Consider the following 503766-nt stretch of genomic DNA (forward strand, 5'->3'; position numbering starts at 1 on the left):
ATTTGAAATAAAATATTTATTCTAAGTTCCTCTACAGGGTAGTGGCAATATGTATAATTTATTGTTTCTTCACAGAAGGGGTTTATTAATTTATTCCTTTACATTTTGGTTTTATGACTAATTTATGACTAATTATGACTAATTTTGCAAACCTACTTGTTAATAATAATACATAAACATATTTCTCATATATTTATGTGTTTAATCTACTGCTCAATAATTTCATATCTGTTTTTGCAGGTAATTTTTTTTGTTTAATGAATTAATTCACCACAAGTTCACAGAGCTTTTGTGACATAACTATACATTAAATTTTCTGTGAATAATTTAAAATTATTAATTAAATAATGTGTAATTACTTTGAATTAATATACATTACATTAATTTTGAAAACAAAGTTTTATTAAACACCAGAATAAAATTATAAAAGCAGCTATGAGTAATTATCTGTAGTTTACTTTAAAAAAAAACTATTTTGCTTTATCACCCAAAAAATTATTTGTAAAAAATTAATGCTGCTTTTTATCAAAGGACTTAAGAGTAATTTATTTTACAAGTAAATAAGTAGCAATTCATTTGACAAAAGATTATGTATTACTTTGATTATATGTAATGAACATTGATTATACATAAAAAAAAAATACAACGTATCATAAGTGTTGATTCTTTATTCAGAGAAAAAAAAACATAATTTGATTTTCAAAAGGTGGCAGTCTTTGATTTAATTTTAAATAACATAAATTTTATGTACCTCATCATTATAATTTTTTTGGATGGAAGATTATCATCTAACCAAACGCCTACACATCAGTCGGGTTTATTCACCTACTCGTTACAGCTACACACTCGCTATAAATGGAGACCATTTAAGCTATTATAGGCAATTATTTAACTATAATTGTTGTAGTTTGTTACAGTTATGTATACCAATTAAAATTAGTTTGCTGGTAGGTTATAAATCTACTCCTACGTATCTAGAAAGAAATAACACACATTTTAATTTATAATGTTCTATGTGTTTATTTCTTGTTGGTTTACATTTACCTTGACATAACAGCATGATACTATACTTTAATATACATTTGTCTCTTTCTTCTGTTTTAAAATTAATATTAAGTATAATTAAGAGTTATATATCATTGTATCTCATATGGTAAATCAAGTGCTAACCATCTGCATCACTCTAATATTCCTCAGCCAGCCAAAACTCATAAACATCACTAGCAATGAAGAGTAAAAGATTGATAGTAAAAATAACTGTGAAATAAGACAAACGACCCTACCCATAATTGTTTATCAAAACACCATTCACCCAGTAGGTATCTTGACTACAACTCCTCAGAAAATCAAATCACCTAAAGTGGTAGTAGCACATTATTGACCAAAAACTATATGTTAAATAGTTCAAACATACCTTACAAGTAATTGCATTATCTCCAGATACCAAAGACTTTCCAGGTAAAAACTTTCTTTCAGAAAAGCCTTCTTAAATCCAAAGAATTGATAAGATATGTAAAATATTCTACCAAGCTACTAAAATTTCAACAAAATCCCCTCACTTGAGGGTTATTTTATAATAACTAAGGTTTTCTTAAAACAGAATAATAGAAAGTGGCTTAAGAAATGAAAAAAATTTCTCCCTGAAATTTGTTTAATAAAAAGTCGTATCATTGTTGTTTAGATTATGAATATCAACTTGCTTTGGTCTTTTTGCCCTATGAGAATGGAAATTTGTAGCATATGAAAAATGCCATGCCTGACCGGGATGCAAAGCCAGGATCTCCAGAAGAAAGGTTGAGATGCTACCACTTCGCCACAGAGATCGGCAAGTTGTATCATCGTGATAAAAATATTTAGTAGAAACTTCTTATCTTATAATTATTTGTAATTACATTATCCATTCATGTACATTACATTTCTTCATAACAATCTTACTACATTTCATGATAAGAAAATATATTCTCAAAATAAAATTACCAAAATTTTATTTAAATCCATTATTAATTAATTAAACAATTTATTCAAAAAAGAAAAAAAAATGGATTTTTATTCATTTGACATGCAGTGTTTTTGAAATTTAATTCATTGAACTTTTCTTTAAGGTGAGAGTTGTAAAAAAATCTTTACCTGCATCTAAGCTAGCTTTCATTCTACCTTAAACTTCTCAGAAATTACTACTAGTAGGAGTACAGAATATTGTGGACTTTGTGTGCAGTTTAAGTTTTGTTTATTCATTTAGAATACTGTTGTTAAGTGAATATTGTTGTTTTCGGTTTTCCATATTTTAAAGTTGCTCAGGAATATCAACTTTGCACTCTGTTTATATGTAATTCATTGTTTAATATTTAAAAATCAGTCTTTTAATTTTTTTCTGTTTAAATATAAAATAAATAAGAAATTTTTTGTCCTAAAAAGTAGGAACTGGTATTATCTATAGACTAAAAATGAAAAACCAATCTTTATAAAAATAAAGTGATTATTAAAGAGATGAATGATAGAGAAAAAAATTATTAAACTGAATTATGATTATGCATGTATAAATCTCTCGTTGTTACAATGTAATGGTAACATCTTCTTTCTGTATAGATGTTCTAAGATTTTTTTTCTATTTATCACCCATATAGAGAGTGGTATTTAAACGAACAGCAGACTTACATTTTGTTTATTTTTCCTTGTGGAATAGCTCTACTGTATTGTATTAACAGGATTTTACTGAATTATATTATCATATTTTATTATTGCTTCCTTAATTTAAGCTTTCGTCGAATTCAATTTTTTGTTGTTGATTAGTTGTTGGTATCCAACAATTTTAATATCACATAGCATGTAGATTTATATATATATATATATATATATACATTATCGTATGGTTCTGCAGCTTGATCAGGATATTGAGAGGTTGTTGACAATTTAGAGTGTTTATATAATTACTATTTATTGTTTTAAAATCTTCAAAATTACAAACAGTCAAATCAGTACTAATAATAATGGTAGTTTTTTTTGTGGAGGGAGGTGGAAATGCATTTACACACGGAGTGTCAGGCTCCTGCTGATGGTATTATCCAATCAATAATTTAAATAATAATGGTAGTAAAATACAATAATAATAAGTGACAATAATAAAACAATTAATGAACACAAATACTAATATAATAATTACAACCGCAATAATAATCAGGATAATTGTACTGATAATAGTAAGTAGCAAACGATATTAATATTACATGTCAATAACAACACATCAAACATAAAAATACATAACAAAGTACATGATGATATAATATAATCAAAACAGTAAGTATGACATAAAAACAGAGTGTAATCAACAAAGAATAACAATCAAGATATTACACATCAAATAGTGATAATTGTCATTATTAAATAATAAATACAGATTACACGTAAGGTAGAGTTCAAAATAAATAATAGTTTGGAATTTATTTCTGGTAGACAGTTAGAAAACTAGACCCATTAACAAAAGAAACCTCTAGTCTTTACCCTTTTTAACCACTAGTCTTGTATTGACAAACAATTGTATAGTGTTCACTTGCAAATACCTTAGCTATCATCCCTAATAGTTTATGAATGAAGTCTATTGCATTATTTCTTTCACTTATACACTTATAGTTTTATTGTTACTCACTGATAGTATTTCTTGTATACTTGGATTTACTCATGGCATAACCTTACTTGTATCGAATTGGATTCAGGACTCTCTTCGCTGGACCAACGTCTCGCAGACTCACACCTGTGACTCTCCTTGCTGGACTGTCATTGAACATCTCATCTCACTGAATTGGTTCACAGACTCCACGAAACTTGCAGCCTCTCTTTGCAGAACTGCCCTTGCAGGACTGACGTCATAACGCCTCGCAGACTGGTTCTAATAGAACTCTCTTTTAGTTGTTCTTACTGGGCTATTTATACTGCTAGCCTATTTACATGTCGGACCGGACCCAAGTCGAAGAATAAGAACAGTCAATCAAGGTTTTTGTTCCCATGAATTCCAAACCTGGTCTCTTCTCACCGTACAACTGGTGTTCATTGTGTTTTAGCAAGCAGTATAACAAAAGATGATTATAAAACAGACATATTCTTTACAAAAAGGTTCTCATTTTATTCTCTTTCTGGATTCTTCCAATTATTATATTAATTATTACTTTCATAATAATTGGTTACTCAGGCCTGCTACACCGGTCTTGTTGCAATATATATATATATATATATATATATATAAAACCTAGTCTAGATTCCTGGTATACATCTACTGAATTCAATTTTTCTGCAGAAAAAGCAAAGTGCATTTGCTTTTCCCAGTTGTGGGTAAGTGTTGACCCTCAACTGTATTTACATGGTGAACTAGTTGAGGCATGCATGCGGGTTACATTTCTAGTATGTGGTTAGACCAACGACTAACATGGATAGCACAGTTGAAAGAGTTAAAGGTAAAATGTTAAACATGCTGAGGGTTTTACATAACACACGTCGGGGAGTCGATCATATATGCATGTTGCACTTCTACCAAACTCTGGTCCATTCCTGTTTAGACTACAGTTGCGTAGCTTATTCATCAGCATGAGCCACTGCTCTAAGGTTGCTCGATGCAGTCCATTATTCATTCATCCGTCTTGCCACAGATGCATTTTGCTCAAGCCCTGTGGTAAGTCTGCTGGTGGACAGTGGTCAGCCATTTTTTTTAAATTGGCGGAAGCAAATGATATGCTCATATGTGGCTTGGATTAAAGCACAACAACCTCATCCAACTTTTTATGCAGTACTCTTTAACCAACCTATTAATTGATACCAGGAACAGTTGAGATCTATTGCTCCGCTAGGCATCAGAGCTCAGCGTCTTTTCTCAGCTCTAAATACACAATTACCTCCAGTCCTTACTGTTGCTCCATGTTATTACAACCCTTGGTGGCCTTCTGTCATTGATTACTGCTTTAGTCATCGGTGTTATAAGAAGAACATAAATCCAGTAATATTTTGAGAAAATTTTATAATCCTGATGTTACAGTTTCATGGATGTTTCTAAAAAAGTAAATTCTGTTGGCTATGCTTTTGTAATAGGCAACAGACAGACATTTTTGACCTCCACAGCATCTACAGTTTTTTTGGTGAAGATTTTTGCTATTATTAAGGCCTTTAATTAGCCCAACATTTTGACACATACTTCAATTCTCCCAATTCCATGAGTGTCTTACAGACAAGGATGGCGTGTACTGCAGACATTCTATTGTTTGTGAGATTCAGTGTGTTATTTTGCAGAAGACTAAACTTAATACAACAGTGAGCTTCCAATGCATCCCCAACCATATAGGATTTTCATCCAATGAGCATGCAGATAGTGTAACTAAAGAAGCTTGTTTTCAGCCTACTTTTACCAATTGCGTTGCTTCCAACAATCTTGTTTGTTACCTAAAGAGGGTAATTCACGATGAGTGGCAAAGTGAATGGGATGCTACCATGAACAATAAATTTTGCTTAGTTAAGAACACTGTATCATTGTCAAGCTCCTCATGCAGAAATAACTGTTGAGAGGAGGTTATTATCTGTCATTTACGAATAGGGCACACTCATGGATATCTGCTTATGACACAAACGGATGTACCTCTTTGTGCTTGCTGCTGCTGCCAACTAACAGTGCAGCACATCCTTGTGGATTGATCTGTTATGTGTCATTGCATCGCAAGATAACCTAGAGGCTAACATGCAAACTATTCTAGGGGTTAATGGAATGTTGTCATCTTATGTTTTATGGTTTCTTAGGGCCGTGCATGTACTTTCAAGTATTTGAATTAACTGTAGTGAGTTTAAGCTATTCATGCCAATTGCCATAAAGGAGATGATTATTTTATTACTTGAATTGAGATGTATAACGTGATATATCTTTTTTTATTACAATGAATACATCATGTTCAGGTGACGATAACGCAGAAGCATTTTTCGCCCAGAAAAACAAAAACAAAAAAATATTGGAAAATTACTCCATATTACTTTAAAAATTCACTCCATATTTTCAATCTGCTGAAATGCAAAGTTCTCTAACAAGTTCAAATGCACTATGCCCTTAATAGTCTGTTAATGAAAAAAAATGGCCAATGATTCAATTATGTATGATATCACAACACACGACATTCACTTTCAAATAGTTTCAAATGATTGCACGGGTTCATGTGGATTTTCTGAGTCCCATATTTGATAATTGTGGCGATTCAGCATTCCATGAACATGAAATCTTGCTTCATCAGAAAATAAAATGCACTGCAGGTAGTTTTTATCAGCAGAAATGAAGTAGTCTAAATAATTGTTACTGATTTAACTCTTTGTGGTTTATCATTACATATAATTTCAGAGAGTAGCTTCAGTTCATAAGCATAAAGTTTCAGATGTTTGCAAACATTATGGACAGTGCTTTTAGGAAAATTATTTGATGATTAACAATACAAATTGAATGTTTTGCATCTCAGTGGAAAGACAGTCGAATTCTTTCTGTGTTCTTGGCACTTGTTTTAGACCTAACTGGTGAGTGCCCTTTCAAAACGCTTCCAATTTCTGAAAACTGTTCATACCAGTTATGTATCCTTTTGTCACTCAGAGAATTTCTACATTTGAGTCATGTAATTTCTTTATATGACAGTCACTGATTTTGTTTGAGCAAACCAGTAGATGAACAGATGCACTGTTTCTTATGGCGATGCCATGATACTGAAGCACAGACTTCAAGACTGTGCCTTCAATGCACTGACCAAGATAGCTTGGTCAGTGCAACAGTCTAATGCAGCTGTTATATGATGCAGAAGGTGTAAACTAAAACCTAATTATTGTTGCTTAAAGATTATCTATAAAACACTACCATGAGTGCTGTAAAATAAAAACTAAAATCTGTTCTTGAAACTCTGGAGTTATTTTTTGGACACCTGGTAGGTATCATGTAAGCAAGTATTCATCAACTTCCTCTACTGAATCAATGCTGTCATACCCACATAACTGTTGGAAACATGGGAGAGTATAGGGTTAGAAATGAGTAAACAATTCATTTCTGATAATATTTGTTGGAGAGTAGCCTATATTTAGTGTTGTCTCTATCAATTATATGTGTTGGCTCCTCTCTTTTTTCTTTAGCCTCTGGAACCACTGTAAGGTATTACTTCAGAAGATGATATGTATGAATGTGAATGATATAGTCTGACCACCACTGAGAAGTGTGGTTAATTGGTTGGATAAGGATACTCAACCACCAAAGAAGACTTGTATTCATGACCTAGTATTCAAATCCATATGTGTTGATTCCTGGTAGATTTGTAACTGTATTTTGTTCACTTTCAATGTGTTACATATTTCTTTTCATGTCATTTTCTTACAAATAAAGTAACAAAAACAAATTTTTGGTAAGCAATGACATGAAGCAGTGGAAGAGGTAAAATATTTTTGTTTACAATAAAACAGTGAGATGTTACACATTCTAGTTGTTATAAGAATGTGTGAATGCATAAGTGAAAAAAATGTTATTTAGAAATGTAACTCATGACTTCTCAAAACAATTTCCAACTGCATGCTTACTTTTGTATAGAAAGATAGCAGGTTTTGCAACAAAACCAAGTGGAAGCATCAGTAGTAATTTACTATTAATATTTTTTTTTTAAACTGGAGTTTTATTTTTAAAAAAATAGTGTTATAGTATCAAGTAAATGAAAATTTGCTGATATTAGTGCACAAAAGAAATTTCTTAAAACGCAGCTTATATTGAGTGAATGAAAATGAAAAAACAACAAAAAATTCCTTCAAAGTAGTTTTTATATAAAAAATTAGAAGTAGTTAATTTTTGTCCTTGGTAAATTAAATGTAGTGCACACAAATTTGTAGCTTATTATTTTTGTTAGGTTTTAATTAATCTGTGGATGCACTGAAAATAAATGCTCACATTATATCATTAATACTATTATTATAAAATATTTGGCACAATAATGACTACCTACTCACACTTATAGAAAACATGTCACATAAAATCCAACAAAATAAAAAACACAACTAGTACAGAAAATACATAACATTAATATGTAAATACTAATTTTCATAGAAAATTGTCAACATTATTATGAAGGAAAATATTATTTATATTACTTTCAAAATAACAAACAAAATCATACAGAAAACTTCAAAAAACAAACTAATAAACACCAACCCAGAAGTATATAAATTAAATTTAAGTAATTGAATTTAATATATTACAGGCCCACAAAATGCATATTCATCTATTAGTAGAAGCACCACATATGTAGCCATAAAACAGAATCAAACTTGGCACATCATCTTAGCCTTGTGTACATGCATACATAAAAGGCATCATCATCATCATAAAAGACATACATACATACATTTACACATACGCCTTTTATGATTTATGTATTTAGTGACATGCAAAGATTGTTTATTTTATATATATATTTTATATTTATTTATTTTATTTTTGTTATATAATATTTTCTATATAGGACATAAAAACCAAGATCTCAACATAATTAAATAATATGAAATTTACTTGAAAAATTTGACTAAAAGATTAAACGGATTATTAGAACATAATCTTAAGTGGTTCCTTAACTAAATAATGGGCTTTCCATTGAATATTTGAGGGGTTTCCTAAAATGGCACTAGTGCCAATTTAACTGAACACCACTAAATAAACAGTATTAGTAATTTTAAAAAAATGTTACCTTTGAAAGAAAAAGTGTTACTAATTTTAAAAGTGTGTTATTTAATTTATTTTAAAAATATTGTCATGACATTTAATAAAATTAATTAGTATTTTGTTTAAAATTAAGTATTTCGTAATTTAATTTCTGTTGAACATTAGGTTCATGTTATTTGTCATCAGTTTTTGAGAGATTATATTTATTATTTAACAACAGTTAATCATAAATGTAAAATATTACATTAAAAATTAAGGCTGTTACAAATTTTTCATGTAACACTTATGTAAAAATTAAGCTGTATATTAAATACATTTTTTTTAAATTTAACCCCTGTATGATATTAAGTTTCTTTAATTTTTTGCTGTCTAAAAATTTTTTCATTATTTTTATGCTGTATGTCGTGAAATCGCTCAAGGCCTTATAATAACAGTGTATTGCAGAACTATTTTACATAAAAATTTATTTCATACTAGTATTCAGAAAAAAAAACATTAATTAGTATGTTATTTATTACTGTGCTGAATAATAGGGATAGTAATAAATAGCAGATAATTTAGGCTCCTTGAGGAGAATGTTTTTTCTAATCTAGTTCATCATTTATATACAGAGACTATTTTGTTAAAAATACTGTACAGTAAGTCTTTCAGCTGTTAGTTGTCCTACTGTATATAAGTATATAAATTAATCTTCAAAGAAAGTTGAAAAATAAACTTGCAAAACCATGTTTATAAATCTGCCATTAATTCTTGTCCACTGAAGAAATTGTGACAGTTTAAGGGAATTATATTTACAAGGTCTATTCAGAAAATAAGCAAACTTCTTTTTTTTTTAATCTTTATTATTAATTTTACAGATTATTGGTCTCCATTCCCTTCAAAGTACTCCCCTCCCCTAATCACACACTTTGGCGAGTGGTGTTACCACTTTGCAAAGCTGTCTATCAGGACAGTTTTATTTGAATTGGCCCTGAAGCTCCATGACAAATTTGCTTTAATGTCATCAGTAGTCTCAAAACAGCAGCCTTTCATCACTGATTTTAATTCTGGAAATAAGAAAAATCGCAAGGAACCAGGTCTGGTGAGTAGTGAGACTGAGGGAGGAGAGTCATCTGATTTTTGACACAAAACTGATGAATTGAAAAAGCTGAGTGTGCAGGCACATTCTCAAGGTGAAGGAACCATGAGTTTTCTCATTTTGAAAGGAAGCATAACTCTGGTCTTTTTTTGTGGATTTTTTCATGTAACCATTGTAAAATGCCCTGATAGTATGCACAGTTCACTGTTTCACCTTGAGGCAAGAATTCAAAGCGCACCCTTCCTTTAAAAACAAAAAAATAAAAAAACAGAGAGCATCACTTTGAAATTGGATTGAGACTGAGATGCTTTCTTGGGGTGTGGAGATTTTTTGCAGATCGTTTGTGATAATTGAACTTTTGTCTCGATGTTGTAGCTGTAAACCCAGCTTTCATCTCCTGTTATGATCCTTTGTATGAATGTTTCATTGTCATCGGCTTGTTCAAGATGTTGCCGACAAACTTCCACTTGATGTCATGTCCACAGCATGATCTAATAGATGTGAACCTCTTCTGCAAGTTCTCTGACAGTCAATCAGTGATTTGCACACAGCAGATCATTGATTTTCTGAATGCGGGTGTCATCAGTTGAAGTCGAAGGTCTTCCTGGTCGAGGGTCATCTTCAATTGACTGATGACCTCTGTTAAATTGTGAAAAACATTGTAATATTGCATACGATCCAGAGTATCATCTTCATAAGCTTGTTTCGAAAGTTGAAAAATTTTTGTGAAAGTTTTTCCTTAGTTTCACGCAAACTTTTATGTTGTATCGTTGCTCCCAAAAATCACAGTTTACGAAAATTACTACTAACATTTAAACATATTTCACTCAAATAAGAATAACATGAAAACTAAATGTAATATGTAGTTACAGAGAACGTTGTGCGGCTATCAACTGCATAACCTTCTCTTACAGAGAAGGGTGAAGGCTATCAACTAAATATCTCTGTTGATGCATGATTAAAAGTGTTCAGTTATTTTCTGAACAGACTTCATATTTCTCAAATGTCCCTTTCCATTCCTAAAGAGAAGACGGTTGTTTTTTATGTTAATATTTTATTGATAATCACCCAGATTAAATTCAACTTTGAATACAATTGCTGTCAGTCATGTAAAATGGGATGATAAATGGTGCATTTGTGTAAAACCTTTTAAATAACTTAGTTGTATTTTATAGCTAACGATTTTTTCTTGAATAATCAATTATCACTGTTACATAATATCTAGGTTTAATTATAAAACTAAACCAATTCTCATGGCAGAGTGGTAGCATCCCTGCCTCTCACCCGGAGGTCCCAGGTGTTTTTACCATAAGCTTATCTCTTCTCCATGTTATTTTATCAATTCATTTTACATTTTATTAACCCGCATAATTTTTTTTAAATTCTTCTTTACTAAAACCTTTAAACGGCTTTATTCTTATTTTTCTGGTTTAATTATAAAATAATTACCTAATTTAATCCATTATTTTATATATTTTGTTGCATCCTTATAATTTTTCATTCTCTATTACACAGCTTATTGTTTAAGTAGAAAATACTAGGAAATCAGTATTTTTCTAATATATGATTCATTGAACTCGATGAAAAACATTAATTTTATGACTCATTCTATCAGTGTGACTTGTCATAATCATTCCATTATTTAATTTGTTGTTTGTGTCAACTCACAAATTAAGCTACCACTAAATTGTTAATGTGCATTTTTTTCTACTGTATAATAATATAGTTTATATTATTGTAAATTTATAACAGTATTCATTAACTTAATTTTAACATTTTTGTTTTAGTTTTAATCTAAAATATTTTTTGAGGACTCCATCTGTGTTAGTCAGATGTATTTTCTTTTTTCACTTTGTGTACATTTAAAGAAAGATTAAAAGGAAAAATTAAAGTATTAAAACTTGCACCTTTTTATTTTAAACCTTTTTGCATGACTGCCTAAAAAGGAGTGATATGTATTTAAGGTATGTACGTATGTTTGCTTCACCGTAGCAGCTCAATGGCTGTACCAATTTAGATGTATGACTCCATGTTGGAATATCCTTACAATACCAGTATTGCCATAGCCTACATTAATATGTGTATATATATATATATATATATATATATATATTATATTGAGCCTCTATCAATGTGTAAGTTGAGTTTGAACTAAGATTCAAATCAGTCGAATGAAAAATATTATAAAAATAATAGAATTAAATTTGCATTAAATAATACTAAATAAATTAAAAGAATTCCTATTTAATAATAATGGGCTTCCCTTAGGAACTACGTGTGAAGCTAGAGTGGTGAAGTGATGCAAGCACATCATGCAAAACTAGACCAATCATCACCATCAACTGGTAACAAATGGGTGCCCCTGAGACACTGTTTTGGGAGGTCCAAAGAGGTGCTCTTATAATATTTCTGTGCACAGTCATCCGATTTTCAAAATTCAAACAGGTTATTTGTTAGTAGGTTGAAGGCTAACTTTTGTATGCATCAGGTACACTCTCAATCTAACAGATCACAGTTATTCGGAAATGGTATGTCATTATCTGTTGTTAATGATTATTTTATTTTTGTGAGAAGTTCCATTTTTTTTATAGAAAGTGTTACTTTTTTGTCATTTTATTATCAAGATTACATTTTTAATAGTGGCCTAAAATGAAATTTAAAATCATTCATTTCTCTTACTTTTTTTTGGAAATTTTAAATATCGTTTCGTAGTATCCAACAATCTTATAGTACAATATTATTGTAACTGTAGTTAAGAATCAGTTTGGTCCTGCTACAGTACAACTTCATTGTAAGAACAGTATTTCCTGGTCTAATGAGAGCCATGAGCAGCATGCTATGTAGATAATAAATAAAATTAGATCAGAAATAATTTTACAGTGCTTCATTGAATTGCTCTGTCTCCTGTTAATGTTGTGCAGCATGTTATTTTTCTTTGATCCTGTATAAGAATTATTTAAATAGTATTCTTTGGCATAAGAGTTCACTTACTTTATTTCGTTTTATGTTTTTTCGTTAGATGTTCATTGATACTTTACTGAGTAATTGTGTTCATGTTTTGAATCTAGTCTAGCATCTTCTAAAAAAATTTGTGTAACTTAAAAATCTTCTTTTTTTTAAGGAATGTCTTTGAGTGTTATATTTTAATTATCCTTTTGAACTTAGTAATAATATTTCTTCAGATAATTTGTTTAATTTTTCATTGATGTTTAGTTTCAGTGTTTATTATTCTTTTTTAAGGTAAAAATAAAACTGTTCAACAAGATTTATACTTTTATAAAGAGATTCATTATAATGATTCAGTTGGTTTTAAGTTTTTAAATTATTTAAACTTTACAGCTGATAAAAGTAAAAAAATAAACAAAATTGTGTCTTTTATATGCTATTTTCTTGAAGAGTTTTATTATCTTTCTTCTGAAAAGCATTATCTAATTTTAAAAAATCTTAGAATCAAGTACTATTGGAAGTAGCAGTGTTTTGTATTGTTTGACTTAATTTTCAAGCTTAAGGATTACATACCAAAATAATTCTTTTTTATATTTGCTTAAGATCCTAATTATTCCAATTTTCAGGTTTCCAGTTATTTTGGAAGTGAGAAAATTATTAATGAGAAAGTCAGGGAAGATGTTACCAGGTGTACTGGAAAAACAAAACCCCTTTGTACAGTTTTGTTCTCTTTAGATTGGTTTAAAGAAATATTGTAAAATAATTCTTCATAGTATTTTGTAGATAGTATCTGTGATGCAAATTTATTTTCTCCCCAATGTGTCACAATTATAAAAGGAAATTAAAGGTGCACTTTGCCTTTTTTACCCACTTAGGAATGATTAACAAAGCACTTATAATTATTATTATTATTTTTTTTTCCCCACATCCCTGGGCCGGACATCCAGTTAAGTGTACTCGGCCCAGAGACTTGTCTTTGACTCTAAGGCGGTCTTCCCACCCACCGTTTTACACCCAGTACGGCATGTCAACCGCCCTGGTACAGATCTTTTGTTTGCCTGCCTCTAATACCCACCAAGGGGGGCCAAGCCCGTCCCCCCCCCCCCGCGACAGGAACCGGGTCTCGGTCTTTATACCTTTTCGCCTCTAACCGGCGTGACCAGCACAAGGGGGCGCACGCAACCCCAGAACCAGCCCCGCCGGCCGGGTCTAGGTCTTTTCTTTCCCCGCAATTTCTCCCCTGGAGTTCCCGTCCCCTCATTGAAACCCGCACACCAAGGAATGCAGGCTCTCAGAGACGGGGCTGTCCACCCTTCCCTATCACTGAATACGCCCACGGTTCCCCCGTCTTGACTCCTCTTCTTTGGTTCGAAGAACTGTGCTAGCAAAGTTTTTGAAAACATTCCAATTTTGCTCGTTGACTAGCGCCCACTCAATTATATTGTTAGCATCCAAATTGTTGTCTACAATAAATTGTCTATATTGTCCCCACCTCCAGCAGTCAAACACCGTGTGATTCACATCGTCCACCTCCTGGCAGTAGTCGCAATAAGGCGTATCTCTTCTGCCAAATCTTTTAAGGTAGTGTCCAAAACACCCATGACCGGACATAAGTTGTGTAATATAAAAAATTTACTTCACCATGTTGGCGGTCCAACCAAGCATCCAGATTGTGTATGAGCCTTCTGGTCCAGGCCGCCACATTGGCCCCATCCCACGCCTTCTTCTACCACTGTCTGGTCATTGCTTCAGCCTCAGCCCTACTGCGCCCTTCCACTCTTAGTTTCCTACTTCTGACCTGCAGGTCTATCGGCGGAACCGACGCCAAAACACATGATGCCTCATATGACAATGTTCTATAGCCAGCCACCACTCCTAGTAATGCCGTTCAATGCATACTTCTTTGCTTCTCTTTGTTCCTTTGCACTCTAATTGCCTCTGCCCAGACAGGCGCCGCGTACAGCGCTGCAGATGTTATCAGCCTCCTTTTAGATGCCCCCTGTACTGTATGCTCTGTAAATAACCTTCTTATAGCTTTGATGGTAGGTGCAACTCTCTTGCACACCTTATCGATGTGCCCACCAAACTTGAGGCTCTTATCTATGGTTACTCCAAGGTATTTAGTGCTGCTAACCTCTGTTATATCCTCTCCACGGATCGCAACTCGAACGCTACAAAGTCTTCTTCTGCCCGTGAAGAGGATACACCTGTTTTTGGCCGGGGACACCTCCATGTTGTTGCTAGTAAGCCATGCATCTATAAGCTGTAGAGAGCGGTTTGCCTTGTTCTCCACATCATCCAACTCTTTGTCTTTCACAAGTATTGTAATATCATCGGCGTAGGTAACCACGTCGACTCCTCCCGGATACGGCAACCGTAGCACTTGATCGTAGTAAATGTTCCACAACAGAGGCCCTAAAACGGACCCCTGCGGGACACCTTCAAAGACTTGAAATTTCTCCACTCCCTCCACTGTACAGACCTCCGTCCATCTCTGTGCCAGATAGTTGTCTACCTGATTCAATAAGTAGTCGCTTATGTTCATTTGTCCAAGCGCTGTTATGATGGCCTCCCACGTCACCGACCCGAACGCATTTTTTATGTCCAGTTGGATCATCAGCGGGATCTTCCTGGTCCTCCAGGTTCCCTCCGTGCCTCCGTAGCCCAGTTAACCACTTTGTTAATAGCGTACATGGTCGAACAGCCCTTACGAAACCCGTATTGCCCAGGATGCAGACTTCCGCTTTGATCCAGTTCAGCTTGAATCCTAACCGCAACAAGTCTTTCAGCAGCCTTGCCCATGTTATTTAGAAGACTAATAGGGCGGTACTCGCAGGTACCAGGGTTTGTGCCAGGTTTTGGCAGGAATACTGTTCTAGCCTCTTTCCAACATTGGGGGAATCTGCGGTGCTGTATTCCGTGACTCAGAACGTCCGTAATCTCCCATGGGACCCTTCTTGCGAGGCCTTTTATGACCGCAGCCGGGATCCCATCTGGGGGCCCGGACTCTTCTTGTTATTAAGTTTATCAATAGCAGCCATCACTTCGTCCTGTGCGAACCTGCCACGTTCGCACAGTACTACCTCCTGTCTCATCACCTCCTCCCGCGGGAAGAGCACAGACATCTGACGTGTTGCTAACTCTCTACTCAGCACAGATACTCTTCTCCCCAGCCGTTTCATTATGATTTGAAAGACTCGCCCCCACGGGTCAGCGTCAAGCTCACCGCACAATTCCCTCCACTTTGACCTTTTGGCGTTTTTTATCAAAAAATTCAGGCTTTTCCGGGCCTCCCTATAGGCTTCCATGGCCAGTTCACTATGGGCCTTCGGGTCCTGGTCTTGCCCTCAGTTGCTGAGCCGTTCGCTTGCATCGTTGTAGTGTTGTTCTTTGTTCAGCTATTTCCTGGCTCCACCAGTACACAGGGTGATCTCTATGTGTTACTTCCGGTATTTCAGAAATTTCGTGCTTAACTATTTCCTGGAAAACCTCCGGATCTAGTCTCCTGCCATCAGATATTTTCCTTGCCGCTCGCTTCACCACAATTTCTACCTGTCTGTCGGTGAGTCTCCTTATCAGTTGCGACGCAGCAGAGGGCGCCAAACGACCTTGTATTTCCAAGGAGTCCGCAAGATGGTCACTCCCTGTCTAATCTTCCAATACGCGCAGCACAACTCTGTTAGTGTCCACCCTTCCATCCATAATTGCCAGGTCCAATATGGATTCGTGGCCCCTCGCTCGATAGGTCGGGGTTCCTTCGTTTATACATGTAGTGCCGGTAGCCGCCAGGAAGTCCTCCAGGACCCTTCCTCTGGCATTCGTGGTTCCTGCCCCCGCTATCATGGTCCTACAGTTAAAGTCCCCCAAAATAGGAACTCTTTTGGGGGACTGCATCACTAGTCGCTGTAACTGCATGATACTATGCTAATATTCCTCTATTGACACATTGAGGCTAATATATACTCCATATATTATATAATCTTCAAGTTCGACGGCTACCACGCCCTCTGCTCTGTGATATAGGCAATAATCACGACTGCCGGTAGCCCGCTTTACTGCTACTTTCCCTGCCACGTCAGGTACCCATTGTGAGTGAGCGGCCGCGTACACGTTCGGGTCGGTGGCCACTACGAAGTCGTATCTTCCGCGACTAGCTATCTCCTCTACTAGGTCATTGCTGAAAAGGGTCCGATTATTATTTGTTAGTAGAATTCTTAACATGTCTTTTTACATTCAGTGCTCCCGGTCCTGTGTGTTGAGCTTTTACAGTTGAGACATTTCGTGGCCTCTCTACATTCTCGGATGGGGTGCCCCGATCCACCACAATTATAACACAGGTTACCCCGGTCAGGGCCCCTGCAATTCCTACTATCATGTCCCGTAGCCCAGCATCTGTAACATCGTTCGTTCTCCGTCCGGATGTAGGCCCGACAGTTGACCCACCCTACCCGGAGCCTGGAAGCCACTAGCTTAGTCGCCCCTCTGTGGGTAGTAATTACCGTGGCGTTTTTCGTGTCACTGTATGCTCCTCTAATAGATGTATCTTATAATCTTCATCTTTTTTTTTATAATTGTTGAAGTTAAACATAACAGGATTGAAAAATAAATGGGATGTATGAAATCCACTTTTAATAAAGATTCCACTTTTCAACAGTGGTTAAAACAAGATTTTGCCTAAAATTGTGGAGATATTAGTATCGTGGAATTTCAGGTTTTTTTTTATCTCTTCTAAGTATTATACATATAACAGAGAAGTAAACTGACTTAAACCATTAGTAATATAATTATTATACAGTTATGAATATATTAGTGTAAACTTCATTGACATCACATTATAAATTTGTTTTGACAATCATGTGACATCAAGAAAGTTTACAATATAGATGGTCTTACCTTTTTGAATTGCAAAATGGAGGTTCTTAAGGTGTATAGAGATTAGGAGGTACATTTTAAACATCGGGGTTGGTTTTAAAGTAATGACTAAACTCAGACTAAAGAAAATATTATTTTAAGTATTTTTAATTTATTTTAAGAATAAATTTTTAAAACTTTTAATTTTATATCTGAACTGGAGTAAGATACGCTAAAGTCAATTTTTATCCCTTTAAACCTCCCTGCCCCACAATGTTATGGGTAAAACAAGATAAAAATAATCTCTCCTTTATTGGTGTAGCTTACCAACCAATTGGTCTTTCTTTTTAATTTTGTCCCTGGACAGTTATTAATCACGATAATAATTTCTTACTTTTCAGTATATATTTTAATGAATGATTATACCAAATTTAGCTTTTCCGTGTATTCAAGAAATTGAAGCATTAGTGATACAAAAAATTGAAGGACTTTAACATCTGTATACTTTTTTATATTCTGATCAATAAATTCATTATATAGATCACATCAGGAATGGATAGTTATGCAATTTCATAAAGAAGGGAACTGCTATAGTATTTACCTGGATGGATTATGGGAAACTGTGCCAAACCTTAATCTAGTATTTATATAATAAAACATGAAGTATATAAATATAACTCACCAGGTTAGTGTAGGGGTTAAACTCGTCATCACAAAATCGGTTTGATGTCGAGAGTTCTAAGGTTCAAGTACTTCTAAAGGCAGTTGCTTTTATATGGATTTGAATACTAGACTGTGGATATCAGTGTTCTTTGGTGGTTGGTGTTCTTTGGTTAAGTTTTAATTGAACACACTGGGAAGGCAATGGCAAACCACCTATAAAACCAGCCAGGAAAATTCTAATGGCAAAAACATCAATGCCTTTGGAATCCTCAATGGTCAAACAAGACTGAACAGCTAATCATTTTTTTTTTTTTTATAAATATGTTATAAAAATACTCAAATAAATTATGAAGAAGTTTCCTGCAGTTTTTATAATAGTTATAAGTTTTTCTACTATCTCCTTGAAAGAGGCAATTATTTTATGATCATATTAAATAACTTAATAAGTGATTATTTTAAGCATTATGTTGTTTATAGATTCAAATGTCTGTTAATGAAACATAATGAAAAAATTAATTTTTAAACATGTTATTACAGTCATATAATTTTATTCTTGGCTGTTGTTCATTTATTTTTCATCACTAGATATATTGATAAGCTTTTTAATTTAGCTAAGTCATTAGTTGTTTACATATTTTATATAACGAATGTATTAGTTTAACGAACAACTCAGTCGTTTGTAATTAATTACATTCTTTTTTTATACATTTTTTAAAAAATCTTTCATATCTGGCTAGTGGCTAAAATAGAATACTCTTAAATTTTGTGGTGTGCGTTTGTTCAAGTATAAACACACATTTATATATGTTTGTCTGTCTGTAGCTTACTGTTTATTGTGTATCTAAAAATACATTTCTGAAACTTATGGGTGTAAATAAATAAGACTGAACAAAATAAGAAATAAACCACATAACTTTTATAGTAGCAATTTTTCTCTGTACATTATGTTCTTTGGAATCAGAAAATAAAACATTTCTAAGCATTTTAAGTAATTTATTTATCTTGCTATTCAGAAATTTGTGTATGTATATATATATAATATATAAAGAGTATATATATACTCTTTTATATATATATATATATCTTTTTTGTAAACTGGCACAAGACTTAAAATAAGAAAGGCAAGAAGAAAAAAGGACCTGTTTTAATAAGTAAAATATGTAAATTATGTTATTTAAATGGATAAATTTTTTAAACATAGAATTAACATTTTCACATACTTCTATTTAGTATGTATGGTGTGCAGTGGGTTAATTTTTCTAGTACATTAGGAAGATGGTAATGTACTTTACATGTAACATGTATAGGATAATATATTACACTTTTGTTGTGTGTAATCACGTACAAACATTATGTTGTATAAACTTGTATCCCAGTTCTCTGCATCTTCTTAACTACCAGTAAGGACAGTTTCTTAAACTTTCAGAACGTTGAAATTTTGCCAACATAGATTTTGAGTCCAAAAAGATATAATGGAAATAAAGTATTGATTTAAGTTTTCAAAGATTAATAAAAACCCAATAAAATATTTACATTGTCAAACAATTAAGTTGCATCATGTTTGTTTTCTTTTGTCTACTGTTGATTCATATATTTTTACTCATATTACATGTTTACTTTTCTTATAATTTTTAAATTTGGAATGATGTGTAAATTGAAACGAGCCCTAGTTTGTGTTTTTGGTAGATCTTGATCAAAATTACATTCTTATCTGGAATGATTTTCAATGATATACATTTGAAATTGAAAAAACCTTTTTATTCATAGTAAGTTTGATTTATTTGTAACTGGTTTCTTGCAGATATCATTTCTTCCTCTCAAAAACAAAAAAAAATCTGTAATATGAGTAAAACTGTTTTTAACAAAATGATACTGAAATCAAAAAAGGTAAGATATTACGTTTCTATTATCAAAATCTGTTATTAATTTAGAGTTTTGTTAAAAACAAAATATATGTAATAGACAATCGATATACAATAATAGATAATAAACAATGTTTAAGTGTTCCATATAATAAGCAAAAAATAGAAAAATATGTTACAAAACTCTTACTGGCCCAATTCCATTTATTAAACAACAAATAATCATAAGAACTGTGTTATTTATGTAAATGTGATATGTATTACATATAATTGAAATCAAGTACTGCTACATAGTGGCGCGATTCATAAACCCACCTTTTTGAGGAAAAAGTGACATATTCGAGTCCAACAGTTCATCAGATGGAAGAAAAAAATGTTGTCTAACAAAATTCAAGGTATTTTTTGAAAGTATTCTTTATTACAAATCTAATTGAACTGAAATATAATGTTTTCATACTTATTTTTAATTTTTGCCCAATTTTCATTTCACTTTTACATTAGGTCATGTTTTTAGTGGTGAACGTGTCTTTGCAAATCAGCTGATTTGGAGGTCAAGAGTTCCAGCATTCATTCCTAATAAAGTCAGTTATTTTTACATGGATTTGAATACTAGATTGTGAATACTACCGGTGTTCTTTGATGGTTGGGTTTCAATTAACCACACATCTCAGGAATAGTCGAACTGAGACTGTACAGGACTACACTCCTTTACACTCATACATATCATCCTCATTCATCCTCTGAAGTATTATCTGAAAGGTAATTACCGGAGGCTAAACAGAAAAGAAAAAGGTTATTGACTTTGCCGTGCTGTCTAGTTCTGCGTATTCTTACTGGCAAAGTTCTAACAAACTTCTTGAAAAAAAAAATTTTCACAAGGTTTTCTTAAACCTTATGAAAATTGTATATAACGCAGCAGATAAAATTTTTGATATAACCTTGCAGAAAAAATAGTATGTATTTACAAATATTTCACATACCAATATTCAAGTATTTTCTTTAAACTTTTTATAATACAATAATTATGGTATTTGAAAATATATAATAAGTTAAATCAGAGTATCTACTTCATGCAGATTTAAATCTAACATGCATTGCCGTAATCTTACAGCAATGGAAAATATATAATAAAATATAGAAAACCAATCTATAAGCTTGATAAGTTGTCCTATAGAGTGCAGAAAGCTGGACTATACAAAAAAAGTTATGACACAGAACCAAAAGTTCAGAAATTAAAATGTATGCTGTTAAAATTTCTCTCCGCACAATAAAATTAGGTCTTCGGACATCCATTAACAGCAGAAGTTAAATTTCATTAATGAAATGATTGAGGAATAGAGACAGAATTGGTCCATGCATATACGTAGAATGAAGGAGAATAGAAAAGCAAAAATTGTAGAAATATATATAGATCAAGGGCTATAAAGCAATTGGGAGACCCTGAAAGAGATGAAAGATACTTTCTCCGGACTGGAATGGATGAATGCCTAAACCTTAGCAAAAGAAAAAACAATCTTGTAACAGGTTGGAAATAATTATTATTTAAATGTTTTTCTGTTCAGTTTTGTATATAAATTAATAAGAATTATGTTTAAGTACATAAAATAAGAATGATTTTTTTCATGCTTCAGTCTGTATGGAAAATTAGAAATGATACTGCTACGATTTATGAAGAATTCCTTCCGAGATTTTGTAATTCTCCACTACTTATCCATCAGAATTTGCATAAGTGAACATAAAATTTGAAAATACTGAAGGTGTTCTGCAATAGGTAGATCTAGAACCAGTTGCACTTTAGAAAACAAGCAATGTTTTGTGAAGATATTAGAGCTTTTAAACATCAACCAAAATGGCTTAAGTTAGGCTGGAAGTAGCTAGAACAAATTAACAAAAGATTGTAAAGGAATTAAAAGTGTCATAAGCCAAGATTATTCATTTACCTTGTGAGGATGATTTGACAGAAATGTGGAATTTTGAGGAATTTATTGTCGAGCAGGTCTTCACTTTTTTATTTCAATGATACGGTGTAATGAAGAATGCTTCAAACTGAATGGCCTAGTAAACTATCATATTGTGATTATGATCTGATGAAAATCCCTCACATAATTACAGAGAAGGAATTTATTTTACCTGAAGTCCATGTTTGGTGTGAGATCAATAACAGGAGTGCTGGAATCATATTTCTTTGATGAGGATATACCAGGTAACTCACCATTGTTATGAGAAGTTACTCCTAAGTTACCAAATAATTCTGTGTTTGATATTGGTCATCCTTACATTTAGTAAAAGACAGAGATACCCCCTCCTCATTGTAGTCTTTGAGTTAGAGTCTACCTCAATTAAACCTTTCCTGAATAGTCAGAATGCTGAGGAAGAGTTAATGGACAGCATGTTGATAGAATTGACACCTTGAGTTTTTCCGTTCTAGGAAGTTGTCAAAGACATGTTGTCTTTACTATCTGAACTTGATGGTAAGTTAAATCGATTATATAAATAATGAATAGACTTTATAAGAAGAATATTTATTCAGTGCTACCACCAATATATAAGGGTAGACACTTTGAATACTTCCTCTGATATGTTATTATAAAACATGTACCAATAAATTGTTAAAATGTATTTATTAATTTGGGAAACTGGCTTTAACCCTATTAGCAAAAAGGTTTTTACATTTTTCCATGTGATGCAAATAATTCCTGTAAGTCCCAGAAGTGATTCTAGATTTTGAAATTAAAAATGCAAAGGTTGACTTGTTTGCTAAAACTTAGTGGGGTCTCATGGGTTATACAACCACCACTATAAATATTTAAAATAAAATAAATATATATAAATTTTGTGTATGAGGTTGATAAAAGAAACATAAAAATATGTGCGATAACAAATTAAACTATTAATTTGTTACCTTATTTTGTAAACAACGACATCCACTGTTTATAATAGTTTCATTGTTTATAATGATAAATTCTTATTTTTAACTAGAAATGATAATATTTTATCTTAATTCTGTTGATTTACTTTCTACTATAGTAATTATTCTAATAGCCGTTCATTCCGTAATTAGCATTCGCAGTTTAAACTTGTCTTTTCAACTAGTACGCGAGATAAGGATAAAGAAGTTGCAGTGCAATTCCTTCAAGAACATAATATATTGCATAATCGTCGTTATTGCGCGAACTATGAAATGGTTTTAAAACTATCAGACACTCATAATCGTTGACGTTGTAATCGAAAGAGAATGCAGGTCATCAATCGATTGCCTATAAAATACACGGTTACAGGAAGGAATCAAATTTTCATTTGAAAAAATTATTTTTTTTTCATTTATGCTTGGTCACAGGAATTTTCTTCGAAGAAATTTTGCATTGATGAGATCGGAATTGCGAACGATACACTCACAGACTGGCGAAACTATTTGCGTGAGGAATGCGCAAATAACTTGTTAGTTAATCAGGTCAGAATTGGAGGTCCTGGGACTACACTAGAAATAAACGAGTTATGTTTTGCTCGCCAAAAATATAACGTCGGCAGGGTCTATCCGACACAGTGGGTTTTCGGAGGCATCTGCGTCGAAACAAGCCAATGTTTCATGAAAACGGTGACTAACCGAACAGCTGAATGTTTGCTTGCTGTTCTGCAAGAGCACGTACTACCAGGCACGACTATAGTTTCCGAGGATATAACGGAATGCCGCAGCTCGAATGTATGAATTATAGCTGACATTTGCAAATAAACCATTCGCAAAACTTCGTTGACCCCCAAAGTGGGACACACACACATACAGCGGATTGAGTCGCTCTGGACTGCTGCTAAGCGAAGAAATAATAATAATGTTGAACAGATAGGAACCTTCTAGAGTCCTGTATGTCTTGTTCAAAAGTACAAGGAGAAGATTTATTTTTTACAGATTCTGCAGGATATCGTATTTTGGCCACCAGAATAAATGTTCATGTGTTCGTCGTACCTTTGTTTTGTGTAAATGTTCGTTTTTGTATACATCTCCTTTTTTTGATTTTTTTTTTAATTTTAATATTTTGATTTATTAACCATTATTATTAGCCTCTGATTACAAAAAAAAATTTTCAACAAATAATAATTCAAAAATAACAATATAAGAAAAAAAATTGAAACATTATAAGAAGTTATTAATAAAATACAATTTTATGTACTTTCATTTAAAAAAAATGCTTATGTGTAATTTATAAGGGTATAAGGAAGTCATGTGGCGTCCACCGTTAGATTTTTCATTTTGACATGATACTTTTTTTTGGTGAATCGGAGGAACCCCATTTACGGATGAAGTGTCAGACTCGCTAACAGGTTCCGCAATATGTTATTAGAGGTGTATATGTATGCCTGTACACTACCGACTAAACATCCTATCTCACCAACCCTCCTTCCAGGGCTGGACCTGCAATTAAGCATTATCACGTCCCTGGGAGGTTCCATCGCCTCTAATCACCAGGATGGAGTAGTGCCAGGTCCGGCTATGCCGTTCCCAGCCTCTCCACCCTATTTGCCGGGACTTGGTCCTTTATGCCTCTAACAGGGGCACTCGGAAGAGGGCACCCCTACCGGGTCTCGATCATTTCAGCTTGGGGTTCATGAGTTCCACTGTTTCCTCACCACCGCCTACCCTAGCAAGCCCGGACGAACAGCGACTCCACAGAGAACTATCCCTCAACCCCTCGCTCCCCAGGTCTTTTGTTGCATTACCCCAGGGACATTGTTGGTTAACTGGTATTTCTCCCGCCATCACCCCATTCGGTTGCCCTAGAGCATAAACCAAATGCCAGTACCAAGAAATGGGTACTGTGCCTCTAAAACAGTTTAGCCACCTAATTCCTAAAAGCTCCTAGTGAGCTACCTATCATCGTGAGCGGATTAAGCAGGGTGCTATACACCACCCGCTTAGTGTCCCAGCCGCTCACTTGTCAATATTAAAACTAAATTGGGGAGGCGCACCCCTTGTTACTAATAAAACAGTTATCAATATAATAAGAAAACAGCAATTTAGGCTGTCACGCCTCGGTCGCTGATTGCCAACTAGTACCTGTCCATCATTTAAAGCGCTTGGAGCTTATATCTGGCTGGTGGCCAGCCATTATCTCAAGAAAGGCTTTCCACAGCGGCACCATAAGAATCCGTATAACATTATAAAATATCCCTTAAAACTAACGATGACGGTTGAACATCGCAACCTCATCGAGGAACTCCCACACGGTCCGACAATGCGGCTCTCGCCACACTGACTCGCCATTTGTGAGCGGCCAAGTTTCCCCCTGACCTCTTAAGTTCCAGGATGGTCTCTGTACCCCCCAAGAGCGGGGCAGTCGAACATCATATGCTCATTCGATTGGACCTCCCCGCAGACACACAACTCATCAGCCGCCAGGCCGAACCGAAACAGATATTTCTTTAAATCCACATGGTTGGTGAGCACCTGGGCACCCACTGTTCCTAAAAATGAACTCGAGGCGTACCATCCCCCCAAATCTTGTATAAACCTATACAAGGATCTTCCCTTAGCCCACCCCAGGGACAGAACGTGAGATAGTAGAGAACTATTGTTTACTCTCTAATATCTTGCCGACAATGTTCTCAGTGTTCAACGGATCCACCAGCAACTCGCATGCCTGACGTTCAACAGCCCACCTGCCACACTCAAAAATTACATGTTCAGGGATGTCCGTCTCGCCGTTGTTCGGGCACCCCCTCATCGTTCGCCTCCCGTACAGGTAACTCCTAAATGCTCGGGGCCGGACAGAAATTGGGTAAGCCAACAACTTAGCTCACCGAATTTTCTTCCGCACTACGTCCTGATGTACCGAATGAGCCGATGAGTTCACCGGCCCTTATGAGAGGCGTCCCATCTGACCTGCCATTCGAATGAGCTTTGACGGTCTACCCCAGCATACAGTCTCCTCCTGTGACCAGCCAACTGTTGTAGTGTTACGAGCAACTACCATCACAGCCTCGATCGACAAAGAGTTGTATGCGGCCGCAACCAGCAGAGCAATGCGACGTTGTGTATCCTCAAACAAAGCGCCGCTTTCGCTCGACCTCCAATGCTCTGTGCCAAGCGGGAATACCGTAAAGGAGTATTGAATCTACCACGTAGGCATACAGCCGCTGCTTAGATGTTCGTGGTCCTGTTACGTTCCCCATTATCCTGCCAAACGCCGTCACAGCGCGTTCAGTCCGCAGACTCTTTCGTGTGCATAATAAATGACCTTCGGGTGTCCATCCATATTTCTAGATACTTAATTGGATATCGATTCGGTGTTTCCCCACCCACTGGTCAACCGGGGAAAGTCTCTGCCGTCTCGTGAATGCTACTGCTCCCGTCTTCTTGACATGATACTTAAAATCATTTATATGGTTTTACGCATTTTTTTCTTTTTTTGTGTAGATATTGATGGGGTTATTTCTTATTCTGAATACACGGGTAAATATAAAAAGCGGTTGCTTACTCTCGTGTGATTTTGTTGACTCTGTGATATTATTGACGTGTGATAATGTAATTTGTGTTTCGATGAATGTTTAACTAAACTGGAACATGCAGTTTGGTATTTCGTTTACATCCTTTTATATGCAGTACATCCCTCTCTTTCTTAGACTGATTTTTTTAAATTATTTTTTGATGAGGGTTTAATATTATTATTTCTTGTTTTGTATAATGCGTTATAAATTTATATTCCTTTTAAATATGTAATGCCCAACATTATTTTTATTTTAATATACATTTACTTGTGTTAATTTCATATTGCCGTTTTTCAAACTGCTGTTCTATTTCACATGAAATAGAATTGTTTATGCCAAGATTATTATTGTTATAATTAATAATTAATCTTGTGTTTATATTTTATTTTTTTAATTATTTTTAATTGTTCATATTATTTTGCGTAATATACAGTAGCATAATTATTACGTTTTATGTTATCGAGTTAAATATTCTTGCATTATTAAGTTATGGTTATTATCTAAATTATTCACAGAAGAGGAAGTAAGTTCTTCTGTTTTTATGTAATGCAGCATAATGCTTTAGCCTACGAGAAAGGGCCTTGCACTTTTTGCCGCCCCATTTATAAGAATTTATCAAATTATTTATAATTAAAAAAAAAATTGATGTGGACATCACATGACTTCCTTGTACGACTATTAAATTACATATACACATTTTTTTTAAAATGAAAATTACATAAAAATTTATTTCATTAATAACTTCTGATATTTATATATATATTTTTTATTGTTATTATTGAATTATTATTTATGGTAACATTTTTTTTACAATCAGAGATTAATAGTTAATAAACCAATATATTTAAATTAAAAAAAAACTTAAAAAAAGACAGGAAAGAAGTCTGATTCGAACCGATATGCCTTCGCCTTGTAATACCAAATATTTCATTAATTAAAATGTTATTTGGCTATAACTCGGGAACCAATGAAAATAAGTACCCCTTATGATATATCGTTTAAAAGCTCTTAATTAGGGCTTATTACTCCAGTTATGAAAAGGTCCAAAATCCAAATTGTTTGGATTGTGGGCGTTTTTTGGAAACTTTTGGTCCAGTCGATTGCAATCAAAATGGGAGGTGCACAACTAGATGTTACAACAGTCCTAAATCCAAAATTTCAACATCCTACGGCTAATCGTTTTTAAGTTATGCGAGATACATACGTACGTACAAATGTTCCGCCGGGACTAGTCAAAATGGATTCAAGCATGGTCAAAATGGATATTTCCTTTGAAATCTGAAAACCGAAATTTTTCGCGATCACAATACTTCCTTTACTTTGTACAATGTAGTAATTAAAAGATTCTCTTTCACAATAATAATATTGATTTTATTAACAAATTTATAAATATTAATTTTTTAGATCTTGAATTTTTTTATCGTTATTTTGTAGAAACAAATTATAGAGTGAAATAATGTTAATTAATTATATTTAAGAAATACAGAATTGTTTTATTTTGTTCTAATTTTATTTCATGTTTTTATATTGTATTATTTTACATATTTATTATTTTTGTGAGGTTATGTTAAAATGCACTTTTATCATTATATAACTTCTATTTTTTTTCTTTAATCTTATAAATTGTGAGCTCACAACTCTGACTAAGTGCTTCCTACGACTTCCGTCTTTTTATCACTATAGTACACCTACCTCTTCTTACCGTGATTTATTCGGATGTAATGCATAATTCATGTGATACTCTGAATAAAATATCTATTTATTTCTTTATATAATAAACGTAATTTTATCAAGCTAGATATAGTTTTATAAATAGTATATAAAATTACACGATGCAATTATCTTCTTTTTTTTTTTGGAGAGAAACGACTACATTAAATTGCTATTTTATCCATTAAATACCAATATTTTTTTAAATTATTTTATGACAGTTATAAAGAAGAATCTGAAGTAGAAAAGATGTCACTTAACTACTTTTTCGAAGAATAACGATATTCTGTATTCATCTAATCCTTACGGTAAACAGATTTTACTACGAACTCTACAACAGCTAAAATAAATAAATATAAAATTAATAAGAGGTTATATTAGCTAGATAAGAATAATGAAATGAACACGTCACTTTATACAAGAATTATTAACTTTTTATGTTCACAAAAAAACTAACTTACACTTTTCAATGAATATCATTTTATCTCCTGGTCGCAACGAACTCGCTGAACAGCTTCTCATACTTTTTTCCTATTTAGCCTCAAGTATTACTTTAGAGGATGATATGTATAAGTGAAGTGTAGTCTTGTACAGTCTCAGGTCAACCATTTCTGAGGTGTGTGGTTAATTGAAACCCAACCACCAAAGAACACCGGTATCCACGATCTAAAGTATACAAATCCCTATAAAAGTAACTGCCTTTTCTAGTATTTGAACGTTAGAACTCTTGACTTCGAAATCAGCTGATTTGGGAAGACGCGTTCACCACTAGACCAACCCGTTGGATTAGCTTCTCATACTTTTTTTTTTTTTTTTTTTTTGTTTAACCTCCGGGTCCACCGATAGGTATTGCTTTAGAGGGTGAGATGAATGATTTGTAGCGTGTATGAAAATGCCATGCCTGACCGGGATTCGAACCCGGGACCTCCGGATGAAAGGCTGAGACGCTGCCACTCGCGCCACGAAGGCCGGCAGCTTCTCATACTTAACTGCAGACAACAACACTTTGCCAAAAAGGAATACTATAGTGATGCACTCTTTGCTCGTACGCAAGAGATTGTTACTGTAAACTCATTTCGAATGCTCTCTCATTTATTATACACTGAACTCATTTATCACTCACTGTTCTCAAGTTCGGAATGGATTCGGAACGCAAAGGTATCGGAGGATATTTTAACCACCTATTAATTGCAGAGCCTGGATATCAGTCCCTTGCTGCTGGGTCTTTCTTATTATTAGGTGGTATGTAATTTTTTAATGGCGGTTATATAATTATTTTTATTTTAAGATGAACGGAGTTAGAGGTGCGTTTCGGTCCTTTGTAGATCAGGTTTTGAAATATTATTTTTACTTGGGTTATTCCTTGGGAGATTCGCGTCTTTATCTCGATGCGATTCCCCTTTAGTTCATCCACTAAAGGCCTTGCGGTCTAGTAAGAATGCGCCTGATGAGGTCCTGATTTTTTGAGGATGCAACGCACTCCCGTCGCGAAGGGATTGCATGGGTTATCTGTAGGCTGATAATAATTGTAACATAAAGGAAGGAAGGATAGTAAATCTAGGTTTTTAGATTCTTCTTCTTTTAACATCAGCTGGGCCGAGTTTCCTGTCTTGGATTGATCTTCTGGCTTCTTTCTTCTTTTTGTCTGCCTCTCCGTGTTCGTTGGTTGTAAATATATACAGCCGTAACCTTGTGACCCCTGAGAAGGAAGGGTATCACAGGGTCTTCCTCGTTCTTTTCGTCGGACGGCTGTTAGATTTCTTTTACATTTTTCGTCGCTCTTTTCCGATAGTCTTCGTTATCTTCTCCGTTGGTGGGATAAATGATTGTGAGGGGGGTTATAATTAATATTAAGTAGGTTTATTCACGTACGCGAGAATGGCAACGATCGCATTTTGTTGAACTTCCACAGAAAATACTAGAAAGCGGTTAAGGGGACGACAAGGCCAAAAAGTTGTCCTCTGTGTAACCGCTGTTGTCGTGTCTAGTACCGGTAATAGACCTGAAACAAAAGAAAGGACGAAGAGAAGGTACCCTATTCGGCGGTCGATTTCCTACTTCATTACATTTATTTTATTCCACACTTATCTGTACTTGAATCATAGCACTGGACGGGGATGATAGATGAATGATATGTTTGGCGACACAAACCTCAAATCTTTCCTTCTGGTTAATTCTTCCTATGATATTAGCTTCTGACTTGAAGTCTTCTGGTGATTTTTGTCGGTGTTATTCTTTTTACTTAAGTTCGTTGGTTCTCGGCAATATTTGTAATACGGGTCTGGAGCTTGATTGTACAAACAGCAGCCGAAATACCCTTTTTCGTTCAAGAGTAATAATTTCTTGTGTCCGAATCGTCTATATTATTGTAGAAAGAATTTCTTTGCTGTTGTTCTTCTGAATATTTTTGACGATTTTGTTCTTAATTTTCTTTCTCTTTTTTATTCTGGCACTTTGTGTTACCGGAAACTTTTCTCTTCGGTACAATAAATTCGAACTCATTGAAAAAGGGTATGAGAAATTACTTTATTCATTATAAGAACTGCATATATTTATATTTTTCGTCGAAAAAATGAACATATTTTCAAAGAAAAAAATATTTCTTATAGTTAACTGGTGTAAAACAATTGGTAACTCAATTTGTATCAGATGCGAAAAAAAATCTGAAAAATGACTGGATATTAATTATATCGTCTGATATTATACAGTTGTTTAATATCAGATATAAAAGCTGACAGAAAATTAATTTGAACTAATAGTAATGTAGAATTCCAGTACGAATAGCGTATAAATATGAGACAATTAAGATCCGATTGTCAAATATAGAACTAATTTATAATGAATTCATTAAAATAAACTTTTCGTTTTACGAGACAGCTGTCTTAATATAGTTCTTCAATCCTTCTATAAAAAGAAATTTAAGAGACCTTGAAATGGTGGTAACCACGTATATTAATATATTTTAAATATATTTTTAGCCAAAATATATTTTTTCATAAAGTAATTTAAAAAGTAAATTTTAATTTGATACTATCTTACGCATAAAATTTGAAAAACAAACAAAATATTTGCTTTATTTTTTACTTGCGGTAAATTTCTGATATTATCAATTTTCAACAATTTACTATAACTCAAAATTCTTGCTTTTAAAATGAAGATATGTCTCAGACTATTTTTCAACATAATCCCCACTGACATACAAGCATTTTTTTTAATCGGGAGATAAACTTAACGATCCCTTTAGCGAAAATCTCTGCCAGCTGTTCCTTGAACCGGTCTGTGACAAATTTTTTTTGGTGTTTTTTTTAACCTATAGGACCACCATTAGGTATTGCTTCAGAGGATGAAATGAATAACAATTTTTGTAGCGTGTAAAAATGCCATGCCTGGCCGGGATTCGAACCCGGGCTGAGACAAATTGGTAGACGGTTGATATTGGTCTAAATGTGTTTTCCAGTCAAAGATTCTTTAATTTCAAAAAAAATATGAGTCAGATGGTGACAAATCCGGAAGTACAGAAGGTAACTCAGTTTCTCCCATTGAAACTCGCAATATTTTTGCCGTATTTTGAGGAATACGCTCCTTAGCCTTAGACCGTGATATTGTGATATTGGTTTATACGTACTGCGCCGTAATAAAGCCGCATTCCGAGAAAGTCAAAAGTTTTATTAACAACTATGGTTGTTTCTGATGCACAGCTTACACACACAACCTAATTTAAAATATTTATCATTTTATTTAAATATAATATTTTTTCGTTTATTTAATTCAATGATTCTAACTAAAGCGCGCGCGCGCGCGCATACCGTATTTAATTCGCGCGGGTGTAGCGGTACTAGCGGTGACGGTCGGCACTTACTAAAGTAATGTAACATCACAACTTACATAAAACAAATTTCCCTTATACGGTCGGTGAACTGGTGTAGCCGCGAGGCTTAACGCACTAGGTACCGAGTTAACCGGACGATCGAGTTCGAGAGCCAGCCAGACCGAGTTACTTTTTTACACTTTAAATATTATTCATTTATTTAATTCTACCACTCACCTATGACGTTAAAACGTAGCAGACGACTACAACAGCATTTTTTGGGCTGGGGTGCGATTTTGAAAAAATTGTTTTTTTCAGATATTGTTATTTTGTAATCGATAAGAAATGTTCTTAAGAAAAATATGACCTTAATTAGGCGAAATCTCGAGATACTAAGGGTGGCCTTGCTCTACAGCCTCACTCCCCCTGATTTTTAAAGTTGAAAATTTACTGGCATCAATGCTTCATATATAAAGTAAAATAACCAAGTCTGGTCAAAATGGACCAGTAGTTCTGGAGATATAAAGTGATTTACGAACATTAACATCCAGAAAATTTCAATCAGGTTTTTTGGATTCCTTAGGTGTGAAAACGTCAAAATCCGGTAAAAACCGCTTATGCCAAATTGGACCGATTATTATACTTTCCCTTCTTGAGCTACAGCAGCGCTATCTAGACGGGAAAGTAAATTAAGAGACAATGTAGACTGAAATAAAATATTCAGCATTTAAAAAAAAATTAGAGTTCAAATTCAGAGATAGAAGAACAGTTGCTAACATTTACAGAAACCAAACAGTAACAGTAATAATTGAAGAACATAAAAAAGAAGCCAAAATGTAAAAGGGATTCTGACAAGGATGTTCCCTATCCCTGTTACTTTTTAATCTTTACAGAGAACTAGCAGTTAATGACGTTAAAGAACAATTTAGACCTGGAGTAACAGTACAAGGTGAAAAGATAAAGATGCTACAATTTGCTGATGATATAGTAATTCTAGCTGAGAGTAAAAAAGATTTAGAAGAAACCATGAATGGCATGGATGAAGTCCTACAAAAGAACAAGAACTACCACATGAAAATAACCAAAAACAAAATGAAAGTAATGAAATGTAGTAGAAATAATGTAGCTGGACAACTGAATGTAAAAATAGGAAGAGAAAAAATTATGGAGGTAGAAGAATTTTGTTATTTGGGAAGTAGAATTACTAAAGATGGACGAAGCAGGAGTGATACAAAATGCCAAATAGCACACTGAAGAGGTGTTGCGGAAAATTGATTAAGAAAGAAGCATTTGAAAATAATATAATTAAAAGAAGAGGCAGACTTATAGGCCACATATTAAGGCATCCTGGAGTAGTTGCTTTAATATTGGAGAGACAGGTAGAAGGGAGAAATTGTGCAGGCAGGCAACATTTGGAATATGTGAATTGTTAGGAATGTAGGAGGTAGGGCATATATGTAATGAAATGACTGGCACTAGATAGAGAATCTTGGAGAGCTGCAGTCAAATTACAAAAAAAAAAAACAATAATTGCAACTGCTGTTTTTAAGAGCGCATTAAAAACCGCATTTGCAAATATTATTTTATAACAGATGGTAACTTTAAAAATTTTGGGGGTGCTGGTAAACTTGATTGTTAATGTGGACGTTGGGCAAAAACGTTTGAGAATCAATATTCCATATAAAAAAAAATTATTTTTTATTTTTTAAATTTTTTATAAAATTTATTTTAAAAAGTATATGGCAAATTACTCATTGCATTTAAAATGTAAAATACCTAAATTTTTTGATAGTCCTCTTATCTAGTATTTCTTGCAAATAAAATTAGCTGCAAATTTCATTTCCTTCCTAGAAAAGTTTTTATATTCTTTAACAATTTTTAAAAAGTTATTTTTTTAATCTTTCGTTAATTAGGGATTATTTTCTTAAAAATTAATTTTACCTGAATGCTTCCCTCGAGTATGGTAGGCCCCAAAATGAAAAAAAGGTTTTTTCGCAATTTTAAGTTTTTAATACTCAAAATGTAATTTGTTAAATAAAATAACTTAATACACCTATTGAAAACCATTATCCAATATCCTTAGAATGTTATTTACAAAATAAATAAGTAATGTAATCCATTGCCGGCTGTTTTTAAATGTAGAAAAATGATCCTTTCTTCAGTTTGCTATTAATAATAAAATATGATTATATTATTAGTACCTCAATAAAACAACACGCTGAAGACCAGTTACAGTTATTGGTACAATGCTTATGAATTTTGCATCGTGTGAAAAATGCCACACCTGACCGGGATTCGAACCCGGAACCTCCGGAGAGAAGGCAGAGCCACTATCTTCTGTTATTAATATAACCTGACAGTGAATAAAAACTAAGGAATTTATAAGTGTTTAAATTACATTATCTACTTTTTCTTTTATTCAACATTTCTTTTCAGTTCCTGTTCATTTATTATATTTGTTAAGTTATGATATCATGTTGATTTCTTCTTTTTCATTTTGTAAGAGTGCAATTTCTTCTTCTCCGCTAAACGTTCTACTCGCTTTACTATTGTTAGTTGAACTCATGTTAAGATCATTCAATTCAATTTAAGTTTGTAAAAGTGTTTATACGTTTATTAATGTGTTAAGATATTCATTCATTTCAAGAGAAATGACAGGGTGTCACTAGTTTATTTTTTAAATGTTTAAACAACTATAGTGCATTTAAATTTGTATGTATTTAATTCGAACCAATATTCGGTACATGAATTAGATACGCAATTTACGCGTAGAAACAACTGTACATTAATCCTCCCGACCGGATACAATTGATTTTAGGTTAAATCGATCATATTAGAGTGTGTGCGTATCATGTTATTCGACAAAACGGCAGTGTGGTTTTATCAATAACAACTCCAAGGGCATCATAATGCTGATGAACTGGAATTTTCACGTTGCGCCGTTCGGATGACGTAACTTGCCAATCTTCAGTTATTTACTAGTTTGTATTTCTCTCAAGCAATTATTATTTACGTTTAACATTATAATGATAAAAACAATGTCATCTAATAAAGTAGATTTAGAGGTAGCTTTGACTGCATTAAAAGGGCAAAATTAAGTCTTGTGTTACCAAAATAAAAGCTTAGGCTAACAGTTTTCACCCGCAAATCAATGATAAAATAGTATCTGCTCCAAAAATAAAATAGTATCCACTCGTAAATTGAGGAATTAGATTCTGATGGGCACTTGTGCACTTTAGGTGGTACTGCAGTTTGAAAAATGTTTTGTCTAAAAATGATAGATTCTAGACCTATTTACATGCTGATTACGAATATGTTATTCTTTTTAACAGCAGATCCACATTTTTTTTATAACGGGTGATATTATTTAATAATAACCCAAAAGTTTGCTGCCTATAATGTTTAATATAAATTAACCAAACTTAACCTACGCTCGAGTAATTAATAGTGATGTTTGATTACTATAATTGCAATAATTACTGAATTTATTGTTTAAATACTCAAATATTACTGTGTATTAATACTGTGTATTATTGTGTATTAATTAGTCAAGAATAGCGAGCGTAGGTTAAGTTTGATTAAATTATAATTATAAAATTAAATTGTTATAAAAATGGTAACATAATGGTTATATTAAAAAAAAGTTTTTTTTTCTATCATCCTACTTAAAGTGCACAAGTGCCTTTCAATGAGAATGTGTAATGAGAGAATCCAAATTAATGACAATTAGTGTAATTTAGAGTGTAAATTAAATGTAGTAATTGTTTTATCACTAATAAGTTAGACACAAGTCAAAATGTATGTGACAAATCAGTCAATCATTATTCATTTACCACCCATCAAATTGCCATCCTTTAATTGAAATATTCTTGAGTGGCAGCATTACTTAAGCATGTTTAATGATTCGGCGCATTCTAGAAGTGATTTATCTGACATCAAGCCCTGCATCATCTGTATGTTTCAAACAAAAAGGGCAGAATTTGATTAAAAATTTATCTATTACAAATGAAAATTACTTTATAGTGATTAATATACTGAAAAATATTTGACTACAAATTACTTACAGCTGTTCATCTCATTGAAAGTATTCTGAAAATTTTCTCAAATGAATACTTGTCTAGATATTCTCATTTTATTAACATGATCAGCTCACTGTAAACTAAAAATTCACTTTACTCTAAATTCACTTAAAGCCATGAATTTACCAGTAGTTTCTTTTGAGTGTATTGTCATACAGTTTTTATCTTCCAAACTAGATACTATTACAGATAAGCTGTGGAAGGAAAGATTTACACAATTTTCGGATTTTCAGAAATTAGGTGATTTTCTTGAAATTACTGGAAAAATGTATCTGCTAAAACGGTACTTTACATCATACCTCATTCTTCAATTTAATTTATATAAATTTAAAGCTAAACCAACCAGTAATCAAAATTACTCACAATAAAATTCTTATAAAAATTTAACTACAATTAAATCCATATAAATATTTTATTCTGTTATCACTTGTTTTCAGTAAACATATATCTAAATTGTTTGAAAGAACAATTTCCTGCTGCTTGTGAAGTTATATTAAACAATATTTATATTGATGATTTTATTTCAGGTTGTAATGATCTATATGTATTAAAAAGGTTAAAACTAGATGTTAATTATTTGTTGAAGCAATATGGTTTTCCACGCCATGAATTGTTTGCTAATAATTAAAGTGTAATTCCATTAAACGATAATTTCAATTGTATAAAATAAAGTTCTTTATTTTAGAGATTTTAAAGAAGCTTATTTTATACAGTTGTATTAATATCAATGGTATCAAATCCTTAGTAAGATAATTTCAATATCTCGCAAAAGAAAAATGAAAATGTACACACATTAGGAATACTGTGAACAATCATTCAGATAAATTAATATTTGAATTTAATAAAAAGAACACACTTAGTTTATCATTTCTAGTTTAAGAATTTATGACATGGGCTGATAGTACTTTTGTTCAAACAGTTTAGGATAAATTAAATCTTATTGGGATGACATCTTAAACCTACTGGGCTGGTCTAATGGTTAACTCATCGCAAATCAGCTGATTTCAATGTTGAGAGGTATAAGGTTCAAATCTTAGTAAAGGCAGTTAGTTTTATATGGATTTGAATACTAGATCATGGATACCAGTATCCTTTGGTGATTAGATTTCAATTAACCACACTTCTCAGAAATGGTCGACCTGAGACTGAACAAGATTACACTTCATTTACATTCATACATATCATCCTCTGAAATAATACCCTACGGTGATTCCAGAGGCTAAACAAAAATAAAGATGGATGACATCTTACCTGATGATGATTTACTTTCACAATAACAATATCTGTACAATCAATTAAAATTAGTAGCATTATTATCAACTACTATGTAGATCATTCAGATACAATGTGTAGTTCAGGAAATATAGAAATTCTTAATTGACTCAATCATTTAAAATATTACTCTTGTATGGGTTGATTCTTATTCATTCATTCATTCATTAATAGGGAAATTGCAGGGTACAGGAGTTTCAATTGTTTATATATTAGTTTACTTAAATTTGTTTATATTTAATTCAAACCAACATTTGGTACACAAATTAGCTACGCAATATGTGTAGAAAATACTGTACAATATTAGTGTTGTTAATATTGCAAAGAAGCTACTATTTACAGAAAAATAAATCAAACTAGATAAAGAATGTAATATAAGAAAATATAAAGCCATTAATAATGTTTGTAATAAAAGATCCTTTGTTTAATTAATATGATAGATAAAAGAACTTTAAAACCAATTAAAAAAATGTTAACTACTTACTAACGTTTATATAATAAAAATTGCATACAAAAATATTTATAAAAAATCTGTTTTAATCTAAATTTAAATAATATGTATGTAATTATAAAATTACTTACAAAACTGATAAAAAGAACTAAATGCAATGCTAATTAAAATTAGATTCAATTTAAATATTTATAAAAAAGAAAGAATTTAAATACATCATAAAATTTACAAAATATTTTTATATATTTTATATAAAACTTATAAAAGCTGACAACAAATTTTTTATACTTTCGTGGCATTGGCTTCCCCACGCCCAAAATTGCCCCCAAAGTATTTTTTTGGGCCTCTTACACTATTCGTAAAAACGTTTACTTACATACTCTTAAAAAGGAAATTATTAATAAAATATCTGTCTGGATTAATTATAAAATTAATTTCAAAACGAAAAAAAATAAAACTAAATGCTATGATTTTTTAAAAATGAATTCAATTTAAGAAATATTAATAATAAAGCAAATATTAAAAATAAGGTATAAAATTTGTAAAAATAAATTATTCATTTTATTATTTAAAAATTGACCGGACACCACATGACTTCTTGTGTACGCTTATTAAATTAAATATACACATTTTTTTAAAAATTAAAAGTATATAACATTTTATTTCATTAATAACTTCTGATATTTTTCCACATTTATTATTTTTATTTTTTATTTATTTTTTTGTCTTGTCATTTGACTGGTTTGATGCAGCTCTCCAAGATTCCCTATCTAGTGCTAGTCATTTCATTTCAGTATACCCTCTACATCCTACATCCCTAACAATTTGTTTTACATATTCCAAACGTGGCCTGCCTACACAATTTCTCCCTTCTACCTGTCCTTCCAATATTAAAGCGACTATTCCAGGATGCTTTAGTATGTGGCCTTATAAGTCTGTCTCTTCTTTTAACTATATTTTTCCAAATGCTTCTTTCTTCATCTATTTGCCGCAATACCTCTTCATTTGTCACTTTATCCACTCATCTGATTTTAAACATTCCCCTATAGCACCACATTTCAAAAGCTTCTAACCTTTTCTTCTCAGATACTCCAATTGTCCAAGTTTCACTTCCATATAAAGCGACACTCCAAACATACACTTTCAAAAATCTTTTCCTGACATTTAAATTAATTTTTGATGTAAACAAATTATATTTCTTACTGAAGGCTCGTTAGCTTGTGCTATTCGGCATTTTATATCGCTCCTGCTTTGTCCATCTTTAGTAATTCTACTTCCCAAATAACAAAATTCTTCTACCTCCATAATCTTTTTCCTCCTATTTTCACATTCAGTGGTCCATCTTTGTTATTTCTACTACATTTCATTACTTTTGTTTTGTTCTTGTTTATTTTCATGCGATAGTTCTTGCGTAGGACTTCATCTATGCCGTTCATTGCTTCTTCTAAATCCTTTTTATTCTCGGCTAGAATTACTATATCATCAGCAAATCGTAGCATCTTTATCTTTTCACCTTGTACTGTTACTCCGAATCTAAATTGTTCTTTAACATCATTAACTGCTAGTTCCATGTAAAGATTAAAAAGTAACGGAGATAGAGAACATCCTTGTCGGACTCCCTTTCTTATTACGGCTTCTTTCTTATGTTCTTCAATTGCTACTGTTGCTGTTTGGTTCCTGTACATGTTAGCAATTGTACTTCTATCTCTGTATTTGAACCCTAATTTTTTTTAAATGCTGAACATTTTATTCCAGTCTACGTTATCGAATGCCTTTTCTAGGTCTATAAACGCCAAGTATGTTGGTTTGTTTTTCTTTAATCTTCCTTCTACTATTAATCTGAGGCCTAAAATTACTTCCCTTGTCCCTATACTTTTCCTGAAACCAAATTTGTCTTCTCCTAACACTTCTTCCACTCTCCTCTCAATTCTTCTATATAGAATTCTAGTTATGATTTTTGATACATGACTAGTTAAACTAATTGTTCTGTATTCTTCAGATTTATCTGCCCTTGCTTTCTTTGGTATCATTACTATAACACTTTTTTTGAAGTCAGATGGAAATTCCCCTTTTTCATAAATATTACACACCAGTTTGTATAATCTATCAATCGCTTCCTCACCTGCACTGCGCAGTAATTCTACAGGTATTCTGTCTATTCCAGGAACCTTTCTACAATTTAAATCTTTTAATGCTCTCTTAAATTCAGATCTCAGTATTGTTTCTTCTCCCATTTCATCCTCCTCAACTTCCTCTTCTTCCTCTATAACACCATTTTCTAATTCATTTCCTCCATATAACTCTTCAATATATTCCACCCATCTATCGACTTTACATTTCGTATTATATATTGGTGTACCATCTTTGTTTAACACATTATTAGATTTTAATTTACGTACCCCAAAATTTTCCTTAACTTTCCTGTATGCTCCGTCTATTTTACCAATGTTCATTTCTCTTTCCACTTCTGAACACTTTTCTTTAATCCACTCTTCTTTCGCCAGTTTGCACTTCCTGTTTATAGCATTTCTTAATTGCCAATAGTTCCTTTTACTTTCTTCATCATTATCATTCTTATATTTTCTACGTTCATCCATCAGCTGCAATATATCGTCTGAAACCCAAGGTTTTCTACCAGTTCTCTTTATTCTGCCTAAGTTTGCTTCTGCTGATTTAAGAATTTCCTTTTTAACATTCTCCCATTCTTCTTCTACATTTTCTACCTTATCTTTTTTACTCAGACCTCTTGCGATGCCCTCCTCAAAAATCTTCTTTAACTCCTCTTCCTCAACCTTCTCTAAATTCCACCGATTCATCTGACACCTTTTTTTCAGGTTTTTAAACCCCCAATCTACATTTCATTATCACCAAATTATGGTCGCTATCAATGTCTGCTCCAGGGTAAGTTTTGCAGTCAATGAGTTGATTTCTAAATCTTTGCTTAACCATGATATAATCTATCTGATACCTTGCAGTATCGCCTGGCTTTTTCCAAGTGTATATTCTTCTATTATGATTTTTAAATTGGGTGTTGGCAATTACTAAATTATACTTCGTGCAAAACTGTATAAGTCGGTCCCCTCTCTCATTCCTTTTGCCCAGCCCGTATTCACCCACTATATTTCCTTCCTTGCCTTTTCCAATGCTTGCATTCCAATCTCCAACTATTATTAAATTTTCATCTCCTTTTACGTGTTTAATTGCTTCATCAATCTCTTCGTATACAAACTCTACCTCATCATCATCATCATGGGTGCTTGTAGGCATATAGACGTTAACAATCGTTGTCGGTTTAGGTTTTGATTTTATCCTTATTACAATGACTCTATTGCTATGCGTCTTGAAATACTCCACTCTCCTCCCTATCTTCTTGTTCATCACGAAACCTACTCCTGCCTGCCCATTAATTGATGCTAAGTTAATTACTCTAAAGTCCCCTGTCCACAAGTCGCCTTCCTCTTCCCACTGAACCTCACTAATTCCTACTATACTTTTTTTATTATTATTGAATTATTATATATTGTAAAACTTTTTTTACCATCAGAGGTTAATAATTATTAATAAATAAATATATTTCAATTACAAAAAAAGTTAAAAAATAAAGGAGTTGAAGTCTGATTGGAACCGATGTGCCTTGCACATTATTAAAATTGGATTTTATAAAATCCAATTTTTTTGGATTTTGGACAGTTTTGTTCCACTCGATTGCAATCAAAAGGGGAGATGCACAGCTAAATGTTACAACAGACCTAAATAAAAAATTTCAACATCCTACCGCTAATCGTTTTTGATAAAAATATTAGAAACACATGTAGGCGAATAAACAAAATAAATTATCCTAGTTATTTAAATAGGTGCTGGCCTCCGTGAAGCGAGTGGTAGCGCCTCTCTGTCTTTCATCCGGAGGTCCCGGGTCTGAATCCCGGCCAGGAATGGCATTTTCACATGCTAAAAACTGTCACTTCTCCTCATCCTGAAGTAATACATAAAAGGTGGTCTCGGAGGCTTTGAAAAAAATGTTATATGAATATGTATAAAAAATACTAAACAGAAATGTTCATGTACGGAAGACAAATCGATGTTAAACTGAACACACGCTTGAAATTTTATAAAAAAAAATAAACAAATATTTTCGATTATTTAATAAATTAAGTACGGTTTGAAATTAAGATTAGATGAAAGAAATAATATAGTTAACCTAATTTCAATACGAGAAGTTTCCTTAGTTCCCTACTCCACATGATTACATTATCAGTAGAGCTGATGTTATAATCAACTTTAATTATTATTGAAGAAAGAATGATTGCTCTTCTTTATTTAAAAAAACCAAGTTTTAATTGTTTTTTCTCACGTTTCAAGTGAGTTTTTTACTCACTTGAAACGTACTGCGAAAACGTTTTGATGAGAAAAGTAGGTAGTGTAATTTAATTAATATTTTATTTATTAGTAACTTCTGGTGCTAATACACAAGTTTAAAGCACTTCCAAAGTATAGAAAGGAGCATTTTAAACATTTCTTGTAGAATGTTGTGCTTTCAAAATTTATTGTAAAATGTTTACTAAGTGAGCTGAAGGTTTGCCACCGTCTTCTTCAACCAAACTGTCGGCTGGCTTTGACGGGTCGAGCCAGCGGGGTTTATTATATTATCTAACCAAATGACATCATCTAATTATTAATAACATGACAACATTTGAATATAATTTGTTTATACCCGCTTGTATTTTAGTTTTTCGTATGCTCAGCGCATTATTCTGTCTATAATATTTTTTTAGTTTTATTTTAATAATAGTGAATATTTGTTTACATGTTCCGAACAATTATGAAGGGCTTTACGTCAAACTTAAGTTAAGAGGAAAACTCTCCATTGTCAAGCTCGGGAAATTATATGAAACGTTAATCAGTTAACGAAAGAGAGGCCAAAAAAATTATATTATTCTTGTGAAAAAGTATATAAAACGAACATGCTGTTGCATGTGGGATTTCGGCCAGGGTTGTTAAAACTATTAAAAAACGAAAGAATGGGATGTCATTGCACTTATTACTTTGTAAATGTATCCCTCGATTTTTATCGTATCCGTGGACACACTTTTTATATTATTATTAAATTAACTTTTTTTTTATTTCACTATCAATTAGTTAAAATAAAATAGTTCTAATTGTGGAATAAAAATGCTACCAATCGAATATATTTTCCCATTTTCATTTCATCTTTAGGTTCGGTAACTGTAAACATAGTTCGTTGACTTCGCCTTGCCATCCAGTTCTGCGGACTGTTACCGGCGAAGTTTTAACGAACTTCTTGGTAAAAAAATTATTACGGAGCGTTTTACCTTGTTTTGTTTTTTCGCGATATTTATGTTTTTGCAAGTTTGGTTGCTTATAACAACTCGCAGGCGTTTATAGAGTTTTCGCCGTCATTTTTTCGTAAACTTTTACATTTGAGCCATCTATCCAGATGTCCTCCTTCCCTTCTAGAAAAAAAAAATCTTGATTCAATGTGGCCGATCCTAGATTGAGAACAAAAAATTTACACACATCATAAAGTTGTAATATTGTAGATCCGCACTTGTGTTTCTATCGCTTAGTATCTCTTATTTACGAAATAAGAAGGTCGTTTTAATACTTTAATGTAGATTCTCAGGATTGTGTATGTTTAACCAATGCACGCCAGCTGGCTTCCAGTTGTGGTAGTCGCTGGTTTCGATTCCCAACAAGTGTGTGTGTTACCTTTTTTGGTAAACATAGATAAAAAAAAAATATATATAAGATTTGCATGATTGTACTTTATTGCACAGGAATAAATAGGATGTAAATTTGTTTAACATTGATTTATGAGAGTAGGAAAGATTTTCGCACGTAATATACTAAACCTAAATTTCCCTTTCATTTTTATCTTTTTAATTTTTTTACCTTTATCTATCTTTACTTCCTTGTAACGAAGTAAAAATTCAGATTTAAACGAAAATTTCAGATTTAAACGAAAATTTCAGATTACAAATATCCATTTTGACTATTTTCGACGTGACATCTGTGCGTACGTATGTTCATATGTACGTATGCATCTCGCATAACTCAAAAACGATTAGCCGCAGAACGTTGAAATTTTGGATTTAGGACTGTTGTAACATCTGTTTGTGCACCTCCCCTTTTGATTGCAATCGACTTGACCAAAAAAGCCCAAAATCCAAAATATTTGAATTTTTTACTTTTTCTTAACTGCAGTAATAAGCTCTCATTGAGAACTTTTCAACGAGGTATCATAAGTGCTACTTATTTTCACTGGTTTCAGAATTATAGCCAAATAAAATTTTAATTAATGAAATATTTGGATCATACAAGAGGAAGACACATCGGTTCGAATCAGACTTCATTTCCTTTATTTTTTTTTAACTTTTGTTTTAATTTAAATATATTTGTAATAATTATTAACCTCATCGTAACAAAAAATTACAGTAAATAATAATTTTATATATATGGAAAAAATAAAGTTTTCAGTGAAATAAAATTTTATGTATTTTTAAAAATCAGATTTTTTGGTCAGACATAATATTTTTAACAACTTAAATACGGAATTAAATTTAATTTAATCCGTTTTTATTTTATTTTGTTTTAGAAAAGTTTTATACATCAAACGAATAAAATAAAAATCAAGATTTTATAAAAAATGGAATTTTTTTTCTGCATGAGGTATGTGGATGTTTATTATCGCTGATGAGTGTCAAATTAGCAGAATTAATACACAAATGTTTATCTTCATGTCATCTTTCTAAAAATGTATAGATTTGATAAACAAGCTATACAATTTCATTCGGCTATGAACATAAAACTGGCGTCAGAATCGAGATTTGTCAACTGTCATGTTGTCAACTTTAATAAGAATGAAGATTGTATCATTCATCTTACTGACTATAAGATTTTTCTAATGATTCAATAAGAATTTGCTGTAGGAGTTGACATCTTTGACAGTTTCTTTAACGGAATATATGTTTCTCCCCCCGTTGTGACATTGCTTAAATTTTTTTTGTAATTTTTTTACAGAAACTACTACTGGTTTAAAAATTTATTTAAAGAAAAATCTTTGCAATTTATAATCTTGGAGTTTATATTTTATTACTAAGCTTAATATTGTATTTTATTATACAATTTTATGAAATTCAGAGATTTTTATTAAAATGTCTGATTTGATTTATTGATAAGATTTAATTCATTTAAATTTGGTATAAGTAAGAAAGTCATTAAAAAAATAAATAAAAATAAGCGAAAACAAAATTTTCGCTTTTTTCTTTTTTCAAAATGAACAGTTTCAAAGTTGTTAACAAATTGATATATATAATATGTTATACGAGGGTTATTTTTTTTCAAGGTCCGATCGGTTACGAAATTAAAACCACAGTGAAAATAAAATTTTTTTAATTTGTAACAAGTACTTGCATAGTTACGCTGTTTCACTACATAGTCGCCACTCCGATTTAGACATTTGTTGTAGCGTGGTACCACCTTTCCAATACCCTCGTCATAGAACGGAACCGCCTGTGTTTTCAGCCATGTTTCTACGCTAGTCTGCTGCTTGATGTCTGTGCCAAAATGTTGTCCTCCTAGCCAGCGTTTCATGTGAGCAAAGAGGTGAAAATCGGATGGAGCAAAGTCCGGGCTGTACGGTGGGTGATCAAACACTTCCCAACGAAAACGCTGCAGGAGCTTCTTTGTTACAGCTGCAGTGTGCAGCCGAGCATTGTCATGGAGAAAGACAATGCCTGATGACAACATTCCTCTCCGCTTTTTCTGAATTGCCCTTCGTAGACGTTGAAGAGTCACGCAGTATGAGGCTGCATTGATGGTGGTGCCACGTTCCATGAATTCCACCTAGAGAACTCCATTCCGGTCCCAGAACACAGTAGCCATACACTTTCTGTTGGAGAAGGTACGCTTGAACTTCTTTGGTTTACTGGGAGAATGAGAATGCATCCGCTGTTTGGATTGTTCTTTTATTTCTTCAGTTTCGAAATGGACCCGTGTCTCGTCCCCTGTGACAATTTTGTTCAAAAAATCTCATTTCTCCTTCATTGTGGTAGCGCTAGAGAAACGTCAGGGAGGCGTCCATTCTCATTGTTTTGTGATGGTCGGACAGCATCTTGGGAACCAATCTCGCACACAGTTTGCAGTACCGAAGTCTCTCGCTCACAATGGTGTAGAGAGCTGACCTTGAAATTTTAGGAAACTAATCACCCAATACAGAAATTGTGAACCGAGGATTTTCTCGAATCGCCTCATCCATTCGCTAAACAAGATCATCGCTTGACACTCGCTTCCTTCCCTGACCGCCTGCATCATGAACGTCTGTACGTCCTGCTTTAAAGTTCCTTTACCATTGTCGCACTTTGCTGTCACTCATTCAAGTTTCACCGTTCACATTACTTATTCGTCGATGAATTTCAGCTGCATTACACCCCTCAGTCTGAAGAAATCGAATTACCGCACGCACTTCACACTTGGCGGGAGATGCTATTGTTGTAGACATGTTTACGTGCTAGCTGCGTGTTCAGAACTAAACAAAGTGACGCGGCGTGATTAAAGGACATACTAGAGACGCTGCGCAATACATATGCGCAAAGGTTCATCCGATTTTTGCGCGGGTTTTTATTTTGCGACTGATCGGGCCTTGAAAAAAAAATAACCCTCGTATAATAATATTTTAATTTATATATAATAAAATTTAAATTTATATAACAAAGTTGAGTTGACCTAGTTTCTTTTTTTTAATTTAAAAAAAAAAAATCAAAAATCATGTGGTTATAATTTATTTTATCCAGGTCCAGTTTTTATAAGCATAAAAAAAAATTTTATTATGAATTCATTTTTCCAAGTGCAGCTTTTTAATTTAAACGGCTGGTAACTCAAATAGAATGAAAAATAAGTCGTTTGAAAAAACAATAAATTATTTTGATAATAACTTCGGCAGAAGTTATTTTTCCGTGTATAGGCCGGTATAATTTATTTTGATAATCTGATATATTGTAATTACTGTACTGAATGGCCTGAAATTTTTCATGCACATAGTTTTTATATCCAGAAAAAACGTAAGATTATTACTGTTTGGATATGTTCCACAGTTTCAAGATGGTGGTCGTTTTAATTGCTTGAGTTAATAACCGGATAATGTTCCTTGCGATATTCAATTTTACTATGGCTAAATCGAATTCGTAGACTGCTTGCATTAATTTGAAATTCAATTTTGTGCAAAAGGTGTTTTTCCAAGTAGCTTTAAAGGTGCTTCGGTGTACGGCGCGGCAGCTCAACCAACAGAACCACTGACACTGTTACTGTGGGCGCGATGCCCGGATTTCAGTCATTCTAATAAAAAAAAAAGAAGTTTTACTGCAATTACCGGGACCCAAATTAAGGAGTAAAGTTGGACGGTATCTTACCTAATTTGAGCTGAGAGATAGGATAAAATAAGTCCCAGAACTGTAACGCCAGTTACGTTTAAGATATCAGACGTAAAACACAAAATTCGGTGTCTGAAAACATGTTTATTTAGGTTTATAGTACAGTAGATTTGTTATTGACTAATAAATGCCGAAGATTTAATAAAAAAACTTGTAGAGAATTTAATACTAAGAATATTAATGTAAATACGCCAATAAAAAGTAAATAAAAACTTTTAAAAATTGGTTGTTTAATGAAGGAAAACAGACGAAAAATAGTCAGAAATTGTATTAATCTGAACCTAATATAAACATTAATCGTAATACAGCAAAAAAAAAAAAATATGAAATGATAAATTGTAACAGAATAACAAATTCCAGTAACGATAATTGTTCGAAATTCCCTCCTTCAAAATGTCACAAATAAATAAATAAATATAAAAACTTAAATAAATATTTCAAATAAATTAATAAATAAATATTTTTAAATAAAAACTTTTAAAAATTGGTTGTTTAATGAAGCAAAACAGACGAAAAATAGTCAGAAATTGTATTAATCTGAACCTAATATAAATATTAATCGTAATACAGCAAAATAAAAAATATGAAATGATAAATTGTAACAGAATAACAAATTCCAGTAACGATAATTGTTCGAAATTCCCTCCTTCAAAATGTCACAGCACTCTGTCAGACGTAGAATATTTCTGGTGGATTTCCGTATCACCTCAGGATAATTTCGTATAAATCCAATTGCATTTCTTATTTTATTGAGTAACTTTACTATATTAACTTCTTTCGGTATACTATCGTTTTCATATGGCACCAAATGAAGTAATCTAGTGGCGTTAAGTCAGGTGATCGTGTTGGCCAATCGATTGGTCTGCCACATCTGATCCAGTTTAAGAAATTAGCATTCAAGTGATTTCTAGCTACTAAAGAAAAATGTGCCGTTGCACCATCGTGCTAGAAAATGATTTGCAATCTAATTTGTAAAGGTACATCCTAGAGCCGGTAAATTATTTTTCAAGAAATGAAAGTACGCATATCCCATAAGGTTTCCATTGAATCACAGAATTGTCATAAATAATGCCATACCAAACATTAATATGAAATCTATGTGGGAAACTTATTTCCACAGTAACATGTGGATTGTCTCCGCTCCATAAATGACTATTTTTAAAATTGAAGACTCCGTTTCTGATAAAATTAGAATCATAAGTAAATGAAATTACCTTATAACCGTTACCTAGAAGCCACTAACAGAATTATTGGAGGTAATCTGTTGATCGCAATTTTGAACCTTCTGCAGGCGGAAAGAATAAAGATTTTCTTTCCGTCGGATGCGCCACACTTTGTTTTTTGACAAACTACTGCTACATGAAATTCGCTTTGTAGTAGACCCCTTTTTCCTGTTTAGCCTCAGCTAATTACCGTTCAGCTAATGCTTCAGAGACTGAATAACGATAATATATAAGTGTAAATGATGTGTAGTCTTGTACAGTCTCAGTTCGATCATTCCTGAGATATGTGGTTAATTGAAACCCAACCACCAAAGATCCACGATCTAGTATTCAAATCCGTGTAAAAATAAATGACTTGAACGCTGGAACTCTCGACTTCCAAATCAGCTGATTTGGGAGTGTTCACCACTAGACCAACCCGGTGGGTTCTTGTAGTGAACTACACGTTCTTGGGTTCTGAACTACACGATGTTCATCATTTACCCCATGGATTTGCTGATCGTTTTCAACAGAAAACGAATACGGTTGGAACTTACACTTTCGTTTGTAAATGCTGATACACCGAATAAAAGGTTTTCGAAACTGGAATCCGCATTCCAGGAAATCTCTATTGATATTTACGTCGAGCAGCTACAAAATCCATAAATATAAATTTAATCGGCATATTCCTCATTAGAAAATCGAAAATGCATTTTTACACTTCGATATGACACTAGACATACAAGATCCGTATTATAATTTATGACAACAGTTTCAAACGAAGTACACAACTTTCATTGTTGACCAGTTGTTGGTATCGACCTATACAATCAATTTTTAATTTTTTGTACAAAGTAAAGGAAGTATTGTAATCGCGAAAAATTTCGGTTTTCAGATTTCAACGGAAATATCCATTTTGACCATCTCTGAATCCATTTTGACTAGTTTTGACGTCTGTACGTACGTATATACATAAGCATAACTAAAACGATTAGCAGTAAGATGCTGAAATTTTGGATTTAGGACTGTTGTAACATGTGGTTGTGCACCTTCCCTTTTTGAGTGCAATCGACTTGACCAGAAATGTCCAAAAAAGCTCAAAATCCAAAAAAAAATTTGGATTTTTCTTAGCTGCAGTAATAAGTCCTCATTAAGAGTGTTTCAACGATGTATCGTAAGTGGTACTTATTTTCATTGGTTCCAGATTTATACCCAAATAAACTTACAAGGGGAAGGCAAATCGGTTAGAATTCGACTTCGTTTCGTTTTTTTCTAACTTTTTTTGTTTAATTTAAATATATTAATAATTATTAACCTGTGATTATTTTTTAAATAATGCATTTCAATTTAGTTATATTATGTCATTATTTCGTTTTTCCTTTGTAAATTATTGAATATACACAGCTAAAATATTGTTTTACACTATAAATTTTGTATTTCTTTTAAAATTATTTTCAGTATAGTGTTTTTGTTTTTAAAAAGAATGGTTATTATGTACAGAAAGAATAATACGATTTTGTTTCTATTTTTCTTTTACTTTGTTTCAATAAAAAACAGATTTCTAAAAGATTTTATTTACTTTTTATTGGCTGTATTTACATTAATTTTCTTACAATTAAATTCTCTAAAAGTTTTATTACTAAATATTTCGCATTTATTAGTTATTTAACGACACTGAATTTTGTGTTGTACATTTGATATCTTAAAAATTACTGGAGTTACAGTTCTGGGGCCTATGTTATCCTACTTCCCGGATCAATTAACATAAGAAACCACCTTTACTCCTTAATTTAGGTTCCAAAAATTACAGTAAGGCTTCTTTTTATTAGAAGAGCTGAAATCTGGGTGAAATCTTTCACTAGCCATAACTCGAAAACAAAGTGTTTATATGAACTTTTTTCATTTTTTTTTACTAGTAAAACATGTTCTGAAAGTTTCTCAGTTTCTTCGTAGGAAACTGTATATTTGACAAGAACGAGTAGTTTTCCATAGAACGAGTCGTAGCATATCAATTGTATTTCCAGCAATACCTTTAAATTCCCGATAACTCCAAATCCTTAATCGTTACTACTTACTAGTTTTTCTTTGTACCTTTTTTTTTTTTGTTTGATCCTTCCTAGTATCAAACCGTCTATAAAAATTGCGCCTAACTAATGACAATTCCACATACTGCTGAAATCTAATAGTACATGTGGACCGCATTCCATCGCAGCTTTTGAGTGTATTTACAGGGTTTAAATTCAACAAAATTTTGTTCGTTATTCAATCGTTATTTCCATTCGGGTTACATTTCTTGCAATTCAAAGTTTCTACTTAAGATTTGGATACAGTATAAAAAATAAGTAATATCAATTGTCTGTTTTTGACAAATCATCGTGAAGTTAGTGAAATGGCGGTTAAAGTGTAAAAAGTCAGACAAATTTATTCTATTGCAATTTTAAAATTAAAAATCTATTTAAAAAAAATCCCTTTTGGCACGTCGGAAGGCGGAGGTAGATTTCGCAGGTGCCAAGTAGGGGATATAAAAGATTTCCACCTTAAAGTTAAGAAAAACGTCAAATTTATTCAATACGACAATGGTTGTATCTTTTACAATTCCAGCAGCATTTTGGTCGTAAGGGTTGGTCATATTAAAAATTGTTTCAGACAAAAGTTTTAGGTAATGTTTAGAGGACTAAAAAGACCACATTAAACAGATTCGATACACTGCCTGTGAAGGGAGGTATGATACTTTTTCTCTTCGAAACTCCATTCTTTCCACCCCCTGGGGCAATGGTTATGATATCAAAAAACTTTACATAAAAAAATTTTCGGCCGTTATCCAAATAATAGTAGGAACTTTAATCGAATTCGATATTTTACTTAATAAGAAAGTTATAGCAATATTTTGTTATCGAAAAAGCCCCTCCTTTTCCACCTCCACGGTCCGATTTTGTCCATTAACGAACTTGACCGTGATTTTGGGTCTTTATATTTTATGTATAAATTTGAAAGTGATTGGTGCAAAATTAACGGCAGTTATCGTGTCCACAAGAAAGTGAAATATACATTTTATATATATATATATATATATATATATATATATATATATACATACATAAAAATAAAATGTATATATAAATTTATATATAAACTGCCTGTGGTTTTGGGGTCTGGAAGTCGTGAATTGCGAGGATATGTTTTTCGGAATATAAATTTTCCGGAAGTCGAATCGTGGTACCCATTACAATAGGTTGCTTTCTTATGAAATCTACCTAACTAGAATAGAAATATCTGAAGAACCAAACTCCTATCTTGTTGGGAAGTTGGTCAAAATGCAATCAAATAAACATTCGTTTTGGCAATGCAAGCTGGCGCATTTTCAACTGGTTTAGTTAGTATTTTCAGAATGTTTTTTTCTAATGTACATCGTTTGTACATTGTATTATAGTTTATATCTACATTGTAGTATTATTTTTATTACATTTACATGATGTTTATTTGAATGATAGACAAGTTCAAAATTCTCTCGCATCTCTGTACGCTTAAACCGGACGTGTACAGAATTGAATACTATGTGTAATTGTTAAGTAACTGTTTTGATAAAACCATTCTCCTTTTATAACGTGCCCTAGCCAATTAATTTCCGTATTCGTAGAGTAACGTGTAAACAAAATCAGTTTGATAAGTTTTTATATAAACCTTTGAAAATGATACTTTGCAGATTTTACGCACAAAATGTCGTGGTAAGGGGTTAATATTTTTGAGTATAATGATTGTCATTTTAAAAGGTTGATTTTCGCTCAATTTAAAAAAAAAAATATAATCGAATTTATAGATGACTATAATCTTTACAAAAATTTCTCATAATGCGAAATACCATTTGAAATATTTGAAAAAAAAAAACAGCTACTATCGTCCTTATAATATCAGATCTGAGATTTTTTTACTAGGGAGCATTCCTACTTTTTTCTAATTTTTTCATGTAAAATTTTTACTTTTTCGGTTTTAGCGAAATACTCGTTTGCTGCTGCTATGGCAGCTAATAGCTATAACGGGAAGGTATGTATATTGACCAAAAAGAAATCTAAAAAAATTGCTCTTTTTTATGCTTTTAGGAGTTAAAATATTTTAAATAAAAAAAATTTAAATAGCTAATAATTTTCGAAAAAAGTTTCACAAATTACCAAAACCTTTTTTTTAATATTCACCATCCCCCTTCCCCAAAAAATTAATTATATTTTCTTTTTTAGGTGTACCTTTCTTCAAAACGTGAGTTAATGGGAGATTTGCATCTATATTAAGTAGATTTCATAAGAAAAGATATCTATTGTAATGGGTACGATGATTTGACTTACGGAAAGTTTCGACATATCTTCGCGTTTCACAACACACACACACACACACACACACACACACACACACACCCGCGTGTGTGCGCGCGCACAGGGTATTTCTAAAATGGGAGGCTGGCTATACTTTTCCGGATTCTACTTGTAAAACTAAACAAAAAATATCCGTAGGAAAAAAGGCAACCTCTCCTTCGTTCTCCCCCTTTCCACTAAAAGTTATTTTTATATAATAATTTTATATTTCAATTTCGGATAGACGAATCACATTCATATTTGGTAAGCGTCCTTGTAATAAAGTTTTAAAATTAGGAAAAAAATCATGACTTATACCTTCGCAAATTACAAAGTGGCGGCCATGTTTATTTTCATTCCGTTATATATCTTCATAAATATTACTTTTATCAAAATTTGTTATTCGATAAAATATTAAGCGTGTTATTTAGAACAAAACAACATTTTATTTTTGAAAATGGGTTAACAAATATCGAAGTTAAGGGAGAAAATTGATGTAATTATTTGTGTTTTCATGTCCTCCACTTTACGTTCAAATCGATGAAATAAATATTTCATCGATTTGAATATTAATAATAAAATGAATAAAATACTAACAATAAATAAATAAATAAATTTCAGTACGACCTCATTTCATCGGGCTAGCTGAAATCCGAGCGAAATTTTTCACTAGCCGTAATTCGCAAACAAAGCATTTTAGGACATATATTTGTATGAACTTTTTCCATTATTTTTACAAGTAGAATAGATTATGAAAGTCCCGGGAATATTTTGTGATACTCTCTAAGAACAAAAATTTCCCTCTTTATAGATAAAACTAAATTTTTACCTGTTACATTCATTTATTTATCTGATTTGTTCATTCAAAATTTGTGAAATCTACAGTCAGATCAATAAGTCTTAAATATACTAAAAAGTAATTTAAAACAAAAAGTTGACCTGTGACCTGTGATTACAAAAACTATATTGACCTAAACATCAATAAATATGTTACTTACCGGATTCATATTATTACAGAAAATTACAGCTACCTATAAAAATTTTAATTGTGTCAAAGATGTGTTAATGAATGATCTGAGGTTATACCTAGTCCAAAAATAAATATAAAAATTTTCGTAATAATTTTGTTTGTATATGTGTGTGATATATATATCTGTAATGGGTTTAGGGTGAATGTGTGTTTGCTCTTATTTTTTATTTTATATTAGAATATAAAAACCAAACATTAATCCCTTCCTAGGACTTTGTGTATTAGAGGTAATGATAGTATTAAATATTTAAAAATTAAATATATAAATATTATATATCGTTGAAAAATGAGAATAGTAAGGAATTGAGAGACGTCTTGTATGATGTAGTTTTTTTTAGCTTTGACAATTTTAGTGGATGTTTTGTTAAAGAAATATTTAAAAAAAATTGATGTAGACACTACATGACTTTCTTGTACCCCTATTAAATTACATATACACATTTTTTTAAAATGAAAATGACGTAAAATTTAACTTCATTAATAACTTATATTTTTTTATTATTGAATTATTATTATTATTATTAATATTATTATTAACTTCTATTATTATTGAATTATTTTTTCTTATTATTAATTATTATTTATCGTAAACATCAATATATTTAAATTAAATAATGTTAAAAAAAGGAGATGAAATCGGATCTGAATCGATGTGCCTTCCCCTTGTAAGATCCAAATATTTCATTAATTAAAATTTTATTTGGTATAACTCGGGAACCAATGAAAATAAGTACCATCTATGATATATATCGTTGAAAAGCTCTCAGTGATGGCTGCAGTTAAGGAAGTCCAAAATGCAATTTTGTTTTTGATTTTGGGGTTCTTTGGGCAGTTTTGGTCACGTCGATTGCAATCAAAAGGGAAGGTGCACAACTAGATTTTACAACAGTCCTAAATCAAAAATGTCAATATCCTACGGCTGATGGTTTTTGAGTTATGCGAGGTATGCACATACTTATGTACGAAGATACGTTACGCCATAACTAGTTAAAATGGATTCAGGGATGGTCAAAATGGATATATCCGTTGAAATCTGAAAATCAGAATTTTTCGCGATTACTTCGCCGAAAGTAGTAAAAATGAATTCAGGGATGGTGAAATATTTCTGTTGAAATCTGAAAACCGAAATTTTTTGCAATCACAATAATTTCTTTACTTCTTATAAGGAAGTAAAGATGATTGACAATATTTGTCACCTTTGAAAAACAAAATATCACAAAAGCAAGCCACTCTAAAAAAATAAGTTTTATAAATATTTATAATTTTTGTTTCAATATATCGACCAATTTTTTTTTTATCCTAAAAGGTGTAGGAACAGTTTTAAATTCTCGACTTGAATCTTATGCTTCCTGCGATTTCATAAATATTCCATAAATATTGATTACTTCAGTTAACTAACTTGAATGAATATACTTTTTATTTTTCGACAAAATTAAGCATTATGGTGGAACACACAATTATTACACGGTTATTGCAGATTTTAAAGTAGTGTTTGGAGTTACAGCATTTCAGGCTTAATACATATATATGTATCTAGCTTTATTCTTCAGATGACTATTTCCGTTTTTTTTTGGTTTTTTTTAATAATAAAAAAAATTTGTATTATAAAATACAAAAATCATTGATATAAATCAATTCAGAAGATTACATTCGTATATAGTTTTAACTAATGGAATTTTTGAATTAATAATTTTCTGTAAGTAATGTTTATTTCTGCAGACTTGATCATATTTTAAATAAAAATATAAATTAATTATTTGGTAAAGAATAAGTTTGGTTATTTGGTGGTAAAATATAAGGGTGAACAAAATAAAGAAAAGTTGTATTTAAATTTGACATATTTTTGTTAAAGTTGTTACATTTATTTTAAAAATAAATTATTATAAATAATCCTGAACTATACGAATACTGAAATTAAAAAAATAAATAAATAATAGGTTATTTGCTTAAAGAAATGCATATTATTGGTTAGGAAAGATAAGTTAATGGAAGAAAATTCTTTTTCAGAGACTTGGAATAATTTTGATGTTGCGAGCGGTGGAACAAAAATTGAATATACTTTGAAATTTTTTGTTCTTTTTTTCTCTTTGTAAATTTTTTGAATGAAAATATTGGTTTTTATAAATTTTTAATGATTCAGTCCCCAACAAAAATATAATGTACACGCATATTATACAATGAAATAAATATAAAACTGAACAAGCGACAAAATAAAAGACTGCGTCTTGTTTCGGATGCAGCCACCGGAGTACTTGTACTAGTGCAGCAGTTTCTTGATTTCTGAGAAAGCGATTAGTGTTGTTTTGCTCTTTGTAAGATGTATCGCTGAGTTGTATATCCTATCTTACCTTATTAAAGATTTTTCAACTCCAAACTTAACTAACGTCGAAGAACTTTCAAGGCCACTGCTCTCGTAGCAGTGTGATTTATTCCAAATATCAGCGTTTCTTTTTTCTTACTACTCGTATTTCATTACGTTCCCTGTAATGTATCGTAGTTCAAAAAACTTAATGTAAATTATTTTAACTTTTTAATTTGAACGGTCTATTGAAATAAGTATCGTATATACAGAGTGATATTTAAGCATGGAAACAAGGTGGACATATGACACGTGATTTCGATTTAAAATTTTACAAGAAAAACAATAGTGAAACCCGTTTTTTTGTTAATGCTTTCCTTATCGAATGCATTCAAAAATACTATGACGGAAAAATCGTGTTGACAATAAAACGAGGTAAAACGCGCTCTGCATGAACAATTTTATTACATTTTATATTCACAATTCATACAATAACGAACTTTAAACAGTGCTATAATATTGATAGTAATAATAATAATAAATAACTAATAATTAAGAATTCAACCATAAATTAAACGGCTATATCGACTGATATTATTTACTTTAAATATTGCAATATTTATTTCGTAGTTGAGTATTGTGATATTATAATGCAAAAATTAGACGGAGGCGCATATTTACTGATGAAGCGACTTTTTATGTTAATGGCCACGTGAATAAGCAAAAAATTGTAAATATTGGAACGATAATAATCCCAGATGGATTATTAAGTGAACGTTAGGGCAAGAATGTCGGTCATTGTATTGATTGATGACAATCTTACAGGATGCTGCAACTTCTTAGCCGTTAGGATTTTACTAAATATCCAACATTTTCCGGGATATTTGGTAGACAAGAATTAAATAACGTAAAGTTTCAGCAAGATGGGTACTACCTTATTATTATCTCAGGGCACGGCAAATTTTCAAAAAACAATTTCAAATCGCTGGATAGGTCATAGAGAAGCCTTTGTGGAGCCTGCCATGACATGGCAGGCTCCTCAAAGACTCGGTCCATAATTGAAAACGTTTAGTTAAAATTTTAAAATAGATATTACAACATATTTTTTATGTTTTTATAGTTATATTTTTTTATTATTTTTATATTTTTAATTTGTTGTATTAATTGTTACTAATTGTTCATTATTATCAATATTATAGCACTGTTAAAAGTTCGTTATTGTATGCATTACGAATGTAAAATGCATTAAAATTGTTCATGCAACTCGTTTTACCTCCTTTTATTGTTAACACAATTTCTCTGTTATAAGTTTGAATGCTTAGAACTTGATAACGAAGGGGTTAATAGTAAAGCGAGTTTCACAGTTGTTTTTCTCGTAAAATTTTAAATCAAAATTATGTCCACCTTCCTATTTAAAAAAATGTAAGTTTGATTCAATACATTCGGTATGACAGGTCGGCCCGCCAGTAGGATCTTTTCTACGTGCCTGCCTCTAACTTCCAGAGTTGGAACCAGGCCTGGCTATGTCATTCCTGGGCCTTACCCCAGAAGCCGGGATTTACGCCATTGCCTCTAACACGGACACCCCGGAAGGGGGTATCCCCGCTGGGACTCGGTCTTTTTAGCTCGGAGGTTCAAGAGTCCGCGTGCCTCATCACACCGCCCACCCGCGCAAGCGTGGACGAACGGCAGCTCCGCAGGGGACTGTCCATCACCCCCCCTCCGCAGGGGACTGTCCATCACCCCCCCTCCGACCTCTGTAGGTGGCAACTCATCGCCCACTGCAAATAGCAGGGTATTCATCGTGACGACACACATCCCTCAGTCTGGTGGCCCTCCGTGTCATATATTGCGACGCGCGGGCGCTTTACAACCTGTCCGTTGATGCCCCGGCTTCCCGCAGTTGAAACGTAGCCTTAATCTGTCGGCCCCCGTACAGGTCGCTGAGACGTATATTTCTTAGTCAGTCGTGTCCACAGCAACATCCTTAACATGCATAACTGTCCGCCTAGTGTCCCTGAACTTAATTATCAACTTGTAGGCCCGGTACCCTGACTCGTAGGGCCGCCGCCGACAGCTCCTCAGCGTTACTGCCTCCCTTGACCCGCATGTACATTTCATTGGAGGCACTCCGTCGAGGAGGCAGCACCTCACCTACTTCCTCCTGCGTGACTATCCCCTTAACTGCAATCAGAAGTTCTGCATAAGATTTCCCCTTCGCCCGCACCGGACGTATGTCTATTAGGCATTTTTTTCACATCTTTCACGTATAAATTGTAATATTTACTTTTGTAAAAAAGGTTTTATTTTATTTATATTTGCCAGACCTTTGCCTCCTTTTTATTTTAGGTAACGCGAAGTTTTATAGCGTTTTTTAAAATTAATACTTCTCTAGAAATAAAATTGAGTACGTAATATTAGACCAAAATAAACGGTTAATATTATTATAATATAATTGAATTAGCATTTTTTAATAGTTTGATGGGAGTTATAAAATAAATTTCTGAAAACTCAGTTTCCAAACATTGTTGGCGCATTGCCGATTTTTCTGATCTTCTTTACTTTTAATGAGCCGTATGTGTAAATTATATATTTAAATTGTTATTATTGTTTTACAAATTAGATTACTGAAATTTATAGCTTTTTTCACGCCTTTATTTTTTAAACTTTACAGTTTCAACGAACAGATGTCAGTTTATTAGGCAAAGCCGTGGTAACATTAAAGTTATGATTTTTTTAAAGATATATTTTGTAGATAGTCTGTCATTAGTACATTTAATTAGTATTTAATCAGTACGTTTTTTAATTAACCCTTTAACATCAAGTCGTGTTGTAATTCAAGGTGACATGTATCGTTAGACATGTCAGATTACAGATTGTGAATATATTGGGCGTCAATAATGGAAAAAATGAATAAAAACTCATTATTCCAGTGAAAATTAAAGATACAATAGTATTCCAACATTATATAATAAAAAAATCTTGATCTTGATATGTAAACACCATTGCATATGGTTTTTAAATATCTTTTCATTATATAACGTTTTGTTGCCGGCATCCGTGGGGCGAGTGGTAGCATCTCTGTTTTACATCCGGAGGTTCCGGGTTCGAATCCCAGTGAGGCATGGCATTTTCACACCCTACAAAAATTGTCATTCATCTCATCTTCTGAAGTAATACCTAACGGCGATCCCGGAGGTTTAAAAAAATTTTACGTTGATGCTGTACGGAGGACAGTCAGCAATTTTCAATACTTTACTCGATCTATCGGTGATAAAAAGATTAAAATGATTCGTATCGTTTTAAGGTAACGATGAGATCCTTGCAAGTAATTGCTTTACTCTGAAAAACACCGTATGTTGCATAGAATTAACAAAAAAATTGTCAGTAACGTAGCATTGTGGAAGAATGTTTCCTTCTTTTGTTGATGATTTAATTGAAGATAATTGAGGAAAAATAGATTACTTACTGCAGCAGAGAATATTCATTCTCCCAATACATTAGATATGCCCAGACCCAGAATGCCTTCACAGAAAAGTACGATGTGGATGCACCAAATAAGTCCTCCATCGTGGTTGTACAAGTTCCAAGAAAGAGGGAATGTAGCAGAGGCAACCAAAAGTGGTCGACGAAAGTGCTGACACAAGAAAATTGGCTTTATCGACGCGCAAGCTGCGTACTCAATCCCAAGAAGTGTGTGAAGCCTATCTAGCCAGTCTGGTCTCTCCGTTTGTAGTGCCTACACGGCATTTCGCAAGTGTTTAAAGGTGCATCCGTACAGAATTCGTGTTGTTCACGAGGTGTTACTTGCAGACACTGGAAAATGTGTTCTATCAGTGGTTCATGTCATCTGTAATACCCTACGGGGAAAGACTCTATGACTGGTCTGACGAGGCACGGTTCCACCGTGATGGATACGTGAATGCAGAGAATTCACGCATTTTATGTACGGAAAATTTACATCAGTTGCGCACGATTCTCCTCTGCACGGACAAAAAGTGTGCGTTTGATGTGAAATTTCACGTAGGCGAATCTTCATGGCAGTTCTTCATGACACATTCAACAGCAAGCGGTACATGCAGATGGTGCAACAATTTTTACAATACCTGCAAACCGGCTAGAGTACACGTGGTTTTAGCAGGACAGTGCTATGGCTTCTACAGCCAACAACAGTATGACTTTTCTTCGATCAATGTTTTCATGAAAATGTTATTTTGAAGGTGTTGTGTGGCCTTTTCGGTCTCCTGATTGATCCTCTTTTGGAGATACCTTAAGGATTCTGCTTATTAAACTAATCCTCACATGGATTGCAGAGCGAAATTGAACGATGTGTCACTGCAATTCCTCAAAAAATGTTTATATCTGTGGATAATAAGAGTTCCTTTCATATTGGGGGAGTTGCATGTCTGCCCATTTGTGACGTAATCTATGAATCTATTACGTATCGATCAGAATAAAAGATTTATGTATTTGTGTTTATTCATTTTAAATGCCAAGCATGTTCAGAAACTTGCTATTTTTTTTTTCGTGTTCAGTATTTTTCATTCAAGATCTATTTTTAGTTTTATAAGTTACTTTTAATAGTTGTTTTAAAAGGAAATACTTGAGCCTGACATTGTTTACATAAATGTAAGATATTAGTTGTTGAAGACGTTGAAAAACCTTTATATTAAATTAATTAACTTTGAATAAATTTACGATATTTAACTTTTACACATAGTCTTAATAAAGAATTTTCAATGTTTACGGATGTTGATCTTTTATGACATTTATTAAATCTCATTTCAACAATGCGGTTGTAAGCTGCGTTTGCACAAACGTGCACATTTTACTCATGATAGATAGGTGTTAAGATTGTTAATATTAAACGCTTTATATTACATCGCAATACATTGCACCTTAGCATTCTAGTACGCGCATCGTATCGGTTTTCTTAACTACGCTTTGTGCGACCTTCGGATAGGTGTACATGAATATTTTTATTGGTTTACATATTAAACGGTACGGTAGTGTAATAATTTAATATTCCTGACCGGGAAAGTAGGACTTAACATTATTATAAACCTTCAACGTGTTATTTAATTTATTAACAGATGTTTTATTAATAACGCTGCTGTTAGATGTATGATTACAGAGATAAATAAATTATTATGACATTTAAATGAATGTAATTTAACGAATAAATAATTTTACCGTTTATTTTATTAGCGAACTATCGATTTAACATTTAATTCATTTAAAACCCCTTTACTGCAATTTTACAATTTCTTCCCTTACTCTCTTAAATAATTTTTATACTTTAATACTGACGTAATCGAACGGAAAGTCATCGCATGACTTCAGTAGGTTGTGGTGTGATTTCATAGATTTATGCTGGTGGTACTCAAAACCTTATGAATTTACAAACAACTTTTTACGATTATTTAAAATAAAATGGATATACACCATATCTTCAAAATTTCATGTCAATACCAAGGGAACTGAATTAGAACATCAGAATAAGAAAAAAAGACTAGCAAAACTCATCTTCCTAATTTCTGCGCAAACTTTTAAATGAAATGGTACTGAAATTTTTTAAATCCGAATTAAGGAGTAAATTTGACGGTTTTTTTGTTTTTTTTTACCTGAAAAATCGAATAAAGCAGGTCCTAAAACTGGTATCAGTAGTAATTTACGTGAAAATTTTAAGGTGAAAATTGGGGCTGTAAGTTGTGTTAAATTAAATTCCCAATAAACAAATGAAAATTTCTAGTGAATTTTATTTCTCTCTTCTCTCAGTGAAATGAGGTCGTACTGAAATTTGTTGGATTTTCTAATGGTTTTTGACCTAAAAAATCTAATTAAAAAATTCCAGAATCGTATATGTAGCACTTTTTGAGAAATCTGGGGTGAAAACCATTAAAGTGGTGGTAAAAACCCCGTATTTTATGTTTGATGTACAAATAAAATTGTTAATCGGGTACAGTATTGTTAAATGCGTACACTTCAAATTCACTCAATACGGCAATGGTTTCATATTTAGCATATGGAAAGCCTCTTCTTCTTATAATTCCAACAATATTTTGGTCATCCCTTGCCGTAGGGGATGGTCATATCAAAAATCGTTTCAGACAAAAGTTTTAGGTAATAATAGGAATAACGACCACTTTAAACGGGTTCGATCTTGTGCTTATTAAGGAAACTAATTTATTGTCCTTAAAATCCCATTTTTTCACCTCTTGGCCCGTATCCAAAAAATAGTATGAATTCTAAACGAATTCGATATTTTAGTTAATATGAAAGTTACAGCAATATTACGTCATCCTTTGACGTAAGGGTTGGTCGTATCAAAAATTGTTTCGACAAAAGTTTTAGGTTATGTTTACAGGACTAACAACCACTTTAAACCGATTCGATACTGTGCATTAAGGGAGGTATAATACTTTTTGTCTACGAAACCCCATTTTTTCCACCCCGTGAGCCAATTGTTGGTGATATCAAAAAACTTTACTTAAATAAGTTTTAGGTCCTTATCTAAAGAATAGTAGGAACTTTAAATGAATTAGATGTTTTACTTAATATGAAAGTTATAACGATTTTTTTTCTCGAAAAAGCCCTCCCCCCCATCGTATCATCCCCATGGTCCGAATCTGCCCGTTAACGAACTCTACCGAAATTTTGGTCTTATATCTTGTGTATCAATTTGAAAGTGATTGGCGCAAAATTACGGCAGTTATCGTACCCACAAGAAAGTGAAATATATAAATCTTTTGTACTGACGGTGGTTTTGGGGTCTGGGGGAAGTGAAACGCAAAGATGTCGAAATTTTTCGGAAATTGAATCATGGTACCCATTACAGTAGGGTACTTTTCTTCCGAATTCGAAATATCTTAGGAAACAATGAGATGTTGCCGAACTTTTTACGATTTCTTAGGGGCTTTCCGTTTATATTCAATGAGTTTTCTGTAGAATGTTTTTCAGCTATTTATGCAATTTGGCGTTTGCAGAATACACAATAGTTTATTGTGGTTTTATGTGTCTATTAGCATACATCATAGGCCTTTTCCATTTATACTGTTATATTTTATTACTGGGTTTTAGTTTTTAATTGTTAATTTTTAATATTTATTTACTACTAGCAGACCAGGCAATGCTTCGCTATTGAGTGAGAGAGTGAGTGGGAGAGAGAGAGTTTAATGAACAGAATAGAAAATTTGATAAAAAAATTAAAAACTGAACTTCAAAAATTTTCCCTTTCACTTATTCTCCTTCCCCTTTTCCCTTCACCCTTTCCCTTTCACCCTTCTCTCTCTCACCTCTCCATCATCCTCTCTAACGCCCTTCTCCCTCGCCCCTCTCCCTCACCCCCTCTCACAGTTTCCTTTATACCCTTTCCCCTTTTCTCTTTTCACCTTTCCCCGTTTTACATTTTCCCATTTTTCCCTTTTGCTAGCGCGTAAATCGGCCCATTAGTTTTTTGCTCTTTAGCGGACACACATACGAACATGCCTTTATATATAATAAAAAAGACTGTTTGTATATTTGTTTTTGTTTCGTAAATATCTAGACACGGGCCCCACCTAGCGGGTAGTTTTTGCAGAAACATTTCTTTAAAATATTAATATGAACCAAATCGGTCCATAAATATTATTTTTCTAAATTTCTCAACCCTAAATATCTAGCCGGTTCATTTTTTGCAGAGATATTTCAGTAACATATATTCTGAATATGAGGCAAATCGGACCATAAATTCAATTTTTCGAATTATCTCGACACCAGCGCCACCTAGCGGGTCCAACCTGATTCAGAAACCTTCCCTGGCATGCGTCCAACCATTTCCCAAAGTTTCATCGCTATCGGATGAACGGTTATAATATAATATAAATATAAACGGTTATAATATAAATATCGTGTCCGGGCGCGATACTTCGTTGGGATATAAAATGATTGGGTCGGGGGGGGGGGTGGGGGGTGGAATTACACAACAAAAAGAAATCCTGGAATTCTATTTCTGTGATGGAGATATAACAGGCAATTAATTTTATGCTAAGTTATTATTCCCGAGATATCAAATAATCCTTTGTTTGATAGATCATTCCTGTATTTGATATCAACGATAAGGTGCTCGTTGAGGTAGAAACTATCCCGATAAATTTTTATTTCAACGAATAGGACGCTGAGTAACTAACTATTTAATGGCCACCGCATTTGTGTGATTTTCCGCTTTGGGGAATCGTCAAAAATGTGGTATTTTCTTCAAATTCGAATAACCTGAACTACCTTAAGTTGTCGATTGAGAATTAAATTGCCATAAATCGGGAATAAACTTTAGTGGAAAGCAGTTTTTTATTTAGTAGTTACACGCTACCACGAATGCATTAAGATATAATGACTATACCAAAATAGTCATCCTGTTAATTAACATATAAATTTTTTTAAATCAAAATTTTTTTACGTTATTTTAACGCATTTATTATGGGGAAACTGACTTAGACATCCGATGTAACCTTACATATGCGTTATTTATATTCAATAGGATTATTTTTAAAAAAATAATTTATTATTTTTTTTATTTTTATTTTATGTAAAAGTGGTTCCAATTTTTTCAATAGTCTACAGTTATTTACTATTACAGTCACGTGTTTAAAAATCGTTTGTAATTGAGATGTAAAAAAATTTTGAGTTAAGATTAAAATATCAATTTAATTGTGATTAAACAATAAATATATTTTAATTAATAAAGTAAAATTGCTAACCTACAACTGCCGTCAGTTGAAGGTCTCAAGTTTATATCCTATAAATTTAAAAGTAAACTGGTCGTTAGTAATATTGCATGAACGAATAAACATTACCTTGTTTACATTATGATTTGTGTTAATTTATTTTATTCGATTGTTTTTTCAAAGCGTGTTTTTATTAATAACTTACTTTAGACGTATTAATTATTTTTTTAAAGTTCATAAAATAGAAAAAAATCAATAATTTTTTTCCATTTAAATTATAATTTTGTACATAAATTATAAAGGTAGCTTTTTTGGCTAAAATATATATTTTTGTATAGGTTTTATTTAAAATAAGATAATCCCTGTGGTAAAAATGTTTGGAATTCATAAATGTCAGTTCATTTATTATTGGAAGTAAAAAAAATTATTTTGCTTCCATTATACCAACTGGATTTCACCTTGATTTATTATTATTATTTTTTTTTTTTTACTGGCATCAATGATAGAAAGATTCAAATAAAATTTCAAGGTTCATAACAATCTTTTGATTATTTACATTTTGTCATAGAACCAACCTCCTCCAAAAAAAAAATAAAGACTGTTAAAAATCCAAAAATATTTTTTTAAATTTTATTTAATAAAAATTTTCAAAAACAATGAAAAAAGTTGCACGGATATTAGAGAGATATTAATGATGAATGAATTTTTGTTAACGAGAAAAGTAATTAGGCAGTTATTTTTTTATAGGCATACAAACTTTGGGGGAAAGGTATTCAAATTTTCTTATCATTTCTTAATATTTAACGAAGAATATTTGTATAAAAATCATATAAGCCGTGTGTGGTGGGGGTTGTCTTATTTTTCTCTAGTTGCGCGCGCGAACAGATTGCAAAGTTCACGTTAGGAAAGAAGAAAAAATTATATATATATTCGCGGGACAGGCCGTATATGAATATACATACCGTGTATTCCACGAAGAGGTATAAGCTTTTGATTTCGGATGAAACGCCCATTCCTCCACCGATTCTATTGAAGCTAAACAGACCTTTCAACTGCGGTTCTAAAAATGTTTTGTGAAAATTTCAACCTTCTACGATTTTTAGAAACAAAATAGCGGATTTCAAACAAAAACTTCAATTTCAGACAAACCACAGTTTTTCTTCCTTGTACGAAGTAAAGGATGTATTTTTTTTTTGTCTTCAGTCATTTGACTGGTTTGATGCAGCTCTCCAATATTCCCTATCTAGTGCTAGTCGTTTCATTTCAGTATACCCTCTACATCCTACATCCCTAAAAATTTGTGTTACATATTCCAAACGTGGCCTGCCTACACAATTTTTCCCTTCTACCTGTCCTTCCAATATTAAAGCGACTATTCTAGGATGCCTTAGTATGTGGCCTATAAGTCTGTCTAATAATGTATTGTGATCGCGAAAAATTTCGGTTTTCTGATTTCAACGGAAATATCAATTTTGACCATCCCTGAATCCATTTTCAGTAGTTTCGGCGTGACGTCTGTACGTACGGTATGTAATTGGGATAACTCAAAACGATTAGCCGTAGGATGTGTACATTTTGGATTTGACTGTTTAACACCTGTTTAAGACTGTTTAATCTGTAGTTGTGCACCTACCCTTTTGATTGCAACCGATTAGACCAAAAGTGTCCAAAAAAGCCCAAAATCCAACTGGACTTTTAACTGCAATAACAAATAACTGCAGTAATTGAGAGTTTTGGCGGTATATCATAACTGGTACTTATGAAATTTGAATTAATGAAATATTTGGATCTTTCAAGGGGAAGAAGGCACATCAGTTCGAATCGGACTTCTCTCTTACTTTTTTTTTAAATTTAAATATATTGATTTATTAATTATTGATTTATTAACAGAGGTTATTAACCTCTGATAATAACAATAATAACAAAATATGAAAAAATATCAGAAGTTATTAATGAAATAAAATTTTATGTACTTTTCATTTTAAAAAAATGACTATGTAATTTAATAGGCGTATAAGGAAGCCATGTGGTGTCCACATCAGAGTTTTTATTCATTACAAAATAGCTGATTAAAATAATTAAAAACAGATGATAATTACAACTAGAATAATTAAAAACGTTAGATAAATGTCTACGATTATGAGCTGTTTAACAAATACATCACCTGCTTTTAATCGTTTTTACCAGCTGTTTTGTAGTGAATAAAAATTGTTTTTCTGAAATTGATATTTTTATTTGAAAGTCGCCATTTTTTTCTTTTTATAAATCCTAAAAAGGTTGCAAAATCACAGAACATTTTTAGATTCTTCGTTAAAAGGTCTGTAAATTTGTAATAGAATCGGTCGGGGAATGGGCGAGTGTTACTAAATCAAAATCGTACATCTCTTCGTGGGACAGCTGTATATAGATCTTTTTTTCTTTTTGTCTTCAGTCATTTGACTGGTTTGATGCAGCTCTCCAAGATTCCCTATCTAGTGCTAGTCGTTTCATTTCAGTATACCCTCTACATCCTACATCCCTAACAATTTGTTTTACATATTCCAAACGTGGCCTACCTACACAATTTTTCCCTTCTACCTGTCCTTCCAAAATTAAAGCGACTATTCCAGGATGCCTTAGTATGTGGCCTATAAGTCTGTCTCTTCTTTTAACTATATTTTTTCCAAATGCTTCTTTCTTCATCTATTTGCCGCAATACCTCCTCATTTGTCACTTTATCCACCCATCTGATTTTTAACATTCTCCTATAGCACCACATTTCAAAAGCTTCTAACCTTTTCTTCTCAGATACTCCGATTGTCCAAGTTTCACTTCCATATAAAGCGACACTCCAAACATACACTTTCAAAAATCTTTTCCTGACATTTAAATTAATTTTTGATGTAAACAACTTATATTTCTTACTGAAGGCTCGTTTAGCTTGTGCTATTCGGCATTTTATATCGCTCCTGCTTCGTCCATCTTTAGTAATTCTACTTCCCAAATAACAAAATTCTTCTACCTCCATAATCTTTTCTCCTCCTATTTTCACATTCAGTGGTCCATCTTTGTTATTTCTACTACATTTCATTACTTTTGTTTTGTTCTTGTTTATTTTCATGCGATAGTTCTTGCGTAGGACTTCATCTATGCCGTTCATTGTTTCTTCTAAATCCTTTTTATTCTCGGCTAGAATTACTATATCATCAGCAAATCGTAGCATCTTTATCTTTTCACCTTGTACTGTTACTCCGAATCTAAATTGTTCTTTAACATCATTAACTGCTAGTTCCATGTAAAGATTAAAAAGTAACGGAGATAGAGAACATCCTTGTCGGACTCCCTTTCTTATTATGGCTTCTTTCTTATGTTCTTCAATTGCTACTGTTGCTGTTTGGTTCCTGTACATGTTAGCAATTGTTCTTCTATCTCTGTATTTGAACCCTAATTTTTTTTAAATGCTGAACATTTTATTCCAGTCTACGTTATCGAATGCCTTTTCTAGGTCTATAAACGCCAAGTATGTTGGTTTGTTTTTCTTTAATCTTCCTTCTACTATTAATCTGAGGCCTAAAATTGCTTCCCTTGTCCCTATACTTTTCCTGAAACCAAATTGGTCTTCTCCTAACACTTCCTCCACTCTCCTCTCAATTCTTCTGTATAGAATTCTAGTTAAGATTTTTGATGCATGACTAGTTAAACTAATTGTTCTGTATTCTTCACACTTATCTGCCCCTGATTTCTTTGGTATCATTACTATAACACTTTTTTTGAAGTCTGACGGAAATTCCCCTTTTTCATAAATATTACACACCAGTTTGTATAATCTATCAATCGCCTCCTCCCCTGCACTGCGCAGTAATTCTACAGGTATTCCGTCTATTCCAGGAGCCTTTCTGCCATTTAAATCTTTTAATGCTCTCTTAAATTCAGATCTCAGTATTGTTTCTCCCATTTCATCCTCCTCAACTTCCTCTTCTTCCTCTATAAAACCATTTTCTAATTCATTTCCTCCGTATAACTCTTCAATATATTCCACCCATCTATCGACTTTACCTTTCGTATTATATATAGGTGTACCATCTTTGTTTAACACATTATTAGATTTTAATTTATGTACCCCAAAATTTTCCTTAACTTTCCTGTATGCTCCGTCTATTTTACCAATGTTCATTTCTCTTTCCACTTCTGAACACTTTTCTTTAATCCACTCTTCTTTCGCCAGTTTGCACTTCCTGTTTATAGCATTTCTTAATTGCCGATAGTTCCTTTTACTTTCTTCATCACTAGCATTCTTATATTTTCTACGTTCATCCATCAGCTGCAATATATCGTCTGAAACCCAAGGTTTTCTACCAGTTCTCTTTATTCCGCCTAAGTTCGCTTCTGCTGATTTAAGAATTTCCTTTTTAACATTCTCCCATTCTTCTTCTACATTTTCTATCTTATCTTTTTTACTCAGACCTCTAGCGATGTCCTCCTCAAAAATCTTCTTTACCTCCTCTTCCTCAACCTTCTCTAAATTCCACCGATTCATCTGACACCTTTTCTTCAGGTTTTTAAACCCCAATCTACATTTCATTATCACCAAATTATGGTCGCTATCAATGTCTGCTCCAGGGTAAGTTTTGCAGTCCACGAGTTGATTTCTAAATCTTTGCTTAACCATGATATAATCTATCTGATACCTTGCAGTATCGCCTGGCTTTTTCCAAGTGTATATTCTTCTATTATGATTTTTAAATTGGGTGTTGGCAATTACTAAATTATACTTCGTGCAAAACTCTATAAGTCGGTCCCCTCTTTCATTCCTTTTGCCCAGCCCGTATTCACCCACTATATTTCCTTCCTTGCCTTTTCCAATGCTTGCATTCCAATCTCCAACTATTATTAAATTTTCATCTCCTTTTACGTGTTTAATTGCTTCATCAATCTCTTCGTATACACATTCTACCTCATCAGAATCATGGGCGCTTGTACGCATATAGACGTTAACAATCGTTGTCGGTTTAGGTTTTGAATTTATCCTTATTACAATGACTCTATCGCTATGCGTCTTGAAATACTCCACTCTCCTCCCTATTTTCTTGTTCATCACGAAACCTACTCCTGCCTGCCCATTATTTGACGCTGAGTTAATTACTCTAAAGTCACCCGACCAAAAGTCGCCTTCCTCTTCCCACCGAACCTCACTAATTCCTACTATATCCACGTTTACCCTATCCATTTCCCTTTTTAAATTCTCTAGCCTACCAACCTTTTTTAAGCTTCTAACATTCCACGCTCCGACTCGTAGAATGTTATTTTTTACTTTTCTGGTGACCCCTTCCTTAGTAGTCCCCACCCGGAGATCCGAACGGGGGACTATTTTACCTCCGGAATATTTTACCAAGGAAGGCGCCTCCATTATTGCTTTTGAAAATGCAGAGCCACATTTTCTTGGAAAAAAAAAACAGCTGTAGTTTTCCATTGCTTTCAGCTGCGCAGTACTCAGAGGACTGAGTGATGTTGATACGGCCGTTTAAGTCGTCCTGACTCACGCCCCTAACAACTACTGAAAGAGCTGCTGCCCTCTTTCAGGAATCATTCCTTAGTCTGGCTCTCAACAGATACCTCTCCGATATGGTTGCACCTTCGGTCCAGCTACTCTGTATCCCTGAGCACTCAAGCCCCCTCACCAACGGCAAGGTCTCATGATCCATAGAGGAGGATCCATATAGATCTAAAAGTGTAATAAAGCTGAAATACGAGGGAATTACTAAATTCCCACATTCCTGAGAGCCTGAACTCATACTCGACATTACTCCTCAAAACGTAATTTCTCATCTGTGCGTTTCCGTTCTAAGCAAACGACTTTCTTTTTTTTTTTTATACTAGCAGTGTTTGAATAGGTATATCTAAATTTATATAAAAAAAATATAATAATTTTTTAAAAAGTAAAAAAAAAACATGTAAAATTAAAACTAATTTTAATTTATAGGAAAGAAAAAGCATAATTTTTTTCAGTTTTTATGCAGTCATTTAGAAGTTTAAAATTATCTAATTTTATTTACATTTTTTATTTAAAACTGCCTTCAAAAATACAGTCTGAAAAGTGTATAGATAACTGGGAATATGTTAAGGATATATTTTAAATGCGGAAAGTGTATTATTCTTTAGTTTTCCGACAAATTTTTCTTGATTTTTTGCGTGAAAATAAAGTGATAAGTCTGTCTTGGAGCCATACATCAATATTATATATTAATAATTATGATGCTAAACAATGGTCGTGAAAACAATAGCTTCAAAACGTCTATTTAGACAATCTAATTTCTCATTTTATCTTCCAGTTCAGTCGTTTGGAAAAATTTACATGGCACACCAGAAGAAACTTGAAACTTCTTTCCAACAAAAAAAAAAAAAAAAATAATCATCAAAGTCTCGGTCCATTTGATGCATATTTAAAAATGACTGATTAAATAAAGTAGAGTACTTCCTCTCCTACCTTCTTTTGATGTCTGTTAAATATCTCGAAGTTAAAAACAAAATATTTTTAACGGTCAAATACTTGAACCGAACAAAAAAAATTTGTTTTTAAAGGCTTAAAAGAAAATTTATATTTCAATAAATGTTATACTCTGGTTCGATTTTACTTAGTTTAATTCAAATAATTATTGAATTATTTAATCTTATTAAATCATCTTTCTTTAATGAATCGCATCAACGATTAAAGTCATCGACAGCTTATCAGTGTAATGTAACCGTACTGGTAAATAAATGTGCTGCCTTGAAAAAACTCAGACCAACCATTCTTAATACGTGTGGTTAATTGAAATCCAACCATCAGCACGACAATATGAAAAAAAGTTTCTCATGTTTAGCATAAGATAAGCCCTATCTTCTTATAATTCCAGCAACATTTTGGTCATCCCTTCCCGTAAGGGTTGGTCGTTTAAAATTACTACAGACAAACGTTTTAGGTAATGTTTAGAGGACTAACGACCACTTTAAAAGATTCGATACTGTGCCTATTTTGTCTTCGAACCCAATTTTTTCCACCTCGTGGGTTCAGTGATTGGTGATATCAAAAGACTTTGATAAGGCGCTTATTTAAAGAATAGTAGGAACTTTAAACAAATTCGATAATTTACTTAATACGAAAGTTGTAGCGATATTTTTTTTGCCCCCCGATTTCCACCCCTATGGTCCGATTTTGGACGTTAACGAACTCGACCGAGATTTTGGGACGAGTTATTTTTAAGGAATAATTTGAAAGTGATGGCGCAAAATTACGGCAGTTATATCGTGTCCACGAGAAAGTGAAATATATACATATATAAACTTTTGGGCTGACTGTGGTTGTGGGGTCTGGGAGATGTGAAACGCGAAGATATACCCATTACAATAGGTAGCTTTCTTATGAAATCTACCTAAAACAGAATAATTACTTGAATAAAAAATATGATGTGAACACTACACATTACTTCCTTGTACGCTTAATAAATTACACGTTTTTTTAAAATGAAAAGTACATAAAATTTTATTTCATTAACTTTTTTTTGTTATTGTTATTATTGAATTATTTATCGTAGAAATTAATAATAATAAATAAAAACATTCTTGATTGAAAAACGTGTTAAAAACGTTTATATATATTTTAATCTGAAAATGTTTGTTTATTGCTACAGTTGTTTATTACCATTTGAAACGTTTTTAGGAATTTACCTCTAGCATTTACTATGAAGTCTTTCGTGAGATAACTTTTAAGATGTATTTTTCAGTAAAATACTCATTCCTTGCATTACGGTCATTAATATTTCCATTTAACTTTTAACATTAGAATTTCACAAATATATTAACACTTTCTTATAAAGGCAGTAATAGTGTATTTACGAGTAGAAACGCTACTGAATTTAGTAAAAAAAATGACATGCAAATTTACTTAATGTGTTTCATTTTTAACATGGTTATATAAATCTGATTTTTTTTAATGAATATAAATATACATAAAAATAAAAAAAAACATGATTATTTTTCTAAAATATTTAACTCTCTTGTAATGTTGAAAATTCAGTTTCGTTTTTGATACTTAGTTAAAATCTGTTACATTTTTGTCCTGTTTTTAAAAACTTCAAATTTCTTACTTTGTATTTAGTTTCTGTGGTCTTTATACCACTTTACATAGAATGAAATAAAATATTTGTTCAGCTCAATCTTTGTCTTTTATTCCAGATTTCTCGAACTACTAAAACATACTTCTGGGATCTATTTATTTTTAAATTTTTTAGGAATTTTTCATAAAAAACCACTTAAATGATACACCTTACACTTAATTTACACCTTATTTTGGGCCCCAAAAATTACAATTTGGTTTAATTTTACTGAAGAGCCAGAAATAACGAATGTTTATATGAACTTTCTTCTTTTCATCTGTAGTACATGTCTTGAAAATTTGTTACATTCTTCGTGAATCACTCTGTATATGTACACACAAATGAATGTATAAAAATTTAACGGACTATAAAAAGAAAATAAAAAAAATTAAAAGGTTTTGGCGAGAATTTAATAAAAATAACTTAAAATTTAATCTGGATAAAACTAATTTAATAAAATTAACAGGGAATTAATTTGGAACTTTAGGAACAAGTTTCTAAAGGTAATAAAAATGTGATAGGGCAAAGATTTAAAATTTATAGGCATAGTTGTGGATATAAATATGACGTCGGTCAAAAACCTATTAAGCTTCTCTTTAATGTAAAATATATTCAGGAATATTTTAAATTAAGATTATTTCTAGGTTGAAAAAAAAAAATTTGTTTCAGATTTATTATTATGAATTTGCCCTTCCAATTTTTACTTCCTTGTATAAAGTAAAGGAAGTATTGTAATCGCGAAAAATGTTGGTTTTTAGATTTCAACGGAAATATCCATTTTGACGATCCCTGACCCTATTTTGACTAGTTTCGGCGTGACGTCTGTACGTACGTACGTATGTACATAACTCGCATAACTCAAAAACGATTAGCCGTAGAATGTTGAAATTTCAGATTTAGGACTGTTGTAGCATCTAGTTGTGCACCTCCCCTTTTGATTGCAACCGACTGGACGAAAAGTGTCCAAAAATCCTTTTCTTAACTGCAGTAATAAACCTTGACTGAGAGTTTTTAAGCGATATATCATAAGTAGTACTAATTTTCATTGGTTCCAGAGTTATAGCCAAATATTTGGATCTTACAAAGGGCACATCGGTTCAAATCCGACTTCATCTCCTCTTTTTTTGTTATTACTTAAATATACTGATTATACTCTTTAAATTTAAATATACTGATTTATTAATAATTATTAACCTCTGATAATAAAATTTTTTACAATAGATAATAATTCAATAATAACAGCTAAAAAAATATCAGAAGCTATTAATGAAAAAAATTTATTTACTTTTCATTTAAAAAAAAAAAATGTATGTATAATTTAATAGGCGTACAAGGAAGTCATGTGTGTGTCGAATAATATTAACCGACAGGAAATATTATAAACTGCAAACAATCGAAGATCTGATCAAAGCAAGGAAACAGCAGAAAGCGAGAGACGTAAAACACGGCGACCCGACCACCACCTACCGGGACGAAGAAAACTACGTCGCTAGTCGGGAAGACAGGGATCACATATTATCGCGCAGTGACGACGACGCCACCCAACTACCCGACAACCAACTCCAAGAATGCTACATAATACAGCCAAGCGACGACGAGACGACATCCCGTCAGGAAGCGGAGGTGGCGACGCTGTCCCCACTGCGTCCACCGCAGTCGGCGCAGCAGACGGAGGCGTCGTTGAGGGAAGAGAAGTCCGCCGACGTTGCGACGACGACATCGGACACCGTCAATACCAAGGGGAAAAAACGTGTCGGCTTCAAGAAGACGACAGCGACGAGCGGCTCCGCCTAATCTTCGAAGAGGTCTACGGACGACCGCCCGTCATCGAAGTGGCCAAAGAGGGGTGTCTGCATCAGATTTTTTACTTTGGTCTGTGTTTGTGAGAAGAGAAATTGAACAAATATATCTTTAGCCCAAAAGATGAATCGTTAATATTAAGGTGCGTAATTAATATAAGAATCTCTTAATTAAAACGTATCGTTGAACATAATCACAATTACAATAGATAGATAGAATAATGGCACAGATCCATAATCTGGAAATTTATAATATGACGTCGCGTGTCAGTATTGTTTTTTCATTAGCTCCCAAAGTAATTAATATATTCGAGGAATGAATGATGAGTTAAGTTGGAGAATGAAAAAAATGTGCATTGTTTTACAATATTTTTTTCAGTATTTTTTATTTCTCTGTCTACGTAAAGCATCTCATCTGACGTACAACCACTTGTTAGTAACTTTATCTGACAATATTGATGCTCATAACAGAATTAAAGTATCACTTGTAGTGTTGAATATCTCTTGCATTTCAGTCGGATATTGCATGCTGTTATGCAACAGGCAAAGTTCCCTTTAATTTTTTTCAGAGCTGCACGCACAAAAATCAATTGTGGCCAAAGAAAAAAAAAGTTATTCAAAAAATTAGTTCAAAATTTTTTATTGTTATTTATATATTTCAATTAAACAATACTTTCATGTATGTATACATATTTAAACAATTACATAACTTGTTTTATCTTAGGTTAACATTTTTCTTAACTTTTTGTCTTTGAAAACTTCATTTGTATTTACTTCTTGACCATTGTCTAAACCTAATTTAATTCTCATAAGGTCATCCCATTGTTCATTTTCAGGTCTGTTTCGGTTTTCTGTTTTTATGGAATTCATAACAGAAAATCCACGTTCTCAGTCTGCGCTAGATTCTTGAAAAGTTCCTATAACGTTATATAGAAAGGAAAGGTTAGATAATTCAGGGTTAGTTTTGACAAAGGTTAATGAATCGTTAAAAGTTTTGAATAATCCTAGTTTAGTTTTCTCTGAATAGTAAATCTCAATTTTGAAAATTCGTTCCATATTTTATCTATATCAACGTTTTTATTTGCTATAAATTCTGAACATTTTTTTGGAAATTCGTATTTGCTTTCCGAAATCAAAAAAATTTTTCCTGAATTTATAATAATTTCATTATCAAATGCTTGCCAATCTTTTAATGCCTCATCTGGAAATTTGCTCTGTAAGTGAACATACACGTTCAATAAATGGAATTATATCTGATGTATCGATAATTTTGACGTTCCGATAATATTTCTCTTAGTGTTACTCCTAAAGATTTTGTGTTCCAGATATTGAGTTAATAATTTTTTAATTGTAAATTTTACATATAGATGAGCATCAACAATTGTTAATCACTTTTTCGTAGACTAAAAGAAACATTTTTATTTCGGAAAAAGATAATACACTCATTATGAATAAACATTTTCCGAATCCAAACTTCCCAATCCTAAAAATTTCCCACAATCACCGCCATAAAAACTAACCAACATAAAAACTCTGCTGGAAAATATTGTCTATAAAAAATTATGTTTGATAAAATCTTCAGCGTAAGCCCACGGCTTTGGTCGCTTGTATTTTGGATTGAACTAGAATACGGTTTAAGAAAAAGTATTTTTGTTAAAATTGTTCATAATTAAATGCCCTATTTTTGTTTAAATTAGTTTAAAAATTAGTTGAGCTGCAATATTTCACTCGAATTTGGTACAATAAAACGATGAAGCATACAACAGTCGTCTCGTGGAATACATCATTATTCATTACATATTATTGAGATTTAGAATTTTGACGTAAAACGTCTTCACACCGAAACATACGGGTACCAGAATAGAAATTTGTAGCGTAACGGAAAGAATAACGTCCGCCCCGATACAGCTCCACCCGATATTTTATTCAAAGTTTTGGTCTACCCCTTGCAAATTGTGCTTTGAAAGAAAAACACACGTGATTGTTAATATTCTTGGGACCCATCGGACACAAATTTTATGGTAATTTACATTAACACACAATTTCATGAAATAGAGACCAGGAACATACAGGAAATTTATCATAAGATTCTTCTAACGTTAAACGCCGGTTCCCTTTAACAGATCTGTGATAATCTGCTCTTTCAGCGGTTCAGTAATGATAGTAAGACGTTCTGAGCGTTGCTCCTCATTGTAGCGATTTTACCCTGCTGTAATAAACGACACAATTTCCTTAACTTATACCTTCATTCATTTTACTGTCACCATACACGGCAGGTAACGGTGAATTTCCACAAGACGAACACCTAGCGTACTGAAGAAACGTATGACCGATCTTATCTCACAATCGATGAGATTTCAGTTTTTTTATTCATTATAAACAACGTAAAATCAATTCTGTATCTACATTACAGCTACGAAATTTGGTACAGTGCTTACAGAACAACTGATAACCAGCGGTCTTAATCCATTTTTGTGTGTGAAGTTACGCCCAGGCGTTGCGCAAACGATTCTTACTTTCTGGGCGACCATAATAGTTTAGCTATAAACTTTGCCACACTTTTCCACTTTCAAAATTGAATTTTTGAAAAATGGTGAACATATGTCTGTTTTTATAGAAGCTTCTTTCACCTTTTATCACAGCTCTTTAATAATACCTTCCGTTCCTGTAATATAGAGTTTAAAATTTTTGAATACTAGTTCCTGGATACCGGTGTTTTTTGGTGGTTGAGACTACAAGACTACATTTCATTTACATTCATACACAGCGTCCTCATTCATCCTTTGAAGTAATACCTTACGATGGTTCCGAAGGGCTAAACAGAAAAAAGAGAGTTTTCATTTTAAAAAATGGCCCTTTTCCTTCCCCATTTTAAACGTAATTCTTCCTCAGTGGATCCTTACATCATAAAAATAATGACCTCTCAAAGATTCATCTATCTAGCGGTCGGACGTCGGTCAGTTACGTTAGCCTGAAAAAAGAAAACGCGATCAGTTGAATCCCTAGTAGGAAATTGTACCTTATTACTCGTATTGCGAAAAATTTATCATAAGTATAGATCCATCTTCCCCTAATCGTTTATAGTTTTTAATACCACAGTGACAAGCAAAAATATATTTCACATTTATTAGTGATCATCAGCTGTAAATATCTTTTGAAAGGAACAGTATTTTTTATTTTTTGTAGTCACTTATAATGGTTTTGTCAGTTTTTTTACGCAATTTGTAAAAAAGAATATAAAGGCGCGCATTTAATCGAGCATGAAACAACAATTCGCAGTTGTTCGTCGTACGATTAGTTGTAACGCTGAAATTCTTCTTCTTGAGGAAACGTAGTATCTAGACGGAGTATCATACGGGCATTAGGTCTTCTGTGAAACAGTCGTCTATGTGGTTGAGACTTAGGAAGAATAAGCCAAAAAATAATTTTAAAAAAGAGCTGGGTTTATTGTATGATTTTTTGTGAAGTTAAGGTGATATTTCGTTAATTGCCGTGTAAACAGTGCGCTGGAAAATTGTTAAGGGTGATAGAACTTTGTCCCGTTAAAGCCCATTATGGCTATTAACGGGGGGGGGGGGGGATGACAAGACTTAAGGTTGTGTTTTACTTTACTTGGGGAAAAAGTGGAAAAGTGCTAGTCTTGTGCTTGGGTACTTGTAGTCCCAAACTCTGTGAATATGTGCAAAAAACAGTTCATAAATAATGCATAAAATAGTAAATATTTTTTCGGAAGTAACTTGCCTGTTCTGGTCTGTGGAAGGACCAAAATATATATTAAAAAACTGAGTGTTCAAAAAGTGACCCAACCTTGTAGTAGAATTTTTCCTTCTTTTGTTGCATGTTTAATTGAGGAAAAATGGGTTGTACAATGCAGTACAGAATATTCATTGTCTCTCAATACATTATATGTGCCAGTTATACCCAGAACCAGAACGCCTTCACAGAAAATTATGGTGTAGATGCACCAAACAAGTCCTCCATCCAGCGTCTATACAAGTTCCAAGAGACAGGGAACGTGGAAAATGCAGTCAAAAGTGGTCGATCGAAAGCGCTAACACCAGAAAAGTTGATCGACGTGCAAGCTGCATGTTCTATTAGTTCCAAGAAGTCTGTGCCTATGTATCCAGTCTGGTCTCTCCGTTGGTAGTGTTCACACGGCATTGCGCAAATGTTAAAAGATGCATCCGTATAGAATTCATGTGTTCACAAGTTTTTACCTGTAGATACCGGAAAAGTGTAGCTTTCTGTCAGCGTTTCATATGTCATCTGCAACGCCAAGTGGGGAAGGTTCGTGAATGTACAGAATTTAAGCATTTCGTATACGGAAAATCCACAACAGCTGTAAAGTAAGTGTTTGGCGTGCAATGTCATTTAGACAAATCTTCATGTCATTATTCTATGGTTCAGTGAATAGTGAGAGCGCGCTACATACACCCCAACCCCGTAGCGGAAGACACCACCTGCCTTGTGACACTTCCGGTCGCCACCCCTCCCCCCTTCCAAGCCCTGGTGGACTTTAACGGGAAGAGCGCTACATACAGTTGGTTGAACAATTGTGAACACCGTACCTGCAGATCGGCTAGAGTACAAGTGGTTTCAGCAAGACAATGCTCTACGTTTAATAAGCCAACAACACTATGACTTTCTTGGATCAATGTTTTCATGGACACGTGATTTCGAAGGGTTGTGTTGGCCACCTTGATATCCTGATTTATCACCTCCTGACTTTTTCTTGTCTGATACCTTAAGGATGCTGCTTACTAAACTCATCCTCAGACGGATTGCAGAGCAAAATTGAACGATGTGTCGCTGCAATTTCTCAAAAACGTTAAATTATGTTTGAGCATGCATTTGTTGTATTCAATTATATGAAACGCATAATGAAGGTCACTTTCAACAACTTGGGGGTTGCTTCATTTTTTGTTTTTGAACGCTGTATATATATTTTTCTGAAAATTCAGTGTGCCAATTAATGTCGAAATATGATCCACTAACAAACAAATTTGAATATGCCAGTGAAACAGACACCAATGTCACATTTGACCTGGATTCTGTTTTACTACAAATTAATGACCTTAAATTTGAAGCCAGTGAGAAATTTTTTTCAACATATAAAACAAGGTGCTGTCTTCCAGAATTTTCAATGTTAGAAGTGTCTTTAACATTTTATGCTAATGGAATACAGCTGGAGGGTCATAAATTTCTTGAGTAAAACTACCAAAGTCAACTTTCGCTGAATTCCGCATCATCAGTTGGGGTAGTACATAATTCTATAATTTAAACCTAAACCTATAAAAACTTAATGGAAGACGTAAAACCTAGCAATCATAAAACTGGAATATCAGGTTTAGGTCTTCTATCTTATCCTTTAACTCTCTGTTTTAACTCTCTGTTTTCTGTATATCTATATTTTCTGTATATCTTCTGTGTGTAGTTCATTACATCTACCTAAAAAGCAAGAAAAAACCCGTTCATGAAAACAAATTTCATGTATTTTTATAAAAAATAAACCACTATTAAATTCAAGTCGAAGATTAACAAGTAGGAACAGGTAAAGGTTAAGTACCATGTTCTACCGATTTTGAAGTCCATAAATATTTCCTAATACGCAAAGGAAAAATTATACGATTCGCACTTTGTGACAATTAACTTGTCCGGTAATGGAAAAAAAAACCTAGTGGCACATTACGTATCCTTTGCATACGCATTCTTGAATATCTGTTTGAAAAATTTTGGGCAACTTTTATCTGTAACATCAACATATGAAAAGGGTTTGTCTTTTTCTGGTTCGTTCATTATGAGAAAATCTTCACCAGTATCTGTAAGAATTTCTTACTTGCTTAACTCCTCAACCTTTTCGGTTGATAATATTTTTAGGCCTCCATTATTTTTCAGTTCTCTCTGTAAAAGTTTTGACGTCCTATATGAAATATCTTCAGCTGATTTTCTTTTTACAGAATTACTATCTTTTGTCTGTTCTTGTGTGTTCTTGAAAACTTTCTGCAATTTTATTTTTCAAATCAATTTTTAAGTAACACACAACCCTTTGTGTTGCATGACCACAGCAGAATTCGTGATCAGCTGTTTGTGAAATTTTAATTTGTCATCTCAAACTACAAAGATCGATTTACCCTTTACATTTTACATAACTTCAATGATCGATGCGCTACACTTGCTACACAGTACACGCAATTTCAAAACTCTTACTAAATTCTAAATAAATTCTGAAAAAGGTACAGAGGAACCAAATAAATATAACAATAAGCAGGGGGAGTGAAAGTGCTGAACCGTACTTTTTGTTAGCAGTAACGGGAATGCAGTTGATGAAGCTCGAAGCAATCTGAGCCGGGCGTATTGCTCTTGTATTTTTAATTATCATATTAACGAGATATTATTCGAATTGAACGACAATTTAAAGTATTTTAAAATATCCCATCGTACGAGGGACAAAACTAAAAAAAAAAAAGGTACGAAACAACGAAAAGATTGGAAACTCCGTAAAGATGATACGTAATTTAAAAGAGTGTTACAGGTTTTTTTTTTTTAATTTATACATTCAATTTATTTAATGAATTCCCTTGATTATAAAATTAGGAATTCCATATATTAGATTACATAATGTTTATTAAAAAACATTTTGGTAGCAGCATACTCATTCGTTAAATTCCGTAGGTTTTGCTTTAACAAAAAAAAAAAAAGAAAAAAAAGCTAATTGGTGATACAGAATGTAAAGAGGTATGTTAAAGAAACAGCAAACTAGTCAAACGACTGAAAACCAAAAAAAAAATAAAAGAATGTAAAATAAGATCCTTTTACCAATTCCAGATAATAAATAAATGTAATTTATAGAATAAAAAGGTAACTTTGATATTTAGAAAATCTTATTTTCAACGTTAAATAAAAGAGCAATTAAGAGTTTATTTATTATGTTTCTTTTTCTACTTCTACTTTTACTTTTCCGCCTAGCGCTGTAACAGAGAAGCTTTAGAAGGGAAAGTATTGCAATCGATCCAACTTGGGCATATGCGGTTTTCACCGTGTCGTTACGTTTTTAACACCTAAGGACCCAAAAAAAACCCGGATGGAATTGTTCGCATGTACGTGTTTGTGTTCGCGTTTCACATCTTTTATCTCCAGAACTACTCGACCGATTTTCACCAAACATGGTCAGATACTACTACATACGGGGCATTGATGCCATTAAATTTGAAGGTGAGCAAGGTAACCCTCAGTATCTCGAGATTTCGCCTAAATGAGGTCATATTTTTCTTAGGCACATTTGTTAATAATTAAAAAATATTTCCAAAAAAAAATTGAAAAATAGCACTTCCACCCGAAAAAAATTTTCTAAGTAAACTAGTTGCTAGGTGGGTATAGCGCGTCATTAATATCCCTCTCTCACCCCAAGGAACGCTAGTGTAGCACTGACGTATAGCTGCTGTTGTGACGTCATAAGTGGGCGGTAGAATTAAATAATTTTTCTTTATTATAACATTACAGTAACTTTACAAATCTGTTCAGAGTTAAAATTGAACAATAAGTAAATGAGCTAAATTTGGAATGAACATTAAGAAGCTACAGACCCAGTGGTTTGTAATTTTTAACAAAAGAAATGAAATTGAAGAGGACTTAGTAAAGCTGGATTATAAAATCACGTAATTGAATCGATATATCAAATCAAGAATATTGTTTCTCATTAATCTTAAAAAAATCGCTGATCCAAACGATTTTGATGTCAACTGATAGAAGAAATTTCATGCCTAACGGTTCGTAATTTAAAATCATTTTGTCTGATAACGTTCAAGTATGCTGGTTGTACCCCACAATTATAAGCCAATAATTTATTTTCTACTGAGAACCGAGATCTGGTTCGTATTAGCCAGTACATATTTTTAAACTTTAGGTCTAATTCGCTTAGATTTGATATGTCTTACCCAAGTAAGACGCCGGTCAAGATTAAAATCTAAATATTTACAAACTTGGAATTGAAATATTAAAGAAACAGATGGACAGTTTTCCTTTCGAAGGGTGAACGTGAGTGCTTCGACTTTGTTTCGTTTATCTTTATCTTCCAATTTGTAAGCCAGGAGATTCGAGAAGAGTGATATAATCTTGATTGTAATGAGATGCAGATGAATTTTCTTGGACAGCAAGAATCGCAGTATCGTCAGCAAACGTTGTAACGGTTGTATCCTACCGTAATTGGCAAGTCGGCAGTAAACATGGGTTCGAGAACGCTTCCTTGTGGTACCCCTGATTTTATTTAAATGAATAATATTTAAGGTGTATAAAAGTATTTAAAAGTGGCCGCTAGTATACCCCCACACCAGGGCGAATTAAATACGGTATACATGCGAGCTTAATATTTTTTCGTTTATTAAATTGATTTTTTCTTTTATAAAAAATATTATAAATATTTTATATTTGTCAGAAAAAAGTCACGTGACGGGCAAGTCCTACAACGGTTTTTTTTTTTTTTTTTTTTTTTTTTTTAGATAAAATAGTACTTATAACTTTGGTTGTTAGCATAGGATAAAATAGGTATACGAATATATTTATTTTCAAATTAATTCGGAAGCTCGTGTAGTTTTATCTTAATTACAATTTAATTGTTTTTGTGAAGATCGTTTTTAGATATTTAATATAAACACACTTATAATTAAAATATAAATCGGTTGTAATTTAAATAATCTCTTAACACTTCGTTTAGAGTTTATCGCAACGTATATATAATGCAAATACGGTTATTTACTTTTAACTCTTTATAATACTGTTAAACGAAAAATGCATTACATGTAAAACAATGAAAACGGTATTAAGTTACTTTATCTTCCTATACGCATTTTCTTCGTGTTTTATTTTATTAAAAAAGATAGACAAAGAGGATAACGTGTTGTATATATATGAGGGTGGGAGAGCAAAGCGTGAGTAAGAGACGCCCTGCAGTTCCTCAATGAGTGACTGACTCCGCGTACTTCGTGGTTGCAGTAGTGTGTCAGCCGCTTCAGTTCGGTGATGATGGTCTTGCACGCTCTCCTGTTGCTCCTTCTGGCGTACGCCACCGGAACGCATCAAGAGGATTACGATTTAGATGAACAATTTGATACATCTACAGTGAGCGTCAGTTGATTTTTATTTTAATATTTTTCGCGCTAATATATTTTTATGTATAGCTTTTTGTAATATTATTTTTTAATAATATTATTGTTATTTATAAAATACTGTTACTTAAAAAATTATTTTTCAATAAAGATAATTTTTTTTAATCGTAAAGTCGTGATAAAATTATTATTGAATGGTCTTTAAAATATTTTATCATATTAATTTAAAAAATAAAAACATTTATTTGTTCTTTAATTGATTATATTTCGATTTTAAAAGGATTATAAATAAATCACATTTGTTATTGTTGTAGGGTTAAAAATATATTAAGAAAACTTAGATAGAATGTGTCAGATTTGATTTAATATTATACTTTAGATTATTTTGTTAATTAGGATTTTTTTAAAATCTTAACTGATTTTTTTATGGTTTACAGTTTGTGTATAAATTCTTAAAAAAACTTAAGAAAACTATTAATTTTTCAATGTTTTTATCAAAAATATTTTTTGTAATTATAATTACTCGTACATTATCGTTGGAAATTTCATACGTTTTAAAATAAAAACCGCAAGAAATAGTATTAATAAATTACAATCAAATTTTAGAAAAAAATATTTTACGTAAAACAAAAAAGTAAAACAACAAAAGTCTGGTCTCATTAATGCAGAAGGGTTTTTTAAGTGTTTATTGTTTTTTTATGTTTTATTTGAAATAGTCGGTTGAACTATCAAATTCAAAGTTTTGACTTTTTGAATTTTCAGTGTAAAAGACCTTTTGGAGGTGTCCTCTTTAGTAATTTTAAATAAACTTACTATAGGTATATAAAGATAATAAAATATTTTCCTATATTAAATACATTAAGATAAAAATTAATCTTTCTTTATTTAAAAAAAAAAATAATATTAATATATTATAATTACAGTATTCATGAATGATAAACTTTTAATTGTATCTGTTATATTGAGATTTAATGATCTTTACGTTCTTATTAAATAGTCTGATTGGCAGTGTTTTTTTTATATTTAGTTTTTAAAATTTTCTGTATCAGTCGGCACGCGTGCGAAAAAAGCTGGCACGAGAGGCAGCTCACGAGCGCCTGCCGCCCGCGTTGCGTACGGTGTACTTTAAATTTCCATAACTTTGTTCTACGGTATATTAAGAGCTTGAAACTTTTGTATACACAAACTTCATAATGTCTTAAATTTTAATACTGTGCGGGTTAAAAGTGAAAATTCAAAACTTCGTCTCTTTTTGCAACCGAATGTGCTAACTTTTGAATATCACTGTAAGTTTAAAAAAAACCGTAACTCAGCAGGAAAATACTTTGGAAAATTCTCCCTGGTCTTGTCGTTTGAAAATTCTCCCGTTAAAATTTCGTTACAAGTGAAAAATTTATTTTTTTCATTTTTGGCTAAAATTTCAACCTTGACAGTGTTTTTGCCAATTGTAGGTAAAAATAAACTTCAGATTCAGCACTCTTAAAAACATAAAATAAGATTGAAATTAGCGATTATAACCATGCTAATCGGTTTTTCATGTTTCGAAGCGATTTTTTGGGGAAGTCCCGTTCAATATTGTACAATAAAGAAAAAAACGAGGAAAGAAGTAATAATAATGCCAGTTCAAAAAAGGATAGATGGAATGTACATAGACGACTCTTATACAAAATATCTCATAAAAAACCTTATAATGCAGTTTTCCAGCTACTACCGAGTGTGTGTGTGTGTGTGTTTAGGCAAATACAGTTACTGCTACTGGCTTGTCAGGTCTGCAATCATAGCTGCAATGTAAGTGTAAACGTTCCGGTAAACTTGTAGTCTGGGATAAACTCGGGTTGAACACTCCTGAGACGAGTGATTAATTGAAACCCAACTACCAAAGAACACCGGTATTCACAATCTAGCATTCAAATCCGTATAAAAGCAAGTTGCCTCTACAAGGACTCGAACTCGGCAGGTCTTATAATGCAGTATACATTAAATTTACCTCATAAGAAAAATAAAATTTTCATAAAAAATTAGCTTGTTTCACGATCAAATATTTGTCATTATTTTTTTAACTAATATAGAGCAGTCTATACGACATATGAAAAATCTGAAGTGGACGCCGCTTGACTTCATTGTAACATATACACATTTTTTTATTGAAGCCCAGTAAATAGGAGCGGGAAGATAGTATCCGCGTCCAGTGGCTCCCTCGGCGGGCCGGCCAGGCCAAGCCTGCTGCTCTGGTGGGTATGTTGACATCCCCGCCAATTTCTTTCAAATTTTTCTTTAATTTATAATTACAAATTTAATTTGTGATTTGTAATTTTGCATACTAATACGCATTCAAACACTGGACTGCATCTCAAATTAAAAAAGTGGCTGGTGTTGAAATTATTGAGCTGTTGAATTATCAAATTAAAAATTTTGAATCTTTACTGTAATGAATTCCTTGGTCTCTGAGTAGCCTCCTCCTTTGCGGTCTGGGTAGTCAATTTTTTACGAAAAAAATAAGAATAAAAAATATAACATAGGAAACATCAACTCTATATAATTCATCATCGACAAAATGAATCTATATCGCCAAAAAAGTTTAAAAAATAGAAAAGTAAAGGTAAAAATAAAACGAAATAGCTTTCTTTATTCTTACCTTCCAAATATTTGAACAGCCACAATCGGAGTCGGTGAACAGATATTTTACTCTGCTCTTGAAGAAATCAACATTATTACAAAAGGGCGTCAATTTCCTTACATACTTTATTAGGCGATTCTAAACATTTTGCTAAAAGAGCTGACCGACTATGCTGAAGATAATGAAATAAATTGAGTCTTCTGTTAGCCACATGAGGCATCCTGTACTAATGCTCGAATTATCCATTTTAGTACATCGTGCACGTTCTTATAGGCGAACATCACATCCTGAAGCTCTCTTCTTTCCTTAAGAGTAAATTAGATTCTTTACAGTCTGAAAAAAATCCTCGTACAATTGAAAATGTTCAGTAAGACCACGACAATATTTGTTGAAAATCAGTCTTGTGTGAACTGCTCCAATTTTATCACTGGTGTCATCCCTCTTTGTAATCCAAATCGTAGAACAGTACTCAAGCACGATGGTGAAATATAAGCGTAAGATTGTGTTAACAGATTAGAATTGGCGGCCAACCCATAGTGTATTCTTAATGTGGACGATTATGTGGATAAATAGAATTGTGTAGAATCCCATAAAGGTACATAAACAATTTTACGTGTTAGACCTTTGCAACTGAATTCACTACAGAAATTGGTCTGTAATTTTTTGCCGTTAAAAATAAGATTCCTTTTTTTGGAATTGTAATCTATTTTATTAAGTAAAATATTTTCTTTTTCATAGAATATTGACACAAAATATTGCATTTCACAAATAAAATATCAGTAAACAAGGGAAAATCTGTGGGTTAATTTGTTTTAACATGGTTTTGTCTTAAGAAAAATTATTAGTATAAATGAAGTGCGCGAGTTAATTTTAAATGAATTTTTCCTAATAGATTAATTAATAAATAAGGTATAACCAGTAATTGTCAATGATAGAAAGAATTAAACACATTCCGTAAAAACATGGTCGCATTAATCATTAATCTTCTGGTACAGTTTAGGATGTTTTAACAAACAATAAATAGAAAAACGAGAAAGGAGTAATAAAAATTCCAGTATAAAAAAAAGACAGATGGAGTTTAAATAGAGAGGAAGATTGTTCAAATTATTACTTAAAAAACCTTAACTTGTACTGTAGTACAGAATCGAATTAAAATATCTCGTAAAAAAATAAAATAAAACAAAATAAAAATTTAATAAAAAATGTATATATAAAAAAAATAAATTCCAACAATTACTTGTTTCATAATCCAATATATCAATCATTTATTATTAATGTAATTATTATTTATTATTATTATTTTTTATTAAGTATAAAATAGACTCAAAACATTAGCTACTGTTCGGTGGCATAGTTGGAGCGGACTTTCTTCGTCAAGCTATCAAACTACTGTTTTATTCTAGAAATTTCCTAATTATGCTACAGGCCCTGATGATGATTTCATTTTTATGTACCTATAATAGATGCACGGGTGGAGTTGCTATTTTTTAATGTTCGCTAATTTTATCGGTATCATCTCCGAAGTCGAAAGGATGATTGGCTCTATATGAACAACCGTATATATTTCTCTACTTTCTTTCTGTACTTTTTGTCAAAGTTGTTGTCGTTTGGTATCGAGATTTCAACCAGAAATATTTCTTTCGTTAACTTTTTCGATTTATTTTGTATCGGTCGTTATTTCTCTGTTCCAATACAACTTTACTCTTTTGTTTTCTCTTACCGGATCCGGTTCATATTTCGAGTAATTCGTTTTTATACGAGATAGTCCGTACATCATAGCTATTTTTTAACTCATGAGCTTAGCGAAGAGATCGTATTCTATGACTGCGAGGTGCATGCATCCTCTCGTTATGTAAACGATGATCTCCTTACCTTCGTTGCATCATCGGCAGGTGTCTGTTTCGGTGTTTATCTTTAATGATGTGTTTGATGTAATTTTTTTTTTTACAGTGAAATCTTGATGTAGAACGTAAATGATTGAAACCTTCTGTGTCAGCGTATATGTTTCCTCTTTGCAGCCGCTTGTGCGATACTTTCTTCTCAACATACGTTCGCGACAGCTGATATTTCTTCCCACTTCCTTAGTTTTTCTCCGTCCATCACTACATTTTGGAGGGGCTCATATGTTTCGTCTTCATTACGTGTGGCGTGTAAATTACTCGATTGAAAATATTGACGGAGCGTCTGGAGTTGTATGTAGTGCGCGTTACCTGTTTATTCCTTGCCCTCCGTGTGTTCTCGATAGGTGAAATAGTTCGACGGTTGAATTCGGGACATGATAGCAGAATTTTCTGTAAAAACATTTGTAATTATTATAATGATAGTAAATAAAAAATAATTCAAATAAAAAGACAAGATTTATTTAATAACGGTTACATTATAAATACTACGTTATAGTCCAATTTACTAAAAACGTTACAATTACGAAAACTAATATTGCATTAACAACGAAACAAAATAACAATAGAACAGTCTGAAGTTCATACAATTCACTTTCTGCAAATAGTATTTTTACCATTTACAATAGAACTACTGTGCATTTTATGAACGAATATAATATTGTTACACTACTGTTGTACAACAGTACAACAGTATTACAGTCTTGTATTCACCCACTCTTCACTGTAGTTATCAACACGTTTACTGGTATCGCTGTTATAACAAGCTGCCGAACAACGACTCTCTCCGCTGGTCCTTGGCAGTATTTATATCCCCTGGCCTGTAAATCCAGTACCCTTACTCTTCCATTTATTGTTGAAAAGTAATAATAATTTTCATTGTCCGCGCCCTTACGTTTTTCTATATTTCTTATTCCGGTCTGGTAATCCTTCTGATCGAACAGGAGGTTTTAAAGGCGCCATTGTCTGTATTACAAAGAAAATAACTGTTAAACGGACCCGTTACTCTAAGAAAAGGATTCTTTGCAGTTCCTTCTGGATTGATTTCACTATTATTTTCTCTTTCTTTCTTCGTAATTGGAAGAAATCCGTTATACTGGTCCTATTTTACACTATCTAAATGTAAGGTGCAATTTTTATATTTATATCATAGTAATTAATGGTTTATAATGGCAAATTAATCTGATTGTAGTTATACATTCGTAGACTTAGCCCCAAAATTTCAATTTTGAGTTGTATATATATATATATATAAATTCTGTATTCTTAAAGAAGTCCGATATAGCGACCTGAGTAATGGAAGGATTCCAGAGAGGGACTAAAAGGAACCCTTTTAGTAAAGGTTCACCTAAACAAATGTTCTTCCGTGAGGAGTTACCGGACTCAGGTTAGGAATGCATGGAAACGAAAAGACTCGGTCGATCATTCTCACGGATCGAGCTGGATCCGGTCCGGCAGGTAAAGAAAATAGGAGTTAAATATTTAAGCGAAGACCAGTTAAAAATGAGTTTTACAAAATCAGTCTGGGTGAAACGTTATGTCAGTCAGCGAGAGTATTTCGCGGGGAGGTCAGTGAAGCGGCGAATTTCTAGTTTAGGTGCGACGCAATGAAGGTAACGTCACAAGTAACTCCGTTAGACGAAAACAAGAAATGGTTCGGTGTGTTTACTGTAAGACTATAAGTGAAAGGGATAATGCTCTAAATTTCATTCATAAATTGTTAGGATAGTTTTATTTGTGAACAGCAAAGGTATTTGTAGTGTAAGAACTTTATACTTGTTTTATCTGTTACTATTGTTTTTAATACAAGACTAGGTTCAAAGTGTTAAGACCAGCGGTCATGTTTAATGTTTTTTTGTCAATGGGACTGAATTCTGCTTTTCATTATTTATCTACGTATTAATAAATCCTGACAGAATCACTTTGTAAATCATTTTTTATGTAATCACTGTTTAGTATTATTATTACTATTATTGTCATTGTTATTATTATTACTGATTTGTCTTGTTTTATTTGTGTTCTTAAACCAATAAATTGTAATCATATAAACATTTTCAATTGTCAGTCTCTCAACCTCCTGATCGAGCCGTGAGCACGTGACAATATATATATATATATATATATATATATATATATTTTAATTCGTTTATTTACAATCAAGTTTCTATATTGAAGCTATAAGTAGTCGTATTTTATACTGTCTTATAGTATACTTGAAATAGGAAAAAACTAGTAAAAAATAGGAAAACTAGTAAGTAAGAAATAGCTTGAATATATATATGGTAGTGTCTAAAAATTCTAGCATAGTTTTACACGTATAATAATGAATTGAAAAATTACCACACACAGACACTATAAACCGTAGGACCCACCTTAACAAAATAGAGGTGTAATACACTTCGCCGTCCACCGGGTTGGTCTAGTGATGAACTAACTCATCGCAAATCAGCTGATTTCGAAGTTCAACGTTCTAAGATTCAAATCTATTAAAGGCAGTTACTTCTATACGGACTTGAATCGTGGATACCGGTGTTCTTTGGTAGTTGGGGTTCTATTAACCACAAATCTCAGAATGATCGACCAGAATGAATCATCCTCATTCATCCATGGAACTTCCGGAGACTAAAAGAAAAAAGAAAAAATATATAATACCCTTCGCCACCCAAGATACAAAAATATTAATCACAATCGGATACGCAAGTTATAAAATAACTCGTAAATTATATAAGTTAATTGTCGATAAATATCAGTTAATATAGTGAAATGCAGAATTAATAGAAGTATTGATATCTAAATTTGAAATGATTTCTTTTGTTAAATTTTTATTTTTTTGTTAAACCAATTACCAAATGTTGTTCTGCATATTTAATATTTGGAATAAATTGTGATTCTGCTTTTTATTTTACAAAAAAAAAATTGTATGAAAAACTTGTCAACAAAATAAAAAAAAACCCTTCGGCACGCCGGAAGGCGGAGGTAGATTTTGCCGGTGCTAAGTAGGGGATAAAAAAGATTTCACCTTAAAGTTAAGAAACTTCAAATTCACTCTATACGACAATGGTTGCATGTAAACAAATTTCACATGTTTAGCATACAAGCCCCCACCATCTTCTTACAATTCCCGCTAAATTTTGGTCATCCCTTGCCGTAAATGTTGATCATATCAAAAATTAATGTTCAGAAGACTAACGACCGCATTAAACAGATTCGATACTTTGCCTATTAAGGGAGCTATGATTTTTTGTCTTGGAAACCTCATTTTCCCAACCCCTAGGCCAATGGTTTGTTTTAGGCTTTATCCAAAGGATAGTAGCAACTTTAAACGAATTCGATATTTTACTTTCTAAGAAAGTTATAGCGATATTTTGTTATCTTGATAAAGACCCCCCCGCCCCATTACCCCCCCATGATCCGATTTATTATTGACCTGTTAACGAACTCGACCGAGATTTTGGATCGTTATATGTATCAGTTTGAAAGTGATTGATTGGTGCAATATTACGACAGTTATCGTGTGTACAAGAAAATGAAATTACATAAACTTTTGAACTGACGATGGTTTTGAGGTCTAGGGAATGTGAAACGCGAAGGCGAAAATATATCGAATGAAGTCGAATAATGGTACCCATTACAATAGGTAGCTTTCTTATGAATTAAATATCCTACAAAATAAATATTTTACTTAATTAATTTTACTTTTCAACTGTAGGCTTTTATTTAAAAAATTAAAGTTGTCATTGTACGTAGTATAAACGATTTTTTTTAATGCATAAATAATTTTCTTTACATAAAGAATTATATCCAATTAAAAATTGAGATAATTTATCTATTTATTTAATTATTAATAATTAATTATTGTTTTATATGTTACTGTAAAAATAAAATACAAAACTACAGTTTAATTTTCTGATAATGATATAAATAAAAAACTCTCTTAATTGGTTTCCACGTTTCTTGTAAATGGTCTGAAGCATGATTTAACGTAACATGTCTTTGTTGTCAACTGTCTGCATGATACAAAACTATTTGAAATTGATTGACCGATTATTTTATTTAACAATTTTCACATTTCTATGTCACCGTTATATTTCAGTATTTCTTGGTCATAATTTACGTTTCAGCGTCTGGCACTTTTATTGATGTAATTACTGTGTATGTGTTTGCGCTTATAAAATTCTACTTTCTTATATTTTTTAATTTATTTTTTTATAAAGGCTTAAACAGGACTCTTATTTCTGTAGATCTTAAATATATTGCAAATCATAAATTCTATTAACAGACTGTTGTGAATGACTTTTCCAGCTTACGAGAACAATTACGAAGTGGGAGGGAATGTGTTATTTATGCACTATGTCGTGTTAAAGTAGCCTACAGATACTATTGTGTACGTACATAGTTTTTTTATACAGATGTGATTCACGTTATTATATCGTTTTTATAACTACTTTCATGACTTTTGTATTTTTATGTGTTATTATTTTACTTCATTCGGTTTTTATTTCATTTCTATATTTTTTATTACTCTTCTGTTTACGATATTTGTTGTAATAACAGTAACACAGATTATTATTTATTAATCTTTTTTTATATCGTCGTTGACGTTTATACTAGCAGTATTTTAAAAGATTACTCTTCGTAATTTTGTAAATTAACTTGAAAAAAATAAAATAAATTTCGTTTTATCATTATAATTCAGTATGAGAGTTTTTTTATTTACAGAATGCTAGTAACAAATACTATGTATCTTGATTAATTAATAATAATAATAAATTGATTAATTTGTAATTACTATTCTTTGCTAATTTCTCCCTCTTAAGCAGGGATAAATATTACATTTTTTCTCAACTAGCCGGTCAGGGGGCTTGGTACCCTGGACCCCGTCGCATTCTAATCCTCATGATTGTTAGTCGTTTTATGATTGTTGATGAATGATTGTTGAATATTAAATATCTTGCAGATAAACAAAAATTACGTAACACTGTTATCTAACATGTTTAACATGGGATACATGATTTTAATCTGTTTTTTTATGCTGAAAACGAATATGAACTGAAAATATTTCTATAACCCACAATTTATGAAAAATGTTTTAGTTTTAATTTAAGGATTTTTTTCATTTTCAACGTATAGCTAGCATTTTAAGCTACTATATTGTGCTTTGTAAGCTAATTTTTTATTAACTTTTTTAACATAATTTGTAAGTTAAAAATAAATAATACAAAACAAAGAATTAAATCACATCATAGTCATATATACATTTTTTTGTCTTCAATCGTTTGACTGGTTTGATGCAGCTCTCCAATATTCCCTATCTAGTGCCAGTAGTTTCATTTCGGTATACCCCCTACATTCTACATTCCTAACAAATCTGTTTTATATATTCCAAACGTTGCCTGCCTGCACAATTTTTCCCTTCTACCTGTCCCTCCAACATTAAAACGACTATTCATTTTTATAAAGCGTAATTTATTTAAAACTAAGGGTGATAGAAAATTTGTATTTACAGATCTGTAATGTACGCAAAAAAAGCTATTCAATAAATAGTATCAAATTTAGAGAAAAATTAAAATTTTTTTTGTCTGTCTGTTATTAAACGTAAATTGTTTTGTTCGTTACTGTCTATTTTCATGTTATATCTTAGGACTTCTCCGTTTATATAAAATAATTCCCCTAAGTAATGTGATTATTAATTTTAATTCATTCAGAATATCTAATATATTACAGGCAATTAATACACACTTTCTCACTCACTCTCAGAGAGAGAGAGAGAGAGAGAGAGAGAATGAATAACACTTAAGTTTTAGATAACTTATCTTTGAAAGAACTACGTAAAATTTTCCAAAAAAAAACTCAGTTTTTGAGGGAATATTATGAAAAATGTAAATAATGAGTAAGAAAACTGAATTTTGCCCTCGGAATAGTGAAAAATATTATACACGGTACAATTGCGCACGAACTTTTTTATTTCTTTGTTGTTCCGGAATCGATTCCTCTTACTGCCTCATAACCCAAACACTAATCTCAGTAGGATGTGGATCGTACGGGCGGTGTTATAAGGTTCCTCAGTAAATTTCGTCCAGCTTATTCCGATTGCTAACGGCTATATGAAGCCTGGCGTTATCATGAAGAATAATCACACCTCTAATCGATCGGGTGACTACGTCTTTTGTTTCTATAGGTGGACAAAGTAGAGAGCCGGAACTAATAAGTATCATTTATAGTGCAACGGTTGTGGAAAAAACGACGTGCAATAAACCTTTCTGGTCCAAAAAGACGATCATGAGGAATTAAGTTAACGAACGCGTTTTCGCCTTTACGATGCAAGGCTCTCCATTTTTATTTAACTACACGAGCCGATTTCGACTCGGGAGTGTAATAAAGGACCCATGTCCTCACCATTTCAATTCTTGAAACCTACCTCTCATAGACTTTGCGGAACTTTAGGTGCTTTGTGATAATGGAATGGCCACTTTCATTTCCGAAACGATTTTTCATTAGTCATAGAATTCCCATCATCTTCAATAAGGTCACAGTTCGATCGATATTGTCATCTATCACATTTGACCTTGAACGCCTATTGCGACCATTTTCTAGAGCTTCTTGCCCTTTTTTAAATCTGCCGACTCAGTTGTAGAATTGGGTACATGACGTCATATCCCTAAGCTATACACAAAGTTTAGTCAAAATTTCAGAGATTTGAGCCCTCATTCTCGAGGTATTTCTCGGTAATAACATTTTGTTCTGACAAGACGCTGCTGATCAGAAAGACGGAAGCTGAGGCTGCTGGTATCATCAGCCACTTCTTACATCTCCTTTTGCGACAGCTCTCTCATGCTCATATACGAGCCTTAAAGACAAGGTTCGTGTTTTAACTTGAGGGAGATATTTATATTCGATTTTTATTTGATTCTCATAAATACTGTTATACAAAGCAGAGTGGAATATTACATGCGTAGGTATCATTCATAATAGGTCTTAAGGTATCCAGGCGCGTCAAATTTGATCAGATCCGTAATCTTTTAAAAAATTCCTAGTATTATAGTTATTTGTACAGTGCGCCGCCAGACGAAAATATGAGCTTGGTTGTGAGAAAAAGGTGCTTTTGTAATACACTTAATACTACTATATTCGTAAATGTATTCATACATCTACCATGTGTTTTTGTTGAGTAATTCTTTATAGTAATAAATAACACTATTTGAATAAATAGAGATAATTTTTTTTTGTTCAGCCTTTTATTGTATCTAGTGAATAGGAAATAATTTTATCTCAAGTTTACTATAGATTTATTATATTATTTTTAATTTTTTAATAATAATAATCAAAAGCATTTATTTAAAAAAAGTTATCGTTGTAAATGCAATTAATACATTTGTGAAAGATTATTATTTTCTTTAAAAATGTTTTATGTTTATTGGTTTTTGTTTCTTGAAACAAAACAAATTAATATTATTGTGAGGGTACGTCCACTCCTTCCTGCTAATACACACTTTGTATCTACATTCATTTGACAGGCAAGCCCCTACGTTTGAGTTCCTACTTGTGTCTTATTGTATTTTACCATGCAAGTGTAAGTTTTGTGTGATACTCGCCCGTCTCGCCACCCTGTGTTGGTGTATACATGGAAATGTGAATGAAAATGAGAACAAGATGGAAAAATAAAATAAACTAATTTTTTTTCTTTCTTTTTTTAAACACTCCCAGAGAAACCCGGTACAGCCTTAAAGCATAACCTCGATCGCTCCGGAGTGTCGTGGCAGCAGATTTACCTACCATGACTTGGTCCACCCAGAGGCCGCCATCGGGATCTCCCCTGGATTATAGAAACGACCGGACTTCCGCTCCTAGATAGCCGAGATGCCCCTCCCCAGGGGAGCTGCCATTCCCGACCCTAAATTACAGATTCCAGGCATGCATTTTGCATACCCTTCCCATCAACACGCCTTCTCATACCATCAGGGGTTCTCCGTACAATCATCGGAAGCAACCTCGAATTCCGCGCTCTTGCATCCGGGCGAGCTAAGGTGTCCCAGGGAAGGAATCGCGAGACTAACTTGTTTGTGTTATGTTTTTGGCATAATAACAGGATCGGAGGGGAGGTACCCTCTGTAAAATCAGCTTTAAATTCATTCCAGTGACAAAAGCAGTTGTACGTTTACATCTGTAACTCCTATTAAAGAAATGAGAATTTATTAAAACGTTTCTGTAGCAACAAAATTAATCTATTTTTATTTGATTTGTTTTTATTGTTGAGAAATTTTTTAATTATTTTATTTCTATGAGTTATATAAGAATTTTAATTTAGTAATTTTACTAGTCGTAGGTGTCCAAAATTGATTACCTCTTGGGTAAAAATATTTTTATACTTCAAAGTTAAATTAGCTTTAACTCTAGAAATTGATAAAAATTGGGGTGGTGGCGGGAGAAGCGCCAAGCAAACCAATCAAAATATATTTTATGATTTTTATCGTATCAATGCATGAGCATGTTACTTCACTGTATGATACACTAAAACTACATGTATTTTTTATTCTCATAAAAATTTGTGAAGGAATTATTTTCTCTCAGATTGATTTTACAAAGCATTTAATTTTTAACATTTATTTCTATTTCACCATTCTTCATATCACCTCTCCTCTATAAGGAGCCCATTCTGGCTCCGTTGAAGCACTACATTTTTTTTAAATTTTAAAAATATTTTTTTTTGATTCCTGAATTTATTATTGATATTATCAGACTTTTTTTCTATATATATTGGGTTCGATTCTTGGAAGAATCTAGTGTGCTTTCTCCATAATTTTATCAATTACATATTTTTAATTAAAATACGTTTGTCACTGGTAAAATATTAAAATAAAAACGTCTCTGCTTGTTTTTTCGAACGTAATTTTATATTGTTTTAACATAAAATTATCTTCATTTACGTTACATTTTAACTTCTTTTTTATTTCTAACTTATTTATTTTCAAATTGAATTTATCCTTCGGTATGATTCATATCACGGAATTCCGTATTTTCTCTTTACAAATTATATTTGTGACTGAAGGCGCGTTTCGCCTGTGCTATTTGGCATTTTATATCGCTCCTGCTTCGTCCATCTTCAGCAATTCTACTTCCCAAATAACAAAATTCTTCTACCTTCGTAATATTTTCTCTTCCGATTTTTATATTTCATTACTTTCGTTTTATACTTGATTATTTTCATGCAGTAGTTCTTGCGTAGTACTTCTTCATCCATATACCGTTCATTGTTTCTTCTAAATCTTTTTACTCACAGCTAGTATTACTATATCATCAGCAAATCGTAGCATCTTCATATTTTCACCTTGCACTGTTATTTCGGATTTAAATTGTTCTTCAACATCACTAACTGCTAGTTCTACGTAAAGATTAAAAAGCAACAGAGATAGGGAACATCCTTGTCGGACTCCCTTTTTTATAACGGCTTCTTTCTTGAGTTCTTCTATTATTATTGTTGTTATTCGGCTCCTGTAAATGTTAAGAAATGTTCTATCTCTGTACTAGAACGCTATTTTTTAAAAATTCTGAACATTTATTACAGTCTTATGTTATCGAATGCCTTTTCAAAGTCTATAAATGTTGTATGTTGGTTTGCTTTTCTTTGATCTTCCTTGTACTATAATCTGAGCGCTAAAATTGCTTCCCTTGTCCCTGTGCTTTTCCGGAAACCAAACTGGTATTCTTCTAACACGTATTTCACTCTCCTCTCAGTTCTTCTGTACAGAATTCTAGTTAAATATTTTGATACACGACTAATTAAATTAGTCATATATTATGACATAATATCTAATACTGAAGAATGAATCTTCATGGACAGAATTAATCACGTCTGTGTAAGTCAAAACACACATGTAGCTGAAAACTGAGTTGTGTTGTTTGTATTAAACACTGGATTTAGGAACGAATTGATTTTTTTGGGATTATTGCTGCCTTAAGATTAACAGTGCAGTGTCATTATACCTCGAAATTGAGGATGCCTTTTGTTTTGTATGCGGTGAGTTTACCGTAAAATCAGAGAGAGAAAAACATTACACCTTTAATTAAAAAAGCATATCATTTGTACTTTCAGTGTAAAATTGGTGATCAGGATAAGATGTGGGCTCCTCATATAGTATGCACTAATTTTTCTGTATATTCAAGAGGATGGCTGAAAGGTACACGGATGGCTTTGCCATTTGGTGTACCTATGGTTTGGTGTGAACCAAAAGATCATGTAACCGATTGTTACTTTTGTTTAACAAGTGCGTCTGGAATTTATAAAAAAATTTTAACATACTCTAAATTATCCTTTATTGGAATCTGCAATCAGGCCTGTACCTCGCAGTTAAATTATTCCAGTTCCTGAGCCACCAGTGAATGTATGTTTCGAAAGCAGCGATGAAGAATCAAGCAGTACTGAAGAAGACAACAATGATTTTGGTTTTGAATTATCTTTCAATAAGTCACATCTTATGTCACAAGGTGAATTACATGACTTGGTTTAGGATTTAAATTTATCAAAAAATCAAGCTGAACTATTAGGATCAAGACTGCAAGGTTGGAATTTACTTCAAAAACATACAAACATTTCGGGCTTTAGAAAGGACACCTTAGCCAGGTGCCACGTCTTTGCCAATACCGCATTGTTTTCACTCGGGAACAATTTTGACCTTTGCAAGTTGGATTATACTCACCTCCGGAACATCTACTGAGATATTAACCTCTTCGACATAGCTCCGCCCAGCCTCAGTGACAGCAAAAACCGCAGGTGAGCTCTTAGCTAACTCCTCTCTTATAATCAACTAGAAGCTCCTCCCGTCTATGGGCTTTTCCTAGGAAGCTCCTCCCGTCCATGGGATTCTCCTAAAAGGTAAACCTGCAACGATCATTATTCTCTCCTCTTTTTCCCCCTTTTCTCCTCTTTTCAAAGCTAGGCCTACATACCTGAATAGAAAGCATCAGCCCCCACAAGCCCACCACGATACTCAACTTAGCCTTGTAGCTTAACACCCGCCGATTTATTATTAGGACGTTCGAGTTCAACCGTAGAGCTGACATCATTTGTTTTATGCCTGCTTACCATTTGTTTTGTAGGGAGCGAAAGCGCTACGGAACTGCGACCTGAAGTTTTCTGAGAAGAAGGTCCCTTGTTCTTTATAGGCAGTCTTCCAACTACGGCCAGCAACCTCCTGAACTCTAGTCCGTTTTTCTTTGATTAGTGGAGGAGAGTTTTTCTCGACGCACATTCTCTCTAACCTTAGCCGTTCGTCTTTTCCGACTATTGGCCTGTAGCAGCGCATTGTTCTCATTAGCACTATCAATATCGAGGAGTCCACTGCTCCCCCTACCAATCTCATGGGTTTATTGGTTGCAAGAATGTCACTACACGAATATCCTACTAAGAGTTTGGTTAATTCCTCGCTTTCATAGCCACGAGTAGAGCATTCCATTGTGTCGAACAATCTGAAAAAAAATCACCTGCCTGTTAAATTCACTAATTTGATGGCCTTAAACTCTCGTACACACTACCTTCGCAGCTTTAACGCCTGTATTTGACTTATTAGGAAGGGGCTCTTGTGAGCTTTTAGCAGTCTTTTTATACAATTCTCCATTCTGTTTGATCTTCTCACCTTTCTTATTACTTTTCTCCTTTAAAATGATTTTTACTTCACTTTTAGTCGCAGAAGCCATTAAGAATCTGGTTAAAATACTAAACAAAAGGAAATACCGAAATTTACAAATATAAACAATATCAAATAACCATATCACAAAAAATAAACAAGCCTAGTAAATAAACCCTAGCAATGGAAATTAGCTTATTAACGTAAAATTTGTTAATAATGAATTTTTAACAAATTAAGGAAAGAGTTTTAGTTTTTCACTAGTAGCAGAAATAAAAAGCACCAATAGATAGGTCAGGAAATGTCGCATAAAAATTTCGGATAATTTTTTCTACGATCAAAAAACTAAGGGCCCTAGCGAATTTTACATTAAATTTAATTTTGTACATTCTCATTAACAGTAAGACTAAATGTATAAATTAATCATTTATCGATTAGTCTACATAATTTCTTAATTTTGCTCGAAATAAAATTGTTTGTGAGCTTTTTTACACGAAGTTATCTTAGTTTTCTGCTGGTGGTATTTACTTTTTCATAAGATTACAAATAAAAAAAATCTAGACTAAAAACTCGATATTATTTTAAAAAACCTCTTTTTTCCTACAAACAGCACACAATTTGCAAAATCAATAAAATCTAAGGTTAAATAAACGATGTACTTTTACATAAATCTACGATAAAAATATCTGTTTCATTAATTTTTTATAATTTGTTTATAGCGTTATTTTTATGTGTTTTACTTACATTTACTTCATAAAACTCGTTGAAAGGTTCTTGAAAAACCATCTATCTTTGCCACCTTAAAGTACATGTTTTACCTTACAAATAACAATTGAAATAATAAAAGAATTGGAAAATTTAATTAACTTACAGCCTTTAATCTTACGAAATGAATTTGAATTTTTCAATTATCTCTAACAGGAACAGAGTTCGTCCCCGAGTTACCTATGTATGATAGCTATAGAGCGTTTTTGGTGCTTATTTTAAGATTTTGTAGCGCTATTAGTTTTGCTCGTAGAAAGAAATACGCGGAAGATTTTTTATGACAAATTTCCTCAGCTATATGTATATTGGTGCTTTTTATTTTTGCATTCGATTAAAAGCCGCTATCGACGAAAAAGATTTCCCTAATTTGATTATTAACAAATTAAATAGCTAATATCCCATGACCGTTAGGGGGCACACATTTTTTTTTATTCTACATATTTTTCCGAACCCATTCCAGTAATTTATTCGCTATAGTATACGGTTAAAATCCCTATCGACTGTTCATCACAGCAAAAAATAAAGTTCATCAAGTGCAAAAAAATAAACTTACAAAGAGGTGCTTTACACATAGCACAGCCATTAGAAAAACTCTTGTAAACGTAGTTTAAAGCGCAAATTGTTTTTCTATAATGAAACATGTTTTTAGTGCTTCGGCTTTATCTCAACAGGAGAAAAATAAGAAAATAAAATTTGTTAAAAGTATAAAGTAGTTATATATTTTATGTTTAATAATAACGAAATAGTAGTAAATTAAAAATATGTAAACACTAAATAAATAAAATAGCAAAATAAAGAAATCATAAAACAATAAAAATTAATTAAGTATAGCAAGTCAAATTTTTTTTATAAGCTTACTTTTCACGCTGATTGGAAGGGGAGATTTAGACGCGATGGGAATTTTTATCTCTTGTAGTGCCAGAATGGGGGAAACCACACACATGCGATTTAATTGAAGACTTAATACATATTATAATTAATAATATAATATAATATAATATAATAGAATATTAATAATTGAAGTTTTATACAGCATAACTGTTTATTCCCCTTCCCATTTTAGACAAGCAAACTGAACTACTGCGCATCAAACAATTACGCTTACAATTACTGTACTTACCTATGTAGACGTTCAACAAATGCAACAATTATTTTAAATCTTGTTATACTAACGTTATATTTGAAAAAGAAAATATTTTTATTTTAAATAAATTTGAGGGAGGCATATCTTTTAAATGGATTTAAACTGAAACATAGTAAGGCCCCCTTTGAAACAAAAAAAAGTGAATTTGTCCTTCATAAACCACATGAATGAACCGATTACAAAACTACAGAATATAGACTGTCCAACGATTTTTATCTATTTATTAACATGTTCCTTAGGTGGGGGGGGGGGGAGAATAAATTGAAGATGTCAGTGGTAGAGGATGGTATCACACCTGCGCTTCGATTGAGTAATGCAATTCATCATTGAGGAAGGCGACGGGAAACGACTCTTCCGATTTCATTATGTCTCCCAAAAGGATACAAATTTCGGAAGTAATTTGTACTTTACCACTATGAGGTTTTTGTTCTTACACACGTACATACATACATAACATTAAGTTTTTGGTATTAATATGTGCCTCATGATCCAAAATTCTTAATTTCCTGATAATTAAAAATCACAGTAATCATTGTTAACTAATTAGTGGAATAATTAATTTATAATAAAAGATTTTCTTAAATTATATATATATATATATATATTATTTATTTATGTATTTATATTAAATGTTAGATTGAATAATGCTTGCGCAAACTAATGGATTGAAACTGAAACATAGTAAGGCCCCCTTTCAAAACTGAAACAAAAAAAAAGCGAATTTGTCCTTCATAAACCACATGAATGAACCGATTACAAAACTACAGAATATAGACTGTCCAACGATTTTTATCTATTTATTAACATGTTCCTTAGGTGGGGGGGGGGGGGAGAATAAATTGAAGATGTCAGTGGTAGAGGATGGTATCACACCTGCGCTTCGATTGAGTAATGCAATTCATCATTGAGGAAGGCGACGGGAAACGACTCTTCCGATTTCATTATGTCTCCCAAAAGGATACAAATTTCGGAAGTAATTTGTACTTTACCACTATGAGGTTTTTGTTCTTACACACGTACATACATACATAACATTAAGTTTTTGGTATTAATATGTGCCTCATGATCCAAAATTCTTAATTTCCTGATAATTAAAAATCACAGTAAACATTGTTAACTAATTAGTGGAATAATTAATTTATAATAAAAGATTTTCTTAAATTATATATATATATATATTATTTATTTATGTATTTATATTAAATGTTAGATTGAATAATGCTTGCGCAAACAAGGCTTCCAACATACTCAAAATTGTTAGAATACGTTTCCAGGAACACATTCCAGTAATAGTACTTACATATGCTAAATAGTATAAACTCCTTCTTCCACAAATAAAACATCTGGGGGCTGCTGATTAGCAGGCTCACGTGTTCCGTTTATAAATGTTTTACAGTGCAATATATAAATAATATAATTATCAAAATTAAATACAATAATAAAATCCATGTAGATATTTGATTTGTTACAATATTTTGTTTCTTAACAATTGACAAATTATTCGAATCAATTTTATCTAAATCTAATGTTTTTAAGTTTAACAGTTCTGATAGTTGAACCTTGTCAAAACTTAATTCATTAATATGTAAGCATTTATTTTGGATGCCCGCGACTTTTTCTTGCATTTTGTAGCGGGTTATCCCCCTATATATATCTTTATAGTTAAATTTTTTTTTTCCCTTTTATACGGCAGTATTACAAAATGCATTTCTGGTATCCACTTAATCAAATTTTCATTAACTTTTCAAGTTACATATTTACAATTATTTGTATGATTAAAAAGTGATTTTTCAAAGTTTATTTCTTGATATGATATAATTTCAAATGAACATAAATATTGGTATAGATCGTTACATTTACAATAAGCCTGTAATTTTTTATAGATTCCCGATTCTAATTTTTGTTGTAACACATATTTTGCATTTGGTGTAATTGTAATATATTCTGAATCTTGTTTTGTTGAAAAAGAAATAATTTTATACAAATTATAGTCTATTTGTTCTAAAATTGGTAATTCAAGAAAATTATTATATCCTTAGAACTAATCTTACAATTAACTTTTACTAATTTGATCCCGATGGTAGTTGATTTTACATAATATTTGGAAACCTTTTCTGTCACATTGAATAATTCACTAGTTGATATAATAGTAGGGTGCACCATGCAGTCATCATTATCTTCCTCAACATGAACTTCTTGTGAGCTTGTTTCGATCGGTTGAATTTCGTCGCGGTTTTTGCATTTATCAATCATCCACATTTATAATCATTGATTGATTAACCCGTTAACGACTGAATTAATTTTTTGTAACACTTTTCAAAACTGCTTTTATTAAAAATAGAATACGAAATATTTGACAGTGAATAATTATCCTATTTTGATTTGTTATTTATTCATTTATTTTTTTATTATAAATATCCTTCCATTGTGCTATTTTTACTAATAGTCTTTATGTTATTTATTGAAGCCGTATGTAAAGATTACCCAGAAAATTCAACGAGTGCCTTTTGGTATAGGTAGGCGCTTATAATGCCTTGACGGCCACGAGCAGCAATTGCCATATGGCACTGTTAGACGTTCTCATTGTCTTCGTTTAGAATTGAGAATACAACTCTTTCATCTTGTGGTATTTTTATTCATTATCGTATTTTTATTTTTTTTATAAAATTTTCTTAAATTCTCATTTTTGGTCAATTTGGTCATTTGCAACAAAGTCTGCGTCGTTTTGTTGGCGAATAACCGATTTATTGACAGAAACCGATCTCTTCTCATTGACCCGTACACAATTTCTATTTCTTATATCAGAACACGTTTCCCAGTATCGACGTTTACCTGGTAGCTAGATACAATTAGTATATCAAAAATATATTTTCATTTTTTCCTTGGTGATTAAGCGATTCAGGTTATGAAAAGGGCGTTACGGTTAGTCTCGGTTACCAGTATATTTAAGACTTCATCATCAAAAAATAATTGGAAAATATCGCACGGAAACATTCCACGATATTGCGTATAATTATTTTGCGGAAAAACTTTGTTATGCCCCCCCCCCCCCCCCGATATGTTCACGTTCGTTCGTTCGTTTGTCCACGTTCTTGAAACATTTTTTTTTTTTTTTTAAGTAGTGTTGTCTTAGGTCTACTAGGAAGATCTTTTTCCTACTAGGAAGGCCATCGTCCTGATGGCTGAAGGAATACCTCAAGCGTTATTATTATAATACTTAAACAATATTAATGCTGTTGAATGCTGAATCATTACAATGCTGTTGACTAACTGGTATGTTATCGAGTACAAAGCCAGTACTCAAATTCAGCCAGTCGGCTCAAATTCCTCACGGATCAGAAAAGACTACTTCAGCTCCAGCGAGTAGCTGACATTTGCTCAAGTAAATCATTCCACTATTGTCTTCATCAAATTTCATTCAGGTTCAGAGGCCTGAAAATCGCCGTTGTAAATCTATTTCACACATTATTTGGCAAAAAAATATAAACCAGACAAATTAGTAATTAAAACAAATTAATAATAATAAACTTATTTTGTGAATAATCTAGGAAACATTTTCCCAGATATTTTTAAAAGGTGACGTTATGTTAGAAATATCCGAAAATTCACTTTACAAGGTCTAAGTATCGCTGTAGTATACATATTTTTTGTGTTATTTGGCATAATAGCTATGATAGCCATATCATTCTTATTTTTGACAATTTAAAGACATAAAAGAGCATTTGAAATAAATGTTTCAAAATAATTACGTACTAAAATAACTAACAAATTCAATACTGGCTAAATTAGCAGTGTAGGCGCTTAGCTATGCCGCTTGGCACAACGCTGTTTAGTTACATCTAATAAAATAACTATCTGGGTTATTGTAAAACCTTTGTTTGTTTAACCCCCGGGTCCGCAGTCAAGCAATTCTTTCCGCAGAGGATGAGGTGAGTGTTTTGTAGCGTGTGTGAAAAATGGCATGCCTGACCGGGATTCGAACCCAAGACCTCCGGGTGAAAGACCGAGATGCTACCACTCGCGTCACGGAGGTCGGCGGATTATTGTAAAACTAAAATGTGATATGATTTTTAGGATCATTAACCAAGTTAATAAGAAAAAAAAAAAATTTATAAAGTCATTCATAAGTATCGCCGTTAATCTCGTTATCCTTAGTATTGGGAGCACGAATAAGTTTGGTAATCTGAAACAGATTTTTTGTGGCCTGTGTCAATTTCATATATAAATTTGTACGATTTAAAATTTCTTCGAAATTTTGTACGGACCAATCGTTAATTCCTCTAGTTTTTTTTCGGTTTAGCCGATTCCCATTTTCAATACATACTAGTCTACGGTGTTGAACTCGTAGTTTCTTCTGTTTTTATCTATTTTCTAGTGCAATTTTCCTATCGTTTTTTATTGAAGAAGAGTGAGATTGAATGACAGCCGGGACTAGATTCATAGATTGACGGTCTCTGAAAATATAGTACGTATCGAATACTCTTAATGAAAATAGTGCATCTTGATTCCACAACACAACCTTCAAAATAAATAAATATGTATGTACTTATTTACTCATGATATATAAATTTTGACGGTAAGCCTTTGAAGTCGCCTTCAAATTTAGGAGCCTACTAATGTTCAGTCTAAAAAATATATGATTTTGCTTCTAATTCCTACTTATTTTCGGTTGTTTCTTGTAACTAATGTTTCTCTTTTACCCCCTTTATAAAACTTCAATGCTGTAAAAATATATTTGGGTATACCGAATGAAACATGGGATTATTCTTCCATTGATAAAATTTGAAAATTATTAATCGTACGTATATCATAGTGACACGTTTATCCCAAATTTGAGGTCGTAATAGAAGGATAGCTGCAATAAAGATCTTTAATACGTAATCATTGAATCTTAAAATCCTTTCTCTTTGAGATTTTTCTGTTTTGATGCATTTAGTGAAAAAATAACATTTTCACGGGTTTTCACCAAAACACCGAAATTCAGGTGATACTCCTGTCCTAAATTATTTATTCTGTTCATCGTAAGAACTGACTGAATTGTGTTATTAACACTACTCTCAGAGAAAGAATTTCTTAATGGAATCTCCTGATACATAAGGTGCTGAAAGTCCATAATAGCATCTTATAATTGAAGATTGAAGAATTTTTAAAAAAATTCCCTGTCTCGGAATATGATGTTCCATTATTTATTTGGCTTTAGAATTATCTTTATATGAATTTTTTCGAAAGCTTAAGTTTTGATATTAAAGTGAAAAGATAAGCTCGTACACGTCTATGAATCGAATTAACATAATTAATTTTTTTTAATCATTTGAGGTAATCGGATGTGTTTGCACATAAAACAGCAGCAGAGCAACATAAATGAAATTAATTTACTTCATTACTAAAGTACAGTATTTAATAAAATAAAAGTATTGAAGTAAAAGAAAAATTTCATATTCATTCCCCCTTTACACTCTAGGTGTAACCGCTTCATTGATAATGAGATTAAAAATACTTTTACTTATTTGGTTTACTTAAATAATCATTGCTTACTTATACGTCCTATTTGAGTAATGTTTTATTATAAAAAAAAGCTCATTCTTATTACAAACGAATGTTATAATTACTTTTTATACGTCCATTCATACAATCATTAGTTTTTTCATAACAAAAAATATTACGCTCTTGTAATAACGTAAACAACTGTATTTTAATTGACGAGATCATTGGATATAAATGTAAAATTGCATAATTTTATGTTAATCATAAATATTTAGACACGCAAAAAAAAAAAATAAAAAAAATATTTCTATTACTGTTTTAATGATGTGTAAAAATAATTATACTGAACATGTTTATAGGACGAATAAGATTAAGATACACAGTAGGTTAGATGTAATTTTTTGTTCAGAGATAAAATATGCGAAAAAACATTTTTTTAGAGAATTTGATTATTAAACGATTTAACTGATAAAATGTGATTCTATAGTATTGTATTCAGGACCTGTGCAGTGCTAAACTACTGGATTATTTTAGGTTACTGTGTAACTTAACGAGGGAAGTTACACTGAAAGGTGTTTACGACAAATAATTTCAGTTGCAACGAATAACTTGCGTACTAAATAATGCAGGGTCCAATAACGAGGTATGGTGGTTTTGAAAAGTGTCACACTTATTTTTGAACAAACTTCAAAATTGATCGATTACCAAGTAATTAATTAGCCCTTGTCAATTCTTAAAATAAAAATGTATCTAAAAGATACAACTATTGATATGTAAAAGTTCCCAATCAGTACAAAACAGTCATAAAACTTAGAAACGGACATAGAAACTTATATCTGGAAGCGATGCCTTTTAAAATTAAATTTAAATACTGTAGAAGAAACCCGCTGCATAAAGACAGCAGGGCTCTGACAGTGCAATCCTAGTTTGCCAAAAATTTTGCTTATCCTTTTATTTTAAATTGACGACGCAGCTCTTCATACTCGATGCAATCCCCCAGTAAGTGTTTGACCGTCAGTGGTTCGTGATACTCCTCATAAACCGGTTGATTGTCGCCAGATAACATAACTCGATGTTAGGCTTGTATGTCCTATTCGTAGCCTTGTTTATAACAACTTGTTCTCTCCTCGTGATCGTAAGGAACTCGACCACTTGCGAAGGCGTCGACCACTTGCATTCCTTCAGCATTCCTTCAAGGCGTTGAGTTTCGTTGTTAACCCTTTCCAAATTCTGTGCCATACACGTCTAACACAAGCAGACAAGTGACACTTATCACCAGGTCTGACGGGAATTTCCGGGGCTCAGGCGCGTTAGCAGCCGCTCGAACTGCCTCGTCCGCAGCCTTGTTTCCAGCAACGACGGAATGTCCCTGGATCCACATAATTGTGTATCGTTGCTCTTTCCGGCTTAGCAGTTGGAGCAGTATAAACGCAGTATAAACAGATGCAATATCCAGCGAGGACCACGAATAGCTAAACCTGCACAATGGAAAGCACTGCCAACCCAGTGCGCCGTCTTAGAGCCACCCGTGTATAAAACAAGCTCCTGGTCGTGTTCGCTTACAGTTTCTCAAAATCGATGAATTATCTCCCGAAAATTACATCGCTTAAGAGGTACTAAATTGGGTCGACGGAAGTAGTTGGTGATTCACACACCGTTGATTCAAAAACTCTGGGAAGTACGATGTCGTGCTTATTCATCAATTCTTGAGCTTTAATTCCAGTCGACCTGGTATAGGTCTGACGCTGGTTGTAAGCTGCTTGGAAAGGTTGACTCACAACCGGCGGCGCAAGACTTCGAAAGAGCAATCTCACAGCATCCCACCCTCAACCTAGTTTCACAATCGGGAAACAAAACAGACCACGGTCACGCCTGCCATCCCCGCTGCTAACAGCAAAACCGAGAAGCATAACTGCAACCAGCTCGAACAGCTCGGTAATGCCAGTCCCGTACTCTACAGGGAGCTCCTGATCAAGACCATTTCCCGTTGGCCGACATAAGTTAAGTAACCAAAGTACCATGTCGTTGCCCGTCCCGGACCTGTGGTTGATATTGCACGTACGTGGGGTTGGATTTGCCCGGGGCAAAATTTATCATTAAACATTGTTACATTGCCGTTTGAGATCACTTGTGTGGTGTCCATTTCTGTCGAGGCATTCTTGTGGACGACTGATGAAATGGGTAGGAGTATGTCAATACTCCTTCTATGCATGGCACGCGGAACACTTTGAATTTCTCCCATTATGGTATCGGAAAAGGCTTAAAGAGTACTTGGTTTGTCTACGCAGTGTTGAGTTTTTAGGTTGCCCCATAAAATATAGTCACTAGTGACCGAGGAGGCCACTTGACATCCCCACGCAATAAAATCAGGCATCCAGGGAAATGTTGTCTAAAAAAAGGCTTACAGGTTTTCGGGTGCCCAATACCAGAAATTCTATTTACCATCCCCGATAAATATAAACGGGCTTCGTCACTCATAATCAAAATGATGCCGTCTGTCAGCAATTCCATCATCGTTTCTGCAACACTGTGTCGTCTGATAAAGTCGTGTTGCCGTTCTTCCTAAACAGCCATTACGGATTAGTGATGGAAATGGAGATCCAAGTGTAAGATTTTCTCAACTGAGCTGTCTGACATCCCGACAGCGCAAGAGACGCACCGTTTGTCGCACCCTTTAAAGGTTTTCTGGGGTCCGTACAGTTCATCACATCCTCGTGCAGTTCCTGGTCTCACAGATTCCTGTCATTTGAAAATTATTTACCAATTTCACAATAGTATTTCGTTTTGGAACGCGACTGACGATAAACATTAAAATGGTTTCAAAATCGTCGCTGTGTGAGCATTAGAAAACGCCCATTTCAATGAAGGCGTTGTAAACACACGGTATGCACTACAGACCAAGGCTTCGTTGCTACTGAAATAGCATCTGACAACGGGTACATTCAACCATTCTAGTTCATATTCGGCCACCACAGCGCGCATGACAGCTTTTTCAAAACCACCGTACCTCGTTGCAGAACCTGTATAATATTCCACATTTCATCAAAATCGGACGTGAGTCCATAATTTTATTTAATTGTCGTCCAAATTTATGTTATTCTCTTTTAGATTTAAATTTTCACAACTTAGTTCCAAAAGAATTACAAAAAAAAAGGAAGTTATATCGACAAAATTTACTTTAACAATCTTTAAATGTGCTGTACCGTATAAACAATGAAAATCGTAAAAAATTTCATGTGATCACTTAAGATATGGAAACTGTTATATTAATGTGGAAACAGATTAAATTAGTTTGAAGGCTATGTACCACCACATTTTTTTCCTACAGAAAGAAATATTTATTTCACAATATTTGTCCCAGATCTGAGGTAAAACGATTAATGTAAAACATCTGAGGTATAAATGTCACAACCGAAGTTGCTCTATCTAAGAGTAATGACATTTATTATACACCCAGTCCCTTTAGTAAACAGAGTGAAGGTATCACTTTTAAAGAATTTAGGCGTTTTTGGGGTGATGGTATGTAACACTACATTCCGTAGAATGATACCGGTGGATGCGCATTTGTTGTTAATGAGAGAATTTATATACTTGTTCTATCTAATATTAAAATAGTCTTTAGTGCTGAACTGACGCTATCAATAAGCTTTGAATATCATTAATCCTAAATACCGTGATATCCTTATTTGTAGCGATTCCTGTAATGGACTTCGAGCTTCACAGGATTTATATTCTAGCCAGTCCTACCTTCACCGAAATCTATAATGCAATCGCTAAGTTGAACCATCGTAACAGAAAAGTGAGTTCCTCCTGGATCCCTAGATATGTGGGAATTCCGGCTAATGAACGTGCAGATTCCGCTGCTAAAGACGCATGTAGGTCAATCGTCCTTCACCATTCGTGTTCACTAATTCCGATGTTATTAATTGTGTAAAACACAATCTTCGAGCAAAGCGGCAAGATGACTGGGATTGCTACAGCAGTAGATTATATACTCCCGACATATCAAAAATCATGGGACTCTTCATGCAGAAAACTTAGCCGAGAGCAAGTGGTCCTCTGCCTATTGTGATTAGAACATACCAGAGCTACTTACGGGTACCTTTTTTCTTTTTTTCTGTTTTAGCCTCCGGGAATTACTGTTCAGGTATTACTTGAGGATGAATGAGGATATATGTGTAAATGAAATGTATCGTCTTGTACAGTCTGTTTGACCATTCCTGATATGTGTGGTTAATTGAAATCCAACCACCAAAGAACACCGGTATCCACGATCTAGTATTCAAAATCGTGTAAAAGTAACTGCCTTTACTACGATTTGAACGCTGGAAGTCTTGACTTTCAAATCAGCTGATTTGGGAAGACGCGTTCACCACTAGATTAGCCTCTGGTTGGTTTTTCTCACAAGTACCTGATGTCAGCAGAAACGCACCATTATGCGTACGATGCGACTGCCATCGCTTGACTGTGCGCCATATGCTTGCAGATTGCATATGTTATGCAGCCTTACGTCGTAAATTTAAATTACCGATGGACATTTGCCGCATCCTAGGCAATGATAAGAATGTACTAGAATGGGAATTGTTACTTCTACGGCAGTATCAACGTACTACATAAAATTTAATATTCAACGATAAATTTTGATTTTACTTTGTTATTCGTGATGCATATTTTGTCTTAATCATTACCTTTCTTTTAAATGATTATCTATAATTTTAATTTTGTTATTATAATAGTTTTCATCTTAGTTTTAGTCTTATGGTAACAATATTTTTGATATCCGAGTAGGAGCGTTTTTTTTATTGTAGTTTTGCCCCGAAAACCTTTTTTTCGCGAAAGACCTTTTCGCTCATAAAAAACCTTTTTTTTATTCTGTTCGATTAAGAATATAACAGGAAAGCACTTGTTAATTTTATCATTGTATAGTGTGTTATGCTTGGAAATAGGTTACATTACATTATTTTTACCCGTAAAATGTCTCGTGTCAGGTCGCCTGCAGCTGTTAGATTATGAGACCAAACTTGAACATTCATTTGGCTAATTTAATGCTAGTCCCATTTCTTTTAATCTGAAAATATCTATGTACTAAATTCTACAGTAGGAATTATTTTTCATGTATTTTAGTTTTTCTAATCCCTAGAAATACGTTAGGATAGCTTTCTTGGTGATTACGGAACGTTTGAACTTAGCCTCATTATTCATAAATATGAGAGAGGTTTGACCTTACTCTACCACTCGAATATGTAGAATAAGGTCAATAAAATATTAAAATGATGTAAGTTGAAACTAACAAATACACTATAAATAATATTCAACCTGCCAATAAACGTCAGCGTGTAGGCCACGCTGACGTTTATTGGCAGAGACTTAGACTGCGAGTAATTGTTGCAATACGCTTTTCTCTGGCTTTCCTGGCTGCTTTTTATTATTTTGTTGTTTCGGTTTATTTTATAATTTTATTACCATAATAATAAAATTTTATCATGTGGTTTAGTGTTATTCCTTGGCTTATTATTTAATTCATTACCTTACTTTCTGTTATCTAAATTTCGGTACCTCTATTTAATTCCTATTTGTTAAATCTTTTATAATGCTTTTTGCATTATAATTATGATGTTCTGCATTTCAATTGCATTTTTATTGTCATTAAAGCGGGTTTTTTAACTCCTTTTGATTCACAAAATTGTTATTTTTGAACAAAAGTTTTTTCTCCATGAATCAGTTAAAAATTATGAAGACTAGGCATAAAAAAAAACTTCCTTTAATTGCTTCTCCTACGTTTTATGTTGAAAATTATGGCCTAAAAAGTAAGGTAATTTGATTTTAATTGGCTAAAAAATGGATCACCTTGATAACAATGATTATTGAAGTACATGTTTTTTTCTTCAAACCCTTATATTCTCTTAAGCACACATACACTCACTTTAATTCTCCCACTGAAATTTTTAGGGACATTTTAGAGGTTATGTATTTATATATGTTTCAAATTTATTACGCTGACAACCCAAACCACGAATTATGCAGAACTAACTCTTTGAATTACACTGATAATTAATAAAATAATCTTCAAGATTAGGTTTAGTAAAAAATATTTAAATTGTTGCATAGTAAATTATATTTTTATTAATAAAAAAATTTTAATACAAAAATAAAAGACCACGTTGGAACTGTTTTAAAACCGTCCTAAATGATAGGACCAGGGGGGGATAGACATAGACTGTTGCTTTCTTGTCTCACTTCTTACTAAATTTCTTTATCTTATACTCTTATTACAGTTACCTTGATGATTATCATTTTTTAATTGGATTTTAGGTTTACATTACCCCAAAATTTTAAACACCTTATTCTACATTACACGCGTTATCCATTTTACTTCAACCAGCCTTTAAAATAACTCTGAATGCCATTATAGCCTCCCATGTACCCATGATTTTTCTGAAACAAAACTCATTTTATTTAGTACACGATGTTTCTCTACCTCTCTATCTCTGTAAATATTTCCTAGTGATGCTTTCAGTGCTCAAGATGTTTAACTGATTGACATTTATTCACACATCTGTTCCTCCTCCCTTCTTCGAAACAGTAATAATAACTGTTACCGTTTAAAAAAGACGTAAATATTATTTTTTATCTTTATAACTGACAACAGATTCCAGTATCACAGATTCTGTGTACTTATCCACAAATAGATTCTCTGAATGCACTCAGCCCTGCTTTTCCTGAACAGCGTAATTCTAATGCCTATATGTATCCTTCCTGTATCACACATGCGCGCGTACACTTACATATGCACACGCCATAGTGTTTAACTATGTATGGCGATATATTTTTTCAAAAAAAAAAAAAACATAAAACAATAAAATTTAGCACATCCTCTTACCTCGAAACGATCTATATTTCGGATAGCAACTAAAAAATATTAAATACAAAGAAGAGGATGTTATTAAGCGGAATCATTTTAAAAGGCATCACTGAAAAATGAAACAACGGCAGCCGTAATGTTTTTCATTGTTTCAAAAGTAGCCTACAGTGCACCACAAACAGCTATCTAATACTGAATAATATAGTTTCGTACTTAACTAAAATTTATTTCTTTTTTGTTTTTGAGCAGTTAGTTGAAAGTTAAAATTTGATAAATATTGTAAAAATTAAATGACCTCCACTATTTTGGTTAGTTGTTTTACATCAATGGTTATGTTAAATTATTTTCTTTTAGTATCCCGTAAAATTTCGTTTAAAATTCGTGAGTTCTCCTCATAAGGGCATAAGGGTAATTTACCGGGTGGTCTTCGGAATATACTTTTTAGCCTCATAAAAGTTTAATTAATGATTATTTGGATCCTATGGGATCCTATATTTGGACATCGGCGGGAATCTTACTTCATTTCCTTTTTTTATTTTTTTAAACTTTTTTTTAAATTTAAATATTTTTATTATGTTTATTAACCTCTGATTGTAAAAAACGTTTACAATAAATAGTAATTCAATAATAACAAAAAATAAATAAAATATGTATTAAAAACTATATGTAATTTAATAGGCGTACAAGGAAGTCATGTGGTGTCCACAGATTTTCTTTGCAAAGTATGATTGTCATAATTTAATATCTATATTTATTTACTTGCTCGATTGCGGGATTCGTTATCAGATACATATAATGCACGTATTTTTAATAAAATAACAAAGCTTAAGCGAAGGATAAATTGACGTTTTGAACTTATTTGGATGTTACCCGTGATACTGAAAAGAGTAGTCACAGTTAAAAGAGATGTTCAGAAGTATTAATATTGTTAATGAAGCGTGTAAGAGTTGTCATATTTTCCAAAGCCGTAGCCAAACGTTCTTGTTCATATGCCAGATTTAATCTTTGTTATGTAAATATCATCTTGGTGGATAGAGTTGATATTTTTGATACGTATTTGCGTTTGCGAGTTTGTTCCTGTTTATACAATAATAGTTCTTTGTAACAAATAATTTTTTATCCGTGTTAAATAGGAAATGAGGAAGAGAATTACAATAATTTCCTTTCGGTTATCCAAATAATTATTGAAAGCTATTTTCGTAGAGCTGCTAATACTCTGTTTCTAATAAAATCTGTTTGCATTTTAATCTTACATATAACAAAATTTGTATGTTTTTCATTATTTTCTTTATTGCATAATATAATAACATATTTTAAAATAATAATTGTAAAAGCAAACACCAAACACAGAAATAGAAGAATCTATATAAAACTACCAATAGTTAACTTTCGCAGGATCCCGGTTCACCAGTTTGTACATAATTCTATGAAAAAAGAAATAAAAACTTATAGGAAGATGTAAAACCCTAGCAATCATAAAATTAGAATAACATAATATAACAAAATAATGATATCTTTTTATTGCGTGAAAAACAATACAAAATTGCATCACAATCGTCAACAATCAATAACTAGAAAATGTGGTTATTAAAGTGACCGGAAATGATTAAAATTTTAAAGTCCTTTCTATCCATTCAAACTACAAAGTATCATTCATGCACAATTTACATCTTTTGACATCAGGCTCGGTCCTTATATAATTTTGATTAATCATCCCAGCGGCCATCCATGTACTCGTCAACAGAGTAGAACGCCTTATTCACCAAAAGGAGTCTTAGTCGATATTTAAACAGACTCAGAATGGGAATTTATTTGAAATCCTCTGGGAGCCTATTAATTAATCTGACACCAACTTGCGACGGCAAACGTTCGAAAGCCACTGTTCTGTGCTGTTGGGCACGCAAGTTGTCCCTTCTTTTGGTATCGTAAAGATGTAAACATCCGTTCGGCACTATCTGTTGATTAATCATTTTATGTTTTTCTCTAAATTTATAAATGTAATATTCTTTGATTAGTAATATTTTTTTATGGTATAGCAATATATTTATATTGCTACAAGAATAATCGATCTGAGACTGTACTAGACTATAGGCTACACTTCATATATATTTATTAATACATATCATCCCAATTCATCTTCTGAAGTAAAATACCTTGCGGTGGTTCCGGAAGCTAAACAGGAAAAAATAAGTAGATGGTCAGCCATGTTAGATACTCAAGAGTTTTTGTAGGCGTTATAATATTCCATGGATCTTTTTTTAAAGGATCTGTCATTACTTTTACCAATATAAATGTATTGGAATTTACAACAAAAAAAATATATATATCCCAAAACAAACCAAAATGCAGACTGATAATTAAAATAAATAATACAGATATACTAGTAGTACTTGGTATACGTGTTAAGCAATCCAAGAAATAAAATGTCTGTAAGGCACCATCATAATAACTTACGTGCGCCGGCGGCAGTAATTAAGCAATATATATTTCCATTAGTCTCATCTGTAGCGTCTCATTATTAAAGCAATTATATATGTTGAGCCAATACTGTGTGAACTAATGAGAATATATACCGTATAATTTCATTACTGCCAATGGCACACATATGTCTTTTACCCGGAAGACGGAAAAAATTATTAAGTAGATAAAATGATGAATATTTTGTGTATGTACAAATTTTTAACAGTTTTAAAACTGTTTTTCGAAATAGTAATTTTCCATCTCCGTTAAATTAGGTAAATATATCTCTCTCGCTTGGTATTAATTCGACCAGACATTAATCCAATGTTCATATTCAGTATAAAATAGTTAGCAAGGAAACGAAGGACATTATAAAACCGTTGTAAATTAAAAAATTATAATTTAAAAAAAAATTAAATCCTAGCGCTATAATAACGTAACTTACTTATATTTCAATTATAATGTCTGTCAAATGTATTCAATTTTTGTAAAGACATTGATGAATTATCCATTACTGTACTGGATAACAGATCTCGCGGTAGAATCAAGATTTATTTGAAAACTTTTTGTTTCTGACAATATATTGTGGACAACTTTAATATATTTAATTTTTGAAGTACCCAACAAAAATAAGTTAAAAACCCTCTCTCTCTCTCTCTCTCTCTCTCTCTCTCTCTCTCTCTCTCTCTCTCTCTCTCTCTCTCTCTCTCTCTCTCTCTCTCTCTCTCTCTCTCTCTCGCTCTCTCTCTCTCTCTCTCTCTCTCTCTCGCTCTCTCTCTCTCTCTCTCTCTCTCGCTCGCTCTCTGTTTAAAAAATAATAATCTTGACAGTGATGAGTCTCTAGAAATACGTACAATAGCATCATCTTGTTAAAACCAGTTTATTTGAGAGAAAGAAATGTGCTATGAAGTTAGTACGGAGTTTTGAATCGTTTGTACGTTTATACCGTTCTAAAGTGGTGCTAACATAGCTTTTCCCCTCTTCTTTTTAAAAAAAAATTATGTTTCTATACCCGCAAACAATTCTTTAAATACTAAGTCACTTCTCTGATTCCTATGACTTTTTCCTCAGAAGAGGGTCGTTCATTGCATTTGTACAGTATTTTCATTCGATCATTGTTAATTTTCGTTACTCACAAAACTATTGAAATGAAAATTTTCTTCATCATAGAATTTAACGCAAAGATGATGCGGGATGCATTATCACGAAGTTCGTTAGAACTTCGCTAGTAAGAGTCCGCATGCCGCACTGGACGGCATGGCGAAGTCAATAAGTAGAATTTTGTTAGACAACGTTTTTTCTTCCATTTGATGAACCGCGGGACTCGAATATGTCACTTTCCTCAAAAAGGTGGATTTACGAATCGCGCCGCTAGGTAGTAGTGCTTCATAGTACTGGGTAGCGTACAAAAACCTGATAATGTACTTGAAATAATAAAATTTAAAAGAAAATATATAATACTATAGTTTGTTTTAATAGTAAATGAAGTACTGAAGATGAAAAAAATTTTTTAATTGCCATCACTTTATTAAAAAAAAAAGTGTTAGTTTACAAGAGATTATAGCTGCTAAAAAATAAAAAATATGAACAGTAGTAAAGTGTTGCAAATATACCAACAAAGATTTGTTACATAAAATAAAAATAAATTCGATTAAATTAAATTAAATTAAATTTTTAAATTAATTAAATTAAATTTTTATTCTACAATTAGAACTATTTGAAGTAATTGATTGAATGTAGTGAATGATATGACTATCAACAAAAAACATTGGTCGAGAAATTAAAAAAATGTATATTTTTGTGTTCTATATATTGAAAATAGGAGGAGAAAAGATTATGGAGGTAGAAGAATTTTGTTATTTGGGAAGTAGAATTACTAAAGATGGACGAAGCAGGAGCGATATAAAATGCCGAATAGCACAAGCGAAACGAGCCTTCAGTAAGAAATATAATTTGTTTACATCAAAAATTAATTTAAATGTCAGGAAAAGATTTTTGAAAGTATATGTTTGGAATATGGAAGTGAAACTTGGACAATCGGAGTATCTGAGAAGAAAAGATTAGAAGTTTTTGAAATGTGGTGCTATAGGAGAATGTTAAAAATCAGATGGGTGGATAAAGTGACAAATGAAGAGGTATTGCGACAAATAGATGAAGAAAGAAGCATTTGGAAAAATATAGTTAAAAGAAGAGACAGACTTATAGGCCACATACTAAGGCATCCTGGAATAGTCGCTTTGATATTGGAAGGACAGGTAGAAGGAAAAAATTGTGTAGCCAGGCCACGTTTGGAATATGTAAAACAAATTGTTAGGGATGTAGGATGTAGAGGGTATATCGAAATGAAACGACTAGCACTGGATAAGGAATCTTGGAGAGCTGCATCAAACCAGTCAAATGACTGAAGACAAAAAAAAAATCTTACAGATATTTAACTGTAGTCCCTCGCTGTTGAATATATCTTAAACTGAAAATAATCACATTTATTGACTGGACGGAAGAGAGCATTCTATTCTGATCTAGAAGATAGAATTTTTTTAAATTTATACTTTGTTGGTCCCTTGCGCAGTTACCTTGCATTTTTTAAAAACCATTTCGGTGTTGGAACAGTGTTTTCATCAAACCACCCAAAGATAAGTAATACATTTATTATTAATAAATTTAATAAGAAGAATTCAATAAAGTTAAAACCTAAATCTTGGCAAAAAAAATTGTCACGCAAATTTCGAAGGTGTTTGGTGCTATTGCATGAATTCAGTAGAATGACTTTATACTTCCAATCGCTATGCTAATAAGTATATTCTTTAATGTATGAATAGTTCTTATTCCTTCAGAATGCTTCTTTTTTCAAAACAAATCTTGCCTCAAATACTATTGAGATACATTGATGACGTGTGAGTTATGGTCGATAAGATATGTAACGATTATAGAGCTCGAGAAGAAAATCCGTACAAAGTCTAGTAACGTCATAATTTTTCTAACATCATTCACCGTTCCACGATAACTTAGTCAAGTTTAATAGTGTTACAGAGCTATAGATAGCATCTAGTAATCTCCTTTAGTTGTGCACAATCTACCTTAAAATCGACTATTTCGTGGTGAACCCTTCTTCTCTCAATTTGATACCTGTGGTTAGATAATTGAACTGCGCTTTACCAAAGCAAATGGCATTCCACCTAAAATTGTGATACTGTATAAGATGATGGTAGAAAATAATTACAGTTTAACGTTTACAGTTACAGTTTAAAAAACTTATTTTAAAAACAAACGTCGATTTATTTAATATTTCAATTAATTTTATACTTCTGTATTTTAACCTCCGGGACCATCGTTAGGTATTGCTTCAGAAGATGAGATGAATGAATATTTTTGTAGCGCGTGAAGATGCCATGCATGACCGGGATTCGAACACGGAACCTCGGATGAAAGGCCGAGACGCTACCACTCGCGCCACGGAGACCGGCAATACATTTTATACTGCATGTAAATAAACGCACTAAAATTTTATTATTTAATCGGCTTACAATTGACCAATGAAATTGATCAAGGGTGAAAATTACATTCTTGGAAACGTTAAAAACGTTAAAAATTGCATTATTCGTTCTCGTCAAGACTGAAAATTACATTCTTGGAAACGTCTATCTTAAAACATCCCACCATACGTACATTAAATAGAGTAGCGTGTCATTAAATTATTATTTTGAAAAACTAATATATTATCTGGCTTAGTTAACGCTCGTCTTAGTAAATTGCAACATCTTTTTACGTTTTTTAAAAAACATAATTATAACAATATATAAAACTAGAAAGTTGAAACTTTCTATATATATATATATATATATATATATATATATATATATATATGTGTGTGTGTGTGTGTGTGTGTGTGTGTGTGTGTGTGTGTGTGTGTGTGTGTGTGAAGAATGAAAAATAGAGTTGCATTCTTTATAATCATGTAGCTGCTGGCTGTTTTCAAGTCCGAACTGATGTTTAAATAACATTACCTACTTGATTATAGTATATTACTACTGAATCGTAAATAATTTTGTTATAATTTTCTGAGAATGATTTTTTTATAGCATGATTTTGGTTTTATAATTTTCTTTAGTAAGAATGTATTTAACAAAATATTCCCTATAAGGGAATATTTTTTGAATAAAAATGTGCACACGTATTTAATAAATATATTCATGATTTTGTTATTAATGGCAGTTGATATTCTTGTCATGTGAAGGTATTGAAAGTAAATAGTTATTAACAGCCTAAAACGCTTTTAAGAAACATGCATAAAAATTTAATTGCCACTATTACTGTTATATATTATACGAGGGTAAGTCAATTATTATCCGCAATGTAGTTATAAATTTTATTGTAATACAAATAGAAAACTTAACATGTACATCATTTTTCAACATAGTCCCCTTGCATTTCAACGCACTTGGTCCATTGTTGCACAAGCTTCCTGATGCCCTCATAAAAGAAGGTTTTCGGTTAAGCTGCGAGCCAAGAATGCAACGCTTCTTTCACGGTTTCGTCCGAGGTAAATCGACGGCCCCTTAATGCCTCTTTTGAGTGGACCAAACAACTGGTAGTCAGAAGGGGCAAGATCAGGACTATAAGGAGGATGAACCAGTATTTCAAAGTTGAGTTTCTGGAGCGTGGGCACAAGTATGTGGACGGGCATTTCGTGCAACAACACAACACCTTTCGACAGCAGTCCTCGGCGTTTGCTTCGAATTGCAGGCTTCAACCTGGCAGTAAGCATCTCAGTGTAATGAGCACTGTTTATTGTCGTGCCCCCTTTCCTCATAATATTCCAGTACTTGGCCTTGTGAGTCCCAAAAAACCGCATCAGTTTTCTTGCGGATGGTTGGGCCTTGAACTTATTTTTGCAGGGCGAATTTGGATGTTCCATTTTTGAATTTTTCAATCCATTTGTTCCTATAGCGTTTCAGCAATGTGCGCACTAGTATGTGGACGGGCATTGTCGTGCAACAACACAACACCTTTCGACAGCAGTCCTCGGCGTTTGATTTGAATTGCAGGCTTCAACCTGGCAGTAAGCATCTCACTGTAACGCTCACTGTTTATTGTCTTGCCCCTTTCCTCATAATATTCTAGTAATTGGCCTTGCGAGTCCCAAAAAACAGTTTTCCTGCGGACGGTTGGGTCTTGAACTTTTTTTGCAGGGCGAATTTGGATGTTTCCATTCCGTACTCTGCCGTTTACTCTCCGGCTCGTAATGATGGTTCCGTGTTTCGTCACCGGTGATGATTCTGTCTAAGAAGATGTCCCGTTCGTTAGCGTAGCGATCCAAATGTTTTTTGTAGATGTCCAAGTGCGTTTGTTTATGCGACTGTTTGAGTTGTTTTGGGACCCATCATGCACAGACTTGACCCATCTTGCACACAAGTCTGTTGTGGATGATTTCGTAGGCAGAACCGTGACTAAGTTGCAGACGATGTGCCACGTGCACGCTCAATGTTTTCCTCTTTTGTGGCGGTAAACGGTCGTTCGTCTCCTTCGTCGTGCGTAACTCTTGCGCGACCATTATTGAATTTTTCAATCCATTTGTAGAAACTCCTTTGCGGCAACACACAGTTCCCGTACTGTACCAAAAGTCTTCGATGAATTAGGCCCTTGATACACCTTCCGACCACAAAAAACGGATCACTGAAAGTTGCTCTTCTTTGGTGCAAAGACAGGGCAGCGATAATGGAACTAACCTAGCAGCATCAAACCTGCACAGACATAAGAATTAAACCATGCATGCGTCATCTACGCAACGGGACAGTACTAATGTCATAAACAGCATAAACAACATAAGTAAACAACAGTAAAACAACATAAACGAAAATATAACTTAATAACACGCGCGCGCGTGTGTGTGTATGTAACATACACACACACACACACACACACACACACACACACATATATATATATATATATATATATATATACTTTTATATTCACAGAATATAAAAGTATGCTATAAAAACACAAATTTTTATTTCTTAAAATGCTATAATATTGATAATTGGTTTCAAGAAGTTTTTATGAATAATTTTTTTTTAAATAATTCAAAAGATACAACTTTTGTTCGGCCTTCCCAGCATCGCAATTGTTCCATTGCAGCTGTATTCCATTAATAATACCTTACATGCTCTTGTTTGTTCAGATTCCATGAATGCCTTACAGGCTATTAATAACTAGTACTCCAGACACTCTTTTGTCCGTTAGATTTAGTGTGTGATTTCGCAAATGAATCGCCGTAATAAAACAGCGAGCTTTTGCTGGATCCCCAGACATATTGGAATTTCAGGCAATGATTGTGCTGGTGGTGTGGCAAAGAAGGTTTGTTTCCAGCCTCCTTTCACCAATCGTGTCGTTTCGAACGATCTTGTCGTGTTTTCTAAAGAGGGTGGTTCATGATGAGTGTCCAAGTGAATTTGCTGCTAATATTAACAATAAACTTGAATTAATCAAGAAAATTATGTTGCCGTTAAGCTCTGAAAAGAATAACCGTTGAGAGGAGGTTACCAGTTTGTGCACGCTGCGATTTCTAACAGTGCACCACATACTTGTGGACTGTATCTGTTATGCGGCATTGCATCGGAAATTTAAACTACGCTAATATGTGAACGATTCTAGGGGTTAATGAAATGTTGCTATCTTATGTTTTACGATTTCTTAGGGCCGTTCGTTTATATTCAGTTACTTGAATATATCGTGTTTCAGATAATATATTAATAATGTATTGTTTCACATATTCATGCCATTTTCCGTAAAGCATATGGTAATTGTATTATTTTAATTGAGATATATAATATATCTTCTTTTATTAAAACAAATATATCGTGTCCGGGCCATGACAACGCGTTTTTTGGCCAGAAAAAAAATTTAAGTAATTTGTAATTTAATTATTTATGACATGCTATTTTTCCAAACACAAACCGTGTAAAATATCTTAGTGGCATTTTATTAAAACCCTTTGTTTATATTAATTTCTATTTTTCTAATGCGCCACACAGTTAATTGACCGTAATGCAAAACAACAAGCGGGCAGTGCAGCACGAACAATATATAACTAAACACAACGATAAAACGGTAGCCAAAAATGTCCAATATAGCGTCCTATTTATGCTGTTGTAAAAAACTCAAAAACCGTATAAAATGAAAACAGAAAGTCAAACGACTAACGGACATCAAATAATAAATATGAATAAGTTACAGCAACGGAAGTAAATCACGGAGCGTAGTTAAGATACAACCTTACTTACGAGATCTGAGAACCTTTAAGTTGACAAATTGTGTCTTTCTATACAGACATACTCGTATATTCATTTTTATCTACAAACATTTGAACAAATAAATAAATTAAATTTATGTTGGTATATTGGAGTGTTAAAATTCTCACGGTATCAAGGTTTATGGGCATAGGGTCGAATGTTAATTCTTATTGTAAATAGAAAGTGTGAAAATTATTTAATTTACTTTTGTTATAGGCAGCACGGTGTCTTTATGATCAAAATATGTGACCTGAATTTTCATAAAGGTTTTTTTTCGGGAGTACCTAATTTCTCTTCACCTTTAAAAGAAACTGTAACAACAGTGTCAGAATTAGATTAAACTCTTTAATAATTTTGCTATTTTTTAAGTTGAAATAAATATTATTTTGCATGATATTATAATGTAGCTACGAAATTATATAAAAAAAGGAGAGGAGAATAATGAATAAATAACTGTAATGTCAGATTTGTTTTAATAAAAATTTACTGAAGGTAAGCGGCAATCTGTTACTAAAATGTTACCCTAGGATTCGCTACTAATCAAAATATTCAAGTACTACAAAACTGGATTAAATTACTACGCTTGTTTTTCTCTCTACCAGCTAGCCACTTCTAAAAAGAGGAGTTATCTAACTCCTCCCAATCGCTTATTCTCTGTCTGTGTATTCCCTCCTACTTCATCATTTCATTAATTACTGTGTTTTATGTAAATGTGCGTTTCATGAATGACAATATCAGATGACGATGGGGATTGAATAAAAATGTGATACAAAGGACTACGCACCCTACATCAACCAGAGCTCGATAAGGAGAAATAGGTATGATACCTCATTGCTCTTTAACGTAACAAGTTTGTTCTTTAATCTCTGTTATTTTAATAGGTGTAGCCGGCATTCTTTAGCAGGCCTATTTATGGAGTTTTTTTCTATATAACATTATGTATCTTCTTATATATGGTTATCTGTTCTGAGGCAGTTCCGTTGCACCATGTCTGTCATCGTTCTTTTCTTTTTTCGAATAAACTTTGGGAATTTTCATTTCCTTTTAGATTGACTGTAATTTTTTAATCCTTTTCAACCTTTTAATGGTTCTTTTAAAGCACTGTTTTAATCAATTCTTCTCCTCCTACGGTATGTTCCAGGAAGTTAACTTTACTAAAATGGGAGTAAGTTAAATTTCTATGATATGTCGAGTAAGAAGAAAATTTTTGCAAAGTAATGCTGATAAACGCTAAGTGTGACGCATTTTTACTATAGTATCTCGCCTGAGTTGTACATAAAATAACTACATAGTGTGATAATCGATAGATTGTGTCCGAATTCAAATTTATTCCAATAATAATTTTACAAATAGATAAAGTTCCATTCTCTGGAATACATAGAGCAACAAGACATAATAATTATACACAAATAATGTAATAACGTACAAGAATAATTTTTACATAAACGAGAATTAAAATATAGCCTATCTAAATATAATTAATCTAAAGTTTGTTACGTCGAGTCTAGTTCACATTTATTAATCATTACATATAAGGGGGTGTGCGGTTCGATTCACAACAGTAGTACAAAACCTTAACCCACCGGGTTGGTCTAGTGGTGAACGGGTCTTCCCAAATCAGCTGATTTGGAAGTCGAGAGTTGCAGCGTTGTAGTCCTAGTAAAGGCAGTTATTTTTACAAGGATTTGAATACTAGATTGTGGAGACCGGTGTTCTTTGGTGGTTGGGTTTCAATTAACCACACATCTCAGGAATGGTCGAACTGAGACTGTACAAGACTACACTTCATTTACACTCATACATATCATCCTCATTCATTCTCTGAAGTAATACCTAAACGGTAATTCCCGGATGCTAAACAGGTAAAGAGAAATTTGATATATTTTAATTTAGAAACAAAACACTAGTGTCTTGAACACTTTCTTTTTCCTGTTTAGCCTCCGGTAATTACCTTTCAGAGGATGAATGAGGATTATATGTATGAGTGTAAATGAAGTGTAGTCTTGTGAAGTCTCAGTTCGACCATTCCTTAGATGCGTGGTCAATTGAAACCCAACCACCAAAGAACACACCGGTATCCACAATCTAGTATTCAAATCCATGTTAAAATAACTGACTTTACTAGGACTTAAACGTTGGAACTTTCGACCAACTGATTTGGGAGGACGCATCCACCACTAGACCAACCCGGTGGGTTAGTGTCCTAAATACTGGCAACTCATTTCTTCACCTCTTTAATGAAGATATTTTCAACAGTTATACGCATTATTGTCTAACATGTTACAAATTTTAGGCCATAAATAGACAAAGGATTTTCGAAACCGTTCTTTAAATACATATTTTCTGCATCCATAATTCTTAGATTGTATACATTATTTCTATGATCTTTACAACTATTGAAAAATACTCAATACTTTGAATACATATAGATTCTTTACGGGTAAAATATTCAGTTTTTTGACAACTTCAAAGAGATTCTTTTTTTTGTGCTATTTCACACTGTTAAGCGAGATTTTTAAGTACAATTTGTATGGGTATAATAATTTCCTTAATTTTAATATCTGTAGATTCCAACTTTATTCAGAATCTGTAATTAGACCTAAATATTTAGCTGAATTAGTTTTCCTTATTCATTCACAAGCAACAAATTGGTGTTACACGAGCAATAGTGTTTATGATACTTTACAGAAAAGATCACTTTCCTCCCTATCCAGGAAATTAACAAAATTAGATTTACTTGTGCTAAGAACTAATTTTTTTTTTTTTTTACAGTTGCATCAACAATTACAGTCATTAGCGAGTAAAGAAAAAACTCTCATCTAGTGTAACATAAAACAACAAAAATAAACAATAAAGAATAAACATAGACAAGTAACAATAAATACAAACTAAAATAGGTAAATCATACAAAAACCACTAAATTGTATTCTTCATTTCCACTGTAGGAGTGGAAACGCAACAAACGTTTTTTTTACCTTCTTTCTGGTTTAATAGAAATTTCATATCTGAACCCAGGTCTAAGTTTTGTCGGATGGTTCCAAAGATTGGGCAGTCAAGAACACATGGTGCACAGACCATTTGACCTTACAAGCCTCACAGATCTGAGGAGGAGAGCCAAATAGATGAGCGTGGGTAATCCAATCCTTAGCAGAGTTAAAATGACTATTATTTTAGAACCGATCTCTGATAATAATAAATAATATCTTCTTCAATTTGTATTTTTATATTTCTTCCTACTTATCCCAACTATATTCTATTGAGATATCATCTGCAAAGATGAAACCTTTCCCTCTGAAATTTTCATTACAGAAGTCATTAATGAATATAGAGACATAATAAAGACATAATCCGTGGAGTAGTCCATAATGATAATGCACAGTAACTTAAATTGTCACCCAATCTGACACATTGTAGACGGTTTACCACATAAAAATTATGTTTGTATTTTTTAGAGTTATTAATTTCGATTAAATAATTATCGTACGAACAATTTTATATTTTTATATTTGACATTTCATATCCATTTTAAATCGGATTTTTAACATTGCAAATTACATGTAAATTTTTTTATATTGCCTTTACTTTGATTTTAAAGAAAGAAAATTTTACTGAATAATTATAATTTAATTTATATTCTATTAACAACTTATTATTTATTATGACATTTTGACATTACTTATTTATTTAATAAATTCATACGTGTATTAGTATTTAATGAAAATAAATTATGTATTTACTACTTTATATAAAAAAGTATAAATTGTTTTTTGCATATTTTAATAATCATGAGCATGTTTATGTAATAATCACTGGAACATTTGTAATGATAAATTTTTACTTTTATTTATTACGTAATATTCTGGTATCAATGAAAGAGAAAACATAACGTTTCTTAAATTGTGTTATTGTGCTTTAGAATAAAAATAATTATTTTCAAAAAAATAGTTATTCGCCGTTTTAACTTTTATGGTACTTGTGTTAAAACAAGATACAACATAATTTTTATTTAGAACTATATACGGAATTGTATTACAGTCTACATAATTCATGTGCGTGCGTGCTTTGGTTACCTACTGCAGGTATTTGAACATGTATTTACAATACATATTAAAAAAAATGTAAGTTATACAGAAAATAGGCGTTACAGTTAAGTTTACTTTAAATTAATGCAGGTTAATTAACGTAACAATATTTGTTTATTTTATTAACTCAAACTAGTTCACAATTTTATTATTTTAATCAAAGTAAATTTCTTTTTTATTTTTAATTTAGCATTTTATAAGCGTTTGAAATGTTCCTGTTAAACAGTAATTACAATTCTAATAACGATTAATTTAATTTTTTTTTTAAATTATTAAAATTGTTGTAATAATCTGGAGCGTCATTCTGAAAGTAAGATCCACTTCGTCGTAATAAATTTAAAATTGTTTTTTATAAATTTATTTAAATTTAAAATGCTGCTCTACTTCCTTGTACGAAGTAAAGGAAGTATTGTAATCGCGAAAAATTTAGGTTTTCATATTTCAATAGAAATACCAATTTTGACCATCCCTGAATCCATTTTTTTAGTTTTGGCGTGTGACATCTGTACGTATGTATGTGTGTCATATAACTCAAAAACGATTAGGCGTAGAATGTTGAAATTTTTTATTTAGGACTGTTGTAACATCTGGTTGTACACCTTCCCTTTGATTGCAATCGACTAGACCAAAAGTATCCAAAATGGCCCAAAATCAAAGATTTGGGTTTTGGACGTTTTTAACTGCACTAATAAGATCTCGTTGAGAGCTTTTCAGTGGTACTTATTTTCATTGGTACTTGAGTTACATCCAAATAAAATTTTAATTAATGAAATATTTGGATCTTACAAGGGGAAGGCACATCTGTTCGAATCCGACTTAATCGTATACATACATATTTTTTTTTTTTTAATTTAAATATATTGATTTGTTAATAATTTATTAATCTTTAATTCAATTTATAAATACTAATTCAATAATTAACAATTGTACTTTTGATTTATTTGTTTATTGTACTTTTTATTTTTATTAACAATGTACTTTTCATTTTAATTAAAAATTTTTTTCAGAGTTTAATAATTAAAATTTAATCAAGTTCGAGTAATATTTAAATTAATAAATCAATATATTTAAATTTTAAAAAAAAGTTAAAAAAATATATGTATACAAAGTCGGATTCGAACCGATGTCTCCATGGTTGCGGATCCAACACGTTCTCACATCACAAAAAAATGTGATGTCCATCAAAATGCAATTGTGTAACTGTCCACTTTATTAAATAACTGAAGGATCGTACCTCACTTTCAAATGAAATAAGTTTAAATGAAGTGCAGCAGAAAATATGTATATGTAATTTTAATAGGCGTACAAGGAAGTCATGTGGTGCCCTAATTTAATCCTAATTTTTTAATCATTTCAATTTTGACCTTGCAACAGCTTGCAAAATAATTGAATAAATTGATTCGATACCAAGAGCAGCCGAGATGTTATGCTCCACTAGGTATCAGAGCTTACCGCCTTTTCTCAGAGGTAAATAAACAACTATCTCCAGTCCTTAACTGCTCCATGTTATTACCCCCTTGGCACCTTTCTCTCGTAAATTTCTCCTTTCACCTTTTTCAGTAACATAAAAATAACCCAAATCCAGTTATTTTACAAAACAAATTTTATAATATTATAAATAGCGTGAATCCTGATGCTATAGTTTATATGGATGGCGCTCTAGAAACGTTGATTCTGTTTGTTGTGCTTTTGTGGTTGGCAACAGAACATACACGTTTGGCCTTCCCAGTATCGTCAGTATTTTCGCTGTGGAGCTGTTTGTCATTAATAACCTTACATATAATTAGCCCAAAATTTCGACCAGTTTGCTTAGATTCCATGAGCGCCTTACAGGCGATTAATGACTTGTAATCCAGACACCCTGTTGTCTGTGAGATTCAGTGTGTGATTTCGCAAATTAATCACCGTAACACAACAGTGAGCTTCTTCTGCTGGATCCCCAGACATATTGGAATATCAGGCAGTGAGTGCGCTGATAGTACCGCAAAGAAGGCTCATTTCCCCAGCCTCCTTTCACCAATCGCGTCGCTTCGAACGATCTTGTCTTTTCTAAAGAGGTAAAGAGGATGGTTGATGAGGAATGGTAAAATGAATTTGATGCTAATATTAACTGTAAACTTCATCCAGTCAAAAACATTTTGTCACCGTGGAGCTCCTCATGCAGAAATAAAATTACAGTCGAGAGGAGTTAAAACCTAGCGGCTAATATGCAAACTATATTCTAGGGGATAATGAAATTTATCTTATGTTTTACTGGGCCGTCCGAGTATAAAGTATATTATATTCAAGTATTTGAAATACTGTTTTAAGCTATTCATCCGATTTGCCGTTAAGCAGATGGTAATTTCATTATTTTAATTGAGATATATAATGTGTTATATCTTTGTTTAGTACAAGATATATATCGTGTCCGGGAGATGATAATGCGAAAGCGTTTTTCCCCCAGAAAAGCAAATTTCAAAATAAATAATCAAAATAAATTTCAACTAAATTTTGTTTAGTTTTCAAAAATGAATGATTATCATTGATCTCTGGGAACCCAATCAGAGTTTTAGAATTTTTTAGTAAATACTCCAGTACTTCCCAGCAAAATCGTATCTCGTGAAGTGTTTTCAATCGAGTTTGGTAGAATGTAATTATGAAAGAAAACATGCCACTTGACAGTATATGTGTGTAAAACTTTATCTTTTTGACATGAAATAAATGTGAAGAATTCATTATTCCTATCTCCTTACACTAACCTTATTTGTGATTAAGTTATTCTTTTTTAGTTCGAAATTCAGATTTAAAAACCGGGTTACACTTTGAATATCTCATTTGTTGAGATTTTTTGATTTATTTATTTTATTTTCATTTCTTTTTAATTCTAAATAAAAAGTTTCAAAGACGCTTAGAGAAGATTACTTTTCGATAGGCAGGTAGAAAGGTTGTTGCATTAAAAAAATTCGAAGCGGGCACTCTGCTTCCTGGACATCTTATATGTTAACATTCTTTTACATGATGGCTTCAACAGGCCAGAACTGTGTTCAAAGCCGCATTAGGGCTGGCTCTGAGGTGAATTAAGCTTCCTGTACCCTGGTTATTCGTGGGCGATTCTGTTTAGCGTAGCTAGTTGAATTAGTTATCAGATGCCTGTATCAGAAAAGTATATGGCCATTTTGGAAAGCTCTTATTTGTTCCGATTCAGGTCCGTCGGTAAACAAATCTGTTAGTTTTGGCGTTCACTCCCATTTGAAGCAAGGAGGATAACCTATTTTTTTTTTATACCTTGTTAAACACCCCCAAGGTGACTGGTCCTCGCCGTTAAGCCTTAACACAAATCACCTCGGAGTGTCGTGGCAGTCGATTGCCCTCCTGTCTTACCCTCTCCTAGGGCATCCCATCGGGGTCCCAGTTTCATCAAGATGCACTAGCCTCTCCTTCTGGTAGACCACCGCACGCCTCCACTGGGAAGCTACCCTTCCCGAGCCTAGTCTATGCTGCTGAATACGCGTTGCGTGCATTCAACAAAACCATCGCGTCCTACCCTCTCATACCATGAGGGAAGGAGGATAACCTGTACCTCTCAGGTAGCACGCTGTGAATGCGAGCTGCATTTTGATTGATCGGGAATCATTTTGATTCCCAATGAAGGCAATAAACTTCATCAAAAATTATTCCGCTAGCAACGAGAATAAAGCAAAAGAATTTCCTGAGGCTTACTAAGGTCACATTAAAACTCCATTAGTAAGGTTTGATATTCCCGGAAGGCGTGGCGATCATATTCGAAGGTATGGTTCGTGATTGCGATGTTGCAATCAGAGCGCGCTCGGGCATAAGCAACCCCCCATGGGTTTAGATATGTTTGTTTATCCTTTATCTGTTGCATCATCGTTGCACTGACGTTGTGTATGTGGCCATACACACAGGGAAAACAGTGTAAAGCAACAGATTAATATATACCCCATTCTGTAGTGAAACAAAGGGTTATATTCGCTGCTTCAACTTATCAGGATAGAAAATGGATATAACAAGAATTTGTAAAGAAAGGAAAAAATAAAGGAATCAAATAAGGTTTAATGTAAGTTTTGTAATTTTTTGTTGTAGATGCTTATATATTTTTTGTAATTTTTATAACATATAATTGTAAACTTTTGGACCTAAAATTGTAGTATAAGGACGAGTATAAGGGTTATCTCATTAAAGTATTTTTATGTTAAAATTATTTGATTTAGGGATTAAAAAGTGCATTTAATTTCTTACATAATCTTAATGTTTTAATTATAGCGATTTATTACGATGAATAATGTTTAAAAATAGGATCTTAAATAATACTCTAACAATAATTCTTGATATAGCATTTTGAATATAGAGGTTCAATAAACTGATAAAATTTGTTTCAAAAATAAATATTTTTATTTAGGATATACTTAAATAAATACATGTAATACATAAATATTGTACTTTTTTAAATAGGATACATTCTATGAAACAATACTAATTAAACTGTTCGCTAAATCTCTAAACTGAAAGTTAGATATTGTTCATGAAGAATTTTCTCTTATTGTTAACTGCTTAAAACTAAAATAAATTATAAAAATGTATGATATTTCTGTAAATTACATTTATTAAATATCAAAACTATTCGTACTGGCCGTCCGTAGAGTTGTTACACAATATCCGAGTGCACGCTAAATGTATTTGAACATAACGAAGTTATTTCGGATATGTCATCGAAGTAAATTTTATAAATTTTTTAATTATTTAAAAAAAATCACTTTTCCTCGTTGTACATCTGTGTTTATTTATCATTTTTCTTTCAACTCTAAAACCAGAATCAATTTTTATAAAAATATATATGGGGTTCTTCAGTAGGGTTCTTTAAAGGCGTTTAATCTATTTACAGAAACAACAAATATACGTAGTTTGACATTACTTAGATACAAATCATACAAAAAATGTCTTCCCGATTATTAGTTTGGGCTAATTGATTTGCCTTCAAGCGAAAAGTGTGAACTTAATGACCCATCGTTGCCTCATACATGTTGTTGAGTATAAGAAAAGTTTTTACTTTTCATATACTGAATATTGAAATCATCGTTGTATCTTTGCCGATAAGTCTGAAGCTTAATATCTCGTTTCATTATGGCACTAAAGTATAATCCAATTGTTTTTTGTCAATTTATACAGTTATTTTTTTTTTTACTCTTTTTTTCCTCAACTCTCCTTTCACTTTGATAATAAAATATGACTTTTTAAATACCTTCGTCTTGGACAAATTTTGTCGTTTTGAACAAAGTTTTCCTTTGACCGAAGATTTATCAAAAAGTAGTAGTTATTTATGAATAAAAAATGACTATTTTCGAATTTATTAGTGTTAAGAGAATGTGAATAGGTTTTGTAAATAATTAAAAATCATTAAATGTTTTAAAAGTTGGTAGTAAGGATGTATAAAAAAACTCACCGCAAGAAAATTTGTAGCCAATATAAATTATGAACGGTCCACGATGTATCCGTTCATTTTATACATGTGACTTCACAATAACACTTTTTTCCTTCTATAGCAGTTATGGAATCGTTATTTTAAAATTACTGTTTCTATCATTAACTACTTCATTCTTTTCGTTAAGAATTACTTTTTTGCGTGTATATTTTTCCACTTTGTCAAAACAAATAATTTTAAAAAAATAAAAAATGAAATATCTGTTGCTTGAAAAATAGCCGATAACTAATAAAATATTCTCCAAAAACACCCAAATAAGTGAGAACAATTAGAAAAGAAGTTGTTGAGCTCTAAATTAACAATTTTTTCTCATTTAACGGGTCAAAAATCGTATTGATTATAATTTAACAATGGATTTTTTCTTCATTTTACTCAACTTTTTGAAACATTAATGAAATCAAACTGAGATCACCCGCAAATTTTTAATGTGAGCTTTATAAAATATTTTATAATTTTTAAATTGAATTAATGTAAAACTTTTACACATTATTTGTAAAAGGTCGTTATATAAAAAAAAAAATATGGAAATCTGCACCATGTATACCCAAATATAAACTTTGGCCTACAGTATTAAAGAAAAAAAAAAAGTTAACTGAATAAAATGTTTCATCTTATACAAAACGTATTATGATTGCACCGACTTCAACATTTAAAAAAATAAAAATGACTAAAGAAAATATTTTCATTTTATTTTTTATATTTTTGAATAAATTATTTTATTAGATTTTTTGTTTTATACGGTTAAAACTTGCATGTATATACATGCAATTGTACGTTTTTATCGATTTGTTCCAGTGTTGAAACAAATTGACCAATAAAAGAATTTTAAGAAAGTTTTAACTGAATAATGAAAGGAGGAGGTTTTTTGTCCTAATTTATTTTAAACTCTTTCCCTTTAACAAAAGGATCGATTTCAGTGACTACAGAAAAAATTCCCCTGTTAGCTCTATTCTAAAATGTTTCCTTTATACCGGGTGATACATAAAAGACTTTAATTTTATTGAGATACTAGTAGATTCGGTTGAGGTCTCATTTCATAGCAAAAACAAGGTTTGACTATTCGTATTTTATTAGTACCGAATTCAGCTACCAGTGCTGTTGTTAAAAATGGATACATATACTGGTGCGGAACGTGCTCGTTGTGTATTGTGGTTTCATGATTTGCAGTCAGCAACTGCAGTTCAAAGTAATTTTATAGAGTACGGTAGCGAGCCTACTAGTAAGCATGCAATTTACTCTTAGCATCAAACCTTCCTCGAGACAGTATGTATTAAACATATAAAATCACCAGGACGCCCACGCGTCCTTGAAGCTGCTGTGGAAGAAGTCTGAAAAAGCTTTGCTTGTATTCCGAAAAAATCAACTCGACGTAAGTTACGTGAGACTGGCATTTAACAAACGAATGTTTGGCCCGTATTACGTAAACGCAAAGCCATACAAACTAACCGTGGTTCAACTCCATACAGATGACGACAAAGCTGATCGGCTGCAGTTTTGTTGGAAATGATGGGTGGAATTGCAGACAACGATACATTTTTAGACGAGTAATTTTTGTGACGAGTCAACGTTTCACATTAGTGGCAAGGTGAACACGCGAAATATGGGGTAGCAAAAACCCTCATGAAACTACCACAAGACCAATGTTTTTTTTTACCCTAAGCAAACAAAGATTATATGGCCCGTTCTTCTAGAAGGCAACTGTATTAAGTGGTATAGTTTATCTAGACATATGTCAAAATTTTCTAATTCCTTAATTACACAATAATGGCAAGATATACGCCATTACTATAAGCAAAATAGAGCACCACCTCACTACCGTCTAGAAGTCTGAGATTTTCTTGATAATCGATTCCTAAGTCGGTAGATTGGTTGTGAAGGTCCAAACGGCTTGGCTACCTGGCTCCCCAGATTTGACCCCGATAGATTTTTCTTGTGGGTTTCATTAAAGATCGGGTTTTGGGTTTATCGAACACGTACGCCTGCCGATCTTGTTAAGTTAGATCTTCGAATTAACGTCGCAGCTGCAGAGGTAACACTGAACTTTTGCTGGTTACAGTTTGGAATGAATCGACTTCAGGCGGGGGATTTACGTCGCATGAAAGCCATATAGAACCAAAATGAATGTTCTATGATAAACTTAATGTATTTTCTATGGAGTGAGACCTCAACCGTATCTGTGTAAGTTATTTCAATAAATTTTTATATGCTTTTAAAGATGTGAAGTCCTTTTTGGAATCACCCGGTGGTATTGTATAAGATTTTTAAAAGAATAAATCAAATTTCTATTTTCAAAAAACAATTTTCACATTATTTGTAAAAGCGATTAGTAAATATTTGTTATTTGTCCACATCGTTGCTTAGTATTTATTTGACTGTAATAACATAAAGATGTATTATGAATACATATGAAAAATTTAATAACGCCTATAAAATACAAATACCCTAATTTAATATCGTGCTTATTAGCAGTCTCTATAAGTCATTTTTCTATATTATCTTCATATTAATATTTTATCGCAGAGTAAAAAAAAAATTATTTCCTCCACTCCAGAGGACGCTCGTTAAAAAACCGTATTAAAAAAACTATAATCATATTCCCTATTCCAGAAAGGCGTAGCGCACGCTTCGTAGTTGTGTAATTTCGTTAATATTTTGCGTTTCTTTTCTTATTTTTATTAAAAAGTAGTTTTTCGTTTTTTTATATCGTGGTAACTGGGTTTTCATAAGTGCGACATTTTTATGTCTTCAAATTTTAAATAAAATTAAAACTCATAAATGTAAAATATAATATTTTAAATAAAATAATATTTATAAAAATAAATTATATATATATATATATATATATATATATATATATATATATATATATATATATATATATATTTTTCTTTGGCTTCAGTCATTTGACTGGTTTGATGCAGCTCTCCAAAATTGCCTATCTAGTGCTAGTCATTTCATTTCGGTGTACCCCCCCCTTCATCCTACATCCCGAACAATTAGTTTTACATATTCCAAACGTTGCCTGCCTGCACAATTTTTTTTTTCTATATGTCCCTCCAATATTAAAGCGACTATTCCAGGATGCTTTAATATGTGACTTATAAGTCTGTCTCTTCTTTTAATTATATTTTTCCAAATGATTCGTTCTTCATTAATTTGCCGTGTCTTCATTTGTCACTTTATCCACCCATCTGATTTTTAACAATCTCCTATAGCACCAAATTTCAAAAGCTGTAATATAAAAATATTTGTAATATGATATTGTAAATAAAACAAATTTCGAAAATAAATTTTGTGTCAAGATATTTCAATTATTTAAAAATGTTGACCTTTTGATGTCTGTGCCAAATTTAGTATATTGGTAGTTATTTTTAATTGAATGGCTTTTAAAAATCGGAATTTTAAATATTGAGAAAGTATTAATTGTTTGTCTTTAGTTAATTATATCTTAATAATTACAGATTATTTTATGGGTTTTTAATCAGTAATATTTGCATAGTTAAGTATATATATATATATATATATATATATATATATATATATATATATATATATATATATATACTAAAACTGTTTGTGTAAATTTAACATCATTATAATGTCGTATATCTAAAAAAGAAAATACGTAAATAAACTTTTTTTACTTTAAAAAAAAAAATTAAATTGAGATTTTGATAAATTTATTTATCTCTCTTCAGTTTGTGCACCTTAATAGTGGATGATAAATTAGAATCCCTCCTCTTTCGAAATGTTGACCGTCACGTGTCATGAAAATGTGTAGATAATTTCAGTACATCTTGATGCGGAAGATTTTATAACAGAACAGAAATAATGAAGGCGGGTCATTGACGTTATTTAAAGAATAAAGAGTTAGTTGTTTGGCCAGTTGACAATACATTGAAAACTTATAGTCCACGACAAATAGAGTAAAAGATGAAAGAGAGTTTTTACGTGAACTTGTGTATAACATATTACGGACATGCTTATCCGGATGGAAAATCAATGTAATTTATTTTATTATACTGCAAAATTCTTATGTAAAAAAATAATTATATAAGATTCTGTAGATTAGATAAATAATTTTTAGAGCGACGTTAAAAGTAATTTAAATCTGTATTTTCGTATAGTGCCAATTATTCATAATCTGTGCGTCACGATGTAACCAAATAACACAATGTTGTTCTTGTCACTTAATATACCTGGATATTTAATAAGACAACATTTATCAATTTTTTTTTTTTTTTTAGTCTCACGATCTTTTTACTTCGTTATATTCTCTATTTATAAAAATATTCTTTGCTTTTTTCCTAAAATGGTTTATTTTGAATAGATTTAATCAAAAACTTCTTTTTTTTTATTTACAAAATTTCACAATGTGTTTTCTTCTTAACAAAGTTGGTGGAAAACCAACAAAGATAGTGATGAAGTCGTTCAGCAGTTTGTTGAAGAAAAATTTCCTCTAACTCCAACACCATCCAGACAAGTAATCTATAACTTGAATAAACGATTTGAGACAAACTGGAAGCGTACATGATTTTCCAAGAAGTGGGAAACCTAAAACTGCTGCAAGTGAAACCATCGGTTTGCTTGGCATTTCTCCCGCCACCACCCCATTCGGTCGCCCTAAAACATAAGACCGAATATCTGTGCACAAACGGACGGCTACTGAGCTTTGAAACAGTTTAGTGACCAGTATCCTAACATAGCTCCTAGATCTTACCTAAAAGCGTGAGCGGACTAAGCGCGGTGCCATACACCACCGGCTTATGTGTCCCAACCGCTCACTTGTCATATATTTACTAAAATGGGTAGGCCCACCCCGTTAGCTACTAAAAATATATATGATATCAATAAATTAAAATTTACTTCGTCTAGACAGCAATTCGCTGCCACGCCTAGGTCGTTAAATGCCAACAAATACCTATCCACCATATTAAAGCGCTTGGAGCCTTAATTGGGTGGTGGTCAGCCACATATCTTTTGTTTTGCAAGTGAAGATAACTTAACAACCATTGCGGAATCAGTTATTCAGAGTCGAAAGAAATATATTCGTAAAGATCTACCGAGTTGGATACTGCTCGTAGTAGTGTGCGTCGTATTTTAAAAGCGTTGATACTGAAAGCTTATCGTCCACAACTGCATCAAATTTTAATAGATGACTTTGATAGGCGTCTTTAGTTCTGTGAAAGGTTTGTAATACACTGTGAGGTAGAACCTAACTTTCAAAACCGCATTTTTTGGATGGGTAAAGCTTCCTTTAAACTAAACTCTTGTATCAATAATCATAACTGTATGTACAGTCCGCATGAAGTAGTTGACTAAGAACTAAATATTCCAGGCATCGATGTGTTGTAGGCTGTAGTGTATGGAGTGGTGGTACTGTTGGAACATAATTTTTCAATGGCGCTGGATGTGGTGATTCTTTCCTTGGTGTTATCAAAAGTAGTTTTACCTGAGCTACAAAATAATCCTTTGTTTTGAAAATATTAATTTAATTTGGCAACAAGATGGTACTCCACTACATTACAGTTTATTGGTATTCCAACTATATTTGCTAATTTTATGAATATAAATATAATCAAAGGGCCAAGAAAATTAAAACAAAAATGCGATATGGTTTTTTTTTACTGGATTTGCAGATATAAAGTTTTCAGGGTTTATAGTTACGAATGGGTTTATATTTATTAATTTGAATTTTTATATTTAGTTTCCTTGGTCCTTTGATTTATTTTTTTAATTTCTTAAAATTAGCAAATGAAGTTGGAATATTGGGGTCCTTTTCTTGATCCAGTTTTACTTCTTTTTTTAGTCTTTAAACATTTACGTCTCTTTTTGCTTCTTTGTACGAAGTAAAGGAAGTATTGTAATCGCGAAAAATTTCGGTTTTCAGATTTTAACGGAAATATCAATTTCGATCATCCCTGAATCCATTTTGATTAGTTTCGGCGTGACATCTGTACGTATGTATATCGCATAACTCAAAAACGATTAGCCGTTGAAAATATGGATTTAGTACTGTTGTAACATCTAGTTGTGCCCCTCTCCTTTTGATTGCAATCGACTGGACAAAAAGTGTCAAAAAAAGCCCAAAATTCAAAAAATTTTGATTTTCTCTTTTTCTCAACTGCACTAATAAGCCCTTATTGAGAGCTTTACAACACTATTGTTATAAGTGGAACATGTTTTCATTGGCTCCAGAGTTTTAGCCAAATAAAATTTTAATTAATGAAATATTTGGATCTTACAAGGGGAAGGCACTTTGGTTCGAATCCTACTTTATTTCCTTCTCTTTTTTTTAACTATTTAAATATGTTGCTTTATTAATAATTATTAACCTCCGATTGAAAAAAAAAAAATGAAAAAATCAGAAGTTATTAATGAAATAATTTTATGTATTTTTCATCTTAATTCAAAAACTTTTGCACATGTTAATAATTTAATAATTATTAATATTAATCAGTATATTTAAATTAAAAAAAAGCTAAAAAATACGATATATGTATATGAAGTCGGATTCGAACCGCGATATGTGCATGGTTACGGATCCGACACGTTCTCATTTACACCACACCACATAACTACTTGAGCGACATAAAACAAAATTTATATATAAAGTAATATACAGTAATGATACCAGCCGGCCTCCGTGGCGCGAGTGGTAGCGTCTCGGCCTTTTACCCGGAGGTCCTGGGTTCGAATCCCGGTCAGGAATGGCATTTTTCATACACGCTACAAAACATTCATCTCATCCTGTGCGGAATGAATCGCTTGACTGCGGACCCGGAAGTAAAACAAACCAAAGTGCTGATACGGACACCACAAAATGCAATGTGGTGTCAGTTTTATTAAAGAATTGGAGGATCGTATCTCACTTTCAAATGAAATAAGTTTAGATGGAGTGCAGCAAAAAATGTGTTAATGTAATATAATAGGCGTACAAGGAAGTAATGTGGTGTCCACATCAATTTTTTTTTTTATAATTAAGTTTTAACTTAACGTTAAGACAAAGTATAAACTACTTAGTTTAACTTATAAAACTTAACAATTGATTAAAAATTTTTCTTCTATAGCATAGTATTTATAACTCGTTACGAGTTAAATACTATGCTGCATGAATTAATTTTAATTAACGCACCAGCATTATTGAGGTTTTCCACGTAAGTGAAAACTATTTATTATTTCTGAGTCGTCTTATAAAACATAATACAGTATTTGCGTCGGATATAAAATTATATACTATTACATCATGCATAATGTTGAAACTGTATTAAAATCCATTAAATAAATATAATGCAATAAACTAATATGTCTCAGCACGCCTTCTAGAGGAAGTCGTAAAATTCTTAGTACGTAATGAAGCATCACGCCATTAATTTTCTAAGTATTTTGTTTTAGTATATTTTCTATACTCCTTCCCACATAAACTTTTTATTTATTTTTTATTAATTCGTTCATGTACTTAACTAATTGCCTTAATAAATGAGAAACAGTTGGAGATTGACGAACGACCTTGTTATTGGTCATTGTCATTTCTAAATTTGTCATCATAATAAAGAATATAACGCGGAAAGTAACCGTTGACATTTAACTTACATATTTCGCTGTCTTACTTTTATTATACGAATAAGACACGTATAAAGAAATGTATTGTCCGATGTTTGTGACATTTTACAAAAAGTCATTTTATTTAAAGTGGAAATAACTTGTAATCATTGAAAAACTACGTGTCTGCTATTTATTTTTTTTTTTTACCCCGAAGACTATTTATTAATATTGAAAACTTTTTTTTTTAAATGCTAAATACAGTGTAAAAAAATACAGTTGACCTTTCTTTTCAAAGCGACAGCATCATCTTCGTTATTCATCTGGAAAGTTCTGGATTCGAATCCCGATCAGGTTTATCATTCACCGAACTGTTATCGACAACTTTTAGTTGAAATCCTTTAATTGGTTTTCAAGAATTTTGAAGTAATTGCTGATTAATTTATTTAATCGATTCTAGTTGAGTTGAAAGTACGAATATGAAAATTTTATAGAAAGAATTTTTGTATCTGTACGTTACGCTGCGAAGAAATCGGGTGAACTGACTGCGCAACGTATTCGGGCAGTAGAGGAAGAAGGTTTTGGTATTCTGGAGAGATGAGATGAGAAGGCAGATTGGTGGTATACGCACGGTCTCTTTCCAGACGTCAGGGAGTTGGAGTCGCCTCATTGATCTCCCCGAACTGTCGCCTGACTCAGTTTCTTTCGCGATATAGTGCATTTCGGGACAGGCTGGCTGGATTTGGCTTGATTGACTCGGGTCAGTGTTACTGTATGCTTAGTGTATCGGATGATGAATATCATGTTGCGTACGTCTCCTCAAAATATGAGTTTAGGCGCTTAGAGGTGGTCAGGGATCTTGAGGGTGTTCGAGTCTGGATCTGCAGGCCAACTGGAAAGTTAGAGATGAGTGGCGCATTATTGAAAGATTTTTAAGGTTTTTCGCGCTCGAAAGGTCTACAATGTAGAATAGTTGCCGGTGTAGCTAGAGACCCGTTTGAGTGTTTTTCAGCCAGTATAGGCGCATTCGGAAATAATTGTGCTCTGTTGTTGTTTGGTATATTCGTGGATTGATTTATAGGTAATTTTGATGGCTTTGGTGTGATAGATCAAAATTGCGATGATGCGAACAATTTTTGAGGATATGATATTTTGTTATTGCTCAATTTGTAAATTTTTATTGGTTATCGGTGTTTCTGACTCGGTTTAGGTGAGAAAAATATCTTTTGTTAGGCATTTGCATCGGTACCATCCTGATAAGAGGCCGTACTTGATGACTGAAATATGTAATCAGATACTGAGCCCAGATTCAGGGACGGAAAGGATTTTGTGGTAACAGAGTTCGTCACAAGGCGGGTGTCTCTTCCCTTACGGGGGTCAGGGTGGATGGATGGATAATTGATTAAAATTTAAAAAATAAACTGTGCCAAATTACATTTAGATCGTAGTACTTAATGCTACGAATGCACTGAATGCTTTTTTTTATAAATCGTATCAATACAAAAAGAGAATACAGGACACAATTTTAGAGTTACCTTTTATCAAAAAACCAGATTACGTACTTATGGTGGTTCGTAATTCAAAGTGTAACAGAGAAATAATACGAATATTTGTGCTGTTAAAATGCCATCATAATAACTTTTAGTAAAGGAATAAATTTTCTTAGTATCATTAAAGGTAATTTATAATGCAATAATATACGTAAAATGATTTACCATTAGAACTCTGCAATTAATGCAGAGTAACAAAGTAGCACGGTGCACGTAAGTGCACTCATTATTATTACACGACTATAATGCCTTATAACTAATACAAATAAAATTATTTTCTTTCATGACTGCTTTTTTTTAGAACTGCTTATACATTCATTTATATTGTGTGTGTATATAACTCAGAGTCAAAGAATGAACGTGCAACTACTGCGGTCGCGTGAGAATTAGTTACAAACGAGTGGGAGTAAGATAGTAAATAACGTGTTCTCTCTTTCTGGCACACGCACGAACACACTCACACATACTCTGATTTTGTTAACTCACATAACTTACCTGCTTTAAAAAAAATAACTAATGGAAAAATTTTTCGAACAGATCTAACTAAAGTTTAAAGTTAACAGATCTAACACATACAACAACAAATATAGAGTACGTATTCATAAAATTTTTATACTTTGCTTGTTCTCAAAACATTTATTTTTTATGAATTTAATAGTACTCAACAGACGTGTGTAAGCCTTATTTTTTTATCAGATCTGTTAATTAGAAAAAAAGTAGCAGCTATTTTCTCTGTAAAGTCCAATTTTCATATATTTGAGACAAAGTAACAAATGAAGTTTCCAATTATGGTGTAAAGTTTCCTCCCACATGGGGATGGAAATAGGAGGGCTTTTTCGAAAAAAACAAAATATTGCTATAAATTTCTTATTAAGTAGAACATCGAATTTGTTTAGTTCCTACTATTCTTTGGATAAGGCCATAACTTTATGGTCTTAAGTAAAATTTTTTGATGTTACCAACCATTGGCCCAGGGGGTGGAAAAAATGGGTTTCGAAGACAAAAAATATCATAACCTACCTTAATAGACACAGTATCGAATCGGTTTAAAGTGGTCACATTAGTCCTTTAAACGGTACCTAAAACTTTTGTGTGAAATAAGTTTTTATATGACTAACTTTTACGGCAAGGGATGACCAAAATGTTGCTGGAATTGTAAGATGGAGCTTGTTGTATGTGCATGTATACATGTGAAACCTTTTTCAGATGCAACTATTATCATATTGGGTAAATCTGAAGTTTTTTTAACTTTAAGGTGGAAATCTTTTTTTATTCCTTACATAGCACCAGTGAAATCTATCTCTGCCTTTCGGCGTGCCAAAAAGGATTTTTTCTTTTAGTAATCTTCTTTCTTTTGGGTCGTTTTTATTTTTTTATTTTAGTAACAACTTTTAATGTCCTTTAAGGCGAAAATAAAAATGAATAAAATTTTAAAAATGAAAGTTAAAAAATTTTACTTTTCTTTATTCGAAATCCTGTAGGCAACATAGTCTGAAATTAATGTAAACGAAATGTAGGTAGCTTGTTACCTGCATCGCCAGACCAAAATCTTATTAATTTAAATCCAACAACTCGAAGATAGTATAAGGAATGTGTATGTAACTGGATTTCAAACAAGCAATCTTTCTCTTGACAATGTTATCGCTAACCACTTGTCACGTTAATCTATTTTACTTCTGACACGTTAATTATTTATTGTAGTAGTTATACTCTTTTACAGCAAGTTTTTTCATATTGCTATCCTTTGTACTCATGTACAGTTCTTAAAGGTCAGTAAGATGATTTGAGCCTTGGAAAATGCAGCAAAGAATATTCATTCTCTCAATACATTATTATATGTGACAGTTATGCCCAGACCTAGAACGCCTTCACAGATAGTTATGGTGTGGATGCATCAAACAAACGTAGCCAAAAGTGGTCAACCGAAAGCAATAGTACTAGAAAAGTTGATCGACGTGCAAGCTGCATATTCTGTTAGTCCTAAGAAGTCTGTCGCACAATCTAGTCAATCTGGTTTCTTCGTTGGTAGTGTCTATACGTCATCGCGCAAGATGCAGCCATACAGAATTCGTGTTGTTAACTGTAGACATTGGAAAACGTGTAGCTTACTATCAGCGGTTCATGTCATCTGTTACGCCTAATGGAAAACAACTCGGTGACTGGTTTTGGTCTGACGAGGCACAGTTCCACCTCGATGGATACGTAAATCCAGATAATTCATGCATTTGGTTTTACGGGAAATCCATATCAGCTGAGTACAAACGTGAGAGTGGTGTGTAATGTCTCGTAGACAAATCTTCATGGTTCAGTGAATAGTGGGCGTAACGTACAGATTGTGCAACAATTTGTAAACACTATATCTGCAGACCGGCTACAGTACACGTGGTTTCAGCAGGAGAGTATTACGGTCATACAGCCAATAACACCGTGACTTTCTTGGATCAGTTTTTTTTTTACAGAAAAGTGATTTCGAAGGGGTTGTGGCCTCCTCGGTCTCCTGATTTATCCCTAGCTGATGTTTTCTTGTGGGGATACCTTAAGGATACTGATTACACAACTCATCCTCACATCATTACCAAATTGCAGAGGGAAATTGAACGATGTGTCGCTGCAATCCCTCAACAAATGTTACAACATGTGTTTAAGAGCATGCAACGTGGTGTTCGATTATTTGAATCGCATAATGGACGGCATTATGCGATTAATCATTTTACCATAAGGTTGCATCACTTTTTGAGCATTCTGTAAAATAAGAACTACGATATTTCCGACCTTTGTTAATATTGAAATTGATGACAAAATTACCTCATTAAATTTTATTACGTACATATAATTAAAATTACATCCTAAAAACCTTCTTAATTTATCCTTTATGTAGCTTTTTAAATTACAACAGGATTTTAGTGAAAGAACTATAATTATAAAAAGTGTTAACTATTTTCCAATATGGAGATCCAATTATTGTGACCAGAAGTTTTTTTTTCCATTGTTTAACATACGATATTTAATACTGTGAAGAAAGAAAAAGTAGATTTTATAGGCTACGGTTGTCTTTCAGTTACGGTAGTCTTAAATTACCGATTAAAAAACAAAGCAGTTTTAGTAGGTTTCATGAACTGTGTGACACTAGGTAGCTGTTTTGGATAGTTAAAAGCTATTAAAGAAATTTCAAAACAGTCAGCTAGAATTAATAAAATTATTTAATTCACAAAGCAAAAAAAAAAGATTTATAAAAATTATAAACCTTTTTATTGGGGCCATGAATAATTTAACTTTGTCAACAGTTATTTTATACAAATTAGTTATAAATATAAATTTTTTGTACGAAAAAATTCCTACAGGAGAAAGAGAGGGCGAGAGAGAACGTTATTCATTTTTTTTTATTTGTTAGTCTCGTGAGAAATCGTATCTTACGTTAAGATGCAAATTACCTTAGTAGACTGATCATTAGTTTCTCGTTTGATATATAGACACCAAGAAGTTTACGAGTATATTGCAATGTTGCCACACTTTACAACTATACTAAATTTTGAATATACATTTTTTTAATAAGTACTTTTAAATTTGATTACAATAAAAAAAAAATTAATTAATAATAAATTTATTTATTCTTTCTAAGATGCAATAAAAAAAATTTAGTACGTAGGTATAATAATATAGTATTTCATTAATAATTTAACATTCATATTTCATGTTGGTTTACTTTATTAGTATTCTGTTATTAACTTCGTAAACGAACAGAAACTGATTATTTCATTAATATATGTGACTGTTGAACGTTTTTAATACTGACTTATTCGACAGACGGCTATAATAACTTTTCTCTCCCTTTTTTTTTATCTTCCCCGGGCTCTTAAAAATTACACCCACATACATACACACTCGCACGCACGTGCGAGCGAGCGCTTACACAAAAATATTAATCTTGATTTAGAAACAATACTTTTTATTTAAAAACTCTTTGTATTTCTGACTTCGTTGTCTGAAAATGAAGGAAGCATAACTAAAAAAAAAAAAAAAAAACAGGATTTAAAAAGAAAATTTTAATTCTGTATTTATTTAGTTATTTTTTTAACTGTAAATAATCGTTAACTCTCTTCCTTAAACACAAATAGTAACACATATATTCTACGGGATCGACATTATTTGAACGAACAAAAGATACAAGTAAGATAAATGCCATATAATTTTGGGATTATAAAACAACAAAATTGTTCTTGAACCTTTCTTTTGTAAACTCTGGAATTTTTATACACGTGTCCGTGTATTTATGTATTTATTCGTTCTGTAGGTATTTTGATGTCATTATGATATTAAAATTAATTTATTTACACCAGAAAATTAATAATTTTAAAACACACAATTTTAAAAGTGTAAAAAAAAATAAAATATTCCCGCAATCCCGAAACCTTAACTCACGCTTGGTAGCAATTTTTTTATCCTTTTCCCTCTGCATTACTTTAATCAACTAGATAAAATATTAGACTTTTCGTTGTTTGCTAGCGGCTTTTATTTATAACACTTATAACTAAGACACATCTAGCTGTGTCTGTGAGTCTGTTACTCTTTCTCGCAAAAGGTCTTCTACCGATTGAATTGATGAACATAGATTTTACATGAAAAGAAATAAGAACTATTGCCGTTAAGAAATGTTTCACCGTTTCAAGATTGTAGACGTTTTAATGGCTTGAGGTGACAACCGAATTATGTTACTCGATGATATTCAAATTTACTGCGGCCAAACCGTTGGTTAAATTGAATTTCGTAATCGCTTACAATATTTAAAATTTTCTACAAAAAAGGCCTGTATGCCGTTTTCGATATAACTTCTTAGATTCTTAATTTTTTCCTATTTATCCTCCGGTAATTACCGTTAAGATAATACTTCAGAGGATGATTGAGGATGATATGTATGAGTGTAAATGAAATGTAGTCTTGTACAGTCTCAGTTCGACCATTCCTGAGATATGTGGTTAACTGAAACCCAACCACCAAAGAACACCGGTATCCACGATCTAGGATTCAAATCCGTGTACTGACTTTACTAGGACTTGAACGCTGGAACTCTTGACTTCCAAATCAGCTGATTTGGGAAGACGCGTTCACCACTAGACCAACCCGGTGATTTTCTTCTATAATAAAAAGTATCTTCGATAGTTTTTCTAAGTATCTTTTTCCTTCAGTTTCCACTTTTCAAGTTGCTTTTGAGATGGCAATAAATAAATCACAAGGACTCTCAGAGTCTCCTGCGGGAACAATCCCGTATATAAACATTCCAGAGAGAAAAGCTGTATATATTGTATGCAAGTCTATTCTTTACATATGTTGTTCACAAACTGTTTCACAAAAAAGTTAAAAACGTAAAATAAAAAAATAAGTAAAAAATGAGAAACGAAGTGAGGTAACTAACTCTACGTGGTGTTGTCGGATAGTACGATCCATACATAATTCTTCTTTACCAGCGCGAAGGACGGGTAACCATCTACAACAACCATTTTTAAGAGTGGGGTTGACTATTTCAAAATAGTTTTCAAAATATTATTCTTAATTCATTATTAAATTTTGACTCTCAAAAGATATAAACCCCAGACTTTTCATTCCGGGCCAAATGGGTTAGAAAATTAATGTAGTTATGTTTTTAATTGTTGCGTTTCATAAAATCTGAATTTAAGGAAGAATAGTATTTTTTTATGTTTTATTTTATTGTCTATTTATAATTATTTTATTTTTATTTTTATTAAACAAATAAATCTTACAGCGATTTTAATCCAACTCGAAAGTCATAAAAACATCGTGGAATATTCTGTTACTAATTCAGTAATCTACGTATACTTAAATATTTTTATAGAGTAATAAAACATGTCAGCTGAATATAGAAAAACAACCAAATTACGAAGCACTGTATGTTTTCCAAATCAGTGAGATGGTGCATTACGACCTCAACATCCGACATATTTATTTTAAACGAGATACAAAAGAATTCATCCATTTCAAAATAGAACATTGGAAATTACGAAAAACCTTCACAACACAAAAAAAATAAAGCCGACGATGCGGATGTAAAAAGCTTATACGATTGTATTCCAAAACCTCTGGGTTATTTGTGATGCACGGCTTACACAAACAACTTGAGGTACCAATGAATATTTATCATTTTATTGAAATATATAATATTCATTAAATTCAATGATCTTAACTAAAGCACGCGTGCGCATCCGCGTATTTAATTCGCACGGGTGTGACTGTAATAGCGGCGACGGTCGGAACTAATTAAACTGATGTAATTTCACAACTTACATACAACAAATTTTGCTTGTACGGTCGGCAGACTGATGTAGCCGCGAGGCTTAACGCACTAGGTACCGAGCCACCGGGCGATCGAGTGAGACCCGACCAGACCGAGTTAACACTTCAAATATTCGCATCCCCGAGCGAAGAAGACAGAGTCCCGGCTGGGATGCCCCACTCGGGATGTCCCTATTAGACGCATTGGGGTAAAGACCTAGTCCCGGCTCCCGGAGTGGGGACCCAGGGACGGCATAGCCGAGCCTGGTGGATCCTACTCTGGGGGTTTGAGGCGGACGCAAAGTGAGATACGACCGACGGGCCGAGATGTGGAGGCCCGTTAGAGTAAAGGACACTACCGTGGGCTGTGTAATACTTAAGTGCAGGATCCGGTCCGGGGAAGAAAAAAAAGAAAAGAAAAAAAATTCTACCGCTCACCTGTGACGTCGGAACATTGCAGACGACTATAACAGCATTTTTTCGGGTGGGGTGCGATTTTGCAAAACGTTTTTACAAATATTGTTATTTTTTAATCGTTAACAAATGCGCCCAAGAAAAATACGTATGTCCTTAAGTAGGCAAAATCTCAGATACTGTGGGTGACCTTTTAAGTTGAAAATTTAACGGCATCATCAATGCTTCATGTATAAGTTATCTGACTAGTTTGGCCAAAATTGGTCCAGACACGCGTACATACGAACATTAACATCCGGAAAATTTCCTTCCGGTTTTTTGGGTTTCTTAGATGTCAAAACGGTAAAGATACGGTGAAAAAACCGTATATGCCCAAATTGAACCGATTACAATACTTTCTTTTAAAGCTATATCTCTACTAGACGGGAAAATAAAAATTCCAGGAGAAATGTTTTATATAATTGGAGCGTGGTATAAAAGAAGTTAATGAATTGTTATTTATTTTAAAATGTTAGCTTTAGTTTTATAAACAATCCAGTTTTTAAACTGCTTTATTGTTTTAATTGTAATCTTAATATAATTGTAATCAATATATATATATATATATATATTGTACACATTCATTAGCAGTCGTATGGAAATAAATAATGGTGCAAGGACAAATTAACAACATACCTTTGATATTGCGAAAAATTATCATCATGCAAGACTAATAATGCGCGGATAATTTTAGAGACGAGAAAAAACCGGGACAAACACCCTATTTTTGAACGAGTGTCTGTTACTACTCATTAGTCTTTGCCAAAGGAACGGGTCAAGTACAACAAGTTTATAAAATTATTGTGAAATTAAAACAAATGTTTGCTTATACGAATGTCACAATTTTATATTATCTTATGCATATGTTGTAAATAATAGCAATAGATAAGTATTATCTATTATTATTATTATTATTATTGTTATTATTATTATTACTACTGCCTTCTATAATAACGCAGTAGAAATATTTCAATTATTCAAAACACATTTTTATCTGGGTGAGGTACCAATCAATAATCGACACTGTATACTTCTGTGGAGGGAATTTTGATGGAGTACTTAAACCATTTTGTCTGTACTTATATAGGCTTTATACAGAGTGATTTTTTAGTCCTGTTACCCAATTTTAAATATAATTTAAGAAAGGGAAATTTAGATGGAATAAAAAAATGTATGTGTTACTTACAAAAGAGATTTAATAAAAAGCTATTATTAGTTACATAATTGTTAAATAATATGCACAAAATGACCACCCCTTGTGTTTCTCCACGCATGGACTCTTTTCAGCATATTAGCAGAAACCTTTTTAAGAGTTGCGTTGGAAATATTCGTGATTAAGTCTGTAATATTGACTTAAGTTAATCAATAGTGTGAGGATTGTTTTTGAAGGCCTCGGACTTAATATAGCCCCATAAAAAGCAGTCAGGAGATGTAAGGTCTGGGGATCTTGGAGACCATAAGCCATTGCTTATTATTCGATCATCAAAGAACTCTTGCAGAAAATCCACGGTTTCTTGAGACGTGTGGCATGTAGCGCCGTCTTGCTGAAACCAGCAATACCGTTCTTGAGGTTCTAGGAGGAACACAAATTGGCGCTCAATATTCCTGTGTACTTCACCATTTACTGTCTGTTCGAAGAATACGGATCCGACTATACGATGACGAGATGTCGCACACCACACACCAATTTTTTCAGGATGCAAAGATTTGTCTTGTAAAGAGTTAGGATTCTCAACCGCCCAAATTCGACAGTTTTGACTGTTCACATAACCATCGAGATGGATCCAAGCTTCATCACTAAAGAATACCGCGTTTAAAAATTCGATTCCGTTATCGTTTACGAGAGACCTAAAACGACGGCAATATTGCAATCGCTTGTTTAAATCTGGAGGCTGAAGCTCTTGGACTAATCGTATGCGATTTCAATTTTTTAGCGGCTTTCTGAACACTCGAATATGGCAAACCGACTTGCGTGGAAAGTTTTCGTAAACTTTTCCGTGGAGAATTGAGCAATCTTATTTTCACATTCTCTAAAACGCCATCTGTCAAGCGAGTCGATCGACCGCTACGTTTTCTGTCGCAAATCCATTTTGGATCCTTTGTTGAAGAGCCTCAATGTTGTTTATTGGAATAGAATAAACATATGTTTCAAATAGGTCCCACAGGTATAAGTTAAAAGGATTTAAGTCAGGTGAACAGACAGGCCAGGGCACTGACCCTCCGCGGCCTATCCATTTTTTATCGGAATGTTTCAAGCTGTTAATCAGATACTTGCTGACTGAAATATGAAAATGTAGAGGTAGGTCTTCCAACAAATGTGGAAGATTTTCAGTCGAATAAGCAAGATAATTTTCTCTATAAAGATTTGCTAGATTGACATGACTCAGAAGATAGTTGTTAAAAATACCTGCCCATATTTTCAGGGAAAAATCTTAGTTGATGGCTACTTTGGAATGTACCATAAGGATTCTCGTTGCTCCAGATATACTGGTTGTGATAGTTTTGAACACTATTCCTGCTGAAAGTAACTGATTTTGAAGAACATTATTAAAGACCATTTATTTTCAGCAAGGATTCTGTTCACAGATAAAGCTTCTTTCAACAGGAATGGTATTCAAAACTATCACAACCAGAAACTAACTGGAGCGACGAAAATCATTATGATACATTCCATGTAGCCATCATCTAAGATTTTCCCTAAAAATATGGGTAGGTATTTTTAATAACCAAATCGTTTAAATAGAGAAAATTATCTTGCTAATTCGACTGAAAATCTTCCATATTTGTTGGAACCTGTGAACTGAATCCTTGCCGAAAATAAAGGGTGTTTAATAATGTTCTTCGAAACAAGTTACTTTCAGCAGGAATAGTGTTCAAAACTATCACAACCAGTATATCTGGAAAGCCAATCTACGTGGAAAATAATCGGCAGTCAGCCCTTGTATGCGCTGCAAGTGATAAGGGTAAAGACAGGGTAAAGTCTCGTGTGCCCCACATCTTGTATTGCGAGAGAAAGTGTACTTATCTGGGGATTCTTCCTCTCAATTTAGAAAACTTGCTTCTATTTCAGTAGTCCTAGTACTCAAGTCAGAAAAAAAGCCGCGTGATGGAAAAGTCTTACAACTATGTTGTCAGTTTTTATTTTATTTTTACTAGCATTTAATAAGCAGTGTAGAAAAATTATCGTAATTGTCCTTTGTTTTTCGCAAGAAGCTTATTAAAAGCTTATTCTCGCACAGAATCTTATAAAGAAGTTTATTTGAATATGGAAGTTTTAGGGAATGAAAAATGTCATGCCTGACCGAAATTCAAATCCGGGATTCTCGGATGAAAGCCTGAGCGCTACCACTCCACCACAGGGATCGGCATATTGATTCTTTAATCAATTTTCTTTTCTGTTCATTATTTTTTTTCCATTAATTCTTATCCTTTTTTTGTACAACTAAGTTACTACTTTAGTATCTATTGATAATGATTTTTTAATCAAAATTAGTACGTAGATTTTAACTTTTAAAAGCGATTTTAGTTTATAAAAACTTAAAAAATATTTTATAAAAGTTTTTTTTCTTCAATTTATTTCAATATCCGTTTAGCATTAATATTTCTTTTGTATCAAACAAACACGTTATTCGCTAGAATTCTTATTAAAGTAAACTTCTTAATAAAATAATTGTTTCTTTGAAATTTGTTCTGTTACCAATTTATTTAATTTATTAATAATAATTATTACTTTTTACAACTACAATTATTATTAATTTTTTTCATTATAACAGGTTGTAAATCCATTTATGGAATCATTCCTAAGAGAAAGGCGCCAATAAAGATCCAACGATTAACATATTCCGGTTTAACACAGTAATTCAAATTTTTTTGGAAGTTAAATTTAGCCGGTTTGCTGACGCAATGGTTAGAATTACTGTTTATTATACTAAGACAATCGGTTAAACTAAGAAATTTTTTCATAAAAGAAAAAAATTCTTCTTAGTAATTGCCTTGGTTCCACTGTCAATCGCATGACCATGTACCAGGTGCATAATATTGTCTCTGATTTTTCAAGGTTTCAAAATTTTAAATAGGGTGGAAGTTGAGTAGTAAAATAAAATAAAAATTGGTAAATAAAATAAAAAACTAATTTGTGATTAATCTGTCGAAAGTATATGTTACCATTTCTGCTTCATTTTTTTAATGACATTTAAATTTGAATTAAATAACCTGGGATACCTTCATTAAATATAATTTTTTTATAAAGCTTAATAAGTAGTCTACTAATGACGTCTAAAATTATTCTTGTAAATAAAGGGTCGTCAAACTGATACTTTTTTCTCTGTAATTAATAACGAAGTCTGATTTCTTGGCTAAATAATATGAATTATTTTGAGAAGGACAACATAGAAGTGGAATTTATTTGATGTTTTTTTTTTGTGTTGTTTGAACCTTTCCAAATCTAACCTCACTTGGTGTGTTTTTAATTTTTTTTTAATTGAGCTAGTTAATTGGTACATTGTTTCAGATTCCCGTAACTTGAATCAAAAAAATCTTTTCTAAACAAAAAGTTTCTTTTAGTAATAGTAAGTATTATAAAGACTTATACATCACATTAAAAACTCAATTGCATTATGAGATCATCTATAGAATAAATACATTGATAATAATTGTATGAATCAATTCATTACGAAAAGGTTAAGTTGTGCTCATGCTTGAAGTTAATGAGAGATGTAAATATTAATCATGAACATATGAATGATTTCCTTATTATATTATGCTTTTACATGAACTTTATTAAAAGCTCTCTATCAAAATTAGATTTATAAAGATTTAGTTTAACAACATATGTAACACTTTTTATTACAAGGTTACAAGGTACTTGTTACCACTTGATGAAAAAAAAACGAATCCATCGGTGCGTGGACAGACGACGGAAGCGAAGCTTCTTACGTGATATTATATTAATTATTAATGGTACAAAATAACGTGCACGCAATATAGACAAGTGATAAAATTTTTCATTAATAAGAAATTGAACCAACAATGAAATACCCATATTATCAAAAATATTTATTTACATTTAACATACGAAAGTATGATACAAATGTTTGAGACGCTTTTTTGCTTAAATATCTTGAAAAAACAGCATCAATTGCTGTGGCATGTTTTGTTGTAGCTTGCACCGGTTGACTACTATTCGATAAATTGAATGTTTCAAAAAGAAACTTGTTTCGTCATCAAAATCGATATTGAAGTCACCAGATAAAATAAGTGGTAATTCATGATGTTTGTGCCCCATTCATTGAGCGATTTGTTCATTAAACTCTGCTAGTAATATCTTAGGGAACATTATTATTTCATCAATTTTCTTTTATTAATTGAAACTCATAGAACTGCCATAACCAACTCGATGCCGTTTTCCAACTTACATGTTGCAGAACAAAAATCTCGAATAAAGTTCATAGACTTATTTCAATTGTATTTTTCATAGTTTGAGGTAATTAAATTATCAAATTTAATCAAATTTTTTAGTTATCAAATTTTGAGGTTATTACATTTGTAATGTCATTTTTGTTTGGATACATTGCAATTCCTGCCTCACGATTTTCTTCTCTCTTAAATTTAGTAATGCAATTGAAATTACGAATGGTCAGTTTTTAAGGCTTTTATAATTTAAGGTAAATATAGAAAACACCTTTATTGTTAGAGATAAAGTCCACGATTGTCTTAACTTTCGTCTCTAGACTATATAATCATACGGTTGGTTTGAGGCCATGATAAAATCTGAATTCATTTTTTAGCATGAGGCGTAACAATATACAAATTTTCAATTGCTGATGATGCGTGAGAGGGCTACCAGTGGCGGCTCGCGTATAGACACTGTGGAACTGCAGTACCTTGATATTATCGATAACATTTAATATGAATCCTTTTTTTCTTTAGTTCTTTCTTTACACTTATACAATATATAATCCTTAAGCTTAATGTTAGCAGCCATCCCGCAGTTAATGAAAAAGATACAAAAATCTTTGTATGGAACTGCGCGTTTTACAGTAACAGCGGCGTGGTGTTTGGCTATTAGGCGTATGCGCACATAGGAAGCTGTACGCGAGGTTGCGAGGGAGAGAGAGCACTGTTGCTCCCGCAGTTCTAATGTACTGGTGGAAGGTAGTTTTTTTTTTACTTAGCGTGTATAAGACGTTCCTTGTTAGTTTCCTTTTCTAGTTTAGTCGGCGGAAGGAATGTGAAAGCGGTTTAGTTGTTTTTTCAGTAGCGATCCGAAGATGGTGGAAAGCAAGGGCTCTTTGATTGACAAACCTGTCCAAAAACACGCTGGAAGGGCGAAAGCTAATTAGTAAAAACTAATTATGTATCTGTTTGTGAACTACACTGTTATTAAGCGGATGTTTTATGTTTATTAAGTTATTATATTAAGTTATTGTACTAAAAAATATCTGTATGGACATTTTATTCTTTATTTGGTTAAACCGAATACGGTTTTTAAGCACAGTGTACCATATTGTTATTATCCTAAATAATTATTACTTATTATCCTTATTATTCTTAAGTAGATTATTATCCTGCTTTCAGCTATTCTACTTGCTTTTTTTTGTCTTCTTGTATTTTACAAAAAAACTTTAACTATGGCCTTGAAAAGACCCAGAAAAAAATTTTCTGGAGCAGCACCCGCACTATTTTATCTACGAGTCGCCACTGAGGGCTAAGTAAACAAGTTGTTGGGAATGTGTTTTGTCGTACTTTTAAATGGCTTCATTAAATGTTCCACCATTGTGTTTTATGTATGGTAAATCGCATACGCTGCCAATAAAGGAAAGTTTTTCTTTCACAACTAGCGCGTGATGATTTTTCGTGACGCTCTTTTTTTCTCAGTTCGACTTCCCATCCCGAAGCCTTGCATTTTATTTTAAGTCACGGAATTATGGGGAATTTCTCACACTCATAAATGACTTTGTTACAACGTTTTTGTTTGGTATTGCAAATTTAGTATTTCATAACTTCGTTAAAAGATAAAATAAAAAAAATGTGGTTAAGTATATTATTTTTTTAACCTCCGGGACCATCGTTCAGGTGTTAATTCCAGGGTGAGATGGATGACAATTTCTATCGCGTGTGAAAAATGCCAAGCCTAACCGGGATTCGAACCCGGGACCACCGGATGAAAGACCGAGACGCTACCATTCGCGCCACGAGGCTGGTGGTTAAGTATATTTGACAGTTTAATGTTAGCTCCCCCCTCCCCCCCCTCCCCACCAATTAGCCGATTTCAATATAGCAGCAATTCAAAATTACTCTATTTTCTATTTATTTATTTAATACGTTTTAGTAGTATTTATACGGTACGTTCATAATTTCAAATAACAAATCGAGTGGAAAAAGGGTTGTGGAAAGAAAAAAATCAAATTCGTCAGAACTTCGCCGGTAAGACTCCGCAGAACTGGACGACACGGCGAAGTCGACGAACTATGTTTACAATTCTAAGCATGACCTAACCTAAAAGTGAAATGTAAATGGGGGAAAAATTTTTTAAATAAGCATGAAAACATTATATTTCATTCAGTTCAGTTAGATTTGTAATAAAGAATATTTTCAAAAAATACCTAGAATTTTGTTAGACGTTTTTTTTTCTTCCATCCGATGAACCACGGGGCTCGAATATATCCTCAAAAAGGAGGGTTTATGAATCGCGCCGCAAGGTAGTAGTAGTCTAGGTAGCGTACAAAATGTTGATAATGTATTTGAAATAATAAAATTTAAAAGAAAATATATAACGCTTGTTTTAATAGTAAATGCTCTTGTAAATGAAAGTACTGAAACAATCTTTTCAATTACCATCACTTCATTAAAAAAAAAATAAAACTATTTGTTTGCAAGAGATTATAGCTGCTAATAAAAACAAAAAACACGAACAATGGGAAAGTGTTACTGATGTGGCAACAAAAATTTGTTATACAAAACAGAAATAAATTCGATTGCACTCAGAAAGTGCAATAATTACATCACGGATCTTGGATTTGTGAAGACCATTATACTAGTTTTATTAAAAAGGAGAAATACGTTGTGAAGTGAATGGTATGACTATCAACAAAAACAAATTGGTCCAGAAATTCAAGAAGTATGAATTTTTTAGTTCTAGAAAAGCAATTCATTTTAAGGAAACATAAGTAATTAAAAAAACAAATTAGAGAATAATGTAACAAAACGCAGATATCCAAAAAGATTATAATATGAAATTGTAAACCGTACGGTAAGAGTCTCGCAGATATCATTTCTTCCCCTCAAAAGCCAAAGATTTCTGTAATATAAATAATTGTTTTTAACAAAATGATACTGATAATCAAAAAAGTTGAGATACTACTACCTATTATATGGAACGCTTAAACATTGTTATCTATTTTTTTTTTTTTAAACAAAATTCTAAATTAATACCAAATTTTCATACCTGAAACCGTACGATACCTCTTACCGTACGGTTTACAATTTCATTATAATCTTTTTGGATATCTGCGTTTTGTTACACTATTCTCTAATTTTTTTTTTTTAATTACTTATATTTCCTTAATAAGCAAACAATAAAAAAATTCGTAACAAAACAACTACCGGCCCGATTTCAATTATTACACAACGAATAATCATAAGAATTGTATTATTTCTGTAAATGTGATATGTATTACAAATAAATGAAATCAGGGCCGATAAGAGTCTTGTAAAAAATGTTTCCATTTTTTGCTTATTATATGGCACGGATAAACATTATTTATTAATATTGTTAATTTTTTTAAAACAAAATTCTAAATTAATAACAGATTTTGATAATAGAAGTGTCTTTTACCTTTTTTACAGTATCATTTTGTTGAAAAGTTTTATTTATATTATAGAAATTTTTGTTTTTTGGGCGAAGAAATGAATATCTGCCACTGTTACCTACGGTATACGTTTTCATTGTATTTTTTTTTTTGGATATTATTAAAAAAAATGTTTACTTTTTACTTTTTATTTACTATGTATATTAATTTTATCTGAATTAAATTTTTTTCAAGTTTTGTTAAATACTCCGCATTTATTAGTCGCATAACAAAGTTATTGTACAAACCTAAAAAGCTTGTTTTTCGACACCGAATTTTGTGTTTTACATCGGATATCTTAAAACTGGTGATACAATTCTGGGACCTATCCTGTTTCGCAGTTCAAATTACATAAGAAACCACTAACTTTACTTCTTAATTTGAAACCCAAAAATTACAGTAGGGCTTCTTCTTATTAGAAGTGCTGAAATCCGGACGAAAGTTTAATAAAGCGTTTCCAGACCTATAATTACATGAACGTTTTTCATTATTTTCACCATTAGAATGTCCTGAAAGTATCTCCGTTCCTTCGTTGGACATCTTTGTATATAAGCACAATTTCTAAATGTTCTCGTCCAATGTCCCATAATTTCAACATTTCATAGTTGCATTACCCCAGAAATAGATACACGGAGTATTTTTTGTGCAGTTTGTCATGATTTATACAAATTTTATTAAATTCAAAATCAAGTTAAGATAAAAAAAGATCAAAGTTAAGACACTTAATGAGGTTTAAGTGAAGTAATTATGCTCACATAGAGCTAATCCCGACATGAAACATTATTCTGTAAAAACTTTAGAAAGTAATAACAAATAATCCTGTTTAATTTTTTTTTTTATAGCAATCTTTTACATCTAAATAAATAAAATAAAAATAATGCAGTAAAAGTTTGGACAGTAAAATATAAAAAGTAAAGAAATTACTAAATAAGATTATTAAAAAAAATTACATTCGCCAAACAGTTGAGGAACAGTTCAAACATATTACTACTATATTAAAGAATTTTTTCGGTTAAACAAAAGCGGATATTATAACTGTAACTAGGAGAAAAATCTTCATAATTTAAACGACTTAACAAATACCCTGAGGCTACAAAACATTCAGCAACCTCTCAGTCCGATTAAAGTAGCCAGCCGAAAAAGCTTTCTCTCAAGTAATCTGTTATTTCATTCGTTAAACTTTTAAAATTAAGAGAATTTTGAAATATGTAGAAAGCGTTTGATGTATACTTCTGCGGTACCTAATATATGTTAGTGGGATGTTTAGGCTCTCTAAATTAATGAAAATTGTACTTTATGAAAATTTTGTGTGAAAATGTTGTCAAACACTGCTAATTTTCATTACGTTAAGAGTCTGTTGAATAGGTACAGCCTACTTTTGTTGGTGTAGATTTCAAAAAAATTTGTCTGATTGATGCATGGAAAGTTAAATAATAGTCAACTGATGACGTCTGGTTGAATAGAATAGTTCCTTTCCAACCAGTAATAAAATTAAAATTTATTGTGTTTGTATAGACGAATGGTTTATCATTCAATCTGGTGCGTGGGTTTGTTTGATGTCTGCGCTCGTTTTTTTAATTTAGCTACTATTGGCGCAGAGAGGATCACGTGGTGCGCGAATGGCTGCACGCAGCGCACGAACGAACGATTTATATTACTTTATTCGAACGATTTATCTAAAATTAAATTTGTGGTTTTGGGAAAAAAAAGAAAAACATTGGGGTTAGAACTGTGTTAAATAATCACAACTCCAGAAACTGCTAAAAATGTTCAGGATTTTGAAGCTTTTCGTTGTAAAAGTTTTTGTTATTAATAGGACTAAATTCATTAACGTTAATTAGTTACAACTGGCAAAAACATTTAACAAAATCATGTGTAATAAAACATAAACCATGTATAATTTTCGCCTTTTTCCTAGTGTATATTAAATCTGCGTAAAAAAAAAAAATAAAAATAAAAAATATTCTGATTTTATTTCTTATTTGTGTAAAACATATTTAGTCAGTGGTTAGTATTAAAATTATATTTCTTCAAAGACAAAACGTTTTTTTGTGACGTAATCTTTAGTAGTAGTAGTAGTAGTAGTAGTAGTAATTATGACAAATTATCTACTTAATATTTATTGATATTATTTATATTTTAATTAAAACATTTGTCATTGAAATTTTGAAATTTTGCGTGATTACAATTATTATCTATCACGCAAATTATTTATAATTAAATAATGTAGTTTTAAAAAATTTTTGTAATTTATGAACGTTAATTATTATTATGGTTAAGTTTGTATAAAACAGTTCCTGTTTATGCCCTTTGTTCAAGAAAATTGTTCAATATTAATAAAAAAAGACCACAGTAACCTAGAAATGTTGCAGAAATAAAATATGTCCATAAAATTCATCAGTTATATGCAATAAAAAACGTATAAGAAAGTTTCTTGAAATTTGTTTGGAAAATATTTCAGTAAAGGTTTTTTAAACGTGTTATTAAAAAGGCCTTTCTGTATAATGAAGATAGTCGCTTAAAATTTACATTACATACAAATGAGATTGATTTTCTGGTACTATATTACTAATTGCTCTGGTTCTATATTACTCTGGTGCTATTCTCTTTTCAGAGAAGTGATAATAAGTATGGAAACAGCTTTATACTGCATATCTGAGAGGTATCTGGTAGCAGAAATAAATGGGGTTCTACATAATTTAAAAAAATCTTCATTACGGTGGTTTTTAATTTTTCTCCACAATCTTGAATTCTCCATATTTAATCGAATTAAATTTTTTAGATAGGAAGGTTTGATAGATTATTTTGATCTAAAATTATACAAGAAAAACAATGGTGAAACCATTGTTTTACTGTCCCCACGCACGCAGGTTTGATCCCCTCCCGCTTCCACACTGACCGCATTAAAATCTCCCACAAATATGATCTTCCCCGTAATCAGTCATATAATTCGTTTCAGGGCCGCAAGGTATCCTTCGAACTCCTGGTCAGGAGATATACACCCAACAACCAGCGTCCACTTACTAGTCCTCACCGATAGGCGCCTGTTATCCCTATCCACACCCAGACGGACAAACCGGTGAGGTCAAAAATTGCCACATCTCCACGTTTGTCCATAATCCAGTTCTTCCCTGCCACGATCTGTTTGTTGGGCTCTACCGCCGCTGTATAGTCTAATTTTCCTGTAACCCGGTTGCCCAAACCAGTTAATGTGCCAACCTGCAGCTGTTTATTTGTAGGACCTTCATTGGCTGCGGGCACTCTTATCACAGACCGGGCTGCCATCCTTTCCGCAAGCCGCACACCTCGTCGGCGTTTTACAGGTAGCCCTGAAATGGCTCTCTCCGCCGCAGTTGTAGCACTTCTTTGACCTGTCAGGTCTCCTGCACTCCACTGCCCGGTGCCCTGGCTCCCATAACATATCTCTTCGTTCCTCTTGGACTCCATTTTGCATGAATACTAACATTTGTTGCCGCTTGACCAGGTGACTGGCAGTAATATCAACTAGGTATTTCCATCGATACTCTCTCCCCTACCTTGTAATTACGCTCTTTTTTGTAGCTATAAAATTTCCATCGATGAAAGATTCCCGAGAAAAATTGGCTGTGTTGATTCACAGTATTATTGATGAAAATAACGATTATTCTTCTGACTTGATCTATCTTAAACCTAACTTCAATCAAAATAACGAAATCTTTGTACTAGGTTGTAATGAAGTAATTTAATGATATCGGTAATCGCAACACATGTAATGCAATAAAATGTATTATTTAATATTAGTTAAATTAATTTTAAATAATATTAAAGGATAAAATATTAACGGACCATTACACACAAAAAATACAGAAATTATAGATAATCAAAATGTAATAAATGGGATGTTAAACTTAGGTGGAAACAAAGGTTCATTGAATGGTGCAATGAAACTGTCTCGGCAGTTGTATTTAATGATTCTGATGGAATTTAATTTTAAAGAAATTTGCTAAATACATTTACTCTTATTATTGTATTGTTCGCAATCTTATATATTTTTTTAAATTTTATTATTATTATTAAATATGAATTGCTGAGAAAAAAGTCGTAAGTGTTGTCTTATCGCCGCGTAAGAGCCATTTAATTTTAATACTCGTAAAAGTGTCAGTAACACAATCTTTTATTTTCCGTTTCTTTCACTAATTACGGGAGAACTATTCAAAGATTTTTTTTTTAACTACTGAACATTTTAAATCACTCTCATTATAAAATTATTGTAACTGCGGAATAGTTTTAAAATATGCGAGAGAATATTTCCTCTAAAAGGAATTTCTAATGATATATCTTCTCCATCTAATAACAAACATTACTCTGCTGTTTTATAACTTTTATTCTGGCAGGAGCTCTTGAAACTCTTTGATCTCAAGTTATATATATATATTTAGAAAAACTATTTTTACGGACTTTTCGAAGAAAGTTACGGTATTGCTTCGGTGTGTATGTGTGTGTGTGTGTGTAATAACAAGAACACAAAATATTCAGATCCCAAATAAGTCACAACGCAGATAATAGAAATAAATATAATTACCAGATAAAATATTTAGATTTTTGAGTTGCCCTTGAAAGCCTCGCATTGAAGGCGAAACGTTGTGTTACTGTTCTGTATTTTGTTTTAAGTAATATCATAATATTGTATTGTAAAATGGTTGTTTTTAACTGAAGAATTGTAATGTGTTTTTTTTTTTGTGATCTAAATATTTTACCTGCGTAATTGTATTTATTTCTATTATTTGTGTAGACATTTAGGATGTGAATATTTTGTGTTCCTGTTATTTTAAAATCCAACCGAGAAAGTTATTCTTTATACACACATACACCGAAGTAATACCGTACCTTTCTTCGAAAAGTCTGTAAAGAGAGAGAGAGAGAGAGTGAGAGGGAGGGAGAGAGAGAAACTTAGGAACCACGAAATGTAAAAATTTGAAGATTGAGTCTTCGTTTGTGAGGTACGCTCAATTTTAAAGTCGACAACATTGTGGTATTTTCTTTCGATCGCATGGTGTGATTGTGGGGGGAGAGTGAAAATTAATTTTTTTCCCGTTTTGAGGTATGAGGGGTTACGAAAACTAACATTATATTGGAGCCACAAACTTTTGTGGCTCCAATATGTCCATAACTACTTAATAAATTTCATTGAAATTTTGATATGCTGTAGTTTTGTATCTGAAGTTGTACATGTGAAAATTTATTATGGTCGAGTCGTTCTTCAGTTAAGCTCCATTTAATTTCGACAACAGACGACATAATGTTTCGGTGTACTTTTATATGCGAAATACGCAAAAAAAATTCATTCGCGTTGCGTTTCTCACTGTAAAATAATGAAGGCGTCGGGAATGAAATGTCCTTCTTGCGCAAAACTGCGCAAGAGTTTTTATTTTTTTTTAATTAACACCTGAATAATTTACTACAACCTTTAGAAATCGTATTGTAAATGAATAAGTCTACAAGGAAAAAAAAACAAGTATTTAATGAATGCAAAGCGTGTAACAAAAATTATATGATTGAATTGATAAAGTGGTTTTAAACGACTAGGTTGTTTTGTTGTATGGGGAATATAGCGAAGAATAGATTTCTGTGATTAACAGATCATTTAAATACCATATATTGATATTGACATTAAAAAGCTAGCAAAGCTTTATAAAATGACTAATATTTTGGTTTCATTCCAATTATTCATGCGCTGTATCCTTACCTTAAAAGGAAATAAACTTATTTTTTTCCTATATTATTTAATAAATAGCTTTTTTTCTTATAAATTTATTCTTTTTATGAATAAAATAATACAAAAAAATAAAGATATTGTGAACGAAAGCACTTACTACTAGATGTTAAAAATATATGAGTTCTTTCCCACACTGATTCAGACTTATTCCATTTGAACCAGTTTCTTATTTCGATTAATTTAAAACGATGTAAATTAGAATATTTACTGCTGGTCATGTGCTTGGTATACTATTATTGGTAGCCGAATAATAAAAATATTATTATTTCACATTTTCACAGCTTTTTGCCGGTGACATTCTCTAAACTCGGAGTAATTTGTACAAACGAGATAGGCTTGCTATTGTTGCCCAAGTTCATTTCGGGCAACATGGCAGGTGACAATTATCATACTCCTTTAAATTAGCGCATCGTTCTTCCATTGGATCTTCAGTTTTCAAGAGTTGTGCAATGTAGATGTTATTATTCCCTCCGCCGACACAATTACTGGAATTATATAAACCTCTTTTTGATACCACTTTCCTTAACTTCAAAAGCAAGATCTGTGTATATTTCTGCAGTATCTCATTGTGTTGAATGTTAAGGTTGTTACTTGATGGGAGGGCCACGTCGTATAAGTTACTTTTTCCATTTTGCCAACTACTACTATATCTGACTTATTACAGTTGATAGGTTTGGTATTATAATAAGAGTATCTTTGCATTGTTGTTCTTCAAAAAGGAGGCTGGTTCGTAAGTATAGTAGGACTTATTTTGAAACTCTAACTTGTATCTGTCGCAGAGTTCTGTGTACAATTTTCACCACGTTTTTGTGCCTTCTGGTGTACTCCATCGGAGCTCGAATCTGACAGCCAGTGATTATGTGTTATAGCGTTTCATTGTAAAGCATACACAGACTACATTTACTATTATTATTATTTTCCCACTTTCACAGCTTTTACTTTTGCCGGTGACATTCCTTAAACTCAGAGTAATTTATACCGTTGAGATAAGGCTATTGTTGACTAAGTGCCATGTTCCGGGCAACATGGCAGGTGTCAATTATCACGCTCCTTTGTATTAGCGCGTGGGTCTTCCACTGGATCTTCAGTTTTTCAAGACTGTTGTGCAAAGTAGATGGTATTATTCCCTCCGCAGATATAATTGGGATTATATAGACTTCTTTTTGATTCCGCATTTCTTTAATTTCAAAAGCAAGATCTGCATATTTCTGCAGCTTCTCATTGCGTTTAGTGTTAATTTTGTTACTTGATGGGATGGCTACGTTCGTTTTCCATTTTATCAACTACTACTACATCTGGCCTATTACAGTTGATGGGTTTTGCTGTTAATAATTCCCTGGTTCCAGAAAACTTTTGCGTTGTTGTTCTCCAAAAAGGAGGCTGGCTCATATGCATAGTAGAGGGCCCTTTTTGAAACTCTTAATTTGTATCTACAGCATTGTAGATACAAAATTGTATGTGTACAATTTTTGCCATTATTATTTTTGTACATTTGTTATTGACTGCTAAGGTCATTAGCCCTCGTCACAATCTTTAAAAGAAATTACTATCACCATCTGGATCGTCATATGTAAGGGTGTAAAGGGGCCCTTACATTTTATTTTAAGACACAAAAGACAGTACAACACACAACACTTACGGGGTGTAAAGGGCCCCGATATTAAAATTTGAGATAAGGTTCTCAAAAAGACCATGAAATTAAAATAAAAATCAACGTATCAATACCACATCCTTCTTTGTTTCTTCTACGAGTCTCGTTTATAGTTTGTTTAAGCACCCTAGGGGCGACCAGAACCGCCATTGAGCAGTATATCAGTCGCGCCAGGGTGCCGTGGCAGTTGAATCCTTCTTATAAACAGGATACAGGCATGCACCGCGTACACCCATAGCCTCGCGCCCTCAATCCACCCTTGAGGGTCCCCCATGCCATCATCGGACACACCCCGACTCACTGCTCTTGAGTGCAGGTGAGCCAAAATGGCCTAGGCAAGAGGGCTACCTTCCGTTGCTACACGTGCCACGCTTCGAGACTCCCATACATATAAAATTTCATCTTAGAGATTCTCTCACAGCTTTAAAATTTTCAAACTTTTACAGACTTCTAAGAAGTCCACTGGCGTGCAAAAAAGCAACTATTTTTTGTTCATTTCCATTATCCAGATCAGCAGTATTTTATTACAAACACCGCACATTGGTCTCACTTCGCCGGTTAACAAATATGAATTTGTTAATCGCGTGTGACCGATTCTAATCTGGTCAGCGCTACTTGTTCACGGCGAGTCAACTTAAAGTCGCTTTTCCATTTATATGGAGAAGTTTTTACCGAGTTTAATTTTGTATTTAAACTCCTCCATTCAGCATTCCACTTGTTTTTTTACTATGTTTGTTAGACGGTTTTTAACATCTGCCACTCTTACAGGAAATGCATCCAAATCATCGCAGACTGTTGCTTTTCTGGCAGCTTCGTCTGCGATTTCATTATACTCGGCTAATCTCACAATGAGTGAGATCAGGGAGTAGGCCTTGGTCTGACTATTATTATATATTATTATTATTATTGTTATTATTATTATTATTATTATTATTATTATTATTATTATTATTATTATTATTATTATTCTCGTAATACGGCTTGGTCTGACTTGCTCACGTGCCATGATCACGACCTTTTATCATTTCGTCTCTCAGGTGCGAGCGGGGACGAATGCATCGTTCACGGCCGAAAAGATTTACGATCCCGGATGCCTGCTTCCTTTCCCTTTCTTCGTTACTAGCTGGTCGAAAACACCTTGAAAAGGTGAAGGAATCTGGAATTAACTGCTTAAGCCCAGCTTCATTTATCTCTCCATCACTATCCCAGTTGAACAGGATATACTTCTCCAACTTGTTGTCATATTGCTCATTGTGTCTGATTTCATATTGGTGTCCTCCATCGAACTTTGACCAATACTGAATCTTCATTCTCTTCCCCTCCCACATAGAGTGGGTGGTCTTCAAAGGGTCTTCATTAGATATAATCACGCTCGAGATCGCAACCACCGAATTCTCAGCTGCTAAACTTCCAAACATTTTTACCGAAACGCTGGCCTAACCTAGTAGACCAACCTCTTAAGATCTCTACAAATCTCACCCCTACGGCTCAACAAGCGAATAATCAGTTCTCTAAAGTCAGATCGTTCGTCACAAAAGCCACGGATTGATCAGGGATCGTATCCGCAGACCAAGCTCGAAACATATTAGCATTCAGTGATATGAGGTTATGCTCGGCTAACCTCACAATGAGTGAGATCAGCGAGTAGGCCTTGGTTAGACTATTATTATATATTATTATTGTTATTATTATATTATTATTATTTGTTATTATTATTCTCGTAATACGGCTTGGTCTGACTTTTCTCAAATAACTGTCCGCACCAGTGACCAAGCGAAAAACACTTGTATCACCCACGATACGTCGAATTTGCTCATCACTAAATTGCGAACTCTTTCATCAAAATCTTCATGGTATGGTAGAGAAAAGTTAAATTTTTCTCACTGCACACCACACCTCTAAAAATAGCATCAAACTGTGTCTCTAACTGAATCAGTCGTTCGGGCGACATATCATTGACACTTCCACGGAAGACGCGGAAGAGCCAGCGCCACGCTCTTTCACGCATAAGGTCATTCCGAATCTTAAAGGACTCGCACCTAATCGCGGCGATATGCTCAAATTCAAGAATGACGCCTGAATAGGCGCCGTCAAGCTTCTTCAAAGCTGGGAGGTCATTCGCATGATCGCCCACTCGTCCAACATCGACTACGTAACTCATGAAGTTCCCAGGGATCTTCTGAATCGTCTCAAAAGTAAAGCCGGGCGCCAGAAGGCACATTGAACAGAAGTCCACGGCTCTACTTCTCTCTAAAGTCAGATCGTTCATCACAAAAGCCACGGATTGATCAGGGATCATATCGGCTGACCAAGCTCGAAACATATTCTCGATGGAGGAACTGGAAGGAGTCCTACGGTCGCTGAAATGCAAAAAAGCCCCTGGTCCCGACGGTATACCGGCCGAGGTACTCAAATTAGTGGGGCGCTGCTGGCCCCGTCTTCTACTAGACATGTATAATGCATGTCTGAAGGCTGGATCTTTTAGCGCCAGGTGGAAGACCGCGCGTCTTGTGCTAATTCCCAAAGGAAAAGAAAACCCAGAGTCGCCGTCCTCCTACCGCCCATTGTGTATGCTTGACACAGCTGGGAAGGTATTGGAGAAGCTGTTAAAGAAAAGACCGGTTACGGCGATGAATCAGGCAGGTGGCCTGTCACCTAACCAGTACGGTTTCCGGCAGGGTCGGTCGACCCTAGACGCAATTCAGGAGGTTGTTTAGGCAGTGCGGCGAGCAGAGGACCACAATCATTTTTCGCGACGTGTGGTCCTTCTCGTTACGTTGGACGTAAAAAACGCGTTCAACTCCGCACGGTGGAGCGATATGATTCGGGCCCTGGAGCATTCGTTCCATGTGCCTCACAATACCTTCTGAGAATGGTAGACGCATACCTGCGGAACCGCGGTCTCATTTACCAGACCGCAGCAGGCTGGCGTAGGACTACGATCGCGTCAGGGGCGGCGCAGGGGTCGATTCTCGGCCCCGACCTTTGGAACGCCGTCTACGATGGCTTGCTGAGGCTGGAAATGCCTGAAGAATCAGCCTTGGTTGGGTACGCTGACGACGTTGCGCTACTTATCGCAGACCGCGACGTGGAGCGGGCCCAACTGAGGCTCAGTCGGGCCATGCACAAAGTCGGTGCCTGGCTGGACGATCATGGACTGTCTCTAGCTCTCAGCAAAACGGACGTCGCAGTTCTCACGAAGAAACGTATCGACACCCTTCTGTCCCTGCGGGTCGGGGTAGAGGTTGTCGAGACCAAGCCGGCCGCAAAGTACCTCGGTATGATGATTGACCGGAAACTCAGCTTTGCTGAGCAGCTTCGTACAGCTGCCGACAAAGCTGCGAGAGCCGTAACTGCTCTCAGCCGGCTTATGGCGAATGTCGGCGGACCGAAGGCCAGCAGACGGCGATTGCTGATGTCCACGGTACATTCCACCCTGTTATACGGGTCGGAAGTGTGGGCCCAGGCATTAAGAGTTGCGAGAAACCGGAAGCGGCTCGCGCGGGTGCAACGCACCGCAGCCTTGCGAGTCGCTTCCGCGTATCGGACGGTCTCCGAGCCTGCAGTACTTGTGATCGCCGGCGTCATACCCATTGCTACTTTAGCAAGGGAGCGCCAGGCGATCTACAGGAGGCGACGGGCAGGCAAAGACCGTGTGACCATTGCCAACGAGGAACGCACTCGCACATTCCTCGCATGGCAAGAGACCTGGGACCACGAGACCCGAGGACGATTCACCGTAAGGCGTATTCCTCTGGTCAGACCGTGAACGGAGCGACGGCATGGAGAAGTGGAGTACTACATCACCCAATTTTTAACGGGTCACGGGTACTTCCGCGCTTACCTCCATGTCATAGGGAAAGCGCTTTCCCCCGACTGCCTGTATTGTCTCGGTGTACGGGACGACGCTGAGCACACCTTTTTCAAATGTGCTCGGTGGGCGGCAGATCGAGGGACACTAGAGGCGGATCACGGAGCACTGAGTCCCCAGAACGTGGTTGCGATGATGCTCCGTGACCTGAGCAACTGGGAAAGCGTAGCCCGATTCGTCGGCAACATACTCAGGGCCAAAAAGGTTGACCTGGCTAGTCCTGAAAATTAGGTAGCACCTAACAGGCTAGTAATGTATTAAAGGTAATGTGAAGTAATGTGTTAAACGGTTCCGGGTCGAGCCCTGGTAGAAAGGGGGGTGGTTTTAGTCGGTAGTCCGCTGATAGTGATTGGATAATACCATCAGCGGGAGCCCGACACTCAGTGCGTAAATGCATTTCCACCTCCCTCCTAAAAAAAAAAAAAAAAAAAAACATTATTATTATTATATTATGTCTTTTCGTCTCGAAGATGTTTCACATCCGTAACTCCAGAGCGAGAGGCCATCGAGGCATACCTCATTCAGTACCGTGGTACATTTAACACAGTCCGTACAATCCTACATGTCTCCAGAATTACCGATTTTGGGGGTTTTAGAATTATGAGTTTAGGGATACAAGCCAACCTTTTCCTATGCACTTCTTCAAATTATTATTAATTAATCCAGTCTCTATTATCACAACAGGATTTTGTAAATTTCATACTCTACTGCCAGAGGGGATTGCACTTGGTTATAGAGTAATTATTATTATTTCCATATTTTCGTAAAAGTTATTGAAAAGAAGTTACAAAAAAAAAAAGTTTTAATTTTTTTTTAATTTTACTGAGTAGTGATGTGAGATGACATTTCTGATAATTGTTCGTATAATAATAAAAAGTCTATGTGAGAAGCACTCTGAAGAACACGTGTGTTATAATATTTTATTACCCTGTCGGTGACCACAGCAGTTTTAATGCACAGGATTCCTTACGAACTCCATATTTAAGCGACATCAAATATCATTCTAAATGGACGAGTTGACCGTTCATTTATATCGTGTGTTGCTGGCATCCTCTGTATCGGTATGTTAAATCTAAATCTGTCACAGGGCTGCTATGGTAACAGAACAACAGAAATATCTCTTGCATTTAAAACGTTTGCATCAAATGCTAAACGCTTATCGTTAGTATGTAAATAATCTTTACTAGTAGTATAACTTAACCGATGTAATATTATCTCTCTTTTCTATCTGAATTATTGTAACCGAAGAGAAAAAAAAGTATTTTATAACAAAAGAATTAGATCCTTTGTATAATAAGCTTGATATATGAATAGAAGTAATCGACTCTGTGGGTACTGGTTATTTTCAGCATTTTTAAACTTTTAAAGGTTATATTTTTATTCTGACATAACGATAAAAAAGGTTTTTTTTATTCATAATACTAGTATCATGAGGAAGACCAATATTAAATTAAAATGGAATTGTTTAATTATCTATTTTTAATTTCTTTTTTCAAGATAGTTGGAAAATGAAATTTATGAGGAATTATTAATTTATGCTATGTAAAAATTTCTATTTTGAAAAACCGTGGTGTTTTATTATACTTATTAATTATTGAATAAATCTATGTGAGGATAAAGAAAGTTAAATTTTTCGTAAACGAAGAATAGAAACGATTAGTTTTGTAATTTTATGGTAAATCTTTTAACTCAAAAAGAATCGTTTAACTATTTTTCTTTTTTTATCTTGTATGTTAATATTCGGAAGTCGTTTCTTTTTAAAGTAAAATTGTAATTTACCAAGTCGGTAAAACATAATTGTCTGCATAAATACTTACCATTATATTCCTGTAAACTAATTTATACGTCAGGATCAACGTCATTAAATAACGTGTAATAATTTCCTTCAAATTCTTATTACATAAAGTTTTTTGACGTGTGACGGCTTGAAGTAGATTTCTTCTTTACTTAAAACATTAGGAATTCTCATACGCATATAGCTAATCTTCCATTTTCTGGTTCAGTCTCTTATTAATATATGAATATTTTGACGGGGAGCTAAAAGAAAAGAAAAAATAAACTAGTAGGACTTATAAAAATTTAAATTTTTATTCTTAACTCTTTTTTACATATTTTTTCCATGCAGGCAAAGAAAAGATTACCGTATATATTTTTTTCTTTTTTTTATTATTTTCATACTACATATTAAATAATGTAGCATAAAATATTAAATTTAATGTAAGGTTGATTTCCATTTGAATAAGCCAAATTAAATATCTGGCACTAATACTTTTATTTAAGCTGTCACGTTTGTTACTTAACGTGTTGCTTTTCTATTTATTAAACCGAGTCTTTTTTTACACATCCTAGCTCAGAATTATTTATTCTGTCGTAGAATTAAATTAAAATTAAATTATTTAGTAATAGTAATTATTCGTAGTAGAAATTAGTGTACGGCTAAAAATACTGTTTTATTTAAAACCGCGAAATTTTATTTGATTTATAATGCGTTTTGTTTTTATTTAAGTTTTTGCGCTGATTTTATTTTTTAATTATCAGAGCACAAAATCGAGAATTTTATTACCATTTTTAGTTAACGTATATTATGTTTAACAATAAATTTGTATTTACTTATGTCGTATATCTTCTATCTATATATATAAAAATGTTCGTTTGTGGACGGCTTCAAAAACTCATAATGTTCTGCACCGATTGAGCTCAAATTTTAGCACGATATATAACCCGCATCAAAGATTGTTTTCATCTATTTTTAATAAATCTATCTATCTATTTTTAATTTGTACTGTTTTTTAATAAATTAAGAGGCTAATAAATCAGATGGAAATGTAAACAAACTACAAACCAATCAGATCAATGCAAGATGGCCGCTGTCAAACACAACGACCAATCACAAAGAGCCCGTATGGTCGTTGCCAATGTAAACAAAATCACAACTGATAAGTAACAAATTTCTTTGAATTATATTTAACAGCTAAAACATCTGTATTTTATTAAAAAAAAAAACACCAAAACAAAAAGAAAAGCCACCAAGAAGGATGACTTACAGTAAATAAATTAAAACGCCCAACGTTCTTATAGCCCAGATAGACTTAAGACTATGCAAACAAAAAAAGTCGAAATAACCAAATACACAGAAAATAATATCCCTACATAATGACCAAAAAATCCTTTGTTAGGTTATTTTTTTACATATATATGACCAAACAATCGTTTTTTTGGTCATTTAGCGTTCTTTGCTATGTAAAAGCAAAGAACAAAATTCACAAATAGTAACACTGAAACCATACAACTAAGTATTCGTTTTTTTTTGTTTTTTCTAACCTCCGAAACCACCGTTATGCATTGCTTCAGATGATGATATGCCTGATCGGGATTCCAACTCGGAACCACCGGATTAAAGTCCGAGACGTTACCACTCGCGCCACGGAAGCCGGCAAACATATTCGTTAAGAGCCGAATAAAAACACGACTTACCAATATGGCGTTGTGTGTCAACCAATTTTATACGGACTATAATTACTTTTAATACGCGAAACCCTTTGCAATGATTGAACATTAACTTAATATATATATTAAATTAAAATACTCTTTTAAAAGAAATTGAAATAGATCCAACCGTTTAAAAAGTATATGGAAATTTTCAAAAATGTTATTTGGTAGTATATCTTATGATTTAATAGTAATTAGGTTTATTATTTGTATATAAATAAATGAAATACAGCCTTACTAACAATTTGTTTGTAATGCATTTTTTATAACATTTAGTTCTTCTTCAAATAAATACAAATTTAATACTAAAACAGTATTAATACAATTGTACAAAAGTTCCACTTACTAATAATCTTCAAAATATATTTCCAAGTACTTTCGGAGCGGTTACTCCATCATCAGGGATTTCTTATAAGATATTAATTCAATATTCTAATGTATAATTATACTTAAATTAAAATTGTGTGATGTTCATAATAGTCGGTCGACAAGAAGATCTTACATACGTAAGATGTTTACGACTATTATGAAATATAAATGAAATAGTACCGACCTATTAATAATTAATTATTGTATAATTTGTTTATATAAGATATCATTATCGAATTTGGTTTGTTTGTTCATTAATTTACTATTATTCAAATATATTATTAGTGTATTCTACTAATATTTTAATATATTCGTTTCGGTTATAATTATGTACAGTTTCTAAAATGTGTATTGCGAAATTAGATTTTCCTTTATTGATTTTAATAATACAGTTTACATGTTCTTTAATTTAATATAGTTTGTCACATTTTTTGTCATGAAGACAATTCATTCCTTGTTTTTCTAAATTATAATTATTATCTTATCCATATGTACCTTATCCATCCGTTATTTAAAGCTATATATTTAATATTATTTATTTAACGATTTAATTTTATAGTATTATATTTTAAGTATTTTAACTCTCAATAAATTAATGAATTGAACTTGCCATTTTTTGACTCCAAGAAGCCAATCTGTTCAGTTGGCTTTCTATTAAATGTCTATATCGATTTTATTAGTGATAAAAGTGTTGTTAAATTTTATATCCAGGTAATCAATGTTGTTATTATTTTCTTTGTTTAGAGTGAATTTAATATTATTTAAATTTATTTCTTTTGATTATTGTATTTTCTTCATTGTTATATATTATCAAGATGTCACTCACTTTCCTTTTATATAAATTAATAAATTTATAAATTATATAAATTTGTATATACATATTTCTAGTAGATTAGTTATTTCATAAATTATATTTTTATCTATTTGTAATTCATTAGAGTATTATTAATTATATTTATGGTTTTATTAGTATCGATGTTTGTGTACATATCTTTTATATCCAATTTTATAAATTTAGTTGTATTATTTATGTATATATCATTGATCATATTTATTAATACGTAACTATTCTTTAAACTGTATTTATTCTCAATTTTAATATATCCTTTTAATGTAAATGTTCGTTTGTTCAAAATCTTAAATCTCCAAAACCTCTTCACCGATTGCTTTGACACAACGTTGCATTCGAATACGCACGTGTTTTTATGTACCTAAGATGTCACACCTGTGACAAGTAAAAACATGTTGTTGTTTTTTTAAATAGCGCTACCTTTCTTTTTCCGGTTTTTTTTTTTTTTATCCTTTTTTTAACACCCCCGAAGTGACCGGTCCTCGCCGTTAAGCTTTAACACAATCACTTGGGGTGTCGTGGCGGTCGTCTACCCCCCTGTCTTGCCCTCTCCTAGGGCTTCCCATCGGGGTCCCACAAGCCTCATCAAGATGCAGTAGCCATCCCTTCTGGACGGCCGCTACACCCTTCAGCTAGTGGGCTGCCCATCCCATTTCCTACTCTAGGTTGCTGGACCCGTGGAACGCGGGTTCCACGGGTCCCGCGTAGATGCACTCCGGGGAGTCCCTTTTTACAAATCTGAAGAGGTACGCCATGAAATCACCATGACCCGACAGGAATTGAGTGAGATAATATCCCACTTCTCCAAATCCCCGCCGGACCCATGGCTCAATATTGGGGATAAGCCTCCTCGTCCATCTTCCTATTTCGGAGGCCGCCCATCTCTCCTGCCAACTCACCAGCATTTCCTCCCAGGCGTCCTTCTTGCTCATGCCTCCCCGTCTTCTCTCCAGCTGCCTCGCACGCAGTTTTATCGACTCAGTTTCGACTCATTGCCCTTCCTTACCAACGCTTCGTTCCACACCGGCACAGCATACAGCAGTGTCGACGTGGCCACCGAGAGAATGAGTCTCCGCCTTCCCGCTCGAGGTCCCCGCAGGTTGGACATGAGCCTGACGAGCCTAGACGTCACCTCCTCCGTTCTTGCGACAGCTTCTTTTACATGCCTCGTGAATTGGCCCGACCTGTCCAGCCACACGCCTAGATACTTCGCAGCCCTTGACGTGTGGACCTGGACGCCTCCGACCTCCACGGTGATGTCTCTCAGGCGCCTTGGAATTCCTCTTTGCCATCCTCCGTTTCCACCAGGATCCTCCTCTCGTGGAGGTAGTCGTTTAATAGAGCGACGATGTACTCGCTGAGGCCTCTGTCCCTGAGTCCATGACCACTCCCCACGGTATGCTGTTGAAGGCATTTTTGACGTCTAGGAGAACCACTAGTGGGATCTTCCTCGTACGCCAGGTTCTCCGTGCCGTCTCACGTGCCCAGTCCACGACGTACTTCACAGCGTCGATCGTCGACTTTCCCCTTGTGAAGCCAAACTGCCGTGGAGAGAATCCTCCTCTTGCATCAACCTCCTGTCGTATTCTCTCCATCAGCAGCCTCTCCATTAGTTTGCCGGCCACATTCAGCAGGCACAGGGGCCGATACTGCTCCTCCCCGTTCTCCTGCGTCGTCTTCTTCGGTAGCAGTACAAGCCTGGCCTCCTTCCACACGCTTGGAAACGTGCAATCCCGCAGCGCCACGTTGTAGGCCTCCAGAACAGTCCCCGGGTACCTTTCAGCAAGTCTCTTCACCAAGGCCCCAGGCACCTGGTCCGGTCCCGGACTCTTGATGATATTTATCCGGGAGGCAGCCCATTGCAGCTCTTCCATCGTAAAGCGCTGCTGGTGTGCACATTCTATCGGCCGCCACACTGGCTCCTGTAAGGGGAACAGTCGACGAACAGCTCCCAGTGTCTGGCTCCTCGATAGCAGGGGGAGCCGCCTACCAAACTTCTTCATGACTATCTGGTAGGCCCTCCCCCGTGGGTCGACGTCCAAGTCGGCGATCAACTGCACCCAGGCCTCCCTCTTGGCCCGCTTAATCGCCGTACTGAGTCTCCTCCTTGCCTGATGGTACTCTTCCGCCAGCTCCTCCGCTCGTCGCGGGTTTCTCCTCCTCTCCCTCTGAAGGCGACGTCTCGCTGCCATGGCGGACGACCTCAACCCAGCTATCTCCTCGCTCCACCAGTAGACAGCCTTCCTCCTCGTACACCTGGGGGGGTTTTCCCTCTGACACACCTGTATCATGGCCGTTGACAACTGCTCCGGCCCACACTCCTCATCCCCTTCACCGAGGACCATCTCGATCACAGCATCCGCAGCTCTATCCAGTTGATGTTCTCTGGGACGCCAACGCCTGGGTGCCTCTGGACGAGCCCGTCGCTCACACAGGACGACAAACACTATCGCCCTGTGGTCACTACCAAGCTCGTCCTCCAGTACATTCTAGTCAGTTACTTTGGGCGCCGCCCATCCCGTGACCGCCGTGATGTCGACCACCGATCCTTCTCCTCGTCCAGTGTATGTCAGAGTCCCGGGTGTGTTAAGCCCCACCATGCCCACAGCCTCCAATAGCGTGGCCAGCTCATAGCCGCGCGCTGTGGACCTGGTGCCCCCCAGCTCCCGACACTCAGCGTTGAGGTCGCCCGCCAGGAAGGTCGGCTTCCTTGCGGTCCGTAGGACCCGCTCCAGATCCCCCAGGAACTGCTTGTACCGTTCCGCCGAACAGTTCGGTGAGATGTATCCGCACACGATCACATAGTCAGTCAATTCAACTGAGACGAGGCCATCTCCTCTACTGACCCTATGGACCGCGTGTTTACCCGATACACTCCCGATGGCTGCGTCTCCCCGTCTGTCCACTATCCATGGCTCCGCAGCCACCACCCTCTCGTTCGGCTCTGAGATCAGGAGCAGATCCACGTCACTGACCAATGCGGCCGCCCACACCAGATCGTGGGCAGTCGGACTCCTGTTGGCGTTCATCTGTAAGCACTTCATAAGCGGAAGCGCTTACAGGCCCGACTACCCATCCGATGGCCCACTGCTCCACACGACACACATCTTGATTCCTCTGCGCAGTCCCTCTGCTTGTGGCCGATCCTTCCACAGTTGTAGCAGTTACCACTCCGATCCGTCCCGGTGCATGCAGCCGCATAATGGCCATACTCCCAGCAGCAATAACATCTCACCTCAGGCCTACGGGCGTCCACCCGGCAAGACTGCCATCCAACCCGAAGTCTTCCCGTCGCTACGATCCCGTTCGCTTCTCTCACCGGCAGCACCACCGTTGCGTTTTGCGCGCTGCCATAAGCAGGTCGCAGCGACGTGACCCTGGCTGTCGTTTTTCCTCCCAGGGCCTTCTCTATGGCGTGGCACACATCCTCCCGTGTAGCCTCCGCATCCAGGTCCCTGATATGGATGACAGTCTGGCGAGTTGCCGGTCCCTTGTCCACGATATTCAGGTCCGGGGTCGCCTCCTTCACCTTGTTCTTAAGGGACTCTCGTGCGCCCTCACGAAGCCGTACCTCCAGCTCCTCACCTCTGCCCTTTCTGACAGACAGTATATCTCCAGCCATCTCCTCTCCCACGGTCACCTTGACCTGACGGAGGAGAGCCGCATAGGAGACACCCTCCTTCTTGACAACAACGGTCTCCGTCTTCGGTCCCTGTCGTACCACCGAAGTGCGTGCTTCCCCAGACAGGTACAGCTTCACACTGAAGTCCCTTTTTCTCGCCCAACGTTCCAGCGCCTTTTTCACACGGTCCCCCACCGGTCCCCTGTTCGACGCCACCACCAGCGAGTCGTCGGTGTCAGCAGCCACTCTGTCCATGCCGGTTAGGAGTTGGTCGATCACGTCATTACTCCGTCCATCCACAAAGAGCACATACGCTTCGCCAATGTCCTCCTGATCCAGCTGATTACCAATCTCCCTGACCGTCTGGAACTCTCTGAGGACCGTGCCAGGCGTTGGGGGACTCGTATTTAGGCGCTTCCTTACTCCCGGCGCCACCTGGCATACATGCCCGACGTACGGGCTACGCCTTGCCCCGGAAACATCCACCATGTAGACCTTGGTGTCGCCGCCATCTTCTGGAAGTCCGTCCTTTTCCTCCACCTTCTCAAACACATGAGGCGGCCAGCTCTGCTATGCAGCCAGCTTGAACTTGGCCAGGTCTTCCCCCGCCAGGGCCTCGAGGATAGACGTCACCCCCGCCTTATGCGTCTACGTACCCCTCTCCTCGCGTTCTACACTGCAGGTCAGTCCTGCTACTACTGCTGCCACTTCTGCAGCGTGCCGCTTAATCCTCCTCGCAGCATCCGCCAGCGCCCCTGCAGATGCATTGACTCTGCAGAGAGCCATCAGGGAGTCCACCTCTCCCAGTAGTGCCCTCAGCTCTTCGCAGTCTATCGGCACTCCTTCACTGCCCTGTCGTCGTCTTTTGTGCAGCCTGTCCGCTCTCTCGCCCACCGCCACCTCGCCCGAGGTCACATCCTCCAGGCTGCCAGAGGGGGAGGGTCGAGGGGATCTCTTAATTTTTCCTGAAACTCGGAAAGCTCGCTCATCCTCCATGTCAACCGGTGTTGTTGTGTGGAGCGCCTTCCGAGACTTACAAAAGCCTCCCTCCTCCTCCATCACCACCGCATCGGATCCAACCGAGTCCTGCATCCGCAGTTCTTCTCCCATGTCGGCTACGTGGTCCGAAGACATAACGTAGGGCGGTGTAACGACGTTCCGTAAGGTCCACCTAACCCCTAAGGCGCGATTAACAACTTGAACTAAGCGCTACCCAGCTAACTCCACCCCACGTCGCTGGTAGCGCTTCTGTCACTGTCTCCCGTACTCTGCAGTGAGTCGAACTAATCGACTGTCCCGGAGAAGAAGAAAATATAAATAAAACAAAAAAGTAAACAAATAAAACGTAAACAAACAAACTACAGTCACCTAGGCAACCTAGGCAACTCAAAACTTACAGTAATAACGAAAAATAAACAAAACACACGGGCCAATACCCACCAAAAGTAGTCTTTAGCCTTCAAATAACAGCAAAACAAACAAAAAACACCACAAGGCCGCCAACCACAGTTTTAAAAGATAAACAAAAAAAACACAACCGTTTGCCGCCACAAAAAAGTAAATCCTTGACCAAAACTCATAAAAATTAACAATCGTGTCCATTAACCATTCCACTTTGAGTCCCGTATACCAAAGCCAATAAATTATCCGAAAAACCAAACCAAAAACGCATAAAACGCAGAACTAGAAAAACACGTCCACTCAGGCTGAGTATCCACAATCGATTTCTTTTTTTTTTTTTTTCCGGTTTAGCCTCCGGTAACTACCGTTTAGATTCTTCAGAGGATGAATGAGGATGATATGTATGAGTGTAAATGAAGTAGTCTTGTACATTCTCAGTTCGACCGTTCCTGTGATGTGTGGATAATTGATACCCAACCACCAAAGAACACCGGTATCCACCATCAAGTATTCAAATAGCGCTACCTGTTGGATGTAAAAGCAACACACGCTGTACTAAATGTTTAACGATTCCATTTCAGTGTTTCCGATATGTGTGCGCTATAAACTAAAAAAAAACTACTGGCCGATTTACGCGCAGGGAAAAATCGGTTAAGGGAAATATGGAAAAATTGGAAAAGGCAAAAACGAAAAAGGTAAAGGAGAAAAAGGGGGAAATGGGAAGAAGAAAACGGGGAAAAGGTGGGAAGAAGAAAACGGGGAAAAGGAAATGGAAAGGGGAAAGAGGAAGGGGAACAAGGAATCAACGGAAAGAGAAATGGGCAAGGAAAGGGAAATGGGAAAATGAGGGAAGGGAATGTGGTAAAAATTAAAATGATGAAAAGGGGGAAAGGGTAAAGGGAAACGTTAAATTTTATCAATTGTTTGATAAATGCTTAATTTTAAATGTTTGATGAAACTTTCACTTGTGTGTGTGTGTGTGTGTGTGTGTGTGTGTGTGTGTGTGTGTGTGTGTGGGTGTGTGTGTGCGCGCGCACGCTCAAATCTAGCAATAGCGAAGCATTCCTTGGTCTGCTTGTTTAAAATATCTTTAGTGTATTCATCCTTGATGAATTTCTTTTTTGATTTTATTAGTAGGATCCTTTTATTTCTGTAAATTAGGTTGTTTTATCTATTAATTATTTTATCTATATTATTAACGAGTGTTAGTGTTTTCTGATTTGACTATAAATGCATAATGTTGAAATCAGTAATCCTTAATAATGCTTGAAAAGTTACGTAACCCAATTCATATATGAGATCCGCTTGCAAAATATATAATTTAGTATTAAAATTTTGTTTTTTATTTAGTATTTTAATTTAAATTTTTAACCGAAGTAGTTGCCTTTATTTTTGTAATTTGAGTTGCTTGGGTTTGAGATTTAATATTAACATTAATGTATTTAGGTATTGTGTTGTATTTTAAACAGTTTTTATTATATTTTATGTTAACAATAAAATATAATTATATATTATATTATATTATTAAAACATACAATATTATTATATAATAAAAAAAAAAATTTTAATACTAGATTATATATTTTGCAAACGGATCTAATATACCAATCGGGTTATGTAACTTTTCAAGAATTATTAAGAATTACTGATTTCAACATTAACAACATAATGAACAGTAAGTATACAAGAATGAATAGGAAATTTTGTAACTTGATAGATAAACAGATTAAAGTTAACAATAAATATCTAATATCAAATGCATATTTTCAGAGATAATATTAATACAACAAAGAATAATTTCAATTAAATACTAAGTATTATAAAAAATGCATTATATACGAATTGTTGGTAGGGTTGAATTTCATTTATTTTTATATAAATAATATTATATACAAACTGTGACATGTTTAACTGACTAAGTACCAGAAAGCAGTTGGTGAAATTTATGTCCAATAATTCATTATGAACAGTAGATTTGATTAGCGAGTTCCACGAAGAGGTATGCTCTTTAAATTTAGTATTACTCACCCGTTCCCCCACAGATTCTATTGAAACTTAACACACCTTTTGACGAATGTTCTTTGAAAATTTCAACTTTCCAGGATTTTTTACCTAATTTTGCACCTTAATTAATGTCCTAAAAATTTCAGTACGAACTTATTTCACCGGGGCAACTGAAATCCGTGCGAAATCTTTCACTACTTTAACTCGTAAATGAATTTAAGGACACATACGTTTATTATGAACTTTTCCATTATTTTTACGTGTAGAATACGTTACGAAAGTCCCGGGAGAACTTCGCGGTACATTCTATATGCAGTATAATTATTAAATGAAAATTCATTTCGTCAAACAGATTTTTATTTTTATTTAATTATACTTTTATTATATTGCATAATTTTTAAGGCGAGAACGTAATTTGATCAGGAAGGTATAAATTGGACCCAATTTTCGTTTAGTGAAATTTTTAATTTGTTTCCCAACTGTATTCCAAATATAACATAGCTAAGTTATTAGTATTTAAAAACCGTAAGCATAAAAATGTTGAGAACAAATATAAAAAAAAAAACCATTTATATATATATATATATATTTTATGTTGTTTTTGTCTTAAAATAATTATTCGTTTAAGTAATATTATTTTTATTAAGAGATTTGACAGCAAATTTTTAATACTTTCTTGGCATCGGTTATTTATTGTTATATAGTGGAGAAATAATTATACATGAAAAATGTTTTTAGATTTTTTTTCGAGTGGGAGTATTTTATGACGAAGTTTTTATAAAATAATTAAAACATTTAATTCTATTACAAGTTTAATTAAACCATACAAAGTTTTTAAAAAATTAAAAAATCCATATATTTAAAATTTGAACAGCTCCTCCACCCGTATTATTTTACCTCCAAAGTATGTTTTTGGGACAATATTTGAGGTCGCTTGTACCATTACTACTATACCTTGGAAGACATTTAAAAAATTCAGTTAAAAATATGCAATAAATAAAAAGATAACTAAAAAAGGAGGAATTTTGGGGTAATTTAAAAAAAATGGTAAAGTTAAGCATGCACGCGTCTTAATAAAGATTTATGTTTGAAATATTTTTAGAATTTACCGCCAAACCTTTTACTGACAAATTGCTCGATATACATAAGTCTCTTCAAAATTTCATCAAAATTCGGTTTATCCAGTACGAAAGTTACTCCCATTTTTGTTTTCTGGGATTCTTGGGTCATGAAACTACAAAAAAATAAAAAAACACATACCCCAATTTTTGGCTGATTACACTGATAGACAAAAATTTTCTCCTAGTTTTTGTAAGTGTGATACCATTTCTTTTGAATTGCTTTTTTGCGTAGATTAAAGATCTGTAAATACAATCTATCACCCTTAGTTCTAAATAAATTATAATTAAGGGAAAATATAGTTAAAATCTGTAAAATTTATAATTTTGCATGGCCATACCCGTGTTAGAATGATTTCGCTGATGCTTTTTTTTTATAAATAGCCTCAGGCACATCCCGAATTAATGTGCAACGGTAATCGGCAAGCATTTTAGTATTCCATTTCCCTTTATAGCGGCTTCCCATCACCGAAATGTCTTGGTGGAAACGTTCACCGTGTTCGTCACTTACGTCTCCGAATTATTCCGGGAAAAAACCCAGATGTCAATGGAGAAAATGTATTTTCAAAGAAATATTATATCCCATAGCTCTGTATGAAGTAGGAAGTTGATTCGTGGTAATTATCGGATTTTTTTTTTGACGAGAAAAGTTTTGCAAACGGCTTTAAATGAAGCCCAAGCTGCAGTTTCTACATTATTTAACATAGAATTAAATACATCATCTTTGACCAATTCTCATTTTGAGGACCAACAAATATTCCTTCTTTAATTTTTCCTTCACTTACATTCGGAATTTTCTGCCTGATGTAAAAAAATCCGAGTCTATCCTTATTCATCGCTTTTACAGAATCTTTCATTAGTCCTAGCTTGATATGAAAAGGGGGATAAAAATATTTCTTGGTTCAGCTAAGGGCTCATGAATATTATTTCCCATTTGGAGTTAAGTTGTCTCGTTTCTACTACTCTCCGGTAGTTTAAAACCACTTTTAAACTACACTTGGACGAATCTATGAAAAGGCGCCAGTCCTCAGGATTATAAACTTAAATGCAACATAAGCTCATCAATATTTGTGCAATAAACCAAATTATTTTCACCAATAAGAACTGAAAAAGTAAATTCTAACCTTACAGTCTTGATCCTAGGAGTTCAGCTTGATTATTTTACAAAATTTAAATCCCTAACAGAGTCATTTAATTCACTTCACGATATTATTGGTGGCTTATTGGAAGATAATTCAAAATCAAAATCATTGTTGTCTTCTACAGTACTGCCTGATACTTCATCGCTGCTTTCAAAACATACATTCACAGGTGGCTCAGGAACTGGAATAATTTCATTGTGAGGTACATGCCTGATTGCAGATTGCAATAAAGGATATTTTACTGTGTGTTCAGATTTTTTAGAAATTCCAGACAGACCTGTTAAAAAAGTAGCAATCTGTTACATAATCCTTTGGTTCACGCCAAACCATAGGTACATGTGTACCTATCATATGTGACTTATGATATTATTTAATTCATTGTCTGGTATTGTTTATTTATAGCTTACAAATTTTGTTAACATAGTTAAACAATAAAAAATGAGCTAACAAAATACAATATAGGAGCTTAAAAGGCTAACTATTCTTGAAAAATTAAAAAATCCTTTATAGCTTTAGAACTATGTTGCAGGAAAGTAAAAGAAATTAAATAATTTTCAATAATATTCATTTTACACTATTCTTTAAGAGCCGTTGCTTACTTGAATATTATATCAATTATTGGCCAGATTTTTAAATTCAGTATAAAAAGAAAATACAAATCGTAGGAATATAATTTTGTTAAAATTTCTGCTTCAAATCTTTTTTTTTTAAATCCTTAATTTCAAAGGCAATCACAATTTACTGTCACATGAATAACAGATTTACGGGAAGGTAAAAGAATTCAAAAAATAGAATCGTCATAACGATGAAATTTATTATAAAGGGGAAAAGTTTTATAAAATGGGAATTTTATAAAAATAAATGTAATCACTTTTATAGACCATATAGACCACCATATAGACCATCATCTAGATAGGCCTACAAAATTCTTAATAGTGAGTAAAACTGAACTTATCAACCAGAAAGGTCAATGGCTCCTAATTATTTCTTTCTTCAATGTCTGTTTTAGTTTACTGTTCGATCTTTAAAGGGATGAGTTAATTATATTAATCTATAAGCAAATTCTGGCAAAGTTCAGCAAACTTTATTTACTTTTTTTTTCGTAAATGAGACGTTATTATTTTATGAGAATACACTTAAGACGGCGTAACAGTTCTACAGTCTTAAAAAATTGTTTAATTTAACGAATACATTGTATTTTATTGTTATTTCCTTGCGTTATTTTATTTGTTTGTTGAAAATGCACTTTGAATAGCATAAACATCAACACAGACGAAGCTAAACAGACTAGTGAATCACCTTAAATGTAAAAATTCCCCCACTACATAGCTGGCAATGAACGTGGTGTCTTCGTGTGTAAGAGTGAGAGACTGCGTTTATGTTCAGATGTTACGAGGTGTCTGGCTGATATCCAGACTTCTATTTGACCCTTATGCTTTGTTCTAGTATTTTAATTCCTCATTCATTGTGAATACAACTGAGTCAGAAGATCAACTACAATTAAATAATGGGTACAGTTTTCGATAATTAAGTAAAGTTATATAAAGTAAATGAATGCTTCGAGGTGAGATATACGCAGTCAGAAGTACGCGCAATTAGTCATTCATTAGTCATTCAATTGCGCGTACTTCTGACTGCGTATATCTCACCTCGAAGAAACCTCGATAATAAAAATGTACGAAAAATAATACTTCATCAGGAATATTATTTCAAATTTTATTTAATTTAGTTAATTACTGTACCTTGAAATTTATGATAAAAAAGAGTAAAAAATCACAATTTAATTAAAAGAGCGCATATCGTTTATAATTATAAAAGAGCGCTTATCTTTAATTATAATTCCTTGAAAATCTGTAATAAAATGAATCTTTAGAAAATACGAGGGTAAGTCAGTTATTATCGGCAATATAGTTATAAATTTTATTGCAATACAAATAGGAAACTTACATGTACATCATTTTTCAACATAGTCCCCTTGCATTTTAACGCACTTGGTCCATCGTTGCACAAGCTTCCTGATGCCCTCATAAAAGAAGGTTTTCGGTTAAGCTGCGAGCCAAGAATGCAACGCTTCTTTCACTGTTTCGTCCGAGGTAAATAGACGGCCCCTTAATGCCTCTTTTGAGTGGACCAAACAACTGGTAGTCAGAAGGGGCAAGATCAGGACTATAAGGAGGATGAACCAGTATTTCAAAGTTGAGTTTCTGGAGCGTTTCAGCAGTGTGGGCACAAGTATGTGGACGGGCATTTCGTGCAACAACACAACACCTTTCGACAGCCGTCCTCGGCGTTTGCTTCGAATTGCAGGCTTCAACCTGGCAGTAAGCATCTCAGTGTAATGAGCACTGTTTATTGTCGTGCCCCCTTTCCTCATAATGTTCCAGTACTTGGCCTTGTGAGTCCCAAAAAACCGCATCAGTTTTCTTGCGGATGGTTGGGCCTTGAACTTATTTTTGCAGGGCGAATTTGGATGTTCCATTTTTGAATTTTTCAATCCATTCGTAGACACTCCGTTGCTGCAACACACTGTTCCCGTACTGTACCGAAAGTCTTCGATGAATTTCGGCCCTTGATACACCTTCCGACCACAAAAAACGGATCACTGAACGTTTCTCTTCTTTGGTGCAAATAGAAGCGGAGCAGCCATGATGGTTAACGGCAGGGCAGCGTTAATGGAACTAATCTAGCAGCATTAAACCTGCACAGACATAACAATTAAACCACGCATGCGTCATTAAAGAACACGACAATACTATAAAAATATATAGTACTTTATATATTATATATATATAAACTAAATTGCGGATAATAGTTGACTTACCCTCGTAAATTATAAAACACATTACACTTATCTCGGGGAATTATGGATGAAGAAAAGCACATTTTTATGTTTTCGTAGCAAATATGGTAGGGTTAGGTCCCAAGTCCCCATTAAATTAGCACACTTATATTATAAAAAAAAGCTGAATTTATTCTTTATAATTCAGATGAATGAACTAATTACAAACACCACTGAATATAGACTGTCTTTCTCACGTAGCCTTCCGTTGTCAAGACAAACGACCCCTAGCAACGACAAACACATGTATTTAGGCGGGAAATACAAAAATGCGTTAGGAACGCAACACCGCCCACCTTAAAAACATCAGTTTTCAACATAAACAAAAACAAATACAAAAACATTAAGATATAAGAATAACAGAAAAAACTAAATAATGAAGTTAATACAAAAGAAAATATCATAATAAATAGCACTTAATGGAATAAACATTAAATTTAAAATGATTTAAGATTCTAATTTTCCCTTCCGGGAAAATATTGTCCTCTTTAATTACCACAAGCATATCTGGATTTACATTTTGTGAGGTCTTCCTCCACTTTACCCTTGCTTGAAATTCAGTTGCCCCATAATCTGTTTAGTTTCCCTTGGTTTGTTTCTGAAGCATTTAATGCAATCATGTATTATCTTTCTGGCAAGATTTCGTCCATTAAGAGGCCAAAAGTTTTGGCGTATCGATGCCAACACAGCTTGAGGACTAACGTGTAACATTCTTTCGTGTTCTTGTTTCATGAGTAAGCTTGTAATAGAATTGTTTGATGATAGTAACAGAGGATGTTTCCGGTCGTAACAAAGCACAGCTTTTTGTAATCTTCCGCCCAGAAGTTGATCTTTATCTAAAAATGAACAAAATCGTATTAACTTGCTATTATTATTATTTTTTTTTTTTTACTACTTAAGAGCAACCGTAACCGCCTAGAAGACGTTACTTCGGTCGGTCACAAGGGACGTGGCTGAAGACTAGTCCCCCTCCCTTAGTGCAGCATGAAGCTGATCTCCCGACGGGTCCCTCTTGGATCATTAAGACATCACGACATCCCTCCCGGTTGCCATGGTTATTCTCCCGAAGAGGCCTACCCTTCCCTTCCCTATCGCCTAGTATGGGTCCACGTATGCACTCCACGCATACCCCTCCTGATTCGCACGCCCACCTCACAAACTTCGTCATCAGAAGGTCCTGATCCAGCCATCTGCTGGACCCGATCGCCCTCAGCAAAGAGGCTGCCTCCCTGGCCCTGCACGTGTCTACGATTCGACCCCCCTGGCGACAGAATTTCTTTCGCCACTTCCGCCGAATTTTTTTTTTAATTCACATTAGTGGAGTTTGACACCCATACAGTATATTTTCATTAGCTCCAGTCAGTCGAAGATATATGCCATTGCCCTTCAGTGAGATGAGGTATAGCATCTCACTTATATGTGTAGCAAGATTTATTTACCAACACAATTCAGTATACATACAACCAAGTCACTTGACATTACAAAAGGGATGAAATACAATTATTAAATACATTACATTTATTATACATATTTACAGTAATACAGCTCTATTAGTATTGCAGCTCCACTGCAACACATATAGTAATGAGTTTGCACCATAAATGGTGTATACCAACAAATGTAACCCAAAAAAACAATATAACAGTACAATGTAATGATGATACAAATAATAATAAAACAGCAACATATTAATAAGCAATGCTAGGTACATAGACCAGCCCAGACAGTAAATCCTAATTACTCGCCAAGATGCACAATACAACTTATAAGAAACATAATAATACATGATAAAAAATCAATAAACAAGACACAATACAATACATCATATCTAAACGAGTCATTCTAGACCCGTCTTCGTTACACACAATCGTGTCTCACTTTTTCTGCCCCAACAAAATGGGCGTCCTCACTTTCCCCCCACTTTCTTGACCCCACAAAGTGTCCCCACTTTTTTGGACCCTACAATCGTTCCCACAATGTATTGGAAGGGATTATGTCCAGACCCAATAGATTTTTGAGTCCGACGACTCTGGTTGCTTGTTATAGGGAAACTAACGTTTCCCTATGTACCACTCTGGAGACCGAAAATAATCTAAATCAAAAAACTTAAATTCAAACGTCGCGCGTTTCCGCAGTGAGATTGAATATATAACATATTTAGAAGAATTAATAAATGAAATAATTAAAACTAGAAAAAACAGAGGTTGACACAGCTGTAGACCACACCCTGCAGTCTTCCATCTTATAACCACGTGCTAACAAATAATCAAAAAATTATAATTATTCACTATTGCATTGTTTTTTGGTCCAAAAAACGATTTATATGCCATTTATTGGTATGCCACACGATTTATAAATGTTTATTCTAGTATTTAGTTTAATACACTAAATCTACACGTATTTCATAGTTTTAAACCAGAACTAACCACTAAGAAGCTATAAAAAGCAGTATTTTAACTTAAAAATATGACTCGCCAGGCGTCTTGAATACGTAAAACTAAAAAACACTGCAACTTTTCATGCACAAAAAATTACACTTTCCGCACTTGTACGATACAAAAGCAACATACCATGAATCATTTTAACACAAATTTATTACAAAATATTTGAAGAAAACAACTAAAAAATCGTTCCACCGAGGAACTGAAAAAACCAAAAGTAGTGCTGACCTATGATTTAGTGCCAGATATTAACTTGCTATTTGAATTGAGTTCCCTTGTTTTTTGAAGACGTTTAATTTCTTCACCAAAATTTTCAGTCTGAATTATGTGTTCAATTCTGTTCTATCGTCTATCCGTCTATCGCCCTCTGAATCTTTACATTTCATAATAATAAGCCTGGCCTCGTTGGGATGCCACCGATGTAAATACCTCGGTAGACATATGCATCGGTGATTTAATAACTAAGCTTATTGCCTTCGCTGTAGGCCTCGTCCGGACATCTTGAATGTCCTACATCGTATCCCTCTGAACTAGCTAACCGAGCTCGCGGAAGCGAGCATCACAAAAGCAAAATGCTTCTGTATTTATAGAATTTCAAAAAAATTTATTTCTACAATACTAAAAAATAAATGGTAATGTAAACAACGTACTTTTTTTAGTACACAATACAATTTATTATACAGTTGTTAGTTCAAATATTTTCCGTTAGATGGTAGCGCTTCATTCAAAATAAACATGTGAGCACCTAAGCAAACCAACACTCCATGTTTTTTTATTGGAGACATTACGTATATCTGTAGTCTGGAGATAAGGGGCACATGTCCGATTTTGTAAAAAAAAATCGGTTTATGAATGCGCCTTACATTATTTTTTCTACTTTTTCCATTGATATGACATTATTTTCAGTTGTAAATGGAACAGAGATAGGAACAGAGGTTCCGTATAGAAGTTCACTTCTAGACAGAATTCTATTTTTCTACACAAAGTGCACATAGTGCCCTTTACTTCTGACCATGAGAGTATTTTTACACACCATGCTGTGCTCATAATATTGTGTGCGTTTAATTAATATCATTATTTACTTGGTTTTTGAGTGTTATTATTTTTTTGTAGTCGAAATGAGAAAATGCTAGATAAGGATTCCTTTTTGCGTGATAATTTTCAGAATATTCTTAAAGTGATGAACAGTTAAAATTAATTTGTTTTTCAGTATATTAATTATTACCAAGAAATTTTCATCTGTAATAAGTATATTTTTAATTATGTTAAAAGCTGCCCATTTGAATGGAGAATAAAAACAATGCAGGTTTTGAGTCAAACAGATCACTTCTAGAATTACCAAATCATTAAACACGCTAAAATAATCTTGCTACTCAAGAGTATTTCCATCAAAGAATGGCCAATTTGATGGATGGTAACTGAATATGATTGCTTGTTTTGACAGGTACATTTTGATTTGCAACTATCATAATAAAACTAAAAACAATAATTAATTAATGCTATTAATTTACACCGTAAATTATATAAATTTTCTTCAGTTTGGATTCTGTCACTTGAGACATTTTCATCAGAATCTAATTCCTCAATTTGAGGCTGAATCATATTTTCGAGACGGCTCTTTTAAATTTTTTTATTGTGATGTTTAAATATTAACTCTCGTGGATTTGGGAGTAAAAATTGTTAGGGTAAGTTTATATTGTAATAATAGAAGATTAAGAGCGCTTATCCTTTAATTCGCTCAAAGTCACTTGTGAATTATCAGACGTTTATAATAATAATAATATTAAGAGTAGGTACCGTCATCCGAACGGCGCGACGTGGGAGGAGATGTCCTTGGAGTTTTCACTGATGAAACCACACTGCCGTGTCGATGAATAACTAAATACACACATAATACATAACACAGATATGATCCGTTCGTCCAAAACTAAATTTTTGGATAATAATATTCCTATTTTTTTTGAACTGAAAAATTAAATATTTGTGTGTAATATACGAAAATCATCTGTTGATAATATAAGCGTGTCCCTAAAAGAATCATCCGATTTTAAAATCGAATAACTGTTAATAATGGAATCATTGTTAATAACTTTTAATCAGTTTTTATCGAGCAAGGTACTGTTAGAAAAGAGGGAATTCGGGTTTCACGCGATTGCCGCTAGGTAGCACGAAAACTTCGTTCAGTTCAGTGTTAGAGAAAAAGGCGACTCCACAACAGAAATCCTTTCTTGTTCTACGCTTCGCACAGAGTGAGTCCGTAATTACTATTAAGCGTGATTTCCGTTGTGAATGCGGTGATGAACCTTCTCCTGCTCAGAGCATTAGGCGATGGTATAGACAATTTAAAGTCACGGCTTGTCTGTGTAAAGGAAAATAAAGTGGTCGACCCCGTGTGTCAGACGAAGATGTGGAGTGCATCACGAAGCTTCCGAAAATCAACTCGCTGTGCCGGTAGAAAACTAAACATCCCCAAAATGTGTATCTGGCATGTTTTGCGTCGTTTATGAAACCGTATAGGATTCAGTTACTACAAGCGCTTTATGAAGATGACAAACAACTGTCGAGTTTTGTGAATTCGTCCTGCCACCTTGTTAACACGCTTAGTGTTTATTTACAAAACTACTTTTCACGTAAGCGGGAAAGTAAACCGCCACAATGATAGAAATATGGGGTACGGATAAGGTACGGTACGAGGTCAAACCTTCACGAGGTGTTAGGGAACTTGAGAGAATACATTCCTTTCTGGATATCCGTATTAACTGGATGATCCGCAAGGAATAGTCCATAGTGGTTGATTTACTTCGCGCCCCTGCAGTGTGTAGGTCTGCTGAGGTACTCGATCATGGTAGGATCCCGTGTGGCTAGGGTTCCGGCCTAGGGATTGGATTGGCTGGAGGTAGGCGCATTGGCATCGTGCCACGGTTATATTGGTGTTGTTTGTGATTCGATTTGGGGCTGCCGCTGGTGGGGCGGCCGCGCTGCCGGGGTATGGTAGCTCGTGCGACCGAGGACGTGGCTTGGTTGCGCCGGTGGCAGTCCTGCTCGTGACTTGGAAATGCCGCGCGAGACTCCATGATGGAACCGGATGGGGGTGGGGGTGCGGGATTTGTCCCCGGCTCTTGCGCGGACCGGAATGAGGTTACGTTCCCCTTGTTAGGTGACCTAAATTGGTCGACTTATTTGGATGTAGGTATGAATTTCTATGTTGTGTCATAATTTTGATTGGTGTGAGTGTAACCCTGATTTAACTTTAAGCTCGTTCTTTTTCTGAGGCATTCACAATTAGGAACGATGCTGTCAAATCTGGACTAGTCAAATCTTCCGTGTTTTCGGTCAGTTAGTTTGAGGGAATCATGTTAGGTTGGATGTGAAGATGTCCGTTTAATGGCCTACGTGAAGGCGAAATTTGATACGTATTTTACTGATGAAAATGTCTGCCGAGGCATTTACATCGGTGGCATCCCGAATGAGGCCTCGCTGATGGCTGTGAGATGTTATCAGTTAGAGGGTGTAAAGACGACCTCCGGTAAACCCCTCAGGGCTTGCAACGGACGGGGTGGTGTAACGACCGGTAACGTAACAAGGTCGGTGGGTGTCTTCTTCTCTCTTACGGGGTTGGGTACGGAAAAGCCACATGAATTTGTGCAGCATGAGATAGACTCTCCTAAAGTTAATTTTTTTTGTGAAATTTCTGGGGGAAAAGGTGTATAGTACCTTTTTACTTTCTTGTAGGAAGTATTGTGATCGCGAAAAATGTTGGTTTTCAGATTTTGACAGAAATATCCGTTTTGACCATCCCTGTATGCATTTTGACTAGTTTCACCATGACGTCGTACATACGTATGTATGTATGTATCTCGCATAACTCAAAACCGATTAGCCGTACGATGTTCATATTTTAGATTTAGGACTGTTGTAACATCTAGTTGTGCACCTCCCTTTTTTGATTACAATTGACTGAACCAAAAAAGTCCAAAATCCCAAAAGATTTAGATTTTGGACTTTTTCTTAACTGCAGTAATAAGCACTCATTGAGAACTACATATAAGTGGTACTTATTTTCATCGGTTCCAGAGTTATAGAAAAATGAAATTTTAATTAATAAATGTTTGGATCGTAGAAGGGGGAAGGCACATCGGCTCGAATCAGACTCTTATCTCTTTTTTTTACTTTTTAAAAAAATTTAAATACATTAATTTATTAATAATTATTAATCTCTTATTTCACAATAAATAATAAAAAATTATTAAAAAAATATGAAAAAATATCAGAAGTTATTAATGAAATAAAATTTATGTACTTTTCATTTTAAAAAATGTATGTATCTAATGAATAGGCGTAATATCCTAATGAATAGGAAGTCAGGGGGTGCCCACATAAGATTTTTTTCTTTGAGAATATTATTACGGGGACAACGTACCTTCATAAGCTTGAAAAACTGGCTTTTTCCTCAGTTTAGAGGCCGTTTGAAAAGATTTAATTTTCCAGCAGGACTGAGCATCACTCGTTAAAATCTGTACGTTCCAGATTTGCTGCATAACAGCAGCCGTGGTAGCAGTGAGTAGAGAAACCCTTGTTGCTAAGGTGTGGTACGAATTTGTCTACCGTGTAGACGTATGCCGTGCATTCCAAGGAATGCATATTGAGTTCCTTATGACTTTTTATATAAAAAAAAACTTCATGAATAAACCTTTAATTCAAAATTAATCTAAGTTTTTATATTCAATATTTTCCAAAATATAAACAATTTAAATCAGATGATTCTTTTTGGGACACCAATTCTTGCTATTCATAATTGCAAAATCGTCCTACGATTTTCTTTTGATTATCATATAACACATATTAGGTTAATGAATGAATAAAAAACCGAAACATTATATTATTTTAAATTTGAATTGAATTAATAAATCTTAACATTGTGATTAATATATTCTGTACACAATTAAAAGTTCAATAGTTTTGCTAACTAACATTAATAACTCTTGAATTAACATTTTATTGATTAGTAAAATGTTTTTCTTTTACTCATTAAAATTAATATTAATAATTCTTGAATATTTATAGATTTAAATAAAATAATAAAATATTATTGTATAATCATTTTAGTATTATTAAGTCAAATAGCGTGTAGTATTAACTGAAGAATATAGAATTTAATAGATTCCCAACCTGTATGTCATTGACGGTGAACAAAACACGGTAAACTTAGTCTTCAATAAACACAAAGGTATTTACTATATTTTACAAAATCTAACACAAAAATTAGAGCAACATAATATTTTATCAACAATTTAGCAAAATAGCATTCACATATCTTATTATTCTTAAAGTAAACAGTTGATAATTATTAATAAAACAAACCTTTAATTTTTATGCTGAAACTCCAATGGTCTGCTCTTCATGATGTTGGTTGTAGTAGGATACACATAGATTATCAGGATCCTCAGTGGTATCCTTTTTTTTCAGATCGTGTATTCAGGCTTAGACCAGTAGTAAGGTCATCATGGAGAGTATTTGTCGCTTCAGCCGTTAGTTTAAGTTAGTTTGTAAGAAAAAGTGTAAGTGATTAAGTACCATGATTGACAGGTAGAAAATGTAGAAGAAGAATGGGAGAATGTTAAAGGAAATTCTTAAATCAGCAGAAGGAAACTTAGGCGGAATAAAGAGAACTGGTAGAAAACCTTGGGTTTCAGACGATATATTGCAGCTGATGGATGAACGTAGAAAATATAAGAATGCTAGTGATGAAGAAAGTAAAAGGAACTATCGGCAATTAAGAAATGCTATAACAGGAAGTGCAAACTGGCGAAAGAAGAGTGGATTAAAGAAAAGTGTTCAGAAGTGGAAAGAGAAATGAACATTGGTAAAATAGACGGAGCATACAGGAAAGTTAAGGAAAATTTTGGGATACATAAATTAAAATCTAATGTGTTAAACAAAGATGGTACACCAATATATAATACGAAAGGTAAAGTCGATAGATGGGTGGAATATATTGAAGAGTTATACGGAGGAAATTAATTAGAAAATGGTGTTATAGAGGAAGAAGAGGAAAATGAGGAGGATGAAATGGGAGAAACAATACTGAGATCTGAATTTAAGAGAGCATTAAAAGATTTAAATGGCAGAAAGGCTCCTGGAATAGACGGAATACCTGTAGAATTACTGCGCAGGGCAGGTGAGGAAGCCATTGATAGATTATACAAACTGGTGTGTAATATTTATGAAAAAGGGGAATTTCCGTCAGACTTCAAAAAAAGTGTTATAGTAATGATACCAAAGAAAGCAGGGGCAGATAAATGTGAAGAATACAGAACAATTAGTTTAACTAGTCATGCATCAAAAATCTTAACTAGAATTCTATACAGAAGAATTGAGAGTGGAGGAAGTGTTGGCAGAAGACCAATTTGGTTTCAAGAAAAGTATAGGAACAAGGGAAGCAATTTTAGGCCTCAGATTAATAGTAGAAGGAAGATTAAAGAAAAGCAAACCAACAAACTTGGCGATTATAGACCTAGAAAAGGCATTCGATAACGTAGACTGGAATAAAATTTTCAGCATTTTAAAAAAATTAGGGTTCAAATACAGAGATAGAAAAACAATTGCTAACATGTACAGGAACCAAACAGCAATAGTAACAATTGAAGAACATAAGAAAGAAGCCGTAATAAGAAAGGGAGTCCGACAAGGATGTTTCCTGTCTCCGTTATTTTTTAATCTTTACATGGAACTAGCAGTTAATGATGTTAAAGAACAATTTAGATTCGGAGTAACAGTACAAGGTGAAAAGATAAAGATGCTACGATTTGCTGATGATATAGTAATTCTAGCCGAGAGTAAAAAGGATTTAGAAGAAACAATGAACGGCATAGATGAAGTCCTACGCAAGAACTATCGCATGAAAATAAACAAGAACAAAACAAAAGTAATGAAATGTAGTAGAAATAACAAAGATGGACCACTGAATGTGAAAATAGGAGGAGAAAAGATTATGGAGGTAGAAGAATTTTGTTATTTGGGAAGTAGAATTACTAAAGATGGACGAAGCAGGAGCGATATAAAATGCCGAATAGCACAAACTAAACGAGCCTTCAGTAAGAAATATAATTTTTTTACATCAAAGATTAATTTAAATGTCAGGAAAAGATTTTTGAAAGTGTATGTTTGGAGTGTCGCTTTATATGGAAGTGAAACTTGGACGATCGGAGTATCTGAGAAGAAAAGATTAGAAGCTTTTGAAATGTGGTGCTATAGGAGAATGTTAAAAATCAGATGAGTGGATAAAGTGACAAATGAAGAGGTATTGCGGCAAATAGATGAAGAAAGAAGCATTTGGAAAAATATAGTTAAAAGAAGAGACAGACTTATAGGCCACATACTAAGGCATCCTGGAATAGTCGCTTTGATATTGGAAGGACAGGTAGAAGGAAAAAATTGTGTAGCCAGGCCACGTTTGGAATATGTAAAACAAATTGTTAGGGATGTAGGATGTAGAGGGTATACTGAAATGAAACGACTAGCACTAGATAGGGAATATTGGAGAGCTGCATCAAACCAGTCAAATGACTGAAGACAAAAAAAAAAGATTGACTTTAAGGAACAGCGTTTTGCCAGTGGAAAAAGGGGAAAGAAAAAGCAATTTACATTTCATAAATTCAAGGTCGTAACCTCGTAAAAAGCTAAAGATAAAACAACTGCAGTAGTTTTAAATCATCGTCTTAAAATGTAATGCTTTGAAAAAATCTCAGATAATGAACGATAAAGAAATTCTTTATTCATACTGTTGTTTCAGTAAAAGTCATGACCTTAAAAGACATTATCATGTAACAAAATAAAACCCAACAAACGAATTAGGGTGAAGGATAGTACAAGATCAGAGGAGAATTCAATTTTTTATAAACTGAGATCAAAGTAGGGGTTTGTGAAAAAACAAGGCCTTGGCTAATTAGTTGAAATGGATCAATGAGGTCGACACAAAAACACATATACTCACACCTAGCAACAGAACTCCAGACGCGGTGATTCAGAATGTGTTTAGATAAAGTTCAGATAAAAATTTAATTATGTGATGAAAATAAAATTGATAAATGAAATGTAATAAAGAAATAAATTTATTAATTTTTTTAACTTAATTGGCTACAGACGTGTGTGATGTATTCAGATGTGTAGTATGCAGTAAAACTGAAGAGGGAGTTAAATTCAGATGAAAAGATATTAATTCGTTTCAAGAGAGTTATGATCGATACACAAATTTATTGATATACAGACTGCAAAAAATAACCAGACACACTTAACTGTAGATTTTCATGTATGTCTCCTTTATCCAATATTAACTTTTAGCTTAGGTTTTAATACAAGAAATCATTTAACTACGCAGTATATGATACGTGCGATGAACCTATGGCAGGACGTGGAGGGAATAAAATAGCCTCAGTGGTCTAAAATAACTGATCATTACATTCTCAACGTGCCCGCTGAGGAAATAATGTTATGGTCTGATAATTCTATTGAGCAAAACAAAAACTTGTCTTCTTTTATATTTTACAAAAATATACAGATGTGAAGTGAATTAACACCAGTTTTTGTTGAGAGGCCACACGCACATGGAGACTGACAACGTCCATACATAGAGTGAAAGAACACAATGAAACTAGTATTTTAGTAATACTGACACCAAGCGATTGTCAGCAGTTAGTTCGCCAGTGTTAAAAAACAATTGTTTGCAACAAGAAATTGATTTTTTTCAAAAATTTCAAGTCGTTCCGTCATAAATTGAAGTCATACATTTGTGTATAGAAATTATTTTAATAAAACAGCCATTAATGTCAAACTTTGTTCATCTTCAAGTAAAGCACCAGAAACTGGAACATTACTTTTCAAATACGAAAACTATGCTGATTCTGATTTTATGAAAATTAATTTTAGAAGAAACCTAAAAAAAGTACTTGCAGAGACACTTAATGTTTTTAGAAACGATCCAAAATCAATTTCAGTATTGAACTACAATGAACTATTTTTCAGTTTTAACCATCTGTCATCATTTCTACTAGAAAATTTCGAATCAAAATAATGTGGAAGATTATTATCCTCTCTTTTTCCTGTTTAGCCTCCGGGAATTACCGTTCAGGTATTACTTCAGAGGATGAATAAGGGGATGTTGTATATGAATGTAAATGAAGTGAAGTCCTGTACAGTCTCAGGTCGACCATTTCTGAGATGTATGGTTAATTGAATGAAACCCAACCACCAAAGAACACCGGAATCCACGATCTACCATTCGAATCCGTATTTACCGGCTTATATTTAATCCGCCTTTACCAAAATTGCAATCTTAGAACTCTCGACTACGAAATCAGCTGATTTTCAATGCCGAGTTCATCACTAGACAACCCGGTGGGTTAGTAGATTATCCTGAAGAACCAAATGATAACGTATAAATAAATGTATAATTTTTGTAAATAATTTTGTTCTTACTGTATTCTTTATTTTAATTAACTTCTTTTAATTGTGAATTAATAATTCTTTCGGTAAATAAACTTATATCACTGTATTATGATTTAATTATCTTTATAAAAAATGTTTACTTTTGTTTCAAAATAATTTCTTTCCTAATTCTTCTCAATATGTTTTAAAATGAATTTTTAATTTTGCCGATATGTTTATTTATGTTTACGTTTAATGTTTATTATTATATATGTATTATTATTTTTTTTATATTTGTTATTGTCGTAGAGTAGTGTGATTTAATAATTTTTTCTACAAGATTGTGTTATACTTTTTTCATAAAATTATTACTATATTATAATTTTATTTTAAATCAAAATTGTCTTTCTAATACTTAATTTTAATTCTTTAATAACATTTTACATTGTATTTAGTCAATATAAGACTCTAGTTTTTTTGTTTTATTTCTTAATTTTTTGTGGTTACAGTTGTTTTTTTTTTTTATGTTAGACATTTTATTATTTAAAATAATAAGAATAATATTTTTTTTATTAATGCTAATCTATCGAATTATGATTCTTTATATTGTTCATCACTGTGTACTTTAGGACTAAGTTAATATCCTATTTGTATTTTTATTAAATAAAATAGAAAATTTCCATAAGATTTATCATTTTTCTTTCAATTGTATATTAAAAAAATTAAGAAATAGTTGTAAAAAAGCAAAAATGTGACATGATATTCCTATACCTCCGAGTCACAGGTATACCTCCGAGTTCATGAACAAATCACAGACATATGTGTTATCTGTGATTTGTTCATGAACTTATCATTATTGTTTCTTAGAAATTCTAAAAAAAGTTTTTCCAAATTCTAAAAAAATAAATATAAAAAATGAAATAATAAACAAAGAATATGCAAAAGTGACGCAACCTTATGGGAAAACGAGTAAGTTACAATAGTTGTTGAACGTGGCCTCTATTATGCGATTCACATAATTGAATATGACATTGCATTTTCTGTAATGTTTGTTGAGGAATTGCAGCCAACCATCGTGCAATTTCGCTCTGTAATTTGGGAATGGTATAAGAGTTTTGTAAGCAGCATCCTTAAGGCATTTTCACAAGAAAAGGTCAGGAGGGGATAAATTGGGAGATCAAGGAGGCCAGAATCCCTTCGAAATCATTTTTCCATGAAATAATGATCCAAGAAAGTATAGTGTTTTTGGCTGTATGAGCCGCAGCAATGTTCTGCTGAAACCATGTGTACTCTAGCCGGTCTGCATATACAGTGTTTACAAATTGTTGCAACATCTTTATGTAGCGCTCACTGTTCACTGTGCCACGAAAGAACGACGTGAAGATTCGCCTACGTAACGTTGCACACCAAATACTCACGTTTTGTCCATACAGCTGATGTGACATACAAAAAATGCGTGAATTCTGTGCAATCACGTATCCATCAAGGTGGAATCGTGCCTCGTCAGACCAAAACCAGTCATCGAGTTCTTACCTATCTGACGTTACAGATGATATGAACCGCTGACAGAAAGCTTCACGTTCTCCATTGTCAATTCGTGAACAACACGGATTCTGTACGGATGCGTTTTTAAACGCTTGAGTAATACCGTGTGTACACTACCAACGGAGAGGCCAAACTGACTAGATAAGCGTCGCACAGACTTCTTGGAACTAACACAATATGAAGCTTGCACGTCGAACAACTTTTCTGGTGTTAACACTTTCAGTCGACTACTTTTTTCTGTATCTGTCATATTTCCTGTCTCTTGGAACTTGTCGTACAGACTCTTGATGGAGGACTTCCACACCGTACTTTTCTTTGAAGGCATTCTGGGTCTGGGCATAACTGGTACCTATAATGTATTGGGAGAATATAAATATTCTCTGCTGCATTGTGTAACCCATTTTTCTTCAATTAAACATTCAAAAAGAAAGAAAATATTCTTTTATAACGTTGGGTCACTTTTAAATAAATAGGATAATACATGATAGAATAGGATAATTACATGATTTTGTTGATTTATTTGTAAACTTTTACATTTTTTTATTTATTTGTGAAACACGTATAACATCTAGGGTCAAGGGACATTAGTGCCTCTTGACACTTTATTGCCATAAAATTGCACTGTAATTAGTTACAGTGTAATTTTATGACAATGTTCACTGAAGAGCTAATGAAAATATCATTTATAGGGCTGAAGAAGGCACTTTATTGCTTGATGCGTACATTTGGCTAAATGAAGAAAACAAAAAATCTCATTTTCTTTTGTAAGCCTAGCGCAGGGTATGCTTATTATTAAAAACAAAATTTGTCATTTTCAAGTACGAATTGTAGATCATGAAAGATCGCCTACAAAAATTACAGGTATTTTTATATTCCCAAATTATTATTAAAAAATAATAATTATTAACTTAAGTATAAAACTTAAATAATGCAACCGTATTTGGTAAACATGGAGGGGAGAAGATTATTTTACAATTAGCATTATGACTGTTTATGTTTTGTGCAAATTTTTATTTACAATCGGTTTTATAAACGAACTGTAAGTAAATTAAAATTAAATGGCTTGATTGAGATAGATCCCGGTGAAACTTTTCAAAAACAATTATATGTATGAACAAAATCATACAGTTAAATAATATTACAATGATTTAAAAAAAAATTTAAATCTTGCTTTACACTTTTTAGTCATACTTTAATCAAATTATTATCATACATTGCATGAGTTTAATTAGTAAGTTAATTTGGATTTTTAAAGAAAACATCATATATTGGAATTTCTAATATATTTATAAAATATCAAACAAAATTTTCAATCAAACATTTACTGTACAAAGTAACGAACTAGTGAAGTTTTTGATTATTGAAATACAGTTTTAAATTAACAAAAGTTTCGTTTGTTGTATACACACATTTTATAAATTTACCCCCATAAGGGGAGATGTCTGCAGAAGTAATGGTGGAATATTGTACTGTCACCCTACCTTAGTAACTGTGGAAAATTTCATCAACCAGCAAGTCAGGAAGTATGTTAAATTAAGGATGCATGATTTGAGGAAAAACATGAAAAAATTTTGAAAAACATTGAGTTAAAGTAAGTAAAAAGTAAAAAATCCCTTTCGGCACGCCGGAAGGCGGAGGTAGATTTCACCGGTGCTAAGTACGGGATAAAATATATTTCTACCTTAAAGTTAAGAAAAACTTCAAATTAACTCAATACAATGAAAATTGAATGTGAAAAAAATTTCACATGTTTATCATACAAGCCCCATCGTACAATTTCAGCAATATTTTGTTCATCCTTTGCCGTAAGGGTTGGTCATTTCAAAATTTATTTCAGACAAAAGCTTTAGGTAATGTTTAAAGGACTAACGACTACTTGAAACAGATTCGATATTATTCCTATTAAGGGAGGTATGATTTTTGTTTTGTTTTCAAAATCCCGTTTTTCCACCCCTTGGGCCAAGGGTTGATGATATCAAAAAACCTTACTTACATAAATTTAAGGCTCTTATTCAAAGTAGTAGGGACTTTAAACGAATTCCTTATTTTACTTACTAAGAAAGTTATAGCGATATTTTATTTCGAAAAAACCTATTTCCACCCTCATGGTCCGATTTTGGCCGTTAACGAACTCGACCAAGATTTTTGGATGAGTTTTTTAAAGGAACAATTTGAAGGTGATTGGCGCAAAATTAGGACAGTTATCGTGTCCACAAGAAAATGAAATTTTCAATGTTACTTTTATTTTTCGTTCCCCAGAATTGGATACCGTAGGTCCACAGAGATTTCAGAAGTACTTTGCATAATAACTGTTTGTTTGACAACAATAACTGAGACCTTCTGCCTACTAACCAATAAATGTGTTTCTGTGCAGCTGCTTCCTTTTTTCTCTTACATGATGTTTCCAAGTCAGACGATGATCCAGTAGCAAACCTAGTTACTTTGTATAGTCAGTATGTGAGATAAAAATACCATCCAGGTGGACTGGCGGGCAGTCTTCTTTTCTCATTGTAAATGTTAGTTGACTAGACTTCGCTGGATTAAATTTTAACTGGATCTGATTTAATTTAGTTCAGACTGTAATTTTTCTGAGGCTAATATTGGATCATCGTCGACCCCCAAGATTAGAAGACGAGATAACGACCACATTGTCGCAAGATTGAAGATCCGTAATATTGAGTATAAACTGGTACCAGAACCGAGCTCTGGGGAACACTTATGTTTAAATTGGAAAAAACGACCACCCAGATAGCTACGCAGAACCAGGTAAATTGGGTAAAACTCAATTTCAGTTTATTCAGGCATCTAGACGTTATCGAAAGCCTGCTGGACATCCAAAAACGCTTCTGAGCAATATTTCTTTCCTTCTAAATATCTGGTGATGACTAATAATTCTGTGGGTTTCTTATATTCTTGAGATCACTCAAGAATATAAGAAACCCACAGAATTATTAGTACATAATACATACATACATACCTACCTGACAGGTACATGCATACCTGACCAAGTTATCAAACTTGGTCAGGTATGTATGTTCTTCCATTAAATAGGCTTCAACCTTCAAAGAAAGATTCCATCGAAGACGTTAGTTAGAGAGAATAGATAACAGGCTTATAGGTCTGTATGAAGTCAAAATTAGGCGCCTGTCTTAAATTTCGGACGTTGTTGATTTAGTACAGAATTTCTGTTGATGAAAAACGTTTTACAGGAGGAGGCAGAGGTCCACTTAACACAAATTTGTAATTTTTTTTGAATATTATAAAAGAGTGTTGTGCTTTGGACCACCTTATCTAAATTTTCCATTATTTTATTGCTAGAATATTAATCTTTCCATAAAATTAGCATACGTTATGTGTGGCTTAAGACATAATTTATCCTAAATCTTTTCGTAGCCATGTAACTTGAAACAATTTGTTTTCGGACCTGTATTTATAAGAATTTTATTACTTACTAACTCACCTTTAGCCGAGTAGATATAAATTTTTACAAAGTCAGTATGTAGATCTCACTGTTAACGATTGAAAAATAATCCATCTAAAAATATATGTTAAAAAATTTCAAAATGAATAAAATATAGTTATTGTTGTGGAGTAGTAAATTTCAGCGTTTCATCTAGAAAGTTGAATTTCAGTCAGGCTAGGGGGTTTTCTCATTGTTAAAAATTTTTCATTACCGAAAGCAATCTTTGAACTTACCTGCACTGAATTAATCGTTTAAAATATTCAGTACGATTATATCCCAGTTGAATAATTATTATTTATTTAGCCTATTCATGTAAGTACTTTAATTCACTTCGGGTGGGTACAATTTAATTTTAAAAAATGGATTAATTTTTTGCTTAATATTATATGTCCCAGTTTTTTTAATCGCTGTTATAAGAGAAATATTTGAAATGCAAATAACACTATTGAAGAGTTATTTGAACAAAGTTAAAATGACGCTTGTAAAATTGAATATCGATAGACTTAAATACTCAGATAAACACATATAATGTACATCAGTAAGTTATCTGAGTGAAGAACTGGGAAACCACTTCATTCCTCACTTCCCGCACAGTAAATAAGGCACTTATTATTTTTGTAAATGTCTTCGCAATCTTTTCTAAATGAATTGTCTTGCATCAGATCACCAACCCAATAAATTGTAAAATTAAACTTATACTACATGAAATAATAATAATAATAATTTGTTATAATACTAATTACAATTTTTTTCACTTTGGATATTTGTAACTGCTCATAAATCATAATGAAATGATGTGGAAGCCGATAAAATGAACTTAGAGATGTGTAAAAATTGTTACTTTTACTTTGAGAGTGGGAGTTTTAAGATTGTAAAAGGTTAACAACAAACAATAAAACAAGAAGTTGTTTAGAAGTCTATAAAAACCGTGATTTATTTATAATATTTTATTTGTTTTTTTTTAATTTTGTATTATTTGAACAGAATATTGCAGTATGAAAACAATAAACTTACAGTTATATAGCCTTTCATAACTACCTACCCTTCGTAATATCTTAATTTATATTCAAACTTTCATATCTATTTTCCTTAATTCATTCGAAAATCTATAATATAGATACTTTAGAATAATGCTGATAAATTTTATGAAGGAAATATTTTCTCCGACTTTGTAAAAAGTAATTTACTAAACAAAAAAAGAAATAAAGATTTTATCTATTAAACTGCAATTATATAGTAGGTAGTTTATGTGTGGGTATCGTTCTTATAGCATGATGTGATAAAATAACGAAGTTTTAATATTTATTTTTAATTATTTATTTCATTTGTCTTTAACTTTTGGTAATTTTAGATTTAAGTCTTTCCTTAGCCTTTTTCATTTTTTTTTTTTTTTAATACAGTGACATCAATTGTTTCAAAATATGAAGATCGTCCGTAGGTAGTGTGTGTGTTTGTGTTAAAATAAAAATGTAGATGTTCGTTTGTTCAAAATCTTAATTCTCCGAACATTCTTCACCGACGATTGCTTTGAAATTTTTACAAAACGTTGCATTGGAATACGCGCGTGTTTTTATATACCTAATACATACTTATGATGTCACACCTGTGACAGGTAAACACATGTTTAGCGCTATCTGTTGGATGTAAAAGCAACACACGCTATATACTAAATATTTTACGATTCAATTTCAATGTTTCCGATATGTGTGTCTACTATATACTAAAAAACTACTGGACCGATTTACGCGCGGGGGAAAAGAGAGAAAAGGAAAAATCGGAAAAAGGAAGAAGGGGAAAACGGAGAAAAGGAAATGTAAAGGATAAAAAAGAAAAGGGGCAAGAGGAAGGGAAAAAAGTAAATAAGGGAAAGAGAAATGGTGAAGGAAAGGGAAAGGAGGAGGAAATGGGGGAAATGGAAAGTGGATATGTTAAAAATGAAAATGGGAAAAGGAAAAAGGAAAAGTGAGAAAGGGTAACGGGAAAGGTTAAATTTTATCAAATGTTTGATAAATGTTTTATCGAACTTTCAATTGTGTTCATTCTATATATATATATATATATATATATATATTACTTTTTTACACGACTTCCAAAAAAGGAATATAATATATTTAGGGTGTGCGGCCGAACCGATTTAGAGGTATGATCCTGCGTTGGAATCCTTTTGTTACGGGAATGTCATGAGCTAATTAAATATGCATATTTATTATTAAATACCATTAAAAAGTACAAATCCACCTTACCAGCAATTAATTTTGAACTTCTCAAAATCTTTCAGTCCTTAGACCATCGTCAAGAAATTAAAATATTATTATAAATTAAAATATTAAACAGTCATGACTGATTGCTAGTCACTGTCTAGCTTATATAATTTTAATGAATTGTGAAACTTTTAGTAGGTTGAAGGCTAACTTTCGCATGCATCATGTTCAATTTCGATCTAACAGATCACAGTTATTCGAAAGTGTTATATCTTCGCTACCAATCTTCCAATTTTCAAAATTTAAACGGGATATTTGCTGGTATAATACAAAATGACGATGGAACCAAACCAGAAATAAATTTTTTTTTTAATTGTCACTCGTGTTTTTTTAATATTTATCTTTTGTTATCTGCGTAGCAAACCATTTTAGATAATTTTTTAAGTATTAATTTTTCCTTTCCTGGTATCACAACTCCAGCCAGAGCTATGCTTTTTTTTCTCGACGTTTCATTTGCCAGGGACCACAAAAAAAATCAGGGAGTAATATTCCTACGTAACTACGTATGTATGTATGTATCTTTGCGTGTTTGAAGCTTATTAACTTTTGACTGGATAAACGCATTTTGTTCACAGACAGTATGTGGGGTAATTTGTTGGTAAAATTTTAGGGTCAAATAATAGGAGATGAGTAGATAGTTTCTTAAGTTTCAATTTTTTCAAAATTTTACGACATAACCCCAATCAAATCCTCCCCTCCCCTAAAATAAAAAAATATCCTTTGTTTACTTAACTTCAAAACTATCTTTGTATTGTTAACGAATTTTTTTTTACTTCTTTGGCATAGTATTAGTACAAGTGAAACCCAGAAATAATATTTTGGGGGCAGTTTTGGAACCGATTACAGTTTAAAAATAACGATTTTTAATATATTTTTACTTTCTTGTACGAAATAAAGGAAGTATTGTGATCGCAAAAAATTTCGGTTTTCAGATTTCAACGGAAATATCCATTTTGACCATCCCTGAATCCATTTTGACTAGTTTTGGCGTGTCGTCTATAATATAAAAAGTCAAAGGATGTTGAAATTTTGGATTTAGGACTGTTGTAACATCTAGTTGTGAACCTCCCCTTTTGATTGCAATCGACTGGACCAAATGTGTTCATAAAAGCCCAAAATCCATTAAATTTGGATTTTGGATTTTTTTTAACTGCAGTAATAATCCCTCAGCTTTTCAACGATATTTCGTAAGTGGTACTTATTTTCATTGGTTCTAGAGTTGTAGCAAAATAAAATTTTAATTAATGGAATATTTTGATCTTACAAGGGAAAGGCACAACAGTTCAAAAAATATGAAAAAATATCAGTAGTAGTTATTAATGAAATAAAATTTTATATACTTTTCATTTTTTTTAAAATGTGTATGTGTAATTTAATAGGTGTACAAGGAAGTCATGTGTTGCCCACATCAGATTTTTTTGGTTTATTTTCATGTATCATTATTTTTTCACTGTATAAGAATAAATTACAAATATCAGGAAAGTATTACAACTTTGTAGTCGTTTTTTTTTTTATGAAGGTAGATTAATAAATAAAAACGTAAATAATATCATAAAAGATTAATAATGAATAGTTTGACAACTTTATTACTGGTTAGATTAAATTTAAACTTAACCACTGTATTTAGATAGTAACAGGTTTACTGAAATTTTACGTTGGAATTTGGACGCTAGAACACAAACTTTTTATGCAAAACTAAATACAAATCTGTCCTTATAATAAATTTATTCATAAATTATATAATTATTAAATAAATATCTATATAAGAAAGTTTACATAATTAACACATTTAAAATTCCATTAATAAAAACAAAATAAATACTTTAATGCTTAGATTACTGTTTTTGTATAGAATTTTCTATATTTTATTTCTTTAAATCTATTTGGTAACCACTGTGCCAAAATATGGCTTTCTATGCCATACAATTAGTAAGTTTTCTGTATGGAATTTTTAATTTTTTACACTCCCACTAATTGTATACAAATATCACTTAGATGATTAAGCAAAATCATCTGATATTTATTTTATTAAAATCATTACAGCCGATCTGAAGTTATATGACAATAAGAAAGAAAAAATCAATTTTTCAAATCTTGGAATAGTAATTAACATTCTTGATAAATGAAAAAACAAATACTTGGAAAATAGCCAAGAAATGGATAAATGTCATGCCTGAAAACATCCACATTGTATAAGGATTATAAAAAAGCAATGACCAGTGAACTATTAATTAGATGCTAAATATTTTTAGTTTTTTTTTTTGCGACTAGCCTTAGACCAGTTGTTTGTTAATTGATACGTTCCATACTTGGTGATGACATTTTCATTGCTGTTTACTGAAGAGTTTAATTTGAGATTATAATGGCATTGTTTACTCATTAATACAGAACTAATAAATATTCTTTATTTGACTTAAGGTCAACTAATAAATATCCATAAAAATTTTATAAATAGGTCAGTTAACTTTACATCATCAGTACTGTATAATTTTAACAAAGATATCTGTATTTATAGACGTACATTTTTTTAAATTATTTTTTTTCTCGGTTTGATTCACAGGATGTAAAAAGGATGAAAGAAATTTATAATAGCTTTTTTAGCATTTAAATACTTAATTAACTCTTGAGTTATTTACATACAAATGATAGATATATATAGTTTGAAAGCTTAATGATTATGTTAAGATTGAAATTAAACAAAAAATTCATTGCCGTTTTTATTTATTTATTTTTCTTTGTTTGTGTTTACTTAGTTTTAATATAAACTATACAAAATAAATTAAATTGTGAATAAAAGTAGGACAAATGTTATTAGTGTATTACACATTAGTTAGAATGTACGTGGCAAACATTAACTACCGTATATATTCGTGTAATCACCTATGTGTAATGCGCTGTTTTCCTGTTATCAAATTAAGAAACCGGAAAAAGTGTTGAAATTGTTTAATAACTTGAAAACTGAGTTGTAATTAAAATATCATAATTGTTACTGAAAATATATTGTTAAAATATACGCATACGTTACATTTTTTTAGTACGATATACATGTATAAAGTATTTATATGTTAGACTGATTAAGCTAATTATTTTATAATTAACAAGAGTTATTAGAATACGTCTGAACCAGTACATAGCACTTATTTTTAAAAATTATTGTAACTGACGTGATTACAATGTTCATCTAAATACGTATTTATCCATATTTTGTATTGAATATACAGATACCACAAATAAAACCTATAATTACCTCAAAATGATATATACATTAAAATTTTTTTTAAATAGTAACATATATTTTTAATAAAGATAAAAAAACAAAGCTGTCAACACATTTATAGGAAAGTCTTACAACTGTAGGTTGTCTCTGATGAACAGCATACACACACGCGCGCGCACACACACACACCACTTAATTAAAAATATTTTTCACTTTTTCTAAAAATAATATTTTTTCGTTTATTTCTGTTTTATTTATTTATTTATTTTTTTTTGTTTGATAATATCGCCACTTATAAGCTTGATGCTTGTTCGTGGGATATGGAAACTTAGCGTATGAAAAATGACATGCCTGACCGGAATTCCAACCCAGGACCTTCTGATGAAAGGCTGAGACGCTTTAATCCAGTGGTTATATGTAAAGCGCGCTTCGCATAACGTATTCAATTCGCGCGGGTATGGCGGTACTAGCGATGACGGTCGGCACTAACAAAACAATTAATGTAATTTCACAATTTACATAGAAAAAATTTCGCTTGTACGATCGATAGAGTAGTGTAGCCGCGAGACTTAACGCACCAGGTACCGAGTGATCGAGTTCGAGACCCAGCCAGACCGAGTTACTTTTTTACACTTAAAATATTATTCATTTATTTAATTCTATCACACACCTATGACGTCATAACATAGCAGTACTTAGAGCATTTTTTTGGGGGTAAGGGTGCGAATTCGCAAAATTTTTTTAGCAAATATTATTATTTTTTAATTGTTAACAAATACGCCTAAGAAAAATATGATTTTAATTAGACGAAATCTCGAGGTACTGATGGTGACCTTGCTCTACAGCATTACCCGCTCGACCTTTTAAGTTGAAAATTTAATGGCATTAAATTCCCCATTTACAGAAGTAGTCTGACTAAGTTTGGTCAAACTCGTTTCAGTAGTTCTGAAGATATAAGGTAATTTAGAGGCCGACACCGAACATACAAACGTACATTCGAACCGAAAAATTTCCATCCGGTTTTTGGGGTTCTTTAGATGTTAAAACATCAAGATCCGGTGAAAACCGCATCCAAATTGAACCGATTACAATACTTTCCCTTCTAAAGCTACAGCGATATCTAGACGGGAAAGTAAAAAGACAGTATATTAAGTACTATTAATTATAATGAGAAATGTTTCACATATTAGGGTGGGATCGCAAGGGTATCCGGGGATACTTATCCCCCTACTAATCGTAGAGCCTGATGAGACTAATCGGTCTCTTACTGCTGGGTTTTTCTAATTATCGAGCGGGTGGTTTTGTATATTATTTTTATTTTAAGATGGACGGAGTTTGGGATTGCGTTCCGATCCTTATAGCTAAGTTTTTGAATGTTATTTTTACTTTGCTATTTCTTGGGAATTAAAATATTATATTACTAATATTATGATATTATTATTAAAATATTGTCGCGTGTTAGCGGTTCGACCAGGATATTGATAGCTAACAAACTAAAAATTGCAATACAATTTATTACGCTAAATAGAGTATTCCACAAAGCAGAACATCAAAATTCCATGTATTACTCAAAAGCCGCCGGGTTTTGACTTGCCACGTAAGACATGGTCAACGTTAAACAGAATACGAACTCAGCATGGTAGGTGCGCCTATTTCCTGTATCCTGTATAAATGGGATAAAACACCTACGTCCCTTTCCGAGTGTGGTGAAAATCAAACTGTTAAACACATCACAGAAGTTTGCCCTAGGACAGCTTATGAAGGGACGCCTAACGATTTCCTGATTTTGTTAGCTGATTTGTTAGATGTTTGTTTGTAATTTTTGACTTCGTGCCATACTCTTAAAAAATAAATTACTCTAAAGACACACAAACAAAATTAATAATAAAAATTATAATAACAACAGTGATAGTAATAATAATGAAAATATATGTATATATAACATACAAAATAGTAATTCAAATAAAAAGGACAAGATTTGTTTAATGACAGTTAAATTATAAAAACAGAATACAATCCAATTATTCGTCATAATGACCCCTAAAACCTAATTGCATTAACAACAAGATAACACTAGAAAAGTCTAAACTTCCTACAATTTACTTTCTGTAAATATTTATTATTTTTACTGTTTACAATATACGTACCCAACACTTTATGAATGAATTTAATACTGCCACTTTCACTATTGTCTACCAATAACTCACCGAACAACTTCTTGTATTCACCCGTTGTTCAGACTCGAATACTCGTTACGTATTCTTCACTCGTCATACCAATGTCGAATCTTCGAGCATGATGGATGATTGTTTTTTGAGTTGAATTGTGATAGAATGAATCATAAACACGTTTTTTTTTTTTAGTATGAACGTGTTTTTCAAGTTACGAATTGTTTTTATAAACAAGAATTCTGTTATACTTAAAAAATACTGTTATATTAAAAGAAGCTTTTAAAATTTTATAATAAAATTTAAAGAATGTTTGCTATTTTGCATTGATTTTTGTTATTAAAAACTAGTATTTAATTTCTTAACTTAATATAGTAAATGCAATTTAGCTGAGCAGTGTAATTATTAAAAGTAATTTAAGAGTGCAATTTAATAGAATAATGATTGAAGAATTTAATTTACTTTTTGTTGTTCTTTTATAACACTTGAAAATTTTTTATCAAATAGTGTAAGGTATAAAACATCTTCGTGCAAGGTTTTTCAATAAAAATTAAATCTATTATTATGCCTTATACGTATTCAAAATCTGGGTAGATTAACATATAACTCCAGATTCATATACTCGTATTTATCAGGAAAGCAGGAGCAGAAAAAATGTGAAGAATACAGAACAGTTAGGATAACTACTCATGCATCAAAAGTCTTAACTAGAATTTTATACAGAAGAATCGAGGGGAGAGTGGAAGAAATGTTAGAAAACCAATTTGGTTTCAGGAAAAGTACAGGGACAAGGGAAGCAATTTTAGCGTTCAGATTAATAATAGAAGGAGGATTACAGAAAAACCGACATACATGGAATTTATAGACCTAGAAAAGGCATTTGATAACGTAGACTGGAATAAAATGTTTTAGCATTTTAAAACGTTTTTCAAGTATAGAGGTAGAACAATAATTTCTAACATATGCAGGAACCAAACTGTAATAATCGAAGAGCATAAGAAAGAAGCAGTAATAAAAAAAGGAATGCGACAAAGAAGTTCCCTATCCTCGTTACTTTTTAATCTTTACGTAGAACTAGCAGTTAATGATTAAAGAATTTAGATTCGGAATAACAGTGCAAGGTGAAAATATAAAGATGCTACGATTTGCTGATGAGATTGTAATTCTTACCGAGAGTAAAACAGATTTAGAAGAAACAATGAACGCCATGGATGCAGCCTATGCTAGAACTACCGTATGAAAATAAACAAGAACAAAACGAAAATAATTAAATGTAGTAGAAATAATATAAATGGATCACGGAATATAAAACAGGAAGAGAAAAGATTATGTAGGTAGAAGAAATTTGTTATTTGGGAAGAAGAATTACTAAAGATGGACGAAGCAGAAGCGATATAAAATTCCGAATAGCACAGGCAAAACGAGCTTTCAGTCAGAAATATAATTTGCTTGCATCAAAAATTAATTTAAACGTCAGGAAAATATTATTGAAAGTAAATACTTGGAGCGTAGCTTTATATGGTAGTGAAACTTGAACAATCGCAGTACCTGAGAAGAAAAGATTAGAAGCTTTTGAAATGCGGTGCTATAGGAGAACGTTAAAAATCAGATGGGTGTATAAAACCACAAATGAAGAGGTAAATTGAAATCGAAATGAAGCGGCAAATTGATGAAGAAAGAAGCATTTGGAAAAATATAGCTAAAAGAAGAGACAGACTTGTAGGCCATATCTTAAGACATCCTGGAATAGTCGCTTTGATATTGGAGGGACAGATAGACGGAAAACATTTTGCAGGCGGGCAACGTTTGGAATAAAACAAATTGTTAGGGATGTAGGATGTAGGGGTATACCGAAATGAAGCGACTGACACTAGATAGGGAATCTTGGAGAGCTGCATCAAACCAGTCAAATGACTGAAAAAAAATTATATGTATCTACACAGGCACCCATACGATTGTGAGATAAGAGTTACACAGTAACTTACTAATTTTTTTTTTTTTTTAAGTTTAGTCTGTTTGTCGAACGTACAAAATTGGAAACAGTAAGACATGTTACGGTACTCTACAAAAAAATATATATATTTAGAACCCTTCTAAATTTATAATTTAGAAGAATTTAGAATTTTAGTCAAAAATTTTAGATCCCTTTTTATCAGGCATATCTATTTAATATATCTTTTTATAAGTATTAAATAAAGACTGAAATTTATTTTTTGTTATTGTTATTTAATATTAATGCTTTTAATATTAACTTTGAATAAGTTTGATCATAAAATATTTCACAAAAATATATTCTCTTTTTTGTCGACCCTGCAAAGCTGGTTGTATATCTAGTCAATATGCAAATTAAAATTAATTTTTGTGATCATAATGAAATTCTATTCAAATTCACTAATGGTAAATAGTAATGTAACTACTGATTACATAACCTTTACCCATTTTTTAAATTATATATTACGTAGCATTATTAAAACCATGTTATATTTGAATATGTAATTTTATTTATTATTATAAGTTGAAATGGCCTATTAATATGTTATTTCAAAAATAATAATAAATTTATTATACTGGTAGTCAAGCGGTATTTGAATTGGTTCCTTAACACTGACCTGGATGTAATATATATTTCTACAAGATGTAATTATAGTTAAACTGTTCCATGAAGTCAACTTTACTGCTCGCAGACGTTAGACGTAAGAATGTAACTATTTAACATAACATAAACTATTTTCCAGTAATTTCATGTTGCGTTCCAGCTTCTGTGGTTAACTGGTCTTGTAAATGCTAATGAAAGTTAATAATTATGTTTTGAAAATAACAAACTTCTATTCAAAATTCTTCTTTTTTTTCTTTTTATTATAGTAAAAAAAAATTCTTTTAAAAATTATTCACATACATAAATTTTTTTCTTACTAAACTTTCTCATTAATTTTAGTATAAATTATGAATGGTTAAACATATTTACATTTACGCAATAAAAATAACAATATAAAAAACACATGTTTAAGCAACTTCTGATAAAATCAAAAGTATGATATCTGAATATTCAGATATTATTTGTTAGATCTTGTGTGAAGGTACGCGAGTAAAATTCACAGACAAAGACGTAGGTAGATCAACTGCCGAATCTCTATTAGTACATGTCAATCGAAAGGATCAAGATAACGAGTAAACTGTGTTCTCTGATTGATACCTTGATATTTTCGTACGATAATTTTCTATATTATTTTGCTTTGTAAAACTTCCTACGTATAGAACACAGTGTAATAACTATAATTTGTATTCAATTTTGACCGAATATTGTAGTATAACACCGATAGTTTTTTTTTTACAATAAATTTGTATATTTAGAAGGAAAAAAGTATTAGAACTGTAAAATATATATATATAAACTAAAAACACGGTTCTTGTTCATAATTTATTATTAAAGAATCAATGTTTATTTTTGTGTTTTGTAATGGCCTGTCTTTTTTAAATGAGAGTTTTGTAATCTATAATTATTTTTACATAAAAATTTCTTTAGTTTGTAATGATATACTAGCCAAATATTTTCTTTAATGAATTTTAATTTGTATCTCTGATTTGATGCATTTAAAATATGAAAGCAATAGTAAAGAATACAACAACTTTTAGAAAACGTTATGATTCAGATCATGCGAGGAACTATTTAATTTTTTACAATAATTATAATAAGAAATTCTATTTTTTTATTCTTTTTTTTTGAGACAATTCAAAACAAAAAAGTCAAAAGAGGTCAGTTTTTTTATACCAAAAAAAAGTACTAATTTTTTCAACATTAATAATTTGCTTCAACTTTTATAACCAAAAATTACTAAAAAAAATTATCATGTGGACTCCACATTATTTTGGACTCCACTCCAAGTTATTTCACTAATAACTTCTGATTTTTTTGAATTATCATTTATTGTAAATGTTTCTTTATAATCGCAGGTTAATAATGATATAAATCATTATTTAAATCTAAAAAAACAAGTAGTTAAAAAAGGAGATGAAATCTGATTCGAACCGATGTGCCTTCCCCTTTCTAAATTTTTCATTTATTAAAATCTCATTTGGTTATAACTCTGGAACCAATGAAAATAAGTACCACCCCATATCGTTGAAAAGCTCTCAATGAGGGCTTATTACTGAATTTAAGAAAAAGTTTAAAATCCAAATAGTTTTGGATTTTGGGCTTTTTTTGGATACTTTTGGTTCAGTCAATTGCAGTCTAAAAAGGGAGTTGCACAACTAGATGTTCCAAAATTTCAACATCCTACAGCTAATCGTTTTTGATTTATGCAAGATACATACGTACGTACATACTGACATACCTCATACGTCACGCCGAAACTAGTCAAAATGGATATTTCCGTTGAAATTAGAAAACCGAAATTTTTCACATTTACAATACTTTCTTTACTTCGTACAAGGAAATACAAACGTATAAATAAATAACTTAAAACTTCTATTACTAAATTTAATCTCGTATTTATAAGAAATATCGTCTGTTTCGATTGTCATAGTCTATATTCATCGTTGTCTGTGTTAATAAATTATTAAAATAAAATATTACGTAACTAAATAACATGTAAACATTTCCCAGACAAGTAATAATAAACTGTGAAATTTTCAGCGAAATCAGTTAAGCAGTTATTAAATTATTAAGGGCACACACAAAAAGAAAATAGTCTTATTTATACATTTATATAGATGAAAAAAGAAATCGTAATCCTCAAATGGGGGAAATATGTTGTTATTTCAACAAAACGTTACCTTTTAGAAATTAATATACACACATAGGCACAGATTTTAAATATATCCCTAACCCGTATAAAAAAGATGAGAACTGGTTCCAAGTTTATGTAAAAGAAAAAAGCCAAAAAAAAGTTTCAAAATAATATCCTGAAACGGTGAACAATTATTCAAATTAATACACCTCCCATATTTAGAGGTGACTATGTATAGAGTAACTTAGTGAATGACGGGGTAGAGCAGTGGTGTATTAATAGGATACGACTCGTGTCAATCCATTTAAAGATGCAAAATAAGTTACTATTAACGTAAGTCTTATTAACTTAGAATAACTAGAAACTTGCAGCGTAAAATGAGTTTCCATTCAATAAATTTTATGATCCAAAATCAAGATGAAAGTAACTACTCCCGAGTAGAGGTTTGTTAGTTCATCCCAGTGTTTAAACGATTTAAGAATCAACTCAACCATTTTTTTATAAGTTAACAATCCGACTACAAAAGAATAACGGTTGAGAGAGAAGCGGGTGGTGAACATATTGAATATTGACAAGTTTATACGTCATAAAGATCTATTCACCGCAAATCTCGGGGTCTGAAAAATTAAGTTGTTCATTTTGATACTTTTACATGTAACTCAATTCTGAGAATAGAGGGAAGTTATTTCTTTAAGAATCCTTTACCTATTATCCAGTTTTCTGATTAATTTTTCTTGGAAAAATAGTTTTTTCAGCATATATTTAAGCTGGTTAATGCAAGAAGAATGAGCCCTGCCCTGGTTCCACCAGGGTAATGATCAGATCTCCCGAGGAATTGTAAACAGTAATTCTTATCTGAAAAAAATAGATCTTGAGTTTTTCTCTAAAATGCGGAAGAAACCAGTGAGAACAAATTGGATATCGACATTTCGTCTAGAACTAAGTTTAGCCTCTATTGGGGATCTGGACGGAATTGTTTGTAGGTCACAAGCATACATAAACATGCCACTCGATTTTGGGAACACAGACCACTTTTTCCCAAAGTGATCTTTGTTTCTTTAAAAAAGTTCCTTTCAATGTGGTCCCAAAGTTATGGTTACTTTAGAACGATTTCTAAAGGAACCATCCTTTAAAAATCCTTCAAATGTTCTTGCCTCTAATTTCTTAAAAAAAAAGTTAGATTTATGAAACATATTTAAATTGGTCAACGAAAGAATGTTAACAGTAATGCACTGGTTCTACAAGACAAAATTCACCATCTTTTCAGATGAATCGTGGACAGAATTGATACCCGTGTTTCTGCAAAACGTCTCGAACTTCTTGGATAAGTTGATTCCATCTTTTATTTTTGCTTTGCGGATGTAGATTTGATCCTGTTAGGTCTATGAGGATGATGGGACTTGTATAATTAGTGCATCCTTGGTTTGTTAAGGAGCTACTGTAGACTCATCCAGGGTCTGTCTAATTTTCTGAAATTTTACTTCAGGAATAAAATCTGTTACTACGTAATAAGTGTAAAAGCTTAGAATGCCTGTTGGATTTATATGGGCCTACAAATCCTTCGTAAAACATACATACTAATACATTAAGTTTTTTTGATCAAAGTCACGTGTTTTTATAATGAATTTAGAAAATTACAATTTTCCTTACTCTTTAGTAAATCTATATATATATATATATATATATATATATATATGCGTTTACTTTGTCTATAATATTGACCAACTGATAAATATAAGTTAAAAGTTCTGCAATTACTAATATATGAATCATTAAACGTGACTAAATATTGATATTTTTGCAGATATTTAGTATAAAAACAGCATTTTACGTGATGTTGAAACAGTACGGAAATATGTTTTTTTACCTCTATTAGAGTTACAAAGTAATGAGTTTGAGGCTAAAAATCGATTTAAAATTTTAATAGTCATTCAGGAAATAATGCTTAGGTCTAGATTAAAATTAGAACTCGTTCACTTATTCTTTGTTCATACAGTGTGTTTTAGTTACGTATTTCATGCAACATTCAATATACAGGTTTTCTTTTTATTAATAATAACTAGAAAAAATCTAATGTGGACACCACATAACTTCCTTGTACGCTTATTAAATTACACATACACATTTTTTTTTAAAATCAGAGGTTACTAATTATTAATAAATCAATATATTTAGATTAAAAAAAAAAGTTAAAATAAAAGAAAATTAAGTCGGATTCGAACCGATGAGGCTTTCCCTTGTACGCTCCAAATATTTCATTAATAACATTTTATTTGGTTATAACTCTGGAACCAATGAAAATAAGTACCACTTATGATATAGCGTTGAAAATCTCTCAATGAGGGCTGATTACTGCAGTCAAGAAAAAGTCTAAAATCCAATTTTTTTTTAATTTTGGACACTTTTGGTCCACTAGATTGCAATAAAAACAGGAAATACATAACTAGATATTACAGCAAAATTCAAAATTTCAACATTCTACGGCTAGTCGTTTTTTAGTTATGCGAGATACATACGTACAGACGTCACGCCGAAACTAGCCAAAATGGATTCAGGGATGGTCGAAATGGATATTTCCATTGAAATCTGAAAACCGAAATTTTTCGCTATCATAATATTTCCTTGTACGAAGTACAAGGAAGTAATTAAAAAATTTCACCATATATTTTTGAAAATTCAATTTATTGGTTTTTATTTTTTAATAGAATTTCTTTACATTTTAAAGTGGTAGTGCTGGAATTTTTATGTAACAATAATTTGTATGTTTATTTTTTGTCCTAATCACTGTAAATCATTTTTTTAATTTACTTAAAAAGAAAAAGGACGTCCACAATTCGTTTTTGTTTTTTTTATACTTGTTCAGACTTATTTTTTGCAAAGTAGAAAATGATCGTTTTTTTTTTTACTTTTTGTACCTGGCATTATAATTCATAATTCAACCTGGCATTCAATAATAATTCATTGGATGATTACAGCTTGTTGAAATATGTACGAACAACCTCAGATTCACTTAGCTTTGATAATATAGAGCTACTTTATAATACAAACACCTAGAACCTACGTTGATAATAGTAAAAGATTTGAGCTAACATTGAAGTCAGTGAAAATTAAACACAGAAAGAGTTTATCACGAGGAGTAAATAGTTAATGAATTAAAATACTCCCTTACTTGGGTGTAATTGTAGCTTATCTCAGGAAAATTAACTTTATTAAAGATACAATTGTGTTCATTGGTTTTGATAAAATTCATTCAGTGGTTATTTGGACAACACAACATTCATTAATTTGGACAACCATTTACAACATTTAGAAAAAAATTCGCAAAAAATTTAACCGATGCAGCAAAACAATCAAGCTTCAAAACAATAAAGAAGAAGCATTGAATAAAAAATTATGAACTCCTGGGGGGGGGGCAGTATGCATCCCCCCATGTAGTAACAAGGTAAAAAAATTTAAAGTTGCCATAACTGGTTTGAGGAATTGGGCCTCTCTCTTCGGAAACTGTAAGGATAAAACTAAACCTATCAAAAGAACGAGCATTTATGAAGTAATTTCTAAGAAAATTTCAAGTTAAGATGCGTAGAGTAAACTAAAAGAAAGCTTAAAATTAAAATAAAGTAGCGTTTAGTTGGCTTATTAGAAAATCAGCCGACCTTCGTAGCGCGAACAGTAGCGTCTCGACGTTTCATCTGGAGGTCCCGGGTTCGAATCCCTGTCAGACATGACATTTTCACACACTACTTGTCATACATCTTATCTTCTAAGGTGGTCCCGGAGGTTAAAAAAAAAAAAAAAAAAAATAGAAAACCAGAGAAATCGGCATTATCCCAACATTGCGTGGAAACATATCACAAAATGAATTTATTACGAACTACACTTTTAAAACATTGAAGAGCTGATAAACGTAATTTATCAATAGTGAAGCAGAAACTTTATTTTTAACCAATAGCCTGTTTGAAGTTTAAATTTGTTAAAACCCCTTTTGTGAAAATTTAAATCAAGAATATTAAATTGTATCCCCTCCCTTAAATTTTTTTAACGGGATTTATCTCTTGGGTTTAAGAGTCATGCTGTCTTTATCTTTCTTGAGATAAGTTTTACCTACCCATCCTATTAAAAATGAATGTACTAAATTTTGATAGGGAGTCTGAATTAGAGATTTAAACCGGTTTTTAACCAATTTTTTCGCTTTCTATTTGAGCTCGGCGAAGAAGGAAAACATTTTTCATATTGTCGCGTGTTTGCGGTTGAACCAGGATATTGAGAGACTAACAAATTAAACATTTCTTATAAACACAATTTATTGCTCTGAAGACATACAAACAAAATAAATAATAAAAATAATAATAACAATGCCAATAATAATAATTACAATACGTGTAATATATATATATACATATATATCATACAAAATAGTTAATTCAAATAAAATGGACAAGATTTGTTTAACAACAGTAAAATTATTCCAGAATACAGTCTAATCTACTAAAAAACATTATATTGACCGCTAGAACCTAATATTGCATTATCCAGAAGATGGCTCTAGAAAATTATAAAGTTCATACAATCCAATTACTTTAAATATTGCTTTTACTATTTAAAATAGAACTCTCTACACTTTATAAATGATTAGAAATACTACTATTTTACAATAACTCAACGAACAACTTCCTACATTCATACACTGTCCACACTGGAATGCTCGTGACGAACTCTTCACTCGTTTTTAAAACACGTTTACTGATATAGCCATCACCGCAACCGCGTCAAAATCGGGCTTGCGAAATTACTCGTGATATCGTTTGTTATCACGACTGCGCCGAACACGGCATCGCAGATCTACTGACTCTCTCCACTGGTCACTGGCGTATTTACATCACTTGGCCTGCAGAACCAGTACCTGTCTCATCGTCCGTGCCCTTACGTTTTTTTTTTTTTTTATAAATTCTAATACCACTCCGGTAACCCTTCTGATTGAACAACAGATTTTGGTGCCATTGTCTGTATTACAACGAATAGATTGTTAAACGGACCTGTTAAACTGAAAAAAGGAATCCGTTTTAGTTCCTTCTGGATTCTTCGTTTCATTATTTTTTTTTCTTTCTTCTTAATTGGAAGAAATCCGTTACCCTGGTCCGTTATACTGGTCATGTAACAACATTATTCCAAAATCTAGGATTAAATTATTTTTTGTATGTTTTTATTTTTTAGTGTTTTAATCACTTTTGCCATTTTTTTTTTATTTTACAATATTTTATATATATATATATTTTTCTGTAGTGTACGTTATGTTACGTATTACCTTAACATTTTAAAATGTGTAATGAGGGTTTCCAAGTCTGTATACTCAGGAAATTGTTTGATTTGGAATCTTTGTTAGAATGCAGGTTAAAAGATTTCTTTTTTTTAGTTTTTTGCAATAAATTTATCTCTCCGTACGTATTATCTCAATGAATAATATATCCCAATTTAAAGTTTATATTTCATTTGTTATGAGGCAATCTGGTTTTAGATTTCTAGCACCAAAATATAATAAATACACTTTCCCATTAAGAGTTCCCTCTGTCAGATTCCACGTGTCTTTAATGATTACGCCTTGGAGTATTCAGTGCCTCCTACAATGAATTCTTTTATAAGTGAACTACGTTGATCCTACACTCATCATGAATTATGTTCCTAGTTCCATTTAATAAATTCATTTATAAATCTTATTTTGGTTTAAATTTAACGTAAATAAATAATAACTTTGTACGGTTAGTTTGTTTATCATTAATAATATAATTTATTACTGTTATGATAGTTTATTACTTTTTATTCTGATTTATTTTCTCAATAATTATTCTTCTTTATATATTATTACCATATTTGTAGTCAGTTCTTCAAATTTGATTAAAATATTTTTATATATGATGTATTGATTATATTTTTATTTTTTCAAAATTCGTTCAAGGTGTGGGCGATATCGTGAAAAAAACAAGTTTCCATTCTCTTCAGAGACGCTTTAGAATAAACCTTACTTTGTAACATTTATTCCCAACACCGCATATATAAATAATCAAAAAAGGACTTCAAAAACCCACCCCATCGCTCTTAAAATTGATTCGTATATTTTTTGTTTTTTTGTTCTATCTTCCTTCGATTTTAATAAAAACATTTTTTTTTAATTTTATACATCATATAGAAAGCTATCAAAAGTATGTACAATTTTCCAAAATTGTAAACATCGAACCTTAAACGTAGAAAAGTTTTTTGAAAAAGTTTACGTTCTTGTTTTAATCTTTAATGGGGGGGGGGTGTTAGATTTAGAGAAAACTTTACTTAAGCATATTTGTTAAGCTTAACCTATATATGAATATTTTTAGAATTTTTTCACAGACTTTTCGAAGAAAATACCTTACTATTTTCGGTCGTACGGTAGTATTGTCGGATGAAGATTTCGTTTTAAAGTATGAGGAGTATGAAAATGTCATTTACTTAAACTGTAGTTGCTTTATATGCAATATATACGTACCTATATATAGAATTTTGTGACTAGAAAGTCTCCAAAACTACTCAATCAGTTTCATTCAAATTTAAATATGTTTTAGTGGTGTATCTGAAGTTGTGCATTTAAAAATTTGTTGGGTCGTTCTTGACTTATGCCCTTTTTAAAATTGCCAATATACAATATAACCTCAATTTGAGGTTACGTTGACTGTGTAGTGGTGTATTTTTGATAGTCGCTTATTCAGTGAGTTGCAGTAGTAAGTGAGTTCGAACTTAGCGCTTGTGTGTAACGTTTAGTCGTTAACCGAACGTATGTAGTATTTTGAAAATCAGTACATTTCTGACTGTGAAATAGTGAGGGCGTCGGAAACGAAATTCTGACTTCTTGCGCAGTTCTGCACAAGAGTCTTTTAATTTATTCCCCACCTCTAAAAAATTTAATATTTTGTGTTTTGTCTTTTATTGCTTAAGTAATTTTTACTTCCTTGAACGAAGTTAAAGAATAACAAATAAGATTAACTGCAGTAATAAGCCCTCATAGAGAGCTTTTCAACGAATGGTACTTATTTTCATCGGTTCCAGAGTTATACCAAAATAAAATTTTAATTAATGAAATATTTTGATCTTACAAGGGAAAGGCACATCGGATCGAATCCGACTTCTTCTCCTTTTTTTAAAAGTTTTTTTTTAATTTAAATATATTGACTTAATAATAATTGTTAACCTCTGATTATAAAAAAATACAATAAATAATAATCCTACGACAGCAATAAAAAAAATATATATGAAAAAATATCATTAGTTGTTAATGAAATAAAATTTTATGTACTTTTCATTTTAAAAAAAAATTTGTATATGTAATTTTAATAGGTATACAAGGAAGTCACATTGTGTCCACATCAGATTTTTTTTGTTTGTCACTTTAAGGGTAATTAAATTGTAAGTAGTTTTGGTCCCTTTAATATATCCCGAATCCAAAATTTTTTTATTACTATTATAAAAGTTATATTTTATTTTTTCATTATTTTTAAACAATTTTTTTTTATTAAGGATTACTTCTTTATAAACTGTTTATTAAATTGTCCCAACAGAATTAGGGAGCTCCACAATTAATCATTTTTTTGAAATTTAGTAATTTTGATGCTTAAAGATTGGAGGGGTCCGAAATTCTTTTAAAATTCGGAAATCTTTTTTTTGTTACTTATATTTAAACATTATTATGAAAATAAGAATAAGAATTTAATGATAGAATTTCAAAGACTTTCCGGCGTTTACAGTTTGATAATTCTTAATTTTAAATATTTTTCGAAGATTGGTATCCTTCCCATACTTATAGGTTTCTGCTAATGATTGTCCTAAAGCGTAGTAAATATCATTTTAATAACTCGATCACTATCAATTTTATTTATTTTTTGTTAAAGTTGAAAATTAGAAAGTTATGTTTGGTGTATAAGTAATCTAAAATGGTAATTTCACTTCAAATTTGAGTGAACAATCACTCGAAAACAATTAATTTTGTCTATTCTTTCAATAGAAAAATACAGGTAGACATCATTAATACAGCTTACAGTTTTAGGAATTTAGTTTAATATGAAAAAAGGACAGAAGGTTGTCCTCTACTATCAGGAGAAAAAGCCTCGAATTTTATTTTATTAATCTTTAAACTTAAAATATTATATTGTAACTAATTAGACGCTTGCGACACAGTATAGCTATTGTTTGTTACTCCCCGATGTAGTTGTTTCCTATAAAGACTTATACCAAACGATGATGCGGCAAAAGACAAAATATAACCGTTATTCATATTCACCTTAAGTTTTCTATTAACATAAATCAGGAACAGAATTTGAAGAAGAACAGGTCCCGTGTAACCCATAAATTGACACTTATCTATTCACGCCCGAAACTACATCCATATTGTTAATAAAATGTGTTATCTTTCATTTAATTTTTAATAAAAGTAAGAACAAGACCCTTTTCCTTGTACTACGTGTTTTTCTAGTTCAGTTAAGACTAGTTTGTGAGGAACCATGTTAAAGGCTTTACATAAATCCAGGAATATCATTTTCTTTTACTTCTAAATTGTTTGAAAGTAGTTGAATTAGTGAAGCTATGGTATATTAATTAATTTTATGTATTCTTTCTGATTATAAATCGAAATTAGTTATTATATTTTGGGTTAAACTTAATAAAATTAACTAATCTATCTTTACCAATTTTTTTTAAATTTTTTAAAAGTGCTATGTATGTTTGAGTTAGTATAAATAATTAAGTAATATGTAAGGTAATATTAATATAAATATTTATAGGATTTTCTGCCAGTAAAATGTTAGAAAATTAGTTGGAATCAGTGACGGCTCGCGTATAGGCACTACGAAACTCCAGCACTCCCTATTTCCACTTGATATTAACGATAACATTTAATATAATGAGTCCTTTTTTCTTTATTTCTTTGTTTATACTTGTAAAATGTGTAATCCTTAAGCATAATATCAGTAGCCATCCCCAAGTTTATGAAAAGATACAAAAAGTTTTGTATGGAACTGTGCGCTTCTCAGATCCAGCGACGTGGTGTTTGGCTGTTGTGCGCATGCGTACATAGGAAGCTGGATGGAGGTTGCGAGGGAGAGAAAGCAATGTCGCTCCCGCAGTGCCGATCTGATGGAAGGTAGTTGTTTTTTTTTTACTCTGCGTGTCTATGGAACGTTCCTTGTTTGTTACCTTTTCTAATTTAATCGGCGGTAGGAATATGAAAGCGGTTTAGTTGTTTTTTCAATAGTGATCAGAAGATGCTGGGCTCTTTGATTAGAAATCTGTCCAAAAACACGCTAGAAGGGCGAAAGAGAAGATAATTTGTAACAACCAATTATGTATTTCTTTCTGTGTACATAGAAATTTAAATTAAGCACGGTTGGACCACAGTGTTTTTAAGCGAACATTTTATTAAGTTATTATCTAATAATAATAAAAAGTATTTTCTTTATTGACATTTTATTATTTATTCGATTAAACTGTGAACTGTATTCTTGAATGTGATAAAGTGTAGAATTAGAGTATTATCCTGCTTCCAGCTATTCTATTTGATTCATCTTCTTTTTTAGATTCTTTTATTTTACAGAAAACTTTAACCATGACCTTGAAAAAGCCTAGAAAAAAATTTCGTGAACAGCACCCCCACTAATTTTAGCTACGAGCCGCCACTGGTTGGAATAATTAAGGTTAAAAAATAATATATATTCACACATTCCAGACAGCCTTAGCGGATACTTAATAACAACATCTTTACATCATTTTTTTATATCTTTTCTGATTTTTTATCAAGGCGTACACGTCTCGCTTTCTCTGTTATACTTCTCATATTGGTTTTTAGATTACTTAAAGGTTTTTGAAGGTTTTATAAAGCAATGATAACAATGAAAATAAAAAAAATATATTACGGGGGGATATTTAAGTATGGAAACAACGTTATTCTACATATATTTGGAGGCAGAAAAAAATGGTGTTCTGCGTAAAAAAAAATCCGCATTACGGTGGATTTTTAATTTTTGTCCGCCATATTGAATCAAACTTATTTTTTTTAAATAGGAAAGTAGATGTATGGCACATGTTTTCGATTTCAAATTTTACAAGAAAAACAATGGTAAAACCATTCTGTTAAATTCTTCGTTATCAAGTTATAAGCATTCAAAATTGCAATAATGTAAGAATCGTATTATCATCGAAACGAGGTAAAATGCGCTGTACACAATTTTATTGCATTTTACAGTCATAATACATTTAACAACGAACTTTAAACAGCGTTATAATATTGATAATAATAAACTATAACTTATAATTAACAACACAACAAAAATTAAACGGTTTTATCACCAAATATTTACTTTAAATATTACAATATTTTTTTTTTTTTCAATTTGAACTTAATGTTTTCGATCGTAAATTATTAATGTAATAAACTTATGAAAAAAATAAACTGTGAAAGCATACCATTCTACAATAAATGTTCAAAATGCTTCCCCTCTACGGTTTGGCAATGTGCTAAGCTGTAATATCCGTTTATAACTTGTATCATGTCTGGTGTGGTACACGAGCAGATTGGTCAGTTATTCTTCTTTTCAATTCATTAATGTCTTCAGGTTTTATTTTGTAAATATTATGTTTCAAGTACCCGCAAATAAAGTAATCCAGAGAAGACTGATCTGGGGACCTGACAGGCTATTCTAGACTTCTCTTCGACCTATCCAACGATTTGGAAATTGTTCATTTAATATTTGCCGTGCCGTTAGATAATAATGAGATCGTGCCTCATTTTTGTGAAACCGTACTTCATTATTTTAATAATAATGAAGTACGGTTAAAAATATTCATAAGCACAATTCTTATCCAACATTTTCCTAGATATTTTGTAAAATCCTATCGGCTGGCAAGTTACAGTAAGCATCTCCTGTAAGATTGTCATATAAAATAAGGTCCTACAACAGAGTGACCAACGATTCCCGCCCAAACGTTCACTTTTTGAGGGTGCTGTGTAAGAGCTTCCCACATTCATCTACGAATATTATCCCTCTAATATTGACAGTTTTGCTTATTCACTAGACCTACCATTTAATTTTACTAACACTAACAAATTTTACCATTACCATGATTCGACTTCCGGAAAATGTCGACATATCTTCGCGTTTCACATCCCCCAGACCCCAAAACCACCGTCAGCTCAAATTTTTAATATATATATATATATGTTTCACTTTCTTGTGGGCACGATAACTGCCGTACTTTTGCGTCAATTACTTTAAAATTTATACATAAAGTATAACGACCCAAAATCACGGTCGTGTTCGTTAACGGCCAAAATCAGACCATGGGAGTAGAAATAGGGTGGCTTTTAAAATAAATAATATTATAACTTTCGTATTAAGTAAAATATCGAATTCGTTTAAAGTTCTATTCTCTGGTTAAGACCCTCAAACTTATCTAAGTAAAGTTTTTTGATGTCACCAACCAGTGGCCAAGGGTGGTGGAAAAAATGTGATTTCAAAGACAAAAAAATCATATTTCCCTTAATAGGCACAGTATTGAATCGGTTTAAAATGGTCGTTAGTCCTCTAAACACTACCTAAAACCTTTGTCTGAAACAATTCTTGATATGACTAACCCTTACGGCAAGGGATGACAAAATGTTGTTGGAATTGTAAGAAGATGGGGCTTGTCGTATGCTAAACATGTGAAACTTCTTTTCACATGCAACCGTTGCCGTATTGAGTAAATTTGAAGTTTTTCTTAACTTTAAGGTGGACATTTTTTTTATCCCTTATTTAGCACCGATGAAATCTACAGCCTTCCGGCGTGTCGAAAGGGATTTTTTTTATGTTTAGAAAATAATATCAGTTATACAGATGATACAGGCGTTTAATTTGTTGTTTAGTTAATTATTTATTATTATTATTATATTATTAATTATTTATTATTATCAATATTATAGCATTATATAAAATTCATTATTGTATATATTATGATTGTAAAATGCAATAAAATTGTTCATGCAACGCATCTTAACTCGTTTTATTGTTAACACAATTTTTCCCTCATTGCAAGTTAGACTGCTTATAACTCGATAACAAAGCATTAACACAAAAAGGGTCTCACCATATGTTTTTCTTGAAAATTAATTTACAAAAAATTAAGTTTAATTAAATATGGCGGACAAAAATTAAAAACCTACCATAATGCAGATTTTTTTAACCATATAGAACCCGATTTCTTTCTGCCTCCAAATACCTCTCAGATATGCAGTATAAAGCTGTATTCATACTTAAATATCACTCTGTATGTGTGGGTGTGTATATATATATATATATATATATATATACATATACACACACATTATGTATATATATATATATATATATATATATATAATCATATGCAGTTCGTAACTAATTTTAAGTTTAACAAATAGTGATATGAAATAATTTTGTTTATCTAAATTGGTGAGAAGGTTCAACACAATTTATTTTTTTTATTTTTTTTATTTTTTTTTATTTTGTATTCAGTCATTTGACTGGTTTGATGCAGCTCTCCAAGAGTCCCTATCTAGTGCTAGTCGTTTCATTTCAGTATACCCTCTACATCCTACATCTCTAACAATTTGTTTTACATATTCCAAACGTGGCCTGCCTACACAATTTTTCCCTTATACCCGTCCTTTCAATATTAAAGCGACTATTCCAGGATACCTTAGTATGTCGCCTATAAGTCTGTCTCTTCTTTTAACTATATTTTTCCAAAAAAAAAATGCTGTTTGGTTCCTGTACATGTTAGCAATTGTTCTTCTATCTCTGTATTTGAACCCTAATTTTTTTAAAATGCTGAACATTTTATTCCAGTCTACGTTATCGAATGCCTTTTCTAGGTCTATAAACGCCAAGTATGTTGGTTTGTTTTTCTTTTATCTTCCTTCTACTATTAATGTGAGGCCTAAAATTGTTTCCCTTGTCCCTATACTTTTCCTGAAACCAAATTGGTCTTCTCCTAACACTTCTTCCACTCTCCTCTCAATTCTTCTGTATAGAATTCTAGTTAAGATTTTTGATGCACGACTAGTTAAACTAATTGTTCTGTATTCTTCACATTTATCTGCATATATTAGGCATACGGTATTAAATATTCATTAAAATGTCTCTTTCAATAGAACACAATAATTAAGATGTTAATATCAATTCAGAAGAGTGTTGTTAGCAGTAAATAATTTATTTTAAATATTAATATTTATTTACGTGCAACGTGCATACCATTAATTCTTTTCCAATAATACACGTGGAGAATAGAACTGAATGAAGTATCAAACTCAATTTTATTCCATGAACTAATTTGAGCCCTTAAGGTTTTCGTTAGCGTGACTGATGAGCCGAATATTTATCAGACATCCATCAATCACTTCGAGAAATGACCTCAGGCTGACAGCTTGTTCCGTGAGTCTGTACAAAATTTGTAACAAGAAGTAAGTTGTTTTGTTAGTTAGATTCGACATTGATATTGTTAGACATACGATCATTATTTCAATGCGTATAATCAATTTCTTAATTTGTTGGAACTTACACAACAATATATATATTACATATGTATTATAAAATGAAAATCCATCTTGTTAAACCTTCATTCCTGAATCATTTAATTATATTTAGCAAATCTCGTAGGGTTGATTTGGTGTTGGTTGTAATTTAAAATTAAGAAATATAGATTTTTTTTGTTCATCTCAATTAAATACAACTTTCTTTCCATTTTGTCGTTAAACACGGATCAGCTTTGAAAACTTAAAATAAGAATGAAATTTATTATTACAAAATTTTATTTTCCTGACATCATAGCTTTACAGCTACGTTGCAAAAAGGAAAGTATGGTAATCAGTCAAAAAATGGGGTGGGGTGGGTATTTTGTTCACTTCTCGATTCAGGAACCCCCCAAAAAAAGGGGGGGTAATATTCGTAAGTTTGTGCGTGTGATGGCTAGTTTCAAGCTAATAACGTTTGACAAGATAAACCGATTTTGATGAAATTTGGCACAGAAGCTCGTCTATATGGGCCAATTTGTTGGTAAAAGTTTGGGGTTAATATTTCCAGGGGATGAGGTAGATAGTTTTCTTTGAGGGTCAATTTTCTCAAAATTAAAAAAATTAGATTCGCGAACATAATCTTACTTTATAATAAGCTCAGTAATGTGTACATGCTTATCTTACCATTTAAAAAACAATTTCCCCCAAACTCTTCCCTTCCTCAAAAATTGAAAAAGCTTTTTTTTATTTATTACTTACTTTTTAACAGAATTTTTTTCAAGTCTTCCTAAACATAGTGGTATTGTATTGCAAGGCCCCAAAAAAAACTTTATGGCAATATTTGAGATGAGTAAGCCAATCAAATTTTTTTAAAATTTAAAATCTTTTTTTCATGGTAGATTATTTTTCCACTATTAATAACCATAAATAACCAATGCCAGGAAAGTATAACAACTTTGTTGACGGCTTTTTGAATTTTTTTCAAAAATATTTTTTTAATGTTGACTTTTTTCTTTATAGTGCATACCCACAGAAGTACAAGTAAAGATTTGGTTAACATCATGATTACATGATTATATATAAATGTGTTTTTGATCTACGTAGAGAGATGACTAGCGTCTTTAACTTTCGTATCAGGACACTTAATCGATGGACACTTGATTGTGTTGCCACTCAACCAATTGGGGGGATATATTATTATTATTTAGTATAAACAATAAATTTTCGTGTAAATTCTATGTTATTCTTTACTTGTCATGTTATAAAGTTCTATTCTTATGAAAGATTAATTATTAGTTACGTATAAGGTTATTTGGCTATTTCAGTATAAATAATGCAAAATATGATTTTCTTCTTTCGTCGGTCAAATGTCTCTCTCGGGAAAATTCTCTTCGTTCAATTCTCCCTCGCTAATCTCATAATCTTGCTGTTTATTCGGAAAATTCTGGGTTCGAATCCCAGTCAGGCTTAAGATTTTTCGAAAATTAATTAATTTCTCATTAAAAAAAGTCTATGTATATATATATATATATATATTTATATATATATATAAATGTTAAGTTCGTTTGTGTACGGCTTCAAAAACTCAAAATGTTCTGCACCGATTGAGCTCAAATTTTAGCACGATATATAACCCGCATCAAAGATTGTTTTCATCTATTTTTAATAAATCTATCTATCTATTTTTAATTTGTACAGTTTTTTAATAAATAAGAGGCTAATAAATCAGATGGAAATGTAAACAAAGGAAAACCAATCAGATCAATGCAAGATGGCCGCTGTCAAACACAACGACCAATCACAAAGAGCCCGTATGGCCTTTGTCAATGTAAACAAAATCACAACTGATTAAGTAACAAATTTCTTTGAATTATATTTAACAGCTAAAACATCTGTATTTTATAGCTAACACATCTTATAGCCCAGATAGACTATGCAAACAAAAAAAGTCGAAATAACCAAATACACAGAAAATAATATCCCTACATAATGAAAAAAAAATCCTTTGTTAGGTTAAATATTCACTTTTGTCTGAATTAAATATTCACTTTAATCGAGGTACTTTTGTGTGATCGTGTCGTGATTGAGCTGCGCCTTTCGCCAAATCGTAAGTAGAGGTTATGTTTTATATGAGAGATGGTCTTAAAAAATATTAATTTTTTATAATTATTATTTAACTAATATTTTACTTATTTATTTAAATTCATGTATTTAGTTAATATTATTACTTTTTAGCCACTTTTCAATACTGTCTGTCCTGTGTCTCATTGTTGCCGAGCTGCAGCTATGAGACCCATGAGAGATAGGTGAAAAAAGTTTAAATAAATTTTTTTGGCCTTTTAAAAATGAAAATTTTCGTTATTAAACTTTTTGTCCTTTCTGTCATGGTTTTCTACCTAGAGCTGTGAGAGCCATACGAGGTTATAATGTTATCCCTTCCTTCTATTCCAGTGAAAACCGAAATAATGCCTTGCAGAAAATCGAATTTGGGCTGTCGCACTCGGTTGCGACGGCCCATTATTGATTGTGATTGCAAATGCCAATCGAATTGGGAATTGCAATCTTTTAAATTGAAAAGGTGTATCGGTCGGGATCATGGGTATTCAAGGAATGAGGACATCTTCACCTTTGAAAGGCCCCGTTAAAAACGTTGCTTCCACTACAAATAAAATAAAAAACCGGGAAAAGGAAATGGAAAGGGTAAAGGAGAAAAAAGAAACAAAGGAAAGGGGAAAAGGGAAATAAGGGAAGCAAACGGAAAGGGTAAAGAGAGAATTGGCGAAAGGGTAAAGGGGGAATGGCGAAAGGGTAAGGGGGAATTGGCAACAGGTAAGGGGAAATGGAATGTGGTGAAAATGAAAATGGGAAAATGAAAAGGAGAAAGGAAACTGGGAGAAGTAAAAGGGGAAAAGTGAAAAGGGAAAGGTTAAATTTTGTGAAGTTCCGTAATGTTCATTTTGTTAATGTTTTATCAAACTTTCAGTGGTGTTCATTTAATCTATATATACTCAAATCTAGCAATAGCGAAGCATTGCCGGGTCTGCTAGTATATATATATATATATATATATACATACACTTTTATTTATATATATATATATATACTTTTTACAGTTTTTCTACGTACGTAAGCCCATAGGTACCATAATGATTAATAAATAAAAATTTACAAATCTAAAAATCAAATATATCTTGGAATATTTTAATTGAGTATGAGGTGTACAGATTTCACGACTTAATGTTTCCTGTCGCGGTACATAGGAAAATAATAGTTTAATAAAAAATACGAGGTGTGTGAGAAAAGTAATGAAATTGGTAACACTGCGAGCGATCTGGCAACGCTTGTCTACCGGTCTGTGCTAGACCGGTTTGTTCATCCCTTCCACATGCTCAGTACGAATTTCAACTCCGTTCAGCCAACACATTTTTTTGACAGCGCCATCAGTGAAGTTGTGTTTTTGTTGTGTGTTACGAAAATGGAGCATCGGAATATAGAGCAAAGTTGTGCAATCAAGTTCTGTGTTAAACTTGGGGAATCCGCGAGTGTAATCTTTGAAAAGTTGAAACAATGCTATGGAGAACATTGCTTATCAAGAGCACAAGTTTTCCGCCGGCACAAATCATTTTTGGAAAGCCGAGAACACGTTGAAGATCAACCTCGCTCAGGGAGAACTTCAACTTTAAAATCTGACGAAAACGTTGAGTGTTCTTGTGAGATCAAAACGTCATTTAACAATAAGGGTGATGAGTGAACAGTAATTTAAACACTTTCACCGTACATCAAATTTTGACAGACGATTTGGACATGCGAAAAGTTTGTGCAAAATCGGTGCCGAAAAACTTCACAACGAAACAGAAGGACAATCAAAGAAACGTGTGCGTTGATCTTCTGACAGGATTGACAACGACCAAGAATTCTTCAATCGTGTGATCACAGGTGATGAATCCTGGATATTTGAGTACGATCCTGAAACAAAGCGGCAAAGCGAAGAGTGGCACACTCCGTCATCTCCTCGACCGAAAAAATGTCGAATGAGCAAATCAAAACCATGCTTATTTTTATGACAGTAGGGGTGCTGATTTTTTTTGACAGTAGGGGTATCGTGCATAAATAATTTGTTCCTACAGGACAAACTGTTAACCAAGTATTTTACAAAGGTGTCCTTGAAAGGCTTAGGAAAAGAGTGATTCGGGTGAGACCAGACATTGCAGACAAGTAGATGCTTCATCATGACAATGCTCCGTGTCACACGGCCGTTTCCATCAGGAACTTTTTTACCTCAAAACGCATTTCTACGGTTCCTCAATCCCCCTATTCATCTGATTTGAGTCCTTGTGACTTTTTTCTTTTCCCGAAATTGAAACATGTCTTAAAAGGACGTCATTTTGGAACTCTGGAGAACATTCAAAAGACTGTGACCGACCAGTTAAAAGCCTTACCAGTTGAAGCCTTCCAGCGCTGCTACCAGGAGTGGGAACAACGACTCCGCCGGTGTATAGCTGCCCAAGGGAACTAATTTGAAAGGGATAATATTGTTGCTTGAAAAAATAAAAACTTTGATAAGTAAAAAAGTCAGTGTCATTACTTTTCTCACATACCTCGTAAATAAGTTTAAAAAATAAAATATCATATTGAACATTTCCTTTTTAAAAACCAAAATAATGACCAACATAAAATATGTAATACAGTATCTCGAAATAGACAGCCAAAAAATTGGAAAAGTATACCGCTTCAAGTATTTACAAGAATGGATACACTGGAACGCAATCGAAAAGAAAACAATGGAAAACAAAACGCAGAAGATGGACGGAATTGGCATTTCAGCTGATAGAAAAACACCTGCAACAAAAAGTCACACTTTCCTAGAACTCCAAACCAAGACGCAACAGAACACTAATAAAACCAAGAAGCTAACGCTAAAATTCTGAACAGGAAAGAATAAATAAAAAATTTGGAAAAGAAGTAAAGAAAAATAATCAGAAAAATTCATGGACAAAATTCCAAAACGACGAAACAAAACTGATACCAAAGAAAGCATTATACAGAAAATCGAAAAATTGTGACACAGTGAGGAAAAGAAGAATCAGCTTCTATTTTCCAACCCACCGGGTTGGTCTCATAGTGAACGTGTCTTCCCAAATCAGCTGATTTGGAAGTCGAGATTTCCAGTGTTGAAGTTCTAGTAAAGACCGTTACTTTTATACGGATTTGAATACTAGATCGTGGATACCGGTGTTCTTTGGTAGGTGGGCTTCAATTAACCACACATCTTAGGTATAGTCGAACTGAGTGTGTACAAGACATTTCATTTACACTCCTACATATCATCCTCATTCATCTTCTGATCTTCTGAAGTAATATCTGAACGGTAATTCCCGGAGGCTAAACAGGAAATGAAAGAAAAGCTTCTATTTTCCAAACAAAAGGATGAACCAAAACATTTTCCAACCCACCGGGTTGGTCTCATAGTGAACGTGTCTTCCCAAATCAGCTGATTTGGAAGTCGAGATTTCCAGTGTTGAAGTTCTAGTAAAGACCGTTACTTTTATACGGATTTGAATACTAGATCGTGGATACCGGTGTTCTTTGGTAGGTGGGCTTCAATTAACCACACATCTTAGGTATAGTCGAACTGAGTGTGTACAAGACATTTCATTTACACTCCTACATATCATCCTCATTCATCTTCTGATCTTCTGAAGTAATATCTGAACGGTAATTCCCGGAGGCTAAACAGGAAATGAAAGAAAAGCTTCTATTTTCCAAACAAAAGGATGAACCAAAACAGATTTTCAACTTCTTCATGAACAGAAAAACGAAGACAAACCGGTTGAAACACACTCAAAAAAAAAAAGATTAAGAACTAAAGATCCACGAAAAAACATTACCGACAGAAAAAAAATGAGAACGGCTCTGAAAAACAAAGATCTAAGATTTCAAGAAAAATTTTCAGCTAGAAGGTGATCCAAGATGTCAAAAGGAAGAAGGGAAACCACCTCCTCAAAAAGAATGAAAAAATATAGGAAGAAAATAAAAGAACAACACAAGAAAATAACTTGATCTAACGCACCCTTTAAAGGAGTGAATTTTTGAAACAAAAAAAAACACCATATACCTATTGCCCCCTACAGTGTTTTAAACAGGAAATATTAATCATTTTTCCTATTAAAAATTGGTAAAAATTAAAGATTCTACTAAACAGGATTTTTATTAGTGTTTATCAGTTCTCTTTAATCGATTAAAAAGTTAAACGTAGTTGAATAAAAAGTGACCTAAATAAGCCAAGTTACGTGAAAAACGCATTAATAACTTATCTGTAATGTTGTTTACAGCAATCAGTACAAATTGATTGAGAAATAGCTTGGCAAAAAACTATGGTCTAGTTCATATTATAAATACACTGCATAGGTTTTTTTTTATTATAGAAGTTAAAAAGCGGTTCAAAACAACCTTTGACTTGTAACTAAAATAATAACTTGATCTCAACACCACGATTAACATTTAATTGATTTTTACTTAATTTTGAAAATAATCTTTACAGGATTAATAGATTACCTTTCTTTAAACCAGTAAATCAACTCCCTTGAAATAAAAATAAAACAACATTTTATAATTTGCAAATTATAATGCGTGATTCAAAATTTGTCGGTCGTGAATATAAAAAAAATTAGGCATGCAAAATTTATATAGCATTTATGAATTTTAATATCACATTATCTTAATGTCAAATTTCATTTAAATAGCTTTCCATATTTCATTTGACGGTTATCAATAATATTTAAAAATTTTCAATTAAAATTGGATATCTTGTTTTGCATTAGTGAAATATTTATCTGAATACAGAGTGTGTCACGAAGTTCTCCCAGAATTTAAATAACCTATTCTGCTCGTGAAAATAATGGGAAAATGTCATATAATCATACGTGCTAAAATTCTTCCTTTGCGAGTTACCGCTAGTGAAAAATTTCGCTCGGATTTCAGTTACCCCGGTGAAATGAGGTCGTAGTGAAATTTTTAGCACGTTAATTCAGAAAAAAAATTACGTGATTTTTATGGTTTTTGACTTGAAATATCGAATAAAATAGATGCCAGTACCGTATCTGCAATATTTTTTGAGAAATTTGGGTGAAAACTAATAAATTGGAGTAAGCAACTCTGTTTTTTTTTTTTATGTTTCACGTACAACATTTAACTTTGTTAAATAATAAACACATAAAAATTGTAAACAAAAACTTCTAGAGAATTTAATTTTGTATAAAATTGAGAAAGATAAAAGTTAGAAAAATTCGAATTTTATTTACAAGCAGTATATTACTACATTTGTCAGAAAAGTACTTATTTAATGTAAAAAAAAATAAATTTTATTTCGGTGATGTGAATAATGTGTAAAAATAAGATTTACTGTTAAAAAATGTAAAAAAAAAACTGAAAATTAAACAACAATTGTAAAATTACTTTGTAATGATAGAAATACAATAAATTATTTGAAAAATTATTATTTCAAAGTTGGCAGTAAAATAACAGCTGATCAACAATGCGCAATACTGTATTAATATTTAAATCATTCTGTTAGTTACATTAAGTATATCGGATTCTGTGAACTGCACTGTGGTTAGGGAATGTTTTCTGAGAATTTTATTTTGAACGTGATAGGTTTGCCATTGAAGTAATGCAGTACTTATTTCCAACAAAGGAATACGTGTGGTATTCATTATAGGTATATGTAACAATAATGTTACAGGTGCTGCACTAGAATATGAAATACGTTTTCCGAATCCCAGGATTCCAGATCCCAAAATAATTAGCACGACTTCGGGAAACTGGTTCGCTATCTAGTATTCGTACTAGCTACGAAAGAACTGTCCAACACGATGCTGTTACTGATGAAATTATCGATGCAGGTTCAGAGTAATCAACACGACGACTTTCTAAGCGGTTCGGTGTTTCTCATTCAATGGTTTGGAAGACACTTAAACAAAACAAGTTTTATACGTATCATAAACAACCAGTTCAACATCTACACCCAAGAGACCTGCAACTAGTGGGGTTCTGCAACTAGTGGAATACAAATCGACAACTTTACAAGTATTTTTTCTTTACCGTCAAAGCAAATTTCACTCAAAATGCCGTCAACAATTTACGCAATGAACGTACATGGACAGAAGTAAATCCTCATGAAACAGTGGAAGGCAAATTCTCAACACTGATTTTGCGTCAACTTATGGTGCGGTTTTCTTCACAATCAGTTATTTTGGACCGTTCATATTACCTGGATGCTTAAATGTTGAGGCATTTTTGCACTTTCTTGAAGAAGAATTTCCGGAAATGCGTGAAGATGTTCCTCTAGCGATGAAATGTAAAGTATACTTCCAGCACGATGGCGCGCCTCTTCACTTCCCTTGCGCCGTTTTCACTCTTTTAAATCATATTTCCCTGAAAAATGGATCGGTCATGGAGGTCCACATTCCAGGCCTCTAAGATCACCTGATCTAACACCTTTAGATTTTTGCGTTTGAGGATAGATGAAAAATATTGTATACAAAAAAACATTCTCGTGAGGAATTAATTGTCCGCGTTATAGATGCGGCTGAGAAACTTAAGCATAACCCTGAAGAACTAAAAAGACAAACAAAAGCAGTACAGAAGCGTTATATTAGAAATCTATTGAAAATGGCGAGCTCATTTTTGAACCTTTATTATAAACTGCTATTCGTTTGCTTGACATTTCTCTCGCCACCACCGTATTCGGTCGCCTTAAAGCATAAGACCGAATGTCTGTGCCACAAACGACTACTGAGCCTCGAAACAGTTTCGCAACTAGTGTCTTAGCTAGCTCCTAGAGCTAACCTTTCTTTCTTTTTCCTGTTTAGCCTCCGGTAACTACCGTTTAGATAATTCTTCAGAGGATGAATGAGGATGATATGTATGAGTGTAAATGAAGTGTAGTCTTGTACATTCTCAGTTCAACCATTCCTGAGATGTGTGGTTAATTGAAACCCAACCACCAAAGAACATCGGTATCCACGATCTAGTATTCAAATCCGTGTAAAAATAACTGGCTTTACTAGGACATGAATGCTGTAACTCTCGACTTCCAAATCAGCTGATTTGGGAAGACGCGTTAACCACTAGACCAACCCGGTGGGTTCCTAGAGCTAACCTAAAAGCGTGAGCAGAATAAGCATGGTATCATACATCACTCGCTATAAACTGGTATATATAATGCACTTTAGTGTGCTGTTTCTAAGTAAAATTCTTTGTTTTAACTTTTTTTTTATTCTATTTAAGTTTTCTTATAGCTAAATTTTTTACAAGATTTGTTTAAAAGTTGTATTTGTTTATTACTCTTTTAACAATGTTATTGTACATCAAACATTAAAAACTGGGTTTTTTATCCCAATTTATTGATTTTCACCTCAAATTTCTCAAAAACCACAAAAACTACAGATACGATTCTGGAACATATTTTAATCGATTTTTCAGGTCAAACCCCATAAGAAATCACTGTTTGTTTCTTAATTCACGTTCTAGAAATTCCAGTAAGAGCTAATTTCAGCGGGGTAGCTAAAATCCCAGCGAAAGTTTTCACTAGCTGTAACTCTCAAACGAAGCATTTTAGGACATAAGTTTATGTAAATCTTTTCCATTATTTTCACGAGTAAAATAGGTTATGAAAGTTCTAGGAGAATTTCGTTATACACTCTGTATTATTTTTTCAAAATTCATACGACTCAAAGATTTAAGGGCCCTTCAGTCGTTTGACTTCTTGTTAATCTGAAAGTTTTTTCTGTAAAAGCGTCTTTATGGTTCAGTTTTATTTATAATCCTATTCAGTCCGTTTCATTTTTACTTTTGATTTATATTGAAATAGTTATAAAAAAATTCCTTGTTTTTTTACATGTATATTTATTATAAATGACGTACTAGAGCAGTAACAAATATTATACTAACTAAAATTTTTATAAATTATTATTTTTTAATAATATTATTTTACGTTAAAGATTATTTAAATTTCATACAAATATAAATTATTATTTTTTAATAATATTATTTTACGTTAAAGATTATTTAAATTCCACACAAAAGAAAATCAAATATTATGAATATTGCTATTTTCTGTTATAATGTAAAAATTATTATGGCCGATGTTTTAAATTAAATAAATTATTTAATTTATTCTAGATTTTTTTCTAAGTTTTTAAGAGTTATTAATTCTTATTTTAAAATTAGAAGTAGGATGATTATTTATAACAAAATTCTTTTAACCTGGTTTTGTTTATTTTTTATTACGAAATTTCAGAAACTAATGGTGTCAGTTAATATATATATATATTAAAATCCCACATACTCCAGAAAGGTACTTAAAAACCTAATTTATTAGTTTCTATTATACCACTAACCAAAAACACACGTGGTACGATAGTTTCGCGTAGATTATCACCGTGTTCTTATAGCGTACAGTTTTCATTATTATAAGTTAACATAACAGATAAATACGAATTATGAATTAAATGGTAGTTTTTCAAGGTTTATCTTGACATAAAGATGAGAAATTCCATGAAAAATACTGGAAATTCAGGCATCTATTTTTAACTCTCTTATATTATAAATTATTATCGAATTTTATATTAAATTAATTTTTTTTCGATAAATAGTTTTTCCCGCTAACACTAATAACAGATAACACTAATTCCAGTCTGTCTCAATAACTACGTGTTAGATACTTCATTCATAAAGTTTTTTGTTTTTGGTGTGTAGTGAAGATATTCAGAAATAATAAGCAAATATCCAAATAGAACCTTAAAAGTAGTCGGAATTTTCACACGTTTACCTTTTTATTCGTTCAACAACAGTCTAAAAGGCCTAGTTCCCTATTAGGTAGATTTTATAAGAAAGCTACAGGGTGTCCCATATAAAACGCAACCCATCAATCACTCATCCATGAAATTTCAAAAGTCAAGCTTACTCCCCTACTCGTTACTGAAATGGACTCGCCCAACATCTGAACATCGCGGCGACGCAGTAGAACACTACCGATAGTAACAACAATGCAATCATAACGTTCAGTGTATTGCTAGAGACGATGGTGTTTTCGCTAGTTGAACGTGTTTTCATTGTTGAGTCGTACTTCAGTACGAAATCAGTGGTTGCAGTGCAAGATTTGTTTCGCCATAAGTACCCAGATAAACCAGCTCCTAACAAAACATCAGTATTAAGGTTAGTTGCAAAATTTAGAGAGACCGGTTCTGTTAATAACAAGGAACACAAAAGATCTGCGTCAGTGTTGAATACAGATACAGTCGCTGAAATCAAAGACCGATTACTCGCCTCGCCAAATAAATCCATCAGACGTTTTTCTGCTGAAATTAATTTGTCTAAATCAACTGTTCATCAGGCGACCAAACGATTACAACTACGACCTTATCGCATTCAAACGGTTCATCGACTTCTTGAGCCCGACAAAGAAAAACGGCTACAATATTGTCAACGGTTCCGTCGATTTCTGCGTGAGGGAATTAATGTTATGGATTCGTTATTTTTCACAGATAAGCACGGTTTTATTTGGATAGCTACGTAAACAGCCAAAACAGTAGAATTTGGAGTGCTGAAAACCCCCACGTTTATCACGAAAAACAATTACACCCGCAAAAGTTGGGCGTGTGGTGCGCGATATCGCGGAAGAAAGTAATCGGTCCTATTTTATCGAGTACAGCATTAATGCAGAACTATATCAGGATATTTTATTTCAGTTAATTGCACTCTTGGAAGAGAAGACAGACACTGCTGGCTACAACATGACGGTGCGACATCGCACTACGCAGGTTCAACTTCTGATTTCGTTAAGGAATTCTTTGGTAATCGTGTTATCGGTCGAGGCTTGTGGCCACCAAGATCTCCAGATTTGACTGCGGCGGATTTTTTTCTACGAGGTTACCTCAAAGAAAAAGCCTACAGCAACAAACCACGAACACTTGAACAATTGAAAGTCAATATTGAACAAGCTGTATTAAATATCCAGCCACAAACTTTGAAAAAAGTTGCAAGAAACGCTGTAAAAAGAATTGAAGTTTGTATTCAAGAAGATGGCGGCCACTTCCAACATTTAGTCTAAATGTAAGGTAATGGATCGTAATAATAAAAATTACATTTACATTTACACATGCCTTTTTATTATTACAATACCTACCAATATAAGGTTGAGTTGCGTTTTATATGGGACACCTGTATCTATTTTAAAAGGTATCATGATTCTACTTCCGGAAAATTTCGACATATCTTCGCGTTTCATATCCCTCAGACCCGAAAATCACCTTCAGTTTAAAAGTTTATATATATATATTTATATTTCACTTTATTTCAAATTGATACATAAAATATAACGACCCAAAATCTCGCTCAAGTTCGTTAATGGGAAAAATCGGACCATGGGTGTGGAAATGGAAGGGCTTTTTCGAAAACACAAAATATCGCTATAACTTTCCTATTAAGTAAAATATCGAATTCGTTTAAAATTCGTACTATTCTTTGCATAAGAGTCTAAAACATATCTAAGTAAATTTTTCTGATATCACCAACCATTGGCCCAGGAAAAAATGGAATTTCGAAGACAAAAAAATCATATCTCCCTTAATAGGCACAGCATCGAATCGGTTTAAAGTAGTCGTTAGTCCTCTAAACATTACCTAAAACTTTTGTTTGAAACAATTTTTGAAATGACCAACCGTTACGGCTAGAGATGACCAAAATTTTGCTGGAATTGTAAGAAGATGGGGCTTGTATGCTAAACGTGTGAAACTTTTTTCACATGCAACCATTGTCGTTTTAAGTAAATTTGAAGTTTTTCTTAGCTTTAAGGTGGAAATATTTTTTTCCTCCTACTTAGCACCGGTGAAATCTACCTCCGTCTTCCGGCGTGCCGAAAGGGATTTTTTTAATTAATTTTTTTAACGTATAATAAACATGTGAAATTCTTTTTCACATGCAACCATTGTCGTATTGAGTATATTTGAAGTTTTTCTTAAATTTAAAGGTGGAAATCTTTTTTATCCCCTACTTAACGCCGATGAAATCTACCTCCGCCTTCCGGCATGCCGAAAGGGATGTTTTTAATGAAAGAATATACGAACCATGATTTCATCGATTAGTATTTAATAAAGTTAAAATTTTGTTTCTAGTTTAAAGAATTAGGTGTAATAGGAAAATAAAAAATTAAACTTAAGAAAAGTTTTTATAGTCATTTTTAAATTAAATATTCATCTAATTGTGATTTAAACAAAGTAATAATATTGTTATATAATTTATAAGTTTATGTGCCAAGGCACGTGGTTGTGTTTGGGCGGTGGTTACTGTATAATACATGCGTAAGCATAGATCACTGTTTTTTTATTTTATTTTTTTACTTCCTCCTCCATACTGAATAATCCCACGTGAGAAGAAAGTTTACACGCACTTATACTTTTTTATCGTGCATTTTAATGCGATTTTTTTTTATTTTCTATGTATTTTATTCTTCTATTCATGAATAGTTATTTTAAGGACTTCACTTTATTTCTTTTTATAATTTTAATGCCGTAAAAAAGTTTTATTTTCAAATATTTAAAATTTTGACAACAATTTATTCCGTGTATTAATACTATAACTCCTGTAATACTTAAATTTTATTTTATTTGTCAGGAAATTTTATAAGCTACAAATGCTCGTATTAAATACTGTGTGAAAATAATTCCGCCTAATTATTCTCCGTTTGAGGGAATGTAGATCGTCAGCGTGTTAAAAAAATTTAAAAAAAGTCCAAGACTTTTAACACTTAGAACATCAGTAATACTATAAAAGTAAACGTAAGAGATTTTTACACGACTGTCCAAAAAGAAGCAATGTATTTAGGGTGTATGTTTTTTCCACCGTCCATCAGCTCAACAGCTGAACCGATTTCAATGTATGGCCCCGCGTTGGAATCCTTACGTTACCGGGAGCGTCATAGGCTATATTTATGTAGTAGTGGAGATTTGCTTGTGGCAGCACAAACTTTAATGAATTGAATTAATGAACTGTGAACATTAACCGCTGTGCGAGTTGTGTGTGAACTGAATGATTCGAATCAATCGAATGAATAACATTACAACAATAATAGAATTAAATTTACGTTAAATAAAATAAATTTAACAAATTTCTGTTTAATAATAATAATTGACTTCCCGTGGAGACCGTGTCAGGCTAGAGTTCTGAGGTTCTCGTGTGAGGCTAGAACAATCAACATCATCAACTAGTAACAAATGGGGTACCCCTTGGCGCTGTTTTGAAAACTGCAGTGGGGTACTCTTATTATGCGACTGCCCAAAAAGGAGTGTAATGTACTTAAGGTATGTGTATGTAGGTATGTTTGTTCCACTGTACCAGCTCAACGGCTGAACCGATTTAGATGTTTGACCCCGCGTTGGAATTCTTACATTACGGAGTGTCATAGGCTCATATATATATATATATATATATATATATATATATATATATATATATATATATATATATATCATGTGTTTGTTTAAACAAATTAATTTCTTTTTTAAAACTGTACTATTTAAATTACTATACTATAGTTTACAATACTAATACGGAATCGTCACCCACACACTTTTTAATTAACCTATAGATATTAGTAATTATCCTATATTAAAGAGCAATTAATTTTCTAAACATTTGGCACCGTTGGTATTAATACAGCTGCGTAAATAAAGTTCCACTTACCAATAATTTTAAATATATTTCCAAGCACTTTCGGAGTTGTTACCCTATCATCAGGAATTTCTTATAAGATGTTCATATGTCATATGTATAATTATATTTAAATTAAAATTGTTACCTTCATAATAGTCGGTCGTCAAGAAATAAAAAATAATTAATACGTCAGTAAGACTGTAACATCATGTCCGTCAGATATTTATGACTATCACCTAATTAATAATTAGTAAATATTATTTTTTATTATTACAATAGTTTTATTGATGTATAAATTATTTTTTATTTCTTGACGACCGACTGTTATGAAGTCAAAATTTTAATTTAAATATAACAATACATATGACATAGTAACAGCTTATAAGAAATCCCTGATGATGGAGTAACCACTCCGAAAGTGCTTGGAAATATATTTAAAATTGTTGCCAAGTGGAACTTTATACAATACAATTAAAGAGCAACGTTTGTCAGCAATGTTTTTATTTATTTTTTTTCTAGTTGTATTTTTGAATTTTTTTATATTTACCTTTTCTCTTTTTTGCTACAGTTTATTGATTTCCCAAAACTGAGTTTTAATCACAGCGATTTTCGTATTGAAATTTCAGGGTATTTTTACCAATTTACCTTTCATATTTTAATTACATTTATCTTGTTAGACATTATATTCGAACAAATTTTGGTAGTGTGACATAAAATACAAGTCAATCTTGAAAATTACAGTCATTCATATAGAAAAATAAGCATCCCATACCATGCTTACTAATAAAGTAATTAGTACTTTCCTGATATCTTCTTCCTTAAATTGTTGTAAATATCAGCTTCCCATGGACAGCTATATAAGGTGATGATTAGCCTTGCAAATAACACCTTTATTTTATTTATCACAAGAGGGTCTGGGTATTTAGTGAACAGGGCGGCGCATAGCTAAAATTTTTTGGGGTGCTGCTCCAGAAAATTTTTAGCCTTTGTTTTAAAATTGTGTATTAATTAATATTATAATAAATATGTAACAGTTATAACACGGTTATTAAGCACAACACACGCGGAGTAAAACAAAAACTACCTTCCACCAGCACGCCATGGTTGGCACTGCGGGAACGACGGTGCTCTCTCTCCCTCGCAGCCTCACGTACAACTTCCTATGTGTGCATGTGCACAACAACCAAACACCACGCCGCTGAAACTGTAAAACGAACAGTTCCATACAAAGATTGTATCTTTTTCATAGACTGGAGAATGGCTACTGATATTAAGCTTAAGGATTATATATTGTACAAATATAAAGAAAGAATTAAAGAAAAAAAGGACTTGTTATATTAAATGTTCCCAATAATATCAAGTGGAAATAGGGGGTGCTGCAGTTCTACATTGCATATACGCGAGCCGACACTGTTAGTGAACATCACTATTATTAGAGAAAGTTAATAACTCAGGCGCGGGATTCTCTTCAATGAATAGTTTGCAAGTATCATAACAATGAGAAAAGTGTCATGGCCATGAACAATGCCTACTTTTAATGTGAAACAAACAAACACATCTTATAAATAAACACATGAGCATGTAAACGTTTACACATTCTTGATTGAAGTGAATTCCTGGACACTAGTTAACGACATCAAATACTTCCGAACTTTAATTTTTACTTTTTCGTGTCCGAGTGATGAGACATTAAAACCTTTGCCACCGAAACACCAGAAGCATTTCCTTGCCACAGATTTTCCAGTGTGCATTTAGTTGGGCAGAGGGTGCACTTTAGGAGATGTTCAGAGTCCTGAATCTCACCGGACTCGCAGTTCACGTCGTTGTAATACTTTTTATAGAAAGAAATACATAAAAATTAATTAAATCAGACTTTCTTATAATACTCGTATTTAAATTACAACTATTAAGAGAAATTCTGCCAGTATAAAAAAATTACTTTACAAAAAACGGAAAAAGGTTGTAATTCCATATTGATAAAAGTTATAAAAGGATTGTTCGTAGAAACAACGGATAATTAAGTACCCGTGATTCAATAAGGACTTAAAAACTTTAAAAGCGTATAAAAATTTATTTATATACTTTGGTTTGCTTGGCATTTCTCCCGCCACCACCCCATTCGATCACCCTAAAGCATAACACCGAATGTCAGTGCCACAAACGGTTACTGAGCCACGAAACATATTAGTGACCAGTGTCCTAACTAGCTCCTAGAGCTAACCTAAAAGCGTGAGCGGAATTAGCGTGGTACCATACACCACTCGCTTGGGTGTACCACCGTTCACTTTTCATGTATTTACTAAAATGGGTAGGCGCATCCCGTCAACTATTAAAACATATATGACAGCAATTCGCTGCAACGCCTAGTCGCTGAATGCCAGCAACTACTTGTCCATCATTAAAGCGCTTGAAGCCTTAATCTGGCTGGTAGCCAGCCACATCTCTCGGTTAGCTTCCTACAGCAGTGCGGTAGGAGTCTTTTCCCTTAGGTAAACTACTGATGTTGGTTGAACAAAGCGACCGCATCAAGGAACTACCACACGGTCCGACAATGCGGCTCTCGCTACATTGACTAGCTGCTTGTGAATGGCCAATTTTCCCCTTGACCTCCAAGTCCAGGGTGGCCTGAGTTCTGGCTCCCCCAAGAGCTGGGTAGTCGAACATCATGTGTTCGTTCGACTGAACCTCCCCGCAGACGCACAGCTCATCATCTGCCAGGTGGAACCGAAACAAATATTGGTTTAAATTTACATGGTTGGAGAGCACTCGGGCTCCCGTTGCCCTTAAAAACAAAGGAGAGGCATACCATCCCCCCAGATCCTGTATAAATCTTACAAGGACATTCCCTTAGTCGTGGCGTGCCATTTTTGCCGACATGCTTCCATCACGAGGTTGTAAAGCCTACTCCGCTGACGGGAGATGGGCAGTGTATTTAAATACTTAACAGATTCGGTTGAGGTGTCATTTCATAGCAGATCACATTAGTAGCCAGGTGAACAACCATAACTGCCGAATATGGTGTAGTGAAACCCCTCATGAAACTTTACAGCACATTCGTGATAGCCCTAAGATTAGTGTTTTTGGGCTCTAAGCAAAAAGAGACTAAACTCTAAACGGTATCGTTTATCTGGACGTGCTTCAAAATTGTCTAATTTCTCAGTTAGATAGTGATTATCAAGATGGATACCATTACTATCAGCAAGAAGGAGCACCACTTCACTACCACCTAGAAGCCAGAGATTTTCTTGACACTCGATTCCCAGGTTGCTGGATCGGTCGTTAAGGTCCAGTCGCATGGCCACCTCGCTCCACATATTTGGCCCCGCTAGATTTTTTCCTTGTCGGATTTCGGGTTTATGAACACCGATCATCTTGGCTGCCGATCTTCTTGAGCTAAGACTTCAAATTAACGCCGCAGCTGCAGAGGTAACGCCGGACTTGTTGGCTACAGTCGGGAATGAAATCGACTTCATTACAAATGCAATCTAGTCTGGAGTGAAATCCATTGCATTACAAATGCAAGTCATATCGAAAGAAAGCAAATGTCGAGTGACAAGCTTGATGTGTTTTTCTATGAATTAAGCCTCAACCGAATTGGTTAAGTTACCTCAGTAAATTTTGATATGTTTTTAAAGTTGTGAAGTATTTTTTTAATCGTCCGGTATTATCTAATGTACGCGTAAGCTAAGACTCAGAAATGCCAGAGTACGTATTATATTTTTACTTGTTTTCTAACAATATTTGTTTAATTTAAGCGAAAAATTACATTTTTTATCAGAATAACTTAGTAATCATCATTATATAAAACAATCGAATGCTAAGTGCTGGTGACAACGAACCAACAATAAAAAAAGGTAGTTATGATCCAAATAAATTCGTGAAAGTATTGGATTATTGTAATAATTATTATAACACTTTTAATCTCGAAAAATTTCTTATATACAATAACAGTAATAAATTAATAAATTAACAAATTAAATTCGATGATGACATTTTATATAAGCAAATAATAAACTATAATAATTAAGTTGGCGAAACTGATTCCACAATTTACAAAGCTCATAACAGCTATGAATTTATTACAATACGAACGTAGTCACTTTGACTTAAAACTTTAACTTTTGACGAACTTTAACAAAATGGCGATCAATTTTTTATATATATAAAATTTAATTATGTAAGTTTTATTACTTTATATATTTTAATTATAATTATACTCCTCCTGAAGTTGGGAGAATAGCCGAAAGCGCTCGAGTAAGTCAAATTGGAATTTTGGTAAGCTGATCTTCAAATTAAAAATAATAGTTATTATAGCAAACGGTGCCATGTTCCAAAAACTAAATAAAAAAGATTATTATTTTTTAGACCTATGTACCCATATAATTTTTTTTTTACAATTAAAAATTAATTCTTTTGTTTACATTATCTGGAAGAAACTTACCACCGGACCATTTGCAACATTTCGATAACAAAACAAATAAAAATCTAAATCAGTGCCTTTGTTTGTAAGTAAAACATAAATATTTTTTTAAAAATAAGAAAATGTTTTTAAAAACTGACCTCAAAAAACGCCCTAAAAATTTAAAAAGATAAACAGTACTATTTCAATATTTTTAAAAAGCTTTTCTGTTTTAAATTCAGTACTAAACTTAAAACAACTAAGAACTCACCAACCCTTAATTTGGATCTGAATAATTTCTGTATATCCCCACACACATTAATTTTAGGACTCTTTTTAGGTAGATCTCATAAGAAAGCTACCTATTGTAATGGGTACCATGATTCGATTTCCGGAAAATTGCGACATATCTTCGCGTTTCACATTCCCCAGACCACAAAACCACCATTAGTTCATATATATAAATTCTTACTGACACCATAATTGGCGTAATTTTGCGCCGATCACTTTCGAATTGATAGATAAAATATAACGACCCAAAATCTCGGTCGACTTCGTTAATGGGCAAAATCTGACCATGGGGGTAAAAATGGAGGGGCTTTTTTGAAAAAAAATATCGCTATAACATTCTTATTAATTAAAATGTAGAATTCGTTTAAAGTTTCTACTATTCTTTGGATAAGGGTCGAAAACTTATTTAAATAAAGTTTTTTTGATATAACCAACCATTGCCTCAGGAGGTGGAAAAAATGGGGTTTCGAAGACAAAAAAAAACCACACCTACCTTAATAGGCACAGTATCGAATCGGTTTAAAGTAGTCGTTAGTCCTCTAAACATTACCTAAAACTTTTGTCTGTAACAATTTTTGAAATGACCAACCGTTACGGCTAGGGATGACCAAAATTTTGCTGGAATTGTAAGAAGATGGGGCTTGTATGCTAAACGTGTGAAACTTTTTTTCACATGCAACCATTGTCGTTTTAAGTAAATTTGAAGTTTTTCTTAGCTTTAAGGTGGAAATATTTTTTTCCTCCTACTTAGCACCGGTGAAATCTACCTCCGTCTTCCGGCGTGCCGAAAGGAATTTTTTTAATTAATTTTTTTAACGTATTTTATTTAAGATATGAATGGTCCTACATAAAATGCTGTTCATGTGAAAAGAAAACCGTTCGAAGGAAATATAAAAGCGATAAACGTTGGAAGTAGAAGCAAAATTATCATAAGAAAGGTATGCAGAGCAACGGAGTAAAGAGATTATTATTAAGCGTGTTACTACTACTCTTCTCTGAAATGTGGTGGTTATTTGTTTTAATTTTTAACTGAAAATTACCATAAGGCGTTTTTCGTAACATCCTTGGTGACTCGGCCAAAAATTTACTGTTTAATTAAAAGTACTCATCCCTAATTGGGAATAATTTTTTTTCGTCTTTCATTCAATGAAGTGAATAGATTTTTCATTTAAAAATTGCTGTAGTCTTATAGTAATAATTTTTCTGTCGTCACAGGTATTAATGGCATATGTTAATGTCTCAATGAACTTTAGACCTACATAAAACTGCTTAATAATGTTGTTCTACGGACTTACATAAATCTTGTTCTACACTAAGCTTATAATTTATTATTTGCTTAGCTTTTATTAGTATTTTTAGCTTCCCTTGAAAATATTTATTTGAGCTTAAGTAAAATTGTTATGCATTTTCAAACTATAGAATTCTATAAAAAATCTATGGTTATATGGCACCAGAATTACGTAATTTATTCATTGGTTTGTTTATGGATAACAGATTGTATAGTTAACAAAAATTTGTTGGATAAACTCGATACCACAAAGGAACTAGAAAGGTTTTTTGCATAACTGATTGGCTGTCTAAATTATAAAATTTTATCTAACTTTACACTGATTACTTGATTATGTATAATTAATTTAATGTTTTAATTTTCTTATTTTTTTCTCTTTCTGTATTATTGCGAGTATAGAATTATCTCTTATTGTTTTTTTTACTTTAGGTTTTGTTGTAGTTTTTTTTTTTTTTTTTAATAGTTTACATTTAGATAATCGATATTGAACAAAAATATGATAATTATTTTTATACGTGCAAGAAACTTTAGTTCTAACATTTCCTTTTTTTTAGTTCTAAACTTGTTTAAATATTTTTTACTATTAGTTGGGCTGATGGTAATCTCCACAACAGGTTATCCTTTCTTTTTGCTGTTTATCTTCCGGTAATTACCTTTCAAATAATACTTCACAGGATGAATGAGAATGATATATATGAGTGTAAATGAAGTGTAGTCTTTTACAGTCTCAGTTTGACCATTCCTGGGATGTGTGGTTAATTGAAACCCAACCACCAAAGAACACAGGTATCCAAGATCTAGTATTCATATCCGTGTTAAAATAACTGACTTTACTGGGACTTGAACGCTAGAACTCTCGACTTCCAAATCAGCTGATTTGGGAAGACGCGTTCACCACTAGATCAACCCGGTGGGTTACAACAGGTTATCCTAAGGAGATAATTTATATACGTATGGGCTACAGTTAAAATGGGTTTTTAAAAATTTATCTTAAGCTAACAGACCCGGTAATGCTTAGCTATTCCTAGATTTGAATATATATATATATATATATATATAGATTAAATGAAATTTGATAAAACATTAACTAAATTAACATTACGGAACTTCACAAAATTTAGCCTTTCCCTTTTATCCTTTCACTCTTTCTCCCCTTTTCCTTTCCCCTGTCCATTTCCCCCATTTTAACATATTCACTTTCCCTTTCCCCTTCCACATTTTCACTTCTCTTTATCCATTTCTCCCGTTCCATCATTTCCCTTTCCTTTTCCCATTTATCTTTCCCTTAATTCCCTTTTCCCCTTTCTCTTTTTCTCCTTTCCCCTTTTTTCTCCTTTCCCCTTTCCTTTTACCTTTTTCCCCTCTTCTCCTTTTTACCCTTGTTTCTTTTTTCCATTTTCGCTCTTCTTGCCTTTTATCTTTATCGATTTTTTCCTTTTCCAATTTTTCCCTTCTCCATCTTTCCCCGCACGTAAATCGGTCCAGTAGTTTTTTAGTCTATAGCGGACACACATATCGGAAACATTGAATGGAATCGTAAAATATTAAGTATAGCGTGTGTTGCTTTTATGTCCAACAGATAGCGCAGTTCTTAAAAAAAGCATGTTTTTACCTGTCACTGGTGGGACATCCTAATAAATAGAAGGTATATAAAAACACGCGCGTATTCAAATGCATTTTTGTGTCAAAATTTCAAAGTAATTGGTGAAGAACTTTCGGAGTTTTAAGATTTTGAATAAACGAACATTTACATTTTTTTATATAGATTTATCTTTTATATATATAAAAATGAATGTTTGTTCTTTTTTTGCCCCTTATGCGTTCCTATATCATTGATGCGACTTCGATGAAACTTTGGTGAGTTGTTATGCGCACCCCCGAGGAGGTTTCTGATTTAGTTTGGACCCGCTAGTAACACTGAAACCACACAACTAAGTATTCTTTTTTTTTCTTTTTTCTAACCTCCGAAACCACCGTTATGCATTGCTTCAGATGATGATATGAATGATTTATACCGTATGAAAATACAATGCCTGACCGGGTTTCCAACCCGGAACCACCGGATTAAAGTCCTAGACGTTACCACTCGCGGCATGGAGGCCAGCAAACATATTCGTTAGGAACCGAATAAATACACGACTTACCATATGGCGTTGTGTGTCAAACCAATTTTATACGGACTATAATTACTTTTAATACGCGAAACCCTTTGCAATGATTGAACATTAACTTAAACCTCTTCAAAAATTATTCCTTTTGAAATAAGCCGGATTTTTATATCATTGTTTTTCTATAACACGGCTGAAATTCTTTTCGTTTAATGATAAGAAGCGTTGTCGAAGACAATAACCGAATTCTCTTCCAAAGGACATAACATAATACACCGCTAAACTATTTCTAAATCATTCAAATTCGTGCAATTTTTATACGAATCGCGTTTTTATCAAAATCTCACCTTTTTCTCAATTGACCTGCGGGGTTTTGTTTTCTTTGGAGACCGTAATTCATAAGTAGATTCATACTCAAGAATCACGTTGTACACTGAAGCAGCACAACTTCTACCTACGTTAGCAGTTTATTAACATCTGAAATCAACGCCGTTTGATTAATCTGTAATTTGTAAGCATTATTCTGCTTTTGTAAGCATTTAAAATGATGTGTTTTTTTGCACGACTTAAGAGCTTTCTTTCGCTGCCCACAAAATCTTTTTTATTATTATATATAAAAATGTTAAGTTCGTTTGTGTACGCTTCAAAACTCAAAATGTTCTGCACCGATTGAGCTCAAATTTTAGCAGGATATATAAGATTGTTTTCATCTATTCTTCGCATCAATCACATACCCGCGACCGCGAGAAAACAAGTTTTTTTAACGGTCAGCTGTGTACTAGTGACCGCGCCATCTGCCGGAAGCGAGGGGAACACTCGCCATACTAGCTAACGACAACCGCAGTCACATGTGAAAAAATTACATTGTTTATTAACAACAACAAAAGAAAATGTATCCACTTGCATCTGATTCAGATTATTAATCATTATTAATATGTATTAAATATTCACTTTAATCGAGGAACCTTTGTGTGATCGTGTTGTGATTGATCTGCGCCTTTCACCAAATCGTAAGTAGGGGTGAAAAATGTAAGAAAAAAATGTAGGTTAGAAAAAACAAAAAAAAAACGAATACTTACTTGTGTGGTTTCAGTGTTACTATTTGTGAATTTTTTCTTTGCTTTTAGATAGCAAAGAACGCTAAATGACCAAAAAACGATTGTTTGGTCATATATAGTCATATATATATATATATATATATATATATATATATATATGTAAAAAAATGGACCTATTAAATAATCGTCTATATAAGTAAGTAAGTTTTATTCGTTAATGCGTGCACAGTTTAAAAGAAATAATTATACTATAGTATTATTACTCGGTACAAATTCATAATCTCCTGATTCAAACGAAGGTCCCGGGTTCGAATCCCGATAAAAAAAACTTGTTTTTTTATATGTGTATGCAGTTTTACGAAAAAAAATTTAATAATTATTATTTATTAGTTAAGAGAGAAAAAACGCGTGATTGCATGTATATTGTATATATACTCTAGCGTGTTCAAATATTTGAAAATTATCTGCGTTTATAAAGCCTAATGTAATATTGGAAATGATGTGAAGAAAGCGAGAAAGTAAAGATTGAAATGAAAAAGAAGGTATATATAGATTACGTTAGGAGAACTGTATTAGTCCATAGGATAGGGCCACATTGAGGGGAATACGATATCATTACAGCCTAGCGCACAGATAAGAAGAGTGTGGTTTATATATATATATTAAAAATAGAAACAGAATATGAACTTTTTACGACAAAAGATAAACAAAAATGAATCTGAATTTTACAATTATTTTAATAAAAAATATGATGTGGACACTACATGACTTTCTTGTATGCCTATTAAATTTACATATACACCTTTTTTTAAAATGAAAAGTACATAAAATTTTATTTCATTAATTACTACTGGTATTATTTCATTTTTTTAAATTATTATTGACTTATTATTTATCGTAAAACATTTTTTAGAATTAGAGATTAATAATTATTAATAAATTAATATATTTAAATAAGAAAAAAAAGGAGATGAAATCCAATTCGAACCGATATGCCTTCCCCTTGTAAAACCCAAATATTTCATTAATTAAAATTTCATTTCGATATAACTCTGGAACCAATGAAAATAAGTACCACTTATGATATGTCGTTGAAAAGCTCTCAATGAGCGCTTATTACTGCAGTTAAGAAAAAGTCCAAAATCAAAATAGTTATGGATTTTGGGCTTTTTTGGACACTTTTATTCCAGTTGATTGATATCAAAAAAGGTAGATGCAAAACTACATGATACAACAGTCCTAAATCAAAAAGTTCAACATACTATGGCTAATCATTTTTGAGTTATACGCACATACGTACGTACACACGTCAGGCCGAAACTAGTCAAAATGGAATAAAGGATTGTCAAAATGGATATTTCCGTTGAATTTTGAAAACTGAAATTTTTAGTGATCACAATACTTCTTTTATTTCGTTGAAAGAAGTAAGAACAAAACAAAAGATAAGAAATTATTCGAATTTGACTGTGCGCCACTTCCTTGTGGATTGCTTACGTTATTCGAACTTGCATCGTAAATTTAAATTGCTCATGAATTTTTAATAAATCCTGCGAAATAATGAAGACGTTTTGGACCGGGTATTCTTATTTTTTCGAGCTATTAGTATTTTACAAATTTTTAATAATGTAACATTTTTTTGTACGATTGTATATTTTTGTGTTTAACACTTTAGTTTAAGTTTTTTATTTTTTTATTGTTATCAGTATTTTTGTTTGAAATTTAATCTTGAATTTCTTTTTTGCTTTTTTATTTTGTTTTAGTTATTTCATTCTATTAGGTTTTGAATTTATGTTCCATGATTTGTTTTCCGGGCGTTTTTATACAATTTTTAAAAGTAAATTTGTAAAATTTAATTTCTTAAAACATATGCATCGTGTTTGGGCGATGATAACTCCAAAACGTTTTTCACCCTGCAAAACACCAAAAAAAAAAATATATATATATATATACACACAAGAAAATAACTAGAGTCGATCCTGTGCACGGATGTCGCAAAATTACTGGACAGATTTTAATAATAAAATTATTGCAGTAAAAAAAATCAGTAAAAGTCCCTATATAAATGAGATGAAGTCATAATTGGAACTGCAAAATAATCTAGATAGCAAATGTTTTTAGACGTGACCGGCCGTGGACCTTGTGCCGATGCGAACAACGGCACAACGCCTGTGATTGGCTCATTCTTTTGTCATGAGCCTACTATCAATTTAGACATACTACAACTATTTATTATCGCTTCTCGGTCTCCGGCTCCGTACTGGAAATTGCACGCATATTACCGGTGATATTTCTGCAATAACGGAAAGCGTTTTTAACAAAGTAGCAGCGTAGTGTGTTGCACTAGTGCCACCGTCGGCTGAATAAGGACGATTCCTTTGCATTGTCGGTGTCCCCTTTACGTAGTTGGTGAGGCCAGATAAGTTTCGGATCCTCTGGCAGGTTCGGGAAACGATTTCGCTCCGACCTTCCCGGTGGTCAATAGGAGCTTTTTAACTTTTGACTCCTGGAGTGGGCTGCGGAACAGTCGGTCCGGTCGAGAAAGATCTAGTTAGACGCTCACCTGGTCTTGTGGCAGGTGGTAGTTTCAAACAAGCTGTGATCGTAGTGCCTGGCGACACAGCTGGTGTAGTTTTTCTAGTTTAGCGATGGAGCAACCGGGAGGAGGTTGTTTGGAGGACTTGGTCGGATTGGCCGGATTGGCCAAGGACCTGGTCTCCAGTGACCCCTTCGTGCCACGAAGGTCAATCGGCAGATCGCCGCCACGGCCCTGGTCTTCCGCAAAGGAAGTCTCGGAAGCCCCTCAAAGCCCCTCGGAAGCCTGCGAAGTGGCATCGCAGAAAAACCTGCGAGATACCTCAACCTCGAGCGGCGCGGTAAAGGCGAAAGCCGGACCCGTGCAGCAAGGGCGTGGCACTGAGGGGGCGCCAAGTCCGAAGTACGCCTCCCATCGAAGTCGGGAAAGGCGGAAAGCGGAAGCGCTGTTGAAAAGCAGGTAGGTGACCTCTGGGGCTGGAAGCATAGGGCGGATTGAGGAGATGCGGGCCGAATGGTCCAAGATCTCCTCCAAAAAGGAATCGAGAGTCGCTCTTGAGTTTCGTCAGTTAGTAAACGCATATCTGAGCGAATGTTGTTCACTGATGGTGTCGGGTCTGGCATTAAAACGTGAAGGCCTCCAGGGTGCGAACCTTGCGCTAGACTCAGTCGTCAGTTGACTGTTAGGCAAGGTCGACCAGTTTGTGGAGGGAGTTCGGGGCTTCAAGCCGGTAACGGGTGAGGCCTTGGGCGAGCTCCACAAGTCCATTAAGGGAGTGGAGGAGAAGGTAAAAAAGCCTGTCTCCTTCGCTTCGATAACCGACGCGCCTGCACCTAAGCGGGTAGGTCCGCTGCCGCCAGCCCAGGCGCTGGCAACTAAAAGTAAGCGGGCCACTGTTAAGGTGGTCCCTGTAAAACCTGGTCAGAGGGTTTCGTCGGCGATGACGGAGCTAACCCTCAAGAAGATCCTGGACCCGCGGAAGGAAAGGTTCCAAGTTTCCCGGGTCACTAAAACCAGGGATCATGGAGTAGTACTGGAGGTCGTAAGTGAGCAGCAGGCTAAGCAACTGCTGGAGGCCGACGTTCTGGCCAAGAACGGGCTGATGGCTCAGCTGTTTTAGTCAAGCGTAAGCCGCAGATATTGGTTTACGATATGCCAAGGACAACAAGGGTAGAGGAGCCCGAAATCCTCAAGACGATCCACAGCCAAAATCCAGTGTTAGATATGGTGGTCGAGGACCTCCTTCGGGAAGCCAAGGTGGTTCGGCAGCTGGGGAGGAAGGAATCCCTGAAGAGGCAATGGGTTCTCGAGACCTCGCCTAAGATCCGGCAGATCTTAGTAGCCGGTGGAAGATTGTTCTTTGGGTGGACTGCCTGTAGGGTTTGTCGACCATGTAGAGGTAGCCCGATGCTATAAGTCTCAGGGCTTTGGGCACATCTCTCTCCGATGCCGTGCCCAGAAGGAGATATGTGGCCACTGTGCCGCTCCGGGGCACAGGGCAGCCAATTGCCCTGCCAAGTCGTCGCCTGCTAAGTGCGCCGCCTGTACCCAGGTAAAAGGCAGCAATGCTGGACACCGGGTCGGGGGCAGGCAGTGTAAGGTGTATGAGATCGCTCGGGCTAAAGCTGTGAACAACACAGCCTACGGCGACGCCTGAACGGCGGGAAGCCCTTGGGGACAGCTTTCACCAATTCGAACGCCTGCGCCTGGGGCAGCTAAACCTACACCATTCCCGGGCGGCCACGAGTGAGGCCATGAGGCTCCTTGAGGAGTACGACCTCGAGGTCTTCTTTGTCCAGTATCCGTATAGAGTCGCGGATTGGGGGTGTTCGGCTTCCACGGGGTAAAAGTGATTCATTCTCGTGGGGGTCGGCCGCTCTCTGCGATCGTGGTGGGCTCTGACTCTTTGGGTGTCTTCTGGATGCCCCAGTGGTCTAACGAGCAATTCACCGTCGTGCGGATCACGAGGGGAAGCTCGATGTCGTACTGGTGTCGGGATACTTCCAGCTTGGATGGAGTATCGACGACTTGCTGGCGAAGTTGGGTAGGATTCTGGACGGTCTCCCGGGCACCAGAGTGTTGGTTGCTCTGGACGCTAACGCCAAGTCTACCGCCTGGGGTTCACCACTCACAGACCCCAGCGGCGCTGGTCTCGAACAGTTCGCAGAAGCCAGGAACCTCTACTTGATTAATGATGCGGAGCAGCCGCCAAATTTCTCCAGCGAACTGGGGGAAAGTTATATAGACGTCACCTTGGTGACGGGCGACTTGCTTCGAAAGACAAGTACTTGGACTAGCTGGCCCGAGGCCAGTGTGAGCGATCATAGGCTTATAACCTATGATATGGTTTACGGAGGCGGTCTAAGAGCACCAGATCCAGGTCGCTATAACCTAAGGGGCCTGGGTCGACACAGGCTGAGGCGTGTATGCCGACTTACAGGGATTGCAGTGGCGCATGGAGAGTAGTGAGGAGGTGGAATTGATGGCGGAGCAAATCAGCCGGGCCATCAAGACTGGTCCTACGGCTGGTCCTGGCTGTGATGTGGTCCTACGGCGGCCTAGGCCAATGGATGGACCCATCATAAACCGCCAATCCGCTGATCTTAGCGTGCCTGGAGCCGTCATGACCCCTTCTTCCGGGGGAGGCGTCTGTGAAACGCAGACGGAGGCCCGGTAAGAAATGGTGGTCCTCTGACCTTAGCGTGCTGCGCGCAAGAGTGAGGTCCGCGAGGATAAGGTACCAGCGCTGCCCCCTAACGGGGACCATCGTTAACCACGTGCGCGCTGAGCTCTTCGGATCTACCGGCGTGCCCGAAATGAATACGTTCACGCCATCAAGGAAGCCAAACTCAGGTTTTGGCTCCATGCACAAGTTGCAACGCGATCCCTGGCAGCTCGCAAAGACTTGTTACAAGCCGAAGCCATTGCACGTGTTGTCCAGTATTCGGTGCGGGTTTGGTGGTCGTGACCACACATTAACATCTGTGGCGACCTACCAGGCGTTCCTGGATACTCTGTTTCCAGATGCTCCGGAGGGTGAAGCGGAAATCGGTGTTAGGGCGGGTGAAACACCATTCCCTGGCGTTCGGGCCGCGGAACCCAAAGATATAGACCGAGTGGTTTCTCGAATGGCATTGAAGAAAGCACCGGGGATTGACCAACTTAACCTGGATATTTTTTACCATCTGCTGCCTGTCATAAGAGAGCCGCTTGGCAGACTGTTCTCGGGGTGCCTAAGCTGGGGCTGCTTTTCGGCTTGCTAGAAGGTGGCTTTGGTGAGGGTGCTCTTAAAACCTGGAAAGGATCCTGTGAGGTCAGCAGTTATCGGCCCGTCAGCCTCTTGCCGGTCCTCGGCAAGTTGCTGGAAAGGCTGGTTGTGGAACGGCTCTGGGAAAACATCGAAATAAACTGTTTTCTAAATCGAGGCCAATATGGCTTCATGAAAGGGATTGGCACCGAGGATTGCATCTTAAATGCTCTTGCCGAGGTGGAAAGCGCCGACTGCAAATACGTTTTGGCAATTTTTATTGACATAGAGACAGCATTTCCTTCCTTGTGTTGGAGTTCTGTTCTCTATGAATTGGAACGCCGCAATGTTCCCGAAGCCCTGCAGGCCGTGGTAAGAGACTATTTGTCTAACCGCACGGCTCTGTTTAAGTTCCGCAACTAGTTGTGGAAAAATCCGTCACCAGGGGAAACCCGCAGGGTTCCGTTCTCGGTCCCCTGCTGTGGAACCTGGTGTTTGATGGATTTCTGGGGTTGACATTCCAGAAGGGGTCACGGCCCAGCCTTTCGCCGATGACTGTCTCCTTTTAGTTTGTGGAAATTCACGACCGCAGCTAGAGAATAGGGCGCAGGCGGTTTTGTCAACCGCCAAGGGCTGGATGGACTTGCAAAATTTAAAAATTTCTGTGCCCAAGACGAAGTTCATGCTTCTGAAGGGTACAGCTAAATTATCAAGCAGTCGTAACCCCCACATTAAGTATAAAGGCTGTGTAATCAGCCGAGTAAGGGTTCATAAGTACCTAGGTGTTTTGTTTGATGACAAGTTGCTTTTTAGTAACCACATTAAGCAAGTTGTGGAATACAAGATCGTGTATACTGGTGTTCGTTGGTGGTTGGGTTTCAATTAACAACACATCTCAGGAATTGTCGATCTGATATTGTAAATGAAGTGTACTTCATTTACATTCATACATATATCATCCTCTGAAATAATACCTTACGAGGGTTCCGGAAGCTAAACAGAAAAAAGAGAGAGAGCAGATTAAGAGAATTTTTATGGGTTTTATAAATCTTGGTTGTCTATACTGAATTGTTAAAATTTTAAAAATATAATGAAAAAAATCCTTTTTGGCATGCCGGAATGTTGAGGTAGATTTCAACGGTGCCAAGTAGGGGATAAAAAAGATTTCCACCTTACAGTTAAGAAAAACTTCAAATTAACTCAATACGACAATGGTTGCATGTGAAAAAAGTTTCACGTGTTTAGCATACGACAAACCTTATCTTCTTATAATTCCAGCCAAGTTTTGATCATCTCTTGCTGTGACGGTTGGTCATATCAAAATTTGTTTCAGACAAAAGTTTAGGTAATATTTAGAGGACTAACAAACACTTTAAACCTATTCGATACTTTGCCTATTAAGGGAGGGATGATTTTTTTTTGTTTTTGAAACCCCATCTTTTCCACCCCCCCCCCCCTGGGCTAATGGTTGGTGATATAAAAACCTTTACTTAGGTAAGGTTTAGGTCCTTTAAAGAATATTAGGAATTTTAAACTAATTCGATATTTTACTTAAAAGGAAAGTTATAGCGATATTTTTTTGTTGAAAAAGCCCCCCATTTCCACACCCATGGTCCTATTTCGCCCATTAATGAACTCGACCGAGATTTTGGAACTGAAAACGATTAGCGGTAGAATGTTGAAATTTTGGATTTAGGACTCTTGTAACATCTAGTTCTGCACCTCCTCTTTTGATTGCAATCGACTGGACCAAAACTGTCAAAAAAGCCGAAAATCCGAAAATTCGAATTTTTCCTTAACTGCAGTATTAATCCATCATTGAGAGCTTTTCAACGATATAACATAAGTGGTACTTATTTTCATTTGTTCCACAGTTATAGCCAAATAAAACTTTAATTAATTAAATAATTGCATCTAGAAGAGAAGGCACATGTTCAAATCTCCTTTTTTTTAACTTTTTTTTTTTATTTTAAATATTTTGATTTATTAATAATTAACTTCTGATTGAAAAAAAGTTTTACAATAAATAATAGTTCAACAATTACAAAAAATAAAAATAAATATTAAAACAAATCAGTAGTTATTAGGGAAATAAATTTTTATGTACATTAAAATTTAATTCAAATATTTTTACAGATGTTAATAACTATTAATAGATCAATATAAAGAAAAAAAAGGTTAAAAAATATATGAAGACGGATTCGAACCGATGTATTATGCATGGTTACGTACGTATCCGATACGTTCTCAGTTACACCACATAATTACTTAGCGACCTGAAACAAAATTGATACATAAATTAATTTAAAAAAAAAGCTGATACGGACACCGCAAAAAATGTTATGCAATGTTGTATACACCATAATGCAATTGTGAAACTGTCCACTTTATTAAAGAATTGGAGGATCGTATCTCACTTTCAGATGAAATAAGTTTAAATAAAGTGCAGTAAAAAATTTTTATATGTAATTTATTAGGCGTTCAAGGAAGTCATGTGGGGTGTCCACATCAGATTTTTTTTTTAACTAAGTGGATCTTGTACTTAAATTTTTTCTGTACTTTTGTTTTATTGCTATGCTACAATAGCAGTAATAAATTTATTCCCGTAAAACTAATAACGTAGAAAACGATAAACTATAACTTGCAGTGTTGTTTTTTTTTTTTAATTAAATTGGTACAGTTTAGATTCTGTTTTTTGTTACGTAAGGATAGTTTAATTAATAAAAATTTTCTCAATGAAATTTACCGTTTTATAAAAAGAGTTATTAATTATAATTTGTCCTGTAATAAAAGTTGAGAATTTCTCTTTTAATATCACTATTTAATTTGTTACGCTTGAAAGCTTTCGTTTCATTTAAGTAAATTATATTTATATTTACGTATAAGTATGAAATAAGATGTGTTAAATTTTTATTAGATTTGTACTTAAAATCTAAAATGAGTTACTGTACACACATACTCATTAAAAACAAGTAGAATTGTATTTAATCTGTGTACCTTTTATGGTTATTACCCAGTAACATAACAAAACGAAACTATTGTAAATGTTTATTACGAAGCTTCTTAGAACTTAGAAAAATAATTAGGTGAAAAACAGTATGATTGTTATCCATTAAATGCGATTAATATCAACCTGCTTAAAACCCGTCTTCAAATTTAGTTCCTTAAAAAAAACCCCTTATACACACATCTGATAATTTAACAGATAAAAATATACAAATGATTCACGAAAGATACAACAAATTATCTAACAAGTTTTATTAGTGAAAATCATATAAACATAGGCTCGGAAACGCTGTTAACGAGTATTGGCTAGCAAAAGATTTCGCCCTGATTTCTGTTCCTTCGGTAAAATTAAGCAAGATTGTAATTTTTGAGATCCAAATTAAAGGATAAATTAGAGGTTTTATATGAAATCTGATATAAAAAATAAAATAAAAATTACTACATTATTAGTAGTATTTTCTTTTTTTGAGAAATTTGGAGTAAAAACAAGTTAAAAAATTATTGCGGTCGAACTCTATTTTGGCTTAAAATATCTTCTTAAATAGACAACAAACGTAAAACAGTTTCAAACAAAACTTGTCGAGAATTTTATTTTGAGTAAAATAGTAAAAATAAAGTTTCTAAAAAGTAAATACAAATGTAAGAATATTTAAACTATATAAAAAATATGCTGACAACACAGTGTAATCCTACATCTGTGTAGGACTTTCTCGTGACGCGGTTTTATTCTGATGCATGGCTTACACATACATTATACACCCAACTTAATTAAAAATATTTATCATGTTATTTAAATATAGTATTTTTTTGTTTATTTAGTTCAGTGTAACTAAAGCACGCGTGCATACTGTATTTCATTCGCACCGGTGTGGCGGTACTAGCGGCGACGGTCGGCACCAACTAAACTAATGAAATTTCAAAACATATGTAGAACAACTTTCGCTTATACGTTCGTCAGAGTGGTGTACCCACGAGGCTTAACGCACTGGGTACCGACTCAACCGGACGATCGAGTTCGAGACCCAGCCAGACCGAGTTACTTTCTTTTAACTTTAAATATTGTTCGTTTATATAATTTTACCGCTCACCTGTGACGTCACAACATAGCAGACGACTACAATAGCTGTACGTCAGTGTTATACTTGAGCTCCTAGTGCTGAGAGGGGGTAATATTGACGCAGTATTCCCTAGTAGTCACTAGTTAAAAGCATTTTTTGAGGTGAGTTTGCGATTTTGAAAAATTTTCTTTTGCACATATTTCTTTAACAAAGTAAATGTAATATTGTAATCGCAAAAAATTGCGTTTCCCAAATTTCAACGGAAATATCCATTCGGACCATCCCTGAATCAATTTTCAGTAGTTTAGGCGTGACGTCTGTACGTAGTACTTATCTCGCATAACAGAAAAATGGTTAGCCGTAGGGTGCTGAAATTTTGGATTTTGGACTGTTGTAACATGCAGTTGTGTACCTCCTCTTTTGATTTCAATCGACTGAATCAAAATTGTCGAAAAAAGTCTAAATTTTGGATTTTGGACTTTTTAACTGCATTAATACGCCGTAATTGAGAGCTTTTCAACGATATATCATAAGTGGTACTTATTTTCATCGGTTCCAGAGTTACAGGCAAATAAAATTTTAATTAATGCAATATTTGGATCTTAGGGGAAGACACATCGATTCGAATCAGATTTCATCTCCTTTTTTTTAATTTTTTTTAAATTTAAATATACTAATTTATTAATAATTATTAACCTCTCATGGATGGTACGATGAAAAATAGTTCAATAATAAAAAGAAATATATGAAATTTATAAAGGTTTTTAATGAAATAAAATTTTATCTACTTCTCATTTAAAAAAAAAATGAGTAAATGTAATTATAAGATGTACAAGGGAATCATATGTTGTCCACATCAGATTTTTTTGGATTTTGAAGCATTGATTATTTTGCTCTTTTTTTTTTGCAGATTTACAATTTTTACGCAATCTATTTTTCACTTTTTTCGAGAAATATCAGAAAACATCATTTTTGTTCTGAGAATCATAAGGAATGTACTCTTTTATTCGTTCCTCAGTGGGAAGATTCTCTTATAAATTACCTGAAAGGAATAACTGAATATATTTTATTACGCAGTGATTTTTGTTATATTATAAATAAAAACTCAGTTTATTTTTTTAATCCATTCCATTAATTCCAAAAAATATTTTTTTTTTTTAAAACAATTAACAAATCATATCAAAAACATTGAAAAAACAAAAACAGAAAAAATATAATAACAAACAAACAAAATATAATAAAAAACGTAACATAAAAAAAATAACAAAAACAAACAATTATAACACAGAATAAAAAACAAAAACAAATCATAGAAAATAATAAAAAATAATAAAAGAAAAAATAAATAATATAACATAAAAATGAAAATGAAATTAAAATAATAAAACAAACAAGATTAAATTATAAAAAAATTAGTGGTATTCACATGAAGAATTGTGTATCTTGATTAGAATTATGTTGTTCGGACTTTGGTGTACTAGCACCAAAATTAACGTCGTCACCAAAATTGAATGAGCTACCGGAAGAATCTTCAAAGTTAAATATGTCTCGATCTGTATTTGTCAGGCGTTGATTGAAAGACATGATCACGCAGTTCTATGTGTAGTTGTAAATCTCCTTCTATTTCTCTGAATCTATTCTTTAATTCGTATCCATTAAAACTTACTTTTTTTAGACTGATAAAAAACTCTTGATATACAGAATTATCTTTACGTAACTCATAGCTTATAACTATAGTTGTTTAGGGATAAATTTTCTGTCAATAAAAGTGCTGTATCTTTTTGTAATTGTAGTACCCTTTTTTTAATTTTATCACAATTTTTGTGCAAATTAGAAAATTCTATGTATTTTTGTTCGGTTTCCTTCAATTGTTCTATTAGGTTATCATCTGATACAATTTTCGATTTTAAACTTTGTGTTAGACTTTTAAATAATGATAACTGCTGTTTTAAATCTGCACATATCTTTTTAGCATTCATTAAATCTGATTTTAAATTTTAATTTTTTTCTTTTTGCTTAGAATTAGCGTCAACTAATTTCTGTATGCTGCTTGACTTTTTTTTTGAGATTCTCATTTTCAGTTTTTAGGTTGGATACTTCCAACCTGAGTGCTCTAACAGTCTCTTTATAGAGATTGCTTTTCGCACGTAGGCTTGAAATAAGACTTTTTTTGGAAGCGATTATTTCTTTTAGTTGTGTAATTTCTTGTTTTAATTTTTCGTTTAAAGACTTTTCCAGGTGGTACTTTTTAACGTTAGCTAACTCGGTTTTTAATTCTTTGCAGGACTTTTCCTTTGTTAAATGATGTTTTGAATTATTTTTTTTTGTCCTTTTGCAAGTTTTACTTCATAATCGCTACTTGAATCTTCATCGAATGCATGTCTTTTATTTTCACCTACTTGAACATTCCCAGTGTTACGTAAACAAAAGGATGCGTGCAACATATCAATTATTTATGGCCAACAATTCTAAGGATAGAAAAGCGGAAAATATTATTATTATAATTTTTTTTTGACTTCAGGATAATTTTTAATTCTTCTGTATTAACCAATAATCGTTTTAATTATCCTTTAGGATTAATGGAAGATTAGTGATTTTAAAACCTAATCGGATTATTTTAATTGCTCATATTTTATCATCAGATGATAAAAGAATTTAAATTAATCGAAAAAAGTTCAATTGAAATTTCTTAATGAAATTGATGATAAATTAGAATTAGACAATTAATGATTTTTTTAATTTTATTTATTTTAGTTACCTTTTTTTATTAATTAACAAAATTCATTACTTGCAACGCAAGGTTAATAATATGAATTCAATATAATTTTAATTTATAATCTTTGCTTTGCAAGTAACCGTTTCAAGTAATGAATTTTGTTAATTAATAAAAAAAGGTAACTAAAATAAATAAAATTAAAAAATCATTAATTGTCTAATTCGTAGATTCTTTTATCATCTGATGATAAAATATGAGCAATTAAAATAATCCGGTTTTAAAATCACTAATCTCCCATTAATCCTAAAGGATAATTAATATCCTTTTATTTGCAGATAGCTCAGATTTTAGGGTTTCTATTTTTTCTCCTTAGAACATTCGTTCTCAAAGTTGGAGATAACGCCCGCTTTTGGCCGCTATAGGTTTTCAAGAAGAGGGGCGTTAGAAGCCCCCCCCCCCAAAAATTGGGACCGTTCAGGCGGTCTAGGAAGGCGATAGCTGATTAAAAAAAATGCAAAAATAAAATATTAAAATGTTATGATATTTTAAATTAAAATGTAATTTTCAACTCAGAAATAGGATACTTCACGTTTAAAAAAAATAATAGCTCTCTTAAAAACAGCAATTGCAATTACGAAATTATTTTTAACAGATGGTACGTTCAAAAATGTTAGGGGCGTTAGAAAAATTGTGGTTCTCAATGTGGACGATGGGGCGAAAACGTTTGAGAATCAATGACTTAGAAGAAAATTCTCATCATCGAGTACAGATAAGGCGTTCATTTGAAGCCTGTAAGTATTTTAGTCCGTAAACCTCTAAATTAAAATTTGTTAAAAACTTTGAGCACTACTAGCTTTGTTTTTAACGCTTCAGACATTTCCGATCGTTTCCTTAGCATCTCATTCTCAGACGAATATTGCTCTATATTCTCTGCGATATTGCTCGCAGGAGATTTTAGGCAAGCATTGCCTGTAATTTCTCGATCGACACCAGCAGACGAAATAAATGCTTGCCTGAAATATTCAACACTGTGGCGACACGTACGTACATTGCAGTTAACTACGAATATGCGTATCCAGTTGCAGAATGATCCATCAGCTGAGGTATTCTCACGACAGTTACTGGACATTGGAAACGGATAGCTGCCAGTCGATGAGACTTCTAGACAAATATCATTTCTTGATCATTTTTGTAATTTAGTAACATCGAAAGAAGAACTGATCGAAAAAGTATTCCCTGATATTCAAATTAATCATAGAAATCACGATTGACTCAGTGAACGAGCTATCCTTGCCGCAAAGAATAAAGATGTCTATAAACTTAATAATGTTATTCAATCCAGCATTCAAAGTGAGGAAATTACATATAAGTCGATAGACACCGTTGTGGAAGCAGATGAAGTAGTTAATTATCCAACGGAATTTTTAAACTCACTTGATCTGCCAGGGATGCCACCACACATATTAAACTTGAAAATAGGTGTGCCAATTATCCTGTTGCGGAATATTAATCAGCCAAAACTTTGCAACGGCACGCGACTTGCAGTTAAGAAATTTTTTCTATTTCCAAGAGTCAAAATTGCGGTCAAGGGACACCATTTTAAAAACACACAAGATGTCCAAAAAGCTGTGACGAGGGACATAAACACGTGTTCACTTATTACAGCACAACTCACAACTGAGCAGTTGCATCAATGTGCCGCTTGGACTAGAAGTAGCTTATAGAGCAAGGTCAAAGATGGTGTGCCTATGCAAGCTGCAGGGTTGCCACATCTTGCAAAGAAAAATTAGTCTCATTACTTTATTGTCGCACCTCCTAATATACTAACTCTACCCGCCACGCTTCGCAGTGGCACATTGCATTGTGGTTGCATGGATGAGAAATGAGAAACAAAACAAAGCATACGTTTCATAGAAGTTTAATTTTGCAATACTTGTGGATATACAATATTTTTTTGTTTTTCCACTGTCTGCGTAGATATAAAGGCTATCTGGTTTGCCGACTCGGGAACACGCAATATACAGTTGCCCATGTGAGAAGCAATCCGCATCTAAATCTAAACCACACAATTCTAAAGATTGACCTTGAGTTTTATTGATTGTGATTGCAAATGCCAATCGAATTGGGAATTGCAATCTTTTAAATTAAAATGGTGTATCGGTCGGGATTATGGGTATTCGAGGAATTAGGACATCTTCACCTTTGAAAGGCCCCGTTAAAATCGTTGCTTCCACTACGTTATTCATCAATTTCTTAACTGCAAGTCGCGTGCCGTTGCAGAGTTTTGGCTGATATCCTTTCGCAACAGGATAATTGTCATTTTTTGATCGAACCGTTGCTAGAATCAATCTAATGGGGAATGTTTTCCCAGTTCCTCCTGGCGCATCCAAGAAGAAGGTCCCCCCAACTCCGTCATTTATCATTTGCATTATGCGATCATAAATGCCTTTCTGTTCACGCGTTAATTTGGGAATGTTTGATTGGACATATGACTGAAGATCACCAATGTTGTAACTCTGTTCACGGCGTAAATCCACATCAAATGAAGCAATCGCAGCTCGGGTGGGTGCTGGCATTCCCAATTGACTAAGAACTTTATTTGCAATAGCTAAGCACTTGTCTTCAATATTTATCAATGCTTCGTTGTAAATGCCTTCTGTAAATTCCATGGTCATATTGGTATTTTCTAGGCGTACTCAATGCAAAATATCCTCAGCCATATGCCATCGCTATCTTTCCCATAACTCTGTGGGAGATGAAGGTAAGCAAGCGGTCAATATAATTGCGAATAATGCGCGAATTTAATTTGGATGTGCAGTGTTGCACGCGTCATTAATACATATATTCCCACTATTGGTCGTTTTCTAATAAATTCAGAGCTTGGTGAAAGGCGCAGTTCAATCACGACACGATCACACAAAAGTACCTCGATTAAAGTGAATATTTAATTCAGATTGTATAATAATCTGAATCAGATGCAAGTGGATACGTTTTTTTTTTTTTTTGTTTTTTTTGTTAATAAACTATGTAATTGTTTCACATGTGACTGCGGTTTTCGTTAGCTAGTATGGCGAGTGTTCCCCTCGCTTCCGGCAGATGGTGCGGTCACTGGTACACAGTTAACCGTTAAAAAAACTGTTTTCTCGCGGTCGCGGGTATGTGACTGATGCAGGTCAATTGAGAAGAAGGTGAGATTTTGATAAAAACGCGATTCGTAAAAAAATTACACGAATTTGAATTACTTAGAAATAGTTTAGCGGTGTATTGGAAGAGAATTCGGTTATTGTCTTCGACAACGCTTCTTATCATTAAACGAAAAGAATTCCAGCCTTGTTATAGAAAAACAATGATATCAAAATGCGGCTTAGTTCAAAAGGAATAATTTTTGAAGAGGTTTAAGTTAATGTTCAATCATTGCAAAGGATTTCGCGTATTAAAAGTAATTATAGTCCGTATAAAATTGGTTTGACACACAACGCCATATTGGTAAGTCGTGTTTTTATTCGGCTCCTAACGAATATGTTTGCTGGCCTCCGTGGCGTGAGTGGTAACGTCTCGGTGGTTCCGAGTTGGAATCCCGGTCAGGCATGGCGATTTCATACGCTATAAATCATTCATATCATCATCTTAAGCAATGCATGACGGTGGTTTTGGAGGTTAGAAAAAACAAAAAAAAAACGAATACTTAGTTGTGTGGTTTCAGTGTTACTATTTGTGATTTTTGTTCTTTGTTCTTTGCTTTTACATAGCAAAGAACGCTAAATGACCAAAAAACGATTGTTTGGTCATATATATGTAAAAAAATAACCTAACAAAGGATTTTTTGGTCATTATGTAGGGATATTATTTTCTGTGTATTTAGTTATTTCGACTTTTTTTGTTTGCACAGTCTTAAGTCGTCTATCTGGGCTATAAGAAAGTTGGGTGTCTTATTTTATTTACTGTAAGTCATCCTTATTGTTGGCTTTTCTTTTTATTTTTTGTGTTTTTTTTTTTTTTAATAATATACTGATGTTTTAGCTGTTAAATATAATTCAAAGAAATTTGTTACTTAATCAGTTGTGATTTTGTTTATATTGGCAACGGCCATACGGGTTCTTTGTGATTGGTCGTTGTGTTTGACAGCGGTCATCTGATTGGTTTACATTTCCAAATTAAAAATGTACAAATTAAAAATAGATAGATAGATTTATTAAAAATAGATGAAAACAATCTTTGATGCGGGTTATATATCGTGCTAAAATTTTTTATCGTGTTTTTTTTAAAATAAAATACAGATGTTTTAGCTGTTAAATATAATTCAAAGAAATTTGGTCGTGATTGACAGCGGCCATCTTGCATTGGTCTGATTGGTTTTCCTTTGTTTACATTTCCAAATTAAAAATGTACAAATTAAAAATAGATAGATAGATTTATTAAAATAAGATGAAAACAATCTTTGATGCGGGTTATATATCGTGCTAAAATTTGAGCTCAATCGGTGCAGAACATTTTTAGTTTTTGAAGCCGTACACAAACGAACTTAACATAACTTTTGAACTGACTGTGGTTTTGGGGTCTGCGCGGAAAAAATCACTGAAATTGGTAAATTTAGTGACGACGAGTAACACTTTAACATAATGCATAAAAAAAATTTAACTCATTTTTATAAAGTCGGTTAGAAAGATTTCTGTGGTTAAATATCTTTCTAACCGACTTTATGAAAATGAGTTAATTTTTTTTATTCGTTTAAAACATACTTATATATCATAAAAAAAACACCTACATGAAAACTAATTTAAATTAATGAATGGTGTTTTTTTTTAATCACTTTTACTATTTTGAATTATAATATTTTATTATACTTTTATACTTATGTACATTTTTATCAATACATAAAGTAATAATTTATGAAGGCAATATTATTACTGTTTATAGATTTAATCTCGTGTTATGTTTCTGTTACGATGCACATTACAAATGTATTTCAATAAATTATCGACTTTTTTCTATTACAACTACAGTATTTAATTTTTAATTGTATTTAAAATTATGCGTATATATTCACCTTATTTATTTAATATTCAACTTAGAATGAAGTAGGTGAGATGTGTTAACCGTAACTACATAAAACTATAATCTCTAATAACATATAACCTTTATTTTCACATTTCACTGTCATATTGTCAGAATGACTGTTTTTCATTATAGTTTTTAATGTCATTGAAAAATTATCGTAATATAAACTACGTCGAGGGAATAGTAGTAAATTTATCTTAGTATATTAATTATAGATATCAATAATATCTATAATTAATAGAATGAAATTTAAAACATTTCATTCGTTTTAAATAACAAAAATATCTTTATAAAACAAGAAAATAAAATTATACTTTATATTAAAATTTATATTTTATTAATCTTTTATTTTTTCTTAAAAATGTATATACAGAGTGTTTCTAAAATAGTGGGCTGGTTTTACATTTTCGGATTCTATTTGTAAAATTAAACAAAAAAAATCCTTAGGAAAAATGACAATTTTTTCTTTTGTTGTCCTCCTGTCCGCCATTTTGTTATTATTATATAAAAATTTATATCTCAAGTTCGGATAGACGAATCAGATTAATATTTGGTAAGTGTCTTGGTAATAAAGTTTTTAAATTAGAAAAAATCAGGAATTAAATACTTTCGCAAATAACCAAACGGTAGCCATTTTTATTTTTCAATCCGTTATATCTCTATAAATATTAGTTTTATAAAAATTTATGTTATTTGCTAAAATATTAAGCCTTTTATTTTGAAAAAAATTACTTTAATTTTTTTTAAATCAGCCGATCTTTTTATTTTTTAATAACTAATAGTCGAGTTATGGCAGAAAATTGGTAATTTTTTATGTTTTCATGTCCTCCACTTTACGTTCAATTCGATTAAATATTAATTATTTTTATTGTTAATTCTAGTATTGTAAATTAGTATCAAATTAAGTAATAATTTTCTCACAATAATAAATTTAATAATTATAACAAAAATTACAACAATCAATTTTCTGCCATAACTCGAATGTACGGGTTGTATGTACGTGTATATGTATTAGGGTATGGCCTCTAAATAACCTTATATCTCCAGGGACCGATTTTGACTAAACTTGGTCAGATTACTTGTACATATGAAGGATGCATTGATGACATTAAATTTTCAACTTAAAAGGTCAAGGGGTGAGTCAGTAGAGTAAAATCACCCTCATTATCTCGAGATTTCGCCAAATTAGTCATATTTTTTAAGCACATTTATTAACAGTTAAAAAAATAACAATATTTGCAAATGGAAATTTTTTCATCTCTTACAAAAAAAAAAATGCTCTAAACTACTGCTATGTTGTGACGTTAAAGGTGAGCGGTAGAATTAAATAAATGAATAATATTTAAAGCGTAAAAAAGTAACTCTGTCTGGCTGGGTCTCGAACTCGATCGCCCGTTTGATTTCAGTACCTGGTGCGTTAATCCAGCAGTCTTCTGACCGTACAAGCGAAATTTGTTCTATATAATAAGTTGTGAAATTACATTAGTATAATTAGTGCCGACCGTCGCCGCTATTACCTCCACACCCGCGCCAATTAAATACAATATGCGCAATATTCAATAATCATTGAATTAAATAAACAAAAAATATTATATTTAAATAAAATGATAAATATTTTTAATTAAGCCGTGCATCAGAAACAACCCACAGTTGTAGGACTTTCCGAAATGCGACTTTAGCCGTGTGACGGGAAAATCGTACAACTGTTTGTCAGTTTTTTTAAGTGATACTAATTAAAAACATAATAAGTGAAAAAGAAACTGAATTTTTTGTATGACCGTTTAACGTGTATAAATAATATTTCTTCAAATAATATTCATTAATGTCTTTTGAATTGTTATTTGTTTTGTAGTTATTTTATTTATTCAGTAAACTGTTATATTTAAATTACTATTATTTCAGGTATTTATTATTTTTAATCATTACTTAACCACCTCTACTTCGTAATTTATAATTAGCTTTGTATATTGTAATGTTTTCTGATCAAGATTTACTGCGATTTCCCTTTATTTATAAGGTAAATTTTAGGTGATTTACTCTTTTATCTGTGGAATAGCACTCATTCCTGATGTGAACAGGGTCAGAATATTATGCACTGGATCAGAATAGAGTATTTATTTAGATACTTGTATATTAGCCCAGCTATTGATCTTTTGAAGTACTTTTTTTTAGAATGGCATCATATTAGCCATTTAAGAGGTATCTTGAGCTCTGAAAATATCCAGAAATCACAGGGAGTCATATTTGGAGAAAATAAATCTGGAATGAATCACATGATTAATTAGTTACTTCTGGAAATACTGGAGACCTGATTTTCAATGCTAAATATTAGAATGACTTATTTCCCGATACGATTTAACCTTTCAAGGTTATCACCAATAAAATATAATAATTGTAACAATTTAAGGTGATAATAGTAATAATAATAATAATAATTAATTATTATTAATTGTATTATTATTATTATGTTGAATTAGTGACGCAACTTTATGGAAGAAATATTTCTTTATTTTGTTGCTGGATTAATTGAGGAAAAATGGGTTACACAGTGCAGCAGAGAATATTCATTGTTTCCCAATATATTAGATGTGCTAGTTATGCCCAGACCCAGAATGCCTTAACAGAAATCTATGATATGGATGCACCAAACAAGTCCTCCATCAAATGTCTGTTCAAAATGTTCCAAGAGACAAGGAATGCGGTTGATGCAATCAGAAGTGGTCAACCGAAAAAGCTAACTCCAGAAAATTTGAAGACGTGCTTGCTGCACATTCTGTTAGTCTCAAGAAGTCTGTGCGACGCCTATCTAGCGAGTGTGATCGCAAGTGTTTAATGATGTATCCGTAAATAATTTGTGTTGTTCACGAGGTGTTACCTGCAGCCACTGGAAAACGTGTATCTTTCTGTCAGCGGTTCATGTCATCTGTAACGCCAGATGGGAAAGAACTCGATGATTGGTTTTGGTCTGACGAGGCATGGTTTGTCCTTGATGGATACATAAATGCACAGAATTCATGCTTTTGGTGTACGAAAAATCCATATCAAGTGCACGGACAAAAAGTGGGCGATTCATGTACAATGTCACGTAGGCGAATCTTTACTATATTCTTTCATGGCACAGTGAACAGTGAGCGCTACGTACAGATAATGCAACAATTTATAAACATTATACTTGCAGACCGGTTAGAGTAAGCGTGGTTTCAGCAGGAAAATGTTACGGTTCATACATCCAACAACACTATGATTTTCTTGGATTAGTTTTTTCATGGACAAGTGATTTCGAAGGGGTTGTGATCCCCTCGGTCTCCTGATTTATTCCTTCCTGGCGTTTTCTTGGGCAGGATATCTTAAGGATGCTGCTTACAAAACTCATCCTCATACCACTCCCGAATTGCAGAACGAAATTGAACGATAAGTCGCGCTGCAATTCCTCAACAAATGTTATATCTGTTTAAGAGTATGCACCGTCGTATTAAATTATGGGGATCGCATAATGGAGGCCACTTTTAACAACTATCATAACATACTCATTTACTCATAAAGTTGCGTAACATTTTGAACACTCTGTAATAATAATAATAAGCTAAAAATTAAAAAAAAGATTAAGAAGTTTTCAGGACGAGAAAATCATTCATCGAGTGACTAGTCCCAAATGAGAATTTGTTCAATCTGATGTGTGAGTCCGTGATTCCTAGTCTGGAAAATCGGGTTTCTTAGGATTCTCTACAATAAAAGATGGCGGTGAATCTTGCTTGCCATTTTCTTGTACACTTCTGTCAGTAATCGATAAAATATTCACAATTATGTTATAAACTTATCGAATTAATGGTATTAATGCGGTTTCATATATCAGACAATACGCTTATGGACCAAACTTTAGAACAGGATTAGCTTTATTAAAAGAGGTTTATGCATTATAAAACTTAAATATATTTCTGGATGAATCTAGCACGTTTGGCAACCCCTGTGGTCTCGCTAATTTCTGTTGGTAAGAACAGTCGTTTATTATCTGGTGATGCGCTGTGTTTTGGCAAGGCTGAAAAATTACTATGCGATCCAAGTTTTGGATAAAAACAAGATCACAGAAATAAATGATAGAGAATTCTATGTAAACTTCTTTTGATCTTTAAATAGAGGAATGTTTAATTACAAAGATGCGCTGCGTTTAATTGTGATTTAAGTTAAAAACTATTACAATTTACAGATTGAATTTATCGCTATTTGTCTGTCGTTTCTCTATATTACAGTAACCATAACAATTTTTTTTTTTTATTTTGTGTATAATGCTGAATGATTTTAGTCGTTGATTGCTTCATTCGATTTTGGTGTTATCTATCAGAAGAGTTCAAATATTTAGTACATCTAGCTACTGTAAGCTCATATACACCTGCTCCTATATTTATGTGAAGTATGAGTGTAAATGTAGCGTATTATATCCTTGAATCACTAGGCTAGCATATTTATTAATTAGTACCTACTAAACCAGCGTTTCAACCTCTCTCTCTCTCTTTCTGTTTAGCCTCTGGAACCACCGTAAGGTATTACTTCAGAGGATGATATGTATGAATGTAAATCAGCTGTAGTCTTGTACAGTCTCAGGTCGAACATTCCTGAGATGTGTGGTTAACTGAAACTCAACCACCAAAGAAAACCGGTATATCCACGATCTAGTATTCAAATCCGTATAAAAATAACTGTTTCACTAGGATTTGAACCTTAGCACTCTCGACTTCGAAATCAGCTGATTTGCGATGACAAGTTAACCACTTGTCCAGACCGGTAGGCTAACGCTTCTCAACCTCTCTCTTTTTCTATTTAGCCTCCGGAACCATCGTAAAGTATTACTTCAGAAGATTAATGAGGATGATATGTATGAATGTGTATGAAGTGTAGTCTTGAACTGTCTCAGGTCGACCATTTGTGAGATGTGTGGTTAATTGAAACCAAAGTACAAAAGAACACTGATATCCACGATCTAGTATTCAAATCCGTATAAAAGTAGCTGCCTTTACTAAGCGTTTCTCAACCTGAGGATTGCGAACTTCATAGAGGTGATGGTGATATCAAAGGGGGTTCGCGAAATTAGCATACAACTTTACACATAAACAATATTGAAATCATTTTATGAAAAAAAATCATTTATTATAAAAATTTTACATTTATTAAGACCTCCCATGTAAAGAAAATAAATGAATGAGATGATTGCGTTTGTTTTTCATTTAAAAGTTTCTCCATACGCGAATCTACGTTAGAAACACATAAAACAAATTGTTTTCAAGTGATAAGAAAGACGATTCCTACATTTAGTTCTTAGCGCAACCATAGACGAGAACCCATTTTACAGACGTAAGATGCACGCTTCGCATTCGAAACTAAACTGACGTTCTGAAACAGAAAGGATGGAATGGAACGCAAGGATAGCGGGCGGAAGATTGAAGTAGCAGAACCTGGACACAAGTCCCTTGCTGCTGTGTCTTTCTTTTATCGGGCGGATAATTATATAATGGCGATTATATTTATTTTTGTTATTAATGGATGGAATTAATTATTGCATTTCGATCCTTTTCATTGGGCTGAGTATTCAGGGCTGACCTTGGGAGAGAAGCTGCGTGTGTGCTTCGTTCTCTCGGCGAGATTGTCCTTCGTTCTCTCGGTGAGATTGTCCTTTAGTCCATCTCTTGAAGTCCTTTCAGTGCTAAAGTGTTCCGACCCAGCACGAATACGCCTCTTGGGAGTCCTAGTTGTTGAAGAATGCAATGTACTTCCTTCGCCGGAGGAAGTCTCATTTGCTGGGGACATAATTGTAGCTCTCAAGGTCAAAAGTTAAAAGCTACTTAAAATACGCTCCGGGTATAAAACGTCACAATTTTCTCCGGTTCTCGGTGGTATTAATTCGCCCTTTGCAATTCGAAAAGACGAAATAGAATAAAACTGATTTTGAAATTTTTCAGGGCTACGGGGAAGGTTTAAGTTAACCGTCATAAAACTCGAATCGAGTGAGGAGATTGGAATACCGACTACGAACTTAGTACTTTTCGTTCTTCGGCGTTTTTCTCTTTTTACGCTTGTCTTCCGATGTTATAAGTATACTCTCGTACTTATATAAAGGGCTAGAATTTACAATTTTATATATGTATATGTATATATATATAAAGTACAAAACATTATTTTTTATCAAATTTTTTTTCATGGCCACGGCTAGTTTCTTTTTCCTGTTTTTGAGCCTCCGATAATTACCGTTCAGAGCATTAATGTTTCAGAGGATGAATGAGTATGATATGCACGAGTGTAAATGAAGTGTAGTCTTGTACAGTCTCAGTTCGACCATTCCTGATATCTGTGGTTAATTGAAACCCAACCATCAAATAACACCGGTATCCACGATCTAGTATTCAAATCCGTGTAAAAATAACTGACTTCAGTAGAACTTGAACTCTGGAACTCTCGACTTCCGAATCAGCTGATTTGGGAAGACGCGTTCACCACTAGACCAACCCAATTGGTTAAAGAGTCTACCAGCCTGGTTTATCATTACTCGACTCTGCATTCCGCCATTCATAGTGGTTCATCTGACACGGTGTGAGGCCCTTCCCGCACACCTTGCGGTGTACGATCCTCTCGGAAGATGTATCTGTGATGCCGGTGTTCGGACACGGCGGCGCTCCCAAAACGTCTGCGCGCCTGTGCTACAAACCATGGTGCTCCAAAAATCGCCCGCAAAGCGATGCTTTGGACGGCCTCCAGCTTTTTCTGAAGCGAGGAGCACAACAACGCTCCCTATGCCGGGAAGACGTAAATCAGAATTGGCAAGACGTAAATCTCATATTTTAGTCACCAATGGAATGGAACTAGTACGGTTAAGTACTGAGTATAGGGAGGCTCGGCGGCCTTTACCCTCTGGATCACATGCTCTATATGTTCACTTAAGGTAAGCCGTTTATCCAGAACCACTCCCAGACACTTGGCTTTCATCCCAAAAGGGATTTTCTCCTTTCAAATTTCCAATTTTATGGCCGGAGCACGTCGTTTGTATGTGAATAACACAGCCACGGATATTTCTCCGTTGACCCTGATTCTCCACATATCGAGCCAAGGTTCTGACGTTCTGCAATCTCTTACGCTTTTCTTATACTGCCGAGAGCACGACGAGTTCAAACGTATCATACGCCTGTTTGTACATGACGCTCTCACAGCGAATATTATGCAAGCAGACAAAATTACAAGGAGCATGTACACTTCAAGTTGAAAGTCTGTAAATTGCTCATTTTGTACACTCCATAAATGCACATTCATACCCGTCGCTATCAAGCAGCTAAATAGTTTTAACTAGGTTTTATGAGTTGGGTTGGGAATCGCGAAATATTCCATAACACATTTTTTTTTTTACTTTCTGGGGGCCGTAGAGCTAAGGTTGAGAATCATTGGACTAAACTAGATTTTCTCGGAAAACAGTATCGAGAAACCATCAAAATTAATATCTAATCGAGTCTCGAACTGTTTAGAACTTTCACTGAAAGATATGCTCTACAATATTATTGATTGATTATATAGCGGTTTTTCTGAATGCAATCTTACTTCTGAAATATGTTTATTTTAATTCTTCCTTATTTTTTATTTTTATTTTGTATGTTTTACATTCTTTCTTTTAATTTAATTGATTTTGTGTTTTAATTGAACTTATTAATTTCCTGTTTATTTACATTTAATTTTTATTTACGTTTCGTTTAATTAATTTATTTTTAATTTCATTCGTAGTGATTTTTAAATGCAATTTAATTTTCAGTCAACAGTTATATTTACGGTTATTTCAGTAGTGTACACATATTTATATCAAATAGATAGATTACGGATTTCGTATCGGATGATTTGCCAAGTTTCATTGTTCTAATATTTTCTATAAGTTAATATGTTTCGGTTTGAAAAACACGTCTTTGTTTGAATTAATTGGTACTATTACACGTACAACTTTTGTAAAATAAACGAAGAATATACGATTCATGGTCGAATTATTGCTTGTTTGAATCCTTGTGAAATTACAAGAAAATTAAATATCAATAAAATTTATCAAAGATTGAGGAAAATACTTTTTTGAATAGATTATTTGCCGCAATAAAAAAAACCATTATAATCTTTACTTCAGTAAATTTATTAATTACTAATCACGATATTAAATAATAATTACCAACAATGTGTTTTTATTTTTATTTACGGTTAATCTTTTATGATAATTTTATTTTGTAATAAAACTTGAAAGTCAATTGCACTATTAATATAATCGCATACTTACAAAAATTATATCGACATAAGTCATTAATAAACTCGTATAACAAGTTTTCTGGTAGTTAAACTTTATTTAATAAATGATATTGTAAACTCATAAAAGATTTATTTTTTGTTTATTATTATATAAGTAAAATTCTTTAACAATTATATTCTAAAGCAATTCATGAAATCCAGTTTATTTAGACCACCGTGAAGTAAATTTGATTTTATCGTTTAAAATATTATCAGTCAATCCGTGCAAAAAATTGACGGTGGTGGGTTAACAACCCACGCGTTAAGGTAACTTTTAATTATTTTTTCTCTATTATTTAACATTTATACTAATGTTATGTTCACAGGCTCCAAGTTTTGCATGTTTTCATCCAATTTATATCGTATAAATAGACGAATTTTGTATGCTTGTAAACAAGAAAATATTAGAATATGCAAGTCATTAAAAAAAAAAATATATATATATATATATGTAATATATGTATATGTTCTGTCAATACTAAATGAAAGTTTTTTCCTAAGATCTCTTAGATACATACAGGAACTTAAATCTATTTCGGTTTGATAAAGATAAAAATCTTTAAAAATTGTTGTCATGTAATATTAAGGTAAACAAATACATTTTTTTTTTAGCAATTTATTTTTAAAATCGGTCGATAAAGGTAAATTGTATGGCTTAAGAGTAGCGTGTCATGAGACAATCCAAAGGAAACCCACCTCAAATACAATATTAATAATATATATCGCCACTCATAACAAAAACGTCAGAAGATTCGTATGCTTGTCCAGCGAGTCCCTACTGGTCCTCCCCATCTCCTCACAAACACGTGGCTCCTCCCCAAGACAAATACATGAAAATGCAAAATATAAAAAATAATTCCAAAATAAATTACAACTAAGGGTAAGTTAATGAAAGCTATTTGAATACATGTTTATGTATACGTGGAATGGAATGTAGAAAATTCAAGGTTATTTTTTAATTAGTATTATTTCAATATCCATCGGCAGAGTGGTCTTGTTTTGTTTGTGTAAAATATTCTTTTTTTAATTTTATTTTGTTGAAAAACGTTTTAAATGATTCAGTAACTTATTAAAAATGACATTGGAAATATAACAAGGTATTTCTCTTAAGGTTAAAATATTGTATTGAATTACACGAAAAAAATGTTTGTTGTCTAGTTTAATAAAAATTGAAATTGATATTTTTTTAAGAATAAGTGAAATTTTTTTTTTAGCAAGTATTAAACAAAAATGATATTCATGTGGACAGAAACGGACGTACTGGTTTCCTTGCGTTAACTTTCTTTGCATTAAGTTTGCATATTCGACTCCTGATCGAATATATGTTTACGACTGCAGACAACTGGAGACTTGTTGAGGAGTTCGCGATAACAGTCTTACGCAGCAAAGACGTGGAAGTAAGAAGAAGGAGTTCTTTATTTAGGGACGGGCGGATAGCCCCAGCCGCGAGGATCGGCATGCTCAGTTGTGCTGGTTCCAATGAACGGCTGGGGACTCCGGGGGAGATTAGGAAGGGAAAAATTTAAGCCCGAGCCCGGCCATCGGGTGGGGTCCAGGGACGACATAGTCAGGTCTGGTTACCCCTCTCGGCGGTTTGAGACAGGCGCTATAAAGACCGAGACCCGGGAACGACATAGTCGGGCCCGGTTACTCCCCTGGGGATTAGAGGCTGGCAAGATTAAGATCCGACCGGAGGGCTGATCAGCCATGCCGAACGTGCTGCTGCTAGGTAGGGAGGCCCTCTTAGAGTAAAATGACACTCTCTTCGGCTGAAATTTACTTAATTGTATGTCCGGCCCAGGGGAGTAGTATAAAAAAACGTTTGTATCAAGAAGGTCCCGGTTCGAATCCCGGTTGAGCATGGCATTTTCACACACGCTACAAATCGTTAATCTCGTCCTCTGAAGTAATACCTAACGGTGATCCCGAAGGTTAAACAAAAAAATTAAAAAAAATTTGCATCAAACATAATTCAAATATTCAATAGAACATTTACTTAAGTTCAATAGAAAATTTTGTTTTAACAGAAAATGTTTTCAATAGAACATAATTTCTATTAAAAGTTGGTAATATGTTCTAGAACATATTATGATATATATTATAGGATTATATTATATCTATGATATATATTATAGGATAAGCGAAAATGTCTTTTCTTTCGGACCATTTTTTAACCATTCAGGGGTAACCGGTTATCGTCTAGAAGACGCTGCCTCGGTCGGTCCTGAATGACGTGGCTGTACACTAGCCCATCCTATGCATTCAGCTAAAACGCTGGACTGCCCATCGGGGTCCTCCTGGTTCACTGAGACATCATGACCGCCTCTTCTGGTTGCCATGATGCCCCTCCCCAGAAAGGCTACCCTTCCTGTCACTATACCCTAATCAGAGTCCGAGTATGCACCCCACTCATACAGCCCTGAATCGCGCGCCCGCCTCACACACCTCGAGGGTCCTCAGTGCGTCATTTGAACGCCCCAATCCAACCACAGTTGTGTCTGGCAAGCGAAAATGTTCTGGAAAAATTCACTTGAATTTGCTAAATATATATTATGTAATTTAAATCACTGATTTGATAAAATTTGATAAAAAAATTCGTACTAATTCTGTTTTCAAGAAAATTACTTTTAAAAAATCTGATGTGTACACCACATGACTTTCTTGTACGCTTATTAAATTACATATACATATTTTTTCTGCACTTCATTTAAACTTATTTCATTTGAAAGTGAGATACTATCCGCCAATTCTTTAATAAAGTGGACAGTTACACAATTGCATTTTGGTAGACACCACATAGCATCACATTTTTTTGTGGTATAAGTATCAGCATTTTATATTAGTTTATGTATTAATTTTGTTTCACGTCGCTCAAGTAGTTTGTGGTGTGAGTAGGTGTCTGATCCGTAACCATGGACACATCGGTTCGAATCCGTCTCCATATACATTTTTTTTTTTTTTAACTTTTTTTTATTTAAATCTATTGATTTATAATTATTAACCTCTGTAAAAATTTTTGAATTAAAATGTACATAACATTTTATTTCGCTAATAACTTCTGATTTTTTACATTTTGTTTTTTAATTATTATTGAATTGTAATTTTTCTTCAATCAGAGGTTAATTAATGAATAAATCAGTAAATTTAAATTAAAAAACAAAAAAGTTAAAAAAAATTGATGTATATGAAGTCGGATTCGAGCCGATATGCCTTCCCCTTGCAAGATTCAAATATTTCATTAATTAAACTTTCATTTGGCTATAACTTTGGAACCAATGAAAATAAGTATCACTTATGATATATCGTTGAAAAGCTCTCAATGAGGGCGTATTACTGCAGTTAAAAAAAAGTCCAAAATCCAAAATATTTGGATTTCGGGCTTTTTTGGACACTTTTGGTCCAGATGTTTGCAATCAAAAGGGAAGGTGCACAACTAGATGTGTTTATAACAGTCCTAAATCCAAAATTTCAGCATCCTACAGCTAATCGTTTTTGAGTTATGCGAGATACATACGCACATACGTACGTACGGTACAGAGATCACGCCGGAACTAGTCAAAATGGTTTCAGGGATGGTCAAAAAGGATATTTCCGTTAAAATTTACTGAGTACAAGGAAGCAAAAATGTTCTATTTACGCATGACTAGAAAGAAAAGCGTGTGGCGCGCTCTATTATAAAATCGTTATATATGAAAGCGCGTCCCACGCTTTTGTTTTTAGTCATGCATAAATGGAAAATTAGTACAAATTTTTTTTTTTAAATAATGTTTTTAAAAATTCTTTCTTAATTTTTTCTTTTTTTCTTTTATTTTGTCCACAGAACTGAGTTGTTAGAAATCATATTTGAAAAAATTAAATTTTTTAAGTTATAAAATCTCTTTTATAACACCATTTGGTACTTGTACTCATTTTATACCATTTGGTACTTGTCGATTACACGGGACCGCTACTGAAATTTAATTTGTTTTTTTTTTTGCTTTTACTTGTTCTAGTAAATGTGTCATTTATCTATTTATTAGTTTATTATTTACGATATGAATTTACAAGTATAGGATAATAATTAGACATAACGCAAATCGAAACGATTAAACTTTTCTATTAACGATATCAATATACATTTGTTTGAAGATCGATTAATTTAGTTTATCATTTTATAGTGTGCTCTGCATTCGATTTATCTATAAAGCATCCAGTGTAATTTTTCCAAGCGCAAGGCCTATTACCGGGAGTGAAATTATGTGAAAATCAATACAAGTGTAACTTATATTTTGAATCATACGCGTACTGGAGGGGCACAACTAAAAATTGTCGTGTATTGTTCCTTACGAGTCGGACATAGTTCGAGCATAGTCGTCCTTCCGTTGCTAACAACACGTTTCTTGTACTGCTGGATGGAACAGATGACCGGTTTGAAATGATGCCAACGACATCTCGATATGAGTTACAAAAAACTACGATTGACTAGTGCGTGTATTGTCAAGAAATATATATATCAGCCGTGGAACGAATTTCATGTAAAAAAATTGGCGGTTGTAGTAAAATAGTAGAGGTAGACGAGACAGTATTCACTAAAGTAATAACAATGGTGACGGTGTGCTTCTCCACCACTAGGTAATCAGAGAATTCTCTCACAGTACATACATTCTGGACCTGGCCTTCTTCCAACACGATGGAGGTACTCATTGAAATTGCCATGACCTGTAAAAAACTGCGTGATATGATAATTTAACTCACCATGTTCCCTGTCTAACCATAGTGCAAGATCTGGAATCAGCTCCTTCGTGCGTCTGGCTGGTCCATCCTCCTGCCATCTATTTTGCCATCTATGTCTAAGTCTATCTTTTGCTTCATTTGCTTCGAGGCCTTGCGCCCTCTCGACTCTATTTAGGGCCATTAAGTCTATTGGTGGCACCCCAGACAACACGCACAACGCCTCATAGGAGACCGTCCTGTAAGCTGAAACAACCCCCAGCAACAGCCTCCTATGAGTACTAACCAGTCTGTTCAAATTTCTTTTAACCCTGACTGAGTGCCACCACACTGGTACTGCATATAACATCATAGATGTCACTGTGGACGCTATCGCCCTTCGCTTAGTGGGTCTTGGGGCTCTCTGCGAAGACATTATTATATTCAAATTCTTAGTCATCCGTTCACCTTTGGCACATATGTCTATTATATGCTGGGTGAACCGGCAATTCCTCTCATAAGTCACACCCAGGTATTTAATCTTTTCGTCCTCTGTTATTTGTTGGTTTCCAATTTGGATGGCCGGACGGTCTAAAATCCTCTTCCCTGTGAACATAATATATTTACATTTTTCTATTGCCAGCTGGAGTCCCCTCTCTTTCAACCAATTATCTATCGTCCGTAACGTGTTGTTAGCACTCTCTTGTACATCGACAGTTGTTTTACCCTTGATGAGTATCGCCAGGTCATCGGCATAGGCAATTACTTGTACCCCATCCGGATAGTCTAGTCTTAATATCCCATCGAAGGCCAGTATCCAGAGTAAGGGTCCCAGTACAGACCCCTGTGGCAAACCGCCATAAATATTGAAACGTAGGCACTCACTCTGCGTCTCCACCAAGCATTCTCTATTTGAGAGGTATTCCCCTATCTGCCTTCTTAAATAAGGACTGATACCTTTTTCCACTAATGCCCTATTTATTGATTCCCACTTAATAGAACCAAATGCATTTTTTACATCTAAAGCTATGAATAGGGGAATACGCCTCGTTCTCCATGTGCCGCTCCTAGTATCCTTAGCTCAGTCGATCACCTTTGTCGCCGCCTGTATCGTCGAACGACCCTTCATGAATCCAAACTGATTTCCACTAATGCCTATTCCTTCCTCAAGTTCCTTAAAGATTCGGCCAGCGAGCATCTTCTCCACTACCTTCGCCATGGTATTTAAAAGACTCAATGGTCTGTATAAAGGTTCTCCATTCTCATTTGTGCCTTTTGGGATAAACACCACCCTAGATTCCTTCCAGATTCCTGGAAATGTCTTGTTTTCTAATCCATGGCTGGCAACATCAAGCATTTCATAAGGGATTCTCTTTATCTCACTCAAAAGAGCTGACACCGGCGAGCCGACCTGCCATGCCGGATGTTCAGCCGGTAGGCGGAGAGGCTCGTTAGAGTTTACCAGACACTCCCCTGGGCGGCGCAATACCAACCAGTCGGACCGGCCCAGGGGAGTAGAGTGAAAAAAAAAAAAAAAGAAGTATTCAGAGAAATATGTAGAAAAAATATGTAGAAAAAGTCATTCATAGTTCCAGTGCAGAATCGAGACACTGAAACACTGATTAAGGCGATCAAAGACTATATTAAATCTGGGTTTACAATTTATTTGGATTTCTGGCGAGGTAACAACACGGAACAGATTGCTGCAATTGGTTTCGCTCATTAAACCGTCAATCATACGTACAACTTTTTAAATCCTACGGACGGAACACATACACAAAATATTGAGCGGTTATGGGGCTCAGCGAAGTGGCGAAATAAGAAACATAGGGGTACGGCAAGACCCCATTTGAGACCATTGAAATGTATCTAGCGGAATTTTTACGGAGACAACGGTAACTGGTGCTGATGTGATGTGAAGTCCAACTTGAACATCACACAAGCGGGTCTGATGTTCCGCTTTGACTTTCCTTCTTTGTGTTTATGTTTAGCTTTATGTTATTTTGTTTTATGTTTTGTTATAATGTTGGTGTTTTTGTTTCTGTTTGATTTTAGATTTGTCTGTTTTTCATTAGTTATGTTTTATGTTACCGTTATGTTTTTGTTACGTTTTATGATTCGTCGTTGTGTGTCGAACTCATTTTTACCTTTCGGGTAGGTAGAGTTCAGTTTCTTCGTTCTTAGAAAGTCATTCATTCTTGTTTGAGACTTTGCTGGATGTGTTTTGTTAGTACACCGATGGGAATGTTGCTTGTAGCATTCGCATCGATGGCATCCTGGTTGAGGCTAGACAGAAAGATGTCGTTGCCGAGGTAATGAAGATGACCTTCGGTAAAGCCCATAAGGGCTAATTACGGAGCGGATGGCGTGGCGACCGAAACCGTCACATGGAAAGTGTCTTCCCCTATTGGGTCAGGATGGCGTTGATACTTTTGAGGCATTCTTACACGAAATTCGTATCTACTGGCCACCTAAATAGATAAATTATATACATTTTGTATATTTAACGTTAAATAGACGAGGTTAGCGAGCGAAGCGAGTGTGGTTATGTTTCATTAGGTTTTGTTGATGTACGTGCGCGATTCGTCATTACACGGAATCAACACAGTCTAATCAAACATAACTTACACTCGCTTCGCTCGCTAAGCTCGTCTGATTAACGTTAAAATAAAAATTATCTACAATAAGTTATACGTATATGTTTTATCGTGTTGAGTTGCGTACATAGATTATTATCTCTTACAGAATTATTATCTCATACTTCTAAATTCACATATCATAAATAATAAACTAATTGATAAATTATGCAAATTTACTAGAACGAGTAAAACACAAAAAACAACTGGTTTCAGTAGGGTTCTCGTATAACCGATAAATATAAAATAAAAATATTTACATGCGGTTCTATTCTGTATTATAACCTGGAGAATTAACTTTCATTATTAAGATACCAGTTACTTATAGCTGAATCAGACGATCAGCGTACTTAAATTTTTGAAGTTAAATTTAAACTAGTTAAATTAAAATTCACTTCAACAGCCACCTAATCTACTCACACTGAATCGATAGTCAAAATCAATCGGATCGATAGCTATATCTTATCGATTCAGCTCCCTTCTTCATGTTCGTTCCCTTAAATTTCCGACAACTTATATATAAATGTAATTAATATAAAATATAAAAATATATGAAATTATCTAATATGAGATAAATGATTAATATATTTACCGATCTCCGTGACGAAGTGGTAGCGTCTCGGCCTTTCATCCGGAGGAGTGGGGTTCGAATCCCGGTCAGGCATGACAGTTTTCATGAGCTATACATTTTCCATTTCATATTCCCAGCACAAGGTCCATGATTATGTGATGAAATAATAATTTAAAAAAATTAAAAATGGAATATTGTATTGTCATCCGACTTATGTCGCTGTGTAAAATTTCACCGTTATATAATTTAATTCCCGTCATTAAATTCCTTATTTTTTAAACAGATACTCCATGTGGAACTCTGTGTATTTTTTGTATTACTTTATAACGCGTGAAATGAAATATCAACCTTCACTACAATTAGTATACTCCGCATCTAGAATTATTCTTTACGAGTATATTGATATCTTTCAATGTTTACTGAATTTTTAATTTACTACTTTTTAAAGACTTATTACATTATAATAAAATATGTTACATAATAAACGTTATCTTTTAAAAATAAATAAATATTTTACTAGTAAAGAATGTTTCTGTAAGGTTCAGCGAACAGTCTTTGCGGTCAAAGACATGACGACGTGAGCTTTATTCCTTTCCAGTTTAACGTTTGAGACGTAAATAGAGGATAATAAAAACAACCAACCAGCGTCACATTTTTACTGCAATAGGCGGAATAAGTTCAATGTTACGATTCTGGGTGCAAAAGAGCAATAAAATTGCTTATTTACATGATATAATAAGTACATTACAATTGCATTAAAAACTTAATTAAATAATATAATCCGTTTTATTAGGCCTAAAGTCGTAAATTACTTCAATGGTACTGTGTAATCTAGCTCCCTGTAAACCTACTGTAGTAGAAAAGTTAACCCGTCTTCTTTACTACTTGAAGCGAGTGTATATTTCTTGGAGTGTATCTGTTAACTACGCGAAGTCAGTTAAATTGAAATTCTTACTTCATGAATTTCTTCGATTAGGAACAGAGTATTGTTTTTACTATTGTAATGGGTTATTCATCTGCGTTCAAACAACCTTCGTACAATGGGTTATTCATCTGCGTACAACACAAGTTTATGTATATCTGTGCGCGCGTGACCACAATACGATTCGTCGACATTCATTTCAAGAGAATGCTATTTTAAAGACAAAAACAAAACATTTAAGATTTATTTTTTAGCTTTATTATTATTATTACTAATATCAAAACACAATAGCAATAAACAGTAGTACCAAACGTATTTTTTACTTTCATCTTCCAAGCGAAATTATCATACGTTGTGAAAAATTTGAAACGCAGATAAAAATTCAAGAATTTTTTTACGGGCAAGAATTTCTTCATGGTTTATAACTCTGCCAAAAGTAAAGAAATGTTGCACTTTATCCTAATACCAATATCATGAAATAATAGGGAAACCTCAAAACGCCTGATCGATCACCTAATATTGAGCCCCAGCTTACTTCCCTCGATCGATTCACAGAAATAATAATACAATAATTTTAGAAATCTATTTAATATTTTAGAGGATATACCGATATACGAAACCTTTTGGCATATATGAAAGAAACATTTATTAAGACCCAAGCCAGGAAAGTTATGCGACTTGCTGGCTTTTTCTCTTTATATTTATTTAACCGTAAAGTTGGATCCCATGGTATCCACGTACAGTATGAAGAGTACGCTACCATAAAGATGATAATATCTTCTGTAAAAAAGTTAGCTAAGGAAATTAGGAGAAACTAGAGGATTTGGGAAAGTTCTGCAAAAGAAGAATATAAAAATTAGCAGAGCAAAAGTGAATTAAATAGTATTTAAATGACATCTATAAAACTGAAGAATGAAAAGTTATCGGCGGTAAATAAATTGAAGCATTTTGGTCCGAAGGTCATTTAGACTAGGTCTTAAAAAAACACAATACAATGAGACTAGATAAAAATAGAAAAGGATGTTAAACAATTTCCTTTGTGATAATAAAGAAAGTGGAAAGATGAAAGAAAAAACTGACGACAAAGTTGTTATGCTTTCTTGACAATTTATTCTTATAAGTGGAAAAATAAAATGTTTAAAATAAGATAATGTCTAAAAATTCAGAAAATCTATATTTTAATTGATTACTCAAAAAATTCAGTTAAATAAAAAGAAAAATCATAAAAAGATAGCCTTTATATATTTTTAGGGAAGGGGAGAATTTGGGGACAAATATTTTTTTAATGGTAAGATAAGTATGTACGCACATACGTAAGCGTAATATAAAGTGGGTTATGTTTGCAAAATTTTGAGAAAATTGACCCCAAATTTTTACTAACAAATTGCCTCACGAGTTTCTGTGCCAAATTTCATCAAAATCGGTTTATCCAATCAAAGGTTATTAACCTTCAAACACGCCTACGTACATACGTACGGCCGTACGAACAATACCCCCCCCCCCACATTATTAATTTTTTTTAGCGTTCCTAGATCATGAAACGTTAAGAAATGCAAAAAAACTCATACCCCATTTTTTGACAGATTACCATATCTTCCTTTTTGCAGCACAGCTCTAGAGCATTTGTTTTCAAAGTGGGAAATAACGCTCTCTTCTGGGCGCTGGATGCCTTCAGGGGGGAGGCGGTAGAAGGCCCACAGAAAATTGGGGATGTTCAGGCAGTCTAGGAAGACGACTAATTAAAAAGAAGGCAAAAATTATGTTTTCCTTATATTCAAACTAAAATTAAACACCAGTACTATGTACTGGTGTTTAATTTTACACTAGTACACAACACCAGTGTATTACATTAGTACAAAAAATTAAAGGGCACCTTTATTTTATGATAAAAAATGTTTGTATTCAAAGTACTTTAACTTTCTAACCAAGAGTATTAAAGAGACGAATAAAAAAAAAGATTAAAGCTTGAATACTCTACTTTTTGACAGTATACTTCAGGTTTCAAAAATTATCGAATTAAAAAAAATAAAATAGTGAGAAGAAAAGTTTTAAAAATTTGAAAGTTTTTCTTCGTGTTTCGTCGAACGCATGCGGAAAACGAATTTTTTTCAGTAAACTGCATTAAAATCGTTTAAAAGCTTAAGACTTTAGCTTTAATTTATTTTATTTTTTTTGTATTTCTACGATTTTTCTGAAGCGAAATATTCCAAATGTACGAAAAATAATCCGAAATATACTTCCAAATTTGATTTAATATGCGTTGCAATTGCTCTCATTTAAAATGTACGTTTTAACTCGGAAATAGGATAGGTCACGTCTAAAAGCAATAATTGTAATTATTATTTTTAACAGATGATAGTAAGTTTACAAATTTTTGGGGGGACGTTAGAAAATTTTTGATTCTCAATGTGCGGTTGGCGAAAAAGTTTGAGAATCAATGCTCTAGAGCTACGATGCCAGGTAACTAAAAATATAATATAAAACTATGGTGAGACCATCAATTATATGGGGCTGTAAAACATACCCGATTACAGATACATCGGTGAAGTAAATTGAAGAGATGGAGATAAATTCCTGAAATGTATGAATGGAATGACGAAAAGGGACAACACTACCGGGATAAAGCGGGAAAAGGAAAAATATTGGCTGGAATACACCGGAAACAAGAAGACAACTTAAGGATAAGATGGAAGGATAAGACTGCTCTTTCCGGAAGGAGAAATTGGTTAAGTGAAGAAATCAATGGGAAATAAAAATTTTATATGGAAACGCTGTCATATCGCTTGGAATATAAAGAAGAAAATTTTAAAGAAAAATAACTTTCTTAATAAAATATGTTTCTAGCAAAATTTACTTTTCATTTCCATTCCATTTGTTTAAATGCATTTTATAAATATGTTTTATAGTTTATTAATGTATGAATATCTTGTTTTGATGAATAGTTTAAATATAAAAAATAAACAATAAAACCATTTTTTAATTGAATCTTTATTAGTTAATCTGGATTTGAAGAAATTCTGAGAACTTTCAAATTATACATTATACGTTAGTATTCGTAAACTCCAAACTAGGTAATCCCGCCATTAGAAATCTTAAGGTTTTTCTACTTCCTCTTATTTCATTATAAATATTTTATTTACTCCCTCAATAAATAAATGGGTTGACATAATTGTTGTAGCAAACAGTAATTTAGACCTACAAATACCATTTGCGAAAGCAAAAACCAGTTACCAGAAAAATTCAAAATTATTTAGAAAATTTTCCAGATGAAAGTTTTTTTTTAGTTAACAACAAAGTTCTGGACTTTATTAATTATTTAATTCTATTGATACATATTATTAATATATTTATTATATTATTAATATAATATAATATATTAAGCACCATTGAATTGATAGTATAATTTTCGTAAAAATAATTGGGCATTTCAAAATATGATATGTATTGTATTAAAGCTGCAAAGCGTGGTCTTACAGTGGTAGAATGAAAGCGATGCCTGATTTAGCTTTAGTTATATAAATATACAAAAAAATCGGGTGAGGCTGTGTATGGGCGCACGACTGTTGGTTTAACGCGAAATGTTACAAACCTTGGATGAAGTTCCTCTGAGCTACAGACCGACCAACTAAATGGGAGAGCCACCATCGTATTTTTTTTGTTAAATTGGTCGGTCTGTATGTCAGCGAGTCACTTTTAGTGTATTGGATTGAAATAAAAACGAGACACTGGCTGCGTACTAAATTTAATTTTAACATAAAATTTGACAGTAAATGGTACATGACATTTATTCGACTAATATTTGACGACAATTTTGTTCAAAATTGGTCTGTAATATCAGAACTAACAGACATAAGGCATAATAAGTAGCGGTAGATGTGCCCGCGCCGTCGTCGTCTTTCACTGAGCGCGCCGTGCCAGCTTTGCGGCGCTCCCGAAACAGTCTCGATCGCTCGGCACCGGACATTGGGGGGGTACCTGTGCGTGGCCCATAATCTCCCATTTTCAACGATACGCGTAATTTATATTTCCGGCTGGCTTTTGCGTGGGCTGCGGCTGACGTATTGAATTTTTATACTTTTTTACAGGTTTACGTTAATTTTTTCACATAAATATTGTCCTGAATACACTTATTATTACTTAAATCGATCTATTTTGACAAACTCTACACAAACACACGAACCACCGCGCTATCGCGTCTAAGTCGTGAGCTACTGAATGGAAATGAGCGAGAGCAACATTTTTGGCCGATCTGCGCTGTGCCCCCTCCTCTCCAACCCGCTCGCCAGTGACGCAAACTCAGAGACGTATCGGCGAGCTGATTGTGTAAGTTATAAAATGACACCGCATTTACGTCTCTGAGATTAATAGTTAGGGAGTTATTAAGACAGGACGATATAGGCCTTTTCGTTACGCTACAAATTTATGTTCTGGTACCCGTATGTTTCGGTGTTATTGTAAAGACGTTTCACGTTAAAAACTAATAATACTACCTTCTTAGAATGTACAAATAATTGAATTTTACATAAACACTCCAAATAATTATGTAAAAACATAATATTACTATTACTTCTAATTTTCCATAATTGGTGTATACATAAAAATTTATTTGGCGATCCAGCCTCTCACATGGTAATCAATCATTACATTGTAATAAAGAAAAACCCTGTTATCTTAGTATATATAAAATATTCTTCTACACATTACCTTAATTTTATCAAGAACTCATTACCAATCACTAATTTTTCTTCTTTTTCTTTTTTCTTCTTCTTTTTCTTCTTCTTTTTCATCTTCTTCTCCCCCACCTCCTTCCTCCTCCCCCTTCTTCTGTTTTTCTTCTCCTTCTCTTCTTCTTTTTCGTTGTCTTTTCTTCTTCTCCTCTTTCTTCTTCTTCTCCTCTTTTTTTCTTATTTTTCTTCTCCTCTTTTTTCTTCTTATTTTTCTTCTCCTCTTCTTCCTCCTCCTCCACCTTCTCCTTCTTACTCCTCCTCCTCCTCCACTTTCTCCTTCTTCCTACTCTTTTTCTTCTTCTTTTCTTCTTTTTCTTCTTCTTAACCAATTAACCTCATTTAGTTTTTACCAAACCCTACTCACACTCGGCTAAAAATTATTGCTCGTTTATTATTATTGCTAATTTATTTATTATATTGTTATTTTTACCATGAATTAGCAAACACTTTTTTCCACAACATTATTTTCCGTATAATTGCATTATATAACGTACTAGGCTTCCGGAAAATATGTATTACGCGCCAGATTTTATTAACAACTTATTAATTAGAAAAAATGCATACTGTAAACTGAAGGTTTACGCGATTACATATAGTTTACAAACAACCTCCCTTCTGTTTTCCGTAACAAAAAAGGATACTGTTAATATAAAATTCTTTGAATATTATTGCGTCTTTCACGACTGATATCTCTTAGGTGTCATGACTTTATTTGTAAGAATTAGGTAAGAAAATAATTCTTGTCTAAGAATTATTTAGAATGCTTCTGAAAATAGGGGAATAAAACTTTGTATATATATATAAAACAAATACGTGATTCGAAGAAGATAAAATATATACATGTCACTAAGAACAATAGATAAGCTTCCCACAATTTCCAACTGAACTCTCACGTTTTATAAAACATCCACTCGTGTTTTATGTCTATGGAATAAGTCGTTCTCATGATATTTATAATTTTTGTTTAACAGCAGCTGTTCCCGCTCCATTATAATACTACTACTACTTTCCTGGAAAATTATACGATATAGTACTGAGAAAAAAAATTATATACATTAAAGAGTTGGCCGTTTTTTTTTTCTTTGACTGATATTTAACATGCAGTTCAATTTTATTATTACCGATAAACGTATACAACCTCAATAATTAAAATAGCATCTTATATACGAAAGTTATAAAAGAATTCCCCGAGATAAGTTCCTCATGGAATATCTTTTATAAAACGTTTTAAAACAAAATAAGTTTCAAATATTACGACATACTACCATTATTGAATTTACCGGATGATCATTTGAAAAGTTACTATATTTATTAATCAACAGCTATCAGTCCCATCGTATTTCTGTCTGCAGATATGTATACCATTCTCGGGGGAACCTTTTTAAAATTATTTTCAAAGAGGTGGAACCCACCCTTTCCTCTACACCTACCCCAACTCAAAAATTTTAACGGCAATGGTAAAATTTAATTACATTAATTGACCACACGAAAAAAATTATGAATTTTGATGAAAAAAAACTAAAATCCGTCCACTCCTTTGCTCGGTAGATGCGAAAAACCATTTGGTTTTTAAATCTCATTCCAACAAAAATAATTATAAAATTACGTGACATTACTTCTTAAAACGTTTTAAATAATCATAATCTGTGGATTAAAACTGTGAAAATTACTTTTTAAATTACCAATACAAAATTTCGACCTTAAATGTTTTCTAAATTTTCAAGGGTTGAAAATTGACTTTTTTTAAATGAAACGATATAGCTTGTGACAAGTCATTCGAAGGTGCTTTGAATGATAAGTAATTTGGTACAAATAAAATAAAAAATGGTTCACTGGTATTGAAGTTATGATTAAAAATGTGTTGTTTTTTTTTTAGGTTATGTTAAGGTACAGTGTTAACTATCCCAAACCATTAGGTCTGAAATCGTCCGTTCTTGTTAAAAATTTGGGTTTTAGGTTTCTCCGCATTGAAAAAACGTACCCGTAATCACAGCATTATAACATCAGTTAAAAATACGAAAAACCAATAATAAAGTATCTACTTCTTTGCTGGCAACATGTTGAAAATTGATTACCTTGTTAATAACAGGTTATAATTTTCTGCCAAGTATTTAGATCTTAGTCTCTATGGTAATTTTTTGCAAATTGTTTTCTTTCATATTGTGTGTAATTAGTAGCAAAAAGAATTTACTGCATTTATGTCATCATCGTGTTTTATTTTAATTTTTGTGTTTTTAGTTAAAATTGGCATTTGGTTTGTGTAATTGTTCTCGAATTTGACCTTTCATTTTTTGTCTTTGTAGTTCATTTTAGCGAGACAAATTTATCTGGAAGAAAGGACTGAACTAATTTTTATATACGGAGAAAAAAATAAATGTGCTAGAACTACTCAAGTGTTTAATGAACGGCATCCGAATAAACTTTTTTCATACTCTTATATTGTAAAACTTGTAGAAAAATTCCAAGAAATGGGATCTATCATGAATAAGAAACGTGCAGGGAAAAAGGTTTTAGACGAATTAACTTTGGTTGAAATCTTAGGAAATGTAGAAGCAAACCCTCAGAGCTCAATTCGTAAAATATCTCATGAAACTTGGGTTTCTTATGGTTCTGTTTTCACTACATTAAAATAGAATAAATTCTTTCCGTATAAAATTCAACTGCATCAAGAACTGAATGAGGATGATGAATTCGGAAGGATTGAATTCAGTCAAAAAATTATTTAATTAATTGATGCCAATCCAATGTTTACGAAAAATATTTGTTTTTCTGACGAATTCACCTTCTTTCAAAATGGTTTTGTTAATAAACATAACTGCCAACACTGGAGCGATGTAAATACTCATATTTTCAATGTTGTAAACACGCGGCATCCTAAAAAAAAAAAAGTGTGAACCAGGATTTACGGTGATAACATAATCGGTCCAGTATTTATCGATGGGAATTTGACAGGTGAAAAGTATTTGCAGTTGCTGGATGAAATTATTCAGTTCATGCCTTAGAGAATCGGTTAGATGACAATGGAAACATGTTACTTAACGAAGACATTGCTTCACTCTCAGCAAGATGGAGCACCTGTTCACTGTTCACTTCCAGTTCGACAATGGTTGGACCGAATGTTTCCTGGGTACTGGATAGGTAGAAAAAGAACAGTTGAGTAGCCGGCAAAATCTTACACCACTGGACTTTTTTTTGTGGTCATCTAAAAACAATAATTTTTAAAGAAATTCGTGCTAACATACAAGAGTTGAAAAATAAAATTGTTAGAACGTGTAGAGATGTAACTAAAGAAACTTTAAAAAGTAAAATGTGAATGTCAACAAAGGACTTTATTATTGTTTGCAAGAAAATGGGAATCATTTTCAACAAATTATGTAAAAATTGATACTTTTATTCTATTGAGGTAAAAAAATGTGTTTCATTTATTATTTCTTAAGAATTCTTATTGTTAAAAACCTTCATAACAAAATTAACTAATGTATGATTTAAGCTTTATTTTTTGATTAAAAATTACTCATTTATGAATTAAATTTTATTTAATTATTTAATCATTAAGTTTATCTGGTAATCAATTTTTCAACATGTTACCAGCAAAGAAGTAGGTAACTTATTGGTTTTTCGTGTTTTTAACTGATGCTATAATGCTGTGGTTACGGGTACGTTTTTTCAATGCTGGAGAAACCTAAAACCCAAATTTTTAAATAAAACGGACGATTTCAGACCTAATGGTTTGGGATAGTAACACTGTACCTCAACATAACCTAAAAAAACAAACACATTTTTAATCATAACTTCAATACCAGTGAACCATTTTTTTATTTTATTTGTACCAAATTACTTATCATTCAAAGCACCTTCCAGTGACTTGTCACAAGCTATATCGTTTCATTTAAAAAAAGTAAATTTTCAACCCTTGAAAATTTAGAAAACATTTAAGGGCGAAATTTTGTATTGGTAATTTAAAAAATAATTTTCACAGTTTTAATCCACAGATTATGATTATTTAAAACGTTTTAAGAAGTAATGTCACGTAATTTTATAGTTATTTTTGTTGGAATGAGATTTAAAAACCAAATGGTTTTTCGCATCTACCGAGCAAAGGAGTGGACGGATTTTAGTTTTTTTTCATCAAAATTCATAATTTTTTTCGTGTGGTCAATTAATGTAATTAAATTTTACCATTGCCGTTTAATATTTTTGAGTTGGGGTAGGTGTAGCGGAGGGAGTGGGTTCCAACCCTTTTGAAAATAATTTTAAAAAGGTTCCCTCCGAGAATGTTATACATGCCTTCAAACAGAAATACGACGGGACTGATCCCGGGAAATGAATAATAAATGTGGTAACTTTTCTAAAGATCACCCTGCTAATTAACTGGTATATATGCCCTGCTAATTAACTGTGGCAACCCTTAGATAACTTGTCAATAGTTAAACATAGAAATATTTTATTAAGAATTTAGCAAATTCGGTATGAGATAGACACACTCAAACCCCCAGCGTGTCCCCATAGGGGGGGGGGAGCAATTTAATAATATTTTAAATGAAAAGTTTTAAAGGGCATTGAAAAGCAAAATTGTTATGTTAATAAATTTCAGTTTATGACAACCAAAATGGTTGCCGTTTAATACTTTTTTGCAGCTAGTTTCAAAGGTGACCTGCTGTACACCCCGTAGTTGTATCATACAGAAGAATAAATTATTTTAAACTACCAGTATTGCTAAATTCGTTTTTTTCTAGTGTTATTATTGAGCAATTATTTAAGAAGTACTGTAGACTATTTTTTTTTTAAACTAGCTGTGAAAAAATATTAAATCACCCCGGATTTTGGGTAGGGTTGTTTTAGCTCAAACGGCGGCTTTTTTACATCGGTAGCGGTTTTTGTCGGCCTATTACATATTGTAAATAAAATTTAAAAATGTATAAAACAAAAATTGAAACTTTTAAAAAAGCTCATAAAAAGTGAAATTTTAATCTGTTTTTTTTTCAATTTTTACTTTTTGTAATCGGCATAATATTACGGGATGGTAAATTGTAGTTGTTAGCTGACTTCTAAAAGTAGACATTTATTACTCGTACTAAATCTATCGGTGCATTAATTAATCAAGAGTAATTGAAAAAAAAAACCATTGTTTCTCCGGTTTTAAAGTTGATTTTATTTTGTTAGATTCATTTGCTTTTAAGATGTGTTAAACCCTTCATTAAAGTAAGTCAGATAATTTTTCTTTTAATTTATTTAAACGAAAAAGAAAAATTGCATAATGTATTTTAATATCCGTTGAGAAAATAATATTTATTATTGCTCGTTATACGTTTAATATGCTATTCGTGCGTGAACATTTTATTTTGCATCGTATTTAATTTTATGCCAAAAAAGAAAAATGCATATATCAGATAACTGAATTGCAATATCATTAATACCTCGTTAAAAATATATAAATATTTAAACCGGTGATAGTTTATTCGTTCGTGACAAAAAAATTAATAACTTTAATTCTACTGGTAACGAACGTGTAATTATTTTCTGTTACTATTTTTATGTGTGACCGCTAAACTTTAACAACTTATGAGGCGAGTTGACTGCGATAATATAGAAATGTTGCTTAAATTTATTGTGGATGAAATAGCTTAATTTTTAAGTTTTTCATTTGTTATTTTTCTATAATAATATGATTCTTTGTCTATTTTTCGTATTTTTTGCTTCAATAAAAAAACAGTTTTTTAAAAGTTTTTATTTACGCTTTATTGGGTGTATTTTCATTAATTTTCTCAAAATTAAATTCTCTACAAGTTCTTTTACTAAATCTTCCGAATTTACTAATCAAAGCTATTGTACTACAAACCTAAAAACCAAAACTTGTTTTCCGACACCGAATTTAATGTTTTACGTCAAATATCTTAAAAACTACTGGAGTTACAATTTTGGGACCTATTTTATCCTATTTCTCAGCTCAAATTACATAAGAAACCACCGACATTACTCCTTAATTTAGGACTTCTTTTTATTAGAAGAGCTGAAATTCGGCCGAAAATTTTCGCTAGACTTTTCTCGAAAACAAAGCGCTTCCAAATCTATGTTCATATGAACTTTTATCATTATTTTCACCAGTAGAACATGTCCTGAAAGTTTCTCCGTTTCTTCGTGGGACACTCTGTACAAAGCGAAATATTTTTATCAAATTCAATTTTTTTGGTCAACCGGTGTTTGAGATACGAAGCAAAACTGTTTCTAAATAATGTTAAATATTCCCCGTTCCTAAATTTGATTGACGTAAAACTATAGAATTTTAAATAACTTAACTAGTAGTTTCATTGTCTAAAGCTCAGTTTTCTATTATCACTATACAAAATATCCCTTTCAGCACGCCGGAAGGTGGAGGTAGATTTCACCGGTGCTAAGTAGGGAATAGAAAAGATATCCACCTTAAAGTTAACAAAAACTTCAAATTTACTCAATACGACAATGGTTGCATGTGAAATAAGTTTCAAATGTTTAGCGTACGACAAGCCCCATCTTTTTACAATTCCAGCAACATTTTGGTCATCCCTTGCCGTAACGGCTGGTCATATCAAAAATTGTTTCAGACAAAACTTTTAGGTAATGTTTAAAGAACTAACGACCACTTTAGACTGATTTGATACTTTGCCTGTTAAGGAAGATATAATTTTTTGTCTTCAAAACCCCATTTTTTCTACACCCCTGGGCCAATGCTATCCAAAGAATAGCAGGAATTTTAAACGAATTCGATATTTTATTTAATAACAAAGTTATAGCTATATTTTGTTTTATAGCGATATTTAGATATATTGTTAATCAAAAAGCCCCCCATGGTCTGATTTTTCCCATTAACGAACTGGACCGAGATTTTGGGTCGTTATATTTTATGTATCAATTTGAAAGTGATTGGCGCAAATTTACAACAGTTATCGTGTCCAAAAGAAAGTGAAATATATATATATAAATGTATATATAAACTTTTGAACTGACGGCGGTTTTGGGGTCTGGGGGATATGAAGCACGAAGATATGTCGAAATTTTCTGGTAGTTGAATCATGGTACTCATTACAGGTAGCTTTCTTATGAAATCTACCGAAAAATCAAAAATTAAAATTGCGAAAACTACCCCTACTTCTTTTTTTATTTTTTTATAAAATTTAGTGACATCGATGCTCCATGTATTGAAATTTTTTGAGCCGTTTTCGAAGAGTTTTCGTTGAATCAATTCGGAAATGTTAATCAAAACCCAACACACGTATTTACATAGTAGACACATACATCTTCTGGGAATTTCTATAACTTGCTTATGTTTTTTAGACTAAAGGGATCTTGAAACGCTGATATTTGAAAAAACCAAAAATACCCTAAATTTTACCTATACCCTTTTTAGCTATGCGCTAGTGTAGCAGCTGTAAAGCATACCCGGATAAGTAAAATGAGTTTCTTATTGCACTATAAAATAATCAGATATTGTCGTTCACGTACAAAATACTGCGGTTCTAATTTAGCTCTATTTATTCATAATTTCATACCATCATTCTTTTATACACCGATGTTTCCAAAAACAAGCCACTGCAGATATTAAAGTGTAAAAATAAACGATTATACGATAATTTAAGAGCTTCATATTTCGCGGATTATTTTTATGCTATTTATGAAGAAAAGATTTCTATTTATAGATGTGAAACGCTGAAATTTTTTTGGTGGTATTCTTCATGATTGATTTGAATAACACTTGTCACAATAGAAATGTTTTCATAACTATAATAATAAAATATGAAAAAAAAATCTGTTGTGGATATCACATGACGTCCTTGTACGCCTATTAAATTTCATAACATATATTTTTAAAATGAAAAGTACATAAAATTTTATTTCAGTAATAACTTCTGTTATTTTTCATATTTTTTTTTATTGTTATTATTGAATTATTGTTTATTATATTTTTTTTTTACAATCGGAGGTTAATAATTGATTAATAATCATCATCAAAGGTTAATAATTATTGATTAATCAATCAATATATTGAAATTAAAAAAAAAGGAATTTAGTCGAATTCAAACCGATGTGCCTTCCCCTTGTGAGATCCAAATATTTCATTAATTAAAATTTCATTGGTCTATAACTCTGGAATCAATGAAAATAATTACCAATTATGATATATATCGTTGAAAAAATCTCAGAGTGCTTATTACTGCTGTTAAGAAAAAGTGCAAAATTCAAATTTTGTTTGGATTTTGGACTTTTTTTGACACTTTTGGTTCAGTTGATTGCAATCAAAAGGGGAGTTACACAACTAGATGTCACAACAATCCTAAATTTAAAATTTCAATACCTATGGCTAACCGTTTTTGAGTTATACGAGAGATATATACGTACATACGTACGTAAGTGCAGACCTCACGCCGAAACTAGTCTAAATGGATTCAGACATGGTCAAAATGGATATTTTCGTTGAAATCTGAAAACCGAAATTTTTTGCGATGACAATATTTTCTTTACTTTGTACTAGGAATATATATATATATATATATATATATATATATATATATATATAGAGTTCATTTTTTTAATTTTTATATCTCAACTTTGTGTTTCTTGCACATGTGAAGAAAGTTGGAAATTAATATTTTACTCATCTTGTATTTAACCTGCTGTTACGTAATTTCTTTACTGTACTTTAAAGATTAGAAAAAAATGATTTCCACGAAAAAATCTGAAAACAGGGTTTCCGAAATTCATAGTAATGTTACCTTTAATTAGCATTAAAAATAATTAAAATTGATGTTGTGGTTTTTATCACTTATATATTTTATTCATATAACCAAAAATATCTAAAGTGTTAATTAATTTAATCCATAGGGATCTGCAAAAAAATAAAATTAAATATTCCATTAAGAACAAATTTCGATTATACGGTCGGCAGACTAGGCCGCGAGGCTTAACGCACCAGTACCTAATCAACCTGGGGATAGAATTCGAGACCCAGACCGAGTTATTTTTTTAGACTTTAAATATTATTTATTTATTTAATTCTACCGCTCATCTATGACGTCACAACATAGCAGACCACTACAACAGTATTGTTTGGGGTAGGGGTGCGATTTTGCAAAACCTTTTTTTCAAATATTGTTATTTTTTAATTAATAACAAATGTTTCTAAGGAAAATATGATCTTAATTAGGTGAAATCTCAAGATACTGAGTGTGACCTTACTGTACAGCCTCACCACATTGACCTTTTCAGTTGAAAATTTAATGGCATCAATGTCCCATATATAGAAGTAATCTGACCAAGTTTGGTCAAAATAGGTCCAGTAGTTCTGGAGATATAAGGTGAATTAGAAGCCAACATCATGCATACACACATATGAACATTAACATCTGGAAAATTTCCATCCAGTTTTTGGGTTCCTTAGGTGTCAAAAACATCAAGATCTGGTAAAGACCGCATATGCCCAAATTGAACCAATTACAATACTTTCCCTTCTAGAGCTATAGCTTTGCTTATAGCACTATCTAGACGGGAAAGTAAAAAAAATAATAATTTGGGAATAAAATAAGATCTTAGTTTTTAACTCTGATTAGAAAGTGAGTTAATAATCTTTAAACATATAAGTAATAATACAGGGCGACTAGTAGAATTTTATTCAATTATTTTAAATTTATTAGTTTTTTTTTTTAATTAATTTGATGGTATATGATTATTTGTTGCTTACTTAAAAATTAAGTCATATTTAAAAATTATAACTTTAGATTATTCAATACCCATTTTAATTAGTATATTAAAGAAAATAGTTTTGTACGAATCTTACAATTCCTTTATCAAGACAAACACGTCTTATGGATATTATTTATACATATTATATTAAATTTTTTCATTAAAACTGATTAAAGCCTTTTTTTGAACTATAGATTATTTTTGTTTAAATTTATCAATAATTAATAGACAACAAAACTATTAACTTAATATTTATTTTAATGATTATTAATTTTATTACAACTACTTTATTATTTATTTGTGCTAGACATTTTTCAATTTTTTATATCATTAAATAATAGTTACATCAAGAATGAACCATATAATAAATGAATTAAAATGATTTATAAATGACTGTAGGCTAAATAAAAAAAAAAAATAACATACACCCGTAGGAACTAGTTAATGGTGAGCTGTTCATATAGGGATGCATGCATTTGTGTGTACTGGAATGTCTGTGTACTGTTAAAAATATGATTTACTTATACCATGTATATGCACACAACACATTAGCGTCCACACATATTTTAAAACTATAATTATATATATATGTATTGTACATGTGTATAAAGTATGCCCATTTATCAATTTGTGTAAGATCTATTAAAGTCAATCTTTTCAATCTTTAATTCATTAAAAGCGCATTGGTCTATTCAGTCTTTTATGTAAACACTTTTTATTCAAGTTAATTTATCATAACTTATTTAACTGGACATAAAAAGATTTATAAGAATAAATATATATAATGCAGACAGCTTGTTTTCTGTCAACTTGATTTTTCTGTTAATTGGTTTACTATGATAATTTTATAAGTATGATTGAAACATTGTAATTAAATAGTGATATAGCGATAGCATTATTTTTATAACTCAAATCATTTATTTTCTGTAAATGTATAATAAAAATATTAAATTAAACCTGTCGTTTCTGATTCTTAGATTAGAAGTTAAATTAAATAATTTCAATGCAAAATTATAAACTGGACGATTAGAAAAAAAGTGTTGAAAGAATTTAAATAGAAGTGAATCAAGCTACTGACGCAAGAGGTCAATATTCTTGGTAATGAAGTAGTTTACACTGATGAACCAGGTTTGCTATTATAGGTATTAGTTGTAACACCTGTTCTGGTTTTCACGATTTACCAAAAAGAACTCCATATTAATCATTTTTCTTTTTTTTACTAAACAATAGTTATTGTCTATACTGCAATTGAAGCAACTTATTGTTTTACAATTTTGTAATCTGTAGAACACCCATCATTGATGCAACAAATATGTGCATATATACTCTATATAAAAGACAACACACACATACACACACACACACAAAACGAATATTTATTTTAGAACTTCATGTTAATAGTTTTTTCTTTTTTTTTTACTAAACAATAGTTATTGTCTATATTGCAATTGAAGCAACTTATTGTTTTACAGTTTTGTAATCCATAGAATACCCTTCACTGATGAAACAAACATGTACAAGTATATTAAAGATATCACATCAGATCTATATAAAACACAACACACACACACACACACACACACACACACACACACACAAATCAAATATTTATTTTATTCTTATATATATATAATCATAAAAGAAACCTCAGTTGTTTGTATAATAGACAACAAACAATTTATTTTATAACTCTAAAAACACAACCATTTTATAATGTTATTAAATAAAAATAAACAAAAAACTTCTATCACAACAGAATGGATATTATTATATTATTTAAGTGGTGTACACACTAGTATAATTTAATATATTTTATCCAATTTAAATGATCAGTATATGGGATTAGGTTTTATTGTGTAAACGAATTGCTATTTAGTATTTGTATATGATTTATTATTATCAGATTTCCAGATTGGCTGAATAATAAGACCAATCCAATATTGTTTAATACAGTGATTCCCAAACTGTGCGCTGCAGCGCCCTGAGCAGCCATGGCCTCTTCACAAGTGCCACAAAATATTGTAAAAGCTTCATAATTAATTGAACCAAAACATTTATAATTATTAATTTAATGTTATATAAAGTAAAAAATAATGAATATACACAAGTTGTATTTATTTTTATCTCTTACTTACGAGTAGTCATACTTTTAGTTAGGATAGGACGCCATGGAAAAATTTTAATTGAAAAAGGGCGCCATGACTCAAAAAAGTTCGGGAATCACTGGTTTAAAATATGATTAAGTAGGTTATGTTTTCAGTTATACTTGAAAAAGCCTCGAATTTGGAGCGAAACATAGTTTTATATTTTTTTGTATTTATTTTTGTATAATATTAAAACTTGGTTTTGTTTCCTAAGGAGTTATAAAATGAAATATTTGTTTTATATATATATATATATATTTAAATTCTTTTAAGAATCATATTTCTCTCTTTTAGTATATAAGTAGTATATAAAACAAATTGCTATATATAATGATTATAGTGAATCTTTAGTTCATAATATATACAAAAAACAAATATAAAAAATTAACAATAATACATGTTTATTCCAATAAATCACAAAGAAAAAATTGACCATGTGTATTTAAAACATGGTCAATAACAGACAAATAACTATATAATAAAACATTTAAAAAACAGTAAACATACTGATTCACATGTTTATACAATTTGGTTGGAATTTATAAAATAAAATGTAATTAAATATTGGAAAACCTGCTAGATCTTTCAAAGCTAGATTTTCTGAACATTTTAGATATTATAAAAATGGAAAACTGGGTTTCTCTAATGTTTTTGACCATCTAATTAATAATAAACATTCAATATCTGATATTCAAACAAATTTGAAAATATTAGAAATCAAAAAATATAATATGAATGCAAATAATAGGGGTTTAGACATTTTAGAGAGATTTTATGTATATAAATATAAAAGTAGATTTAATTTGATCAACCTATAGGTCTGAGGATGTTACGATTATAATAGCTGCCCTAGATGGCAGCACTTTTTCAAACATTGTTAATATATATTCAATCTATTTCAGATCTGTACAGTAATGTAACATTGACTAGCCAGATAACACGTATATTTATTCTATTTTAACCTATTTATTTATAATTTAATTAATTTTTACTTTTAATATTTTTATCAATTGACATCATAATTCTATATATGTAATTTTTAACTTTTAATTTTTAATTAATATTTTTAACATTTAAAAATATTAATTTTAATTTCAATTTTAACTTTAAATTATTGATTTTTTAAATTTATATTAAAAAAAAGAAAAAAATATATTAACAAAGTTTTTATTGCATTTTATAAAAAACAGAATTTTTTTTATTATTCTTGATAATGTTTATGTGTAATGTGTAATTTGACATGAACAATTTTTTTTAAAATGGAATACAACTGAGGATTTGAGAAATTTGTGAAAATGTTTTTATGTATATGATAAAATAAGGTAAGTGTCATCATACTTATTGTTTTGTACTTAGATTGATCAAGTTCTTCAAATTTATATATATATATATATATATATATTCCTGTGTATAAAATTTTGAGGCTCAAAAATCTCCAAACTACTATATCAGTTTCAGTGAAATTTAAATAAACACGTTAAAATTTGATGAAAATCAGTTGAGTCGTTCCTGATCGATCAGGATCAGCTGATTTTGGTCAGACCACTTCTGAAGAACTACTTAACCCACTGAGCTGGTCTAGTGGTGAAATCATTGTCACAAATTAGCTGATTTAGAATTGGAAAGTTACTTTTATATGGATTTGAATACTAGATTGTGGATATCAATGTTCTTTGGTGGTTGAATTTCAATACATCTTGGGAATGGTCGACCTGAGACCATGCAAGATTACACTTCATTTCATACATATCATCCTCATTCATCCTCTGAAGTAATACCTTACGGTGGTTGCAGAAGCTAAACAGAAAAAGAAAGTCAGTGTTTAATAGATATTGTCACTTTCTCATTGTAGCATACTAACATAATTTATATGGTGTTCTTTTTTTTTTTTTTTTACATTTCTTTATACAACTATTTCAAACTTCCCTGAATATTTCCTCCAGCTATGTAATCAAAATAAACTTTAAAATATCTTCTCAGGTTTATTTTAATATTCTTTGATTTATTACATAAAAATAAAATCATTTTTAATTATTTTACTTTGCTGATTGTAGAACATTAATGGAAAGTATTTCTATTCTGTCAAAAGTTATGAGGTATATATTTTCTGACTTAGAGGGCCATAAACTTCAAGATCTGATAAAAAGCCTTTAAAAATTATGTATGCATATATATATATATATAATGTGCTGGTTTCTTTTTGGCTCAATATCTCAGAAACAAGTTGACAGAGCAACTTAAAATTTAAGTTAACTTCTTTAAGGCATTCAATATTGATTCTGTAATTTTTTTAAATCCATTGAGTGATACAAAGGTAGGAGTGTTATATATCGTTAAATATTTCCAAAGGTAAACTTTTTTTTTTACCTTTTTGATACATAATCTAGGAAAAAATCATTTTTAAAAACCACCCCTTCTTACAAATATTTCCTACATTTGAATTTCATTCAATACTGGTTTTTACTCATTTTGTTCTGATTTAATCATAATTATTAATAAATTAAGGTAGTAAATTATTTTTTATATCTGTATAAAATATAGCGTAAGTCATTGGGAATCAATTTTTCGAAAAAGAATAGTAAGGAAATGAAATTCAATTATATTTCATTTATCTGAACTTCCTTAATGTATACTTGAAATCTATTTGGATATATGAACAGCAATGCAATAATTTTTTTTTGTAAATCCTTCAAGGAGATTGAAAGTTGGCATATCATATCTCAAAATATTAGTAAAAGCAATTTGTTTTTTTTATTAATTTACTGTATGTTTGACATAAATAATGTTTAATGAAAAAAAGGCTTCCAAAAAAACTACCCCAAAATATTTCAAATAGGCAAATTTCAGAGTTTTTTTTCATTAATATTATTGTAATTTAGTAGTTAATTATTTTTTGTGTTTAGTACTGCTTACCTTTCTTAGCTTCATTCTTTTATCTCTTGTTGATGCATTTCGGAACCACTCCCTTTTACTTAAGAGTACAATAAGTTATTGATAATGTACAATAGATTAATTGTGCATTTATGAAGTGGTTCCAAAATGTGTCAACAAGAGATAGAAGAATGAAACTAAGAAAGGTAAGCAGTACTAAACATAGAAACTATAGTTATCTTAGCAGAAAAGATAATAGAAATTTCTTAACAACAGTTAATTATTTGTTTAAAATATGATTTATGGAAGTAAAATTTTAATTTTATGAATATTAAAAAAAATGAAGAAAGACGAATTTCAGTTATTGTTCATATCTGAATTTTGTTAACATGAAAACTTAAAATTTACTAGTACGGCTTCTATATAAGTGCCACTGATATCAATAAATATCTTTTTTGTATGATATTTGATGATGTAGAGAGATTCCCCCACAAGTTGTGAAAAAAGACAACTCATTGCACTTTTTGACATTTTTTCTTTATTTTAATAAATTATTCTGTCCGGTGATGTATTACAGATAAATTCAACCTTTCTTTAGAAGTAGCTTCAACCTTTCTTTAGAAGCAAATTTCAACCTTTCTTTAGAAGCAAATTTCATCCTTTTTTTAATAGTATTGATGAATAAAACTTAGCTAAGCTCTTCGTTCTAAACTACCATGCAATTTTACTGTTTACTTAACACTTGCAAGGTATTTATGATTTCACGGTTAAGCGATCGAAATAAACTATATCTTCTTGAGAGTTCTAAAGAATGATCACTCATGAAATATAGTTGTAGAGAATTCAGCTCTTCATTGCTGTTGGAAAGCAGTCATCCAATCCTGTGGTAAATTTGTCCTTGTACTTTAAAGGCTGACTTAAACCCACCTAAATCACATACAGAAGTTCCGAATGATGTCATTTGGAAACATGAATTGTAATGACGGATATTGTTAAAAAATTGTTTCAACTGGGGGGGATTGTCAGAATATAATAAACATGCAAGCTCCGGAGGTAATTGTAATAACTCTGGCAGTAAAACTTTGCCATTCCCGCAACACATTCCTTTTGTTTTTGAATGAAACTCATAAGCCCCACAAAATGAACAAATACAATTCATTTCACAAACTGACAACATAGATTTGAATAAACTATAGTTGGATCATACTGTAACCCTTCATCACTATCAAGTGATGCCTTTTCACGCTGTAATACGGACCTGGGGATCTTAATGTTTCATTCAATCGAGTAGGATGTCTTACAATTCTTTGCTGGTTACAACTTGTCCTACCAATACTACCTTTTTCAGATATCAGTTTAATTTTATAAAAATAAAATGGCAGAAATATTTTAAATTTTAAAGAAAAAAGATCAGGGAAAATTTATTGAAAAAAGTCAAATGAAAATTCAAATTAAAATAATAAAATTTTCAATTCAATATAAACAATAAACTTAAAAAAAATTCAACTAGTAAAATACCAACAAATTTTTCAATTTGATGATAATTAGATTTGAAAGTTGATGAAATTCTAATAACTATCACAATCAAAGTAAAATTACCAAACACAATTAAAGTTTAGCACCTTGAAAAAGCACTAAGCACAACTAAAGTTTAGCACCTTAAAGAAGCACTAAACATAAATTACTCTCACGATATATAACGTGGTTTTGATTGTTTTTAGGTTATGCATTTATTTGTTTTCGATTTCAACGTATTTAAAAAAAAGTGTTATTATTAACACATTTTATTGATATTATTTTTTTTATTATAAATGATTACAAAATATTCTTTCATAAAATGTTTTAATGTTTTATTAGCATTTCGCCGTGATGAACTTATTGTAATGAATTTTTAGTTGCATCCCTATTTTGGTTGCATTTATGGAATCAAAAATGCATCTCAATAAGCATTTTCAAGTACATTCTTTAATTTTTAAAAAAATTTGTACTCAATAGCGTTTGCACAATAAATTTTCGCAGTTTACGGCTTTAATATTGAGTGTAGAATGGTTATAAAATCTTCAAAAGTTCATAAAAATCGAAATTTATCATTGTCCTGAATTTCATTTTTATTTGATGTTTCATTTAAAAGATATTAAAAAAAATAAAAAACAAATTTTAAAATCTTTGATACCTATAACTTTAAATAACGATAGACAATACTTGTTTTTTATTTGGCATATTGATAAATAATTAAAAAATGAATCTGGATGTTCAGAAAAAAATGTTGTGTAGCCGGATTTGTGCAATATAAATGTGCGGTTTACTGCCATATGAGCAGTCGCTCATAAAAAAGAAAAACATAAAAACTACTGTTGCAATAAATAAACATTTACTGAATTATATTTTTTTCTATACCTATCGTCAATCTTGCACTTCAAAGAAATCAACTCCTTTTATATATATATTATTATATATTATTAATATCACCACATTAATATATAACATTTTCTTATATATATATATATATATATATATATATATGCATATATATAGAAGAAGGATATAGATATGAATATACATAACAGGTCAACTGGATGATCTAGAGTACATATTTTGTACGCAAACGTTAGCCCTTGTACTGCTAGAAAATAAGCTTAATTTTTAAAATTGGTCGTACATTTTCGGAGGTGTACGTAACTGATAACTGGTATCAATATCTTAATGCATAAAAACAGTGGATTATTAACTGTAAAAGTGCTATTACTTTATGCATAGCAATCGAACATTTTTTGTAATGTGTATCTTAAGTTAAAAGAGGTGTTCTGTACAGAACAAAAAGAGAACTTAATTTCTATAGAAGCCAAAAATAAATTAAACATGTGGTACCAGTTTAATGTTGTGTTTGTTGCAGTTTAATGTTTTGTTTCTGAAGTAAATTTAAACGAGAACTTTTATTTTATTTTGATTTTTGATTTAATTTTTATTTTAATTAGTACAAATAAGAGAATTTTGTTATTTATTATTATTACTATTATATCTATGTCATTATTATGTATACTTCTACGAAGCTGTTGAAGTGCAGCTTAGAAGATACTATATTCTCATGTTCAAAGGATAACTTGTTAAAAGATAGATGTTTTTATTTCCTAATGCGTATGTTGCAATCTGTTTAACTAATGAACTATAAGCTACCCCATGGCCCATTGAAATGAGAATGATATGTATGTTATGGAAATGAAGTGTAGTCTTGCATAGATTTGGCCGACCATTCCTGAGTTATGTGGTTAATTGAAAAACAACCACCAAAGTACACCAGTATACACTATCAAGTATTTAAATTCATATAGCGGTTACTATCTTTACTAGGATTTGAACCTGAGAACCTTCAGCTTTGAAAATCAGTTGCTACAAAGATGAGTTTACCACCACACCTACTTGGTAGGTTAAAAAATAAATAAACAAGAAAATGTTATCTATTTTTCATATTTAATATTATTAAGACCTAAATAATAAAGTAGTTTTTTAATCTTTTAAACCTCCTTCTCAAGCTTTTTCGTCAGATAAGCCACTAAAAAGTTTTAAAAAATCTTAATTTTTCAGCTTGCAAAATTATACATACCATGCAATATTTTGTTTATTCAAATCATCATATAGACTCAGTTATTAGAATGGTTGAAATGAATCATTTCATACATATTTCATTAAAATCATGTAGCCATTTTATAATTATTTTACCATAACAAGTATACCAATCTATTCCCTCAAACTAGAAATTTATTTTTTATTAATATACATATTTTGCATTATCTTTATTTTTACCCAATTTAGAGTAGTTAAGGAACAATGATTTTCTTTTAAATTATTGGGAGGGTTTTAGATTTTTAATGATTTATGATTTATCACCTGATAACTAATTTTTTTATTTTCTTAATTGATTTGTTTCAGTAATTTTGCTGTAGTGTTTTAATTAAATGGACAAATAAATAAGTTATAAAAATAAAATTCTTTTTTAATGGATTTATTAATTTTTTATTTGTTTTATTATTTATTTTTCTAAAAAAAAATAAAAGTTTTTAACTTTTAATATATATACATTTTCAAGCAAAGCTAATTTATCTATAATCTATTCTCCCATACGTCTCACTGTTATCAAACAGTGAGATGTATGAGAGGCATGTATGTGTGTAAGTTGATACTTACACACATACATGCCACTTCACATCAAACCACATGTACTATGTTATTATGTGAAGTGAGTTTATTCAGTTTCTATGTCTTGTTTTTCTCATAAAATTATTTCTCCATTGATTAAAGATCAATCATATCTGGTTAACCTCAAATTAGGCGTTGGTTACTCTGGCTTTAATTAATATATTTTAAAGATTATGTAGATTTAAGGGCATTAATTAGATTAAGGTATATTAACAAATCAAATAATAACAATAACAATAAGGTCCCTTAATAAAAAAGATTTAATTTTTACTGATAAATATTAATGTTTAATTTTATTTAATAAGTAAATGAGAGAACAAGTTATTTAAAGATTATATTATTTTTAATTGACTCAAATGGCCAATTAAAGAAATAATTTATTCATCTGTTTAGGGGAATGTCCTTCATTTTCTTTAATCAATGAGAAATCATAGAGCTGAGATTTTATGCCGTTTCTTATCAATTAACATGTAAGAATTAATTAAGTTATGATCAAAAAATCATAGCACTAATAAAATAAAAACCAATAATTTCTAACTGTTGTGAGATAGACATGAATCTCCGATAGCTACACTTTGTACCACTTGGGTAATTTACACTAAATTTGATAAAAAAAAATTTTGCATTTGTGTGCTATAGCCTAACGTTGTAGGTGAACTACAAAAAACAAAAGTTACCTGTGAAAATAGAATAGAAACATAACTTTTTCAATTCTTCAATGGTTATTAACAAATTTTTACTTGTATGATATTTAGTAACATGTAATTCTTATCTGAGTTCATTTACCATCATAGATACTCAACTCTACAAGAGAAACATTACACAGTTGTTCGTTATGCATTGAATTTTCTGGTCTCTCTCTCAAGCGATTTGCTTATTAGGAACTTTTATCAGTTTTACTGTGACTTGCCTAAATAATAAATCTGTCCAGACAATGTATTTATGTTTAGCTCAGCTTTTTCTATTTAGCCTCCAAAACCATCATAAGGTATTACTTCAGAGGATGAATAAGGACGATATGTAAGAATGTAAATGAAGTATAGTCTTGTACAGTCTCAGGTTGACCATTCCCAAGATGTGTGATTAATTGAAACCGAACCACCAAAGAGCACCAGTATCCACGATCTAGTATTCAAACAAGTCTGTTCCTGTTAAGTTCTCAATATCTAAAATCCCAAGATCTATAAAGCCTGTGCATCCTTATTTCTGATAGGAGTTCTGCCTTTGGACCAATTTAGGAAGCTTGTTTCATGTTGAAACATTCACCAAAGTTTACTAATCACTTCTACATGAATTTCATCAATAATATCGCCAACAAAGTTCTAGCCAAAATGAACTGGAATTAATTATATAGCTTCTTCATCAGTAGCAGTAAGTTATTGGTAGCCATGTTATAAATAATAATACCCATCTTAAAAACATGATATGATCCTTTTAGTATCTAGTCAAGAAATATGTTTATCTATTTTGCGTTTTTAGTATTCTGTTTTTGTTAAATTTTGTGTGTTTGTTCATTTGATATTGTTTAAACGTGTTGAGATTGTGGTTTTATGTGTTAAATGAAAAATTTTCACATTATAGTTAATATCTTTGTAGAATATTTCATAAAAACAGAACACAAATATAAAAAATATTTAACATTGTTTTTAGAAATAGCAAAGCCAAGAACATATCGGCACACTTCAACATCAGATTTATAAAACACTAAATTTGACAGAAATAACATATTAAACAATCATAATATGAGTATATTCCTTTAACTTATAAAGGAATGCATTATTAACAATGCTGCCACTAACTGCATAGCCAAAAGAGATGCATGATTAGTTTTAAAATATCTTAGAAATTTCATATAATTTGAAAGTAAGTTTTATTTTGGGGATCAACAAATTTTCTCTGTTGAGGCATTATCATGATTGAAACAATTTATGACATAAAAAACATATTCCTGCATTCCTTACCTAGCAAATGACTAGAGTAAGTCTGTTTATACCAGTTCTGTATACTTTTCTCTTATATATCAAGATGAAGATTTCTTATCTTTTCCGTTTCTTGCAATTACCTTTTTTATGAAAAAAATTTTGCAAGTGCACATTTTACTGCCTGAAAAAATACTTTTTCAACCAATTAAAATAAAATAAAAATAGATAAAATTAAATGAATTCCAACTGTTTTATAATTTGGCACCAAATTATAGAGTTTATAAATTGTTTGATAGTTATTTTTAATTTTAAAACAAGTTGAAAAAGCATATTATTTTTTCAATTTTTTAAATTATTTTTTCTTATTAATATAGTTACAAAAGGGAGAAAATTAAATTTAATATATTTTTTTTAATGTCCACAGGTAGATACCAACACGTTTCCTGTGTGGTTAGAAGAGGAAGATGAAGAAACAGAATTGGCTGTGCCAAAACACAAACTCTGTCCACCGATACCACCATTAGTAGAAAGTAAGACTGAAACCTTATGCAACAAAACTGTTTGTTCAGATAATGGAAATTGTTCCAACAGCAAAGAAAATGTTACTCTGATGTGTTGCTTCAATGGATGTGTAAAAACATGTATGCCACCTTTGGATCCACCTCCTGGTAAATTCAAATTATAAAATTAAATTATTTTTCTTTTTTATAATATATATTTGTAACTTATATATATCTCATACATAGATAAGAAATATTTGTTGAGAGATATTCACTTCTAAGAAAACTGAAATATAATTTAAAATTTGTATGCTTATAGATTTTAGCAAATTAAAATTTTAATTAGAAATAAGCTTCTTTGGTAAAACAATAAACTTAATCCATAGAATTTAGTAATGAATTAACTTTTGCTTTTAACTGCTAATATTAAAGGATTTTAAAATTGAAAAGATTCTTAAGTTCTAAGTCATTTTTTCCTAGTATATTTATGTTTAATTGTTTCAAGGATCAATTTTGAGATTAACTGCTGTGGTCATTGTTAATAAGTTGTCAATCTTCAGCTTTAAGTAACAGAGCAGATTTTCATATTGCATATAAAAATTCAAAATTAACGATACTTCTGCGAGATTTATCAGCATGAAGTACCTGTATATGTTTATATTTTATTTACAATTGAATCTTGCTTATCCAACATTATCTCGCCAGCAGAATGTTGGATGAGTGAAAGTAGGATAATAGGGTGGTGTTAATAAAAAGAATATAAAATGTCAAACTATGTTATAATTTTACAAATGACAAACCTGACAAATGACAAACATAATCATGTTTTACAAAAAAACAGAAAAAATTAACTGAAAAAATGAAGTTAAAGTTACAGAATTGTCTGAAGTTTAATACAGTACAAACAGTACTTCAAAAATTTATTCCTGTGACGATTAAAATAAATTTTTGAGTGTTGTCTGCTTTCCTGATAAGTGCAGTTCTTCGTTGTCAAGTCTCACCATTTTTGCAGTATCATTATGTCAATTCCTGTAGTTTCTTCTTGTTGCTCAATCTATTTAATTGCAGTTTCTAAAACTTTAATTCCATCGTTATGTGAAATTCTGCGAGGCTCAACAGTTGGTGCTTGATCTTGATCTTCACTTTTGTTGTCATAGCAATTGACAAGAGCGACAATTTCTTCATCAGTTATTTCATACTGATATTCATCATTCATCCAACTTTCAATTTCTTGCAAAGATGCATCCTCACATCCAGAGATACGTTGCACTAAAGGTAGAATGGTTTCTTTGATCTCATCTGTGCTTTCCATTTCATTCTTTCATCATTGCCTAGCAGCTTCTTCCATGATTTGGCAATTGTTGTAGCCCTTATTTCAATCCATGCAACACAATAAACAACATCCTTTACATTGATGCATTTCAATTTTTCAATTATGTCTTGCCTTTCTTCAATTTCTTCTATCATTGTGGACAATAGCTTCCTGTAGTAGTTACTTCTTAACATTTCCAAAATATCCTGATCCATAGGTTGGCATATGGTGGTTACGTTGAGGGCAGAAATGTTGCCTTAATGTCACCATCTTGAAGCTCCTCTGCATCAGGGTGCTTAGGAGCATTATCTAGCAATGAAACAGCTTTTCTGGATAAATTATTTTCTTTCAAAAACTTCTTTGTTGAAGGAATGAATTTCTCAAAGAACCAGTCTTTGAAAATTTCACTGCTCATCCATGCTCTTTCCGGACTATAGTATTATTTTGAAACTGAAAGAGCGTTTTTTGAAATTGTTTAAAGGCTCCAGAGTTTTGGGATTTTGCTGAGGTTTGCTGTGGCATTGCTGCATGCTAAAATTGTCAGCCTTCATTACTACTCCTGTAGCCAGGGGCTTCTGCTTCAGTTCTGACTACAAGACTCTTCTTACTACAACATTTTGTAATTAAGGCCTGACTCATTACAATATCTGATCACTCATTAGGCCTTCAGTTTCACTTAATTCCTGAAATGTTTTCTTGAATGCTTCCATTTCTTCAAAATTCAATGATAGTTTTTCACCACAAACACATAACTGACAGATGCTGTAGCGTTTCCGTCATTGGAAGCAATCCCCTTCATTGAATTCATTATGAAAATATAGTGCCTTTTATTGTCAAATAGGCTTGAAATAGGAACATGTTTGTCGCTGAACTGTGTAAACCAACCATATAAAAAGTTTCACTCACTTTTTTATAGTCAAATTGTTTCATAGTTTTTCTTTCTTTTAATGCACATCATTTTTCTATTTTAATTTGTTTCCTTTTACAGTTTCCTACTGTTACCATTCAACTCCAAAGTCATCAGTTACCTGCTGCACTGTCTCTCCCTTGTCCAGTATCTTGATTGCCTCAAGTTTTAGTTCCATCGATACAACAACTTGTTCTTTTCATCGCCATTCTTTCTGTGCTTGCATAAATTTCAACTTTTAAACACCACAACAAAGCTTATCAAAAGGGTGATGATTTGGAACATTTATTTTTTATTTTTTGACTTCTAATTCTTTTAAAGTAATGTTTGCTTAACATTTTCTTTAAATAATTTTGACTTTAAATTTTCTTGACTTTAATTGCCACTCTGAATTCTCATGATTAGCAATCACTGCTTTAATTTCCGACCTTAGTGTACACATCTTTGAATATGTTGGGGCCCCAGAACCCCCTTGATAATTTTAATGGACTGCATGCAGCCTGTTAAAATCCAGTTTTAGTACCCCCAAGATAGTGTATCAATTATTCCATCTTTCTCTTCTAGAATCATCCTTTTGTCATAATCAAACTGAAATTTCTTTCTGATCTTTCTATTTACTAGATATTTAGTTTTACTTCTCTCATTATTTGATTATAAGCTGCAGATTCAGTTTCTCTTTCCACCATTTTGCGCATAACATTCATATCCAATATTTTTGAACTTATGTAATTCAAAGTAAAACCTTTTATCTTACACTCATACACTTACCTTTTAAGGTTGTGTAAGCATAACTTTTAGGGCCTGATGAAATAAATTCAGTTATATAATCGTCCCAATTCATCTGTCCACTCACAAAGCATACAACTGGTCTGTATTGTATTTTCACAATCATCAATTTATACAACTAAATCTGTGTTATAGTACACTATATTATCACAAAGTCTATCTAACATATTATAAAATTCATTCTCACATTAGCTGTAGTGAAAGCAGCTACAAATACATTAGTAGTATTTAGGATCTTCTACAAAACAGTCTGTCAAATTGTATGTTATTTGTACTATATTATCATTTAGTATAGTAAAGTTTGTTTTGTCCAGTCCATCGTATTAAAGTTTTTTTTTTTTTTTTTTTGTCTTCAGTCATTTGACTGGTTTGATGCAGCTCTCCAATATTCCCTATCTAGTGCTAGTCGTTTCATTTCAGTATACCCTCTACATCCTACATCCCCAACAATTTGTTTTACATACTCCAAACGTGGCCTGCCTACACAATTTTTCCCTTCTACCTGTCCTTCCAATATTAAAGCGACTATTCCAGGATGTCTTAGTATGTGGCCTATAAGTCTGTCTCTTCTTTTAACTATATTTTTCCAAATGCTTCTTTCTTCATCTATTTGCCGCAATACCTCTTCATTTGTCACTTTATCCACCCATCTGATTTTTAACATTCTCCTATAGCACCACATTTCAAAAGCTTCTAATCTTTTCTTCTCAGATACTCCGATTGTCCAAGTTTCACTTCCATATAAAGCGACACTCCAAACATACACTTTCAAAAATCTTTTCCTGAGATTTAAATTAATTTTTGATGTAAACAAATTATGTTTCTTACTGAAGGCTCGTTTCGCTTGTGCTATTCGGCATTTTATATCGCTCCTGCTTCGTCCATCTTTAGTAATTTTACTTCCCAAATAACAAAATTCTTCTACCTCCATAATCTTTTCTCCTCCTATTTTCACATTCAGTGGTCCATCTTTGTTATTTCTACTACATTTCATTACTTTTGTTTTGTTCTTGTTTATTTTCATGCGATAGTTCTTGCGTAGGACTTCATCTATGCCGTTCATTGTTTCTTCTAAATCCTTTTTACTCTCGGCTAGAATTACTATATCATCAGCAAATCGTAACATCTTTATCTTTTCACCTTGTACTGTTACTCCGAATCTAAATTGTTCTTTAACATCATTAACTGCTAGTTCCATGTAAAGATTAAAAAGTAACGGAGATAGGGAACATCCTTGTCGGACTCCCTTTCTTATTAGGGCTTCTTTCTTATGTTCTTCAATTGTTATTGTTGCTGTTTGGTTCCTGTACATGTTAGCAATTGTTCTTCTATCTCTGTATTTGAACCCTAATTTTTTTAAAATGCTGAACATTTTATTCCAATCTACGTTATCGAAAGCCTTTCTAGGTCTATAAACGCCAAGTATGTTGGTTTGTTTTTCTTTAATCTTCCTTCTACTATTAATCTGAGGCCTAAAATTGCTTCCCTTGCCCCATACTTTTCTTGAAACCAAATTGGTCTTCTGCTAACACTTCCTCCACTCTCCTCTCAATTCTTCTGTATAGAATTCTAGTTAAGATTTTTGATGCATGACTAGTTAAACTAATTGTTCTGTATTCTTCACATTTATCTGCCCCTGCTTTCTTTGGTATCATTACTATAACACTTTTTTTGAAGTCTGACGGAAATTCCCCTTTTTCATAAATATTACACACCAGTTTGTATAATCTATCAATCGCTTCCTCACCTGCACTGCGCAGTAATTTTACAGGTATTCCGTCTATTCCAGGAGCCTTTCTGCCATTTAAATCTCTTAGTGCTCTCTTAAATTCAGATCTCAGAATTGTTTCTCCCATTTCATCCTCCTCAATTTCCTCTTCTTCCTCTATAACACCATTTTCTAATTAATTTCCTCCGTATAACTCTTCAATATATTCCACCCATCTATCGACTTTACCTTTCGTATTATATATTGGTGTACCATCTTTGTTTAACACATTATTACATTTTAATTTATGTACCCCAAAATTTTCCTTAACTTTCCTGTATGCTCCGTCTATTTTACCAATGTTCATTTCTCTTTCCACTTCTGAACACTTTTCTTTAATCCACTCTTCTTTCGCCAGTTTACACTTCCTATTTATAGCATTTCTTAATTGCCGATAATTCCTTTTACTTTCTTCATCATTAGCATTCTTATATTTTCTACGTTCATCCATCAGGTGCAATATATCGTCTGAAACCCAAGGTTTTCTACCAGTTCTCTTTATTCCGCCTAAGTTTGCTTCTGCTGATTTAAGAATTTCCTTCTTAACATTCTCCCATTCTTCTTCTACATTTTCTACCTTATCTTTTTTTACTCAGACCTCTTGCGATGTCCTCCTCAAAAATCTTCTTTACCTCCTCTTCCTCAAGCTTCTCTAAATTCCACCGATTCATCTGACAACTTTTCTTCAGGTTTTTAAACCCCAATCTACATTTCATTATCACCAAATTATGGTCGCTATCAATGTCTGCTCCAGGGTAAGTTTTGCAGTCAACGAGTTGATTTCTAAATCTTTGCTTAACCATGATATAATCTATCTGATACCTTGCAGTATCGCCTGGCTTTTTCCAAGTGTATATTCTTCTATTATGATTTTTAAATTGGGTGTTGGCAATTACTAAATTATACTTCGTGCAAAACTCTATAAGTCGGTCCCCTCTTTCATTCCTTTTGCCCAGCCCGTATTCACCCACTATATTTCTTTCCTTGCCTTTTCCAATGCTTGCATTCCAATCTCCAACTATTATTAAATTTTCATCTCCTTTTACGTGTTTAATTGCTTCATCAATCTCTTCGTATACACACTCTACCTCATCATCATCATGGGCGCTTGTAGGCATATAAACGTTAACAATCGTTGTCGGTTTAGGTTTTGATTTTATCCTTATTACAATGATTCTATCGCTATGCGTTTTGAAATACTCCACTCTCCTCCCTATCTTCTTGTTCATCACGAAACCTACTCCTGCCTGCCCATTATTTGACGCTGAGTTAATTACTCTAAAATCACCTGACCAAAAGTCGCCTTCCTCTTCCCACCGAACCTCACTAATTCCTACTATATCCACATTCACCCTATCCATTTCCCTTTTTAAATTTTCTAGCCTACCAACCTTTTTTAAGCTTCTAACATTCCACGCTCCGACTCGTAGAATGTTATTTTTTAATTTTCTGGTGACCCCTTCCTTAGTAGTCCCCACCCGGAGATCCGAACGGGGGACTATTTTACCTCCGGAATATTTTACCAAGGAAGGCGCCTCCATTATTGCTAAGTATTAAAGTATATTATAAAATTCCAATACATCACATACATATTTAGTTTGATTCATATTTAATCTTTGTCCAAACTTACCCCATAAACTATTTAGATCTTTAAATCTTTGACACAGTTCCTTTACCAGGATTTGGCTCAATTTTTTCAATATCTAGTCTCTTTATCAAGTGCACATTGATCTTTTGTTTTGTAGTCAGCCTGGGGCAAGGTGAAGTTTCAAGTTAAATCTTCATAAAACCTCCTGTATTCAAAATTAAGGAAATAGATAATAAGGAAAAGATTTAATTAATGTAAATGATTATCTTGTAGCCAGTAAATTATCTTTAAACATAACTAAACAGAATACATCAATTTTTCTACAAATTGTAACTATAATGAAATTCTAATACAAAAAAATTGTGGCTTTTACAAGAATTGTACTTGCTAAACACTTAAAGCTGCAAGTAGTAAATGTCTGCAAGTACCTGGCTGCAACTTAATGCTAGAAAAGTTTAAATAAAATTAAAAATATGTTTAAATATTGCTAAAAGACCTTTTAAATAACATTTTTTACTATTTTTGATATAATTTTACATACTTCTAAACCAACAATAACTTAACATTTAAACAACATTAAATAAATTTTCATCAAACATCAAACGACTGTAATGAATCCAAATAAAAAGTAATTGAATGAAAATTACAACACGTGAAAAAATAGTATCTAAATACTAACGTACTGCATAATACTGCATTGGAGAAATCTGCAGTATTTTATAGGTAGCTTAAATTAAACTTAACATTTTTAAACTGTTTTGAATTACTGAAATCCTATTAAAATGAATTTATTAACTTTATTCTTAAAAGATTTATCAAATACATTATAATAACTGTTATTGATAATTTGCTCAAGACTTATATAAGATGAAGTTTCCTGCCCATATTTAATTTAATTATTTCAGTTTCTTCTTATTATAATCAAATCACCAAATTTACGATTAATTGTACGTTGAACTTCTGCGGTGTTGAATCAATTCAATAATGTAATATGGAAAATTGCTTATGGTACCTTCTAAATCAGCCTCTTTTCTTAGAAAATGGCTTTGGTGACTCAGTCTATGCTCAATCAGTCTTGCTGTACTCTTTAAAAATTGTCTGTATGAACGTTTTTCTTTTCCCAAATTATTAATAACTGAGCATATGAATTGAGAAACTAAAGACCTCAAATTCCAAATTTACTTTTCATAAATTTTATCTCCTTTAACTGTCTAATGATTTCCTTTCTCACTTCTAAGTTAGGAATTTTTAATGTCTTTATAATGTTACCTACTATAGTTTGCTTTCCAACACAGGTAAAATAACCTAAATTGAACATAAAATTCAATTATAAGTCTGCTTCATTAAAATCTAATTCTATACTATTTGAGGTACTAACTAGTTTTTTTTAAAAAAAACTACATTATCTGAGCTCATTATTATGGTGCTACTCACGTTTATCAAATTATTCCAAATGGCTCAATTAATTTTACGATATAGGTAAGTAAGTAACTTATCTATACCAAAGCGTTTTTAAATTTAAATGAAAATCCTCTTGGGTCAGTAATTTTTAAATATTCATAACTCTATGTAATGAACAATAGACTATTTTTTTAAAATCTAAAATCTCATTATACACCTTAAATTTATTATTAACATATATCCATCATTCTAATTTATTTTATAATTTTAATTCTATCACCAAATTTTTCAATTCAGGTTCTGTAAACCCATAAAATACTTTGAAAGGCAGATGGTCATCAAAAGAGAAATAAGAAATATATTCTTTAGGCTGCCTGAGAGCCCTATGCAGTTGGTAAGAAGTACTTTTTCTTCAAATATATTGCATTTTAACAAACTGCTAATTAAATTTTGAATAAATATTATATCTTTCACCAGCATGTAAAATCAGATCCTGCACAGGCTTGCCAGATTCGTCTATAAGGACAATCAGCCATCCTTTTATTAAAATGAATGTACAACAATTTGGTTAAAAGTTTTCCACTTTTTTGTAACTTAGTTTGTATAACAGCGTTAACTTTATCGTCATCCAAAAACTTCATAATTTTTCTCTTTTCTCATTAGTTAATAATGATACCGTACAATAAATATACATATTCACCAAATGCAGATGACACCATTTCCCTAAATGTACCTAACTAAAAATCCTCCCTCCCAACTTACTCCGTTTAATTAGTTTGAAGTCGAAAAATAATACCGGAAATTCACCAAATGTATTGTTAAAAAATGTTGAATTGTTCATATCTTTATATATATATATACAAATAAATAAAAATTCACTACCATTAACTTTTGTACCTCCTTGAAAAGATCTTAAAACTGTCCATTTTCTCTTTTATCACATTCTGATTCCATTGCTGTCAACATTTGCTTGACAAAACCGACGTAACATGTCAATGTTGTTACTTTTCGCAAACCGGCATGGTGTTGTAACTACAACATTCCATCCATCTGGTTCAAAAAAAGTCTTTAACATATTTCTTTTATCAACATAACATGGCGACTTAACAATTCTTTTAATATTGCTAGAAACTGTGTTTTTACGTTTCAAATAAAATTCACCCTAAAACATAAAATACAGAAAAAAATTTTTAATATGAATATTTATAAATTAATATTTCAAATTAGTATCTAGATATTTTTATTAATAAGAAGACAGCTACTAAAATTAAATATTTAATCAATTTTTACTCAATATAACTAAAAAAGTAGAATCAGTATTTTCTGTAAATTTGCTATACTCTGAAAAACTACTAAAGTTTGAAATTACTGTTAAAATTGTTAACTTCTTCTACATATTATATGCTTTAAATTAGAAAAATTTTAAAAAGAGACATTTTAACATAAGAAAACTATAATTCATCTCAAATAGTGAAACATATTTATGGGCTGGTATGGAATAACTTGGAATAAACCCTCAAAAAACAATTTCTTTCTTTTTTTAAAAAAAAAAAAAGAATAATCTTTACTTCCATATAATATGTGTTACAACTTAAACAGCTCATGGTATACATAAATAATAACTGGCCTTTTTTATCCTACTTTCTATTTTAGAAAGTTTAGTACATACTTATCTTCAATGGATTCTAATTGTAGAATGGTAGAATCTTTTCTGATGACTTAAAAAATTCAAATATATGTAATACTACAATTTTTCCATACCAAATAATTACGAACAGTTCAATTTCAGTTAAAGTAGGTTTCACAACAATTTTTTATCTTATATATTGTTACCATTAGAAACTCTAGAGGGATCTTTTAGTTAAAATCACTCATCTAAAAAAATATATTGTACAGAAGTTATAAATAAAAATAATGAAAATTATTGTTTATAGTTACAATTGAGTCACCAATAAAGCAGACAAAAAAAAGGTACTATTACATACATTGCTGTATATTATTAAATACAAACTGAAATCGCAAAAAAAAAATCATTAAAAAGAAAAGTAGAACGCTTTTTTTGTAGAGGAAAGACAAATAGAAATAGCGTTTCTCATATCTGAAATAATTATACGCATTTCATTTGATAAAATTCCTCTAAATAAAAAGTAGCAAACCATTATAAAATATTTTAATCTTGAAATTTTGTTATCGAGATAATAAACAATCATTATATAATTAAAAAGACATTCTTTTCTGTAAATCGATTGTGCAACAGCACGGGAAAATAATTATGTAAAAAGTAAATTTCTGACTAAAAGTACGTTCTAAAAAATAGAACACTTGGAAAAAGATAAATTTATTTTTTCATACATATTTAAAGTAATGTAACGTAACGTTACACTAAAATAAAACTTCATTCTGTAGGAAACCATTATTCTAAAATATTGTCGCGTGTTTATGGCGATCAGTATATTGAGATATTGACAATTTAAAATGTTTATTTAATTACAATTTATTAGTTTAAAGAGCACAAAAAAATAAGATAAATCAATATTAATAATGACAATAAGAATAATAAAAAAACAAATCACAATAATAATCAGAATAGTAGCAATAATGACAATAGCTAAACTAATAATAATAATAATTGTCAATAAGAATAATAATAAACAGTGATTACATACAAAACAGAATTTAGAGTAATCTTCATGATTTATTCACAGGTAGTTTAATGAAAAACAGAATTCAGTCCCGTTGACAAAAGACATTAGCATGACGCTAATTTCAACACTTTTAGCCACTAGTCTTGTATTAACAGCAATAGTACAATAGATAAGACAAGTATGAAGTTCTTTCATTGTAGATACCTTTGCTGTTCACAAATAAAACTACCCTAACAATTTATGAATGAAATTCTGTACATTATCTATTTTTTACTTATAATCTAACTAACAATAACTCATCGAACCATTTCTTATTTTCATGTACTGGAATTACTTGTGACGTCACCTTAATCGTGTTGAACTTAATTCACACTAAAAATTCGCTCCTTTACTATCCTCCTTGCGAAATACTCTCTCGCTGACTAACATCATAAGGTCTCGCTTAAACTGATTTCAACTGGTCTTCTCCTGAGTATTTATACTCCTATCCTCTTTATCTGCCGGACCGGATCCAACTTGGAGCGTGAGAATGATAGTCTGCCCTCATACATTCCCATGAAATTCCTACCCTGATCCCGTAACTCTTCTCACGAAATGACATTTGTTTAGGTGTTTCAGTAGGCAGTATTACAAAAGACGATTGTTAAACGATGTTGTTATCTTTACTAAAAGGTTTTTTAGCCTCTTTCTAGGTTCTGCATTCTATTTTCTACTGCTTTCTTTTTAATTTGAAGGAATCCGTTACTCAGGAATCCGTTATCTCAGTCTTTTTACAATATAATTGGCCACTCATATATAAATTCGGAAGATTCAGCTTACATTATGTAAACCAAGATTTCAAAATTAGGACAAGACCTTTTATAGACATTTGTTTATTTTACTTGAGAAATTTGTAAGATATTTGTGCATTTTTCCTTATTTATATTTAGGAACATTCCTTTTTATTTATTTTTTATTCCTTAACCTTTTTTATTATTAAAAGAATAGAAGAAACAATTAATGTCCTAAAAACAGGACGAGAAAAGACTATGGAGGTAGAAGAATTTTGTTATTTGGGAAGTACATTTACTAAAGATGGATGAAGCAGGAGCAAAATAAAATGCCGAACAGCACAGGCGAAACGAACTTTCGGTCCAAAATATAATTTGCTTTCGTATTTGTTTTGTAATCAAGACAAATTATATTTGTACTTTTGTTTAGTACTTATTCTGTAACAGAAAGGCTAAGATACATTTTCAGTTTTTGCAAAGCTATTTTAATGAAATCCAGAAAATATTTATTCATTTTTTTTTTTTTTTAATTAAAACAATGCTTATAATTATTATAATACTTCATAATACAAAATCAAAGAGGATGATTAAAAATTATTTTAGAAATCACATGATTTTTGTTTAAGTTTTTTTATTGTAAACATAAATTTTATAATAAATAATTCTACAAACAGAAGTTATTTAGAATAATAATAATAAAATTATATAAATACATCTTTTGCAGAAAAACATTTTAACTTCTTAACTGAATTTGTCTTGTAAAAGCAATCCATAAAAAATGATATAACATTATTAAACTTAGGATGATAGATGAAAAAGCTGTGAATGTTTATGATAATATTTTTTTTTGATTTCAATACTTGTTTATGAAAAAAAGGAATTTGATATGTAATACAAATATTTGGAAAAATTTAATCTTCGCATTCCATAACAACCAGTAGTGTTAGTCCGTACTCCATTTTTTTTATCTTTACTAGCAAATGAATAATTGTTAGACATAAATAATCAGTAAAAGTCTGCACTTGAGACGTTACAACTATATACATATTATACATTTTTATTTATAAGACTACATACAGTCAGTAGTTTATTGTTTAATCCTTTATAATGACATATTTCTCTTCAAATATCAATGTCAAAAGCAATGGAAATGTGTGGTTTTGTTTGTGAGTATACATCCTGCCCCCCAATTACTACGGTATGTGGAATTTCTTATCAGACTCAAGCTTGTACCTTATTGTATATCATTGCAGGTGAAATTAAATTTATTAAAAAAGTGTTAATTTCTGGAAACTTAAAATACCCTGCAAGATTAAAAATAGAAATGAAAGGAATGATCCTGCAATACAACTTAAGTTTTAATTATGTAAGGTATATAGATGATGAAGATGTGACAAATAAACTTAATAAGTTTAAGCATATATGCAGAATAAAAATATAACATTAAAAAACAAAACAAAAACTTAACTAAAATTCTGTATGATTATTGCAGTACGTTTCCTGCTATATGGGAATGAGATAAGAAGCTTTTAAAAGAAAGATCAGCAACAAATTAAAGAGTAACTGAAATGAAATTTTGGTTTCTGTATAGATAAGAATGAGAATATAAGACAGAATTAAGCAATATACAGCCTGACTGTTAAGATAAGTATTATGAAATCACCTGTTGCAGTCATTTGGAACGCATGGAAGAAAGTAGCTGTCTAACAATGAGACACCAACAATGTAGTCCACAGAAGTGTTGATCATCCAAGTAAAAGTAGATATTTACTGAACAATTTCGGTTACTGAATGAATATATTATCTTATAATGGTGGTCTAGGTAGATAGTTTATAATCCACTTCAAAATGATTCACAATTCCAGAGATTGTTGTCAAAGATTTGTACCTTGTACTGCAATAACTTTATTAGCAGAATATTTTTTCTCACTACCTAAATTCCTTTTTCTTTTTTTCTTCTCTGTAATTTTGGGTTCTGTTTTTATAGATCATACCTGCTAATTCATTTTAGCGTACCCTGAATCTGTAGGATCATACATGTCAAGTCATGCATCCTTAGGATGACTTTTGTACAGGACAGCTACGTGACTTATCCTGCTACTGAGGTATAATGGATAAAGCCGAATACAGTAGTAAATAGAACAGATCATTTAGTTCTCCTTGTAATGTCCAATATTCATAAAAAGAAATGGCACTGTTAGCATTAATTAACTTAATGGTGTTAGAATAACTATGTATTACTTCAGATACTCTATAATAATTAACAATCAGCATATTTTCATCATGTCTACTTCTTAATAATTTGTTTTTGGTTCAACTCAAGTGAAGATCTTTTACCTACTTATGAAATAAAAAGATGTGAAATTTACAAAATAGACATAAAATCTCAACATTTTATGGGCTTTCATTGATATTTAGCAGACTTTTACTCCTTAAAAGTTGATTACTAGACCAATTTTTTCTTTATTGTTAATTTAAATTATTTGTATTTATTTAAAGTAATTAATTACGCTTATGTACTTTGTTTTATAATTGCAGCATTTGACTGGATAGAAGAATCAGCAGATACTAAAAAATTGATCAGTAAGTAGAAGTAATATTTAAATCAGTTGTTATGTTATAATTATTTCATTATTATTTTCAACAGAATATATAAGTTATTTTTACAAAACATTGTCCAGTGCATTGCAAATAATTGTTATAAAAACTTCCTATATGAAAAACTGATAGTAATCATGATCAAATGTTAATTATGTACAATGAATTATACATAGTACAATGAATTATTATGAACGTATAATGAATTATTACTATTATAGTGAATTATTTTATAATGATGACTCCACGGAATCAAAAACGTTTTACATAAACTGATAGATTTACAGTAAACTCTACTGTTTTGGTATGCTTGTAGGTGATATACAAACATACTTATTTATAAGTATAAATATATACTTGTGCAAGTCATGTTAAAGTGTGGAAATGGCTTCATATTTGAAAACTAAGGGATACTAGGAGATAGAAATAAGCGGATCTATACTGTTGCAAAATTACTACTTTATGGTATGTTTGAAATTTTTCCCACTATTTTTAATCATACTTTTTTTTAAAATAGGAGGTGGACATATGACACATGCTTTCAATGTAAACGATTTTGAGAAAAACAATGGCGAAAACCATTTCTTTATAAATCCCTTCATTTTCCAGTTATAAGCAATCATTGTTGCAAATAGGAAAATTGCGGCAGAAATAAAACGAGGTAAAATGTCTACCTAATACCTTTTTTATTTATCTTCAGAATACATCCAGTAATAAACTTTAAATGCTTAATGTCCCAAATATTAACAACCTTCACAATAATAAATAATTCTAATAGTAATATCAACACTCTATTACAAAGTAACCTAAATTATCACAGTATTTAATGTTAAAATTTAGATTTTTAATGTTTAAATTTACATGAAATCGCATTTGACTAAGCACTTGTCAAGGGTGTTTAGACTTTGTTTGGTTTGGTTTGCTTGGTATTTCTCCCTCCACCAACCAATTCAGTCGCCCTATAGCTTAAGACCGAATAATGCCACAAACGGCTACTGAGCACGAAACAGTTTAGTGACCAGTGTCCTAAGTAGCTCCTAGAGCTAACCTAAAAGCATGAGCGGAATAAGCATGGTACCGTACACCACTCACTTGCATGTCCACCACCCACTTGTCATATATCACTAAAATGGGTAGGCGCAGCCCATCAACTACTAAAACATATATGATTTTCAATAATTAATTTATTTTGTCAAAGACAGCAATTCACTGCCACGCCTAGGCCGCTGAATGCCAGCAAGTATCTGTCCACCATTAAAGCGCTTGGAGCCTTAATCTGGCTGGTAGCCAGCCATATCTCTCGGTTAGCTTCCTACAACAGCGCAGTAGGAGTCTTTTCCCATAGGTAAACTACTGATGTCAGTTGAACAAAGCAACCATATCAAGGAACTCCCACACGGTTCGACCATGCGGCTCTTACCACATTGACTTGCCGCTTATGAGTGGCCAATTTTCCCTTTGACCGCTAAGTTCCAGGATGGCCTGAGTTCTGGCTCTCCAAGAACTGGGCAGTCAAACACAATGTGTTCATTCAACTGGACCTCCCCACAGACGCACAGTTCATCAGCTGCCAGGTATGAAGGGTGTTTAGACTTACTTAAATGGAATTCCATTGAGTTTCTGTGACATTTTATTACAGTAAAAGAAACATGGATTCACCTTTACAACCAGAAATTAACAGCAGATAGAACAGTTGGTGGAAGTGAATGAAAATGCACCATAGGTAGCAAAAATGGTTCCATCTGCAAGAAAAGTCATGCGTTTGGATTTTTAGGATTCTCCTATTGTGTTGATCATAAACTACCTGGAAAAAGGGAGGACTATCACCGGGGAGTGTTACTCTAAACTACTGGACCAATTGAAGAGTGGTCTTTAGGCTATACATTTACATATGACCAACAAGAAAGCGCTCTTTCACTACAAACTACTCCTGCGCACACATCTCAGGTTGCTGCAAAACTCTATGACCTACGCTTCAAAATATTTTCATATGTGCCATATCTGCTGGATTTGGCTCCCAACAATTACTTCCTCTACCCAATCCTGAATAAATGGTTCTCTGGATCAAGATTCATCTCAATTGATGAAGTAAAAGCTGAGATAACCTTTTATTTTAAAGAGTTGGATAAGTTATATTAAACTGAAAGTATTAAAAAGTTGGAAAATCATTGATCTAAATGTATCAAATTGCAAGATAATACATTAAAAAGAAGAAAATTTTTGGATAATCTTGTATTTCTATTACAGGCCAAAAAATCTATGAACAATCCTCATACTACATAAGTTACCTGCACATGTTTGTCGTAACACGTCAATTAACCTAGTTTTTCTTTATAAGAGACGAGCAGATTCTCTTATCACCTATTCATCTAAAGATTCCTAATTTCAAATTTTATCTACCTTTTTCAACATCCTTCTGAAATTCTCTCCTACCAATAAATTCATGCCATTCAGAATTTCTTCTAAATAATTTTTTATTTCTGCAAAGGACAGTGTAATCAACGAATCTCAGTGTCTTTATTTTATGTCCTCAGTTATTTATTCTCAAATTTGTGTTTCAATTTTTGTATTGCTTTTTCAAAAACATAAACTGGAGTGAACTGATACAGACTATATTCTTTCTCTTTCAAAATTGGAGCTCACCTTTTATTCATCTTTAATTCTTATAACTGCAGTCTGGTTCTAGTATCAGTTGTAAATAACTCCTCTCTGCAAATTTTAGTGATTTAATTTTAATCATTTTATTCCATCTTACATTATCAAATGATTCTGTAGATTAACAAAATTCCATTTATAGTAATCATTTATAGTAATGGCGAGCTTGGAATGGCGACGATTACTACCCAACATAGTTGCATCATGTTTATGCTACTAAGAGATGACTAATCATGATGTGCTAATGTTTTAGAGAACAGTAGTACACCAGTGACATGATGGCTGATCATCTAAGCTTGGCGTTACATGGCAGCTACTGTAGATGGTTTTATTCTTCTAAAATTTGTTTTCTAAAATTAATCTCGAGGACTTGAATGGCCAACCTTGTAACTCCACACTCATTCTGAAAGCCAAACCAGATCTTCAAGCAATGTAGCTTTTACTAACCATTTTATATGCCCGTAACCTACCCTAGTAAGTAATTTGAAACATGAGATGTTAGTGTGGTGGTTTTATAGTTTTCCTATTTTATTGGTATAAATATAGATTTGTCTCAACAATTTATTTAAATCTATTTCAAATGTATTAGAGTAGATAACGTAAAATGACAATTTTTCTTTATTTTAAAATGTTAGTTATAAAGACAATTGGTCTGAATGTATACAAAGAATGAAGGTCTGACCCTTAAAGATCTAACTATACTAGAATAATGATATAATATTTTTTTTTTTAAATTAAAGGAAGGCAAATAAATATGGCAGAACCTTTAATATTAAGCAGCTAAATATAGTAAATAAGTAGAATGGACAAATTTGGAAAGTAAAAACATAAAGAACTCGGTAAAAGCCAAAAACAGACATTACAATACAATAATCAAACCAGAAGGCCTGTATGCATCAGAATCCATCTTCAATGGAATCAAGTGAGATAATTACAATAAAAAAGGAGGAAAATCTTGGAAGATCTCAAAACCTACAAAAACAAAACCAAAGTTGAAAATGAATAAAAATTCAAGAAGTAATTTTCTCAGTTTCAATGAAAGTGAGAAAATCTCAGATTTCATTAGAAAAAAAGAGGTAACTTTATCAGCCTACTTGAATGATAGAAGATAACAAGCTCAAAAAAACAAATCTTCAACCACATTTGCAACAAATAAAAATGGAAATTAATCGACCTCAGTGGTTCAAAAAACCCTAAAAGAAATATCTGAAGACATAGTATAAGATAGAATGTTCAGACAGCTGGTACAATATTTCAAGTGTTTCTGAGAGAAGGAATATCTCCTTCCTTTTTCAAAGAAATCAACATCTGGTCAGAAGACAAAAGGAAAAAACAAGAGAGAATAAAGAGCTATTGGAAGACCAGGAAAGAAAGAGAAATGAATGAAATATGTTGTTCCACATGGTCCTCAATTGGTCATACTCAAAAAAAGAACAAATTGAAATAATAAGTTATAGGAAATAGTAAAAAAAATTTGATAGCTTTAAAATTTTATGAAAAATATTTTCAGATTAAGAGGAATGGATATTTTAAATAAAATGATGACAAAAGAAAGGGAAATCATTCATTTAAATATAGTAAGAACCAAACAAGACTTATTTTATTTGAAAAAGTATAATAAAAAAAAATAAATAAAAAAATGGGACATAAAATGTATTTTTTATCTGTAAATTTTTGTAATAAAAAAAAAAAAACAGTAGAGGGATAAAACCATACTGGGTGAATATTAGGGCTCAATCTACTACATCATATGATCTGATTTACGACCACCTATCCTATTTATTTAATGTTTCTTCATTAAATATCATTGTTTATGAAAAAAGTACACAACAGTTCTTATTAAAAAAAAAATAATAACAAAATCAATTGACCCACCAATTTTTATTTTAATGAATGAACCACCATAGATCATAATTACCCAATGCATGAGAAAATTCCGGCAAAGGGTTGCATAACTTTCCCAAATTTCTCCTTGATAGATTTTTATTTCAAATTATTTTATTTCATGCCATAGGATTTTTAAATATCATGATTAATTATGTACCATTTAGAGTAGATTTCAATATGTTGAAAGTGCTGTCTAGATTTCAATCGGATTAATAGGAAAAAATTTATGCATGAAAAACATAAAAAAATTATGTGGGTCGAATACCTAACCTCCTTTTTTGAAGTCAGTTAAAAACATAATCAGCAACTTTTTATATAATATTTGTAATACAGTATATAATGTGTAATATAGCACTCTGCAGGGGTATTCATCCAGTTCTAAAGAGCCAACCTAAATCCACAACAAATGCAAGATCCTTTTTCCTTAAGTCCAAGGAAAGGATTAACAAACTATTTTTTTATAATACTCTAGTGTCTCAGAAAAAATGTTAAAGAATAATAATAATCAGGTTGCTGGGTAAGTGTGATGGAAAACTAATAGAAGTAAAAGTATTAAAGAAATGTAAAAAGGATTTCAAAAATTCTTGAAAATCCCATTATTTTGCTACAATTGCTTAAAACGTTTAGAGAAATATGTTATAAAGATTTTTCTGTGTCAAACATTGTTTACTCTATGGGTCTTAGATTTAAATCAGGGTCTTTTAATAATCCAACACTGAAAATATGTAAAACAAACAAATTATTTAAATACACAGATCTTCACTATTTTAGTTCCAGAACAATCACAGTCAGCTCATTCTAGCCCACCAGAAACAGTTGCTCTTCCAGGAGGGTGTCTGCTATCGCCAACACAAATGACAACACTAGAAATTTTTAAAGAGAATCAACATGTTTCAGAATGGTAACTTAAGATATAATGTTTATTTAAAATAGCTTTAAAAATATGTAACTGTAAGAGTAATTTTAACTTTAGTGTAATTTGTGGAGAAATGAAACAAAATCTTTCAATTATTGGCAATAAAAACATTGTTCAAGAGTGATCAATGATCACCCTTCTGTAGATATGAAAAATCAAAACAATAATAAGGGTTTTTAAGGGGACCCTACAAACAGAAGAATATGTTAATCAAGATGTGAGTAAATTTTCACCAATTATTATATAAATTAATTTTCTCAATTACTTATTGCTAATTATTTTTTTTCTTTTCCTTTATATTTAGAATTTTCATTTGTCTGAAATGAACTATTCTCATTTGTGAATGTATTTTCAAAGTTAACTTTATAGCAATAACAAATAATAAATATCCTAAATAAGTATCCTCGAGATACTTTAAATTTGTTTAACTACATTTTTAATTTAAATTTCTACATATATATTCTGATGAACCAGAGAGGAATAGTGATTAAAGTAGTTCTGATGAAGTGCTAAACAAAGAGAAAATAAAAACCAGCAATCCTGGCTACCACTTACAAACTACTACTTTTTTTGAAGAAAATGAATTGGAACATTAAGTATGTGTAACTGCAAGTAAAGAATTGTATTTAAAAAAGTGTTCTATTCTTTAAGTAAAATTTTGAGATACAGAATCCATGGTGACTAAACCAATCGATCCACTCCGTTGACCAAATGTAACCAAAACTAAATGGCACCAATGATCCATATTCAGAAATTATTGTGTCAAATTTCATTCAAATTGGTCCATCCATTCTGGAGATATAAAAGAAAAAACAAACAAAAATATATACATACTAGTATGCTTGTACATTCTTCTGGAATTTGTCATTAGTAAAATTCTGTTTTTTGGTTTGAAAGGGTCATGAAACTTGAAGTACTGCAAAAACTTAAGCAGAATTTAACCCAATTAGCATACTTTCCCATAAATGGTACACCGTAGCATATAGTTTTTTAGTAGTACAATTACACCAGGAAAGTAAAAATAATAAACAATAAGTGGAAAAATTAATTTCAATAAATAAATTGTATTTGCTTATAGAGTACTGATAACTTTTAATGCCATCTTCATGACCTGGCATCATATTGTGGTGAAGTCCTATGATGTTCTTATGTGCTCGACACATAAGTGCACTTTAAAAGTATTGGATATTCTACAATGCATCCAGTAGTTGCAGACACATTTGAATCTAACTGTACTCCTGACCTTGACAACTGCAATATATGATAACCTTGATAACCTGCAATATATACCTGTTTCTGCTGAGCTCCTGCCCATGAAGGATAATCTGATACTGCTATAAAAGAACTTTTAATTTCAAAATTGAAAGTATTTAGTTTAGTTTTGTTTGAAATTGTCCTTTTAATATGTCTATTAAAGGTTTTGTTTTATTTTTAATTTTTAGTTTATTTTTATTTTAGATTTTTACAGGCTTACAAAAATGTTACCTGTATGAAAAAGGGTTGTTTAGAAAAAATAACATAGAAGGATGATATGATCACATTATTGAGACAAGGATTTAAGTTAAAAAATTTATTAACCTTCAAAGTTAAAATCAATATATGCAAGCAAGAAACCTGCATCTTGATAAAATAAGAAAAAGAATTAAGAGAAACGATATAAAAAGTCTTAAGTAAAACTATGTAGAAAGACCGCTGTGTAAAGTTACAAAGTTATGGCTTTCTCAAATATAGAAGTTTTTTTTTAGGAAAAGAATATAGAGAAACAACAAAATGAGATTGCTATAAAGTGTGAAAATTCTTTGAATATTGGAATGGGATGCCATCATAATAATAGCTCCATGATGATTAAGGCAATGAAATTAATAATCTCATTAGCATAATTGGCAAATGACCTAATTATAAATATATTTATCTTAATTTTATTATTTCTTATTTCTTTTTTACAGTTTTTGTAATACTGGAAGTGTGTTTTGTAAAATAAATGGAAGATAAATGCCAAAGACTATCATCAAAATGTGCCATCAAGATTTTCTGTTCTGCATGTTAGCAAATCATAACACACCTGAAGACTGATCTCTTTAAATTATTCCACTTAATCATAATAATAAAAGATTAAGTAAATTAAAAGAATTTTCTAATAGATTACCTATTTTATATTATTCATGTTAGATTCGTGTGTCAAATGAAATAAAAATATTTTTATAAATTGGTTATGTTTCTATTTACCAACTTGCTTTAACTCATACCCTTTGTTTGCTTTGGATGATCTTTAAATCATAACCTAGAATGACTTCAGCAAATAACAGGTTCTTAAAACTGAAGAATGTAAAGGTAAAAAAAATTCCAACTGTTGAAGTCACATTTAATAAATCGCTTAGCACATATCAGTGAAGTTAAGTAATGCTGGGTGCAGATACACTACATCCTTTGAATTTTTAGCAACTAATGATTGAAAAAACTACTCACCCACACAGTAACTTATACACCATACATAAAGGTAATAATGGATAATCTCTACTAAATAGATAAGCAATCTCAGTACTATAACAGTGAAATCTAACTATTGAAAGAGAAGGTAAATCTCCTTTAACTCCAAAATATATTCATTCAGATTCTTATGTTTAAATGTAAATATTAAAAATTATATAAAACCATTACTGAAAGCAGTCCAGCAAGTTGCTTTATTATGTATTGAAATATTTACAATATATAATTTAAATAAAAGAAATATTTCGAATTAGAGAAAATAATTGCAACTATTGCTGGCCATTTGAATAATATTAATAATAACCAAACATGTAGGGTATAGTAAATAAATTAAATTGTAAAATTAAACAATAATTTTAATATACGAGATGCCAAATGGTAAGATATAGTATATTGATATGATCTTTTATGTAATTAATCCTAAAAACTGGAACACCAATAAAAATAAGAATATTTATCTGACATTAAATATACAATTTTTTTACATTAAGAAAATAAATCATTAAACCAATAAATAAAAAAATATATATAAATCTATACTATTATATAAAGAAGAAGGTTTTTGTTTTTTTGGAATAAACAAAAAACTACTCAATCACAACCAGATTTTTACCCATGTTTCTTGGCATAACTGAAGTTTTTACATTATTTCATTTTGAAAAAAAAATGTATACATATATATATATATATATATATATATATATATATATATATATATACTATGTAGTAGTGGAGATTTGCCAGTTGATGCTCAAAACTTTAATAATTGAATTAATGAACTTTGAACTGAGTCTCTTTATCACTGTGTAAGCTGGGTTTGATAAATGAATAAATTTAAAAAATTCTGTTTAACAATAATGGGTTTCCTGTGGGGCTGTGTGTGAGACTAGAGTGGGAGGTATGGAGCACCTTATGGGAGCTAGACCAATCACCATCAACTGATAATAAACTAGGTTCCTCTAAGGTGCTGTTCTGGGAGGTGCAACAGGGTGCTCTTATAATATCTCTGCAAACAATTGTCCACTTTTCAAAATTCAAACAGAGTATTTGGTAGTAGGTTTTAAATATGTGTAAATTAAATATGTGTATTACATAATTTTTCATGAAAGTACTTTCGCGGAATTCCACATCATCATGTATAATATTTATGAAATTATAACATATTAAACATAAAATTAAAGAATTAAAAGATTAAAATTGTGATTAAATTTACAAGAGTATATGAATTTATATACATTTGAATGTGTATTATTAGTGCAGAGGTGATAGGGGTCTTGAAAGGATTGACTTTAGAAAAAAAAAAAATAAGAATCAACTGACCAATTACTTTCAGATTTACAGGATACATTTTTTGTTATCCCAGGGAAGGTTTTAAGCTGTTGACCGAGGCCCTATCTCCCTTGAAGGCCTAGATATTAAAAATATTTATTATTTTTTCATCCCCAAGGAGGGTATTCATTAATACCCTAACATGTGAATTCATTAAGGAAAAAATAGATAATTCTTTTACTTCATTATCATCTGAAAGAAATAATTTATGAATTTTTCATCGTCAAAGGTGTGTTTACTTTATCTAACATAATTATCTTTTGTAATTTAGTTCTTTTTCAAGTTTCTATAAAGCCTGAATACTATAATTACTAATTTTCAGTATTACTCTCACAACCATGAGGATAATGTACAGTGTGAAGCTCCAGGAGGTGGAGCCCTCTGGGTAGATGGGAATGGCAACTCTGGGGGGCACAGAGTGTCTAGGGCACCACGAGCTCTGTGGCCATGGGGTAGGTTCCTTGGTTGGCCTAAATAAGCAACATAAAATTTAAAAAAATAGAAGGGGTTAAAGTCTGTTTTAATAATTAAAAATATAAATACATCAAGTAACAGTAAGTTAAATATTTGACGATTCTAAATAAATACAACTATAAAATAAATGATAATTTATAAAGTATTAATGAAAATTATTTGAACTCATATTTATATACACATTAAATGGAAATGCAAAGATTTCAGATTTTTTTATTAGTATTATTTAAAAACTCATTGACAGGACTATGTTGTTCATGTAAAAGAAAATCTTTCAATTTTATTTGAAATGAATTGAAAGAAGAGCTTTTAAATTGTTAGGTAAATAATTAAAAACTGTAAAGGAAGTATAAGGTTATTTCTCATAAGCCAAACTAGTATTGAGTCAGGGGTACAAAATACAGTGATGTCTGGTTTGATGAAACTTAAATTGGTTTAGAGAGAAAGATCTACTTAAATTACTTAAAGGTAATTAATCCAGAGCTTTAATTAAAATCATATTTATCATCAGCTCTATTGGAGATTTACAGAAATATAAATAAAAGTGAGCTATATACATTCCAATATATTGGATTCCTCAGTTTCTAAAGAAAATTAATCATATAGATCTGATTAATCTAAACAATAATTTCATATGTATCTTATTCCACATAGTTCGTTCTTAGCAACAACATATTTCGCTCTTAGGTATAGAGAAGGGTTAACTAGTGGTGAACTCGTTGCAAATCAGCTGATTTCAAAGTCAAGAGTTCTAAGTTTCAAATCCTAGTAAAAACAGTTACTTTTATATGGATTTGAATATTACATCATGGATACCGGTGTTCTTTGGTGGTTGGGTTTCAATTTTAACTACATATCTCAGGAATGGTCAACCTGAGACTGTACAAGACTATGCTTCATTTATATTCATTCGTATCATTCTCATTCATCCTCTGAATAATACCTTTATGGTGATTCTGGAAGCTAAAAAAAAAAGTGTAGAGAGGTGGATAAATATGCTGCAATAACATAAATTAGTATCGCTCTTTACAAAACATACTACACCTGATGCAAGAATCATGGTATTTCATTATTTTTATAATGTAAATGTTTTTCACAAAAATATTTTAAACTTTAATTTTAAAGAAAAATGTTGAAGAATTTTTAAATTTATTTTATTTATTTACAAAAGCACATAAATGTACCCTAAAGGCAAGCAAGTTTTTAATGGACATAAAATTCAGAATATTTTAATATCTCATATCAAAAAATTCAGTGAGAATAAAAGAAGACTTTTATAAAGAAGTATCATGATAATATTTATGTGGAGGGAATACAAGATATCTGTAAAGACATCTTATACACCACCTTTTATCAAGAAATGTAATAAAAAAGTAAATACAATACATAATTATTGATTTTCATATAAATATATTTTATATATATATATATATATATATATATATATATTTATATGAATATATTTTCATATAAATCTTTAAAATATTTTCATATAAATCTTTAAAATATTTTGAAGTAAATTGATTATGAAATAAATTGATATTAATATTTTGAAGTAAATTAAATTATTATTAAATTGATTATGTATTTTTATTATGACAGTAAATATGATTACTGAGAACTACTTACACACTTGATAAAAAGTTTCTAGAACATTTTTTTCTGACTTGCAAAAAGAAAGAAACTTTCATAAACTATTACTGAGCTCTATTACAGCAAGTGAAAAATGATTTCATTGAGTTTATCTTCAAAATGTATTAATCACAATATTACATATTTAAGAAGGGAAAATATTTAATACAATTTTGTTTAGTAATAAAAGGTATATATGCTCTTATGGAAGTGAGTAAAATATAGATATGACAATGCCTTAAAATCACTTGAATTAATAAGACAAATTTAATTGTAACAATCAGCATGCAGTTATCTTACTAGATTACATCATTTTCATTTATGTTTATACTCTTAAACTGTGATGGTGTCTGTATGTTTATAATAAAATTTATTGTTATAATATTGATATTATATTTATTGTAATATAGTAATAATATGTAATGTTTATTTTTCACATATCCTCTCATCCTGTCTAAACAGTAAGTATTCTATCTATTTATGATTTTTAAATAATTTATTCCAGGTTATTGTTTTCTGTTGAATTCTAAAAAAATAAATATGAAAATATTTTATTCTGATTGAACATTGACATTATATAGAATATGTCAAATAAGAGAAATTATAAATACAAATACAAATTATATGATAAAAGATAGATGTGATTAAAGTCCATATTATTTATTTAAATACAAACACATGAAATAATGTTAAAATAAATACATTAAATATAAAAAATTACTACAAGTTAATTCGCAGCTCAGGAGCCAGTACTGAAATTTATTTTAAGCACATATTTTTTGTCCATGTTGAACAGAATGCAGATAAATTATAATTTTTAAAAAATTATTTTATTTATTTTTTAATTAGTATTATTTCAAAATTCACAACAGAGTAATATTGTTTCCATAAAAGAAAACATTATAATTTAAATAAGTTGGGAATTATTTATTAAAAATGGTCATAAAAGTGTAATAAGGCCCTTTCTTGTAATCTGAAGTATTGTGTTGAGTTATATGAAAACATTTTCATTCTTTGGTTTGGTAAAGTTGGAAGTTGTTATTTTTTAAGAATAAGTTATCAATTTTTTTTTTTTTAGCAACATATTTTGCTTATTTAGTTTATTCTTTTAAGCCGTATTTAATCTTCTAAATATAGATATACATTTCATAATTATGAGCACCAGATAAAAGGGAGCTCATAATCAGATAATCTGACAACATATTTTTGTATCTTAAAAACTCAATTTGACATTTTGAACCTTATGAAAATGATTTTTTTATTACTTTGTATTATCTATTCAAACCTTTACTCTACCTTTCCTCTAAGTGCTTTAAATCTTTCATTACTGTTAGATTTTTGCTTTCTTTCACATTTCTGACACTCTAAAACATTCTTCATATTTCTGTTTTTCTGAAACATATAAATGTGTAATGCAGAAGGTTGGTTTAAGTTTTTTGCCGAGACAGGCTGAAGTAAACTGCCTCCTCATTTTGTGTATTTTTAAAGTTTAAAAGAATGCAATACAATATAATTTACACAAATATATTATTATATTTAACGTAATATATATATAGGATCTGTAACACATTGAAATATACATTTTGATATAATTTATATCAAAATAAATATTGTTTCTAAAAAAAAAAAATATATATATATATATATAAAATAAATTAAATCTTCAGTCCCTGTCCTGCAAGCATTTTCAAAGTTAGCAAAAAGGATATACCATTTCCCCCACCCCATTATAATTTACAGAAATGCTCAAGCAAACAAACTTTCATAACAATTTCTGGATGTCAGCATAACAATAAAAAAGAACAAAATATCATCATATCATCCATTATATAACACATGCCTCTTTTGAGTCAAAAACATCTACACAAACAATCCCATTTAAGATAGATCATTCCATCTGATAGCAGGGAACCTTACTACAAAATTTCATAAAAATCTAAAAATGTGTTTTGCTATTCTGCATCACAAATATATAATTATATAAAATGCCAGAAGGTTGAGATAAAATAGGACTTCACCTAGTTTAAAGGTTAACAAGAAGTTGTAAATGGAATCTAATTATCTATGGCAGTAGAAAATATGCATTAGGGAGAAATTCAGAAAAAAAGGCTCACAAATAAAACCTATATTTTGAGAAGAACATTTTTTTTATATTTTGTGATGAATGTAAAATTTTTTGAAATTAGTACAACTAATATCTATATTTTCTGAAAACAGAACCTTCAACTTAAGGAATTGTCAATGGGTATGTGTTTTTGAAAAATAAATTTTATTTCAAAAATTTGTTCCATTTTATTTTTCATCCAACGACAAATAATGCAAAATGAAACCAGGATTATTTAAAACCTGGTGTTAATTTTAATGCAACACTTAAAAATGATATTAAAAAAAAGAAAGAATTGTAATTTCTGTTTAAAATCCTTACTCTAAGAAAACAGCTCCCCATGTTTTAACAGTACTCAAAACTGTAGTATCATTTGCATAAGATATGATAGTAATTTCACTGTCAGATGAATCCAATATATCATTACTATGTAGTAGAAAAGGGGGGGGGGGTTCATACCCCTGTATAGTACTTTGGGTACTCCAATAATTAAATTCAACTTCAGAGATTTAATATTTGAAATCTTTTTTGTTTGTTTTCTGTTTGACAAGTAACTTTTAATTAGATCTAATGACATACCCTAGTGCTGTATCTGTGTAATTTTTGGAACAAAATTTTATGATTTACAGTATGGAAGGCTTTAGACAAGTTTAAAAGGAAGCAATTAATGGCTGTACTAAGTTCAAGTTTTCATAAATAAAATCAATAATATAACCTAGAGCATCCTTTGTGCCCTTGTTTTTAACAAAGCTATATTGTATTGTCAAAATAATGCTAGTCATCAAAAAATTGAACATTTTTTTATGAATAATTTTTTACAATCATGATTATTATGCGAATATTATTATTATGTGCCTATGTGAAAAAGTGACTGCATTGCATATAGATAAATCGGACCCATGCATGGCTTTGAGAGGGTATGTGAAAGGGGAGATGGAGGACCTGACAAAAAGCGCTCAGAACCAGGCCCTGAGAATAAGGAATTATGTAAAAGCCATTTTAAAAACAAGAATGGAAGATGAAAAATGCAGCTGTGGGACTCAAAAATTGAGGCTACGGACAACGTAATTGCAAGATGCTCCCAATTTGCTAAGCATGAATAAAAGTGTATAATGAGATACAATTCGGTGTGTGATCCTTCTCAGTATGTAAAGGCCTGGAAATACCTACTCAAGTTGAAAGTGGTATATGAATAAACCAGAAACAATAATAAGCAATGAGTGATACATGATAATGTATAACTTACCTGTACACACTGTCCGTTTGATCTTTAATGATTTTCAAGAGAGGCATTGCCTACTTATCAATGTTATGATACCATTTGACATTAATCTAGCAACTAAAGTGGCAGAGAAGAAGTTAGAAAATCAAGACCTGTGAAATAAAATTGAGCAGAATGTGAAAACCTAAAACAGAGACTGTGTCAATTATCATCGGAGAACTTGAGGCAATTAAACAAGCACTGGATCTACAATTAAACTTTAACATGATTTCTGGATATCAGTCAGTGATGTCTGGTGATCTCTAGAAACAATGCTTTTAATATTGGTAATACGGTATGATTTTGGTATTTACTGGTTGAATTTCTAAATTCAACCCAAAGTGAAGCCTATTGTTTACAATAAAACTGCCAGTACTCTATATTTTTAAATTAACATCCTTTTTCAAGAGTCTTTCTTTAACATTATGTCCTCCTAGCTACTCCTTTACTTTATAACTTAACTTCTCAATAAACAGAATACTTCAGTCCCTGGACTGAGTGGTTATAAATTTCATATTTCCCAAGTATATGTCATATTATTATTATCTTTTGTATGTTTTTCAGATTTCAGAGAGACAATTTTCAAACTTATCTATGGGTGTACACATTCACCGTAGTACATATCCAATAATATTTATTATAGTAATTGTAATTTAATCTCCACAGTTCTGTATTATGTTTATGAGTGTGCTGAATTAGTTTGTTGCATATCTTGTGTATGGTTTTAAAAGTATCAAATTCTTTAAAAACTGTTACTAGAAGTGGTCCAGTGTTTATTGTTTTACATGAAAGAATTTTGCTCTAATATGTCTTGTATTCAGTTTTTGATTTTAGTTGTGTTAATTTTTAAATATTCCTTACAAGATTTAATTGTGTAGATTATTACTTGTGTAAGTATATTAATGTGGAAATCGCCTTGTCATAAAATGGAAGTACAGAATAACATAGTATTTGTACATAGTTTATTTTGCCGATCAGTTTTGAATTTTTCTGGTATTATTTTCTCAATAATAATTTTAAAATATCAGGTTGCCTAAAAAGTATTGAGTCTTTGAAGACCAAAGTTAAGAATCCATTTATTTTTATTGGAAAGTAACATTATAAGAACACATATGCCCCATTTTTTTTCTATGATCTTCTGCTAATTTTCCAGAAACACCATAATCCCATCACTGTAGAACTTCTGTGATTTCTAGTCAAAAAATTGTGGCACGCGGTTTTCACAGGCCTCTTTTCAAACTAACACCATTCAGGGAGTTCTACAGAGACTGAAACAAATGATAGTCTGATGGTGCCAGGTCCTGGCTATATGGTGGATGCATTAATACCTCCTAGTCAAGTTCTCTCAATCTCTGATTGGTTGTTAAAGATGTATGCGTTCTGGCATTATCAGCATTGTTTACAACAGCCTTTCTATTGACCAGTTTAGGTCATTTTTTTTTTTAATTGCTAGGTAAAATCATGCTTATTGTCAACAGTACAGGTCTGACTCTATCGTTCTGTGTGGTGGCAGCAGCTCGTGATGCACGATGCCCTACTAATCCCATCAAACATGCAGCATAACCTTCCTGGGCATCAGTGTGGGCTTTGCCTCAGACTGTGAAGCTTCTCCTCACTTTGACCAAGATATTTTTTGCATATTGTTATTGTAGGTTATTCACTTTTCATCACTCGTGATCAATCGCTTCAGAAATGGCTAGATTTTGTTACATTTCAGTAGAAATTCATAGATAGAAATTTGATCAAATAAATTTTCCAGTGTCAGATCATGTGGCACCCAAACATTGAGCTTCTTTTTGTAGCCAGGTTTCTCAAAATGGTTTAATACTGTTTGGTGATGGGTATTTAGATCACTGCCAATGTCATGATTACTTACATGCCGGTCTTTCTCAACTTTTGCCAGAATACGCTATTATCCTACAGAAGGCTCAATAATTTTTAGTCTACCTATTATTTTTTCACTTTTCAAAATAGAAAATCTGCTTCACTCTTTAAGTAAGATAAGTTGCGAATAATCAATCTTTTCTCCTTCTTTAGCCATCCAAGTTTCAGTTATATCCTTCAAAACAGATCTAAAATCATTTGTCAGAAGTCAGTCAAAATAAACCCTTCTCCCTGCAGTGTAAATAATACACTGATTGTTAAGTCTTTGCTCTCCACTGCTAGATATAGTAATGTCAATGTCAATACTCCATTTTGATAATTATTCTCAGAAAATTCCTTCTAATTATTTGTTATTAATCATTCACTTTGATGACGGCTGTTTGATTTTCTGGCTATCAGTATACTTTTGATGAATGCTTCACCACTAAACCAGCCCTTATCACTTCTTAATACACAATATATAACACAATAGATTGACAAACTTCTATGTTATTTGTTGTCATTCACTAGGTATATCATTATTTTAAGAAGCCTGCAGTGTTATAATAAATGAAATATTAGTTCAAGCAATTATTACTCATAAATAAATCATTTACTATTTTTATATCCATGGACTAAACTCTTAATACATTTTCACTTATTAATTTTAAATCAGCCACCTGCTTATCTTACAGAAAAAATTATAATTTAAATTTTAATAATAAATGAAACAGTACAAAAGCTGTTCAAATCTAAAATCATAAGTAGCAGCCTTGTGGTTGCTCCAAGGTCCAAACATCTATCAAGAGACATAATGTGTTTTATTTAAATTTAATTTTTGTCATTTTTAAATGATATTTTCAAAGTTCACTAATAAATTGAAAAAACTTTGGGGTTTTTCATGCAGCCAAATTATTTGAATTCAATTAGCTAAACTCATTTCATGTAAACTTGGTAATGAGAAAAATAATTTTGGTTTGAATGAACTAGTCCATATATAAATGCAAACAAAAGGTCACTTTGTATAAACTGATAAAAAAATTATACTGAACCTCCAATTTTGGAAACAATTGCATGTCACTAGTAAACAGAAAAATTATGGTACAAGAAAATTTCAGAAAGAAGATTAACATCTAAAAAATTTCAAATTATTAATTACACTATTTTATCGTCAATTATGTAAAAATCTTTATTATGTACTCTTCAGCTTAAATCTTGAACCTGATAAAGATTAGTCCCAACATAACATGAGCTTCAAAATAACCTCCAACCTAATTTTTTCTAACCTTCAGACCTAATTTTTAGGTCTTCAAACCTAATTTTTTTTCTCATTAAAAAAAATTAGGTCTATAAATAATATGATTTATAAAATGTATTTTTTCAGCTTTTTTTAAATGATCTTATTACAGCTTATAAAGCTTCTTCATCAGTGGAGATGGAGCTGGAGCTATTAATAATGTTTTTCCCAAGTTTTTCTCTATGTCCTTGTCAGATTATGATCTTATTTCTCCCATTTATCAAATAGAAATTATTTTTTTTAGCAAAAATATCTTTTCTGATTTTTCAAATGTGTGAAAGAAAATCAGAGCATTGTCAGAGCTAAATACTGTTATCTTGAATTTCCAAAACTGTTTATTAAATTTTTTTTAATTTATTCAGAATTGTTCTGAATTTTACCTATTATATGGTAGATAAATGATAATAGGTTATGATAAGTTATTATCATAACCTATTATCTATGATAAAGTTAATAAGAAATATGATAACAATTTAAAATTATTGACAGGTTTTATGACATAAACTGTTACAAATGCAAATAAGAGTATTTTGAATTATTAAATGCATTTTACTATACGATTTGGTTTGGTTTGTCATTAAAAAGTCAATCTTTTTTAATTACTACTTAGAATTTAAAAATGTATAATTGTTGGGTTTTTTGGGAGAGGGGGAGAGACTGGAATTCTTCAATGTAATATAAAAAAATGATTTTAATAAAAAATAGAATTTCTTCTTTGTTTGGTCTGCGAGCCAATTGATTCTAATGCTACATAAGTAATTTATTGATCAAATTTGCTCCTGCTTACAAAAATCATTTGTTAAAAAAAAGCTGGAATGCGTGTGATGATCTTTGAAAACCTAACTTGCAATATGTTCTCTATAATCTGTAAAATTAAGTTAAATTTATTAAAGTACAGCTTAAGAAATTAGTATTTAAGTAATTACATATATTTTAAGGATATGTCCTGTAAATTAAGTACTTCACAAAATCCATTATTGTGCAATGATATGAAATTAAAATGAAAATTATTATATCGAGTTGGTAATGAAATTTGTATCATTTCAAAGCAGATAATTAGTAAAAATAATATTATTTTTTTTATTTAATTAATTCCATTTTTCTATTGCACCTTTCCTTTTAAAGTTCCCTCGTCATTCAAGTGATACAGAGGAAATCGATAAATTAAATTTACTTCTAGGTGCTTATGGGGTTTCTAAATATGCGTGTAAAAATCATTTTGTTCCAACTTTGTAATATAATGCTGTACCTACATTTATGAATTTAATATATACGCGTTTCTTTTTTAGAGGTAGGGAAAATATTGCAAGATTGTTTTAGAATTTAGAAGATGAGAGTATTTTTTCTGGTTTTATTCTATGATAAGTTGAATTTGAAATTACATTTCCAAGTAGTAGTGCGTTATTCATTATACAAAAAAGTAAATTCTGGGAATATCTCTGCCGTTCTGGGAATTTGTATTGTATTCAGTTGGACATTCTGCGTAATGCTTGAAACGCAGTAACGTAGTGCGGTGCTCGGGCTGATTACTATCTTGTTCCGTATAATTTTTGTTTTGGTTGTGTATTGAAAGTGATTTATTACGATTTCCCGAAGGCTTTACATCATACATTAATCTAAGTAAGTAGTAACTGTTTTAACTGCATTTCATGTTGCTGTTATTCATAAAAGAAACAAGTAAAATAGGTTATGGAAGGTGTGAGTGGGTATTTCATTCACAATTTGCCGATACCACGAACGTAATATATCTATTTATTTTAATCAGCTGTAATAGTTACTTGAGTTGTTTAACTAAACGTATGATTTTAGTTTGAATTAATACACAGTGTATTATTTAGCATTCATTTAATGTGATTCTGATAATTGAAGGGCACTGGAGGAATGTTGGGTTATTTCAGGTTTGTTGTTACTCTTAGGTTATGTATGTAAGGTCATGTTTAAAAGTTGCCAGTTATTTGGATGGCATGGCGTTTTGTTTCATTTATTATTGAATCGTTAATTTTATATTTAATTATATCAGATTAGTTGGTAATTCTGATCTAAATTATTACAAAGTTATATTGAATGTTACATTTATTTTTAAACTTCATCTAACTTCTGATCCCACTGAAATGCGTAGTTAATTAAGTTATTATGCTTAGAAATTGAAGTATAGCCATCAATTATAGTTTTATAACATTTAGCTTTTTTAAATTTACTTGAAAAATGTAACCTTCATACATTCTTAAAGGTCAGCTCTTCTCTCATAGGAATAAGTAGAGTTGAATACTTTTTTGTGCTATTGTTATGTTCTTCTTAGTAGGGAGAAGTAGAAGGTGGAGCGCTAATGATAAACACTTACCGTTTTTGTATTGTAAATATCATGTAATAGGTTGAGTTTTTCTTTTAATTATGTAGTATAATATCATATTAGTGCTTAAAATGAAGCATGCTAAAACTTCACAGATCCAAAAAATGAAATGATGTGTATTAAAGAATGATATGCTTTCTAAATACCTGAAAAGAAGCTTCTAAAAGATTTTTTTAGAACTATGATGTACTTTCCTTAGTGGTCTTGTGAACATGTTCTCTTGAATACAATAGTACAATGAGGATGATTGTGAATCTTTATGTAATTATTTTGTGAAGTACCATAAATATTTTCCAGTCATTGAATAATACCATTACATAAAACTGTATGTATTAAATTTGAGTATAAAATTGAAATGTTTCTTCCTCAGTTCACTACATTATTTATGTCAGATTCCATAAATTCTGTTATTTGAAATTCATATTCTGTGAAACAGATTTTGTAATGTAGGTATGCAAGTAATATCATTGAAAAAGTTGTAAGTTTGTTGCATACATAATTTATGCGTGGTTGCAGGCTTGACTAAAAAAAAAATCTAAATGAATGTCATGCTAGGTATTAGACTTTACCCTAACATCATTGCTTAATGATTTGCCAACGATTTCTTAATCAGAATACATCATGCAAAATTTCAGAACAGTACATATATATTTTATTTCTAAAGTAAAATAATTAAATTTACAATATGAATATTTGTTTTAGATAGATTGATTAGCTTTTTTTTGTCTTCAGTCATTTGACTGGTTTGATGCAGCTCTCCAAGATTACTTATCTATTGCCATTTGTATCATTTCAGTATACTCCCTACATCCTACATCTGTAACAATTTGTTTTACATATTCTAAACATTGCCTGCCTGCATAATTTTTCCCATCTACATGTCCCTCCAATATTAAGGCGACTATTCCAGCATGCCTTAATATGTAGCCTATAAGTCTATCTCTTCTTTTAACTATATTTTTCCAAATGCTTCTCTTTTCATCAATTTGCTGCAACACCTCTTTATTTGTCACATCTGATTTTTAACATTCTCCTATAGAACCACATTTCAAAAGCTTCTAACTTTTTCTTCTCAGGTACTCCAATTGTCCAAATTTCACTTCCATGTAAAGCTACACTCCAAGCATCTACTTTCAAAAATGTTTTCCTGACGTTTAAATTAATTTTTGATGTAAACAAATTAAATTCCTGACTGAAAGCTCATTTTGCCTATGCTATTCGGCATTTTATATTGTCTGCTTTGTCCATCTTTAGTAACTCTACTTCCCAAATAATAAAATTCTTCTCCCTCCGAAATCTATTCTCATATTCAGTGATTCATCTGCATTATTTCTACTACATTTCATTACTTTAATTTTGTTCTTGTTTATTTACATGCAGTAGCTCTTGCGTAGGACTTCATCCATGATGTTCATTGTGTCTTCTAAATCTTTTTTACTCTCAGCTAGAATTACTATATCATAAAGCGAACCGTAGCATCTTTATCTTTTCACCATGTACTGTTATTCCATATCTAAAGAGTTCTTTATCGTCATTAACTGCTAGTTCTATGTAAAGTTTAAAAAGTAACGGGGATAGGGAACTTCCTTGTTAGACTACTCCCTTTTTTATTACAGCTTCTTTATGTTCATCAGTTATTAATGTTTCAGTTTGGTTCCTGTTAAGTGTTAGCAATTGTTCTTCTAGGCTTTAAAGGTTTTTAAGGTAACTTCTTTATTTCCCTTCCTTGGGTAACTCAGATCATTGAAAACAAGTAGTCTAGTAGCAATCTATTTATCTAAGTAATAAATTAATGAAATATGTATATATATACATATACACGTGTATAATTACTATACTTTGTTAAACAAAATTTTTATGTAATCCTTACAATTTTATGACATATATTTTTACATTAAACATTATGAAAGTACCCCTGTTATACATTAAACAAACTAAATTACACCATTCCATATGTACTGGGCGATTCAAAAAGGAATTCACAACTTTAAACGTATATAAAAACTTATTGAGGCAACTTACAAATTTGGTTGTGGTTTCGCTTCGTAGAAAAACTCTTCAAGTTTGTCATCCAACATTCAGTTTGGTTTGATATGGCTTCCATTTGTAATGCGACATACATCCCACCTGAAGTTGATTTCATTCCAGACTGTACCCAACAAGTCGGTTGTTATCTCTGCAACTGCAGTGTTAATTCAAAGTCTTAGCTCAATAAGATCAGCAGGCAAAGGTGTTACATAAACCCAAAATTCAATCTTGAAACCCCACAAGAAAAAATCTAGCTGGGTCAAATCTGGGGAACAAGATGACCATGGAATTGGACCTTCATGACCAATCCACTGACCTGGGAATTGTGTATCAAGAAAATCTTGGATTTCTAGGTGGTAGTGAGGTGGTGCCCTGTCTTTCTGGTAGTAATGGCGTCCATCTCGGTCATCATTGTCTAATTGAAGAATGAGAACATTTTTTTAAGCATGTCCAGGTAAACTATACCATTTATGGTTGCCTCCTGGAAGAAGACTAGGCCGTAGTCTTTGTTTTCTTAAGGCACAAAAAACATTGACCTTAGAGCTATCATGAATGTGCTGAAAAGTTCAGTGAGAGCCATTGATATGAAATGTTGACCCAGCACTAAAAATTACATAGTCTAAAAATGTATTGTTGTCTGTAATTCAATCCATCATTTCCAAAACTGCAGCCAAGCAACTTTGTCATCATCTGTAATGTGTTGAACTACAGTTAGGTTGTATGGCTTCAAATACAGTCGTTTCATATGAAACTGGCATTCCACTAACAACTGTTTTGCGCGTATTACACCAAATAATCGTGGTAGGATGCCAGTCACATGTAATGCATATCAAGTTGATTTCTTTGGACCACGTGCAAAGCTTTCTCTGAGTTGTTCCACAGCAGATTCAGGGACGCATATAGATCCAGGTTATTTTGTATATTTAGCAGAACAACCTGTCTCAATGAAAGTTTGGTGCCAAGAGTAAATTGTATGCCTACTTGGAGGCTCTCTACCATACTCTCTCTACAGAGATTAGTTTTTGAACTGCAATTGCTGACTCCAATTTGTGAAACCAAAACACACAGCGAGCACATTCCACACCTGTAAATGTATCCATTTTTAACAACAAAGAATTTGGTGACAGTGCTGGTGGCCAAATTCAGTACTAATGAACTATGTGAGTCAAAACTTTATTTTTTTTTTCTCTATGAAATGAGACCTCAAACGTATCTGTCAGTAATCTAAATAAATTTTTATTTGCTTTTAAAGTTGTGAAGAATCCTTTCTTAATCGCCCAGTATATATATATATATGTATAATGTATATCAAAGACAAATGTATAAAAACCGTTTACCACCAAGAGTTTTTTTTTTAATAGCACTTTCGAGGTTTTCCCACATCATCAGTTAAACTTTTTCTTACAAATCGCTCATTAAATTCAAAGCATTAAAATTATAACATAAAAATATGTAGTCATAAATGTTAAAAAAAAAACATAAAATTAACATTTTTTTTATTATGTGGCTAGCTGCACATACAGTACTGTACTGTATGTGTGGCTAAATATGACCACGTATTTTTATATTTTATAATTTTAATGGTTTGAATTTAATGTGTGATTTGTAAGAAAAAGTTTAACTGATGATGAGGTAATACCTCTAAAGTGCTATTACAAAAAAATAATAAGTATAATAATAATAAAACAAAAATAATAAGTGTAAGGTAAGAAGCATTGTTGAATTCTGTACTCTTGGTGAACGGTTTTTATACTTTTGTCTTTGAGATATTAGTACAGAGGGGAATATAGATAAATACAATAACAAAAGAATTGTTTTTGCTAAGTTAATATATATATATATATAGAGTTCTTAGAGAATTTATTCTGGAGGCTTGAAAGTCATTATGTAGTGTGTTCCATAAATACTTGTTCCATAAATACTTGATTTGTTTTAAAATAAAATAATTTTTATTTCTCAGAGTATGTGTAAATATTTTTAATTCAAGGAAAATTTATACCTGAAAGTTAATTTATTCTAAAATTGCTTTCTGTAGTTTTTTTTAAAAGTTTTATCTGTTTTGTAGACTTTTTCATGAAAACTTAACTTTTCAGAACCCTCACAGAAAATAGGTGAATTAGCATTGTACAAGCAGGCTATGGAACATCACCAAATTAGAAAATGATGCAAATACAAGATTTCCTATTTAAAATTTTAAATAATATAGTTTAAAATTATTATATATTAGTTGACTCGCCTTCAAATTAATATACTTTTTCTTCTACCATTCAAAACTAATTAATTATTAGCTATTTCCATAGTGGACTATCTGGTAGCATTGTTAGTGTTTCATTCTATAGTGTTCTTTCATTTTAGTTATCTGCATGAAAAGATGTGTGTGTTATAAACAATAATATTACCAGGTCCTCTACTGAAAAAAAATCAATTAGCTCTAGAACTTTTAAAAGAAAAAGTTTGATTAATTTGAAAGGACGAGTCATTTTACAATTTAATAATTTTTTTTTCATTTTCATCATATTGTTCTATGAAAATAATGTACTTTATAAAAATTAAGTTTTTTAAAAACATTATAAACACCACCATTATGTGAAGTTAAGTAATATTTAAAAATTAAAGAAAGGAGTTTATATATTTAAATTCAATTACTTACTTTCATCCATTCTTTAAAAATTTGTGTGAGTTAGTATCATTTATAAACGTTAAAAAATCTAAAAACATAATTATGATTTAATAAAGGTAATTGTGTGTTACTGTAAATACAGTGTAACTTTTAAGTAATTCTATTTGAATAAGTTTTAACATGAGATTGGAACAAAAGATGTATGTATTCATAATATTCTGCAGTCATAGTATCAAGGAAATCTGTTGTTTTGTCAGTAAGTAGTGGAGAGTAAGAGGGAAAAGAATAATATGGGGAGATAAAGAATAATAGTCTTGTGTGTTTATGTTAAATTAAGATATGACTGATTTTGTTTGTTACATGTAATAACACAGTCCAATGCTGTAATAGCATTGGACTGCATCTTATTCCATACAGAGATCAGCATTGTTAATTCTATATATTAATATAGGGTCATTTTAATTGTCCTCTTTTACACTGATCTGATCTTATTTTTATGTACTACACTACTATAATATTGTAGATTGTGTTTTGTTACAGTAAGGGAAGTCTTTAAAATTAATTTAACTATTATATCAAAATATTTTATTTTAAATAAAAGTAATCCTTCTGTTGAAATAGTATTTTCCTTATTTTAGAATATCAAATAGTTACAGTGTTAAAAATAAAAATTACACTATAAGTATTCAGAAAATTGTTTTAAAATAATTAGAATTCTAATTAACTATTTGTTTGTAACTACCATATTAATTATAATGAAATCTGCCCAGATACTGAGAGTTTTAAAATTTATTGCTAGTTCATATGGAGGTTTCTGTGTTAAATCCTGGAGAAAATTATTTTTTTATCATCATGGGAAAAAATGGTTTCTATAATTGTGTATCAGGCTACATTTACAATAAATAAATAAAATATTTGATTTTGTGTTTTGTCAAAATTTGTTTATTTTCTTTAAAAATCTTATCTCTTATATTTCTTTAAAAAGTCTTATCTCATATGGTGATTATGTTTGTTTTTTCTATGCAGAAAATATTGCCTTTTTCTTCAGATGCTATTTACAATATCTCTTCAAAAAGTAAATGACCACTTTTTTTAATTGAGCAGTAAAATTTGGTATCGATATTACTAGTACTTAATATGAAAGCATGTTTTTTTTTACCCTAATTATAATAATAAAATGCATTGAAAAACGTTACTGCATCAACTGTCTGCCAAAATCTTGTGATACTCAAAGCAAAGGATACTCAGAGGTTATACTCAAAACAAAACAATCTGTAAGATTAACCAGGTTTTTTGAGAACAAAGTTATGAGAGATATAAATTTTAAAGATTTTTTCCCAAAATGGCCGAACTTCAGTTGGGAGTGACCAGCGTATCAATAGATTGCCAAAATTTAAATATCATTAACTAGTGATCGGTTTGATAACGGAAAACCATTAGGTTACAATACGAGAAATTGCAAATGACATTGGTTTTCATTAACAGGTGATTTGGGTTTTGCAAAGAGTGGCTGCAAAATTTGTGTCAAAGCTTCATTTAAAAAGAAACTTTCTTAAAACTGATTAGTAATGAGTCTTATGCACTGGTACAATGCAGAAACCAAAACTCAGTGCCACTTATCTCAACCTAAAAAAAAGTAGCTCAAGCAAGGAGTAAAATCAAACTGTCCACAAATTTATTGAATTTGCTATCTGAAGGTTTTACATCACCTTTGTGATTTAGTTGGTTCATGTCCAATTCAGAATCTTGGTCAAGCTTGAAACTAATTACTCAGGTTTGCTATGCTCCTTACTCACCAGATGGTTCCTTGTGATTTCTGGCATTTTTCCTGAGTTGATGTCCTGAAAAAGTCCTGATTTGACAGCAAGGGGGACATAACGATAATCATGACATTCATTCCAAAAGATGTCAAAGAGAGATGTTTCCAACAGCAGAAGAATCATTGATTTCAGTGTGTGGAGTCACAAGAGAGCTATATCCAAGGTGACTAGAATTGAAAGTTACTGGGGAAATCTTTTTTTTCACACCATTGGTCAGATACTTTTTGAACAGAACTCGTTTATTAGTGATGAGAATATAAAAATATTCATGGTTGAAAGTAAATCATTTAAACTGGTTTAAATATGGTTTAAATCATTTAACCGAATCTCCTGGATGATTGTATTATGTAAATACTCACAGAGTCAAAACCTTAATGTGTACTATTATTTATTAACAGTATGTGTCATCTATTATGAATGTAATACAAGGTCTGATTAAAGAGCATAATTTTTTTCATCAATTACTGTCCCACAATTTTTGTGTATAATATCCTTTTTAACGTGTTTCATAATACTTTTTTTTACAATAACAAAAATCAAGTTTTATCAAAAGCTTGATGATTGATGAAGTATTTACAACAATGCATTAGGAGTTATTCAAGTAAAAGAGTTGTATAACAACTTCAGAAATGGCTTAACTAAACTTAAATAAATGGAAAAAAGGTGTGCTCCTGAACATCAAATTGTTAATAAAAATTAAGTTCCTTGCTACTTTTGTATCCACAGAAATCCAGATCTATGGAAGTACACAGTAGTAAACTAATGACAACATCCCTTTTCATTCTTTGCATCTAGATCATAACTTTAACATGTAGTTCCCCAAGTAGTCCAACCAACATACACTTAAAACAAAAATTGTTACTTGTACTTTTATAAGTGTAAATGGTAAAGGGGATTATAATAAACATATAAAAAAAATAAATGCGAGAGCGGAGGTGGTGGAGGGGTGATTTACATGCTGAAAAAAAAATTTTCCGATACAAAAATTATAGATTGTGCAAAAATCTAAAACTTTTGTAGAGGTCACTTTTTTTAACATAACCTCAAAATTTCCGAGAAAAATGTGAAAAATCTTTTTATTTTTTATTTTTCATTTCTGCAAAAATAATTTAATTTCAACGATGCTTGGTGAAAGTATTACCTTTTTGTGTTGTAAATAACCACAAATGTTTTTGATGTCAGCTTTCACCAGAAATCGCAGTAATACCATTTTTCACCCCTTTTCAACCCCCCAAAACAACACTTCACCTACGCGCTCACGCATTTATTTTTTTTAAGTTTATTATTAGACTCTTTACCATTTCTACTTTTAAAAGTCCAGGTAACAATTATTTTTTTCCCCTCTAAAGGAGTTATTTCAATCGGTCTAAGTTTGATAGGCATCTTATTTTTAAAAATCGTTCCTTACAGTTTCTGGTTATTTCCAAGTTGAAAAAGATGGTTGAAATGTAAGAACAGGTTGAATGTGTGTGGTTGCAATTTGAAAATGAGAGAACATTATGAAAAAAATGACAATTGCATATCTTAACTCGTTTGTAAAACAGTACTTAATAAAAATGTTTTGATTAATGGGAAAAAATCTTGAACCAAATCTGATGAATCACAAGAATTATACTTTGAAGAGCTAGTGAAAGATTATGTAAAATATTTTGAATACTGTAACATCAGATTGTACTTTGAACATAGTTTGTAACTATATTATCGTCGTGTATTAATAGGTTGTTATTTATATTTTTCAGGCTTAAAAAGAATTGTAAGACATGACATTCTTATTGAGGTAACTGCAGAGAAATTATTTGTGATAATCAATTGTCAAACCATTTTTGAAAATTTAAGCAAAACCAGCACTTTCATGTGCTGGTCAGTTCTGTTTGACCTCAACTTAAGGATTGAAGAAAAATTTATTTATGATTATAAAATATGTAAGTATGAAACTAATATTGATTGTATGTATATATATATATATATATATAGAGCTCACCGGGCTGGTCTAGTGGTTAACTTGTCATCCCAAATCGGGGCTGATTTTGAATCGAGAGTTCTAAGGTTCAAATTTTTATACAGATTTGAATACTAGATTGTGGATACTGGTGTTCTTCGGTGGTTGGGTTTCAATTAACTACACTTCTCAGGAGTGGTTGATCTGAGATTGTGCAAGACTACACTGCATTCATATTCATATTGTGAATAAAACATTATCCTGATTTGGATTAAATTAAATGTTAACCTACTTTGTAACTTTTTTAGTCATTTTTGTCACCAATTCACTGAAGAAGGTTGAGACTTTCACAAGGCGATTGAAAATGTTTTGAAGTAAAATTATTAAAAAAAAAACCATTCTATTTATGAAATTGATTTCATGTGTGTTTGAAAATTTTTTGGTTTTTAATGATGTTCATTCCTGATCATATAGATAAAAGAAGAAAAAATTGTTGGTATAATTGGATTTTGTCAGAATCTCAAATCTACACAATTTTTTTCATTTCTTGTGCTTTGGTGTTCGTTGATATATTATTTTTTATTTGCTCCTTTCTCAAATTATAATTTGGGCATGTCTGAGCCATTTAAATGAAACTTGTAATATTTGATAGAAGGTGGAAAAATCTTAATATGTTAGGTTTTATTTTATGTAACTGACATTTGTAAACATGAGAAAAAACATATTCTTGCTGCTTTCAGCTTACTATTTACAGATAGAACCTAATTTTCCAATTACAATTTAAGTGTTATCCTAAGGTAGTTCTAAAGCTGGATTTTTTAAAAAATCTCTACGATTGAGGTTTCTGAATTATAATTGGTTGAATTATGCTTGTCACACAGCTACTGATTTAAATTATACTTTGATTATAAATCTGAAAATATTTTTATTTATATATCCTTTTTTTTTTTGACAAAAATTGTTATTTTCTGTTTTAATATAGGAAACATGTTTTAATTTAGTTAGTTTTAAATTTGCTTCCAATTAATTCTCCGGGTCAAGTTGTTACATACATGCCATATTTGTATTGATCAAAATTGAAACTTAATATCTTGGCAACATCAGAAAAAATTATGTCAAAATCTGTAATGAATTAATATTGTTTAATAATATTAAACGTGAAAAAATAAAATTACATGAAAAAGCTGTTTGATAGATATATATTTAAAAATTATTTGATAAATAAACATGTACTCCCTAAGTACTTATTAATAAGAGTATTATATTAATGCAAATAATGTAGAATTACTAAAAATATTAGTATACCTGTAGGCATAGACAATATTGATAAGTGTAATATTTAATATAAAACTGGAAAAATTAATATGAACTGGAATATTATGGTACAATTTGTAAACAGTAAACATTTTAAAAACCACAGTAAAATCTCTATAGATTAATATTAATAACAGATTGTGCACACATTAGTTTTTAATACTCTTAATGACTGTGAAGAGCATGCTATTTCACAGAATCATTAGAAAAAGTAACTAGGTTCTCTCTTACATAAATAATGGATGCAGTAATGTGGTTAAAAGATTCCAATTAAATATTATGGTTAAAAATATTATTATTTATTTTTAACTGCATTGTTGCTGAATTGATCTACAAAATACATCGAAAACTCAATATTGAAATACAATATTTGTTGTTAGGAGCTGCAAATTTGAAGTGTTAAGTACAGTGTATGCTGCTGTTCAGTTTTATATGAATTATTGTGTTGTCAGTCTTGTTGAATTTAAATAACTTAAATAAAAATATGCTTTCTAATAAGACACCTGCATAATTTTTTTTTTAAATCTTTAAACATATACATTGCATAAAATTAAATCTGTAGTTGTCAAAGTATGATTGTACACATATTCCATTGTCTTTTTTAATGACTACTTTTTTGACCTGTAGTACTGAATAGCCATTTATTATTCTACTTTTTTTAAATTGCATTTAAATTTAAAATTAATTTTTTTGCTATTTTTAAAGTAAATATGTTTGGGAAATAAAAATACTTTTTCAGTTAAAATAGGTAAATTAATATATTTAAGGCAATTTAATGACATAAGATAAACTCAGAATTATTTCAGAAAAAAAAATTAATAGATAAAACAACACCATTAAATCACATCAAGATACATTGCCTTAACAGATCAGTAATCCTTAGCATATTTCTGTAAAGGTCAGATATGCATCCACTTAACTGAAAATGTGAAAGAAGGAAAAAAAATCTGGATTGGGGATAGATAGTGAGAATGTATAATTTTTAATTTAAAATTTACTAAATGTCAAAATTAAAACCGAAGTACTAATATGGTAATCGTCATCACATTTTATCTGGAAATTTTTATAATTTTTGTATTTTATCTGGAAAAAAATATTCTGGGTTTGAATCTATCGGGTTTTTATATTTAAAATAGAAATTATTTCAAAATGTATAACTGTAAAAATGCTGTTATACCAAGAGACAGGAGTCTTGTTTTTAAATTTAATGTTGACAAAAAGTTAATGAAATTGTTTTTTCCTTTTTTTTAAATATGTTGAAAAGTAGTTTTCTTTATAAATAGTTTGTCACGTAAGCATAAAGCTTGTGTGTGAGAATAATGACGTAAAATTTTTAAGGCATGTGAGAAGTATCATGTCTGACTGGGTTTCAAACCTACAATCTTTTGTTTGAAAAACAGGAGATATTACCACTCTGTCATGTGATTTGGGAGTTTAATTGCTGAATACTATTTTAACATCAGTGATCCTACTTACAAATATTGTAAGCAATAAGCTAAATTTTAAGTACAATTAATTTTGATAAATCATCTTGTAAATTGCATTAAATCAATCATCTCAGTCGTATTAAGCTGAAACTTGGTCTTTAATGGTTCTCTTATTCATATGAGTTTCAGCTTTAAAGACACCACTCCTTGCAATTGTGTGGTAGCACACTTAGTGTTTTCAAATTTTTAAAAAAAATCTCAATAAAGGTTGGATGTTACCCCAAAATCATATCAAATCCAAATTTCTTACATAGTCTCATTCAGACTTAACTTTACAAAACGGTTGTTTAGTTAACTGATCATATTTTCTCAAATCTGACTCATTAGTTTATTTTATAATCTTGTCTACTTTATTTGTAGTTTGTAAAAGTATGCTGTATAAATTTTTTTTTTAATTTCTAAGTTGTCAGTATCGGTTACATTGCACATGCTTATAAGACTCCATGAAGCTTGCAAAGGATTAAATAAAGAATAAAGGACACTGCAGTATATATATATATATATTTATATTTTACAATCCTCATGGGTGTTTGTTTTAAAATGAAACCCAAGCAAAATACTTTTTAGAAAATGTTAATACAATAATTTCGGATAAAGAGCCTTGGCAGCACTACCTTTGGTTTTTTTTTATAAACAGCTAATATAATTTTCTATTTATTATTTCTGAACAATCAGTTATTTTTAGTTATTTGGGTTTTTTTTTTTTTTTCTTAAGAAGAAATGGTTTTGAACACAGAAAATGGTTCATCATTTGATAAAGAAATGTAAAGGAATTTGTTCTGTTTGCAGTCAGAGACATAGCCAGAAATGTTCAGTACTTAATGACGAAACACTGGAAGATGTTAGAATAAGCATTTTAAACTCACCAACATATTATTACGAAAATTTGTACAACAAAAAGGAATATTTCTTATAGTGTCTTTAAAGCTATTTGGCTAATTAACCTAAAGCCATACTGAGTTCATGTATCATATGAATTACATCCAATTGATTATACTGCTAGGCTCCACTACTGTCAGTGATTTGTTCAGGAGATCATTAAAGTGTTGGATAATGTATTTTTTACAGATGAGGCTTGGTTTCATTTGAGTGGCTATATTAATAGTCGGAATGATCACTGCTGTAACTCCAACAATCCTTACACCATCCATTCATGAACTGTACACTACAGAAAATTTGTGTGTGTGGTGTGCAATTTCCAGGCAAAGAATAATTGGCCCCATATTCTTTGAAAATATTCTTAATGCAGACCTCTAACAAGAAATTGTAACGCAGTTTATTGCAGATTTAGAAATAAATGAGAGAGATTCGTGGTTTCAACAAACAGGATCATATGTCGCATGGCAAGAGCAACAATGGATGTTTTGAGAAAGAATAATATTGGCTGGTTTATGGCTAGCTAGGTTACTTAGTCTTTTCTTGCAGATTTTTTCTCTGGGATATCTAAAACATTGTTTATTCAGATATAATCCACACACCATTAAGAACTAAAAGTCAACATAAATCAAGAATTACGAGAAATTTGAATAGTTACATTTTGAAAGGTTGCATGGATTATGAAAAAGAGGGTAAGGATAAATTGATGAAAATGGTGGGCACTTTCAACATTTGTTATAAAAAAATTCTATCTCAGTAGGTTTTACTCACATAATTACAATATAATGTGCTACATTAAATGTAGCACATTATTTTTCTTCAAATTGGGTTGCGTTTAAACAAGCGCAAGTGTATATACAGGTGTCCCAGGAGGATTCTGCTAAAACCCACCGGGTTGGTCTAGTGGTTAACGTGTCTTCCCAAATCAGCTGATTTGGAAGTCGAGAGTTACAGCGTTCAAGTCCTAGTAAAGCCAGATATTTTTACACGGATTTGAATACTAGATCGTGGATACCGGTGTTCTTTGGTGGTTGGGTTTCAATTAACCACACATCTCAGGAATGGTCGAACTGAGAATGTACAAGACTACACTTCATTTACACTCATACATATCATCCTCATTCATCCTCTGAAGAATTATCTAAACGGTAGTTACCGGAGGCTAAACAGGAAAAAGAAAGAAAGAAGGAGGATTCTGCTAAACTTTGTAGGCATATATCTCTCATTAAAATAATGAAGAGTTCATTTAAACTCTTCATTAAAAACACAAAAACGCTTCATTAGTGAATTATGGCTAGTGAAAGTCTCAATTTCTGCTTCTCCATTGAAATGAAGCCCTACTGAAATTATGGCAAGGTAAACTAAGGAGCAAATTTTGCAGTTACTTGTGGTTTTTGACCTGAAAAATTAAAAAAATGGATTCCAGACCTCTTATCACCATTATTTTCTACTTTATTGGGTGTAATAAAGAAAAAAATTGAGTTGAAAAACACAACTTTTTAGCTTTGGCATAAAATAACTTCGTTAAATTGTCAATAAACCAATAAAACTTATTGGTTAAATTGATAGAGAATTTTATTTTGAGAAAATTGATATCTACTGCAATATCCCACAACAGCAATTTAGTTGTACTTTAATGTGAAACTTTAAAATTGTACTTTAATGTGAAGTTATGCTAATATGTATTTGTGTACCTGCAGTATTATGATGCTATTTCTTAATTATTAGTGTGTTAATTCTCTACTAGGGACACTGTAATGCTGTACAATATTAGTAGTTTGTGTTTAATCTGTCAGAGAGCAAGCTCTACAATCAGAATTTTTAAACATAATTGTTGTGATTCAGAATCTTGCTTCAGTGTGCAGTATTTGTTATTGAGAAGTTTTTTTTAGTGTAAGAGTTTATTTTAATTTGTGAAGTGTGCGTGTGAGATTTATGTGTATTTAAATAGTTCATTTGTACTGATTTTAAAAGCTATTGATAATAATTAGCAATTGATTTGAACTGTAGTAAAAGAGGAATGTGTTTAACTTTACAAATTAGGAATATGCTTACATTCATTTCATCTATGGTTTTTGTAACAGCAATGTTACGTGAGCTGTTAAAGAATATCATCAGCGATTTCCCAATCAAAACATTCCTAACCAGCACCTAAGAGAAAGCACATTCTCTTGGACATTTAATGTAACATCTAAACAGGAAACAAATCTGAATGAGCAGATTTTACATATGATAGAGTGAAGTCCAATTATTAGTACTCGTAGATTATCTGCACGTTTGGGAATTTCATGACAACATATAACATTATATGACAGAGATTACAACGTAAAGATCTCTATCCATATTATCCTCAACCAGTTCAATGTGCTGAAGAAGGTGGATTACAATCTGCAATTGATTATTTTCAATGGTTATTACAAAGCAATGTGTTTCCATTGCTGATGTTATTTACAGATGAAGCAACCTTTATGTGTGATGGGATAAGCAATACACAAAACAAACATTTTTGGAAACTTGACAATCCTCGTGAAATCATTGAAACGAATTTCCAGCACCATTTTACATTAAATATCTGGTGTGGGATAATAGATAATGTTTTTATCAGACCTCACATTTTCAATGGTAGACTCAAATGTAATGGTTACTTAAACTTTCTTCAAAATGAGATGTCAGTACTTTTAAAGGATGTACCACTTAGTACAAGAACTAATATGTAAGTATTTCGAACACATGGCACACCAGCCCATTTTTTTAGTCCTGTTATTCATTATCTGAGTGAAACATTTCCTAACTGCTGGATTGGTTGAGGTGGACCTCAACTATGGCCAGCTAAATCACCTGATACGAATCCCTTGGGTATTTTTTGTGGGAATATATGAAAGTGTTAATGAATTTACTCAGAAATGCAAATGAACCTTTACAAAGAATTATGTGGCCCATTGAAGAAATCAAAAAACTACCCAAAAATGCTAGAAACTACTACCTCATCTATAACTCAACATGTCGAAATGTGTTTCAGGTTGATGGCAGATATTTCGAACAGTTGATGTGATGTAAGAATAACTTATGCTATTTTATTTAATTTTAGAAGTTCAGTTTGTTTTTACAATTACATCAATTTTCTCAGAATTAAATTTTCTATCAATTTAGCCAATAAGTTTTACTTGTTTATTGACACTTACACAAAGTTATTTTATGCCAAAGCTAAAATATTGTTTTTCAACCCAGTTGTTTTTATTACACTCTATTTTGTAGAAAATAATGGTGATAAAGTACTGGGATCTATTTTCTTAAATTTTTCAGGTCAAAAAACATAAGAAACCACTAAATTTGTCCCTTAATTTACCTTCCCAGAATTTCAATGGGACTTCATTTCTGTGGAGGAGCAGAAATCAAGGCAAAATTGTTCACTAGCTGTAATTTGCTAAGAAGTGTTTTCATACCCATGTTTATATAATAAACTTTTTTTGTTATTTTAATGAGAGTAACATGTCTATGAAATGGCAATTTCTCCCCCTGTTCGCCATTTTGTTATTTTTATATAAAAATTTATATCTCAAGTTCAGATAAACGATATCACATTAAGATTTGGTAAGCATTATGGTAATAATGTTTTGAAATTAGCAAAAAAATCAGGACTTAATACCTTCGCAAATTACAAAATGGCGGCCGTGTTTATTTTTCAGTCTGTTATCTCCATAAATATTAGTTTTATCAAAATTTATATTTTTGCTAAAATATTAAGCATTTTATTTTGAACAAAATAACATTTTATTTTTGAAAATTGGTTTACAAATAGCCGAGTTATGGCAGAAAATTGATGTAATTATGTTTGTTTTCATGTCCTCCAATTTACGTTCATTTTGATGAAATATTAATTGTTTTTATTTATTGTTAATTCTAGTATTTAAATTAGTATCAAATTAAGTAATAATTTTCTCACAATAAGATTTAATATTAAATAATAATAAAACTATTGGTATTAATTTTTCACTTTTGAATAATTTTACACAGCGACTATTACTTTTGATCATGTTAAAAGTGTAAAAATGAAGCTTCTTTCAACAGGAATGGTGTTCAAAACTATCACAACCAGCATATCTGGAGTGACTACAATCCTCATGGTACCTTCCAAAGTAGCCATCAACAAAGATTTTCCCTGAACGAATAGGCAGGCAGTATTTTTAATGACTATCTTTTGAATTCTGTCATTCTACCAAATTGTTTAAATGGAGAAAATTAACTTGCTCATTTAACCGAATATCTTCCACATTTTTGGGAAGACCTACCTCTACAATTAAGAGGAAATATGTGGTTTCACCATGATGTAGCTTCAGCACATTTTAGTCAGTTGGTGTCAGATTTCCTGCATGATACTTTCTATGAAAAATGGATAGCCCACAGAGGCTAAAGGGCAAGTGCCCGGCCTGCTTGCATCACCTGACTTAAAGACTCTTGACTTCTACCTGTGGGGCAATTTGAAACATATTATTGTTTATTCAATTCAACATTGAGGATCTTCAATTAAGGATCCAAAATGAATTTCAAGAAATTAGGAATACTCCTGAAATTTTTGAACAGTTAAGACAATCTTTCAGAAAAAGACTGGAGACTTGTGTAATTTCTAATGGTGGACTCTTTGAACATCTCTGATAACTTTTAACAATTGTTAACTATTTAAGTACACCTAGTGTTTTACAATAATTAATGTAAGATTATCACGGGTAGTTGTTTTATTTTTTTTAATTATTAGGTCTATTATTGTGAAAAAATTATTGCTTAAAATGATACTAATTTACAATAGTAGAATTAACAGTAAATAAAAACAATTAATATTTAATCGAATTGAACGTAAAGTGGAGGACATGAAAACAGACAAAATTACAATATCAATTTCCTGCCATAACTTGGCTACTTGTTAATCAACTTTAAAAAATAAAATGTCATTTTGTTCAAAATAAAGGGCTTAATATTTTAGCTTATATAAATTTTGATAAAACTAATATTTACAGAGATATAACGAATTGAAAAATAAACATGGCTGCCATTTTGTAATACGCGAAGGTATTTAATTCCTGACTTTTTGCTAATTTTAAAACTTTATTACCAAGACGATTACCAAATATTAATGTGGTTCGTCTCTGAACTTGAGATGTAAGTTTTATTTTAAAAAAATACAATGTGGACAGGAGGAGAATGAAGGAGAAATCGCCATTTTTTGTAAAGATACTTATTGTTTATTTTTACCGAAAAAGTGTAGCTAGCCCACTATTTTAGAAACGTGTGTGTGTGTGTATATATATATTTATATATATATACACATATATACACACATATTGTGTGTATATATATATTTATATATATATACACATATATACACACATATTGTGTGTATATATATATTTATATATATATACACACAAATTTTTTTTTTCTGTAATCAATTTTTTAAGATCCATATCATCTCTGAACTAATTATTGTATATATAATTCAACTTTATATATATATATATATATATATATATAGAAAGAGAGAGAGAGATTAACTAACATTACCTTATTGTAACTATGGAGGTGATATTTTTTAATAATTATGAAAGAAGGATTTTTTTACAAGGCAAATTGTTTAGAAATTGTAAATCTTGCACTGTCTTTAATTGAAGATAAAGAAAAGCTAAGTAGTATGCAAGACTTAGTGTATTTCTTTTTTGCTGTTTTGTGAAAAGGGTGTTCTACCTTTTTAGCATTTTTTGTATCTTAGTTAAAGGTTATTTTCTGAATGGTTTAAGGTCTCATTGTTATTAGTAATGTTAAATCTCTTTGTTAATTTTATTCAGTATTGTCAGTTTAACCTGTTAAAAATATGTATTGTCATAGTAGAATGTTTTGTTATAATCATCATAAAGTAGTTAAAAAAATTGTTTGTATTTCATGCCAAAAGATATTTAACTATATTGCATTATCTACAATTGGAATGATCATTAAAAACAATTTATTTACAGCATAATTTAAAAATAGAATGCAAAAAAAAAATAGATAATGTAACAGTGACATAACGTAGTATCTGACCTGTGTGATTCCCTTTATAATCCCAAATGTTATTCTTCCATTTACTTTTATTATCAATCTTTAATGTGTCACATATTTTTGTAATTTGAGTTGAATCAATTTTTCAATTAAAACTTATATTTTTCATTTTATTTTGAATATAGAAAGAAAAAGTTTAAAAAAATCCTGGATAAAATTTAAATTTTCATTTTTATTTATTATGCACTTGGTAAGATTGTTATTTTTAAAATTATTATAAAAATTATAGTCTTTGACTATACAATATTAAATTTAATGAGGGTTATGTTGCAAATTAATAAAGATTGAATTATTATTAAAAAAAAAAAAAATAACAATTGTAATTGGTTTTTATTACTAAACTTTGTTTCCTCGTTAATTGAAAGTGTAAATAAAGAATCTTTATTAAGAAAAAAAGAAAAAGAGAAGAAGATTGTTTAATTTATGATTGTGCGATTTTCTGCTCCAGACATGGTTATAGAACAAGTTGTATTTAGATTATATTTCAGAAACATTATATATTTATAATTATCATGTCTAGTTTTATTAGGTGTTATAAAAAAAGCCGACAGCTGTGGGTTGTTTCTTATGTACGGCTTACACACACAACTTAATTTAAAATATTTGTAGTTTTATTTAAATATAATATTTTTTAGTTTATTTAATTCAATGATCTAACTAAAGCACGCTCACATATTGTATTTAATTCATGCAGGTGTGGCACCAGTAGTCGCAATGGTCGGTACTAACCAAACTAATGTAATCTTACAACTTACATAGAATCAATTTCACTTGTATGATTGGCAAACAGGTGTTTGCTACCTGTTCAGACGAGTTACTTGTTTACACTTTAAATATTATTCATTTATTTAATTCTACCACTCACCTGTGATGTTACAACATAGCAGTAATTTTGAGCATTTTTGGGATGGGGTGTGTGATTTTACAAAAAAAGGTTTTTGCAAAAAAAAATTGTTACTTTTTAACACATGTGCTGAAGAAAAATATGCCCTTAATTAGGCAAAATCTTGAGATACTGAGGGTGACCTTGCTCTACTACCTTACCCTTTGACCTTTTAAGTTGAAAATTTATTGACATCATTGCCCTATATTTAGAAGTATTCTGACTAAGTTTGGTCAATATCAGTCCAGTAGTTGTGGAGATATAAGGTGAGGCCAACACCAAACACACATAGATACGAATGTTAACATCTAGAAAATTTTCATTTGGTTTTTTGGGTTTCTTTAGTGTCAAAGCGTCAAGATCCAGTGAAACTGCATCTGCCCAATTTGAGTTGATTACAGTACTTTTCCTTATAGAGCTATAGCTCTGCTCATCACTAGAATGGGAAAATAATATCCAACCTTGGTTCAAACAAAAAATATTTAACCTATTTGGTACAATAAATTGTGCCCCTTCTGATGTAACACACTTATCTCAGCAATGTTAACATTGCTGGAAGGACTTTTCAAAGTAATTTTTGTGAGCACAAAAGAGCATAACTCCTCTTGTTCTATTACTTTTGATTTCTTCTTTGTTATAAAGCTTATAACAATAAGCTATTAAGCTTATGAAAGTGCCGAAAACTGCAGGTAGCCATATTTGGTGGGTGAGAAGCCTGCTTGACTTGTTTGATCCTGTGTTTTGGTAAGAATCTTTGGATAAGTTGTGATACATGGGCTGGAGTGTTGTCATGATGAATTTCTTAATTGCCATTTTCCCAAAGTTATGATTTCTTGGTTGAACTTTTAGCTGATGAACAGCAGTTATGTAGTATTTGTTGACAGTTTGTCAATGAGAAGCTTACTCGTGCGTGATGAACCATGCCTTGATAATCAAAAAAGACTTTTAGCATGACTATGTTGTCATGAAGATTCGTCACGACTACACTCTAGCCTATGCATCACAACTTATCCTGATATTATTTGCAAAACATGGGATCGAATAACTTCAGGTGCCTCCTTATTCACCAGACAAGGCTCACTGTGATTTTTACCCTTTCCTAAGCTTTCAGTTATGCTTAAAGGAAAGAGATCAAAAGAAATATTACAAGAGGGTTTATGGTGCTTACTAAAAATGACTGAAAAACCCTTCCAACAATGAAAACATCGCTAGAATAAGTGCGTTACGTCTGAAGGGGATAAGTCATTGAACTAAATAGGCTAATTATTTTTGTTTTTATAAGCCAAAATTGGAAACTTTTTGATCAATACTTCTTGTATTCAAAAGAAACAGATGAAGAGTTAGGTAATTTTTAATCTTTAGATTATTTTTTGTAATTGTTAAATCAGTATTCAAATCGTATTTATTAATCTAAATATGGCATTTGATTGTTTTTACCAGTTTCAAACTTTTTCTGAAGAATTTTCAGTAATTCTATTTTCTTATTCATATTAGCTTTTTTATATCCTTTTTCCAGTTTTTAGCCTCTGGGAATTACCGTTCAGGTAATGTACTGTTCAGAGAATGAATGAGGATGATATGTATGAGTATAAATGAAGTGTAGTCTTGTACAGTCTCTGTTCGACCATTCCTGAGATGTGTGGTTAATTGAAATCCAACCACCAAAGAACACCGGTAACAATCTAATATTCAAATCCGTATAAAAGTAACTGCCTTTACTAGGACTTGAACGCTGGAACTCTCAACTTCCAAATCAGCTGATTTGGGAAGATGCGGTCACCACTAGACTAACCCGGTGGGTTAGCTTTTTTATATTACCTGTAGATATTAAAACTTCTTTTAATTAGGTATTTTAAAAATGTTATAAATATTTTTTATGCATAATATTACTACAGAATCCTTGTTATGCATTTGTTTTTTTAAACCTATTTTTGGTCTGAAGAAAATTGTACATAACTTTTTTTTTCAATTTGTCATTTATCCAGTGTTACTTGTATAATTAATTTGGATAAATTGAAACCACGCAAACTACAAAAGAACATTTGTGCCACTATACTCAAAAAAATCTGGTTTATTCATGTATAAAGGAAGTACATCTGGTTTTCTCAGTATAATAATGTGTATGTTTTAATATATTTTGGGAATACATGATTAAAATATAATAAAACTTCCAATAATTATTGTAGAATGACCATACCGTTTATAGACATATTAGATAAGAATAATCACCTTGCCACTACTTTATGGTCATGCTAAAAGATTTTATTGCTTTGTTGGCAGATAAGAAGAGTAGATATAAATATATACTTTATATAAAATGTAGTTCATATTTAAAAAATTTAGATCAGTTGATCTAACTTCCGTACAATATAAGCTAGCAGTTTTTATAGGATTTCTTTTTGTATGTAGGTTAAATAAAGTACATTTAAATATAATCTTGGTAATTTTGACTTCATATTTAGATAAATATGCATAAAGTGATTTACAAAGTCGTAACTTCCTTTTGTTAGAAGATTATAAAAATCATAAAATAAATGGAAAAAATAACAAAGAAATAAAATTATGTTCATCTGATTTTTTGTCAAGTAACAATATATTACATTTGCTGCATTTAGTCGGTAGAAGAATTTTTTATAAGGAAGCAGTTTACTGTATTATTAGTTTACTGTGCTTGAATTTGTTCATCATAATTCAGGTTGGAGTCTAATTAGGAATTCAACAGAAATAATGTATAAACAATATTTTATACAATACAGTTTATTAGCTTATATTAAATTTAATTTTCTTATTTTTTCTATTGTCTTAAAAACTATCATGTGTATCTTTTTTAAAATCACAATTTTGTCATTTAACAGTATTATACAAATTATTTATTTCAATATTTTTCTACTTTTATATTCTGATGGCTGCTTTGAGACATAGGTTTTAAAGAATTTTTATTTGATTTGTTTACTTTTTCATTAGTTTTTTCTTTATAAAAAAAAAGAATATGATATAAATTATTTTTTGTCCTTTTTTCCTATTCCTGAATGATGAATTCAACTCTTGATCAGTTAAAATATTACAGAAGTTTATGTTTAAAATAGTAGTTGATGAAAATTAATTTAATTATTAATGATTACTTTTTTATCCATTCTTAATACTGTAAAGTGTAGTTTGAACTAATTAATATAGTAATATTGAGAATGGCAGAGAATCAAAACTGCCCTTATTGTGAGAATCCTGACACACGCGAGCTCATGGTATTCCAGTGCCCAAGGTGGATGGTACAGCAGCTAGGGTGTGTCACAAACACAGGGGTGATTGGCATAGAGTCCATAGTAGAGACCATGCTGGCAAGTGAGGAGAACACAATTGCAATGTTCGTGTCGGGGATACTAAAAGAAAAAGAGAGGGAAGGGAGGAGATGAGAGACAGCCTCGGCTGGAGTCATTGTCTATCTGTGGGAACGTGTTACACGGGTGGGTGGCAGCGATGAAGGTTGAGGGACTCTCAAGCCCCTGAGCTATGAAGACCGAGACCTGGCAGGGATTTCTCTTGGGGTTACTCCTGTTAGAGGCAGGCACAAAAGACCAAGACCCGGTTGCAGAGGTGGGGTGGCTGGGAACAGCATAACCGGGCCTGGCTACCCGCCCTCATGGTTAGAGGCAAAGGCACTTCCCGGAGCTGTGTGACGCTTTAATCCAGCTCTAGGAAGCAGGGGGAAAAATATAGTCATATTAATTATTTATTTGCACTGTTGTTTATTTTGCTGTTACTATTTGTTTTGTTTTTATATATCTGAGCATTATTTCTTCATTATTGTACTTTTCTCTCACTACTCCACAAAGGGGATTACATATTTACTAAATATTTTATTTGCCTCAATAAATTCAGAATGGTTTTATTGAATTTCATAAAGTAATATTAGACAATTTGCCTTGGTTATCTAAGTATGTAATGATTTTAAGAAAACCAAATTACAGAGAGTAGATTGTATTTATTTTCAACTGAAAAACAGTAGTTATTTGAATTTCATCAAGTCAGACACAAAAAAAATATATATATATAAAAATCATTTTAAAATTTACACTATAGATTATGAAACATTATGTATGATAATAATATGTTTTATATGATTAATGAATGTACATTTATTATTGTACCATAAAAATTTAAATATTAGTTTAAATTGAATTAGTGGAATTTAATTGTAGATTGTAATAAGGATATAATCAAAACCTAAACCGACAACGATTGTTAACGTATATATGCCTACAAGCGCCCATGATGATGATGAGGTAGAGTGTATATACGAAGAGATTGATGAAGCAATTAAACACGTAAAAGGAGATGAAAATTTAATAATAGTTGGAGATTGGAATGCAAGCATTGGAAAAGGCAAGGAAGGAAATATAGTGGGTGAATACGGGCTGGGCAAAAGGAATGAAAGAGGAGACCGACTTACAGAGTTTTGCACGAAGTATAATTTAGTAATTGCCAACACCCAATTTAAAAATCATAATAGAAGAATATACACTTGGAAAAAGCCAGGCGATACTGCAAGGTATCAGATAGATTATATCATGGTTAAGCAAAGATTTAGAAATCAACTCGTTGACTGCAAAACTTACCCTGGAGCAGACATTGATAGCGACCATAATTTGGTGATAATGAAATGTAGATTGGGGTTTAAAAACCTGAAGAAAAGGTGTCAGATGAATCGGAATTTAGAGAAGCTTGATGAAGAGGAGGTAAAGAAGATTTTTGAGGAGGACATCGAAAGAGGTCTGAGTAAAAAAGATAAGAAAGAAAATGTAGAAGAAGAATGGGAGAATGTTAAAAAGGAAATTCTTAAATCAGCAGAAGCAAACTTAGGCGGAATAAAGAGAACTAGTAGAAAACCTTGGGTTTCAGATGATATATTGCAGCTGATGGATGAACGTAGAAAATATAAGAATGATAGTGATGAAGAAAGTGAAAGGAACTATCGGCAATTAAGAAATGCTATAAACAGGAAATGCAAACTGGCAAAAGAAGAATGGATTAAAGAAAAGTGTTCAAAGGAAAATTTTGGGGTACATAAATAAAATCTAATAATGTGTTAAACAAAGATGGTACACCAATATATAATACGAAAGGTAAAGTCGATAGATGGGTGGAATATATTGAAGAGTTATACGGAGAAAATTAATTAGAAAATGGTGTTATAGAGGAAGAAGAGGAAGTTGAGGAGGATGAAATGGGAGAAACAATACTGAGATCTGAATTTAAGAGACCATTAAAAGATTTAAATGGCAGAAAGGCTCCTGGAATAGACGGAATACCTGTAGAATTACTGCGCAGTGCAGGTGAGGAAGCGATTGATAGATTATACAAACTGGTGTGTAATATTTATGAAAAAGGGGAATTTCCGTCAGACTTCAAAAAAAGTGTTATAGTAATGATACCAAAGAAAGCAGGGGCAGATAAATGTGAAGAATACAGAACAATTAGTTTAACTAGTCATGCATCAAAAATCTTAACTAGAATTCTATACAGAAGAATTGAGAGGAGAGTGGAGGAAGTGTTAGCAGAAGACCAATTTGGTTTCAAGAAAAGTATAGGAACAAGGGAAGCAATTTTAGGCCTCAGATTAATAGTAGAAGGAAGATTAAAGAAAAGCAAACCAACAAACTTGGCGTTTATAGACTTAGAAAAGGCATTCGATAACGTAGACTGGAATAAAATTTTCAGCATTTTAAAAAAATTAGGGTTCAAATACAGAGATAGAAAAACAATTGCTAACATGTACAGGAACCAAACAGCAATAGTAACAATTGAAGAACATAAGAAAGAAGCCGTAATAAGAAAGGGAGTCCGACAAGGATGTTCCCTATCTCCGTTACTTTTTAATCTTTACATGGATCTAGCAGTTAATGATGTTAAAGAACAATTTAGATTCGGAGTAACAGTACAAGGTGAAAAGATAAAGATGCTACAATTTGCTGATGTTATAGTAATTCTAGCCGAGAATAAAAAGATTTAGAAGAAACAATGAACGGCATAGATGAAGTCGTACGCAAGAACTATCGCATGAAAATAAACAAGAAGAAACAAAAGTAATGAAATGTAGTCGAATTAACAAAGATGGACCACTGAATGTGAAAATAGGAGGAGAAAAGATTATGGAGGTAGAAGAATTTTGTTATTTGGGAAGTAGAATTACTAAAGATGGACGAAGCAGGAGCGATATAAAATGCCGAATAGCACAAGCGAAACGAGCCTTCAGTAAGAAATATAATTTGTTTACATCAAAAATTAATTTAAATGTCAGGAAAAGATTTTTGAAAGTATATGTTTGGAGTGTCGCTTTATATGGAAGTGAAACTTGGACAATCTGAGAAGAAAAGATTAGAAGATTCTGAAATGTGGTGCTATAGGAGAATGTTAAAAATCAGATGGGTGGATAAAGTGACAAATGAAGAGGTATTGCGACAAATAGATGAAGATAGAAGCATTTGGAAAAAATATAGTTAAAAGAAGAGACAGACTTATAGGCCACATACTAAGGCATCCTGGAATAGTCGCTTTAATATTGGAAGGAATGGAATGGAATGCAAAGTTGGCGGGAGTTTATTACTCCCTACTTTATCGCAGAACCTGGACAGAGTCCCTTGCTGCTGGGTGATTCTATCGGGTGTGTTTTTAAGGTTTATTTTTAGTTAGCGGGTCTAATTTTTCAAGTTTTCTTTATTATTATTTAGTATTTTAAGACGGATTTAATTGCATTCCAATCCGTTGTTCAACCAGCGTTAGCGAACCCATTTCATGGGCCGACCGCGGAAGACTAGGCTTATAAAGCCTGTCCTCCCGACGTAATTCCCCTTCAGACCGTCCACTGAAGTCCTTTCGGTGCTAACGCTTAATAGGCTAGCAGGAATACGCCACAACGGGGCACTAGCTATAAGGAGGGAGCAATGCGTCCCCTTTTCCGGAGGAGTCGCAATTGCTGAGTTATTTTATCTTACTTGTAAGTTTTGAAAAGGAGAGGTTGTGTAGAAGCTCTTCATCCGCTTCTGGTATGGCTGCCCTTCAGGACGCATCTCTGCTGGGCTCTGTTCCGGACTCCAGTCCGTGATGTTGAGACGAGTGATGGGTCTTCCTTCTTCTTCATCTTCTTCTTCTTCCGAAGACCTCTTCGTTCTTCTTTGGCCTGCACTTTCCAAGAATTGGTAGTAACCGAAGTTACATACCATTAACCTTGAAATTCCCGAGGCCCCGAAGGGCTGAACGGGGGAAAGTGCAGGTTTCTTCTCTCTTCCGTGCTGTCAGTGGCTGCTGGGCTCGTTCCCTCTTTCTTCTTTCTTGAAAGGAAAGGAAGGTAATAGGGAACTTACAAAAGTGATACCTATTCGCGATCGCGGTTTTGGGGCGGCGATTTTCTTAGAAGAAGTAAACAGAAATTATTCACTCCATGTAATTATTAACCTTCAGACACACGTGTATCTGAGAAGGGATACACACACACACACACGAAGAAAAAAATAAAAAAATAAATAAAAATTTGATTTTTACTTTCCTTTGGACTGGCAGGATGAGAGGAAGGAAAGGCCTGATTCTCCACATGTCGAGCCACGGTTCCACTAAGTCCAGCTGCCTTTGGAGCCTCCGGACCGCGTAATCCACATTTGCGGATTCGTAGAAATATACCGTGGCGTCTGCGTAAAGGGCCGTTTTGATCCCTTCCGACAGCGGCATATCGTTCACGTACAAAATGTACAAGAACGGGGAAAGCACTGCTCCTTGGGGAACCCCAGCGGTTATTTCTCTGGTAGAGGAAATCGTTTCCCCTACGCGCACGACAAAATGTCGGTCTAGCAGATATGACCGCATCAGTCTGACATAGCGGTAAGGGATCGCCGATCGCGCTAGCTTATAAAGCAGCCCGCTATGCCAAACTTTGTCAAAGGCCTTGGCCACATCCAGAAAAACGGCTGCAGTCACCGCTTTCCTGTTCAGGCCTCCGACAAGGTCATCTATTATTTTTACCAGTTGGAGGGTAGTTGAGTGACCCTCCCTGAACCCAAATTGCTCGGGCCGCACTTCTCCCTCCATGTATCGCCTCAGGTTTTCGAGGAAAATTCTCTCGAACAACTTAGACAATACCGGTAACAGGGAGATTGGCCTATAATTCTGTGGGAAAAGTGAACTTTTCCCCGGTTTGGGTAAACATACGACTTTGGCCGTTTTCCAACAATTCGGGAAATATCCAACGTACAAAATGGACGTGAATATCACCGAAATTGTTGTAATCACGGAGGCCGGTATGTTCCGGAATGCACGGGCGCTGATCCCGTTGACACCCGGGGCCTTGTGGCCTTAATGGCTGCGGAAACTTCCGCTTCAGTGACTTGGTCAATCTCTAGAGGGGCGTCCTCCACCTGTGAGAAATAATCTACAAGAAAGGATTCCACCTCGGTTGTGTGCTCGTCGTTCGGGGCGGGAGGGGGGTTTGGAGTGAATTGCTCCTCCAAGGTATCGGCGAAAACCTCGGCCCTCTCCGCCTCCGAGTAGGCAAGAAAACCTCGCTGCCCCACAACCGGATTGCGAGGCTTCTTCCCTTCTCGCAGTCTCCTGTTCAACCTGAAGACCGAGGAGATGTCGTCAGAGACCGAGGTGAGGTATTCGTTCCACGAATCCTCTCGATGGCTTGTCAGCAGTTATTTCACCCTGTCCGTTTGATTGTAAAAGGCCCGCTTATCAGCGGGGGACAGGGTGATTCGATATCTCCTCCTCAGTCGTCGTTTCTCCGTTATGGCTTCGGAGATATGAGGAGGGAGGTCGTTTCGAACAACTGCTCGAGTTTTGGCCGATGAGCTGCCTGCCAGGGCCTCGGTCATTGACGACGTGACGCGCCCGACAGTGTCGTCGATTTCCTCCGGGGTGTTCAGGAGCTCAGGATTTACCGGCCTGTACTCCCGCTGGAGGGTCTCGTAGAACCTTTTCCAGTTGACTGACCTTCAGGGTATAGGCGGGGAATCTCGGCCACCCCCTGCCTGACCTAGTTCCAACAGGACAGGGGAATGGTCCGAGCTGAGGTCTTCTATCGTTTCAATCATGAATGGGAGGGTACCCCCCTTCATGACTGCGATATCCAGCACGTCAGGCCTAGATCTGCCTGAGCGATGCACGAACGTGAGCACCTCAGGGCCTACGACGACCAAGCGGCGGGCTCTCGCCCTTTCGTACAGCAATCTGCCATTCGGATTTGTCAGAATGCTGTTCCATGACACGTGTTTGGCATTGAGGTCGCCCATCCCAATTTTCCAGCACGGCATCCAGATCTGCGCCGGTTACCGCGTCGTTCGGCTTGCTATAAGCCGAAACCAGCCGATACACCGTGCCCAGATGCTCCACATGCACACACGTTTGCCACGTTTGTATGAAGAACAACGCGCGTATGCATGTGGCGTCTGTGGACTAAAACCGCAGTTCCACCAGAGGTGCGAGATCCGGGTCGAACTGGCCTATCCGTCCTATATGTAAAATAGTTCCGAAGGGTCAGTTGCTTGTTTGGGTTCAAGCACGTCTCAGACAACAGTATCACGTCTATCAGTAGATCCTCGGCCAGACGGCATAGTTCCTCCGTCCGGCCTACTACTGAGTTGGCGTTCCACTGCAAGAGTCTGAGGGTGGGCCTAACCATACCTGGACAGTACAGCCATGAGGCACTCTATTAAGGACTGAATACAGTCCTTGAGAGATTTTGCCTGGAGCAGGCGTGGCAAAACCATCATGATATCTGGCAGGATATCCTTCACTGTCATCTGCGACAGGAAGTCCATGCCAGTGGTCTCCAACGGGGTAGCCGGTTTCGGATTGCCGCTGGAGGTGCCTTTTGGCGCGGCCGCCCTTTTGGTGGGGCGCGGTGTTTTACAGCCTGCTTGGCCTTCCCAGCCGGAGCAGGCTTTGCCTTTCCCGTCGAGGAAGGCTTGGCCTTCTTCGCCGGGGCCGGCTTTGTCGCCGCCTTTTGTTTCACCACCTTCTTGCTGGTCGCCGCCGGTTTTGGCTTGGCGGGTGTTGGGGAGGGTACCTCCCCAACACCTTTTCACGACCGCCTTGGCCACAGGTGCCGGCACCTCCGGTTTGGGGGCTGATATTCCCCCACCGGCAACACGGGCCCAGCTGCGGCCGTCAACAGTCGCGGGCTTTTTAATGCCCTTGACCTTGTTGACTTGCTCCTTATAATAGAGGCAACCCCGGTAATTAGCCGGATGAGGCCCCTTGCAGTTAACGCATGAGGCTGGTTCCTCACGCGGCTTAACGCATGTGGCAGTGTCGTGGTCCCCACCACACTTGACACATTGCTGGGCCCTCTGGCAGTAATTGGACGAGTGTCCAAATTTCTGGCATCTGTGGCACTGGGGTGGCCCCCCTCGTGACACTCCGACCTCCGACCTTGCAATAAAAAATATCGCTGAGGTCGTATATTTTACGGGCGTTAGGGGTCCTTTTCAGGGCCACTAGGCAGGTCGGGGTTTCCCGACCATCCCTTGTGAGGAGCTTCTTGACCGAAGTCACCTCAAAACCAAGGGAGGTCAGTTCCTCCCTTATCTCCTCCGGGGTAGTCCCATAGAGGATCCCCCGTATGACTACCTTCAGCTCCCTGTCCTTCGGGAGCTGAAAGGAGTGGAAGGCGATTCCCTTTGAGTGCAGGAAACTCTGCACCGCCCGGTAATCCGCCTCGTTGCCCAGCTGCAGCCTGATCGACAGCCCGGTGCTTTTTGCCACCAGGCGTCCCCCGATCCGCGACTTAATGTCGCGCGCTAATGCTGGCCACTCCTTCGGGCAGTCCAGCATTATTGGCGGGATTTTCTCCCGCCTGACGGTAGCAGGCTGTGATGGGGCCCCATCATCAGCCTGCGGGTTGGCGGCTGCTGCAGCCCGCTACGGGCTCCGTCTCCATAGGAGGCGCGGAGTCCCGGCGTTTCTGGCGCTTCCTAGCTTTCCTATCCACCGACGGACAGTTCCGGGGTGGGGCAGGCCTTACTTTTCCTTCCATGAAGGAGAAAAAAAGCAGACTAAAATTAAAATTTATATTATCACTACACTTGCTGTAAGAAAATACACAACAGAAATAAAATTGGAAAGTTTCATTTCCTGTTAAAATAAAAATTATTTTAGAAGTATCACAATAGTCTATTATGTTAGGCTATTAGTCTAATGTATAACTAATGACTACAAGAGTTCACTTTACATTATTATAATAGAAATTTGAATAGAGTAAGAATAAAATTAAGAAAAGGATTATCCTTTTCTTAATGTAACTGGCCTGTAATCCAGGTAGCTGGCCGCCCAGCTGATGTCCTAGCAGACCCTTCTCACATTGTCTGGCGACGCAGGTAGAAGAACTGTTGAACACCTGGCTGGACTGGTTACAACTCACAATCACAGAGCACAATAAGACACAACCTTTCACTACAAGAGCCAAGGATGGAATCATCACTGAGGTGCCGAGCCCGAGCACACCAATATATACGCGATTGGCGTGCGCCTGGCGGCGTCAGGTGGAAACGTTCCTTACTTTCTGAATAGCCCTCGTTTCTTCTACATATGTGTTAGATAAAGATTTGTTTTAAATGTATTTTTTCTTAAAGTGATAGTGAGTGGAAATTGTTATTCTGAACAATTCAAATAAAAAGGTAAAATTAGTATTTTAACTATTTACTATTGCAACAATGTACCAGCTTGTTATTTAAATTGTTTTGTAATGAATAGTTTATTATATTAAGCATTGGAAACTTTTTTCATAAAATTGCTGTTAAATGTTTCCTTTACAAATTTGCAGTTGTTACCAGTTTTTGACAAATTAACTTGTAATTTTTTTTTAAAGTAACATAATTTAATCAAAATTATTACATTATTAATTAGTTAAATTTATTATGTTGCTGAATTCTGTTGTTTCATAAAAATAACAAAAAAAAAATACTAATTATAAAATTACTTGAATATTAATTTAATTTATCTCAACACAAGTGCATTGTAGATTTTGATTATTGATGCATGTTCATTGTTAATCTCGTCATTTTTATAATATTTATATATATATATATCTTGACCTTTGTTTTTGAGTCTTGATCTGATATATTTTGATTTGAATTGAATTTGATATTGTTTATATTTAGCTTGTTATAAAGTAAAATTCCTCTTGTATTTTTGCTTAATGTTGTATAGCAATGTGCAGGATATACTTAATTATTATTATTAGTGTGATTGTATATTATGGTATAATGAACAATTGAATTTTTATTTTATTATTTTTATAATTACATTTAAAAATACTTAGTTGCAACTGTATTTATTTGGTATGTTGATTAGGTATTGAAGTTCAATGTTAAATCATTAAAATTAATATTTCATTCAGCTTATGTTGTTTGATAGTTGCCAGAATTAAATGTGAACATATTTGCTTTAATTCTATAATTGTATGAAACTTGAGAGCTTGACAAATAGCTGTCTATTTATCCACTTATATGTTGCAATAATTTTTTTTTGTGTGAGATAGCTAATCATTGTTTAAGTCATATGCTGGAATATCCCCATTTTTTGTAGGGTTATCTTGCTTAATGGGCTTGTATAACTATTCAGAGTATTGAAAGTAATATGTCATTTTGATATGGTGATCTTAATATGACAACAATAGTTGTCAGATAATGCCAAAGTTAATAAAAAATTAAAATACTAAAAACAAAAAACCTCAAAAACTTCTGTTATTAAAAATCAGTTTGAAAAATGTATTAAGTTTTGGGTTCATGGTAATTATTATCTGGAGGGTTCTGTTTAGTATATAAGTAATCATATCTTGCTATAATTAAAATCTTATGTCATCCCATCAGATTTGTAATATAATATTATCTCCTGGGGGCTTCTTCAAAAACTCAGAAACATTGTTCAATATACAAAAATGAGCTGTCAAATCAGATGTTACCCATAAATATGAATCGCATGGAATGATATTTATTAAATCAAACATTCTAATTAACATTAGTGTAAATATAAATTAAAAAAAAAAAATTAGTTACTTTTTCGTAGAACAGTAGCTACTCTGATCAGACCACATAATAAAACTGTTTATGTGTAACTCTGAACAATACTTCATACTTCTATGTTTCTGTTGCCATTTTTGTTAAATTATGACGATAAAAGATCTTTCTACCAGTTTTATTTAAAAAGAAAAAAAAGTTTTCTTTTATAAAACTAGTACTGGCGGTGTCATTGAGTTTTTAACCGACTTCAAAAAAAGGAGGAGGTTCTCAATTCAACTGTATTTTTTTTTAATGTTTGTTACACAATATCTCCAATGTTAGTAAACTGATTTTGATAATTTTTTTTTAATTGAAAGCGTACTTTTGCAGTGTCCTATATAAATTTTAACCAAATCCAATGATAATCTTAGGAAAAATATCAAAATACTGAACTCGCGATAGCGAAACTGGTGTTGCACAGCTTGATACCCTTAGCCGCTGACTACTCGCACCAGTACAGTGTTGTTGTCTGTTCACTGTATTTCTAAGATATTAATAACAGTCTATATTATCTTTGTTTAGTCTCTGTGAAAACATTCATGACATTTCTACCTATATTTTTATAATTTGGAATGATTTTCTTAACTTTAACCTATATAGTGTGAGTCCTACTTCAACAATGCAAAATTGCTAATAGAAGTTTTACTTCAATATAAGAATAAAATGCAGCATACAAAAATATAATATGTTACTTTATAATACTTTACAAATGCTTAGGTACATATATTAACACCAAATATACATGCCTTAGTGAACTCAAGGTAAAGTATGATCATGAGACACTCTTATATGCTCTTGAGATCTCATTTTACATCTGCAAATCCCATATAACTACTTTAGCCACCTATCAATCAGTTGAGGTATTAACTTTGTGAATACATGAATAAGTCTATGCATGGAATGGTATGCCATGTATATATATATATATATGTATATATATATATATATATATACTGGGTGTTTCTAAAATGGTGGACTGGCTATATTTCGTTCTCCCACATTTGCCATTTTGTTATTTTTGTATAAAACCTATATCTCAAGTTCAGATAGACGAATCACATTAATATTTGCTAAGTTTCTTGATTATAAAGTTTTACACTTCAAAAATCAGGACTTAAAATACCTTTGCAAATTACAAAATGGCAGCCATGTTTATTTTTCAGTCTGTTATATCTCCATAAATATAAGTTTTATCAAAATGTATGTTATTTGCTAAAATGTTAAGCCTTTTATTTTGAAGAAAATAACTTTTTTTTTTTAATCAGTTAACATATAGTTGAGTTATGGCAGAAAATTGATGTAATTTTGTGTCTGTTCTCATGTCCTCCACTTTACATTCAATTCGATTAAATATTAATTGTTTTTATTTATTGTTAATTATAATATTATAAATTAGTATCAGATTAAGTAATAATTTTCTCACAATCATAGACCGAATAATTAAAAGAATAAAACAACTACCTGTGATAATCTTACGTTAATTGTTGTACAACATTATGTACAACTTTTTTTAAAGTAAACAGTTAACAATTGTTAAAAGTTATAAGTGATGTTCAAAGTATCCACCATTAGAGATTACACAAGTCTCCAGTCTTTTTCTGAGAGATTGTCTTAACCATTCAAAAATTCTGGGAATATTCCTAATTTCTTGAAATCCATTTTGACCCTTTGTTGAAGACCCTCATTGTTGAGTATTGGAGTTGAATAAACGATATGTTTCAAATGGCCTCAGGTAGAAGTCAAGAGCGTTTAAGTCAGGTGATCGCCCCCTGGGCAGTCCAGGACACTGACCTCTCCGTGGCCTATCCATTTTTCTTGGAAAGTTTTATGCAGGAAATCTGGTACCAACTGACTGAAATGTGCTGAAGCTCCATCATGGAGAAACCACATATTTCCTCTTAATTGTAGAGGAATTGTCTTCCCAAAAATGTGGAAGATATTCGGTTAAATGAGCAAGATAATTTTCTCCATTTAAACAATTTGGTAGAATGACAGAATTCAAAAGATAGTCATTAAAAATACTGCCTATACGTTCAGGGAAAATCTTTGTTGATGGCTACTTTGGAAGATACCATGAGGATTCTCGTCGCTCCAGATACACTGGTTGTGATAGTTTTGAATAACGTTCCTGTTGAAAGAAGCTACAACATTCCTTCTAGGAATAGTCACCGTGTAAGATTATTCAAAAGTGAAAACTTAATATCGGTTGTTTTATTATTATTTAATGTTAAATTTTATTGTGAGAAAATTATTATTTAATTTGATACTAATTTACATTAGAATTAACAATAAATAAAAACAATTAATTTTTAATTCAATAGAACGTAAAGTGGAGGAGGATATGAAAACAGACACAAAATTACAACATTAATTTTCTGCCATAACTCCGCTATTTGTTAACCAATTTTAAAAATAAAATGCCCTTTTGTTTAAATTAAAAGATTTAATATTTTAGCAATAGTATTAATATAAACATAATATTATTATTATATTAATAGTAATATTATATTATTATTATCAACATAAACTAATAATAATAATAAATTATCAAACATACATTTTGATAAAACTTATATTTATGAAGATATAACGGATTGAAAAATAAACATGGCCACCATTTTGTAATTTGCAAAGGTATTTAAGTCCTGATATTTTGCTAAGTGTAAAACTTTATTACAAAGACGCTTACCAAATATTAATGTTATTCAACTATTTGAACTTTAGATATAAATTTTTATATAAAAATAGCAAAATGGCAGACGGTAGAGAACAAAGGAGAAATTGCCATTTTTCCTAAGAATATTTTTTTTTTTTTTTTTTACAAATATAATCGAAAAAGTATAGCCAGTACACCATTTTAGAAACATTGTATATATATATATATATATATTATTCTATACGTAATATTACACCCATATATGGGTGATAACAAGTAGTTTAATTTATATAATATAAAAAGATGTATTTGCTTAATATATGCATATGTTTAATTTAGCTGGCACCAAATTAAAAAATAGTTATTTGTTGTAAATACTTTACTTTTTATTGTTACACTACTTTAGTTAATAAATAAAAATATAATTATTTGTAACTTTTTAGTAATATTATTCTGTGAAGTCAGTTTTTTGATTTTTAAATTATTTTATTAAATTAATAAAAATTTTATCAATTTAAAAAAGATTTTGCAGGATTCTGTGTCTTCATTTATACAATTAATATGTCAAATAATTTTCACCAATTCCTTTTAATTTGTTTTTGGTGCTTATTTTATTTATTTTGTGTCAACTTTTTGTATATTTACTATTTTTTCTTTACTATTATTTCAAACTTATTTTATGGTCCTCTGTTTAAGGGTTTACCGTGGTTTCCCTTGACCCATTCAGGCAAATATTGGAGCAGTTTCTTTTTTCAATCTTTGGAGTATACAACTATTCTTAGTGTAATCTACATTAGATAAAATTCTAAACTTATACATTAGAATAAAATGTTTACTTATTTATATGTTAAGTTAAATTATGAGACCTTCCTTTTTCTAATAATTACCTTGGTCTTGGATCAGAAATTTTGTACTGCAACAAGTAGAAAGCAGGCTCGAAGGCAAAGTACACTTCTTTCAGAGGGTATCCCTACCAGAGTACATAATACAAGGAACTGCATAAATCCTTAGGTGAGATTCAAAAGGCATCTATCCTAAATAAGCAGAACACCTTTGGGAAGAAGAGTTCAAGGGAAAGAGAAAGGGCTGAATAATGAGGAAGGGACAGTCTATCTGCAGAAGGACCACAAAACAAGAATAACCCTGTCCAAAAGAATGCTTCATATTTCTCTTCTGTGTACAATACTAAAGAAAGGGGTACCTCTACCCAAGTTAGGAGCAGTTAATGGTAACCACTGATTTTAGATTGATGAATTCAGATATGTGTTATAACACATTCACTTTCAAGATATTAAACATTACCCAGAAATAATTTTCCTTAAAGAGACCCGTAACTATCTAAACAACTGATGAATCATTTCAGATTCTCACTGAGGGTTTTAAGTTATTTAACTCTTAAAATTATGATGTAATTTTATTATAACATTAGAAGAAAATTGTAATTGAAGTCAATAAAAATCGCTTAATTTTTATAAATCCATTTTTATTGAAAACTAACAAAAAATATTCTGAACATCTTGCACTACAGATGAGTAAACAATTATCTCTAATACATGGTATTTAATTGTCCAGTTTAGCCACATGGAGGTCTTGTTCCATTTTAAAACATGCCATAGTGTTATACCAAATTCATGGTAATTAGGTTCATTGTAAAATAAAAGTGAGAAGGTAAAAAAATGTTTTGTGATTTTTGCGAAGTAGTTATTGTAAGTAGAATATTATTTTTTGTTTTCTTTAAAAAAATGATTGTTAGTGATTTGGAACATAATAAAGAAAAATACTATGTTAATTCACAAATTAGGACTTTGTGTGTATGTGTATTTATATATATAAATGCTAAATACTACTATATTCCAAAATTTACTAAAAAGGACATTTTCTCTCATTTTTCTATGAGTATCTGTAAATATCTATCTAGCAACTAATTAATAACAATTAGTCATGAAATCCTGACAATATTAATTAAAAGCTTCACTCTGTTTTCTTTAACAGCTTTATAGATACTACATTACCAATGCAGTATCTATAAATAAAATGTATAGATACTTTACAGATATTCATAGAAAAATGAGAGAAAATGTCATTTTTAGTCAATTTTGGAATATAGTAGTATTTAGCATTTCACTAGTCATAGTTCAAAAATGAGTTGTTTCCAGACATATGTGTGTGTGTGTTTGCGCGCTTGTGAACTTTTTTCATTCCTTTGACAAGTGGAAAACAGTTATAAAGTATAATTTTTCAGAATATTGTGTTTCAGTTATAAATCTGTGTCTGAATCCCAGTCAGGTTAGCATTGTTTCACTTGCTTCTAAATTTGTTTCTTGTTATTAAAAGTAAAAAGGAGTTTAATATAGCTGTAATTGGGTATAGGCTGTGATTATTGGACAGTGAATAAATAAACAAATATATATATATATATATATATATATATATATAAAAAATTATTTTATTTTAAAACTATTAAAGTAAATAGTATTATTAATAATTTTACTATAATGTTAATTTATTTATTTTCCTGTGATGTGTTTAGCAGAATCTTGAGTTTTTAGAAAAAATGTTTGATTAAAACATTTTTTCAAATGTATTTTAAATAACATATTTCAATGCATGTGTCTTTATCAGTTTAAAAAGCATAGCTTTTAAAAAAACATTCTCTAATCTATTGGTTACACATGTATTAATGAATAACGTAGCACACAGCACATGTTTTTTAATTTGTATGCAATGTTTCCATCTTTATAAAACTTTATTATTTCATTAAGTAATTTTTTCACCAATTTTATATTATAATATAAAGAATTTTCCTCCAACTACACGTGTATTTACTTCATTTATCTATTTTAATATTGTAGACCTGTTAATCACATAATTTTTTTTAGTGTTTATCAGTGTTTGATGAATTCAGTTTATTGCATTCTCAAACTTTATAATGTTGATGATGATTCTTATTCTTTTAGTTTTGAATATAGATGAAAATCATTAGAAACTAGAACTGTGCTGTATGATGGATATAGCAATATTGAAAGCCAAGAATTATATACATTGAATTACATCTCTTGCTCCAAGTGATATATTTTCAGTAGTAATTTCTCCACAAATGTTTTTTTAAGTATTCTCTCTAGTAGTTGTCAATTAAATATTGGCAATATTATTGTATATTTTTTGCTGGTTAAAATTAAGTATTTTAACAGATATTACATAATGATTATAATTAGATGTAATTATTGTAATACATATTTTTTATAGTATGTAATTGCATAGTGATAATTACATATTAATAGTATATTTAGATTCTTAAAATAAGTGATGTGTTGCTAGTTTGGTGTGGGAAAATCATACCTGGAATTATAACATGTAAATTGTATAAATGTGGAATGTTAAAAAAAAAAATTAAGTAGCTGTCATCTTTTTCGGTTACATTTTTACTTCCTTGTACAAAGTAAAGGAAGTATAGTGATTGCAAAAATGTCAGTTTTCAGATATCAATGTAAATATCCATTTTGACCATCCTTGAATCAATTTTGACCAGTTTCGGCGTGTCTGTTCGCACATATGTCTGTGTGTATGTATGCATTTCACATAACTCAAACGATTAGCTGTACGATGTTGAAATTTTGGATTTAGGCCTGTTGTAACATTTTGTTGTGCACCTCCCTTTTTTGCAATCAACTTAACCAAAAGTCTCCAAAATCCAAAAAAATATGGATTTTGGACTTTTTGTTAATTGCAGTAATAAGCTCTAATTGAGAGCTTTTCAACGATATATTGTAGTGCTACTTCATTTCATTGGTTGCAGAGTTATAGCCAAATGAAATTTTAATTAAAGAATTATTTGCATCTTAGAAAGGTAAGGCACATCGGTTTGAATTGGATTTCATCTCCCTTTTTGTAATTTTTTTTTTTTTTTTAATTCAAATATATTGATTTATTAATAATTCTTAACTTCTGATTGTAAAAAAAAAATTACAATAAATAATAATTAAAAAAAATATATGAAAAGGTATCGGAAGTTATTACTGAAATAACTTTTATATACTTTTCATTTAAAAAAAAATGTCTATAGGTAATTTAATAGACATACAAGGAAGTTATGTGGCGCTAAATCTGATTTTTTTTCATGAACGTTGTGAAAGCCTAATTTAATTTTTTTTGTTTTTTAGTTCACTTATTTAATATTTGTAAAAGCTGGAATAGAATCCCTTTGATGATTTTAAATTGTACAGAGCAAGAATTGGTACACACATTGTGGGATCAAATTCATATTAATTTTTTTGTTACTATGATAAGGATAATTTTCAACTTTAGTAGTTATATATTAATTTTATCTTACATATTTCGCACTTATTAATTTTTTAATTTTTTTTTTTATTTAATCATGTTACAGTTGTCAAGATGAGTTAGTTTTATAAGGTATGGCCAACCCGCGATGGACAGAGAGCTCAGTGCCCAGAAGCCTGCCCGAGCGAGTTGCTCAGATTTATTATTCCCATGGTCTATTTTGTGCCACTCATCCGTACATTGTAATATCTTTTGCCATTTCAATAATCCTTTTATGTTGGTGAGAAAATTTTTAATGTTTTTTTTTTAGGTTTTTAATGTTTTAACTCGTTTTAAGGTCTTCATCTGTATTTATAGTTAATTCTATCCTTTCATTGGTTATAGAAATTATTGTATAGTATATACAAACTTTGCCATTTATCTGAATTTTTAAAATGTTAGTCTGTACACATTAATTGTTTAGTGTGGTTAACAGTTTTTTTTTATCTTAATTAGTATGTTAATTAGGGAAAAAAATAAGTATAAACTAGTATATGCAATTTAATGCAATAATGATGTATGAGAATGACCCTTCCTAGTATTTAATCAGATGTACTGTATAATTGAGGTAATTGTGAAAGATCATGTCAAGAAGGATTACATTCATAAGAAAAAATAGTCTTAAGAATTATTGCTTCTAATTATATAATTTGCTGCTGCTACTGAAAGTTAGAGTAAGCAACATTAAATTTTTCAGATTTCCTTAGACATGGGTTCTCAACCTGGGTAGAGTAGGAAAATTTCATGGGAGACATGGTATACTGAGAAAAAATTTCTTGAGAAAAACTTTTTTCTCAGTATAATAAAAAAAAAACTGAAAAATTTGGAAACCGTTCTCTTGGGAAGAAATTGGTTAAATTTGAAAAGTAAATTGAAAAACTTGATTTCAGAACATTTGGCATCCTTGAAAGTTGAAATTAGACACTTGTTTTTTAGATTTTTCTTCAGGTAGCTGGCAATTTCAGTTGACACAAGGTCCGTTCAAAATCGAAATGGACATGCTTCCTGATTCCCTTCAGAAGCGGGCAATTGACCTAAAATGTGATTCTCAAACAAAAGCAGACTTCCCAAACATGACTGTTGAAGATTTTTGTTTAAGCTATTTTCCTGTGTACCCACAAGTTGCTAAGGAAGCTGCAAGGTTGTTGGTGCAGTTTTCATCAACTTATCTATGTGAGTCTGGGTTTTCTACACTGGTTTACATCAAATCAAAATGCTGAGCATGGCTGGATGTTGAAAGTTATCTTCATTTGACATCACACAAAACATTTAAAAGAATTAATTTGAAGTTTTTAAATGTAAGTTTTTAAAATTAGAAAAAATATGCTTTATTATGAATTCAGCATAAACTCATTAAAGATTTGGGTAATTACATAAAATTTCTAATAACAGTTTTGAGGAAACATCTTGCGAATGCTATGTACCTTGTGCATTATTTAACAGCAAGCTTTCTGTTGTATTTTAATGTGTTGTTAAGACTTTTTAATGTGTATTTGACTTTCTTAAGATTAGTGCTTAATCTGTTTTCTTAAATGAGTAATTTATTTCTCTGTAAATGTTTCACTATTGGTACCAGGTTGGATTGAATTTGCTTTATAGTGGTGACAACAAAAAATTATTAATTTTATTATGAATTTTTTAAAGAAATTCATAAAAGTTGTTTCATTTAAAGAAAGAAACCTTTGTTTAGACAAGAACGGTATACATGTACAACGTTCTTATATACTCATTGTACAATGGGCAAAATGAAATATATAGCACACAAAAGAGTATTATAAACAAAACAAAATCATTAAATCCATTTTTTTTTGTTCAGTAAGAAATTTTAATTCTAGCTTAAAGTATTTCTAACCGAGAATTTAGCATTCAGTAAAAAAATAAAGCTAATTGTCCACTAAGAACAATATGCTTTTGAACAATAATTACACTATTAATTGTGATTTTATGGTTAGTGATAGAATTTTCATAAATTCATAGTGTTAGTAGTAAACAATAAAGCTTAAAAAATAATTTTGTGTTACAAAAAGTAATTTCTCATGAATATACAGAAATTGAACTTGCTGATTCAGCAATCTGGATATTTCTGCGTGTTTGCAAGACTGAATTAAAATTATTCATTACAATTTTTTAAATTTGTTTTATAAATTATATATCTTTATACTTAAGTAAATAGAAAATAAGTCTGCTGAAAATTCTATCTTATAAATAATTATTATGCAATAGTAAAATTTTATTTACACAAAAAACACTAATTACACTAATTACAAAAACACTAATTATAGAAGTAATATTGAAACTGAAAACGTACATGTACAGCAATAGCTGTAGACATGAATCAACTCAGTTACAGGGATATACCGGCCTCTGTGGCATGAGTGGTAGCATCTCAGCCTTTCATCCAGAGGTTCCTGGTTTGAATCCCGGTCAGGCATGGCATTTTCACACGCTACAAAAATTGTCATTCATCTCAAGTTGTAGGTATATGATAACAGTACTTAACAGATTATGTTTTTAGGGAATGGATATGTTATTTTCTAACCTATGGTTATCTGAAGATAACAATTGAGACTACTTCACCCTAGTAATACCTCATTTACAGAAAAATACTGAAAAGTTTCTAGTTGATAAAATAAAATAGTTAATTTTAAGGTATAGTGTTATATTTGTATTTCCTGTATTTTATTTTTTTTTATCAGCTGCATATGCTTTTTACATATGAACATATAAACTAAATCGCAAGGTGAATATAATGCTTTGGTAAAGAAATATTGACAAAAGCATATGATAAAATTATTTTTATGCCAAAAAACATTTTTCTGTATTTAGTGTTAATATAGTCTAGAATCTGCACATGAATAGATTATTATTGAAACAGCTAAGTTGGCTTCTTAAAGGACAATGGTTGGTTACAAGGAATCTGATTTAATCTTAGCTTAATATTAAAAGGGCACATCTATCAAAATGTCATATTAAGACATGGCCCTTCTATGTGGGTAAAATTCACTATATCTGACCCATTTCTAATTTTTTTTTCTTGAAATTATAAATTTTGGCTAGTTATGGCTTGCTTCAAGTGTTTTTTGTGTAAATAAAATTTTACTATTGCATAATAATTATTTATAAAATAGAATTTTCAGCAGACTTATTTTCTATTTACTTAAGTATAAAGATATATAATTCATATAATAAATTTAAAAATTGTTATGAATAATTTTAATTCAGTCTTGCAAACACGCAGAAATATCCAGATTGCTGAATCAGCAAGTTCAATTTCATGAGAAATTACTTTTTGTAACACAAAATTAATTTTTAAGCTTTATTGTTTACTACACTCACACTATGAGTTTATGAAAATTCTATCACTAACCATAAAATCACAATTAATAGTGTAATTATTGTTCAAAAGCATATTTTTTTGTTTTTTTGCTAATTTGTCTTAATATGAAATTTTTTTATTTTACAGTTATCCATTACTGAGTTTACCTCTACCTGGAAATGTTCCTCAACACTTTGCCAATAATGGTAATAACACAGTGGCTGCTGACATACCACGTTGGCTTCATGCATCTAGTCCATTTTGTTATATTCAACAGGTAAATTAATTGCATTTACTATTATACTTATTAGAATCATTTTTTTTAATATTATTATGACCTTGTACTTATTTGAATAAGACTTTTACAGTCCTTAGTTGTGTTGCTAGCTAAAAATTATTATTTTTTTTTTTATTTTTTACTAAGATTTACCCTAAACATGTCTTCAGTATGTACTTGATAAGAAATTATTATATACTAGCCCCAAGGCATATTTTTGGAAAATAAATATTCCAGAAATATGTAATAATAAAATGTGTATATTATGTGAATATTTATTATGTATTTATATATTTTATAATATAAATATATATATATACACACAATTTTTTTTTTTTTTAATAAACATTTAGGTTGTATATAAATTACATATACAGATGTCCCATGTGAAAACATACATAGAAATTCCTAGGCTGTAATACATGAATATGAACAAATATTTTCTGACTAAAGAGTTTCTAATCATAAAACATTTTCTGCCGCCTTTCTTAATTTGCACTATAAGAAGTTATTTTTAATGGTTGTTCAGTCAGTTGAATGACTACAAGTATTCTACTGTTGAACAAGAAAGTATTATTCAAATATTATAGTACAGTCTTCAGCTCAGCACTAGAATAATCTCACTTCAAACTGACATATTGTGTACTGAAGTGTGGAAAATGCTTATTCAGGAGAATTTTTATTAGTTCCCTATGTTTAAATCATTCATCGCCTTGGTGGATTAGAATTTAGATAATTTTGTTAGGATTTTTATTAATTTTAGATTTTTTGTCAGGTAAAGTTAGAGTCTAGCTATTGGGTACAAGAATTTCATTCTAATCCCAGTTTTGTTCACAGATGAATCTGTTTACTAGAAGTGGAAAAATTAATTTAAGGAATAGTCGTACTTAAATCATACTTTAAGGAGGAGTAAATCCTCATGAAGTAATACAACCCATCTTTTGAAATGTGATTTTCTGTAAATGTATATTGTGTTACAATTGAGAACCAAGTAATTAACAGTTTTTCAGTTTTGCTTTATAAGAAAAGGTTGTGCAGATTTAAAAAAAAAATTATTTACTATCTGCTTTGAAGTCATACATATTACATATTATAAAGATTGCAAATGTTTTTCTTCATGATAGCATTCCTCATTTACTCCCAGCTTATTAAAAAAAAAAAAAAAAAAATATTTTACAAGGAGACACAATAATTGGCAACACCTCCCAATCCAGCTTCTCAAGCATTTCTCCTGTTCTCTTAGTGATATGGTGGCACGCATTGTCATGCAAGAGAATCACACCTTCAGGAGAGTACCCTTATGTTATTGCCTTATCACACGAGTCTAACTTTCTGTTGGAGCATGTTAGAATAGTACTCCATGGTATGTTCTTCTAGTCACTAAAATTTGGGTGTTGTGAATCCCAGAAGACCATCAACATTACTCTTTACTAGCTGACTGATGAGTTTCAAGCCATTCTTTGAGCTTAGAACAAATTTGAATTCAGGTGTCTTTATGGGCTTGAGTCAACTGTCTTGGAACCCTTCTAGAACATGTTTTGCAATAATTCAGTACATCATGAATGATTGAATGCACGGTTCCAACACTAATATTACATAAACTAGCAATTTGGGAAATTTTGACACACCTGTCTTCACAAATAAGATAATTTATGTGATTTTGCAGTGCAGTAGTCGAAACTTCAATTGGTCTTCCAGACCAGTCACACTTGTGATGGAGATCAATCACACTTGTTCTGCCTGAATTAAACTGTTCCACCCACTTATACATGTTGCTGCGGTTTAAACATTTTAACCATACTGTTTCAACATTCTTGAATAGATTTCTGCCTATTTTTCACCTTCCAATAGCAAAATTCTTATCACTGAACGTTGCTGTTCTGCCACACACATTTCAAGCAGAGCTGACATTCTGAAATAAAAAAGAGAATTTGTTTAGATTAATTATAATCGAACAGCTGATTAAATGTGTTCCCAAGGTTGCCAACTTGACCCTCAAAAAGTTTCATTGTCCGTAAATGAACTATTTTTTCTGTACTACTGTTTGTCTCATTAATTATTGAATGTCCCGTGTGTGTGCGTGTGTGTGTGTGTGTGTGTGTGTGTGTGTGTGTGTGTGTGTATAATAACTGAAAACATGAAATGAACTGTAATTCATTTCATGTTATTGGTTTATTATGAAAGTTCTAATAAAAAAGGTATAACTTATATCCTGCTAAGTAGACAGTATTAGATTAATTTTTATCTTATCTCATTATTGTAATTACGTAACTATATGTAACTTTTTTATACTGATTATTTATTGCTTAGTAGAAAAAATGTACTTCTTAATCTACTGATACAAAAAAAAAAATTTATAGCAAAATCAGGCTTTAAGTGACCTATTGTTTATTATAACCCTGTACTTCACTTCCATATGACTTGATCTATTAAAATAGAACATGTGTTAAGTTCAAAATATTCTTGAATCTGATACTTTATTTAGAACATTTTTAATACACCTCAGTGTGCATATAATTGATTTTTTTATTTATTTGTATATTTACATAATTTGATTAATGATAAAATACTAGAAATAAGAATGGCACAGATATCTGCGTAAAGACCTAAATTAATTCCTTCTGTAATAGATACAATGTTGTGATGGTGGTATAAAATAATCATTTTTAGGATGATATTACTCCATTATTTGAGAAATAAAACATTCTTAAATTTGTCATCATACAATGCGTATTTCCTTAAACAATTAAAACAGAAATAATAAGAAATCATTCGTGTTTTTTAATAAGAATTCAAAGCATTATGTATAAACTAGTTGTAATTAAATGTAAATATCATATGACTATCATTGATAATTTTAAAATGCAGTTTTCAAGACCATGAATTTGCCTACTAATATGAAAATCTATCTTTACATTATTCAGAATGTATCTAAAGTAAGTAAGCAGAAATATTAGAAATCACATTAGAAGTAAAAGTAAGTTGTAAGTTGGCATATATTTAGGCAGGTTTAAAATTACACTGTAGTCGCTGCAATCAGTCTCAGTGTCATTTGCTTTTTGGATATATTAGTGAAAAGAGGTAGTGATGTCATATTGAAAATTGAATACCAGACACTGTTGTATGTGGGTTAAGTGTTGATCAGGTATTTAGAGAAAATTATTCTTGTGCTTGGAGAGGATTACCCTCATTGTACAACATTTAGGTGGTACTGAGAGTTTGAAAGAAACTTGTGGATACTCCAAGGTCAGAATGACTGTCTTCATCTGTGACTGAGGGAAACATTGCTGCAGTACGAAAAATGTCTGGACAGACAGGCTTGTGACCAACCACCAAATAGAGGTGTTCTTAGGTATTAATGCACCAGCAGTTCATGTTATTCTTGTGAGATCACCTTCAAGTTAAAAAGATTTGTTATACCTTCATGTTATTCTTGTGAGATCACCTTCAAGTTAAAAAGATTTGTTATACCCTGTGGGTGCTGCATAACTTAACCAATGATCAAATGGCACGTCATGTTTCATAGTGCTGTGTAATGCTGAAGAAATTTGAAAATGGGAAATCTCCAAATGTGAACAATATTGTGACAGATAATGAAACTTGGCTTTGTTATGAATGACATCCCTCAAGGTTGAGAAAAGGATGGGTGTTCGAAGATGAGGAGACCCCCAAGGTTGTTTGAAAATTCAGATCAGTGAAGAAGAGAATGATAGCCGTGTTTTTTTAGTGTGACAGCACTTTTAGAGCGAGTTTTGCTGGATCAGAAGACAGTACAGGGAAGTGGTACACTCAGGAAAGCCTGTCTGAAGTTGCGCCCAACTCAAGGAAGGACACTTGGTTTTTTCATCATGATAACACTTCAGCGTACCACCCCAAAGTTTTCTTTGAATATCTGGCCAGCACTGGAATAAAACTGTTAAGAGTACTTTCCATACAGTTGTGACCCCATTTATGTGACTGCCAGGTGAAGAACAGATTGAAAGGGAGACATTTTACAAGCGATGATGACCTTCTAACGGCTTGGGACTATGAGTGTGCCCAAATCTCTGATGAAATTTGCCAGGATTTCTTTGAAGACTGATTTCAAACATTAGAGATGTATATAATGTGTGGAGGAAATTATTTTGAAAAATTATAAAAAATCAAGTTATATTGCAAAACTTTCCTAGTGCCCTTTTATATATATAAAATTTTAAATAAGCAAGTTATTTGTTTTGAAAGAAAGTTATTGAACTGCTGCCATTTATAGAAAATTTAAGTTGAATAATACTCCATTAATATTAATTTAATTAGTAATATTAATTTATTTTGCGATTATGTAATTTTATGAGGAACCTTTTATGGTTCAAAAAGCCTCAGTATTTTAAATAAATGATACATAATTAAATAAGTGGAGAGTTAGAAATAAAATTTTCACTAAATTTAGTAAAAATGTTTGTTTTTATGTGTTATATGGCTGTAAAAATTCTGTAAATGACCATGATGAATAATTAGTATTCTTTGTTAATATATTTATTTCACAAAGTATTTATAATTTTAAATTGCAGTTAATAAACAAGTAGCATTACCTTCAAATTTTAAATAAATGTTTTTTTTTTTGTTCTGTAAATTGAATGGAATTAATGATAGAATTGTTATTTAAACAGATTTGACCTAATTTAAAGGATTTAATGATTTTTTTTAGGTAGTAATGAAAACGGCAGTTTCTCCATGGTCTGATGAGCTCATGCTTACTGATGCTTTTAGAGCTCCATTGGCAGAAGTTTTCAATTTGTTAGAAGTTATACAGAATTATCAGCATCAGAACAGGTAAAAAACCTTACGATATTTTTACATTTTTAATGTTGTTAACCAGTGTAAGCTTATATTTAAAACAATATAATTACAATCTTTAGTTCTTTAGTTTAACCGTAATTACATATTAATATTTAAACAGATTATCAAGTGTTAATCATTTAAATTTAAATGCTGTGTATGAAAAATAATGTTTTTTATATTCTAATTTCACACAAAAGCAACTACAGTTGATCCCTGATTTACATATGAGTTGTGTTACAGTCTCATTCAATATTTGAGATTTATGATATTAAGTAAAATGTGTGTTGTAATTTAGAGAAAATTTACTAGAAAGCAAAAATGTCACCAAATTTATTTATTTTTTTTGTTATAGTTCTGTTGAAATTGGGTTTTGTCGTACCTTAATAAATATAAATTAAAAAGAACTAATAAAATTATTATACTTTATGGTTTGATTTCTTAAATAATTTTCAGTCTGTAAATTCACCAAATTAATGGATCTAACATGGATAAAATTTGTATTAAATTTTAAATAATCATATTGCTGATCATGAAATCTTATTTAATTTTGTGCACTTAGTTTTTGTAAAATATTACACATTTTAAAATTATTTACTTATATTTTTGAAAAGTATGGGAAAGTTAGGTTTTAGAAAACTATCAGAACTGTTCTTCTACTTTAATACTTAACATTAGAAAAAATTAATAGTTAACATTAGAAATGTTTGAAAAAAATATCAACCTTTAGTTGTCATTATTACTTTTTTCATAATTTTTTTTAAACAGAGATGCTAACTTTTTACATGACTGATTCTGTTAACTTTGGTTAACAGAATCTTTGCTTTGTTTAAAACAAAGCTGTTTATAATTAGTATTTAGCAAAGAAAATTTAAAACTGAATAGAAAAGTTGTGTAGTTGGGGATTAAAAAAAATACTCCTGTGATTTTAGACACAGGAAAACTAGAGTACAGATAGCATTACATCAGTTTGTTGATTACAAGAATTGCAGCAATTATTGTTGTGATTTCTGCAGGCTTCAAAACCAGCATATCCTCTTACCAAAAATGATTTTTTGTATTTAAATTCTTGTACATCTAAAATCAGCTGTAATTAAGGTTAGTACATTTGCAATAATGAGATCTGTTTGTAATATAAACCGATACCTTTCTTCAGTGTGAACTTTTTATAAATAATTGCAGGTTTATTTATGCCAGTTTGATTTGGACACTACTGTAATTAGAAGTTGTATGCAATTGTCTTTGACAAGGTGTAGCCCAAATCTTAGACATAATAATGTAGCAAAGTACTGCAGCTTGTGTTTTAAGAACAATGGTCACTTTTCATTCCTTTATTGGTATAATCATTTCATTTCTTTATTTTGTTTAATTTAAAGAAAAAATAATACTGGTGCTTCCTCCAATAATATGGACAGATGTAAGATTTCAGTCAAAAACTATTTTAAAATTAATTACAAATTTTTAACTTTTAATTAAAAAAAAAAAATTATAACATGAGTCTTGTAACTAATTTAGCTTGTTGCAGAATTCTTTAATTTGCCACAAATAGTTAAAACCTATCTTTTTCTGTTTTTTTGTTTTTTTTTTTTTACTTCTTTTTTGGCTAATATGTGAAATTATTACATGATCATATATTTTACACCAGTTCATTATCATTTATAATTAAGGGTTAAAATCTTTTGCTGCAGCAGCAAAAGAAAAGTAATAGTATTACTTGGTGTTTAAGTTCATGAATCAATGTTAAAATATTATTTACATTAGCTGTTGAAAATAGTGACATACAGTAGTATGGTCACAGTAAGAGTTTTATTTTAAAATAATGTAGGAATCAATGTAATTCATAATTTAGTATAATAAATTGTCATTCTGCAATGTCAGTAATATTTTTGCATGGTTCTTTTTTTTATTGCTGATGTTGTAATAACTGATGGTTGAATGATTTGATCCATTCAGTTTGATTCTTTAACTTAAAAAAAAAAAATACATAGCATAATAAAATAAAATTACAATTAAATTTTGTTATTTGTTTTGTTTATCCTTTCACACTATCAAACCTAATATCCTCAGAATCAGTAGCACTCAGGAGATACTGAGATATTTATACCAGTTCCCATTGCAGATGTAGTTCTATGTTCTCATTGATAAGCTATGTCTTTTCACAACTTTAAGGTGTTGTAGGCAGTCTGCTGGTGTATTCGTTCACCCATGGTCTCATTCCTCTTAATAAATATGAGATAGTGTGATGAAAAAATGTAGCCAGGAGCACCAGTCAGATGGACCAGAATTCTGCTACAACTTAATCAGCAATACCTTTGCATTGGTATGTTAATCATGTGCTCTACTCCCTACCACTCATCAACTGGACAGCAAGGTGGTAGAAATGTTACTCTAGCCCAATTGAATGATACACCAGCCAGCTCCCAATACCAAGGGTCTAGCAGCAATCTGTTCTCATGTTGGTAAATTGAACAGAGAAACAGCATTATCTAATACCTAATAACTGGGAGTATGGTTCACCAGGATAAAATTAAATTCCAATGACCAACTTAAGAAGGAGCTACATCACACCACAGCCCGTTTGATTCGAGATGTATTACTATGGAATATCCTACAACCTTTTCTACAAGTTTCTCTTATACCTGCACTCTCCTTCCCCTTTTCTCTTAATATGAACATACTGTAAATTCATTCCTGTAATACTTCTCTGTTTTTATTCTCCCTTAAGATCATTGCTTGCTCCTTCTGCAAAAGTTTTGTTTATTTCAAACTCGTGCAAACGGTTTATGTAAATCATAATTTGATGAAACTGAGAATTTTTCGGTGATGATTTTTCCTTATACAAATGTTTTTGACTATTTACCAGAATTTATCATAACCTGTTCAGAAACTGTTGTATGAATAGTAAGCTATTAATTCATACTTTTGGAGTCTTAGCATAATAAGGATTGTTCATGAAAAGTATTTATAGTACACTAGCGGACCCGACAGACATTGTCCTGACGTGGCATTGTTCTGTAATAAATGCACAATACATAAATATAAGTAACTTATTTAAGTTAAAATTAGCAGGAATGTGGACAAAATTTCATTAATATGACTATTATCAGTTTGTGATTGTTGTATTATTGTAATGGGTTTATTGATTAATTATTTGTATTATGGTTAATATTTATTTTCACTAAATATTGAGATGTCTGATGAAAATTGAATTAAAAAATCGAAACGTCATAAAATTAATAATTAGTGTATTTAATAAATTTTGGTACTTACGTATTAACGCCACCGCAGCTACAGCTTTATTTAAAAACAAAAGTAGTCAATCGGATTTCGGTGGAAAATGGGCCGATATAGACTTTAACATAGATTCAAAACAGTCCCTTTATTAATTTTAATAATGGTTATTTATATTTATTTATTTTATAAATATAATTTAACCAAACTTAACCTACGCTCGCTAACCTTGACTAATTAACAGGAGTGTATTGATTATTTGAATAATAAATAATTGCAATAATTACTGAATTTATTAAATAAATACTCAAAAAATTACGGTGTTAATTATTCAAGGTTTGCGAGTGTAGGTTAAGTTTGGTTAAATTATATTTATAAAATTAATAAATATAAATAACCATTTATTAAAATTAATAAAGAGACTGTTCGTTTTCCACCGAAATCCGATTGACTACTTTGTTTTTAAATAAAGCTGTAGCTGTGGTGGCATTAATGCGTAAGTACCTAAATTTTATCCACGTTACTTCTAATTTTCACTTAAGATCATTTTAAAAAAGTACCTCCTGCATTTTTTTGTAATTTAATAATTTTGAAGTTTCATAACCATGTGATAGCTTAATTAATCAATTAATAAAAAATTAAAGCACTGTAAAAAAAGCAACGTAGTTAAAATTTTAGTAGAAATTTTTATCATTTTTCTCATTCTTTATTTTAACATCTATTTTACCAAATTTTAGATAATTGTAAATTAAAAACAATTTTAGAAAATTTTTTATAAAATTAATCAGCCACAAAAATTAAAACTTCAATTTTTTAAAAATACTTTAAACTATAATTATTATACGTAAATTATATATTAATTTTATAAATGTTATAATTTATTTTACAAACTGACATTTTTATTTTCAAAGAATACTTCATAAGTTGCATAGAATCAAATGAGAACTGACAATTTAAATTTTTAGGTTAAGTTGATTGTTATTGAATGCACGTGTATACATCATTAAAATTCATGAAAAATCATGCAAAATATACGTCAATACAATACGTCTTACAAATTTGCACAATGTATATTTTTTAATTACACTTTAAAACGTTATTTAAATAAATAATATTCTCAATAAGCGTGCAATTCTAGCAGAATCGACAATGCTTCGAACTATTGCTAGATTTGAGTACATACAAATTAAATGAACACAATTGAAAGTTTCATAAAACCTTAAAAACAATGAACATTTGGAACTTCACAAAATTTAACCTTTCCTTTTTTCCCTTTCTTTCTTTTCCCTCTCCCCCTTTCCCATTTAATTTTACCATGCTCCCTATCCCCATTTTCACCTTTACCTTTCCACAATTTCCCCATTACTTTCCCCTTTCATTTCCTTCCCCATTACTCTTTCCTTATTTGCCATTCCCGCTTCCTCTTTCCCTTCGCCCCTTTTCTTTTTTCTCCTTTCAAACAATGAACATTTGGAACCTCACAAAATTTAACCTTTCACTATATAAAAGTCAGAATGTAAATAAATTGAAATGGCAAAAGAAAAGCACTACCTATCTGATTTAATTCACACCACTCTCTAATCACAGTATTCGGTAGAAAATAATTTTTTAACGAAAAGGGTTGTGGCTGCAAAATCATTTCAATTAATACTGAACATTAAGAAACTTACAAAACATTACGGAACTTCATAAAATTTAACCTTTCACTTTATAAAAGTAAGAATGTAAATAAATCCAATTGTCAGAACAGCACTACCTATCGGATTTAATTCAAACTACTCTCTAAACACAGTTTAAAATACAAATTTTAATGTAATAACAACACTAAGCTATGACACAAGTAACTGATATGCGAAAAAGCAACAAAATAAAAAAATTTCCTAGAATCCGATCGCACCATGAACTACCGGTTCTGACTGATATGCCAAAAATTTTAAAAAATTCTAAAATACACAGCGCTGCCTACCAGATCCAATTGTGAACCTTAACCATCCCAAGTTCAACAACAACACATAAACATATAAATTAATTTTTAAAAAAACATTTTTGATCGGATCAAATTGTGAATCTAAACCATTCTCGAATCCTCTTGAACACACAAAAAAATTTCATCAAAATCGGTCCAGCCGTTTAGGAGTTCAGTGACATACACACGCACACAAGAAATATATATATATATATATATATAGATTTTAAGGATTTTTTTAATCTTGTTTTTTTATGTATGTTTATATATATATATATTATATAATTTTTTTTTTTTTTTTTTAAATTCAAATAATTCATTAACTTGTCACTGTGTTAATAAAATCTAACATTATATGAAATGTAAATCACCAAAATACAATAATTAGATAAGTTAAACTTAACTTATTTATTTCCAAGAATAAGTATTTGTGGCATCCCGCATCATCAGTTGGTAATGAAAAATTCATTAAACTACATTAAATTTCATTATTATGAATTCTGTTATTACTTTTTACTTTTAAAAATTGTTATTTTATTTTAGATTTTACTCTGTTTCAAAAATTTTAAATTGTATTATGAATGCTTATGCAAATTTTGCTGTCCACTACTAAGAGGAATAAATGAAAAATAAATAATTGTTCATTAAATAAATAAATAATAATTGTAATGGATTAGATGAAAGCATATGCACATTTTGTCCCTGGTACTGAACAGCAAAATTTGCATGTATGTATTCATAATACAATTTAAACTTTTTAAAACGGAGAACAGTCTAAAATAAAATGATAATTTTTAAAAGAAATTATACATATAATGTTATTGTAGAATTCATTACCAACTGATGCGAGATTTCATGAAAATATATCTTGGAAATAAATATAGTAAGTTTAACTTATCTAATTACTGTGTTTTGGTGATTTATATTTCATATAATATTATATATATATATATATATATGCACACACACATAAAGGTTGATTCAAAGAAACGGGAAATTTTGAAAATTGTGTTGGTAGCCGTGGGCGATTGGTACCACTTGATAAGTGGCACCAGCCTCTCTAACCTAACCTGCCATTTAGTTGTGTTGGATCCTTGGAGTGGTGCACAACGTGCATTTGCTATCAAAGCGTTTTACAAAAACAATGACAGTGTGGAGGGAGCGCGTAGAGAATTTCACCATCATTTTAATCTGGGACAGCACGACCGTGTTCCATCAGCACATGCAATTTAAACATGGATATCTAATTTTGAGGAAACTGGTTCGGCAATGAAAAAGAAACCTCCAGGCCATGAGCGAACCGTCCGTACACCACAGAATGTTCAAGCTTTACAAGATGCTGTTACACGAAGTCCACATCAGTCAATCTGTCGTCTCTCAGCATCTTTACAATTGCATAGTTCAAGTGTTCTAAGAATGTTAGTGAAGGACTTGCAATTCCATCCATACAAGTTGCAGATCGTCCAGGAACTGAAACCGAACGATGCAGTTGTGCGAGCACAATTCTGTAATGTAATGCTTCAGAAGATAAATGATAACGAAGAGTTTGTTCACGAACTGTGGATGTCAGACGAAGCGAATTTCCACCTCAGTGGATTTGTTAACAAGTAAAATTTCAGATACTGGGCATAAGAAAATCCTACGCAGCTACACCAGCGTCTGTTGCACAGCCAGAAATTGACCGTGTCATGTACTATGTCATCTTACATTGTTATAGGCCCTTATTTTTTTGAGGATGACAACGGTCTTGCGATTACAGTGACGTCAGCTCGTTACTTAGCTATGCTTGAAACCTTTGTTGTGGAACAACAAAAGAGATTTCCACCAATTCTTAACACAGCCTGGTTTCAACAAGACCATCACATACTGAACGAATATCGATGGCAGCTGTACGCCGATTGTTTGGACGTGTCATTTCACGAAATGGTCTCCCAGATCGCCTGATCTCTCAGCTTGCGATTACTTTTTGTGGGGTCACCTTAAAAGCAAAGTGTTCCACAGTAGACCTGCTACAACGGAAGAACTGAAGGCAAAGATCCGAGAAGCAATTGCGGAAATTCCAGTTGAGATGTTACGTCAAACCATGAACAATTTAACGAAGAGACTTCGTGAGTGTTAACGTAGAAGAGGAGGTCACCTGCAAGATGTCATCTTTAAAAAATAAATTAAAATCTATGTATCCTAAAATGGCAACATTTGTACAATTACATGAAATAAAATTCATTTTCTAAAAAATATTTTTCATTGATTTTATTTAATTTTTTTAATTTCCCGTTTCTTTGAATCACCTGTATATATATATATATATATATATATATATATATATATAAAGATCTGAAGAGATACTTTTCTATAGGAAATGTCAGTTTTGAATTCATGATGACATATCTTATTGACAATGAAGTTGTGTATATTTGACATTATTTTTTGTTCTTACGATATATTTGTAATGTGACTTCTTTACAAAAAAAATTTTTTTTTTTAGCTCGTTCACCTTAGCAGATATGTGTTTACATGTAGAAAGTGTAAAAGTAAAAAAACAGAGGGATATTTTACCTGAATACAGTTGCCTTGTGTTGTCTCCTGCTAACCTCTGGCAACAAGATGTACATCGCTACCATAGTGACGTCAATCTTATATCTACAATTTATAGTTACCAGGTATTTATCGTGATCCTAAATAATTAAATAAAAGCATCTTGTTTTTTAAAGATGATGTAATTATTTGTAAACTTCCCCTTGAATTACAAAAAAAAAGTGCTGGTCAACAGCTGCACTGTTTCTTGATACCATTTCCTTCTTGAAAATGTAATTTAAAAACATATTCATAACACATTGAACAGTAACTTTAATATAAAAACAAAAATTACAATTAAATGATCCAGATAAAGTATGAGGATTATTTTTTTTCAAGGTCCGATCGGTCACAAAATTAAAACCACAGTGAAAATAAAAGAAATTTTATTTGTAACAAGTACTTACATAGTTTTGCTATTTCTCTACATAGTCGCCACTCTGATTTAGACATTTGTTGTAGCGTGGTACCAACTTTCTAATACCCTTGTCATAGAACAGAGCCGCCTGTGTTTTCAGCCATGTGTCTATGCTGGTCTGCAGCTCGATGTCTGTACCAAAATGTTGTCCTCCTAGCCAGTGTTTCATGTGAGCATAAAGGTGAAAATTGGATGGAGCCAAGTCCGGGCTGTATGGTGGGTGATCAAACAGTTACCAACAAAAACGCTACAGAAGCATCTTTGTTACAGCTGCAGTGTGCGGCTGAGCATTGTCATGGAGAAAGACAATGCCTGATGACAACATTCTCTCCGCTTATTCTGAATTGCCCCTTGTAGACATTGAAGAGTCACACAGTATGAGGCTGCAGTGTTGGTCGTGCCACGTTCCATGAATTCCACCAAGAGAACCCCATTCCGGTCCCAGAACACAGTAGCTGTATACTTTCTGTTGGAGAAGGTTTGCTTGAACTATAGTTTACTGGGAGAATGAGAATGCATCCACTATTTGGATTGTTCTTTTGTTTCTTCAGTTTCGAAATGGACCCATGTCTCATCCCCTGTGACAAAATTGTTTAAAAAATCTTCTTCTTCATTGTGGTAGCGGAGAAACGTTAGGGAGACGTCCATTCTCATTGTTTTGTGATCGTAGGACGGCATCTTGGGAACTCATCTCACAACTCATCTTTGTGGTACTGAAGTCTCTCACTCACAATGGTGTAGAAAACTGACCTTGAAATTTCAGGAAAGAAATCATTCAATACAGAAATTGTGAACCGACGATTTTCTCGAATATCCTCATCCACTCGCTCAACAAGATCATCGGTTGACACTCGCTTCCTTCCCTGACCGCCTGCATCATGAATATCTGCACGTCCTGCTTTAAAGTTCCTGCACCATTGTTGCACTTTACTGTCACTCATTGAAGTTTCACAGTACACATTACTTATTCGTCAATGAATTTCAGCTGCATTACACCCCTCAGCCTGAAGAAATCGAATTACCGCACGCACTTCACACTTGGCGGAAGATGCTATTGTTGTAGACATATTTACATGCTAGCTGCGTGTCAGAACTAAACGAAGTGACGTGGTGTGATTGAAGGCTATACTAGAGACGCTGAGCAACACATATGCGCAAAGGTTTGTCCGATTTTTGCACGGGTTTTTATTTCGTGACCGATCGGACGTTGAAAAAAAATAACCCTCGTAGTTACCAGGTCAATTTCATAAAAAATCTCAATATTGTTTGTGTGTTACAATATTTATTACTTAATAAAAAAGGGTTCTTTTACCATTCATTAAAGAAATAATAAAATTTGTTTGCTTATATCAAATAAATATATATACAGTAACATTTATTATTGGCATTAAGAATTTTAATTACTTTCTGTTTATATCAAACTTTTTTTCCTATTTTTTTTTCCTCTACATCTCTGGGCCGGACATCCACTCAAGTATACACGGCCCAGGGATGTGTCCTTGTGATTCTAAGGGGGCCTCCCCGGCTGTACATCCGCCATGGCAGATCAGCCCCCCCTCCCCCGGTTCCGGATCTTTTCTTATTGCTGCCCGCCTCATATCCTCCACACGCAAGGGAAGGTCCGGCTATGCATGGCATAGCCGGACTACACGTTCTCTGCGTGTGGGGGGGGACGCCCCCCTCACGCAGAGAACCGGGTCTTGGTCTTTACTCTTTTATGCCTGCCTCAAACTGGCGCCGCCAGCCCCAGAAAGCACCGAAGCGCCCCCAGGAACCGACACCGCCGGCCGGGACTCGGTCTTTTCTTTATCCCTTTCAAGCAACCCCAGGAGTTCTCACCCCCATCACCGGAACCCGCATACCTAAGCATACGAGCTCTCCGGGGTGGGACTGTCCTCCCTGCCGTATCCTCGCGCCTATCGTCTGTGATGCCTCTTCTCTTCCTCTCTAGATTTGAGGACGGTGCTCGCAAAATTGGAAAACCAATCCCAGTTGTTATTGGATTGCATTAGCCAGCTAACCAGGTTGTCAGGTGTCAGGTTATTATGCCTTATTTCATGTCTGAGACCCTCCAATCTGTAGCAGTTGAATATGGTGTGTTCTGCGTCATCTTCTTCCTGACAGTACAGACACCTTGACGTCTCCCTTTTCCCGATTCTATTAAGGTATTTCCTGAACGACCCATGCCCTGTCATCAACCGAGTGGTGTGGAAATTTAGTCCGTCTTTCTCCCTACCCAACCACTCTTTCAGATTGGGAATAAGCCTCCTTGTCCACTCTCCTGCTTGAGCGGATGACCATGCGGTTTGCCAGTTGCTAACGACTGTGTCTTCTACCTCGGCTCTTGGCACACCTGCCGCCCTCATGCTTCGGTCTTTTATCTGTAATTCAATGGGAGGCGTTTCAGCTAAGACACATAACTCATCATAAGAAATTGTTCTATATCCTGACACAACTCGTATTAGTGCTACTGTGCACGCTTCTAAGTTTGCATTTATTGCCTTGTACATTCATTGCAGTGCCCCAGGCTGGTGCCGTGTATAAGATAGATGACATCATTGCCGTTGTGATCAACCTTCTGACCACCAGTTTCGGTGCACAGTGGTAATTAAATAGACCTCTTAGAGCCTTAATTGTAGGGGCAACCTTTTGACAAATCATATCTATGTGATAACCGTACTTTAGACTCTTATCTATGAATACGCCCAAGTATTTGACGTTACTGACTTCACGAATAATTTCCCCCCATATTTCTATATTTATTCCTCTGACCCTTCTCCTACCAGAGAGCAAAATGCATCTTGACTTAGCTGGGGCTACTTGGAGTTGGTTGTTATCTAACCATTCGTCTAATAGTTGTAAGGCCTGATTTGCCTTAATTTCATGACAGTCCACTTCCCTATCTTCCACCACTACCGCAACATCATCTGCATAGCCGACAATCCTCACTCCTTCCGGATAAGGAAGCCTGAATATTCCATCATAGAAAACATTCCAGAGTATGGGTCCTAGAACCGACCCCTGTGGAACGCCGCCAAACATCTGAAAATTTACTGTGCACTCAACAGTCTTGACCTCAGTATATCTATCGTGTAAGTACTGATTAATCTGATTTACAATGTAATCACTGATGTTCATGTTTATTAGAGCATCAATAATCGCCGGCCACGGTACAGATCCAAATGTGTTTTTTTACATCCAGTAACACAAGTAATGGAAGACTTCTAGATCTCCGAGTACCGCTTCTGGCTGCTGTTGCCCATTCCATAACTCTCTTAATCGCCTGTATTGTGGAACGCCCTTTCCTAAAGCCGTACTGTTCTTGGTGTTGGCAGTTCTTCTTCTCTAACTCATTCTGTAGTCTGGAGGCTATAAATCGTTCAACCGTCTTCCCCATATTATTGATAAGACTTATGGGCTGGTATCCAGCTTGATCTATATTTGCGGCTTGCTTGGGCAGGAAGACGGTTCTTGCCGCCTTCCAGCAGCTTGGAAACATGCGGTTTTGAAGTCCAAAGCTGGCCACGTCCACCATCTCCCAGGGAACAGCTTCTGCCAGACCCTTAAGAATTGCTGCTGGTATACCGTCTGGTCCTGGGCTTTTCTGATTGCTGAGTTTCTTGATCGCATTTAACACCTCTTGTTGATCGAATCTACCCTTTTCGCATTCAAGTATCGCTCTGTTTCCAGTATCCTTCCTGGGGAATAAGGTTCTTAGCTGTTGTATAGCTTCATCACTGTTTAGTATTAGAGCTTGCCGACCTAGATGTTTTGCTATGATTTCGAATGCTTTACCCCAAGGATCGTTATCCAGGTCTTTACACAGTTCTTGCATTTAGCTAGTTTAATAAGGTAATTTAGGCGTTTTCTGGCGGTTCTATATTCTTCATGGCTCTACTACTTTCTTCATTTATACCGAAGTGGGTGCGAAGCCTCTGCGCTTTCCTCTTACATCTGTGCATATAATCTATTTGGCTAGCTATATCACCATTCCACCAATACACAGTAGTATGCCTTGTTGCATTACATGGGATTCTGAACATTTCATCGGTGATAATTTTTTGAAAACTGGCAGGATCTATTTGCATGCACTCTGCGATTCTACGCGCCGCATTCCTTACGATCCTTTGAATTTGGTTGTTCGACCATCTTGGTGTGCCATTTTTTTGAGTGCTTCCTGTAACTTGATCACTGATATCTACGGCTACCGCCTTGTGATCACTCGCCGTCTCTTCCGTCAATACTTTAAAGACTACTATGTCCGGATGTATTCTGTTATCAATGATTGCTAGGTCTTATTGATGTGTGCCCTCTGGCATTGTACGTAGGTGTTCCGTCATTTATGCACGTCGCCCCTGTAGTAGCCAGGAATTCCTCCAGTATTCTACCTCTTACATTGGATGAGACGTGCCAGCCGCCGTTGCTCTGCAGTTGAAATCACCGATTATTAATACGCGTTTCCTAGACTGCATGACTATGCGCTGTAGACTAAAAATTCTATCTTGGAATTGATCCAAAGCACAGTTTGGGCTGATGTAAGTCCCCACCAAAATCAAATCGCATAGTTCGACGGAAACAATATCTCTCAGAGATTATCTCTCTGAGATAAAATCCGAAATCCCTGTTGTTGGCTACTCGTCTGATGGCTACCACACCATTTCTGTCCGGAACCCACTGCGGCCTGGCCGCCGAACGTACATTGGGCTCTATGGCTACAATAAAGTCATATACACCTCTCGTGGCAATTTGCTCTGCAAGGTCACCGGACAGTAAACTTCTGTTGTTATTCAGTAAAAGCACTTTAATCAGCAGCTTTCTACACCCTGTGCTTCCAGTCCTATGGGACCGGCTATCGCAGTCTAGACATTTGGTGGCCTCACGGCAGTCCCTGATTGAGTGACAATGACCCCCGCAGTTAAAACACAAATGGGACCTGTCAGGGCCACTGCAGTCCCTTCTGCCATGCCCGGTTGCCCAGCACCTATAGCACCTCTCGTTCTCAGTCCTTATATACGTACAGCAGTTCACCCACCCTACTCTTAGTCTTTCAGCCACCAGTTTTACTGCGCCCCTGTATGTTGTTATCACAGTCGCGTTCTTAGTATTACCCGATGCTTCTCTAAGAGGTTACTTGGAAGCTCTCTCCCGTTCCTATGACTTTCTCAACTGCTTCCTTAATTTCACTCTCTGATGTGTCATATTCTAAGTCTTTGGCATGAACGACGGTTCGACAATCACCTCTAGTCCTGACGTCTACTTGGAGATCGGCTACACGACTTCAGAGCAGCGAGGTAAACTCCCCCGCTTTTTAACAGCCTTTAATTCTCACCTCGACCTCCTGATTTCTGCCCCTTCTAATGGACAGGACCGGTGAGGCAGGTGCTGCCTCTTCTGCTCTTACTTTCTCTTTCATCATCTTGACCAAATATGCATATGATTTCCCCTGGGCTTTTACTACTACTGCCTTACTTTCGGCGATTGGAGGCGTACCTCTTCTCACCGAGGCCGACCTCGATCTTGCCTGCACTTGTTCTCCCTGACTAGGCAGCACCATTTTGGAAAGCGTTTTACCCTTTCTCATTGCATAAATGACGATCTTTTTAATTATTATTCCTACCGGGCTGTGGGGACTACAAATACTGCCGAATCAGTTTTCCCTACCACTCTCCTGAGGGCTCTGACAACATGTGTATTTCTATCCCCTTTACTAGAATCGTAAAGTATCTTATATCTTGTGCCCCTAGTTGTTATTCTATTATCCTCAAGTATAGTTGAGTCCTGGAGCACCATTGCTCCAGGACTTGCGCCAGCAAATTGACTGTTGGGACCTATGTTAGCTAAATCCACAAAATGACAGTTGTCTTCGCCTGGTTTTATGGCCGCCACCTGGGTAAGCCGGTTCATTACCCAGGTCGACCACCTCGCCGGAAGCCTATCCAGCAACTGTTCCTCAGTTAGATCCGTATCCAGTATATCGGACATCTTATCACGAAAGTGTCTGTTTGTCTGCGTCCCTATGTCTTCCAATTCAGGTGTCTCGTCATTAATTCTTTGTGGCTCTTTATAAATATCAGTGAGCTCTCTCTCATGGACCTTCATTGTGGAGATACTGGCTTTACCTAGGTTGTGTCTTAGCTGGATTAGTATTTGACCCAGTCTGTATGTTACGTCCTTAAGTGTCGGGGAGGCCTCTTCCTCCTCCGACGAACCGGCTCTCACTCCTTTCGCTGCTCTTCCCTCAACCGGTTTCCAGTTCTTTCTCTCTTGTACATTGCCAACCTCTACGCTGCTCATTTCCATATCTTCTGCCTCATTTGAAGTGGTCTCCTTCTTTGTTCTTGACGTCCTGGTTGTTCCAGCCGCTTGTGAGGATTTATCCTCTAGCGGTAAAGAGCCACGTCATCTCATGGCCTTGGGTTGGACTCAGGGCCCAATCCCAAGTTCAACAACACCCCACTCAGAGGGGGTGTCTCCGCCCAAAAAAAAGCGGAGATAAAATGTATGAGTTCGAAAAGGTGATCAAAACTTTGGTGGGGAGGTCAACTGATGGAGAAAGTTGTGGTTCAGAAAGATATGGAAACATTTTTGGGATAGGATGAAAACTGCAGGAGTTATGTAAGGAAAGTATTTCCCCTAGTAGAGTGTCTGCAGGACTTTGAAATATTTCCGTCTTTTAAAATTTTCTTCGAAAATTTAACCAATTCCTTGTTTACTTTAATAAACTATGACGTATTGACAGGCCTAGGCCTGTCTATTGACTGAAAAATTTTACAATATTCTGTTATATTAGTATAACCTATAAGTTCAAAAAACTTTTTCAGACAATGTTTTTTACTCACTTAGGTACTGCCGAAAGTTTTGTTTGATCACTAAACACAGTTTTCAACACTCTTGGTCACTTAACACCGTTCAGGGTCACGAAGAAATCCAAAGAAAACTTCACTGACCTCAAAATTTTTCAATTGAGAAAAAAAACGCTAATAATTCTGTTAATCAGTGCCCAAAATTCATAAAAATTCACACAATAGTCCGTTATCCAATTCACTTTGATGCCTGTATGTCCAAACCGAAAAAATTTACCAAAAACCAGTCAAAATAACTCAAAAACGCGGAGCGGCTACAGGAACGTCTGCACATGTTCAAGTCTCCAACTCGACTCTTTTTTCCTGTTCTGTCAAAAGTAAATGTTAAAATTTCATACATGCAGTATAATTCTTTATACGAGTAATATTTACATTGTATGTGAAAGTAATGTGTAAATATAATATATTTCATGTATTATTTACCATTAATTAGTTGGTTAGTCAAATAAGTGTCAGTAATTCCCATTGGCAAAAAAAAGAAACAAAGAGAATAAAAAAAATCTGTATCTGTACACAACTATTTTATTTTCTGCAGTTTCCATTTTTTCTAAGTATTTCTGACATCTAGGACTAGCTTTGCAACACCTTGTTCATAAAAATATGCTGTCTGAAATTTCTACTGCTTCATCCCTGCTGTTTTCAACTTGTCTCTATTAAGAATAAGGTACTGGTTGTATAGGAAGATCTTATCAAAAAGTTACAATTCTTCTTGAAAAATTTTCTCTGTTGTGTGGGCAATAATGTGTGCATTATCATGAATGAAAACAATTCCTGTTGACACCATCCCACATCACTAGTTTTAAATGTGTTTACAATACACCATCACAATTACTGTTCCATATTCCATGAAATCCACTAGTAGGACATCTTTTAGTCCCAGAAAACATTCTGGAACAAGATTGTGCTTTTTGATGTTTGGACTCAATAGTGACATATGAAATCCACTTTTCATTAACAGTTATGATGTGGTAAAAAATTTGTCTACTTCTAGAGAGAATAGTGATAGATGTTTCACTAATGGCTGGGCTTTCTGGTGCAAGCTGCTTTGCCTAACTTGTGAGAGTTTCCTAAGGTTGCCTGACGTAATTTTAAATTTAACTTACTAAACAGAATTTACTTAATTTAATTTACTAATTTTTAATAAACTAAGTAAAAAAAATAATAAAGTGAAAAAACAAATTTAATCGTAGTTTAGATTTATGTGTATTTTTGTATAGGAATGTTAATAGAGTACAGAAAATTACTAGAACAATAACCAGAACAATTTGTTTGGTTACTGCAGCTTTTGCCCATTCTGGCCACCTTAATGAATTGATATCTAGCCCTAACCACTTTTTATTTAATTTTTAACTTATTTATTTTAACCCAGCATGAATATCGACATGAAGCATTTACATGAGTAGACTTTATATTGCTTTTCTAACCAGTATAGGTTACTTCTGTCTGCTGATATAATTTTTACATTTAGTTAAGTTTTAGTCCAGTTTTGGTAGCATGCATACTAATTGCATTTAATACTAGAGTTTGTAAAACAGATTCCAGGTCTATGAAGACAGGTAATCCAGAGGAAAGTTAGTGGGAGGGATCCAAGTAAACTATTGGATAACCATGCCAGGCTTAAAGATAATATTTTATATTATATATATATATATATTTAAAATATATTATTATTTATTAAATTATATTTATTTAAATATAATTTATTTATTAAATAAAATAATTATTATTAGTAATTTATTTAATATTATTATTATTTATTTTTTAATAATTTATTTATTTTACATTAATTTATTTATTTTTATATTATTATTTAAAGTCTATTAAATAAACCACCTTGTACAGAATATTAAGATGATGTAAATAAACCATTTACCAATAAACAAATAATTTACAATTGAGAGAAAAATTTAATATAAAAACTTTTTAATAGTAAAATCAGATAAAACAAATACACTAGTTATTACGACAGTTGAAAAATATAGTAACTTAATGAAACAGTAGAGTGTTGATAATAAATTTGAGGAAATTAATGATCCAACTAACAAATTTCTAAATGTAACAGAAAGTTTAATAAAAAAAATTCAGATCAGTTTTTAATTGTAATAATCTAAAGTACCATTCTAGATATATCTGTTTGAACTGATTCCCCCTAAATTAACTGGACTACCAAAAATTCATAAATTAAACATTCCAGTGTAGTCTTTAATCGATTTTAAATCTGCTCCCTTTTATATTTTACCCAAAATAATATAAAATTCTTAGGATTAAAACGAATTTACTTAATACATTTAATTTAAAAAATGGTTACAAATTAGTAAATAAATAAAATAGCTTAACTGTAAAGACTAAAATGGTCAATTATGACAAAACTAACATGTATCCTAGCCAATGGCGGCTCATAGCTAAAATAGTGGGGATGCTGCTCCAAAGAATCTTTTTCTGGGCCTTTTCAAGGCTGTGGTTAGAATTTTCTGTAAAGTAAAAGAACCGAAAAAAATCAATCAAATAGAATAGCTGAAAGAATAATAATCTAACTCTACACTTTATCACATTCAAGAATATGGTTCATGGTTTTAAGCACAACACATGCAGAGTAAAAATACCTTTTCCCTTTCTTTTCTTGTTTAGCCTCCAGTAACTACCGTTTAGATAATACTTTAGAGGATGAATGAGGATGATATGTATGAGTGTAAATGAAGTGTAGTCTTGTACATTCTCAGTTCGACCATTCCTGAGATGTGTGGTTAATTGAAAACCCAACCACCAAAGAACACTGGTATCCACGATCTAGTATTCAAATCCGTATAAAAATAACTGGCTTTATTAGGACTTGAACGCTGGAACTCTCGCCTTCCAAATCAGCTGATTTGGGAAGACGTGTTCACCACTAGACCAACCCGGTGGGTCAGAGTAAAAATACCTACCTTCCACCAGCACACCAGGGTTGGCACTGTAAGAGCAAAAATAGTCTCTCTCCCTTGCAGCCTCCCATGCGCACAACATCCAAACACCATGCCACAGTATATATGGAACTGTGAAGCGCACAGTTCCAAACAAAGATTTTTGTATCCTTTTCATAAACTGGAGGATGGCTACTGATATTAAGCTTAAGAATTATTTATTGTACAAGTATAAAAAAAGAATTAAAGAAAAAGGGACTTATTATATTAAATGTTATCAATAATATCAAGTGGAAATAGGGAGTGTTGCAGTTTTACATTGCCTATATGCGAGTCACCAATGATTCTATCATATCTATAGACCATACCATAAAAAGTAATCAAAAAGATCAAAAATTTATTAACAACATATCATTATTATAAGAAATACATGTCAGTAAAACTACTTTGAATTTAATAAAAAATATTATACACAAAAAAAATCATACCTATGGAATTTCCACTGTCAGAAATATATTTACAGGATTTTGAGAGTAAATTAGTACATAGTATCACCATACGTTTAAAGTTTTAATATGAACACAATATGATGATGATATTCTCATTATATATAACCCAGTAATTAACAATGAACATCAGTGATATTAAGCAAATCAAATTCTTATAATGAAAATTTAAAATCATATTTGAAATAGGTAATAGTAGAATGTTAAATCGTTTAGATGTCATTATCAAAATAAACAAGGACAACCAAATTGAAACATTAGTATATAGAAAAATCTTCATGTAATAATAATAATAGTAATAATATAACAATTCATAAAAAATCAAATTACTCTTGATTTCATAAAATTAACACTTATATAAATATGATTGATAGAGCAATCAAATACACACATCAAAGTAATGTTAAATAATGGACAAAGAGAAGTTAAATAATGAAATAAACATCATATGTACAATGATTGAAAACAGAAATGATACTACTTTAATTAATGATGTTTATAAAAAACAGTTATAAAACCATACAGTGATTGAAAATAGAAATGATACTACTTTAATTAATGATGTTTATAAAAAACAGTTATAAAACCAAAATAACTACTTTATACAAGTACATAATAAGACACAAAAGAGTGAAAAAAAATACAAGAATTTACACACTAATAATATCATTGAAAACATTAATAACAATTTACAATAAACAGATATTTAAAACAATATACAAACCTATAACCACGTAATAAAGTATTTAAAAAGTAATATTAAAGTAAACAATCTTTGTGGAATTTATAAAATTAACTATAATGATTGTGATTGTATTTATATATGAAAAACAAATAAATCCTTTAAAACTAGATTTCTTAAACATCATAGAAATTACAAAAATAATAAATTAGGTTTATCTAATATGGCAGACCATCTAATAAACAATTAGATGGTCTATTTCTGATATTAACAAAAATTTAGAAATATTATAAATTAATAACGCAGATACCAAATTAAATATATTAGAAAAATATTGCATATATAGATACAAACAAAATTTCAATTTGATAAACTATCAGACAGTGTTTGAGTACTTATGAAAAACTGCAACAGATAGCATCACTTGTATAAATTTTCATTATTTTAGTATTTTTATTTTTATATATTTATTATGCAATAAAGGAATTATTTCAATCATGACTGAGGGTGCAAGATCCTACAAAAGCACTTTCATGAAAAATGAAAGTACTTTTTTTAAAAAAAAAAAGGTTTATTTGATAGAATTTAAATTTTGTGTGTGTGTGTGTGTGTGTGTGTGTGTGTGTGTGTGTGTGTGTGTGTGTGTTTAAAATTATTTTTATTTAAATGTTTTTTTCAGAATTTACAGAAAGGAAAAGTTAGTCTAACAGAAATTTTATTTGGGTTAAATTTAAAAGACACTGGAATAAAACGGTATCCATTGCGGAAGCGACAAAGAATTATTCAGTTTGCTGTTACTGTTGTGTTACGAAGTTATGATAAGCAGTAAGTACTTTGTTTTATATATCGAATTAATAATGATTATTAACAAAAAAATATTTACAATTAAACAAAATTCAAGACATGTTGCATTGTATGGTTTCTTATGTAGTGTTCACTTAAAGAGTTTAATAGGAATAGTTTAGTATGAAGAATTATGTCAACATTATTTGACTAGTGAATGATTTTTATAAACTAGTAGTCTGTAGTACTAGGGTCATTCGGAAATTACTCAGCTTGACACAGAGATTTCGAAAGTATGACCAAATGACGATAATATTTATCAAGTGTGTTCCTTTAGAAGTTTTTAGATGAGTATATTTAGTTACTTGTTTATGGTGATTGAGTAAAGCAAACAATTTTTTGCTTAAAATTGAAATTCGAGCTGTTATAAAGTATTTTGTTTTAAAAGGTTTAATCCTAATGAATGTACAAAAAGAGTTATATTCCACTTCAAAGGATTCTTCCGCTTCATTTTCGACAGTAAAAAAGTGGGCTGCTGAATTTAAACAGTCGTATATCCGTTCAAGATGAAACTGCTATTACCAACAAAATCATCATAAATGAAATTAGTTTTTTTTTAAGGGTGTATTTTTTATTTTATTTTTTAAGTTTTATTTTATTTTTTAATTTTGAATTGCATCAATTCCCATGATTATTAGTCTTGAGAGGATTTTTAAATTACAGTAATTATTGCAGATCTAGAGTTGAAATATAAATTAGATTTTGACAAGTTTAATAATCTAATAATTTTGACACAAGTTGCTTTAAAAAGAGCTTAAATTTTCAACCCTTTAGGTGTAGTATTATAAATGCATATTTAAAAAGTATTATATAGGTACATTATTCATTACTGGTGTAAATCCTTATTTTCCTGCAAAAAAGTAAAAATATGTTTACTTTTTTGTAGAGTAAAAATATGACTTTTTTTTGTAGAGTTAAGTGGATATGTTTGTATTATATATCTTTAAGTATGTTAGAAAGTAATCTAATCTATGTGTGAGTATGCAATGTACTGTGAAATGTTAATTTAAATAAAAAATTCTGTTTGATGTATTAGGGTTTTTTTTCTTGATATCTCCACGTATGATTGAAGCCTGTGAGGAAATAAAACTTTGTAGTCTATGAAAAATGCCGGGTTTTTAGGAGTCTTGTTTATATATTTTTATTAATATGTTAAAGATTCCTAAATGGACTTCATGAGCATTTGGCTCATCTCTATCCACTGCATCAGTCACCTCCATCTGCATCAGCTGGTTCAAATACAACTCCAGTTGCAAATTCTGATGAAGTTCTACATATCTACTACCCTGGTGAATTTGATTATCATGAGTTGATACCTCTAGCTGTCACATATATATTACTTTTTTTGTACATTTACTTTTCTGTTCGGAAAATAGAACTAGTTAGATCAAAGGTACAAAATTTTAAAATTCATAATTTTTAAATTATTTAACTTTTAGATTTAGTTAATAAATACTCATCCTTTACATGAATTGGTTCATTTTTATGAAATTGCTAGAGTAATTTGATGTGTGTTTATCCTAATATATTCAATATCCTGTGCAATAGCATTAGGGCTTCTCTGCCCATGCCTTGTACTCTAATTTTTGCAAATGTGTAATATTAATACTAGTATGAAAGATAATATTATGCTTAGTAGGATTTTGTATTATTATCTTACTGTATTGTCGTACAATCTATTTTTTGGGGCTGTAAAAGTGTGCTTTTTGAAGATACATAATGATTAATAAGAAAAAAAAGCCATTGTTAATGTTGAGTTCATATAATAAATAGTAACTATGTTATGCTATTTTAACTATGAGTATACTGATAACAGCTTTACTTGTATAAATTTATACTTTATTTATACTATTGTATGTTTTTATGGGTATTGCTTATTTTGTAAAAAATATATAATATATTATTTACAGAAAGAGTAGAAAATTAATAGGGAAAAATGTGTTCCATAAGAAAAGTTCAAAGTAGTTGAATTTTCCGTTTAAATTTACAATTTTACAAAAAATATTTAGGTTTTTCCTAGTCGGCCAAAGCTGGACTGCATGTATAAACTTTAATCTTCTAATTTTTCAGTCATGCTGATTGTTTCCTAATCTTTCTCTGTGTTCTGTGATTCTCCTACTGTTTCCTGTTTCATCTTGAGCTACTTAAAATCTTTTAAACTCATGTACTTTTTTCTTGAAAATTTTCCTGTCTAAAATTTCTTCTCTTATTCTGATCTCTTGAAGTTTTTACTATCAAAGAAGTTGAAAATCTTTCTTCATCCATTCTCTAACCATAAAAACATTATTTTCAGATTTTTAATTATGTATATTAAAATTTCAAATGTTTTGTAAATTTCCTTGTTTGATCTTAAACATTTTCATCATTTTCACATTTTGAGCTTAATATTTTTCTCAGGAGTTGTTTATTTTCAAATTATTCTTTAGTCTTCCTTGATTATGTAATGTTAAAATTTCTGCTGCACAAAGACTTTCAAGTTTTATAGCTGTGTTATTTGTGTGAATTTCGCATTGTAAAGAAATCAGTTTTTTTATTGTAAGGATATTTGGTTAGTTGCAAAACCATTTTCATTTTATTTGTCCAATTTTCCAAACACATTTTTCCTAGTCCATTTTTCTGGACTATTTACCTAGATATTTAAATTTTTCCATATTCTTAATTTTCCGGAATTTTATTTTTACTTCTCTTGGATGTTCTTTTAGATTTGTTATTATTTCTGTTTTTTTTAATGAAATTTGCAGACAGTTCTTTTGGTGATTTCCTTCAAAATTTTGATTTGTTTTTGGGCTGTATTTAAATCATCAATGAAGCTTACTAAGTCATCTACAAAAGGAAAACAGTGCATTGATTTTCCTGTTTTTTGTTTCAGTTCTTGTGATGGGAAGTTTTAGGTTTTCAATTTCTTTTTGCCATTCACAAATTACTTTATTTAAAATACAATAAAATACAGGGTCATTCACGGGAACCGGATGTTTTTAAAATAATCATAAAAAATTGAATATTTACTTTAAAAAAGTTTTATTGGTACTGAAACACTTGTTAAATCAAAGCATTTGTTACTTACTCATGAACAAAAAATTATGTCCGGCAAGTGATGTCCATTTTGGGCAATACATTGTTGTAGCCTTTCACAGTAACTGGCCTCAATTCTTTGCAGCATGTCTACATCAATCTGGGTGACGTGATGACGAATTGCGATCTTTAGGTCCTTCAATGTACGCTGTTTATTGCCGTACACACGCGATTTCAGAAACCCCCACAGAAAAAAAATCACAACTACTCAAGTCGGGGGACCGAGGAGGCCAAGAAATGTCGCCGAATCTGGAAACGATCCGTCCCGGAAACAAGTTACGGATAACAGCCATCGTTGCCCTCGCTGTGTGCGCTGTAGCTCCATCCTGCTGGAATAACACATTTTGAAAATCGATTCCCCGGTTTCGTAACTCAGGGATGTAAAACGTATTCAACATCGCAATGTAACGATCAGCTGTTACAGTTACAGCAGCGTAATTTTCTTTAAAAAAATATGGTCCAATAATACCGACCTTTCCTATTGCACACCAGACAGTCACCTTTGGGCTATGAAGTGGTCTCTCGTGAAGCTGATGTGGGTTTCTTTCTGCCCAATACCGGCAATTCTGTTTGTTGACGAAGCCATTCAGATGAAAATCGGCTTCATCACTCATTAACAATAACAAATTTCATTTTCTTCAAAAATGGTAAGCATTTGTCGACAAAATTGTAATTGCTGCGTGAAATCTTGCTCGTTTAACTGCTGCATGACGGCTATCTTGTAAGGATGGAAATGCAGTTCCGTATGCAGAATTCGTCTTACTGTACTTGTGCTCATTTGAAGCGCTGCTGAATGCTTCTGAATAGAGCGGTGTGGGCTTCTGACAATTCTTACTCATTTGTTGTTCTCTGGAGTGCTAGCAGTTCGTTGGGGACTCAGTGGTTTTTTCTTCAATATTGAACCGCTTGTTCGAAGGTTGTTTACCCATCGCAATATTGTGTTACAAGAAGGGACACTTGCAATAACGATGGATATTAAACTGACGGTGGAAATCTTGCTGAACAGCAGTTACGGATTTGTCATTTCGCACAAAACTGTCATATGCATGCAGGCGTTGGTCTAGCATCCACGGCTCCATCTCAATGACTAAAATGTAAATGCTATGAACAAAGGAAATGTCAGACACCAGCCACGTGCCCCTCCCACCACGAACGCCCGAGTACAACCCACTTCAAAAACATCCGGTTCCCGTGAATGACCCTGTAGAAGTGGCAAGAGATCATCTTGTCTCACACCAGTTTCAATTTTGAAAGATTTTGAAATTTCTTTTATGAATTTTACTTATGAAAATATATTTGTTAAGGTCTTTTAATTAGATCTATAGTTTTAGAATTTAATCCCATTTTTAAATTTTTATTCTTAATAATTTTTTTTTTTAATATAAGAAGCCAACTCAGTTTATTGGCAATATCAACTAAAAAAAAACCTAACAAGCTGTAAACAAATTGTATTATAAGATAAAATGATTTTGAGTTGTGTGGTATAACAGCAAAGCGTTCATTCAAAACTTGCTGACCTTGATAAAACTTACTGAGATTTGATGAAATATGAAATATACTAGATTGCAGAAATGAAGGCATAGCTCCAAATATGTTAATAATTCAATACTAAATGGTTAAGTAGAATGGATGTGTTTTAGTTAAAGTTATTTATAGAATTGCTTTTAATAAATGGTTTGTTTTAGGTAGGAATAGCACTGAGTGCTGTTGTTACTGTATTATGTTCATTGGCAATGTCAGTTGGACTTTGCTTCTTCTTTGGCTTAGAATTAGCTGGCAGTGGGAGAGGTAGAGAGGTAAGCTTTTGTATTTTTGCTTAATTATTTTTCTCTGTGTATTATACATAATTGAATTGTTAATGCTAGATCAGATCTAGTTTTCTTTTAAGTAACATTTTCATGTAATTTATTGTTTATTTAATATACATTTAAAATATTCTCATTACTTTTATGAGAAAATACGTTGTATATTTATGTAATGTTTTCTTCAGTAGGACAGTAGACTGAGGGTAAGTTATTGTATTTATTACATTTATGTAACATTTTCTTCAACAGGATAGCAGACTGAGGGTGTTACAAAACTGTGATATTAGCTGTTGATAAATGTTAGAACTATTTTATTGATAAATTATTCTCAGAACCATTCAATCACAAAATCCCATACGCTTGAATATCGCTACCTGTAACAAGTGTCATAAAGGTGTGAAAATATAATTATATGTATAGTTACAAATAACTAGAAAAATTTTTAAATACCAAAACTTGTAAGTTTGAAGATTATTTATTCCATTATATTAAATGCCTCCCTGTAAACTTCTACCACCAATATTCCTATAAATGACAATGAATAAAAGTAATTACTTAAATTACTTTAAAAAAATTTTTTTTAATTACTTTAAAAAATTACAATAACTTTACTCATTTTGATTGTTGACTGCTGTAACCTAATGGTTTTAGACAATTTGATATAAAGAAATCACCCATGAAAATTGCATGGCCATCCCCAAGAATAATAACACACATTTTTAACTGATTTCATTTTTACTTTCATTTTTGAACTGAATATTCTTTTGTGTATGAACCTACCAAGCTTTCTGGTCGGTGTTTCAGCCCTCGAAGTGACACTTTATTCTGTCCATAACAGGAACTGGTTGTACACTGATCACTATTACTCTCAAAGAAGGCAATTGACATGAATCGCTTGTACCTCAAGTGATTTTATATATATAAGAGCCTATATTATATATATCATATATAATGTATGTTTATGACACATACAGCACTTTCTTATGAAAGACAAGCAAATAGTGAAAAACAAAAAATTAATGGACTTCTTTTTCTAGGAAACATTATGACACTCTTTTACCCAATAGAAGACATTCATAGATTTATTTTTCTCTGTTAGTCATGAATTATTTAAAAAAATTTTTTAATATTATTTATTCTTTAAATCATTTTCTTGTGGTTGATATTAATTATCATTTTATTAGTAATAGTAGAATTAAAAAAAAAAAATGTGTTACAGATTAAAAATGAATAAATAACATTTTTCAGGTGTTTCCTTATCTTGTAGTAGTGGTTGGTTTAGAAAATGTTCTTGTATTAACAAAATCTGTTGTGTCAACTGCACCACATCTAGATGTAAAAATACGTATTGCGCAAGGGCTCAGTAGGGAAGGATGGTCCATTACTAAAAATCTTCTTACTGAAGTTACTATTTTAACAATTGGATTAATTACACTTGTACCTGCTATTCAGGTATTTATAATTATTTTTTATATTGTTTTTATGATAATTTGTGATTTTACCTTATCTTATACATTTACCTTATCTGATGAGCTTTTGTTGTTTATTTACTTTCATTCGTAGTTCATTTTTTGAGTGCTTCAGAAATAGTTTTGCATATATATATATATATATATATATATTTAAGTAAGTGTGGTAATTTGTGCGTAAAAATGGGCAGAAAATTACTTTTACTGATTACTGGAAAAATTAAGCTAACATGTGCGTCATAATTATAGTATCCCAATCCCAAACTTGTTTCATATACAATACAAGGTAATGTCTTTTTTAATCTAAATGATATAAACAGTTTGTTTTAATAAAATCAGTCTTGAATGACTTGAATGATTTTATAATTTACTTGTACGTCTTATCAAATATATGTTTTTAAATACCAAAAAATGTTGAAAAAATACCACCAAAAAATTGAAGGACATATAATCTAGGCTGTACTAAAATTTTGCATTTTATGTTTAATTTGGAGCATGAATTGTTCTGTAAAAGATTAAATTGAATTTTCTGTTACTTTTAAAAGGTGGTGCATGCCCTTAAAAAAGTAATTACCAGTTCTATATGTTATCATTGCCTCTAATAGGATTAGTGATAGATAAATACAGTCTGTTTGAAAATGAACATTAGCGTTTTAAAGTTATGTAATATTTCTCAAGTTTCAGATACGTAGATAAATTTTGCATGAAATCAAAAAGCAACTCAAACAGTTATAATTATGCACAAGCTCATAAACTGTTTTCTGTACCTTTTCCTTGAAAGCACTAGAACACATTCTGTGTTTTGCAGTTTGCAAAGAATGAATCGGCAATGAATTCATCTGTAAGTAAACAATCATAATGTGCATATCTGGAGTTCGGAAAATCCTTATGAAATATTACAGTGTGATAGAGACTTCCCAAAACTGAATGTTTTTTGTGCTTATCCCAACGACAAGTTTACAGGCCGTTCTTTTTCAAGTCTGTCTGAAGTGAACTATCTCGATACGCTAAAACTATGGCTCTTTCCTCAACTGCAGTACAAACCACAGAACTTTATTTGGCAACAAGATGGTGCGCCTCGTCACTGGCATAACACTGTACATGATTGGTTGAATGAAATTCTCCCTGACCGCTGGATTGATTGCCTGGGACCAGATAGATGGCAGAACTTGTTTGCCATAGCCTCCAGCATCGCCCAATCTGACCCATGTAATTGTTTTCTTTGGGGGTTTATAAAGGATCAAGTGTATGTGCCACCATTACCAGCTGACTTACCCAACTTGAAATACAGAATTGAAGCAGCTGTCACATCAATTACTCCAGAATTGCTGATTAAAGTATGGGTTGAACTCTCCTGTCATCTGGATGTGTGCTGTGTGACAAATGGTACTCACATTGAACACGTATATGAAAAACTGATTGAGTTGGACTTTCATTTCATGTATAATTTATCAATGTAAGTAAAACTTAATAAATATTACATAATTTTAAAACCCTGATATTCATTTTGAAATGCAAAGTATTTTATCAAAATGTATTCTACTTTCAGGATAAGTTAGTAAATAATCTCTACTACTAATCCTATTGCTATCTTTTATTTTATTTTTTTTACGGTGTACACTATTTCACACAGTAGTAATTAATTTTTACAAAGGTTGAAAGTTAGAGATTAAATATGAGAAAGAGATGTGAGAGCAAATGTGCAGTTATGTTTCATTAAAAACTATTGATTTGATCACATTTTTTAAGTAGTTTCTATTTGTATACTTTTTCCTATGCATCTCTAAATATAAAGATTTATAGGTAATATTTCTAGAACAGAATACATTATATATATTTCTACTGTATTTTCTATTCAAATTAATGTGCTTTATGAATCACTGAAGGGTAAAGATTGATTGATTGTTGTGTTTCATAGATGAATCAGTGCATTGATTTTTTTTTCAGTTCCATTATAAAAAAAGCTACTTAAAGTACCTTTATCTTTATTTTGTAAGTATCTTTCATTTTTATTAAAAACTGAAGTGCAAAAGCATAGTTTTTGTATGTGGAAGTAAAATAGTAATTCAGATATAGTAAAATTACATTATACTTTTTCAACATTATTTTTATGTAGAAAATGATAAAACTTTGCAATGTAGATCATGACTTTAGAAAATAGTTTGTAAAATGAAAGGTATTGTAATGATATTCAAATAAAAGAACAAATTTATCATGATCTGTCCCAAATTTTACTGTAATTTTTATTAAAAATGAAATGCCTATTTTACCAAATTTACTGGAAATGATGGACTATGATTAAGCTTAACTAGCCTAAAGAATTGTCACAAAATGCGTCTCATTACACTGAAACATTATTCATTTTTCGTGCACTTCATTGCATAAGATAATACTGACCAGATAAATGAAGTTCAGAATATGAAAGTGATAGTAAAAAATTGAATAAAACCTTTTTATTTTTTTATGTAAAAAGGAAAGAATTACTTCATAATGTACGAAATTCGAACAGTATAAGACCTATTATGGATGTTGCATTTATTTAACCTAATAAAAAATGACAAATTTTCTCTCATCATTCATTTTAAACAATGTGATGTAATAACATTAATTGAACAGTAAAATTTAAAAACAAACATTTCAATTTTATTTTTTCTTATTATGTTAAATAGTCCATAAATTATTTTGAGATACAAAATTATGAATGGAAATTATGACCTATGAATTCTGTTGAAAACCATATGAAAAAAAAAATTTTTTCTTTCTGGATTTCATCTGGTTTATCAAAAAAAAAAAAATTTTTTTTCTTTAGATAAACCAGATGAGACAGACTTTGGTGTAACTATATTTAGTAACTGTGTACATCCAGTCATAAATTATTTATAATAATATAGATTATCAAATAATAAAATTATTTTATGATATACAAAATTGCATACAAATGACTACCTGAGTAGATCATATTATCCTTCCCTATGGCCTACAATAAAAAATGTTATTCACAAGATTACAGAATGTATATATATATATATATATATATATATATATATAATGAACATAATTGAAAGTTTGATAAAACATTAAAAAACTGGACATTATGGAACTTCACAAAATTTAACCTTCCATCTTATAAAAGTTAGAATGTAAGTTCAATTATCAAAACAACAGCACTACTTATTTGATTTAATTCAAACCACTCTTTAAACACAGTAGTCAGTGGAAAGTAGCGTTTTAACGAAAAGAGATATGGCTGCAAAATAATCACAATTAATACTGAAGATTAAGAAACAAAACATTACAGAACTTCACAAAATTTAACCTTTCACTTTATAAAAGTCAGAATGTAAATAAATCCAGTTTTCAAAACAGCACTACCTATCGGATTTAATTCAAACTACTCTCTAAACACAACAGTCAGTTCAAAATACCCCTAACTTTCTTTCTACTAGTCAGATCAAGGATTTCAATAGCTTTAAACCTTTTCTGGAAAATAACCCTGCGTGTAAAATCGGTTCAGTAGTTTTTTAGTCTAGTCTATATCATTGTTAAACATTGCCTTATATATATATATATATATATATATATAAAAAGAAGTCTGTTTATATATTTGTTTGTTTCGTAAATATCTCAACACTGCCACCACCTAGTGGGTTCATTTTTTTGCAGAGGTATTTCTTTCCATGTAAGTAATATATATTCTGAAGATGATCCAAATTGGGCCATAAATACAATTTTTCAAAATATCTCAACCCCCAGCACTGCCTAGTGGGTCCATATTTTGCAGAAGTATTTCTTTTCATCTAATTAATATATACTCTGAATATGAGCCAAATCATACCATAAATACAATTTTTTGAAATATCTCGACCTCAGCACCATCTAGCGGGTTTAAACTAATTCAGAAACCTTTACGGGCATGCACATAACTCACCAAAGTTTCATTGCAATCAGATGAATGGTATAGTTGTATAGGAACACACACAGGACAAACAAACACATTCATTTTTATATATATAGAAGACTACAAAAGTATTTGTAAAAATTAAAATTTTTTAGTTTCCTATTTCATTCATCTTTTATGAAAATGTCTTTCCTTTTTAGCTGCAGTTAGATAAGCAACTAAGATATTTATGTAAAAGTTTTCTCCTTTATTTTATTAAACAGCTTTTACATTATTATTTTATTTTTGTATATATTTGTAAAAAAAGTACCCCAACTATAATTTTGTCACCATTGTATAAATGCAATACTTGGCATTTTTTTAGTTTTTATTTAATAATAAAATATTAAAGATTTAATAATAAAATTTATGTTATCTTTTATATGTATATATCTTTATATGTATAGTATGTATAAAGATTCGTGTACTGTGGAAGTTTTTTTTTTAATATAAAATCATTTGAGGATTGGAAAAGTAAGGAATAATTACAAATATTTGTCAAGAATACCCTTCTTTGTTGTTATTTTTTGTAGATTAATTTATTGAAGTCCTTCTATAGTCAGTAATTTCAGTAATTTATTATTTGAGTTTGACTATTAAATTAATCAATGCATTTTTATTGTTATTCATTGTTTTTCTTTTTTTTTTTCAGGAATTTTGTATATTTGCTATTGTTGGAGTACTATCAGATTTCTTCCTTCAGATGTTTTTTTTTACAACTATATTAGGATTAGATATTAGACAAGCAGATACAGTATCAGAACCTGCCCAGTCATTTTTACATCTTCGATATAATCCTACTCGAAATACTGGGTTATCACGGTCACGATCTCATCCCCGTTTAAGTAATACTGGTGGCACTCCAAAAATCCCTAAAAGATTAATGCTGGTTAATTTTTGGGCTAATACTAGAATTGTTCAACGTGCATTTATGGTTGTCATGGTGGTTTGGATTGGAGGAATAGTTTATAGTGCTGGTGTATTGGAACGATTTGTCTCTGTTGCTGAGGTGAGTATTGTTTAAGAATCATTAGATCACTACCCTGAATTCCTAAAATCTGTATTATATATGCAAATGATTGCTATAACCAAATGCCATTAGTAGAAGCATAATGCAATGCATCCTACGTAAGTACAACTAGCAGCTTTGAACTAAGTAAATGTGTTTGGTGTTGGTGGACAGTTTTCTTTTGTCACATTTACTTGCGATTGTGATTTTGGGAATGATCAATCTCAGAGAACAGTTCATCTATATAAAATTGCCACTAAAACCACAAAATATTAGTGCAAGCATTCAGTAACATTGCTTTACACCAGACACAAATGTATGACTAGTTTAAAGATTTTAAAAACAGCTGAACATCTGTTGATGATGAATGTTTGGGACAGCCATCTTCTACTGTAACACCAGAAAATGTCATTGCTGTTTGGAAAGTAATTGTAGAAGATCATAGATCAGCCAACAGTGATATATGTAACATTGTGGGATTATATAGCATACGACCCTGAAGCTAAAGAGCAAAATCCTAGTGGAAGATCCTCTTGACCTTGACCAAAAAAGATCAAAACTCAAAAGCAGCATCAGAACCTTATTTCTCTATTTCTTCAATACTGATGAGATTACCCTCCATAAGGAGTTCTTACCTACTGGTCGACAATTAATGGAAAAGTCTGTGTGCTGTAGTAAGGCTACTAAGAAAAGATATTAGACGGAGACATCCACAGAAGAGCTGCAAGGACCCAGTATGATATGATTGTATTAAGTGTTATATTTTAGGAACTTTTGAGGCCTCATATAAGTAGGTAATAGTTTCTATTTTTTATTCTGAAAGAATATTTTTATTTTCTTTGTGTACATTTTTTACAACTGATAAATAATATGATTTTTAAAAAACCTTAAAAACTCTTTCGATTCTTTAAATTTTGACTTTTGATTGGTAATGATATAAATAGAACTATTATAACAAACTAATCCTTCGTGCTGATTTGAAAGTATAATATTAAAAAAATAAAATAGTTTTGTTTAGTTTTTGAAACATTTTCATTTGAAATTTTAAGTTTTTGGTTTTAATTTTTTTTAAATTAATATCAAATCTGGAGAAACGAGTAACTGTGTGAAAAATAAACATTCACTAAAGACACAAAAAGGAAGATATTTGGATCTTCAAAGATTAAGAAAAGAACTGCACCGGAATATCATTAATACTCAGAAGAAACATCTACTGAATATGAACCGAGACTCTGAAATGTGGGAATGTGGATTATTTCCTTATACAACATTTTTTCATTAATTTTCTTGAATTTTTGTGTGTTACCTCTTTATACCAAAATGGCATCAATGTATATATTGCAGTTTTACTAAGCATTAACATTAGGGAGAAAAAACCTTAAAAATCATTTATATAGACAAGTAATTCTTCATCTAAAACATCTTCCTCTCTGAGTTATCTAGAAAAAGCTTTATAATCTCATTTAAAGCTGTTAAAGAAGATTACATTTAAAATATATCTTTTGCAGATCATATTCACTTTCTAGTAACAATTGAAGAAGTAGTTTTTTATAAAATAGGTTGGGAAGAGAATCTGTGAATGGGTAGCACAAAGACAAAATAAAACTGCATGTTTGGCAAGGATGTCTAAGTGTAGTTTTAGACAAAGATGGTTAAAATTTCATTTCTTTCTACTTATTTTTAAAAAGGAAGACATACTTGATGTTGAAACAGTTTACTGGTTTTTATGTAATATATTTTTTAACACATTGTTTTTCTGTTCTTTGATTTTACTAAGGTATAAGCATTACTATTTATAGGTATAATAAGAATTAACTTTTTATGTCTATTATAGAATGATGTGTCAACTTTAACCACGTCTACAAAAGATCCATTACATAATCAGTATCGTTCACCATTATCAGGAGAAGATGGAAGACGAGCAGCTATGTTAGATATGGAAGAAAAATTACTTGCTTCTCAGAGACATACTCTGAAACAGGTACTTTTTTGTTATGAAGTTTGTTTTATTCTTAACTGATTTAAAATTTTAAGTTTTACCTTTATGAAATTACAGGTTAAAAATGGTCTCCTACATATAAAAAAATACCTTTTGCTTATTCTGATGAAATTCTAAGAGATTTCTTTTAAATCGTTATCATATCATTTCTTTGTTTCTGGGTAATAAAAGAAAAAATGAAATGTTAAAAATATATTGTTATTTCAATGCAATTTCTTTCATAAAATTTTATAATTACAGTATTCTTTTAATACTAAATAAACTAAGCAAATTATTTTAATTCCCCTCTTCCCCCTCAGAAATAAAATCATAGTTCACAGCAAATGTTGCTGGTGATAAACAATATTTTAGGTGTAACAACTGTAGCCCACCGGGCTGGTCTAGTGGTGAACTCATCATTGCAAATCTGCTGATTTCGAAGTCGAGAGTTCTAAGGTTCAGATCCTAGTAAAGGCAGTTACTTTTACACAGATTTGAATATTAGATTATGGATACCAGTGTTTTTTGGTGGTTGGGTTTCAATTAATCACATATCTCAGGAAGGGTCGACCTGAGACTCACACATCATTTACATTCATACATATCCTCATTCATCCTCTGAAGTAATACCTTGCAGTGATTAAAGAGATGATGAGGTGTAAAAAGATGATGAGGTGTATAAAAAAAATTAATTTAAATGTCAGGAAAAGATTTTTGAAAGTGTATGTTTGGAGTGTCGCTTTATATGGAAGTGAAACTTGGACAATCGGAGTATCTGAGAAGAAAAGATTAGAAGCTTTTGAAATGTGGTGCTATAGGAGAATGTTAAAAATCAGATGGATGGATAAAGTGACAAATGAAGAGGTATTGCGGCAAATAGATGAAGAAAGAAGCATTTGGTAAAATATAGTTAAAAATATGTACTTATAGTGGTCTATAAGTACAGACTTATAGGCCACATACTAAGGCATCATGGAATAGTCGCTTTAATATTGGAAGGACAGGTAGAAGGGAAAAATTGTGTAGGCAGGCCACGTTTGGAATATGTAAAACAAATTGTTAGGGATGTAGGGTGTAGAAGGTATACTGAAATGAAACGACTAGCACTAGATAGGGAATCTTGGAGAGCTGCATCAAACCAGTCAAATGACTGAAGACAAAAAAAAAGAGGTGTAAAAACTGTAAGGATAAATTGTGAAAGTGAAATAAAAATATTTTTTACATTCTGTAATATAAAGTAAAAGCCAAAAGGTATTTTAAGGAATCCCTACTTCAAGTAAAAGCAAACAAAGCTACTATTTTGTATTCAACATTAAATTTGTGCGTTGTGAAAGAGGTCAGTGAAATTTATTATGTAATAAATACTTTACTTAATAAATATATTAAATATATTACTAATTTCTTTCACATCTACCAGTAAAAATACATTATTCAATCGTATCAACAGGGTTGGTGACTATTGGAAACATATATAAAATATTGTCTCAATTACCATCTTTGAATCTAGCCTTAATGATATTGCATTTTCAGGGGTGATATTTATTGGTTGATCTGATGCGTGTGTTAGATTTGGTTTGAGTAGTCTCAATCCATAGCCTGTTAGACTACTAATACTGCAATCTTTATCTGAAAAATCTATCCAAACTGTGCCTTTAATTTTGGTCTGTAATGTATTGTTCACGTTAATGGAAACAGTTTGTTTAAAGTTTTTTATTTCGGCTTGAATATATTCATTGATACCTTCAGTCTCATAACTGCTTGTCTGTATGGTTATTTAATGTTTTTCAGTTACAGCATACTTATTGTTTTCATCTTTTTTCACATCTTCATTAAACATTGAACACAATTTATTGTTTTCATTTTCTTTGACATTCAGAATACTGTTACCTGTCATTAATCATTTTTTTTTTTTTTTTTTTTTTTTGTCTTCAGTCATTTGACTGGTTTGATGCAGCTCTCCAAGATTCCCTATCTAGTGCTAGTCGTTTCATTTCAGTATACCCTCTACATCCTACATCCCCAACAATTTGTTTTACATACTCCAAACGTGGCCTGCCTACACAATTTTTCCCTTCTACCTGTCCTTCCAATATTAAAGCGACTATTCCAGGATGCCTTAGTATGTGGCCTATAAGTCTGTCTCTTCTTTTAACTATATTTTTCCAAATGCTTCTTTCTTCATCTATTTGCCGCAATACCTCTTCATTTGTCACTTTATCCACCCATCTGATTTTTAACATTCTCCTATAGCACCACATTTCAAAAGCTTCTAATCTTTTCTTCTCAGATACTCCGATTGTCCAAGTTTCACTTCCATATAAAGCGACACTCCAAACATACACTTTCAAAAATCTTTTCCTGAGATTTAAATTAATTTTTGATGTAAACAAATTATATTTCTTACTGAAGGCTCGTTTAGCTTGTGCTATTCGGCATTTTATATCGCTCCTGCTTCGTCCATCTTTAGTAATTTTACTTCCTAAATAACAAAATTCTTCTACCTCCATAATCTTTTCTCCTCCTATTTTCACATTCAGCGGTCCGTCTTTGTTATTTCTACTACATTTCATTACTTTTGTTTTGTTCTTGTTTATTTTCATGCGATAGTTCTTGCGTAGGACTTCATCTATGCCATTCATTGTTTCTTCTAAATCCTTTTTACTCTCGGCTAGAATTACTATATCATCAGCAAATCGTAGCATCTTTATCTTTTCACCTTGTACTGTTACTCCAAATCTAAATTGTTCTTTAACATCATTAACTGCTAGTTCCATGTAAAGATTAAAAAGTAACGGAGATAGGGAACATCCTTGTCGGACTCCCTTTCTTATTAGGGCTTCTTTCTTATGTTCTTCAATTGTTATTGTTGCTGTTTGGTTCCTGTACATGTTAGCAATTGTTCTTCTATCTCTGTATTTGAACCCTAATTTTTTTAAAATGCTGAACATTTTATTCCAATCTACGTTATCGAAAGCCTTTTCTAGGTCTATAAACGCCAAGTATGTTGGTTTGTTTTTCTTTAATCTTCCTTCTACTATTAATCTGAGGCCTAAAATTGCTTCCCTTGTCCCTATACTTTTCCTGAAACCAAATTGGTCTTCTCCTAACATTTCTTCCACTCTCCTCTCAATTCTTCTGTATAAAATTCTAGTTAAGATTTTTGATGCATGACTAGTTAAACTAATTGTTCTATATTCTTCACATTTATCTGCCCCTGCTTTCTTTGGTATCATAACTATAACACTTTTTTTGAAGTCTGACGGAAATTCCCCTTTTTCATAAATATTACACACCAGTTTGTATAATCTATCAATCGCTTCCTCACCTGCACTGCGCAGTAACTCTACAGGTATTCCGTCTATTCCAGGAGCCTTTCTGCCATTTAAATCTTTTAATGCTCTCTTAAATTCAGATCTCAGTATTGTTTCTCCCATTTCATCCTCCTCAACTTCCTCTTCTTCCTCTATAAAACCATTTTCTAATTCATTTCCTCCGTATAACTCTTCAATATATTCCACCCATCTATCGACTTTACCTTTCGTATTATATATTGGTGTACCATCTTTGTTTAACACATTATTAGATTTTAATTTATGTACCCCAAAATTTTCCTTAACTTTCCTGTATGCTCCGTCTATTTTACCAATGTTCATTTCTCTTTCCACTTCTGAACACTTTTCTTTAATCCACTCTTCTTTCGCCAGTTTGCACTTCCTATTTATAGCATTTCTTAATTGCCGATAGTTCCTTTTACTTTCTTCATCATTAGCATTCTTATATTTTCTACGTTCATCCATCAGCTGCAATATATCGTCTGAAACCCAAGGTTTTCTACCAGTTCTCTTTATTCCGCCTAAGTTTGCTTCTGCTGATTTAAGAATTTCCTTTTTAACATTCTCCCATTCTTCTTCTACATTTTCTACCTTATCTTTTTTACTCAGACCTCTTGCGATGTCCTCCTCAAAAATCTTCTTTACCTCCTCTTCCTCAAGCTTCTCTAAATTCCAACGATTCATCTGACACCTTTTCTTCAGGTTTTTAAACCCCAATCTACATTTCATTATCACCAAATTATGGTCGCTATCAATGTCTGCTCCAGGGTAAGTTTTGCAGTCAACGAGTTGATTTCTAAATCTTTGCTTAACCATGATATAATCTATCTGATACCTTCCAGTATCGCCTGGCTTTTTCCAAGTGTATATTCTTCTATTATGATTTTTAAATTGGGTGTTGGCAATTACTAAATTATACTTCGTGCAAAATTCTATAAGTCGGTCCCCTCTTTCATTCCTTTTGCCCAGCCCGTATTCACCCACTATATTTCCTTCCTTGCCTTTTCCAATGCTTGCATTCCAATCTCCAACTATTATTAAATTTTCATCTCCTTTTACGTGTTTAATTGCTTCATCAATCTCTTCGTATACACACTCTACCTCATCATCATCATGGGCGCTTGTAGGCATATAAACGTTAACAATCGTTGTCGGTTTAGGTTTTGATTTTATCCTTATTACAATGATTCTATCGCTATGCGTTTTGAAATACTCCACTCTCCTCCCTATCTTCTTGTTCATCACGAAACCTACTCCTGCCTGCCCATTATTTGACGTTGAGTTAATTACTCTAAAATCACCTGACCAAAAGTCGCCTTCCTCTTCCCACCGAACCTCACTAATTCCTACTATATCCACATTCACCCTATCCATTTCCCTTTTTAAATTTTCTAGCCTACCAACCTTTTTTAAGCTTCTAACATTCCACGCTCCGACTCGTAGAATGTTATTTTTTAATTTTCTGGTGACCCCTTCCTTAGTAGTCCCCACCCGGAGATCCGAACGGGGGACTATTTTACCTCCGGAATATTTTACCAAGGAAGGCGCCTCCATTATTGCTATGTGAAAATGCAGAGAGCCACATTTTCTTGGAAAAAAAGCAGCTGTAGTTTTCCATTGCTTTCAGCTGCGCAGTACTCAGAGGACTGAGTGATGTTGATACGGCCGTTTAAGTCATTGTGACTCCCGCCCCTAACAACTACTGAAAGAGCTGCTGCCCTCTTTCAGGAATCATTCCTTAGTCTGGCTCTCAACAGATACCTCTCCGATATGGTTGCACCTTCGGTCCAGCTACTCTGTATCCCTGAGCACTCAAGCCCCCTCACCAACGGCAAGGTCTCATGATTCATAGAGGAGGCATTAATCATTGTAAACCCATTTTATATTGTCCTTTTGAAAGATCAGTTGGCGGGAAATATATACTTCTAATCACTGAACTAGTACCATTAATCAATAATAGAAGCATCATATCTGTAGTAAAAAAAGTGTAACAAACATTAATATTTTATTCGCCTAAAAACTCTAAACATAATCAACTACAAATTACATCATCATCGGCTTAATATCTATTATTATTGTATGTTACATTAGATTCATTGAAATAATTCATCAATTCTATTGGTGGATTCATATTGCCGATACTATCAAAATAATTACATTTTTATCAATTTTTTTAAAACAAACCCAATGTGTACTGTGACTGAAGAATCAAAATTGACTATAGTGCGTTCATTTTTCCAATCTTTTTTGGTAAAACATTTTGCATATTCAACCAATTCATAATCATATAAAGCGCGTTTCAGTATTAAATTATTTTTTTTTACCAGCAACTTTTTTCTTAATAGTACCGCCACCTTTCTTTAATTTTAATCTGCCGCTTTAGTTAAACTGCTAACTGGCGTGATCACACGTTCCCAAGCTCCTTCAGCTATTGCTTTATCGGCTTCAGATCTGGTTTTGCTATCTGAATATTTCAAATAAGCTATATTATGCCGTTTACAAGCCTTGTCCAATTTATTGATACCTTTGTGCCACGCTTCAGCCTCTTATTTAATTTCATACCAGGACTGCAATAATTGTAACCTGAAATATGCCCCTCAAATGGTAATAAATCTGCAGCTTTATTGACTTCAGAACCAATAATACCACATCCTTTTTTTTGCATTCTTTTTCTTCATATGTATATTTAAAAGAATTTATTTCTATTCAAATACATTATTGATATAAATCGATCAGGGTTAATGATTCTTTAATGTATCACTCATTCCACCAGCTGCAATTCCAGCCGATAAAATAAATAAATTTTTATTTAGATTTTTTTCAAATCCTCTCAACTTTTCCACCACATTTTTACAATAAACAGCAATCTATAACAGCAACATTTCCAGGGTTAATGATTCTTTAATGTATCTAAATTTTAGTCTCTTCAATTCGAGTGACCAAAACATTACATATAAAGCAAATAAAAACAATAGATTTATTGATGAAACAGATTATATTTACAGTTAATTATGCTAAACCAGTTTAACCTAAACAAAATAATTAAATTACATTCAGTTTCATTAAGTTTTTCACTTTCAATCCAAGGTACGCGTTCATATTTTGATATTACCATTTGTGTGATTCCCATACCCCTTTGTACCATAAAATATCTATTACCAATATTAGTAAGGATGACTTAATTTCACTGTGATATTCAACATCAATTATACCTCGTGAACTGGTAACTATAATGCCGTCTTTAGCCATTGAACCTGAACTAGACATTATTAATGGTGTAAAATTTTTCAGTAATGATATAGCAATACCGGTTGGGATGATTTTTATTGCACCAACTTTTAAAATTGTATCGATTGCTGAAATGAAATCTAAGCCCGTGCTTTGTTCTGTAGCATATTTGGGAACATCAACACAATTATTCAATTTCATAACTAATTACATCAACAATTTCAGACATTTTTAAATATCTATATAAAAAAGTAATAATCTATATAAAAAGTTAATAATGCAAAACCAATACTTTATAAACATTATTCCATCAGTCGGAATTTAGGCTGATGAAATTTACATTATTTTTTCTGCGATATATGTCGCAGAAAAAATCAATATCATTTCTATATCAAATCAATATTCATTTCGCAATATCATTTCTGCGATAATCATGTTAATTTCTTGCATTTTATTCTCTATGTATGTAATGATGATAGCTTTAATGTAACACAGCTATTTATCTCATCATCTATCTAGTTCTCAACTTTTGTTTTAAACAACGTAATTGTATCTTTCATGAACTCTCTAGTTTCTTCAGCCAATGCCAGTTTTTCAGCCTCTATGTGCTTTTTAATGTGCTCATCGTAGTCATTCAATCTTTCCAAACTGACAAACTGTTCACTGAGATTGGTTGTGTATTCGTTAAACATATTTTTAGCTTGTTTAAAATCCACTGCGTCATCATCATCAATCGGATCAGATACATTACACAATCTGATTTTTCATATCATAATTTCTATCATCAATCATTGAAAAACCGATCCCGGGAGAACCTCTTGACCCCTTTCCCCATTTTTTACTGTTGCGTAATCTTAAACTTGACATTGTCTATTTGTAAAAAATAGAAAACAAAAATAAACACTCTATTCAAATTTAATGTTTGTAATTTGTCAATTACGGATATAATTTCATTTGAAACAGCCATGTTTTCGGCATTGTATCCACCCAAAAGCATATACAATTTATTGACCAATTCGTTTGGATTGTCCAATCATTTATAAACTGGATTATAATTTAATCACACATGCTGCTACTAAACTATGTTGATGGTGTTTTATACAGAGAAACAGATCTATCGTTTCTTTTTGAAGGGAGATGCTTTCCAACCAATTCATTATATTTAAAAGATATATCTGTTTTTACAGTACTGGCATCTATTATTTGAGCACCAGTATGGTGTAGCTTTTCACCATAAGTTTGTATATCTGCTGTGTGAACTATTTTTAGGTCTGGATTTAAAAAAATTAACAACTTAAAATGCCTGGTGTAGCATTGACTCACTGCTTGTGTAATGTATGATTTAAATTTTCATGTACAAGTTATTATTTTCTTGTTGCAATTCTTCTTCATTATTTTCTACATATCGCAATTTCAATTGCAGCTGTATATTATTATTTTTAATTTCATTAAAATCTTTGCTGAAATACTCTAACTATACTAGAACAGTTGACATAAAAGTTTGGGGATATCCAAGAAGCTATTGTTAGTATTAAATAATCACAAACGTTGGTTCCTCTTATGATTTCACAATTACCACCGGTAAATTTAAACATTATTCCATCAGCTGCAATCTGAGCTGATGCATCAGCTCAAATTCGGTCCGATAAAAAGATATTATAATTCTTTATATTGTTTATTTTCTAACCATTTTTTAAGTTGTTTCTCACTATTATGACATAACTTTGTAGTGTTAAAAAACCCTGTATTTGCATTAGTAATTAACTTAAAATCACCGAAAATACACGTACGAATAGTTATCTTTAATTTGTTCATAACATACATCAGTTAGACTCATTGTTACGAATTTGTAAATGTACTAAACTTTTTTAACAACAATAAAATGTTAATTTTACATCTGTATAGACATGTCGAAAAGATGTCTAAGATTGATGAACTTTGTAATCGCACAAATGGTATAATTAAATGTAAAAAAAGTTAGTGAATTACAGCCTAATACGGTTTATAGACATTAAATTTGGTGGTGCGATTATTGCAATAATTGAAGACTTTGGTAGCATATTTTTACCAAAGAAATTTAGCAAAATATTTATGCAATCTGGTTTGGATGTTTATATTACCTTGAAATTAAGATTTTTTAACTAATAGCTTTTGAGAAGCTTCGTCCATAGTTAGATCTAAATCATTACAATTATATATATAGGTATATTTTTAGTTTTAAAAGCTGTTTTGACTAACAATTTGGTCGCTTTTGAGTTTTTTCTTATGTACATTTCAATACTAGATTAAATTTTACATCTGTTGTTACATACAGTTCTAAAATGTTGAAAATGCAATTTCTTATACTGTTTAAGAATAAATATATCTTTATTTTTTTCATCTACATTTTTATAATAAGTGATTAAAATGTTTTTAAACGTGTTTTCTAAAATTGTAAATGAATTCGAGCTATATTTAACTAATCTGGTTCATTTTTTAGTAGTTTCATAATCATTCTCTAAACAGACATATTTACAGTTATGGTGTCTATATAATAAATGAAGAAAGTATTGTATAGTATTGTATTTATATTGTTAAATATGCTATTGTGCACGCATAAAAAACTGTAATTTATATTAAACAGAGATGAAAGGTCAATGCTATATCTACTACATTATTAATATCTATCTTAAATTTAATTTTTATCGTTTTCATTAAAACAGCTAATTAATATTTCATTTAATGTTACATGAATGAATAATTGATGGCTGCTGTGGGGAATTCCCTGACGTCATAGATAGGCTATATTATGTTACTGATATATTAAAGAATCATTAACAGCTGATGTCATCAACAACTGCTCTGGCCATCGAAGAGAAGAGTTCCCTGTATTGAAGAGCCTGGACGGGTAGTTTCCTAACTTTTTAAAATTTTCCCTATATGATTCCTATCAATGTTGGGCTTCTGCAGTATATAGCATTATTTTTCAGTCAAAAATGCCCTAAGATGCACCCTTTTCTAGATATTTTTAGATACTGAAAAAAATACATTAAAGAATCATTAATGTGAAAATTATGCAAGTGAAAGAATGCAAAATACATGCAAGTGTGTAATTTTACCTGTAAAAAATATTTAAAAAAACTGCATTAAAGAATCACGAGGTGAAATCTGGGGTGAACCCTTCAACTATCATTACTCAATATATATTCGCATCGCGTATTAAGGCAGCAAATTCAAAACAAGTCTTAAAAACATGCTTTGTATATCTTTTTTTTTACTAATCTCACTTTTATAGATAAAATTAAGACATCTCTTTACCTTTTTTTACTAAATATTGCAATTCTTGTTTTCAATACGTTTCCTATTTATATATTATATATATATTTCACACTATTCCTTCAGAACTTTAAATTTCTTTTGAACTTCAACAAACTATTAGGTTTTAAAACTATTGTAAGTAAAATGTAATGTATATCTACCTTCCAAATTACTTATGACTACATCTTAACACCTTCTCTCTTCTAAGAATTCATTAATGTTATCCATAAAACTATTTAATAACTGAGATGAGATAGAATCACAGTTTTGTAGAAATCCTTATGACATATCAAATAAAACTATTTAATAACTGAGATGAGATAGAATCACAGTTTTGTAGAAATCCTTATGACATATCAAATATTTAAGTATGTATGCATTAACTATTTTTAAATTAACAACGTTCGTAATTAATTAACTTTATAACATTTCAGTTAACATACTATACAAAATTATTTCATAATTTTTTTCCCGCAATAGGTAGTTGGGTATCTCATTGTTTTCTTTTTTACAATTACACTGCTTACATCCCATAATTTTTAAATTAAGAGTATTGTTCTATCTATTACCTAAATTTCTTGTATCCAAGATATAAATATTTTTAAAAGAAATAAATACTTTTTTTTTATTCACCCATTAACAATACATTAGAAAGCCCTTTTATATTACAAAATAATATACTAATTGTTTGGGTACACCCAAAAAATTTTGGTAAAAACTTATTTTTATATTAGTAGCTGAAACTATTTCTTTTTGGCTAATTTCTGAAACAGAATTGTATATATATTGTGATCATGAAAAATTTCAATTTTCAGATTTCAACGGAAATATCCATTTTGACCATCCCTGAATCCATTTTGACTATTTCGGCATGATGTCTATATGTTCATATGTCTATATGTATGTACATTGCATAACTCAAAAACGATTAGCCGTAGGATGTTGAAATTTTGTATGTAGGACTGTTGTAACATCTAGTTGTACACCTTCCCGTTTAATTGCAATCCACTGAATGAAAATTGTTAAAAAAAACCCCAAAATTAAAAAAAAATTAGATTTTGGACTTTTTCTTAACTGCAGTAATAAGCCCTCATTGAGAGGTTTTCAACAATATATCAGACTTCATCTCCTTTTTGATTTATTAATAAAAAATATTGTTGTAAAAAAAAAATTTATGATAAATAATAATTAAATAATACCAAAAAAGTATGAAAAAATATCAGAAGTTTTTAATGAAATAAAATTTTATGTACTTTTCATTTTAAAAAAACTGTGTAAATGTTATTTAATAGGCTTACAAGGAAGTCATGTGTTGTCCATGTTAGATTTTTAAATTCTATATTTAATATTTATAGAACATATTCTTCTTTCCGGTTGAAAAAAGGTGTAACAAAGTTCTAATTTTAATTTATAATAAAAAAATGTATTTAAAGAAATTATATATAAATTAATTCTAGCAAAAGTATTACATGGTTTATGTTTCATTACACATGATTTTGATAAATTTTTTTGTCAGTTGTAACAAAATAACATTCATGAATTCAGCATACTAACAACAATGAAAAGCTTCAAAACCCTGAAAATTTTTAGCTATTTCTTGAGTTGTGATTTTTTTAACACAGCTGTAAACCCCAGTGTTTTCCTTTTTTGTCCCCAAAACACAAATATAATTTTAGATAAATCATTCACATAAAGCTGTATAAATCATTCAAAAGAATGAATCATTCATGCGCTGTGCATAGCTGCTCAGCGCACCATGTGGTTTACTCTACACAAATAGCAGCTAAAATAAAAATGTGAGCACATACATCAAACAAACAAACCCATACACCATCCTTTTTTATGGGAAATAAAGAAATGTTTCTTAATACTACAACAAATGAAAATCATGGATAGTTTCTTTCCTTCAAGTAGAACATTTTGTTATATACCAGAATGAAATAATCAGATTTGCAATTGTTACTATATTTTAAACTTTCTGATAAAGTGATAATTGATAATTTCATAAATTTTTAATTTCACTGATTAATAAATCCATTACTATTTATTAGTTATAACAGCAACTTTTTCGGTTGGGATTTGATATTTAATTAATTTGATTTAATTATTCTGATTTAATTATTTAATTATTATTATTAATAATAATTATTAATTATTATTATTATTATTAATTATTATTAATAATTATTTAATTATTTATTCTGATTTAATTTTGATTTAATTATTTAATTTGATTTAATTATTCTGTGAAATATTATATTTGATGATAACGTACACTGGAATAAAATGTTCAGCATTTCAAAAAAATTAGGGTTCAAATACAGAGATAGAAGAACAATTGCTAACAGGAACCAAACACGTACAAACGTACAGGAACCAAACAGCAACAGTAATAATTGAAGAACATAAGAAAGACGCCGTAATAAGAAAGGGAGTGCGACAAGGATGTTCCCTATCTCTGTTACTTTTTAATCTTTACATGGAACTAGCAGTTAATGATGTTAAAGAACAATTTAGATTCGGAGTAACAGTACAAGGTGAAAAGATAAAGATGCTACGATTTGCTGATGATATAGTAATTCTAGCCGAGAGTAAAAAGGATTTAGAAGAAACAATGAACGGCATAGATGAAGTCCTATGCAAGAACTATCGCATGAAAATAAACAAGAACAAAACAAAAGTAATGAAATGTAGTAGAAATAACAAATATGGACCACTGAATGTGAAAATAGGAGGAGAAAAGATTATGGAGGTAGAAGAATTTTGTTATTTGGGAAGTAGAATTACTAAAGATGGACGAAGCAGGAGCGATATAAAATGCCGAATAGCACAAGCGAAACGAGCCTTCAGTAAGAAATATAATTTGTTTACATCAAAAATTAATTTAAATGTCAGGAAAATATTTTTGAAAGTATATGTTTGGAGTGTCGCTTTATATGGAAGTGAAACTTGACAATCGGAGTATCTGAGAAGAAAAGATTAGAAGCTTTTGAAATGTGGTGCTATAGGAGAATGTTAAAAATCAGATGGGTGGATAAAGTGACAAATGAAGAGGTATTGCGGCAAATAGATGAAGAAAGAAGCATTTGGAAAAATATAGTTAAAAGAAGAGACAGATTTATAGGCCACATACTAAGGCATCCTGGAATAGTCGCTTTAATATTGGAAGGACAGGTAGAAGGAAAAAATTGTGTAGGCAGGCCATGTTTGGAATATGTAAAACAAATTGTTAGGGATGTAGGATGTAGAGGGTATACTGAAATGAAACGACTAGCACTAGATAGGGAATCTTGGAGAGCTGCATCAAACCAGTCAAATGACTGAAGACAAAAAAAAAAGAAAAAAAAGATAAATATGTCAAGACTGTACTGTTAGATCTTCATAAAGTATCTTGTATACATGATCAGTTCTATTTTTATTGTTAAGAGTCTGACACCCTCTCACAGAAATATTGTTCTGCTTCTTTTTTTGTGTGGTTTACTCACTGGAGTATATAGGTTGGTCAAAAAAGTTTGTGGGAAATAATTAAGGCTAATTTATTGTTTGTAGTTCAGTCCTTTAACTGATAAAGTATTTATTAATGATTTAGATTTTATTATTGTTGTTATTAAGTAGTAATAAAAAGAAAAAAATTTCTTTCTGTTAACATTTTAGGATTTGTATTTGTGTTGATTATTGTTAAAAATACCAAAAAAATAACATGCATTTTTCTGTTCATAATATAACAATAATCTGTTTTTATAGGTACAGGATGACTCCGACCTTTTACGTTTACGACCTAGTGATTATGAGCCGTGGAGACGATTATCACCACATCACTGGTCTACAGTATTATCGCTTCACAATAACACACCTCTTGCTGGTGGTTACATTACATTGTTACCAGCAATTCATGTTGCTTCACCTGTTTCTCCAGATAGGGCGGTTGCTCTTCGTAATCCATTTGAAAAACAAATGCCTCAGTTTCAGTGGCATTCCCTTGCATTGGCACTCGACCCTCTTGATCTTTCTGGTCAGTTTTGCAGTTTATTTTTTTATGAATTTGAATATTTTAATTGTTTATCAAAATTTTGGTTAATCTTTTCTTTCAGATTTTTTAAAAATACTTTTTTGATTATGAAATTGTTATCATTACATCGTGATCATTTATTACAACATTCACAGTCAGTTACTTGAAGACCAGATTCTACTCAAATTTTGAAAATGTTTATTTGAACAATTTTTTCATAATACGATTCAAATTATAAAAATATTCAAATCACATATATCTTAATTTCATTACAAATGTTAAAATTTATTTTGTTATACTTTTTTTTTATCTCCGGGCCCACCGTTAGATATTGCTTCAGAGGATGAGATGAATGATTTGTAACATGTGTGAAAATACCATGCCTGACCAGGATTCGAACCCAGGACCTCCGGATGAAAAGCCAAGATGCTACCACTCGGCTGTTCATTCAGAGGCCCCGGGTTCAAATCCCGGTCAGGCATGGCATTTTCACACATGCTACAAATCATTCATATCATCCTCTGAAGCAATACCTAATGGTGGACCCAGAGGTTATAAAAAAAATTGTTATACCTGGGATGCAGGTTCTTAACAATTTCATTCTCAGTCACTTATCATATTATTTATTACTAATATTTGAAAACTCATATTCTCATTGTTATTAGTTTTTTAGTTTTTCTAATAAATAAGAATTGTTTTGAAAAACTACACTTCAAATATTTTTAAAGATAAAACTCCGGCAGTGTAAGATCAGGAAATTTTGATTACTCAAACTTGGTTAATCTCAGTCTTCCAAGATTAAATGAAAACCTAAAATATCTTGCAGTAAGTCTATCATTTTGTTGAACAGTATCACCATCTTACTGAAACCAAAATTATCTTTTTTTGGTTTGTCTAAAAATGGAATAAACTATGAGATTAAGCCACAGTCAGAATAAGTGACTAGATCAGTTGTAAAAATTATTCATGTTGAAAAATTAAGGCTAGTTCCATCTTTTCAGAAAAAAAGAACTATAATTGAAACTTATCCACCAAAACATGGTAAACAGATTAGTAACTTTACCAAGTTAACACCAATTATCAATTTAACTCAAAAAAGAAAGAAATCTCAAACTAAAAAGAAATCTAGTTTTAAAAGATCTATTTATCTATAACAATAAACATTCTATTTCTTATATTAACACAGATTTAGAAATACTTGAAATTAAAGATGACGTAAAATTAAATATATTAGAAAAATATTAGATACATAAATACAAACAAAATTTCAGTTTGATAAACAATCAGGCAGTGTTTGAGGGAGACAGTCTTATAAAAACTACAACAGATAGCAGCACTTGTATAGATTAATACACAATTTTAATTACTTTAGTATTACTTTTAAAATTTTTATTATGCAATAATGGAATTATTTCAATCATGACTGAGGATGTGGGATCCCATGAAAGACTGACAAAAGATTAAAGTAAGATATGTTTATCTCAATATTCTGTACTAGGTGGTTTACTTTAATAGAATTTAAATTATTATTATCTTTTACGATCGTTTAGCATCACTTTTTTATTATCGATTATCCAAGTCTCTTCGACAGGACTGTTTGAGCCTTACAGTCCTCCCAGTACTTCTTCATATGTTCCAATCTTTGTGTCCTTTCTAGTGTTGAAAATGTTCGTGTTGTGAGTGTGAAGTGAGTGTTTTTGTCCTTGGTTTCTTGTTTATTTTTATCTTATCTATGGTGTCTTCTGATGTAAAGCCAATTTCCTTCAGATCCTCTCTTATTTCTCTGATCCATCTGCATCTATCTCGATGTTTTCTGACTGGAGATTGTACTGTAGTAGCTGTTTCAGAAGTCTTGAATCTTGCATCCTCTTGATATGTCCAAAGAATCCTACTCTCCACATACACATGTTACCAGTGATTGGTTCTAACTCTTTCTACACAACTTTGTTGAGCACAATCCACCACTGTTCATCTCTTTCTGGTACTTTCGATGCAGATTCTTCCAATTCTTCTTTCTATTTTCTGGAGTCTGTTTGTCTTTGATTGTTAGTTCAGGTGGTAGAGTGCATAAGTGGTGGTGGTTGCATAAGTGGCTTCTGGTTTTATAACTTTGTTGTGTCTTATTTTTGTGTTTATTGATTGACCTTTTTTTATTGTAAGTATACCAGGTTAACTTTTTGAGCTTTAGCTAGTTTGTTTTTTCGTATTTGGATTGAGGTTTTTAGTTTAGGTTGTGTGTTACTATTTCTCCAAGGTATTTAAATTTGGTTACCATTTTGATTTTATACCGTTTATGTTTACTTCTTTTAAGCATGTTCATTTTTGGGGCATAATGTATGTCTTTTCAAATGATATTTTGAGGCCAGTTTTATTTGCAGTGTTTTGAAGTTCTAATATCTGTGATTTAGCTTCGTTGATGTAGTTTACTGGCAGTGCCAACTTGTTGGCAAAATCAAAACAGTTTGTTTTGATTTTTTTGACATATTTTTACTTTGGGAACATTTTTTGAGCCATTCACTCATTACCATTTCTAGAGTGTAATTGAATAATAGCGGTGAGAGCCCATCGCCTTGGCCCAGTCCTGATTTGATTTCAATGGTTTCAAGAGCTAACCTCTCAATTTTACCTTCAACTTGGTGTTTGTGAGGGTCAGTTTTTATCATGTTTATTAATTTGGTATCTAGTCCAAGGTGTCTTAGAATTTTTAATAGAGATTTTCTGTGAATGCAGTCATAAGCTTTCTTGAAATCTACAAATGCTGTCAACATGTTTCTGTTTCTTTTCCTGTTGTAATGCATTATTAGCTTGAGACTCATGATCTGGTCTTAACAGTTCCTCCATGGTCTGAAACCTCCTTGGTATTCTCCTAGTTCTTTCTTGAGTTGTGAACTGATTCTGTTGAGGATGATTCTTAAAAGAAAGATTCATTAATTTTGTGAAACGATTTTACACCAAAACACTTCACAATGCAGTCCATGACTCCAGTGCAACCAAATACTTTAGTCAGCTGTAGGATGCTACTAACTCCATCTTCCCCCTTCACCTAGAACAGTATTCTAGCTGAAAGGGTGAAGATGGTTATTATATGAATATTATACTCAAATAGTATTATAATCATGGATATTAATCACCTAATTCAGTAGCACATCTTGTATATACTTATTTATTTTGAAGGTAATATGTCAGTTTTGTGGTTAGGTTATGTTTTAAAAACTGTAAAATATTATGTTATTTGATAACTTGTTTGTACTGTTTAAATGAAATTGTGTCTGTTCATAAATATTTTATTAGAATTAGGACTGAATTTATGTATAATTGTTTTTCACTTTGATTTATTTTTGATTAACTTGTTTTGAAAAAAGTTCTAAATCATAAAACAAAAACGTTACAACAGATGAGGAAGGGAAAAAAATTCCATTATTATTTGTGTGTGTGTGTTATTTTTTTAAACATAGCTATCCAGTTAATGACATGCTAAGCATTATTTATTAATAATTTTATCAACTGTTAGTTTACAGTTATAATTTATTGCTGTGATTATATATCAGTTCCTTTAGTAACTAACACAGGACAAGTTTTTTTTCCATAAGAGTTTTATTATACTCATTCATTAAGTTTAGGAACTGTATTTAAATGTTCATGATCTTTGTATATTTATGAGATTACTTGAGTTGATTTATTTTTAATTACTGTGTATAAAATTGCTTTCTTTATCTGTATTTTTTTCTCACTTTTTATTTTTTTTTTATCAACTAATAATCTAATACAATGCCTATGTTGGAGTAATACAATGCCTAATATTTATAATAAATAAAATATTTTTAAACTTTACTGTAACCTTAAAATTTAAACTATCACTGTAAAAACTGGTAAACAGTAAGCACATGATTGATAAAACATCCAATTTTTTTTTCCAAAATTTTTAGTTTGAAATTATGAACAAGATAATCTCAACAAATTTGTTATTATTTTAGCTTTCTGGGAGAGGACACTGTGAGCTCAGCCAATTAAAAGTTGGTTAATGTAGTGAAACTCTTAATTAAACTGTGGAAAGAATTGTGATTATTTCTCTTATTATTTTATGATTTCTAAATTATGTTAGTTGTAAATTTATTATTTTGCAATAATTATTGTTATTGTATAACTTAAGTATTATGTAAGAAAATAAATATAAAAAAGTTCAGTTTATAATGATGAAAATTATAATAATACTGCTAAAATAATCTCTTGTGTTTTGTATTGGAAAAATTAGTCTTTTAAATGTCAAATTTTCTCAGAAATTGTTAAGGAAAGTAACATTTCTTGTTCATGACTCACGAATTATATTAATTTAAAATTTAAACTTTAGTTAGCAACAAACTACTTCAAAATGTTTTCAGCTCTGCTTTGTGACCATCCTCAGTAATTACTGCTGCTGTTTTCATTCTGGCATCAGCTGATGTTACTACTAATCTTTTTTTTAGGCAGAAATGTTTAAATATTTAGCTAAAAAGCATTTGTATATGAGTTGAATTGTGTCTGTTCATTTAGTATTTTATTCTTGTTAGGGTTTTTCATAATTTTCAGGAATATTAAGATGTAATTTTTTTGTGTATTGGAGGTAACTTGTAGTGGTGGAATTATGTCTTATGAGATGGTTAGTAAATAATATCTGTTACTGTAGAGAGATTATAAGCCATAGCGACATAGTCAATATTTGGTAACCATCTGATAGATACTAATCACAAATCCTTCACATTTAAAAACCTTGATATCTGCATATACTCAAAAAAGGATCGTCTTAATACACTTGAATATTATGAAACATATAAACATACAAAAACACACAACAGTGGTATAGGAAATAAATAAACATAACTCAATCGTACATATATTTTTTAACTGCATTCTTAATGTGTGCTTGCTTAATTAAAAAACAGCAAACTGGCAGCAGCAACATAAGGTAAAGCTAATGTGGAATCAGCAGCACCTATCACTGAGAATATTGACAAAGACAATTGAAAACCTTTATTATCCATCTTTCTTTAGTTTGACATTACAAAAGTTTAAATTGCAGGTTTGATTTTATTTCAAGAAGCTACCCCTTAAGTTCTATTTAAATTTGTTAATTGTGGATGACAGTTAATAATTCTATTCAAATGGTAAAAGGGTTTGTAACTAATTGGAATCTAATATAAAAATCAGTTTTTGTATGTAAAACATATTTCACATTTAGTATTTTGTGGTGTATAACTGCTGTGAAATCGTGGGTGTATATTGATTGTAAAACTTATTTAGTTTTATTAATAACAATCTCAGTTATTTTTCAGAATGTTACTTTCTCCATGGTACTTAAGCTAGGTTCCTTCACTGGTCGACATAGAAAATCAGTCATAATTTATAATATATACTTTATGTCAAGATGTATAGTGAATTAAAGAACTACCTTCTTAGAGCACTGCTGTAGTCAGTTTGCAAATAAGTGGAGCATTAAGTTTGTATTAATGATGTAGTTCAGGTTAGACTACATAGCTGAACAAGTAGTTTAGCTCCATTGTGTGTAAAGCTGTTGGTACACTCCACTGATCAATAGAAAGAGTACATTCACTTTATGTAAGCATGACATACAATGTTTGTAATTAACAGCTGATTCATTTTAGTGAAGTATGAGAAAACTAATTGACAGAAAACAGAATAATAAAAAGCAGTAATAGAAATTTTTTCCTTCATAACTGTTTTTTTTCACCCTATTGTTAATTGAAACAATAAACATACCTTAATAGTGTTATAGAACATCTAATTAATTTCAAAAAAAAAAGATTGTATATCTTCACCAAGAATTGAGACAGTTGACATGCTAAAACTAACCATCAGAAGATTGTTAAAAAATACTTGCTCAACATATAAACCTCTGTTCTTAAATATTGATTAAACATTATTAAAATATTGTTAAATGAATTTATATTTAAACATCTTAAATATTCTTAAACATTGATTTTATGTATAATTTACTGATGAAATTATGAAATATAATAGTGCGGTAGTGCTATTATGGAAACAGGATATTTTTTATGTTTAATGTGTTATAGTTTCTACCGATTTTCTTCAACTGCAGTTTTCATGATATCCAACATAAAACAGAAAAATTCAGTAACGAAAAACCTTTTTTAATTTTGAAGTATAATAACTTTGACAATGACTTTGAAGATGCATAAATATTTTTATCAAAACATGTAGAAAATTTTATTCTGAGAAAATGGATTTAATAAATTCTGTAATAAAAAAAAAATCAACTTTTATTAATAAGAAACTAACAAAAGAATCTTATGAATTTGTAAAAATTAAAAACAGTTGTTTTTAGTACAATAAATTAGGACCTTGAAAAATTTAAATATTTTTAAATTACTTTTAAAGACTACTCGCTGTTGTTTATACTAAGAACCAATTGTTTATACTATCAATTCCAAACCTATCTAACTGTTGGAAAACCTTCCTCTGTTTTCTTCTAATCCCCTGAATATTCCATGTTCCAAAATTCATTTTTCTTTGACATATCTGATATTTTTTCCAAGGCTTTTTTCTGTTAGGACTTTTAGTGATAAAAAACATTTTATGAGTGATGAGGTGCTGTCCCAATACCTCAACCAGGGGGACCAGAAGTTTTCTATCAGGGTCTTCCCCTAGCCTTTGTAGAACCAACTCCAAACTGCTAGGCAATAGTTTTGAGTTGTATATAAAAGCAAGTTGTAATATACAAAAACTGTATAATAATAATAACTGCATAAATAAAATCATATCATTTACTTCCTTTTTCATAAGTTTCTAATGGGGATTTGTCATTAAAAAATTATCAAGAGTAAATATTTGGTAAGTTATTGACCTTAAGGAAATATTAAATTCGTATTTGTGTATCTTCTAAAATTGGCTTTTAATTGAGTGGCAGATATTTAGATTGTATCATAAAATTCTCCCAGGACTTTCATAACCTATTCTATTCATGAAAATAATGGAAAAAGTTCATAGAAACATATGTCCAAAAATGCTTTGTTTGCGAGTTTTGAAGTGAAAGATTTCGCTCAGATTTCAGCTACCCCTGTGAAATGAAGTCATATTGAAATTTTTAGGACATTAATTAAGAGGCAGAATTAATGGTTTTTCCTACAGTTTTTGACCTGAAAATCAAATAAAGTAGGTGCTAGAACCATATCTGCCGTACATTTTAAGAAATCAGGGGTGAAAATGAATAAATTAAGATAAAAAAACCCTGTTTTTTTATTTTATGACGTACAATAACTTCGTTAAATAGGTAATAAACGCATAAAACTTTTAAACAAAACTTGTAGAGAATTTAATTCTGAACAAAATAGTGTAAGATAAGTGGAATAAAATGAAAAGTTAGAAAAATTTGAATTTTATTCAGAAATAATACAATAGACAAAAGTGCATTAAAAGTACGAGTTAATAATAATTGTTCAAAAATGAGCCTGCCGTTTTCAACAGATTTCTTGGTACGCTTCTGTACTGTTTTCGTTGCTCATTTTAGTTCTTCAGGGCTCAGGTTTGTTCGTAAGTTGCTCAACCACATCCATAATGTGGACAACTAATTCCCCACGAGAATTTATTTTTGTTATGTATAAAATATTTTTCATCTATCCCCTGACACAAAAATCTAAAGGTATGAGATCAGGCGATGTAGGAATATGGACCTTCACAACCAATTCAGTGCTGTAAAAAATTGCTAATGGAAATTTGAAAGGTATTATCATCTCCAAATTTGCTTTAAAATAACTTGATGAACTAATAAACTTGATGACTTCAGTTGACAGGGAAATTTTTCTTAAGAATTCACAAAATGTTTTGGGACTAATTTTAGAATTTTGTTGTGATATGCTGAAGAAACTTAAGAGATTAATTCTAAACAAAGGATACAACATTCTCATAAAGGCTGTTCTACGTTACAACTGATGGCCCCACTCCACAAGTTACACAAAGGCTTTTCCTGATCTGTTGAAATGGGACATTTTAAACTATTTTCCCGCAGCTTGAAGTTGGAACAAAGCAAGTACTGTAGTTCTTTTACAAAGATAAAAAAGATGCAAAAAGTTTTTAAAAAGATTAAAAAATATACAGAAAACAATTTAATTATTTTTAGGGTTTTAAAAAGTATTCATATTTTAAATGACAAGAATATACAAAGCATGTGACCTACAAGAAAACAGAGAAAAATAACAAAAGAATAAGATTTTGATATATATAGAAGAAGATTGGGTTCTCTTATCTTGTTAAGATGCATTGGATGATATATATTTTAAAATATATCATATTTTAGAATGTTATTACAAATTTATAAAGGTTTTTTAAATGATTTTTTTTCTTGTTCTTATAGATGGTGATTTAGGTTTAAGAAAAGTACTTCCATCTAAAAAGCTGCCAAATGAAAGTCCATTTGTACCATCTTCCCCAATGGAATTATTTTTGTCAGCTTTACTTTGTGTGGTCAGCACCATTGTAGTAGCATATACTGTACTTGTGTTATATCGTTGCATATGCTCTAGAAACTATGCAGAATGGCGTGCAAGTTGGGGTCCTGAAAAGGATGTTGCAGATAATTCAGCTCAGGTATATTTAAAAAACTTAAAATCAATCAAATTTTTTTTTTCTTATTTCACCTTCTTTTTACTGGTTTTTCATGATCTTTGTTTCGTTTAATGAAGTTTATTATTTTCTTTTAAGTTTCACATTACCAATTATTTACATGAGCCAGTATGTAAGCTACCTTGCAGTAGGTGAGAAAAGTCGTATAATTCATTATTTAATTTCTGTAATCACAGGAGTACTAAAATCAGTCGGTGGAAATTTTTTAAAGCTCATATTCTTAACAAAACATTTGTCAACGGTTTAGTGTTCTTTATATTTCTTTAGGGTATGATTATATTGATAATTGTAGTGTAATTTGTAAAATTTATATTAAATTTAGGTAATCCTGGAAGCAGTCCCTTTAGTTCTTGAAAGTCATCCACAGGAAGTTGAATGTTTGGCAAGTGATGGCAATATTGTTGTATCATCCTGTCTTGCTGGAGAAGTGCGTTGTTGGGATGCTACAACTGGAGAGCTTACTACTGTAATAAAAAGGGAAATGTAAGTATTAAACACTATCTACAATGTTATTTAGATAATATATTATAACAATACGATATGTTATTGTAATGTTACAAATGCTAAAAATAATTTAGCTTGATGTAAATTAAAGATAATTTAGTATCTAATTAGTATTTAATTTAGACATATAAATTTAAAGATGATTCTCATGTGTTAGTTAAAATAATTAGTGTTATTTTCATTTCATTAACAGTTTGCAATTCACAGGAGTGGTCTTAATGTAAAAAAATTGCATTTGTAAAAATAATTTCATTTTTAATTTAATTCTCTTAATTTTGTGTACATTTACCTACTAAAAGAGAAAATAAAAATGTCTTTAAACCCATTTCCCAATAAAATGCAAAGAGTAAGAAATCAAACAGATGTTTTTTTTAATTAGTATTCCTTGCAAGAAGATATTAAAAGTCTTCATTCATTTATTTATATGGAGTAATTACAGAATCTGCTTAAAATTCCGCAGATCAAGTGTCCACATTCTAATTGTTTCAACCTTTTTATCATTGTGTTTTTGTTGTGTATTTTCCAGTTTTTATACAATTTTGGTAAGATAGTGCTGTTAAGGGGGATTTGATGTACTGGTAATGATTTTTTATAAAATTTTCTGTTTTAAACTGGTGGCCAGTATACCTGGGGAAGAGCATCAACTGTTAGCACTCACTGATTAACCACTTAACTGCTCATTGTGCATACTACTTTGTTAAGATTTTGGATAAACTTAAAATTTTGTGTACTTTGACTGTTGTTTGCAATTTTTCCTTTATAATGTGTAATTGGTAATACATTTTCAAAGGACCATTTTTTGCCTAGTCATAACTACCCATAACTTCATCCTATCTTTGACTTAACTTTGTGCATAGGCAAGGTTAAAATTTGATGACATGTTATTTAGCCTTTCATTAAATTACATTTAAAATGAAAGATAATAAAGCAGAATGTTAACATCTCTTTCTTTCATCCAGAAGGTTTTGGTTTTGAATCCAAACAGGTGTGATAGTTTTTTATATTACAAAAATCCATTTTATGACTGTACTTGGGACATAGCCTGCTGTTCCAAAATAGCTAATAGATAAATAAAATCAACTTGAAATTTTAAAATAACTGACTAAAGAGTAGCTGGAACGAAGGTGCAACCGTATCATAGAGGTATCTGTTGAGAGCCAGACTAAGGAATGATTCCTGAAAGAAGGCATCAGCTCTTTTAGTAGTTGTTAATCCCTTATGATGGACTATGATGGAATATCCTGACATAGCAGATATGCGCGAAAAGGGCCTTTGTCGGAATATTCTGACATAGCAGATATGTGTGAAAAGGGCCTTTGTCGGAATATTCCGTCATTAAGTTTTGTCTAATTTTAATTTACTTTGTGTCATAATAATCAGGTGATTATTTTTTAATGTAGTTCATCATTATTCCACAATGATATACAGCATTAGTAAAGAGTTTTCGTAATATGCCTTGTACATCGTGTTGTTCACATCTTGTTGATGAGCGATTTTAAGAGTATTTTTACATGTTTATTTCAGGTTGTGGCCATTGTTTTCTGATTAAATGTTGTGTACATGCTTTATAAATTAATTTATAAACTTTACCGTATATTTGTAAACTGTACCAGTAGCTCTTGCATTTTTTTATAATAGCTTTATGTATGTTGTTTTCTTATATTTGATATGGCTAGTTCAAAAAATGAATATTCTGACATTTTAGACCAGTTACAATTTGGTAGCAATAGTGATAGTGATAGTTTAGATATGTGTGAAGACATATTGTTGTTATTACCTGACAATGATGATGATTATGCTAATGAAGTCAGTGTTGGTGATGCAGATAGGATTATTCAAAGACATACAAGCAACATCGAATGGGTAAATTACTATCAGTCTGATTCCTTTTGTAAGCCCTCCAATGTTACTGAACAATCAAGTAGTATAATTGTTATTCCTGGCCAAATGACATATTTAGTATTTTTAAACTTTTTATAACTGATGAATTGATTGATATAATTACAAACCAAACAAACGTATATACAGATAATTTTCTGTCAAATAAAGTTTGAAGCAATTCCCGATTTCAAGGGAATTGCTTCCCTTGAATCGGAGCAACAACCCCGATTTCAAGGGTCGAAACCAGAAGATAAAAATGAAATATTTTTACTAATTGCAGTTTACATTTTGCATGGAATGATTGGGAAGCCCGAAATTGATAAATATTAAAAAAAAAAAAATTTTATTTGCAACCCCAGGATTTTCTACTGTTATGACGCACAAACATTTTAAACTTTTTTCTAGATTTTTATATTTTACAAATAATGTTCCACCTCAAAAAAACAAAAGATTACATAATATCTGTTATCTTTTTCAAAATTAATGTTACCTTGAAACAGTTTGAGGGTGAGTAGCTTTAAATGAGACAAAAGCACACTAAGCAAATTATTAAAATTTTTCTGCTTTTGCTAAACAAGGTTTTCTTTATTATTTTTTTTATCTGTTTGAATTAATCACCTGTTTTACCCTGTTTAAGAATTTTTTGTTATATATTAACTGTTGGACATTTCAAATGCTGCAGTCAATAAAGCTACAGGTATTGTGGCATTTTATTTTAACATAATTGAAACTAAAATAAAATAAAATCTACATGAAAACTGGCCCACACAAAACTAAACTGCACGTATGAAATCCTTCTACATAATGAAAATGTTAGAATATAGATAACAGTATCCTGAAAAAAAAATAGGTTATGTATTTGTCAAGAGAAATAATGAATTGTTACTATTATTTTACATATAATTTTTACTCGTTGTCCAAGTTTTACAAAAGATAGTTGTTTCAGAAAAATCAAATGTAACTCTTACAGTCAGACATTAGTCAACCTCTTGAATGATAAAATCACTTCAACAGGTGTCTGATGAACACTTATCCTTAAAATTTAAGCTCATCTGAATTTTTAATTTTGAAAACTATAAAAATATAGTTTATAAAGAAATCCCTAAATACTCTTGAATAATTAAAATTTTATTATCAGCTTCATCAGAAATGTAATAGTGAACAATATAATGAAGATTGTCAAAAAGAAAGAAGAAACTCGTCAGTAGAACTTATTTAGAAGTTGATAAACGACATTTCCTACAATTTGATAAATGTAAGTCATTCAACTGTAAATTTTTACATTGAATATATCTATTTTTTTTTAATTCAGCGTTAAGTTATCATACAGTCAGACTTAATTGTGGTTGGGTTTCAATTAACCATATGTCTCAGGAATGGTCGACCTTAAACTGTACAAGATCCTTATTCATCCTTTTAAGTAATACCTACAGTGGTTCCGCAGGCTAAACAGAAAAAGTATAAGTAGACTTAATTGTAAAGATTTTAATTTAAATTCTGTCATTCTTTTAAGGTAAAAATGCTTTTGTGGATTTTTCATACACTGTTCAATTTAATATTCCCAGTTTTCTTTGTTTAGTTTGTGCCTATCTTTTTTATTTAATATTGTAGTGTTATTTATTTTCTTTAATGTTAAGTTGGAATAAAGAGAAAGAATGTATTTTATTGTTTTTATTAGGTATAGTTATTGCAGCCATCGTACTCGTTCTACTTCTACAGGAATTGAAGCAGGTCAGGATTCAGATCTAAAATCTCTTAAAAGTCACAGGTATGTGTGAGAAAATTTTTAAATTAAGCATTTGCTCAATTTTTTTAATGATTTAAATCAATAAAAAAAGAAAATTTAGCTAGACTTTGCCAATACAAAGTAAAAAATGACATTAAACATGCCAAATGAATAAAAACTTAAAAAAGAATTCTCTCTTAAATGTCTAAATAGGTCTGTAATAATAAAAATAAAGTGTTACTATGTTTTAATTAGTCTGCATGATTCATGTTTTATTTCTGTAAATTAAGGTAATGTTGTCCATTTTGTTGAGCAGTGCTTTATTATATGCTATCTGTTCAAAGATATGCGAACAACCAAATACTCTTACAAATGCTGTCATCTTGTAACATTCTAAGCTATAGTAGAAGAATATGACTCTTAAAAATCTACCTTAGTGTATAGAAATTTTAGTCATAGTAAAGTAAATGAAATTATCAGTGTAGTAGTAACATTTTATAGATGTTGTAATAAAAAATAATGATATAGAATTCATTCGTGAGTTGTGAGTTACATTGGCTAAACAGAAAAAGTATTAGTAGACTTAATTATAAAGATTTTAATTTAAATGCTGCTAATATTCTCAGCTTTCTTTGTTTAATAAGCCACTGTAAGCAAAATGCCACTTCATTTTTCTTTGAGAAGCCATTGTAAGTAAAATGAAATTAATGCCTGTATAATCAGCACATTGTACTGTGATCAATTTGGCTCCTGGCAATAAAATATTACTGAATAAAAATGTTATGTTTGGATACAATAATTGATATAAATTCCAGATCAGTTTACTATAAATTCCAGATCAGTTTACTCATACATTTTTTTATTTAAGAACTATAAATGTTTCGACCAATCTTTTACCCTATTATAATTGTTTGAATACTTTTTGCAACAGATGCTGCCGCATAAACAATATCATATGCATTATGTTCTTTACAAACAATTTTGATATCATATATTACAGTTTATTTTTAAAGTGGTGCGATGCAAACTGTAACTTGTCAAATTGTTATCCAACATTTGAATTTGGGTAGAAGTGCTTTAATATACTGTTAAGTTCTTATACTCACCATTTTATTATAGGGAAGTTTACTTTTAAATTTTTATTTGTGTTTGCATTGAAATTCAACAGTTGCCAAAGTAGCAGCTTGTAACATCATCTCGCAATTTACTAGAAATGAAAGTTATGCAATATAGCTGTATTTGTTTGGTGTATATTTATTTAGTTTAATAAAGAATAGTGTAGATGTAATTGTACAGCTGTTTTTATTTTGTAAATTGATTGTCATTACCAACAGATAAGCCACAACTTATATAAAGATTATTGTGAACAAAACAAATTGCAGCTATACAAATTGTTAGACCATTTGCAAATACTTTTTATGATGTGTTTTATCTGTTGCATCTCAGACTTGGGGTTTTATGGTGGAAAATTTATAAATGATCTAGCTGTAATTTAAGGATTCAGCTGTATTAAAGATATTTAAATATTTTATCTTTATTACAGCGTGAATTTTTGAGGTCTGTCCAAAAAAATAACTAAATTTTAAAAAAATTTATTGAATATTTGAAGAATTTCCTTTTAAGTACTCTTCTTCACAATCTATACATTTTTCTCATTGTCTCTTCCACTTTCAGAAGCAGCTCTGGAATTCACTCTTTAAAGTAGCTTTCAGAACATTCTGTGTATTTTCTTGTATGGATTCTCTTGTTTCAAATCTCTATTCTTTTAATGGCAGTTTTAATTATGGAAAAAATTTCAGTAGTGAGTGTGGTAAGAAGGGAAGATAATGAATGAATAAATATTTTATACAAAACTCAAGAATCATATCAATTGCTATGGCAGCAATTGTAGAGCAATGCATTGCCATGTTGATGGACTGCAAGTTGTCACCGAGCCGAAGTTAGATCTCTTTGTCACATTTTACGAGTGTCTGATGACTTCTAGGTAACAGTGACAATTGATTGTCTACTTTGCAGGTAGAAACTCGCTGACCAGTGCCTTTAATATTAAAAATGATTGTCTAAATTACCTTTGTGTTTCTTTATAGATCTTTTTAATGATTTTCTGTCGCACTATGATGACTGAGACTTTGTTTCAACATCATGAACATATACCCATCTCTTATTGTCATAAGAAAATTTCATCATCGTTTGCACAATTCAAAAATTCCTAGCAGATCGCTACATGATTATTTTTCTTCTCTTGTGTTAAAGAGTTGCAGTATGAACTTGGTGGTAACATGATACATTCCTAAATTTTTTATTAGAATTTCATGACAGGAACCCATCAAAATCCCAATCTCTTTTGTCATCTCACTAACTGTTAAAATATTGATTGATTTCATCTCACCAAATCATTCACATCCAAATGTGAGACGTGTCTTTTGACATTGATGGCTGTTTTGGTTGAGCATTTTCCTCAGTAGATTCGCTATTACTTATAAAATGTCTAAAACACTCACAGTATTGTATTTGAATTGTGAGTTCTGCACCACAAGCATCTTGAATCATTTTGTCTATTTCAGTAAAAGTTTTTACTGAAACACAAAATTTAGTTATAACACTTTCTTCATATAAGTCATTCACTGCAAAAAGCAAATACAGTGGTACCTCGGTATATGACCTAATCCATCCTGATGTTTAGACTTATATTGAATAGGATGTATACCAAACCAACCTTTCCCATAAGAAGTAATGTAAAAATGATTAATCTGTTCTCATGTAAAAAAAAACTCCTATTGATATTATAACTGTATTAATGGGGTTGTAAAATAATTTAAACACATAAATAAAAAATGAGATTCTATTACAGATTTTTAAATTTAAACTCTGCTTAATACTAAAATACAAAAAGAAGCAAATGATATTCTTCTATTCTGTGGAAGAAGAGTCCCCTTGTAATAAAATCTGACATTCTGGTGTTTTTTCCGTCTTCTGTCGCTTTTCACTAGGCTCAACTGGTTTGACTATTATTAAAAATCTGTCCAAAAAACTTTGTTTCTGTCTTCTTCTCATGATGTTTCTAAAATGTGACATTGTCTGATCTTCCCAAACAATGCTATTGTGATTTGTTTGAACTTTGTTGGAGGTGATATTTTTCTGTTAAAGTTTTCATGTCCATCCATTTTGCAAGGATTTCTTTGATTAATGAAGGAGGTACTTTACTCTATCTCTTACTCCTCTGAATCTGAAGTGAGTGTAGTCCATCCTTCTCCAGTTCCTGTAACTCCTCAGAGGTCAGTTCTTCAGTTGTTAACCCACCGGGTTGGTCTAGTGGTTAACGCGTCTTCCCAAATCAGCTGATTTGGAAGTCGAAAGTTACAGCGTTCAAGTCCTAGTAAAGCCAGATATTTTTACATGGATTTGAATACTAGATCGTGGATACCGGTGTTCTTTGGTGGTTGGGTTTCAATTAACCACACATCTCAGGAATGGTCGAACTGAGAATGTACAAGACTAACACTTCATTTACACTCATACATATCATCCTCATTCATCCTCTGAAGAATTATCTAAATGGTAGTTACCGGAGGCTAAACAGGAAAAAAAAAAAGAAGAAGAAGAAGTTCTTCAGTTGTTTAATGGAGCTTAATTTATATATGAATTGGTCCGGTAATATTTTTAGAAATTAACATCTTAATTACAGTACAGACTCGTTGTTTGTGTTCAGTGAAGGGAAAAAAATCAATATATTAATGTTCGTAAAAGTTTTTAATATCAGAATATAAATGCAGTAATTTAACTGCTTATATTTTATTACAGAAGCTTTAGAACTTAACCATACTTAAGCAGTTCAAATTGTTATTATGCAGGGCATTGCTACATATTTTATGTAGTTCCTTTACAATGGATATTTTAGTTTTTAAAATAATGATCATTTGAATTTTTACAGAATACCAAAGAAGCAGGTTGATGAAGAACTGTTATACAAAGAGCTTTCAGTCACATGCGATGCACAAGTTACAAATAAAACTGTTCGAAGTCGTTATAAATCACATGATAAAACACAGTTTTGGGGTACACCTGATCTTAGTTCTACCATAGTTACAAACTTTACAGCCCAAAATCTGCAAAATCATAATAGTGTTTCTAGTTATAATCAAAACGGTTTTGATTATGGACCTAAAATACGGAGCCTTTTTGAAGAGGTTAAGCAAGAAAGACGTTCTAGTCTTGAAAATGGAGAAACTGAGTGTAAGTGTGGCGGTAGTGCTAAGTGTGAAAGACGAAAAAGGACGTCCTTAAGTGATGATGGGGGGGAATGTGGGGCTGAAGAACGTGATAATTTAGTAGATTCTATAGTTGATCCTGATTGGACTGTGTCACCAATATGGTGCCTTGACTGCCAGGATGGTTTGATTGTTATAGGTTGTGCAAATGGCCAGATGGAATTTTGGAATTCTTCCACAGGAAAGCTCAAGGTATTTATTAATTAATTTTGTGTGCTCTGGGTTAAAACTTTTCCTCTAATGGGTTTTGTTTTGTAATCCTAAATAAATAATTTAGAGACTTTTCAGTGATGAAAAAAAATATATTTATTTTAATATGCAATATACCATTTTAAAAAAATCAAATATGTTGGTTTAAATAAAATAAATCATTTATTGCTAGCTTATTAAGTTATGCAATTATTAAAAAAATCATTGAAATTTTCAATGGAAATTCACTTAACTTAAAATACTAATTTTATATTACATTTTTGTCATTACATATTTACAGATTATATTAAATCAATTTAATTGATAAGATTAAATGACCTTAGCAACCAAATTCTAATTTATAAAATAATATAAATTATGTATTTACAACATAATGAAACAAAACAGTATTCCTCCCTAAATGACTTATTTCACTTAAACTGAACAAAAACATACTCACTTTCCAGATGCCATCAGGAAACATCGAAATAATTGTTTAAAATGACGTGTTGAAAAATCTGGAAATGTTTGCTGTTCAGTTCCAAACATCAGTGCATTATTAGAAAATACACATGTATGCCTAGATATTACTTTTAAAAAAACTTTCATAGATTTTGCTTTATTCCAGGGTAATGGAATTTTTGAGATTTTTATTTCTTTACACATCAGTTCTCTAATATTAAGAAAGAATCAACCTGATTGACTGGATTTTAAATGTCATAGCCAAATACTTCCTTTTTCCTGTACGTGTGTAAATTCGTATTAATTTTAGTTTGTTGTTCAAGATTAGTTTCAAATTTATTTAATGCAATTTAAACACGTAAATATTGATACAGTATATCTAAACTAAACACTTTTAATGATAAATCACTTTATTCTGTAGTTTGTATAATGTAGGAAAATTCAGACTGAAAAAAAAGAAAGACAGTAACTATGCTAAGATAAAATAACAAAAAAATGAAATCAAATGATTTTCTGCTGTATATCGCTTAACTTAAAGAAACTGATAAAATTGAATATAACACAAGACATCAGACTAAACCATTTATGATGTTTGAACTAATATAAATGCATAATTGTCAAAGAATTTTATCCTCTGATTGCAGAGCAAAGTTAAAGAAAAATGCAGGATAAATGCCATATTTAATTTGATGAAAGTTGTACATTATATTTAGTGTGATATTATTGCTATGGGTAGCAATGAATTTAATAGATAACAAGAACCACCATTTTACTGTAGTTATCTACATACTAAAAAATGGTAAATTGCATTTATTTTAAAAATATTGGACAAGGAATTTAAATGACATACCAGGTTTCGGTTTTTTAAAGCAGATTCTGTTTTGAAAAACAAAACCAAAAAAGAATAAAAAATTATTATAACTGAATAAAATCATTGTATTTATATTATATTTAGACATAGTTGCTTTTAATTTTCACATTTTTATGTCATTTCGCTAGCTCTAAAATCTCTCCTGTCAATAATTTCAAGCATCTATTAAAGTAGTTTTTAAAATTCAAATCATTTTCAAACACTTGCATTGGTGAGTTTAAAGTTAAATAAAATTATGTTAATTATTTTGTGCAAGGTCCAGAATGGTATAGGGAAAAGGTTAATGATTTTTGAACAGTTCAGTTTGAACATGTGACGTAAACAAGTATCATATAAAAACAATCCTGCTGCATCTTGGTCTAAGTTCTTTATTTATTTATTAAAAATCTGCATTAATGCAGATTTAATGGTCAAGAAATTCAATTCAGGTAGTAAGATGTGACTAGGAAAAGAGCAAGCGATCAATCCAGTTTTCTGACAGAACATCCTTATTTAAGTTTTTGGTGGGAAATAAATACTGCTATTGTAATGATTGCTGATTTTCCTTAATTTTTAATAAAATATCCATGTCTGACTGTTAACTGAAACAATCTGGGAAAATTCATTTCCTTTGTCTTAGTGAAAAAAATATTTGAGCTAAAGTTAAAGGTTTCTGCTTGCATGTATTTGTTATATTTTGGGCATCCGTCATTCTTAAGACTCGATGTTCTTCAACATTTCCACCCAAAACACCATAAATTACCTATAGTGTATCATTTGAAAAATAATTCCAAAATGATAAAGCAATAGTTAGCATGAATCCTTTTTAATTTTAGTTATATAAATTATTGATTTTATTATAAGGTGAATTCTGTATAATAATTCAAACACTGTACATACAACATCCAATATCCTTGTATACTATTGTACATACATAGCATTTTTCTAAAAACAAATTGATGATATATTTACATGAAAAATGCTACTTATATAAAAACCAAAATCTTTCTTACATGTATAAAAGCATTCATCAACACTAGATGAATAGCATAATTGCTAATATGCGAGAGTACATTGTAATCACCTTCAGAGATTGACTGAACTAAACTGTTAGTTCTGATTAATGCCAATGGCTTGAAACCCCATTTTTGAACCCTTTTAAAACATTCATTGTCATTCCTTTACATTTTTTCTCATGTGCTGAATTTTTTTTATTGTCTAGTTCAAATAACCCTATCATTCATATACTTTTTTCTTCAAAAAAATTTTTAAAAATACACATCTACTCATGGCACGCTAGGCACATGGTGCATAAAATTATATATTCAAGTCTATTGTGTGATAATCTTTTTTACCATATACATGTTTTCATACTCCATGGTTAGTCCTTTTTCTCTTCAAGCATAAAAACCATACCAAGATAATTTTCAAAACTTAATATTTTGTGCAAGGGACAATCAAAATTTTTATTGCACTAAGGGCAATAAAAAAAAAAAAACATTATGCAAAGTATTAGTGAAAGTTATCTTTCTTTCCTAAAAACAATAATTAAAAATCTATTTTTTTACTTGGTTATCAGTTTTACTTAAATATTTATCATAGTATGAAACATGTTTTTCCATGCATTTGTTAAAAGATCTTCATTCAACATACAATAACCATTCAGTGTCCCATTTGTGGACTTCATTTAATTGATATTGCCACCTTGTAAAGGTCTTCTTCATGGGGCAAATGCATGGAAAATAACTTGTGTTCAAGGTCAGGACTGTAAGGAGGTTGCCTCTCCCATACCTCCCTACTTTTCAGGAGTCCTTAGTGCATTCCAAATGAGGTGTTGTATTGTTATGCAGAAGTATAATGCCCTTAATGAATTTTCCAAATCAGATGACAAAGATCAATTCTTTATCTTTCTCAGTCTATTCCAGGTTTCACCATATTAATTATAGAATTCTAGCCCTTAGGTTTGAAATCATCATGCCCAACATGCAACAACCTTGCTTGATGAAGAAAATGATTGGCATCACCTTTCTAATTGACAAAATCTTTCAGAATTTTTTTAAAGGTGGTAAATGAAGATTTTTTTCAGTCACAATTTTATCTATAACTAATGAGTTGTAACAATCCAAATATGCAACAATTTTTTTGTTGCAACAGTGCAACAGCTGTTTGAAAATGCTTCCCCTTGTTCTCTTCCATCAATAAATGAGGTGCTTACCAAGCACAAATTTTTCAACAGTTCAGAGTTGATGTTATACATACTTCCATGCGAATACTCAATTCAGTTGCAGCTTGGTACACTATGATTCACCTGCTTGGAAGCAGCAATTAGTGAAAATGTTCAATATTATTATATTGAATCAAATTTGATGGCCTTCGCTGCCAGTAATTGTACTCTATATCCATGCACCCATTTTCAAACAACTTTCATTATTTGTGACTGCCTAGCATGAAAACGCTGCATTAATGCATTGTCAACTAGCTATGAATTTAAATAGGATTACACTTTCTTGCCCACATAAAACTAATCCCTGCACGGACCTCTAGATTTGACACTGTATGCAATTGATGCAACATATCTATGGCTAATAATGGACTAAACATTTCTACCACATACAAAGCATAACTGTAGCTGAGGTAATGGAAAAATAGCCAATTTCACCTATAACTTTCATTAAAATATCTCCAAAAAAAAATCTGAACAGATGCCATTAATGTTTTGACTGCCTCTAATGTATTTTATGTATGAAAGAACTATTTGAAAATCAGGAATTTTGGTTTTGCAATCAGAAAACATTTTTACTAAAAAATTACTAATCTCTATAAAGTACTAATATCAACATAACTTAGATTTTAAGAAGATATGTTATAATAAAGGACAACCCTCTTTTTGAAATACAACTGGTATTAATACTTAAAAACACCAAAGTAATCTCTTTTTTACTCATTTTTTTTTTTTTGTCTTCAGTCATTTGACTGGTTTGATGCAGCTCTCCAAGATTCCCTATCTAGTGCTAGTCGTTTCATTTCAGTATACCCTCCACATCCTACATCCCTAACAATTTGTTTTACTTATTCCAAACATGGCCTGCCTACACAATTTTTTCCTTCTACCTGTCCTTCCAATATTAAAGCGACTATTCCAGGATGCCTTAGTATGTGGCCTATAAATCTGTTTCTTCTTTTAACTATATTTTTTCAAATGCTTCTTTCTTCATCTATTTGCCGCAATACCTCTTCATTTGCCACTTTATCCACCCATCTGATTTTTAACATTCTCCTATAGCACCACATTTCAAAAGCTTCTAATCTTTTTTATTCATATAAAATATAATTTAAAAGATATATCAAGTTATGACATAGAATATGTAGGAGAAAATCCAAGTTGTAATAATGTTTCAGTTGGTGCTGCATTTATTTTATTAGAGAATTCTAACAATGTAAAAAAATAATATTCAGAAAATGTACCCAATTGTTAATTAACAAAATAAAATTAGATAAACAATTATCTTCAATAATTTTTTTTTGTTAAAAATGAAGAAAAATAATAAAAATGGCAGTTAAATTGGTCTGTAATAAAAATTGGACCTTCTAATATATTATTAAATTAAGGCCATTCATAACTTGTTCTAATCCTTCACAGAAAAATATGTTGGTCTACAGATTTGATCCTATTATGGCATTTTAATTTAAATGTTAATGATAACGTTACTGGTTACCTCTTTAGTTGTCCCTGCCATTGATTTCTTGTTTAATCAATTGTTTTTTTTTAAATTTATATTCTACAGATTTTGTATTCAAAATTATGATCTATTGAGATTATTCTGTTCCAGTATGTAACAGATGAAGTTGGTGGAGCTGGTTTAACTTGTGTTCGACTCGTGGGAACACATGTTATTGCTGCACGTCTAAATGGTGCTTTAGATATTTATATATTGAGTTGGCATGGTAGCCAGACCCTTCATAGGCGCAGTAAGTATAAAAATAAATAAAACAAGATTTTTCTTTGATGTTTAATGTGATTTTAATTTGTTAGAAAAGTGAGTGAATGCTATTTTTAATCTACCAATATTACTAAAGATGCTATCAAGAAGGTTTAATACTGGAGACTTCTAGTTTAAATTAAATCTTTTAACATATCTTTTAAACCTTCTCATACTGTTTCTGTTCTCTCTGTAACCAAACATCTGTTTGCTATTGATCACTCATGTGCTTTGGTAAAGATGAAAGCACTCTTGTTGCCTTAGTATCAGAAAAAATGTAAATCTGTTTATTTTGTTTTCTATAAACCAAAAAAAGAAAGAATGTTGTCAAGAGTTCTCCAAAATTATTATACGGGGTGTTCAAAAAGAATATCAAGGTTTCAATTTGTCATATGTTTTCGATGAGGTGTACAATGTACATTTGAGGGTAGAATCAAACTGAAAAAATGATAGTTATAGTTGCGTACATGACTATAGATTGATTCCCTATTTTTCTGCTTGACACCATCACTATCAAGGATGGAGACTCCTGAACAGAAAGCCTTCAATATTTCACAGTTTGCTCAAAGTGAATCTGTAATTATAGTTTAATATGCGTTCCATAGAAAGTTTACTTGAAATCATCTAAGTGAAATGAAATGACCATATGGGTATGTAAAAGGATGGATATTTAGATACAATAGATATTTCTATTGTAGTAAAAATAATTTATGTTCCAGTTCCAGATCATTTTACAGTCAGTTTAATGTAGATACATATAATGATAATTTTTAATTTATTAAAATATAAATGAGATGATTGTTTTTGTAAAATCTTTACCTGTAATATTAATAATGTCAAAAAGATATTTCCTAAATATATTAATATATATACTGCACAACTTAAAAATGTTTGCCTAGCAAATGCAAGCAAAAATTTAATTTATGTTAACTTTTATTTTAAATTATCGAAGAAGAGAGAGAAAGTCTTATATTAAAATGATCCATTGAACAATTTGTAAATCCTCATTTCCAGAATTTTGTACATCAAATAATTACAAAAAAAAATCATATTCTTAAAATTAAGAAGCTTTTACAAGTCTGACTACTATTTAATTTTGTCATTTTGATTTTCTAGTATTAAATCTTTATTTAGCAATCTTGTAAGTTGTAAAAAAATTAGTATGTGTCCATTACATGAATAAGTATGTCATATACTTGAATTCTGAACCAATTATTATTGTTTATTGTTCTTTATGGACACCTTGTAGAAGAAGATAATGTAAAATGGACATTCATAATTTTTACAAGAATATTAATAGAAGTAGAAAATGAAACTGATTACACACACACACACACACACACACACACACACACACACACACACACACACACACAAAATGCAAACTTTAAAAATGTTGGAACGCTGTTTTAAACCATACAAGGTGGTTTTAAAAGTATTTTTCATGCTGATTTCAAATCTGATTTTAGTTTTTCTGCATCACGTAAGGTTTTTATTCAAATCATTTTTGAAGTTTTTAAACAAAAATCGCATTTTTTAAACAGGAATAATTATTATTTTAGTTCAATTTAAAGATTGTGCGTTTTGTAACCCTATATAAAATTACAATACACTGCATTAGAGTAAAACTTAAAAATGCTAATATGATAATTTAATTCCTCTTCTCTGATTTTACTGCTTCAAATTCTTTCTAACGTGGGCTGAAACTTCTCTTCCTTGATTATCTCCCTTCACCAGTGCCATCTCTTTTTAAAATAAAATAGTAGTCAACTATCATGTTTGCATTCAACCTTCCCTGGTATTTGTTTTCCATGTCCTTGATGTCCTAGTGGAGGAAACGTTCTCCTTGTTCTTCACTGACATCAACAAGATTCACAGGAAGATGTCAGTATGTGAATATAGAAAATGAAGCTTCACATTCATGTTACATTCTAATTTCATGAAACTCTGCAACATTTTTTTTAACCAAGATTTTGTACTTTGGATGTTTGTTGTTACCCAAAACATTAAACAAAACCCAAGCCCTTTTTTCCATTGGATTCATTGTACTTTCAAACAAATTATCTTTCATTAAATGTCTGATCTGCGGCCCCACAAAGATCCCTTCTTTAAGTTTCTCATAAGATACTTTCGGAAATTTTGTTGCCAAGTACTGGAAGCAGTCACCATCTTTTGGAAGGACTTTAGTGAACTGTTTCAGTAATCCAAGCATGATGTGTAGAAGGGGTAATAGTATTTTGCTTGGTTGAACAAGTGGTACTTTACGTTCTTTGAACTGGGTTGGAGGGGTTTTCTTTTTGACCAGTCTGTTACCTTCAAATGTTTGACTTTGGCTTGACTTTCCCATTCACAAATAAAACACGACATTTTTGGGTAACCAGATTCTTAACCAAGTAGTAGTAACATATCAGCTACTTTTAAATCCCCACAAATTGTCCAAGAATGTTTTTCATAGTTGACATATTTCAGCAGAGCTTTAACCTCACAGCACTATAACATGTCAACAATTAACTACATATCCTGCCTAACAACCAGCTGGGTGTAATAAGTGTAATGCATCTCATCAAAATAAAATTTTCCCCCTCCCAATAAAAGTTCCCTTTGTGAAATTTATGTTTCAATAAAAAATTTGTTCACTTGATTTCAAAAAACTACACATGATAGAAAAAACTAATTAAAAATTTGAAATCGGTCCAGAAAAATAATTTTGGAACATGTAAAATATAATTTTATATTTAATATATTCTTAAATAATTTTAATCATGAAAATCTGTTTTTTCCCCTGTTTAGCACATATTAGAACTGGAAGTGCTGGCTCTCCTCTCGATTGGTCGGGCAGTGAATCAGGTGATGAAAGATTGTGCTGTGTTAGAGCCAGTTCTAGCAGAGCACATCAGCAACCAATCACAGTACTTGATGTAGAAGGTGGCCGAGTTCTGACTGGAAGTCAAGATCATACTCTTAAAGTAAGCTTTTCTTATACTTTAACTTATCTTTATTTTTAAATTTACATTTCTTTATATTTATGTATAGTACTTTCCAATAATGCCTAAAGATGTAAAGATGTAGCAAGACCCATGCTATAAGAAAGAATGAAGAGTGGTCCTGGTTAAGTTGATAAACTACATTTTCTTAAGCCCTGATGATTCTGCAAGGCCCTAAATGTTTCAGTAATTAGTAGCTAGAAAGGGTGTGAAATGAAATAAGATGTCTGCTGCCAAAAGTACATTCAATTAATTCATGATTTTTTTTATGTGAATTACTTTGTGAAGAATTAACAAATGTGGAATTAATTCACCTTTCTGAGTTAATGAAATAAAAAAAATGAAAAATTAGAAATTCCCAGAATGAAATATACTGTTTACAGTTATAGATAAAGTTATACAAATTTTAGATGAAAACTATCTAACTCTGGAGAGAAGTAGACAGCAAAATTTTAAAAAATAAAGCAATTTTGTGCTATGATGAATTTTATTTTTATAATAATAATAATAAAAAAAAAAAATTCATAACAAACATAATATACAATTGGATGTATAAATAACAGTAGGTCTGAAAAGTTCCCGAACTAAATTTCTATAGTCAAAACAAGTAGTGCCATCTCTCGGACAACCAAGGAACTATGTAGTACAATGTCCGATGAGTGTGTGTACTAACTTTTATCACATTTCATCACCCCAATCTCGAGTTATATTCGGCCGCACACATTGAGTTGTGTGACCTTGTGCAAACTCGCAGCGTGGAACAGAGAAGCGCAGTAAAATTTTGTGTTCAACTTCAAAAATCTTTCGTGGAAACTTATTCTATGATACAGCAAGCATTTGGTGATGAAGCTACATCTCATACTACAATATACACGTGGGAGGAAAGTAGTTTAAAGATGGTAGATAGTCATTGGATGACGACAAACAATGCAGGGAGCTGTCAACAGCTGTTCAAAACAAAAACATTGTGAAAGTGCGTGTGCTCCTGCTTGAATAACCTCATCTTACCCTTTGGAGTGTAGCAGAAGAGCTAAACATCGTTAAAGTTGCAGTACATATAATTCTAACAGAAAAAATGAACCATTGAAACGTGTGCTCTTGTTTCGTTCCACACTTCTTGATCGAAGAATAAAATCAGGTGCATCTTTCTTGCGCTCAAGACTTTGTTGAAACTGTTGATAGCCACCCAAATTTTTTGCAAATGATTGTAACGGGATGAAAGCTGGTGCTTCATGTATGATCTGCAAAGCAGATCCATGTCAATCTGCTGCTTGGTTCAGTCCTGGAGCAAAAAGACTGGTGAAAATAGCCAGCAAAAATCAAGAGTGAAAACGACGTTGATTGCATCCTTCAACTCAAGGGCCTGATACATCATGAATTTGTCCCAATTGGTCAAACTGTGAATTCTAAATTCTATTTGGAAGTAATGAAACGCTGATGCATCACATTTATTGAATTCGGCCTGAGTATCAGGTTCCGGGCAGTTGTACTCTCTTGCATGACAATGCCCCATCACACACGGCTACACTTTTAACATGTTATTACGACACAAATCAATTCACCCACCTGCCCTATTCACCTGACTTGGCCCCAGCAGACTTATTTTCTATTCCCGAAACTCAAGTTGAAGATGAAAGGCCACTTTTTGATGACATTCCAGCCATCCAAAGAACTTGCATCGAACAGTTGAAGGCAGTCCCACAATGTGATTTTTCCAGAGTGTTTGACGAACTCTACCAGCACTGCAAGGAGTGTATAATTAGAGAGGGTTTTGTGTAGAGAGCTGATGTGAATAAATTCGTTATCTATTAATTGTATATTTATTTAATTTAGTTCGGGAACTTTTCAGACGTACTGTGTACAAAACTAACATTCAAGGCATGACTAAGTTGTTTGCCAGGTTGGTAACAACGTGTACAAAGAAAGAATAAACAAACAACATAATAAAATAATAAATAGTAAAAAAAATTATATACATTTAGTAGTATTAATAAAATAACTTCACAAGTAATAGTAATAAAGCAAAATAAAATGTTCATACTTTGACAAAAATAAAAGAGCGGAATGCAATAAAAATTTGAATCCTAAAAGAAAGAAATTCATTATACTACATGAAAGGCCTCTAATACAAATGAAATATATTAAATATAAATTTGGAAATACTAGAATTATCAGAGGTTGAAAGAGAACATCTTTATTTTGTTTAATATATAAGTGTATTTTGAGCAATAACTATCAATAAGTATGTTAATATCAAAAGTTAAGCATTTTGCTTAAGTTTTGATAGAATTTTCACTATATGTATCATGAATAAATAATTATGTAAGTATTGTAAGAATTGTAATTGAGGTATCTAGTAATAACGAGAAATTCTTATAAAGATGCAGTCTTTATGTACAAGATATGCGAGTAAGAAAAAAATTACCCATATCTTACTATTTTCAACTGACAATCGAAACATAAGTTTCAATTACAGATTGCATTAGTCAGTAGAATCTAACACTAAATGGAGAACCAGTATCCTTGTATCAGATGTTTTCATTTTTGTTATTTTATTGTTTTAAATGTCCAGTATATTCTTCATTTAGATTTATTTAAAAATATAACTTATATATTTAGTAATCTGTGTTATAATTGTTTTATACTTTTTTCTGTTTTAATATTAGAAGTTTAAAATTAATAATCATTTGTAAATTATATTTAAATAAAATTTTACATCTTTTATTCCTATCTTATTCATTAAAAATAAAATAAAATTTTAGACTAGGATATGAACTAAAATTTTAGTTCAAGTTACTAGTTACTTGTTCTTTAGTTTACAGATTTTTTCATAACACTCATTTCCCATGAACCAATTAGGTTTTTGAATTGGAGGATACGTGTAATTTTTTTATTTTAAAATTGATTAAAAGTGTGTTAACTAGAGGATCATTTATACAGTAAATTTTAGAGCACAGCGTATAGTTTTCCCTTTGGTTTTTTGCAAATTGTTTGTTAATTTTTAACTAAAAAAAAAAAAAAAAATAATAGCATTTATTGCTTGTAAATAATAAATATGCATGTAACTGCTATCAGTTTTTTAACAAAGTTTTTCAGAATTTTAATCGTTTTAATGAATTGAAAAATTATAATTAATTATTTCATTGATTAAGGTAAAAATTTCTTAATAATTACAGAATTTTTTCAATTGTAGCTGAAATTATTCATTCTATAACTGTGTTGCTTTTAAAGTTAAAAAAAAATTCATTGCACTGTTTATCTTTGGGAAGGTTAGATTGTGTAGAGAGTTTACATTTTCAGTAATTAGCTTTTATATTAAAATTTTATTTGAATTTTTTTCTCCTCAGGTAATGGGATTAGTAGATCAAGTTGTTGTATATACATTACATGGTCATTGTGGTCCAATAACTGCACTCTTCATTGATAGAATTACTCCTACTACTGCTGGATCTGGTAGCCAAGATGGTATGCTTTGTGTCTGGGATCTTTTAACCGGTAAGTATTTTCAGATTTTAAGTCTTTTTTTTTTAATGTTGCTTCTTTGTTCTCCTCTGTCTATTTTAATTCTATTATTATTCTTAATTTTAAATTTTATATGTAAACAAGTTAAAGTTTATTTAATTAATTAATTTGTTGGTATTTTTCAGACTGAAAAACAGAATCATTTGTAGATCTAATCAGTAATGCTTAACTACTTTTTTCTTGTTTTATATTAACTATGAAAGTTGGTTTTAAAAAATTGTGTTTTTAAAACTATAATTTGTTAGTACTTCTTGGAATTACTTAACCTTTACAAAACATAGTCATCTGTTAGTAGTAAACATTGATGGTTTTAAATATCAACTGAATAATTTTTGTTATTTTTAACATTTGTGTATCAAATCTGGCTGCTCTATTTTAACCAGTGGTATACCATGTTATCAATAGAAATGGTTTATTTCCATGCCACTGGACTTTTATTGGATAGTCAGAACCTTTTGACTTATGTTTATTTCTGTTTCTCTGCATTGTATGATTAATTCATACGTATTGGTGTAATTTTGTCAAAAAAGAGATTATTTTTAATTTACAAGTAAATAGGTACAACAGAAGTGATACTTATCTATTATTTTGTAAATAGTAGATTGTTTGATATCAGTTACATTATTTGTTCCAGTCTTTCTTATGGCTGTGACATGTTAAAGCATTTGAGGTTACAAGCAGTCCTTTTCTTAGTTACTTTCTCTAGGAGTAATGATGCCCATTATACAGCCAATCCATATGATGAATGTAGGGATGATATCCTTAGAAGGACTAAAAATCATGTAGCAATTTCAGTAGATTTGACATATTATGGTGCATCTGCTTACTGATCTCACTGAATATGGTAATGGGAAACTGCTTTACTCCTTACTTCGTCAAGTAACTGTTGTGTGCAATCTTGTGTACTTAAGAATGCTATGTTGTGTTTTTAGAATCATTCATTTCATTTAAGGTGACTACACCACAATCATTTGGTCATAACGCCTTTCAAACTAATTCTTAATATGATGAACAGTTTCTCTCGTACTGTGACAGCACCATGGGGCAATAAATCTTATTGTACATATGTCATCCTTTTCAGCCTTAATCCCACTGCTCGGCAGAATGTATATGGATACATCAGTCATTTTCCTTTCCTTACGGCAGCACGATGTACACCTATATGTTCCATGCAGAGAGTTGTAAGATGCACTCTGTAAATTTGTTTTCAGATATTCCTTCACAGACAGTTGCCAGGAGCATACACCTACACTGCCATCTATGATTTAACTCATAATCTTTACTTATTGAAAGATTATTCGTTATAAATATCTAATCCTAATCCTCATGGCGCTCCTGCCATCTTTTGACATCTGTATATTACTTTATTAGGAATGCATACTTGCTTGTATTGAGGGTTTTCTCTAGTTTTATAATCTTTGAAGGTCTCTAACTTTCATTTCTCATTTTGATAAAGTAAAATTTAATAATATCGTTACTGTAAGGGAATTTACTCAGTTCAAAGTAGAATATAATGCAGTGACCCTGAAAAATGGCTGGGCCTTCACGTTCTTTGATTGATGAAATTATTGAGGCTTTAGATGATAGTGGATGATAGTGGAGATAGTGTTAGTAGTATTAGTGACAATAGTGAAACTGATTTTGCTCAAGAGTTTGTAATACGTGGTGCCGAGAGTGATAACGGGGAAGACGGAAATGCATTTGTCACAGCAACAGCTGAAGAAACTGACCTTCAGTGCATGTAACGCGAGATAAGTGCGCAGTATGTAGGACAAAAAATCCCTTTCACAGGACAATATGGCCTTCAAAAACAGTGGAGATATTAATCTCTTTGTAACATGGTATGAAAATCTGTTCAGACTGTAACTTTAAATACCGCTTGGAGCATAGAAACTGGGGCATTTAAATACCGGCCTAAGGGGTTAGTTACTAACTTTCTGGCTGCATTTTCAGTTATTGCATGACAAAAATCATTTTAGTGAAAAATCTGAACCTAGATTTAGAATCTTTATATGGATAGAATCTGTACATCCAGTATTCATCAATAGTGAGCACAGTGTTTAGGAAGTCAGTTATTTATTCTGGAAGTCAATATACTTAATAACATCCATAGTAACATCAAGCTATATATTGTCATACAAAGCAGTCAGATGTCTAACATAGAAGTTAGCATCATATTTCATGCCCGCTTTGCTCAAATCATCTGTCAAAATAGCTTTTACAGAAGCCATTGTCTTTTGCAGACAGTAAGCTTACAAATTTCCGGTAAAGGCAGTTAACTTTTATATGGATTTGAATCCATATATATATCGACTAGATTGTGGATACCGATGTTCTTTGGTGATTGGATTTCAATTAACCACACATCTTAGTAATGGTCAACCTGAGACTGTACAAGACTACACTTCATTTACATTCATCCTCTAAAATAATAATACCTTATGGTGGTTCTTAAGGCTAAATAGAAAAAGAACGAAAGAAGTATCTTTGTATAACCCAAGTGGAACACACCTTTTCTTTTTCTGTTCAGCCTCCGGAACCACCGTCAGGATTACTTCAGAGGATATATATGAGTGTAAACGAAGTGTAGTCTTATACATTCTCAGGTCGACCATTTCTTAGATGTGTGGTTAATTAAAACCCAACCATCAAAGAACACTGGTATTCACAATCTAGTATTCGAATTTGTATAAAAGTAGAGTGGAACACACCATCATACCTCAACCTCATCTATCATATCTGGCTATAGCTATGGTCAGATTTTTCGCCGGATTATTTTTTTGCCGTAGATCATAGCCAATACATACAAAAGTTTTTTTTATAATTTGATAGAAAAAAGACAGGAATGTATTCCATAGGGTGCCTACAGGATTTCTAATACCCTTTACTACCTAATAATTGTAACTGCAGCCTTTGATCTAATCTAGTAAGATGCTACACCTGTCTATAGATCTGAAGAATTCTACAAATATCAGTTAAATTATATGCTCATCATTTGAATCTATGAAATCATGTAAAATATTTAATGTGTTCCTGCTTTGCCTATATTCATTTTCAAATACAGGTTTTCTTTTATAAATCTCTTTTTCTAACCTGTATGGACAAACTGCATGACAGATATTATTCTTACAATTCCCAACCTCCATAAAGTATCAATACCTTAAAGTATACTATAAAGTATCATTCCCTTTATTCCCTTATTTGATTACCAATATTAAACTTTGCCCTTTAGCAGTGGCATCTGAAGTTTATTAAACGATTATTTAGCCCATGATTGGTTTATTCCACTTTTTAATTAAATCAACAAAATCTTCTTGTAACAATTAATTCAATTTCAGTCTACAGCCACTAATTTTTTTTTCTGCTGTTGTTGCTTTATTAAACTTCATTTCTTTTTTTATAATGAAAATAACACATGTCTCTGACATATGCTGTCACCTTGTGATAACTTATGATCTATATCACATTGCCCTAATTATAGTCATAGTGTTTTTGATTGCGTACAATCTAGTTAGATTGTACGCAATCAAAAAACATCTATGCACAGTTGTGCATAGATGTTTTAAGTACAAAAAATTGAGTACTCATGTTTTAAATACAGTAAGTAAATATTTAAAATTACATTAATCTAATTTTTATGTATTTATATGTGTAAAATAGGTGTGAATTTTACAGGCTGTTTTACTTGTCATTTGCATACTACAAAATATTTCTTTAATTTTTTTATTTCTATTGTTCTTATTTTTAAATATTTGTTAGAAATATTTGGATGTAGGTAAAAGTTAAATCTGTAGGACTGTATTAATTTATGTTTCAAGTTCAGTTCTGCTTCACGTTCAAGTTAAATTCTGCTCACGTATGTGTCAAGTTCAGTTTCTAAGTTTCATTGTGCAGAAGCACAATGCATATTTACAATGTTTATAAGAATAAATAGAGTTGCAATTACTGCACTAAAATTTTTGTTTTGTCACTAATGCAATCTGTATAGGGTAAAACCAAAATTAATGAGCAGTGAAAGTGGTAAATTGTGTTATTTCCTTCATTGCTCAAAGGCTATTGAATCTTGCAGATTTTTCTTCTTGGACATCAGTAAGCCTTGAATTTTAGTCTGTTACATCATTGCGTGTATTCTATCATCATAGATTAAGTGAAAATGCTATGAGTATGTGTTGACTCACCCAAGGACAGTGGAAAAGATAAAATACCTACTTGCACAAGGTTTAATGCCATTCTTGAGTCTCATCTTTCAGCTCAAACTTATTTTGAGAAAAAATGTAAAATTGGATTTTTTTTACTTTCACACACTTATAATGTTTGTCCAAAAAGAACTCTAGAGTTTCAAGAATGAATATAGATTTTATTTTGTGGCGTTCAATAGCATTTTATGGGTAATCTTGAAGCAACAACAATTAAGTTTTAATTTATATATTCTCCATCAAATACCAGCTGTGTTGAACTGTTGCATAGGCCAAGCTGTTGTGAGCCCAGGCTGTACCATGGCAGCTACTGGAGAAAGCACAATACATGTACTGCTTTATAGAAACAAAATCAGTGACTGTTGTACAAACAAATTACACACAATTCTTTTGTTATAGAAATTCTCCAACAGTTATGAGCAGTTTTTGGTAATTGGAAGAGTTTTCAATGGACACTCATGCCGAAAACAAGTCCTGAAAACACGGAAAGAATTTGAGTTACCAATGTTGTCCGAAAACTTGAGTTTTTAGTGTTAGTTACCAACTAAACATTCCTAAAAGCACTGTCCATGATGTTTGCAAGCTATTGACACTCTGTCAGTATAAATTGCAGCTACTTTATGAAATTGAATCTAATGATTCGCCACAAACAATTCAATTTGTAACAACTATGTGAGTTGTCATTTGTACTGATGAAAACTAGCTGCAGTGAGTTTTATTTTCTGATGAAGCAATCTGTCTGCAACTGTCCAAAAGTGAGTGTGCATAATTGAAGTTTTGGGCCATTTATTTTCCATGAGCAGATTATTACAGGCATAGTGTACTCAGACATGTTATTCAACCGTATAGCATGTATTTTTGGTGATTGAAAATATGCAGTACCTAATTTTCCAGCCAACAGGATAGAGCCTCTCCATACTGTTGGAAAATCATGCATAAGTAGTGCGGACTGCACTGAACAACAGGTTCTCAGAAGGCTGGATAAACAGAGAAGCTTCAATCGTTTGGCCACCACAATTTACCAATCTGATGCCGATGGATTAAGTCAAGTTACTTGACAAAAATTTCAAGTAAATTAGTAATAATTATTGATGTGTATAAAGAATATTGAAATTTAAAATTCCACTTAATTAATTAAAATTTTAAGATATTTTATAGTAATCTTGTGAGTGGATTCTGGAACTTACATGGTATTGCCTAAAACATGGTTCAGTTTCATTATATTTTATTTGTGCTTAGTCACCGTTTGTTATATTGATGTTTGTTTATGCAGGTGCTTGTATGTACAGTCTTCAGGCCCATGATGGTTGCATAATGGCTTTGAGTTATTCTGCAAGTTATATTATTAGCTTAGGTGCTGATGAAAGATTGTGTGTCTGGGAAAGGTTTCAAGGACACTTGCTTAACTCAATACAAGTTGTAAGTTATTTTTTTATGAGTGTTTAATTCTGAATCTTTCCTTTAACGTATTACCTCATTTCAATGGGTATAGCCATCAAAACCTTTGTAGATCTGTGAAATGGCAGATTGACTTTCATTTAAAATTAACACTTTCATTCAAATTCAAATATAAATTATTCATATTGTAAAATTTATTATAATTACAAAGGTTTCTTCTCTTTAAGGTTATTAACAAAATATGTCCTCATTTTTTTTATCAAACTGTTTGATATTAGCATCGTACTGGCTGTGAAAGCAGAAGTTTTACTATATTTTTGGTATTTTTATCATGAGTTAATTTATTTTGTGTGCTAGTTGTTGTTTCATTTTATATTATTCTAATAATAACTTTTAAAAAAATATGATTCATTATTAACATGCACTTAATTCTATATCTGATGAAATCATATTGCTTTATTTTTTGTTATTTCTACTGAAATGTACATTTCTTAAGATTTACAGTCAAAACTTTTTTGAAAATCGTAAAATTTCATTGCAAAAAGATTACCTTCCATTCAGAATAATTAGTTTATTCTGAATGGACTCACTTGTACTTCTAGATTACATAAATGTAATCATCATTTTATTAAAATTAATTACATATACTTATTGCTTTTTTATTTTCATTTAGTTTCTCAGAGATCTCAGTATATTCAAAATGGATTTCATTATATCAATAAAGTATTTAAAAACTATAGATGTATGTTAACACTTTCATCAGTTGCTGAAAGTTAAATTATTCTTCTTAATAATGTCTGTTCTGAAGAAGCAGATTCTTCTGACAGTCCTAAATGGGAATAATAATGAAAAAAATTAGTAATAATAACCACCTGTTAATTAATTTTAACAAAGTAACTTTATTTTGGTGTTGATAGAATTTCTTAAGCTATCTAATTATAATAGAATATTAGGTTTGATTATTCTGTTAATACAACTCGTGGATATTTAGAACAATTCTGATATAATGTTATAGCCTATACACTAAGTATATAAAGTAAGTAGAGTTTGTAGACAAGAGTTACTTTTAGTGAATATTATTATTAATTGTAATGTTTTTCTGTTTCCAGAGTCAGACTTATTGTATTAGTATGGTGATGCTAACACATAATCTTCTTGTTACTTCCAAACAGGTAAATGAAATTATAAAGTAATAAAATTAAAGTATTTAAATTTTGTTCATCTTTTAGCAGAAAATGATTTTGACGTTGAAAAAAATATTAATTTGGAATTGAAAGTTGGTAGTAATGTTCCAGGAAAAAACCATCATTTGAATATCCTCAGCTGCTGGTTATTGAGGTTATTAAACACTACATCAACTTGCAAGAGTTTAAGTACAAAATTTAACTTATAACCATGCTTGTAATGTTTCTAGAAAGAAACATTAAGTTAACTGAATAAAGTTAATTCAGAAACTGAATAAGGTTAACCTTTATTCAGTTTTTTTAATTAGAAGGTTTATTAAATTAATTTAAAAAATTATATACCAGGTGCTAATTTTGAATAAATTAAATTCACAGATAACAACTGGTGAAGAATTAATAAACTGAAGAGTCATTAAAAGTTTAAATTAAAAACATATGTACAAGGGTTATTTTTTTATCAAGGTCCGATCGGTCACAAAATTAAAACCACAGTGAAAATAAAAAATTTTTTATTTGTAACAAGTACTTACATAGTTACACTATTTCTCTACATAGTCACCTTTCCGATTTAGACATCTGTCGTAGTGTGGTACCAACTTTCCAATACCCTCATCATAGAACAGAGCCGCCTGTGTTTTCAGCCATGTTTCTACGCTGGTCTGCAGCTCGATGTCTGTACCAAAATGTTGTCCTCCTAGCCAGCGTTTCATGTGAGCAAAGAGGTGAAAATCGGATGAAGCCAAGTCCGGGCTGTATGGTGGGTGATCAAACACTTCCCAACAAAAACGCTGCAAGAGCTTCTTTGTTACAGCTGCAGTGTGCGGCCGAGCATTGTCCTGGAGAAAGACAATACCTGATGACATCATTCCTTTCTGCTTATTCTGAATTGCCCTTCGTAGAAGTTGAAGAGTCACGCAGTATGAGGCTGCAGTGATGGTCATGCCACGTTCCATGAATTCCACCAAGAGAATTCCACTCCGGTCCCAGAACACAGTAGCCATACACTTTCTGTTGGAGAAGGTACGCTTGAACTTCTTTGGTTTACTGGGAGAATGAGAATGCATCCGCTATTTGGATTGTTCTTTTGTTTCTTCAATTTCAAAATGGACCTGTGTCTCATCCCCTGTGACAATTTTGTTCAAAAAATTTTCTCCTTCATTGTGGTAGCGCTGGAGAAACGTTAGGGAGACGTCCATTCTCATTGTTTTGTGATGGTTGGACAGCATCTTGGGAACCCATCTCGCACACAGTTTGCGGTACTGAAGTCTCTCACTCACAATGGTGTAGAGAGCTGACTTTGAAATTTCAGGAAACGAATCAATACAGAAATTGTGAACTGACGATTTTCTCGAATTGCCTCATCCACTTGCTCAACGAGATCATCGGTTGACACTTGCTTCCTTCCCTGACCGCCTGCATCATGAACATCTGTACGTCCTGGTTTAAAGTTCCTGCACCATTGTCGCACTTTGCTGTCACTCATTGAAGTTTCACGGTACACATTACTTATTTGTCGATGAATTTCAGCTGCATTACACCCCTCAGCCTGAAGAAATTGAATTATCATATGCACTGTCACACATGATTTACAACTGGATTTGTGTTATAATGTAGGTTATTGTAGTAATTTAAATGTACATTGTAGTGCTTGTACAGAATCAGTAGTGTCAGTTATGTCGTCATAAAAAATCTGAAACAAAACGATTTGTCATAAACCAGAAGGATAAAAAATCTTTTGTGGTTATCGGTAAAGGGTATGCTGGTGTACAACAACTTAACCTTATTATGAATATGCAATGTTTGAGTAAAAGTCTCTTCAGTAGACTATCAAAAGATTTATACAAAATATCACAGATCACTGGCCAGAATTATCTGGAAAAAGCCTGTCAGAAAGTATGTGAGTCTCATAAAGATCTGGATCCCTCAGTTACCGTGGTAGTTTTATTGATTTATGTATTAGCTTTGATGGACGTGACATATGAGAGGACATATCTCCAATTTTGGTATTGGTTGTAGTACCACATCTAGATACAGATTTTATAATTGACTTCAGTGTTTTGTCAAAATATTGTGGAGATATGCTCAATGACCAATATGCAGTTTTGGAAAGGTAGCCCAGAGCTTTTCTTTTGGTTTGAAAGCCATAAGGGAAATCGTGAAAAAAATTATACTGACTCTTCACCTGATACTGAAGTTTTTGTCACTGAGTTGCTGTGGAAGCATTTTGAAAATTATAAATTTCATTATACCTCATTATAAGTGATAGCACTGCAAAAGTTTTCACGTTTAGAAAGTTTATATGTTTGTGGTAATGTACAGATATTAAAAGAAGAGCGCATTAAAGATACATAGCACCAATCTATCGGAGGCTTACTGATGAAAATTTATTAAATTGGTATCTGAAAGGAAGAGCTCAAAAGCCAATGAGAATTTCCAGTCTTATGAAAAAGTGCAAGAGAACTAAAAGTGTTTCATGATCAATAGTAGAAACAGCACTGACAGAGGCAACAATTGAGTTTGATTTTGGTAACATAGCAGTAATAGGTAGAATGGAAACAGCTTCTGTATCCCCAGGAAAAATCAATAAAATCTTAAGAAGATGTTATCACTGAAGAAAAAAGGAAATTAAAGAAAAGAAGTAGGCTGCGAATGGAAGAATAAAGAAGAGAAGAAAAAAGAAGCAGAAGGCATCACATATGCAGCTGGAGAATTCTAGATAAGATAAGGTACCAAGTAAAATTAAGTTTATTTTTATTTCATCTTCTTAGACATGAAAAAAAAAATCTTTAAGTACTTTAACTGGTAGAGACATAATCTTTTTTTTCAATTTTTTCAGTAGATTTTGCTCTATTTTTCCAGGCATAGATACAATGGAATTGCTACAAGGAAAATTTTTATAATATACAAGTAAATCATAACGATAAAATATTGAAGTTTGTAAAAAACTATCAAAAATTTCCCATTCATGAGAAATTGTTTAAAACACATAGAAAATTAGAACATAGTTTTACCTTAGATTTAAAAAAAGATTGTAAAAATAGTATTAAAACTAAATTAGTTCTGGTTTTTTTTTTTTATAAATTCCTAATTTTTCACATCCATCTTAATATTGTAGGTGGGTAATTATTTTTGATTAAATATTTAATAAAAATGATAATAAAACACTAGTGAATTGAATTAGAAAAACTTGTAACATTTAAAGTTTAAAAAACTATTTTTTATATGGCTTCCCCCTTTACATCAAAACCTTGTAATAATTAGTAAAGTTGCATTTTTATTAGTTTATAAATGTACATTGATAAGAAAACATTCACTAGAGAACTAAATCAGTTTTCAAGTAACAAGTAAGGCAGAAACTGCCTTACTTGTTGTTCAGTGCTATTTGTACTTATTAATTTTACTCATGTTTTATATGATTTTCTTTTATGTGTGGAGCATATATATGTTTTGACTATATTATTTTTTAAATTGAATATTTATATAGAATGTTTTGTTATAGGGCTCACTTGTAGTGTGGGATGTTAGAACTGGGGAACCGGTCCGACTGGTGAAATTAGGATTGTCAGACAGCTGTGTTTTTGTTCAGCACATTGTGCCTCTAAGAAATAGTATAGCTTGTGATTATGGGCGTCAGCTTCGTATCGTGCGTTTTCCATTGGTTCGAGATAAAACTGAGTAGTAGTCACCAAATTTTATCTGAATATTGAAAATATTAAGCACAAAATACAGCACATATTTTATTGTACAGGTTTTTTGTACATAGAAATGATATGTAAGATGGATTTATAGTGCTAAGAGAAAAAAAAAGACTTTTACTAAATCAGTTCTATCTATAAATTGTTTTTATTAAAAACTGAAATATCATTTTTACAATTTGTCTTAAATATTTTTTATTGTAAATTGTAAAATGATTTTTATTAATTGTTTTTTTCTCTAAATTTTTAACATAAATTATTTTTTTAAATATTGGAATATTATTTTTTAATATAAATTTGAATTATTTATTTAAGATACTTGTCCAGTTTATAGTCTTAAAATGTGACTTAAAGGTTATTTTTATAAATTTCATCAGCTCATTTATCAATATCATAGAAATTATTATTTTTTTTTTTACTAGCTTTATAAAAGTAATAAGTATTTTTTTAAATTTTAATTGTATATAGGATATATGTTAAAATATGTTTAAACTTAATGTATTTTGAATCAAAAAATCAGGCCTATATTTTATTTTTTATCTGTTTAAATAAATATACTTGTAAGTTAATAGTAAGGTAGAAATAAATAATGGATTGTCAATTGTATAAGTAATGATGAGATTATTAATTATCTTCCTTAATTCTTTTAAAGAAAATATTATTTATTGTAAATTGTTATTTATTAAATAACTAGCCCTTCATCGCAGCTTCGCCTGTGCTTTTCTTAATTATTTTAAAGAAAATATTAATACTTAATGTACATTTATTAAGTAACTAGCTCCCCATCACAGCTTTGCCCTTGTTATATGGTTACTTGTGTTTTTTATCGTGGTCAATTTTTTTTATTTTATGTTTTTTTTAGTCAGGTAACCAGAGGCAAGTGCAGCTAGTCACACATACAGTAACGATAGCAGTTGCTATATCAGTTGAACTACCATGATGTATAGTATCGCTCCCTTAAAAAAAATCAGAATTTAAAAAAACCAAAAATGGTTTTGTGATATTTATTTGCTAGCTTAAATCTACTGAATATGTTGTTTAGTATAGACTGAATTGGAAAAATTTGTAATTAGTGTTGAAATTTTTTTTTACCTTTCTTCACACCCTTTCAAGGTCAAATTGGTTTACTCACATGAAAATTACACTCACCAAAAATCAGGTTGATATCTTCATTTGTTACGGACAAATTTAAAAAATACTAAATTACATTGTTACTCCATTTCACCCCTTTAAACTCTGAATTTTAAAAGATCCTTTCTTGTTCTGCATTTACACCATTAGAAGAACGTGTATACAAATTTGCATCAATTTATGTTATGTATTTTTTTGCTTGGCATTAATTATGAATCACTCTTGGTATGTTTTTATTTAGTTTCAATAAAACCTTCATTAAAAAATATCTTGGGAGCGCTCACCATAAAAAAAGGAGTATGAGAGTTTAGTGGCTTGAATAAAAAGTGCAGCATGCTAACAGATTATTTATTATTTACATGTTTTAATAAATAATTTTTCATTTTAATATAGTCTATGACACTCCAGATTACATTATGAAGCGACTGTTAAAATTTGGTAGCAATTATTTTAGCTATTCTTGAGATATTTGCTAATGTACTAACAAACGTTTCCTCTTTATGTAAGAGATAAACATTTGATTTTTGTTTTCAAAACTTGTTACTTTTGAAATGTTTTTTTAAATCCTAATGTGTAGCTATTTTCCTATTTTTTTTTAAATATTTAAATTTTCTGATTTAAATATATATTGAAATAAATATATGTATATTTTTCCATTAAATAAGGGAACAAAATAGATGATAGTAGTATGAATTACTTTGCGGACTGTGTTACAAGTTCCTTGAAAAGCTATTAAAAAAAAAATTGTCAACTTCAATTGTGTTAGGTAAAAATTAAACTCAATTTGTATGAGTAAAATTATTGTTGGCCAAAAGTTTAAGAAGAAATAATGAAGTTGTATCTTAGAGAAAAACTGGGTATTTTGTTTCTACAAAGTTTTTTATAGTTCAAGCTAAAATACATTGTAACCAAGAAAACAGAAAATATAAAAATCCTTTTTCTTGGAAATTTACTGTTTACAAATAAATCTACTTAAATTTGAATATTTTATGTAGAAACATATAAATAGTGTGGTTCATGTTGAAGAGAAATGGAGTTGAGTGCACATATGCCCTTTCCTTTTGCTACCTTTGTGTTCTTACTAAATAATTATTTCTTTAGATGTATTTTTCTGATCGGTTAACTTTACAAATGTTTGTGAACATTTACTGTATTCTCATCCAATCATTTAGGTCTGTTGCAAATGATACTATTACCAGGGGTGCACTTATAAATTTTACAGTACCGGAAAATTTGATTTTATATTATGGCTGACCGCAAGAATAATCTATAACCACAGGTGACTAGCTACATGACAATCTTATGAAAGACACACATTCATTTCAGTGTTTATATTGATAAGAAGCTAAAATTATTTTTCATGTTAAATGTTTAATTTTTTTTCCATGAATTAGGTTTTATCAACTTATTTTGTCACCATTTTCCTATAGTTATCCAAAAGCAAGGATCATTTTCATGTGGTCTGATTTTTATGATTAAGTTACATTTATTATCAGCTTTAAGTTAAAACAGAATTTTTTGTGAAGGACTTTTTTATTTCTTCCAAAAAGCAGTACTGGAATGGTGTTCCAGCACCAGTACACCCCTAACTACTATATTCCATCTATATTGAAACTCAATAGTTTTGAAGTTTAGTTTTTACAGTTTCGTTAGGTATGTACTCAGTAGATTTAGAATTTTATATTGGTTTCCCATATGATGTTAAGAGAATGTACTTGGCTTATAGGAATCTGTTACTGAAGTTTGAAAAAACTTCCCTCTTTTGATTCAATAAAGTGTACTTTTTTAATATAGAGCTTATGGAAGTTAACATTAATTTTTCAGTTGTAAGTAACAAACAAAAGGAGTGATCAATATTTTTTCCCCTGTAATCCCTTTTTTCTTCATATTGTTTTTTTGCACGATCATTTTTGTTAATTACCAACTGTTATTGTCATTGTCATTATGCATCGAAATTCAGCTCAGTAGCTTGCTTTGCACCCACGGTTTGTACAGTGTATGACAGAAATGTCCTGATTACCAAAAGTCTTAGAGCTCATATATTCCGGGATGTGACCTTGCGATTTTATTTAACAGATATTCAGACCACTTTTGTTTTCACTTTTTAACTATTTCATTCAAAGGCTTTACTTCTAACTCTGATCTGATATCTTCATTTCACACTATGCACCTTCTTTTGTTTCTTTCACCGATTATAAACACTTAATTTCAGCAACATATATTTATGACTCATCATTTCTGTATATTAAAATTGTTGTCATCACTTTATAAAGCATAATTAGTGTTGTACCTTATTTCATTACTCAAAAATTCTATCTATAGTTTTATACAAAATTAATGAATTTATAGATTTTTTAATGAAAATTTTAGCATAAAATATAAATACAGTTTATTTGTTACTACTAATTATCATTTATTTTATCCATTATTTTTAAAATAAAGATTCTTTTCATTACATAAGTTATAGCCAATATTTTATTAATTAAATATTTTAATATAGACAATATGAACATTAAAATAAAAACTTTAAAAAAAAAAATCATTGAGTTTCTCATCTTTATATTTATTTAAAAATTAAATTACGATGCAAACTGTAATTGTTTAAAATATCATCAAAATTTGTGATATTGGGTGAAATACTAAATGAACTTTTACACATGCAAGTAAAATATATATATAAATATAATTATTGAATTGTTTTATTTGTATAATCATATTATTATTTTTTTTTTAATTATATTAATTATCTCATCATTGCTTCATTAATTCATCATATTTTTATGATGTTGCAAAATAATTGTAAATATTTATGATGATTGTAGTGATATTTTATTACTCAAGACAATTATTATTATAGACTGATAATGATGTCAAGTTTCATTACACGTTCACTCACTACTTTGCTTTGTTGCATTCTTATATAATTTACCATGATTTGCTCAGTAGTCTTTTTGTATTTTTATATGATTTGTTTTAATTATTTACACTCTTAATTGTTTTTGTTTGTTTTTTTTTTACAATTAGAATTGTGTTTCATTGAATGATTTTTTTTTCTACATTTGTCTTTTTTTTTTTAATTTTTTTACTTTTTACACTACTTGAAGAATATCATATCATTTAAACTACTTTATTTTATCATAACCATTATACGTATAAATTTACAAATATGCATCACATACAAACATATTAGCATATTTCATGGTATTTGTAAAAGTGTTCAATTAGCATTCATAATAATTTCAGTATTCAAATATTGAGACTGTCAAAGAAGATGATTTGTTGTTTTATCTTAATTATGTTTTGGTTTTAATTAAACCTTAAAGTAATCAAAATTATTATATATAAACCCTTAGGTGATGATCAAGCCAATATATTGAGTCCAATAGTGTACTGCTAGCATGTTGCTTTGTTAGCATACTAGCTATTCTTGTTTTCTAGTCGACAGTTCTAAGGTTCAAATCCTAGTAAAGGTGGTTACTTTTACACAGATTTGAATACTAGATTGTGGGATACTGGTGTTCTTTGGTGGTTGGGTTTCAATTAACCACACATCTCAGGAATGATTAACCTGAAACTGTTAAAGACTACAATTCATTTACATTCATACATATCATCTTCATTCATCTTCTTATGGTGGTTCCAGAGGCTAAGCATAAAAAGAGTAAGCTATTCTTGTTTATCCCTATTCTTTAATGTAATAATTTCTCATAAATTTTTTTTCATTGATTCATTTGATTATGCAATACACTTCCTTGATTCAGGGTCCACAGACAATTGTATATATTTTTTTTAAAGTTAAAAAATAAAAAAATATTTTATATTTTAAACAAGCTACAGGGTAGATGTTACTACCCTGTAACATCTACCCTGTAGCTTGACTTTCATGGATTTCCATGCTAGCATGTATTTTAATTAGAACACAGCAGTGTGATGTGGACTCGGGACAGTATTGAGGAACTGTCCGCTTTAAAGTATAACTCATTTGGTCAAGCCTCAAACTGTCAACATTCTACTCGGGAAGCCAAGCATTAGTCATTTGCTCACTCCAAACATTTCATAGCTATATTAGATAAGTTGAAATATTTTTTTTATTTATCCCTACTAGATTAAATGATATAAGCATTTCAGTGGATAATTCATTAATAGATAAAGATTTACTGAAAAATAATACTTTTTTCTTTTTTAATTGATATTGATTGTTTTGGTGATAAACTGGTAACATGTCTCCAATGTTTTAACCCTTTAATAATCACCGCATGTATTTGTTAACTTCTTTACCCTCTCCTTGCAACTCATATAATATTACATTTTTAAGAAATAGATACAATCAAATTTTACAGCCTTCAATATATAAATTAAATATATTTTTTCATATTTGTAGATAATATTTTATCCTTTCGCAAGGATAACTAGTAATTTGCTACAAAGTTTAGAACAATGAATCTTTGGAAAGAAAATATTCTCTCCTATTATAACAATTTTTCAACGTTATATTGTTTATACGAAATGTAAATATTTTTAATGCTTATTACATTTTTTGTTCATTTATTTCAAAAGTTCACATACACACGTACATAAATAAAAATCTGACATTTGCTTTTCAATAGAAACATAGAAGTTTCTGATCAATTTGATTTTTTATTTTGTTTTATAATGGACATTTTTTATTATTTTTCCTTTAGAAAATATGTCTATTATTCAATGGCAAGGTTTAATTCTATAAAAAAATGTTTGAATAAATTAGAAAATACTTTGTTGTTTCATTTAAAATGAAGCTGTTTTTAAAAGTTAAGTGATTTATGCAAACTGGTTTATTAAGTAATGATAAATCCATTGGCTCTTTAACCTTTCTTCATACCTTGTAATCTCTAGGTTGTTATTGCCTGAAACATGCAGAATAATGAGGTTATAAAGGATGCAGTTTACAATCCTATTTGTTATATAGAATAGATTAATCAGCTTTTATATTTGTAAAAGAGCAATTTACTGCATACCAGCAAAAAAAGCTATTCAATCATTTCAAATAAAAATGGCTTAATTATAGTTAAAATGGTTAGCAATAGTTCTTCAGACTTAAATCTATTTATAGTTGAATATTCTAATTTTAATGAAACAGCTTAAATAGACTTTGATTAATAATTAAAAATCTCAATAAAATAGAGTGTAACATCTACAATAAGTTTTAAATTATGTTATTGTGTGTAAACTTATTTTTTTACAAAATATTTGACTATAAAACTTAAACTCTACAAAGATAGTGCTTTGGAATTTATAGGTATTGTTATCAATGATTGTTAAATACATTCTCATTTTTCTTTTAGATTATTATTCCCTGTCATTAAAAAATATAAAATTGATTACTGTAAAATTTTTCTGAACATTGTGAAAAATGCTCAAGTTGTGGTAGAAGTTATTCAGTTAAGTAAGTGTGTGTCATATAAGGGGTAATATTTACTTATAATCTTTTTGTTATGTTTTTGAGAATCATTTGTGGATGTAAAACATTCTTTTTTATAGCTACATATCAAAATAAATCGGTTACATTATACAAATTTCCATTTTAAGTAATTCATTTTTTAATTCATGAAATAAAACAAGAAGAAAATATATTTCATGAGAATTTGTTATAGTGCAATAAGTGTTCATAGCATCTGTAAAATATGTTGATTAAACAAACACAGAACTACGAGGGCCGTTTGGAAAGTAACCTCCATTTGACTATAAATAAAAAACCTGCTTAGATAAAAATATTTTATTATATACAACTTAAAACTACAGCTTTTAATTATTTTTAAACATAGTCGCCATTTAAATTCAAGCATTTGTCATAGCATTTCTCTAATTTACAAATATCTTCATAAATTTCAGCCACCTGGATTTCTACCCAACCTTTCGTGGCATTTTAAAGTTTGTCTTCATCATCAAAGTGCTACAATGCAAGCCATTTCTTCATGTGAGTAAAGAGATGAAAATCACTCCACACCAAGTCCAGGCTGTAAGGAGGATGATCAAAAATGTCCTGTAGGAATTGATTCAGAAGTTCTTGAATTCTTCAAGCATTTTGAGGATGAACATTGTTATGCAACAACACCGGATCACAGCATACCGCTTCGTTTGTTCTGGGTGGCTTGCCTAAGTTTCTTCAAAGTTTCACAGTAGACTTGCGTCAAATGGGTTGCATCACAGCACTTCGATGATGAAGATGAACTTTGAAATGCCGTAAAAGGTTGGCTAGATGACCAGGCAGCTGAATTTTATGAAGAAGGTATTTGTAAATTAGTGAAACACTATAACAAATGCTTGAATTTATATGGCGACTATGTTTAAAAATAGCTAACAGCTGTAGTTTTAAGTTGTATATAATAAAATGCTTTTAATTTATTCAGTGCTTTAATTGTAGCCAAACGGAGCGTACTTTCTGAACTGGCCTCATATAAACTTAGGATATGCACTGAAATGTAGTATTGCCAGCCTTGACTGTTTATCAACATTTATATTTTACTCTGAAATGAAATTAAATAATTGAAAAACAAAAGACTTTAACTGATAAATTAAAAAAAAAATTATAAATGCTATTAAGAAATTAATAGAACAATTCCCAGATTATTAAGTGAATTAAGTATTTGGCCACATTGCTAGGTATAAAACTGTCATCACAGTGTATGCTTCTTTATGTTAATGAATTTGTCTCAGAAACTTCATAATCAACTAGCTTAATTCTTTCAGGACCATTTTTTTTTTTTTTTTAGTAAAGTATACTAATATTATCATTTTCTTAAAGAAAATATAATTTTACCCAATGCTATATTTACAGTTTTGATCTGTTAAAATAAATATTGTTGTATAAAGTTCACAATTAGGTAATAAAGTGGCATTTGTTCTCTTTTTCTTAGTTCATCATTACATTAATCAACCTCACCCTTTTCATTTATTGCACTATAACAGTATTATATAATCTTAAACTATTACAGTATTATTTACTCTTAAATAAATACAATTTAAAATGCTAGTTGAAATTTTTTTTATATATGTTTATAATTATTTTTAAATAATATTTTAAAATATTCCAATTTTGTTTGTATATGTGGTGTTGCTACAGTTATCAGAAAATGAAACTACACTAATTGGTTACCCTCATATTACTGTATGCACATTTTTTATGTGCACATTTTTATGCACATTTTTTTTCTATAAACTTTTTTACCATTTTAATATTTCCAATCTGATATATAATATTTAAAAAAAACAAAATATTTGCAAAAAGACAAAAGAATCATGTGTTTTTGTTAATCTGTTAGTATAATTTAGTTTACAATAATATTAGTACTTGTTTTTTCTTTAATCAAAACATTAATGTAGAAACTTAAAGTGATTGTAAATTTTAGAGCTTATTTTTTACTATAGATTTATCCTTATAAATTTATTTAAATGAATTAGATTTTATTGTATGGTTATAGTGTACTGTATCTTGTGTAATTTTATTTTCTAAATAATGGCTTTATAAAACTATTACATTTCACTAGAATAAGTAGCCAGCCCAAGACTGGACAAGATCAACTGCAAAAACTAACTGAGTTTACAGCATTTAGTGAAGCAATATAATCTCAAAGTAAAAAATAAAGTATAGCAACTTCAACAGTAATTTAGCAATAATATTATACTTCTAAAACTTCTTACAAACATTCTATACTTTAAATTTGTATGGACATTTCGATTGTTAAATGATCATTATCATTGATGCATAGAAAAAGTATATACGTAAAGAATGAGTGTGTGTAAAACCTAAATAAAAATACACAAAGAAATAATAACAATTAAATAATATTAATTAAAAAATTAACAGTTTTCTAAAACATTATAAAACAAATATTTTTAACAGGGATTTTAGAATAAGAATAAAAAATAAATCTAAAGGAAAAACTATTAAATAAAAATTTCAAATAAATATTGTTTCAGAGATTTTTATCATACAGTATAAAGTTAATTTAAAAACATCTGAACTATTTAAACCTCTAATTCAAATTACCTACCTCTACTTAGTGCACACTTCTTTTATAGATTATTTAAGTAAAACTTGCTGGTCTCCTTGGCACAAATGGTAGTGTCTTGACCTTTCATCCAGAGGTCTTGGGTCTCAAGAGCTACAAAATTGTCATTTCATCTCATATTCTGAAGCATTACCTAACCGGTGGCCTCAGATGCTTAAAGGAAAAATCAGTAAAATGAACTAACTGTAAACAAATTTATAAGGTATTTCCACCCATGAAAAAAATTTTAAGAGAGGATAACAGAGGAATGTTCTTAGGATTGAAGACTTGTGAAAGAATTTTTTTACAGATTTAAAATTCTGACAGATTATTGGACAATGTCCACTGTTCAATTAAGTAAAGTCAAAAACTTTATTATAGATAAACCAAGTTTTCTCAGCTATCCAATTTCTGTTTATTACATACATTTTTTAAAACTGTTGTTTTTAATAAAATAATTTTGTGACCAGTCTCCGTAGAATATTGGGCTATAGCCATTTCAGTAGGACTGAGAAATCAGGCCTTCTGTATTAATAATGAGCAAACTGTATGTGCTTGTATTATGTTGAGGTAGGCGGTCTGAATTTAAATGGTTTAAAAGTTTTCAAATTAAATTTACACATTTTATTATGATTGCCTCAAACGGTAACAGTTATGTGAATTTTCTTATTTATTTTTTTATTCTTCTAAAATCCTGGCAAAAAATGCTTATAGTATTTTCAAGTATTGTTTATTTGTCAGTATTATTTAATTATTGTCTTTTTTTTATGATATACCTTTTCCGTAATGTCTATGATAATATTTAATAATCAAAATGGCCTTCTGGAGTTTAAATTTAAAATAGTTTTTGGAGCATAATCTTGGTTTTTTTTCAATTTATTTCAGTAACTTTAGCATAGCTCTTTTTATTTTTATGAACTAAAGTAATTCTTAATTTTATATTTTTATAGTAATCTAAATCATTATATGTTATAGAAAATTTATTTTACAATACTGTAGTCCTTTGATCTGCACAGTTTTGCTAACATGAATTTTTGTAATCGCTGTATAAAAAGTTAATACACATAGATGGATTTGGTTATAGTTGCATATAACCAGTACTATCCTTTTAATACTGCTTCACGAGTATTTCTATTTTTTTATTTTAGCGTAGTTATGGGATGAAATCTGGGTCAGAAATTATTTTTGTCTTCAGTCATTTAACTGTTGTTTGATGTTTTCCATTGCTTTCTATTCTTTGTCAACCCGTTATTACCCTTAATCCTACATTTTTTAATTATTAAGATTTATCTCTTGTTAACACTTTTAAGTGCTAGCCATTTTTATAAGTCTCCTTTTAAAATCTCAACCATTTTTTAAATATTATAACAATTTTTTTTAATTTAAAGCCTATTTAAAGCACTGCATTGTTCTATTTAATTTGTAGTGTTATGAAAAAACTAAAAGTTACAAATTATTGGCAAAAATTTATTTAGTTTACTCCTTTATGATCATTTTTTATTATTTGGGTTGGTTTTTTTTCTTATGAAATGGTTGTATCATACACATTTGTGGCTCATAAACATGAACCACCATATATTTTGCAATGATCTTATATCTATTTACTGATGGCCCTAAATCAATTAAAAAATCTGATGTGGACACCACATCATTTCCTTGTATGCCTATTAAATTTTATATATATATATATATATATATATATATTTTGCTGCACCACTTAAAGTAATTTCATTTGAAAGTGAGATACGATCCAATTCTTTAACAAAGTGGACACCACATCCATCACATATTTTTGTGGTGGCTGTATCAGCATTTTATATTAGTTTATATATTAATTTTGTTTCACATTGCCCAAGTAGATATGTGGTATAAGTGAGAACATGTCTAATTCATAACCATGCACACATCAGTTCGAATCCAACTTCATACATATATTTCCTTTAACTTTTTTTTTTTTTTTTTAATTTAAATATATTGATTTGTTAATAATTATTAACTTCTGATTGTAAAAATGTTTGAATTAAAATGAAAAGTACATAAAATCTTATTTCATTAATAACTTATAATTTTTTCATTTTTTTTTTTTTTTTTGTTATTGAGTTATTATTTATTGTTAATTTTTTTTATAATTAAAGGTTAATAATTATTAATAAATCAATATATTAAATTTAAAAAAGAAGTTAAAAAAAATATATTTATATGAAGTCAGATTTGAACCTATGTGCCTTCCCCTTGTAAGATTCTAATATTTCATTAATTATAATTTTATTTTGCTATAATTCTGGAGCCAATGAAAATAAGTACCACATGATATATCACTGAAAAGCTCTCAACAAGGGCTTATTACTGCAGTTAAGACGAAGTCCAAAATCCAAATTTATTTAAAGGTCTGACTGTATAACCTTTTTTGGCCCAGTCGATTGCAATCAAAAGGGGAGCACCTTCCCTTTTGATTGTGTGTGCACCACACTAGATGTTACAACAGTCCTAAATACAAAATTTCAACATTCTACAGTTAATAATTTTTGAGTTATGTGAGATACATTCATATGTACAGATGTCATGCTGAAACTAGTCAAAATGGATTCAGGAATGGTCATAATGGATATTTCTGTTAAAATCTGAAATCCAAAATTCTTCATGATTACAATACTTTACCTCTTACAAGGAAGTAAAAATATATTACAGTAGATTTAATTGTCTCTTATAAGATTGTAAAACTCACAGTTACAAAAAACAGTGTTGCAAAATACAATTAAAATAGTGTTACATAATACTGTGAACCTGGTTGTTTTCATAATTTTTATGATTTGTAATAGTACAGACTTGGCACTTTTCATTGGTTTGATGAGATTATAGTATTATGTATATGCCATTAAAACTGGTTAACCATGGAATGCTATTTCTGGAATGAAATTCATTAAAGAAGGATATCGTACTACAGGGTTCATCAACCTTGTCTTTTTTTTTATTCTCTCACTAACGCCTCTTTTTTCAATAATTCATTGTAAAACCTGTTTATTTCACACTACCAACCTATCAGATTTTCAACATTTTCTTGTAAGATGACATCTCAAAAGTTATTTTATTATTTTTTTTTGTGGCTTCTATATTATCCATTTGGAATTAACACAGCTAAAATCTAACACAGATCTCGGTGGAGATCTGACTGAGTGGTTTGTAATTTAGTTGTACTCTTCCACACATCAAATCTTGGGGTAGGAGACTGTTTTCCTTAGGAAAGCCTCTTATTGGAAGAAAAACAAATTATTAAAAAATGTAATTGAACAAGTCACCTCAAAGTTATTGATCAGTAATATATAATGTATAAATAAATAAAATATGAGAGTACATAAATCATTATAATAGTTAAAAACACCTAATCTTCTGAGTAATTTTGGGATACATGAGAATCTGTTTGGAGTATCTTTTTAGCTGTATTTGGTTGTTTCATTTAGAGAATTTCATTACGTAAATCCTTTGCATAATCCCATCCACCACTTTTCCTTATTCATTTTTCCTTCTTTCCTTTGATTATAACTATTTGCATTATATTAATTATAGAATTTTTTATAAGTTTGTTTATAGTTTCATAATATATCAGGCTATTCAAGCAAGCCTACCAATGTGGCGACAACTGCTGTTGACTAAGCTTATTATTAGGATTAAAATATTTTAATTCTAACATCTATATGTTCCTTTTTGTTATCATTGCAAACATCTGTGAATATAGTGCATGGTAATATTAATCAATATTTATTATTATATTATTAATCATTAAACTTAATTCTTTTTAAGGATATTAATCTCATTTTAATTGAAGGTAGTAGAAGAATCAACGGACTGCAGTATTTCTTAACTTAATTAAGTGGAAATTCTGTAAAAAAAAATTATTAATATTATTTATTATGTATTGTTTTCTTTCTTAGGATTGTGTAATCATCACCCTTTGGTCATTATTTGTGCATTTAAGATTAATCTTTTATTTTTTGTGCATTCTTATATTTCTTAATAAATGTTTTTTTGCTCCAGTTTGTGCTTAAATCTATAGAAGATATGTTTTAAAAAATTTGTAACTATAAATAAATTAATATAAAAATTTGTATCATAAAAGTAAAAAAAGCTTGTCTTTAAGGAGACAACTCGCTGAACCACCCATCTATAAATTCTACCTTCAAACCATCTTTCATAAAGAGATTTTTTAATCTCATTAAGCTTTGTTTCTTGTAAATCATTAAAAATTTCAGTTTAGTTAAAGAAAGTTTAAAAGAGAAACTACATTTAAAACGTAAGCTGTTTTCAATCTCTTACCCCATGCAGTTTTAACATTGTATACTTCTATCTCCTAATAAAGGTAGGGAATTTTGTTTTGGATAGAACTGCATCTTTTAATAACACTCGCAGTATAGTATGTATACAGTTTTGTAATTTCAATAAAAACAGGACGGAAAGAAGAATTTTGATTAAAATTATTTACAATTTTCAGCTGTCTTTGCATCTATCTTTGCAATTAGAGGATAGTTTCTAATTGATGGCACAATTTTCCAGGAGTTGAAATAAATTTTTTTCTTTTCTTCATAACCCTTTTTCTATCCTGATATTGAAATTATGAAACTAGGAATGCCTTTTAATAGTATCAAAATAAATAGTTAGAGAAAAAGAATGTATAGCTGCTGCATATTGAAGCCAATCATTACAATTTTTTTAAAAATATATTTCTGAATGAATATTAATATCGCATTAGTGGGAAAAGAATATTTTTTACTATATGTAATTTCATCTAATAGATTGTAGTAAGCAGCAATAATTCAGAATTGCACTGTAAAACTTGTTTCTATCAAATTTTGCAAAAGGTATAATCTGTCAATGTAACTCTTTCTTGTATGACAAATAGTGTAATGTGGACTGAGGTCATTACTACCATTATGAGAGTATTATTAGCATTCCCAATTATCTTTACCTTCATTTTCAGTACAAACAACATTAATAATTTATTCCAAAACTTTAAAAAAAAATTAATTTCGTACAAGATAAATGTGGCAAATAAATGGTTTTTCTAAGATTGATATTTCCAACAACTATTTTATTTTATTTAGCATATCACATTATTGATTGGTCACATATATTTTAGTAGTAATTTTGGTAGCTTATGTAATGAAAAACAGATTATAATTTTAAAAAGTAAAAGTTTTTTTTCTAATTGATAAAAGTTTTTACATATTTTCCATTTATATTAATGTTAACTGGGTACCCAGTAAAGTTTGTCTTTCCAATGATAAGTTAGCTAACTTCAGGAACACTTTTCTCATTAACTACTTGAAATATTTACTTAATTTTTGTTTTATTTTGTTAGTTCCTCCTTTTTCAATGTATTGATATATAAATAAATTTTAATATTGGTTATATAAAAACAGATTTATAATTTTTTTCCAAAATTACTTCAATTTTATAGGTTTTTTTCAATTTTATTCAATAAAAATTAACCCAAGCAATTTATTTTAAAACCTATTTATCAAATAATGCAGCAGAAAGACCAAAAATTTTAAAAAAATAAGCTGATATCTTGATTGGTTCCTGAGAAAAGTGTTCTTAAAGTTTAAAAAAAAAAACCTTTTTTTTGAGAAATCGCAATTAACGTTAACTCATACATGTAATATTCACTTACTTCACTTTTTACTAGTAACCTGGTGTATATGAAGGCTTCTCTGGGTCTTCTTGGGCCCCACAAAATCTTCTCAAGTCATCTTTTAGCTTTGTCATGATGTTTAGCTTTTTGATTAAGTTCATCAACACTTTATTCGGCTCCACGTACTCGTCGCATATCTAGTTTATAAAGTGCTTCATAACAGTTTTTCCCAACATTCAAATCAATTTTTTTCATATACTTTGCACATTTTAATATTTCCACTGTTAAAGTAAGAAACAGCCTCATGCACTCCAAACTCAAATGTTGGGAGTGTAACAAAGACATTCTTTAAAATTCAAGTCCAAATTACATTATTCACAGACTCCTCTGGATTTTGATTCTTTCAACTCCATTCAATGACCTGAATCCACGTTTCTGCCTTGTACTGTACAGTGCAACACTCAAGTCTCTGTTATTTTCATTTATTTTGACATCCTCTTCAGCTTTCATGTTTTCCAGACAATCTTGTTTTGTAGCATCACCTAACACAGCTACATATCTTTCCGTTTTGGTAGGAGGACTTGGCAAATTCATCATACAACATAACATCTTTAACACACTATCACCTCTACCAACAGAGCAAAGAACATAATATAACCTAACATTTACATCATAAAGATTCTTATAACCTTTAGTAGTAGGATTTCCTACATTATTAGAACTTGAATAATGTGTTTTTGCATTACATTCAGTATATATAAATTCTAGCTAAAAGGCATGTCCAGTCCTTTTAATAATTTATGCTGACAACTGTTCATAACAATGTTTACAAACAGCAGTAGAAAAAATACATCAAATAACTCATAAGTAAAATTAGCGCTACTTGACTGAGAGGCACAATTATTGTAAAACTGAGAAAAATCTCTTAAGTTTCTTCTTGGAACTAGATTCACTTTTTATTGATGAAGTAGGGCCATTCTGTTGACGTACTACAAATACTTTCATTCGAAATGTCAGTTTTTACTTTCACTGGTACACCTTTTTTCATTTTTAAAAGTGTGCTTTGATCGCTGCATTTTACTATTATAATACAAAAATGAAAAAAAATTCACACTTCTTGTAAAAATAGATGATTATGAGACCAAGTTACATATTGCCAACCTTTGAAATGTGTGTAGAAATTATTATAATAAATAATAGAAATTAAGTGGTTTTACTAATTTTTCAAATCTTTTTGGTTGTGCTCTTCTTAAAAAAATGTATAAAATGATTTCCAGGTCTCATTTTAAAGCTAAAACTACAGTGAATCAAATAAATTATTTATTAAAAAAGAAAGCAAAATTTTGACCAATTTTCACTTATAGGGTCCCCTTCTGTATTTGTGAGAATTTTAGAGTAGATAAGTTTACACTGTTAACTACATTCTTTAAAAATTTATATAAAAATCCATTATAAAGAAATAATTTTAATTTCAAATTTTGCTGACTGAAGGATTTGATTTAGCAATCAATTTTTAACCACTTTATTTTTAATTTATACTATATGTAAAAATAATAAACTTTTTTTTATTATAATAGTGTAGCAATATTTGTAATATAACAGAACAACTCCTTGAGTATTTTTTTTTTTTTTTTTTTTTTTTTTTTTATTATATGTAAAGAAAATTTGTATTGACTTATGTTGAGAAAAATGTGATTTAACACTTTCAGGACTGTTGGCTCTCTGGCTATTGAGTTGAGAAATTGCAATAATTTAAATTTTTAAGGTAATCAATCTTGCTTGAATTCCCTTTTATTATTTCTTATATTTTTCCTTTTTATAAAAAGGTTGATTAAAATAAAAAATTGCTAATATTCTACAGCAGATTTTACAGTCTGCTATAGAATATTAGCTATTTTTGTTAGTTACTTTCATGAATTTCAAACATTACAAAGTAATGCTTAGATATGTTTTCTTAGCAACTAAAACTCAAAGTATTGAAAGCATGTCATACATTATGTATACTTTGGTGCATTCAAAATGCCCGATTACCCTTAAAGTGTTAATATTAGGTTGTAAATTTATTTTATAAACAGTAGATTTTTAAGTATTTTGAGGTTGATAAATGAAAGTATTTAATTCTGTTGATATTATAGGTTTGTTCATTGTTATGAATTGTTGAGTAGTTACTACATGTATATATTTATTTATTTATTTTCTTTTTTTTATATTTTTAATTAAAATTTTTGTACCGGTATCCAGATTTTGGAATAAAAAAAGGTAACTTAAATTTTTAATATATAAGTTATTTTATTTTTGTTATTTATAATACAAGTAGAATGATCATCGGTAATAATACTGAAAGAAAATGCCTGTAATAAAGTTAGTCGATTATGTGCACATGGTTATCTTTTGTTTGTAATTTAATTCAACCTGCAAGATTTTAAATCTTCCTTTTTACTTTATAAAAAAATTTCTTTGTCAGGATTGGATTCTTTATTTATAAAGAAAATGTATATATCGTTGGCTGCTAAGTCTTTTCACTAAGATTTTCAAGGAGAGCTAAAAGTTTTTTCATTATTATTGTAAATCTGCTGTTAACATGACACAGTATATATTCATAATCTATTAAATATTAAGTTGTAGTGTTCTCAAATATTTTAAAACTGTGATAATAACCATTTTTTCTTTGTAAATAAAACTTAGCAGATATTGCAGTGGCAACTATGGCAGACATAACAATTTTTTTCTAATGTACTATAAGAAAGAAATTTAGCCAATAAAAGATCAGATTGTAGTAAAATTGTTTATTATTAAAAATTACAAGAAGAAAATTGAATACTATTATAATAACTTTTTAAACATTTTTTCTTAACTTAACTATGCATACCAAACACATATCAAAAACTTGAATTAAACAAAATAAAAAAATTATTACAATTAAAGAAAAGAATAATGGAGAAAGTATTAAAAACAGAGGTAGCAGAACATGCAGAAACATGAGAATTTGAAATTCTTGAATAATTATTACTCATGATTTAAGCTATCAAATAATGAATGGTAATCGGCTGGAATGAACGATTTAAGATGTTGAAGATGGTTGTACTTTTGTTTTGTGATTTTTCTGATCTGTGACTGTAATGCTTTGACTTTTCATTGCCAAATTTGTTGAAATGCCTAAGAAGAGGTTTCCACTCATCATCATATTTTAATTTATAAAAAATTCCATCCGAACTGTATATTATATAGGTTTGATATCAGTTACGTTTGGATTTCCTGCACTACGTCCTGGCTTAATAGACGATACATAATTTAATCCTGAGTAGTCTTGGAAGAACCTATGATCTAAATAAAAGACATAGTAAGACGGCTTACTGTCAGCTCTGGCAGTTTTGCAGGTATCAGTATACTGTGCTGGTGTGTAGATATATCTCTTTTCTTTAACCTTTTCCCATCACAATGATCCGCGGTTGATGAGCATTCTGCGAAAATAAGTTGGTATCTGATTGCCTCCCTTCATAGTCTTATGCTATGAAGGTGCTCTTGTGAAAAAAATTTCAAAAAATTACAGTATATTAAAGAGATTTAACAGATTCTGACAAAAAAAAAACCATTAACGATTGGATATTTTTTATGCCTGTAACAACAAAAAAATTGAAACAGTACAAAAATTACGATAATTTAATTGCAGAATTTTTTTGCGCATTTCTACCGCTTTTTTTATTAACAAAATTTTTTTTGCTTTGTTTTTATGAAACAGTTTGCTGATTTTAAAAATAATACTTTCAAGCAAATCGGTTGAAAATTGGGCAAAATATGATGAAAACCCATGTCATAAATCACAGATTATTAAGGTATGTTAGTATAAGTGAAAGTAGATTCAGAAAACTACGTTTTATAAAAATCCCCCACCACTCAAAAGGCTATTCAGATTGACAAAAAACCATTTTTACTGTATACTGTTATTCATTACGAATCGATGTGTGTTACATGTTTACCGATATCATTTGTCAGAAAAGATATTTATAGACCTCAAGTAAAAGTGGCGTATTTGTGACCATTCCTTCTTTTTTTTTTGTGTGTGCTGTATATCATAATTTATTATGTGTTTCAATACATCGATATGTTGCAAGTAAGATAAGCAATTTTTGTAAATAATAAATAAATCCGTAAATCCTCATAGCAATTATAATACACAACACACACACACACACAAAAGCACATTTGTGAGAAAAAAATGGTCATATGCTTTCTAGTCTAAATAAAACATTTTACATCCTATAAACGTCGTTCAAATTATGTAATAAAACTAATTCCTTTGTTAATATTAAAAAAATAACCGACTTAGATCCCATATAAAATGATTTTGTAACAGCGTTTTAAAACTGACACCGCACATAACCAGTTCCAAGGCTACATGATCTGAAAAGGTTAACCTTCTCTCAGTACATGAGTGCATACTGTTGCACTCCATTTGAGTATGACTTTTCTCAAGAAATTTTTGAATAATTATAGTATCCAGCTTTTGACTCAGATGAAACAAAGCATTAGATAATGTCAAATTCCTATTCTGATAGATGCAACCATCAGTAAATAAGAAGACTGTTTCACCTGATTTTACACCAATCTTTTGAGAAATAATAGAAGAAAATTCTCGGGAGGTGATACCACCTTCTGATTCGTGCCATAAGTAGCAATAATTGTCCTTTGTTTTATTATTACAAAATATAAAATTATGCACACAGAGTTTCAGTTTGTAATAAAGAGCTGAAACTTTAAGGTTTGCTGCTAAAAGCAATTTTTCTAAATCCATTGTGAACACATGAATCCCATTACCGCTCAAATTATCTTGTTCTTTCTCTTTCCTAACATCCTTTTTATTTTTTATAATACTTTTCAGTTGTGTTTCCTAATTTATAACTGGTACAGAAATCACACTGATCCTTTCTTGGCAGGTACACATCAGATCTAAGCTCTTTCAACATTTGTCCAAATGTCTTGAATTTCAAAGGTGTTCTTTCTTGCGACTGGCACATATTTGAATAATTTCATTTTTTAGTTCCAAATTGTTTCAAAGTATAGTTTCCCAGTATCATGAAGGCAATAATGGGATTCCATTTTGGACAGGTCTTTCAAAAATTCTTCCAGATGATTCTTTTGTTCTATATGTTTCTTACATGACACAAGACTTCTTTTAGATTTTTCAGACAAACAAGAGGGTTCATCAACCTGATCATCCGAGTCACCTTCAGAAACCTCCTGGTTTGTGGGCAGATTTTTGTTATTTGAATCCATGATGAGGCTGACAATCTTCCCAATCCTAAAATGTTTAAAAACATAATTCTACAAACTGTTATTCTAACTCTGTTCAGCTCTAAGTGAAAATTATAGCTGTATGTCCTTCAAGAAACTTCATTCTGTTTATTTTTCTTATCTTTTGCCAGGTATACATCTACTAAAGTGGCAACATACATTTTCTTCCCACTCCAGTCAAGATTTTTCCAAAATTGTTTGAAAATTATTTTTCTATCATGTTCTCCAATATATGTACACTTCAGTTATGTATTTCCTGAACTTAATTTGCAGTTTCAAGATTGTTTCAGTTTTCTTGATTCATTTTCTTGACTATACTCTCATTTTACTAAAACATTTATTCAACATTTAAATTAAACATTACACATTAACTTAAACATTTTACTTAAAACCTTTATATTAACTCCTTTCTATCTATTACTTTTATATATATTTATTTTCCAAGACTATGGTTTGTATGAGCAATTAGTACAGAATTCAGCAATTCTTCCAACGTTTCTGAACCATCTCCAACTTTTCAATATTACTTATAGGTGGCTGATCTTGAACTTCTTGGATATTTGAGGCTAAATTTTCAATTTCTATATTCTTTTCTAACTGGTCTATAATTGGTATCTCAAAGAAATCCATATCTTTAAATTTGTGATCAGAAAAAGTGGCATTATGTTTTGCATAAGTAAGATTAAAGACAGTTGTAGAAATATTTAAATTTTCAGAAATTGATATGTTGCATTCATTGGCCAATACTCGATTGTTTAAGCAAATCAAAGTTTTGTTACAATCATTATTAGTAACAGTGACATAAGCTAAATAAGCAGTATCTGGGTTAAGATTATCATTTGATTCAGCTAATATTTCATCTACCACTCTGTTACTTCAGTCTGTCATGCAATAAAATATCTAGAAAATTTTTCCCTAACCACAGCAATGCAAATAAGTATGTTACTTATATCTAAATTTTCAATGTTATCTATTACTGTTATTTCATTTTGTACAGAATTTTCTTCTACTGTAATTTTTTTGCTATTTCAACTATCTTTTTTGCATTGGTCACTGCATTTAATGGATGATCCATCCTGCAATGAAAGAACATATACTGATAATTGCACTGGCAATTAATCTTTAAAATACAAAATAAGGGAAGAAAGTTGCACAGGATATAACAAATATTTTTTAAAAAACCCTCTATCTTGTAAAATAGTAAGCTTTTACATCAGCAACTGTAACTATAGATTTCAAATTATTTGATAGTACTTGTAAAACTAGCTGATGAACAATTTGTGAGGACTTTACAATTTATTACTTTAGACTATGAAACTGTAGCTACAATATTGTTTTATTGTATTCTCAGCAATAAAGTAAACATTCAGAAAAAAAATATTGAAAATTCTTAAGATTTAATTCTAAATAAATCTAATATATCTAAATAAATCTAATAAGTTGAAACCTGCTAAGTCTCTAAAATATAAACCAAGGGAACACTCAAACTGCTATATCTAAACACATTTACAGTATACTATTTTAATGCAAAATACCTTTTAATAATGCTGTATATTTGTTTGAGCTTGTTTAATGATATCAAAATGAACTGTAAGCATAATCAAATTTCTTAATTACGAAAAACATTAACCACCATGTAAAGAACAGTATAGCAGACTTAGCAGTATTTTACAATCTTATAAAAGATGTTAGGACATAGCAGTTTTTTAAACTTCCCA

General features: G+C 31.8%; 2 protein-coding genes across 4 annotated transcripts; both read left to right on the plus strand.

Annotated features, from left to right (window-relative positions):
• The first annotated feature begins 83756 nt into the window (after nt 1-83756).
• LOC142318981 (uncharacterized) lies at nt 83757-335308 on the plus strand. 3 transcript variants are annotated; one of them, XM_075355724.1, is made up of 5 exons: nt 83757-83941; nt 313794-314037; nt 327585-327629; nt 332958-333087; nt 335049-335308. In XM_075355724.1, the coding sequence occupies exons 1-5, from the start codon at nt 83843-83845 to the stop codon at nt 335092-335094; spliced, it is 564 nt and encodes a 187-aa protein (XP_075211839.1). In that variant the 5' UTR covers nt 83757-83842; the 3' UTR covers nt 335095-335308. The 3 variants fall into 3 exon arrangements, with proteins under 3 accessions (XP_075211839.1, XP_075211837.1, XP_075211838.1); XM_075355722.1 differs by having other exon boundaries at nt 83760-83947; XM_075355723.1 differs by having other exon boundaries at nt 83761-83947; nt 332964-333087.
• Nucleotides 335309-347038: 11730 nt separating this feature from the next.
• SCAP (SREBP cleavage activating protein) lies at nt 347039-482337 on the plus strand. Its single transcript, XM_075355725.1, has 23 exons — nt 347039-347169; nt 356107-356289; nt 387040-387213; nt 390436-390565; nt 395250-395374; nt 403063-403237; nt 415200-415345; nt 416522-416756; nt 420121-420231; nt 421489-421692; nt 426299-426655; nt 428490-428636; nt 442235-442502; nt 450865-451097; nt 451456-451616; nt 455197-455286; nt 459176-459704; nt 464844-464982; nt 467784-467959; nt 471325-471472; nt 476969-477114; nt 478203-478265; nt 481777-482337. The coding sequence occupies exons 3-23, from the start codon at nt 387068-387070 to the stop codon at nt 481954-481956; spliced, it is 3909 nt and encodes a 1302-aa protein (XP_075211840.1). The 5' UTR covers nt 347039-347169; nt 356107-356289; nt 387040-387067; the 3' UTR covers nt 481957-482337.
• Nucleotides 482338-503766: the final 21429 nt, after the last annotated feature.

The sequence above is a fragment of the Lycorma delicatula genome, chromosome 2 (genome assembly GCF_047948215.1).
Source record: "Lycorma delicatula isolate Av1 chromosome 2, ASM4794821v1, whole genome shotgun sequence".
Taxonomy (NCBI): domain Eukaryota; kingdom Metazoa; phylum Arthropoda; class Insecta; order Hemiptera; family Fulgoridae; genus Lycorma; species Lycorma delicatula.

Bases quoted from the DNA above. Each gene is read 5' to 3' on its own strand.
- LOC142318981 (XM_075355722.1), top strand. From the start codon at position 83,843: ATGATGGTCTTGCACGCTCTCCTGTTGCTCCTTCTGGCGTACGCCACC. The intron at 327,630-332,957 runs GTAAGTAGAAGT...TCACTATTTTAG, and splicing joins AGATACTAAAAAATTGATCA to TTCCAGAACAATCACAGTCA. The intron at 333,088-335,048 runs GTAACTTAAGAT...TCTTTTTTACAG, and splicing joins AATCAACATGTTTCAGAATG to TTTTTGTAATACTGGAAGTG.
- SCAP (XM_075355725.1), top strand. From the start codon at position 387,068: ATGGCCAACCCGCGATGGACAGAGAGCTCAGTGCCCAGAAGCCTGCCC. The intron at 420,232-421,488 runs GTAAGCTTTTGT...AACATTTTTCAG, and splicing joins GCAGTGGGAGAGGTAGAGAG to GTGTTTCCTTATCTTGTAGT. The intron at 451,617-455,196 runs GTAAGTATTAAA...TGTTTTTATTAG, and splicing joins ACTGTAATAAAAAGGGAAAT to GTATAGTTATTGCAGCCATC.